This window comes from Paralichthys olivaceus, chromosome 4 (assembly GCF_024713975.1).
Source record: "Paralichthys olivaceus isolate ysfri-2021 chromosome 4, ASM2471397v2, whole genome shotgun sequence".
Taxonomy (NCBI): Eukaryota; Metazoa; Chordata; class Actinopteri; order Pleuronectiformes; family Paralichthyidae; genus Paralichthys; species Paralichthys olivaceus.
In genome coordinates, this window is record NC_091096.1 from 15,998,072 (window position 1) to 16,542,351 (window position 544,280).

The 544,280-nt window shown below is 42.3% G+C and overlaps 10 protein-coding genes, 2 long non-coding RNA genes and 4 other non-coding genes across 36 annotated transcripts; 6 read left to right on the forward strand and 10 right to left on the reverse strand.

The window, feature by feature from the left end:
* Positions 1-601: 601 nt before the first annotated feature.
* Positions 602-8,557, reverse strand: LOC138407489 (uncharacterized). Its single transcript, XR_011240907.1, has 4 exons — positions 8,445-8,557; positions 8,130-8,361; positions 2,672-2,714; positions 602-2,390 (listed from the first exon to the last, which is right to left on the reverse strand). It is a non-coding gene; the product is annotated as an uncharacterized lncRNA (long non-coding RNA).
* Positions 8,558-10,347: 1,790 nt separating this feature from the next.
* On the forward strand, positions 10,348-18,780 carry nr2f1a (nuclear receptor subfamily 2, group F, member 1a). The gene is made up of 3 exons (XM_069523911.1): positions 10,348-11,666; positions 13,047-13,574; positions 17,533-18,780. The coding sequence occupies exons 1-3, from the start codon at positions 11,234-11,236 to the stop codon at positions 17,805-17,807; spliced, it is 1,236 nt and encodes a 411-aa protein (XP_069380012.1). The 5' UTR covers positions 10,348-11,233; the 3' UTR covers positions 17,808-18,780.
* A 3,843-nt stretch (positions 18,781-22,623) lies between these two features.
* LOC109643081 (uncharacterized) lies at positions 22,624-45,690 on the forward strand. Its single transcript, XR_002203715.2, has 2 exons — positions 22,624-23,868; positions 44,938-45,690. It is a non-coding gene; the product is annotated as an uncharacterized lncRNA (long non-coding RNA).
* arb2a (ARB2 cotranscriptional regulator A) lies at positions 40,795-191,178 on the reverse strand. 5 transcript variants are annotated; one of them, XM_069523913.1, is made up of 11 exons: positions 191,022-191,178; positions 190,406-190,546; positions 188,890-188,991; positions 185,198-185,298; positions 171,541-171,606; positions 169,939-170,130; positions 131,101-131,319; positions 118,028-118,147; positions 91,101-91,217; positions 83,322-83,406; positions 40,795-43,040 (listed from the first exon to the last, which is right to left on the reverse strand). In XM_069523913.1, the coding sequence occupies exons 2-11, from the start codon at positions 190,509-190,511 to the stop codon at positions 42,880-42,882; spliced, it is 1,269 nt and encodes a 422-aa protein (XP_069380014.1). In that variant the 5' UTR covers positions 190,512-190,546; positions 191,022-191,178; the 3' UTR covers positions 40,795-42,879. The 5 variants fall into 5 exon arrangements, with proteins under 5 accessions (XP_069380014.1, XP_069380015.1, XP_069380017.1 ...); XM_069523914.1 differs by having other exon boundaries at positions 191,000-191,125; XM_069523916.1 differs by having other exon boundaries at positions 190,996-191,097.
* Positions 191,179-193,471: 2,293 nt separating this feature from the next.
* Positions 193,472-311,472, reverse strand: kiaa0825 (KIAA0825 ortholog). 2 transcript variants are annotated; one of them, XM_069523912.1, is made up of 23 exons: positions 311,076-311,472; positions 307,590-307,741; positions 299,825-299,993; positions 299,237-299,431; positions 298,887-299,072; positions 298,324-298,651; positions 288,611-288,778; positions 287,031-287,113; positions 286,721-286,903; positions 281,548-281,825; positions 280,209-280,359; positions 277,925-278,115; positions 275,463-275,669; positions 274,634-274,744; positions 272,763-272,902; positions 270,005-270,184; positions 266,980-267,201; positions 266,574-266,878; positions 266,237-266,343; positions 263,738-263,882; positions 260,991-261,143; positions 259,480-259,574; positions 193,472-194,317 (listed from the first exon to the last, which is right to left on the reverse strand). In XM_069523912.1, the coding sequence occupies exons 2-23, from the start codon at positions 307,718-307,720 to the stop codon at positions 194,140-194,142; spliced, it is 3,906 nt and encodes a 1,301-aa protein (XP_069380013.1). In that variant the 5' UTR covers positions 307,721-307,741; positions 311,076-311,472; the 3' UTR covers positions 193,472-194,139. The 2 variants fall into 2 exon arrangements, with proteins under 2 accessions (XP_069380013.1, XP_019949157.2); XM_020093598.2 differs by having other exon boundaries at positions 286,646-286,903.
* A 263-nt stretch (positions 311,473-311,735) lies between these two features.
* Positions 311,736-342,175, forward strand: slf1 (SMC5-SMC6 complex localization factor 1). 3 transcript variants are annotated; one of them, XM_020093583.2, is made up of 19 exons: positions 311,736-311,970; positions 312,360-312,471; positions 313,144-313,222; positions 313,374-313,599; positions 313,721-313,868; positions 314,844-314,972; positions 315,211-315,276; positions 315,792-315,938; positions 316,448-316,617; positions 316,732-316,866; positions 317,013-317,163; positions 317,351-317,519; positions 317,680-317,825; positions 318,264-318,373; positions 321,874-321,953; positions 327,601-327,693; positions 328,790-328,972; positions 341,303-341,400; positions 341,506-342,175. In XM_020093583.2, exons 1-19 carry the CDS (start codon positions 311,807-311,809, stop codon positions 341,797-341,799), a joined length of 2,700 nt encoding a protein of 899 aa, XP_019949142.2. In that variant the 5' UTR covers positions 311,736-311,806; the 3' UTR covers positions 341,800-342,175. The 3 variants fall into 3 exon arrangements, with proteins under 3 accessions (XP_019949142.2, XP_019949141.2, XP_019949143.2); XM_020093582.2 differs by having other exon boundaries at positions 341,303-342,175; XM_020093584.2 differs by having other exon boundaries at positions 311,772-311,986; positions 341,303-342,175.
* Positions 342,176-346,116: 3,941 nt separating this feature from the next.
* mctp1a (multiple C2 domains, transmembrane 1a) lies at positions 346,117-485,095 on the reverse strand. 12 transcript variants are annotated; one of them, XM_069523928.1, is made up of 23 exons: positions 484,956-485,091; positions 470,018-470,093; positions 437,384-437,504; positions 422,892-423,034; positions 422,700-422,779; positions 420,528-420,639; positions 418,510-418,548; positions 415,482-415,646; positions 414,950-415,080; positions 414,234-414,420; positions 406,757-406,850; positions 402,095-402,197; positions 401,236-401,338; positions 400,527-400,628; positions 399,928-400,002; positions 397,440-397,559; positions 389,890-390,006; positions 378,643-378,699; positions 364,450-364,548; positions 355,952-356,061; positions 355,492-355,601; positions 354,577-354,674; positions 346,117-346,753 (listed from the first exon to the last, which is right to left on the reverse strand). In XM_069523928.1, exons 3-23 carry the CDS (start codon positions 437,442-437,444, stop codon positions 346,682-346,684), a joined length of 2,178 nt encoding a protein of 725 aa, XP_069380029.1. In that variant the 5' UTR covers positions 437,445-437,504; positions 470,018-470,093; positions 484,956-485,091; the 3' UTR covers positions 346,117-346,681. The 12 variants fall into 12 exon arrangements, with proteins under 12 accessions (XP_069380029.1, XP_069380027.1, XP_069380018.1 ...); XM_069523926.1 differs by lacking the exon at positions 470,018-470,093 and having other exon boundaries at positions 484,956-485,095; XM_069523917.1 differs by lacking the exons at positions 470,018-470,093; positions 484,956-485,091 and adding an exon at positions 480,269-481,121.
* Positions 483,988-494,195, forward strand: fam81b (family with sequence similarity 81 member B). The gene is made up of 9 exons (XM_069523929.1): positions 483,988-484,116; positions 484,348-484,400; positions 484,968-485,175; positions 486,568-486,686; positions 487,781-487,910; positions 489,091-489,197; positions 490,243-490,375; positions 491,767-491,968; positions 493,692-494,195. The coding sequence occupies exons 2-9, from the start codon at positions 484,357-484,359 to the stop codon at positions 493,814-493,816; spliced, it is 1,068 nt and encodes a 355-aa protein (XP_069380030.1). The 5' UTR covers positions 483,988-484,116; positions 484,348-484,356; the 3' UTR covers positions 493,817-494,195.
* On the reverse strand, positions 492,656-492,728 carry trnaf-gaa (transfer RNA phenylalanine (anticodon GAA)). The gene has a single exon. It is a non-coding gene; the product is annotated as a tRNA-Phe (tRNA).
* Positions 493,021-493,093, reverse strand: trnaf-gaa (transfer RNA phenylalanine (anticodon GAA)). The gene has a single exon. It is a non-coding gene; the product is annotated as a tRNA-Phe (tRNA).
* A 1,202-nt stretch (positions 494,196-495,397) lies between the features above and the next one.
* trnai-aau (transfer RNA isoleucine (anticodon AAU)) lies at positions 495,398-495,471 on the reverse strand. The gene has a single exon. It is a non-coding gene; the product is annotated as a tRNA-Ile (tRNA).
* A 362-nt stretch (positions 495,472-495,833) lies between these two features.
* LOC109633721 (uncharacterized) lies at positions 495,834-498,480 on the forward strand. Its single transcript, XM_069523931.1, has 2 exons — positions 495,834-495,974; positions 496,938-498,480. Exon 2 carries the CDS (start codon positions 496,986-496,988, stop codon positions 497,649-497,651), a length of 666 nt encoding a protein of 221 aa, XP_069380032.1. The 5' UTR covers positions 495,834-495,974; positions 496,938-496,985; the 3' UTR covers positions 497,652-498,480.
* A 474-nt stretch (positions 498,481-498,954) lies between these two features.
* trnai-aau (transfer RNA isoleucine (anticodon AAU)) lies at positions 498,955-499,028 on the reverse strand. The gene has a single exon. It is a non-coding gene; the product is annotated as a tRNA-Ile (tRNA).
* A 924-nt stretch (positions 499,029-499,952) lies between these two features.
* On the reverse strand, positions 499,953-514,374 carry skic3 (SKI3 subunit of superkiller complex). 2 transcript variants are annotated; one of them, XM_020093928.2, is made up of 41 exons: positions 514,182-514,374; positions 513,779-513,879; positions 513,483-513,626; positions 512,816-512,907; positions 512,646-512,721; positions 512,410-512,553; positions 512,164-512,262; positions 511,842-511,950; positions 511,523-511,663; positions 511,283-511,381; positions 510,297-510,421; positions 509,992-510,078; positions 509,683-509,786; positions 509,426-509,552; positions 509,078-509,257; positions 508,848-508,972; positions 508,506-508,756; positions 508,294-508,396; positions 507,985-508,167; positions 507,694-507,841; positions 507,534-507,612; positions 507,398-507,459; positions 507,256-507,312; positions 507,105-507,173; positions 506,865-506,939; positions 506,485-506,626; positions 506,279-506,372; positions 505,888-505,965; positions 505,663-505,787; positions 505,455-505,578; positions 504,844-505,068; positions 504,557-504,629; positions 504,348-504,401; positions 504,005-504,116; positions 503,570-503,698; positions 503,261-503,385; positions 502,960-503,124; positions 502,342-502,494; positions 501,190-501,320; positions 500,468-500,597; positions 499,953-500,301 (listed from the first exon to the last, which is right to left on the reverse strand). In XM_020093928.2, the coding sequence occupies exons 1-41, from the start codon at positions 514,309-514,311 to the stop codon at positions 500,221-500,223; spliced, it is 4,851 nt and encodes a 1,616-aa protein (XP_019949487.2). In that variant the 5' UTR covers positions 514,312-514,374; the 3' UTR covers positions 499,953-500,220. The 2 variants fall into 2 exon arrangements, with proteins under 2 accessions (XP_019949487.2, XP_069380031.1); XM_069523930.1 differs by having other exon boundaries at positions 514,172-514,305.
* A 69-nt stretch (positions 514,375-514,443) lies between these two features.
* arsk (arylsulfatase family, member K) lies at positions 514,444-518,618 on the reverse strand. The gene is made up of 8 exons (XM_020093929.2): positions 518,399-518,618; positions 518,058-518,187; positions 517,808-517,967; positions 516,632-516,914; positions 516,352-516,523; positions 515,264-515,488; positions 514,871-515,086; positions 514,444-514,777 (listed from the first exon to the last, which is right to left on the reverse strand). Exons 1-8 carry the CDS (start codon positions 518,504-518,506, stop codon positions 514,503-514,505), a joined length of 1,569 nt encoding a protein of 522 aa, XP_019949488.2. The 5' UTR covers positions 518,507-518,618; the 3' UTR covers positions 514,444-514,502.
* Positions 518,619-520,136: 1,518 nt separating this feature from the next.
* On the forward strand, positions 520,137-527,539 carry arrdc3a (arrestin domain containing 3a). Of its 2 annotated transcripts, none has more exons than XM_020093993.2 (8): positions 520,137-520,748; positions 522,338-522,419; positions 522,536-522,683; positions 522,959-523,061; positions 523,238-523,494; positions 523,995-524,151; positions 524,246-524,388; positions 524,506-527,539. In XM_020093993.2, the coding sequence occupies exons 1-8, from the start codon at positions 520,469-520,471 to the stop codon at positions 524,572-524,574; spliced, it is 1,239 nt and encodes a 412-aa protein (XP_019949552.1). In that variant the 5' UTR covers positions 520,137-520,468; the 3' UTR covers positions 524,575-527,539. The 2 variants fall into 2 exon arrangements, with proteins under 2 accessions (XP_019949552.1, XP_069380033.1); XM_069523932.1 differs by having other exon boundaries at positions 520,185-520,748; positions 522,267-522,419.
* The last annotated feature ends 16,741 nt before the right edge of the window (positions 527,540-544,280 follow it).

The following is a 544,280-nucleotide window of genomic DNA, read 5'->3' on the forward strand; positions in this document are numbered from 1 at the left end:
GATCTCTGCTGCGTTGCATTGGCTTTTAGTGATATTACATCATTATGAAAGCAAGTTCAAGAGCACGATTCGTTCAGTGTGACTGTATCAGTCAGCTTTGTTGGTCTCAAGGCTCCTCTGTGGCACTGTGGCTGCTGTGCTGACATTCACTGATAGTGACTATGTGTGTTTTTACAGCAGTGACTTGTAGCTATAGAGCTCTGATGGAGGGTGGTGACGCTTAGGAAGCCAGGGTCAGTGCATGGAAGAAGAGAAAAAAGCCAACAGCCCAAGCCATTATTTGCTATGTCGTTGTAATAGGTGGTGCCACTTACCTTAACCAGTTTCTTGAAGAGGAATACCAATAGCCCCCTTCTCCCCCCTAGAGACACAGGTGGTAGCATTCTGTGGATTGGCATATTAGAAAATCAGAGAAAATAGTTGGCGGTGGGAGAAAGGAGGCGGTGGGGGGTGCTGGACGAAGGGAGAGAGGGAGGGTGAGGTCGACATTGGGCAGGGTGGGGCAGTGGAGAGGAAGTGTAAAGGGAGCAAGAGTGGTCAGGGAGGGAGGGAGAGAGGGAGGGAGGGAGAGCAGGGGAAGGAGTGAAAGGATGGAAAAATGTGGGGATATTGCAGCAGAGCGGATGGTGTGAGGGAGGCAGAGTGAGAAATGTTGCCGGAAATGCTAGAGCCAGCAGCATGTGTAAAAAACCACACTGCAACATTTCTCATCCTTGACATCACTGACAAGCTTCCCAAACACACACTCTTTAACACAGCCGCTCCGCCAAGATCCACTCTGTTGTTTTCTCTCCTTCTGTAAACAGGGCAGATGTCGCGGGTATTACGTTTAACCAGTAACTGTGACTCGTCATTTGAAAGGGTGTGTGATTGGAGATTGTCGCAGCAAACACAATAAAACACGAGAACTTTCTCGGGCTCTCACTTTAAGTCGTGGAAGAGATGTGTAGTTAGAGGAGCGAGGGGGTGAAGAATGATGGATATGAGGAGAGGGGAGGAGGACAGGAGATTGTTGTGGAATGTTTGCAGTTCTGGCTAGAACTCAACCATCTCATTTGTCAGGGCTTGACCCCAACTCTTGGGTCAAAGGTCAAAAGGAACATCTGAGGGAAACTGACTTGGCTATCGCACACACACACACACTCACAGAGACGAGTAAACAGACAGATGTGTGAGTGTGTGTGAGTGTGTGTGAGTGTCTCCCTCTCTGCTCTCCTCCAACACTCTCTCACACATGATTCAAGCTCATGCGCAGTACATCTGTATATATCATCATGAATATCCATCCCAGTCATATTTGTTTTATTAACACTGAGTGTTATGTTGACCTCTAGCTATGAAAGGATACGCTGCCAATTTCCCAAAAAAGAAAAAAAATAATAATTTGAGTTCCAGGATGCTTGGATTTATTTCTGAGTAAAAAAGTTTGGATTATTATAGTTCAGAATGGAAACTCATTACCTCATAAAAGTTAAGTAAATTTAATATGTTGAGTTGAAGTTGCTTGTTTATTATGATTGTGCTATTCTTAGAATAGCTTGTTGTTAACCGTATGAGAATGTAAGCGTAGTCCATTTGAATAAAGTTGACAGAAATTAAATAATAAGGATAAGTTGCATTTACTTAATGTAATGTACCATAGTTATTGGTGACTGGTTTTATAATGCAGCTATTCAGCAATCTAGGGGTTTATCAAGGTGAGATCTATAAATGACTATGTGATTGAAGTTGAAATAAAATACACACACACACACAGACTGGAGGGATCGTACGAACTATACACATAGCTTCACTTGCGGTACGACAGAAACAATGTGAAGAGGAGTAACACTCATGTACCAATATAACAGCTGTGATGATTTAGAACACAATTTGAACTTTTCACATTAGAGCATTCTGGGAAACTCTGAAAAATCAAGTTCATATTATTAAATGAAATGAAAATATGTGAGCAAAAAGTACAGAAAACTCAGTGTAAGCAAGTCAAATTAAAACACAAGTAAAATGTGAATAAAATGCTCTTTTAAATTTAAGTAAACATTGTTTGAGTTTACAGAGTAACTCAATAAACAATATGTGATATACTTCATGAAAAAACTAAATCTGATCTGAGCAATGAAATTCACAGAGGGCAGCCTCTTAAAATCCACCCTGACAGTGCCTATTCATTTTAGGCTTCATACCTTTAATGTCACATTTACCACACGTGTGATTAAGTATATTGTCGCTGTCATGCTAAGTGATCCCAACACTTTCACTAAGCAGTGGTATCACCGTCACTGTCCCCATAATCAAACAGCACTCGCCATAAATTACATCTCATCCCAGCATTCCGTCTTCGTCACGTCCCGCTGTGTTTCTGTGAGCGGCTGGCCACTGCGTCAGTCTCTCTGCGAGGAGACACACAACACACACACCTGGTATTAACATTTGGTTTTTAGTGAATCAATCCATTCTCTGCTTCAAGTTTCAGATTAAAGTTAGGATAAAGCAGGCAGCGTCGGTGTGGGTGGCCCACTTCAGTGACCGACATCACCAGTGGACACCTGTGAGTCACATGGCATTAAGACAAAGGCTGAGGGCCTCCACACCTTGACAATTGAAGATGGTAGATTGAGTTACAGTTGAGTTTTATTAAAGCATCTGCAAGAGATTATTATCATGCACTTACTTCACGAGGCTGTTCTCTGGTCTCTCTCTCTCTCCTGCAGCCCCTGTTAGGAGACAAATTGTTCATTTTTATTTTTCACATGCAGCCTCCCTCCTTCATTCCCGGCTTTAAGAACCAGACGAAGTGGCACAGCAGCTGATCCTCGTGGCTTTTGAGATGCATCTCGAATCTTACACCTTTGTCATTCTTTGGCCGGACACATCAAACAGGTGCTATGAATAATTTATCTTAAGAGTTTCACATTGATAAGGTCACAATCTGCCAGGTCTGGACACTAAACACACAGGAACACCTCCTCCACACCTACGCTGTCTCTTCACACACATGTGCCCTCATGCACAAAACACTGCAGACACACACCTTTTCAAAAAAGAAAAGACACAAAACCTCAAGAGAATTTTTGTTCATGTGTGTGATGTGAGAGAGAGGCTGTCGCAGGGAGGGTGTATTTTGCTTTACTGTAAATGCGAAAGCTTTAATTGTGTTTTCAAACAGAAATGTATGTTCAAATTTATATTTCACACAATTGCTGCTGTACGTCAGCATAATAATATTTCACACTCATTTAGGAGGATTTGAATTTTCATGTTTATACAGTTTATTTTCTTTAATGGCACAAAATACTTTCAAGTTTGCTCAACATAAAAAAAATTACATGTCCTTTACTTAAACCATTTTTGAGAATTCTTACATTTCTGCATCATGATGGGTCAGCTACAGTATACATTTCTATCACTGTGTGTTGCTTTCATTTTTAGTCTTACTGGGTTTTTGTTCTGTGTGAAAATGTAGGAGACAAAAAACATAAAGCACAATGAAGTGTTGAGGTAATGATTAGTCACAAACCAGAACTTAAACAACCAAACAAGTTGACGCAGAAAAGGGGGAAAGGTGGGGGGGAGGAAAAGGGGGAAGGGACGAGGGCAAACTCTGACCCATGCGTCAGGAATCACTGCAGGACATGACAAACAACAAATAAACAAAAAGAGAAGCAATTTGTTTACGCAGCCCTGTAAATGATTCGTGCAGCGCACTTTCATATTTTGTCTGATGTGCGTTTTTACGCGTCATTAATATTAGTGGAGGTTCTTTTCAGGTGCCATCCACTTTAACCACAATGACAGGACACTTTATAAACAGGGACCCTCTGTATTTGTCGCCTCCTCACCCTCTTGTTGAAATCACACGGGGAGTCGCATCTTCCACTGAGTTGACACCCCTCACCTCACCGCCCCTCCCTCGATAATCGCAATACTTCCTTTAAAAAATGTTTTTGCTCCTCTGTTCTGCGTCGGAGGCTAATCTGGCTCCTTTTGTCGTGCAGCTATATTTCTGCTGCGTGTTGTCGGATAATGTGAGGATGGGATGAAAGGTAATCTGCGTAGAGAATTCCTAAAGCTCCCTTATCCTTGTTGAATTTCTCAAGAATTCCACCTTTGCCCTCCGGTTTCCCTGAAATAAATTACTTTAAGGGTGAGATGCCTTTACGCACACATGCACTCTTTTTCTCTCTCCATCTGAGCTCCCGGTATTTTTTTCTGTATGTTGCCTCTTAAACGCAGTCAAACAGGTATTCAGTCTTATGTATTTATTTCACTTTATTCCTCAAGGCGCTGGATGTTTTTCACTGCACTTTACTGGTTTTCTATAGATGCCACACTATTCAAATGACGCACAGTGATGCATCAGGCTGACACAGTCATGTATGAAACCTCATCAGCGGCCATGGGGCTGCAGTCAAACCCCCTCAGATAAAACATGTTCCCCTGTCATTACACTCTCTGTTCTGCTCACTTTACTCTGTGTTTCACTGGGGCTGCTGACTGATACACGCCAGGCTCCCGTCCACTGTGGATCCCTCTAAGAAGCTGCACACGCTGGTGAAAGTCTGCCTCCCTTCAGCTTCTGCTACTAAAGGTTTTGGGTTTTCTTTTTTTGTGTGTGCTACAAAATTACAGTGTTTGCACTGTGCAACCACGAGGGTTTGAGTGCTAATGGATTTATAATCTCCGTCTCAGGGACCATCCAAAGTAATTAGCACATAGGCTCTAAAGAAATGATGGTTAGTGAGCAATAAAGCCATTGCCCATAGCATAAACTGACAGTCCCTCTAACTTCAATCCAACCTCAAGCCTAATTGGGAAAGTCATTGCAGTTATTGTCCTCAATTATAGTGTGGGATGCAAAAAAAAAAGCCTGGAAAGAGACTTTCATTCATCACGTCTGAAAGTGAAGGATCTCAAGTCTCTGGAGGGAAGACGCCATATTAAAAATAATGAGGAAATAGCCTAAACAATACTATCTACATAGGAAGCAAGCTGATTCACAGGGTAATGCAATTTCCCAGCTAAACTAAACTCCTTACAGGCAGAATTATAACTTTAACAAAAACAACATACACAGTGTTATAATGAAATAACAGGAATTAGCAGCTTTATTTTATTACACATAAAGTTGCATTAGTAAACAGATTGCTGTCACTTTTAATTTAATATGTAAACTTCTCCTGTCTTTGGAGAGACACAGCAGAGCTTCCACTCATAATTCATATCCATGCTATTTAGTGAACTCTTGTTGGCTGTAAAACGCCTCGGTCTTAAATGGCTGCAGCCTATAGGCTCACCGATATTTCCAACTATTTCTCATGAATGGCCATTCCATTAACAGCGATTAGATTATGTCTATTGAAAGTTGCTGATCCATAGAGGGGAAAAAACTAGCGGATAAAAGGCGATTTCAAGTGACCTTCTCGTCCCTTTCACACCAATCTGAGCCCCCCAGAATAATTTGGGGATCAGATTTGGACAAAAAAGAAGAACCCCCCCCCCCACTCACTCACTCACACACACACACACAAACCCTCAGCCCCCTCCTCCCTTTTCAACATGCACTCAAAGCAACAAAACCCTCCAATTCAAACATGTGAATAAGTTTGATTTTTTTTAGGACTTTGCCAAATATGAGTGTGTCCGTGTTTATCCTGCATCGCATCGGTTAAAATCACACTCCTTCTTTTTTTTCCTCCAAGCCCTCCCTTTATAGGATTCAGTTGTGTTGAGAAAAGTTTCTCCACTTTAGGAACTCTAGGTGCAGTTAAAAAATATATATACATGTCAAATTACTCAAGTTTTAATGTCAATTAATTTTCGTGATTCATTTGATTTGAGCCTAATTATTTAATAATAATAATAATAAACGTCCTGGTTGCTCAACTCAAACAGTATAAATCAATATGTCACTGCAGGATCACTGAAATAATGTGGAGACACTTCTGTAAAAAACTAACTACACTCAGAACATATTGTTAAAAGACAGACAAAGGACTAACCCTGTGTGTTGTCTTCATTCATTGTCAATGTGGCACCTATCATATCTACACCTGGTCTGTAATAATATGTGAAACACACTGCTGTAATAATAATGATCACATATGCTCTGACCATTTATATAAAATATATATTATATATTTTTTTTCAAGTCAAAACGATTATCTACAAAAAGTAGCTAATTACTAATATATCATAAGTAACTTTATTATTGTTAGTATTAAAAATAAGTGTCATGAAAACTTCTCCATGTACAGCACAGTCCAACATGATGTGTAAAGTTATTGAGGTTTAGAGCTGCGTTAGTTTTGCCCCACACGCTCGATTGGACTATTAATGTGTGACCCAACGCGGTGATGTGTTGACTCTGCTTTTAAATCCACGCATGAAGTTGCTCATCGCAAATTAGTATTTCATTGTTGACTTATTTGAGTTTTTTGCTGACAGACGCTGAAGTCGCAGGGATCAGCATCAGCTGAGTGTGTGTGTGTGTGTGTGTGTGTGTGTGTGTGTGAACCCTGTAGCACTGCTTTTCAGTGTGTGTGTGCGTGTGTGTGGCTGCGTGTGCGTGCGCGCGTGTGTGTGTGACGAGCAGAGCAGAGGCCCCTATTGAAAAGCGAAGCTCACCCTCTAAGCCAATGCAATGTCTTATTGACTATATGCTGTGGTTATAACCCTGATGTGGTTACACACAATCAATGATAAATAGAGCCCTGCACCATCTATAACGCTCTAACTTCCGCGTGCATCGTCTCACATCTCTCTCTAAAACGGGATCTCGTGCTCGTGTGTTGTTTTATTGGGGGGCCTTGCACTTGTGACCCCAGTGTTTTCCCAACTGATAGTGCTGCTTGTTGGTTTCAGCTGGATTACAGCTGCCACACAAGGTCCCACTGCAGAGGAGTCCCTCTCTGATCATCACTGATTTACCAAAACTGCCTATTTGTATGTGTGTGTGTGTGTGTGTGTGTGTGTGTGTGTGTGTGTGTGTGTGTGTGTGTGTGTGTGTGTGTGTGTGTGTGTGTGTGTGCGTTTTTTAATTCCCATAAATATTTTAGCTGTAAAGTCATTTGTAATGTCACGAAACTTTCACGCAGGAGGAAATGCATCATCCATAATCCTTTTGTGGATTATTCACTTTGAAATAGTAAAAGTCGGATTGAAGTTTAATATATGGAATATTCGCTTCATCATAGTAAATTACAGTCAGTGAAAAACGGCTTCTATAAAGCGCAAAAGCTTGTTTGATAAAAACAACACTAATAATATGTAATTCTTCTGTGACGTTCACAGTGACTTGTTTTCTGTTTTAAAACCCCTTAAAGAGCAGTAATGAAAAATTCATATTATTTGGCCCAGGTTGAGAAATTAGGTTATTAATGAGCATGAACTTACTACACCCAGGATTAAGGTCTATGTTATTATGTAATGTTCTTTGACGTGCACTTTGTTCTTGAATAACCTATAAATACTATAAGTTTCTACGTTTGTTTTTTGAATTTTTATTGAAATCCCTTCATATTAATAATGCTGCTGTGATCAGTCCCCCTTCATGTCACCTTACATCTCCTCACTGCTGCCTTGTCTCACGCATAATCTAACTGTGCGTGAGATTTAAATTGAGTGTATTTTGATTTGTATTTACTTGTTTATTTAATTTGTTGTATTTATAGTTTGTAAAGAGTGTATGAGAGATGGGCAGCGGCTGGTCTTCATTCATCAGCCTTTAAATCCGGTGACACTATCGCTGAGACAAACCGGCTGCTATCGATCTTTTTTACTTTGTGGTCAAACAACAAATAGCCTCGCAGGTGAGGTGCACGGGACACTAAAAAAATAACAAGAGGCTCCCGTGTCCAGCGGCTCAACAACAAACCAGCCTGTAATAACATGACTGCTATCTGATGTACAAATCAGCTGGAAAACAGAGTCTCCGTAACGGGAGAAAAAGTGGAGACAAGATGCGACTGTCCCAGTAAAGAAAAAAAAAGTTGTGCATTTGCCCGTGCCCGGGTCGGCTGCAGGGTTTGGAGTTAACGGTCATGTGGAGCCGCGCGCAGAGACGTAGTTTTGCGCAAGGAGCCGCGCGCTCGGAGCGCATGGAGAAGTGTGGAAATAAAACGCGTACTTGCCTGATCTGTGCCGGGGCTTGATCCGGGTGCAAAAAGCTGCTCCTCCGCTGCTCATCGCCGCCTCTGCTGCGGCTTCTCCTCCTTTCAACGTCCCGCTGTCTGTCCACTTTCTCCCCTTTTTCCCTCGCCGATCCCCAGCTTTCTATTAGAGCCTCTGTACCCTGCTCCCTATTCGCTGCCCCTCTCACTCTCCACTCTCATCTCTTCTCCCGCGGAGCCCCCTTTTCCCAATCTGTGGAGTTAAATCTTAATGATACACTTACGGAGGAAGAAGGGGGAAAAATTCTTTGTCCGATTTAATCTTATTGGTTTCACCTTTTCAAAGAAACGGAGACATGGCCGGGGAGTTTTCAGTGGAGTGTCCGAGACAGGGACGGGAGAGAGAGCTCTCATGTTGAATACTTAAAAAACAACCCATCCCTCCGATGCGTTTCCAAAGGGGGCACTTGCATATTTGCGCTCCATTGTATCTGCCAATATCTCTGTGTGCTTAAAGACCTGTATACAGACACTTTGATTATTTATATTCAAAAGCTATTTCATGTATTTTAAATGCTTATTCTATTATTACAACACAGTGCATTACAATGTTTTGGTAATTATTGAACAACAACATTTTCGCCTTGATGCCCCATGTAAATCAAGCGTAATCAAAAAGAGCAGTGCACTTTTGAGACAGTTTTTCTTTTTCTTGTAATTCAGCCCATATCTATTGCTGGGGTTTTTTTTCAAGTTTTTTCTTGGTTATACGCCCTCAACATCAAAAGATTGCACTTTTGCACAAAAAGTCCAAATAAGGACACGATGGGCCTTTACGCAAAATGTTTAGCTCGTTTTAATTTCCTAAGATCAACTTTTAAATTAAAAATATTCATGTTTGATGACTTGTGCATGCATTAACACGAGGCTGTAATTGTACAACGTACGCTAGATGGCAGCGCGATCCAGACATTTCTGAGTTGGAGAGGCAGTCAGCCTGCAGAAGCCCTGGTACAAAAACGCCGGAATCCCCCCATGCAAATTCCCAGCAACTTCACATGATTTTGAATTACTGTCATTATTAAGACATAATGTGACACCAGCGCAGTGATTGTGGAGACTACAGGACCTCGGTAATTATTGAATATTGCTTATTGCTCCGTCTATTTATAGAGATTTCCGGCCGCTGGCACGGCATCCCGTTCGTATAACACGCTCTTTCATGCATCAGTCTTCCCATTGACATTTTTCCTCCCTTTATAAGCTCCTTTAAACTAAATTGTAAGTTTTAATCAGCGAGACTGTGCCGATTACAGACAAGGATTTACCGCAATGCGCATGCCAAAGACAAAACAACGTGTGAAAATATAAATCCGCTTCAAACCAATAATGACACCCGTTAATTCTATAATAAAGATACTGGACTCAGACAACCCATTTTTGAAACTTTGGGGGGATTTCTGAGCCAGGGTCCTTTCGCCGCTGCGCACAGTTTTTTTTTTTTTTTTGGTTTATTTGTCGTGCGTAAAACCTTTGTCCCCCCCCTTTTGCCTTTACCCCGCTTTTTCAGCTATTCTATCCAGGGTTTCTTCCTCTTTTTGGTGACAATAGACGGCCCATACTAATCAGGTTTCAAAGTAAATAGCAGCGCGGGGCGAGCTCAATGTAAATTGTGCCTGTCAGAGCCCCTCAGCCCCTCCAGTCGTACATGGCAACACTACAAAAAATATCCATCCTCGGCTGCGAGTCGGTGCAACACTGAGTCTGGAAACCTTGGATTTACCCAAACCAGAAGCCTGAATCGTCCATCGGGGTCGATGTGCCTCCACTTGGACTCATCACTGTGAGTGTTATTGCATCAACTGTTCATTTTTTTAAGGAATCTCCGCGCGCACTCTATCGTATATTTCAAGAAATCGACTCCTTGGAAAATCTACAGATTCGAGCTGCGACTGGGAACAAGTGGGATTCGGAGGACTGCACATTTTCAGACTTTTTCAGAAAGAAATAATATTCTCTTAAGATTTCAACGCGAGACCCAATGACTTAGGTGGATGGACATTTTTTGCAGTGAATGAACAGAGGGGGACTAACCAATAGAGAGACAGAGAGGGCTTGGCTATAACCTTAGCCTCCCATTTTCTCTCTCTCCCTGTCCCCCCCTCTCCTCCTCTCCTCCTCCTCTATGCGGGGCTCTGGCCAGTCAGTCGCCTTTGATTATCAGTCTCCAGCAGCCCCTCTCTTGGCTCCTTGACATGAGCACCATATAAGGCGCAGCGATCTCCATAGAAACGTGTCAGTTTCAATAGTAGTGTCAAAGTTCACTATATACAGACATTCGCGCAGATCCCCCGTTTCGGAAACATTGCTCTGCTGGTCCTCCCGTTTAAGCGCATTCATTTTTTGGGTCTCTCCTTCTTCTTGCATATTCTATTAGTTGTTGCTGTTTTTCCTCTTCTTCTGCTTCTTGATTTTTTCCAAATCTTTTTTCTCCTCTTCGTATCTGCGTTCCTCCTGCCGGAGAGAGGCGAAACTATACATGGGCACTTCATTCGGCGACGCGGTCTCCTCTCGCTGCTGGGCGAGATGATGAGGTTTATTTAAAGAATATAGATGTAAAAAATCCTGCTCTTCAGTTTTTTCCTCCCCTCCCGTGCGGTGAAGACGGGAGCGTAAAGGAGCCAAAGGAAGAAAAGAGAAAGGAATTTATCTCCGCAGCACTTTGGATCGCGTCTTTCCAGCAAAAGGTTTTTTACTCGCTCCTGCGTCCATGTGAATCGCTCCTGCCTTTTCCTTTGTGGCTATTTTGTATCAAACTGCAATTTGCTACGTCTGGACTCTGGTTTTCCTACAAGATTAGGGATTCCTGAATGGCTGGCTGCAATTTACCTTGGAACTGGCCTCCCGATACTTGCATATCCTGATCGGGTGCCTATTCAATCGCCCTCCTGTATTTTGAATGTATTGATCGCGTTGTGCTCGCCTTCTTTACCCCATATGAGATTGCGTGCTCCGATTTGACTTTGCACTGCCCCGTCTTTCTGAGATCTATTTTTGTTCCTATCCTCTTCGCTTCATAAACACCGGCGATCATTTCGCTTTATAGCACTTTCCGGGGCCGAGATATGGCAATGGTAGTTAGCGTCTGGCGAGATCCGCAGGAAGACGTGGCCGGAGGACCTCCGAGCGGCCCCAACCCAGCAGCGCAGCCGGCGAGGGAGCAGCAGCAGGCGGCGTCGGCGGCGCCGCACACTCCGCAGACCCCCAGCCAGCCGGGACCCCCGTCCACGCCGGGGACCGCCGGGGACAAGGGGAGTCAAAATTCTGGACAGAGTCAGCAGCATATTGAATGTGTGGTTTGCGGAGACAAATCGAGCGGCAAACACTATGGCCAGTTCACCTGCGAGGGATGCAAAAGTTTCTTCAAGAGGAGTGTACGGAGGAACTTAACATACTCATGTCGTGCCAATAGGAACTGTCCCATTGACCAGCACCACCGAAATCAGTGCCAATACTGCCGGCTGAAGAAGTGTTTAAAAGTGGGAATGCGCCGGGAAGGTGAATATATATATATATTACTACATATTTTTAAACCCATTCATGATTACGCATCCTAGCAGCAGACGTACAGGGCTGCCATGTTGCATTAAGGTCACAGGCTATATGGCTGGGCATACTGCAGTCTCCATCCATGTTTTTGAGGGATGTTTGCATGAATGGTGAGTCTCTGTGTGGTTGTGTGTGAGAGGAGGGTAAAAGGCCAGCGCAGCCACAGCAGTTATGCTCGTGAATGCGGGTCGCCCGAACAAAGCGGCTCGTCTAGTTGACCCTTTTATTTTGTTTTTCTTGCAGACTAAACGCTGCCATTATCAAACACGGGCATTACGCGCATAACAGGCCTGTTTTACGCATAGGTTTTAGAGCAGAAGAGGTGTTGTGTGTAAGAGTGTGTGTGAGTGTGTGTGTGTGAGTGTGTGTGTAAGGCTAATAGTCCCTTTTAGAAGTATGTACAGCTAACTTATTTATAATAGTACAGTGGGGTTTGTGATCTGTGTGTGTGAATGTAAAATGAACACACTCCAAACCCCACGTCTGTCTCCAGCTCCCTGTGCTGACTAGACAGCCCAGACACTGAATAATGCCGCTGAAGTTGTTCATGGCTAATTGTTTTGCCTGGTGTATTACAGGCCGTGGAACAACTTTCCTTCCTACGTTAAGTGTTTGATTCCAATTTATGCAAACATCCCTCATTTTAAATCCACTATTTGTGGCACACGCTGCAAGCCCACGTATAACGCACCCTGACTTACATTAATATTTAATTTTAATACCAAACAATGGCTGAAATCCTTTTATTCCCAGCTGATCCTTTGATGTGGCTAAAATGTACAAATGTGGCTGCATTCGACTGTAATTATCAATCATATTTATAATATGTTTGACCACGATAGATAATTATTCAAATTAACAAAAACCAAGAGAAATATAGAGCTAAAGTAATAGAAGTAGGCTACTGAATACAATATGCTCCCGTGCCTTGAAATGTTGATAATAATAATTTTGGCAATTTTACTTTAGGGCAGCAGAAAGTGTGTGTGTTTCCGTGTAAAAGTGATTGTGTTTTCATTTTTTTGCTCCCAGCCCATGTAGCCTGTGTTCCTAAATACAAATGCAGTCTGTGTGTAGATTGAGGGACACATCACATCTGTTTTGATGAGATATTTACGTTGTCGATAACATAATCTGGAATAATATAGTCATGCACAGCACACACTAGTCGATATGTTTTGAGAAGCGTGTTGAATTTAGATTTCTGTGCATGCCGTTTCACTGAGGAGAAGTACATAAGATGTAGCCTGCAGGACGCTTGTAACACTTATGAACAATGTTTATCAGTCCTGGATGCACATTTCCTCTTTTTCTCTTTCTTTTTGTTAGCGGTTCAGCGAGGACGAATGCCTCCAACCCAGCCCAACCCAGGCCAGTACGCACTGACGAACGGGGACCCTCTGAATGGCCATTGCTATCTGTCCGGATACATCTCGTTATTGCTGCGGGCCGAGCCTTACCCGACGTCCCGGTACGGGAGCCAGTGCATGCAGCCCAACAATATCATGGGCATCGAGAACATCTGCGAGCTGGCGGCTCGCTTGCTCTTCAGCGCCGTGGAGTGGGCGAGAAACATCCCTTTCTTTCCCGACCTGCAGATCACCGACCAGGTGTCCCTTCTCAGGCTGACGTGGAGCGAGTTGTTTGTGCTTAACGCGGCCCAGTGCTCCATGCCTCTGCATGTGGCCCCTCTGCTCGCCGCGGCTGGCCTCCACGCCTCCCCGATGTCCGCGGACCGCGTCGTGGCTTTCATGGATCACATCCGGATCTTCCAGGAGCAAGTGGAGAAGCTTAAGACGCTGCACGTAGACTCGGCAGAGTACAGCTGCCTCAAGGCCATCGTGCTTTTCACATCAGGTGGGTGTCCAACATGTCACATAGGAACATGTCTATAATCAAATGAGGCCTAGTTACACTCAGGTTTACTGGGAGCGAGGAGAGGGACGCAGCACTGTGGCATCAGGGATGTGGCTGTCAAAGACACGCTGGTCACAAATCTGACTTTACGAGATGTTTGTGTTGCCGATGGAATAGCTATTTTGTCAACAGCTTGCTACATATCCACTTACATGCATTCCCATGTCAGTTGTAGCCGCAGCATAAGACGTGTAAACAAATCCAGATTGAGTGAGCGCGTCAAGTTTTTAAGTGTAACTATCACTTCAGTGCTTTTTAAAATAGGTGACAACTGACAGTCTCATACATGTCAATATTTTATAATTACTGAAATAAAGTTTTTGGACTCGTCGAAGCCCAGAGCAAGAATGTAGGTTCGCGTCCATAAATTTTGGAACAGGTGTCAAATAATTGTGCGTAAAGATGAAATAGTCCATCACTGGGTGATATATGACAGCTGATGCGTTTATGAGTGTTGTCGCGTGCTTTTATCCTTGTTTTGCGTGCACAAACACATGTCTTAGGGGGGCAGGAAATAATCCTTAGCAGACTGAGATCAAAAAGGCTGAAGGAACTTGAATCATATGTCAGTGCATCGCTTCTGCAGGACGCAGAGTAACGCTGCTGTAGCTTATAGATGGTTTGTAGATTCGTCTTCGGTGACCTATTAATGTTCTCTGTAAGTGAGGATTGTTCCTCTTTACACACACGCTCTCAAAAGTCACCAGCAGTAATTTTCAAAAGTAACCTACATTGTTGATAGCATAATTGATGAAAAGATCCTAAAGGTCCTCATTTACTCTCGGTGCGTAACTTAGATGCTATTTTGGAGATGGTTGTGTACACTTGGTGCCATTAGGCCTGTTATGTGAGGGGAGTCCTGTGATGATGGGGAGGAAAAGGAAAAGTCCAAATTTACTCACTCACAGGCCCCAAACTACTTGAGAACTTATCTCGAAGTTTATACCTCGTCGTCTCGTATTTGGCCCATTACAAAATTTTGTAACATGGTTGAACATAATCTATAATTGGACACGTTCATGATAAAATATGAAGTTTTAATGTAGTTTTCAGATTTGGATTTTTAATCAAATAATTCCCACTTTCAAGATCCCTTGCGTCAAAACTCAATCTTACATTGAAGGTTGTTACACTTGTATCCAGGATATTTCAATTATTATTATTTTCTCCTTATAGTCACAAGAATCTACAACATTTAAAATAACTCTACTTTTTTGACATTATATTAAATTAAATTATATTATATTAAATTATATTTATTATATTATGTTATATTATGTTTTATCATATTATATTATTTAAACAGTCTCCCATATAATTATAGAAAAATGTCAAACAGTGTATAGGTGATAATAAGCTGAATGTAATGAGGATCTAAATTATTTGTTAGAGTTAAGTTAGAGTTCTCACCAAACTTGAAAATAGGAACACACTGATTGTACTAAACCACCTTCAATGTTCATTTTTCCATTCTGGCGAATATCACATTGGCTTTCCTACAGTAAGAAGACTTTGTATTTTTTATATTCTTAGTTTCAGGAGCCATAATAACTACTTTGCAGTTTCGGGGTTTGGCAGTTCTAGGTTAATTTGACGCATACTGAAACGTAAATATATGTTTTAACACAAATAAGAGCGTATTTTGCCTCAGTGGCCATCCTTAAGTAACACGACAGCCTGTTAGATTCACTTTACTCTCTATTAGTGCGCTCATCCTGTAATATTTCCTCGTGCACTGACACATTTGACCATATTTTCCTAATACACGGCGCATCAGTAACTCACCGCAGACTACACCCAGAGAAACTCCATACGCACATTAACGTTGAACTCCATGTTTTCTAACACATCACTTAGTTATAGGTTGGGCTAATACTGGTGTTGGCTATAACAAGTCACATGGCTCTGTGCCAGGAGCGCAGTGGAATTGTTTTGCCTTTAATAACACCAGACTTGCCGGTGTTTTGGGCGTAAATAACGGTGACCGGGCCAAACTATATTTCACCACAGTTCAGGTTCATTGTCTTACATTAACTTCTTATCTACACGTGTCTGCTGCAGTTAACCTACCACCAGAAATAGTCGTAGATAGCTTCAAATCTGGAAGCTATCTGTTCGCATGTCCCAGCCTATTGAGGGATGTGGGGTGCAGGGTTGCAGGCAGGCCTTATGGAGAACTATGGGGTGTCTTTGACCAGCTTTCTCTTGACACATACATTCAACTGCAGCCCGTTCCCTGCGACGCTTTGAACTCCCCACGTATCGCTGAGTTGCAACAGTCGTGCCAAGTATTGTAATTTACAAGAAAATTCTCCAAATGTAATTAATTTCCGCCTTATCGATCGTTGTAGATTTTAAAAAGGGACACTCAGCGTTAATCCACAGGGGGATTTGCATACGTGGGGGTGCTGACCGGCCCGGACGGAGGTCACACTAAATCACCCCGAGATCTCAACGTTGCCCCCGGGTTCATAAGGTTATTGTGTCTGGCCACAGTGAGTTATACCACTGACAAAAATCACGAATAGGCTTAAAAGCATCTGCCCGGTGTTTAATGTGGTAGTGCTTGAAAACTAAAGCTGTCTTCCCTGTGTCGTTTGTGGAATAAAAAGCACAGCTCAATACAGAATCTCTTAAGGACAGCCTGGGACTCCATGTGGGACCAAACAGCCGACACCAGCGGTTATGCTGCTTGCCTTTACAGCAGTTTATAAGCAGTAGAACACGCATGCTTGGGCTGTGTGAAAAACAGGCTGAAACACTGTAATACACTAACAAGCCTTTTATGCTTTTGTCTATATCGGAGGGTGGCTGCACAAGCCACCAGTGAGCACCAAAACGCACGGCTCGCCTGCGCCGCTGCACAGGCTCATTTTCTGACGTTTTATGTCGCTTATGCTCGACTATTGACTTCACCTCCTGCTAATAAATGTGATTGCTTCCAGCGGCCCCGTGTCCTATAGGCTCCACGGAAAAAAAACAGGCCAAGGCTGGTCTATGGAGAGAAGAGCAGCGAAATGACTTAACAGCTTACGCACGGAGTAATTAGGTCACATTACATCCAGTGTAATTTCAGATTCATCAGTGCCGTTTATGTTTCCTTATACTTGAGTCCCCAGAGTCCAGACATGAAGAGCACCGGCCTTCAGGCCTGGAGCTGCACTATATGTTACCCTGCCCCATCACTTCTCCCCTCTCAACACTGTTTCCACTGCACATTCTTGTTGACTGTTGTATAAGGACATCAGCAGATATATATATCTCCTCCACAGTGTTGGGCAAAGCCCTTGTCCAGCAGCAAGCCGCTTGTTTGCTCTGTATGACAGTCCCACCAGTCCCACTGGCTCAGTGTGATGTAGCATGTTTGGCCAGAGTGTTTGTTCATTCCACTTTGTCAATAACACGTAAAGGCCGATGTGGAATGATAACCACAGTGCTTTTTTTTTGCAGGATGTAAATTGGGGATTGCAAAGTTTGCTCCAAAGCAGAGTTAAGCTCCACGTGAGGCTAAATATATATATATATATATATGTATATGACCATGTGGGTTTGTGGTTTCGTCACAAAAGACGAGTATTTAAATGCAATAACTTTTAAAATAATTATAATGAAAATAGTGATATGTTTATTTCATATAACTGCTTCTCTCCTGCTCTGCGCACATCTCTGCGTGTTTGGTGACATAAGAGGCTGATTAGTTAAAAGAATATATCATTTCAATAATACATTTGACGTCTACACATATTGTTTCTTGTTTGCTCCTCGAAATGTTGAAGTTTGAGGGGAAATAAACTCATGTCAGACTCAGGTTCTCTTCCACAGCATGATGTACCTTGGGGTTTTTAGGAACTTGACAAATCTAACCACAGTGTTCTTTGTGTGTGTGTGTGTTCCTCAGACGCCTGCGGCCTGTCGGACGCAGCTCACATCGAGAGCCTACAGGAGAAATCCCAGTGCGCCCTGGAGGAGTACGTGAGGAGCCAGTACCCGAACCAGCCCAGCCGCTTTGGGAAGCTCCTGCTGCGGCTGCCCTCTCTGCGCACCGTCTCCTCGTCGGTAATCGAGCAGCTGTTCTTCGTCCGCTTGGTAGGTAAAACTCCTATTGAAACCCTCATCAGGGATATGCTATTATCCGGGAGCAGCTTCAACTGGCCTTACATGTCCATCCAATGATCCTAATATGAAAGTGGAAAAAAGAGAGGGAAAAAAGGACCAAAATTCAGCGCCCCTCAGCCCATCCTCCTCCAAGAAGAACTATATATAGGACCTTTTCTGAGAAACTTGGAAGACATAACTTTTTTCTGTCTTCTGGGACTGTGATGGAATACATAATGTACAGAAAAATATCGGAACTGGACTTTACACCTGTGTAAATCCACCCTCATCATCAAGAACAATACTCTTCATTTTGTAAAATACTAGTCTTTATTTTCCTTTTTTTTTTGTAAAAAATACAAATAAAATGAAAAACATCATATGCGCAGTAAGAAAAAAAGAATCAAGACTTAGCGGGAAAATAATGTTTCCAAGCAATTATAAGAATTGTCCTGTGTCTATGTACCTCTCTGTTTTGTATTTTTTCTGGTTCTAAACCAGGGTTTCTGTGATTCTATACTAATAATTTTTTGATATAACCTTTTGCTTCTTATAATGAGTGCGATATATGTTGTCGAAGCTATGTTCTCCAAGAATTAAAATTGAAGTGAGAATTTAAAAACAGAAAAATAAAGAAATTTAGACAAATAAGAAACAGTCTAATCGCTATGACAATATCAACACTGATGGTTGAACTTTTTTTTTCCTTAATTGATGCGATGGACCTGCAACAGCAGCAGCAGCAGCAGCAAACTGACCTCCAGGACATTTTTACTGAGAGGACCGTCTGGGGCGCCTGTCCCCCGGGCCACGAATGCGCGTGGAGTCGATCATCAGTCAAAGAGGAGAGACATGAAAATCAAAAGCACTTTTAATATATCATTTCAAAATACATTTTGTTTGTTTCGTCTTGGAAGAAATTTTCATTGTTTCTTGAATTTTATTGGTTGTTGCCTTCAATTTGCTTACTCCATGATGCAGCTTTTTGCAGAAGGGTCGGTTGATGAAGTTGTGTGATGGTGACTGTACTATTAAAAAAAGAAATAGGCAACGATGTCTCCTTCTCAAGCATTTTCATGGAAGCAATTGTCAAGATTCTCGGGCTTGTTTTACTCTGTGTGGCTCCTATAACAAAAAGCGCAAAGTGCAGCCTATACAGTTGAGTCAGTACCCTGTAATGCCCTGCACATAATTCTGAGTACACTGTTTACCTCCATTACACCTACCAGTGAAAACGAGGTGCTACACGGGATTAAGTGTGGTAATTACACAACGCTTGCATACCTTATATTTCCACAAACTCACTGACATAACTGGCAATGCGAGCACAAAGGAGGAGAGGCTGTGAGGAACCATATACAGCAATGAGCCCTGTGCCAACCTGCGAGCGCATTAATGTTTAATATTTTTCCCAGACAGCCGAGGGAAGCCTGCGCATCACACACAGAGCCACCTCTATCCTACCTCCTGTGGCTTAATCAAGGTGATTCTCCACAAACCAAACAATATTCCCCTCTTTCTCTCTCTCTCCCTTTCTCTCTCTCCATCCCTGTTCTTTAAAAAAACGCACTGCCTTGATAGTGCATGGCTCGGTATTGATGTGGGCGTCGTTTGGCAAAAGGGTTAGGCCCCGCTGCAAAGCTGCTGTGATATGCGTGATCAATCTGGAAAATGTATTTTACAGCATGTAAGCCAGTCGATAGGAACACCGAGTGTGATGCATTGTGTGGGAATGGAGAGGAGGAACGAGAGAGAGAGGTAGAGAGACTATGGAGGGAGGCAGTGCAGACACAATTTAGAGGAGAAACGTGTGCGTGTGTGCGTGTGTGTGTGTGTGTGTGAGGAAAAGACAGAAAGAGATGTGGCCTTGGTTTTGCCTGATACATTCAGAGTGTAATGAGTACATCGATAAGTCCTCAATGTGTTAGATGGGTTACATGGAGTTTCTGTCCTTGCATTGGTCCGTCTCAGTGTGCGCGTGCGTGCGTGCGTGCGTGTGTGTGTGTGTATGTGTGTGCGTGTGTGTGTGTGTTCGTCCCCTCTTTTTGTGTCTCCATACACTCACGCAAATGACGAAGCCCAGTTATGGACCTGGATCCATCCATCCCTGTCGTTACTGCGTTACACACACACACACACACACACACACCTTCCAGTGCTAAAATGTGATAAACTGGAGGGCGTTATGAAGAAGGAGAAAATGGGGTTTCGGTGTGACAATTATTACATTTGCCTGTTAGTCGTCCCCTCTTCATCATCGGACGTGTTGCTTGTGCGCCATATTGCACACATCTTCCTCTGCGCGAGAGACAGGAGGACAGGAGCAGAACTGCATGTATAGCAAAGGCTGAATTTCATAACGCCATATTTGTTATCTGCCTTGTAGGATAGAGGGGGAGGGGAATCTGTGCCCGTGGGTTATTTGTTTGCGTTGCCTTGTCTTGTTCAGACGCTACAGTATTAAGGCATTCATTATAGTGGGCGCTGATGCTGGAGTGATGCTATGGGTCTGTGCGTCAGGTTGTCCTCAGATGCTCTCTCTCCCTCACAAGAACACAGTTTTTTACTCTCGTGATTAATGTGACATATTGTACCTGTTAGCCCTCCAGTCTGCGCAGTGTGCAGCAGCGGGTCAGTTGTCACGCAGCCTTGGTGTTGCTTACTACAAAAACACGAATGTGATATTTCTTCAGGTTATCTCGTTGATGTTTTTTTCTCCTTATGGTGTAAAATAATCCCCCATCAGCCAGAGGTCAGGTGCAAGTTGCAGAATAAACTGGGGCCTTTCTCTGCGTCACGCTGGAGCCACAATATGCGGAATTTATATTATATTAAAATACATAAACAGACACAAAACAATCAAACTCTAAAACAGACAATTACTGACGCTCACTAATTATTTAGCGTGTTTGTCTGCTTCTTATATTTTCCTGGGCAGCGTGTGAGAATAAATGTTTGTTTTTTTGAAGGAAGATGAATATGGCCTCACCGTGGCCATCATCACAAACAGCCCAGGTCCGTGTTGTTTTGTGCAGATCTGGCCTAAATTGTTTGCTGGGTTATTAAACGCAGCTTTCAGCCAGTTGTCTCCACATAATGTATTCTAAATCCCTCCAGTGCAACTATCTTTTATCCTCTCGTTGAGAGCATTCTGTTACACAATCGTTACACTACAGGCTATATAAAGCAATAGTTCAAAAACACGTGAAATTGTGGCATGTGTTCCTAATTAACGATTTCTGTACAGGCGATACAAGCAAAGCACAGGAGGACTCTAGGAAAAGTGATATTTTCTATTTAGGCTGTGGACCATATTCCACTGTCTCCACTCTGACAGAAGCTCAAATTAGTGCGTTACGCAACACTTCAAATGTTGAAACAATAAGCTTCAAATGTCATCTTTATTTTTATTTTATTTTTTCAGCCAGACGTTTATCATCCTCTGATGTGATGACAACATGATTAGTGCTCATAGTGAATCAAATAAAGGGAAATGGATGAGGAACAAAGTGCAGAGTAAATGCACCGTCAGGTTGGACAGTGGCTGCGGTGGGTAAAGGAGATGGATATGTGGCACACTATAGGCCCCATTTGTGTCTGTAATTTCGGAAACTCCGGTTACCAGAGTGTTACTACGAAATGAGTTAAATAACCATTTACCTTTGTCTGGTTTCATTCATCAAACCACAAGTGGAGGACTCCTAACACGAGGGGGCTATTTGTTTGCTTTACACAAGCAGCTGGGTGCGATTTCACGTTTGAGATATCTGTCTGAAAGCGAAACATTTATTATCCCAAGTTGTCAGCGAACCTATTTCTCCAAAAACCCCTCAATGCAAGCCAATGGGTTTTTATGCAGCGGTGGAAATGTCCTATTGGCGTTACACGTCACTTCATTTCACTTAGAGTAGCCTGGTTTCCCCGGTCACATTTGACAAATACTGTTGTTTGAGACAATAACAATTTCCAAATAGCTGCTCCGCGTATGAATGGGGGGCCCTGTGAAGTATGACACGGCTTATTTCTCATATTGTCTTGTGCGTAAAAATGATGACAGCAGCAGACAACAAGTGCTGCGCGCCGCTCGTCTGCCCCGCACATCATCCACACGAGCCTGCAAAATGGCTGGGAACGGTATACATACAGGGGAGGACACATGTCCAAAAACTAAATGGATTCCCGTGAGATGTGCGTGTTATATCTGAGCAAACAGCCCGAGTTTCATGTTGTATTGGCTGCAGACAGTCAATGAAGAGAGGCACATCTTATGATTACAACAAACTGCTCTGAGATCTGTCCACGGACCTTATAGACAACCTTCATGGATCAAATCCAGCCCTGCAGGGTATAAACTATCCCTGGGTGTGAATGTAACATAAGGGGGTGCATCCCAGGGGCGCCTCCCAATGCGCGTGTCTCTGTGCGCACACCCAAGTTTCCAATGATTGTCGCAACTGTATAGGCAGCAGGGTTTTTTATACATACGTGTGAGGTCCCTCTGTATGTATGTGTGCGGGCGCGTTCATTGCATGCCCGTGCGTAAAAGCGTGTATCCACCAAGCGTACGTACGCGTGTGTGCGCGCGCTACCGGCCGAGGGAGAGCGAGAGAGAGGGAGAGGTGGTTGTGAGAAAGCCCGGATCGCTGTGTAAGCGGATCCTTTTGTGTTGATTTAGGAAGACGTCTGCTGTATATAACGTTCAAGGCTGATAATATCATTGCCTGGCCAGATAAATAAAGCATTGGCCAAAACCATCGGGTCAGCTATCGATCCGATTTTTCTCCCCGAGAGAGAGAGAGAGAGAGAGAGAGAGAGAGAGAGAGAGAAAGAGAGGGAGACAGAGGGGCGGGGATGGAGGGTGAGAGGGGAATAGGAGGAGAGGGGGGATTGAGAGAGAAAGAGAGAGAGAAAGGGAGAGAGACCTCACTCATTAGCATTCCACAGCCATGGACTAAACGCTGACAACTAACAGAGATATCCAGCTCTACACCACTGCATGCATTTTACCCCTTTGTCTTCTTCCCCCTGGCCCTTCATTTCCAGCGGACAGATCTCTCGTCACAGCCAACACATTTTTATTTATGCCTTCTCCACTCATGCTTTTTTCTGTGCACGAATGGACCCCGTGCACAAGAGAGAACCCCTTCCAGTAAAACACAGAGAGAGAGAGGAGGGGGTGATGTTGTAAAAGCTGTGCAGAAGTGACAGCGCTAAGCACACAGGCTTTACTTGGGAGGGATACAATTGTGTGTGACTTGACAAAATAGAAGTAGAGACGTTTAAGATCGCAACCTTAACTGCTTTTAATTAGATATTTGAGGATGGAAAAATAATACAGCCTCTACATTTGTGAGAAGGTTGATTATTCAATTTCAACAATATTCAAACATTTTTACACGGAGGTTGGGTTTTTAGGTTTGAACATTTGCCGAAAATGTTTTATCTTTAAAATCCTTTATTAATCCTTTATTATTGTTCTCCAAAAGCCGTAGGATAAACTAAGTATTTCACTAGAAGAACAAAAGCAGTAAATTCAAAATCTTTCACGGTTGAAAAGTTTAAGGTGTGTTTTTGCATTAGTGGCCTTTACAAATTATTCACAACTATTATTTTCAGGATGAGACCTATTTTTTGGGATAAATTCAAACGCGTAAAATGCGTAAAAGTAAAACAGAGACACCACTGACATTTCTTGGACAACCTCCTTTATTTCTCAGATGACTATATCCTAATACGCGCTCCAGTCTTTACCCAACAATGACAGCTGTTCATCTGATAGTAACTTCTTTCCAAGTTTTTCTCCCCTCCCACCCCGGGGCCCCCGGTCTCTGTCTTGCTTTGTTGTTTTTAAAATATGCATGTCTCTCCGGAATGCCAGTCACGGGTCCAAACTTTGTGTGTCCCAACCTCCCACATGATGAAATGATCCTTTTTAAAGCGGGCTCAATATGTCTCAATCTGCACTCCTCTTCCCTCTGCAAAGCTTCTGAGTGCGGGACGCGGCCCAGAAATATATTAATTAAAGCGCGCGACCACGCGAGTGTTTTTTAGCGCTGAGGAGGAGGAGGCGACGCTTTGGATCAAGTCAAACTCTGTCAGCGACGGATGGATGAAGATTCACGGCAGGAAAAGAAAAAAAGTAAGGCTCTTTTTGACGCTCCCTCTCTCTCTCGCTCTGTCTCTTCTTCTCCCCTGTGTGTGTGTGTGTGTGTGTGTCTTTGTGTGTCTTTTGCACAGTGTTCTTGTGTGTTCCTTGGACTGAAACGGATAAAGCCAGGGGGAGTGAGAGAGAAAGAGAGGGAGAAGTGTGAGAGAAAGGGGAGGAGGGTTATATATACCTAAAAAGTGAAAGAGGATGGACGTGTGTCCGTGTGTGTGTGACTGGAAGAGTGTGTGTGCGCGCTTGTCATCAACAATAAATTAATCAGCACGTGGCATTAAACTCCAGAGAGTTCTTTCTCACTTGTTAGACTTTATACGAAGAGTACGTGGATATATGTGTTTGCATGCGTGTGTGTGTGTGTGTGTGTGTGTGTATGGAACATGAATCCTGCGTGGAATAAATTACACTACACCTACCAGAGAAAAAATAGAGAGACTTGGATGTTCGGAGAGGAAATGCTTGGTTTTAAAGGGGAAAGCGTGAATCGGATGTAACAGATTGTTTGCAGGTCAAGAGGAACTCCCAATTTCTCCAGTGAAGTTTGGCAGGATGTGTGTGTGCGTGTGTATTTGTGTGTTTGTCAGCGTGCAAAGTGATGCCATGATAGAAGACAAAGCGACTTGATAATAACAAACGTCTGTGTGAATAATCATTAGCTGTTGATGAAAGTTGGGAGGAGGGGAAGGGAAAAGTTGGAGCTGAAATCACTTAACCTGTTGCTTCTGGTCCAAACGCAGAGAAGCAACCTCAGCACTAACATCCCATGAGCCCTGCAGCGGTTCATCCCATAATAATAGTGTAAACAGTCACAGGGATATCACAAACAAATTGAATTGTCTTTTTTCTGATCAGTGTGTTCATTTATTAAAGTTAAATACGTTTTTAATAGACACCCCAACAGTGTTGATTATGTCAACATATGGGAGGCCATGCAGTAAGGCCTGGGCTTACATACCTGATAACGCCTGGGCTTTTCAGCAATATTTACGGCTTCTCTTTCTAATACTCTCCAGATGGTGTGTGTGTGTGTGTTTGTGTGTGTCACCACAGTCAGCGAGCTCCTCAATTTTTTACTCAGCAGCGTTTTGTTGCAATTACATCAAATGCTGAGGCAGAATTTATTGGTGACCCATTTTCTCTGCATTATATGCAAAAAAGGAAAATATACACAAAAAAAAGTTCTGGCCAGTCCACTTTATTTGCATGTTACGTTTTCTTTTTTTAAACAACTCTGAAGTTTACTTTTAAGACCGAGAGAAAAAAGAAACAACTTAAAATTCTCATCAAAAGTATAAAGCTCAAATAGCGCCCACTTCACGGTTTGATGGATTAATAGACAAAACACACAGGCCGCATTCATGCCTGACCAATCTTTGTTGTAGCTGGGCTGTGCTGGGGTTTTTTCAGCCAGTCACTCAGGCAGAATAATGCTTGTAAAGATATAATCCACTGAGCCTATAACCTCTGTAGTCCTCTGCTATATTATCCACTGACAATGCATTGGTAAGCTTTACAACAGGTATCCAGCCTCGCCACTAAAACACATGCAAAAGTGTCATTTGCTAATAATGTGGCCAGTAGACTAATGCAGTTATATTACTGTAGTCTATAGGTTCAGTATATTTAGTAAAAAAAATATCCTGGGTGCATTTTTGCAGATACTTAGTAAATTATTTCATGAATATGACAATTATCTATCTATCTATCTATCTATCTATCTATCTATCTATCTATCTATCATATTGTTGTGTTTAGCTGCTGCATACTGTAGGTGTATTATGATTTACTGGAACGATGCATTGAAGGGTATTTTTCATCTGTGTCACTGAGAACTGAGCCCCTGACAGTGGTAAGGTTTCCCATTGACTCCCTTTAGTCTATCCATGCTTGGTTCTCTCTCTCTCTCTCTCTCTCTCTCTCTTTATCTCACCTCAGAGGACACGCGCCATGTTGATAAATACGTGTCTCTTTTCCATCTTACTCAGCACCATCCATCAAATTTGTATGTCCATATTACACTGCTGTGCGTAAAGAAAGGGACTGAGGGAGGAGATGGAGGTATAGTCGTGCAGAAACACAACTCCAAAACACCACCAAGGAACAAGGGATGTGTTTCTTTACGTACTAGATACAGATTTGATCACTCGCTCTGTGCTCTGGTCATGTTAACGTGCGGAATTGTCTTGAATCGAGCCATGCCATGTTTTTTGTTTGAAAATTTAGAAGTGGCCCTTCCCTGCGCTCTGTGGGTTAATAACCTCTTATACTTACCATAACCACTGTGTTTTTGGATCGTGGTAATGCTGTTGGATAGATACGTTCCTCTGGCTCGCCCAGGGCTTGGACCACTCTACAGAAAGACCAGTCGCCCCCTGGTTGCAAACTCTTTGTGGCCCCACATACCGCCGCTGTGATTATAGAAGTGCCTCCTCTCCCTTGTTAAAGGAGCAAAGCTCTAATCTAGCCTCTGTGTCGCCCCCAAAGCCAGCGTGCTATATGTGCGTGTGCGTGCGTGCGCAAGAAGTGCAGTGGGGGTCGGTCGGCGCGGGAGACGAGAAGAGGGGAAGGGTGGGAGAGAGGGAGAGCAAATAGGAGGGGGGTTAGAGCGGAGTGGCCCTTTCCTTCGTTTGAGTGACACGACCCCTCTCCTCTCTTCAAAGGCCATGCAGAAATAAACGCATCTCATTTGAATGGCGATTCTTTTTTTCTCGCTGGTATTTCACAGTCAAGATTTCTGGAATAGGAAGGTGTATTTCTTTTTTTCTGCAATATTGAATTCAGGGATGGTTCTGGTGGCGGGGTCTTCAATATTCCCATCTCTCCAAATGCAGCATTCTACAACCAGTGTGGTATTTTGTCCATGACTACACCACCACCACCACCACCCATACCACCCCCTCCACTCCTGCAGCCCCCCCCCCTTCCAAATTCATTTGCATCCGCTGATGATATCAGTGAAGAATCGCTGGCACCATATGAGGCGGGGGGGCTTATTTGGATAAAAACTGGACCGCAGAGTGGACACGGCCCTAAAGGTCAGTCGTCCATTCATGTCAAGGTGGCAGGGGGTGTGTGTGTGTGTTGGGGAGGGGGGTCGGCATGGGATTGCCAAAGAGGCTTATTTGAAAGCGGGTGTATATTTGAGGCGAGGGGGGGAATGAAAAAAACCACAAAGCTCGTCATACTTCAAATAATGTGCCCCGTCACATCTTCACTTTCCTTTCCACGCATGGCGGGGGGTGTCTGAGGAGGACAGGTGGGTCCTCAGTGTTATGCATGGCCTGCAGAACATGCTGCACAAAAATAAGACGTGCATGGGGTCCAGAGTGTGGATCACAGAGGTTTAGGTGCACAAAAGAGTTAGGCTTTCCAAAGTTCTCCCTTTCCTCTGATTTGTGCCAATTCAATGGTGGATGGATTCAAGTGAAGAGGCCAGTGCAGTGGTCAGAACGTTCCTTCAGTGCCGCTGATGTGCAGCATGTTCACTTAGTCTCGCGGTGAAGTTTACAGCACTGCAGTGGTGAGGAGACTCAGAGAACCCTTCTCAAAGGTTTCCTCATAGAACCAGAGGTTTGCCATGGAAGCAGCAAAGCTATAATTTTCAAGTTTTTGTAAATAGTGCAGAATGTCAAGGATTTACTTCTACTGGAAAAAGAAAGAGCGAACATTAGAAAGAGTATAAATATAAAGTATGTGTGCTCCAAATTGCATGAATGACAGTGAAAATCATGCAGGGAAACGTCAAAAACGTTCCATTATTATTAATAATGAAAACTTTTATTCTGTATATTTTATGTAGAGATTGTGTCATTCTTTAAAGCTTTTATGAAAGAAAATCACCATCTGCCACATTGTGCAAAATAGAAGATTATGTCACATGTAGTAAATATAAATATTTTACAAATACTTCCACATCAATCAATAAATCCGTCAATTTATTATCACACACACACACACACACACACACACACACACACACACACACACACACACACACACACACACACACACATGTCATCATAAAATTAGAGTGGAAGGAGTCACAATTCCATTCTAATTATTTCTATAAAACTGCATTAGTGGTCCAGTTATGCGTGTGCCCGTCCAGGATAAACTTTATTCTCACAGGAGCAGTGTGTGTGTGTGTGTGTGTGAGAGAGAGGGGGGGGTGGTGGTTATTGAAAGCCTCGAGCGAACCAAAAAATTGTCACAAATTGCTAGTTGTCGAGCAGCGAGTGACAAGATAACGAATATGAGAATTTTTGCCCCTGACACCTCGGTTCATATATCACTGCAAAAGCCGACTAATCACTCACACGCTGTCTTTAGTATTATTACACTTCAATGTCATGTTTAACTGACGTGTCCGAATTGGGAATTTAGATTCATTTTAGCTTCATAAAAAACCAGCAACAACAAAGGATTTTTTTTATTTGATAATTTGACCTGGGTGGAGACAATCAAATCATAAAAACACTTATTCATGTACAAGATAAATACATGATAATAAGTTCAGTTGTGCACTATAGTAAGTAGAAATTAAATGAAACACACGGTAGCTTGAACATTCCACATGCAGCATTGATTGCTGCACTAATAGTGTTTGTGCCATCAGGCTCTTATACCTCAGCTGTTATCATTATTATTACTGCTGATATTGTATGTAACGACTTGCTGTTATTGCTCTGCCAGCATCAGTAATGATGGTCAAGGGAGGACAACTTACTTCTGTGTGTTTATTTGAGACAGTGGTCTGCGGTGTGAGGAGGAGGAGGGGGGGATCACAGCGAGTGGAAACATGTTACTGACCATTTCACACACGCACACACACACACGCCATCCCTGCACTTTTCCTCCCCCAGTGTTTTTATTCTATCTGGTCAAACCACTCCTCTTAACACCTCTCAGCAGACATACTGTTTAATACTATAAAATTGATTTGCAACTATGTACTCGACAGAAGATGTATTGTTTGCTTGTGCCACACACACGCACACGCATCCCCAGTAAAACGCTGTGATGGAGCTTGAGAGCGATAGTATCGATTGATTTTTGTCAAGTGGGGGGAGTCACAAGCTGCCCTCACCCTCCCTCACCCACTGTGACATTAAAACTTCTCCCAATTTTCAGCTGGACGACTGATCCGCTGGTTTGACCCCTCGGATGCTCATTAAAATATAACCCTGGTGGGAAATAATAAAATAATTTCTTTTTTTTAAAAGCATCAGACTTTACAATGGGTCGTGTGTTAGTCTAGTGCAAATGGTACGCCTGCATAGCACGGCACGGCACGGGATCAGGCTATATGTCGTGCATGATACACAAAGTTTTTGGTGTTTTAAAGGCGCTAAACCGCTGCGCTTTGTTGTGGCGTCCCTCTGCGCCCCTGTGCGCGCCGTGTGCGTAAAGACAGTCTCTCTCTCCCTCTCTCCCTCAGACCCTGTTATTGTTTCTACCTTTGTTTGCTAGATGGCGCTCTGCGTTGTGGGACCCTCTGACACAAGCACCGCCTCATACCCTCTCCCTCTCCTCGCTCTCTCCTCTCAGTGCTCTCAGCTCTCCGCACCGAGCTGCGTTTCCATGAGCCATTTTTTTAAACCAAGACATTTTCAGCTGCCGCAAACGACTGTAATGAATATAACGTATAAATCCCCACCGCTGTGAACAGTGGAGGGAGTTTTATAATTGCTCCATCCTATATGTCGACTGTGATTTTTTTGTGTTGGTTTTGCTAAGCTGTGCCGATTAAAACCACGCGAGCAGTAATGCATTTAATTTTAATGCAAACCCATAATAACACAGACTATCGCGCAATATTTGAGCTTCGGATAATTAATTGTTTGTCTTAGCAATGTAACGTTGCAGAACATGTGCACTGAATCAAATTTAAATGTTGAAAGGGAGGACTTGAATGATCCATTTTCAAATAAACGTCTCAGTAATTAAAACACACATGCACACACTTAATCTGATGCAACAATGACATTATATCGATTATCCAACATCCACACAGCATAAATATTTAGCAAATAAAAATCTTTATTATGAGCTGTTAACTATCATGACACGCGATGTGTGTGGGAACTGCTGCTGTAATAATGGAGAACAGAGGCTAGAACTTACATTAAAAAATAATACAATTAACGAAAATTAATCTGCAAATATAATTTTGCAACTTTATAATATTATTGCAGCAATATGTGTGTATGTGTGTGTCCCCTGATGTGTGACTTTATAATCTGTTTTAGATGAGGGTACGAGCAAAAGCGTTGTATTGTTTGCTGAGTGGTCCACTCTGCTTTAAAATATACTGCTGCAGTTACACTTTCACTAAATAGCAGCTTGTCCGTGTGAGACGTTGATGAATGTGCTGGAGACTTGGAGAGGCTTTTACAGCTGTCTTAAAAAGCGCCGTGGCCCCAGACCAGCCGCAAACACATCAGGTGCAGGCAGTGGCCTTAGAACACACACACACACACACACACGCGCGCATACACGTTTTTATTTCAAAACCGAGTTGTTAACTTGAGCCACAATCATGTAAAATGCCTTTTTAATCTGAGGTGATTTATTTAAAGACGTGTGTGTGTTTGTGAAGAGTAAATTAACGTCCCAATGAGGCTTACATTATTTTAGAGTTTTTTTGTCGATAGCTGCGTTGATTTCTGAGTATTTGTACATATTTGAATCATCTTTAGTTTGTCACACACATCACAGCACAGATCCAGATGATTTAAGATGAGCCCAGTGCATGTGCAAGGCTATGGTTTTTGGACTTTTCTCATCAATATGGCCTCTTTTATTCCTCAAATGAAGACATTTAAAGCACAAATAAAACTCTAGCAGGCTGCTGTGTATAGAGTCGATCGATTTATTACATGTGGAATATTTTAAAGGGAGTCAAACTTGTTTAAACAGTGTATTTATAGTAGACCTGAGTAAATGATATACCTCACACTTCATAGGGTCACTTCAAGTTCACAGGACAATCTTACAACAGACAATGTTTCATTGTTGATTGAGCTGTACTACACACAAACGCACACACGCACGCGCACAGCCTCCCCCGTCGGGTCCTGGGTGGTGTGGCACAGCAGGTTTGCTTGTACTGTATACGGGGGTCTCTCCTCTCCACCTGCAGCCCCCCAGAAGAAGAAAAAAAGAAACCCAGTCAGGTTTTACCTCACAGCCCACGTCTCCTCTTCTCTTGTGCTATTTACACGAGTTTGGTCCAACACGTTATTAGGGAAGCAGGATTTCAATTATTTTTTGTGGGCCCATCATACATTTTTGAGTGCTTGAGTAAGACTCTCTTGGTATTTGTTTTTCCTCGACTTAACAAGCCATCATCTCACGCATGCATATAGAGCTCAGAAATCCCGCTGGCAAAGGGCGGGTTGCGGGTTCAATTAAGGTGGAATAATGCATGGGGACAAAGCTTAAGATGACCTCGATTGAAAATGATCAGAAAACGCATTCACCAAAAAACACACATGCACACACAAACACACACACACACACACACACACGCACGCACACGCTGCAGCCTCTTTGTTTTTGACTTAATGCTGCTGCCTCTTTGTATCTGCACTGAGGCATATCTGCCTCCCTGAAATCGCAAGCTACTTTGATTCTGGAAATAATTCCAACGCCTGAATATAAAGCTAAGAATTTAATACCACCCAACCTATGTCGAGACTAATTCACTCTTTTTTTTGACACTCCTTTCTTTCCCTCCTTAATCGAATTTGCCACATTTAAGCTGGCGTGTGGATTTTGAGGCATAAGCAGCCATTTGGGCTCTATCCATGGAATGACAGAGAATACGGAGGTTTGTCATAGTTTCCTTAAGTAGAAAACAAGATATTTCAGCGGCACAGTGGGATTTTAACGAATTAAAATATCTCACTGCTTGCTCGTGATAAAAAAGGTATATGGGATTGAGGCGCTCGCTTGTTAAGTAACTTGCTGTCAGTATAGTTAGCAGTGCTGTGATATGGACGGTGGCTGCAGAGCCTCATCTCTCGGGGTTTTAATTAACAAGCTGTCTCAAAGCTGTAGAGCTCCATCAAACAGACTCCCTCTCTCTCTCTTTCTCTCTCCATCTCTCTTTCTCCACCACTAAATCCTCCTCCCGTCACTGCCTCGGGCTCTCTCTCAAACTTTAGACATGCTGGTCCTCAAATCAACTTGTAACCACAGTATGCGCAGCAGCTGATAGGGTGCAACTATTCTGAGGAGATTTGCAAAATAAAAAGGAGAAACACAGAAACTGCTTGTTTGCTTACAATCTATTTGCATGCACGTGTATTCCACCAGACGTGCACATAGTGTGTTCTGCTGGGTTTCTGGAGTGATGTCTGCTCTGTGAAAGAGGATGAAATCTTTCAGTCTGCTTCGCAAATGCAACTTTAACCTGCAAGAACATGCTCTGAGCGATGCTTTACACACTTTCACAAACTCAACTTTTGAAGTTGTCCATTAGAAAAAGACATTAGTGGAGTGCAACTCGGCAAACTGTACTTTTTACTCAGTTAACATATTAATATTTTTTATATACAAAAACTTGTGAAATATGATGCAATGCTACACAGAGCCAGGAGCATATTGCATGGAAGGCTCCATAGCTGCAGCAGTGAAATGCTACTTAAACCTTAATGCATCAGTAATAGTGATGTAGTGATATTATATATAATAGCAACACTCACAAAATCATCAGTTTTACTTTGAGGACATTTTCAAACAGTACTCATCTGCTTTAAATGACATTTTCAGTGCAGGATTTAATGGAGTTGTTTTTATACAGTGAATTGCAGCTACTTTTCAGTAAAAGGATTTGAACACTTCCTCTACAACTGGAGAATATTGTTTTAAGAGTATATGTGATCCTCAACTTTTATATCATTGGATCAAATGTGGTCAGTTTGAAAACCAGTGAACAGAGCGGAGTTTAAGTTGAGTATGAAACTGTGGGAAGTCGTGCAGAGTGCGGACAAGCTCTTAAACGATAAAAATAATAATAAGACATAAAATAATGAAGTCTTTGTGTGAGTGTTGTTTACATAGACGGTCAGCGCAGCGGCCAATGTAAACCGTGCAGCCTCTTGCTGATTTACCACAGTATTACAGAGAGGAAGGGAGTGCTGGCTTCACAGGAGATTTGTCTTTTGGTGGAAAAAGCAAATCTCTCTCTCTCTCTGCCTGTCTGTCTGTCTCTCCCTCCATCTCTCTCTCTCTCTCTCTCTCTGCCTATATAGTAACTTGGTGCCGGGCTCTCTCACCACCGTGGCCCAGACGAGGGGGGTAATTTGATAGCGAGGCAAGGTCAAGACAGTGCGCTGTCCATGGTGCTGCGGCGGGGGCGAGGCTGGATGTTATCATCAAATTAGACAGGACAAGTTTCAAATCGATGCCACCCCCGGACGTCTGGAGACCGCCAGCAGTCGGAGTTAAAGTCCTAACAAGTCCCCCCTGACAGGTTAACACCTTAACACAAACACACACCTCTGATGCTGCAGCCTACAGGTCAGCGGCGCTGTGTTGGCGAGATAAGCACCGATCCCACTGAAGGCTGAGTGAAATACAGCCCTGAGTTCACTGTTATTTCGGGGAACTGTATATATGAGACCCGGTCAGTTCAGGCTGGATTTCCTGTTTTATTTTTTTTTTTCCTAAAGATTTTTTCCACCCACTTGAAGTCCTTGGGCTCGCTGATTTATTTGACAGCCTCCATTTATCCGTGTGTGAGTGAAAATATCAAAGCCTTCCACCCAAACAGACACAGAAGACGTGTGGTCTTCGTTTATTTAAAAAAATCCACGGACAAAAGGAGGGTCGAAAGTTTAGAGGCTAAAGCACAACTTTGATAATTTATTAGAGCGTTCAAATAAAACCATAAATATTGATATTTGAATATATAGCTGTGGATGTAAATGGTCCTTGACGTAAACAATGTGCTTTTGATCTCACCACGATCAAAGGAAACAGTGCTTAATGTAATTTTTCCATCCATAAAAAACATTTATATTTTGTAATTTCAGATAAAATAAAATGTCACAATGGTATGGAATGGAATTATCTTTTTTTTGCACTCCAGTGTCATGAAATGCATTTAGATTTACAGACTGTAGAATATAGAAAGTATTTTACTTTCAATTTGATGTTTTTTGTAAACAGCCTGAAATAGTTCTTGAAGAAAATAAAGAATTCTCAGTTTTAGTTGCATTTTATACATTTTGTTGTAAAGTTCACTATATTAGAAACGATGTTGAAAATTGTGTCGATATTAACTTTTTTTTGGTTTTATTCTCATTAATGTCTAAACGTCCAAAAGAGTCAATGGAACATTCAATATTAATAATTAAATAATGTGAACAACCTATGAAATTACACATTTCGAGATGTTGTCTGAATATTATAAGTAAAAAGTTTTACACAAAGAATAAATGCCATTAGTAACAGTCCATTTGTGGGAGATCAGGAGTGAGTGAGTGGAGAGGGGGATCTCAGAGAGGAGCGAGGAGGGCACTGATTAGAGATGCTGCCAATCTGTCACCACCTGACAGCTTTTGCTGCGGGGATAAACAGCAATAAAGTAGAGTTGGCCGCTGTGTTGTTAACTTCACACACACTCACACACACACACACACGCCACCGGAGGAGCAGGTAAATTCACTCAACTCCTCACAGCTCCCCCCCTCGCCTATCATCGCCCCTGTCTCCCTGCCTGCATGTCAAACTACCCCTTCCTCCCTCCCTCTCTCTCCCCCTCTTTTCATCCTCCCTGCTGACTCAGGTAGCCAAACACAATGAGGAGGACCTCGGCGACAAGAAAGAAAAGCCATTCAACCGGATGGAGAGATTGTGGCGTGGCAGCGCAGAGAAACGTTATATTTGAATGGTTGATAAAGAAACGAAACGGATGGGGAACAAAGTCCTTAAAGCCGTCGGGGTGGGTGGGAGGGAGCAGCGTGCATCACAGGAGCGAGGCTGCAAGGTGACTGCAGGCCCCCCTTTAATAACACTATATTAACTCGCTTAACCACGGAGATTCAAAATGAGACCGGGTTCACTTAAGAGGCCCTGCAAACCATGAAATGCACATCAAAACATACACCTGCCAATCCCACCACCTATATCCCTCCAAGCCCCCCCCCCTCTCTCCCACTATCTCCCCTCTCTCTCCACGCGAGCTGTCTGTCATGGTGTGGCCCAGCTAATTTGAGTTCATTGGATGGCAATAACTTCATTTAGACCTTCATCTTCTTTTTGGGCTGGATGTAATGAGGATGGAGGCCGGGGTGCTGCCAGTTAAAGGCCGCTCCCTCAGTAATAATAACTTGGATCTTATTCTCACCCCACGCACCGTCGTGTTTATCCTCGGAGGGCTGCGTCCACATGATGAAACTCATCTATAATGTGTGATTTAATATCGCATTGCACTGTGTGGTTTTTCTTTTTTTCCCCTCAGACATTTTAAACCCAAAAGAGAAGTGTATATGGTGCAGGAGATACACCGCAGAAAGAACAGGACCATTGTGTTTTTATTTCTGTGAATGTAAAAAGATAAATACTGAAATTTAGGGCAACTTTTAAAAGGTAATGTGTATTTCCCTGCTATCACTGAAGTTATCGCTTATTATTATTCTGCAATAAATATGTAAATTAATAAAATCGATTAAAGAGGTGAACACTAAAAAACAGAAAATGTAATCATTTGACACTCTGTCAGATTTAATATCTTTCTGCGTTTATAAGAAAAATATTTTAAAAAGGGATAAAAGAAAATCTCTGTAGCTGATGATTCGCTGAAAGACTTTTTTTTCAGTGGAAGTCAAGGCCTCGTCTCTCAACGCCAACTAATCGATATGTTTCCAGCTCCAGTGCGATATTGATTCCTGGAGGATTCTACTATAAGGATTTGTGGAAATACCTAATTATTTATTCACTTAAAGTGCAAAAAAAAAAATTGTGTCGTACACAGTCATTCTCATTCGATTTATAATGTTCGCCTGAAATAAGAAAGTGCACTTGATTTCTGCTCCTCGTAGACAATTCACTTGTGCAGCTGTTGTTAGGACAAATACAAAGGTTTATATGAGTCTCATCTTATTGGAAATCTCACTTCTCTTTTCAGATTAACTTTGCACAAACTTTTAGAAGACTATGAGAACACATGAGGCAAAAATAAAATACCAGAAAACTGCGTATAAATATGTATTTATGTATTTATCTAGCTATTTATTATTTTCGTTTAATCAATAATTATTTCACGAGTACTACAATCACTCCCTTTTTCGATTTATTTTTTTAATTTAAATAGTGCAGTTGTTGTTTTTAATTATATCCAATTATATCAAAGAATGTTCAGAAAAAATGTAGGTTTCATTGTATTGTGTTATTTATCTTACGTCATTTATATAATTACAATAGTTGGATATTATTTCGGTATTATCATGAAAATAACAGTTATATACCAATAATTCATATAGCAAAAAAAACAACAATTAAGTTCTTATGAATTTGACTATTTAATAAAATATTGGTCCTGTGCTACACCTTTAACAATATGATTAGCATTTAAATCAATGGGATAAAAACTTGCATCCAAGTGGTTATATAATGAAAAATAAACCGTAAATAATAACGTAAATCTAAAATAGTAAATTAAGTTTAAAGCAGGACAGATGAGTGAGAACTGTGCAGCACATTTACTCTCATCTTCAACTTTTCCTGTGTATATTGTTGTTATATTGTAACACACACACAAAGCACACACACACACACACACACGTGCAATTAAAATTGGCATTTGCCAAAGTGATATTTGAAGTTTTTTACAAATTACAAAGCGCTGAATAACACATTAAGGCCACGATCACAGGCCTGTAGCTGGAGCCCCTTCATCTCCTCCGTCAGTCATCAGGACTAGGTGACCAGTTGTCTCTCCTGAGTCGTCGGTGGGCTGTTAAACTACAGACCAATGATCTGTGTTACACTTTCTTTCCTCCCTCCTTTATCACTTGTTTGCCCCCCCCATTAAAAAAAATCTTAAAATTCAGAGCCCATTCTTTAAGTGTGGTGTTGCATTTCAGAGGGTGTTCTTTTACTGCAGGAGTCTTCAGGCCAGCACAGTATCAGAGGAGGTGTAATTGAGGGGGCGGTGAGGGGAGAGAGTAGCGGTCCGCCTGAAAGCTGCTATTAAAGCCAAATGGACTGAACACCGTAAAACGGCTCTGCCAACAGCTGTCCCACCATCCGAGCGTTCATGCCAGGATCCTCGAGCACGCACCACACATTGGGCCACGGTGCCGGTGTGGTGGCTACTCACGAGTACTAGACAGCAAAGTCCAGGAAATAAAACAGCAAACGAATATTCCGGCAATATTTTTCTATTATGTTGAACTTCAGCCTACTTCTATGTCCTGTTGACTGATCTCTGGAGGCATCCTCTGAGAATTACCCAGGGAGCAATGACTGAGGGTTGTGGTCGGTTTGCTCTCCATATTTCCGCTGCATGGTTGTAAGAGTAGTTTTTCACATATTAGCCTATAAGACAGGTGAGAGCAAAGGAAGAGGAATAGTGGATCATCCCATGTCACCATTTTCTGCGTGTGCATGCAAGTTTTGTACGTAAAGTGCATTTTCTCATCAAAACGTTTACTGACATGGTTTTCTGTACTAATAGACAATAATATTTCTGACTTTTCTGTTGATGCAGAGACTTTAAACTAAATGAAAGCATCCTATACAATGCATTTTTAATTCAATAGTTTCAATTTTAAATGATCTCAAGGTTTAAGGTTGAAACTTTACAATATAATAGAGAACTCAACAGTTCCCACCTTTTAACGGGGAGAAACTCAGTGTGGGCGACCATCTGCCTCGACCGGTTGGATTGAGTGAAGAAAATGTCCATGTTTCTATGAGGAGAAGTGCAACACCTGTGCCCGTGCGTGCAGATCTCTGCGTCCTGGCCCTGCACAATAAAGCCCACACAGTCACACTCTCTCCCCTAAATGTGACGTGTGAGGCCCCCAAAGTGTTGTCTGGGTCCTCATTAGAATAGAGGGAGAGGAGTTGTTTCCACTGGATTAAATGGTTTTCTCTGCAAGTCAATGAATATGTAATGATGTCTAACGAAACCAGTTGAGTTGTGTGCTCTGTGGTGCACATGCAGGCCTTATATTAAACAGCTCTTCTTCTGAGGAGAGAAAACACAGTAGCCTATAGAGAGAGAGAGGGGGGAGAGGGGCAGAATAGGCGGAAAGGAACGAGGGAAGAAGAAGGGATACAATCTTGAATGCACATCCAGAGCTTAAGCCAGATACTCTCTCTCTCTCTCTCAGTCAATAGATGAAAAAGTATTTGCTCACGCAGAAAGAGAGAGAGAGAGAGAAAGAGAAAGAGAGGGAGGGAGGAAGGTTGGTTAGTTGGTTGTTTTTGGAGACAAAGGTGAATTTACATTTTTTAAAACTGCTTTGGAAATATTGTTTCTGATAAGCAGTCATGCCAATAAAGTAATTGAATTGATGGAAGGGAGAGAAAGAGAGAAAGAGAGAGAGAGTTCCTCCACCATGATTGTTGAAGATATTTTCTCTCTCTCTCCCTTTAGTATACCCGATAAAACATTGATTGTTGCAGCCAGCTGACCCGTAAAATTTGGGGGTTAGTTTTCTCTTCTGAGCTGAGCATATAATTATGCAAATAGTGATCTGACAGTGATCCGCCAGAGGAGTGTTGAAGGAGTGTGTGTGTGTGTGTGTGTGTTTGTGTGTGTGTGTGTGTGCATTGAGGGGTAGAGTGGGGGGTGACATTCCAACTTTGCCTGGTTCCTTTTTGCAGAGAGTTCATCTTCTGCACGCATGGCCTCCATATCAGAGAGGGGCAAGCAAGCGTGAAAACAACTCTCTTTAAGTAAAAAAAAAAATTGAAATATCAGGCTGTGGTGGCAGCTTATCGGGAGGGAGGGGGGTCCCCAACTTTTTTTTTCTTCATGTCAAGGACCCCACCCTATCCCACCCACCCAAAAGGAAAATAACCTGAAATTACAGCAAATGCCCCCCCTCCATTTCCATTTGGCAGGATATCATCCTATAAAGCTTTACAGTTTTTTTTCCTCCTCTATGATCCTACGAGGATTTGTCTGTAACTGTCTGTACACTGAGAGTTGACGACAATAGCTGGGAGAGAGAAACCTATAATCAAATCAGTCATACCTATTATACATTCACACGCTGCAGGAGCTAACTTCCAGAGAGTTGAAGAGACAAGACTAATCAGACAGGTTCTGCTTTTTTTTTTGAGAGAGAGAGGGTGGGGTGGGGTGGGGGGGGGGAGTTTTTAGGAAACAGACACAGCTTTAAAGCACCAGAGGAGACAGCATGAGTGATCAGTCTGAATGATAATCACTTAAAGATGAATGATCAGAAAGATCCAAATTCAGCTGAAACTCCACACACGTGGGTTTTTCTTCTTGTGCAAACGGAGGCTCATATTCTACCCAAACATACTTTACACAACTTTTAAACGTTCAACAGATATAGTGAACGAGTCTCAAGGCATACAAAAATAATCATTATTGGTTCGAAATATTATTTATTTATTTATTAGTCGTCTGCATGTGATGCTAAGTGCCTAGAGGTGTTAATTGAAGGCAGGTTATTTAATTAAACTCCGAATATTCTCCGCAATGTTGGATTTTCTGTCTCAGAATCACGGAGATTGTAAATACAAAGCAGCCCGTGAATCCATTTTTAAGACAAGAAAGTTGAGTCTATCCACTTGTAAGTGTGTGTGAGTGTGTGTGATTGAATGCCTCCCTTTAATCAGCGGCCTGACACGGTGTGAGGGGGACTCGCCTGGTTCCACTTGTTGTTCGGGGGTTAATGGAAAAGGTTTCTAAAGATTTATTGAGGGGGCGTTTAATGACCTGATCGGTTTCACCGTGTGAAAACAAATGATGCTGTAAAACCACGCTGAGTGTGTGTGTGTGAGAGAGAGGAGAGAGAGAGGAGGGGGTCACTTTGCTAAAATTAATGACCAAAAAGAGGGGAATCACTGTTTATAGTTTGTGTTCCTTTTGACACACTTCTCAGCATCGATATAATCACTGAAGAGACGTGGCTCAGAGCAGCCTGACCTGCATGGGGCAGCTCTCACAACGTCTATCTCCAGCTTTCACTTTAAAAAGCAGCGCTGCAAATACAGTTAAATGAGTTCTTTTGACAGTTTGAGAAAGTTAAAACTGTCATTTTGGCAGGAAAACTAAATCAGGTGGTATGGACTTCATAGACGTCACGTGAGAGGATGACACACGGGCCACTTCTCCACCTCTCGTCCCGCTGCACTCACTTCAGACTTTCGTCCTCACAAGCAAAAACCCGACACAGTCTACCTCTGCCCACTAGAAAAATAAAATACAATTCTAAAATAAAACCATCCAATCCAAATCTGATGGTTTGCAATTAAAGCCTGGGGAAATAAATAGTGTTAATAATAAAACAATCAATAATGAAATAGGAAAATGTGGAGCTTTTTTTTTTTTCAATGAAAAAGTTGTTTTTATTTCCTTCGACAGGTTTAATGGGATAATTACAAAAAAAGAGAAACCAATCATGTAAAAGCAGAGTGATTACTGTGCTGCAGAAAAAAAGTCAAATCATTATTAAAGACAGTTGAAGTGGATCAAAAGAGAAACGTTTCTGAGAATGTATTTTTAAAAAAGGGAGCTGGCAGGACTCTCGGTTTCATCAAATTCAAAGGCTTGTGCTGCTGCGATAAAACAAAAAAGGTGTGTTTCTTGAACCACAATCACACACAACACACACAACACACACACACACACACACACACACACACACACACACACAAAACATCTGCAAAAAATGTCTTCAAGAGCAATTGGCAAAATTAGTCCCCTTTTATTTGCAGACTGTGCTTTGCATCCTGGCTGCTCTTACATCTTTAGTTCCATTCATATATGGCTTGTTATATTATTATTATTATTATTAGAGAAAAAAACCCAGCAGAGCAGAGTCTTGTTTATTCTTAAGGCAACAATATACAAATTACGGAGTGAAAAATGAACTGATTGTAGCTGAAAAGCAGAAAGATGAGCAACAGCATCTCGAAATGAAACTCATCAAATCAAATAATAAACTAACTTCTTTGCTGAAACCTGGAGACATGTGAATCAAATTAAAAGAAAATTAGGCCCGAAACCATCAGCCACAGTTGTCTCATTACAGCAGGAAGATAATCCACAAAAGCCTTAAAACACACACACACACACACACACACACACACTGGGCAAGGATTCATAGTGTATCACTTTAATAATACTAACTAGTTGAAGTTTTTTTTAAAGAACACATTTGAGGATGTGTCTAAGGTATCATACGATTTTGAATTGGGTTTGAGTTTTTACTAATGTCACGACACATTAGGGATGTATTCCATTAAGCCTTGAGTGGTTTATAAAACACACAAGCCTTATGGAAATTTTTTTTATCATGTTTGTGTCACATAGTCAGATTATGTGCAGCTGAGCAGGGAGCTGACTTTGTCACTTCTAAGTACATATGAAGAGTACTTTGGTGGAGAGGAAAAAAACAGGGGAAAAAATAGATATGTTACATTTCTCCAACATCTAAGGAAATATCATTCAGGCTTAGAATAATATTGAAATCTTGGATTTCCTGACATGTGTAAGGCGATATATTGAGCTTTATGAGTGTTGTGAGCTGACTTCTGGCTCCTGTTAAAATGAGATATCCCTCAAACCCATTTTGATGCTTGACTTTAAGTGATTTTAAATATGCTCAGTGTCCTGATTTTTTTCCACACTCAGCACAGGTTGTGTTTGTTTTATTTGTTTCATCACATTCAATCACCCGGAGACATCAATTTCAAGGCTATAAAAGTAGTGGGAAAAAAGTGATATATATTTATAATAAACACAGAGAGGTGGACTCTGCACACTTTTACAAATCAAACCCTCGGATATTCTAAAGTAAACATGAGGAATAATGCTTTAATATCAAAGAAAAAAAATCTAATTTGTGGATGAGGCGTTGCAGTCAAATGTTGCTCCAAGTTAAAAATAAAAAATAGTAATAAAAATAAAAAAGAGATCCTACTTTTAAACACTGCAATCCCAGAAATAAATGACACAGGTGAGGACCACACTGAACTGAAGGTAAAAAGTCAGTCAAGAGAATGAAGAAGTCATAATAACACCTTTTCTTAATAAATCAAATGGTCACCAGTTAAATGTGTGTGTGTGTGTGTGTGTGTGTGTGTGTGTGTGTGTGTGTTCACTCTTGCTGAAAACATTTGTGTTGGGTTTTAGCTGAAAAAAAAGAATGCAGATATGGATTTGCCAGGTCAAAATGTTGTTGAATTTTAGCAGGAGATTCCCGACAGCAGGAGCCGATTCCTGGATACGCGGTCCAGGCTTTAGGAGCGGGGGGAAGAGGGAGAGACTGAGCAGTGCAGACTGCAGGGCAGGAGGGGCATTAGCTCAGTTCAGGCTGATGTCAGGACAATTAGAGGTGCACCACAGTGCATTGTGCACAGCGCCTGTCAGCCTTAATCTCTGCTGCCGTGGCCCGTACCCGCAGCCAGGCCACAGCCCACGGGAAGCGCTAACACTCGGGCCCATATTGCTTTGACAGTTGCGCTCATCTAGAAGTAATGCAAAACGGTATTGTGATGTATACACAGTGACCCTGCACTCTCGTCTCTTACAACAACAAGGCTGTGTGTGTGTGCAGAGCCAGGGAAAGCTGGAAGGGAGAAATGACACTGTGCTGAGACTGAGAGGGAAAGATGGAGGTTACGGGGAGAGAGCAAAAGAGAGAAAGAGAAAGAAATAGCAGAGAGGATCTGGAACCTTAGCCTCCCTTTTTACACTTCCCCCCCTCTGATCCGGTGCCGTCCCCCTCCTCCTCTGTCCTCTTGTTCCATATCATTGTTGTTGGTCCTCTACAAATCCTGGTGTTTGTTTTTGAGGGAGCTGCTGCGTGTGGTGACAATGTTGGAGGTCTCCTCCGCCTCTTCGTCCTCTTTTGCCTCCAGGACGTCACTGAAGAACCTGAAGATGGAGATGAAACTCATCCAGGAGGTCAGCTCGTGTCTCTCAGTGCCTACATTTGAAAGAAACACACACAACATGAGCTGTCAAGCTGCAGGCAAAGGAAGTGCATGTGGATATTCGAAGATAATTAAAAATGTAACTCCGTAACACAAAGATAAAAGATAAGATAGTGTAGTCTCTTCAGGTTCACCACTTCCACGATGCATTGAATCTCCCCCTGCAAGCCAAAGACTTTCTGCATGAGAGCCATGACAGCCTATGACCTGTAAGTCCAATGGGACAGCCTTATTATGTTATCCAAGTGGACACCTGATAATCAACACCACTGCATGTCCCCTCTTTCCATCTCAGGCCTTCCAACAAAACCAGAGTTATGTACAATGGGTGCACTAAGTGAAACCAGTGGAGCGGTTGTCATTCATTCTAAAGGGCCGATTGAGGAAAGGCAAGACATGAGCAGAAGAGAGGAAACCAGTGAACATATCAGGTGGTCTGGCAGTGGCGGGGGGGTAGGCAGCAGTGCCGGGTTTCCCTCTGACCTTCTTCCAGGTTAGCCAGTTCCCAAGTTGGGGTCACACTGGTGCTTGAAATGTGGTACATGCGCCTCAGGTTGCTCAGGGTTACGGTGTCACGCAGCAGCTTTTTAGAACGATAGCTTAAACTCGGCGGCGGTTTCTCCTGCTATAGAACACCTCGGCTCTGCATCGGAGCGTCTGTGATGAGGATAGATCATGTCTGCAGCTGCTGCCCGACTCATTTCTGCTCCCGCTTGCTAACCATTCAGCGCCAACAGATAATGGCTTGTTTCTGCTGCCGCTGGCTAGAAGCTCAGCTGCTTAGCAACACAACTGTAACTGGACTTGAGAAGCCATATTGAGGTGGCCTCTTGTTTCCCCTAAGGGAGAATAGGTTTGCCGCAAGAAGATATTAAGAGTTTCATCCCTTGATAGATGGATCTAAGAAAAAATTTACATGTGTTTACAGTCCGAGGGATGAGTGAATACAAGCTTGGCAGGAATGAGTTTTCTTTTTTTAATCTTTATTTGCACACTTCACTTTTTTTGGTGGGACCTGCATTTGTTTGTAAGATAAGAACAGTAAAATGGATCCCTGCAATTTCCTTGTGAGGATTAAAACAAAGATTATGCACAGGGTTGCCTGAAAACATCTGGTCCCAGCAGAAAAGGGTTGAAAACCATGACCCTTCAAATCAGTCATACATTAGAGATACCGCTTTACCCCTGCTCCTTTATTCAGTTTTTTTTTGCATTCCTTCTTTTCTTCCACTCTCCTCCCCTTGGTACATTGTCACAACTATAAAAGCTAGACTAGAAGGCTGCAGGGATACAATTAGGAGGCACCTTAAAGGCTCCCTCACCATAGACAGGCCTCTGATGACCACTGCACTGACCCCATGTTTATTAGATTGACCCCTGCCTGGACACATTAATGGAGATGCTGTTCGTACGTGTGTGTGTGTTTGTGTGTATGATCCTGAGACCGAGGGCAAGTGCGGGGTCTTGGGCCTGAGAGTGGATTTGGGTTCAGTTGCTGGCAGTGTGTTTTGCTTGTGTGTAATTTGTGTGCACGAGTATGTAGGGTTCTCGATAACTCGGAGATAAGGGACTGCGCTGCACGCTATATAGCAACCAGACTGCAGCCAGTGCCTTGGGTCAAATTTACTGGCCTGGCAATCATGGGAGTCAATAACCCGGCACTCTCAGTGACTGTGCTACCTATGTAGGGCTCAACATAACACCCATCCCTGGAAAACAGAGACACAGCCCTCTCACACCTCTAATCTATCATTTATATCCAATTTGAGGCACTCTGATCTTTTTCCACCTCCTCCTCCTCCTCCTCCATGTTTTCCGCATCTCAACAGTCTCTCCTTCACTAGTGTTTTTACTTCTGTTTTGTCCTTTTTTCCCCTTCTCCTCCCGCAGAAGCGATCAATGGTGCAGCGCTCTCTCGTTCACCCTGAACTGGCGGTGAACTCCTGCGGAACGCCGCCAGCCTCTCCACCCTATCCCATCGCCGTTCGGGGTCACCAGGGGGGCGTCTCTGTGCCAATATGCAGATGAAACGGTGCCCCTCCAATGACTCTGGACTCTGGATCCACCCCTCTATACGGTGCAGGCTTTGAGATGAAGTCCAGCCCCCCCCCCCTTCCTCCACCCAGACAACGCTCACACATAAAGACATAAACCCACTCTCACATTGGCTTAAATAGGCCTTTAACAGCTTACGTCCACTCTTCATTTAATGGCCAAAGTGTGTCGAACTTAATGGATGTTGTCAAAGCTGAGATGTGACCACTGATTTAGAGGAGGGACCCGAATGCCAGGCTTCACTGGCCGCTAAAGACACACACACACAGAATTACCTCAGCTATGCCACAAATCAAAGTAATATCTTAAAAAGATGTGGGGATCGATGAGGTGTCATCTGGCTGTATCCCCTGTGTAAAGTGAACCCATAAACAGTCAGTGAGAACTACTTATCCTCAGCTTTAGTCCCTCGCTGAGAAAGTTTTTAACTCATAAGCAGATTTTTTTTTCTTTATGGCCCATTGATTTCATGTATTGTTAAAGTAGACTCTAACAGGCAGCGAGCTCTTCCATTTTCATGACTTTAATTACACCTTGTATCTTGTATTTAATTGGTCAAACGTTGCAAATAAAGAACGTTGTGCATTTCTTGTGTGCTTTCTTGCGTTGACTATGAATCAATTAAGTTGCATGTGCCAATTTTAACAGGTTTATTGTAATCACATTAATCTAATGAAGTTTAGCCTAAGTGCAATAATGTCCTCATTTATTGTAAATGCAATAATGATGTTATGGTGAGTTCCATAATGCTGAGTATTGTCGAGGGAAATACAGGGAACATTTCTCTTTACTTTAACAATATGTTTATAATTATATGGCAGGCTTAACCGACATTACTACTGCAATTGTAGAAAGTAGAATGATGACCGTTATGACCTTGAGGTAAGGCAACACACACACGCACACATACACACACACACACACACACTGAGCACCATGAGGATGTTTCACTGCAAAGCAGCACAGAACAGGTAGAGAAACGAGGTCTGTGGTGAAAGCTGCGCTCTTTGCTCAGGTCAAGGCAGAGTTTCAGAGCGGCGTCTCACCCTCGCCCTGTGTTTGACCGTTTTACATGTGTCGTCTGAGCCTGGTGAGGCCGCCTCATTATGTGACAGGCAGAGCAGAGTATTTGATCCTGGATATTTAGCCTCCTCCTTTCTGTCACAGCCACTGGAGCCCTCTCAAGGTAATTGATTGACTGTTTGATCTCCCTTCGACTGTGCACCGCTACAAGACACTGACGCACACACACTCGTCACATGCAAGGGTCTACTCGTGGATGGCACACACTCACACATGCAGCACATACTCTGCCGCCAACACACACGCCCATGCAGAGAAACACACACACAAATCCACACACAGTTGTTATCATTTGTGTGCAGTGTAGTGCAGGACCAGAGGAGGAACATTTTTAGCTGTTAAAAATGAAACAAGGAAACTCCTTCATAGCTATGGGCCATGCTTTCTTCCCTGCGCACCAAACGCTGCATGCTGTTACAAATGGTAATCTGCTCTGATTGTCACAAATTTCAAAACAAACGCTAGGTGACTGAAAAGCCAAAGTGACGCCCCGAGTGATACTCAGACAGAAATCCTGAATCAAAGCATGCCGACTATAATTAGGTTCCATCTGGGCTACATTATTTAAAGCCGCACCAGTTAATTGCTTGTGTACAAATGGCCTATTTTATTTGAATCAAACTCTTTTTTTTGTGATTCATAATTACATTGATATGAAGGGGGACATATCTCTTTACTTCATTTACAATATAAATACATATTCAAATTATTAAGAGGACTTTGAGGAAGGGGAAATGTAAAGTGATGATACTTTGCGTGAATTGAATTTCTTTAAACAATTATGAGAGTTTAATGAAATATACTGTCAACTGGGTTAAACATTTAATAAGCTTCAATTAAAAAAGGAGATGAACAATGATACAATCATGAAGCGAAAATTACAAAAACAGAATATCTAACAGGACTGATAAACACCATATTATTGCATGCAGAAGCAAACCTTTTTCTCATTTCCTCTTGTCAAAGTTTTCATCAAAAATCTAACACAAACAGTGCATTTTCTTATCGATTTCCTATCGATGGTAACCTAAGCTTTTGTTTTATCTCGGTGTGAGGCAGAGCAGTGCGTCTTGCGGCGGGCTCTGGCGGGCTGTAACCTTAGCCAGGCTGCTGTTTGTGAAAACTATCTGTTGCATGGATCAGCGGTGGCGAATCGCTATCTGTATCCTGGTTGTCAGATGATCGGATTTCCGCCCCTGACGCTCTCTGATATTAGATGATCTTCTGTGGTGTGTGTGTGAGAGCATGTGCAGTGTGTGTGTATGCAGACACCGTGTGTATTAGCTCCTATGGTTGTCCATATGAGATACACAGGAGCGTATAGACAGTTATGGTCTTTGTCATGTTGCTTGCTGACATGCATAAAGGTCAAGGATGTCATTCTGTCCCATGTGGCTGTCTTCCAGAAAGGGGCAGGACCACGATGCCTCTGGAGATGAGGTCAGAGAGAGCCCGGACAGGTGACAGGCGGTCAGCCACACTGCCACAGCAACTCTGTCCTTTGTAACAAAACATGGAGATGCTGTCTTCAGTCCAAAACTTATTTATGTCTATATTTATTCCACCAACCCCAATTTAAAATCAAGGTAAACCCACAGAATGAGTAGTGCAGGTATAATCAAATGATACTTTTGTTTATGATGTGCATTTTTTAATAAAATCATGTAGAGCCTTCACTCGTCAACAGGAGCACAAGAGACAACTCGCATCACACAGGGAAAAAATGAAACAGAAAAATGACTCAAAACAGAGCTCATTTCATCAAACCAGTCGTTTCACTGTTGCTTCTTAAATGGAATTCATTTTTAATGCTCGTCGGTTAAGTGGGGCTGCTTTCCCCCCCCATCTCCCTTGTACTGCTTTTAATTACTTTGCTCATTATTATGTGTTGTTGTTGGACAAAAACAAGGCAGAACTCATTACACATCCAGAGATGAGGAACCTGAATCACTCGCTACACGGGGGGCCACTGAGGGAAAGTCTGTATTTACTTGGAATAAAATACAAACAGAACAGGGACACAGTGAAACAACATCAAGCCGAAGCCCAGAAAAGGCAGAATATTGCATTAACTTGCTTAAATCATCACCCTAAGTGAGCTACTTTATATTCCATATAATATTTCCTGGGAGAGTTAAACTTGCGACAACAAGGACTCTACACTGAAGACACTGCACACTTCTTTCCACTTCTTTCTCCTCAGTTCCCTCCCTTCATCTGTCCCTCCCCATTCGCTGCCTCCCTACCCAGACACTGAGACTGCACTGAGTGCTTTTTTATTTTAACGTGAATGAGTGGCCTTGGCCATCATAAAGGACCCTTGCTTTTATAGACTTGGAGCAGAATATTTACAAGATAACCCCAGTCCAAGGACAGCACGGGCTATTTGATATCAGGGTCGGACTCTCCCTTCTCCTCTTCAGTAAAAATCAAAAGCCTAAACATACCCTCGCCCCTGACAGCACCTCTCGATGTCAGTTGTTTTACTCGCCTGCGCCAAAATGGGATGAGACACTTTGAATGAGAGGAGAGGCAGATGTGTGTGGCATTCAACAAACACATCGTCTGCACCATTTTGTCCCCCATTTACTTCTTGCATTAAAATGATAATGACATTAACAACAGAGAGACAGATTTTGTAAAACTGCATTCAATTATTCAAAAGGAAGATTCAGGATAACGTTGTATTTCAACAGCATGTGGAAACAACTCGCTCAAAATGTATCTGTGTTGTCAGGACAGGAGCAAGGAAGGACATTAAATTCACAAATTAAATTGATGAGAGACAGAACTGTTTGTTTAAATATGGCTGTACTAATCTCATTAGAGGGACACTGTTATATTTGAAATAAAAGTGAATGACTATTTGAGAAAAGGCTAAAAAGAAAGGAAACAATTCAAGAAAAAATATCTAGAGTCCAATAAAAATACAATTAAATGTACTACTTGATTTAAAGGGAGCTTTAGAGATTTAACTCTAAGGAATGACTAAGGAACATAACTGTGAAGAGGTTTCGTAATAGAAAGAAATTATAGAAACCTTAAACAAAACATTGCCCCTACATTTATCATATGTACACATACGACACACACTCTGCTATTTCTTCCCTTACAAACAATTTCCTAACTTCATAAATTCATCATTATGGAGAACAAATGTTCACTCAATCGAGATTTACTGGCAGATTTTGTTTCTCCAATCGCTAGATCTGTGCATGTACCTGTTGATTTAGTGTTTGTATGTGACAGAGGGAGAGACAGAATGAGAGAGAGTGACTGACTGAGTGTGCACACACACACATGCATGTGTATGGAGGGGCCTTGTTGGGAGTGCCACCCAGACATTACCACTGTAAACAGTGCAGGCCTCCTTCCCTGTCCAGGCCTTTTGTTCCATCTGTGCAACCATTGGTTGGGACTTAAATGGCAAACACTCGGGGGCTGCTAGCTCGCCTGACATGGTTTTGTTTTTGGCCTATTGAGGGGCAATGGAGAGCTTCTGTTTCTATGCCCAGGCACAATGTGTCTCAGAAGCAGCATGGCTGAAAAGAGAGGCCCCCACAAAGACGTGGAGGCGCTGCATGCATGCACTCCCATAGGCACAGGCACATGCACGCACACTGACTGACACACACACACACACACACACAAACACATCATGATGCCTGGGCATGGGTCAGGGCAGACAACCTTGCCACAGCCAGTGGTGGAGGTGGAGCGTGCACACGTAGGTATGGCCATGCACATAGTCGCACACTCACCAGCACAGTCTCTAACTGCACCACTTCACTATACTACACTCAGTCTTCACTCACATGGACACACAACCTCTCTTCCACTTTGAAGTCGCACAATGTGTGTGCACAAGGTGTGTTTACATGTGCGGCAATGGTCGCACATGTACACACACCTCCTGAGCACCTTCAGGATAATAACAGGCAAAGACACATACACACACACACACACACACACACACACACACACACACACACACACACACACTCCTACAATGTCAAGACACGCACACATCACTCAAAGGAGAAGGAGGAGAAGGGTTGGAGAGACCTGCACCTGTAAACCTGTAAGAAAGACCGACCAGTGGTCAAAGAATAGACAGACTTGAGTGTGAAACTTATATACAGCCCTCCTTCACACACTAGACTCATCTTTAAAGGATAGAGCTCAGCCATTAACACCACTGACACATGCGTTGCGGTGTAAGGTATAACTGCTAATGGGATTTATAGACTATCAGCAGCACAGTCAGGGAATCTACATTACATGCATCATATATTTACTGATTTACATCAATTTTTCTTTCTTGTTGCATCACCATGCAGGGGCTTATATCTAAAAACGGCTGATTTTAGGACCTTATAGCAACAGTAGTCATGACCAGCACTTCACCCAAAGAACTCATCAGCATTACAAGCTCAAAAAAGAGTTTTGCAGTGGGTGTAAATTACACTATGCAATGATATGTCACCCGATGTGTCTCAATCTCAAACAACGACTATTGGACACAAAAAGAGAGGAAAAGCTTTTGATCGAACTAGTGGAGATGCAAAATTTCACATTAAGCCTCAAGACTGAAGGTAAACACAAACAGAAGCACACTCACATGTACCCTTGCAAGTTTCTAATAGGTGAGAGGACACAAGCCATCTAGCAACACATTTCAGCAACAATTCAAACACTGCGTGAGTACACTGCTTGGTATCTCCCAGAGGCTGGCACACATGCAGGAGGACACAGACGAAAGCTGATATTCAGCTCAAGAGTTATTCACAGCCTTCTGTTTGAACAAACGAAACAAATCCGCCTTAGAAAAGGTGACTGATGCACAGTAAGAGAACTTCTCTTCTGAAGGACATTTTCTATACGACGACTACATTCCACATTTTGGACTACGAGTTTACTGCGAGAGAGGTTTTGAAAGTACATCTAACAACAGAGCGTTCTGGAAGAGCCTCATTGTCTTTTTTTACTCAAATGAATTACCATACACACACCTGGTGTCCATGTATAGAGGTACTTGTCACCTGACCTTTTGATCCCGTGCATTGTAGCACATACGGTGGAGGACAGGAGAGGAGAGGAGAGGAGGGAAGAGAGGGTCAGGTGGGGGAGGAACAGGCCAGGGGTGGAGATAGCAGAGTGGGTGTTTAGGGCGGGGCAGGTCTGAAATAGATCACTTAAGGGAACAAAGTGTAATTAATGGGTCGCCACAGATAAGAGGGCTCTGGCCCTATCTGGGAATGTGCTAATGGAGTTGACACACACTCAACAAGATCAGTGGACAACCCTTCTTTATGTGTGTGTGCACATGTCTGAGAGCGTGTGCATGTGCATGCACAGGCCTGTGTGTCTTTTAAGGACATGCGGTGGATAAATCGTGGAAGAAGACTGCTAAGGTGACAGGTTAACACGGTTTTCTCCCTGACGAAGATCTGCTGTCGATGCAATTGGAGAAATCCCAGACGGAAACAAACGTGTACGCACGCCCATAACACACTGCCATGTCTACGTGAGTCAGCCTCCCTAACTCACATCGACTTCCCACCTCACATCAAAACATGAATGATGTTATTACACTTGGCGAGCCGGGACGCCTTCTGTCGCGGGGATGTGGTTGTTTACGGAGAGATGGAGGGGGAGGAAGCCGCCTGGTCAAGAGAGGGTCAGACCTGAAGTGTTCTAAGAGAAGCAAACTGACACAAACCTCTCCTCAAACTTCCTGCATGCGTGTGTCCCTGCGTCAGGGGAACCCGGCTGGAGCCAAGGGGCCTGTGCTTGTGGATATGAGTGTCTTGGGTTCGGAGCCTGGCTGGGGAGGTCAGGGGGGGAGGGTTTGCAGGCAGCCACGTGTGCTGGGACAGTGAGATGGCCTGTGATGGACAAGGCAAGACAAGGAGGATTTCCCCTGTTTGTCTGAGAGAGTGGAGCAGCCGCGTCGCATACACACAGGGAGAAGCCTGTCTCCGGGATGGATTTCTTGTGTGAATGTGTGTGGCACGAGGTCAGGCATCTGGTTGTTTTGTGTGTAGTTATGTGTGTGCGTGCGCCTCTCTCAGGGTCACAGACCCCGGGGCCATCTACTTCAGTCTGGTTTAGCCAGACAAGCCGAGGCCACATTGACACACTGCATGACTTAATAATATAAAGACCTTTGGTTTGCCCAGTAAATACAAGGCCCAGACGGTTGAATAATGGAAAACAAACACACATCTTACATCTTTATGGAAATGAACGATTTAATGCCATTACAGTCACCTTGACAAGCCAATAAATATCAAATGAAGTAAGTGTAACAGTTCTTAAACACAAGGGCATGACCTCGACATCAGCAAGGTGTGCATGGAGCTCTGGGTGAATCGTAAATTTTGCATAGTGTTGTTAGATTTGTCAATAGCAGCCTGGGAAAAAGTGTGTTTTGTTTGTGTGTGAATGTGTGATGTAGCATTCAGGGGTTAAATAGAGAGAGACGAGAATCCAATCTGTCAGGACGAGGGAAGAGCAGCTTCAAAGACTCAACAACAAGCCTTTCTCTCACACAGGCGTGCGCACACACACACACTGACGGACAGTCCATTGCTCCCAGCATATCTCTACTTTGTCCTTGGACTGTCTGAATACCACTGGAGGCGAGCATGATTTGAGAGAGCAAGTGGGAACAAGAGAGAGGGAGACGAAGAGAAGGGAGGAAAGAGGGAAATGATAGAGGGAAGGAGAGGGAGAGAAAGGAGGCGCCCCTCAATGACATCTGAAGAGATAACTCACTCTCCAGAGCTTCTTTTCTCTTGCTATCACTTTCCGGGCAGCACTCCTTCCACATAAGGCCTGTGTGTGTGTGTGTGTTAACTTTGTGTGTGTGTGAATGAGTGACAATAGTGTATGTGGGAATACCGAGTACGTGAAGGTGAAAAAGGCAAAAGATTTTTGAATCTCAAATGAGATGATCTAAAGCGCTATCAAGCACAATGATGTGCATACTGGGGAGAACACACTGTATATGTTCACCAGAAAAATAAAAGCTGTCAGAGCTTACGTATAAATCTATAATTAACAAACTACAAATATATCATATAAAACTATGAAACCGGTTTGCAGCTTTGTTTGCATGTAACTTGAGCTGAAAGTTGCTGTAAGCACTGTATATTCAGGTCTCAGAAATGATGCACGGAACTCAACACAAACAAAGTGCCGGCTCCACTCTTGATTGAAAGTTAACTTCGGGAAAACAAAGCACCGGGCCACCGGCGGGTCACAAACATTGTCGAAAACACCCAAACAAAACAGCAGGAAAACACAAAGTGGCTCGATGCCGCCACTGTTGTCAGAACCGTTCCCCTTTGTAAGCATGGGCAACTGTGGGGAAGAGTTAACCTTTTGATAAGCTGCTTGGAGCCCCAGCTGTATGCATTTTTCATCGAAATGTATGAGTCAGAAAGAGAATAATTATCTCCTCTTGCTCTGTGGAGAGGCAAGGGGTTGCAGCCCCCAGTCTGCTCTTCATAAATTAACTAAGTCCTGAAATGAAGCAACACTGATGAGCACTGAGAGAAACTGAGCTAATTCATCACCCAAACATGGAGGAAAATGTACACAGTAAAACTTCACACACGACGGACTTTGGAATTGCAAGTGGCATTAAGATGTTTCTTTCACTTTATAACAGACACAACGCTTCACCCTCATATTCTTTTCATTCGTGTTAAAACTTTAAGACAACAACAACAAAAAAAAAAGGTTTGCATCTGGCACTGCACCGTGTTGGCTGACCAACTATTTACTTTTTAAATAATGAAGGAGTGACTATATTTTCATGGACGGCAAGAATAAGACTATGGACCTTATTCAGAATAAGACATTATTTCTGTTGTATTGTTTACATGAGGTGCTAATAGAATATTCCATTCATACTATTGTTAACGTGCCACAGACGGTACCCTGATTATGACTCACGTGCACTACGTTTTACGTCCGACGTTCCTGCAACCTTTTTGAAAATATTGCAACGCTTGTGCTCATTCCACCCCTTCATAATATCCATTTCCTTTTAAATGTGTAGCATAACAACAGTTTCTCCCTCACCCCTGAAATGTGACTTCCTCATAGCACCACTTATCCTGTGCACAGGACATGAGCTGTCAATCAGTTGGTAACTGCTGTGTGAGGATGTTGCAAAATATTGTAAATAATCCAGTTTGTCATAATAATAACGATGCAACTATAGGATTGAAATACTTCACATGTTTTAATTCGATTACTGCTTATAAGTATGATCTTACTTGGGTTTAATCAGAAAATGCTTTTTACATGGAGGTGTCTTATTTAAAATATTGACTTAATAAAAAATGTTTCAACTGTGCTGTGTCTCCATTTCTAATGCAGTGTTATTGTAGGAGTGAAAATGGCCCAACAGTCCGTGCTCTGGAAGACTTTCTATAATCAGTAGGAGAACAAACATGTACAAATACACACAGAGACACACAAGTTGAGCCTGCCAAACAGGGCGAGGTCACTGATCCCTGCTTCAGAGTGGCCACGATCACCTCTAGAGGAGACACACTCTACACCCATCCTGGCACAGACACACGTTTACACAGAGACACAGAGAAAAAAATAAATAAAAAAGAGAGCACCCACCCCAACCGAGCTTAAGACCTTTATCTAACAGCGTCAGCTAACATCAGATACACACACAGTCCTGCCCTGACCTTGCAGCACTTCAAGATTAATCAAAATTGTAGCTGGGATCAGAGGTGTGGGTACAACAGGCAGAGAGAGTCATTCATTCTGTGCATGTGTGTGTATATCTTCTGAATGTGTGTGTATTTGTGTATATGTGGTGGACAGGACAGACTCAGAGATTGAGGGAGGGGAGGTCAGGGGAGGCACTCACCCTCTCAATCCTCCACTATTGACTTGTGAGAAGAGAGGCCGAGCCGAGCGGTCAACGGCAAATAGAATAAACTGATCAATAACCTCGCACTTGTCAGGAGGGATGGAGGCACCTTTAAAAAAAATACTACTTGAACTATGCAGGAGGGACACATTGATCAAATCATGTAGAACTCTGCTCGCCCAGTTTTGACCTCCATCCATGACATGTGTGGAATGAGAGGGCAGTGAGAAAAGGTGCCACAGCATTTCAACAATGGAAAAGCATAACCAAGAAAAAAATTCAAAAAGAAATGAAATAAATAACTGAAACATTTGGAGAAAATAGCTTTTTCCTAACAGCAAACAACTAAAGAATGTGAGCGAGTGTGTGTGTGTCGGAGGTGGATGCTTGTTAAGGTAGGTGTTGGAGAAAAGTGAGAGGTAAAAAAGTCAGCAGGAAAGGGGGACTGAGAGAAAGGGGAAGGAAACTGGGAGTGAGTGCGGCAGAAACAGAAGTGCGGGAAGGAAGAAGAAAGGAGAGGAGAAAAACTACCCTCTGTCATAATTTAAACGAGCCGTGGTCTCCCAACGCTCTGTTTACAATGTATAATTTATGCCTCCCAGTTCAAACACAGCTTCATCTGCACTCAGCTGCTAAGTGATATGATTTCACTTTTTATAGCATACCCCCACTCCCGCCCGTCCAATCCACCACCACGGTCCCTCTGTAATGCAGGCTGGTGTGATTCTGCACGCCTCATGCACTGACTTTCAACTGTACAGGCCCCCAAGGGCTAAAGTAGCATATTAAACCCCTCCCTAACCCCATCCACTTCCCTCCCTTAAGCAAAACTGCAGTCCTAGACACACACACTCGAGCACATGCGGCCTTGCGTGCATGTGCGCACGCCCGTGGACACGAACACCCTATATGCTGCCTCATATTTTACAGCAGTTAAAGTTTCTTTCTGTATTTATAGCTGTGTTGGTGAGCGGTAATGTCCCATTTCACAGCACCACACTCTGACCTCTGATCAGAGCCTCTCTCATGACCCCATGGCTCTCACTGAGTTGCACTAATACGCCACTTAAGTTACTTTAGGGTAATGGCACTTTTCATGTGTACCATCCACACTCCAAACATGCATGCACACAAACACACGTACGCACACACACACACACACACACAGATATCGTATTGAATATCACAAGGATGAAAATGTTTGACGTCTTTATACACAAAGGGGTTTTCATCCTTATTTAAGACCTAGTTCCCACAATGTTAAACTGAAAATTCCTTAATATTAGTTTTAAAAGAATTAGTCATTCAATATTTTGAATAATCTAAGTATTTTAACTGTTGTACAAGAGAAGCTTTGTGCAGCGTGGATCAGGTTAAAAAACATTAAACTAAAAATTAAAGTAACATGTAATAATTTAGTCTCTTAAGTAAATATCAAAAGACAACATCCCTTCCCAATCACCTTATATGCTCTGCTCTATTCTCATTATACCATTATGTTACAGATCTATTTATCTGACTTCTTCAAAGTATCCCCCCTCTGCTTTTCCTTTTTCTCTGAACAGCTCTCCTCTACTTTCCCATGCACCATCTCATCTATTCATCATGCTGCTCCCTTCTCCCGTCCTCCGCTATCCCTCGTTTTACTTATTCTCTGCCATCTCCTCCCCTCTTCTCTCTCAGCTATCTGCCTACATAGTGTGTGCGCTAGCAGAAAATTCCCATCTCTGGGGAGAACTGCGTTTTTCTCTGCTCTGCTTGTGTCTCGTTCTACTCTTGTATGTTTTCCACGCTGGCAAAGCTTCCTCTTCCTGCATGCAGCAGGGAGTGTGCTCCGTCTGTGGCTGTCCCATAAGGGACCCTATAGTGTGATGTTACAATCCCCCCATCCAGCGGGATCCTCCCGCTATCTTCCTCTCTCTCTGGCTGCTCTTTTCTCTCTTACGCTACAAGACGTTCATGCCCTCTTTTTCCCTGTCTTTCCCTGTCTACTTTATCCTCTTTTCTCTCACTTACTTTCTTAATCTGTTTATCTGACTCTTACCTCTCTTGACACTTTCCCACTCACATGGTCTCTCTCTCTCTCTCTCTCTCTCTATCCCACTGACACAGACACACTTAAAATGAAGCCTTTTTCCTGTTTACTTTTCTGTTTTCCTGTATTCTTTCCTTTCGTTGCCTGACAGAGTCTCTGAAAAAAGTGCAAATCCTGCAATTTAAACTCACAATTAACCAAGGCCTCCAATGGAAGTGTTTTGTATGTGTCTGGTTCCAACTTATATCATCCACCTTATAGCCTCTGGTGCAGACTTTCCTGATTCATTTTTAAATATGACACTCTTTGGGGTGCTTAGCCTCTAACTGCACACTGCATGAAGCCTGGAGTTCTCTAACAGTCCAGTCCCTACTGTTAAACAGCCCAAAGCCTCAGTCTTCAGTCTCCAGGGGGGTGGATGTTGTGTTTGTGCTGCGGTCAAAATGTTACTTGTCAGCCAACAGACCAGGGACCCCTGCCATATGGCTTAGGGCTGTCCTGCTCCAGTGTTTCTGTAAGGGCAAAGCATGATGGGCCACCCCACAGATCCTGAGCTGTGCACCACACCCTGTGGCTCACATAGCGGTAAAGAAAGAAAACCCAAACACACACTCAAGCAGCAATACTGTATGCATAAGAAGAGGGCTTTCATTCATATGTACTCTCACAATCTCCTGCAGATTTTGCTGGGAGTACAATAGTTTGTTTAAAATGCAACCGAGCTAAACAAAATGGATAGTTGGCACAGTGAAAAATGTCTCAGACCCAATCGACCATTCAACCAAAGGATTACAAACTGGAAATGAGCTAGAGTCTTATAAATGGTAGAGTGTTCAATTCATTACAACTGGATAGAAAGCCTTATAGGAAAATCTGAGAGGCATATAAACTTGACCTCTCCAGCTGAACAGAAACTCACTTTGGGATTCTCATGTTAATGTCATGCACGTTTATTCTGGAACATTGCATGTCATAGGATATTTTTCTTTTTGAGAATAATTGAAAGACATGAAAAATGGGTATCAAAAATAACATGAGATATAGTTAAACTATAAAATGTTATCCATTATTGAAATAAAAGTAAAATAGAGAAAGAGAGAATTTGCAGCGTCCTCCTTACGTACTGTATTTACTTAAGCCATCAACAAGGGTTGTCCGAACATGCTGGTCTTGAGCCAACCTCTCATGTGTGGCCAATCCTCAAGGCCTCTATATCTAGGTCTCGGCATCAGGTGGTTCAAGGTCAGCCTCAGTTTCTTTTCCCTGTTATATCATAGCTTCTTCACTCCAATGTCCAATTTCTCTTCAACCTCAGCTTCACACAACCAAAACACGATGGCCTGAAGAAACATTGGCTCGTTGTCTAACATACATTTGGAAGGGAACTCCTGAACTTCTTTGCGATGTACGCATGGTCAATGTGGTTTTCAATGGAAAGTTCTGGTGATAACTCGGTAACTTTACGTATCTTTATGTCTGGAGGAAAAATGCTACCTCTGATGAAAAGGTTGCTGGTGGCCCAAAATCTGGGAATTTCTCTAAGTTGTCATTCATCTCTCCTAGACCTTGTCTGTATTGTCTCTTCTAGTCAAGGCGTTGAAGTCAACGACTTACAATGGTGATGTCTGTTCTTGAGCAGTTCTGAATGATGGTGAACAGTATACTAAACAATTCTTCCCTTCTCCCATAGTCACTGTCAGAAGTATAACAGTAAACAATATAGATGTTTATCCTTTCCAATGTGTGCTCTCTAGGCAGCCTTGGACAACATGAAGGCCGCTCCCTGGGTGTGCTTTCAAGATGTTCAAGATGTTTATTGCTTTGTTGTCTTCATGGCCTTACTACAGCAGCATTTCTTCTGTGCTAAATTGTATGGCAAGATTTTAATCTCCCATCTTGGTGGCCAATTGTACAGTTTTTTCAGCTTCTTACATGTTGACAAGTCTTCCTAATGTCTCACATAGTGTTTTAAGCCTTTACCTAATGATGCCTTTTGGTACATAGACAGCCACAACATTAAAACTTATATACACACACATATATAAATTAAGCAGGAATTGGTGTATAGGAAATTGGTGTATAGGGAAATAGAGTATGTTTTTTCTGGGACTTCTAAAGATATAAACAGAGTTTAAAAGGTTGAGGGAGATATTCAGTTTGTAAAAATGTAGAGCGATGCCTTGACAAGAAAAGATGAGGTGCTGTGTGGGTGACATTTCCTTGACCTGCCATCTATGGACAAGGTCTCCAGTTAATTAAGTTTCTTGTGCATCCAACTGCATGGCTAATATGTTTGGAACGCTCTTTTGAGATTAACATGGATGTCTCTAAATCTACCTCACAATTTCTTTTCTTTCTCTTTTCTAAAGGTTCATATCAGCAAAGTGATACAGTATGGGGGTGGTCAGCGGTATATATGTTTGTGTGTGCATCTCTGCTCTTTTCAGCATGCATCTTGTGACTTGTCTGTGCTGAGCCAATAGACAGAGAGAGAGAGCGAGAGAGAGAGAGAGTTCTTTTCAGCGAGGATTCTGGCATGCGCATGTGAAAGAGAGGTGTTAAACTGAAACACAGAGAAGGGGATTCGGGTTAAAGCTAGATCACCACTCTAAATATTGCTCTTGGCAGAGGGTGGCACATTTGTCCATAGTGTTCTCATGTTGACAGAAATGAGTAGAGACACAGAATATCAGAGGCTGATTCAAAACCTCAGACGTGGGAGCAATCACGAGGTGAAGAGCGACTCTTCTTCTTTGACAAAGTGTAGGTAACACAATCCTTAAGTGTAAATGATGAGCACAGAGGGCCTACGGCATAAGTAAGATGATTACACTTGTCAGTCATATGCAGACAAACGTACATTTGAACACATGCACACATGTCTCATAAGCGACGGGTACAGGATGTTTGTTTGGGTGGAACTTGAACCTGTCTGAGCCCCAGGACCAGAGCCAAGCAGGTGCTGGTGCGCGCGCACACACACACACACACACACACACACACACACACACACACACACACACACACACACACACACACACACAGACACACGTATGTGTAAGAACACCTGGGCTGGACTTCACAGCACTGTCAGACTCACAGGAGGTGTCACACACTCTAAGAATGAATGTGACCCTAGAGATGAGGGGGGCACACCTGTGCCATGGGGGGCTGCCTCATCTCTCGACGTTGACAAAATTGGAGGCATTAAAATGGCACTTAAACTTGCACACTGCTAATAAGGGTAGCAACATCTCTCTGAGCCATCTAAACAAAGGGACAAAGAGGCTGGAAAGGCAAAGAGGATAATAGTAATACAGAGAAAGCAACTTTAATATCATGTTCTGACTGAAGATTGTAAAAAGTAGCTGAATGGCTACCTAACTAGTTCCAGGCTGGTGGCCACAGCTTTGGTAATACAGTCTAAGTCTGTGTCTTCACAGAGCGGTACACTGAGCAGCTTTGCACTTTACGCTGCTATGAGCAATCATCAAAGCCAGTCACACGTATACATGAGAGCTGAGTTTCCGGGGTTCCTTGCTCGGTCGCCTGGCTCTGAATAGTGTTTGTGTGTGTGTGTTTATGTGTGTGCATGTGTTTCAAGGGATCGGGGCATTGTTTGATCATTGCCTTGTTTTGTTCTGGTCATCCAATAAAAAGCAATTTTACCTGTGTGTTTAATGACTGATGAGAGAGCTGAGAAAGATGAGGAAGACAGACAAGACAAGGAATGAGCACGCTACGCTAAGTCACAGGAACCAAGTGAGACAGACAGAGATTTATTGATGAAGTTAGACACAGCCATGTGTAGAGACAAAAACAATGCATAATGGTGAAGCCCCTGGCTGGTCAGCTCAGATAGGTATGGTACGGGCAAGGGACGAGCGAGGGCAGTGGGCTTGTGGGTCCTGTCCTGCCCTCGACCTGCGAATGCTGGCACACCCTGTCCTGCTGCTGGCTAAATAAAGAGCCCCAGGGTGGGCCAGGCTGGGCGGCAGGAGAAACAGACACAGAGTCGGCATTACCCAGCTAATCTCATTAGGGAGGCAGCCCTGCCAAGCTGCCAGGGGTCAGCCAGAGTGCCACGTCACTCATCGCACCTTTGGCAGTCCCTGTGACCCCAAGGCAGGTTTGGGCTGATACTCTTGTCCAGCCGGGGTGCGAGGCAATGAGGGGTGGGGTTGGCGGTAAAGGTGGGCAGCAGGCAGTGTGGCTAAGGAGAGCGGGTGAACCAGATCGGCAGAGGTTAGTCAGTGTAGCTCAGTGACTAGGGAGTGTCTGTATGCTGTACTTTCAGATAGCGACGAGGACGGAAACCAGAAAGTGCATAAAAGAAAAGCAAGAATGAGACAAATACAGCGACACGGACACAAAGCAAATGAGAGAGAGGGAGAGGTAAAATGGGATAAAGACCAAGAATAGAGCAAGAGAAGGAAAGAGAGATGGAGAAAGAGCCAGGGAGGATGGATAAGCAGCTTCCTCCTCTGCAGCTTGGTTTAATGTATTTACAGGGGATTGCATCAGGGTGCTGTAGTTAAAAGGGCCATCGCCATCCAACAGGGTCATCTGTAGTGTGATGTGCCTCTCATAAAGGGGATGCGTGTCACTGAGATCACACACACACATTCACATACACACACTATTAATTAAGATACCCCACAGAGACACAGATACACAAGCATACACAAGTGTGGGCATTCATAAACACATACTGTAGGTAAATCTCTTCAGTGAAAAATATGAGAAGCCAACATAATGTCATAAAACCTTGCAACCTCTTTCCAATAGAGCCCAGGATACTGCTCTTACCTTCCTATCTCTCCTTCCTCCCTCTGTGAGTACAGCAGAGAGCTGATATGATGAGCACTTTTAGCTTCGGCTCGGCCAAAGGTAGTTTAAAGGGAGTTTAGAGCCACGGAGCACCTCTGTCCTGTCAACACCTTTGCTGCATGCTTCTCCAAACGGGGTCAGATACATTCGCTAACGCAACAGACATCACCAGCACTGCCCATTGTGGACACTGAGCAAACACACCAGAATAACTCCAAAAGGTTTCGACAACTATAGTCCTTCACTCTATACTAACGTTGACTTTTATTACCTCTGCCTATGGGGGTTATGTTTACAATTTACATACATACATGTCCATTATACTGAAAATGCTAAATGCCAGTCCTGCAAATAACTAAGCAACTGCATTTACATGTTCTTCAAAATCACATTATCTCACCTAAATTCTCAAGTTTTGGCCTTTACTGTAACTGTTAGGTGAACAAACATTATTTGCTCAGTCCCTTATATAGAACAGCGCATTAATCCTGACCTTCTCTTGACCCCTTAAATGTCAGCAGAGCATTCGGAGGGAGAGGCCAGAATAGCATGACCAGTGGCACACACTATGGACTGAGCGCAAGTCTTTAAAACCCCAATCTCATTATTATAACTCCTGATACTCAGGAAATACAGTCTGTCCCAAGAGAGACATGGAGAGCGAAATTAAGCTCAGTGCAACATGGAAAGTAGAAGTTGTCAAGGCTAAAGCTGCTGGTTTGTGTCTGCAATGACTAAAACAGAGACTTACAGTCTTTTGGCTGGGACTTCTGTCATTAGCCACTAGCCAGTGCCAGCTGACATACTTAGTGGTTTTAAAAACAAAGTGAGAAAAAGGAAATTAGCACAATCGCCTTTTCTACTCAGGGGACACATTTTCAGAGCAGTGTTAGTTAGCCGAGCTTTGCAATGTTCATGATGGCTGGCTGGCCGATGGGCTAGGTGGCTACTATGATAATTGTTCGGCTGACAGCATGCAGCAGTGTGACTCCCTGGCCAGATAGCTGACTAGCTGGCTGGCTGGCTGCCTAGTTGGGTGGCTTGTTGGTGTCTTGGCTGCTGTCTGGATAATAGCAGAGAGTTTATGTTATTGTTGAGCTCTACTCGACACCCTGAGTGTGTTTAGACGTGCCCTGTAAACTGTGCATAAGAGCACCCAGTGCATATAAAGGCCCTCATCCAAAACCCTCCTAAAATAGGCAGAGATGGAGTCTGGGTAAAAGGGGGAGGCAGCTGACTGAGGAGTGAAGGGCACTGAAGGAAAGGTTGAGAGTTCACAGCTGAGTTCAGGCGGGCCCTGCACTGCTTTGGGCCCTGGGCCAAGGCTGAGATTGGGATAAGCTCCTGATGGTTCCACTGTGAAATGGGATCAGAGGAGGGACAGAGGGAGGGATGGAGGGATAGAGGGAGGGCTTTGGGGGGGCATGAATAGGCCAGAGTTGGCGTTGAGATTTGAAATTGTTTAACAAGCTGGTGTTGGAATATGCAGCCGGGAGCAGAGTTGTTGCAGCTGCACTGGGAGGGAACATGCTTGGAGGAATTTCTCTGCACTTGCTGGAATAGCGCGATTTGATTAGACCCCTAAAGAACCACATGACCCGTCAGAGGATATTATCGTCAGGGCATCAAAGAGAAAGATAGAAATTAACCCATTTGGACAAACTGCATGATGCAACTCTCTGTTCTGTTGTATAACTGATTTAAAAAAAGTTGCGCATGGAGAATGACCGGGTACTTGAGGTAAACACTGAAAGTAAAAGTACACCAAAGTGCCTGAGGGCCCATTGCGCGGCAGGTGCCAAAGTTTTCCTATAACTAAAAGCTGATCAAGCTAACCTCACAGTTACCTCAGTGAAAATGCCCTACAGTTGACTAAGAGTGGGAGTGCCCTTATCCTCTCAGCAGGGGAGAGAAAGAAGCAGAGGAAAAGAGAGAGAGGGGTGCGGAGATAAAGAAAGAGTCTTTAGGAAAGCCAGGCTCCTCTGACTAATTTTGGAGGGGTGAACAGTACAGAGTTCGGATTTGTGCCGGAGCCGTGAAAGCACATGCAGCAAATATTAACAGGAATTGGGGGCACATGCGATATATAAGGACAGGGATAATATTAATTAGCTACTTAGCAAAAACTTCTGCTTTTAGAAATAAGGTACACGTGATTAGCTAAAGCAATGCAACAAATAAAAAAGAAGCAATTTAATTAAGTGATATTGAAGATTATCTGCTAGACATATTTTTTTCCAACCCTTGATACATTTTAGATACATGCTCTCATTACCTATCTCTTATGTATGTTTCCTTGAAAACAGAAGTGCTCGTGACATGTGCATGTACATGTGTATGTTTCAATGCCTCCATGTGCTCGTCTACATTCTGGGAACTCATTACCAGGAAAATCAATGCATGACATTGGTTTATAGCGGACAGCTTTTCATCAGCCTAAGACCTCATTCTATCTCATCTCATTTCTGACCGAGCACAGACACAGACACATATGAACACAGACACAAACACAAATCAATAAACTGGGCGTATAGGTACAGAGGGCATAATCAGTCTTATGAGCATGATCAAACACACAGCTGAAAAACGCATAAAGGCTTTATTTGTGTACGAGTGTGCTTGTGTTGGGAAGACAATATAAACAGCTGTGTCTGCGAGCTCAGCTGTACGTTGACTGTAATGTGTGATTGTGTATTTGCCCGAGCAACAGTGTAATGCATCTTTGTGTGTGTGTGTTTGTGTGTGTGTGTGTGAAAGTGTGTTTACAGGCAGGCGTGTCTGATGAAGATATCAGAGTGAGCAGAGCCAGGGCAGGATCGGAATGTTGAGGAGGACTGGGGGGCTCAACAGGCAGAAAAGAGGATGCTGTCTGCCTGAAATGCTAACACCCATACTCTCACAAATACAGACACTCTCTCCCTCTCTCTCACACACACACACTTAAACGCACCCTTCCCCTCTCTGCCATGGCCTCTGCTCCTACTGTATGTGTGGCACGCAGCATGCTTTAAAGCCAGAACCACAAGGCACAACACTGTCTGCCTGGGGAATTCTCCACCTCAACATCACTCTCTTTGCCTTTGCACACCCTTCTCTCAGCTGCCTCACTCGCTCCCCCTCCCCTTACTCGGGCTCTACAGCAACCCTGAAAGAACTTTTGCTTGTGCAGCCTTCCCACAAAAAAACCCCTCTCCCTCCCTCTCTCTTTCCCTCTCTTAGCCAGTGAGAAGAGGAGACGGCAACCCTGTGCTCAAAAGTGATCAATTTTTAATTTCTCACCACTTTTTCATGTTGTGTCAGAGAGAGATGTCAGCAAACAGGACCCCTGGGGAGGCTACAGGAAGGAGGAAGAGGGGGTGGTGGTAGATGTGGAGAGTGCAGGCAAGGAGACCGCAGATGAGCAGAGGATTGGAGGCAGGAGAACAATTGCCAGAATAAAAACAGACAAATATTTGCAATCACGATAAGTGAACAGAGAGGCTTTCTGCATTTTCGCTGCTAAACTGCACGCGTCATGTGCCGTTAACACGATACTATCCAGCTCATTTTCTATGCTGTTAAAATGTCTTGTGTTCCTCCAACACATTAATTAAGTTTGGCTCTTCCTGGTGACATGGGCGGTGAAAACGAGCAGAAAATCTAACTGTTCCATATCAAGGAATATTTTTACTGCTGTTAATGTGACTTAAATACCTTGTTCCACAGCTGAGTGGGCTAGCACCTGCCGCAGGATGCTGCTAGCCTATTACAGCTCAGTACAGAGCTGTCGCTAATTTTCTGATTCAATTAGCATGCCTCAGAGCTTTCCAGTTTAATTGCAAACTACTTCACAGTTACCTCTCTGATTAATCGCTGCCCATCTGCGAACCATTGCTCGCAGAACTTGGTGCAACAAATCTGTGGATTCTCAAGTATCAGCTGCACCACTCTGAGAAGTGGAACAGGCTCCAATCTCAAATGGTCACTGAGAGGCCCTGATGTCCGACCCTTATGATCTGAGCCCACAGGACTGTGCATTTGAAACGACTGAAGGCCACATCTCGAGGTTCTGGAAATGTTGCCAGGAGGTTTTCAGTGTTGGTACACAGGACAAAGGACATTGGCTAATGCTTATACAACAGCGAGAAGAAGGGATGGAGGCTGTACGAGGAATTTCCACGCTAAAAAAATATATGATTCAATGAAGGTTTTCCATAATGTTCCTAAAGCGAAAGGTCAAAAACAGAGTATCATAACAGCAGACTCCTACTCCACTGTGACAACATTAATTCTTCAGTCCTTTAGTCCCAACTACTGTAAGATTTAAAATCGTACCTCAAAATTCAATATTGATATATTCTACATTCTGATATTGATTTATGTTAGTCTTATTGCCGTGGGCTTTTGATCGATTTCATCATATATGAAATTAACAATGAGATCTCAGCCTTAACCATGGCTGTGGACCAGCAAGCCACTAACCCTGTTGGCCTTAAACCTCCCAGCAGATCAGTGATGCATCTCATTAGCCCACTGTTTTTTTGACCACATGTTGTTTAAATATACAATCAACACTAGGGTGATGTCCAGTGAACGGGGTGGGTTGGAAGTATAGGGGGAACAGCTCCACCTCCTTATCTGTGGTGTTGGTTTTCCAATGATCATATAATTTAGTTTATTCAAGAAATGAAAAGGGATCTGGTCACCTTCTTTTTCTGCAGAACAGGGTGAAGTGCAGAACATTTTATTTTATTTGTTCTTCTTCCTGCAGCAGTATGTAACAGTATATCTTCTTTTTTGTCCACCATCATATAAAAGAATTTCAATTTTAAAGTTGAACTTTGCCTCTGCACTTAGAGTACGGATGTATCCAACACTGTTACAGTGAAAGATGAGAAGATGATGGAGATTATCTGTGAGGTTAAAGAGGGAATCATGGGTATTATGTGCTCCAGGCTGGGCAGCTCCTACAGCAGATATGAATATTGCTGCATGCAGTGGGGATAGTATTCGGTAAGTGGGATAAAATCATCATAAAGGAAAAAAGAACAGATGGAGAAGAAATCATTTTAAACAACAATTTTAACAACCGCCTTTTCTAAAATCCAAAATAAAAGCCTTATGACCACAATATTTGAGCTGCGATAACAACTTTAATAATATGATATTCCAGCTGTACACAGTACTGCCCTGTGTATGATATCATTCACATTTTTTTGGATCAAATTTTGAAGCCATACACCTGCATCCCTGGCAGCCCTCAGGCATTCTCAGCAGATCAATATTGACGGACTGTTGGCCTGATACTCCATTTACCCTAACCTCCCTGAAATGAAGGATTCAGAACATCGTAGTCTAGACCTGGAGGTCGTAACCCTCCCCGAGACCAACCAGGAGACCCCTCACCTCTCCCACCAAACCAGATCAATAGGTCTGTGTTGTCTGGGCTGTCGGCCAGTGTTTACTTGTGTTGACCTCTGGAGCTCATGAAGAGCAGCGCAGGACAGATGACAGAAGAAACGGAGCAAAGCACCACAGCAGAGAAGATGAGGGCAGACAGTGGACAAGCTGTGCAGAGCCGGGCAGAGTCACTGCTATCAAAGAAGAAAGGAGTGGGGTCGGAGAGGAGAAAAGAGAAGGGTAGAGAGAACACGAGGAGAGGGCAATAAGAGCTTGAGAGAAAATGAGTTCTCCAATATCAAAGAGAAAGCAGAGGAGCAGAGGTGATCGCAGAGCTTTGACAATGAGAGAGAGGAGTACAGGAAGATGGTTAAAGTAGTGTAGCTTGGGTCAGAGGTAAGGCCGAGGTATCGCAGGTTATCATATCAGTCATTTAGCAAGAGACTTCCAGCTATCATAGCCAGGGCATGTTGCTCTCAATCCCACACAATCCTCTCCTCTGTTCTCCAACCCAGCCCTATTGACAAATCTAAAACCAAGGTCACAGCAGTGTTTACACAGCCTTTAGCCCAAATTACATCATCCAAACTCTGGCCTGCTGGAAGAGTCACACTGTCACTGAGAGTAAATGACCTGGCAGGCTGCCGTCCCGCTGAAAGAGAGGAGAAGCGGAGAAAAAGACAGACAGGGGACGTATGGGTGGGGGTGAAGAGGTGGAGTCAGATAAAGTCTGATAAGAAAATGAGAAAAAGAAATGGCACAAGAGCTTTACTTACCAAAAAATAAATACATAAATAAATACATTTAGTGCCCCCAAAACACACATTCACTACATGATTGTCCTACTGTCTGGCAGTGTTTTCCCCTCATGAGTCTCCACACCAAACAACACAGGAGCATAATGCATATTGTTGCTGGCTCCCAATAATGATGCATAACCCGGTGGCTGCACGAGAATATATTACCAATATGTCAGGTCTCTGATTTGGCCACAATTTGCATGGTTATAATAGCTTATCGACTGGCTCAAGGTTGAGCAGGGCCAGGCGGCTTCACTGTAATGACTGGCCATGTGCCTCCGACAGTTTATTTCAAGCTTCTGTGGCTCAGTCACCCAGCCCCCCTATCTCGTCAATACCCAATCTTGATCCCGCTATCTGCATCCTGACATAGTCTGCACAAACACGCCTGCCCTCGCCTCCACATTAGCAACAACTTCACCTCCACCTCCTCCATTCCCTTCAATCCAGTGTTTTTATTCCTGTATCATGTGAGTATTTCCCATGGAGATCAATACAGGTGCAATTCATTAGGCCGTCCAAAAGCTGCTTGTCTGAGAGCGTTTGCCCATATTAGATCTATCGACCCCTCCCTGGGTTGGCCCGGTGCCCACCCTGCTCGATGTCTCTACAGCCACACAACAGACGAGCTCCAGAAATGGAATATAACTTTTTTTTAAAAACCAAAATTATGGATTTAGTTTGAAAAAGCAAAAAAAAAAAAAGCCTCTAAAAACAAGCATTTAAGTTGACGAAAGAAATGGAAGCAATTTATGAAGTGTGTCATTTAAAAGGGTTCACAACAATTTTAGTCTTAGTTTCAAAGACAATTTAATTATCATTGTTTTGGTATGGCATTCAACTATTAAATTCTAAAAAGCTAATTGATTCTGGTAATTCTCAATTAAAAATAACACATGTGAGTCAGTTACAGTATAACATATTTTAAGAATTTATGAGCTATTTTAGATCTATACATAACGAAATGTATGGTTAAAACATGAACAGATAAATAAGCGCACTAGCAAAGAATTATGTGAGGCAATTTTGCCAATAATGGTTTTGAATTTACAATTTTACAAGCTCATTTTTTCATTCTTATCAAATTATAACTGCGACATTTCTATATTTAAAGTATATCAGGTAATGAAAACACACAGACACACACTCCATGCTTGTGGAAGTAATGCATTTGAAAAAAGATTTAGCTGAAATTGTTTTTTGAAATTAAAAACAGTAGACTACAAATGAGGAATGTAAAGAGAAGAGGGACATGAATAAAGGTTAAATAAGAGGTAGACATGTGCCAAAGAAAGAGAGAAGCTTTTGTCACTAGAAGTCCTTTGCTTCCAAACAGACTGCAACACTCTGACAACAATTTTCAGTCTGTGTCAAGGGTGCTGCCTTGTAGGGGAGGGAGATAATACCAGGAGAGAAACCCTGCAATCCCAGCTCAGTATACCCTCCACTTTGAGAGCTATAGCTATTTCTTTTTAAATTGGTAAAGAAAAAACTGTTCAAAACTGTCTTGCACAAAATTTGTTGTGCATTGTATAAGGAAACTTTTTCTATGAATCTCATTTTGTTGAAAAACTTTATGTACATGTAATGACCAAAATATTTAAAACAAGATATGTCAAAATATTTTAGTTACAGAACAAAAACGCAGGAATAGTGACCACAGGAACAATGATCAATTTTATGTACATATGAATGTTTGTATTCTCGTTGATTACCTACTTCAAAATCGTATCTAATTGTTCAACATAAAAACATAAATGAGAAAATCCCATGAACATTTTTTGATCATCACAAAAAAAAAATCACCTAAATCAATCACCTCTTAATCTATTTTGATTAAGAGGTGACTGATTGGATTAAAGATAGCACTGGATTAAAAAAGACTAAAAACTCAAAAAGCATCCCACTGGTTGTATGATCATAAGCCCAGCCCACTGCTTTGACAAATCAATTTCAATACATCTCTGTTTTGGTTGTTATGAAGCCATTTCTGAAATACAAAGAGAAGGGGGGGGGGGGGGGTTCTAGAAGGAGAAGAAAGGGATAAATAACAAGGGGTGGTGGAAACAGGCAAGCGGTGGACCTCAGTTGAGAGGTCAGAGTGAAGGCTGTGCGGCCATGCCCACTGTGGGCACTCAGCTGGAACTAAATGCGGACGTCAAGACGCCACCTACTGCCAAGGACCTCTCACCCTGCTGCGCTTTCTCTCTGTCTTTCTGCCCGGGCTTCAACAATGACTCACTGGCTAACCCCCCCCCCCCCCCCCGCCCTGCATCCCCCATCCAAACTGCCACCCAACTCCCCACACGCAACACCCCTACTCCATTTCACACTCATTCATTCATTCAGCCTAACATTTTCATTACTGCAAACACAGGGACAGTGGGGTGGAGCAAGAAAGTGAAGGATGGGGGGGTGAACAAGACCCAAAATATTACTCGCATTTACATTTTCACACCCATTAGGGTGATTGGATGGTTATGGGCATGACTCTCAGGGACGAGAGGGACAGAGACAATGGGGACAGATAGCTTGGTGTCATACCAACTCGCACTGTCTCTCTCTTTCTCTCTCGCTCTCTCTCTCACACTCACACACACACACACACACACACACACTTCTATCTTTGTGAAGACCCTCACAGACATAAGGCCTTCTTTACCCATTAATGCTTTTATAACCATCACAAGAAAATGTCTAATTCCAACTATTTTTAGCAGTTGGAATTAAACATTAATTCCAACAGTATGAATTCAACATATTTCCAACTTGAACCAAGGTTTTTCCCCCCTAGACCAGCCCTTATTGTTAAGTTGAATGTCCACAACAACATAGAAATCTTGTTGTGGACACTCAATGTCGAAATACAGTCCCTAACTCCTTATTCAAGCCTTAACAGCTAACCCTTAACCTAATCCTATTCCTAACCATAGGAGCAAGTCTTAACCTTGAAACAGTCTTGAAAAAGTAAGGACAGGCCAAAATGTCGTCACATATCCCAAAATATCCTCAGTCTATAAGGACTATGCTCAAAATGGTCCTCACAAAGATATAAGTACAAGTATCAAGTATGTACACACACACACACACACACACACACACACACACACACACACACACACACACACACACACACACCATCTGTGAATACCAACACATGAAGGAGCAAATCGGATTACAGTATGGAGGGAGACAAGGAGGATGATCCAAACACCATAATATCATTTCCAAGAAGGGACAGGGACGGGGCAGGGTGTGGGGCGGGCAGGTGTGTGGTGAGCTGGGGTGAGGGGTTTACTAGGGGTTGGGGAATGGACTTAATTGGTCAGGGGTCAGACCTACAGTGCAGTGATCTAATGGCTGTCTCGTTTGTGCACCACAGCTTAGCTCATGTTTTCCTGAAAACAAGATACAGAAACTAGGCCAGGATACAAGAGATGAAAAGCACCACAAATAGCACAGTGAATAAATGAAATGCACCAAAGTTCAAGGAGTTCAAACCTTTTTTTGCAGCAGAACCATGTTTATCTTTAGCTCCTTAGAGACCAGAGCTATTCAGAGGAAATTATTTGATATGTAAGAAAATATAGAAAATCCCTGATTACAATTTATGAAACACATAACATCATACATGAATCATGTCATTTGTGAATTGTGCATTATTAATCATGGTTCAAATGTCAGCAATGAGGTTGGATTTGTTGGTGGGAATTTTGCCTCCTGTTGTGTTTAGGTTAGAGGCCAAGATTGGACATGAACCTTATGATATTGTCAACACAACAACAACCGAGTGTCAGCTACGATTAGACCATTGGATTAAATACTTGGTGGACCCTGTCATTGGAAAGAAACACTTTCATATTATGTTTATTATCATGTGATTTGTTGTGTATTCAAAGAGATTATGGTTGCATTAGAGGATTAGAGGTCTTTTAAGGAAAAAGGAATGAATGCACAGTGACCCCCACACCCATCCATACGCACACATATATTCACACAGAAAATTCACACCAACCTCGCCATATGTGAAGAGATTACAGCGTGATTTCCAGAAATGTAGTAAAAAACAATCCATTTCTCTCTCATTTGTCTGTACATGCATTCGCTTCCATGTTTATTGGTTTGAGGGTCTGTCTGTGTGACAGAAAGAGGTTGATCCTGGGGCCACAGAAGGTCAGGAATGCCAAGCATGGGTTTAAGCTGTAATGTAACATCTATGTCAAGAGCTTCATCGTGTGTAAAACTAAATCTCAGAGTTGGGCCGGGTCGAGTAGGAACTACTGAGATAATCTAATATGAACACATTCAGCGTGGTCCACAGGAGCCAGTCTGACATGTGACTGGCTGCAACACCTCAAGGTCAAAGGTCAATACAGATTTCAGCAAATCTGAGCAGGCACGGCATGAGCTTATATTCAGGGAGGGGAGGGGGCATGGCTTGGCCTCCAACCCTTACCCGTTAAGACCCTTGAAGTTTTTTACCCTGACCTAGACTTGACTCCTTCATCTGGGATGTTAGCTATACTAATTACTGCCTGATAGCCGCCTGGTGCCAAACGCAATTCACTTCCCCCTGATTCTCCTCGACTCCGCTCCAACAGCTGGTGCCAACCTCACTTAGCACTCATGAAGTGTTTCAGACACAAAGTATGAGCCCCCACCTTTCTTCTGCTCTGGCAAGCTACCTCTTTTGTTTAGGGTTTTGTTATCTGGCCACATGTTGTTCAGAGGGCTGGGTTCGGGGCAAAGGGTAGTTGCACTATGTAACATCAGAAGGTCGGCTGGCATGCTCTCTGAAAGAAAAAGCATTTCATAAGCCAAACAAAAGGGGATTAGAATGGTGCCAAAGATGGAATTGGGATCAGAGCACTGACCCTAGCCTTTTGCATCTCAAGGTTAGATTTAAGACAAACGGTCTCATCTGCAGTTGGGGATTCTCTTAGTGTTTGAACAAAGGGCAAGGTTGGGTGAAGGTGGATAGAAGGAGGGGCAGAGCTGCAGAGCTGCAGAGCAGTCAGACGACTTGAGCTTGAGGATGGGAAAGGGGAGTCTCTCTCACTCAGGACCAATTTATTTTCTCAATGCCCTAAGGCCCCCCTGTCCTACCTAGTGGCGCCCTCCACTACCTAATCTGCATGTCTCCCACTTGGCCTTAGACCCCCTTCACTGCCCTGTGGGCCACTCACACATCTCACTGCAACAGCTAGTCCTATCTGGAAAACCAGAGCGGGCAACGATCAATGCGAGTTTGTCTGTCATTATCAGCATGTGGGTGTATATGTGTTGTTGGGTGCATGTCTCTTTGAGGGGGTGTATCACTAAGTGTGTCTACATGTGTAGGGCTATCTCTGAGCATGTCCGTGCACATGTGAATCTGAAAGCATGCATGCAGTTGTGTGTGTGTGTGTATGTGGAGAGGAGGCCTGTCCATGTTGATTAGATAAGAGGTGAGCCCAGCAGTAGGAGGACATGCTGGCTGACCAGCACACTGATGCAGAGGCAGGGGGAAGGCAGGAGCGGTGTTTTTCCGCAGGCTCTGAAGTTTAGCCCTAAGAGGCTAACAGAGGTGATAGCCAGTCTGACTCTAGGTCACCCAGATAACATGTCTACACATCCAACATTCCTCATCTTGGGTGAATATACACCCAGTGTGGTTGAGTACATGTAGGGATAGTTGCAGACATTCCTGGGTTAAGGCTCACCCAATTAAACAATATGGTTGAACATGGCCTGTAACAGATGATACAGTTAGAGAGCCTCAGGAGAATTAATCCAAGGTTAGGTTTAATAGTATGGACAGCAATGACAGGAACTGATTCTCCAGTTCAGGGTTCTGCCTATTGTGTTGAGCTTCACCAAACATTGAATAAATCGGGGAACAGGGGTTTTTGTGCAGCAGCGGTGGTGCAGCTTCAGGGTTCTGTGGACTCAGTAAGTCTTTACAAGTCACAGCTGAATTACTGCCGGTCACTTTTGCAATTTCAGAAAGACAAACTGCAACCAGAATCGCCACAGGCCAAGCAAACAGCTCATTCCAAAGAGGTATGTTTGGAACGGCCACTCCACTAGTGTCAGTCAATTCAGCATAAGAAACAAAATCACATCAGAAGACCGACACAAGTGAGACCAACATAAATGTCAAAGCAGTTTTTTTGTAAAGAGGTTTGGTGGTAAAACAAACCCACTAAGTTGCACACTGAGGAAAACCTGCTATACTGCACTGCACCAATGCTTAGACTCAGAACCAGACCGCTTTCAGATCTGGAGAGTCAGCTGACACACAGGTTAAAGGTCACGAGGAGCTGTCCAGAGCAGTGACAGGCCAGCGACGGTCAGGGGATGTTGCTGGATAAACGAGAGAAGCAGGAAAAAAGGGTTGAGGATTAGGAGCCATTGCATCAGTGAGGGATCAGCGCAGCCTATCTCATTACTCTCGAGACAATAAGCACAACAACTCTCCAAGCACTTTATAATTGCTGCTTCCTCGGCCACAAACAAGCTGCGTCTTTTACTTGTGTTTATTGAGTCTATTAGTATTATTCTACTCTTCGGTGCTTTCACTGGGAAAAGAAAACATCATCCTCTAATTGCCACATTTCTTTAATACTAGCGTACATCGGTTTCACGGGCGGTTTCTCTCCTGTCCTGGAGACGGCTGGTTAATAAAGTTTTTATCTGTCAACGAGGAGCACTGGGGAGGATCCAAGGTCACTGCTGCATATTCAAAACCTGGATGGTCGTGGAATCTACCATCACTTTTGTTTACATAATTACAGAAATAAGATGTAATTTTCTTCACTGTGCAAAAAAAGACAAATTTAAATTAAAATTTGAGCCTCATTGTGACTCAAGGACTTTCAAGGATGAACGTTCTAATCATCTCTTTGACAATTTTATGCATTCTAAAGATATTCTCACAGTTTCCACATTTGCTCCTTTTTTATTTCATAAATTTGATTAAAGGTGCATTTAATTATAGGCTTATTGTGCAGAAGAGAAGCGAGGGGGTAACATTGCTGCCACGATATATCAGAGAAGTTTAGCTAAACAGGAGCAGTGGGTTTAAAATAGCAGGAGAGACATCTGAACCCTTTGCTCTCACATGCTTACAGTGTACACACACATCCCACTGACATATTAAATTGATTGGCTTTTCCAGATGTTGAATCTCAGCATGGGTTCTTTGGTCCAGCAGTTGGGCATAAAGTGTGTGTGTATGTATTAATTAACAGCTAAACCTTATGAACTGGCCCCATGAACCCATAACAATTTTACATTTTCAAAGAAATGTACAATTGAAGATCAGTAGAATAAAAATCGAACTAAAACACTTGTTGACATTATAAAATCTAATCAAGAGTGAAGAGCAATATAATTAAATGCCTGAAGTTGCTATATTCTATAATGTTTGCAGCGTATCCCGTAAGTACATGTACTACAGCATGTCATAACTCATTATATTAACCTCTATCTGCTCTAATTTAATTTATCCTATTAGCTAATTTCTCCTACCTAGTGGCAACACCTGCGAGGACTACTATCTTTACTATCCAACATTTATATTATTGAATGTATTGAATGCAGAACACAAATTAAAAGTAAAATAAATAAATAAATAAAGCTGTTATGAAGGTGTTACGTTAACCTCTGTGGCTTGTTTATCCTCTCACAGACAAGGTCAATGCCAATAATGATGAACAGTAATATCAGAGTGGGTATTGGTACATGGATAAAGACACTGTGACACTTGTTGGGTGGCAGCTGATGACTTGTTAATGGCGGCACGGTGATACCGGGAGACTATGGGATCAAGGTGATTCCTAAGAGTTATAATCTTAGCAGTGGTAAGGATTTGCCGTGCCCCACTAAGGCTTACTGGATTAATTCAACACCAGGGACTGCACCTAAAACCGGCCTCCTGCCACAAGAGCCCAGGTTGTTATTATGGAATTTTCTTGCTTTTTGATGACACCACAAATAAAACTGGGAAAGTATAAGAAACCCATGCAGCCACGTCCGTTTTCGTCCTCGATCTCGTTGATGCTGCAGCCATCGAATGTGGTATATGCATGGTTTGTGTGTTCTTTTTTTTCTAAGTACTTTGCCACATGTCGAGGTCAGGGGTAAAGGCTGGGAAGATTAGAGCCTATATTGACTCAATGAGAAAAGGCCATATGGGCAAATGAGATCCATGTCCGTGAAGCACTAATCTGGGGATGTCCTCTGAGTGACCAAGGATGGACACTACCCACAGCAGCTAAGCGGCTTGGGGATTCAAAGCAGCCTGTGGCCTGCTCTACTGTACCCTGTACATTAGCTCCCCCATCTGACCCTGCATACTCAGAGAGGAAAGAGCCTGGCCTCTAACATGAAATACAATTTATAAATAACATCAGGAGTAAACAAATACACAGAGGGAAATTTCCTGCATGTGGCATGAAGAAATGTTGAGAATAAGCAAAGTAATTTAGTTTCTAATATGTTTCAGACAATCTCCCGGTGTCTGGACTTTAATACTTAAATTATAAATCAGTTGGACTAAAGTCAAAACATATACAATAAATTGGCTTGTATACTGCGGATACAGATGTGTTTGAAGGGAAATAACTTCCAACGAAAGAAATATGTACAGTTATTAGCACATGAGCGAATATAATTCTGGGTGTTTGCCCCATAGCAAGTAAATGTAAAAAAAAAAAAAAAAAAATCATAAATAAAGCAGTAGGAGGTATGGCGATCAGTAAGAGAGAGGAAAAAAAGTTGAGATAAAACAAGAAGGCGGGGGTATTTATGAGAGATTCTGTCCCAGTGATTGGCTGCGAGGCGGGTAGCAGAAGGACAAATGGACAAATCTGAGGAGCTAATAAGAGTGAATACGGAACAGCCCTCATGGGCAAATCTGGCACTAAGATGATAATGAGATTATAAAACCCCACTATATTGCAGCAAATTGTATAAGTGTTTCATTGAACCTTGTTGAACTTTCATTTATGCATGCCAGGCTCTTTCCCTTTTTGTCTCTCCCCTTTCTTCTTTTCCCCGGGATGATGGGTAGAGTATGAGAAAGGAGGAGAGGATAAAATGCCTCCTGGATAGAGTTTACCTAGTGCAGGGGTGAACTGAAGACCACAGACTGGGCTTTCCAGACACGCTTCTAGTTAGCATAATCACAATAGCCTAAACTGTTAAAGTGCTCTGCATATGAGATGTGATTATGAATCGAACTTCACATTTTGTCAGGATGCCTGCGTATGTCTGATACATATATATATATATATATATATCAATAGGTAAATGTAGCTGATGGCCAACAACAGCAGCAACGGTAACAAACCTGCCTTTGATATTTTACAGTGGATTTAAATCAACCAATTTGAACAAGATGTGAAGTGTGGGTCGCAAACAGCAAGTGCAAGTTCACCAATTTAAAAGGTGGGATGCATTCAAAAAAGCTGAAAATTCATCAATGTTAAATCATTTCTTTGTTTCAAATTTTGTTTTAAAGGACAAAATATTTGAAAAAATATGTTTCCAGGACAAGATAAAATCAAAGCAATTTTTTTTTCTGTTTTTCCAGGTTTTCAAGCTGCCCTGACTACTTTTTTGTGCTTCCTTTAGTTGAATGCAAATCAAACAATGATAGTTTGCATGTAATATATCACAAATATGTTGCCATAGTATGGCTTTTAGAAATGTCATGACTCAAATAAGACGAGCAACACTCAACATTTCATACACCTCACATCACTGCTGAAGAATTATATCACGCTCAGCTTTGACAAGGTTGTATAATCATTAGCTTGACATATTGATCAACTTCATTTCTTCCTGTTTGTCAGTTCAGACAAAGAGATGGAAACACCCTTGTCTTGGGCGTGCAGTAAGGGCTCGTCTATCGACTCTGTCAGCATATCTTTGATTCTGATCTGGATGAAGATGGTTCAACACAAAGCAAAGCACTGGAATAGATCAATAAACATTAAACAATAAACACACGTCTAGAATTGAATCAAAGTGATCAGGTCTTTGATCCATAAGAGATGGAAACCCTCAGGACAGAGAAGATTGCCCTGTCACTACGGGACAATGCCTTGACCGGACACTAGACTGAGGGCAATGTTGCATCTAAGACATAAAATCAAGATTCGGCACAGGAATCCATCAAGGCTGGCTCACATGTTTTCTACTGATTGTTACTGCAGAAGAACCTCATGTAATGGTAATATACGCCCATCTAATCTGTTCATTTTCTATGTAGTTATGCACTGATTCTAAAATTGTCCTTTATCAAGTGTCTACATATAATGCATCCAAAGATGAAATAAATAAATACACCTGGTCAGAGACCCTGTGATATAGTTCATCTTGGTTATTGTAAAATCAAGTCCTCTTTTTTTTCCAGAGTCCAGGTTTTTGTTGTTGTTGTTTTTTTTGAGTGGCTGAAGGTTTAGTCCCCTTGGTATTGTCAGAACATGAAGCTTCTGAAACTACACTTGTCCCTTTAGAGTCTCGAAACACAAAACTCAGTAGGAAGGAAAAATAGGGAAATATATCAAATAGTATACTCATGTCAAAACGTTACTAGTTCCTCACAAATAACTAATCCCAGACATCAGGATTTTCCACAACACTGTGATAGTGTCATCACTGTGACCCACACAATAGCCTGATCGAAAATCAGTGGATCAAGGTCAAAGGTTAGGGTCCAGTTCACTAGAGTTTACCTGTCTATTTCCTGCAACACTAGCACAACGTGTGCCAGTCAGACAAAGAAAACACTCTGACACATTATGTGAAAACACACACACACACACACACACACACACAGCCACACACACACACACACACACAGAGAGACTCATGACAGACAGACTCATGTGATCTTCCATTGAGACAGCAGACTTCCACTTTACCAAGCTGAAAAAACAGTGGTCGGAGGGTGTGAGGTTAATTTGACCGGGCCTGAGTTTCCTCTTCAAGAGTTAAGTAACACAAACATCAATCAAACAGTGTGTGTGTGTGTGTGTGTGTGTGTGTGTGTTTGGTAAAGAGGTGCAGACAGCTAGAGGTGTTTCATGGTCAGCAGAGCATGGATCAGAGAGGTGAAGGTAACGGTCGAGTCAAACCTACAGAAGAACGGAGTAAATTCACAGTAACCACGTGACTGTGTGTTTGTGTGTGTGTGCTGTGTTAGCCTGTCTCATGCTGTCACTGAACTATGAGCCTTAGGGAAAGAGAAAGGCAGAGTAACCTCACTGCGCAGGAGTTATTGGCATTTCATTAACACTATTCCGCCAGTTTTTTAGATAATTATTTTCATTCAACATACCAAAATCAAGACGTCCTTCCGACTAAATCCGCTTTTAATTACGGAAAACTCAGTAGGAAAGAGAAAAGTGGGCACTTCACAAAAGAACATACAGTGGTGTTTTTATGTTGTGAAAGAAAATGAAAGTGAGTCTCTTTCTGCAGTCCATTAGGGTTAATTACAGCCTTGTGTTGGGATGCTTGTAACAGAGCAGGGTTGGTAATTAAAGTACAGGTAAGACATTAACTTACTTTTGTTAGCCATTAATCAGTGTTTACCTTCAGAGAGCTCTCCCTTTGTAATTAATAATCAGCCTGGACAATGAGTAATCACCCAGTTGTGTGCACGTGTGTGCGCTTACGTGTGTACATATGTGTGTGTATGTGAATGTGTGTGTCAGTTATTAGCAAAGGGAGTTTTCCCACCTTTGAAATAGCATCTTTACTGATCATCAATCTCAACTGGAAAAAAGTCAATAAATTGAACAACAAAAAAAGAGGAGGCCGTTACAAGAATTTTTTTTTTTTTTTTCTCTCTTTTCATTCATCTATTTGTCGTCATTGTATTTCACCGATCTTTTGTTTATCTTGGCATCTAAACAGCAGCGTAGCTTTAGAATGATTACATCTCAGGAAGGCCTCAGTATTGCCACTTAACCAGCACCCCACTGACTAACTTTTTTCTCCGGCAGCCTTGAAGCTACTACACGCACGCACGCACGCACACACGCACACACACACACACACACACACACAAACAAAGGGAGATTTTCCAGCAGGAGATCGGTTCCAGTTTATCTGCATATTTAGCCTGTGTTTGGTGTGCTCCTAACTGATAAAATTCTGCTCGTGTGCCAGGCCACTGCCAAACGCCAGAGCAATGACCTTCTTTGGGGGGAACAAATTCCTTATGCATGATGGCAATAAAGAACTGAGTGAAAAGAAGAAAGATTAACAAAAAAATAAATAAATAAAAGGAAAGAAAGAGGGAAGCTCGCCAGTGAAATACGAAGGGAATGGGTCCAGGTTTTATCACATTTACAACAAGAAATGGAGTGTTTAGTAAACCCCCACACTACATGTTACTCTCCCTACTACTTCTCTCTGGGTCCTTTCAGTCTGAGAACCATGCTGGTACACTGCCGTTGCTTTACAGATGATTAAGTATAACAGACAAGCTCTGCATCCACTTCTCCCTACCTCCCTCTGCCAAGACTCTACCAGCATGGAGAACATAATCATCATATCATCACTGCACCACACAGGGAGACAGGATGCAAGCGAAGGAGGGGAGAGGCACACATATAGGAAAAGTCGGAGGCAGAGCGGAGTAAGGAATGGGAGAGGAACAGATGCTGAGACACAAAAAAAAGAGCAAAGGCAAGACTTGTCCTTCAACCCATTTTCCCATCATGCTGCCTGACCAGTCCCAGTGCCCGTGTCTAAGCACACATCCAATACTTTCTTAGCCTTAAGACATCTTCCTATGTGTGTCTGATCACATGCCATTCTCCACAGCAGCTGAATCGCCCCGGGCCCGGCTCTGTCTGGCTCCACACAAGAGCAGCAGATCACACTGCGATGTGTGTCTGCATATGTGCATGTACATGCATGACAACAAGGAGTCACCGGCCTGTTTTCTACTGCTGTGGGACCTATGGTCAACCCTGATTACCCCCACCTACAGAGACACTCACATACGCCACCATAGCAACGCAGACAACAGCAGTCATGGCGGCACAAGAGGTGACTGCTGGGGGCAGTGTGTGTGTTGATTGAAGGGCTGGGCCTCGATGCCCTGACAGGCTTCCCTCAACCTTCCCTCAACCTCATCACCTCTGCTGCTCTGCTGTGACTCTCGCCACAATTGCTGCTGCCTGTGAACCTGCCAGGCTGCCAAGGACACAAAGACGACAGAGTCAACCTTTGACATCGGAAGCTGCCACCAAAAGACCAGAGACAAGCTGAGTTGGCAGCTCTGTTAACAGGCCAGAGACTCAGATCTTTTCAGCTCGGTTAAAGTAGCAAAAGTCAATAGAGCACAAGTCAATAGTGCATACATACAGATGGACGCTGTGTCAAACAGGTCTGTGTTAGGACAATGTCAGGCATGCCAGCAGTTTCAAAAAGTAGACCTGGGTATCTTGGCTCAAAGGTTGCTGCTTCCCGATCGGCAGCAGTCACAGAGAAGAGACATAAAACATCAAAGTAAAAAAACTGACATTTGAACATGAAATACAATATGGGTTTTGTATTGAAGGCTGGATGACATTTAAAGAGCTGATTCACTGGTAGATGTTAAGGCCACCCACCCACACAGTTCCATGTGGAACATGGTGTTTCAGTGAGCTGAGATGAGATAGCAGTGTTTGAGATGTCTTCGCCAACACGTGGAGCATGTGTAAGATGGCCTACAGATTCCCCCTGATGTCAATGAGGGGCTTTGAACAGAATAAAATCTCAAAGCAGGATCTGCTGAACCTTATGCGCACACATGTAAAAACCAATGCTTAAACATAACACCTGCACATTTACTTATTTGGCAGATGCTTTTATCGAAAGCGACGTACAAGTGAGGGAGAGTACTAAAGCTTCAGGAAAGTAGGAGACCTTGAAGTAAGGGCTTAAATCTGACAAAGTGCAGGACATCAGGTAAAGAGTTGGGCATGTTAGGGTGTTAGAAGAAAGTAAACAAGACAAACGGATGCTTTAATAACTGCAACATATATTTTGTTTCCTGTTTCCAAGCTTGATATTCCATTTGTGTCTCTGTGTGTGTGCCTGTGTGAGCATGCCTGCATGTGGGTCACTCTTCAAACAACACTGCAATCATCATCTCTTATCAACGGTCATGTCGAGGATTACAGCTTTCATCTCTAATCCAACATTAAGGACACATTCTCATGATGGCCGTGACATCATCAAGGCCAGTCAACCAGCGAGAGGGCACAGGGACAGGAAGCCAAACACCACAGGAGAGGATTAATGAATATACGAGACAGAGTAGATGATGAAAAAGAAAGAGGAAAAGGGCACAAGACAAAAAAAGAGACAGAAATAGAAACAAAATCAAGCGGCTCATTTCTGTAGTGTGTGAGAGACAGCCTCTGTTTCTGTGTGTGTTTGTGTTTCAAGATAATCTGCCGCCGCTTCAGTCTCTCTGACAATGATCCCTCTCAATCAGCCCTACCAAGACCTGCAATCTACCCAACACCCACAATCATGTGCGCATGTACACAAATGTGTCCACACAAGCATAGAAATACATGTACACACTCACATACGCGCACAAGAACGAAAACCATCAACACAACACGCTGACTGAAACCTGATAATCTGCAGATGTGCACCACTGATGAACACATAGAGCACAGATCTATAACAAACACTGTGGAATTTATTTGTGCTCATGTGATTTGTAATTTCTGCTCTGCACATTTTACAGTAGAAACAACAACCTGTTGTGAAGTTGATATATTTTGCTCTAAACTATGACCAGAGATATAGTGCTAAAATTGTTTTGCCCATCTTTGTCTTCCAGGGGAGAAATCACTATTTTCTTAAGGTTATATTTAAGGAACTTATAGTAATGTTTTTTGAACATTTAAATATATATATTTGTATATGAGTGACCATGTAAATCAGCAGTAAAAACTAATTTCATTTAATTTGACGACAACATCAATGACCATGGTAGTACCAGCCATGATCAACTTTTCTTCTCTGACTGTAAACCTTTGGCCGTGCTAACTACTGTGCTTGGATTACTATATAATACGATTGTATTTACACTGAGAGCAACCAGTTATGCTGAAGTAGAAACTGAGTAATCGTGTTGTCAGTGTTGAAGTGTGTTTATACACAGTTTGTTTGATACCTGCAGAGACTCGGGGGCAGTCTGGCAGCATGGGATCCAGCGGCGTGTCCAGAGGCTCTGAACTCGATACCCAGTTACAACAGTGCTGAAGGAAAAAACAGGGATTGCCAGTTAAAAACTCAAAAGATTTCTCATTATTGCTAAATGTTGCTTCTACAAAAGATTGTAAACACTTCCACATAGATGACTCCAGGCATATGAAGGGTTTGTGATTGGGAAATTAATATGTGGCATTCTCCAATTTAATTCCCACAAACACACATGTATGCTCAAAGATGGAAACACAACAGGAGGAAGGATTTTTTTCTTTTATCTCCTCCTGATGAGCAGCATTTCTGTACTTCATGGAAACAAAGCAGGTTTAATTGAAACTCAAAGTAACATTGAAAGAAGAAAAAAAGAAACGGACAAGAAAGGAAAGCGAAGGAGGCATGGGAGACAAAGAAAAGGGGGACAGGTGGGGGAGCAGAACGGGAGGGACCATGAGCGAGAAAGCAGTGTGTGTATGAGCGTGTGTGTGTGGCTGAGAGCGATGGGTGGAGAGGGGGAGGGAGGGACGGAGAGAGAGAAATAGAAAGAGAGACAGCAACAAGCAATTAAAAGCTCTGTGACATGTTGCTCAGACAGCTTGGCGTTTGTTTGTGGTGGAGAGCTGAGGCCTTCTACCATGGTGGATCAGTTGGTGCCCTGGGGGAGGGCGTATGCCCAGATTGCTGACCCATAACCCCCTGCAAACACCCCTAGTCCTCTCAAACCCCCCTGTGGTTGACAACTCTACTGTCAGAAAGAAGAGAAGACCTCTTTATCCACTTTTTGCTGTCTTCATCTCCCTGCCTGCGTGGCGCCCCCTCTTTCTACCTAGTAAGTTATTTCAAAGACATCCTGGTTACACCAAATGTAACTTTAATGAACCATGTCAGTTACTACTAATACTACGAAACAGCTTTTGCTTTGAGTTTTCTTTCTCTTGGTCGACAGAAGACAACATATCACCGTGCAATGTGGATCGGTATGCTCTGGCTTGTAAGGCTAGTACAAAAACAAGGGAAAAGGGAGAGAGGGAAAGAGGGAGGGTGACAAGGAATGCTCGGAGAAGACGTTCCCCAGATAAGATAAAAGTTCAATAGAAGAAAGAGAAAATGTAAAGAGATTAGAATGTGCAGCTGGCGTCCTTCTGAATCATTCCTTATCTGCCCTTGTTTTCCTTTCACCCTGGCCCCCGACAGCCATTACAGTGTTGTGCATGTTTGAGTGTGTGTATGGTTGTGCGCTTGTGTGCGTGGGTCAGTGATTGCATTGCGGGGGGTCTTCCTCAAAGATGAGTAGTGTTGTGAACCCTTCAAACACAAAAACACACACGGAAAAGCACAAACGCGCTTGTGCATTTTTGCCCTCAGCGACCCTGACTCCCAAGGCCCTGACAGGGGAGGGACTGGATAGATAAATGTGTGAAACCTCTCCCACTTCAGCCACATCAAAACACACACACCTACACACATGCAAAAAATCCAGGGCCACATCACACACACACAGATAGTTTTATAAATAAATATGTATTATTTATTGGTTCTGTTATGATTGCTGCGATTAACAATAAGCAGGTTACCCCCCAGCTCGTTTGTTGGTTTGTATGTTTGCTAGTTGACTATAAATAAGATGACGCAAAAACTGCTGCACGGATTACAATGAAACTTGGTGGAAGGATGGGGTGTGGATTAGGGAGGAAACCATTACATTTCAGTGTGGATCCATTAATATTTCTTGCATGCACACTGAGGGGACTGATATTTGTGTGAAATTTGGTGCAGCTTGACTGAATTTAAGGAACTATTGGGCCTTGGAGGAAGAAATTGCTCTACTGCGTGCCATTCATAACAACGGGTATTGCTATTATTATTGTAATTATAACAACTTATACATTTATAACAATTTGAAAGTGCTTAAAGTACAGCTATATAACCGTTATATAACTGTACTTGGTCAATCTCTCCCCCATTCCTCTCTTTTCAACCCATCCTGGTGGAGGCAGATGGCCGCACACCCTGAGTCTGGTTCTGGACTGTTTCCTCTCCACTGTCACCAAGTGTTTGCTCAATTAGGGAACTGTTGGGTTTCTCTCAACCTTGCTCTGTAAAGTGCTTTGAGATAACGTTGCTATAAAAATAAAATTGAATTACACAGGGACACTGAACATACTTGATGCCTAATTGAGGTCCATAAGCTTCTGCAGCGACGTCAAACTGAGCATCTGTTCAGACCTGGGATCAACATGCGTCTTGCATTTGATGATGCGCTCACAAGTGGCCAGCTCTAAGTATGACAGTTCACACCTGGCATTAGAATGCGCCTCCGCTATCGTCCCGAGTGACCAATTGTGATCAGCTCTCACATCCCCGCTCCATATGCAAATAAACACATACATAATTGCTGTTAGCAAAGACAAAATGTCTTGTTTTTTTTTAAGTCCGACTATGACAGACGGCTCCATTGTGTTTGTGCGTGTGTGACAAAGGAGGAGAGAGTGAGGGAGTGGGACAAGGAGGGGCCGATCGAATCAACGTGCACAGGTCTACAATGAAATAAGGTTTTACTTTATTTTAAACTGTCAGAAATATTTAGAAAATCAATATGATGATTGTGCTGTCGGCCACAAATAAATGAATGTTTGGGAAACAGTGAGAAATTAAAAACTATTTTAATTCATCATGAAGAGGCAGCAGGTCAGAGGACTGAGTAGGTGGTCCTTCAACGTGGCCCAGGACACATTCTTGTACACTGCTAAAAGAATGAAGGCATATTGTATATGGCCCAGACTAACACTGAATGTGCTGGGTGATTGGATCTCAATGCGTCCTGGGTGCACTCACAAATGTTAATGCCACATTCGAATATTGCTTGACCTGTACTTCATATTTTATCCCGAAGTCATATATTTCCTAAAAGCTTATAGAGAAATATAGAAACTCATTACGCGAGATGACTATGATGAAACATCTGGTCCATGTAATCCTTATCAAATATGATCAACTAAGTGTCCAGAAACGTTTGATATTAAAAAAAGTTTGGCTCAAGTGTGATCCATTGCTGTCCAATCAAAAGAAATGAAAATGAACCAAAGTACAGATCTAACCTTCTCCACTCTCTTCCTCTATATTTCATTTCTTCAGCCCTGTCAATCAATAGTGTGTGTGGTGCGTGGGAGGGAATATAGCATACGAGGAGCCAAAGAGGTTATAGACAGATCAGCAGAGACACGAGGGGAGGGGAGGTGGAAGGGAGGGGTTCAGTGTTGGGGGAAGATGACAAGTCATCTCGGTAAACAGTAGCATATTGTGTATTTTTAGATCCTCTGCTTTGCCCTAGATGTGCTCTCCTCTGAGCCTGGGCTTGAGGGCAGAGCGGTGTAGAGCGGCACAGAAGCAGTGGGGCTCCTTGACTGCTACATCAAGTGTCTCATTGTATCTCCTTTAATTCATTCAGTCTGTCTGGAGGAAGATGTCAGCTGGGCTGTGGCGCAGGGGGTTGAAGGCGGCTGGAGAGAGGGGAAGGAGTGGAGTCTTTCAAAGAGCCCTCCTCCCTCACCCTTCATCTCCTCCATCGCCACCAATGGAGGCAGGGAGGCCGGGGCTTGAATAGATTTGTCAAGGCAACCACGTACATGTGCACACACACATACACACAAATGCACGGAGCGCACAGCCCCAGTTCTGCAAGCGACCGCAGGCATAACAGCAGTCACATAAAGGCGAGGCCTGCTGGCTGGGATTAGAGGAGGCCGATGTGACAAAAGGATGGCACATCACATCAGCTGCCTCTGACGCAGAGCACCATCACTTCAAGCAGCTCGTCCGCTGATCAATGGCTCCACTGAACTAAAGGCAGACAGCGATAAACATGTCAACACATCTGATGCTAACCCCGCACCTCTGCTGCTCTGTGCATGTGTGTTTGGATTGCCATTGAATATGCACACACACACATTCACTAGCATACCCATGCACACACTTAAGCCAGACACAATGCCTTTCATTTTACTTAGAGCAGTTATCAACTTTATCAAGTACAGAGTTCTTAAAGACCTTAAAAAGGTCAGTTAGAGGTTAAGGCTAAGTGCTGATTGTAACCAATGGGCAGCCAGCATGGTGTGAGAGTGTAAATGACAAGCAGGTGTCAGATACACCCCCCCCTACCTGTGAAGGATGCTTTTAAGCCTCCTCCATTATGTGTATATGTGTGTGTGTGTGTGAGATCCACCACCTGCTGCCTTCTGCAAGTCAGAGTGGAAGCCTCACCACTTCTTTCACACAAACACACACGCACACATGAACACACGCACATGGAGAATAATGGACACAATACGCTGCACTCAGCTGATGGTTGGGGATCTAATGGAGCCATCACGAGGACCAAATAGGTCTCCTGTAGGTGTCCACATCCACTGCACAGTGAGTGTCGCACGAATACACACACAAGGCCTTTAAAAGAGGATGTGTACTCTCTATCCTCCTAAACCTGCATTAAAATAACAGATAACTCAGGTTCCATGAAAAGACCCAGATTATCAATTGTAGAAATCATAAAGAAGGTGACTGAATAAATAAATATCTTACAGAATGATTTCGTGATAACTTTTGTAGGAAACTATATATTTGAATACACAAATTAAAGGTAGGATTGGTAAATTGATTCTGAAACACTGTCCCAGGACGATAATAAACACAACGGACCAATTGAAATGACTGGTGTACATGTCTGTCACTAACCAACCTGCCTGAACTCTCACAGCGCATCACTGGAGTCAGAAGTTAGCAAACGGGAAACAGGAAATGTATGCTAATGCTTTTTTTGGGCGTGTGGCTTTGAGCAGCAAACAATTTATCGGTTGAATATTTCAAAGTGTATCCTGCTTTTCCAGGCCTAGCTTTGAATACAATCTGTGTAGTACATATATTTTCAGTTGCTTCTGATTGAGTTTAATGGTAAAACAGTTTCGCCACCTCTTTTTTTCTCGAAACACATAGGACCAAGTCCCATGATAAAACCGTGCCAAGAGTACAAAAGTCCCCTGAACCATAACACACATGACAGTCTGCAACCTAACTTCTCAGAAAGTAGTAGTTCCGAGAATCAGTTCTTGCTCCGTCTCTGTGTGTCTGTATCTCCCAACTCATCCAGTTGCTGTATAATCTCTATGGATTAGGATGGTTTATTCATGACCATAGTGTACTCTGTATGTGTGAGTGTGCATGTGTGTGCGTCTGTGTGTGTGTGTGTGTGTGCGCGCTCTGGGCAGGCCACTAGAGTGTGACAGCAGGCCAGCACGGTGACAGGAGACACCTTGGAGACTGTGACAGGCTGCCAGCTGTACACCATCATTCACATTTCTCTCTCTCACTCACTTCTCCTCACTATGCTACTCATCTATCCCCACATTCATCTCTTCATCTCCTCTCCTCCATCTGTATTCACTCCATTCACAGCCTACCTGTCTTTTTGTTTTTCCTCTCCATAGGGTAGCTATGTGCTTTCTCTGTGGCAGTCAACAGGATTTAAATAATTGAACATTTCTCATACTTTATTTCGATGAGTATTTTCCATCTCTGCCATTCCTTTTGCTTTTCTCTCACCATCACTCTTTCTTGCCCTCCCCGGGCAGTGACGTCACTTGGCCCTCACCTGACCCATTTGGTCTGTATAACATGGCCCAGCAGGTGCAGATCTCTAAATCCCATCTTCTCTTTTTTTACTCTCCTCTTCTCATCTCTCCATCCCACCATCTAGTGACTTCTTGAACCCTGGAGGGAGGGAATTATCTCCATCCGATGAGAACAGAGCAGTTCACTGCTGGAGTGCCTCGACCTCACATGCACACCTTCGTACGGGCACCCACATTTATACACCACCCAAAGCATTACTCTGTATCACTGCTAGCTCCCCTCTGTGATGTGCTGTAACATCCAGCCCTGCCTGCTTGTGAGTGTTTGCACTCAGTGTGCTGGTCTGCAAGTGTTGCTTATATTCAAGGGTTATTGATAGAGAGATCCTTTAAAATGGAGCACTATGGGAATTGATGTTGGGTCTTTGGGTGCTCATGTGTGATTGTGTTTCACACCGCACCAACAGAGGCATGTGTGAAAATCAAAGTCAAACATGAGCCGACAATAAAGCGGTCAGATCAGTATTTATTACTTCCATGTAGGAGGTTATGTTTTCTTCACTGTCTGATATTTAGCAGGATTACGCGAAATCTACTGAACAGATTACCACAAAACTTACTGGAAGGATGCAGCATGGGTCAGGAATAAACCATAACATGTTTTCTGCAAATCCTGATCAGGGGGTGGCTTGAGTGTTATTTTTTTTTCAATTATCTTTAACATTGTGAGAGAAGATGTCAACATTTTCCCAGTTTTCCAAGAGAATAATTCACAGATCTTGATTTAAAACATCAGGAATCTTTTGGAGACAGATAGAAGCCTTTTATAATTAGGTGCAAATCCAAATAAAAATGCAGATCTAGTGAAATTAAATGTGGTGTCATAGGGGGAACATTGGGCCTTGGCAGAGGTATGCACTCTCTGAGTGTTATTCTAGATTAAAACATCTAGCATATATACAATTGTTTTAGAATTAGCAACAAGTAGTGAGTCCAAAACAAGTTGGTGGTGTGGTGAATAGAGGAATAAAAACAGAGGGATGCATGCACATGAAACTTAGAGGGCACAACATAGGTGTGCCACTGTTTCCCTCTAGAAAATGTCGTTTAATTAGGCAAGCTCATCTCTTAACTCTGCCTAAAAAGGACTGTGGGTTAATGAGTACGACAGAGTGCGAATCCTTGCCTGTCCCCTGCCTTCGACTGGACAAAGAAGGTTATTTCAGATTTATTGTTCTGGGTAATCATCACAAATAGAAAATCACTTAACATTCCAATTATGTTGTGTCGCACACATCCCTTAGATGAATCAAAAATAGGAGATGCCAGACAAGGAGAAGGGGGCCAGTGCAACCTTGAATCCCCACAACTCAAACCAACATACATACACATACACAGATGAGCGACACACACTTGAGCACACAAATCAAAGGCGTACACAAAAAATGGAGGAAACCAGAAATAGCAAAAACAAAAGGCAAGGGACATAAAAGAGAAAGTAATACAGATAAAGGTGTGTGTGTGTGTGTGTGTGTGTGTGTGTGTGTGTGTGTGTGTGTGTGTGTGTGTGTGTGTGTGTGTGTGTGACATTTGCATCTCTGGCTCTCAAGCACCTCTGGTCTTGGCTAGTCCTCATCAGTATGTGCATACTGAGTGAGCCCAGGTGCAGCGTATGGCACAGAGGTCACATCAGAAAGGGCAAGTGCTAAAATGAAGCTAACACAAATGCACGTGCATCCTATCTCTCAGGCTTACCCATGAGCACACATGCATGCAAGCTAACACACATATGCATGGCGGGCCACGTGCACGCGCACCAGCGAGGGTTTACCATCTCAGTTATTCATTGACATGCACCCAGGAAGAAAAAGTGGGGGTCAAGAATAGAGGGAAAACATGCAAACAATGGTTCTCTATGACTTCTAAGGCTTGCTGTTGGTCAGGGGTACCTGTGTAGGTCAGCAGAGTTGTGCAGTGGGAAATTAAAGAAGAGCATGAGCCCGAGCGACCTTGGCTCACCTGGGTGAATTTACATGGAAGCCAAGGAATTGACCGCGGTACCTCTCGCAGCATATTTGTTGCCTTCAGACTGTGTATTTGAGCATGTGTGTGGCTATATTCACCTGCTGCATCCAATCCTGTGTGCCTTTGCTGGTTTCCTGAAGCCAGATGTTGTGAGCGGAGTCGGTCAGCGCCACGGCACACACTCTGTTCTTCACCTGCATTTCCCTCTGATTCATCTGCCACGAAAAAGCAAATCAGATTCATGTTAGTCACCCTCCCAGGATGTTAATGACACAGTCGCTGTTGAGGAGTGTCCGGGTAATTTCACACAACATTTGAACGACAGAGACCTTATGCTGTAAGAGATATAATGACCTCTTTAGAAATAAAAAAGCATCTTTTTCAAAGGCATAGATGAGAATAAAACCATTTTAATATGAAATACCCATTGTGTCAGTAGATACTTGCCTAGTAAAAATTGTATTCCCTGCATAATACACCCTGTCAGCCTACTCCTCGGACCATGATAGGACTGGCCCAGTGGACAGCTTTGTAACTGGCGGATACAGATTCAACCTGGTGTGCCGCATAATGTTATAAAGTGAAATATGAAAGAGCTGCTCCTCCATAGCGTGTCCTTGTCACGTCCTGTACAAATGTCCTTCCCTGCGCACGTTCAAATACCTCGGTCCCCATTCTTAATACCCTTTCCCTTCACATGTCACAGAGAATATGGCATCACCAGGCCTGTCTTCCTATTCCCCTCTGAATGTCAACGCCAAGGAAAATGTCACACAAAGGACTTGTTACTGGAGTACAATAGACTTCCCACACCGCTGGACCTACCCCAAGGAGTAGCACAGCCAGGCGCCGGGAAGGAGTCGTCTCACTCTGCTTCGCTTTAAGATAAAACGCGAAGAAAAGAGAACAGGACTCGCTACAATAGGTTAACAATCACTTACTGTACAGATTTAGTGGCACTGGGAGAGAGACTGGTGGACTGGGGATGGCCACAGTGCTGTAAAATCGCAGTGTGTGGGTAGTGGGTGTGTGGTCATTGACACTCTGTGCTACAGCTGCACAGACCAAATGCTACTTTTAACTATATTAGAGCTTCATCTTAAGTGTCATCTGGAGGGAGGGAAATCTTGGCAGTGTCCTGGACTACTGGACTTCTGGTGGGCTTAAAATAGTGGTGGTGTTTATGGCTCAGTGCCTGAGAGTAAGACTAGTAATTTGTTGGGATATCTAGGTAATGTTTATGCTAAGGCAGGGACCAGAATATGAGGCATTAGTTGGTACTTGTATTTAAGAACGCTATTCGCCTCGTGCAATAAGCTCAAGTGTAATAAAACAAAATGTGGTACGAGTATAAGGCTGCTTTTTGGGCTGGCATAGAGGGTTTAAGCCGGGGGTTCAGTGGGAATCTGTTTCTGACACTCAGGCTGTAGCAATCACAGAGGCCAGCTCTGGCTGGCGGGCTGTACATCATAATGACAGTGGGCATTTGAATACATCCTCCCTTGCCCGGCCAAATTAAAGTGGGAGTGTATAGAGATAAATGGAATCTATTAAGGCACTAAGGACTCATACATCATTCAGCTGATAAGGCTTCCACCGGCGTGTCTTCACCATGGTGGAGGATGAAGCAGAATGAGAGGGGAGGTACGGCCACAAGCATAAAGAAAAAATAAAGTGCACATCTGTAGACGCAGACAACAAAAGGAGACAGACACTGCACATGTATGCGCAGACAAATTCCCCCGCTCACAAAAAAATCATACAATGGCATACAGAGAGAGATACAGACCCCTTGCTGTACTCCCTTCCTCATCCACGCTTGGTTGAAAAGCTTTCCTCTGGCAGAACTGGGCCCGTGGGAGTAGCAAAGTCAACCTTTTAAAACTGGAGGTGTCAGTCAAGGTCTTGTTTTCTGGTGCTAGCCAAACGGGCCAGTCCCTGAGCATAGGGGCTGCTAACAGAGGCCAGGAAACAGGAGACAGTAGACTGACTGCCCGTGGAAAACGCTGAGCATGACTTCAATCCGCTCAAAAAACTTCACACAAGCCGAGGGACGAAACATTTTTGTACTTTCCAAGTGGATAAATGAGTCTCTACTTGCTCCTATCAAATACGGCCCTTCAGATAATTCTTAGGTTTGAAGTAAAACGTAGGTGTCCTTTACATGGTGGAAATTGCTGGTATATTAAAACTGTGACTAACGCTCAGCAACTTGTGCCAAAGTATAGTGTTTGCCAACCTGCCATCACTGACAGGTTGTTTAAGTCTATCTTTGTTTAAAGCATTTTGACATGCCACTTTTAAAACAAAGTACTTTGGAGAAATAACAAAGGATATGCAGATAAATGGAGGCAAAGACACAGAAGAGGAACACTGAGAACGACGACCAGAGCAAGTGTGTGTGTGTGTGTGTGTCTGTGCATGCCGTCGTGTGTGGGTACACACATGGATGTATGCATATGTGTGTAGGACTGAACGTGAGCAGATACGAGAGAAGTGCACAACAGAAGGGCAGTTTGGCTGAGAAGCGGGTGAATGATCGACAGCGGTTAGACAAAGATGGAGGCATGAACAAAGAGAAATGCACAGCTGGTAAGGTGGGAGTGAAGCTTGGTTGCGGATGGTGCTGGGTGTTTTAGTGTAGAACCAAAATACCGAACTTAAGTATTTAGACAGTGCGTGGTTAAATGTGTCTGTCTCTTCAAGCCGACAGATGACTGAAGACATTTTTTTCTTTTTTTAAATTGGGATAATGAGACCTTTGGAAATCCAAAAGCAGTCATTATAATTGATTCGATTCAACACCACCGGATGCTCTTTGGTAAGAAAAAACAAGTAACATATTATTGATTTGAATACAATGAGAAACTATTTTTTCTCTGCCTTTGTCTAATCAACTTTCGTGCACAAGTTTCTGTGTGATTTGCTATTCAAAGATATGCACGGCGTGTTGTGTATTTGCACCAAAGACGGATGGAAATAACTCTCACCAAAGAGAGATGATGCCTCGACCAAAGATTAAAGACCAAAGAACTCAATCTTCCCACCCTGGCTGTATAAATCACTTGTCCTGACAGTTGCCACATTGCCAACACACATATGGTTGGCTGTGGTAACAGTTGGAGTAATAGGTTGACAAATAAGGACTTCAGAAGAGAGTGGTCTGTGCTGTGTGGCCTTCAACCACAATAATTTTGACACCACTGGTTCTTGTGTTTTACAAGCCACAATGACAACCGTGGATAGCTGCGTGTTGAAAGGAAAATCTAAGCACGACTATGTCTTTTGCTCGGTGGGTGATACTCATGGTTATCTTACCAACCTGTTACAACCATAAAGCCACATTCTCCCGAGAGAGTAAGCTCTTTTTAGTGTATGAACTCATTGTGTTGTAATTTTTTACACCAATGTACCCTGTGAGTTAGTGTTAGCCATCTTTATCCAGAACGTTAAATGTGCTAATCCACTATGTAACCACAGACTGCAGCTTTAACAAGGAAACAGACCAGCTGTTGTGATCAGTCTTGTATCGGACAGGGAAAAAAAAAGAAGAGAAACATGTGGAAATACTTGTTGAGCTAAAACCAACACACAGATGTTGAGACATTTGCTGCGTCTCTGCTGGCCTTTCCTCTAATGCTAAAGCAGCTGGATATGCAGAGTAAAGGCTCGGGTGGAGCTCGGACATGGAGGGCTTCAGGCTTGTAAAAAAGAAAAAAAGAAAACTTTTAGAAAGGGCAGTGGAAATGCAGAGGGTTGAAAGAGGAAGCTGAATGGACATCAAAATAAATTAGGGGACTGATGAGACATAGAAAAGCAGATGTGCACAAGAAAGAATATTTAAGATTGTTTTTTGATCTCCAAGAGGAAAATAATCATTTTACTTGACCCACTACACATGGAGATCAGACCACAGGGTGAGCTTCAGAACAGCATCCCTGAAGCAAGTGCACGGTGGCCCGGAGCGCTCAAATCAATACAATTTAAGAAAAAACCTACACATGCAAATGGCAAAAATATCTTCATCAATTTCGCAACACATGCGCTGCAAATACCCACAACACAACCAAAAGCTCACAACATACCCTAACAGTAACAACACAACAGAGTACTCGCAACATACCCAAATACGTAACACAACCAAATACTCACAATACAATCAAATATTCACAACCGAGTACTCACAACATACCTAAATACCCACAGCACAACCAAATATTCAAAACACAACACAATTCTCACAAAACTAGTGAAGTATCCATCACTTTTTTGTTTCCCCTGGGAACACTTCTGTTGTGCTGAGAGTATTTGGCTGATAGTAATTGGTTGTATTGCGAGTACTTGGTAGTGTTTGGTTGTGTTTTAAGTATTTGTTAGTGTAGTGTAAGTGCTTGTATGCGTTGTCAAACACATAAAGATGTTATCTCCAGTTGCATGTGTTGTGTCTGTTTGCATGTGTTATAGTGTGTTGAGCTCTCCGGGCCACAGTAGTGTGATTTCATTGCCTTCCCAAAGCATAAACAGAAAACACTCTAAGTGTAAAAGGACATGATGTGAGTCCCATCACAGGGGTCTGTCCTTAGGGTGGACCTCCATCCTTAATGATAAGTTTGTCACATATGTGATGAATTTCCTTTGTCTTTTGCAACATTTCAGGCTTATAGGTCTGATTGAGCAAAAATATCAAAACCTATTGACTTATTTTGACTTCAAAATGAAGTCTGCCAAAAGAAATGAAAGATGTAAAATTAATTCATTGATCTGTTTTGGTGAGAAGCTGTTAAAAAACCCTACCCTCCTGTGATGAATATTTAATTTGACCACGACTACACATTATATTTCTTTGAACCGGGATAACAAAGCTGATTCACGACTGATGACTCAAGTTCACCCCCCGCTCCACATACGTTCAAACTCTGGATGAACTTCAAAATCCTTCTCCCTCTTTTTCCCCCCTTCTCCATTTCGCCCTCATAAATTGTTTTTTTCAAATTTCACTGCCGAGGGCCTGGTTGCTATAGAGACACGCAAACATCATAGAATTCTGACCCCCTGGTTGGCGCAATTCTACTACATCATGCTTTTCACAAGCCCTATAAAAAGTAGACATCCCTCACGAATTTGGAGCCACTGAAACACACAAACATGCAGACGCGCACGCAAACACACATGAGCACACACACACATGCGCAATTCGAGCTTCGGGACATTACATGGGCTGTGGTCAGAAAGTCAAAATAATCTCCTTTCCTAACCACTACTCCTTGACCCCTATGGAAAACATCACAAGGTCAAGGAAGGATGTGAGGGAGAATCAGTAAGGCGTTAGAAAAGGTGCAGAGAAAATCTGACCCCACTTACACTGACCCCGTTTTTTTTAGACAACTTTATTTGTAACAGAAGATACACACAAACTGTATGATACTCTGTGCTGTACGAAGTGCTGCGACAGTGACAGCAAAGTTTACCGTCCAAAACAGAATGTTAGTCCTGAGAAAAGATGTTTTCAGTTTATAGAAAGCATCAAAATAGCTTTTACTGAAAACCAAAATAAAACAGGACTGAAAAGTTGAAATAATATGATAACGAGGAATCAATGTGGAGAAAAGCTTAAATGAGTGGAGACATTTCTTTTTTTGTACATTCTGAAATCAGGGCTTTGAAGTTACCTTTATATTTGTTGCTTCACTAGACAGATGTGACAGAGAAGAAATCAGGAGCTCAGGTGATCATGTGAGGATCAGTTCTGGATCTTGTCAAAATATGATATAATAATATTTTTTTATATTTATGTTGCTCTGTCCAGGTGCAACTATGTGGTTGTGTGGCGTGTTGTTGCCCCAATGAATTGTGGGACAGCATTTTCTCCTTTCCTTTAATAAGGATGGTCCTTTGTTTACAATGCTATGAGGAGATAAGTTCACCTTTCTTTATCATTCAGGGTTTTGAACAGCTCTTATTATCGCGGCTGCTGAAATATTTCCAAGTCATTTGACACACTTGGGAACCATCCAAAGCAAAATGGACCAGTCGAACGCGGCCATAGACTTGCATTATTTTACCCTAATTTAACCATAACTTCACGCTAAACCCTAACCATAACCTAACTGTAACCCACTCACAGACGTTTCTCTGACCCTTGATTCTCGTACCTGACCTCTCACATGACCCACAGCTTTAAGCTGCTTCCTGCCACAAAGCCAGTTAACTGCAAGACTTTTTTGTCGTGCATAATCTCATTTTCAGCGCTGAAGTAGAATGAGATGTGTAACGTGTGTGCATATAAATGTAGGGTGTGTATAAAGTGTGTGGGGGGTGGCATTAATCATGTTTATTTATCTGGACGAGGAGTTGAAATAAGCGTCAGGACATCATTTAACAGCATGCTAAGCTAATCTCTGGTCGAGATAAATACTTCATTTCTCTGCTCTCCCCGTGACGCTCCCTTGCACGAGACCGCTCCGCTGACGCTACATCTAAACACCGGCAATAATAAAGACAATTATTTAGGCCTTTGATAATTATGTGTCAAAGGCAGCGAAAGCCACTAGATAATTGGGCGAAAAGTGAATGGTAATCTACAATGGAGATCCCCGCGGGGAGACAGGCAGACTCATCCCTAGAAAGAATGCAGTGTGAGAGAAAAGAGAGGAAAAAACAGGACGAGAGAAAGATGAGAGCTCTTTAAGGGACCTTGCTCACTGTCAGATAGTCAATGTGAAAAGCCACAATTATACAGAGAGAGAAAGCAAGTGTGTGAACAGAGAGCCGCAAACAAGGGATAGGGGGGAAAAGAGATTGAGAGAGAAGAGAGAAAATGAGTGAGAATGAAAAAGAAGACAAAATGTAGAGTGCTAGTGGGAGGGTACAAAGACTGAGCAGAGGCCAAGGGGAAGGAGGAGAGAGAAACTGAGAGAGAGGCGCCCTGTGTTGATGCCAGTCAGTGACGAGGCTTATAATGTGGCTGCGCCGTGCACTGCCAACAGCCACAGATAATCTAGGACTACCCACTGAGTACTGAAGCACTGCTTAAATATTTGATTGATTAACTGTCCTGTCGCTGCCAGGGAGCAAGAGGAGAGCATCAGATGAAGCCAGGGCGAACACAGAAAAAACAAACAAACATGTATGCGCGTGCACACCGGAAGGTTGGGAAACACATGGCGCAGACACACCAACACGTACACCCCCATAAATCCCGACATGCCAACGTTGGAACAGGAGCAGAAGCACAAACACATAAAGACGTGTACACACTGCGAGCATGTGTAGAGTCTGCAAAGACTGTAGCAAGGGTTGGAAAACAACAGACTCAAAGGCTCTGGCAGTGATTTTCCATGATCGTAAATCAATAAAGACAATAGACGCATAGATAAACAGTGGTAGAGTTGATGATCTTCAGCTGGATGTGGCTTTTAATGACTGAGGGATTCACCATAGGCATGATCCTTGTATCTATGTACAAGTGTATGCTGCTAGAAACTGATCTCAGGTCATGGAGGGGTGGGTAGGAGTGGGAGTGCAGCTTGTTTAGTCACTCTACCTACACTGTCTGTGACTAACACACATACACACACACAACACACTGATCCCTGTTCCTCCCTGACTGTGAAAACACAGGCAGCTGGCCCCCCACACTCCAACACCCTCCACAGGAAGAGCCAACACCAGCACTTCCTGTGGCTTTGAAGCAGAGGTCCCAGGTCCCCTGTCTGTCCCCAGTTTCCTTTGTCTTAACCGCAGGAAGGAAGCCCTTGCTAGCACGAGGCCACAGGGCCCGAGGGAGTGAGAGGGAGCGTGTTTGTGTGTATGCATCTTTCAGTGTTGTGGGAGTGTGCAGAGGTTTCTGCCCCCCCCCCCCCCCCCCCCCCCCCCCCTGACTCTCCAGTGCATGAACTCTGGCTGCGGCAAGGGTGCAGAGAGGGAGGGAAAGAGCAGGAGAGCAGGAGAAAAAGTGCAATAACTTCCTCTCGTCTTTCCTCTCATGGCTGTTACCGACATGCATGATGGAGGGACGATGAGGGAGGGAGACAAATGGAGGACGGTGGGTGAGGAGAGGGGGTGGGGAGTCAGGGGGGCATTCCTGGATTGTAAGTGACAACACCGGAAACAGGGTAGTGGGAAGTGGTGTACGTCTGCACATGTAGTCCTAGCTCAGTCTTTGGGACATTTCGTAGAACTATACGTTGTACACAAATATATATCTATACATACATACATATATATATATATATATATAGATATAGATATATACGCACACACAGCCAGACGTGGAGACAGATACACACCAACACCAGTGGTGGGGGCAGTGAGGAAAAGGAAGGCCAGTAAATATTTACTGACACAGCAGAAGTAGAGAATGGTTGTCCACCGGTGGAAACAAAAGGCAGAGGATGAAGAGCGGTGTGCCAGGAAACCTGCTGGCTGTGGGCGCTGCGCCCCGCTTGTGCCCGCGTGGAAAACAAGAGGAAGACGGGAAGGGCGGACGGAGGAGGACGAAAGGGAAGAGAAGAAGGGAGGGATGAACCGGGTTGTGGGTGAGCTGTAGGCTCAAAATAAAATAATTAGTTTCTTCAAGATTCAGTTCAGCGAGAGTTGGTTTGTGCATCAAACTTCAAATAACTGTATATACACTAGTGGGTCTCTTTCCTACGACAGAGTATTAGGGCTATGTTTATATAGGGCTAGTATATATTTGGGGCTTTTATGTCCTTTCATTTCGATAGAAGGGAGCGCAAGCTGGGACGGGGGGATAGAGAGAGAGTGGGGATGGACATATAGCAAATGGCCAAAAAGCTGGAATTTTAAGAACAAAATAAAGTTTTGATTTCATGAGAATCTGGTGCTTGTTATATATTAATGTTTTCTTTATTCTCTCAGCATTACATTCAACATTCCACTGATTTTTTCTAGCAATATTTCTCTTGTGATTCTCGAGTTTCTTCTCAATTTTGACTTAATTCTCAAAATGTTTTAATTTGTTTCATACTTTCCAATTAATCCCATCTGAAAATATTTTTCACATAATATTTTTCCTTTATAATTCCAAAAAATAATAATGACTCCCTACAACATTAACTTTTACTTGACTGACAGCTCTTTTATTACAAAGTCATGGCATTTAAATCATATAGACCCAATAAGGCAGGCTGATGCTGAAATGTATAGCAGTATTATAGCTGCTATAACACAATTCAGTTCATTTGTAATTAACATCTGCATAGTGGTTTGTGTTAATAACTCCCAACAGTTTGATCAGTTTACATTTCTGTCGCAGTGAAAACACTACTGGTCGTTGCTCAGGTTACTGCAGCTATATCATCAATGCCTCAATAATGTTCACATTAAAATGGTATCGACACAATTAAGAAAGTTTTACAACATTAGTCATTAAGGGTGTTCATATATTGTTTAGCGACAGCAATTACAGAAATTCTCCAAATGATAATTTCTAATTAGGCACAATTCTTTAACAAAATCAAATTACGCATGGCGACTAATTAAAGTCTTGCGTTAATTAGAATACGTCTTAGTTAAAAAAAATCAGCACAAGCTTTAGTGGGCAACGTCTTCATCATTCCCAAATCAACTGGTCATATTAACGGCTTTGGTCTACAGAGTGAAATGAGAAAGTTTCTCATACAGTCTAGGCCTCAACATCTCCAATCGCCTTTTTCTTTCTCTCTCTTTCACTCTGAAAGTGCTTCTTTCTTGTCTTTCTCCCTGTCTCTCAACCCTCCGGCAATGCTGTAAAATAGAAACCTAACCTCAATATTTTCCCTCACGGTGCTGGGACTTGCTGGCCCATTAAATTCCCCTTCCCATGTGTCAGCTTGCACATTTCCACCATGAAATTTTCGTATAATTAAACTTTCTTAATGATTTATAAGCTATAATAATAGCCGTAAGTATTTCAGAGCAGGTTAAAGGGACAGCCTTTAAGTGCACGCCGGGGGATGACCCTGTTTTAACATAGTTTCGGATGGGTGACTCTCAGCTGGAGACGAGGATGGATAGGGTGAGGGCGAGCGAGATTGACGGAGGGAGGGAGCGAGCAAGTGGGCCTAACAAGGGTGGGTGGAGGAGGAGGCTGAGACCTTTGTGTCGTAACTCAGGGTGATACTGACACCGAGGAGAACCGAGTGCTCCCTGAACCCTGGCAGGGAGGAGACGGCTCACCATGGAGAGAGAGACATGCAGAGCCGGCGGACGGAGCGACAGAGGCTAAATAACTGAGAGACAGACAGAAACCTTGGGCTGGAAGAGGAAAAGACTGAAAGACACAGGTAGAGAGAGGAACTGGCCATCAGAGTAAAAGTGTAGTTTGTTAAAATAAATTTTAAAAACAGCAGGAGGAAATATGCCCAGAATAACATGAGACATGGAAAACAGATTCTATTAAATAAAAGGGAATTAATATTATGAAGCTAAATAAACAGACGTAATCCTGGTGAATCAACACACAATAATAAACAGACAAAGTTTACAGATATAAAGCAGAACTGGAGTTAATGTCTAAATGGTGTACACAAACAGTTTGCATGCATGTTCAAGTACACACACACACACACACACACACACACACACACACAGATGTTTGCTCTCGGCTGCCTCTCTGACGACAAGGCTGATATGATTGCCACTTAGGAAATCAGTGTGTTTTCACACCACTCTCAGCTCTGCCAAAGCTAATGTGTTAAATATCCATCGGGTACTGCTGTCCATTTCTGAGACACACACACATACACTTACACAGACACACACACAGACACACACACATCCAGCCTTAGGGGCTGATAAACACTGATTCCTTGTACTAACTGAGCCCAATGTTGGCATTCGAGCCAACATTTCTAAATTGGGGTACAGTGAGAAATTTCAACAAGCAGTGATGTGGAATTTTCGCTCATTTCTTCTAAATTTGTTATGAGAAGGTTGAAGAGGAGCAACATTTCAGCAATTGTGTGAATTTCTTCACTCTTGTTGTCGTCACAATATTCCAAATTATTTAAAAAAAACACATTTCTTTATTTTCTAAGATCCATAGAAATTTAATCTCATGCTTCACAAATCAATACATGAAGTTACTGTGTGTGCGCGTGTATGTGCGTGTTCTGAAAAGGTGCAGCACATTAATGGCAAAATCTACCAAATATCTCAGTGGACTGTTTTTCACCTTAGCTGTGAAAGAGGGAGGAGGAAAATGAAACAAAAACAACAAATCTGGAGGCGCCTGCTGCTCCGCGCATTACTGGCAAATCAGGTGTGTGAGTGAGTAAGTGTGTGTGTGTGTGAGAGTGTGAGTGTGTGTGATAGTGTGTGTGTCCCTCCAGGGCTGCAGGAGTTGGATTCTCAGGGGAGGTGTTTCGTACAAACTTCTAGTGCCACTCGACCCATCTCTGAGTGAGAAGCGGCTCATGGAAGAAAAAAAGTTCAGGGGAAGAGGAAAGGGAGGGGGTGGGGGGGGTGAAAGAAAGCGACAAAGAGAGTGTTCCTGCCTTCAGTTATCATCCTCTACTCCTTCATATTTGCTTGTCTCCTGTGCCGTGGGGTAAAAAGGAAAGAGAGCCCCTGAAAAAGAAAAATAAGAAAAGAAGAAGAAAAAAAAACCATGCACTGTGATCGCCCTGTTCTGAACGGAAGGAGGGAGCGAGGGAGGGAGAACTACAGAAGGCCAAGTGAAATTAATGGAAATATATAACAATCTGAAATTAACTTCTCATTGCCACCAGCCATGATTTAAAACAGCTTTTTAACGAGAGGAAAGATGAGTCAGAAAAGAAAGAGAGAGAGAAGGGGTTGAGGCCATATTACAAATTGGACAGACTGAGGGAAGCTACAAGTTAATTTGCCCCGTCTTGTAAAAACTTTGTAGTTCTTGAGGCACACTCACTTAAATTATTATTTTTATGCCCAAAGTAATCAAGACACGAGAATAAAAGATTAAAAAATATACTTATGTAGGGTATAAAGAAAATAAAAAGCAATTCAATTAGCCAATTAAACAGAGTAACAAAAAAAACAACAAACCCATTTAAAGTATTTAATCTGTCATATCATGATGTTCCGTTGAAGCAGATTTAATAGAAACAACATTTTCTCTTCTTGCCTTAAATAGGAAAATTGAATTCCATAGAAGTCAAAAGTAAAAGAAAACTTTGGTTCATACTGCCAGTTAAATTAAAAAAAGTAGGTAAAATATATCTAAATTAATGCAATTTGTGTGACCAAAAACTGATATCAAAATAACTAAATAAACAATACTTTTACTGTTATTATTATGTTAATATTTAAAGCAGACTCGGAAATTTTGCTTTGAAAAAGACTCACGGACACGTGCAATAAAATTTACTTTTGTTATTCTTCTTTTATTCTTTCAGTGTTTCAATATCATTTATTAAAAAAAAAAAATACTGTGCAAAACAAGCGCAGCAATATACTCTGGAGTACATAATGAAATCACCACAAGGATTCCCTTAATGAATTAACTGTAAAATTTACAAAAAGTAGTACACCAGTTGAAGAGCTTTTCAAGTGATATTGTTGATTAAAAACAAAGCCTGAGAGAAGAGTGCGGAGAAAAATCACACACAATCACACACATACCGAGCATACACACACACACACACACACACACACAATACGGTATAAAGTATATTATTAATCTTATAAAAAAAAGCAATTAAATCAAAGTGGTATAGAGCCTGGAGCTATGAGGACTGTCAATTCTGCTGGAAATGCCACAGAAGATTACAGTTGGGTTTGTGGATTCCATGAACCCTTTTTTTTGATTAGGGAGTCAATTATTTCTCATTACTGAAGATGCTATTTCGGAAAAAGACCTTGTCAGTCAATCATGCAAAAAGTCCTGGAAAAGCGTGAATAAACCATTAAAGAGAGAGACAGATGGGGGGTGGGGAGGGGGATGCACGCTGACCCTTTTCCCCACCCAAACTCCTACTTGTAGTCAAATTACCTTTTTAACTATTATACACCTCTGTCAGGTCTTTGTCAGCGTATGGTAATGAGGGCCGTCAGTGGGGAACATTTGAAAAGAAAACAGTATATTTATTAGTTTATCTCAGAGAGAGGCATTTACCCAGAGCTGAAGGTAAGTTTGAATGTGGTGATTATCTTGTCATTTTCAGGCTGTTTGTCTAAGAGTGTGCACGTGTGCACTAGTGGGTTTCTGTGTGAGCGAGAGTGTGCACGTCAGTGTGAGCGAACACTGGTATATATGACTCCAGGTACTGTGGTGTGTGTAGGTGTAGATGGACGTATGTGTATTCGTACGTATATATAATATATTTATACGTGTGTGTGTGTGTGTTCTGTAGCTGCTTTCAGCACACTGATAGGCAAGCGCAGCACATTTCTCCATTCCTCTTTGTTCTGCGTTGGGTTTGACACCTCTAAACAATAGCAGCGCTTCACTTCGCCCAGCCCCAACTCACCGCCAACCACACACTGCACCGACGGGAGCTGCCAATTAGCACTATCAAACATCCCTCATCAGCTGTCTGCTTACCATCAAACCCCCTCCCCCCCAACAACAAATCAATAATTCGGAGTTTCCTTCAAAAACAATCACATTCATCAGTGAAGAAGTAAGCACGATCGCTAATTGTACAGTGTGGACTGTACACGGTAAACAACAGAGTACTGTCACACGAAGAGGAGCGTCGCAAAAAGCTCTGAGTCTACAGGGCAGGAGCGAAGGTCTGCTTCCTCTCTGTCTCCTCTCCAAATCTGATGTCTAGATTTTTATTTTGGGGCCCCCTCCTCATGGCCATGGCCCCAAATGTGACCGAGGTCTCTTGTCTAAATCGGCGTCCGTTTGGATAAACAGGGTAGTCATTCACATGCACTTTCTTTATCCTCCAACACAAAAACTGTCAGCCACTCAAAAAAACCACACCACTCTCTCTGAGTTTATCTACCTTTGTGTAGTGCCATGCTGCATGGGTGTTTTTTTGGCGGCCACCGGGCAGCCAGACGATGTGGTGTGACCCGGGGGACAGAGGGTCAATGTGGGGAGAGAGACGTGGAGAGGGGGGGCCCCTGTCATGAGGAGACGGTCTCAGAGGGCCGGAGGTGAGCAGAGGTGTCTGTGAGATGACTGTCGCTCCTCTCGGTGGTCCAAGCCCTTTTCATTAACCCACAACCCGGGGTTGACCAAACAGAAACAGGGGGTAGAAGTGGGGGGACGAGGGGTGGGGGTGCTGACGGGTGCAGAGCGGTAACCCTGGTGACCACCAGAGACCCACCACCTCTCTGCCTTCCTGTCTGTCTGAATGCAGATCTGTGTCATCCATTACAGACAAGGGACTTGCTTTTTAACCAAATACAAACACAAACAGGAGCACATGAACGGACACACAGACACAGACAGACCACATACAAGTACACATGCATCTGAGCCTGCTAAGGGAACAAAGGACAGGCAGTGCCCCCTAGTGTTTTCATCAAAGAGAAATCAGACCAAATCAACTAACCATCACCCTGAAAAAAGCCACAAAAACACATACAGGAGGGGAGGAGGAAAGAAGGGAGGTAGTGTGGGGGAGGCAAGAGGTGAAAAGGCTGGATTCATGGGAGAAGTGCCATCACACGGAGGGCACGAGGATTGAGGGGCAGGACACTAGGAGAGGGACGGAGGGAGCCAGGGATGAAGAAAAGGGGAAGTTAAAGTACAGCAGACAGGGGTTGTATGGTACATGTTAACTGGTGGGTGGTGGACGGGGGAGTTAAAAGATGTCTGACATGACCAAGATGTTTTTAATATTCGAGGCCGAGAGAGCGAAAAAGTGAGCGGGAGAAGGAGAGGGAGAGAGAGGCAGGCAGGCCATGCATGAAAGCTGATGTCAGAGGAGTCCGGAGGAATCGCCGAGTGTGAAGTCATCTAATAGGAAAGCAGAATATATATGAGACTGGGACACACACACACACACACACACACACACACACTGACTATGAATAACTAAGCCACCAAATGTGGACTGGTAACTGATCTGAGCATGGACCACAGACTAATGAGTGACATGACGGGGGAGAAATGAAAAACTCACTGAGACAAGAAACCAGCCTTTTGGAGCGCATCACACAAAAAACATTTGTACACAAACGTGAATGCATTAAAAAAATATGTGCAAAAATATGTGTTTTATATTTTACTCAGACACGACGTCCAGCTCCTTAATCCCACCATGAAACAAGGCCTACCCCTTCAGTGACTTCACATTCAGCTCCAAGCCAGCGAAGACATCAAACGCCGCTCCTCGCCGGGAGTCTCTCGCTTGCTCTTCTTCTCGCTTCCTCCCTCTACCTTCCTCTTGCTCTTTCATAACCCCGATCGTATTTCACAGCACATAAAGCCTTAAAATGGCACATAAAACAGTTCATCTCTTTTCACTGTCAGCTTTCCAGGCTTGAAAAATTAAATATGTTTTACTGCAGGTACATAACTAAAACACACCTCTGGAAAAAAAAAAGACAGCCATAATGGATTCAAACTAGCTTTTCCATGAGTATCAAAGGCCATAGAGTTGGGAATAGATCAGCTGAATATAGTCAGAATGTGGTATTTCAAGCTTCAAGTGCAGAAAATATGAGGTGACTGTGCGATTGTGTGTGTTCCATTTGCCATCAGTCCCATGGATATGTTAAAACACTGGAGATACGTGCGTAGAGGAATTAAGCTGCACGTTCTGCAGGTGATGCATTGACACTAAGAAATTCTTTACAAACACAAAGAATGCTGTGACTTGTATTTGGAGCGTTTGGAGTAGACAAGGCGCAAAAACCACAGAATACCAGCTTCCCATTCACTGAACTTTAGAAAGCAGTGAAAGACTAGGAGAGTGACGGAGGCGAGCGTGGATGGAGATGCAAAATGAGGAGAGAGTAGAAGAGAGGAACAGAAGCAGAGGAGGGAGAGAGGGTTTAAACTTCAACCCAAGAGTCAGTGGGTTCACTGACATTTGCACCAGGATCCGCCTTGCTGCTCCTCAGGGCTTTTCAGAAACAACACTTTTCTCCCCTTTCAATTCCTAACACTTATTCTTTCTCCTGCATTCGCTGCAGAATGAGACCATTCACATCGTTGAGGGCAGAGAAAGAAAGAAAAAAAAGACAGAAAAGTCAACGTATTGGATTCGAGTGATGCCTGCATGACAATTTGCAACCCAGTACGTCCTCAAGATTCCTCTCTTATATTGTATGCATTCTTATGACAGAATTAACAAGGGGGGGAGGGAAAAAAATGACATGTGACAAGCGATTCATTTGAGCTGTCAACGTGTCATCTCCACCACATTCAAACCTCACGTCAGACTCGTATCCCGTCTCTGGTGAAGGTGACCTAGGTCGTAACCAGCTGACACACCCACACACAGCAGGTGAACGCATGGAAATACCACAGTGGGAAACAGCGAATGAGGGACAAGCAGGGAAGAAAAGCCAGTAAGAGAAAAGAGGACAAATAGGAAAAAGGAAAAAAGTTACATCTACTCGATGAAAGGAGATAAATGAGGATTCTCTCTTAAAGAATTGAAAGAGGTAAGACAAAATCAAATATTACATCAATACTTCATTTAACACGATATTGAAGTTTGGGTGACATATTTTGCTGTTTTACACAAAATAGATAAACAACCTTAGAGATACTTTTTTAAAAGTGGTAACAGTGGAAACTGTGAGCAGTGATAAAAATTGGTGCTCTTACACTGACGCTTGTTGAAAAAGACAAAACAAAGGTCAGTGTTGAGTGAAGGATCGGAGAGAGATGCAAGGATTGAAATAGCGATGTGAAGTTGAGGTTAAGAGAGGGAGGAGAAACAAAGGGGAAGAGCAGAGAACGCATGAAAGACCATATACGTGAGGGACGAGTGAAATGATGAGAGGTAAGTTTACAGATGAGTGTTGAGAGAGAGGGGTGTGACCATATAAGCTCGGGGAGGGTGAGCGTCACAAAAAAAAGGACAGTAATGAGGAGTGGTTTGACAACGGGGGCAAGGGGCAAAGGAAGAATGAGCGAGTGAAGTGAGTTTCATTGCGAATTAAGAAGGAACGTTAAAACGCGACAAACGCAGCCAGAGGAGCGAAAAGAAACGGAGCGCTGTGCCCAATGGGTACTAAAGAGTGAATGAAAGAGCGAGAGAGCTCTGAAGTACGGGAGAGGGAAAGGGAGCGAGACCTTGCCTCTGAGGCAACGAGCCGAGAGGAACGAGGGAGGCAGACAAAGCCGCACGCTGCTCTCGCACGGCAGAACAAAGAGGAGAGGTGCATCATGGGAGTCGGAGCCTTGCGCCACCACTGACGCCATGCTGGATGAACACACAATGGAGCGTATGCAAAAAAATGAAAACACAAACACATAATCCTACATGTAATTATCAGATAAAGGGCATGGTTATTATTACTGAGCGCTTTTGGTCACTTGGTCAAGAAGCCTAATGATTTTAAAAACTCATGGATCATGCTATTCCTAGACTTTCAGTGCCTTACTGAAATATATTAGTGTGTGAGTGTGTGTGTGTGTGTGTGTGTGTGTGTGTGTGTGTGTGTGTGTGTGTGTATGTGTGAGAGACGATGGAGAGCAGCGATTCCTTGACAAGCACTGACTAAGCGAGTAGAGAGAAGGACGTCCATGCAGGTTTGAGGCCAAAGGTAAAATAGAGGAAACGTTCAACATGAGTAAAAAAAAGGTGAAAAAAAAGACAGAAAGAAAAAGTGGAAGACAGCGCAGATCTTTCTCTGTAGCACAGCAGCACAAACAGAGCAGGGCTGAACCACAAACTGAGGATGAACTGTATATAGGGAGGAGGTATTCAGGTGCGAGTGGAAATGTAAATAGGTTTTTGTGTTTGCTGCTTGTGTTGCATTAATCTGATGGTGTGCAGACTTGTGTTTACTCTTGTCATCAGTATATAGCATTGCACTACGTTTACCTCCTCATGCAGCTGCTGTAGCTCATAGGCTGAAGGAGTAAGGACACAGGGGCAGCAGGGTGAAACTGGATTTGATTTTTTCAACCCAAGTGTCAAAATTCAAAGCAAAAGTATTCGAGAAAATATCGAGATATTAGCTCCAAACTTTCTCCATCAACCCCCTCTGACTCCCACTCTTCCCTCTCTCGCATGCTCACTCTTTCTTTTTTCGTCTCCTCTTCCTCTCTCTCTTCCTCCGGCAGGTCTGATATGCCGGAGCAGCAGCTGAACTCTGAGTAGCACTGTCTCCGGGAAAAAACAAAGTGATCAATGTGAGAAGGCACGGGGCGCTCATGGACAGGCCAATCAATGGTGGAAAGAACCTTGCCCAGGGCCTTATGCAAATGGAAGCACGTCTCGTAACCTCAGGAGTGAACATGCGCACTAGATCAATGGGACGAGGGTAGAACCTTACAGCAAGATCAGCCTCAGCCAGTAAATATGTAATGATGAATCCCTTAAGATTTAACTGAACTCAAATGAACTTCATCTAGGCTTGGCTTCTTATATCATAAAAGTGGCAAGAAAGACCCCGTGTTGAAGAGGTGGGGTACGGGGTGGGTGGAGCAGGACAAGAGGGATTAGAAAGGAGCATTTGCACAATGATGCGCTGAGGACAGATGGATTCTTCACTTCCTTTTCATGGAGGAGGAGGAGGAAAAAACAGGAAGACAAAAAGGTGAGACACTTATGAATAGTCACCTCCACAATACTTGTTTGAGATGTAATGATTTTCAATTACGTCCCCATGGCAACATCTGTGTGTTTTGAGCAACGAAGGAAAAGAGTGTGTGACGACCTGGTGAAAGCCCGCTTGGTCATTTGAAACCATGGACCAAGGACTAGATGGGAAAACTACTGAAAACAAACAGCTACTAATACTCTCATACACTGGATCCTGGAATTGGCATCAATAAAATCCTAATATATAAAATCCTATATCGGAAACAGTGTAGATGAACTTTTCTGTGTGTAAGAAAAATGATAGACAGGGACTTACTTACTGAAGTGGTCAGGGAAAAAGACTGACAGCAGTGAAGTCAAACAGACTTCCACAGAGAGGAGACAGAAACATACTGTAAATGACACATATGGGTTCTTCCACAATTCAAACAATCAAAGCTTGAGATGAGAGCAACAGCTCCATATCAGCCTCTTGGCTACTGAGTATATTATAGGAGAATATGATCAAAACAAGACACAAATACCCACAGAAACATATACTATATACCATCTGTGTGTGTGAGTGTTGCCTTGATTCGCCCTTGGTTGTTGGTTATGTCTCAGACGACCTTTTTAACCCTGCGCCATTCAAAAGAACAAAAGTTTGCTAAGTAAGAAAAAATGCAAGGAACATGGATGAATGATAAAGTACTTTACACCTATAGAACTCCTGAAACACAGGTCAGGGAAACAGCTGTTAAAAGAATGATCGTAGGGTGAATCACTTCCCTGAGAGCTTCTCTTGCCAGTTCACCTTTTCTGAGCTGTAACAGCCCTCCAGGAGCATCTACTGAATCTCACTCCACTGACTGAATTCACGAAATAAGAGAAAATCAACTCATCACAATAAAGTTCATCTCTATGGCATGAGCTGGTTGTGAGTAATAGGCCTATGCATGGTTGCAAAATGGCAGCAAAATATATGGACCTTTACAAACTGAATCGGGACAAATCACCGATACTGGAAATATAAATGATCTTCAAATCCATTTTGCTCATTAACAGTATTGATCCTCACTGATAAGCTCGTCAGTTAGTTGTTGCTGGTGAGTAATGTAATGTTTCCACAGGTTACAAAACCCACTGTCATCTAGCTTATGTCTGCAATAGGAATGGGTACAGTCGGCATTCGGTCCCGGGTTTCTCTGATTGGCAGTGATGGAAACATGACAACTGGGTGAACGCAATAATTCCTTTATCTTGACAGTCTAGATGCTGATGCAGCACTTTTCCCATGTGACGTTATGACGCACAATGTACTTTCAGCCGTTGGTGCATAACCAGCATGAACATTTGTGTGCATAGAATTTTTTACATCTTGGAAAGAATGTGAAAAATATACTTTTTTCTACATAAAGTGCAATAAGCCACACTTGCAAGACAGTGAGGTGAGAGAGCATGACTCACAGAGGGAGAAAGAACAGAAATGCAAACTCATCTACTGGCAATGGCAATGGAGTCAATTGTATACTTGCTAACTTTGGTGTAAAAGAGGTATAAGAGAAAAAGAGAGGATAAAAAAGATACTTGCAGCAAACAGGACACATGACAGAGGACAACTCAACAGACAGATGTGATTCACTCTGTATTCTGGCCACCTGTATTAATTTTGTTCTGCCTTGTGGGCTCCGGCTGCTTCCCTCCAGGTTATTGAGATATTATCGAACAAGCCGACTAAAAAGAAGAGAGCAGGATATGTACAACAAAAAGAGGCAGATGTAAAAATGACTAATAAACAGACAGTGACTGTACGACAATAAAACAAGACAGAATTAAGAAGGAAAGCAATCAAAAAATGCAATAAATAAAACAAATTTGAAACACACAAAATCAATTTCTCTGGATACTGACAAAATAGTACAAGACAAGAGTGTCTCAAGCATGTCTAACCCCCCCCCCTCCACTCCTCTTCAACACCACAAATGTAATCTAGAAAGCAAAGATGCTCCTGAAACATAGAGAGAAACACCAACAAAGGTGAGAATAATGGCGACGTATTGAAGGGAATACTTCACAAAGCCTATTGTGTGAGTATCCTTTTCAGGCAGCCAACCCGCTGTAATTTGGTCTGCGTCATCTGCCTCTAGTCACAATGCCGCACTACAGCTTTGAAATGGATGGCAAATGAAGGCCATTTGTACATAATCACAGCAGATAGAAGAATTCAGACGCCCTACAATGTGTTGTTGAGGTGCAAAGAAAGACCTTGGTCTATCTGTGGCAGCCAGTGCAGCTAAGGTTTGGAAAGGAAGGTCTTTTCTCCAGAAACAAGCAAATCAATTCGAATCAAATCAGCTTGCTAGCCGTGACATTTAAACAGTTCAATTTACATCCTTATGTTAAGAGGAGAGCCGCTCTCTAAGATGCCTATTCATTCACAAAGAAATTAGACGTCTATATTTCAGCTGCTTAATAGAGCAAATATGCTGTAGCCGCTCTGAGGAACAAGCCACGTCTTTTCATGGAGTACAAAGGGCCAGGCATTGTCTATCATTACAAGTGGAGCACAGAAACACAGGGAGGGATAATATACACAATATAGACAGTACTAGAAAACAGGAGTATGCATGATATGCATGCATTACCACATGCATGCACAAGTGCGGACACACTCACAGGCACACACACCATCAGTGTGGATGGTGTATGTCCTAAGGGCTGCTGTCCTGCTGTGCTGGCTGGCAGGCACTTTTGTCATGGTGGTCCTTTTGTTTCACATCAAACAAAATGCCACAGCTTTGCATACGGCTCCACTAATTTCTGCTAGTGTGCCCCGGCCATTTATCATTGCCTCTCACCCTCTCCTCCTTTCCTCTCCTCCTGTCCTCCTCTATAATGTTGCTCTGATAGCTGCTCTCCACCAAGCTGTTACAGGCTTCTCCAGGCTAGTGCTGACACACACACGCAAACCCACAAAACATGCACATATGCATATGTGCACATTCACACAAGCAAACACAGACTCATACGAAACGTGTGCACCCATTTGCAGATATAGACGGACATACGCACACATGCACATCAGCACACGGCAGACAGACGTACACACAGGAAACTGCACTGCTCCTGCACCGCTTGCAAGCCCGCCAGCTATGGAGAACCTTGAGATAAAAACAAACCTTCTCTTCATCCCCTCCAGAAGCAATAGACAGGCCGGCACTCAGAGTTACGAAGGCGGGCGAGACGTGCATACAACATGAGACCAGGGGATTTTCACAGCCTGACGTTTTCTCAGCTGGGATGATTTTGTCCACAAATTAAAAAGATTTTTTGCTTGCATGGTGATGAACCCAGGTGAAGGTTGCACTGGTCCTTCACAAGCATTTCAGATACATGTGGATCTAAATGTGGAACATAGTTTGACACAGTTTAAAGAATCAGTCCACTTTTTACGGAAATAAACAAGTTTGCTGTCTGACTTAGATTTAGATACTGTGAGAAGAGCAATATGAATTTAATGTCTGTACATTCAGCAGACAGGTTGGTCTGTGTAGGGTTTTGTCAAGGAAAACACAAATACTGAAAACAGGGTGGAAAGTGGAGACTTCCCACAAAAGGGGAAACTTCCATCAACTTCCAACCAATTTGACTTGTTTATATTTGTATTGTTTACTGGCCAAAGTAGTGAACAATCATTTAGGCTGTTTTTAAAAGTTAGGTCATTTTAAGACACAAACCCAAATGTCATTGTTTTTATCTACAACTAAATGCATTAGAAGAAAAATGAAAACTTCCATCAACTTCCAGCATTTCACCATATAGGACCATGTATAGCAGACATGTGGCATGGGGGCTGATCACTTCTTCTCAAGCAATTTGTCTACAAAGTAAAAGGACAACATTAATTTTGTTGTTGCAGTGCTTGACATATCGAGCTGTATAAAATAGCTTTTATTTTGAAAAATTGTGAATTTGGGTCTGAAGATTGTGTCAATCGCTCCACAGACCTCTGACACAGCCAACATGCAATGTATGAAAATCCTCAAACTTATAAAAAAGCCAGACACGTGAACAGTAATGAAGCAGTGTGGAGTGGAAAGCAGTGTTTGCACACACACTGAACACACCGTGTGTCCCGCTCGCTGTTACCATGCCAGTCATGGAGCAGTGCAAACCACTGCCAGACCCAGAGCCCTGCACAGAGGGCATGGTTGGCACCGCTGCTGCCCTGAGGGTCACCACGTCTGAGAGAGGGAGAATTAGAGGGATGAAGGAAATGGGGGACGTAAAGCCGAGTGGATTTAGGGATGGCGAATTGTGATGAAAGGGCTCAGTTCATATACCTAAAAACTGGCTAAGCAAACCAAACAAATAATTAAAAACTAGTTTAATTTTACAGAGAAATTGCAAAGAGCATTTATGGAAAGTCTGCATGAATTATCTTATTTTTACTTCACCTTGTAAATCTGATTAGACACAAACAATGCACCGCATAAGTTATTATTCTAAATGCATCTTCCTATACCATCAAACATAAATATTTCTCATTTGGTCTAAGGTTACTATATCATGGCCCCGGAAATTCAGGCACTTTTTAAACTCTGAGCAATGTAAAACAAACTTCTCCTCGACTGAGTGTGATTCACTCAGCAGTGTTTCATCTTTCTCATCCTCCACACACCGGTGAAACGCTGAAGTCCACAAGGAGCGAAGAAAACCTCCATATCTGTCTGTCTCACCTCGAGCATCTCTTCCCACATCTGACACTTAACCACAACTTACACACACACACATGAAACCAAGGACGGCAGAGAGAAAACAAGCCATATTCATTATAGATTGAAACAGATGGCGCTATCCAGAAAGTGTGCAGGCAGATACTTTGCAGGCATGCACTGTATGTATATGGCCTGTTTGCAGAGGACACTTAAAATCTGTACTTGTGTGTTTGAAGGGCTGTTGTGGTGGCTGGCTGGTTGTCTGGTTGGCACCCACACATTTGTGTACTGGGAGACAGATGCATTCTTACATAAGACCTTATATAATGCTGCCCCTTGTCCTATCCAATAAGAGAGCTCCTTTTTCACTCTGTGAGCGGGAAGGTTGGTGCAGGTTAGACAACCCTTCCTTAACATAACCACCACCACCACCACCGCCGCTTACACGCTCACCCCCACCTCACCCCCACCTCACTCCTGGATACGAAGAAAGATGAAAAAGACAGGCAGAGGCAGAGATGGAGGCAGGGCCCTAATTCTGTATGTCTCCAAAGCCTCTGTCCCTTCATCTCGCTGGTGCGTTCTTGGGTGAGATTTCGCCCTAGGGTGAAGAACGCATAATGTGAACTAGGAACCTAAACGAGCATGGCCGGCTTATGTGTGTGTTGTGTATATGACAGACGGAGAAAGACAGTCCACAGGCTCACACCTATAAGACTTTGGAGGAAATATACTGGGTTCCCATCTCTCTTTAAAACTCTACAGCTGAGTGAGACAGAGGAGGAGGAGCAGGGAGGAACAGGCTGGCCAAGCATGAAAACAGATGTCAGAGGAGACAACGGACTCTGAGGAAGACACAGAGAGAAGGACAGAAGTGGGGAAACAGTGAACTGAGATGGATGGATGGATCCTGCGATAACTCGAGAATAGGAAAAAGGGCCAAAAAAATAAAGGTGGCGGCGCCTTTCCCTTCCCCCTGCGGCACAAGCCTGTCTTTCTCTCATTCAAAGGCAGTTAGCTACTCTTTGATGTATCTATAATTAGTCTGTACATACTGTGAAGTGTTTTAAAAGAAATCAAATTGCAATGTAACACTTGAGCACTCCAAACAGGGGCTAACATGCTCTGGAGCGAACAGCAGAAATTAATGGCGGGCCTTTTTGATGTGCTTGATCAGAAATGTATTTATTAACTGCAAAGGGGAGCAGTAATTAACCCGCAGACAGCTTGTTTTCTCTGGGTCTTCTCATGTGTCAAACGGTTCATCCCGCAAGGCTCCACTCTCCACTCGCCTGCCCATGCGCACACACCTCCCATCCCCTCCCGCTGGACCACTTTCTCCTCAATTAAGTAGACGGCATGTGCCCGTTAGTGTGTGTACTTTTGTGCGTGTGAGTGCGTGCTCGCTTATGTGTAAGGGGGAGCAAAATAGACCACTAACAAGGAAGAAGAGTATTGTGGCTGCTATGTGTGAGGTGCACGTCTGTAGGTGGAGAGAAGTTTGAGGGCATTTGATAAAACAGCTTTATATGAACAATGCGCCAAAACAAAATACAATATATTGTGCAAATATACAGTGTTTTATAAAAGGTGGGAGGTTGGCAGTTGAGGGTGAGTGTATATATGTTTGTGTTGGTGTCAGGTTGGAGGAGGTGAAGGAGTTTCGACACTGATAGACAACAGAGGCTGGGATGGCCTCTAGGGAAACCAGACACTGGCGTATTCGAACATCCTGTAACTTAAAGTGAACACAAGGAGTCTTTCAAGTCTCTGTTTTGATGTTATTGTCGCCATACTGGATCTGCTATATATGCACATATTGTCTGAGTGTTTTTAAGAGGGCTTTCACATGACAGGGATATCACATAAAAGAGAGCAGTTAGAGCCTTGTTGAAGCCTCTACTCCACACACACACATGCACGCACGCACAAATGCGCACACACACACACACACACACACACACACACACACACACACACACACACACACACACACACACACACACACACACCTTGCCACTGAAGGAAACACAGAGAGACAGAAAGATACAAATAGAGAGAATAGCTACTCTTCGTCACACCGGGAGAAAGCCCAGGAGATTGTGAGGCTGTCACGGACAAAACACTGCATGAATATTTAGCAGCTAAATTAAAATTACAAAATACTAAACAAAAAAAAGAATAGGTGAAAGAGGAAGAGAGAAAATAAAATATTCCTGAAAACACCGGTGGGACAAGAGCCCACCTTTAATCCCCCACTATCCACATCATCATTGTGTTGCCTCCCTCAGAAAAAAGTGTGTGTCCTAAGCAATGCAAAATGTAGGAGAGAATCCTTCAGATCAAGAAACCAGTGGCAATGTAAAGTAAATTATAAGAAGTAGTGGAACTTAAAATAGTGTAATAAGCTTGGCTTTAATCTGGCTGTACATACATATATACAGTATATATATATATATATATATATATATATGTATACACACACACACAGACATACTTATATATAGCCTCCTATGTATATATTTATTTTATAGACTTATCCGCTGAAGTTGTTAAATTACGACACAGAAATATGAGCCCAAAATATGTTTTCTATGGCAAGGTAAATGTGAGTTATTAAATGTAAGATTTACTTAAAATTATTATTATTATTATTATTATTATAAAAAACAACTACCTACGTATATATTTTTTCCCTGTATATTAACTGTTTATACTCTACAACCACATCACATCTCAGTAGTTGAGTCTTTACATCTCACAATTTATTTATGTACTTTATGTGTCAATACAAAGTTTAGGACTAACCTGAGTGGTGTATTGTTTTCATTGCTGTACTGGTACCATATGGATGACATGTCAAACAGTAAGTAATGAGCTAGCAGGGTACAAACAAACTTCGCCACAATCAAACAAGGTTCTTCAATACTACAACGCTTTAATGGAAACTCACAAAAATACTATGGGCTATCTGAACGCTGAAGCTTGCTGAAGCACAACAAGAAACTCTGTAGGCCCATTTAGCTCAAGGGTGCAGTTATAAAGCCAAAAGGCTGGACAAACTTTTATTTCACCCTCCCTTGTGTACCATTAATTCCACTTCCCTCCCACCATCTTTCGACCTATCCTCTGTCGCTCTTAAAGCTGCGAGATCTGCATGCTACACAGCAGATCTGCCTTAACAGTACCACTGTTGTTGTATAAACATCGAGCGTTCTCCTTTCCACCCTCTTTCCCTCGTATTCTTGATGTGAGGATGAGTAGAGGAGGTGGATACTGCCCAAGGATAAGGATGAACCAGATTGTTTACAGAAGCACTTCTCCTTCAAGGAAACCAAATGCTATTTATTTTTAATTGTTCCACCATGTTTCACATGCCCATCTCCCTGAGGTGACTAGTGTTATACTGCTCTGCATTTTTGTATTTACATGTATGTCGTTTTTTCACACTACTAATGTGCATGAATGTGTGCATGTACTGTTTGTACTGTAGCATTGTAAACTTACATTTGAGTCTGCATAAGAGATGGAATATGCAGATTTTACAGAATGAACATGTGTGAGAGTGATTGTGCTGACAGGAGCGCATTGTGTGCATCAGTGTGTCTTTATGTCAGTGGGAGGTAGGAAGGATAAGTGGAAAACTACAACACTCACCAGCTCAACGAAAGACAGCCCTCCGTAGCTGTGGGCCATGATGAAGACATTCTTGGCTGCAGCTTTGGACACAAAGTTGTCCCACACGTATAGCACGTGTTCCTCGGAGGAGCCATTTTCCTGCAAAACACATACACAAAAATGTTAGATCCATGACCGAACAGACTGAAGGAAACATTATGAGCTTGAACTCTGTCAACAAACTCTGACAAGCCCAGCCGTGCAATTAAGAAACATTTAAGGTGACCAGCCAATGAGACTTAAACATCAATAGAGTTGTCAGACTCTAAGAATTTAATGCTGCAGCATCAAAACTAGCACCCCCGGGGCCAGCCAAAAAGAGAGGTATAAAAAGAGAAACCAAAAAAAAGTGGTGGTGGTGGCCTGAGGTGATTTCTATAAAGAGCCACACTTCAGCAGATCAATAAGTCTTGCATATTGCAAATGCCCTAAATGTAAAACTCAATAGCCTGGGAGACGTAACGTTTAAATCTTAATTTGTACCCTGTTGCTGAATCGATGATCCATCTATACACCAGTAGAGGCATAATGAGATGACACTAGGGGAAGGTCAAAAGAAAAAACAATAAAGGGAAGATATACAAATGCATTGAAACAAATAACATACACACACACACGCAGTGTTGCACACATTAACACACAACCACAAATAAGAAAAACTACATGTATCCTCTTCTGCATACATGCACGTGCACGACACATACGCGCAGCTAGAAGACATGTTTAATTAACCAGAGATGTTAGCACTTATCCAGGGCTGGAGAGAACAATAGTAAAAGTACAGGCGAGAAAAGGGCATCTGTTAATGAACTTGTGACATTGATTTTAGACTTTGATTTCCTATCAAACTGTCTGGTTCACAATAGAATTCAACAACACGTTCCCACAAGAAGTTACACTACACATGGCCCCGCTGTGTATCCACTGTATGCACAGCACTGTGTGTAAGGTAGCACCACACTGGATGCAAACAATAAGTACATGTGCACACACACATTTCTCCTAATTAGCATACAGATGCATGTGTGAAAAAAGAAAACCTAGAAAACAAACACATTGACGATAGAGAACGTGACCTCATCTGTTAATTGAGTGTCAAACTCTTCTGTGACGCAAAAATTTAGCGACGTGAGGTAAAGGACAGAGGACGCAACTTAAGAAACAATCGGGTTAGATTCCATAAATGTGTTTGTATTTTGCTAAGTGAGACATTGCGTTATTAAAAAACGATACAGACTTCAACAGTCGCTCTCATGAGGAAAGAAACTGAGAGGAAAAGTTTACAACACATCGAAGAAACAGATCATATGGTCTTTACTTTTAGAAGAAAGTATAAGACAGCCTGTGATTTGATGAGACTTTTTCTGTGTGTACCAGTTTGTGTGCATTGTGTGTGTGTGTGCTTGTGCCGTTTGATGATGTGCTGATGTGTGTTTTTGTTGCAGTGTTTGTCTAGAGGTAAATTAACCTGTCAGACTGTTTGTGTTTACTGCCAGATTAGCATGTGGGGGTTGGAGTGTCAGAACCTACTTCCATTCACAGAGTGTGATGCAAGAGCAGGCAACTCTGCTCTGCCCTGCCCTTCTGCCACCACGGCTGTGCAAATGCTCGTGTCTATGTATGTGTGTGTGTGTGTGTGTGTGTGTGTGTGTGTGTGTGTGTGTTATCAGAGTGGCTGGCTGCTGAAGCAGAGTTGTCTGTCTGAAAGGCTGTGGCATCAAAGTGCTTTGAAGTCTCCCTCCTCTCTCCTCCGCCATGTCACCCTTCATCTGCGAAGCCCATTTCATTAGCTTGCCTGTCTCCCTCCCTCCCTCCATCTTACTCTTCTACCTTTAACTTCTCCTCTGTTGATTCCACCTGTTCTTCTTCCACCTTTCCACCAACACTTTAGTGACGATGGAGACATTAGGCAGGGTTTGCTACCGTACAGGGCGTAGCACCTTTATTCACGTGTGCATGTGTGTATGTGTGTTTATTTCATATGAGAAACTTCTAAAATTGTTTATAGAGGCTAGAATGGCACTCAATGCACCAAGGCACAACAATTTAAATTCAGTCGATTCAATGGACATGTTGAAAAATCTTGCAATGCTTAAGAAATGGATCCAAACCCTGATATGGATCTACATTACATTCTAGTGGGTTCTTTCCTAACACACGCTGCATCCTTCCACCAAGTTCCATGGTAATCTGTTTGGTAGTTTTTGCATCATCCTGCTACTGACAAAGAAACTAAAATGGCACTCAACAGACCTATTACCTTCTCTAAGGCCCAACAGTCCCCTTAAATTCAATACAGCTGCACCAAATCATACAAACTCATAGATATCAGTGTCCTAAATTTATTTTTTGTTCCATTAAAGTATTCATTGCAAAAACAGTGAACATTTTCTGGGTTCTTCCCTGACCCATATCGCATCCTTCCACCAAGTTTCATGGTAATCTGTCTTTTATGTCATCCTGCTAACTAAAGAATAAAACACAGACGCAAACATAACCTCCATGGCTGAGATAACGAATAACAAATGAAAAAATATTATTTTTTAGTCAAAAGAAAAATAAGAGGAGGGCATTTATTGTTATACTATGAATAACATTTCTAATTTTCAAAAACATATTGCATGTTTGATGTCGTCACGCTGGCAAACAAGTTCCTCCCCGTGCTCCTGACTCCATCACCCAACATCACACACAAACACACACACAACAACAACACACTATCTTTGCTTGCACCCTCAGAGGCAGGCGACAGAGTGACTGACTACCTGGCATGGCAGTGTAGTGAATTATCTAAACAGCATTTGCATATTGTAGCAATTATTTCCCGGGGTTAATTAGCTGCAGTGGAACACACTGCCCTGCGAGACCGGCTTCCTGTCACCAGCTCTCACACAGTATCTTAGCTTTTTTTTTTTTTTTTTTTTTCACAGTCCCCCCCCAGTTTGTTTGTGTGTGCTGTGAGTGCATCTGCCAGCACTGTCAGAGTTGCATCCCAACTGCACACCTGTTGCCAACATCCTTCAGCCATGACTGTCAAGGGACACTTGAGGGAGTGCACTGTTTGTGTGTTTTTACATACATAGGGATCCATACTGTCCCCGCAGAGAATATAAAATACAAATCTGCTCCCGAGACAGTCTCGGGACCAGACAGTCTCCAGATGCTGACAGCTAACTATTATCAAAAAGAAATAAAAATGGTGGGAGCGCCAGAGACGAAGGCTGAGAGAGAGGAGATGCACAGATAGACAGAGGGAAAGTGGAAGAGAGAGAGTTCGAGAGAGCCACACACATTATGGTGGGTATACAACTTATCTGTATGTGTCTAGCAGAGGAGAGGTGTCTGACGGGTTCGGCTGTTGAGTTGCAATTTACAGCACGCACGCACACATGCACATACACGCACACATACACACATACACACATACACACACAAACACTTTTAGGACATTACATAGTTTTAAATTCACCCTTATGATAACCCATACTTGTCAAATCCTGACCTTAACATAACCCTCACCTTAAAGGTGCTTGTAAGCTTTGCTACTACATCAGCACTAACAGCATTTAAGTTTAGTTTAGCATCAAACGTCATTCCTGTATTTGCTAAGGACTGGTTCCAGCACTGGAAAGCAAAAGCATTCAGTCACGGTGACCTATGTGTTGCTTCTATTTGCCTCTACTCAAACTCTCCTGGGGTGGTAAGATGGTGCAGTTGTTAGCACTGTCACCTCACAGCAACAAGGTTCTGGGTTTAAACCTGATGGCCTGCTTGAACCTTTCTCTACAGAGTTTGCATGTTCCCCTTTGGCTTCCTCCCACAGGTCAGAAACTTGCAGTTTAGGTTAATTGGAGACACTACATTGTCCCTGGTTGTAAATGTGGGATTGAATGGGTGTTTCTCACTGGCAACCTGTAAAGGGTGTCAGCTGAGATTGACTCTTGTCAACAGTATAGACATTTTTTTATAAAACTGTACCCAGTCAGGCTGGCCCAACTTGTCCCTTTCTGAGAGTGAGTTACTGTAGTGTCAAGCCTGCCCTGAAGAAGAAGCGCTACAAAGAGAGTATAGTGTAATCCCCACCTGCTGCCAGGGAGAAACCACATTTGGCAGCAGAGAAAACTTACAAATAGCCTCTTTAACCAATGACCCCAAAATTATCTTTTTCATAAACAGGTACACGACTTCAGTCCCCATTTGGACAAGCTGATTTACTGGTCTCTAATCTGAAATTAGTCCCCAAAGGTAGCCAATGACACACACACACACACACACACACACACACACACACACACACACACACACACACACACACCTGCATGCATGCAAACCGAACTGCATTTATTGTCAGTCATCACGACCTCTAGTGCAGACAGCTCCCTGTAGTGCAATCTTGTGTAAGTACCTTCATCACACAGCTTGTGCTTAAAGTGATATATGCTCAGTGATTGGACAGCTTAGTCAGTACAGTGAGGATTCTGCCAAACACAGCTTTGAGCGATATACTGTATATATCCACTTTCCATAATACAGAAGGCTACAGTTAGTAAACTAACCAAAAACCCAGCTTTAGGCAGGTTTCTGCTGAACACTGATTATGTGTTAAAACTGATGTCACCATTACACAACCTGCTACGCAAGTATGTGCAGAACTATCTATGCCACTTTCCGTCTGTAAGTGGTTCCAACTGTTGAATGTGTTTTCCTTCCAATTGTCTAGTTTCAAAAAATTTGTTCAATTTAGCTCTTTCCACTACTGCTCACGCTCTGTTCCAATGCCACACGTAATTGCCTGCACCTTTGAACACACACACAAAGAGGCATGCTCCAGGTCTGCATGCACACAGACTGCAACTTGCATGCACACGCACACACAACAGACACACAAACACGCAATGACACACACACTTGTTTCCTCAAAAGTTGTCCTGTCCAATACTTGCCCTGTGTTTATTCATTGTAATGAGAAGCAGAAAGAGGAGAGCGGATGAGAGGAGTGTGCTGCAGCCAGAATAACAGCCCCAACGCCAACACAAACCCAGCGTCTGACCAACACAGGAAACAATGAATCTAACAACATCAACACACTCTGACAAACAACCCCTTCAGACCTCCCTGCTCCTCCCTTCTGCTCCTCCTTCTCAGTTGTCCAAAACACACACAACTTCAGAAAACTTCGGAGGAAGCTGGGACTTCTAGTCTAGGAGACGGTGAGAAGTGTGGACCGGACGGAATCTAGTGGATAAGGGCCATTATACTTTTTACGCTCAGAAGGCTTTCAGCTGGAGCCAGAAGTGTCAGGACAGTGTCACGGGATGCCTAAACAACTTTATTGGATTTGGGCTCTTTTGCCTGGGTGCACTGGTTCCAATCTTCCAAAAATGTCATTAAGTATTTAAAGGTGTTAGTTGACGTAGAGTTAACAATATCACACAACACACAAAATAATATAATAGCAGGGTGCCTTCCTGCAAAGGAAGAGGCAGAAACAAATGACTGAAATTCCACAGGAGCTCTCCTTCAACAACAAGAATACACAGACTCCTTTAAACTCTGTCTGACCGATCTCAATCTCTCAGTCCCCTCCTGCTCTCAGGCCACTGGGTAAACCCACATCCAGCCATTATACACTTTAATATATCCTGGTCAGCACAGGACAGGGTTGTTTTCATTTGGCCTAATGATTAAATATTAAATAAACAATGTTCGTAATTACATGTTAGCAAAGAGATTATGAGAGCGAGTTAGTCTGTTTGTGCGTGCGTGATTGTGCACATGTCTCTGCGCACACAATTAAAAAGTGGACCACGGCGACACCTGTTTGCAATTGCATTCTAATCAATGTCTGGGATGTGAACTCCTTCGCAATTTCTTTTTCCTTTTTTTTTTACTTCCTTCCCTTCTCGTCTTTCTTTTCTGTCTTTTGAGGCAGACAGACGGAGAGCTGGAGTTAGCAAGAAGCTGTCTGCGAGCTGATGGGTCTGCGAGAGTGGGGGGAAAAGGCAGCTATGGAGCAAATTAGCGGCAGAGATGGGAAAATAATGACTGTGGCATTGTGGGTAATTAGCAGGTACGGTGCCTATGGTGAGTTGGGAATATAATGATGTGAGAAAGAGATGGAGAAGAGGGAGAATGAGGTGAAAAACGTGTGTAAGACTAACAGAAGTGGGAGGGGGCGACTGCACAAGTGTGTGAGTGTGAGAGAAATCTATGTGGAGGTGTGTTATTCAAGTGCAGAGTGAGGGGATGTACAGTGTGAGGACAGAGACAGTGAGAGAGAGGGAGAGAGGGGGGAGAAAGAGAGAAAGAAAGCAAGAGAGAGAGAGACAATGGCGTACATGTCATCCCACGTGCAGATTAGCGTGCTCAGACTGTACACAATAAAATAGCGTGACCTTGGTGGGGTCAGTCTGCTCTGACAATATTTGCCGGGGCATTGTTTCAAATCAATAACTCATTAACAAAGTACAAAGGAAGTTGCTGTGGGTTTGTGAGATTCTTTATTAGAAAAGAGCGGCTGCGGGCCAGAAAGGTCATCGCTGTGACATCTCGGCTAGCCTCGCGCTGCCGCCCGGATTGTCAGGTGAAATTACTGCGAGCCCTTAATTGACATAAGGCAAAGGAGAGCAGGCAGGCAGACAAGGCTGTGTTTGTTCCAGTATGACCCTGAGGTGCTGTGTGTGTGTCTGCGTGTAAGTTTGTGTGTGTCTCTATGTCTTTATTCGGGTCAGCCTGTATCCACAGCAGGGTTGTGTGCAGAGATAGAAGAGAGAGAAATAGAGAGAGAGAGGGAGGGAGGGAGAGATAGGGAAGGAGGAAGGGGGCTCAGAAGGAGGGGAGGAGGTGCGAGGGAGGGCAGGATGGATGTGTTTGATGGTTGACCTGACTAGAAGATTGGGAGCAGGGATCTGAGACCAGCTACACTGGTTCTGCCTTGAGCAAACACGCAAACACACAGGTATGCATCCACACACACACACTTAAACACACACACAGATGTACTACACATTAACAGACATTCAGAAATGCTTGCACACACCAGCAAGCACAAAATGTAACTGACTAACGCCCCTTTAAAACTTTGGAAAGTCAAACACACACACTTCTTTACTAAATTCATATTCGTACGCTAAATTAAAACATGTCACACAGCCCGGTGTACTGGTACAGTGGCCTTAAACATGGAAACTAAGCTCATAGAGACAGAAACACATGTGCACTACTCAAATCTGTTTTTTCTCAACCACACTCAACCCCAAATATAAAGATGGCATCTCGCCAATTTGTTCTCTGCAGCATGTAGGTCAGCTGCCCTCTGGCCCTGGTCATTGACCGCTCCTCTGACCAAGTTCAGAGGTTAATCATGTCCCTACCTGTCCTTGGAAATGCTGAGCCTCACCTTTTTGGCACGACCACAGGCCAAAGGTCAAATAAACCCTGTCTGTATAATTGCTTGTGGACCACAGATTGGGGCAAAGGGGTGAAGGTGACAAGGAGCAAAAGCCCAGTCCCATAGAGAAACACTGTAGAGCTGTGTCAAATACAATTACCGGTGTGTGTGCTTGTGTGTCCATGTCTTAATGTTTATAATCAGGTTTTGTTGTGTGTGTGTGTTTGTGTGTGTGCAAGTACATCAGTGAATCCTCAGGATGTTTTGTAGTACAGTTAGAACACGGGGATAGAGGACGTCATCTGCTAAGCACAGACAAGGACAAGGATCTCAGCCTGCCCCTGCGGACATCTGCAGCTGGGAATAATAGGTCCTGGAGAGGCAGGGGCTTAATAATGGATACTCATTCCTTTAGGAAACACACCCTGTACAGTCCACAAGTCAGAGACATGACAAGACCCCCTGTTTCGCTTCTTAGACACCAGGAACTTGGAGGGAACGAATCTCAGAGGAGTCTTGATCTGCATTGAAGACAGAAAAACTAAAAGGATGATATAAGAAATGAGTCTTGTTTTCTGCCCTAGCTCTAACTAGACTAGAGCTAAAACAGTGTGAACATTTTGTGTCATGATTATTATGACCAAAATTATCATCGGTATTATAGTGGTGTTGTTATAACTATGCTAAAAGTGTTCAACTAGCTAGATAATATATTTATTAGAAACAAAAAAAATATAGCATCGTATAACAGCAAATCACTCTATCTGCCATGTTTTTGCATCACATTACAAATGCATGTTTCTTGTGGACGTATGTTTTGGGGACTTGAGACATTTTCAGGCATGAACTTCGGAGCATGTCCTAACAATGAATGTCCGGTCAGATGCGTCCACAGAAAGTCCAGAGATTGTCTTGTCACATTTGCCTTCCTGGAGAATGTCAGGAGCTTATACAGAATTCAGTGTCTGAGAGTTGCTCTGCTAACTAACTGGTTAATGCTGGACAGTATCAACCAAATCATGACATTAATTACGGAAATTAAATTGAAACAGTGCAACTAATTATCTAGAATTCTGCCACAACATCACCACCAGTCATCATTTCAAACCTGTACCAGACTTAAGGGTAAAAATGATTTACCATCAAGGAATTAAACAACGCCTTGAGTGTTAACACTACCACACTGAGGAGTTCCAATATTATTTTCCTCTATTGTGCCAAATGAGTAATTGCAGAGAAAGGCAGCGAGATGTCATTGTGAAAGTATTCAATGTCCTCCACCCTCACTCATATATGCACATCTCATTCATGAAGTTGCACTGAAGCTGAACATAGTGGGAAGAAAAAGAACAAGGCACTGCCTCAATCAGCTACTTGAAAATGCTATTGGAGCGAGGGCCTCTCAGTCTACACCTCTCGTTGCACATTTGAGAAATGTACAATGTTAGATATTAAAAGGAAAAGCATGAAAAAATAAATAAATAAGGGAGAAAAGTATTCCAGTCATTTATAAAAATAAGTGGTGCTTAAAAAAAAAAAAGGCGAAGCTCTGTTTTTTGTCCCCCTTGCTCTTTTTTTCCCCCCTTCTTCTTTCCAGGGCCTGCTGGCCTAATCCCAGCCAGCCAGCCTTGGGTGAACTCTTTGGAAGCTTCTTAAGCCCATGAATGTGCCTTTTGTTCCTGCCATTCCTCCGCTTGGCTGACAGAAAATAGCTAACTGGATTACTGCTAAAATTCAGAGTAAAGTGAACTCCCAAACTTCTATATGGCAAAGTGCTAAGAAAGTAGCCCCCCTCAGCCCCAAAACCCTTCCACTATCCTCATCAGCATCCCTTCGATCAGATGTTCTATCCCTCCATTCCCGCTTCTGTTCTCTCTCCTTCCTCAACCGACATCCCCCCTTAAAATGGCCCAGTGTGCGATCTGGAGCTAGAGGAGAGGGATTAGATAAGGTTGAGAGGTTGCACACTATGAACCCAAGGCTAAAAAGTAAGAATCCTAAAAGCAGTTAAGAGCTTATTAATGTGTGTAAGGAAGCGTATTAATCAACTCAACTCTATCAGGGGACTGGTGCGTGTGTGCGTGTGTGTGTGTGTGTCAAATCTTTGTGGAAAATAAAGTAGTGAAAAAAAGATGTACAATATAATTTTATGAGTCTCAGAGGTATAAATACAGAGCAAGACAGGTGTTAATTCAAGCTCATGGTGTTTTTTTGTCTTGTGTTTGATTTCATTATATCAGGACGAGTGGAGGTTTATATTTCTGTGTGTTTGTTTCTGAATGGCTGTGTGCAGGTGGTCTGGCAGCTCAGCGGGAGTTAGAGTGAGAGGTGTAGTGAATAAAAAGACTTGGGTATGTGTGTGTGTGTGTGTGTGTGTGTGTGCACGCACATCTTGGGTGGGTGCTGTTAAGAAAAAGATGAAAACAGCCCAGCTAAAGAGGTTTGATTTGATCCACCACCCACCCTGACTAGCCGAGGTGAAAGAGAAAGAAAGACACACACACACGCACGCACACACACACACACACACACACACACAGGCAGGCAGACGTCTAAACCTTAGTTCCTTTCTACCTCCTTGACTCTTTTGTCCCCCAGTGAGTGCACCTTTGGATATCTGCATATGTGTTTATGAGCATGCCTGCGTGTGTATGTGTGTGTGTGTGTGTGTGTGTGTGTGTGTGTGTGATGGCTTATTCTGGGTCAGACAGAGACACAACGGTGGAGAATAACGCAGTGCAGGAGGCGGAGTTGATGATCACGACGAGGTCATACAAACCCAGCATCCCTCTGAATTCTGGGTCAAAGGTCAAAATTCAAGGGGCACCAACACAGAGCCAGCCTGCTCACTCATTAATCTTTATCCCGAGTCTCCCAATCCCCGCATCTGATGACAAGTGTATTTGGCCGGAAAATCTAAAACTTTTACATGACCCCTGTTTTTCTGGTTAACGAGGATCATTCTTGTTTTAATCTTCCGGTCGCAAGAAACAAACATAGAAAGCAATTTCATTTATTGTGGTGCTGAATCAATGAGCTATCATATATATATATATATATATATATATATATATATATATATATATGTATATGTATATATATATATATATATGCAGTATTCGCCTCAGTTATGCATCACAAAGAGTTGTGAAAATCCAAGACTGTTAAACTGAGCAGTGTTTAAGATTCAGGTCCATGTTGACATGATTGCATCACACATTTTTTCTGCAGATTTGTCAGCTGCACCTTGATGCTGTGGAATTGCCCATTTTACCACATCCCAGAGGTGTTCTATACATCTGGTGACTGGGGAGACAAGTGAGGAACGTTGTCATGTTCATGGAACCAGTTTGAGTTCTTTTGTGAAACTGTACACTGTCATACAGGAAGCAGCTACTCATAGATTGTCCATTATGACCATAAAAGGATCACATGGTAAGCAGCAATACTAGTTGGGCTGTGGCACAGTTGCATAGAGCAGTTATTTGAGTTATTGTGGCTTCTCTGTGTCCTCCAGCGAATCTAACCTCTCTTGTCATCACAGAGTCTCGACACACACCTGCTCACTGGATGTGTTTTTTTACACCAAAGACTGTTGTGCATGAAAATCTCCGGAGATCAGTAGTTTTAAGAAAACCAAAGTCACTATGATTATTTTTTTATGTATGACGTTAAGCATCTGACCTGCATCAGCAGGATTTTATGCACTGCACTGCCGCCATATCATTGGCTGACTGGATGATTGCATGAATAAGTAGGTGAACAGATGCACCTTATAAATTGCTTGGTGAGTGTATGTATATGGAGACAAAGAGAAATTAATGTGCGATATAGGAATCAGATGTGGATGGCATTTTTGCATTCATATAAACACACTCACTCACTCTCACACACACACACACGCACACTATCTTAGTGAGGACACTCATGGGTATAATACATTCCCTAGCCCCTAGCCCCTAACCCTAATCATCCAAACTAAATGCCTCACCCAACCCTAACCTAAGTCTTAACAATCAAACAGCCAATTGAAAAGTAACCACTCAAAATGTCCTCACTCTCCAAAAATGTCCTCAGTCTGTAGGGTCTATGCTTAAAAGTACAGGAACACACACTCATTAATAGAAGGCATAATCATCATTTAGCAAACTCAAATGCAATAAGCCTTACATTGAATTTTTTTAATTTGCTAATGTAAAAATGTAGGCGTAGATGCAAGTTAGTTTGACAACATCACTGAAGACAACATGATGGACTGTTTACTACAAGGCCTTCCTGTCAGATAGTGTGAAGCGAGTTCATGAGCTGAATGATGGAGAAACAACGTAACATGTAAAGCCAGGGGAGGGCTGAGAGAAAAACCCTGTGTTGACAGCTCACACACCAACTGCTAGTCCCACAGCAGCACTAACTCCTGTCAGACACCAGAGACGGACGTACGCACACGTACACTGACATTACTTTGACTACACTTAATTTCCTGCAGACTTACTCTAACCTTAACCGTAACTAATACTTGCTGAACCCTAACCCTTATCCAAACCTTAAAACGTGTCTTCGCCTTAAAATGTAATGATTTATGTTATGGTGGTTTTCTTTGAGTCCCCTAAAAGTGACCGCGTAAACAGATTTTAAGTCCCCACAATATTATTAAAACCTTGGTCACACACACATGCAGAGTACATGGATTACTGTGATGCTACTGTCATCAACCAAAGTGTGAGACAGTTAATCGATGTGGACACTTTTCTATGACAACCTGCACTAGAAAAAAGTGGAGAGATCATTGTGTTTTTAAAAAAAAGATTTTAAACTATTACTGAATTAAAGCTTTTAAGAAAAAAAATGCTGGACCCTTTTGGAGCAGAAAAATAATTTTGTTGGCCGGGCTGAAAGACACGACGTCTATGAAGAGGACGACATTTGTTTTAATTCCTCACCATATTTGTTTTTGTGCGAAAGGTTGCTTCCTGTGTTTGACCACAAGGTAAACTGGCTGCGATAGGTGCCTCTAGGTGTGAGTGTGTGAGTGCGTGCATGTGGGTGTACGATTAGGTGGTGTAGAGTCAGTGTAGCATGATAAGAATTTTGCAGTGTGTTTGCACAGTGTGCGTTAGTGAGATAATAATCCCAGCGGTCAACAAGAGTGAAGGGCCAGAGCTGCACTGACCAGCCCACCGTCTGAGAGAGAAAAGAGACGGAGAGGGAGAGGAAGAGGGAGAGAGGGAGGAAGCCATGTGGTTAACACTTGCTCACTAAGAGGCGACTGGAGCACGGCCAACCTCTTCACACACAGGCTGACCACACAAGAGCCCCTCTTTCTCCCTCTGCCTCCCATCCTCCCTTCATCCCTTGTTGCCCAACATTTCCTTCTCTCACTTCCTCGGCTATGGCTACATCCCACCCTTCTCCTCCTCCTCCTCCTCCTCCCTGCACCTTCTTCTCTCTTTTGTCTCCTCCAAACTTGCCCAAATTCCTCCCTCCTCTTTTCTCACCTAAGTCTCTTCTCCTACCTCCCTTGACCCTAAACTGTCACTCTGTCCGCCCACCCCGTCATGTCTGTTTTTGATGAACATCCCTCTGTCTCTGCTCGCCTTTTCTGCCTCTTCTCCCTCTTCTCCCTCTCTTCATCCCTTCCTCCCTCCCTCCCGCTCCGACTTACTCGTACGGGGATCCATTCGGTCTCTGTTTCCTTCTGCGGGTTGCGGTACTTCTCGTAAAATTCTCTCTTCTTTTTGCCCTCTTTATCGTCTTTACGTTCCTTCTTTTCGACGGGTTCGTCTGAGTGTTCGGTGGCAGAGGGCAGGGGAGTTGATCTGGCTGGTTTCTCCAACTCCAGGTAGTTCTCGTTGGGGTTGAGCACCATCACACCATAGCCGTCCTAAAACAGGAAAAAAAAAACAAATGTATATGAGCGACATAATGTCCTTTATTTCAGATACTGCACCCACCTTGTTAAGCATTAAATATTTGTTTGATATATTGTTAATTTTTAATAAATATGTATACATATATATAAAAACACACACATCAAATATACGTAGCACACTCTGCATTTGTAAAGAACTTTGTGTCGTGCTTTATAAAAAAGAACATTTTTAAAATAGGTTGAGAAAAAGAGGCATCAAAATGTCAGAGAAGAGACGGGTCGAGGTTTGTGTGTGTGTGAGAGAAGGATTTGTAAAATCTACACATTTTTCTATTTTTCTAATGACTGAAATGCTGTAATTTTTGGTTTCTTTTGAAAAAAAACAGCAAAATGTAAATGTTTGATAGGTGTATTTGTATTGCTCATAATATTTTCATAATATTTTTGTACTTAAAGTAAAAGCCAATATAAACTTGGTAAAACCTACTATGAAAAGTCAATATTACACCTCAGGTTAATCTCTGCTACCTTGAAGCTCAAAAACATGCTCAGTCTGATAGTGGCTCATGGTGTTAAAGAGGAAGGAGGATAACTGTGAGCAAATAAAACCGTAACAACACTTAAAAGACACAGCTTGTGAGATGACTGAGGAGGAGATGCAAATCCAGCCTGAAAGAAAGGGCAGAGACAGAGACGGAGGAGAGAGTGTCACTGCAGGGACAAGCCTGAGAAGTAACTGGGGATTGGAATTCAGCGGCAGTGGTTTCAGTCGGTGAGTAGCATTTAGTGACTCCAAAGGCCAATTGTCACTTAATATCAAACCCGATCGATCCTACCATCACTCAACAGAAGAGTTGGCCGCAACTGCATATGTATCTGTGTGTATGTGAAACTTCCAAAGACAGAATTAAAAATAAAAGTCGATCATTTTTTTTAAAATGCTGAGTTAATTAATAATAATAATAATCTGTGCATTACTTCAAAATGCAAATAATGAACAGAGCATTTATAAAGAGGAAAAATGTGAGAGAGGTTATAATAAGAATGACAGAAGGGAAATGTATTGTGGAGGAAAAAGGAAGTTTTTTGTAGCCTTCTGTGACTTCTTCAACTTTGAAGCCATTTTAATTAACTGCGTTTATTGTCCCAAGCACTCTGAAACTAAAGCAGGAAACGGACGGATTCCTGTTCCACTTTAAGTCAAGCTTTTCCCACACAACCACCCAAACTCATGGGTTTACGCCTGTGCAAGCACACACACACACATATCACGCAGAAGACACACACTAAGGAGAGGTGAAAGATATCAGCGCTGACAAAAAGACCTTTAGGAGACATAAGAGGGAGTTAACTGAGGCAGCATAGCTCAGCTCCTACTGCAAATGGCCATCACTCACGCTGTCCTCTCAAGGCAGCACGTCTCCTCTTCCTTAATAAGTGTTAACACAATGTGCTTGTCTTCCGTTGACGCAGCATGTGTGTGTGCGTGTGTATGTGTGTGTCCCTCCTATGCCCAACGACATCAAACCTGCCATACACCCCTTCCCTTAGCACCTGCCGTGTGTTGACAAGAGCAAAATGACACTTTCACACTTATTAGGTTATAAAATTAGTCAGATTCTCGCTCGCTTCTGAAATTCAGACATGGCTACACTTGCTGGATACATTTGCTTATCTATCATACAGAAATTATTAACCTGAGAGAACAAATTTAAATGCAGAGAAAATTGAACATGAATGCACTGATTATCGTCACATCTAAAGTATGTGAATTAAAAATGAATTGACAATTAAGTCAATTAAAATGTATAGCAATTGTAATTCATATTTGATATTTTATTTACGATTTATGACTTGCATGCCCATGTACTAGTATGTGTCAACAATTTCTCAGCACATTATGTTTTTGCAGACATAGATTTTTATTAGTTTGTGTGTGTCTGTGTGTGTGTCTGTGTGCACATCAGATAAAGTGAAGTTAGAGCTATTGGCTGAGGATCTGTTAAAGAGACGTAATTCAGCCTTTGGACATCACAGAGACATTTGCCTGCAAAAACAGAAGTTCAGACACACAAACGCACAATCAGACAGATGGATTGCCGGATGAGAAAGAAATGGAAGGAGAGATCAGAGGAGGGAGAGGAAGAGTGAAAAACAGAGAGGAGAGATTATAGATAGATTGTAAAATGATAAGACAGATGGATAAAACGTGGAAGGAGCAACAGAGAGACGTAGTCTAACCAGATCCACACCAGCTTTGTGCCACTGCCCACTGGTGGCAGCCTGATAAAACAACTGACAAGACCAGTTCAGCCTGTGGCAACATTGTAAAACAAATAAAAAAGAATTAAAAATATCAATATAATATTCAATTAAAACTGTTAAATAATAAATAAATGTAAAAACATGTACAATTACAGAATGAAAAGTCCACTGCATTGTAAACATTTTCTAAATCAAACAAGAGGAAAGGAAACTTGAAAAGACTCCTCTACTTCACAACCATCACCTCTTTGTGTGCGTTTCTCCTTTCCCCTAATCCAGACTCTCGAGGCCAAAAGTTAACACCGTCCTACGTGTTCTGATGCTAACCCTAAGTGGCCTACAACCATGTTTCGTCGTCAGTGTTCTTACCCTCACCATCGCTGGTCAATAACCCTTCCCGGCCTGAAACATACTAATGCTAACCTCAAGGGCCCGGCTCCTGGCCTTTAGTGTCCTCGTGCTAACCTTGAGTGGCCTGTAGCCCATGGCCTTTCCTTCAGAGAGGCCAACACACCTAACCAAGCTAACAGTGCTAACCCTTTCAGCTGTCCAGTCACCCAGAAGGACATTGGGGTATTTAGTCTGGAGGAACAGGGCCGTTGACTTCGCCTCTACGTCGGAAGCAATCATTTACTCCAACGCTGAGAGGTCTGTGTTGGTGTCGTGACAACACAGTCACTTCCTCCTCTTATTCTTCACTCCATCAACCAAACATACAACAATGAGGCTGGTGACGGTCGACCGGGCACAACAGAGAGACTTGGAAAATGTCTCTTCACATTTTTATAAACAATTTAACTATAGATGGAATCATTTTCTTTTCTATTTTTTCTTATCAAATATTTAAGTTATTATAACTGTGACTACTGTGCTTTGGACAGATCCCTATACACACAATGACAAATGATATAGACAAAAACCCAACAGCACAATGCTATTGCTTTCCCAGAACCAACTTCTCCCACAGAGCTCATCTGTGACAGCTAAATCTCTCAGCCATACACCCTCAAAGTTCGGTCATTTGGTCTTTGTGTTTCTGGCAAACTTTTAAGTCTCTCCCACACACACAGAGACTGGATACACCTGCTAAATCTGATCTTTGTGTTGTGATGTGCTGTCAGTGTGAATCTTACAAAAATGCACGTAGCAAACCTTGGGTCACGCTGCTTTTTATACTGCTAAATCTCTCTCACACACATCGCTAACACCAGGTCACTTTGCCTTTGTCCTATACACACACACACACTGTGTCTGGAATAAAAGCAGACACACATGCTCCTCTGGTGTTGGGCCCGTCTTGTCTTCCCGCTGCAGTATGCAGGCTAAGTCTCTTCCCATGCCCTGTGGGTGCCCCTGTGCCACCACCACACTGAGTCCCTGCCCTGGGGCCAGCGGTCAAGAGGGTCGCCCCGACCCCTATGAGGGGGGGCACCCCGACCCCCGTCACCCCGCTATGGACGCTCCTTAGCGCTCCTTTGACGGCCTGTCCTGCACCAGATAGCACAACAAAGGCTGCCGCTGCTACGGAGACCAGGGCTTGTCTCATCATCGTGATCAAACCCTTCCTCTGACATTCAGGTTTGTGAAGCCAAAATACCCCTCAGTGTCTGCATGGGAAAAAATTATAAAAAAGGAAAACGTAATCTGTAATTTAAATATTATGCATTGATGTTTATTATTATAAAACCAGACCAAACTGTGGTGTCTTAACAATAATGTCAATACTCTTTGATGACACTGATGTGCCCTCTTTATGGTCAAATTAGACACCATTTGTCCAGTAGAACTTTGATGGTAATAGATCATTATTTTCTCTTCTGGCATAATTTAAAAAGAAAGTGGACAGTGTGTGTTTGTGTGTGTGTCTTTATGTGAGTGGCTGCACAAGTGCAAGGGAGAGTAAATAAGACGTCCCTTTAAGACAGCAGCGCCTCTATTTTTCTAGTGGTGTTGTAATGAAATGAAATGTGTCTAATGTGCGGGAGCAGGGAGAGAGGCAGCCAGAGTGAGAGGGTGTTTCATCTGTGCGTGTGGAGCTCAGCGAAGCTTTGATGTGAGAGCTCTCATGTAGTGAGCAGGGCTTTGGGCACAGGGAAAAGGACAGCACTTGACAGGTACAAAGCATGGCTGATAGCGGTCACGGGTGCATGCAGTGAGGAAAGTGGATGGTATGGTCGCATGAATTTGAGGTTGTATGTGTAGCCGTTTTCTGAATAGGAGCATATAAAAGCCCTCCTCCACATTACACTTGTACCTTAATGCATTTTCTATCCGTGCACATGCATCTTACATCATCAAGAGTCTATAGGTGTCCTCTGAAATTGGCTCATGGGCAAATTCGTTTTCTGTCGGGGGGCAGCTGCGATAGGGGCAAGCAGAGGCACCTTTTCTCCAAAGCCGTCGCTCCACTTCCTAGTTTCGGCGATATGCGGCTCGCGATTCGCTACTCAGGCTTGAGTGACAAGGAGGAAAGGGTCACCCAGCATAGCATACCCAATGAGAGGAGGAGGAAGGGAGGGATGTCTGCAGGCTACAGTTGGGTTTGAGATTTGAATGAAGCTCAATGGCCAAACCAAGAAAAAAGGCCGAGATGGAAAAATAAGCGTCACACTTTGCTCACATTTAAGTAGCTAAGTGTCTGTTTACAGGAAGACGGACACAACAATAAAGAGGTATGACGGAGTGAGAGGGAAGGTAAATACTGTAATAACAAGTTCACACTCACTCTCCCTCTCCCTCTCTGTCAGGGCCACCCTGCTCTGTGTGACCTTGTCTGTCTCAGTCGCTACGTGAGCCTTTTTTTTTTTTTTTTTTTTTTGCATGCAGGGCCCCTTTATCCATCCGATCCCCCTCTCTTCTCTCTCTCCCTCTTTTTTTTCTCCCTCCCCACTCCCTTTCTCCCCGAGGCTGACATACCACACAGATCGCACAGTACTGTCAGATTAAGTCACGGTGCCCCCTTTCTCATTTTAACACAGCACCAGTCTGAGACCCCCCCATACCCACCGAGCACGCAGCTATGATTCTGTGGGAGCAGAAGGGATGGAAGAGTACTTACTGTACCACAGAGGCTATGAAAAGACATATGTGGATCTTCGGGGTGATTTGAGAGGGGATGACACGGGACTGTCATCACCCTGTCAGCACAAAATCAATCATCCTCTTGATAACTGCTGATACCCGAGAGGCCAGATGAGTATTTGGAAGATCTAACTGTTAGTAAGCTTACTTTGCTTTTGAAAAAAGGCAGCAAAATAAACAAGTTGGTAAGGAAAACTAACAAGGCTAATATTTCACCTTTGTGATTAAATTAAATGGCATACGTTGCAATGCATACACAACATTTATGCACTCAACCTGCACTATTTGGAACCTTAAATCCCTGCATGTTAAAGCCATTAATCGAGCAGCCAACACAAATGTTTACACAGGAAAACTGAGACAAACTGGAGCTTCATCTCCCCACCTGCCCTCTGAGTTAATTTTGAACAAATCACCCACTGCAAGAGTGCACATTTAATTAACTTTCTTTAAATCCAACTTTTCACTCCAAGTTCAAAGACTGTATTCTGCACTCGCTTCCACTAATGTAGTCGTACACTAATTTGGTCAAAGTAAATAAGACTGTGGTAATGATTATCTTTTTTCTTGATCTTAATGAGCACAAATAGTTTGGGTCAGAAAAAGAAGCTAACCTTTCGCAGCCTAGTCAAATAGTGGTGTGTAATAGGCAACAGAGTTTTTAACCTTGGCACGGATGTTTGGGCTCATTTGGATATTGTTTATATGTGCAGCTGAATATTTATAAATGAGTTCAAAGTGGAGCAGTTGGGTGGAGGAAGTAAAGAGAATAGCACAGCTTCTGATCCCTGATGCCTCAGCTTCTTTTCATGCTCGCATTTACATTTCTTTCTCTCTGTTTAACTTTCTATTTCTCTCTCTTCCTGTCTCGCTCCACCCGACCTGTCTATTTTCAGCACCTTAGTCAAAAGGAGAGACATGAAGACAACCGCACAAACACTGTTGAGTAACCCACTCATTGCGGTGCCAAAGTCAGTTTACGTGGCAATTATTTACCACGCTCAATGTCTGGGAATCTTCGAGTTTGTTCAGCCACTATTTGTGCTCTGCTGGTTGATCAAGCATCTGAGTGTCTGGACACACACACACACACACACACACACACACACACACACACACACACACACACACGTGACACTGGAGCACACAGAAGTCGGGAGGCCTGCTTCATCTGCTCGCAGCACGACACACACAGAGGGAGGTGTGGGGCCGGGGGTTGTTAGATTGGGGGTGGATGTAGCATTAATCACCGTCCAGGTGGAAATTGTCAGAGCTATCGATTGTGCAAGTAAATGTTACACAAGTCATTTATCAATTTTTTTCCCTCTGTACAGACTTGTGTGTCATTTGCAAAGACACAACTGTGAATGTAAACTCAATGACACTTTAGATTTTAGAGCTGACTGACCAGATGTGTGGTCGGCTCCGAGGCCACTTAGCAGATTGTTTCTGAATGTTTCATTGTATTCTATTTTACCACTAGTAAAAAAAAATAAATAAATCAGAAAATGTAATGAGTCATGTACTGCTTTGGCAGATTATCAAATCTGTTGCATAACAAATTAACAATATTTCCAGTGTAGTTTAATATTAGAAAACACCAACATGTGTTTGCCACATACACAGACACAGTGAGCAGGAGGAGTCCTCGGCACACAGAGGAAAAGCTATGGGGAAATAAATACAGGAGGCTTATTCTGATGCCGTTAGCATTTTGATTTATATATTCTATATTGTCTCCCCTAAGCATACACATGTATTTTTAATGAGGGCACAGAGAGATATAGATCATGGAATGATAGGTGCCTCCCTGCCCTCCTGCCTAACTATTTAATGTATAAATCAGGGAGAGAGGAGAGGCGAGAGGGGGATTCAGAGCAGCTACAAAAAGAGGGAAGTGAGGAGGAATGGAGGCATCCCAGGGGCAACCCTGTCCTGAAGGCCACTAATAACTCCACAGAAGGAAGGAAAGAATGAGGGAGACAAAGCCTGCATGTGAGTGACTATACAAAGATGATGAGCATAATGATGGTGGTTGTAAAGACGTTTCTGGATGCTTTTTGCTATCCAAAAAATGAGGCATCTGACCTGCAATGACGATGAAACATCCAGCTGTGATTATCAATAATATTCCTAATAACAGTAACAATGGGACTAAAAAGTGCACATGCCTGATGTGGAGAAAAAACAATACAGACCGTGTGAATTCTTAGAGTGCTGTCGATGAATGTTTCCGCTCCACCATCTGGACAGGTAGTTAGTGCGTTAACACACATGAACACACACACTGTGGGTGCGAGACGCATGGCCATATGTACCGACTGAGCCAAGCAGGGTCAGTGGCAGGACACATCTAAACATTGTAGACACATGTATGCATGCCTGTGTGTGTGCACTGACCTAAAGGCATGTTCCCATCATGCAGTAAAATAATACACAAACACGTGTGTGAGCCACAGTCAACAAATAAGAACGAAAATTACAGTACATCTGTTTTTAATCATTTATCATTAATGGTTAATATATTATGTGTCTAATACTTAATAGTTGAGATGCAGCATGTGTAAATTTCACATAAATGTTTGCTGATAATGAGACAATAGATCATGAAGATGTTTTTTTTTAATTCCACACGTCTGCTCAGTTGTGTTGAAAAAATGTAGGTGGGCTGTTCTGAGTGTCATCTACCAGTAATCGTCATTGTGTGGGTGAATAATGAGACTATGCTGTTGCGCTCAGGGTATTAATCTTACTGAACATCACAGGACCGCTGTGACCTCTATGGGCCAGAGGTCAAAGAGGAATCCCTTCACCCCTGCCCTGTTATTGCGACCTCGTAGGGAGAGCCATGGAGAGAACTGGTGGTCCTGCCAATGTTGCTGACTGTTGCTATGTGAGGTGTGTGTGTGATATTTCATGGCAAGTGTGACCTTTCATGAGATGAAATTTGCCATCTTACACAGTTTGTGTAAAATATTCATTTCTATCTGCAGCGGTATTGTACACAGTGAGAGTCTAACAGGCTATACTCATGAAAGTGGTAATAAATCTGAAGGCCATAGTATTAGCACACAGAGACACGCATTCACACACACACAAACACACACTCTCCAACAGTCCGGGAGTCTGACCTCTCTCTAAGTGGCGCTGCACCACAGGTCCGTGAGTCATGGGAGGTCGCCACAGCCAATCAGGAGCTGTGTTTGAAGTGTGAAGGGTAAACACTATGGCTGCTCTGCCCTGCCATTTACTCTGCTTACTTTCACAGGATGTAACCTAGAAAAGAGGTGGTCGCAGAATATAGTATCTGTCTGTGCGCACGCATTTCTGTGTGTTCCAGCACATTTTCCATAGTGTCATTACCACATGGCGGGGTTTATGCTTCACAGCACACACATGGAGCTACGCATGTATGTTGGAATCCCCTTCATCCTCTCGCCATACGGCCAAGTACACATGGAGAAATCCATGCTGTGGCAACTAAGGAAACCATGCATGGAGCAATAGACATTTTCCTATTAACCCGATGTAGCCTTCAAAACGGTTGAAAGCAATTAACCATGGAGAGCGGCTGTAAAACACATCCTCTCTCTCCTCGGCTCTCTTTCACACACGCAGTCCCCCCCCCAAAACCCGCCTGCGCCACAATCCTCACTAGAAGCTCTTTCAAATCTACCACTTTTTTAAGACCACCTGTTGTCTATTATTTTTACATACTGCTTTTCTCATAAATCATAACACTGGGTAATTAATCAAGCTGTCAAAACAGGGACCGGAGGTCACCTGGAGGGGTCGGAGGTGGTCGCAGGGCCGATGGAGGTCAGGGTCACACCGCATTCCTCATTATCAAGTTGGGATGGGAGAGGGGCCAGGCAAACAAAAGCGAAAGCAGATGGGGGGGAGGGAGGGAGGGTGGGAGGTTTGCAGATGAAAAAAAAAGAGGGCTAGAGAGACAGAGAGAGAGGGAGAAGGAGAAATTGACAAAGAAAAGTGAAAGAAGCTGTCAGCTGCCCTCAGATGAAGACAGGGGAGGCGATTCTGAGAAGGGAGACATCACATAAAGAGGTGGAGAGGAAAAAGAGGGAGGAGAGAAAAAAAGAGAGAGTGGCATGAAAAAAGAACAAAAGAAATCTGCAAGATGTTTCTACTGTATAAACCTGAAATTGGCTGCAGAGAGGAGAAGGAGAAAAGAAGGAAGCGGGATGGTGTGGATTCTTGGATGAGAAAATAGGGAATCAGCTGTCGAAGTATGATTGTTATCTTATTCTCTTTCCTAGCACGTGTGAATGTGTGTGTGTGTGTGTGTTGTGTGATGAGGCAGACTGATATCTCTGTCAGAGGACTGCGTATCGGTGTCTCAGTGGGTTGAGAGCCAGTTCAGAGCACGGACCACGGGCCTAGAGTGGCATGTCACCGACTCCAAAACACACACTGCTGATTAGATCACACAGATTAGATTGACACCTATATACACACCTATAATACACACACACACACACACACACACACACACAATTCAATTCCCATGGATAAAGAAGCTGTACAAATGTACTGTCTGTTCTCAAGTTATATGATCATCATCATTTCAGTGTTTTTTCTTCTGTCAACTTGGTTTACTCAGGAAAATGAAGTATTTCATATGTGGCAAAATGTGTTGACAATCACGTAAAATGAATAATCTCATTATGTCGATGTGTTGAACAGGTTATGTGAAGTTGGGTGCAAAATCAACCAGATGAAAAATAAACACCGGAGCAGGATGCTCAGGAGGCTGGAAGAAAGGGACTGTGACAGACGCCTGGAATGACGAAGAAAGGAAAAGATTAAAAAAAAGAAAAAAGAGAACAATTTAAAAAGTGCAAATGCCGCGGAACTCCTTGTGCTGTGTTCACGTCCCCCCCCCCTCCCCTGCGCAGAGCATGAATTCTCAGGCGTGGCTCGCTCTATCAAAAACATCACTCTTGAATGAGGCGCCGACCATTGCGCAAAATTAGCTGTCACCCTTTCCTCAAAATCTTTGTTAATCTTGTTTCCAGTGTTTGCGGATTTATCAGCACATGCATCAATGTCAGCTCCTTGGTTACTGAGCCGCACTACTTGGGAGAAGATATAATTAAAAATGTTTGGGGCGTGGGGGGGGGGGGGGGGGGGGGGGGGGGGACACAGGCAGGGAGGGCTAGCGAGGAGCGGGAGTGCGAGGAAAGACAGGGGTGGGGGTTGTCTGGGAGGAGGAAGGTGAAGTCTTCCTCTCGTCTTCGTAGTTTCCCCAGGGAGCCGGTGGAAGACAGAGTCCGTGATAACACACAAACGGGCTCGGTCGTCCCTCTCTTCCTCTCTTGCTCACTCTCTGGTATCGCCCGGGTCAGCGACGCTGCTATCTCTTTAATAATGCAAGTTCTACTGATCTGGCTGTGGTCGGGAAACTGGTGTCACTGTTAACAGCTGCTTGACAAAGAGGAAAACAACAACCAAATGCATCTGTCTACCGATATCACGGCCTTATCAACAATTTGATGCACAACAAACCTATACAGAGGGTTTCACACATGGCTGAGGATTGTGCATGTTGCACAGTACACAACATGCATCATTTTGGTGAGAGCCACTGTGACATATTTAGTGCATCTGAACTTCTGTAAAATCTGTTTTGCATGCTCACTGACTTAAACTAACACACTTTGACATCTGTAGGGGCGGTGATGAATTACACTGTGGCACCACAGCTTGATCCTTGATAAGTTTCCAGCACATCTCTTATTATCATGTGGCTTTTCGAAAACCATTATTCACCCATCCAGCTCGCATCAAGGGGACATGACGTGTTAGAAATTCAACGTTCGAGTCAAGTCCCTGTATCAGAGATACAAACTCACACCTGACATGCATATACACACACACGCTCCTCAGGGAGAGCAGTTGTGAAGCTGTTACATCCCAGAGAGCCATGCCACGGCACCAGCAGGTTTCAGGGCTGCGTGGACAGAAGTGTGGCCACAGACATGACAGGATGACAGACACATGTTTAAAACATGATGCATAAATGCAAACCCCTGATGAGATGACACCTACCAAAGCAGCCCTCAGAAGTTTGGGGTGTCAAAAGATGCAAAAATTGTGCTGTGTGTGAATATCTACAAAATAAAATTGGAAAATTACCACCAAACAAACTGTATGTGTGTAAATCATCTTTATTTGTGTGGCAATTATTTAGTCTTGACCACTCAAAGCACTTCACAATAGAGTTTTGCCATTCACAAACACATTTGTACACATTTGTACATCTATGTGCAGCACTTTCTCTTTTAAACATCCCGGCACAGACGTCAGGGTCACTTTGAGGTTCACTGTCTTTTCCAAGGACACTCTGGCACACAGAATGTCAGGGATCAAACTATCAACCCTCTGGTTAGCCGACAACTGGATCTGCCTCCTGATCCACAGCCGCGGACAGCTGTGTGAATCTACTGTGGCCTACATGGGTGTTCATGTCTCAGCGTGCACACGGTGAAAGGAAGGGGTTTGCTGACGATACAGGATTTTCAGAGAGGCAAGAGGGATAGAATAGATTTTCTCCCACATTATGGTTTTGGTCGCTGACTGAAGTTCACACACAGGTCTCGGAGACAAGAATACGCCTCCTGCAATGGCAGAGGCCGTGAGGATGGAGGGTGCACAGTAATGTTGCCCAAACCTTAACCTCACACCATGTCTGTTACACCGTGTCAGCACTGAGTGCAGAGCTTTTTATCCATGCTCACATATGCTTCTCTTCCCTCCTCTTCAAAATCTTCTTCCACCCTCCTCTTTTTTTCCCTCCATCCAGACCTCTAAGTGCGGCGTGGCAGGTTTGGCTGGGAGGTCGCGTATTCCCCCTCTTCATTAGTGAGAAAATGGACTCTGGTAAACGCTTGTTAAAGCCCTTACCTACACTCCCCCAGTTAATGGGAGTGATCCATTTGTGTCCGTTTCTGCCTGACAAGGCTTTACTGGAAGATTAATAGTGCGGTGTCAGGCCACGGCCACCCTCTGTCCCGTTCTCATTTCCTTTCTTCTGGGACGCACACATGCAATAATGGAGCCCCGTCTTTTGTTGTAACACCATGATTAGCCAGGGAGGAAAAAAAGCACAGGAATGACAGAAGGAGAGAAAGAAAACAAAAGAAGTATGAGAAAAAAAACTCTTTCCTTCATGACATGGTACAAGTGTAGGTTTTAAGGTTGTGAATTACAGGCACTTGACAAGGGCAAAGTGATATTATTAATTAATCTCCATGCGAGGTGAAGAGAGATGTAATGGATCACTCATGGATATTTCCTGTGTTTTAAAGAATGGCTTTATCTTGGCGTGATCCAGAGAGAGGTCTTAAAAGAGTTGACGGTGGAATGTATGACAGAAAACGAGTAAGGAGAGAAAGGGAGAACCATTGGAGAAATAATAGAGAGAAAAAGAGACAGAAAAGAGAGAGTAAGAGTACGGAGAGGGGAGAAGTCCTTAAAGGGCCACCCAGGGTTTCGTCTATCACCCAGGCCCCCCAGCAATCCCTCTTCCTTTCGGGGATGACACTGTCAAGTGCTGTGTCCCTTCACTGGGTGAACAGGATAATCGCTCTTAATAATTACATGGACATTCCCGGGAAGTCTGTACTGTCCAGGAAGAACAATTTTTCAGATGAGAATCCTGTGGAGTAACAAGCCTGGAAATGTGCCACATAAACATAGAGTTCAAATATTGGAAGAATACTTTTTTTTCTTGTATTTTATCTCTGTGGGTCATTTCTCTCTGGTAATTTCTACGATGGGCAGACCAACAATCTGGTAAACACGCAAACAGACACCAAAAGGCGACCTGTACCGGAACCCCCTCCTCACGACATCACAGTCGGTGCCAACAGAGAGCAGGGTGTTTCTCAAAGCAGAGTATGGGGGATTGGGGCTGGTGGTGTCTCATTAAATTCTTGGGATTGTCTAATTGTCTTTCGTGGACCTCAGAGAGACTAGTACATTATACTCATTGCAATTAACTAAACAAAAGAGCCGAACCGCCCAAGCGCTGGGGACAAGGCTGACTAGGGGGAGCAAGCTGTCCAGCCGGGACCAGCAAAACAAAACACAAACACACACAGACCAGAAGAGAGTGCAGAGGAACACCAAAGAACACGAGAGAAGATATGAAGGAGAGCAAAAAAAAATTAGCTCTGCTTCAAAAAAAGTGGGAGGGGAATGAGTGAGGACTCAGACAGATCTTGGGATTGGCCAGATGTCAGAGTCGGGTGGGAGGTTGGGGTGAGGCAAAAGAGGAGGAGGGTGTCTGTGCTCATTTGAGACGCACCTTTGTGCTGGACCTGTCTTGTTTACTGCACTACAGCTTAGCGGTGCGAGGGTCCTATTCAGGGTCCAGGCCTTTCAGAAGGTACTGAAGGAGCCCTTAAGCCCACTTAACTACCATTTTCACACACTCTGCCTGCTCTCCTCTTTGTCCTTGCCTCCATTACATCAAACGCAGGAACAAAGGCAGGGAACAGAAACTGGGGCTGGCAGAATGGCGCCCATCACAAATATTAATTTGAAAAGGTGTTGGAGAGTAGAATCTACTTTTATGCACAAGGACAACTTGGGATTTTTTTTTCTCTACCTTGTGGGGGGGCTCCTCGGGGGCCGCAATGAGCTTGGTTTTCAGGCTAAAGGGGAGGCTGAGGACTTGCAGCACAATTATCCAAGAATAAGGGGCTTGAGACGTGGCACACCGCTAAAGACTGAGCACACACAAGCGCAGGCACATGCATGCGCACTGCCTATTAAATAAGCTCCAAACATCAGGCCTCATTCACTTGCCAAACCTATGAGGCAGAAACTCAAAGAACACACACGGCTCATGTGACTGCTGCGCTTGGTGTACAACAGCTGAGATGTAACACCTAGAAAAATATATATGATATATGCCATTACAAAAACAGAAGGGCACACATAACTGGAAAATAGTGGCATAAGAATAACATAATAATATTAGCAAAGCTTCATTTATATACTGAGGTGTTTGAAACTTTCATTCAGATACACTTGATTGAAGTTTTTGAAATTTGCTGGAATGTAAACTGATTTGTAAAACTGACCTCAAATTGACTGGTGGAAAGATAATTGTCTGAACTAGAGGTGATCCACAGTCCACTGGTCTTTTTGCTATTATCCCAGAAACACACACAGCCGCGCACACACACATTCATGCAGGTGAAAGGAGCATGCATTTTCCATGGAATGCTGTTTCAGTCCGATCACATGAAAAAGTGGGGTGAAAAGTTTACGCTGCCATTACCCATCAGAAAAAAGGTGGAATGCCTCTTTCTGACATCGTCCCACACACACACACACACACACACACACACACACACACACACACACTTGTAACAATTCAGTTCAGAGGAGTCATGGCCAGGGTAGTGTGGTATGTTGAAAAGCCCATCCTGTGTGTATCGACAGTGCATCGCTCTAATCTGCAGGATACAAGCCCCGCAGTCCCACCCCCACCTTCATCTCAGTCTGCCTGCGCTCCAGGTCTCGGTGCTTGTCAGACCAAACCCTGGCCTGCCCCAGCCCTGGCTCTCTCAGCAGGCTGGCTCTCACCCAGCTACTCTGGCTGACCCTCCAAACATGTGGTCAACTTGGGCACAGCTATCCCTCTCAGGTGTGGGTGGGACAAGGGTGAATGTAAAAAAGAGGAGAGAGGGATGAGCAGAAATAGGAAACACGGCTGGCTCAGCATCTAACTTTGATTTAAAAAAATAGATGGGAGATGTAAAAAAGATAAATACAAATAATGAATAAACAAGCTGCAACAGCATATGTACACTACAAGGCTGTCTCTGCTTGGTACCGCAGTGGAATGTAGGAAACTGTGGTGTGTGTTTATGCATATGTGCTTACAATCACCAGCGTGTGTGCAAGCACAGGACCCGCCACTCACCCACATAGGTACTCCTGAGAGGGAGGGAATGCAAGAGGGTGGGGGGGTGTCCATTTATGATCTATGACAGAGCTGCCACTGCCAGAATCAAACCCCAGCTCAGTGGGGTTGCGGGCACGCAAGGCAAAGCCACTTGATAGGGGGGAGGGACACTCCATTCACCCGTGCACCACCCACCCCTCCAAAAAACATACACACTTACAATTACTAATAATCTCCTTATAATGCAGAGCTCTACGGTGGGTTTCCTAACATAACCAGAGAGACACACACACACGAACGCGAGAGTGAAGAAGAGAGAAAGGGCGGTCTCCAGGTGTCCAGTAATGGTCCAGAGTGAATCGGTTTTTATTTTGTGTTATTTTCATCTACCTCACACTGAGGCTCAGACGTTTCACACAACTGCTTTGCTCCCAAGCGTCAAGAAACATAATAAAGAAATAAAGACAGGGTGGATAAGGGCTGAAAATAACTGTCCAATCCACTGCATTTAAGGAATCTGAGAGGAGCGAGCTAAAGAAAGAATAAACAAGAAAAAAAATAAAAAGGATGATTTTTTTATTTTTATTGCTTCAAATATAAAAGATCATTACATTTTTTTATTTTATCCTTCTAGCTGTGAGCCAGAAAATGTTAATTCATTAATCTCAATACTAAAAAAATGTAATAACTTGATTTCCAGATACACAACAATTTTAGTGTTGTGTTTTTTGGTGCTACACATTTTCAGAACAATGGAAAGAATAATGTTCAGTGAGGCAGCAAACATTTTGCTATAATCTTTTCCTTAAAAATCCCACAGGGATGTGTGAGTGCTCAACACAGAGATGGATGGAATGAATAAAAGGAATAGGTATGACCAGAACAAGTAAAATCAAACTATAGTTTAACAAGTTAGAATTTACATCCTTAGACTTAGTTATTATAGATGAGAATTAAATCAATGTCCATCAACATCCACTAACAACAGTGGATATGAAACCTTTCCAGCCATGTCAGCTTTTAAGTTTTTTAAAATGTCATGAAGTCAATAAACAGCAAAAAAGTTAAACTGTGAATCAAGCAAATTTATTCTCACTTAAAGAAATGATGGCAAAATATGTAGAGCACAGGAAAGGTTTAAGATAAATGTAGCTGCTTCGAGTTGGAAGGACAATGATAAAAGGTAAAAGGTAGATGGGAAAGAAGGGAGCATTGTGTGCTTGTGTGTGTGTGTGTGTGTCAGTCGCAGGTTACAGAACGAGAGGATGGGAAAAGAAAAGAAGAAAGTCTGCGAGCTGAGGATACCACCACAGCAGTGTGTCTCCGGGGAAGAGCAGTGGATGTTTCTATGACAAAGCCGTCTATTTCCATAGGCGCTCTGTGCCTGATCTCCCTCTAGTCCCTTAGAGCCACGGCCTTGATCTGGGCAAACAGGGTGTGTGTGTGTGTGTGTGTGTGTGTGTGTGTGTGTGTGTGTGTGTGTGTGTGTGTGTGTGTGTGTGCGTGCGTGCGTGCGTGCGTGCGTCTGCGTTTATCTGCTCAAATCATTTCCAAGTTGATGGTACTGAGTCTCAGCTGGTGTGCAGTGCTACAATTTCTCATCCATCCGTTGGTTTATAGACTCTATATCTGACTCAGAGGACTGAATAGCCATGTCTGTGCTAACGGCCGCTAACACCACTGCGTTTTAGCATTTAAGCAAGTAGCACCTCCAGGGACACGTCCACAGAAATGGAGAGATAGCCTGGAGGGAGATTGAAAGGAGGCATATAACAGAGGATGAATGATGAAAACAGCTTGATAGTCAGAGCAGAAGATGACCATGAAGGTAGAGATTCAGTTCAATCCATGACTAGATACTTGATATGATAGATAGATAGATAGATAGATAGATAGATAGATAGATAGATAGATTGATAGATAGATAGATAACACACAACAATCAGAAGGATGGGGAGCAAAGGGAAGAGAATAAAGTGTTGATCTAGGCTGACAGTATACTGCCACCTATCTGTCTGATCTGGTACAACAGCTCCTGCTCTTCACATCTATCCTACAGTCTGTTGCTAAAGTTTCATGTTCTTCAGACAAAACTCAACCATGACAAAGATGAAATCTGAGGTAGAGAAATGATAAAAGCCCTAAAGAGACTGTCTGTAGACACTGACAGGTGTAGCCAGTGGAGGATGGAGGGATAGAGAAAGAGGTAAAAAAGGAGAGAGAAAAAAACAGTTCCACAAAGCCTGTTGCATCAAAAGGTGGTATAGCAGCCTGGAGCAAATGTCTGCTCACCTGCCAACCGAGCCTGACCCAATTACTCTCTCTCTCTCTCTGGGTCTTGTCTGTAACACCCTTCAAATTTAACTTTATTGTTCCAGAGAGAAAATTTGTTTAGGTGAAAAAAAAAAACCTTGCAGGAAACATTAGCCACACAGACTCGGACAAGAAAGAAAAACATTAAATGCTTGAATACATCAAATAACAACAGAAAACTGAGATCTTGTAAAACCATGAATAAAACTGTCATTAAAACCAAAAATAAGATCACATCATTACTTTTTTTAAAAACTAATCAATTCTAATTAACCATCTCACTACCTCTCAGATTTATCTGGTGGTTTAAACAAGTGGCTACAACAGCAACATGCAGCTCACACACTGATGTGTCAGTATTACAAATAATATATATTAGTCAGAGAGACCAACCAGAACTTTTAATTTAATGGCCTACTTTCACTATGTTTTGAAATACTACTGATACTTAAATGTACTTTTAATTAAGATTTGACATGCAGAACCTTTTCTTGGGTATTTGTACGTTGCTGTATTTGTACTTTTACTTCATTAAAGGGTCTGAATACTTCCTCCCACCACTGGATCTTAAAACACTCTTAATTTCTCCCAACTCCCCCTCTCATCGATATCAGCATCAATCTGGTTTAGGAATTCCCCAGCTAGGGAACAGGGATGGCTGCTGGGCTGGGCTACCTGGTTCATATGCAGTTTCCAGTTCATTCACAGTTCACGTGTACTCTCATCTTTTTGAAGCAGCATCCCATCAGCTCAGGATCATGATTATTCAGGACAGAGGAGAGGAGCGTGGTGTACCATCAATATAACATCTGCCCTTCTCCCTCCCTTCCTGTCTCTCTTTTTTCTTTTACACACACAGAAAACTCCCTCTGAGAGTTTGCGTAGCAGAATTTAAACCTGTATTCTGACCCTATCCACGCAATGCAATCATTTGACTACCGCTCACTTTTAGTCAGCACCGCCCTAGCTATAGCCATAAGTTTTGAACCTTTAAGCTGCCAATTTGAGTGAGTTTGAGGAGCAAATGTGAGCATATATAGAATATATTTTCCTCATATGTAGACATACTTCACATGTTCTTACTTCCTGGACATTAAACAGTAAAATATGACCACGCAACTAATATTGTGATATATAGTATTATTGAGGGGCTTTGACTTAGTCAAGTTAGTGCAAGTGTGTATACACACCCACACGCAGTCAGATATAGAGTGTAGAGTTGATGCCACATTAAATTTAAGCAGCTATCTGACCATTATCCAGTCTCTAGCACATTCACTAATTTAGTGCTGAAAACCTGAAAACGCACAAAGCATTGGCTCTCTAAAAAAGAAGCATCAGATAACTGCAAGGTGTAAAAATTGGCATACAATCCACTCATTAATAAGAGGTGAGAGACTACCAGAGAGAAACAAAAAGGAGAATGTCTCCGCTGCTGTTAAAGGGCAACAAGAGTTCTTTAAAAATCACTGGATGATGAACATCAGCACCTTCCACACACAGAATAAAGAGGATGGGATTTGTTGTCCCCTGAATGCTCTGACTCAGGTTCCCCACCAGCGAGCCAGCTTGCTTTTCCTGCACTGCCACCCACTGCCAACACATGCCACTTTCCAAACACAAGTGGAGGCACAAGGAACTTCACACACACATACTGCGCACCTGAATGTGCACACACACACACACAAACGCACAGTTATTAGCACATTTGATATATGCATTCATACACTTGCTAACCCACCCATCCCTCTCATAGACACAGTCACACGCCCACCCTGTTTGTGCGCACGCACACATGCACACGCAAGCACGCGCACACAAACAGACCTCGTTCTTCTCATCTGGCCTCCTCCTCCTCCTCCTCCTCTCCTTGTCTTTATTTTAATCTGCAGGAGAGGAGTTCACCGAGAAGTCAGCGGGGCATACAGGAGTTGCGCCTCCAGCGTCACACACTCGGAATGAGGAACAAGGCAAGCTGGAGGTAAAACTTATAAGCACTTTAAATCAACCAATAGTAAACAGAGAACAATTTGACACAAAGACGCGCCCTTACTTATTCCCATAGCGCTGAGAAACATAACAGAACTAAGCTTCCAGAAGTGCAGTGTTTTCCCAGAGTGACAGAGTTTGTAAAAACGGTGTAAAAAAGTTTTTTCGTATATTAAAAGTACACAAATTACACCTTTATAATCTAATATTTATTTTTAAAAAGCTGACTAGAGCAGGGCAGGGGTGAGGGTTACTGGAAAAGGATGATGATGGAATAAATGAAAGAGAGAAAATGAGAGAGAGAGAGAATTTATCTGTATGTAGGTTGTTGCAGTCTCACTGCACCACTCCTGAATTTCAAACAAGAACCCTGGGCAGAGCAGAGAGCAGAGCAAAGAGCAGAGGAGAGGAGAGAGGAAAGAGGAGACTGGGAGGAGAGACAGAGAAGCAGCGGAGCAGGAGAACGAGCAGCAGCAAGCTAACACTGGAGGCTAACAGGAGGCAGGCAAGAGAAGGGGTAATTAATGAGATATCTCAACTAAAGAAGGGCAATGGAGACAGAGGGGAATGGACCTGGAAGAGGGAAACACATCATCTGATAGAAAGTGCATCAGGGGCTGAGGAGGTGAATGAAAGGCTACAGCTGTCCACACATAACTGAGGCATTTTTTAAAAAGAATTTATTTCAGTCATCCTTAGCAATATTCCCTCAGCCCATCCATGCATGCCGTATTTGAGAATCATTTTGAGCGTGCAAATATGCACCTGGTACAAATGTGTGCAGCCGTACACACATGCGTTGTCTTTAAGTGTATTTGTTTATTTGCATCTGTCCAGGTGTTACTTTGCATAAAAGTGTGCACACACAAATTTCTGCTTCTGTTGCAAGTGTTCGGCTGCAGCATCTCTCTAATTGCTGGTGTGTTAGAGGGCCAGCTCTTTGATCTGTGGGCTGTGACGGGCCTCAGCACTCGCTGCGCAGGGTGGTCTCCCATCATGCTCGGCTGATCACAGACGCAGTCTCGCTATTGGCCGCCTGGCAGGCCCTCCCATCAGCCTCAGTGCAACACGCCTCTGACAACTTCATTAGCCAGACTCGACCCTCCAAGTCTACTCTGCTATGCTCCTCTCCGCCAGCAACGGGAAGCTCGCGCAGCTACAGCTGAGTATCAACCAGAGGAGTTCAGGGAAGATTCTTACAGTTAAGATGACATTGTATTCGCCATTTTTGTCCCTGAAATTCAATAACATAAAATTCAATCATCTAAGTAAAAGCATAAAACACAGGTGTCATCCAGCTGTATTCAAGTATGTGTACTATACCTTTACTATCAGACAAACAATTGACAATCTTTAGATGAGTTGATAAGAATAAACAAGTAGACGAAAGATGAATCAAAGCAATGAATCAGTCTCACACACACATGCACACACTCACACTCACACACACACACACACACACACACACACAAGCCGTTAGTTACACAAAATGTCTCAGAGCCTCCTCACTATGCATCAGCATACACTGTCTTTTGCTTGAAATCAAAATGTGTGGTGAGTGGGTGTATTTTTTACTTAAAGCTCACTTTATCCATGTCCTGAGGCCCCTGTTTCATTTTCACACCATTCCTCTACAATCCCTGTCTCTCTCAAGTGAACCTTGAAAATGAAGATGGGATGTATTAAAATTTCTGTTTATGTTGCAATAGAACTTATACTAAGAGGTCATTTATTTTTTAGAACCAGCGGAGAACTGGGTGTTTCAGATATAAATATATTTAACAAGATCAATGACAAATCTCAATGGCTTTCAAGACTGACAGACACTTCACTTATTCTTAAAATCTCTTTAAATTTCAAATATGCATATGAGTGCCAGTCTATGATGTCACATTCAATACTAACTGACGGTCCATACCCTTGATAGCCTTTAATCATTATCATGCAGCTGACACATCTATAACAAAACCCTAATTTCAGTCCAGATTTTCAGTTGTGTTTCTTTCCAAAACATCTGCTGAACATGCCAGCTCTTCAGTTTCCATGCTACTCAAACTATTTCCCTCCGTGGTGCATGGGGATTCTCAAGCAACCAACTCTCAAGTCTCTTCTTTGGACAACACACGTCATGCTCCTCCACCTGGCCTGCTTTTTGGACTGATTTCATGTCCAGGCTGTTGAACATGACCACTACCAGTAGTACCAGGGTTGGGTTGTTGGTGAAGCAGGTAATCCAGGTTTATTATCATTGTAGCTCAGTGGCAAACTATTGAACCCCATCCCTGCAGCTGTGTAGCAGGCTAATTAGCCAGTCGCAAGGATGAGGGGGAAAAAAAATAACTCTCTCTCTTTTCCTCCCCTGCTCCACTTTTACTTCTTTTCATCTCTCATTCATGAGCCCTTGGTCGTGCCCTTGGCATAGGGTATGTAAACTATCAATTCATACCATCACACACAGACTGGGGCTTGGCATTATAAAACCGTAACAGGGGTTGCATAATGAGCACACAGCTTAATGAAGTTGTTTCAGAGGTGATGCTGTGTGAGGAGGAAAAATCAATGATTATTTCACAATCCTGACACATATTTCATTTAAAATGAATTCTAATGTCGTATGTCGGATGATATTTCTATGACTGTGATGTATCTAAAAAAGATGTGAAAGCAATTGGAATATATATTTAAACCCCCTCATGTTTTTAATGTTTTGTTATGTTGCAGCCTTTTTCTAAATTAAAAAAAAAAAAAAATTCCCCCTCATCAATCTATTATTAACTTATTGTGCATGGTGTTTTATTTGTGCCACTTTCCTAAGCTAGCAATGGACATTAACTATATTATGAAAATAAATTATATCCAAGCATCTATTCTGTGCTCAATAAATATATTTGCATGTTTACCATTGTCCATATGCAATAATTATTCCTCTTACACACTTTTAATCATAATACAACTCACTTCTCCACTCTGTGTGTGTGTACACACACTCAACCAGGCACAGGGTGACATATGGGCCATAAAATCAACCAATTGGAGAACAGGACCCTGCCTCTTGCTAAACTGAGCAAACAGGGAAGAAGAGCCACTGTCCCAAAGGTGACCAAGAAGCTGATGGTAACTCTGTCTGAGCTCCAGATACCCTTTGAGAAGATGGGAGAAACTTCCAGTAGGACAACTGCCGATCTGGGCTCTACGGAAGCTGTGAAGCAGAAGCATCTGCACCCAAAGCATTTATTTCTTTTCTTTTCTTTTTGCCCACTCTCATTCAACTATTAATCAAGAATACAGGACTGAAAAATATCCATCCAGGAAAGAATGTACTATGTCTTTTCAAGCCAAAAAAGATGTCTGGCTGCATGGCTGAGAGAAACTCAATCCCACCTCCTGCTGAGGGGGAGACGAGCGCTGGCTGTCGGCAGGCACAACACCCGACTACCACACAGGTACTGATTTGAAGTCAGCAGTAAATAAGAGAGATAGAGAGCGAAAGATAGAGTGGAAAAAATGAGGGAAAGATGGGTAATAGATTTGAGAGTGTTTTGGGGGGGGGGAGTAAACAGATGGAGTAAACACAGCACGAGGGAAACCAGGGGACTCCCACCGAATCCACTCAATGTGTCACTGACACTGCAGAGCAGAATCAACAAAGTGCTCTGAGGGCAACATGCACACTCACTCACTCACTCACTCACACACTCACACACTCACACACACACACACACACACACACACACACACACACACACACACACACACACTGCTCAGCAAAATGGCTAGGACCCACAGCTCCTCTCCAGAACAGTGACAGGCACAAGGAGAACAAGCTGACTGACAGCACATGACAACTCCTCAACTAGTGGAAAAGGAGAGAAGCATCTACCTTCTCACTGTGAAAACGCAGTAAAATCCAAAAACACATATGATATTCAGAGCTAAATATCACTTTGTGTTGGGGCATAATTTACCTGCTCCCATCTCCTCATCATTCTCTAAACTTCATCCTACCACCCATCTGTATCACTTCACCCGCTCCAATTTCCTCCATGTCCCCAAACCTGCTCACATGCCCAAACTCTGGTGCTGTGTGCCAGTGTACCACCAAGCCTGCAGGCCGGTCCAAGAGAGAGATAGAGAGGACGAGAGAAAGAGGGGAGTTAGCCAATTAAGATTGGGTAATGGGAGAGTGAATGTGAGAGTGTATGTGTGTGTATGGGTCAATGCCTGACTTCAAATGGCTGTGAGTGCACTTTGCTATTGAGTGTGTGTGTGTTGTGCCACAGGCTGCACACACTGCCAAAGTTAATTTAGCAGGCCCAGGTTTTTAACACAGGCCTGAAGCTAACCAGCAAGCTAGAGCTGGACCAGAGAGCCAGAAGTTAACAGGCACTTTGCTCTCCGAAACCCCCTGAGATCTCGTTCCCAGCCCGAGGGGTGACAGAACTCATTTAGTCATTGATGACCATCACTGATCACATCCTCGTGGTCATATGTTTCCGTCAGGCACTTCATTACAATAAAACTTTATGGAGCAAAAACTTTACCCCCCTTGACTTTCAAGACCTTGACAGTTGACAATGGTAAAAAGAGGTACAGGGACCACTCAGTTGTCATTGACAAAACTTCTGACATGTTTTGTGAATGTTTGTGAAAGTGACATTTTGGAGGACAGTTACCACTTGCATTGTACAGTCTGACAGACTTGTACCTTTAAACCATGAGGAACAACAAAGAAGACAGTATCCAAGATGTTTTTGTTTCTGTCTGCGTCCCCCGGAAGGGGAACTGAAAAGACATGCTGCTTTGTGTATATGTGTGTGTGCAATGCCTTTGTGTATGTGTGGCGCATCTGTGGTATCAGGGCTGAGATGGATGCGGCAACATGGATTTTTTTTGTACTGCGGCGGGGCATGCCCTTGACGTTGTTGTCACAGACGTAAACACAGACACAGCTACAGTCAGAACACAAGCACACACCTTGATCACTGGTGTATGGGAATTCACACTAGGGGACATAACACAACAAAACAGCGTTGGATTGTGTCTGAGCCTCCAAACAAATATGTGCCAAACTAGCAAAGCAAATAGCAACTAAAATATGGTTCGCCTGCTGCTTGGAAATGGAATTGATAAATATTGCATCAATGAAAAGAAGATCTATTACAATTGACGGTGGGTGGATGTCGCCTTAAGCTAAGGATGCATTGATAAACTGAACGTAGGATAAAGCATGTGTGTTTGAGCACGCATGGGGTAGTGAGTACGTATGGATGCATGCACACACTTCACACTATGTGTCTAGGCATGTGTCATCTTATTCTACGAGGTAATAGGCCGTCAGCTTCACAGCCAGAGCATGACCTAGAAAGTGAAACCACACGGCAAGGGACTAAATGTGTCACATGGGCTCAATCATTTTCTCCCTCTCTGAAGACGGAGCGAGAGACAGAGATGGAGAGAGGGAGCAGTGGGGGAGAGAAAGAGAGAGAGGCTTCTACAAACCCGCTGCACTCAGAAGCTAATTAAGTCATTTGAAATAGCCACAGAGGGTACCTGTATGCAATCTAGCCAAGGCAAAGGGTTGATGAGGCTCCGCGAGGCCCCGGGCTAACTTCAAAAAGAAGGCAAAGGGAGGGAATGAAAGAGAGAAGGAGAAAGGAAGAGGGGGCAAAAAAAAGTGAAGTGGATTTTTTAATTGAAGAACTTGAAGAAGAGCATGTGTGTCTCCTTGTGTTGTGCAGCACGAAGAAGGTTAAGCATGCCCCCAGCAGAGTATGTCTGCACACACAGGCTTTCAATGAGGATGATGGAGGGATGGAGGGGTGCAGTAGAAAGGCTCCGGATAATTGAGGGAGTTCACGGGGCGGCCATGTTGTACAGCATGCATGTGTACGTGTGTGGCCGAGAACTCCATATCCCTTAGCAGCATATTCACACACTAAGTTGTGTGTTTGTTCTGTCCCTTTGTAGACATACCCTGAACTTAAAATCACCAATCACACAAGTAAATCTGCTGGTTACATACAGACGGATCAGTTTGGAGTTAAACCGAGGAGCTGAGGGAGAATGTGGAAATAAAAACACAGAGCTATAATTTGTTTAGCACGACTTTGCAAACGACGGATGAGTCAAGAAACATACAGCTGTGCTTGAACAGAACTCACACATCTGAGGGTTTTGTGCCCTAACATGCGTGCCCTCACCAGGGGCAAGCCTGGCGACACCAGCCGCTGAACTGGGTCACACACACACACACACACTCAGTATAGACTGCGGCATTGGCAGCGTGGTGATCACAGGAGAGGGCAGACAGGGGGCTGGATGTGGAGTGATTGGACTATTCTAGGTCAGCTCTCCTGACAATGCACCACTGTCTCCTAATGTGGTGGGCTTTAGGATAAAGGCGGCGTTTGGCCTGACATTACAGCTACACGTTCCGAAAGGAATACCTGCAACACACAAAAGAAACACACAGTCGCAGCAGCCAAAACGACCACATACACAATCGTGCATAAGCACTTGGAAAGCAAGAGCAAAGTGACACAGGGAACTACACATACATGTGTCTGTGGCTACAGTGGTTCAGGGCAGAAGACCCCATCAATTTGATTCACCTCTCGCCTTTTCTTTTTTTTTTTTTTTCCAATCCTGGTCTATGCAGCAGATCCCCCTCTGCAGCCTATAGAGAGAGATCAGCCTGTGGACTTCAAAGAGGTTGCAACTAGGTCACCACAAGACACTGCAGTCAGCTCGAGCACAGTCTCTGGTCTGAGACATCTCACTTCTACCCCCCCTCTCCCACCCCCCTCGCTCTGACGCTCTCTCTCGCACTCTCTCCCTCCTCGCTCTCTCTCTCAATACAATGATATCAGTGAAATTAAAATGGATTATGGCGCCTTTCTCTCTTGTCATTCCCTGGGGTTGTACAGCACCATGTCATGTCACTGTTACTATAATGTTACTTCTTTATCACTGTCCATCGAAGCTGGTGCTCAGCAGTTTAACTAATGTTTAATTTAGACACCGAGCGAGAGAGAAGAGAGAGGCAGCGCGAGAAAGCAAAGGGAGAGAGAGAGAAAATGAGTCAGAGACACCAAGTAGAATGCAGAAGCAGCTCAATCCTCCGTGGTCACACGCTGCCATCCTGATCTGTCAAAGGCCAAAGAGACAGTGACTCCAAAGGCGACTGCGCAGCACTTTGGATAAAACGGCCGCAGAGGCAGCCTGAGAGACAAAACGGGGAAACAGAAATCTTAGAAAGATGTGGAATAAAAGAGAAAAGAGAAGAAGCCCAGGAGGGAGAGGGAAGGGTGAGTTTGAAGAAGGTCACAATGAACAGAGAGCTGTAGGGCCGCATTCCCTCTCTGAATGCCAAGCAAAACACAACAACTCTGTTAACACGAGAAAACAGCTACCAACATCTCAGGATGGGGACAGAGGAAAGAGAGGGAGGGGGCCGGAACACAGGGGAGTTACACTTATCAGGTAAGTGAAGGACACGTATATAGAGTTCCATACAAACACACACCCACAAATCCACGCACAACTCCACTCACACTTATAACTTATCAGAGAAAAGCGCCTCAGTTCATGGGCAGATGTGTGAGTGTGTTTCTGTCTCTGTGTTTGAACTGTGGATGTGTGTGTAAACGTGCACCTGAAGCCAAAGTGTGGTTGTTAGTTTGCATTTTGGACAAATATATTTGTGTCTCTGAAGCAGTTTCAATCCAACTGTGTCACATCTGGAAGTTGTGATCTTGGTTTGGGACAGTCATCCAGATTTATTCATCAACTTTTTTTTACACTTTGATTTTTATTATCAAAGCAAACTTCTGTTCTATTAGTCTGTGTTACAAAGTGTATTTGTGCATAGCGGGAATCTTTTATCAATCACTGAGGAAGCTGAAACATGATACTGATTTCTGTTCAATAAGGAACAAGCAAGAAAAAAGAAAACACTTTACAGAATTAAATCAAAATTAACAAAGTTGAGCACTCAGTTTACTGAATTATACTGAATGATGTCAGTATAACATCCTATTATATATTATATATATCATAATACAGTGTGCTGCTCTATCAGAGATTATAATAGACCAAGATTTACCATCAGGGGCAAATACTATAGAGTTCAACACCCAGAAGCAGTGACCCTGGCTTGATCATGCAATGGTATAAACATACTTGGCAACAAACACGAGTTAATCTTAGCTTTGCTACTAATAACTAATTGGATGGACTAGGTCAATAACAGAATAATAGCAAAGTCAGACTATATGTATTAATTGCGTCCTGAGAAATCAGTTTGGCTTCACAGTTGTGACTTTTCTCACTTTAAGCATCACAGCAGATGCTGCTGCTTCCCTCTGTCAGATGATGAAGAGCTGTATGTCAGCAGGACCACACAGTTCTATCATTGCACATGATTTGATTCTTGTATTCTCACTACAGCGAGTCTGCGTTTGTTTTATGGCAAGTTTACTTTACTGTACTGTATGTGTGTGTGAGTGACTCGTGTGTTTGTGTGCGTGTGTTTCGTCACTGTCGCCGCGTTTCTGGGTGTGCGCCACGGCGTACTGTGTTCTTAGCTGAGGTTGACATTCGTTTGACTGACATCGGGGGCGACAGCAGCACAGTGGCATATGGTAACTGCCTGCTAACCGCTAAAACTTGACATCAGCGCAAACAAGTCAGCCAAGCGTAGCATAGTGTGCTCCTAAGAGGGTTAAGGGATAGGCTGTCAGCATACAGCAGGAAAATAACACCTATCACGAGCACGGTAATAGCAGATAAAGGGGAGGGGACACAGACCACATGCACAGGTTGGTGTTGACACAGATGAAACTGTAAGAAACAAGTCACCAAAAAAGGAAATGGAGATAGACATGTGTTGTGTGGTTGTTGTTTGTGGCATCATACAAGGAAGATTAAGAGGAATATTTAGACAGACAAGTGTTTTACACCTGAACAATGATAACATTCAGCCCCTGCTGTGACATCTCTGTTTGGTATTAACACTGAAATAAAGTGATGTTGCACCTCGCACCTTCAACATTTCTTTGCTTATGCACAAACATTTCTTACATTTTGTTCCAAAGTTCAAGCCGAGCTCTATGTTGCCTCCTATTGTACATGGCACACAGAAATATACAGACACAGTTACCCACTGACCCACTGAGCTGCAGAAGACAGATCTGATCACTGATGCAATCGCTCTCTCACTCCTCATTGTCCGTCTCTCTTTCTCTTGCACAAACACAAAAGCGCACGTCTTGAAACACTGAGATGCCGCCGTCACTGCCACGATCTGATGTACTCAAATGTATATTTCAAATCCAGGACAGTACCCGTCTCAAAAGACAGATAAGCCTTGAAATAAAGATTCCACCTTTGATGTCTGGTCACATTGAGAGGGGAGACACACAAAATCAGACAACTGCATGATCAAACTGCAGCATCAAATAAATACATGGCATATTACTATTCATCTGGACAGTATGATAAGTAATCCAGTGAGTGAAAAGCTGGTGCTGTTGTTACAAAAAAAAAATCTGTTTTCAACCAGAGCCGCCCTTCAGCATGTATTTTCATTTCTAACCACAGAGGCGACACTAAAACTATTAACACAAGATTTGTTGTTGTTTGCCTCTAACCCCAGTGTACCCCTCCACAACCCCAGTAACCCTTATTTAAGAGCCGAGTTTCCTCTCATCGATCAAAGTGTGGCGCACACAGTCCTGGAGCATGACACAGGCACTGCAGAGCTTAAAGCAGGTTTCAACTTTGACCCTGAGAGATGCTCAGTGGCTGATTGTGTGCACTTGTGTGTGTGGTGTGTAGTGTCTGTAGTGTATGCAGTGTCACCTATGTGCTCGCCACTTGCCCCTGGCAAAACTCAATTTCCTCCTGCAGTGTCTACAGCTAAACACCTTTAACCTCTGCAAAACCTGCTGAGACGGAGGATACATGTAAAATTTACAGGAGGATGAAAGAGCCTTTGCATCTGTGTGTTCATATCTGCAGGTAAAATTTACTCTATCATCCACACATCATCCACAACATTTAAACAGGTGAAGAAGTAAAATATGTTACATTAGAGCCACCACAGAGTGAACATGCTGCCACACAGGTTGAAGAGTTGTGCAGAATATTTTGAGGGTTTTTTCTGTGAGTGTGAGGATGAGTGTGTGTGTGTGTGTGTGTGTGTGTGTGTGTGTATGGGCCATAGATGAGTGTTCCCAGTGAGAGAGTGAAGAGGTATCCACCACACACTGCCTGGGGGCCTCTGGAAGAGAGACTAAACAAGACCTTCCCATTGGGACGTACACACACAGCCTGCAGCTGCAAATGACCTACTACCCACCTCTCACACACACACACACACACACACACACACACACACACACACACACACACACACACACACACACACATAGAGACAAAGCCTTTTTGATGGTATAATGTGTTGATTCCAAAAAAACCATCAAGTCAATTATCACACGTGGGTTAATAATTGTACCCTCCCAAATAATCTTTCACAATTACATCAAAGTCTTCCTCTTTTATGCTCTTTTGATTTTCATCCTGTTGTTCTTCCCTTCTTCTCAGCCCCCAAGCAACATGGCATTATGAGCAGCCTGGAAAATGACACAACATACTCTCGACACTGTACATATATATACACAAGCTACAGCGTGTTTCCAGAAGTCAAAATCCCACTCATTTTCTAAATTGAGATTTTGATTATCAGCCATAATATTGTAACCATCCGTGGTAGATTTACCACCAGCTGTCACTGTTACACTCTATATAGTTTATACAGTATGTGTAGAGATATTAATATAATGTATATCCACGCAGAAAATACATTTTGTTTTTCCCTCTGAGTGTTTGTAAACCACTGGGACAAACTACTACACCTAAATGTGTTTTATTAAACCACGGCACCCAGTGACAGAACAACCTTTCAAACTCAGAATGTCATAATGAATATCTAACATCCACATCTGTTTACTGTGACAAATGTGTGATGAAATGTTATTGAAAAAACACAAAAACTGGAAACAAATCTTGCCACATCCCCTGGCCAGTTTTCATGGCACCCCGCGGTTCTACACCAGCCACTTTGGAAACAACTGATCTGAAATGCAATGTTTAAAGTCACACTATTTAAATTGGATTACTTTTAAAGGAGCAATCCTCTAAAGCAATTTGCATGTGCTATGTGTGTAAATCCAGGGGCACGCTGTACAAAATAAATAATCTCTGCAAAGGAAAAAGAAATTGCCAGACTTAATTTACTGTAACTCCGATAGTGTTAAAATCAACACTTCCTGTGTTTATATAGGCCAATCAACACTTATCAACACCACCGAATCTGCTGTGCTCTTCACTTGAACCTCTGATCTTAGCCCAAATATGAAATGTCAAAACGCACGCTCCCACTTTACGCGCTTGCGTGAATAATGTATCAGGCAGATTTGAGCTGGATGAAAATTACAGATGCCAGTGGTAATTACAATAAAGCCGGGACCTCCCAAAAGAACATCCTTTTAAAAGAGGTTCAAATATTTAATGGGAAGAAACATGTCCCACACTAATGACATATATAAATAATGATTAAAAACTTAACAAGTGATATGACCGACAGTGTGTTTAGTAAATACTTCAAACCTTTAGTAAACTGTCAGTTTCTTATTCATCAGCGTCTTGTGAAACAATAGTCAGTGTGTTTTCCAAAAGGAAGCCTGAGGATGAACATGTCTTCTTCATATCATTCTCGGACCAACAAATAAAGGCTCCCTGCCAAGAGAAACTCAATGAGACCACAATCAATACACTGCTACACACACACACACACAAAAAAACACTACATGGATAGCAGATGATGTACGATTACCTGGAGCACATAACAATCAGCTGCATGCTCATACAGTATGCACACACACTGCATGTATATATACACGCACACACGCACACACACACACAGATCAGTGCACACTGAAAGACACTCAATATGCAAATGTTTTTTTACAACAGGGACAGTCCTCCATTGTTCATGTGGTTGGAGGGGGGGCAGATAGATAGATAAATAGGTCTCTAGATATCTACCTTGGACCTCAGTTGATGAGATTTCACATACAGCAGCAGCACTGCTGTTAGGACAGGGAATACCACCACAAAATAATGTTTTCTCTCCCTCTGATCAATTTTTAATTTGGCCTATACAGCCGAGCCCTTGGCGGGACTGGCCCCGGTAATTATGGTAGGTTATTGACAGCTGCCTTCCCATGGGAGGCTATTTAAAAGAGGTTTAACCCCAGAGCAAGTCCAGGCCCCACACCTGCCTTTGAAGGTGTCAAGTGCATTGATCTGTGCTCCGGGATGTGCTGGGACCCACCTGGAGGGGTGTGTGTGTGTGTGTGTGTGTGTGTGTGTGTGTGTGTGTGTGTTGCTTGCAGGGCTACTATTACAAGGCCATGGCTAGGCAGAGAATCTTTTGACCCTTACACATATACACACACATGCTACGCACGCACGCACACGCACACGCACGCACACACACACACACACACACACACACAATCCTCTGGCTAAACCTGGCTAGCTGGATAGAATGATATGTGTCTGACTTCTGTAGCCACCTGATGCCCCAAGATAGATTGAGCACACACTGCACATACAATGTTATCGCTGGGACACACACTCATGTGCACACGCACACAAACACAGGTTAACTCACAGCTCGGGGGGAATTAGACGAACTAATGAGAAAGGAGGAGGAGGAAGAATGGTGATTGGAGAGACAGAAAGAGGAGGGAGAGAGAGAAATCTAACAGCACGGCCACGCAACACAACACAACACAGGAGGATGCCAGGGTGTGAAGTGAGAGTGTGAGGCCGATGTTGAACAAGACATCATCCAGCTCCAAGAAAAAAAAGGGGGGATGAGGGGAAGAGGTGGGGGAGGCATGACAGAAATTAAAAGAGGATTTCTGTGTTTGAGATTGTCTGCCCCGCTGCCCCCTTTCAGCCTCCCATTGAAATTCTGGGCAGATACAAACCCCTAGGCTTTTGACACACTTTTGAAAATACCACTCCCCCTCTTTCTTTCCAGTGGGTCTCCAGTGTCGAGCCTGACTCACCATCGAGAGAGAGAGAGAGAGAAAGAGAGGTGGAGAGAAGGTGGGTGAAAAAGAAGGGAGGTTTAGATCTGTGTCTTTAATAGCAATTTATAAATTAGATTAAGTCATTCTTGAGGAAAGTGTAACACTTTTTGAGGGGTTGTGTGTGTATGTGTTTACATCCACATTTACTATCTAATAAAATAATAAAATGCACTAAAATATGCCTGATGTTTTTTTAATCAAGATCCATGAATTCTTCATGGGAAATCAAGGAATTTGTTGACAAAATGCTCACAATGTTAAAGAAAGTGAAAAAAAACCTGGGTCCAAACCAAAATTTAAAGAGTTCGTCATCTGGTCGTGTCCCACCCCTCCACAAAGTTGCATGGCAAGTAAATGAGTTTTTTTCAATCCCAGATTAACACAAGACTTGTGGAGGAAAACTTTTCTAAGAGTAGCAAGTTGCCTACAAAACCGACAGATGACGACAGCAGGAGAAATCAAAAGGAAATATAAAGGAGTGGTGTAAAGTAAATGAAAAGCGACACTGGAGAACATCGGCTTCTTGGCCTGATAAGTGGCACAGGAGAGCTACGGCTTCACAGCAGCATTCAAGTGTTTTCTCTCAGTTTGGCCACAGACTTGTTGAAAGTCCTTCTCTTACTCCAACAGCTACTATAACTAATGATCCCACCTTTCAATATTCCCTCCCTCCTCAATTATTCTGACTGTAAACCACAATCTACTATTCTCCCCCCTCCAATCCCTAAAGCACCCACCCTCCACCTCCACCGTCTCAGTCTCAGGATGCAGAGCAGTGACAGGGCCAGAAGGTAATGATACAGCTGCCATGATGCAACAAGCAGACCTGTCGACTGTCAGGAATTGAAATCATGAAGGAATAAGCTGTCATTAAGAGGCCCTCTCCCAGTAGTGGAGCTGTCAGAAGCCTGCCTTCTGCCTACACTCTCTCTATACTCCCGTCTGTCCTCTGCCAGTCCCACCCCATTTGCAGTCACTCCCTAGTCCTCCTCTCATTTCTCTCTTCCTGCTTCAATCCCACTCTCCACTCCTCTCCATCTCTCCTCTTCTGTCCTCTTCCAACCAATCATAATCCTTCTCCCTCTCTGCACCCACTACCCAATACCCCGCTCCCCCCATCTCAGATTCCTCTTTTCCTTCTCTTCTCCCCTCTCACTGGTGGTTGCTTGAGAAACCTCCTCTCACCTGTCATTTTACCTCTAGGCTATGGGAATAGCACAACTTCCATGTGCACACACACACACACACACACACACACACACACACACACACACACGTATGCACATCAAGACAACATGCATGAGACCTGTGGACAAAGCACTAAGATTTCCCTCAACTTGGTGTTACTACACTGTGCTAAACGCCACAATCATACCCTTTGCCCGATGTGATGCATTTGATGTTAGGTGTGTATATATTACAGACTTTATTTTTAAAGCTAGGGATGTAACGCAGAGAAAAGCTAGGGAGAGCTGGCTACACTTCAGAAAATTTGCAGAAGATACATCCCACCCCCTCCCATCGGCCCCCTCGTCAAAGCTACGCTCCAAAAACTAATGAACATGCACTGCCTAAAAACTTCTAGAAGCCAACTTTTCCGTGGCTCGCTCACTATCTACTGGCTATTGTCTCTGCTTCAGCTGTGTATGTCTTCCCGCCTGGAGACTCCGGTCATGTAAAGTGAGAGCACAGACAGGATATGCACAGGCATGGAGTTCAGCTAGTGAGAGACAGATACCCAGCCAATCATTTCATTATGTCACAGTCCAAATGAAATTATTGGTCATGTTTTTTATAGACCTACAAGGGCCACAGAAAACAGGTTTTTTATTTTCTTTTTTTTCAGACAACTTTAATTATTGATGTCTATCAGATCCATAAGAGGATTTTAACAAATAAGATAAAATGTAAGTATTTCAGAAAAAACTTACAAACCCCACCTTAAACATATGGGTCCAAAAGTTTGAAGTCCCCTAAAAGTCTCCCCTTCAGGTAATTGGGAAAGTAGAACCTGTTTTTCAATGCTACTTATGAGATAACTCCATCATAATGCCCAGGGCCAAACTGGCAGCGGTTGTGCTGCAGAACAGCTGCGTGTCGCGGATGTCAGTTGTTCACACCAGCCGTGGTTCAGCTGCAGAGCTGCTACTGCCAGCGCTATGTTTTTACATAAGGTTTGCCTTGAAAAAGGCCATGTGAGAATCTATAGAAGAACCGTGGCTGAACTGCAGCCAGTGTGGTAGCTCTAATCTGTTAACATGGGCACAGAAATGAATAGCAGGCCGGTCCCCAGCGCAACTGCAGCCGGTGTGGCCCGGGCGTGAGATTGTGGTGTAGGTGTAGACAGGAACGTGGTGGATACAGGCGGCAGAAACAGGTGAGGGATGTACATCGTCAGTAAGAGACAGGCTGCCCAGAGATTCACCCGAGAACGTGACTGTGTGAGTGGGTGTTGATGTGTGTTGTGTGAAAGGCCTGATTAGCTAGTACAATCAGATATTTTTCCCACAATCCCCCTGATTAGCAGCAGTGATCCCGCTGGAAGAGAGGAAAGGCTGACTCAAGCCTTTAAAGAACATGGCTAAGAACCTTTAGAGCCCACACACCATAGACTAACACCACATGCACACACACACACGACAGATGTACATTTGCACTGAGTCAAATGATCTGTTGTGTGAGTGTGTTTGTCTTGCAAAGCCACAAGCGCCCACCATATTTCCCCGATTGCACTCCAGTTGACCCTTTGCTTCAGGCTTTGAATTTCTAAACAAGTTCCTGTGAGTAACTTCACATGAGCTGCACTTGGGGGAAAAAAAGGAAAACATTTTACCCAAGACTGCACTTGAATCAATTTGTAAATCAAAAATGTTGCTTTTATATAGAATCTGAATGTTGGAATGGCTCATTTACAAAAGTTCTCACACTTAACCTTGAAGAATCATATCGATGACAGTTTGGTTAATGGACTTTTCCACTTTTTGTCTCACATTGCAGTATGTCAACACTGTAAATCAGTATATTACAGCAAGTGGTTATTCTTCTTTTTGGTTAATCAACCTCCTCCTCAGTTAGTCATGAATTGCTTTGGTCAAGTCATTGTAAAGTTTGAATTGTAATTCAACTGTGGCTTATATGTGTAGGTGGAGAGAGACAGACAGTGATGCCACATAGTTTCCTGTTGAGTGGTTTCTACACTAGTTCCATGAAATGAAACTGCCTTGTGGTAAAGATTTCAGAACACAGATGCGGTTGGCTGTACAACCACAATAACAACAATGGTGTCTCTGCTTGCTTCCTCTCACAAGGTACAGCGGAGGACATGTCACCAAGTTTTCACCTCATCTAGCCGTCACCAATTCTGCTGCACATCTCTTCTTACAAGAAGAAACATGCTGGGAGTCAGCAAGCCACTTGACAGAAGAGTCAGGCACTCCTTACAAACACTGAAATACATTTAAATATATGAATCCCTACTAAAATACCTGTATGCATGTTCGTCTTTTGTGCTGTTTAATAGACAGAAAGCAGTATCTTTAAATAGTGACATAGAATGTATCTGTCTGAGTGAGTAACTTGTAGTTTTTAAATATTGGATACATTAATGAGGGTAAATGAATAAAAGAAGTAAAACATTGCATCAAAGTAAAAAACTACAAGAAACATACAGCATTCGAATGTCAGCCAGAATAACTGCCCTTGCAGGTGGGTTCAGAAATAATCAATGTGACACGCACTTGAGACACATCATGACGTCGTAACAAAACCACTTCCATGTTTGGTACAGTGTGTTTTGTCAACTCGGTGATGTTGACCTGTAGGAGCACAGCTCACAGAGTTGCACCAGAAGATATCAAACATGACAAAGCCAATGAGGAATGATTAAGTCAGTGTCGCAAGATGGAACTGTGGAACAGAGACTTTTCAGATCACAAAGTTTTTTTTGTTTTTACATACATTTCCCCCAGAAGTCAGTTGCAAGCACTTTTTTTTCCTGGTGAATTCAAACAAGATGTAAAAGACTACAAACTGTGATTGTTCAGGGAGCAACGTGCAGCATATCATGTCTCTCAGCCCCAGAACAGCTACAACAACACCTACATTTCAATTTGAAGTCATGTGTTGTTCCTCTCAAGCATTTTCCATTTTATAATACCACACTGAAGAACTATAATGGCTACTGCTGATGAATGTGCAGCATCATCCTCGGGACATCACTGATTAGTTGCTCCCTCTATGCCTGAAGGGAAACTAATCCTTAAAACCGTCTGATACAAACACAAGCAAAAGCTCAACACCTCTCTGCAGATGTTAGAGTAGCTGTAACTCACACGCACACCAGACATCCACACCAATTACATGCTATGACATAACAAACCACAAACATGCCCGTAATAGCTGGAGACAGGATGAATTGACTGTAAACGTCTGCGCTCGTCTTTCCGGCGAACACAGGGTACAAGGCCTGTGTGTGGTAAATGCCTGGATGATGATTTGTCAGTGTGTAAGAACACGGTTTCTTGTTTACGATGATGAATGAGCAGCACTTCCTCTACACACACCAGGTTCTCTATATCTAAGCTGTCACTTGGGCTCTCCGCAACACAACTGTAATGCCAGCAAGGGTGACGGTGGAAGAGTTTCGAGGGGAACCTGAATCATCCGACAGCACGAGCACGAACCCGCGCACGCACAATCCAAACGTCTCCTGTTGTACTCGGCAGGCGGGGACTTTACACAGCACTGAAAGTCTTTATGGCATTCTGATTGACGAAAAGAGGGAACGAGGGGGAGAGGGAGAGCAGGATCTCCCCTAAGTCAATTTGAACAGCAGGCTGATGAAATTACACAGGTAGTCATGGCCACATTGACAAATGAGGGGAGAGATGGGGATGAAAAGAATGAGACAGTCAGAGGCACCTTTTCGCTTGCTGACGCACATGTGTATACACGTGTGTGAGCATAGTGTCGGGACAGAAAAACAAATTTATATTTTATATTACATTATCACCTTCTCTTTCTAAACTCAGTCACCCATGAATACACAGGACTACATGGGAATCATGCATCATAGATACGTAGGCATGGATGTTTTCTTCTGCAATTAATGTTGAGGAATATGCTTCATTTCATAAACAAGACAAAACGGCACTGTACCCTTACATGTAAAGTGATAAACTCTATACTTAGACCGGCGGAGGAATGAGGTTTGTTTTTTAAACAAAAACTACAGAACGGATTTCCACAAAACTTGGTGGAAGGATGGGACATGGGCGAAGAAAGAAGCCATTCGATTTTGGCACAGATTTGGAAAAAGGTGGACACAGAAATATTTTACACTTAGATACATAAGCTGTTCAGTATCATATAATTTATCACATGACCATGGAAACATTTCCTTTACACTGAAGTTAAACTGACTTGAGTTGATGAGTCAGAAAATCAGTTTGAAAGCACAGGGACACTAACAAATACCCACAATCCCAATCAAAACTCCCAGAACACAAAATACCGCAATACCCTGTATCTGACTGTGCCACAACTGCTTCCAAAGCCTCAAATATTCAGGGCTGCCCTTTAAATAAACTATGTGCATTACACTTGTCACACCAATATCCCCACAGACCAACCACCATTCCCGCTGTGGTCATGGTGGTAACACTATGTGGTGACTTTTTCCACTCAGAGAAACACACAACCTCACATACCAGTAATGTGTCACGGTATATACTCTTTGCAAAGGAACAAACAGTATAAGAAAATGTTCAGTGTCCTCAGTGCACCCAGTCAGAGAACATGAAAACGGGACATCTGGAATCAAACATCAGAAAACGAGTTCAACAGAGTAGCTTGAACTTCTTTTGTAGTTTGTCCTACCTCCATGGCTCTGGTGATGAAGGGAATCTGTGTCCCTGAGTCCAGGTCCTGGTTGATGATTAGTCTACGGGCCCACTGACCGGCCCGCACTACGCCGCTGCCCTGAATCAACACCAGCAGCTTGGACGGGTTGGACAAGGCATCTGGGCTCAGGTAGATAAAACTGGTGGGTTCATCGTCCGTGGCATCCACCTAAATGTCCAGGACAACATTAGTTACCATGTGTTGCTGACATTTATGTCAATCAAAATAAGCCTTTACTCCATTTCTACAGGAGCAAATAAAAATATGATAAAATAATAAATCATAAATATCTCACTTTATAATTAGAGCTATAATTTCTGTTGATTTAAATAATCATCTGAAAATCTTTTTCTTTAAAAAGAAACAGTCCACTCCACTGAGGCCTTTGTAATTTACAAAACTTTTATGCATCAATGGGAATCATCAATTATCATGATCAGAAAACAGCCTTTGTGCGATTAAAACTGAGGGACAAAGTTACAAAGACGGAGGGAGAGCTTTAGTATATTTGTGTGTGTGCATGCACTCCGTCCACCTCCCATGAGTCTTTGCATCCCTACCAAGTATGCCTGGAAGAATCTCTAAGGAGACAAACACTGTCCATAAAAGCCACGGGTGGCAGCTGCACGAACTTAATCCAAGCAGACAAAGACAGCCGAGTGGGGGAGAAAATCTTACCCTTTATTCTCTTGTGCTCCTTCATTCTCTCTCCCTATACTTGGCTGCGGTTAATCTTCTTAAAATCTGTGGTCACAAGTTCAATGCCGTGCAGGTGGACGGACCCACCGCTAACACACAAATACACGCACACAAATGCCATATACTCGCAGGCGGGTGGGCAGCAGAAAGGCAGAACTGAGCAATTTTCCAGAGGAATAATGAGATAAATAGGGCAGGCAGATAAACCAGTAAAAGTGTATGGGGGCTAATGAAAGCCGCTGAGTCCCTAGCTAAGTGATTTATGGACACTGTTAGCGCAGGAGCTAACTCTGCTGCGCTTCTAAACACCAGTGCTGCTTTACATCCCTGTAAACGCAGCCTGAAAAATGATCACAACTTTTATGAACAGAAAAAAAAGGAGCAGGGATGGAAGGGAGGCAAAAAGAGACAAAAATGCTTCCAGCAACAAATAAAAGGGATCAAGTGTGTGCTCTGAGCCGGGATGAGCTGGGCAAAGAATAACTCTGTGATGGCTGAGAAAGTCCCCTTCCGTGCAAATGAATGCAAAACAGATTAAGCATCAGCATGCTGTGCCTCTGCGCCTTTGAAATGACACGTCACAATACAGTTAATTTGTTGAGGAGACACTTTTGCACAAAGGATGTGAGCAGAGGAGGGGGGGGTAAAAAAGAAAGAGGGAGATATAAAGGAAAAGACAAAGACTGATCGAGAAATGAGAAGAGCTGACTCCTTGCAAACCCCTTTTCTTAATTTTTTTTTTTTTTAAACAGGGGACTCAATATAATCACACTCTGAAGCCGAAGCATTTACGTCAATTTTCATATATAATACTCCCTTTAATCTTCAAGGGCGTAAATGAAAGAGGAAAATGCCTCTTTTCAAACTCAGGGTACTTACTGGCAGGAATGCTTTAGTCATGTTGCACTTTTTCTCCAACAGCTCGTAAACATACTGAGTGATTATCTAGAGAGAGAGAGAAAAAGACAGAGAACACACACACCTAGTCAGACATTACACTGATAATACAATTAATGTTTTTATATCGCTGCTGATACAAATCCATCCAACAAAAGCTTTGTGTGTGTGAACAAGTAATAGCAACCACTGTCATGCTTGCAAACAGAATAAAAATATACTATTCAAAACCCTGGTGTGCCCTCTGGTCTGTGTGTATGCATGTGTACATGAGCTACTTGAAAGGGTCCAGATTGTGCCGTGTGTCTGTGTGTGCGTGTGTGTGTGTGTGTGTGTGTGTGTGTGTGTGTGTGTGTGTGTGTGTGTGTGCATCACAGTGCAGTGTGAGCATTGAGGTTGTAAGTGCCAGGAGAGGAAATCTCCTGTACAAGCGAAGGGCTGATGTAAGTTATGTTTATCCCCGCAGCCACAGCACTAAAGAACCTTGTATACCGAGTCATTCCAACCCCGGGCCAAGCCTTTCATGGTTCAGTGACATTAACAACTCTCTTTTCCATTTTCCTTATTTCTTTTTTTCTTTCCTTCTTTTCTCCTCCCCGCGTCCTTCTCAGCTGAGAACAGAGAGAAGCACTTTGTGAAACAGATTTAGATTTGTGATCAGTTGTGAGAGAAAGCCAGAGGAGTTAAAGAGTGATAACAGATGACAGGACACATGGCCACTGGCGACGAGCTGTGCTGGCGCCATTGTTGCTGTAATAATGTTTCCCAAACACGTACAATGACAGAGTCTGTGTCCTGTACATGTCGCGACAATACAATGTCGGGTGGATGGACCACAGGGGGACATGAGCAACATGTTGTCGTGCTCTGCTGTGAAGTCTCACTGTGTTTGGCTTTTGAAGCATCAGACGCACCAAATCAGGAAACTAAAGGCCAGCGGTGGCGCCACAGCTACAGAGCGTGTCCGAGCCCCAGTCACGCTCTCTAGCCAGAGACCAACCAACTTGCTGAACCCAAAAAACAAACAAGGATCAACCAGGGACTGTCATCTCTTACACCACAGAGCTGGATGATGATCAGATCTCAATGTGTTTAAAAGTGTAAAACTCTATTGACAATTAATAACAGGTAAAAAGATATCTACCCACTAAATTTAATAGGCCTGGTTAATTACAAACATCTGCACAAAAATAAAAATGAAATACTGCCCTGCGGTTGTACACTTCCCCCAACCAGTGCCGTTTCAGTCTATTTATTTTTTTCCAGTCACATATGAGGTCAACAAGATTTTAGACCACTGATATCTAATCAATTCAATCTTTGAGTTTAACAATTTTTTTGCCACATTGTAAAAGATTCCTTTGAGATAACATGTTCACAAAAAAAGGGTTTGTGACGTCATAGTGACCTTGACCAGGTCATCTTTGAGTCTTAATGAATGCTTGTACCAGATGTAATGAGTTCCACATGTTCCTGAGAGTTTACAAAGGCATGAGGTCACCATGACCTTGATCTCTGAAAAACCAAAAATCGGTTCATCTTTGAGTCAAAGTTTAATTTTGTACCAAATTTTAAGAAATTCCTTCCTGAGATGTTGCATTCACAAAACCATTATTGGGTTTTGTAAGGTTACAGTGACTTTGACATTTGACCACCAAAATCTGCTCAGCTTGTCCTTGAGTCAAACTGAACGTTCCGAAATCCCGAAAGGTGTTTTTGGCAAAGGTTCACAAGACTAGGACGGACAATCCGAAAATATATTGCCTGTCGTCCTTGCATAAAAAGTGCAATGTTCGTGACAGATTTCTTCAATATAAATACACACAATGAAAACATTTTCCAAAATGATTCTTAATTTCTGCAGACATTCTTATGTCACTTCTGTATTATTGAGGCAAGGAAAAAAAACTCTACCCTCTCTGCTTACATGTATACTACAACAGTTAAAATGGAAGTACCAAAAAGTTAAAACATCTGATGGATTGGGAGAAGTCGACCGAAATACATATTGATGTTATTCATATCCCAAATTACATGCTCCAAATTAAATTTTTTGCTTTCTGTTTTGGTAAATTGCTTCAATTAGAGAATATTACTGCTTTCAAAACTTAAAGGTGGAAGACCATTACCCACATAAATGATTTATCACACAGACAATTTCAACTTTGAATCTCTCAGAATAATGCTAGAAACTAAATGCTAACTTTATTTACTGCATAGAGAACAACATGCAAGAATAACATTACACACCAGACATAGACAGTATTATCGTTATGACAACCAATCAATGGCCAGCAGACGGAGCAAATGAGATGATCGATTCTACCATTTGACCCTGGAAAGAGGAGGAGGTGGGGTAGAGGAGCTAAGACAATCCCACCACACCCAAACACACCCTGCCTCCAATAGCTAATTCACTAAAATGTCAGCCAGTCTGATGAAGACTAAAATGATTTTGGGTCTCAGAATGCTAGTGTTTAATAACATCAATAAGCCTCACAGGAAATTTCATTTGCACTACGTTATTTGTTCAGTGCCTCAGGTGGCTCGAGAACCATCTGATATAGAATAAGGAGAGAGACTAATGGGGAACAAGAGAGGAGCGAAAAACTGGAAAGAATGCAAGAGTTTCTGTGTGAAAATTCATTTCCACCGATAAAAGGATGCTGCAGATCATGAGTAAGAATCTAATATCCGAGAGTATAGGTATATGGCTATGTGAGCATCTGTATGTTTTAGCTCATCATGTTAACGGCAGCCACTTGACCTTTTCTTCTCAGCATACAAGATTCAAAAACTAAGAGTTAAAAAAGGGACAGTGGAAATATTTCGATAGAGAGAAATCTAATTTTTGTTTTTAGAATCAGTATTATAGAGTCAGAGCAGAGACATAACAAAGAGACATGTCCTGACGCACACAAACAGCCAACCTCCTTCTGTGTGGGCCTCTGAGGACTACGTCTCAACAGCTGATGAGCACAATAAGAAAGCCCCTTTGTCACCTAATTATCAATGTGTTGCTTGCGTTTTAATGAAATTCCAGGAACTCTGAGAGCCTGCATTGTCGGCATCGGCCGAAAGGAGTAGCATGAGGGGTGGGTTTGGCAAAAAATATTAAGCCGGTCAAATAGTGAAAGGAACAGAAGTGAGAGAGACAAATGCAAAAGGATAAAAGAAGATAAAAGCATCTAAACTGATTCAAGCAGAAGCACAAAAATCCATATCCACAACAAATTTATTTACATGATACAAAAAAAATTACTTCAGTGCTCAATAGGGTTGAGGTTGGCTGACACACTTTGTCACTGTGGCCTCTTCACCTTGTTCTTCCTTACGAGTGCCTGAGTGACTTTGGAAGAATTTTGGGTCATTGTCATGTTGAAGTGCCACTAAACACCTTCCCTTTCAAAAACCTACACATTCATGATGCTGCTACTACCCTAGTTCACTGTGGGGACCATGCACTTCTCACTGTACCCCCCCCCCACCCTGAGACAACATACATTTTGGACACTATCAGATCCAAGAAGATTAACTTTGGTCTCATCAGATCAGAGCGTGGATTCCCAAAAGTCTTCGCCTTTGACAGCGTAGCTTTAGCAAAGGCTTAACAGGCTTTCTTGTGCTTTTGCTTCAGCTGTGGCTTCCTGTGTAGACGACGACCGTGCATTCAACTTCTGTGTGCATCTTCTAGTGCATCTTATTGTGTGAGATGAAACAGACACTCCGCTTTGGCTTTCCACAGCTTTTGCCAGCTCTGAGGGACTTGCATGCACTTTATTTTAGCAAAACTGAGACTTACAGGAGAGATCTGGATAATTCCCATCATTTATAATTCATATATCACTTTTGCTAATGTATTTTGACTTAATAAAAATTATTTGCTAATCCTATTGTACCCTTGCCCTTTGCTGTTCAATTAAATAGTACTCTTTCTCAAGTCTCTAGACAATTTTAGCCCATGTGGTGCCATTGTTGTCAGCAACAACAATGGCACCACATGGGTTCAAGTCTGAGAGAGATTCAATGTGTTAAGTACCACTGTAATTGTCGACCTATCACACCTGTTTAACTGTGATGGTTAAGCAGATTAATTTGGTGATCAAGTGAATCTTAAATAAAAGAGAAAAAAGAGAAATTACATAACTTGGAAGGTTGAAAACAGGGTTTATCATGCAAGTACGCCATACTGTACGGTGCCCCCAAATAATAATCGTAATAATAATAATAATACATAAATCAATAAATAATAAAAATCAATTGTGACCTAATTATTTTGACTATTTCACATCAATGCACTAAGGTTTGTGTGATAAAAACTCTTTACTGTAACCAGGTGATCCCTCTGGCAATGCATCCAGGCACATTACACAGCACAGGTCAAAAAGAGGCTCTGCTCCTCTGCTCTTTTCTAATCATTCACACGTTGAACTGATCTTTGTAAAAACTTGCTGAATTCATATTAATGTTCCTGGATAAACGGGGCGTCGCTTCTTCTGCAACAATGAAGTTAAAACACTGCGCTGCGTCATTAACTGCGGGAAGAACTTCTCTCATGCCTGCAGGTGTGTGTGTGTCTGCCCGTCTCAGTCGCTCTTCACACAAATATAAACGATCACATTTATTCAGTAATTAATCGACGGTGTCGGATCATGAATCCGAATCGTTCCGGTCACTTTAACCCTGATGTCCCGGCTGTGTGCATCTCGTGTTGTGCATGGCAGGTGGCCTGCGCACATAAGGTTGGACTTTTTTTGTGTTTAAATGCATGTGTCATAAACTCTTGAGCGAATCAAACAAACACAAAGTAAACTTCAAGTACTGAACATGTCCTAATAGGTACAGGTCAGCAGGAGAATGAGGAGGGAGGGCACGTGGCAGGGTAATACAACTCGGTAATAGGATACCAGCGTAGCAGAAACACTGCTGTCTGTAAATTTATTAAGATGTAATCTGAAATGTAAGATCTTGTGAAAAGCCGGCGCCACAGTCCCCGACTGCATAGTTTCATTCCCAACACCAGCAGAGACCGACACGTAACAATGATCAAGACGACGGGATCATGATGTACCCTCAAACAAAGTTTTCTACATGACCATGAGAGCGATCGTGGGAGAGTCTGAAAAAGAGCTCCTGCATCTGAGGTCATCTGTGGTTTGTTTGTGCAGAGGAAGCATTGTGGTGATGAAGCAAGAAGAGTGGGATCACGGAGGAAGGAAGGGACTTAGAGGAGGGCTCAGAGGGAGGAAAAGAGGGAGGAAAGATGGGAGAGGTGGAGAAGTAATCCCCAGGAGCCAGAGTATCATGCCAGATCCCACTGCGGTGAACAGCTGAAGGAGATGAGAAGCAATGGACAGTATGTGGCTTTTATTAGTGGGTGGGCTGCAGCACCAACTCCAGGCAAACCTCTGGTCATCCCCACAACAATCTCTTCATCAGCACCTTGACTCACACAACAAGCCAAATTCTGCCTGAAGACCATTTTGGCTGCAAGTCAATACTTTTAAACTCCACACCACTGAGACAGAAAGACCTCCCACCTTTAGTGCGCACAAACTGCACATGTGTCAGTTAATGTGTTTGTATCTGTGTTCTCCCACTGATTACAACAGTCACGCCTGGTTTGGCCGACCACACCTGAGGCGATAAGGATATGATACTTCCTGCACACACACACACACACACACACACGCACGCATGTGCACACAAATGGTGGGGAGGAGGAGAGAGCAATGATCTAAAACTATGGTTTTCGAGATGACCATGAAACATGACCAGATGTTTATCAGAGTCGCGGTAAGTTTTATCGAGATTCATTTAAGATCTTTTTGGACCAATTTAACATCAATCTTAGTAAAATATACAACTAATAAATAGTGATAAACATTAAAATAGTCAAATATAAAGTCTGTGTATGTGTCAAAGTTGCTTTAACTGAGAATCAAACATTAAAAGAAAGAATTTAAACATCATCAGAATTCATAATTACAGAGCTGTTTTGAGGCCTTCTGAGGATATGATTTCAAATAATAAGACTTCATACATATATTGGGGCCAATGAAACGACACTGGTTTATCTGTCAAACAGTGTCAAGTCATGTGCACAAATATACTCAAGTGAGCAGTGCATGTAGCATACACACATATGAGAAACTCATGTACAGACACGCACATCTCTTGTCTCACTAGTCCAGAGCCCTCTCCAAAAGCCACTTAGCCACAGAAACCAGAGAAGAGAAGAGGCATCAAAGCTGTTTATATAATGAAACTGAAAGAGCTGCTCTATGGCGTATCACTGACTGCACCAAGGCAAGCATTCCTTCTCCAGAGAATAGAGGAGAGGAAGAAAAAGGAAGAGGAAAAAAAAGAAGAAAATCCCCCTGAACAATGCAGCACAACAACAGCAGCAACAACAGCGAAGCGTACTCGGAGACAGACGGCAAAAATGAGAGACAGCACGAGGTAATAGAAAGGTTGTTTATTTTAGGCCGAACTCTTGTAGCAACAAAGAGAGGTATTAAAATAGGGCCTATTGTTGTGAGTTTGTGATCTGTCAGTCCACATGGGAAACAAAGAGAGGGACAGAGACTGGTGTAGTTCCCATGAGGTCTCTGTCATTCTTCTGTCGGAGGAGTGAGGGCTCTCCAGGGAAGAGAAAGTTCTCCGACTGACAGACGGACTGTTTACACTTAGCGTAGATATCCTTCTCTCTCGCTCCCTCCTCTGCCCTCCCTGCACTACTCATCCTAATGGCATCGTAATGACCTCCTCAGGTGTTAACTGAGAAGCCGGCAGAGGGCTAATTCAAAGTAAAGTACTGTATGCCACAGTGGGTGCCGGCGGTAGTGACAGATGCCAGTGCTGTAACTACCAGCCCTCCTGTCTTCTCTCTAATACACCGCCCTGCACCCCCCTCCCATCGCTGTCCAATTCCCTTCTCTTTCATCAACTCTAATCCACCTCACTTACACCCTGCAACCATTTTTGTCTGACTGTGTCTGTTTCCTCCTCCCTGCTCTCAGCAGAAGCAACAGCAGCGGTGTTTAAGTGTTTTGGGAATGGAGACGTGATGGTAGTCAGTGAATCAGGGCAGACAGCTGTCATTTATAGTCTGTCTTTAGAGACATCCCATTAGCTTTCCAACAAAATGGTCCACGGCTGGTATGGGGCCTCCTGGTGCTTTATGTACAGTACGAGGGCCTGTCTCTATGGCTCCCATTGTGGAGTTGACGCAACATTTCATGACTGTGCCGTGACTTTTTATTCATAGCACTTTGTCAACCAAAATAATGTATTCTTCAATCCCTTGTAGGTTAATGTTGTTTATTTAAAGGGCTGAACATACTATCTGCTTTCTGAAACAGCGTTGTCAAAAACAGTGACTATGAGGCTGTAGAATGTCTCGATATACCATTTTCCAAAGCAACTACAACTACATGTCTTTTTTGTTTACACTCATGTCAGCAGGGTAGACGAAAGATCAAGTTGTGTTCACACTTCACTTGACTAATCTACTTCACACAAAATTTGAACATTTGTATTGGAAGCAATGTGTATGATCGAAACTAAACCAAACCGACGATTATATCTCACCCATTTCACTGCATTCATTGTTTCTCAGTTGTTGATAATATAATATATTGTAAAGATATTTAAAATAATATATGACAAATCAGACGCATCACTGTCTAATCAGAATTGTGCTCAAGGGCACTTCAGCAGGGCCTTAAACCGTGGCCAGCTGGTCCCTTATACGACACCACCCAACATCGATAACGTGGAAACAGAGGGAGACAGAAAAAGAAAAAAAGATAACCGAGAGACAGCACAGGGTGTAAGAGAGGGACAGCAGAGAAAGAGAGAGATGAAGAGAGAGAAGGAGTAAGAGAGAGAGAGAGACGGCTTTCTAATTCAGCCATCTGGCTAGTTTTACTTCATTATAATATTCTGACTGTGTGTGTGTGTGTGTGTGTGTGTGTGTGTGTGTGTGTGTGTGTGTGTGTGTGTGTGTGTGTGTGCATGGACAAATTTGTGAGTGCCTTCCATTCCACAGATGCAGGCAGAGCAGAGAAGAATCCTCATTTATTAACAGCTTAATAGAGCTCCATCTGGGCCAGACCCTATGCTTGTGTTCTATCAGAGAGATTCATCACTGAATCACAAGAATTAGACTACAACTGATACCTACACGAGTTGGGGTGACCCTGTTGCACCGAGGAACACCGCACAGATAGCCTACAGTGCAATACAGCTGTAATACAGCCATGACGATGACAAAATGTCACCATACAGTCGTCAGTTTTTTTAGTCTTGGTTTGTGTAATGTTTTCATTTGCACAAGACAAACCATTGTACAAAAGAGGGAAGAGAAAACAATCAGTTAATTCGACTACAAAAACGTACACACTGGGGTTAATGGGAATAACAGAGATCATGTAAAAGAGAGTTTTAAATCTATAGAAGAAAAACATTTTTATATTTAGTTTGAAGACTTCCTATTTCTCCTATAACCACACATGACCTTTCTTGTGCTATTGCCATACCTCCAGACGACACAAGATCACCATGAAGGCATTAAGAAGTGGTTGACTTTGGGTAAAAAGAAGAAAAGATTGATACCACCTCCATAACCGTAACCCCCATAACTGTATTCCAACAATAATTAGGTACTCCCTGAGGACCTTTCAATGATGCTCATAGCAGAGCATATGGTTCTGGTCCTATATGTTTACACTGAGCCAATCAGTCAAGGAGGTTATGGTTTGTCTTGTTGTTTATTTTTAAGATGGATATGAAATTACAGATCCAGTTTGCACCAATTTGGTGAAGAAATGGGCGGTGGACCAGAAAATAACCCATTCAATTTCAAGGAGGTTCCAGTTAAAGGGGGTGTTTCAGGATTTTGTGATTTTCATTATTATTATTAGATCATTTAATTGACAATTTTCTTGATGTAAAGAGTCAGACATAATATGGATTATAGTTGAGGTGTGCACTCTTCTAAGTGCCATTTTAGTTTACTCTTTTACTTTAATCTGTTCTATTCTCTTTTTTAATCTGCATTGTGAACATCTTCAATAAGAGATGTTCTACATTTCAAATAATTATTTTGTACAACACCAAACAGAATAGGTGTTAGTTGATGTATCTAACCTTCTAGTGCCCTTAATTATTTTTTTTAATCTTTTCATTTAAAGACATTAGCTTTAGCAGTTACTATGTTTATGTAAAGTGCAATATGTGCACCATTAAACACACTCTCTCAGTGACTTGCACGTACTTTGTGCTGTGGTATAAGTTTATAACTAATGTTTTTTCCAGGTATTGAACTACAGGCACTTTTTTATGGACATAAATATGGCCAATAATCTCCAAGCACAGGGACCCAGCAGAGCATCTTGGAAATAGCATCTGCAAACCTCCGCAACGTGACATAAATCTAGGAGAACATTTTTGAATTATTTTTTATCGATCAAGATGATGAGTGGAAAATGATTCACTGCTCTTGTGCTCAACCCAAATTTTGTTCCCATCTCTTTCTTTTGCTTTGGAGGCCATCACACCAACATCCTCGTTCTCCCTCTTTGTATCTGTCCCTCCATTCAGACGAAGCTGAAGTGCAAATTGGACATCTGGTGCTGTGATGTGTCTGACAATACAGCCGCCACCCCCCCCACCCCCCTCACACATGTACCGAGACACACAAATGTGCGCGCACACACAAACACACACACACACACACCGAGTCCTCCACACAAAATACAGGACCATGAGGATATAAAGACACTGAGAAGAAGACAGGAGGAGGGAGAGATGGACAGAGGTATGGAGGGAGGGCTGGGGGCGAGGATGGTATGTGAGTGAACATTAGGGGGCAATGATGATGCCACTCTATTCACACACTGCCAGGGGCAAACACATGCACCCACGTCCTTGTGCCATCCCTCACAGCTCTGCCACTGAGTCGTGTCCGGTTCACAGAGCGTCTCAGGGGGCAGGTTGATAGAGGGCACTGGGGTGTGTGGTGGAGCGGTGGTGGCCCATAACAGGCCTGTTTGCATAGAAGCTTATTTTAACTTTAGCCTTGTGACGTCTGACACAGTTTCTCTTCTCGCCTGATGCAGAAATGAATCAGAGGGATGGGAGAACAGGCGAGACACAAACAACAGCATTCAGGAAGAAATGAAAGCGCAAATGGATCCACGTTTGTTGGCAGGACGGATGCAGAAATAATCACGCAGGTATGCCTGTGTGACACGCACTCTTAAACTCGCACATATAGAAGCTGACTAAGCAGTATAACCTAATTTTACAACCAATTGCATACAATTCAGTAGCTGTGTCTATTTATAATGGAGCATATTTCTTACCAGGAAAAAACAATGCATCTGTTCTCACAAAGCTGTATGAGAGCGGTACAGTATTCATTTTCTTGAATCATCTGTGGCCTAAAAACAACAGACAGATAATACTGCTTATTCAGGTAGTGTTCCTCTCTTCTCGGCCAGTTAATCTCCTTCAGCACAACACAGAGGATCTGTTCTCGTTACATGAGCGCACATCAACACTTGATGACACCGTTTCCTTTTTTCCTCTCTAAAGAAGATGCTTCTGTCAATTTTTTAATCACAGGATGAATAAAATTTGCATACATCCCGCTTGATGATTATTTGTTTTCTCCAAATGTTTGGCCCCCCTCGGATGTCTGAGTTCAGTTGGTTTAAATGTCTGTGTGTTCTTTCAGGGCCCCTGTTTTCATGCTACCAAATGTTTGTTTCTACAGCCTTTTTAGATGTTGGTAGATAGTGCCTGAGCAGGCAAAAGAGGGGGGGCTTCACAGAAGGCAGGTTCTCAAAGGAGCGACTGTATACCTGCATTAGAAATAATAAAAACACCCAGGTAATCCCACAAACGGGTCTATCACTTGGCTTTGAACTTCAAAGAATGCGAACAACAATTAAAAGCAACATAGCGGGGGATGCAACTAAAAAAACAGATTACAAAAGAACATTTGTCTCATTATCTTAATGCATATTGCATGCGGTGGTACTGTGGGAGTGAAGTAGAGGTGAACTCTACCATGGTGTATAGTTGTATGCATGGTGATGTAGTTGAAGAGCCACAAAACTTCATGAGGTTGCATTGAATCCTTGAAATAAAAATCCAAAAGCAGCTTTCAGAGTCCATATTTTTCTCACCATGCGCTTCATGTGTAAACACTAAACAAAACAGTGCAGGTCATCAGTTCATCCGCAGTCAAATTCCATTCACACCACTCGTGCAGCAGCAATTGCAAAGTCTCTAAAGCTGCTTTCACTATGTATTCAATTGCTCCAGAGTTTCTCCTGCCAGCCCCCTGGTAAAAACTCCAGATAATGTCTGAATGAGCCCATGTGAGAAAACAGCAGGAGATTCTGTGGAGGATTCACCGCGAGCTAGTGGGCGTGTTGATGACGTTTCTAACACGCAACAGATGCAAAAATGTGAAAAAAGTATGCAAATATCGCAGGAGGAAAAATAGGTTCCATAAAAATAGAAGACACAGACGAAGATGTCAACTTGGAAAGACAACAAGATGTGAGAGCTGACGCTCGTGTTGATGTGCTGAAAACATCATGTGATTTCCACAGCAGAATTTATACGTTACTTCCTGCCTCCTGTGCCATTCTTCGCCTGAATGCCCAGGAGATTTCTGTTGTTGTGAACACGTCTGACTTGCAAATCTCCTGCTGTGTTGTTCATAAGTAAAAGATAAACTCCAGAGACAGTCTCAGAGTGTGATCATTTTGATCGCACATACGACCAAACATTTAGCTGATGTGCCTCTGTATTTGATCGAGTCGTGTCCCTCCCTCATCTCATCTCTGCACAGTTTACACTCACTCACACAGTAACACACGGACAGTGAAGCAGTGGTGAGAGAGGAGAGGTGGTGAGCGAGGTTGTAAATGTTGCAGCTTCAGGATCAGAGCCAAAGCAGTGGTTGGTTCGTACCAAGTATCCTGTCTGGGTGTGTCCTCCCTCAACATTCCCACTGACCTGTGCTCACTTTACTCTTTAACAAAGAACAACAATACTCATCAGAAGTTATTAAGACCTGAACAGTACTGAAGTTCACTTGAATAATAACCTTATTTAATACAAAACTAAAAGCTCATCTAAATCATAAGCATCCTGTTAACTGAGCTGGAAACATATATCCTTTGTCAAATGTTTAATATTTATTCAAGAGCATCTGTTGACAAAGTCAGAGAATCCATTTTATTCATTGTTTTAATTGTGTGGTTTATTTTATTTATGTTTTATGTATTTAAGATATTTTAATCATTCTAATTCAAATGTCCGACTGAATGTTCTGTAGAATTAAGCTCATTGCTCTTGCATGGTTATGTGGTAATATTATCATTATATCAGTGGTTTAAAATGGTTTCACAATGATTACAATAATATCATCTACTGCGATAATTGCTGGGAAAAAATATTGTCCAACAAAATGTGTTATTATAAAGGGCCTACCTTCATATTTTTATTATGCACCAGGTTGGAGGTTTCCTTGTTCAGTTCACAGCCTTAGTTCTCTGAGAATTTCTTTCATATCCAGGCAGAATTGGTATAGTACAAAAAAATATCCTGAACTGAATCAATATTGAATCAAATCCAATCGAATCGAAGCCTTTTGAATCGGAATCGAATCGATTTGGGAAATCAGTGAGCAAACTTCTGATTCAGACTCTTGGTCAGAATCTGTGGATGTGTGACCGTCATATTCAGATTTCACATCTGAAAATGTAACTGAAGCTATGAGTTAAATTTGACCTCAAACTCAACTCATACCCTGACTAAGCTGATAGGCAGATGATTAGGATTGTGCTCACCAGCATCAGTGGACCGTGACTTTTAAAATACTCGTAAGCCTTCCCTCATTCTAATCTGACAGAAGCCTGGACCACAAGATACACCTCAGCAGAGGCCAGTCTGAGGCTACTGGTATTTAAGGAGTTTAAAAGAAGGTTACAAGGCAAATCATCCAGTTTGAAATGAAAACATGTGCAAAAGCTCCACAGCCCCTTTTACACATGAATTGTACTGTGCACAGGGTGTGGCAATTTACCACATTGTGTTTGAAAAAGAGCTGGAGTCCATTACAGTCAGTCTACCCAAATGTAACATCTTTAAACAAATCAAAAACTCACATTTTAACTTGAAATACTTGATTTTCTCTTCAGCTACAGAGGCTTGACCTTGGTTGTGAATTGACACTCAAATGAGAAAAAAAGATGAACTTTTAAAATGTCGGAGAACTGAGTTCATTTTTCTTCTTTGGGGTTTCTAACTCACCTAACCTTGGATAATCAAAAACTAAATAAGACTTGAAAAGAAACTGATCAGTTCAAATGCCACAATAAATGTGAATGCCAAAAATCCATTCAGCCTTGCACCCATTAAACAAAGCAGATGAATGAAGAGGGTTTCTATGCCATGTTGCTCGAATACTAATCAACAATAACTGCCTCTTGTAATGTCATGTTACAAAAACTATTTGGACAGAAAATCCAAAAAGACCCAGTAGCTGAGGCCACAGTTGCTGAAGATGGATAATCAGAAGTATGCGTTAAAAACAATATGAGGAGTTTGTTACCTCTCCAAGAGCTTCGTAGCGTTTCTGGTTCCAGCGGTGAAGATCCTCTCTGGCATTGAACACAAAGGGTTCTCCTGTTTTTATATGTCTGAGCTGACCATCTGTGGGACACAAATTGTAATGACAATTAATACCTGTATATATACACCTTATATTTATATATATATATATATATGTGTGTGTGGAAGTATTTTGAAATGTTGGGCAGGTAACTCCTTCTGACTACATGTGCACTACTACACTAACCTCAACATTTTTGTAAATTTTTAATCTCTCTTTCTTCTCGTCTGTCGCACTTTCTACCCCCCCCCCCCCCAACCCCCCTTTATAGCAGGTGCAAGGCCTGTGGATGAAGCAGCATTCTTCCAGTCACGACTCCAACGGCCTTCTGGGTAGTCTGGCAGGCTGGGGCTGGACAGCTGGTATGGCAAAAATTCTCTCTCCCGAATTTCATCCATCTAAAAGCCTCTTCCCTTCCCATTTAACTCTGTCCATTTCTTTCTCCCTCTTCTTCCTCGCTCTCTCTGGCGACGGGCCACAGCTCTGTCCCTTTCCTTTCCGACCCAAAATCTCAGAGAGAGCTAAAGGAGCGGAGCATGAGTGTGTGTGAGTGTGAGAGTGTGTGTGTGTGTATGTGTGTGTGTGTGTGTGTGTGTGTGTGTGTGTGTGTGTGTGTGTGTGTGTGAAAGAGAAAGAGCACGAAGAGAGAGAAAGGTGGGCTGGCACACATTAGCCCCACGACAGCAACTGCTCCTTGCAATTGCTGGGCATCGGCCAGTCACTCTAACAAGCACAGTTCACACACCCAAACAAACCAGTAGCACCAGATGTGGACATACAGGAACGTGTCACAGGCTTCTCTAAATTGTCACAACCGAGCCACACTGTTATTACAACTGAGAAGAAACTAACGCTCTCTGAGATCATGTTTAAGTGATTTATAACAACTAAAGGTAACCACAAGAGCTCTTAACACATCTAGGTTTTTTGTCATATGAAACAGTCATGAGACAAGAAAACGCTGCTTAGAAATGGTACCACTCTTTTTCTTAATAAACAATTACCCTTGTGTGGCTGTGGCTTGTGGAGCCAGTGTGTTTATACCTTAGCAATGAGCCCATCGATCCTGCGGTTGACACTACAACACAATAAAACACTAAACACTGTTAAATTTAATTTTGACCTTTATGACTGCAGAATCTGTAAGAGCTGTACCACTGAAGAGTACACATATTTAACCCAAATAGCCAGAGGGCTCTCATACTTTCTCAATTATCGCACAATGTGAGAAAAACCCATCAAAGATATAAATAAATTTAATATCGTCGCAAGATAAAAGAATGCATGAGCACTTTTTTTCATCTCTTTCTAAATTGCCACCACTTTCACCCCTCTATCAATGTGATAAATCTCAGGTTGCTAACAGACTGTGTACTAAAGCACTCGTTTTCACTGCTTGTTGTTATACAACATGTAATTCCAAGTGCAGGTTTGACTTTGTGTTCCATTTAAAAAAAAAAAAAAAGTCGACTTGTGCCTGAGAGGTAGAGCAGGAGACGAGCGGGAAGTTGGGATAAAGCAGCGCGCACAAAAAGTACCTTGAAGAAAATCAATTATGCATTCGTGGAGGGGTGAGGATCTAAACACTACTGCCTAAGAGAAGGAAGAGAGGAGCTGTAATGAAATCCTACAGTAGGAGAGGGGTGTGTGTGTCTGTGCGTGTGAGGGAGGGAGAGAAAGAGTGTGTGGGGTGTGTGTGTCTGTGTAGGTGTGTGTATGTGTGTGCGTGTGGGCTCCATTACCTCCCCCAACACATCCTCTCAGAGGAATAACGTTTTCTCAACTTTTCTCCTCTTTTTCTGTCATAATTAGCATTCTGTTCTCAATTTGGCCGCTTAATTAGGTGTACATAACCTTGGATTTCCAGTAATGGAAAACCGGAGGGCTGGCGAGATGAAGCCATCATCTTCAGTGATTAAGATACCTGCAAACTATTGTACACAGACTCGTCTGTATTCACATCATTACATGGTCAAATTAACATTTTTGTTCCACCTGTCTCGGGCGAAGGTAGCCCGAGCGTAGCTACAGAAATGCCTGCGAGTCAGAGCAACTGAGAGCCGACACACCGGAGACCCTGCCTGAGGGCCACCGTGGCTTTAATAGAAATGCTATCCTTCAAAAACAGGCCTGAGTGGAAACTGACATATGGATGGGCTAAAGTGTGTATATCCAAGTGTGTGTGGGTGGGTGGGTAAGGCTGTGTTTGGGCTTTTGAGCAGGGAAGGGGCAGAAATAGAGAGATGCAGAGAGAGGTGGGAGAAAAGGGAAGGGGTGAGATGAAAGGGTGAGGCGATGGGAGCTCAGTCTTCCTCTGTGGGAGCTGGGACTTGAGGCTGCGGTAGAGGGGGTGGTGGGTGTTGGCACGGTGGCTGCTGCTGGTGGTGGTGGGTGGGTGGGGGGGTGAGTGTGCGTGTCTCTGTTCTTAGGCACAGCGAGGTTATGCAAATGCTCCGTCAGGCGGAGGGCAAGGCTGAGTAGGTTACTGACGGGCCGTAGAGTACACAACATGTCCCCCCACTCAGCCAGGCAGACAGCCAGCAGAGACACTGACAGAGAACAGAGGGGGGGAGAGAGACTACAGGGGAATGCTAAGAGCCAAATAAACCTCCACCAGCAGCAGCAGCAGCAGCAGCCGCAGCCGCCTTTCCAACTCTTCCTCCTTCCTCCACCTGGTGAGATTAAGCCAAAAGAAACCCAAAGAGACTTTTGGATCATCTGGACCCAGACCACTGTGGGTTCAGCACACCCACCCACCCACACCTGTAACCCCCCCCCCCAAATATCCCACGCTACTACAGACACAGTTTTGGGTTATTATTTTAAAAGCACTAAACAGAGCTGCAGTTACACACACAAAAGTAAAGTAGTATTTTAATTTTAAATTGTAAATGGACTGTTTTTATGCCAACTTATCAACGACCAAGAGCATTTGAGTACAAGTCACATTCACACACTGTCGGCACAGATGTCAGAGGCAATGTTCAGTTTCTTGCCAGGGACACTTATGGACAGGAGGAGCCTGGGATTGAACCACCGATGTCCTGGTTTGTGGACGACCCTCGCCGTCCCGACATTTTCTACAGAGGCAGGATCTAAGTCTACAGAGCAGCAGTTCCTAATGTGGGGTTCAGCACCAGATTAATCTGAAGGATCACAACATCATAGAAGGTAGAATACTAAAGAGAGGGAAAATATTTGTCTGTTACTGACATTTTAGACAGACAAGGATTCAAATGAAACAATGCAATACGTTTCATGGGGAATATCACTCGAAGGTGAATCATTTCAGTTTGTGACAAAGGGTTGAAAGCTGACACTGTTTCAATTCAAGGGCTCGCGACTCAAAAGCCAAATGAATTGGGAACAACTGCTATAAACGACAGGACAGAGAGAGGACTCAGCCATGTTTCCTCCAGTTTATATCCAGACCTCATGTGGTTTCAGCTCAAATCCAGAGCCAAGGATTTAACCTCATGTTTACCTGAGCTAAAATACTTCACCATGACCGTCAGTGTCATTCTCATCACTTAGACATCATCAGATATTTTATCTATTAAAGCTGAAGCTGCGTGTGCATGCCATGGAACTCACTCAGAGACTTGTGGCTTCTGACTAACAAATGAACTTACGCTCACTGAAGGTGTATTCAAACTCCTCCAGTGTTTTGGGGAAAGTGAACGGAGGTTCATCTTTCTTCATCAGTTCATCCAAGTCTATTCTCGACAGCAAATCTGAGGAGAGAGAGAGAAAAGAAAAAAGGTGAGACGAATTTGTGAAGTTCACTTTCTTCAAACAAAGTCAACATCCAATTTTCAAATCATAATTTCAATCACATTATATCATAATAAGATCCAGGGAAAATCAACTACATTTGATCATGTCTTCCCATTTTGTGAAGTTATGAAGCAACAAAGCAAATGCTATGCTTCCCTCCTCAAACCAAGAGCACTTCATCATCCTCAAGTGGCAGAAAAAAAGTGGGAGGAAAGAGGATATTCAAATACTAACCAAAAATGTCTATTGACATTTTTTCTGCAAATTCTATCACTGAGGCAGAAAGAAACCTGGGGGGGAACAAATTACACATATTGGTGTGCTAAAGGGTGGGTGAATAAATTTGACTCAAGGTTAAGTGGGACATTTCCCATCTTGTGTTATCTACTCTGAGAGCCAGCTGAAAGTTTAAATATGAAGTGGTAGGTGAAGCTTCCAGTTGATGGGACAATTTTTTAAATAGTATTGGATTTTTAAAGGCATACATTCTCTACCCGGAATAAGAGGAAATAGACATTCCCTGATAACAATATGAGACAAAATCAGTTTTCCTGCTGCATTTATTCAAGCATTTATTCCTGTGACTACAGACACATTAATTGTCTCAGCCAAGGAGGTTTTGTTTGTGTCACCCAAGTGTCTGTTAGCCCAGACATTCATATTCAACTTGAAAAGTTTTTTAATTTACACCATGTTTTTAGCCTAAATGTCCTCTGATATCCTCCTTGGAGCCGCGTTCACACACACAAATCTTTGTCACAAGGGTGCACGGTAGCATAGCCAGTTCTGGTAGCATAGTTCTGGTAGCATTACTAGTTCCGGTGGCGGACATTAAGGATAAAAACATGGGCAACATTTTGAGTCGAATGTGAATATCGGAGCTTCCGGACACTTGATCACCACAGGAGCAGTATGGAGAAATGTTGTGTTTTCTCTGTTGTTTCTGAAGAATCGGTCACCAGTTAGTTCAATTGTACTGGATTTGGCTGCAACGCTGTTTACCCATGAGACTTCAAAAGGGTGTTTAGTTTGTCCAGTTTGGACTACTGTAAAAAAAACATGGTGGCATCTGTAGAGAGGACTCGCTCCTGATGTAAATATAAAGTATTTAAATATAAAGGGCTGATTCTAGAGTAAAGTAAACTACAATTTAGCCGATTACACACAAGTTAAAACATCACAAGGATTATTTTATGTTCATTTTCTGCCAACAGGTCCCTTTCTTACACACTGAACCTTTAACTGACCATGTATGTTCTGAACACAGTTAAAGTTTGTAGAGCTTCTTTTACACTACCAGTATTCCCTCTCTTCTACTCTTTCATGACCACCACCAAACTTTTTATTGTCACAACAAACGTCTCTATTCACCTTTGAGTGCAGTAGTTTTCTCTCTGTCCTCCTGGCCGGCGACCTGGGCCATGGCGGTCCACAGTAAGAACAGGACAAGTGAGGCAGCACAAAGATGAGAGAGCATGAGTCCTGAGCTGCTGGAGGTCACTGAGCTGCATCCTGTCCCAGGTGGAAACAAAACAAGAGCACGAGGTGAGAGCTCGATATCAACAGTACTGGGTCACGTGCCATAGTTTACACACGCTTGCTGCTGACTGCAGAGCCACAAGTCCTGCTCATGCTACAAGCTTCTGTCTGTCTGGATCAACTGAGTCCCACAACAATAACACAACGCGTTTACACTTCACAACAACTGTTTGTTGACACTGCTGCTGCCCACCGTGGCACCGTGTGTTCGTTCAACTTTTGCTCACGTGCAGCCTCTGAGTTCATGACGCAAACCCAGCACAAGTGGTGATAGTTGTTGAACTCTCTGCTGCAGCAACATCTCTTTATTTTACTGTCAGACCCCCCGACATGTGTGCAGCTGCTCTGCGTGCAGCCGCAGCCTCAGTGAAATGACGCGGGGACGCTCGCAGAGGAGCAGCAGCTGTGTACAGGAGACTCACGCACGCTATTCGCTCGACTCACGCACCATCGGTACAAACGCGAGTGTCCACACGCTTCAGCTTCCTGGAGGTTTGCTACAACAGGAAGCACTCGGAGCCGCGCGTAGCCGCACGAGCTTGTGGCGCTTCCGGGTTACCGGGGCAACGGACTGGAAGGGAGATTTAAAGACACAGTAGCACAACACACACTAATGCTGCTGCTCATCCAGATGTTTACTGTGTGTGTGTGTGTGTGTGTGTGTGTGTGTGTGTGTGTGTGTGTGTGTAATTTATATATCCTGTCAATATAAAGTACTATACTTTCTGTTACTATTCCCACTGTTTTATAGGGATGATATAGTTATTATTTAAAATACACCCAGCACCATGTAAAGATGTTAAAATGTAGTAATAAAATGACAATATTATTTATTTTGCTAAACAGTAAACAGCTAAACCAGCTACAAAATATTTGTACATAAGGATAGTTTTGATGTACTTGTACTCCACTGCATTTCAGTGGGAAATATTGTACTGTCTACTCCACTACTTTTATTTGACTGCTTTAGTTGGTTGCTTTTCAGATGAATATTTTGCACAATGATATAACAATACTTCACATTGTTAAAGATTAAACCAGTGGTTTCTGATGCATTCAATTTAAATTTCTCACATGGTTTAGTTTCATTTAATGTTCAAATAATCTGATATCTTGACAAAAATCAAAGATTAGAGGAAAACTGATTTGAGTTATCAGAACTTTTTCTCTTTCCTCTGTCATTAGCCATCTTTCAACCCCGCAGAAAGTTGATTTGTTTGAACTGGTGGCTTAACCAAATCCACCTGCTACACCCTGTCCCCCCGTTTCCACCACTAACCTGCGACTTTACCTGACGCCACGTGCTGTTGATTCTCAGGAACGGCCTCCTGGTTAAACTTGAGTTGGGTGCCCTACTTGTGGACGGCCTCCAGAAGTTGAAGCGGTTTCTCTGGGGAGCTGTGCTACCCTGATTCCTCAAGCAGAGCACCGGAGATGCAGCGAAGGGAGACCCAGTTAAGAGACAGAGATGACATATTGTGGCACTGATACCCACCACGTTCCACACAACAAAGGAGATGCTTCTTGCTCCCTGGGCGCAGCACATGAGACCAGATGTGTGGATTCACGTCACACGAGTTGGACTTGGAAGATTAAAATGACAAATTTGTTCAGACAGAAAATAAAAGTCTGATAAATCAACCATGTGACTGGTCATTTCACTTAGATTTGGAAAATTCAGTGGTGAAGTAAGAACTCAATCATTTTACCAATAAATAGACAATAATGTACTCAAGTGAAAGCATCACATTAACATTGCTTTGAATTCTAATAAAGTCTTAAAAGTAAAAGTACTTGTAGCCCTAATGCAACAGTCTGCTTCATCCTTTCTTCATCAGTGATGCTGCTGCTGCTGCACATGTTGGATCAGTGGACCAATTTCCCTTGTGTTACCTTTAAAAATAAAAAAACAATGTGACCAAGAAACACAATGCATTGTAGTGGAGTAGAAATAAAAACAAAAGATGGTCGTCCTATAAACCTAACATGACGGTTTGCTGTACATTGACATACAGCTTGTTGAACTCTGTGGATGAACATACAAATAAACCCAACATGTTTGCTGTGGACAATACACAAATGCACTGAGGGGACTCGGTTGAAAAGGAATTAGAGAGAAGTCAAAATGCTGTCACCGTTGATCCTGTATAAATATGTCACGCTGAGCTCTGGGTTTCTAAAGGTGTTTATGTAGGTTTGATAATCCCTAAAATGAATTCCCTACAATAAAAATTCAGTTGATGCTTTGTGATGAATCTTTCTTTGTAATGATTTGTTGTGAATTATACTGTCAGCTTTACTGACAGATGTCTCCTGAGCCTATCACCTGTCTACAATGGAAATACAAATGGATAACCCTTCAGGTGTTTCCTCTGAGGGGGAGGGAGAGGAAAAGGAGAAGAGATGAGAGAAAACTAATCTTACAACAGTAATTTGACTTTTTTTTTTACCTGCAACACCAAAATAAAATTGTTTTATTGTGTTAAATCAAGTTAATTTAGAAAAGATTAATGTTGTTGCTATTGTGCCTTTATTCAGAGGCAAAAGCTGAACTCAGCTGAGTCATATTCTCTAAGTGGTTTGGTGATTACAATCTCTCTACAATTGCATTAAAAATCTAGTCAAGGAAGGAACATCTCTCTCTGGAGAAGAAGGTGTTTTCCTTATCTTTCAGGAATTGCACAGCAGTAGCACTTTGTGAGCTAAAATGACATCCTATTGAAGGAGCATGATTTGAGTTATTTAATTCTTATTTGAACAACAAATATAACAGGGAAGGACATGTGATGTGTGTATCCAGGAATGTAACATCATGGTGATGAATCAAAATGAATGATTAACTGCTCAGAGATCACACAAATTGATCACACGATAGAAGGAGCACATTTGGCGGTGAAGTAGGAATGTGATGTTACTTTTGTTTAATGTTTAATTCTACGCCCCTCTCTCCCCCTCTCTCTCTCTCCATCTCATAAATAACAAAATACAGACACAGTTGGAAAAATATACAGAGCAATAGTGTTACACATGAAATAAATGTTTTCTCGGCTTTGCACAAAAAACTGACTGATATGACAGCATGGGGCAGATTTTTTGGGACACAGCACAATCAAAAAATCTTTCTGCTTCCCATTCGTAATTTTTGATGTTTTCTTTCAGGAACCAGGAGAACGTACGCTGACACCAATGTCTTTACACTCACACAAAAATTCAACTACCTACAATGATCACAGAGTCACATCTCGTCCCAGGCAAACAAATCCGGGTTCTCCATTTCCCAGAACTGATTTCTGGAGATGCGCTCAAAAAAAGATGAAATGCATTTGATGCAACACAGAAAAGCACGGGGAGTTTGTGTGATGCATGTGTATCTGTCTCCCTCGCTCTTTTTGTTGTTTCACCTTCTCGTTCACTCACGTTTTCATGCACATATAGTGCAATCTCACTGCATGCAGTAAATGCACAAACCCTCTTTCACTCATACATTCTACAACCACAGGAGCTGCAGGTATATGTTATGAGCAAGATTTTGCAACGTGGTAAAATAGTTCCATTTGCATGGACTTTTATTGGGCAGCACTTTTATCAGATGTTTCCCTGTGGATCTTCACTGCTTGTGTGTCATCAGCATCAGGAGGGTCCTCTGGTCCCGCACTGCAGCAGCAAACAAAATAGGCTTTCTTAAGTTCTTCCACCATCGCTTTCTCTCCATCATCCAGCTCTGCATCTTCCTGCATCTCCCACCTGGAAAGCACAGACAGCACAGAGAGTGGGTGGACAGAACAAGAGTGAACATCAGCTCTTTTAATATTAACAAACATTTCACGCCAAGTCTCAAATAAAAACACGCACCAGGCAGCAGCTAGAAAGAAACCAAGTGAATGTTTCGACACATAAACTACAAGTTGCGCTGCTCTCTTTTTGTACAAGAAAAAAATACAGGATCACTGCAGCAGCAAAATGTTGTTTATATCTGTTTGTGAGCCTGTGCCTCTTCGCTATGAAAGAAAGGACCCCACAGTGTGCAGCTCCGCTTGGGTTCAACAAACAGTGAGGTGTAACCGACTGTCCAAAATACATTCTCACACGCTCCTCAAGCAGAAACTCTTCAAGCCTCTACAAGAGACATTTTCACTCCTTAACTTCTCATATGGGAGTATTCTTCTTTCTTCTTTCATGCTGTGTGGGTCAGTTTCACACTTTTCCTCTCTGCTTCTACTTCTCTTCCTCTTTTGTCAATGTGATGCTCATGTGGCAGTGCCGACTATACAGCAGTATTATACGTCACAGAATCCAATGTGCATTTTAATTTAATTTAATTTAATTTTAGTTACACAAGATTAAAGTTATTACCTGGCATGTATAGGCTTGTTTTGTCAATTTTGGACATTTGGTAAAGTGCGCCCCTACGTCCACTCTTGGGGGACGTAGGGGTGCACTTTACCCTGATAAGGGTGCCCCCCCATTGTTGCACTGCGTGGGAGAGGTATGTGACATTTCAGCCATTCAAGTTTTTGTTGTTTCTGTTATTGTGTTTTTAGGTTTACTCTTTAGTTGCAGGTCACACTATCATAACCTACTTCTGATGTTTGATTTGTGTAGAGGCTCCATATATGTAAAAATTGACCAGAGAATAATGTTTTTGGATGGTTTGTCACGTTCGTCAGAACAACGGATTTTGCCTCCAAAGACATTCATGGTCCGGCCTCCCCATCAAATAAATCCCAATGCAGGTCTTGATAGACTCCACCTGTTACCCTCCCTGTGACTAAGACACAGTGTCGCCACTGCAGAAGCCGTCCCTCTTTGGCCGACTAATTTTCCTGAGGGAAATTGCTTCTCATATCTTGTTGCCTTGTTCAACCGCTCCTACAATATGTCTCCCCATCACATTTTCTAATTCTTTAAGCTATGGAGTGGACAGAGGGCTTCAATAAGAAGACATCAAAGGTAGTCACGTTGTAATTCACCCACAGTATTTCAGTGGAATCCCTAGATGAGTGACTGTGGTCAATCAAATCCATATGGAGAGCTGGACGGAGGTTGTCTTTGAGCCGCCGCATCGCACTCCCTCCGAGGGGAATTATATCTGTCTGACGGCAAATGATTGCATTTTCATTGCAATCTCTGCTTCTCCTTTTATCCTGCGCTCCCTCCTTTTCCGATTCCTCACTGTATCTTCAAATATGTAACCATACAGTTGTGCTCGGCGCATGTGAGTGATGCAAACGTGTGTTAGCAGAGAGACGAGGTAAAACGGCAAATATATCATGCATGTTTCATGCATGATAAAAAGCGGGTTTCTCAATGCAGAGCACAGAGGTAAAGTTTCAGACACTGTCATGGAGTGTGTGTGGATTTTCTCTGCTTCCCCAGCAGAGTCAGTGTGGTAATTAACCATCAGTAAGGATAAGATCTCTCCATGTAAATATGAAGCTTTGACAGAGAGGCTTCTTCTCATGAGAGTGCATTCTCCGTCCATGTACACCTGGTAGCTAGTTTCTTTGTTTTATAAATCTCACTCATTTGATTTGGCAAAGAATAAGTGGACTACCTCTAAATAGAAAAGGAGGGAGGTAGTTAAGCATGTCTTCGGTGACTGCTACAGACCGTAAAGGAGGAATGAAGATGACTATTAGGGGAAGACAAACAGCCCTTGTATTATTTTTTTCCAGTGACATAAAATTAAAATCGTTTCCACTAAATAACCATTATGGGACACAAATAACACTCAAAACAAAAACAATACAAATGTCACACGGGGAGCAAAACAAGAACATCAGAGAGCGAGTGAGGGAGGACAGAGAGCTGGGAGAGGAGTGGTGGCCAATAAAGGAGGGAGAAAGACAGGAGGGTGAGACAGGAAGGTGCGCTAAAGGTTTTTCAATGTTTAATTTTCAAATAGGATTAAGCAGAATGACATTTAGCTGAAGGTTACAGGCTCAGCATTGTCTTAGCTGATATTGATATGCAGGAGGCGCCCCGCTTGTCACCGGGACAAACACCGTTGATGAATGAGAAGCCTTTCCCCAGGAAGGTGTTAAGTGCAAATTTGAAATGAGAGAGAGGTAGAGGAAGAGAGAGCGAGAGTGGGGAAAAAAGAGGGAGCGCACACAGACAGAGATTGAATTACCACAATAGTTGCCATGTATGCTGTCACTAGATAATGTTGCCAAAAGTGTAAAATTGTTCCGTAAAGTGTAAGTTGCGTATTTGTTGAGATTGGTTGATCCTGCGCTGACAAATGGGCCAAAAACACACACAAGGTGCACCGCTGAGTGTATCTAATTTCAACAAGTACAGCACAACAATGCCTCTTAGAAATGCATAAGTAGGCTAAAGTTGACAATAACTTCACTGTATCCTCATTTTCGGCAAGTTTTCCCCCAGAATTTACATCTTAATAAGGGAAGCCTTACCCTTTAATTCTTATGGGCTCTGCTCATTTCTCATGCATTAATACTGGAGCTGCTGACTTGGCTCTTCCTCTGAATACAGAGTAGGACACACATATTAAGAGTCATATATTTACAGGATTGATGCCACGGGAGATTGTCTCAGAGTGAGATGAAAAGGCTGGCTCAGATGTATTTCAACGTGAACATCAATGTAAGCTGTCCTAATCACGGGACTGTACCCAGGCGCGGGACGCACAGCATCCATCCTGATTTCCAGCTGATAATGAGTAGTGATGTCTGACAAATTAAGAGCATAAGCTTTGCTCGGAGATCATCCTGCAATCAAATTTCAAAATCTTGCTGTAACACAGATGAAACCTTGATCTGCAGCTACCAGAACAACAAAAGAGTAAGTAAACTGATATTTGAAGAAAATATCAAATGGAGAGAACAAAAAAAAAAGAAAGGCATCAAAATAAAACGGGCGGAGGTAGGCGAGTGAGTGAGCAGAAAGACAAAGTGCTTGAACGATCATGAGAGGCAGAGAGACAGTGGCCAGTGGTTTCCTCCGCAGCTGTCAGCGGGCTGAGTGGTTTCTATCACAGCGCTGTGTGTTTGTGCTGCACTGGGTGCCCTGCCCGCTCTGCCACTGGGACCACTGTTTGTTTAAAAGGCTCGCCTGTCAAACACAGAGCGCCACCAGCAGCCAGACACTCGGCTAAATGACTCTGACAGCAGTCCTAATCAGAGGCTTCGCACATTGCTGCAGGGCCTGGAGGATCCATCATAACCCAAGCCTAAATATTTAAAGTGCTAAACTTTCCAAAGGTCAGGGCTTTCCATGCATGCCAGGGCGACATGTGTCAGAGAAGAAGAAGAAGAGGGACTGAACAAGACGGAGAGCTGCAGAGAGAGAAAGAAAGAGCTATGGGTTAACTGTTCTCTGTCATTTTCACCAGTGTGAGAACAGCTTTCATTTTTAGACCCTTGGGATCAAGTTACTTGTTGTCAACAGACATCGTTTTGTGTGGTCGTCGTGTCTTCACACAACTCATTTGAGGTTAGAACCCGAGGTTAGAGTGACAGATGAGTTTGAAAAGATTTTTTATATTATTATTATATTTATATTTTATGTGTGCACCACAAAGTTTGGCCGCAATCGACAAGTGTCCCTTTGCTAAACAAGACACTCAGATTCACCCTCTGTAAAGAAAGAAAGAAACAGATGAACGATGATATTTCAAAACTTTGGAGACAAGTAAAGAAAACTAGCAGAGAGAATAAGGAGTCTGCTCAGTGAAAGCTGAACTGAGATGGATGAACTTCTTGCTGATGTCAGAGTTCAAGGTTCGGGATTGAAAGGGGATGGGTAAAGGTGAGGTGAAGGCTCATTTATCCTCATACTCCGCACCAAATTGAGTAGTACCACCAGAAATCATGGGGGGCAGTGTGGCCAATAGACCATGCGAGATGACCATAAAACATGAGAAAGAAATTTCAACAGTGGAACTTTTTGAGGAGAGACTTTAAGAGCTGGTCAGAAACTTTGCTTGACTTTCTTTAGAGGTACAGTATCATAACAAACTCCACTGACACCATGTTTGTTGTTGTCAGAATCTCTCGTTTCTGCGCTGCCCTCTTGTGGATGAATTCCTTCACAACCAAGTCAACGTACAGAACGCATGGAAGTACGTGGGCAGCGACAGTTGTTTGTTTGAAACTGACGGATCTCTTTTGTATGTAAAGGCAGCATAAATGAGCCTTTCTTAGACGAATGGAAGATTAACCAAACAAGGATGTGCTTGTATGTTTCAGACCAAGTGTAGCCATGGTAAGTCCATGTCATCTCATTTCATGCCCCTGCACTTGGCCTTCAGTTTTTCACAGGCAACGCTGCGGTGCATCCAGGTGCACGGCAATAAACTCTAACAGGAAAGAACATTTCAGTACTATCTAGGAAGTGACAGAGAGTGTCTTGTTCATGACCTGTCAGTAGTTTTAAGTGAAGCACATTAATTGTTATGCAAGCAAAGTCCCAACTTGAGACACACATCTGTCCAAGCTTGATCTCAGGTTACGGTGAAAAAAAGTTAGTAGTTATTAGTCAGGAGTGGATATTGTACATTAAAATCTGGTTCAATCGGGGGTAACTGACAAGTTCACAATACAAGACAGGAGCTGGAGAGGCTGGGGGGTGAGGTGTGGGGTGCGTAGGGGGGGTCATCTCTTTGACTCAATTTCCATTGAGAAGCAAACATCCAATTCAATTTAGATATGTGCCTGCTCCGGGCCACGAGCCGGAGGGAGATTGTAACTGACAGCCATTGGACAGCCGGCTGGATTTGAATATTGACGAGACAGAGACTTGACAGAAGGGATTATGCTCTACCTTCTGACTTGCTAGCTGCTACACTGATCCATTCTATTGTCAGATCAACTCAGTGTCATGGCTACAGTATGTCCGTATGGCACGGTGATGCCACTCAGCATTAGGGCCCTACCTGAAATTCATCTCAATCCAAAGTGATGTCCACTCAGAAGCTACAAGACTCACACTAAATCAACAAGGACAAAAATGCGCAACAACAAAGCAAATGTATTTCAAAGTAGACATGAGCTGGTAGCTTTAGTCTGCGGCTGCTGTGTTTAGTATAAATGACTGAGCCTTAACCTTAAACCTTTCTAACTTTACTCACTCAAACGAGCTCTTTATGGACGGTGGATTTTCTGATCTTGTAAAATGATAACATTTTGACTTTGTGTATCAAAAACTACAATAACAGACTTGATGTATCATATTAGAATGAAGCTCCACTTCAATATGCTACAGAGAGTCAATCTTCAAATTGTGTGTGTGTGTGTGTGGATGCTATTATATTTGTGTGTGTGTGCGAGTCTCCCCAACTTCAAACCAGACCCGTCATACCACCCAGCACACACCCTCCCATCTCGGGGGCCACCGAGAGCAGCGAGTCACAGAGTTCCTGATCAAAGGGCCTCGGACAGATCTGTGAAGGCCCTTTGAAGGGACATCCACAGTTACACAAGTTGACACGTTCGTACGTGCTTTGGCACAGACACATGCTCCCAAGCTGAGGGGCACAGAAGAGCATGGACAGAAGCACACACAGACACAAAACCACAAAAAACACCATGGTTCGAAAACTCCAAATCCAAGAAACAAGGAGTCCAGAGGGCATTTTTCATAAACTCATTCCACACAGACATATATAGTGTACACACATTCTACTAATACCATGAGGTGCCCAACAATAGAGACATGTGGAGGGAGAGATGTTTAACTTTGTGCTGATCTCAAGTGAAAAGAAAGAATCCATCGGTGTATAAGGACAAATTTTACAGATGTTATGATTCATTTAACCATATTTCAGTCAGACAACTCACATTCAAACGTTTGTTGTAACAGTAGAACAGGTTAGTGTTTGACGTTATCACTCCCTATGACATGATTACATAGATATGATGGGAGTGATGAGCAAATACTTGTAATCCCCCGTCGGAGCCTACAGGTGGATGCTGGGGTGGTTGCTGAAGCAATTGGCAGCAATAGTGGTGCAGCAGCGGGGCAAGCAAAGGGACTGATGGGAAATGTTTCTCTGCTTAAATGGACCGCCTGATAAGGTGGGTGTGTATTATAGATGACTGTGGAGAGTGAGGTATGTCACATGATTAGAGCAGCGCAGCTCGAGGTGGCTGCCTGAACTAGCTCACAGGCGCCTCTCCATATGTATAACATAGGCTAATATAACCAATTTCAAACATGAATTGCACAGAATGAATAGCTCCAGACATTTTCTGGACGTTGCCTTTCACATTTGAAGAACAGAGCAGGAGATTGAACAAGTCAGATGCGTTTACAATAGGAAAGTGTCCAGAACATTCAGGTGTCTGGGTAGAGCACAGGAGGTGAGATAATGAATTCTGCTGCAGAAAGCACAGTGCTTTTGTTTACAGCGTATCGACACTGGCATTGTCTTTCCAAGTTGACATCTTCGTCTGGGTCTTCTTCATGTATGACACATCTTTTTCATCCTGAGATAGTTGTTTTTTACCAGTTTCATTTAAGTCGACAACACAACATTTGAAATTTCTGGACAATATCCTGCTGTATTCTCACACAGGCTCCCAAAGGACATTTTCCAGACATTTAACCTGGAGGCTGGCAGGAAAAGTTCTGGAAAATGTCAGAATCAGACATTTGCTTTTTTAAACACAGCCCCTCTCCTTTCAATCATCCAACTAGAAGCCCTTCATGACACATCCCAACTTAATGCTCAACTCCTCCTCATCACCACTGCTGTCTAAGCTCAAATCTAAAGAACCAAATCCATCAGACAACTTCCATGGTGTTCTAGTCTCCGCTGGGGTCTAAGCATCAACATCTATTCCTCTGGTTGAAATAAATTTTATTTAATTATGACTTACCCATTTTTAATTTGTTTCTCTGTAAGTCTCTCCTAATTGAAATGCTGATGCTGTAGAAACGCTACAGGTTTGTAGTATATTTTTTAAAGTTAACTATTCTTTAAACAAACACGTTCTTAGAAGTTGGTGTTTGATTTTAAATAAAATACACAGACAGAGACGTTGATGTGAGTTTCTCTATTATTGTTTTCCCTCCACAATGAAGAGTCATTTATTTGTGCATTGATGGTTGTGATGATGATGGTGGGGGGGTTGGGAAGGTGGTAGAGGATGAATTAAAATAATGTTTGCTCCGACAAAGATCTCTAAGCTTGGGTTCCATATGCATTTCTGTTAGTGTGTGTGTTTTGTTTTTCTGCAAGCTACTATTGTTACTTTGTGTAATACGACTATATATTCACATCATGTGACCACATATTTCAAATACTGTTTCCAGCTCCTCGCTATTCTCCCCAGTCATCCAGGGGGAAAGTTTGTGTAAATTTGCAGTGGTTTAATTACTGAATAATTTAGACCATGCTCCAAATTAATGTAGATATTTCCATATTAATGTGTTTGCCAACCAATTCCACATTTATTTGTACTGCGGACAGGAGGGTAGCAATTATCACAGCATATCATAGCAGTTGTGCTGGTATTTCAGACATCATTAGGCGGCTTGTCCACCACAGTGTGACTGAGCACTGGTCTATTGGACACAGCTCGGTACATTCCTCAGATAGGCTTGCTCTGCTTCTGTGGGTAGGGATCTATCAAGTCCTGCTCTGGAGGAAAGAAGTGTGAGGGCCCATGTTTGTGTTTGACAAGGTAAGGTCCAATTTAGAAACCTTGCTGTTTGTGAATGTATTATTACATGCAGTAAAAATAGGGACAACAGCAAATAACCAAACACCTGCCAAACCTACACCTCCGACATCTTGTGGTCAGTGCGGTGCAGCGGCTGCAAACAGACACACATGGAGCTGTGCACATGTCCCAGGAGGTTGACAGCTCTCTGCTCCTCTTATCTCCCCCACCTCAACCTCCCCATCTCCCCCACCTTAGTTCACCTTTCCTTTCTTCCCCCTCAGTCTCTTGACTGTTTGGCTCTTGTTAGGAGCTTGGCTGAGCAGGCTGGCACCTTTCACTGAAACAGCACCCAAGAGGAAGGTTGTGACATGGGGGAATGCTAGCATGTCTATGCGCTTGTGTGTGCGTGTGTGTGTGTGTGTGTGACCCCTCTCCCTTGAGCTACTGTAAATCATTAAAGCAAGGCCCTTCATTAAGGAAGCCAAGCACCCTGGCACCTTTCAGCCATGCCCAGTGTAAATCTGACAACTGTCTTACACTGCCTCTCACACTCCCACCACATATGGCATGATAGTTATTTGTACAAGAGACCAAAAAGAAACTCCAAATAAACCCCAACTTTTGTATTCCATCATTGGCATTCACATTTACATGTATTTCTTACTGTTCTCTTCTCGACAGCAATACAATTATACCTTTGGTAATACCTTATAGTATGTATATCTAAGCATGGCAGTCTAATCACACCTACTCCATATGCCATAAGAGTACCCGCTTCTTTCACCTTCTGTTGCTCTGTTTTCCCCATAGTCTGCCATGACCCGAAGAGAGAGAAGTACAAACGGAGAAGGATGAAGGGAAAGATGTAGACAAGTGGACAGGCAGAGGGTAGAAATACAGAGGAGAAAGATTTTGAATATATGACTTGATGAAATGCACTTATTTAATGTTATTACAAACACAATCACATTGAATGCAAAAATGAGCTACTACTGCTTTGAGACATGCACTGAACCCTGGATATTCTTCTGAAATCATCTGGATTAGTTGTATGTGAGAACGCAAATGTCAGAGTCAGGTGCTCCGGACATTCCTTCCAGCCCCAGAGTAAAATCTCTGCAGAATGTTGATGACGTTTCTAACATGCGACAGACGCGAAATTGGAGGAATACAAATATCTCAGGTCGAAAAAGATGTGCCACACATGTAGAAGAGGTCAACAACACAATTTGAAAGCTTTTGGGTGATATAAATCAACACTGGTGTTGTGCTGTAAACAAACTGTGCTGTGGTTTCAGTAGTGGAATTTATATGTTATTTACATATTTGCTTTCTCCTGCATTCTTTAACCAGACACCACCCCTCGCCGAAGTACTTCAGACATTTTCCTGTTTCCATATCTGACCCAGACTTCTCCTGCTGCGTTCTCCATATGTGAAAGGCAAAGTCCTGATTTTCTGGATTTGATGTCTGAAAATGGCTTAAGTTAGTCACAGCCTCAATTTAAACCCCCTTAGGTTCTTTTCAGAACTAGCCAAATGTTACGACTGGATCTTTATGAACTGCCTTGGTCCCAGCTGACTCCATAAATATTCCCCAGCTTCTTCCAGTCTATTTAAGAAGACGTCTTCACTCTGTCCCTCATCAGTTCATCAAGTCTCCCTTGTCAGTCTTGCTGTGGGTTGCTTCTGAATAGTTTGGACATTTTATTGTAAACTTGTAAGCTTTGCTGTTTCCTGCCAATGTCCCATCTTTGTCAACTGATTCTCTAAAGTCGACCATTATGTTTCCCATGTTTATGTTTCCCTGCTGCTATAAGCCAATATTCACCTGTCCTCAACCTTAGCTCACCTGCTGCCTTCGTCCTTCCCATGACATCCAACTGTACCTTAAACTCTCTATTGCCACCAGATGATCTGCAGGCCCCCGATTTCCTCTATGGAATAATCATTAACGCCTCAGATTACACACACGTCTCCCTCCGTGTCTTGTGACTGCATTTGGGTATACTCTTTTAAATCTTGTCACCAAATGCATAAAATATTACCCATGAATTAATGAACAAAGTTGATTCAGATAAACAGTCAGTAGCTTTAGATTTTGCCCCTGCTCTCTCACACACACTCAAGCGCAAACACCGAGAACAAGCATTCACTCAAGCGATATCCCTGCTGAACCGCATACAGAGGGGAAAAAAGATGTTCATTGTGATTTCACCTCAGTGTGCTACCAGGAAATAGCCTATTACTTATTCAGTACTTCCTCTTTGTCATCTGTGCATATATAAACTGTGAAATCTACTAAGGAGCACTGGGGGTTGAGAAAGTGCGACTTGCTCTCAGACAAAGGCCTCGCTCTCAGACATTGATCTGGCAAAACTTCTATTCAAACCCAGCTATATATCATTTCCATAGCCGCTATGAATAAATTGCATATTTCAGCATATTCCACTTTTTTATGTAGTGGCTTCGTTGGGTAAGTTGCCAGTGTGGTTGACTTCGCGGTGAGTGATTGAGCTAAAGAATAAGCAGATATGTTAGAATAAAACTAAAGTTGGTGGAGCACTGTCAAAAAAACAAAAATCAAACACCACATTTAGGCCAATAAAACTGATACAATACAACAACAGATGCATTGTGGGTGCATTAAGTAAGTGTTATTACAACGTATACATTCCTTGCCTTAAAGTTGATCAGCTGCAGCATTGATGCTGACTTTCTGCATAAAATCAAAAACTGAAATCACAGGTCAACTGACAGATGACAGCCATTTGCTTTTTGGACACAAAAGAAGCCTCTGCCTCTCAAATGCTGGCTGAGCAACTCACTGCAGTTTTATATCATTGTATGGAGGAAAAATCCATTTTAATATTTGTTTTGGAATTTCACCCTCATTGTCTTCACATAGAGGACAGCAGGTAAAAACCTCCTTGAAGACATTGAATCTACAGGTATTCACACAATACATTAGGCTAACTGCCAAAGCTTCAGATATTGATCACAAAGTGGATCCTCTCACCACATGGTTATTTGAGAAGTACCATGTGTCTTTAAATAAAACCAAACTAAACTAGAATGGCACTCAGTAGAGTACATACCTCCGCCAAGGCACAACATCCCCCAATGAAACCACAAATGGATTTTTATTTAGATCTGCACCAAATTGCACTCACTAATAGATTTTTCATTGAGATCCATGAATTATTCCCTGGGAAACTGGTGAAAAGCTACCTATCTTGAAATTTGCTTTATCTGCACCAAATGTCCCGTCATCTTCCACCATGTTTTGTGGAATCCTGACCAACTGACGGGTGAAAACATAACCTCCTTGGTGGGGGTACAATAGTGTCAGATGCCAGCAAATACAACGTGCATGTTTTGAGGTGTCGAAAGCTTAGGTTAACTAACTGACACCAGTCTGTGTCATACTAAGTAATGATATTATTAGCAATGGGCTCCCACAGTTTTGTGATTACTCCATGCAGACATTGATCTCACCTTTCTCTCTCCCTCTCTCTCTCTCTCTTGATGTGTGCGTTAGTCCTTGGTTGGGGGTGCTCTATTATGGTGTATCAGATCGGGGCCTTGTACTCTTACCATTTCAAACGGTTCATTTTCCACTATGCTAATGTCAGTTTTGGGGGTTAAGGAGATAAATAAATCCTTGCTGTCACCTCATTTAAAATCAAATGTCACTTAATTATAGCTGTATGTGTTTTCAAACACTTTGCATAATTTATTGTTCTGCTCCATTCTAATCTCCAGATCCTTATCACTCGTGCTCTATTTTACCCTCTGTGTCCTTATAATAAAATTATAATGCTCCCTCTCCCGGTGTTTCGGTCTCTTTCTTGCTGCCAACAGCAGTGTGCAGGAGATAAGGAAGGCGATGAAAAGACGTTTTTAAGTTGTGCCTCACCTTGTAGGGATTTTGATGCTCTAAAGGTCTATTGTCAGCTCAGGAGAGCATATATGCGCACGCTCACACAAATACACACAGCCCTCTGGCAGTGTTGCATTTCTTACAACCAAAATACAAACATTGTCAAATTCTATGAAAATCACGGGTTAACACCGACATTCATGTTTAAGTTACAGGCACGAGAAACAACTCAACATGACAACTGGATTTTTCAACCTTTGTCGGGAAGTTTCTGCTGTCTTTTCATCGACTCTCACTTTCATTTCTTTGTGGCACTAATGTGTCAGGAAGCACTCGGCACATTAGTGACATTAATGTACTTGGCGGTGTAGGTCATAAAGGGAGGTGAGGGGCACTAATATGCTACTTTACTGTCTGAGGCTGCCGTCATCAACACTAAATGTCAGATCACATCAGTCACTTTCTGTCTTTTGAGAAAAAAATGGTGAATGTTGGTAATCTGTCTCTACTGACCTTGCCCACAACTCAATAGGATTCAATTAAGGGGCAGTTAAGACAATGGGACAGAGGCCGAAATTTAAAGAGGAGGTCTAATTAAAATACATAATATTACACACAAAGATGGATCAGATTTTGATTACAGAGCAGATTCATGTTACTCACGCAATACAGGGATATTAAAGGCCACGGCAAATTAGATACATTTTTTGTGTGATTAATTTACAGTCAATGTAAGATTTCACATCCAGGTTGATTTTTCCAAAGTTTCACCTCTGACATGTACACATCTAGAATGTGTTTTCTTGACAATGTCACTTTTTGAAGGAGTAGTAGTTAAGAGCAACTTCCTCTTCTTTCCAGTCTGACATAGAGTTTATTTGTAGATTTATTGAACATATTTGTCTTTAGCCATTACTCACTTTTTAAATTTTTTTTTATAAGGATATGATGTAGATGAGTTGAAGCAAGGATGAAGCAACAGTTGACCTTGTGACTGTTGAATAAAAAGAATGAACCAAATACACATAGCTGGGACAAACAAACAGGACCTTTGTCAAATTAAATACTTGTGAAAAAAAAACGATGATCTTTGTGCCAACTGTTGCAGCAGTTGATTAAACTGTCCTCCTGAAATCTGTCCTGAAGCAGCTGTTGTTCAGTCTAAGCTTCTGAACCATGAAGGTTTCATCTCAATAACCAAGGTATTTCATATTTTTTTTCTTTTCAGTAAGTAAAAGGAGCACCTGGTCATAATAGCTGGATGTAAATTTCATATTTCTTTTCCCGTGGTGCGAATTTCTTTATTTGCTAATTGAGAGAATTACGTAAATCACATCACGCTTAGTGTGAGTAATCACAAGCATTGCAATTCACCTCCAAATTTTTCTCTATTCCCTTCATTAATTAGATAGCTATTGATGTGCAAAGGCCTTAGAAATAGAGAGGGTAAACATCTAACTTTACATTCATACATTCATCATTTCTATCACTTTGCATTCAGGGAGCGTGATGCGCCGCACAGCTGCAGCTGCTGATGGGGCTGAAGGGGGTGTTACAGTAACTGTCCAGCAGAACACTGGATCAGAAGACAGATTTAATCCTTATAATCAGTGTATTTTGATTCATGAGCATTCTTTATAATCATTCATCTGAGAACAAGTGTTTGTTTAAATGAGCAAACAGTGGAAACGTCTGACACAATATAATTTTTCACAAACCACTGATTAAAATAGCGAGTAAAAGCTCCAACTGGTATCGATTGTAAAGCAGCACAGATTTAAGAGTTGAGGCTGTTGTATCTGTACAGATTATAGAATAGAGATGTTTGGATTTTCCCTTCCTGGTACACACTATGATAAGTGAACGGATTAGATACTGGTGCATTTTAAATAATAACAACTTATATAACTTATTTTAACAGCTGTATGCTACTAACTGCATATGGCCCTCAGGTTAATACGTTCTTTTATTATCTAGTTTGACAGTCATGACTAAAACACAACACAACTAAATAAATCTAAAAATACACAAGAATTAATTTGTGGGACATCTTTGTTGCTTCGGTGCTGACTTGGTCAAATTTCCAAAGTTTGCTGAAGTTTTTCTTTTTTCCTCCTTACACTTTTGTTCACTCCTCGTGCTCTTTCATGTGATGATTGTTCAAATACTTTATGAGATTGATATATATGATAGTATTGTGATCGGCAACACTAGCGCCACATCTCGAAAGTCTTGTGTACGGTGCACATCGCTTCACTACCTGAAATCACTTCTTTGTCACAGCTTTAAAAACGTAGTTCAGTGGCAGTACAGTCCAACTGCTGCTTTGGAGTGGCACAGAATATTGCAGTTTTATCAGAGTGAAACTAATATACTTAAAAAACGTGGTATCGTATCAATACATTGATGTGTGTGCTTGCTGAGGCCAGATCCCACATTTTCAACAGTATTGAGTTTTTTCTGATGCTGGCATTGGACCATCTCTACAAAATACACAAAACGGACCTCATAGGACTCACTCATTGAAAAGTGCCTTTCTCTAGTCACCTTGGTTGAATAAAACCCTTTTATATAAGTTAGAGATTAATCTTTTGAAGATGTAGCTACAAACACACACAGAATGTGTAACACTTTCATCAATGAGCCTCAGTCAGCGTGAACTGGGAGCAGATGGTGTGTGCATACCTAACAAGACGTCTGTGTGGCTCTTTCTGTTCCACGCATTCAGAGGCAGTAGCTGTTGCAGCCTTACTATAACTCTGTAATGGATGGGAGGAGCATGCAGTTGTGCATCCTCTCTATGGGCCTTCCATCCTGGGCCAGTCGATGGACCAGACAGGCCGGGGCTTAGTACATCACATAGATCCCATGACTGGACAGCACAGCAGACAGATACAAGTCAATAGGAAGGAGCTGCTTTTGAATATTCACTTTGGTGTTCAGTGGCAGGCCGCATGTTAATTGGCCACAGAGAAGTAGAGCTGTGTTATCAATGCCGACTTTGTAAAGGTTCTGAGAATGAGGTAGAACAGAAGGCGCTGTCGATGGAAGTATAGATAAAGTCTGAGACCACTTTCCCATTCTTTGAGACTTTTGGACCCCACTGTGTGCACGTGTGTGTGTAGGTGGTGGTGTAGGCTGGGGCTGTATTCTCTTGATTGAGTGACTTAACAGCTGGGTCACTTAAACCAACCGAATCAATGTCATCTAATTCAATCTGGGTTCACAACACAAAATTCATTGCAAATAAACTAATATTGTATAGTATAAACTTCAGATGGACACTGCATTATGTAATTACAACAAAGTAGATTGCTTAGCCTCAGAAAACCATCAATCATATACAGTACAGCCGTTCCAAACATATTCCCTCTAGAGGAGCATAAAGATATTGCTATCGAGCTTTTGAAATGTCAGGGCAATAGAAACCCGGGCATTGTGCAATTACATAATGATTATTGCAAAAGTTTCTCGCCCTCACTCAGTGTGGCTGTAATATGCAGTGGATGGCCATGGGGGTTCATTAGTGAGAACAGGCTGCTGTTGAAAAGCTCCAGTTTCACCTCTGATCCTGGCTAATGTGATTTGGACCTGGGATTGGTAGTGGGGAGATTAGATGCTAGCTCACCTCAGGGTGGGAACCAGAGAAGGAGACATACATCAATGTTGTTTGCACTCAAACTCAAACGTCTTCTCACCTATAATTTGCAATGAGGCATCTGCAAAAAAATAAAAGTGTCCAGAAAGCATTGGTAGTCTGATTTATTTTTGCAGGGATGGAGAATCAGTGGGGCTGAGTGGGTGCTTTGCTAATTCACACTTACATGGAGGAGTGCATGATTTGGCCTTTCATAACAAATCAATTGGTTTGTGAGGAGGTCCGGAGAGACGACGATCAGCTACCGATGACAACTGTGCTAGCATTCTCCTCTTATTACCTCATGGCACATACCCCCATGGCCCGCACTGCCAGTCGCAATGTCAGGCTACTCCTTCTTTCATTTCCTTTTCATTAATCCACGGCTCTCTCTGTCACTTTTTCTCTTCCACGCTTACAGCCTGTCCACCTTCGTCCGTACACCCCCTCCCCTGCCTCCTCCACCTCCTCCATTATGCCTCTACCTCTTTCCTGTCCCTCATTCCTCTCTCCCCCTCTCATTAGGTCATAGTTGTGGTGATTTGTCAGAGTGGCTGTGTTGATTAATAGGCCGGCGGAGCCCCTATATTTGGAGGCTGTCAGCGGGGCTCCGGAGTGCCAGGCACCCACCCCACCCCCCTCCCGCTGAGCCCCCTCACCACCCAGGTGGCCCCATTTGGGCTAAATGAGCTGTGAAGGGTCCCGGCTATGCCCGCCTGCCCCACACTAAGACGTTACGCACAAACACACGCACAGGCATAGACATAAAAAGTCACAAACACATGCGGGCACACACACACGCACACACACACATCTGAGATGCAAACACACATGCAGGCACGCTCACGTACTCAACACCCTGGCTCTCACTGCCACGCACCCCTGCGTTCCCACATGATTTGTCACACTCCATCAATAGACAATAAGTTACTGCCACTCTAGCCTGTCAATGGGCCCTGTCTTCAGCAGACCCCGCTCTGCTGTCTCCTAGCCCGGGGGTGGTGAGGAAGGGTGGAACAGAGAAAAAGTGGTGAGCGTCAAGAGGTTCAGTCTGAGGAAGAAAGGGAATAAAAAGAGTGAAAGGGAAATAGCGCATGTGCATGCAAGAGAAAGAAAACATAGACAGGTAGATGGACGGAAAAAGAGACAGAGAGGTTGAAGGGGATATCAGACAAATTGCAGCATCCCACATCCCAGCGGAGGGCTTGATGCTCGTCCTGATGCATAGGTTCAAGGAAATGCGAGTCTGAACTTGTGTGTGCATGCGTGTGTGTGTGTCTGGAGTAACATGGTTCAGCTGCGCCAAACCAATTGCCTGGCCTTGGAGGCAGAGGTGGGCTGTGTGCATGAACGCGTGTGAATGTGAACGTCCCTCTTTGCAAGATTATTTTTGTTCCCCGCAAACTAGGGAAGGGGGGGAGACCTTGGTGGATGAGATCATCTTCCCATATTTGCACGCACACACACACACACACACACACACACTCACGCCCCTTCAATGATACAATCTGATGATGGGTATTGGAGGGGAAACTGGAATCTGTGAAGGTCAGAAAAGTCTGAACAGTAACATCCACCACTGCAGGCTACTGCCATCGCCTCCACTCCCACACTGTCATTACTGCTGGCCAGCTAGCTCTCATTATCAACTTACTTCATTAATACACTTCATTATCAGCTTGTCCTCAACAGACAGATGGGATGGACCCTCCAGCAAATGACAGAGTAACTGGTATAAAGTGATCCCTTTTAAAGTCTATTCAATGAATGGGTCATAACACATATAGTCCTCCGCTATTAGTTTATCTGTGATTTACACTTGATTGGACATCTGGAGGAGGAAAAAAAGTGGTATGTTTCTTCAGAAAATACTGTTTAATTGTACCAATGGCTATGCTTTATAATTACATCTGAAGTGATTATAGTCATTATGAAGTCGTTATTTCTGAGGCTGTTGAACATATGAAAGGCGGATGGATACACTGGCTGAATAGACAGCTGTTACTGAAGATGTAAGTAACAGACAGCCCTATCACACTGGCAATATGGACGACCATGAAATTAAGACTCAACGTATAGTAATTACAATGACAATGAGCTTTGTTCGACGTGTCAAGTATCAATCTAACACTTGCCAGGCAGCTTTCATATCATAGCTAATAGACAGTTGGCGGGCCAGGCTGTTGCCAACCACTGAACCAAACTATTCATAAGCTGGCCCTTGTGCTTAGCGGTTGACGTAACGGTAACACACACATCAGCTACATGTGCCCCCATGCAAATGAGTGCATTAGAGCAGACCTCGGAGAGCGGAGCGTGGCCAATAAATCCAGCTGGGGTGGGAAATGTAGCCTTTACCATGCGTGTCCAACCCCATCTATTTAACCTAATTACACACACCATACCAGGTAATAAAAGTCTGCATGCCATCAATTCTGACATCTCATCCAGGGCACCGCAAGGAATGTCTATTAGGATCTATAAATCCTCAGGATAGTGATCTTCTCTCGGTGTAAAGTGTGTGAAAGGTGTCTCTGTGGGTGGCTGTCTTTCCTCTGTATGTGTGTGTGTGTATGTGTGAGAGAGAGAGAGAGAAAGAAGTAAGTCAGCATGACTCCCACACCCTTATGACAGGTGTGTATGTATGTGCATGTTTGACTGTATGTCTTTTTAGCTACATCTGCTGGTACTGTATTGGAGCACACAAGTGAGTGAGCCCATACGCCCATCTGCAGCTGAGTTGTAAGTCAGCTTCAGGATGCAGGAGGTGAGACACAAAGGGATGAACCCGCCGATGGAGTTCAACCATCCCCGTGCTCTTGATGGGGCTAATCCAGAGTGGAAAGACAAAACAGCAAATAGCTGATCCAGACAGCAGTAAAGCATGAGAGCTACCCCGGCTAGTGTTCCTACCCAGGTGTTTCATGTCGCTTGCTGACAGGCCCGTCTGTCACACCTGAGGCCAGCCGGAACACGGCTGCAGGTACTTTCACTTTCCAACGTCACGCCTTGCGATTGGTTAAAGAAAACAGCATTGCTTGCTGAATGGCCGTGGCCAGTGTTTTAGCCACAGGCGGCTGGAGTTAAATAGATGTGTTCACAGTAGCTTCACTCGCACTCTCTTCGCCTTTGTCTGCAGCACACCTGAGCTCCACTTGACCCCCACCACACCCGCGTGGATGTGAATCCATGAAAGAGAGGATGTGGGAGGTGAAGGAAGGCAGGAAGGGAGGGATGATAGGGAGTGAAAGACAAATAGCTGAGAGGTGATGAATCCTTTTAGCTGGAAGACAGCGCTGTGAACCATTTCAACATTTCACCTCTGTGGTTAATTGGTAGAATGAGGATTAGAGGTCAGATTAGCAGCAATACGGTATTTTAAATGACTGAGTGCACTGGCTATAAGGTTAAAGAAGGACAGAGAAAAATTAAAAGCTGGCTCTGGCTGTAAAGCTGAAATAAATTAGTCATTATATCACTGTAGTCACATTATTTTGATATTAAGTGAAACCTGAAAGTCTGGATCAACGTTCATGTCTTTGTCAAATTGTAAACATGTGATCTGGTTAGTTTTGGTTTCGCATTGTAATTTAGAGAGCGCACAAAAGACTTTTGTAGGATATGCATGTGACTTTATCACCTACGTGGGCTGCGTCTGCTTATACTGGACATTGATTGGTTTGTAGATAGGCTTTCATCTGACGTAGGCGAGTTTTAGTTTGAACTGTTGTATTTGCTAATTTTTTTGAAAAAAGTGCATTGAAAAAGAATAGAAATGGAGAAAATGAATGGACCAGTTAACTTAGTTAGTTCATTGGCATTATAAAATCATTATGGTGCAAATCCTCATCAGTCACACATTATATATTATCAGAGGCAAAGAAAGTCCAAGCTATCCAAATAACTGTTCACACTGCAAATGATCCGAACCATGGTTCAGACCACCTCTTTTTCGTCGGACTAAGTTTTTGTCGGTTGGTCCAGACTGTGATTCATGGCACCTTTCACAATCTCTTTATCATATGCATCAATATCACATCATTAAGATTTTATCCCACATAGTAAACGTTTGATAATGAAAAGACACCACTTATACAAGCCTGTGTCTTCTTTCTCTATCTTCTGTCTTTTAATGGCTCATCACCCACCCAGTCTGCAATTTCTAGCTTCCTCATTCAAAAAGAGAAGGGGGGGTATAAGAATCACCACACCTGGATTTCCACTCCAGGATGTCATCCTTGGAATTTCAGCAGAAAAGCTAATCCATCAAACTGTAAAAAGAACAGCGTGGGTGTGTGTATTGTCTATTAAAAAGGATTACTCCATTACCAAAAACACGCCTGATTCTAAAAAAGCCAACTCAGAAATATACGGTTTGGTAAATTGATTTATGACTGATTTATCTTACGTAAGCCTATGATCGTGTTGGGTTGTGGATAAGCGCAGGGCTTTGCGTCACAAACAATTACCCTTTCACATAAAAGAGGGTGAATTCACGGCAGCTGGTGTCACAACATCAGGCCACTGTGGCCCCCGTTACTGCAGAAAGCATTAAATGGTTTGTACTGATAAGAGGAGTTTGATGGGAGGAGGGACGTCTGTCTCACTGCACTCATTTTGAAAAAAGGCAAACCCTGAGATTGTCACAATATACAAAGATTTAAAAAACACTCACACACAGCATTATTCATGAATATACACACCACACACAGCGGTGGTTAAATGGTGATTTGCTGTTGGTTTATGAAGATTACGCTCTTCTTCATTGTCACATGTTTCGCGCATTGTGCCGTGACTCTCTGCAGAGCTCCCGGCTTCAAAGCTACTCGGGTGCAATTGTTGTCTCAGTCACCTATTATAAACAACGCGTTTTTAGAGGAAAGGCTGTAATTGTGCAAAAGTGTTGCAGAAATGGCTTTGTAACATTACTGTATGCCTTTTCTTCAATGCGACCCATACACAGGACTCTGAAAGCTCTCGCCAATTGAAGTTCTGCTTTCATCCAGCATAAAAGCTACGTTTGCAATTGAGCTTCGGCGCTATACCTTTCCTCGCCTTTTCGCCCACCCTCCCGTCCTTGTTTCATATGAGTGCACAACCTCAATGGCTTGAGTAATGGCTCCAAAATGCCTTTTCCCTGAACAAAATCACTGTTTTTGTGGGTCATGCGGAGGTAACTTTGAGAGACCCGAACAACTTGAACGGACTACTGCCATTACTAATTCCTTTCTCCCTCTCTGTCTCACTCTCGCTCTCTTCTAATAGTGACAGCTTTCTGCACTACCTCCTTCATTCAGGCTGAACAGAGTGTATACACATGGGTTAGAAACAAACAGTGAAAAACACAGGGGGAGAGAGAGAGGATCACAGGTCAACCACAGAGCTTTTTCCTTGTTTTAAGATGTCAACACCAAGGAGAAGCTTTTCTCCATGTCTGTGGGGGTGAGCCGGTGGGCCGTGGATACTGCAGACGGAATTGGGGTCCAAAGCCAAACCAAGAGCAGGCTGAAATAGCCTTGTGACCAGGTGGTTATGGCCTCACATCTCATATAAAACCGCACGCTTTTAGTGCCCAGCAGCCCGGCCTTGGTTGCTCCTGCCTTATGGAAACTACGATGCATGGTGAGAGAAAATTGGTCGAGTGTTACACTGGCACAAGGGTTTTGAACCAAAAGTTACTGTCTTAGCTTAAAATCCTTTAATTTGGCAAAAATCCACTCGTTACTGACATTTCTACGCTTTGCTCACTGTCTTTAATGGTTGTAAATGGACTCAAGACTCCTGTCCTCTGATCGAAACTCACAACATCTCACCCACTCCTGATGTAATATCCTTTGACATGTATCCTGCATCACATATGAAACATGTTGTGGGTGCGGGCATATGTGTGTGTGTGCGTTTGTGCATGTTTAGAAGCGTGAGCAGGCTGCAGACAGTGGCCACTGGGAAATCAAGGAGCACTTTGTCATGCATCCATAAATGTGTGACACTGCGTCTCTTGAGACGGCGCCTGATTGGTCTACGAGGCATCGAAGAATGACGGCTGAGTGATGGCCTCAAGGGGATATAGTGTGGGTCTGGGTTGTGTGCGGAGTGTTGTGCGTGTGTGTTGGCTAGGGTTAGAGACACAGGACAGCACTGTGACATGTCTAGGTGGCACCCTGTCAAAGCCAGCTGGCAACATGTCGTAATGCTGCCATCAGGGAGTCATACGCCACTCTGGTCTCAGTTTTCAGGATTCACATGGTTTTCAACCCATACGTAGAAATTCATTTAAATAAAGAGAGAAAAAACTTCATCAGCTTTTCACCCACGATGACTCTTTGTATCGTGATTTGTTCAAACCAAAGATATCATAATGAACATGTGTCAAACAAGTCATACACAGGAACATATGTGCATGTGCCATAACATTTTCATTTTAAATAGTGCAGTTATTTTTTAAGGAAAGGACAGTAAGGGAGCTCAATTAAAATGTTCACATCTTACTCACGATGGGAACAAGCTCAACATTCTTTATAAATATGATGAGCTCTAATGGTTTAAATGCAGTTCAAGATTCAAAGCTCAAACTTTGTAGTGTGTCTTTTCAGCTTAATGTATTCATGCAGAGTATAAGAGTAATAAAGTATTTTACTTTTCACTGTTACGTTCACCTCCTTGGTTATGGGGTTCTCCCTCGCAAATTCTGGTAAAGGGCGGAAATCCAGAGGTAATAAAAAAAACAAAGCAGTTTTTTCAGTCCATTAGTTATAAATATAGAATTCACCAAGATGAACAGAAATTACACCAAAATAGCAATATGGACAAGCAAGGTATTTACATTATAGTCAATGGTTGATTTAAAGGTTTCTGGATGGATTTGTCATGTATATTAAATATTAATAAATCCAGATTTTGCTATGAAAAAGTGGAGGTCATACAAAGTGAGGTAAAAAAGGTACAGGGTGTAATGACATTGCGACTATTTTACTATGACATGATAAGCTTTTATTTTTCAATTTAGAAAAAAGAGTAAAAGAAAGAGAAGCAGTCCTGTATGAATCATGCCTGTCTGCTGTAAGGAAGAGCTGAAATCCAAAACCAACAGGGGGCAGGCATAATTACCAAGCATGTCCCTCATATTTACTATCTCTTAATAAGCTACAGGCACAGAGCAGACAATGACCTGTCATCTCCATTCTGCATTTATTTTTATTCTTGTTTTATTGTTGTACTTTCATCAGCAGATGAGGAGTGGCGTGGAGTGTGAGAGAGTGTTTAACTTTGTCTCCGTGGTCTCTGGTTCTGATCGATGTGTCCGGTTCCCACCACCCGAGAGGCAGAGAGAGAAAGAGGGAGAACGAGAGAGAGAGAGAGAGACAGAGAGACATTGAGAGGGGAAGAAGGATTTACGCTGGCACCGCATTTTTGTCCAATTAATAGATTGCCAGTGTGTTGCGTATTTTGCATGACAAAGGAGGGTAATATTAAACTGCCATTTGTAATGAAAATGCACTTTGCAAATTAAAAAGTGCAGAAACCCAATTTTTCCTACCTCTTTAGGAAATAAACAGTCCTTAACCAATTAAAGCGCATTGTAATAATTCTGTGATTTATTGCAGGTTGTTTAACTTTCAAAACTCAGCTAACCTATATTAAGGTCACAATCCATCATGTCTTGCATGGAGTGCTGTGGAGTAATGGCTGTTGTATTAGCTGCTTTTGATGATAGTATGAAAGAAGTATTAGCACTTGTCAACAAAACTGCTTACAACATAACATTAGCATGCATGAGCTGCATCGCCTATTCATTATCTTGGCAGCTCCACACACACGGTTACTGCCTTATAAAACATTTTGCCGGGGCTGAGAGCACACGCACACTGTTTGGTTTTGTGATAGAGTGGCAACATGCAAACCATGGGGGCGCGCTCCGGTTGCAAGGCAAACAGGCACCGGAAAGATGAAACAGTCTCTGTGACACACGAGCGAGGGAGGGAGGAAGAGCAAGGGAGAGACAGAGGGATGGAGGGATGGGAAGGATAAAGGAGATTACTCTCCATCTTTTGCCTTGATCAGTCTTCTCCAGTTAAGCCTAGGTCTCTGTGTCATAAATACACAAAAAAAATTGTCCGCAGGCTGACAGAAGAAGAAAGGGAGGGAGGTGTGGAGTAGACAAACGCACTGAGGGTGAGAGAGGGCACTGTGATGAAAAAGCAACTTGCTTCTAAAGTTCATCTGAGGCTGTGCAACGACTAGTGAGAAAGAGGTAGAACCAGAGGAGGGATGGGAAGAAGTAAAACGCAAAACAAGCCAAGCGGCTTTTTGGAGGGCTGTTGGGGCAAACACAGTGTGGAGGAAAAAGAGACAGAAAGCTTCAGTGCTAAGTAGTAACTGATTTGAAAGACAGAAAGCTGGACTTGATGATGGGGTTGGGAGTGGGACGGAGTGGAGAGAGAGAGAGGTACGAAGAAAGAAGGCAAAACTGATGTAAACAGAGAGAAAGCGCTGCAGCTGAAGGGCACGGCAGGGTACCAGCCAGCGAGAGAAAGATGCAGGGCGGTGTGACACGGTGACATTTGCCTCCACAAATGGGCTCTCTGGCTTTAGCCGTGCAGTCTGGTGCGATGCCCCCCGACTGTGAGCCAAGAATGCACTTAGCTCAACAAGAGCAAATGAATGGCCCTGTTTTGACTTCTACCATTACACTCCTTCTCCCTGATAGCTGGTGCTGGGCAGAGTGGGTCTTTGTTGGAGCACAGGGATCCCTGCGTGTTGAAGCACCTCAGCACCACGGTCTAATTAGTGTGATATCAGCAGTTGGATAATATGTGGATTCAACCCTGGATTGTGGAGTTCTGCTTCATTTGACTTGTTGCAGCTGGAAAGCGCCGAAAATTGAATTTATTGCAAAGAAGCAGCACACTGTGCATATCATGGCACGTTTAAGATATTGCAGAAGCCAGTTTCACATCTGTAGGCTCGCTTTCATTCCACTGGACACACTGAACATTGGATCCCAATGGAACCATGTTGTTTATATCCCACGGAGAGCAATCAAACACCTGACAAGCCCACAAACATGTCAACAACAGGCCATTTAGCAGCCAAAGCCACAACGCCAGCGATTCAATAGAGCTAATTGCAACCAGTAAGGATTCTCGTATATCCGAGGGCAGGACTGCTAAACATCAGGCCTTTATTAATTATTTACTTTCTTTCCTGGAAGTCCATTTTCCACACGTGTTCATCTCTCAGAGGAAAAAGAAATCTACTCCCCTTGTTGTGCTCTTTCAGAAGTAGCATTGGCATTAGCTGTTTTTGTTTCTTTTGCTTTTTATAGTCCTCCAACCTAAATGACCATAAAGGTAGTTCACATGTAACCCTCAAGCCGTTATTGTTCAGCTTCTGAAATGTGCAGTTAAGGTTGTGGAACAATAATGATGTTACATCAATGTTGCAATAAAAAACTAGGTTAAGTTTGTGGAACAGTAACGAACAGAGAAGAAACAGTGTTAACTAGAATGGCAGAGTGCAGAGAGTGCATACCTCCGCCGAGGCCCAACAGTCCCTTTATGAGACCGCATTTAAATTCACTAGATGTGCACCAAATTCCACACACTCATGAGTATCAGTTCCCTAAACATGCCTGATTTTTGTCATCAAGATTAAAAATATTCTCAGTGAGATATCAGTCAAAATGCTACCTCACACCTTTAAGATGGAGAAAATAAACTTCTGAATCTTCCCTCTGATCTCTATCAGCACCAAATGTTGCACACAATCAAACAAACCAACCAACAGACAGGGTTGAGCATTCAAGGTAACAAAGTAAAGAGAAATTATAGTGTAATTTTGCAATCACGTACATCCAAGCATACACGTTTATACGCACTGGTTGGACAGCATATTCTGACTTTCATATTGATATCTGGCCTGTAGCACAGTTACCAGTACATGTCTCTATACACTGTCTGTCTCTGATCACTCAGCCCCTCGGCCTGCTCTGCATGTGTTGATATTCAAATCTCTCTTTTGCTCCGTAGCTCCAGCTCCCAGATGATTACTCACGTGCATTTAACTCTCAAACAGCCCCTCATTAACTGTGGCACGCTGGGCCATACGTTGGGCCAAATTACGCAGCTTTGACATACACAAACCAGCGGGTGGTTGGGGGGGCGGCGGGCGCGAGGGAGGGAGCGGAGTCGTCGGGATAAAAGGCCTGGCTCTCTACTTGGTCCTCTAACCATAGATAATGGTTGCCAACGTGTCTGTATGGTCTTTTAAAGCAATCAGCACTTTCACTTTTAGAGGAGTGGGGTTGGGGGTAGGGGGTGAAGAAGGGGAGGGGGGCTAAAGAGTAGGAGGAGAAGGAGGGAAAAGGGGTGGGCGGGGGTGAAGTGGTAAACACCGAGTCAGGGCTGGACCCTCACCATCCAACTCACAGAGGGGAAGATGGTAAATGAATGGATTGGGAGATTTTTACCTCTGCCAGTTATGTTTATGTCTGAGTTTGTTATCACAAAACTTCCTGTGAGGAGGCGGTATGGGTTGGGGACAAACCCATTCATTTTTGTTTAGGATCTGGATCAGGGAGTGGAATTTTTTTCACTTTCATTAACAATGTGAGATTGTGATTTCTCAGAGAAAAATGTATGGATCCTGATTAAAAGAACATGTTTTGGGTACTGATGAGTCAATGAGTATATGTGAGTTGGTGCAGTTCCAAAAGGAAATCTGGATATAGTAAATTTAAACAAGCTGATAAGGGGAGTGTTGGGCCGTGACTTCTTCATGTATGTGCTGCGATTCCAGTTAATCGATTGCTATCCTCTTGATCTATTTGTGAACAAGAATAATTTTGTTTTTTCAACGTCTTTAATTACACGTGTTTGGGTAGTACTGAAGTACTTCTGTTGAGTGACAAAAGGTTTTTACATGAAAAAGACGATGACACTCTACTCTGTACAAAACACCCCATGCAACTATAAAGGAATACTGCAGCCTTGAGTCTCTTTATGTCAACATGCTCAACTGTCATACATCCATTGATTGAGTAGTCTTTGATTATTTAATGTAGCATTACTTTAGTTTTCAAAGTGCACTGTGAAACTATATTATGTAGGAAAATATAAATATCCGATTGGGACTTGGCAGATATTCAATTTTAGATTACTCTGATTAGGATCATAAGCAAATTATTCGATGCAAACATCCTGCTCCAAACTTCTTCTGATTGTAAATGATAGCTAATTAAAGAAGGCTGGTGAGTATGAAATATAGGAAGGGTTATTGGATTCTAACGGCTAATGGAGATTGAAAAGAGGCAGAAAATCTACAAGGGAAACAATTGTACAGCGTAATTATAGCTTAAAAAGTAGACATTGAGCAGTGAACAATACTTTATCTTGTTGCTACAGTCGTCGTCGTATTTTGAGTCAAGAGAACAATCAAAACCTCTTTATTCATTAAGAGCCGATGTCCTAATAACAGTGATCGCGGTTAAATAGTCTAACAATGGATAATGGTGTGAGACATGTCAGGCCTTAAAGCAACAGGGAAATTAGCCCCTGTACGTACAATCACCGCTGCGGCGAGGTGATACGTCTCTGTCTGACGAGCTACTGTAGACACACACAGCTTGCATTCAAAGGTTTGGTGGAACAAACACCTTCACAGGCAAGCTAAAAGCTTCATATGCATCGGCCTCAGATTCAGACTTGTGTATATTTTGGGGTCTGATTCTCGAACATGACCTGAGTCTGCTGCTCTCCTTAGCGGAGGAGTGTTTGTTTCATTTTAAGAATCAAACAAACACTATAATACAAACACTGTTAAAAAAAAACAGAGCTGCAATTATAACCCAGTGTGAGAACATACATATTACTCGATTCCCATCTCGCATCATTCACCTGCACGATAAGCCTGTAGCTGTATTTAGTGTATACGGACATGTCACTCATTGAGTTTCAAATAAGAGAGAAACTACTCCGCACATCTGTCATCACCTGCGTGCACTGACCTGCCATAAAATAACTGGGAGAGCGCGAGAACAAGTTTCGAATGACCTCAACATTGACGAAACACAACATAGCCATTACAAATCAGCCTTTATTGAACTGCAGGCTGAGAAATCACTCATCATTGCCTCTACCTCCCAGCTCCCCCCCGCACATGCAGTTTGGCAATCAAATCAAAATGCATTCTAATTTGACAGTTGCTATGAGAGTGACCTCAGCATAATGTTAATAACTACCCCTTATTACAGGGAAGAATTGAGACTAATTCTAGATAGCTTGTCATATCTGACGTTGGGACCTTAAGGTTTGGGGGGAGGGTGGTGTTAGCGCCATATGCTCAGTGTGTGACAGCTACATCACAGCAGTGTGACAACTTAGAAGTGTATACTCCTCTCATGGGATGGTGTTGAGCACTGTGTGTGGGTGGGTCTGGGTGTATTTACACTTATATCCTTGTGAGGACATTCCGGCTGGTCCTTACAATCCCAAAGGGCTGTTTAACTTAGTTTAAAAAAGATAACTTGCAACAATTCTTCAGTAAAATATCTAAAAATGACTAGAACATGTAATACATTTTGTTGGCTTGTGGACTTACATTATCCAAAAGTGATGATAATATAAGGTTACAAAATGGTTCACAGATAAAAAAAATACCCACAAGTAAAAACATATCAAAATAACATAAAAGAATAATAAAATATTAAATATATCACCAAAATGTAGGCATGAAAAACCATCAAAAATAATAATAAAAACTAAGGTCAAATCAGGGAATGCAGTATGATTTGAATACGTTCTAAGCTTTAATTTAAAGGAGGCTTCTGACTCAGTCTGCCATATTTCCTTGTGGAAATTTTTTTCCAATAATAATAACAATAAATAACAAACTCAGACAAATCCAAAATTTCTTTCAAGGTAACAGGACATTTTACCGGGCAATCTATGGAAAAACACACTCCAGCCAGTTTGCTGTTTTTTCTGTCCACTGTTTGTAAAGTGGTCACTCGTAAGGGATCACGATTATTCATTATTAATGGGTAGGGCAAAGGAGGGCTAGGGAATGCGTCCTCACAAAGACAGAAGTACAAGAACGTGTGTGTTTGAGTGAGTGTGTGTGTGTGTGTGTGTGTGTGTGTGTGTGTGTGTGTGTATCGCAGATGTTTCAGAGTGAGGTCTGGTGCAGATGGCTCTGGGCAGACTTGCCAGTGATCTCTTTCCAGTGAGAACAGCATCCTCACACTCTGCTACCTGGACTCTGTTTAGAGGATAGGAAGTGACATGCTGCAGACACACACACACACACACACACACACACCCTCACAGAGGGGCACAGTGAGACATACAGACCACCATCAGGGACACTCGCATACACATAAACACACACACACACACACACACACACACACACACACACACACACACTTCCTCTGCTTTACTTTTACTGTGCTTTACAAAAGAGCTCTTTTAAACTCTACCTGAAGCATCAAGCATTTTTTTTCAAAATTGTAGCTTTTTCTCCAATCATGAAACACAATTTTTTAAATAATGTTTCGGACTATAAAATATTTAACATAACATATAACATAAATGTGACTTACTCAATACACACACACACACACACTTTTAAAGAATGTTTTCAATAGAAAAGCCTGCTAAATCAGACATTTCTTCCACGTAGTGTAATCATCATTACTGTATGTAGTTTATTTTATTACCGCATACACTTTATAAACACATGCATGCACACAAACAGACACAAGTACAACAGTCGCTGAGCTAAATCACAGCCGGAGTGTTTGGAAAGAGATTATCTTTGTAGCATCACATTCACACACAGTATACAGACACAGAGGAGCACGGGTCTCTCTCTCTCTCCCTCTCTCTCTCTCTCTCTCTCTATCTCTTTCTCCCTCACTCAGTCTGTCAGAGCCTCTCCCTCTCCTTGTTTCCCTCAGTTTGTGACTGGGGAAGGTTTCCTCTGGGGGATAGAAATGGCCTCGGGGGATTTGTCTTAGTGCAGAGTGCCACCTTGTTGTCAAAACTGCAATGACACGTTTCTTTCAAAGCCACTCCTGACAAGACACTCACAGAGGAGAAATGTCACTTCACGATGCGTCGGAACATCAGTGCAACGCACACATAGATGGTTTCTACGATTTCCTATTAAGGATGAAAAGGGAAGGGGGTGGATTGGCCGGGGGCTAAGTAAATTATGCCATAAGAGTGTAGTAGTTCAGGTACGAATCATCAACTCATTACAGCAAATGTCAGTGGCTAGATCTCTGTCTCTGACATGTGTAACTTCAACACCTTAAACTGATTTTTCATATTTAAATTTACTGTAAATTACTTAGGGGACTGTACTGTTTTTCTCTGTAAAGAATACATACAAATAATTACATTATGCCTTTTTACACACACTATAGATGCATGTATTGACTCCAGCCTGCATAAAGTGTATAAAAAATCATATTATTAACACCATAGAAAAAAGGGGTTGAATAATGACCGACCTTACAACATTTAACCAAAACTTTAATTTTACATCAAATAGATTGCAACGGTGGTGGTGAGAGGCGGTGTAAGATGATTTGTAAAGACAATGATGAGCAGTGTAAATTAGGCATCAATATCATGATAATAATACCATGATGATAGTAATACTATAATACTATAATATAGTTTATGACATCAGAAAAAATATATCTGTAATATAAACACGTTTATTTTAGATTCCAGTTATTCATTAAACAAAATAGATGGTAAGACATGGGAGGATCTAAAAGTTTATCTCTCTGTGATTCATTTCAATAAAGATTTAACCATCAAACTACTTTAATAGAAATAGACTGAAACAGTAATGAACATGACTTTAAATATCACTGCACTAAAGCACTCAGAGACAGATAGACGAGAGATTTACAGGATGTGTACAGTATGAGTGCATATGTATTAATGGGATAAAAAAAATCCAACTTCATGCAACTCCACGATAATCGAGGGAACGCCGTGTATATGCTGGGTTTGTAATGTGTTCATTAATATTTGAGAAACCAGAATTCTGGCAGCAGGGTCCTTGTCACAGCGTTTTACTGGATGATGAAGTTAATTAAACGAGGAAACGCAGGATGAAAAGACAGAGAAATGGAGGCGAAGTCAGGAAGGACTGAGGGGTGATTGTTAACAGGACATCTGGCACAAGCTTGTTTCTCTCTGGGAGAAGGCAGAAGGGAGGGGGAGTCTGCAGCCATAAGTACTTGACCTTCCACTTGTCTGACTGGCCAGCTCAAACACGCACACGCACGCACACACACACACACACACACACACACACACACACACACACACACACACACACACACACTGTACACACACACACACACACACAATCAAACTCTAACAAACACGCACAGACGTACAACCACATACATATGCAAAAGTGTACACGCTTTCTGTGTGAAACAGATTCCCAGAGAGCAGAGAGAAACGGTGTGAAGGTGAACAACATGGCCGGCAGGGTGCCGACACGTCAGAGACGGAGACAAGAGGATGAGATCACTGTCCCGACCATGGGCTGTAACAGAAGCCTCTCCTGCACGCACACACACACAAAGGCAAACACACACTTAAAAAACAGAAACACACCGACATACTCACAGTGTGTACGCACTCTTATATGCGAACATGCGCACACACACGCACACGCACACACACACACACATACAGCCTCACAGTGTCTCTGGGAGTATGCAGTCAGTGTTTGTGCCTGCTGCATATGTGGCCCCATGCATAAACAATGTGCCCTGAGAGACAGTGGAGTGATACTATGGCCCTTAGCACAACTCCCATGAGCCTCTCTGCCCCCTCCATAACCACTACCAGTCTCCCTCTCTCTCTCTAACAAACGCACACAAACACGCACACACACACAAACTCTGCCTCACACACAAACACACACAGGCAAATGAACAACCAGAATATACACAAATGAAAAAAGGAGTAGCACAGAGACAGAAGCGCGAAGAGAAGGAGGTATGCATAAAAATATAGCACACACACAAACACACACACACACACACATGCACGCTTGCTGACAAGCATGCTCGGAGATATGTGGGTGCTCAGTGCATGCAGGCAAGCACAAAAACACATTCAGTACAGACACGCACACGTGCAGACACAAATAGTTTTCCAAAAACATCAGAGAAGCAGATGTTGGAGCTCCTGTTGTGAGATTACATGTAGATAATAGAGGACACCCGCTGTAAATGTACATACAGGATAAACTGCTGCGTTTGAACCGATAAAGCTGGCTTAAAGATGTCAATTCAAAGAAACAGTAAATATAAATATATTTCCATCTCACTACGTCCCACTGCAAACTGTTCTAACGAAATGTCGATCCCAGTTATGGCTACGCTTCTTTCACCTTTGCCGTAATAAACATCTGGTCTCAGGTCATCCTTTCATAGAAAAATTCTTTGGGTGCACAGGAGGACATGCATTTTACATTTGCAGCAGCAGCACCAGGAGTTTGATTGGAATAATCATAAGAGGAGATGGGTGGTTAACACTTGCAGCTTGGCTGTATGAGGAAAAAAGCCCCACCAGCAGAAACACACACTTGACTAACTTGACGACATATGAGCAAAGTTTTTGAGGGAAAAATAATAATAAGGACCTTGTGGGTTAGAAATAAGCACACAAGTTCAGCAAACACACACACATAAAAAGGGAGATGTGAAAATAACAAACCCCCTGTCACATGAGGACAAGTGCGCTCTGTTAAATCAGTGTTTTGGCTTTAACTTAACCTACAACAGACTGAGGGCAACCGAGGTGATAATTAAATATGTGGAAGTAAATTAGAGTAGGATATTTAAGAGAGGGGGAGGAGAGGAAAGAGGGAGGGGAGAGGGAGAGAGAGAGAGAGAGAGAGAGAGAGGGGCAGGATAAGTTAGCGAAACAAAAAAAGGAGTGTCCTCAGTATTACGAAGGAGATAATTGAGATACGCAACTCTAGACAAAATGAGCTTCTTCACTGGTGCTGGGAAGAACACAACAGAAGGGGGAGAGACAGAAATGAGGGATGCAGAGAGAGAGAGAGAGGCGAGAGGGGGAGAGAGGAGGAAGTCTAGAGGGAGGTGACAGTGGTGTATGTGGCTGAGCTGTCTGTCTGACCTGATTGCAAATAAGCGAAGGAGCTGTGCCGCGGCCCAGAAGCAGTTCCTCATGCACACAACTCCTCTCAGCCACAAACACACACAACCTTTCCCATTAATAAGACTGCTTAATGGTGACTGTACACACATGCCACAGCAGTACAACATGCATGCCTGTGTGTGTGTGTATGTGTGTACATGTAACTGATGAGGAAGGGGACAACGAGGAGGAGAGAGGGTTGCTGTAGTGAGACAGCAAGGAAAAGGGGAGAGAGAGGGAAGGGAAGGGGGCAGAGAGAGAGAGGGAGGGGCAACGGTGGGTTTCCGAGACGCATTTGCAATTTAAAACACGGTTTGGTATAATGAAAATGTAAAGCAGTGGTTTTATTTTATTCAGTGTGGCAGGTTCAGATTCCCAGAGAAGCTCCACTCGAGCAATCAGTCCATTAATAATTGAATTTTGTTCGTGAGCCGTGCGTGTTTGTGGATGTGAGTGTATGATTGTGAGCATATGCGCGTGTGGCGTGTGTACACACATGCGTATTAAGGATGTGTCGGAAAGTGCACGCGATCAACCTCTCTTCTCTCTCCAGCTGCTGACCCTAATATGAAGCAGCCAATTAAAGATCTTTATTTAATTGCCGGGCGACTCGTCCTCGCTGCACGCCGTCATGCTCTGCCAGCGACTGGCACTGTGGCGGGGCCAGAGACACACACACACACTTACACTCATCCTCCTGCGTATGCACAGATGTACACACCATCTCATGGACTCATGTGCACACACCAATACAAGAATTTCCTTAATGACAATTCCCAGAGGAAAATGCCTCGCTGTAGCTGGACTGTTTTGCCCCTCGCAGAAGGAAACAATATTATTTTTGCTTTGATATCAGCAACAGGAATTACAACATGTATGCAACACAGATATATTCACCCTCAAACTGCACATTAGAAGCAACCATGAGGTGCAGAGGGATGTCAGTTCTCTCCTCTTTCAGCTCTGGCTTGTCCTTCATCCTGCGCTCCTCATTGACTGCTGTCTCTCTCTTTAGGCCCAAACTTCTCTCCAGCCCTCCTCTGTGCCCTAAATCGGGTCTCTCCCCTCAATCTCTCTCTCCATCACTATCTGTCTCACTCTCTTTCTCCCTCCTTCTCTCTCTCTCTCTCTCCCTCTCTCTCTCCCACTCCCTGGCTGTCAGAGAGTATCAGATCAGTAGTTAGATCCATGGCCGAGACCAAGCCGGCCTCTCTGCTCTCAGCACTCTACCACAACACATCATTACAGCTGACAGCAGGACTTCACAATGCACTGTATGCACACACACACAAACACACAGACACACACACACACACAGTCATAGTTTAAGTGCACTCCCTTATGCGCTCTGTCACTCGCACCAATATACAATATAATAACCCACTGTTACGAAGCAGGATTTCTCGACACATTTAATAACAATCGTGCGGTAAAGATTCTACAACTCTTTTGCATTCTGCATATGATCGACCGCAGCTGTTTTCTTATCGCGCAAATACTTTTTTTTGTTTGTTTGTTTGTTTTGTTTTTTTACAGATGGCTTGACGGGTTTTCTGAGATTTAAAATGAAGGAGGAGGGGAGGTAAGGGAGGATACCACTTCCAAAACCAACAGCAGCAATATGCCAGAGCTGGCGGGAAGAGTTAGCCTCTGTATAACACTTCCAAAGAGAGACATAGTCCCCCTTACAAGCCGTAAGGGCCAACTGATATGTGTGTGTGCGTGTGTGGGTGGATGTTTTTTAAGCCAGGCTGGGGATGTTAGAGCTTCTGCTATAGTGGGGCTTACACACACACACACACACATATGAGAATACACCTGAGAATACACACAGTCACCATGTAGAACAACATATCCAACAGTTTGCCCACTTTGATCGGCTATCTGAAAACAAGGAAGGGAGTGGTGGGGGGTAAGAGTGTTGGGCCGGGTGGGTGTCTAAGTGTCCATGGGAGGGGAGTTACTGAAAAGATTTGGGATATGATGCCCGTTAAAAAAAAAAAAAACTGCCCACTTCCCTCCCCTCTGGCAAAATGACAGGAGGAGAGTGGAGGGGAAAAACAAAACACACTAATCTTCTGGCTTCGCAGGAAGCCACAAAGCATCATTTACACAGCGGAGTTAACAGGAGAGCACCAGGCTTCCTGATTTGCAGCGAGCAGCCTTGTTCTAGATAGAGATATTCAGACTGTCAGTATAAACTGCTTCTGTTTTCGTTTTGCATTTATTTCAATGCCAGACTCAGGGCATAAATTTTTCATTACCTGCTAAGCTATGAATAAAAGATTAAAAAAGGAACTGAGAGGGGAGTGGGGGGGAGGGAGAGAGGGACATAGAGAGAGAGAGAGAGAGAGAGAGAAAGAGAGAGAAGGAGAGAGCGAGAGAAAGAGAAGAAGAAGACAGAGAGATAGAAAAAAAGTCTAACAGATGTGGCGCATGCGGTGCAACGTGCAAGCACTGTGTGCATAGTGAGAAGGTCTCGCTCTCCCCTTTCTCTTTGCCCCCACCTGCCCAGCTCCCCATCACACCGTCCGCCTCCCCGCGCCCTCCCTCCCTCTGCACCGCCATCCCAATATACCTCTAGGAAGGGAGCAGTGGCTGCGGTGCAGGGTAAAGATGCCATAATGAGCAGGAGGCAGAGGAGCATCTCACCTTGGCTTTTTATAGGATTACCTGAGAGGTGAACTCTCTGCTCGGAGAGAGGATTCATCAGTACATCCTCTCGCTCCCTCTCCCTCAATCTCTCTCCCTCTCTGCCCTCAGCGGTCTTTGACAGGCAGGGCGAGAGTGAGATGTCGAAAGAGCTGCCGGAAAATTCTCTGCAATACAGAGCTGACAGGTTCAGGTGGGGGTTAAAGAAGGGAGAGAAAAAGAGAGAGGGACGGATGGCAGGACGAGGAAATGCACAGATAGGGGGGGAAGGAATGTATCTGCACTCTCCAACTCTGTAATGCTCTCTCTTGCTCTTGAGTTTATGAAGCTGTACATCCTGCCTCATATGTACTGGGACTGTTAAATCCATATATACCTCACACCATTACCTGCCCTGCAACCAGCCATGACAGCATGCCACCTGTATTATGAGGGCTGCTGCAGGGTGTCACTTGCATACTCAATGACAATCCTCTATTTGAGTTACAGATAATAGACATGACATTTTCTAGTATGTCCAGTTGTGGCTGAATACAACATACACAGAATAGACACAGAGACACCTGTACACACAAAATACACCTGCTCTTCTCTTCTTTTGCTGGAGTTGACTTTAGAGTGTGTCAGTAGTTTTACTTTAGTCTATCTATCTATCTATCTATCTATCTATCTATCTATCTATCTATCTATCTACCTATCTATCTATCTATCTATCTATCTATCTATCTATCTATCTATCTACCTATCTATCTATCTATCTATCTCAGAAGTGTAGTGGTGACAGCATGAACACACAAAACACACTCAATGCTGATCATAACAAACACACACTGAGTGTACATCATGTCAGTGTGTGTGTGTGTATGTGTGTGTGTGTGTAGATACCTGATCAAAATAACCACTTATACAGACGAGCAGTCACAGCACACCCACTCAGCACAGCAGCCCCTCAGTTGTATATATATACACATACATAAGCGCACAGATGCAGTCATATGACCTTGTCTCAACATGTAAAAAAAATTAATGTGAGACTCTAGGAAATATATACATTACATTGACACAGAGAAAAAGAACACCCGCCAACGCCATGTGCCCATAAACACACAGGAGCATGCAGGCACATGCTGTTTGTGACCTGGTGCACATTCGCACATGCACAAATATATAATATTTTATACAAACAGAAACCCAGAAGGTTTTAATGTATATGTGCAGGGTGAAATTCATCTCTGGTTAGAGTACAGGTAATATATCCCACCAGGACCAGTGTTCCTAGTAGCAATTTAAAATAATTATTGTGAGACCTGATGCTAGACATCAGCCCTGGCTTTCTGCATCTAAATGAGGCTGCGTTTCTGTGTGAGAGAGTGTGTGTGTGTGTGTGTGTGTGTGTGTGTGTGTATTTTAGTGTAACCTACTAGAAGACATGTTGGGGTGGTGCCCAAACTATCCCCCAAAGCCTCCTGAAGCTCTCCAGCAGTTATGTGTTATGCCATTGAGAAGAATGAGTGTCATATTTTTGACTTCAAGCGTCTTAAAACACTATCAGCTCGACACCTGAAGAGCTACAAAACAGGCTGTGCAAAAAGAGTGTGATGAACTCATAAGGATGACTACGAGATTTCTGACGTTTACTGTAAAAATCAATCCATCCATTATCTATACCACTTATCCTTAAAGGATTGCAGGAGTGGCTGGAGCCAATCCCAGTTGACACAAGGGGCGAGCTACATTCTGAAAAGGATATCGCAGGGCTGATATACAGAGACAAACATCCACACGCACCTATGGTCAATTTAATCTCCTATTAACCCAACCCAGAAAATCCATACAGACATGGGTGGAACATGCAAACTCTATGCAGAAAAGTCCTGGTCAAACCAGAATTCTTACCAAGAACATTCTTGCTGTGAGACAAGTGGAATGACTGGAAGGTCTCATAATTTTACTTTTCTGAAAATAAAATGGGTCTGTCTGCCTTTTTACCTCAACCAAGAAGATTATGTTTTCACCGCTGTACATATGTATATTGGTTGGGTTGCTTATGCAAATACTGAATGCAGAAGGATGTGACACAGGTCAAAAAAGAAATCATTACCCTTTGGAGTAGATCTGGACAAAGGTGCAGCTTCAGGTTTTCACTTCATTAACATAGTAAGATAGGGCCGCAGCCTCCCCAACCATACTTCTCATTTAACATATGTGCTCATGATGTAATGACAATTGTCTCATCATTGGACAGCTAACCGTATTCCACAATATCTATCATCTAGAGATTCTTTGACAGGTTAAGATATATGAAGATAAAATTATTCTCAGCAACCGATTATTCAAAAGAGATTTAAAATGAATAACAAAATAAAAAAGTATTATTTGCATGTGGAAAAATAGATTTGGAAATCTGACTGTGTGAATAAAAACTGATAGCGTTTTTTTTCTTCATGGTGCCATCAGTTTGCCCCTTACACCTGCCTACTCGTTCACTCCCTCGCCTCCTGTCATTTCTTCCTATCACCACCTACTCACCACCTTTCTATCCCACCTCCTTTTTTAAAACCCGGTGTCACTCTCCTCGTTACCCCCTTCTTCCTCCACGTCTTGGCACCCATTGTCACAGTCTCTCTCTGTCCTCCCTCATGACTCCTATCTGAATCTGACCATTTCTCAACCTACTTAACGGCAATCTTAGGGCAAACACTGCGAGCCCTTCCTCCAACACCATCTCCTCTCAGGCAGGGATGAGGGTGAAGGCCATGCCAGAAGGAGTTGGCATCAACCTGTCACCCTACCATTCCCACTTCCTCCCTCTGCCAGCCTGCTTAATCAAATTACCCCCCTCACCCATGCGCATACAAGCCTATTTTTCAATCAACTTCACTCTGTGGTCTCTCTCTCTCTCTCCTCCTGCCACATCTTCTCCTCCTCTCCTAAACCTTGCTCTATTTGTATAAACCTGCTCCCCACAGATTTTGTAAAAATATATAGACTTGCACCCGATTGTCGAAAATTAAATGTGCGTGTTTGTGTGTGTTCATATGCTCTTTTTCTATTTGTGTGTCTGGGCGAGTTTGCTTGCATCTGTGTGTTGGTGAGAGCAAATAGTGTACCACATCAGACTGTAACAATGGCTGAGGCTGCCGTTTCATCTTAATTAAATTTCCCTCCTCTTTTCAGCTTCCTTCCTGTGTGCCTGCTTTGCCCACGCTCCAAATGTCAACAGGATTTGGGCACATGGAGTGGCATCTGGTGCCACATCACCCAACGCACACGGATACAAAAAACCTCACAGCACGCCGAGTTAACCTGGAGTGCCGCCAAGCCAGCAGCTACTCGCTAGCTAAGTGCCACAGTGCCAGTCAAGTGCCCGTTCGGCTGCGCGCCCACCCGCATCACTGCACCGCTCACACACGTACGCACACTGGCACTTTCAACCCCCAGTGGCACCAGGCGATGACAGGGAGACAGAAGGGCCTTGCTTTGCTGAGCCGCTCCCTGCCCCCAGCACATACTGTACCGCTCCCTGCCTAACCCCAGAGCCATACTGTATCTCCATGCCCGCCTGTTAGTGTGGGCTCGACGTCCTGTCGTTACAGTGTAATGGCGTCTCCCCTCAAGCACACAGGTAAGCTTGCATGCATGTGAGTATGCAAACACACACTCATATCAATAACCAATCCCACCACAGCATTAATATTGAACATATACCCACATCCCCCCACCCACCCCTTGCACTGAGGTCTTCTTTGATACATGTGAAGGGTCTCAGATGGTACCATTTCAACTGAGGTCTGGCCTCCCAACCACAGTTTTCCTCTGAACTAATACCTGCTTCCCAAGGTTTACTGAAGATTGGGCATTTTCGATGGAAAACACTTCAACACACACACCAGCATGCACGCACAGACCCACACTGACACACTCCTGCTAGTCAAACTTTATATCCTGTGCAGTTAGATAGTTATGCTGCTTGAATCCAAGGACGGCAAAGAGAGATCATGTAAGAAAAACGGAGAGGGAATGAAAAAAGGTAATTGACAAGGGTGACCTTGAGTGCAGGCTTTTCCGGTGAAGTAAAGTCGGAGTCAGAAGGATGCATGTGTTTCAGCTGCGGGGGCCAAAAAGGAGAGTAAAGACATAACATCTGCAACAAGCAGAAGAGGGAAATTTGTTAATAATTTATATAATATTCTCATTAAAAACAGCACTGCACAAGATTTAGTCCAGGGATCCCTTTCTCCTTCACCTCCCAGACTATCTCAGCCTCCCTTCATGCAGATTAGAGTTGACTCTCAATTAAGCTGTGTCTCCGAGTGCAGATGACAGTGTGAAGCAGGCCCAAATAAAACACATCAGGCTTTTCAAATAGGTTGGTTCAGGACCACTGAGCACCCAACAGCACCAGCCAGCCGGCCGGCCAGCGCCACATACACCCATGGCCGTGAAAGCACTCAAGGAAACTAGAAAGGTAGCAACAGCCTGACTCTTGACATATGTTCCATTCCAATCCGTGTCACTCTTCATTTGCCCTTCTTCCTCTTTCATCTAGGTGGCTCTAATTTTCTTGTGAATCATGTAGCTGCTTTTCTCTGCTATGACGAAAGCCTGACCAGTATTAGGTACGCTGAGATATTGCCATTTCTTGGGCTTGACTGGAAAACATGAAAAAAGTCGGACGGGAATGAGAATCATATCCCAGCTCATTTGTAAATCTAGACTGCATTACTTTGGCTTGGTTCTGGAGCAGTGCACATATGAAAAAAGATGCAGATGGAGAGACAGATTTGGCCTCATAGCTGAAAGAAGTGGATGAAACCGAAAAATCTATTGGCACGGTTGTGTATGTTATGACAAATGAGGAAGTTCATTTATTTATTTTGGGGTTGATGTGTAGTGTTGAAGAGCGAGGTGGAATAGAAAGACTGGTCATTCACAGAGGGGTGGGGTTAACTCCCTTTTTAGTGGACTACTTGGTTCACCTGGTGGCGGAGACCCCTGGAGGAGCTCAGCAGCAGTCTATGATGGGTGGCAACCCAAGAGACCTCTGGTCAGGACACAACTGAAGAAGATGACCAAGAGCAAGGACTCTTTTCAATAGTCTACAATGTGCATCAACACGTCCTAATCACACCTGAACTAAAACCATACAACAGCATCTACAACAGCGTCTGGCCAAGCTTGGAGCCTGGCGTGACTGGAGGGGAAGCCCAACAGCGTCAAGGATTACAGGCACCACTGGTGGAAGATGTGGGGAAGTTTGGTTGCAAAATCTATAACCTTTCTCTTCACAGTCTGCATGCATATAGGTAAGTGAGGCATACGATTCAGGTAAACTGCGTACACTCCGGGTACTGAAATAAATGTTGTAGGTAAACACGAAGAAGCAGATGAGAATAGACCTGCGGTGAGAAAAAGGGGGCCCCATGCTATTTGTTTTGGTGCTTAGGTGTCTCTGTATTGAATGAGATAATCAGAGTGATTATTCGATGTATAGGTAAACACACCTCATTCTGCGTCTCCGTGTTAAGATGTAAACATATAGAAAGTAACAGCTTTTCAATGACACCTGAAGTGATGCATTACATGTTTACTGTGGCAGATGCACTTATATGCTTTCAAGTGTATGTACAGTAATAGTCATGATGGTAGAAAGAGAGTGGTGGTGGGATGCGTGTGAGCTTGAATGACATTGAGCTTTACGTGGGTGTGCACGTGCAGGTGTGTGTGTGTGTGTTTGTGCGCTTCCTGTAAGAAAACCACTCAGTGTGTGGCCTCCACTTGAGTGGGTGAGTCTGTCTAGATCTGTGAAGCCATTCATACACCGAAGAGAAATAAAGCAACTGCTGCTGTGCTATAGCTTAGTGTAGGCAGGACATGCTGTGGGGTAAGAGAGAGTTCATTAAGCGATTCCAAGGCACCTGAAGTTCATTTGTCTCCCTGAAGCATCAAACAGGATAATAAGGACAAGGGAGGGGGTTGGAAAAGGCAACAGTAAGGCATGTCTTTGTTTTTTCCCCTCTCTTTAACAATTCTCTCCCTTTAATACCCAAGTCCTTTCATCCTTATCTGCTACTTGTCTCGAAATTTCAATATGAAAAACTTCTTAATGCATTCCAATGTCAAAGCAAACCTGTCTCCTTGAACAATGTACAGATAAGGGAAATAAAATCCGAAGAAAGTCTCCTCTTTACTGTCCATTAAGTGCTTGATGTGTTTGAGAGTCTTGAGTCATAAAGTTTAAGCAATCATCCCATTACTTCTCGCCCGTTTATGTTGATACATACATTGAGATTTCCAACCTCAACATCTTGAAAACACAAAAAAATAATAAAAGTGTGTAACAGGTGGAGAGATGTTAAGAACTTGACCTGGTTCTAAAAATGTTGCTACTGTCTGCATTGAGCCATTGAATAATTAACAGGGTTTAAATGTTGATTCTGTCTGTTTCTGGCTTCCCTCAGTCATCGCTGTACCTTTTGTACCTGTCTCCCATGTCTCTGCCTTGCATATGGCCGTTGCTGAGGCTAATAAATATGCTCTTATAATCCTGCTGCTGGTGTCATCCAAGTGTCACTGCTAGACATAAGGCAGGGTGACAGTGGGGCGCCCCTCACAGTGTGCGTGTGTTTATATGTGTGTGTGTGTGTTTAATTTGACTTATAATGGATGAATGCGTGGTTGTGAGTTTATCTTGAGTGCATGCATGTGAGTGTTTATTAATGTGTGTTTGTGGGTGTGTGTGTTTGGCGTGCCCGTCTGTGGGACTGATTAAGACGCACTCTTCTCTGGTGTGGCGGGACACCTGGCCTTAGTGGGAAATTGGGCTGTGGGCCACCAGGGCAAGAGGGTAGGCAGACAGAGAGAGAGGCAAGGGGAGGCAGGGGGGAGCAAGGTAAGCTGTAGGGAAACACCTACATCCACTTCCGCACCAAAAGGACTTTTCATTTTGCTATGGTCAGATTAGAGAAAGGCACATGGCATAGGTGGATACACACATTGCTGCCAAGCTATTAGGTAACCTTGAAAAACACACAAATAGATACAGTATTAAAACCCATAAAGACGTCCAGGTACAACCATGTGTGTATTCACAACATAGCATCCTTGACCTAACCTGAATCCAACTGTACACTGCTGCAAAAAATGTTATTTCATTTCTTTTAATTATAATTCAATAGAACATTTATGAAATGCTGCAGGGTGAAATGATTTTACCCGCAAAGGCAGCACAAACAAACTTGTGTGATGAGGTTTCTTTGAGCTTTCGAATACACAAATTGAAGAAGGGTTATGTCTCAGCCAGAGTGCATTGCATGAATTAAATCTTGCAAACCCAATCAGAAAAATCCAATCATGCAGAAAAAATATTAGATTGAAGATAGATTTTTAAATCATGTAAAATAAAATAAAATAATGTAGGAAGATGAAGGAAGAACACTCTGTCTGTTTATTTGTGTTTCTTGCACCACTCTTAGGCACAATATGACTTAGCCAACCAACACAAGGCCTTAAAGGTTCAGTGTGTAGAATTTAGTGATATCTAGTGGTAAAGTTGCATGTTGCAGCTGAACACCCTTCACCTCACCCTCCCCTTCCAAACATGAAAGAGAAGCTGCATTTGCCTTCAGTTGTCATAAAAACTCAAAAGGTTTTAGTTTGTAGAGCTTGAACAACTGTAAAAACATGGCGGCCTCCGTAGAGAGGAACCCCTTGATGTAAATGTAAATTTAAACAGAAAAGCCGCAATCAAGGGTAAAGAAAACAACAATTCATACAATTTAGATAAAACACATTAGTGAAAACATCACAATAATTATTTCACATTCAGTTTCAGCCAAAAGATCCCTTTCACAGAAATCTTACAAACTGAACCTTTAACAAAAGATCTGCAGCAAGTTGAGAGTTGCTACAACCTGGTTATCGATTATAGACACATGACAATAACTGTGCTCAACAGATATCAGGACAGGACACAAGTACAGACAGAGTATATGAGGTTCATATTGCACGCACACATGCATGCACAAAGACACACACCCACAGTAAACATAGGCAGCTTGCAAGATTGAAGTAACAAAGCTAAGCAGGAATGGCAGTTCTCCTGGTGTCTGCTTAGACTTCAAGTAATTGCTGCATGTCTGTCATTGCCGATGAAGGCGAGGAAAATGTCTTCCTCAGCTGCTCCCCTGCCTGTTTTGTTCACTGCACTTGTGTAAAGTGGGAGAAAATAAGTGTCATTCAATGAATGCAGCTATTCTTCCCATGACAGCTTCATATCTGTGAGTTAGGGGGAGGCCATCCCAAAATCCTCCTTTCTACTGGCAACGCCTTTGACAGGGTGTTAAAAACAAGGCCCTACCTCTTTGTCCAAGCATGGGTGAGCACACACACACGTACACACATACAGACACGCACACACACCTACGTCCCACTCTAATAAGTTTTTACACACCCACTCAACAATGCACAAGGACCAACACACAAAGACAAATGCACAGAGAGAGCAGTGAAGGGTGTCTGTGCTGAGTGAATGGATGCCCTTTTTAACCCTGCTCAGCAAGTATCCCTGTGTTAATACAGCTGATTAGATGGCTGAGAGACGGAGAGCGACAGAGAGAGCAAGACAGAAACAGATGCTGCTGCAGAGTCGAGAGCCGAGCGGAGAGACTTCCCTGTGTTCCTGTAACTATACCTGTCTGTCTGTCTGTCACTCTGTCTGACCCCAGCTCACACTTAAGCTCCTTCGCCCTCGCTTTCTTATGCAGCAGGCAAATGGGTCAGTTGCTATGGCAACAGCTGAGAGGCCAGGGATCTTTGGTCTGCTAAGAAAAGTGGGGAATATCACCTCCACCCCAACCCCCATATATATCTATATATATATTCTCATTCAACTTGTACTGGTAAGAACGAGATAGGTAATGGTCGTACGCATGCACGCACACTCATGCAAACACACACACTGGCGGGTCAGCAACGATAGCAGCAAATGCTAAGCTCACTGACAAATATCTTGGATTTCCTGTAATTATTTCACAATAAAAGTCAACTCACTACACCACTCAAATTCGTATAAGTTGAAGTAGGAACATTCCTACAAAAGGAAATGTTGAGATTGCAGCAGGAGCAACTTATTACAGCATGTTTTACAGGGATGTTACTACAGAAGTCCAGTTCATCATGAAGCAAATTTATAAATAGGTCTATTGCAATGCTTTCATAGGTGAGTGGTAGGCTCAAAACCAACTGTGTTGCTTCATTCAGTGATAAATAGTGACTTAACAGCTTTTATTTAAATGAACATCTTTTGTACCTATTAAACACCATCCACTAAATTACTTTTACAAGAAAATTAAAAATGTCATAAGTCATGTGGGTGAATTATACTGTATCTCTTTTAAAAGCAGAAAAGTAATCAGTGGACTGGAAAATCTCAGTTATAGTGTTTTTGTTCTTTTTTTTTGGTTGTACCTGCAGCAGAATGCACTCGGGTCAGTTTTTCTCTATACATCGAGTGTTTGGAAAGTGTTCATTGCATAACCCAACATATTGTGACCTTTTGACCTCCCCAAGAAACCTATAGTCCACCTGACCACTATGTTTTCTTGTACTGTGGACGTACCCCTGCTGATGGTGCACTCCCTTGAATATTTTAATAATCGATGAAATATTTATGCGCTGTAGTGAGATGATAAGAAAAGAAAGTAAGGGATAGAATGAAGAGGAAACTAAACAAGAGAGAGGTGGAAGGGAGAGTTTGTGAGTCGTAGTATTAGTGTAGTCATCTTTTGCACTGTGGAATACATTTTAAAAATGCATACTTAATCACAATCCATACAGATTAATAAGAAAGAAACTTGGTAACATTATTTTTTCAAACACATCAACTCTGTTTGTTTATGCTGGGCCCGACAAATCAAAACTGGGGACGAGATATGACCGATCTTTGGCATTATCCAATAATATTGTATGTGGTTCAGACGGCATAGAGAGCGAGAGATAGAGGGAGAGAGAGAGAGACCCCTGCGGCTCACGCCCTGACGCGTATGTTATGCTCTATTAAATTAGCATGAGTCCAATATTAAAATAATAACATTTACCGCCACAATAAATGCTTTAGGTCCCAAAATCAATACCTCTACTCTATAATGCCAAACGTATCATTACAAATAATAAGAGCAAAGTTGTTGCATTATATTGAGCATTTTAAAAAAAGCTCAGAAGGGCATGCACATATAGATTAAATAATTTAATTTGAAATGTCACAGATTCCCATAAGAGTTAATAGAGTTACATTGTTAATGTGATTTTTTTTTTTTTTCATTCATTATTTTATTCTGGTTTGATGACAAAGAAAGAAAGCAGCAACACAGTGATAATGATAATGTACAGAAAAATGAAATACTTTTACTAAAATATGTACTCTGCTTGTGGTACATTGATTTTACTATTTAAGCTTTAATACAAAGAAATAAAAAAAATCCATGGCCCCCTTGCCATGTAAAGATTTACCTTGTGCTTAATTGCTCGATTAACACATACATCATAACCACAATATCTAAGGCACTAAAGACTCAAAGCAATCCTATTAGCGTATATTCAAAAAACTAAAAAACCCTCCAGGCATCAATTCACAGAGGGAGAGGAAACAAATCAGTGATTGAGGCATGTAGTTGAATTAGTGAACCTAAGTGAAGAGGACTGAAGTGGAGTTATTACTGTATCATCTTTGAGTTTGTAGAGCAGAGTCTAAAGGTGAGAACAGGCTGATAAGGAACTATGCAGCTGAATGCTGAAGGCCCCTGTCATGGCATCTATGGTCTTATTGGATGAGCCACTCTCAAGGTACTCAGTCTCCATTCAGAACATGAATCAATGGCTCCTGATTAGATTTCGGGGGGTTACTATGCTGTTTTTGTTTGTTGTGACATCTTCCCTCTCTTTGTGAGGTCTCTGTGCTCCTGTCTGACAAAGGCACCACCTCCTCTTTTGGAGGAAGAGAGAAACGGGGAGACATGAACTGGGGGAGGGGGCTTCGTTGAGAGAAACCGTCAAGGCTGTTTCTTGTCATTCCTTGTTGCGTGGCGTTCGTCTGCTGTGAGTGTTTTCATGTATCAATCCTCGCGTGTTTGTGACCATGTGATGGGATAAAGCATCTACAGACACGGAGAACTCATCGAGTGTTTGCTAAATATGTGTCAGCAGAGAGTGTGCGTCTGCTCTGAATTGAAACCTGATTAATTTTGTTTTTTCTTTGTATGATCCATTCACTGTTTGTTCTAATGTTGTTCCGGCTCCTCCACTCCATTGAGCAGAGAAATTGGGAAATGAATGCGGGGACGTGATGAAAAAGGAAGACATTTGCAAATGTTGAAGGATCCCAACTTTCGAAGTATTCATAATACAAGAAAATGCAGGTCAGGATGACATCCCGTCTTATCTGCGATTACCACTTCAAATGGTGAAAATGTCCAAAGTGGATACAGAGCTGAGTGAAAGCAGCTCACCACGCGCCTCTCTCTTCCTCTGCATGAGTCACATGTGAAACTACTCTGCTGTTCAGGCAAAATCTTCAGTAAAGGAAATTTATAGTGAGAAATGTTTACTGGAAGCCGTTTGAGAAAATATATCCCACTGCATTCCAGCCGAGCCAAGGCCAAGCCTCACAGCCATCACAAGTAAACTGCCTATGTGATAAGGGGCTGAAAGAATCCGATAAGCTCTAAATCTAAACAGGGCCAAAGCATCCGCCTTAATAATAAATGTGCCATGCTAAAAGGTTACTTGAACTGCCGAATTCAAATTTAATTGAGGCTGCGTGTTGAATAATTAATCTTTTTCCCAGGGAACACAAGGCGTACTGGACAAGCCGGTGTTGGGAGCCCAGCGAGACACGGAGTGAGGAGAGAGACAGAAATGGAGGCAAAGATGGAGGGAACACACTGAGGAGCGCTGTGCCAGCTCACGCCGCCATCCCATGAACCCTGCCAGAGCGCGACCCACCATACAACACAGTCAGGGGCATGATGTCATCGCACAACATCATCACCCTGGTAACCAGCCTACGTGTGCCTGTTTGTGTGCAGGAGGGAATAAAGAAATCAACCTTTCAACAACTGAGCACAAATGGGCGAGTGTGAAAAAGGGCAAATAATGAAAAAGAGGAAACAATCAAAGTAACAGCAGGAATAAAAAGTACCATGAGATGATGGTTAGGTTTTTTTGTCGGTATTATTGTTGTTGGGGGACAAAGCCAATATAAAGAGAAGCGTTTAACGTCTGTCTTTAATGTTCGTATCAGTTTGCTCCCATCTTATTCTCCTCCTCCTCCTCCTCCTCGCCTTCTTCAGTAGGTATTTCACTTGGAGGCGTCTCCTTAGATCTGTGCCTTTTAATGCTGACTGCCGCAAATCTTTTGAGGCTGAGTACAAAAGCAAGCTGGCAGTAAACTTTTCCCCCTGAAGGAGAAAGAGAGGAGTACTGTTTGGGATAGCGCCGCTCTGGGGAATCTCCTCCCCTCTACAGAGCTGATCTGAGGGTGCCACTGACCCTCCTCTGCCCTGACTGGCCCCCAAATACATACACACACACACACACACACACACACACACACACCTGCGACAGCAATAGATCTTACATGTGTTGTGCTTGGCTACATGTTTGCTGACTTTGTATGCTCCATGTGGATAAATAAGTCAGGGTGCTTTTATGTATCGTTGCTCCATGTTTATGATGAACCTTGCTGCATGCAGTACAGAAAACATGCATATGTAAACACAGTACTGTACATAATCGTAGCAGTTTTATTGCAACAGTGCTGTCAGGCGGCAGCAGCACTTCTGGTCTTCTAGCTCGCCCCGCACTCCCTCTCTTTCTCCCATCAGCCCTCTCTGGATATAAGTCAGCTCCCCTCCATTGTTGATCTGACTCTGGGCTCTACATTGCTGAGGTGGCGGATTGTGGCGGAGAGATGCCTCTGTCAGGAACGTGCTTATCCTCTTGCTCGAGCCACCCTCTTATACATAAAATATCAAACATCTGAGGGACAATATGCTGACCTGCTGTGACCTCCACACATGCGTATGCACACAAAAGGGACACACTCACCCCTGCGCACAAAGACGAACACATTCACGCGCACACCCTGGAAAACAGAGACACACGTGCATGGATGAATGCTGGCGTACAGTGACACACACACACACATGCACACACACAAACGCTCAGAGAGCTCAAGTCGGCTCACATCCCCCACTCGTACGTGCCTTGACTTTTTTCCATCACCGCCGCATCCCTCAGATGATGTATTTGCGACATCTGGCGGCACTCGCTATATTCATGGGTACCGAGATACAGCGCGTGTAGGAGGGAGAGACGGCGAGCTAAAGAGCGAGAAGAGAGAAAAGAGCCATGGTTGCATGAGATGACAGAGCGACTGAGGGAGAGCGAGAAAAAAAAAGAGTGGGAAAGAGCGAGGGAAAGGACCCCTAATCAGGGGGACATAGATGGACGGATTCACTGGCAAACATACTATGAATTGTACGCCGCAAAGCCGCGAGCACCTCAAATTCCACAGTAAAAGGCTTGGGTACCCCCTAGTGGGCGCCCAGTGGCAATCTGGCCCTTTTGGCATTGTGGGGGTGCTGCGGTGGGCTGCCATGAATCCATAGCGGTCAGAGGTCAGCCTTCTTGAGTTGCAGTGACATCATGACAATGGGACACTTCTAGAGCCTCAGAAACACAAGCTGATCCGTTCTGCTGAGGCAAAGGCACCAGGCCCCTCGTTTCCCACACATTCACACCCTCTGCCAGACAGCGAGCGAGGGAGCAAGAGAGAGAGCAGAGGGGTGAATGTGTAGGCCTCACCCCCAAAACCCCCCAACCTCCAACCCCCATCTCTCTCTCTTTCTTTCTTTCTCTCCCTCTCTTTCTTTCAGGGGCTAGATTAAAAGAGATGGCTTAATTCTGTCTAATTATCTACCCTTACCCTCTCCCTGCCTCCACCCCCTCTTTTTTTCTCCCTCTCTCCCCCTCTCTCTATATCTCAGTGTGTGGATACTAATTAGCTGATGTGAATTGTATCTACTATACAAACAGACTATGCAATTATATGAAAAAATGAGATTCCTACCTTTTTAAAACATTACACATTTCTACCACCAGTATGTTTCTTTTTCCCCATTAAGGTGGAACAAGGAATAAAAACCAACAGTGTAACCGTCTACGCTGTGGACCAATCAGTACTATATCATACCATGACTGACAATATTCATCACACATTATCAGATTGCTCAGATAATTGCGAGACGTATGGGCCTAAATACCCTAAATGATCAACGCCACTGTCGACTACACCTACTGCGATCTCAACGCTAAACACAAAATCATTTAATCTGTGTTAGCTCAACAATCAACAATACATTTTCACTCACATCTTCATTTGCTTTACGTTATAATACTGCAACTGCTGTGTGTGCATGTGTTTGCATGTAAACGTGCGCGTGTGCATGCACGTTACATAAGCAGAAATCACATTAATGAGATCATACACTGGTGTTGAAAGTGCTAATTAGTTGCCAGGCTGAGGGTGAGGAAACTAGGCGAGGATCCCAGTGACTTCAACCGTTGTTTCCTAATCCCCCTCCACACATTCATAATTCATTCTATCATGGACGGCGATGATACAGCGGCGCTCGTTTTGTCTCTTTTTCTTTCTCTCTGGTCGTGGAGATGATGGTTTTCTTTTTTTTTTTCTTCCTCCTCTCTCTTTCCTTCTTGCTGTGAGGTTTCACTGCGATCATAATAAAATGTGCAAGCGAGGGATGTTCGCCTCGGGACCCAGCTGTCGGGCCACTCTGACAGCTTCATTTGTGGTGTCGCTCTTTGATCCTTCCTGTCACTGATATCCATTGCCACTGAACATACATTTGCCCCCCAACCTAAATAAATAAATAAGTAGTGAACTGTGCAACGCCGAGCCAAGTGAGGCGAGGTTTTCAAGCTAGTTGGATGTTTGCTACATCTGCTATGAACTATCGCCTCCACCCTCTTTGCTCTCCCACCACTGCAGCGATGCATCGACACCCCCAGGGCTGATCCCTTTGTAAATGCTCTCTGACACACACCCACATACATACATATACACACACACACACACACACACACACACATACATATACACACACACACACACACACACACACACACACACACACAATCCTGTACAAAAATAACAGCAGAAACACTCCCAACACTAAGTCCCTTTGCATACAGTGTATATTCCCACAGTGCACCATTACGGCACAGAGGAAAGTAAGACAGAGAGGTGTTGTTCAGATATGAAAAGGGAGAGTGCAACACTAAAAAAGAGACAGACAAATACAGATACACCTGCTATAATGCACGGGTTTGGTTGTGATGCTGACAAAAACAGATAGCAGAAGGGAGAGCCGGAGGGGGACTGATTGTGATCGCTGGTGTCAGGTCTGAGATGCTGAGATGACAGAGATATCAGCCGTATCTGCTCTCAGTGATACAGATACAGAGAGACAGATATCAGCCCACACTGGCCTCCCATTGCACGGACGCAAGCACCTCAAGAGGAATTGATGAGCTAACAGAGCTGAATGCTGTTGTATGATACTGGAAGTCAGATGATGCATTTCATAACTTGGAAATGGGCATTTAAACAAATAAGCTGTCAAATCTATTTAACCTCTCATATCTTGTTCACACTGATTATTATTATTCTATGTATATTTTTATATATCTACCTGTCTGTCTGAGCAATAATGTAAAATAGAAGAATAACTTGTGACACTCTAGGGATGGATGTTCCCTTTGGCTCAGTGATTGCTTACTCTCTGCTGTTAAAGACATGACACCATCCATGCATCTATCTGTACTTCCATCCCTCTGTCAGACTGTCCATCCATGCATCCATGATCATACAGAGACAACCATTCACACTCACGTTCACACCTATAGTCATTTTAAAATCTTAATTAACCTAACCTAAATCAGTGGTCAGCTAAATGAAATGTAATGTCTTTAGAATGTGGATGGAAGCCAGATATACCTGGAGAAAACCTACGCAGACATGGCGAGAACATGAAAATTCCACAAAGAAAAAACCCCGGCTGAGCTGGGATTCAAACCTTCTTTCTGTGAGGCGTGGGTGCTATCTACCATCCCACCCCTACCTCAAGTCCTTTTAATTTGCAATTAAACACCAAGATTTAGATGCCTGCAAAGTTATGCTGTTCTTGAATTGTTGTTACTGTGAGTGCCTCAGATACTGTCACATTCAAAAACACTCTACTTTGTATTCCGTAACTCCTCCACAACAATAATCTAACTACATGTGGATGTGTCGATGCCTAAATTCGAGTAAGACATATTTTTATCCATTGTTGCAGTTTTCCTTGGCAGCTATTTGTGTTTGGTCACAGCACACAGAAAGATATGGACACAGTATAAGATAACCTTCTTGAAACTACTTTGCAGTTGGCAGGTACTAAGTTTACTGCAGGCATTCTGACCTCTCCACCAGGCATGTGGGCATCAAAACTACAGACCCTACAGACAGACACCCACCAGGAGATATATAGGTAGGCCTTCCAAGATAGAACAAAAGAAAGAGAGAAGCAGGGAGATGGTGTTGTGTCCCAACTTTCACTCTCAGGGCTTTTTTCTTAGGGATCTAAGAATGAGGGTGTGGGTGCATGTGTGAGAGAGAGAGATGTTGAAGAAGAGAAATATAAAAGGCGAGAGCAGGAAGGGACTCACCTTGAGAGAAAGTGAGGATGAGGAGGAAGAAAGGGAGACGAAACACCTTTAAACTTCCACTCCTTTGTCAGATGAGTGTAAGTAGTGGATAGAGAGCTGGTAGAAGGATATATGGAGAGCACTGGGAGAGGTTCACCTTGAGGGGAAGAGCTAGAAGGAGAGTGAAACCTCCAACATCCAGAGTCCTTTATGAGACGGTGTAAGAAGCAGAGAATGGATAGATACCTGGTAAGGTGCATATGAAGGGTAACGGAAACAACACAAAAAACAGACGAAGGCTAACCTTGAGAATGTTGAGGGGCAGAGGGAAGGTCCATCACACAGTGATAAGAAGGGCTCTTTCTGAGGGGCTGGAGGAGGAACACTCAGACGGGAGGGCTGGGCTGGGTGACTGATTACAGGGTGCAGCCCAAGGGTCACACTCAGACTCAGTGAGGGCAGAGATACCGGACACACACATACCAGGATCAGAAGGCCCACACATTGACATAAAACACCACCGTCTCCTCACACACACACACACACACAGACACACACACACACATCCTATACCCCCCTGACCAGCTCTTCATCATTACAAGTCAAACTCAAGATGAAGAGAAGACAGATTACAAAACAGATGGAGTGATAGGAGGCCAGATAGGAAGAGACAGGACGGGGAGCCTCGACAGTAATCTAAATGTCCTCTCCGATGATTGTCATTGGCATTCTTATAGACTGGCATGTAGCAGTACAATATGTCAAATAATTCCACTCACTGTTCAGTCTGCTGTAAAGGGTAGACCTGTTTCCATAATGTCACAGGGGGGAAAAACATCTAAAAAAATAAAAGATGCTTCCAGCAACAAACAAGGTCCTGCATCGGAAGAATCTATCAAGATCACTAAATGTCTCCTGTGGCAAATTCAATCTCACAGACTGTTCTTAAGAGTCATGACAAAGCAAAGCTACGCAAGAAAAACAAAGACGATTTTTTTCTCAGGAAAATGAAGGAGATAAAGAATTGATTTCTGCAGAGGGAATTCACCTCAGAGGAAAAATTCCATTGCTTTGCCTTCATGTTTCAATTTTTTTCCTCTTCCCCGTTTCTTTGTCTTCTGTCAAAAACAACTTGGGCTAACATCGCGAGCTGTCACATCAAGGCCATCCCCTGCATCTTACAAAGGGGAGAATTCTGCAGTTGGATGGAGCCGCAAAGCTCTCAGACGCCCGACCGATCGTTTACACACACGAGGTGTAGAGACTGAGGCGCAAAAAAACCCAGAAGGCTTTTTCTAGTTAAGCCAGTGTTTGTGCCCAGAGGAGAAACCCATTATGGCAAAGAGGAGGAAGTTTTCCAAAAAATACCTGAACAAATATGTATGGATTAAATGTACAGGGTGCAAGGAGATCTAGATTCCTGTGTTTTTTAACTAGACTACAAGAATGTACGATAGTTCCCATAATTCCCATAATGAGGAATTTGTCACATGATGCTTATCTGTCAGATCCAGAACAGGAGAATGCTGCGCTTATCAACCAACTCAGAATGTAGCTACAACATGATCACAACACGGTGCTATAACAGAGTCTTTCATCATGTCTTAGTGGACACACAGACACACACACACACACACACACACACACACATGCATGCACGCAAGCACACGCTTTCAACATCAGCAAATGCTTTCAACCATCAACATCATAGAAGCCAGATAAGTGTGCCCCCTCTTTTGCAACAACCACTGGGGAGGTGAGAGGCCTTGTAGTCAACATGCTGAAAGACTCCGTGATCAAAGACTCAGAAAAAACATGAACCATGATGGTTTCTCTGAGAAGATAGGAGAGGAGGAGGAGCCAGAGCAGGTGAAAGGAGACAGAGTTGAAAGAAAGATGTACTAAAAAGCCACAAAGGTGGGTGACACAGAGCGAGAAAGGGGAAATCACACACACTACATTTGCACAGATCATACTACCTGGTCACTGCATTTACTATATATATGCTGATTTGCCTGATTTCAGAAAGTGAAGTTCTGATCGACTTATTCTGGCTGCAGCTACTGTTGCACTGAAAATAAAGCTAGGCTCTGATAATACAGCAGAATGTAAACACAGAGTGGAAATAATATGATGCACCAGAGGAATTTGGTTTGAGATGCCAAAGCATTTTGTATGTTTATTACACCAGTCTCAGGCATAATGCCCTATTAGCTAATGCTGGTGCATCAAACCGTAAAACAGCCAACACTCAACCTGAGCACTGCAGAATAAAGAATATAACATTTTTATGATATTACCAAAAAGAAACACAAAATACCTAGTCACTAAAGTCAAATGATTATATCTGCTGAAAATGTTTTTACAAGTATACTTTCTGCTGACTCAAACAGTACCGTATGGGAGAGGAGAGGAAAGGAAAGCAATGGAGAGGAGTGGAGAGGGTTGATACAAACTGGAGTGCTCGCTCTGGCTCTCTGCAGATTTGTCAAGACAAGTGTCAAGACAAGTGCACCTCTGTGCTTACCTGTGATGGCACAGGGGCAGGAGGGCGGGACAGGCTATTTCAATTCTGCGAAAGTGTGTCTGAGTAGGTCTAAGTGTTGGAGTGTGTGCGTGTGTGTATTTGTCTGTGAGACAAAAGGAAGAAAGAGAGACAAAGAGAGAGAGACATTGAGGGAAAGAATGGGGGGAGAAGAGCATAAGAAAAAAGTGGAAACAAGTGTAGAGAGCGTTCCTGGACAAAAGGCGAAGCGTACAGAGATGAGCACATTAGAATATGAATCCAGGGCCTTGGGCAATCTTGGCTCTTAAAAAGCCCCTAAAGTCAAGAGTCAACTATTATGTACCATCAGTGGTGACACAGGGTCACAGAGCACGACGCATGAGGTCAGCAGCGGAGCTCACCCTCTCTCAACATGCACCATTAAACAGTCCCACAGTGCAGGAAAACGGAGCTGTCATTTGGGTGGAAAGTGACAAGAACATGCAGCTTTTCACACAGGATTTTCTTGTACTAAAACGCTCAGTATGATATTCAATTAGCGGAACAGAGTCAATATTTGCAGAGACATATTCAGATAATTATATGATTTTTTACATAACAAGTGCATTAAAGGAGGTAGCATTCGCGGATTTAGCTCATTCCCGCCGATTAAATATCAAATAAAACGCACAGGAAACATGCTGAATGTATAAAATGCTTCAGTTGTTTGCTGCTAAACCAGCTCTGTAATTACCTGAAGGATGTTTTAATTGTTGCATGTTCTACTCTTAATATTAGTCAACGCTTTAGCGGCTCTCCAAGTGAGATTGATTGGATAAATCAGCCGGAATTATGGGAAAACAGGAGGCCTGCCAATCAGCGATGTGTGAGAGAGTTTGTGCATTTACAGCATGTGTATGTGTGTGTGTGGGGCTGGGAACGTGCCAGCACACAAGCGCATGTACATGTTTGTTGGCACGTGTGCGTATCGATGTGCGCGTGTGAAAGTATATGGGGCTGACAGCTGGGCTTGTTCAAAAGGCTTACTGAGCATTCTGCCTGTTTTGGAAGCGACGAGCGCAGTCTATCTGAACAGGGATCTAAAACCTGTGTCAATAGCATAGTACAACTGGTGTAAACAGCCACTGAGTCAACATGCTATCATTCACACACCGATGGAGAAGCAGAGTAATATGCTGCAGTACTGGAGTTGAAAATAAGATGAAAAAAGAAACTTAATTGGTCAATGGTCACAGGTCAGTAAGAAGGAGTTAATAATGAAGACAAGGAAGAATTTAAGAGAAGATTTTGTGTGTTTTCGTATGCATGGTGCTATTGCTGTGTGTGCAGGTACTGTATTTACTCTTGGTTTTTGTGCACGTGAGTGTATCGGACTACAGCGTGTGAACATGAGTATAGCGGCGCACGGAATGTGCTCGTCGACATGTGTGTCAGGACATCAGCATGTCGGCGTCACAGCCCTTCACTAAATCCCAGATTAACAGTGACAGGCAGAGATCCCTCTAATTATCTCTTCCTGGACCACATGCAAATGGCAGAGCCGAGCGGAGCATTGCGATTGGCCGGGACAGCTTGGGCTCCGCCGACGGGCTAATGAGCCTGGCGACAGGATACAACCTCGTGATGTACCACCAAAAACAAATCCTCACCATCACACAGGAGTGTGCCCACCCCAACACACACACACACAGATATTACATTTAAGGCATTAAGTTGATGCCCTTTTCCAGAGTGACTTCCACATAGTGAGTATATAGAGGCTCAGTATCTTGCAAAATGTATAATATTAAATCTGGATATACAGAAATACAATTATTAGTAACTGGCTGGTCTCTTGACCTCCTAGACAGCATGGATGTTCCAGCAAATACAAACATAGGCAAATACACTTTGACATTTTGGCATATGCCAATATACTACAATCTATAACTGCAGTATTTATTCAATTCAATTCAACTTCGAGTTTCACAGTAAAATCCTTCCAGACCCATCGAATAACCAAAAATATCCTGGACGCTAAAATTATAAGTCACATATTCGGCACATGGAACAGAATAGTAAGAAAAAAGAAGAATCCAATGATGCACTGGAACAGACGGTCGCAGTCTGGCTCGTGACAATGGACTGCAGCAGTCAGCTAAAAAGTCAACTCAGTAAATCAGCAGGAAACATGGCAACCACGTCAAACAATCTGCCATATCTTTTGAACTGAGTCCCAGTCCATCCAAACTGGTTGACAAAACTGGTTCCAGGGGCAAAACATGGAATTGTTTTGCTGATGGAGCTCAGAAAAACAAATACCCAGCGGACCAATGAGACTTTTTTGGCAAAAGTTCCTACAAAGCTCCTAAAAGTCAGGTGGAGCTGCAAAATACATGAAGGTAAAGTTTATAAACTGAGCAATGGAGCATCAACATTATTCAGTCTGTGGGGAGCAAAGTGGTTAGCCCCATCACTTCTTGTCATTATAGCTGCCTGTATCGATGATCATTTTCGATCATTTTCAGCTTCTGACAAAACCAAGTGATGAAAACAAAAATTTGAGTGCCCTTTGGTTTCAGTCCAACCTATTGCTGATCAGTCAGAGCAAACTGATAGTGATGTGACAGACAGAGAGTCAAATGTTCAGCAGTAGAAAATTTTTCATACACACTATGTTGTTTTAGTTTCAGTTTTAGTCCAACTTTGGACATAAATAATTTTAAGTACAAGGACACATCGCTCTGTGTAACGATCTCTGCTTTCATCCAGCTGCTTTGTGCTGTGCTTACATTTTATGATTATTTCTTAAACAAGATAAACGAGAGGCATACATTTACATTAACGGACTGTTTCGTGTAAGGTCCAGTCCTTTTAAGTCTTGAGGAGCAAAAGCCACAATCTGAGAAGCCCATTCAATTATGATTTTCCATTGCTTTATAACAAATCAACTACACCAGCTTGTGGTGCTATGAGAATAGTTACCACCATAACCTGTGTGTAAAATAAGCAGTTGGCACTGGAGTTAGATGGTTGTGCTCGGGTCATTTAATTTCTCCAAAACCTTTGCACTTTTTTCCTGACAATATGTAACTTTGGCCTTTTGCATAATAAACCTGATAAAAATCACAGGTAAAACTGATATGAAGCATTTAAAGGTGACCAAAATGAAACGTCCAGCTACCTTAAAATAAAATTAGGGATTTATCTGGGTTTGACCATTGTTGGAAAACTTTTGGATAATGTAAGTCAACAAATTACTGTATATAACAAAGGTAAAACATTTTTAAATATGACATGTCAGAATTTAAAAGAGCAATTCTCATGTTTATGATTTTTTAACCAGGTTTAACTAACTATATATTGTGATTTGTTGGGTTGTTTACTTTATATAAACAACGTTTTGGATCTCTCCAAGTTTGCTCCCCCATTTTAAAACATAACCAGACATATGGTAGCTATATAGAACCTTTAAAAAATACAGATATCATGAGCATTTTTTCCAAGGTACACACTATTTAACATAAGCTGTACAAGAGATGATAGACAGATCTCTCATTTCACCTAAATCTAAATTTAACATGAGGCTATAAGACAAAATACAGCAGTGTTGTAATTAGCTTGTGCCTCTGATTTTAAACTAAAACTCAAAGGGCTGTTGTGAAAAAGAAATGCTTTTAAATAGGCCACACTGTTGCTAAACCATGGCTCATTCTATATTTATAAAAACCTGCTCATATGGTTAATGAAGCAAAAAGTGATCTTCCAAGATGTAGTTCAGCTGCGTGAAGCTCCAACTGCACTGCCGTCATCCTCAAAATTCTGGCATCATAGCAAGAGAGATTCCCTCCTTCCAACAGCATTACCATAGTTAAGACAAAAGCACAGCTTTCTGTTGCTGTGGAACACTGTCTTTATATTTGTATCATCAAATACCCCAGTGTATTTGAAGAGCCTTGGGACTTGCCATTTTTAATCAGGAGCCGTGGCTTTGTCTTGTCCCTGTTCCATCCAGCATTTCTATTCATCCTTGGAGGGCTTTGCCATAGATTAGATGGCATTCTTATTTAGCTCTGGTGTTGCAGAGTCTCTCCAACTATTTATCCGTCCAAGGTTGGAGGTTGGAACAATCACAGAGGTAGCTATTTATGTTATGAAATCATGTGGAATCACAATTTTTAGAAAAGGGAAATTTAATGAGGTCAGGTGCAGGAAGTTCACAATACACAAGGGATAACCATGATAATCCTGTTGAGGAGCTTACAGTGTGTCATGAGCACTGTGTAGTAACACTTCTGTCACCGAATAGTGATATTATTGTAAGCATTGTTCACAATTGTAACCAATTTAAACCCATTGGGAGTGGAGACTGCGGGAGTGAAATGGTTAGATTATAATATGGGATATAATAACCAAAAGAGAAGGGAAACCTAATTTTCATGTGACTACATTTCCATGAAGGAGGCATTTAACCCCAGAATGCTGAATGCTTAGTACAGGAAATTACAGTTGAAATGTTTCTTTCCATGTCAGCATATACACAATAATCAGCTTATCATTTGATCAACTTTTATACACTGAAAGAATTCAAATTAGTTTGGGTTCTTTGGGCAGCTGGTGATAAAATGTATTGGGGGGTGCAGTGTGAGGGGGACAAACAAACTGAAGCCAGAATCAACAAAAACAGTACAACACACAATATGCCAGTCCTGTAGTCTTCAACGAGCTGCTGAGCAATGCTAAGCCTGCCACAAAAATGTAGCCTCATTGTGTTGTCTAAATGACTGTGGCAACTTTCATTTCATTTGCATTTAATGTTATGTTTTAGTTCCTGTTGTTGTCCACAGAACCTCTCTGTCGACACAGCCAACAGGGGAAGCAATGAAAATCATTACTTACACCACATCTAGTTAGCCAACTCTGTTTCTCATAACAAGAGCTAGAGAAGGTGTAAGTCTGACCTCATCACTTGCCGGCTGCTGAATCTGTCAAGCTCCCTTTTTTTCTGAACGCCTTGTTTTTGTAAAGAAATAACCGGATTTGCCACTTGAAGTTGCCATATCTTTGCTGATCAGTTTGGAGTGGAAGTAACTCAGTGATGGCAGATGTACCTGAGAGAGCATCGAGGGTAGACTAATCACATTAGGTTAAATTAGGCATTTACAATCTATCAGGATTATTGTATGAGTAAACTATTATTATATAATTAAATTATGTTTAACATGTTTAAAAGGCTTTTTTTTGTCTGAAAGGTTGGAGGGGGTGGTGCCCCAGAGAATGTGTAAAGCCAAGGTTAGAGGGAGCATTGTTCAACTGGACGACAAAGCAGAGTCTTCTGTAACCACAGAGAAGATAGCAACGTGCAGCAATGACTGATGTCTCCTGTCTGTACAATGGTTTGACCATGACCACTCTCTGAGAAGATGGATCTGCCTCGACCCCTCAGATCGTTTTTAGAGGGACAAGACAAATATTTCAGATGTATCACACTGAGACATCACGCTGGAGGTGAGTGGAGGTAAAGGGAGAGTGAGAGATTAATACAATGGAGGGTAAAGAGAGAGAGAGAGGGAGGGGAGGAAAAGTGCGGCCGGCTTGCCTGCCTGCCTGCCTGGCTGACAGTTGACTCTGTTGGATGTGACTTTCACAGTCTGCTGGCGGTTTGTGTGGAAGCCATCACATCTGTGACTGGCCGTTTGATTAATGAGCCTCTCAGCTTGTCTGTGCAGTTTGAGGAGGGGCCACGGCCTTATCCCAGGCATCACTGATTTATTCGCCTTTGGAGCAAACCTCCAAATATCACACCCACCGAAATATAAGAGCGAGCGTGTACACACATGCAGTCAGACACGTGTACGCTCTCCATGATATGCATACGGTATACAAGTTTAGTGCGGTGTGGATACACATAGGCAGGCATGGAAACAGACTTGTGCGCACAAGCATGTCCCTCTCCTCTGCCACCTGCTTACGGCTAATGAAAACCTCAATGTGTCAGTGCCGTCCAGGGCTAGCGAAGACAAAACACACTATGTATAACCAAGCCGACAAAAGATGTGTTCTGTCTACACCAACACAAACCCGCGTCCCTAGCTGTCAGTCAGCGAAGGGGACACACAAGGGGATCGACGGGAGAAGAAAGAAGCCCTTCCTCAATGACACATCACACTCTCCTGATTTTCAAAAGTGACAAGTCTTTTGAATTTCTGGCCTCGCAAGACAGAGAGCCTGATGATGACTTGAGGAGTGTTTCTTTTAGTTTCTTTGGCAGCAGCCGCCATGAAATGTCACTCTGGCTAACCTTGAAGCTCTTTTTTCCCATGTTGTTTAATGCTTCCAAGACTATGGCAACCAGCTGCTCAAAATGGTATGGCATCAACGCCCTTTAAGTCAGATAAATGATTCTAGAAATACTTCCAGGTACAAAAATGTGCATTAACATGTGCATGCCCTCATACAGGCACGTGCGTGTACTCATACACAAACATAACGCCCCACCAACCACAAGCGCACACTCCCTCACTCCCTGAAGCGTAAAGTAAGACCATTAATCCAGGCACACTGAGATCCAGCTTCTCCCCAGGTTGATCAGCGTCCGTGGAGGAAGACGAACATTCTGACATATTTGTTTTTATTTTATTCCCTGAGAAAAAGGCCTGCCATATGGCAGCGCCCAGGAACAGATGGCGATTGCCCACTTCCTGAAAGCACAAGTGTCTATTGCCGCAATTTAAGGAGCCGCTCAAGCAAGAGAATGCCACAGACTGGCATTTTTCCACAAATTGCTATTGTTATGGACCTGAGGGGTAACAGCAACAATGAGACAATGCAAAGGAAATGCTTTAGTGTTCAGTAGTTACAGAGCAGCTTACCATATTAAGCTTCCAAATCTATGGGTCAATGCTACTAGTTCTCTCGTGTTGTCAATGTGTAAAATAAAATTGTGAGGACAAGTGTTAACTCAGATTATTGCTGTAGAAGCACCACAAGGCATTTCATAACTAGCTTTAAATATTTTGGTTGCCAATGTATGAAGTCTTCATCATGTCCCACAGTGGAACGGTGTAAGCATGAATGTCCTTGGGTGAGATTAGGTCCTTATGATGGAGTGGAGGAGGCACCCTGTGACACACGAAGCTTCATCTCTCATACCAGGCTACCACCTTATCAACCAGGTCAGAGGACCTTCTCTGACACACGGATGCAAAGAAACAGTCTCATAAAAGTCACCTTGGCAGATGACAGTTAAAACGTGACTTTCGATCCGTTTCGAACACAATTATTCCCAAAGATCTGTTTTATGTTCCATGGATGGAAAAGAAAAATGACAACAGTTCATTAAGGCCTCACAGCACAGTCAGAGTTGAAGAAGAAAGTGATGGACCTGCTGCCATTAATTCCAACCTACAAAGGGGTTATATTGCTTTTGACTGTTTTATACCTAAGTATGCTGTTGAAAGAGTTGTAAAAGAAGATTTCAAAGGGTGACCAAGGACAAAGTACAGTATTGTCCAAGTTATCCACAGACATCTAAACCATTTAGGATCAGTTCAAGCACTTGGTACCTTGACTAGAAACAATGGACAGCTTGTATCTTAAAGTAAAAGAGTGAGCCAGTGTGGACACATTTCCATCAGTAGAGCATAAGGATTAATACAAACCCTTGGTGCACATATTTTTTAAGGTGAAATATCCAGTACATATTTAACCTGGACATTCATGATTTTGGTTTTTAAAAACTGAACCTTGTACTAAAGCTGATTGAGACTGGTGGTGAAAGAATTGAGTGAATACACTTCAGGATGGCCGATATAAATCAGACATATACTGTTGTCCTATTAAGGATCCTTGATGATGTGGTATTTCACCTCTTTCATAGGTCAACAATGCATCAGTAGCTATCAAATAGTTTAACTGACAGCATCTCAAATGAAAAAGGTGAGAAATGTGAAGACAATGAAACAAAACGCCAACAAAAATGTTATCTATTTATGAGGAGTCAAAGGACCTGCTAACATGGGTAAAACCTGGCTAGGAGTAAGCCAGTTATTCTCCCAGTCAGTCCATCACCCATCCATCAAATCCATTTCATCAGACCTTTCATTGAAGCAGACCAACAGGTAAGTGTGCGGCTCAGACATTCAGTCTAAATATAATTTAACTTGTGAACAATTCAATCGCTAAACTTCAACAGATCACTGTATCCCACATCACCTTACCGAACCAAGCCAGTCTGCCTTGTAGTCACCTAACATGCAGGCTAAAAAGTTAGCCCATACACAAGTCATCCATCTATCCTTTCAAACAAAGAGCCTGCCAGGAAGCCAGGTCAGCCAGTCAGCCAGCCATCCAGTCAGCCAGTCAACCCTGGGGTCCTAGGGTGGCATTAATCAGTCTGGTTTCTGCTGAAAAGCTCAATCTGCAGATGATGGATGAGCCATCGTGCTGAGGGAACTGAAGTGACAGGTGACAAAGAAGGACACACACACCTGTATAAATCCACTTTCCCTCCTGTCTGGCCCCCGATGTTACACTGTCAAGGTAGCAGGGTAAAAGTGTGTATGAGCGTGTGTATGTGTGTGTGTGTGTTTATGTGTCACAGCATGTGTCCTGCTCTGCTAATGAAGTCATCTGAACAGTGATTTAACAGCCTGGGTGTAAAAGCCTACCGCCCTTAACTCATAGCCTTGCTCCATTAGAATGTGATATAAACCCTGGGCACAATAACTGTCCTGCCACTGTAACAATATATAGGAGGCCAATGGGACACGCGGCTAACTCACACAGTCTGGAGAGCGGGGAAAAAAATTACTGGCTGTGTACAGAGAAGGAAAGTCCTCCAAGGACACTAAAAGTCACAAGACAGAAAAAACAAATCAGCACAAGGTGACAATTATATGTCTTTTTGTACAGTGTGAGACAGCGACATTACTATTAATAATGTCATTTGTGTAAGATTATATCCTGAGGTTTGTCCAGCAACTGTAGGTAGCAGAAGAGTCATTGTTGGGAGGCCTCTGTGAAAACAGCCGAGGGCACTTGAGTCTGCGGTTACGCAGAAAGCATTATCCTTATCTGCACTAACAAATGGATCAGTGGATTCAACATCAGTGAGCTTATCCCATGAATGGCCTTCTATAGCTTGAGAGATATATTTGAGTCAGAGATGGATCTGAGGAAAACTTTGACAGCTTACATGTCGCCAGCCGTGAAACTAACTTCCTGCTCTGTGCGAGCGTCGTAGGCAGAACCAAAGCCATTCTCCAAATCCTCCATGAAATCTGCTCCTCTGGCCCGACAAAGAGAGGCTAATGAGGCAAGTGACAGAATCTCAGAAACTTTGATACTGTGAGATTAGGGTGAATTATATAACCTTTACTCCCCACTCCCACCCGTCCTTGTGCTGTTTGGTGCCATGTCAGTATTGACTGCTCTCTCTCCCCACGTCACTCACAGTGTCATACTCCGAGTCAAATCTATCTTTATTCTCTCTGTCTTCCTATCTGACTTCATATCCACTTCATTCAGTTTCTATTCATGAATGCCCCAACACTAATTTGGCTCAGTCAAGCAATGACAGTATCTGTTTTAACATGCAACAAAGCACCATCTAAGGGGACGAAATATGGTGTGTGTGTGTGTGCGTGTGTGGGGGAAGAGGGGGTAGAGGCATGAAGGCGACAAAGCTCGTCACAGCACCGAGCTGCGTACTTCACCCTTATTAGACCTGTGTCCTTGGCAGATGCAGAGCTTGCCCTTTGTTATAAAGGTGTGTGTGTGTGTGTGTGTGTGTGTTACAATGGTGGTGATTTAGAATGGATTGGGCGTAGGCGTGGAGACAAGGTGCTGTAGCCCCATGGCTCCCTGATAGCTGGCAGCATGACAGCTGTGAATGGAGAACAGGGAACAGCCTGAAGTATTGCCATCTAATATGTGTCACATACCTGCATAAATATTTATGCCCGTTGCAGAGCCGAACAGGAGGGAGGGGGGATGGGTGGGACAGGAGAGGTGGACTTGGGGCGAAAAACTCTTCAATCAGGTGACACTGAGATCTGAGCCAGACACTCTTTTTCCTCATCTATAACTACTTTTTATATCTGCCTCAAGGACTCCAGAGTATCCCAGAAAGGAGGAGTTCCGCAGTTGAAAAATTCTGCAAAAGATTTGTCCATGACGATGAGTCACACATGTGCATTCACAAAGACATGAGTCAGCATATTATCGTACTCCAATATAATTTTTCAAAAGAGTTCTTTCCAAAGCTCTTTTTCTTTTCAGCAGCCACACGAGCCCTTGGTGTTTGAACATAATAAAAGCTCTGATGAGGAGCAGCAAGGCTATATCGTCCCCAATGACTAAAGCTTATGCCAAAGTTATGTCAAAAGGGAGGTGGGGGAAAAAAACTTGCTTCAGGAGTCCCAAGTGAGCACGTCATTTTGTGCAGGTAAAGGAACAACTGGTGCAGCACATGCCTCTGCAGAACGAGACTTTTAATTCAGGAAAAGACTCCTCAAAAACAAAAAACCACCAGTAAGGATCCTGATGACAACATAAAACCATTAAGAAGACACTGGCACTGGCACACACACGCGTGCACGCTGCTGTCAGTGAACATGTGTGTGTAACAAGTGACATTACTGTTTTACCTGTTGGCCAGCAGAGTTTTGAAGGTGACCTGACTCATGCCCTGATAGGCTGGCAGCAGCCTCAGCCAGTCCCATGCCCAGTCCACCACGGCACTCTGTTGATGTATGAGGAGAGCACATTGTTAGTTATTAATCAGGGTTAATACCATCAGTGCATTACCGCTCCAGCTGGGACCCACTAACAAAGGAGGAGGGGGGTCCCCAGTGCAGGCCACCGACACCGGGCGATCAATCATGTCCGCACAAGACGGTTTTTATTCCAATAAGACAGCAATTAATTTATAAATCCATTTGGGGGGATGTAGCCATCATTTATAGAAAGATAAATCAATTTTGGGAGGGAGTCGTTACTCTTCTGACCGCTCTGCGATTTTTTTCTCAACGCTAACCCCCCCCTTCTCTCTCTCTCTCTTTTACTATAACACACACATGCACAAACACATGAGCACCATATTGGGAAAGCAAATAAAAATCAGATTGCTTTGATTGCCAAAATGTCACTTTTAACTCCAGGCTGAGTTTTATTGACAAAAGTAGTAGAACTCCACTCCTTTCTTCCATCCATCCATTCCCCCCTCTGCTCTTTCGTCATAGGTGATTGATGGATGTAACTTTTTCTTCCCCTCCTCCCACCATTTTATTTGACAAACAACACAGGCACCTGAAGCGGAGAAGGCATTTTAATCATTCTCTTAATAGGGTGTTTCTATGCAAAGCTATGCAGCCTCCTGTGATAAGCCCAAAACAGGCAAAGTCTTAGGATTAAAATGTGTCTGTTTGAAAAAAAACAAATAGTGTCAACATTACAAGGGATCACAAATATATAAATATTGTATATTTAATCCATTTCTAAATAGTAGAAAGAAACACACAAACATGCATTGAGGAAAAACTCGCCTTTGTAGACTGTTTTATGCGATAGCAATGGTGTTTCCCTTGTACGATTAAAAAGTGGGAAAGCCGACAACTCTCTCATTCAACTAATAAAAACCTGTAGGTAGACGTATCTCCTTTAAGTATAGAAGAAAATGGAATGATTAATTTACCACCATGGTGACACTCCGGGGGATAAGCTTGGGGTAAGAGGGTATACGGTTCAAAGCCCACAAAGAAGTGCACTTCAACGCTGCACACTCCTTTAACGTTACTCCCTTTTTTATGTAAAAAGGAAAACTTTTCTCATCCCGTCACCTTTTCAGTGTTCTTTTTCTCTATTCCAACCTGACTCCTGCCTGGAAAAGGCAGCGACCTATGGAGAATAGGGAAGCCGAGCCTGCAGTAAGACCTGACAACTTCAGAGACTGCCACAGTATCCAGTTCGCTAGAGACTCAAACAAGCTCCTAACCTTCAACTTTAAGCTCCTGGCCTTATGAGAAAGTTAAAACGACACCGACATGAAGACGTGAAAAGACTCAGATAACCACCGTGACATCAGACGTTTCATGGAGCTAAAATACATAAGAAAAAGAAAAGATTTGCTCCAGAATGCCATGATAAATGTTTGACAAACCTGATCCAGCTTCTTCTTGCCAATGTGGTCAAATTGGTGGAGAGGGTTGAAAGAGGCTGCGTTCACAGGACTTTCGGAGCCGAGGACAAAGTTCACCAAGCCAGGAGGGTCGTTTGACGAGTCTGTGCCCCCACACAGTTTCGACAACAGCTCCTGTATCCAAGACAGAAAGAAAAAGAAAACAGACAATTATGACCAGGTCAAAACTTTAAGATTTAAAAACCAAACCCTTTTAAACTGAAAAAAAGCAAATACTCTGAATCATTTTTTTATATTGCAATTAAGACAATATTCCTCAAAAGTGTTTTTTTTTTACTGACATTTAGTTTGACTGACCCAACAAAAACATCAATCTAATCAAGTCGTACTTGTGCACAGAATAGTCTCTGTCCACCTATTCAGTTCTGATATAAAGTAATGGGAACTGAACAAACGTTGAAACAAAAGTTTTTGTTTTAGCATCATCCCCAGTAGTTACTTAGCACAGGTGCCTACAGGATGGACAGTATAAAGTAATGAGCGTGTGTACAGTACGTCTCAATGAGTGTTTGTGTGTACACGGGCATCCTGGTGTGAATCTTCTATATTCCCATCCGTCAGCTTGACATGGCCTCCGAACCCACTCTCCCCTCCACCTCACCAGCAGCTCACTCTGTCCCTGACCTGCGTGTTCTTGTCTCGACCTTGGGTGGGTAGAGATACTCCAGCTGCCAGCGGGGTAACTCCGAGCCTGCTCGGGAATCCCATCCACGCTCTCTCAAATTGCTACATAGAGTTATAGCTGTTTATGGATTCCATCAACAGCAGCATAATGTATATGGTGCTTATATTTGTGTTAGTCCATGCTGTGTCCTAATAGACAGTCTATAGGTCGACCATGTCAGTAACTCTCACACGAGCAACTAGCTCTTTTACTGCACCTATGAATATATATGAAAACAAAACTACTCTGTGAAATAGACAACCACAGACTATAACAGACAAATGACTTCACATTGTCACAAATGAGTGAATCAATAAATCACCAGAAGCCCAGATGATGGCCGGCAGTCCAAATGATGCAACGTTTCTCCCCTGGAAGTATAGATATTATTTTTCCTCCCTCGAGGACAAAAATATACTGATGAGTTTTAGACCACGCGTCAGTGTGAGGTCTCTGCATCAAAAAAGATTAATTCAAATCTTCAGAAGCGCCCGGTAAATGTCTGAGAAACAGCCGTTACTTTATTTCACAATGCCAAAACTGTAATTCTGACTTAGCACTTGATTTAAAGCCCTGTTGAGGCTACAATAAATAGGACTATCAAAACACATCAGTTGTGTTTTATTATTCCATTACTTAGGCTGCTTCATCTTCATGATAATGGGGACCATGAAAGATAAGATTTGACAGTTGACTTGTTCCACACTGTGTAACAGGCTGAGCAACATTTAAACAACACGGTCCTTGTGTGCATTCACATGAGAATTTAAACACATATTCAAAAGTAACTTAAACGTTTCTTTCCCCAGTAACTAATGACTTTCAAGTAACTCAATGAATGAAAGCAGTAACCAGTAACTGTAACAAGTTATTCATTTTCAGTAAGTTCCCTATGAGGCTGGACCTTAACAACCGGGATGAGTGTGACAGACATGGTGGGAAAGTTGGAAATTATTGAGGAACACATTACTGCACTGTTGGTTTATTGACAGATACAAAATATAGTAAAATCTTCTTCAACTGAAGGAGCTATTGCAATAGTAATATGTTCATGGAGTATACAGTATGTGATACTGAGTGCAGACTAGCATTTGTTGGTGTCATTTGTTCACATGTTCCTTTTTACTGTACTTTACAAGAGTCTGCTACCAATGTAAAGAACTTTTTTCTAAACCAGCTGTTTATTTGAACGCTCTATGTCTCAAAGCCCAGCAGCTATCTTCTGATGACAAATTAACATCTGGGAGCAATAGCCAATCATTTTTGGCGTCTGGTGTAGACAGGAGATATTCGGGCCAAGACTCCATCTTCTGATCGCCGTACATTGTTTATTGTCTCAATAGTTTCTTTTATCACACAAGTCAAACATTTCACCACACAAAAACACAAACAACGACAGTTCTCTGTAGGTGTTTTAGGGCCAGACGACATTTTGTCTATCATCACCTCTCTGCATATGAATGCTGATAAAAAGCACATAGTCAATGCATTTTGGTCAATATTCCACCGCTTTTGCTTTCCACACAGACCATCTGCCTGCTCAAACGAGATTGGTCAAAAAAAAGAAAAGGGAGCCAGCAGGCTTACAACCTGAAAATCTTGTCCCATGCAGAATCTGTTTAGGGAAATAACTTTATTAATATAACATATACTGCAAATGTATTTATTCCAATCAACTTGGGCACTTTTGAGAGAGCTTGTACTTTTTGTTTTGTAAATCTTTTCCTCTGAAGTAATTAGTTCCAAAAGAGTCACTGCTCTTCCTCACTGTGGCCTCCTCCTCCAGAGCATTACGCTATAACTCTAAAAAACTGTATGGGGCCTCCCTCTTCTTTCCATGTGGTGAACATATAACACAGGAAATCACTGTAGGTTTGCACCCTTGAGGTCACCTGAACAACAGAAGATCAGAACAAGCAGACTGCACACAAGCAGCACCCGACCACCAGCACCACCATCACCCTCTGCCTCCCCTCCTCCTGAACAGCCTGCGGCCTCAGGCCAGCAGCCACCTAATTGCTGGGGAGAGGGAGTGCTTCCCTACCTCATTGCCTTGGATGATGTGATAGATCTGCCTCAGGTAGTCGCTGCCACCTGCTTTGTGGCAGACCTCCAGCAGCATCAGGCCTATTTTCTGCTCAGTCAGTTCAGCCGCAGCGACTCCGCTCTCTCTTTCTCGCTCAAACACACTAAAAGAGAAACAGAGATGGGAGAAGGAGGAGGAGATGGGAGAGGAGACAAAAAGACAGAAGGAAAAAAAACAGAGTGAGGAAAAAGAGGAAATAAGAAGAGGGGAGGGTGTCAGCTTCAATTTGAACACCACCCACTGGCTGAGGAAGTATTTTCCATTTGAGAGATGCATTTTGGATACTGTTAGGACTTGACTGTAGATAAGTAAATAACATCTCCTGTGTCTAAGATATATATCTTTAGTTTTTTGGAATCACTCATTCCAGAGGGTAAAGGAACTTAAAGTGTAATTCTTGGAAAGAAAAAAAATTCTCTGTGCTTCAATATCTTTCTGAATTTCACAGAGTCCGGTCAAGGCTATCACTAGTGAGAGTGAATAAGAACAAATTACTAATGGTTACATAATAAAATAATCTTCACTTTTTTTTCATTACCATTCATGAGATCCATGTAGGGAATTTTGACCGAAGGATGTTGCGGCTCTAAAAATGATTGGTGTGTGTGTGTGTGTGTTCTTAAGAGTGTATATGTGTGTGTAATTGTGTGTCAAGGTCCTCATGCATGTACAGTCCCCAACCCTGGCAGATGCCGGCATCATTTCCCTGCCCTTCTAGTATAGATGGATATCATTCTGCCGTCCATCAAACCTTCTCCTTCACATACACTTCCTGTCATTGTTCTCTCCCTCTCTCTCTTCCCTTTTGTAATTATAAGGTGGCAGAAGTGGTGTTGCCTGTCAGCCAACCCATTGGCTGCTTGACATTGAGAGTGGCGAAGGAAGAGGAGTCCCGTCTAGTCCACACACATCCCCTTCATTGCGTTGCCGGGGCGGCCCGGCGGTGGTGTTGTCGGTTGGTGGCTGTGCATCCGTGTCAGCACCTGCACTGTATCCTTTCCTGTCCATCACTGTGCAGGTGAAGCAGATGATTGGATTCAGTCAGCGGGGTGATTAATGAGGGCCCCTCCGGATTTGGGACAGCCTATCAATCATGTCATTAGGGCCAATGTGCCCTGAAAGAGGCAGACCTCCGCCAAGGAATAACTGCATTCATCTTCATCTGTGTATGCATCCCGTCAGCCCAGCCAGGGTCACCATGATGGAGAACAATAATCTTCTCCTCTACAAATTACTTTGCAAAGACAAGGTGGGTGGCGCGGGGAGGGAGGAGGTGGGGGGTTACAGTTGGGAAAGGATGGGGGGAAAGTGGGATGAGGGAGCAGAGATGGGAGGGCTCGCGAAGGGGCAAATGCTCTTTATAGAGGGTGGTCTGTATGTGTGTGTGTGTGTGTGTGTGTGTGAGTGAAGTGCTGTTTTTTAGAGTTGTTACATCCACTACACTCTCTCCTTCTCTCTCTCTTTGTCTATGTGTCTCTCTCTCTCTCTGTCTGACAATGTATTCTGATTGTTTACAAGCCAGGCGTCACATCCCTGTGAAGGTTAGTTTAATGAATAGTAATGATCCCACTGAATGCCTCCGACAGGTGATACATAATCACTCTTCTTTCACTTTACCACTCAACCCCCCCCTCCTCACAGCCCCTTCAGTCCCGTTTTTTTTTCTTCCTCCAATTTCATCCCCTCTTCCAGAAACAGATGACATTTCCTAGAACTGGCCATAATCCACTAAGTGTTTTTTATTTATCTATATCAATCTACTTTTTTTTTTTTTTTTTAATTGTACATGTTGTGTTACAGCGCTGAATCACCCTTTTTTTACAAGGATGGATGCATCCGGACTGTTGTTATGATGAAGCGAGTGACCGGAGACACGATTTCTGGGAACGAGCAAAAACGCTGAGCCAAAGGTCACAGATCAGCCCAAAGTGAAAGCTGGTTTCCCATCACTCTGAGCCGCAGCCCACTCGGTCAGACGGCGTGTCCATCATTTACCACAACAAACACACCATCTGAGATTCATTGATCTTACTCATGGAGCTTTTTAATAAAAAATGACCTCCATGATACTATACATCAGAAGCTGAATGCTCAATTAAAAAAAGCCTATACAAGCTACATTTGTTTTCATTGTTTTATCCAGAATCTTTATTGAACATCAAGTGTCTGAACACACCATCAGTCAGTTTGATCAGTTTGAACATCAACGTTACGACTGATGAATCACTAAAATGAAGTATTAGGAAATCCACTTAATATAAAAGCTGTTTTTATCATGAAGATAATCTGGATAAAGTGCATTCTTTTTTTTTTGGAAAGTGCACATGAATAATCAATACCAACCAAGACTAATGACGGAGAATACACGTATGGCATGTATGAAAAACATTATTATAAACCCCATCAATACCATCCTGACCTTGACCTCTCACTTAATCCCTGCAGTTGACCTCTCACCTGTCGGAGCAGAGCTTCCGGGCTTTTTGCAGCTGCATGTTTATCCATTTTGGTCTTTTTTCCTCCAGAGCCTGCAGCACCTTGAGCACCGTAGGTTTGGGGACACCCTGCCAGGCACACACAACAGACCACCAAGGTAAATAAGAATGAAAATAACCACATGACAGAAATTAGATCAACTTCTACTATGATTAGAGGATGGTATCAGCGATTTTAAACATACATTAGAATCAATCTTGATTTTAAGAAGTGTTTGTACCCCACATTGTGATAAACCCCTGCATTATTATTAGTGATATCATTATTATTGTTTTCTTCCATGACCCTTAGTCCTTACTTTCGGTTGAACGTCCATGGCAGCCTGTAGGCACTCAGCCAGCAGGGACAGGCAGTCCTTTGCCCCACGATCCATGGCCAAACCACTGATCTGTTCTATTGTGCCTGGGTTCTCGAGGCCCTGGATCAGGCAGCCCAGCAAGGCCCAGAGCAAAAGGCCCACCGAGCGCAGCTGCCGGGCATGCTGGGAGAGGTGCTTCTCTGCCACTTGGAACAGGAAGCGAATGGGGAGAGGGACAGACGCCACAGCCATGGGCAGGTTGATGAAGATGAAAGACATGGCTTGAATGGCAAGAGATATTACAGCTGGAAGGAGAAAGAAGTGTTCGCTGTTAGTTTTAAAGAACAACCCTCTAAAGTTTAATAACTCTCTTGTGTTAAAAATACGACATAGGGTCCATATATACTTTTAGTGGAAGTCTCTTTTCCCTGAGTTATCAGTGGTGTGTAGTTCCACTCCTTGGGTATCTTGGCCAGGACACTTCCTGGTATATTAGGGATACCACTGTGCTCCTCCGTGACCTGCCAACCCATCACCATGGAGACCAGATGTGCCAGGAGGCTGTTGGTGGACTTGGTGATGATAGAGTGGACACAGCTGATCACCACAGGCGCTGTCTGCGTTTTGTCTGAGGAGAAAATAAAGCAGCAGGTAAAGAAGGGTGAGTGAAAGAATATTACACTGAAGACTTAAAGGTTCAGTGTGCAGAATTTAGTGACATTTAGAGTTGAAGTGTTATGTTGCAGCTAAATACTCCTCATTTCACCCTCCCCTCCCAAACATGAAAGAGAACCTGTGTTGAACTTCAGTTGTCAGGAAAACTTAAAAGGTTTTAGTTTGTCTGATTTGGACTACAGTAAAAAACATGTTGGCTTCCACTGAGAGGACCTCCCTCCATGCAAATATAAAGTATTTAGATATAAAGGGCCCGTTCTATGGTAAAGAAAACAACACTTCATACAATTTAGATGAAACCCACCAGTGACAACATCCCCAGGATTATTTTGTATTCCCTTTCACCTAAATCTTACACACTTGAAGTTTAAGTCCTTAACAACTCAATCAACAAGACTTAAATAAAAATATAGAGCTTGGGTATAAGTTAGACCATGACCCTTTTTGTGCTCTAAGAGCTCCAACTCCACTGTGATGGAGTGGAGTTTTTGTAGCTTTTGTCCTGCAATAGTACATGTGCCATCACTTTATAATTTTTTTTAAAACTGCAAACAGACAGAGAGAGTTTTTTTTTCAAAGCAGACATGTTGCCTTCTGTATTCACTTCTTTTATTTAGTTTAAAAGTATAGCTGCAGAACAAGAACACACTGTATATAGGAGCTTTTATAAGTCTTCTATTAAAATACTATTCTACTATTACTATAAAAGGTCTTAAATCATAAAACCTTTGGTCACAGACATGCCATACTATTAACATAAAAATGAAAGGCATATACAATTTCATGATTGCGACCAAATTAGAGTGGGCTACATTTTATATTGTAAGTATGTTCCTAGTAGGGTTTTAAAAGAGTGAATAGTCCATGGAGTTATTGAACAGCAGTCTGTGTTAGAAATGATTCAAATTTTCCAACAATGGGAAAACAGAGACACAGCTGCTGTTAAAATAACAGTATTTTCTTGATATATCTACTCTCACTAAAAGAAAGTAATACCAGGTTAAATTCAGATGTTCTCTATCAAAACCAGGTGGTCTGACACTAGAAATCTTAGCGCTTTCTCCAGGTGCACGGACTCTTTCATCGCTCTGCCCTTTCATATCCCGCTCACATTGATAGCGGAGCAGCTATACAACATGGTACCCATAAACTTCCTACACAGGTCGGCTGTAAAAACCAAAGTCTACAACGTGGAAAGTTATAGTACGAGAGCGGCGGCAGTGGAAGTGCCCTGAAATCTCCAGGGACGTCTGACAAATGTGTCACCTCAGAGCGATAGAAAAGAATAGGGGAGCAGAACAAAAAAAACTGTATAGCTTATCGAAGGAGAAGCACTCTGTGGCAGGTGAGACCTATTTTTCAAAGTTTTCAGACTTTATACCGCCTGCTACCGTATTGACCAGTGTATTGATTTGAAACAAGCTGCTATCGTGTGATGAAACATCAGTGTAAGTGCAGAAACTCTCAGTGTAATCTATTAAAGTTAACTCAGTGCACAGTTTAAATAGAAATGGGGGCACTGGGGGTATCCTGTAACCAAAATTATAATACAAAGATTTGGCACACTCCAATAATTAAACTAATTACCCTGTGAGGATAAATGATGATTGGATGACATTGAGAATTTCTCTCTGGCTCACTCTATCACTTTTCTGTTCTTTTCCCTCTTCCGACCCCTCCCTTGCTCCGTCTCCATCCAAATGCTCTACTCCAATCACCCTAATTTATGCTACAATAATTACCACTTGCACAGGATATAAAAATCACCAAAAAAAAAGAGCCCCATACTCCACGGGAGTTCTGATTAAGCTCTGTATCAGAGAGAGACGGAAAGAGAGAAAAGAGTTGGGAAGTAATTGCAGCCTCTGGAACAGAGTATTAAAGTCATGCTCATGTTCATGCAATGTCAACATGAGCTGTAAAAAAAAAGAGATATTCTTTTTTGGCAGAGTTAGTGTTGTATTTAGAAATATGTCTGATACATTTAGAGACATTTCATTTCCTGTTATCTGAGCTCGGTCTCAGTATTTTGGGAGACAAACAGTTTTTCTCCAATTCGTTAAAGTGAGAATGGTACTGGCTTAATATTTTATCATCACTTCATTTTGTAGCATCAAATAGACAATAAATGCAGTATTCAGGCCTTTATAAATAAAAAAACAGATAACACTGAGCAAATAAACTATAAAAGGTTTACATTTAAGTTGCTATCCTGAAGTTAAAAAAAAAATATATATATATATGATATATACCATCTTATATTACACTACAAGGGTAGTTATGTAAATGTTTAATTTCTATTGATATGAGAACTAAACTGTCATAACAGCATTTTATTTTAGAGCAAACAATGTTTGACACACATGCAGTTAGAGAGAAAGGAATATGGCCTTGAGTATTACACTGAATATCAACCCCTACACCCATGTAAAGTCTGTAGAGTGTGGATACCCGACCTGAGCCCACAAGGACCAAACAGGCTGGGTCCGGACAATTTTGAAATGAGGATGGGCTGATTTTTTATGCTGCACATGTAAGCAATTGGAGAAAACAAGTAATAACATTGTGTGTCAGGGACAGAGACAGCTTTGCCTTAACTGCATCGTGCTCGGGTTGGATTTGGACATATAAAAAACAATGCCTGTTGGGTTCAGGGTTGAGCTCAGTTAGTTTTCTCTCAGGGACCCATGCTGCACTCTTGTGTGAAGTAATGACCCCTTAACTACAACTTTAAACAGCAGCAGTTGTGACTGTACCAGCCAGTGTGTAGAGATGTTCCCATAGATGTGCCCTCTCCAGATATGGTTGAAGAGCCTGAGTCAAGGCCTTTGGAACATTATTTAGGCAGCTGAAAAGATTGAACAATGGGACTATGAAGTTGTCTCCAGCCTGGCAACTCTCAGCAGACATCTCTGAGGCGCTCTCCTGGCAAAGATCTGAAAGAGAAAAACAAATAAAATCATTTTGGCGAAGCACTTTTGGGCAAAAACACAAATAATTGCGTTTGAATTTATGAAACGTGATATTCTGGAACAATTGACAAAGACATGAAAAGGATTACTCATACGCAAATAAACATTCAGGAGTGCGTAGGTGAGTGTTTTTTAGAATAATGATTCAGAAAATATCAACCGTGTGGAGGTCAGTGGGGAAAGATGTAAAACCCAATCCTATGAAACAGCAACTTCATTTCTGTGCACAAAAACACAGTGGAAAATGTCAAGGCTGCCCAACCTGACACATGTTAACAGAAAGGGTGAACAAAAGGCATTGTGGAATAGAAGGAGGAGAAAAAAAACACATCTGTGTTAGATGGAGAAAAACCAGACTGAAAAAAAAAAGAAAAAGAAACAGATTTCAAGGCCCCCTGGCTTTAGGATCCACAGCACATGGAGACAGGAAGTGAAAAGGAAGAGGTTTTGACAGGGTGTCCTCGTGGGGGCTGCTGTCTGAGCATGGGGCTGAGGATGGAGGTGTGTGCGTTTGTAACCCATATGGATGTCTACATATGTGTGTTTTGTGTGCTTACACGTGTGTGTGTGTTAAGTTGACAGGGGTTGCTGAGGAAGGGCCCATGGCTCCAGAGGTGGCAGACATCCAGAGGTCTGTCAGTCTGCTGTGTGGGAGATGACAGCTATCTGAGCAGGAGAATGTAAGCAATGCAGCAGTCAATGAAGGGGGCGCTGTGATGGGAAAAAAACATGGCTTCCGTGTGAGTAATGGTGGACTATTTTAAAATGGCAGGGCTGCATTAGCCCCGGCATTACAGGGCCAGCAACATCAGTTAATACAAGACAGGTTGGGAGCATTGCCACCACTCAAGGTCCGAATGATTTCCTCTGTCTCCTTCTGTCAAACTTGCTCTTAAGTCCCCTACTCTCTCTTTCTCTGTCACACACACCCACAAACATACACTCAAAAGTGGTCAAGCACCCTGACCTACGATCAGTGTACTCAGCAGCATGATGTGGGTTGTACCGGCATCTTGCTCTCTGCCTGTTTGGTAATTGATCCTTAAGGAGAGGGTTATCTTGATATCACTGCTGCAGTGGTCCAAGGAAACAGGGCGACTAACATTTATTTCCACTTGGGGTGCTGGAGAGCATGGCAGGTTAACTAGGTGCCTTTTAATAATGATCCCATTATGGAGCAGCAGATGACTTCGGAAAAACAGACGACAGTGAGCTGCCACGTCTCTGCGGAGTTTCTACCGCTGCCGCGGCAGCACGCAATCAATCCAGCGTGTTTGTGTCTCAGTGTCGATTTTCTCAGTTGCTCTCTCTATTTCTCCTCACTTGCTGTCCCTCCTTCTCTGTCTCTAAGCTTATCCAACCTTGATACATGGCCAATACATACACCTGTTTATCTTCCGGACAACCAGTCAACCAGTCACAGGGGCCCTCTCTGTAAACCTCTGTAATTGGAAGCAGACACAGCGATCATAATAAAAAGGCTGTGTGTGTGTGTGTTTGTGTGAGCGTGTGTGTGTGTTTGTGTGTGTGTGTGTGCCAGAGGTAATCTATTTCCTGATTTAGGGATTTTGCAAAAGTGAAAACTGTTTTTGTAATTGTGGATGAGGTGTTATCCCTCTGAAATTACAGTTGCAGAGCTATGAGCTAGCTCTCTAATGAAATGTGTAACTTATCTATAAATATTTAATAAATTATTATGTATACATGTTATTAATCACAAGGAAACTTAATACCATGTTTTTCACAGTATTAGTTATCTATGAATAAGTTCGTCACAATTTTTCACCAGTTTCTAACTTTTAATACAGCACATAAAAATAGTAGGTGTACCCGTATGGGGAAGTGCAGTAGCTTATGGGAGCGCAGTCATTCAGTCAAGCTGTTCCTTTTGTCTGTCTGCTTCCTGGTTAATTAGCCCGTCACCATGATAACACGCGAGAGTCAGCGCTTCCAACGTTGATTTACGGCGGCGTGCGGGGAGAAGCATTGCAGAGCCTCTGAGCCAGACTCAGACCAAGCGAGAGAACGAGACAGTGAGAGTTGTTATTAATGAGGTCGCTATAATGTGAATTAATGTGCGAGTGCACAACAGTCTTTAAAGGTTAGACTGTTGCTGGTGCGGAGGAGAGAAAAAGGGAAGGGAAAATCTTTAAAGGTCAGCCCGTGTGCTCCGCCCGGGCCTGTTGAGTGTTTATTACTGCGCTCTATTGATTTAGTGATGATGATGACCAAGGTGAAAATGATGATGATGGCAAAGATGCTGATGATAACTTCATAAAATAGATAGAGCTCATCTAAGGTCTATATAATTTGCTTAGGATCTCAGAGCACCGTAATTAAGAGACTGGTAAACACCATCCCACACATAGCTCCTGCACGATCAGCTCTGTGGGTCCAGAATTGTATAAAAATCTTATTAAAGAGTTAAAGGAAGTCTTGAAGATTGACAATTAGGCATGCATATACTGTAGACTGTGTATGTATGCACTTATTGTTCCCTTATTCCATTAACATGTACCCTTTCATACTCTGAGAGACTTACGAGAGTTTTCAAGGAGTATTCTGGGCAGGTGACAATCTCCTTCCAGCAGCATTCTTAGTAGCAACTTGGGATTGCATCCAGGGTTAGAGGTCAGCAGCCTCAGCTGGCATGCAAAGGCTGACTGGCCCATAAGGCCATCTCTAAGAGTGGAAAACAGAAAGACAAAGTTGACAGTTCTGCAGTGTCAGGTGAGAGTACAGATAGCAGTGCATTTAACAAAAGGCAACAATGGAGGAAAAAAAGAGAAACACGAGGACGGTAGTCACAGTTGGTTTGAAGGACAATCTGGGAGGAAATGGTGCTCATGCCACGAGTGTAACTTCCCTCAGTGTCACTCACTCCTGATACAAGCTTAGTCTGCAAATGCCTTTACTCTCGCTCACTTATAGTGTGCACCGGGAAGGAATTAGCTCTAATCTTGGCCAGCTAAAAGCAAATTAACATTTGGGAGACAGCCAAATACATGAATATACAGCAGTACCCCACTCCTACATCTTTTGTATAAGCAAGAGGCAGCAGGCAGCTGTGGGTAATGAGCCGTATCCTTGGTGTGTGTGTGTGTGTGTGTGTGTGTGTGTGTGTGTGTGTGTGTGTGTGTGTGTGCGCGCACCCTTCACTGCCTATGCTCGTTGTTATGTACAAGCGCAAGTGTGAGAGCATGCTAACATGTGTGTGCCTGCATGTTACTTTATACATCTCAATAAAATCTAATGGAAGGAAAGGACAGAGTTTGTCTGAAGAGCGAGGAGGCGGGAGGCTGTACAGGGGGTATCTGCCCAGAAATTAAACATTCTATTTGTGCTGGAGAGCTGGAACAGGGTGCACCCTGCTGCTTGACTGAGGAAAACTATTCCTCGATCTGACAGCGCAATTTATGATGTCACTGGGACTGCAAATCCAGAAGAAATCCTCTTTTAACTGCTCTGATAAATCTACTCGACTACAGCACAGGGTCAGCTTACAGAACCGAAGCACATAGAGACACAGATGCATACACACACACACACACACGTGCAAAGGCAAAGCAGAGCATGAATGTGTTCAAATGCAGAAACACACAAAAGGCCAGAAAACATAACTTCAGATGCTTTCTTTTACAGCAATGCTAGATGATATATTTATGTGCTTTGTGATTTTATTATTGTTTTATTTAATAACCATAACAATGGCTTTTATTTTAATGGTCTGGGGAATGATCTGGCCACAGAGGCCGGGTCCTAGAAAAAGGACCGGTGGATCTGGCCACGGGCCCACTGGCAGGCCCCCTGGCGCCTTCGCATGCAGGCAGGAGGTGGGAGCAGAGAAATAAATAGGTCATAAAAATAAACTAATTTCAGCTCTCCGATACTTAGGAGCAGGAGAGCGGGGGTTAGTTTGATTTGTGCTCCATCAGCACGCAATGACATCACCTCTGGCTGTGTGGGAGATGAGAGGGGACTGCACCACGGAGGTCACAAAGGTAACTGGATGCACATGTACTCCGGCATGTGCACATCTGAGCATACGCAAGCACACGCACACCACATTCTGTTGACACCTCATGTGTAAAGCAAACATCATAAACATAAATAAAATAAGTGTCTGCGGCAACAGTAGTTTTTTTTTTTTCTTTCACAGTTTGCATCTGTGCTGTATTACCAGACTAACTCTAGCTTGAAGCTATGAGCACATTCTGGTTTTACATCTACACATTCAGTATTTGGCTCCAACTCCACACACACACATATGGTTCTCTACAAACAGTGGGTGGAGGTGTGTGTTGATGGATTAGCATACCAGAGTATGTGTGTATGTGTGTTTGTGTGAGAACATGCATGTGTACCTGCTGTGGAGACAGGTGATAGATGGTGTGATGGGTGTGCTTTACATACCGTACGGCATGCTCCGTGAAGAGGTCAGGGTTGATAGCGTTTAGCCAGTGTACAAAAGAGCTGTCAGGCTGCTGTGGCATGGATTCCTTCGCAGGATTAATCATAAATGTCCTGGAGGAAATGAGATTGCATGGGACAGCTTTTAACAATATATCTTCAATATCCCCAAAAAATCACCTGCACCCCTTTATTGCAGTAGTGCTTCAGGTAGTGATATCATACAACAAAATATATCTTACTGAATCGTAATTTACTTTTTAACATTAGTAGCCGACCCATGTTATTATAAATCTGGTGTCCAAATTCATGGTCATTTAGGAAACACTTAGTTTCAGACTCAGCTTCTAAAACCACATGACCATCTTTGAAGGACACTCAGAGAGCGCATACCTCCTCAAAGGCTAATGGCATATTTCACCATGTTAGACCCTGTTCAGACCCGGTATTAACACCCACCCTTAGTGATCCAATCACAAGAGGTCAGCTCTATTAGTACAGGCATGAATGCACCCAAATGGTTTTTGCTTTGTGAATGCAATAAGTGAGCCCATCCTGATACTACTTACTTACTTTCTCCCTCTCTTAATCTCTCTCTTTCACTTGGCCGACACACACACACACACACACACACACACACACACACACACACAAACACACAAACACACAAACAACCTCTGTTTGAATCTCTTAGGACGGATGTTAAAACCAGGTCTGAACAGGATCTTTAAGACAGTGATAAAAAACCCTGGATCCCCATCCCTGGTGGAGGTAATTCAGAGGTCATATTTCACTGAAGTTAAAAAACAGAAAACATGAAGCAAATACAAACCTATACAGCAAAGTTAGGGGTGCTGTGACAATAACGAGGACTGTCAGGAGTTGCCCACACAGGCTGTGGATTTGGTCCGGCCAGTCTGATCCCCCTGCGATTATGGCGATCGCTGGCGAAGGGTTGGCGCTCAACAAGGCCTCGGGACTTTCGCACAAACTCCACATGAGCTGCTCCACATACAGCAAAATCGCTGTGATGTCACCTCTAGGACACACAAGGAGCGAAGAGAAAAGGTGAATGTAGAGATGAAAACAGAAAAGATGAGTTGGGGCAGGAATATGTGAGAACACGTGAAAAAAAGAGAAGGAGAAAGAGGCAGTGAAAGTGAACGTCTCTGTCTTCAGAGGCTGGCACCCACCATGACATTATGACATAATCGCCTCATTGCACAACCAGTCAGACAACAGAACCTCCTGGTGATTTTACTGCTGGAAAGTTAAGTGTACTGCTGGCTTTGGATTTCACTATAAAAGTCACTGCCTTTACGTTTAAATGCCCATAAATCTGTTTCCTCAATTGGTTGGGGAGAGCTGCTCATCATCGCTCATCTCCTCATCCCTGCTTCCCTGTGGCCTTAATCGATATTAGGCACACAGAGATGGGCTGATACAGGAGAGCTGAGGTAGTGTAAGAGTCCCTGTGTGAGATCTGTACAAATAGGGAACTTGGAGAAGCTTTGAAAAGTTCTGTTTTAACTAGCTTTACACTTTATAACTGTCAGGCATTACCGAGCAACATAAACCAGGCTTTGTGATGACATCATGCTGTGCTACATGTGCATACTGTACTTCGTCTTTGTCACTCCGCCCAACGTAGGTCACAGTTTAACCTGTTCATTGTCATCATTCAGCTATTTGGAGGAGAAAAGAGACAGGAGAGACCATGACGGGGTGAAGGAACCTGCACAGAGCTGAGTGAAACTTGGCCAATGGTGATTATATTTATAAAATATACTTCATCGCCTGCCTTCATGCAGATTATACAGAGATGTATAGTGAGGACGATAAAGAGAAAATTACTCAGTTCACATCAAAGATCAAAGATCTACATTAGATCTACATCAAACCATTTTGATGGGAAACAAATACCACTCCTGAGGTTCAAAGCTCAATTTTAACAATTCACACAACAACTGAGTGAAATAAAGTATCGCTACAAGGTCCATTTAGTAGCTGTTCTGAAGCTTTTTATCAGATCACATGATCAACATCAGCAGATTAAGTTTTCTTACTTGTCGTGGAATTGTAGGTAAGTAAGTACTTTAAGCACCTCTCGTCCTTGTTGCCTTAGAAGCTGAGGTTTAGATTGCCTTCTCAACTGCTGTTGCCAAGGTCAAGAATAAACTTTGAACCTGTGCTGTAAAGCCAACATTAACAGGAAGTCTGTAAAGCTAAAGGACCTTGACGCGAGATTGCTTTCTTAATTACCATCCCATTATAATGCATGACTGCTGTGCAGCCAGGATAAAATCTTCTCTTACGGTATATACATTTTTATATTGTGAAATTGATACTGGTATAAAATGTGATTGTGTACATTTTCTTTCAATTTCATTCAGAGGAAGATAACCACATAGGTGTGTGTTGTGTTCAGGTTTAACCAGTGAATTCAATAGAGGTAGAAAATAAAATTGGTGTAAACTCTTTCAATCCATATTTGCTATTAACAAAAACATATTCTTCATCCATCCATTACCTATACCACTTATCCTTTCAATCCCAGCTGGCATTGGGTGAAAGTACTCCATGGACAGGTCGCCAGCATATTGCAGGACCACCATACAGAGACAAACAACCATTCACACTCACAGGTACACCTATAGTCAATTTAGAGTCTCCAATCAACTTGACCCCAATCTACGTGTCTTTGGACTGTGGGAGGAAGCTGGAGTACCCAGAGAAAAAACTCATGCAAACACAGGGAGATCATGCAAAGTCTACATCGATAGACCCTGGCCAAGCTGGGATTTGAATCGGCAACCTTCTTACTTTGAGGTGACTGTGCGACACCGTGAACCCATTGTGCTTTTTCAGCTTTTTGAAGCTTTTGTATGTAAAAATTCTGGAGAGTTAAAGGTAGCCCCTCTCTCCTGAAGGTCCTGAAATGCACCGTCAGAAGTGCAGCTGATATTTCCGTCTCTTTGCATAATGCACACCTAAAGGCTACTCTGACAAAGCAGGGGTGGAGGCCGATTTTCTAGAGGAGCTCAAAGCAGTTGACCAATGAAATGTCTAATATGTTTTAAAATTTGAAATGGTACAAAAAAATCTGATGGTCGAAAAATGAAAAATATACATTATTATATCAATACATCCGTGTTTCAAGAAAGTGTAAGGACCAATGTTGCAGTGTAGTAATACATTTGGTGTGCTATTATTTTAGTAGTAACCTAGTTTGTATCACAGAGAAAGAATCTAAAATGATTATCAAAGAGGTCAAGATGCTAAACGATAGAATACCTGATTTGCAGATGTCTCTTGTATGAAGGCTGGGCTGTGGTGTATCTTTGCACCAGTGTTAGTAAAGTGTCTGACAGCACCTGGCCAAGCACATCCTTAGCCAACTCTGGCAGAAGAACTGCCCACAGGTCGCTACGGAGCCCACACAGGAAATAGAACCACATCTGCACTGAGAAGGAACAGCGCTCGCCCTGTGGAGGAAAGCAGTGGATGCAGAGAGAGAGAGAGGGGGTAACAGATGAAGATATATTGTGATATGGACATTGACACTGAAGGGGAAAAAAGCAGAGAAGAGGAGATAAAAAGAGAGTGAGAGAGAAAACATGAAGGAAAAGAAAGAGGGAGACGGAGGCAGAGGCAGTTCTGTCAACACCAGGATGTCTCAGTGGTCACGCCACCTGCACTCTGCACCTGGGTTTCTTCCCCCACTGGGATTTTAGACTGCTTTAAAGTCCTGAACTGGAGAACACATCACGATTGGCACACACATACACACTCACATATACAGAGGAATTGAGAACTTTTCTGAATAAAGTGAGCAAAGACATGTAATACTGAGAGGACAGATAGACAGAGAGCGAGAGAGAGAGAGAGAGAGAGAGAGAGAGAGAGAGAGAGAGAGAGAGGGGAGGAGAACAGATGGAGAGAAGGAGATTATTATCATGGCATCCTGCAGCTTTTTCAGAAAACGACTCATTCAGTAAACCTTCCTCGTCTACCTCAACTCGCTCGAAATCCACATTTAACCTCAAACAACCAACTGCTCCTGTGGATGGTGTGTGAGTGTATGAATGTGAGTGTGTTTTTGTGTGTGTGTGTGTGTGTGTGTGTGGTGAAGATACTGAAGTGTCCACACCTCAACTTCCTCATCATACCTTTCAGTCCCTTCTCAATTTCGCCCCACTTTACCCCCTCTATCTCATATTTTAGTTTTCTCCCCTGCTCTCCCTCCCTCTCTGCCCTGGAGCCAGTCATTTAGGGATCGCTCGTTGATGGGGAGCGTGACCGAGCTCTATGTCCGGGATTAGCCCGCCATCCTCCGCCTGTGGACTCAGTGGAGCAAACGCAGACACGGATGTTGGCTCAAAACCAAGGGCGGCTGCAACTACATATGCAGCTGAGATGTCTTATCCCTTCTTTTGAGTCAAACTTTCTTTAACCAGCCAGGTCAACTATGAACAAACTCCTATTAGGGATGACAACCTGGCAATAGCATTGAGTATGGGACAGGGAATTGAGGATGGAATAAACTGTTTGTGTTTTTTTTTTAATTTTGCATTCTTTTCAGACTCTAAAGGCAAAAATGTGGCAAGAAGGTAAGCCAAGGTCACGTTCTCATATGTTGTTACTATGGCTTATTGAATATTTCTAAGCCATGAATGTGTCAATATCAATATAAAATAACAAAAAGAAAGAAAAAGGCAAGCTGGAGAGGGGTCTCTCTGGAGCTGCACTGAACTGTGAAAGAGCCAAGGCATGGGCTGTGTATCCAGGAGATGGAAACCTAATACATACAACTACACATACACACATCAAAAATACAGATAGATACATACATACATACTCATAACAAATGAAACACACATCCCGAGATGCTGCTGCACACCCACACGTGCATTCATCTGTACAGATGCACAGCCGTGCTTAAACAAAAGCACACACCTGCACACAGCAGGTCTGTCTGACACCAGTGACCCAGGGAGGGAGGGAGGAACAAAGGGAGGGAAAAAAGGCACAAGCGGGGTAAAGTAAGAAAGAGAGGCGAGGTTTAGATTGGTTTAAGGGCATAAAGGTAGGGGAGTTCCAGGGGCCCTATGCTGTTTCCAGACGGTCCCAGTGTAGACTGCAGACTTCAGACAGCTGAATCCCTGGAGCCCCCGGGGCAGCATGGAAGCCACAGATGTTCTCAGGGAGCTCAGAGTCGAAGGCTCGGTTAGAAGAGGGAGCGTAGGAGGTAAAGGTGCATTGTGGGAATGAAAAGAAGAAGCAGGGAAAAGCTCCAGAGTATAATTCCTTGAGTTCCTCGAATTCTACTGAACAAGTCTGCTAAGACACGTGGCATTGAAATTATTCACCTTTTTACAATGAATGTAATGAAATAAATACCAAACAATACTGGGGCTGTTTTATGTCTTACTGACTTTTTAAATTTTAGCAGTAAAAACTCAGACAGGCAAACTTGTACACTGTTTTTTATCATATAAGAGTTCAGGATAAATCATGTTTCAAGGCATCTTAAGTTAAAAAAAGAACATTAAACAAAATAAATGTCAGGACATTTTACCTCGTAGAAGGGTTTGGGGTCAGCCCAGTTGTGACTCTCTGCATCGTGAAGAATGCACAAAGTGCAGACCTGGACACAATAGCTGGTCAGCTGGTTTTTCAAGGCATCTACTGTTTCTTGGTACTTCTGTATAGGCAGTAAGGTCAGGGGTCTAGGCACAGAAGAAATATATTTTTTGAATTATATATAAAATCGATATCATATAAAGAAACAAAGCACAGATGGGTTAATGGGTCGACTGTTTATTCAGGAAGCTATCAAACAAACGTGAGCTGAAATGATTCGATGAAAGAGCCGCTGATTTATTGTGAAAGTTTAGTGTGACATTTCATATCCTTTAAATCTGCCTGCCTTGATACTTTCCAGAGAGAAGCGAGAGTTTAACAGGGGTGCAAGGGGGCTTACAACCAGGGGGACTGAATGGTGGAGAGAGGAAAAACGTGCTTTATGACGAGAGGGGGCACAGTGCAGGTGGAGGGGTCCACGGGGCCAGAGGTGGGACAAATGGGGCAGAGAGGGCACCAGAGATGCCTTTAGAGGGGGATCCGCAGAGAGCAGAGGTTACGGGGGTATTATGAGGCATAAAAACTCACCAGATGTAGACATAACATGGGTGTCATTATCACCTGTCAATCATTTCCACCATTTTTTCTACTTTGGGGACCCCTCCTCTTGATCTCAATTGTACATTTTCCTTTAAATTTTTAAAAACCTTTCAGAAACGTTCAGTTTTCTGTACATGTTTGGACTCACATACTTTGGATATCTCTTTTACCTATCGATTCTTTAGTTCAGTGCTTATTAAATAAATATTATATGAAGTGTATATGGATAGAAGTGCAAAACCATTGAAGAATATAAATTACTGAAGTTACTGAAGGAACTGATATTCAGACTGTGGCACAAGTATTTGCAATGCACATCAGGTTATCTGTTGAGGTGGCCATCTCTACAGTTATAAAAATTGACAACCATTTTTTGTTCTTTTTAATTTGACCAATGACCCATCTGTTAATATGCAGGAGGCAGAATCTGTGATGTATACTGCAGCCAGTCACCTGGTGGAGATTGAGGCACTTTGGCGACATCGTCCATATTTACATATAGTCGATGGTTTACACTGTACATCAGTGAATGTGGTTCCATTTAGTATTTTCTCTGTGATTCTAGCACATTACAAGCCTTTTATTAAATTAAACTGTGGAGCAAAATCAGGCTTAGACTATAGATGCTCAGATGGACAGACAGACACATTTTGCAGATATCAATCGCATAATAAGCACATAATATACCACTCCTCTCCCATTCCATAATAACAACAAACATATGTCGTCCTTACACTTTAGCTGCAGTAGTATTTGGATCTTTCAGCCTGCTGTGGTAGTGCTCCAGTCTTTGGTGCAAATAAATGCAAGAGGCCAGCAGAGCGGGCAGGTTCTTCACAGGCGCAGAAGATGGAACCGCCAGGGCCCTCTCCTGCAGACGGCCCAATACGGCGAAAGCCGCCCTTCCACATGCCTCCACAAAGCTGGATCGCACCTCCAAGAGAGAGCTGTCTCTGCAGGCTGCTGCCAAGGGTAGTAAGGCGTCCAACTCGGCCACGATCGTTCCACAAAACTGAAGGGTGAAATAAGGGAAGATGATCTCAGCAACAGAGGGAAAATCTTTCAGTAAGAAGAAAAATGGACAGAAAACCCACCAGCAAGGAGTTATTAGATGTAAATAATGGAACCTTTGCAAGGAGACAACTGAATGTCAAGGTTTCAGTATTTCACATGGATCTTTCCCTCACACTGTGCAAGCCATTACAGCTGAAATTCTGTGCAATTGCAGAATACAGATGTCTAAAACAAACATGCCCTCCACATAAACTTTGCTGCTGAACATGCATTATTGGTATCAGGTCAAATAAAACCTTTACTTTGGAGGAAGCTTCAGCACTTGTCTTACTTTATAGCATCACGTTAACCACATTCAAGCAGAAAACTACGAAGAGGTGGGGTGTCAGACTTGCTGAGAGGAAAGAAACAGAAAAGGTCAGGCAAAGGTTAGAAAGTAAGAGAGAGAAGGAGTTAGGGAGAGAGAGAGAGAGATAGATGTTTCAGCAATGTAAAAGGCCTACATCTTATTCTATAAACTGCCGGAGCAACAACCAAGACTTTTATCCACATTTGTCCTGAGGAGAGGCCTTTAGGGACAGGGCTGCCTGCACCTTGCTCTCTCTCCAGGGGTTGGGAGAGTGGCTGATCAAGGCGTATTAAGATAGCTGAGTGTGTGAGCTCGCAGAGACGCAGATAAGCAGTCTGGGTATTAGCCGGCACTTACTAAACATTGAAATCTTAATTTTTCAATTAATACAATGATAACACTGTGTGAATCAGCATGGTTGACACAATACTGCACTGATAGTTTAGACAATTGCGCAAAGGTGGCACTAGACTACGTATGACATTATGCAGACTTTTCTTCCACAAAGCAAGTCCCCATAAGATAAATCATTAAGGTTTCAGGTGAAAACATGCTTTAAGGTCAGGTTTAGGTTAAATGAATGTTAGGTTAAGGTTAAGATTAGGTTAAGGTGAGGTTAAGGTTAGATGAAATTTGGTTAAGGTTAAGATTAGGTTAAGGTTAGGTTAAGGTTAGGTGGTAGTGCAATAGTTTTAACACATATTCTGCAGACTGCAGAGAACAAGGCTCACATAAAGACACACACACACACCTTGAACACCACTGCCTCCGCTGCCTCATGTGCTTCTTATTGACATTGCATTGAGCCCATGTGAAAGACGATCAGGCAAGTGCCAGGGAGTCACACATGTGTCTGAGTTTAAATCCAAATTTATACAGCTATACATGTGAGTTATGTGTCAGGCAGATTCTTAAAGATCTCCTTAAATCTCCTTCAAACAAAGCATATTTTCCATACTCCCTGTTGAGCCAGGTCACGCTGAAGAAAAAAAAAACATCACCATAACTCAGAAACCTTGATGCCAGTTTAATCGATCAATCAATCACATCATGTATTACTTGTGTCTAGAATCACGCACTCTATTACTTGACTTAATGTGGAGCGGACTGGAAAGTTCGACATACTGTCAGATCAAGGCTCTGGCGTGTGTACACAATTGACAATCTCACAATCTCTTTACACAATTTTCCCCCAGAAAAAAGCTCCCAGTGTGGTTAGAAGGCCTGGGAACAATGGCCGTTTGGACAATTAAGTCAATATCTGACTGCATGTAGTCGTTAGGAGCTTAGCTTTGAGAGAGGGAGCGAGAGAAGGCAGAGGCAGACAAAACGCAGCAGCATTAAGGGTGATGGAGAGAGCCTGGAGAAGTATCTCATACACGTACAGTGTTGGCATTGGCGTGCACGCACGCACACACACACGCACACATAGTGAGCAGACAGTCATCCTCACATACACACTCACATAAAAAACAAACCGCACGCTGAAGTCAGACTGAAACCTTAACTAGCTAAGATCAAAGCCTGGAAACCCACCAGGACTATTGCAGCAAGGTGAAAGAGATTGTATGAAGTTTTTAAGTGCTCGAGAAGCCTGTTTGTGTGTGTGCTGAATTCGGAGCAGACAGACAAGTGCAGAGCTGAACACGCAGGTGAGGGCTTCAGCGTAGTCTGAATACAGAAGAGGCACTTCTGTTGCTGTAATAGAGAGCTCGCATCAAGGTTAGAGGGGCCCACCCAAACAAGTAGAGTTCAATTCCAGGTTCTGACAGGAGGGCGAGTTCCAGCTGCTGAACGCAGGGTATTTGGCATTCAGCACGCATCTGACTGCCAATGAAAAAAAAGTGCACTATCTAAAGTACTCTGATGGATGAACAGTATCATGGCAGCCTGCATATGTATAGTAATACAGACAGTGAAGTGGGTTCACGTGAAAAAAAGGGGGGATTGAGGTATGAACATATGAATATAAATGAGTGAAATATTGATCCATCATAATGCCTTTAAACCAGCCATATTTCACGCTCACATCTTGTACAGTAATTTGCTCTCTGCTCAAACACCGGGGCTAGTGTCAAAAAAGGACAGGGGAGGGGGGAAATACATATATAATATCTCACGGCCTTGTCTTGGATGTCTGTCTGGCTCGGTGTTATTGAATGCAAATGCATGCATGTATAACCTTTGGGCTGAAAGGCCCTCATCTTTAAAGCGTTGACCTACACGTAAATATGTTGTAGAGGTTCTGAGCACAGACAAATTCTGACACTCGTTAGTAATGAAAGCCACAACGACTGTCAGTGTAAGGAGCTGGAGGAGAGAGGAGAGAGCAGGAGGAGGAGGAGGAGGAAGAGAGAAGTAGTAATAAGAGTCTGCACAGTGTGAAGTGTAGAGGAGAGGTGTGGGTAGCAGAGGAGTTGAGAGGAAGATGGAGGAATGTGATTGAACAAGAGTTTGAGGGAGAATCAGGAGTAGATGTTTGCTGGTTTTTCAGAAATAATTAAATTAGCAGGAGGATTTAGGGCATTTTCACACCTGAAAGTCTGGACCATCGTCCGAACCAAGGTTCATGTCTTTGTTGCATTGTTTACATTTGATCTGGTTAGTTTTGGTTTCACATTCAAGACATTTGTATGAGTTACATCCTGTCGTCATCACCTTACTTGACATGAATTGGTTTGTAGAAGAAGAGCGTGTGTATTCGCTAACTTTGTACATCGGAAAAAAGTAGTCTTTCTGTTTGAACTGAGAAAATGAATTAACTGCTATGTTAATTCCATTGCAACTGTAACATCTTTATGGTATTACTACCAGCCTCGGTCCAGAGGCCACCTCTTTTGGATGGACCAAATTTAGTTTGGCCTGTTATTTTGGTTCGGCCTATATTTAAAAGAATGATGGTCTGGACCAAGCAAGGTAAGTGTGAAAGAAAAAAACAAAATGGTGTCATTTCAAAAATCTCAAACACTAGAGATCCTTAGAAGAGTTAGAGCACTAAGCCTGGTCTCACATCAGACACTGGACTTTCTCCTGAGAAAAGTCCATCTATGGTGTCTACTTCACCTCCCCCTGCCTTTTCCCAGGCCCTCTCTTCTCATGGCTCCTCTCACACTATCCCTTCTTTATCCTCTTCTCTACTCTCCCCTCTTTGCCTTTGTGATTCATCCTCTGTATACATCTGTATCATCTGTATACCCTATATACCTTCCACTATTCAGCGCCCTTCTCTACACACCATCTCATAATAACACCCTTACTGGTTCTTGGTTTCCTCCTGTCTCTCCTTTGTCCCCGGAGTCCTCCCCTTTAAGTAATACTGATGACTCTTCCCAAGGCCCTTTCTGATCCAGAGTGTCAACTGTGTCGAGCCCAAATCATTTGGACTTTCTATTATCGAGGGTGCTTTCCTTTGGGGCTACAAAAACCATTAATCTCCCCGGGTCTGGTTGGTGTGTGTAGACCTGCATTGTTCAGTCGGGTGGATAAAGGAGGATGAATAGAACAGAGACAGCAGAGTGTATGGTAAAACATGCTCAGGCACATAATATATAAGAGTTAGACCTATAGAGGGTTTCTAAAATCGGTGCAATATCCCCAAATTCTTTTTGTCCTATTTTTGTGATTTTATAAAACTTTGAATCAGAAAAAATAAAGACTAAAGCAGTAAACTATACAAACAGTACTTGCTGAGTTCACAAATGCTCCTCATGCTACAGTGGTCATCTGGAATCTGTCTTTACTAAACCATCTTATGGCATCTTTACTATCTGTGGGCAGTAGTTGTAGTCACAAGTTAATCCTTGTTATCTAATGCTGTGAAATAATGAGGAGGCGTATTAAACCATCTTAATTAACTCAGATCTGCTCCATGAAGAAAAAAATCCTAAAGTCCTTTTAACAGCTTGATCCAAGTAACAACTCACTCTAATGACCGGTCAAAATCTGATTATTTCCGAGCATGGAAACACAACTTGATAAATCCTCTAATTTACTGTCTACTGCAAACTTCAGACCTGAAAATTGGGATGAAATCCATCATTAAAACATCACTGCAAATCAGGAAGAGACAAAGGTAAGCTGATGCACTTTCAATAAAAAGGGCACCCCGGCTAAATTCTAGCAGCAATACCACATTCCTATGTGTTTTTTATTTTGGTATAAAGCCTACTGCTTTGTTCCATAGGGATTACAGTTGGTACCTTTGTGGGGAAAAGTAAAAGAATAGGTCACATGTGTTTTCCCTTTTGTTTCTGTATAACCTGCAAGAAGATTCAGTTTCCAGGCTCCTCACTGTGAAGCCCTCAGACAGTGTTGACCCACCTGTCAATAATTTAACTCATGTATTGTGCCTCTTCTGGAGTGCATTTGTGTGTTTGTAATGCACCATGAAGAAATCCTGCTCAGAGCCATGTCATCAATCAGATCTGTTCAATATTAGATCAACTATCCCACTTTATGCCTAAGAGTACCTTGGCAATCATTTTGGGGCTCTCCCTCTCTGAGTGTGTGTAGTAGGAGTGCTCTGTGAGAGGTGTGTTGCCTGCCGTGTTGGCATTGTGTCCAGTTGTGCGACACAGGGTGAGCGAGGTGTGTCCTGAGGAGTATAAGGCCTCTTCCTGCTGTAGACTCTTGGCACAAACATCATCCAGCACCACTTTGACACAATGCTCCATGTGAGGGACCAGCCCCTGAAATGCTGACCTCCAGTTAAACTCCAGCACCTGTGCCTGAAAAACAGGAGACGAGCCAACAGCAAATTACTGTCTGAGTGCTGCAAGTTATGAAATCGAATAGATGTGATAGAAATAGATACTTTCTCTCAGGCTGGAAAGGAGCATATGTAAAAAGACTCACCTCTGTTGTGTGGAGTGTTTCTGCGTTGGATTTCCTGCCATCTGTTGTCGTGTCTGAATCCTCTTTACTCTTCTTCAAGATGCCTGAATGGCCGATAAATATTTTTAATGGAAAACGCTCTGCAATACATCTTAAAAGACATTAAACAGGAACAGTTCCTGGTCAAGCTTTCATTTCATCTCAGTGAAATCCCACTAGGGAACTATAATTATACAGAAGATATCCCAATTTGAAAATGAAATACTATGTGGTGGGTGTCCGTAGCATCCTCCAAATCTATGCATTATTTAGCACAACTATTTCCATATCACACATAATTTGCTGTATGATCTTATGTGTTAAAACCCCTGCGTGAATGCCAAGTTCGGTTACATGAAAGCGAGCGTGTTTAACTCAGAGCCAGATATGGGTCACACTAACCCCCACCCCACCCCACCGCCCACCAGGCGATTGAGACACAGTGACCAGCATATGAGTGCACATGCCTTAGAGGGAGCAGAAACAGGCAGTAAATGCTAATGGTGACGACTTTATAAGTCTAAATTTGGGGCTTAGAGTTGATTTGAACCCAGATAGGATCAACTGCATATGGGGTAATTCCATGAGGGAAGATTGTGTGGATGTGTGTGTGTGTGGGTGGGTGGGTGGGGGGGATGCAGGGGAGTAGGGGGGGTTGGATGTGAAGACAAGCATACAGGATGTTGGGTTGGGTTGCAATTAAAAAGCGTGAAACATCAAGGCCGCAGTTTCCTAATCAGAAGGCGAAGAGTAAGACCCCAGGCGAGGCAATTTACCCGAACAAGACTACATGGAATGGAAGAAGGAGGAAGCAGCAAGCGCATCACTTTTTGACCTTTAAGCCCATCTGATGAATTTCTGGTAATTAAGCTGTTTGATTGCCTGGAATTAATGATTTGGATAACTGCCCTTTAAAGGCTGTTTACCTCTCTGTAAATTGAGCCTTTCTGCAAGTCTTGTTTTTGTAAATGTAACCTTTATGGAAATTACTCCATGCACCAAAAGCTTTCATTTAACATCTCTGCGATGGCAGTTCAAAGTAGGGAGAGGAAAAAGGGGATGCTAAAGGCTTACATAACACCAAAGATAATTCCCAACTCAAACGGCACATTTCTTCAGACGCAACTCCGATGTGTTGCTGGAATAAGTAACAATGTGTGTGTGTGTGTGTGTGTGTGCGTGTGTGTTTGAGACAGGCATGACTACAGACAGTTTTTAAATTCCGAGGTCCCCCCCACCGTATCCCCAACAAACTGATAGAATAAAGTCTATATTTTAGTAATTATTTGAACTATATACATATTATCATTTAAATATTATGGATTAATATGTGTTTCAAAATATTCACCAAACTCAGGGAAGCACTAAATATACTTTTGACCAAACAATAGTGAATTTTAGGGATATTGGTCTCAATCATATTAATTCAGGCTTTAGAATCTCTGCCACTAAATTCAGAGAAAGAAATGCAGATAGCTCACTGTCACTGTCCTCTGTGGGAGCTACAACCCGTATTGCATGTCTGCTGTGCATAAACACGTGTGTTTGGGGTGGATTCGTACCTTTTACACAGGGAGCGTCTCCTGTACAGTTAATGGAGATAGTGTTAGTGACCAGCTCCTTCACATTGCTCTCAAACCCCAGCAGAGTGCAGGCCAGCTGGGTTAACGCCCTCAACTGGTGGGAGGTTAGACTGAAGCTCCTATTCTTCATGGGGAGCTCCATTGGAGCTGTGAAGAGAGAAACAAAAAAAAAATTGATCGTAAAAGGGGAAAGAGACTAAATAAACTGAGCATGTGCTCGTGCATATGTGTCTGACAGAGAGAGACAGTTGAGTAAAGCAACAGTCTCATGAAAATAGGTTTTCAACCCAACCTCCCAACCTACATGCACTCATCAGAAAACACCCCCATGCCGAAGCCTTGCCTCGCACGACACCTTTTATAAATATCGACCCATTCATGTTTTCCCAATACACAGCATAAACAAAAGAGACAGTGAAAAAATATGCAAAACTTTGCTCCCTGAGAAGTCACACATGCACATTCTTCTCTCCCGGCACAAAACTTTTCTCCCCCTAACCCGCCGATGACCCTCTCGGCAAATATGGATTTCCCATTTTGGAGGCTGCCAAAGCCATCACCCAGGGGATGTTCCGCATTAAGCTGGAGAATGGGCGGCTGGGAGATGCGTTGCCATACTTCCAGACACATGCACAAATACTTTTGTGTGTCCGCTTAAATGAGCTCCTCCACTGCAAAAGCATTTGGGAATGGATGAACTCGGTATTAGCCTTGACTCTGAAAGCACAGAGATGATTGAGCGTTGAGAGGGAGAGAAAGAGGAGTGGGGCCCGTTTCCAATAATTGTAACATTATTGCCTCTGGATCCTAATGTAATTTTGCCATATTGTTAAACAAAATCTGACAATATGACAACACACTGTCCCCAAGGATGCCTGGTTTAATCATGCATGAGGCTCGACTCGGTGTGTGTGTTGGCTCTCGTGCATATTTACATGAGTGTTTGTGAGTGTGAGTCGATGAGTTGCTGTGTGTTTGGGTTTGTCGAATGATCTCACACGTGTTTATGTGCATGTTATGCCGGTCATTATAAATAACTTGATTTGTAGGAGACACTTTCACACACATTTGCACATGTCAGTCTTGCTGGATAATTGCCACACTGCAACCAGACTCTGTGGTCACCATGGAATATGTTCTGACCTTAAGTTTGTTTGTGTTTGCAAGTCTATGTGCATACATGTATTTATGTGTATGCTAAGTGTGTGTGTGTGTGTGTGTGTGTGTGGCATGTATGTAATCACATGCGAATAGTTGTGTAATTATTTGGTGTGTGGTAAAATGTTTGTCCATGCATCTGTGCGTATGTGCGTGTGTAATTAAGCTGCATGAGTCCACAGCTCGGCACCTCCTCTGTAATGGGGTCCAGTGGGAGACTGTGTCCTCGATCACCTCATGTTGCATGTTTACATGCATGACCTGGCTGACACCCACATGCCAGCCTCTCTCTCTCCAGCTTGCACATTGACCCACGCACCCACCACCGATCACATCTATTTCTGAAGTCACTGGCAAATCAGCAGAGCTTTCCGTGCCTAAATGCAGGGGCAAACTAAAGCTGTCAACAACTCAAGAGTAAACAGCCTAAACCGGATAAGACACATTCGAGGGGGAGCTGCTGGATTCTCTAAAAGGCTATCACTGTAAAAAGCAACCCTCCCCACCTTCTGTGGGGCATTCATCTGAGCACAGCCACCATTAACCACCACTTCATCTGGAGCATCAGCCTTTGCAGAGCATCATCTCTGTGTGTCTTCTCCCTCCCCATTCATCCTATTCATTCCCTCAACCTGTGACCCCATGACTGGTTCACTGGCACATTAAGTCACACTCTAAGTAGTTGCACATGACCTTGATGTTTAGCAATGCCTCAGCCTCTCATCAAGCTCTGCTGCCCGAGCTATATATGTATTTATAGTCACCTCACAAGCCAAATAGCCTTATAGCCATAGCAGTGTAGTACACAGCCATCTAAACCTCATTATACCTTTGTCACAACAGTGAGGCCAAATGGAGGCTCTCATAGCCAGTTGATGGAGAGGGTGTGCTTAAAAGCACCCAGGTGTGTCATATAGCATAGAGCAGAGCATGTCTCATGGAGCGGCATGAGGGAGGGCACTAGCAGGCAGGAGAGTTCACCCAAAGGTCAGTGTACTGAGAATCAATAAAGGAGGCCTGGTGCTGAAAGCCAGGCAAAAACGATGTGTGAAATTATATAAGAGCTGCTCCATATGACATTACAGTGGGAGGATGTTCTTATAAACAAAAAGAAAATCAATGGTTAGCCACATCGCTGTGATAACCACAAAGCAGTATGAATCTTATCAGTCGCCCTCAAAGCAAACAAGCATGTCACACAATGTAAAAAAATAAAATAAAATGTGTGAAATAGAAAAACGTATATATGTGTGCGGGCGGGCTTTGCATTTCATACGGAGCAGAACCATAAAAAAAGAATGTCTGAAAATACCAAACTCTGCGGGTCTACAGTGGCCAGTTTCACTTTGTAGCTTTTAACAATCACAACAATGCAACACAAAAGGGGAAAAAAACAAACAGAGCAGGTATTTTTGGCAAGCCATCAGTTTTCTCCTTGTCTGTCTCTCCTGTGGGTTCCACCATCAGCTCCACAGCACACACACACACACACACACACACACACACTGCTCTTGACTGGCAGGGAACAGAGAGATAGGCGAGAGAGGAGGAGATCTAGGGGAAGGGAAAGGGGTGGTGGTTAGGGATGAAAACATGAGGAAGAGAGGGAGGGAAGGAGAGGGAGGGGCGGGATAAGGGAATTCCCTTAGCAGTTGTTATTGATTCCGGTGTTTACGGGCGAATAGTTTAGTGCCGTTTACAAAACAGAACAGATGCAGCCAGTGAGCAAAAAGGTAAACAATTGCTGTGTGGCGGGCTGCCAAATCCCCAGTCTGATGTATTAAACTCGTGGTGAAGAGCATTTCCCCTTTGGCTGCACTTATTGCCACTTCATTTCCTCCTCACTCACATACACACTCTCTCTTTCTTGTTCTCTGTCTCTCTCTCTTCTCCGTTGTTCCCTCGTTTATCTGTAGAGGAAGAAGAAAAAAAAGTAGAAGGGCGTATAGGGCGCTTTTTGTCGTCTGGCCATTTTCTGTCCTTCTCTGACCCAGGAGGCCCAGTTCTTCCTAACAGAGCCATTAGTAGGGGGAATTGCATGTGTCTGACATGGCCGAAAACCAATTATTAGACACTTTCTACCAAATGATGCCCAAGTCTTTTGGGAATGGGCAATCATGCAATAATTTAGCCACTGATTTAATTTCTCTCCGGCACAGCATCTCTCCCCCTCTCATCCTCTGTCCCACGTTTTCCTCTCTGTCTCTCATTCTGTCTCTCTGTAGTGTAAATCAGACCTTCAGAGGGCTGCTCTGACTCATACCCGTCTGGCCTCCAGCAGGCCTATCTTATCATGTGATCACAATATGGGAAGTTTACTGTGTTCTTGCAGACGTGTGTTGTACAGCGACCTCTCGGTTGATGTAGGCATTTAATTACATTAGATCCAGAGAGTAAAGGGATGAAGGAATTCAGAAGGCAAGTAATTTTAGAAGACACTTAACACATATTGCATGAAACACATGAAACTGAAATTGAAACTGAAAGTAAATAAAGTTTTTAAGTGTTGGTTTATCTCTGTCCTGGAAGCTACATTTGAAAAGTTATTGTGGATGAAGATCTATTTGATTCAGTCTCAAAGAGATTTATTTAGACAATAATCTAACCAGTTGGAAATACAACCATGTTTGTTCGGATAAAATCTTTACAAGAATCCTAAAATTCCATTTAATTTCACAAAAGACTGATAAATTATGTGATGCAACTACTTAAATTTCTATCCAAATCCACAAAAACATTCGAATGTATTCTTCCAACGATTATTACCTCCACCAATGAGGTTATGCTTCCGTCCACAGACCAGGGAAGAACCCTTTAGATAAGGGGTGTGGATCCAGGTAAAGGGGGAGATCCAGGGAAATATCAGACATATTAATGATCTATGACCTGAATACAATTTTGTGCAGATCCCACAACTACCTTTTTTCCCATTAGAGCTGGACAGACGTGTTGTATTGTTTGGCCTTGGCAGAGGTATGCACTCTACTGAGTTCCATTCTAGTGTCTTATTTTTAGTGCTGGCACGTGTATTCATTAATTTGTTTAAAGGTCCAGTGTGTAAGAATTAGGTGAAAGGGAACTATTGGCAGTAATTTAATGTAGAATAATCCTCATGATGTTTTCACTAGTTCGTTTCATCTAAATTGTATGAATTATAGTTTTCTTTACCCTTGAAAAAGCCATTTATATTTAAATACTTTATATTTACATGGAGAGGGTCCTCTCTACGGAGGTCGCCATGTTTTTTACATTAGTCCAGACTAAGAGTTTTTATCAACTATAACAACTGAAGGCTGCCACAGGTTCTTTGTCATGGGGAGGGTGAGGTGAGGCTGCAACATGCAACTTCAACACTAGATATCACTAAATTCTACACACTGTACCTTTAACTCTCCAAAACAGTAGGAGATTTATTTCACGTGTGTAACAATGTCATACAAACAATGGACATTCTACCTCCTTGTTAAACCTGGTGTTGACGATGCAACTCAACTGCTGTCGGTGCAGTTCGATATTCAGGTATAGGCTAATATCAGCTGATGTGGCCTGAATCTTCAAACTTGAGATTTGGAATAGAAGAGGATCAAGTACTGACCCTTGTGGGACTCTACATGGCACAGTGACCTGACTGGACACTAAATAGCCAAATTAACTCAAATGTTCATACAAAGAAGTTCTGCATCGATAGAACACAAAACATGACTCACCATAACTCTCCTGGAAGTTTCACCTACAGTGGCTACTATGGGCTGCCAGAGATCGCCATTGATACAGATGTTAAACACTATAAACACACTTGAAGCTTCAAAAGGGTTGGTCAATACAAATTTGTGTAGCTGTGCATATGTGTACTTGTGCACCACTTCATCCTTATTACGAGGCTTTAGGCCGTGAGTGTACTGCTATGGCTCTTGAGCACTTCTGTGTGTTTCTTTTTTTCATCTCATAGGGTGTCAAGCAGGGTCGTGCGGTCGTGTGGGTGCCTTCGGGTACTTCTGTGCATGTTTGTGTAAGTATGTGGGTGGAAGGATGCTATGAGCCACTGTGGACCGCCTGCCAGGCCCTGTGACAGCTGGGGTCCTCTTCGTCAGTTGCGGCCCACTGCTCACTCAGACAGCCTTATTATGGGAGGCCTCCTGCTGTGATTTCCCAACACACACTCTGACACGTGCATGCACCCATACACACACACACACACAAACCACCCAAGCCCCAGTCTCTTGTGGCCCTATCCCTGGGTGCTGTCCAACCAGTCCACAGCAGGGGCCACCTGCCCTTCAAAGAAGGGGAAACTAGCATTATTTGATATCTCAATTAAGTTGCCTTCCTAAGGAGGAGGTGTAGCTGTGATTGTGGTGTTTTTGTGGTGACAGAGAATCAGGACAAGCTTTCTCCTGCTTTATATTTGTTTCTCTATTCTCCTCTGTGTCTGTCTTTGTTTCTGGCTCTCTTTGTTGTGAAAATTGCAGTGACAGTGTGATGAGGTTAAGATTTCCTTCCTCCGCATACTTGAACCAAGCAGCCTGGCTGAAGAACACGGAGGAATGTATTGTCTTGATGGGAGCATTTCATTAAAACCCACTTGTTTAGTGTCCTTGTTCGCATTATTGTTTTCAAGCCCTAGGCGAATCACACTTACTCTTCATCAGTGCTGGCTGCTCTCAATAAGCAAGCCATTTTTGTATACGCTTTCTCAATAGAAGGTGCCAGGAAAATGTTCATATCCTTGAGCTTTTCAAGAGTGATACACAAAAGCTATTGTGACCACTCGGAGGAAATGGGGGGAAAATAAATGGCACACATAATACCCATTCTCAAGGGCCATGAAACATATTCTTTTCTGCGATTTCATTGGAGCCACGATTTAGAGAAAATGAACACTGACACATACACACACATGAACGCAGCCAGAGAGCAAAGATCCAGTTCTTTTCATTAAGATTAGTAAACAACCACTTGCTCTGTGTGGTAACTTTCTTAAACAAGGCCTTATCAGCGTCCACAAGGACAGGAAGAGGGCGGCATGAAAAAGAATCATCCATAAACTGGAAGAATCCCGCCACATGTACACAGACACACACACACACAAACCCTCCTACCTTGCACATAATTACATGGCAGCATGCGGATGCACGTCCCTGGCTGACAGTGTGTATAAACTCAGGCAGAGATATGATCTAGTGAGGAGCTGCTCTTATTAAATATTAACAAACGCCATTCCCAAGTAGCCTCAATCCCCACAAGCACCTCCAATGCCAGTCAGAGCCTCAGCCTAGCTATCTCGCATCACTACAGAACCTCTCTCCCCGCTGAATAGGCTGCTGTGCTTTCTCTAAGAAAGAGTTCAAAGAGCCAGAAAGGGCGAGGGGGGGGGGGGGGGGGGGGGGGGGCGCAGTGGGGGTGAATGTGCTTGCTATACATGTTCTAACTCAATCCTTTTTTATCTATAGGGAGCTGCCGACGTCGTCATATGGGGAAATTAGTGGAAGTGGAATTCAAATCATTGCTATCAGAATAGGGCTGCAAAGTGTTTGAACAGAAACTCACAACCCTGACTTCACCCCTGTGGTCGATTGTTGGGGAATAAATTGTATGTGTGTATGCAGAGAAGTTGGAATGGAAGCTTTTGATGTCCCACAAAAACGCAGATCTCCCATGCATATGCAAATGACAGATGCCATATGGAAATTTAATGGCGCATTTTTAAAAGGGAGGTATTAAATGACTCTTGATCACACAATTTTCTGTGTAAGCCTGCAATTAGTGCACACACCAGCATCAACTCAAAGACAAATGGGCAGACATATGCACATGACACATGCTCAAAGGTGATTGAAAACACGTGCACACATGCACACCCAACCACAGAGCCAGTCACACAAGCGCAGGAAGAAAAAGGTAACATACTAAAAATGTGCAATAGCACATGGTTTTGGTAATGGTGGTTTGTCTGCTCTAGTGTCATCTCGTCCAACTTTATCCACATTCTGGTCAATAATTTGTGTTAACGGGAGCAATAACTGGCTTAAATGTGTAATTTGATAACTAATATGTAAGTATAACTAATATCATAAATGAAATATAATATAATAAACTAATACGACTAATACAGTTTTCATTTTTGAAGTTAGTCTTAAAGTTAGAGAGTCGGAAGATTGTGGAAAAGTATTGATGACCTTCAACATTTATTTTAGTGTAAGGGTGATGAAACTTTTTTAAATTTCAGTATTTTTATTTTATTTTGGCAAAACCCATCACACACTCTTATACACACAGAAACACACACACACACAGAAACACACACGGGGTAACATGCAGCATTGGCCCCACCACTCCCCTGCAGACTCAGTGAGGTGTGTCAGTGAGGTTTAAAGCCTGTATTGTTCCTGACCAGCCAACCTGTCGAGCGCACTCCCCAGTCTCACTGCTCACCCCATTACACTTGGAAAACTACAGGAAAATTGGAAAAAGACAAGAAAAGAAAAGGAGAGAGAAAGTGAACGCAGGCGGGATGGGGGAAAAAAAATGGGGGCGGTGGGGGTCGCGGAGTGGGGGCTGAGACCCTTCACATCTGTCTAGGTACAATGTCAGAGCCTACCTTTGAGTCTGAGGGGTTAAAAGAGGAGGCAGATCTCGCCATGAACGCTGTTAAATGGTTCAGTGGTTTGACAGTGGCTGATGCTACAGACAGTGCTGCTCCCCTGGGAGCCAGCACAGTCTCCCCGGCATGGCTCTTATCAAAATATACCTACCGCCTGCCTCTTGTGCAGAAATAAACAATAACCCAGCAGGGAGGGAGCGAAGGAGATCTAAAGAGTCATTGGATGCTCACAATCACTTTTTTTCAACCACTGTTATAATTGTCTTGACAATTATGGGCGTAACATATAGTATAGACAGTAAAGTGTGAAAGCAGATTATGCATTAATGTTCAAGCTTTGGCTCTTTAGGAGCCACGGGCGTTTGGGTGGTGGATATTCTTGAGCTGTTTTGGGGGGGGGGACTTAAAACATGAACAACACAAAAATGTAATCCCAGTTGTAGCCCTCAAAGCTGTGTTGCAGCTGATAGTCAAACACACACACATACACAAACACACACACACACGTAAAACCAGCACAGGCAAAACTGCTCCATTTTACGATCATTACACAGCACGGGTCCCCCGCTCCCTTTGGAGCCGTGTTCTGCCTCCGGTGCTACATTTGACGGTTTGTTGAGCGGCACGTAGGTGTGTAGCCTCCGCCACGTTACGTGATCAAACAGCCCAACTGACGCATGGCCAATTATCCTGGCTGCCTCCTCTCATCTCACGTTTAAGGAGAGGCAAAGTAAAAACCAGAGAGGGAGATGGAAAGAGAGAAATGGAGGGAGGGAGCGAGTGGAGGAAAAAAGAACCAAGGCTGGTGGTGTGTTTATCGAAGAATGGCAGATGTAAAAGCATTCCTCTCCCCGTTCCACAGGGAAGCTGACATGTGCACCATTTCTAAAAAAGTAAACAATGGCTCACGCACTTTTTTTCACTGTGAATCTTTACCCTCAGCAAGCCGTAAATAGGCCAATATGAAACAAACAAAGAATATGGGAGAAATTAAGTATCAAAAGTGACACAGCGTGTGAAGGTATGCGCTCGTCTCGAGTCTCAGTCTATAACATTGCTGCATGTTCCATCACAGTGACACAAATGGCAAATATTAAAAGTACTTTTTTATATTGTTCTTTTTTTCCTCTCAAATATTCATCCCACTGTGTAACAAGGTCAGGAGAAAGTTGAACCTTGCTTTAAGCCTTGTGCCAACTCTTTCTCAGCCCCCTGCTGTTCTTCCTACACGGCTTTATCACTGCTCAAAAGTAAGAGGAAGGTTGCGATTAATCAGTTTCCCTTCTGCACCTTAAGGTCATGGGGTTGTGTGAAGGTGCTGCTGCAGCTCTGCCCTTCTTATGCTTTGTTTTAAGAAACTTTATTTTGTAAAGAGGACAAAAAAAAACTAGGGTGGTCCACACTAAAATCATTGGCCAGGATGGGACAGTATATAGCCATAGGTTCAAGGTAAAGAAGTGAATTAACTGACTGTCGACAAACCGTGAACATACTGTAGCTTGGACCATTTTTGGGATGGGGGTCACCTCAGTCAAGAATGAAGTATACGGTAAATAGTGTTTAGAAGTAGTTTTAAAAGAAGCCGTGGCCCGGTAAATGCTGCTCTTCTCTTTTTGTTGGTGAAGAGGAAAGTGAGGCAGACAGGAAAGAGGGCAGTAAAAAGAAAGCAATTACAATGGGAAAAGCAGTTACTGACAATCACTTACAGAGGCCTTGGCTCTGGCTCAGATCACTGCACACTACAGTTGCAAAGTAGCAGAAAAGTAAAAATGGAGAGGAGAGGGAAAAAATCTTGACATTATTGAGAAAAAAAAAAGAGGAGAGACAAGAGAGTAGAAAGAGAAGGAAAGAAAACAGCAGTGAGGCACATCTACATGTAAAATCTGAAAAAGGAATCACTATCAGCTAAAAATATCCAAAAAGATCATCTTACCCACAGTTGCACGAGACCTGGCTGAATATTTTTTTATCTTGCTGCTGATCGTGGTGTTATCCCTCAGGGCCATCTCACACTCTCTCTCCACCAGGGAGGCCAGTTCTCGGGCCACGGTGCCGAAGTAAGCTGCGTTAAGGAAGCCGAGGATGGTGTGCGGTTCTGTTAGTCTCGAAAGGACTTGGAGCTCCTCAGTGAGCGCTTGAGTCAGAGCTGGGACCGCAGAGTGGAAGCCCAGAGCCAGTCTGTCAAAGCCGTGAGTCTCACCGCCTGGGCTGGAGCTCAGGGTCGAGTGCAGAATAACCTGCACAGATTGGCTTCTCAGGCCCTGGATGAATAAAATCAAAATGATACTGTCATCGTTAAATCCCTGTGACATACTGGTGCTGCAAATTGACAGTGTTCACCTGCAATTTAAGAAAACAGCTACATTCAGAGTTCATGTCTAAACCTATGATGGAAATTTGTAGTTAAACGCAAATTGTAATTTAATATAATTGATACATTTCTATAATATTTTAGATTTATTTGTTCCATGAATGCGTTTTCATATCTTCCAGTACCTGGTAATGTGTGAGCACTTCAGACTCAGGATAAAGACATAATAGCTGTTGCAGACACTGGACTCGTTCAGGGATGGAGAGAATAGATATTTGTCTGGGTCCAAGATGTTCTGGGCTGTGGGAAGACAGCCGGTCCAGCAGGTGGCAGCGTAAGTGGAGACGCACGTCATCCCATATCTCCTGGAACTTAAATAAATAATAAAATGAAGGGTAAGTTCAGAAATAAAGTAAAGAAACAACAATCCATTTAGGATTAGGATATGTGGTAGCTTCGTAGATTTTCATTTAAAATACATTCAGCTGCTGAATTACCGATTAAACATAGAGAGCTATCAAAATGTGTGTATTACCTCCAATGAAGCATCATCTCTGACCATGTGTACCAACGGGATGGAGGAGGCGGTCAGGTTAGGATGATGAGAGGAGGATGAGGAGGAAGAGGAAGGGATACGAGGGAAGGAGATGCCACGCTGGGAAGAGAGATGCAGCAGGAGCTGAAGTGTCACCTCCTCTCTCCCCTCTTCTTCAGATCGCAGGTACTGTTGCTGAAAGGAAGAGGAACAAGGAAGATAGAGAAAGAAAAAGTACCTCATGGTGAGTTTTTTAATCACAAATCACAACAATGCAGAGAATAAAGGGTCTTCAGAATATATTAACCAACTATGGGGATTTCTGTTTTGTTAATAAACAGGGTTGCAGATCAACTGATAGCTAAATGTTAATGATAGAATATGGTTGGAGTTAATTGGAGAATTGAGGATACTCAGTGATGTCAGCACACTGATAAAATCATTAACATCATCAACCACAATCAGTTATCAGTCTTCTAAATTTCTCATTTTAATGAAATATTTCTACAGTTTCATTATTTGTGAAATATCTAAAACAAAAAGCATTATTATCATCATCATCATCATCAGTGAGTGTTATCATATTACCAAAGCTCTGAGGAAGTCCATAAACTCTTCATGACCAGCGGTAATAGGCCTGACACAGTTGTTTATTCTGAGGTTGAACCACTGTAGGCACTCTGACGGGCTCGGCGGGCGCTCTCCTGTCCGGGAGTCTCCCATTTTGGCCTGGATCTCCTTCAGCTGCTGTTCAATGCTGAGGGGACAAGGTGAGTAAGTCTGAGAGTTATAAAAGAAGTAGAAAATAACTAAGCAAAAGTAAATGCTAACTTAGAAAACACAATAGTCTTTTTTTTTCAAGCTGATATTTAATCCTGACACCAACAGAAATCAGTAAAATGCAAAAAGCGATGGTCCATCCTCTAAACTCCCCCTTTCAGTGTCTGTAAAGATCTACTGGTTCCAGTGAGGAGACTGTTGAAAGATTAAGTGCACCCGAACCTACCCAGGTGCACAACACAGGAAACCAGTCACCCTCCAACCATGCTAACACACATACACCACGCTGAAGACAAACGCAGACCCGACACAGCACAACACATTTGGCTTTTCCCTCACTCTGTGTCGTGACAGATACCGGAGCATCAACAGTAATGAACACAGACGTCGATATATCAGTGTGTGAGTGCGTGCTAAGCATCTGGTGTGAAGTGGTGTTACAGGCATTGGCAGGCATCTGAGACGCACGCCTCTTGCCGTCTCACGTCTTACTCTTCCCTTTGACACACACACACACACAAACACAAACACACACACACACACACACACACACACACACACACACACACACACACACACAAATAACACAAACACAGCTCTTTTGATTTTAACAGACACTGCATCAGCTATTCCGTTTCCCCTGTAATATGACAGATTAGAAATGACATCTTTGGGCTCGACATGTTAAGTCATTTCCATGCAAATCTATGCATATATATTTATCGATGTAAGACTGTGTGTGTGTGTGTTTGTGGAGGGGGGGAGGGGGTTAACATACCTGCATAATTAAACATGTTATGGTGTTGTGAATGTTGCTTTTGTGTCCGTGGTTGACTTTGTGTTCATGGGTGTGTATTGTACACAATGTTGAATGAATTGCATAAATGTGTGTGTGTGGTGGTGCATTTTAACAATTAATAAATCGGACAATCTGCCGAAAAAAAGAAGACAATCAATAAATGATAGTTTGAACCTCATTGTACTTTTTTGACAGTTTTTGACTGCTGCTTATAACCAAGAACAATGTGTACTATATCTTCTCTTTAAACTGTACATTACAATACACCATGTCTCTTATGTTTACCTATTTTCTAATTATCAGTACGTGCAATAATTCTCTTGTCTGTTAACATCTTATTTATTTATTCAATATGTCTAATTTCATTCAGTTGCGTGCAATGTCCTAATGTCTGTTTATACCATATTCATCTTTTTATTCTTTTACTTATTATTACTTTTACTTTAGACGGCTTTTGGACCATCATAAACTACATTAATGAGCTGGATCCAATGTAATTGTGTTCTACTGCAAATAATCAATAGAAAATGCTAAATATTAATTAGTTACCATTACATCTCTGTCTCCCAAACGCGTGTGTGTGTGCATGAAGCCAAAGTGCCTTTTTTCTCCTCTGTCAGACAGCTCATCCCCAACTGCAGGTCTATAAACTGCCTCCTGCCTGCTCCTGGGCCATGAACGCATCCAGATGTCTTACAATGGCAACACATTAAATAACCGTTCAATCTGATACACTTTGGTTTCAGTGGGGGAAAAACGGGGAGGGATAAAATGTTATAGACTGTTTCAAACCACTATCCTCTAGATTGAACACCGCCTAATGCTATAGTGTTCTCTCCTTAAACTATTTCTTCCTCTTTAGGTCAAATGATGCATCTCACTTTACTCTCTTGACACCAACTTGCTGACAGAGAGAAACTCGGATTATACAGTGGGTGTGGGGTTTTTTTGTGAACCACAAGTGCAGAACCTTTAAAGGCCTTTGTCATTCATCATTCTTTTCACCTTACCTCGTGTGTGTGTTTCTGGATTACTATCCATGTTCATCTATTTCAACTTTGTAAAGGAAAGGTGATGACTTAAATGCTACATCCTTGCAACATGTTCGTCCAAAGCTCACATGCACTACCACTCACACATCTTCAGCAAGGCCCAAGCAGTGTGGTTCAGTGTTGATGATTGCATTGTGTGTAAATACACAATTTTAACAACACTGTTGGATGCTGGTTTGTTTGCGTAACCTCTGACTTGGTTTTGTTTAGAAGAATATATAAAATACTTTCCCAAATAAATGATTTAGTTTCTGTTTTATTTCTCTAAAAGTAAAACTTTCTTTCCCATTATTTAAAGACCACTCCGGATGAGAGGAAACATACATTTAAGAATAAAAGTAGAAGTAAGAAAAACTCTAAATTCAAATGTTAACATTGATTTCTGTCACGTGCCAGGTCTTGCAATGAAACCCTGCTGCGGAATAAATGACAGGAGAGAGCACTGTATGTGTGTTTATAGTGCGTCATAAACATGGATGTTCGTTCTGGGCTCCACCCCAGGACTTCACATAGACAGCAGGTTTCAAATGGGCTTCCATCTGTAGCGCACTTTTCACCGACTCTCTGAAGTTCATTAAAAACAGAAAATGTAGGTAGATATAAACTGTGTGGAGTCGAGGTCAGACTAAACTGCAGCTTCACAGGACATCCACCTTGTTAGCCAATGCAGGACTGAGATGGTTATTACTGCCGTTTCTGGGACTCAGTCTTGGCATATGTGAACACAACAGAAATAGAAGTAAAACCCATGTGAGGCCACAGAATGAAGCAGGGGGTAGAATGGCTCGAAGGCTGTTATACTCCTTCCACTTCCAATCATTTCACTCTTCAAAACAATGTACTCTAATGGCTACAGCAACATCACTCGCTTCAGATACATTTTCAAACCGTCTCCTCTCACACACACTTCCTCTTCCTCCCCACCGCGCCGGCCCCTTTCATCCTCTCTCCTCAAAACTCGTAGTTTCCCGATTTTCCTCTTCTTCACTCTCGCCTTTCAATTACACCTCCTTAGGGCTGTGCGCTGTAAGTTATAAAGTCAACGTGGATAGCCTGTGTCAAGGAGTCCATCCAGCTCTCTACAATGTTGCGACCTTTTGCCCGCCGGAGTGAAAGCTACCTGCAGCCTAATCAACTTGGCGGGATTAGCTCCGAACCTGATGACTTCCACTGCCAAACAGCTCAGACGCCGGGGAAAAGAGACAGAAAGGGAATGAGAGAAGAGGAGGGTAAAAATGGGTGGAAAACAGGCAGTCATGGAAAATAAAACCATTCAACTTTCCGTGTCAAGGCGACAATGGACCGACCCGTAATGGCAAAAATGGAGGAGAGGAAATCGACAAAGGATTCGTAGAATGAGAAAAGAGAGGAGAGGAAACTGGAAGGAAAGGATTCTGTAGGCCTCTCTGCAAACATGTCAATCATCTTACCCTAACTGACACACACACACACACACACACATTTTTTCTTTTGCTGCTAAAGTGAAATCTAATTGTTTTTCAGACTGGGCTAGCTAGACAGTCGACACCGCAACCGTGCTCCCCCCCAACCTTCACCACCGCTGAGAGAGAAAGGGAGCAACCGGAGGTCTTTTATTAGATATGATGGCACATTTCACAGCTCCCTGACTTACAGAAACCCAATCCCGCGATTAGTCAGCGCTTTGACGTTATCTTAAGTTCCTTGTCAGAATTAATTTAACGTGGGTGGGCTGCTGTGGGGCTGTCTGTCTGTCGCGCTCCGCTCCCCTCCGCTTGCCTGCAGGAGGCGGGGTGGTGGTTGGGGGTTGGAGGCAACAGGGGCAGGAAGATCCCTTTCAAATAAGCCCCAGCTCCAGTCGGTGCCAAACCAGCCGCCTGAGAACAAAATATCTCCCTCCATCAAAGGGCCCCATTCTGCGAGGGGGAAAAGGGAGTGAATGGGGCTTGAATGAACAGGCTGGAAACAGATCCCGTCCTGGCCCAGTCCATCACCCACTTAGTGCCCTCAGTCCCCCCCCAGCCACCCGGCCCAGCCAATGATACCGGAGAACCGATACAGCTGATATCCTAACTTAACACACGTGTCACGCACAGCTAAACACAAAATCAGCTACATACTGCAGGGCCTGTACAGAGCAGTATTTTTGTTCACTGAAAGAGAACCTTGCACAATATTAATGTGGCAGACTCACAGCTCTACCTGCGTGCACACTTATGCAAAATCCTTACGCACACACAGAGAGACTCAGATTTTAAAGTATTGATATTGTAACCTGATCAAGATTGGCAGCCGACTAGCGAGAGCCATTTGCCTTGTCAGTGTGAAACTGGAGGCCTGTCTGCAGTCTGCAGGCCTGTACTGACACTTCATTAGAGGTCTTTTCCTGGTGGCCCCCGCTCCGCACTCCCTACCCAACCCTGCACCGTGCCACTGTCCCATCTGATGAAAACTAATGGATTACAGCATTTCAATTTGGGGAAGCCAGCTCCGTTGTCAGCCTATCTTAATCACCTTCAATTAGGGAGCAGCTCTTAGGAAAATCTCTGACATCTGAGAAGTGGGAGCAGGCCAGTCACTCTGACCCATAAACTGGCTGAAGTCCTTCACGGGTGTGGGCAGCCCCATCTCTCGGTTTCCATTTCCTCTCCTCCACTTCCGTAATTTGTCCCATACTCTGATAAGTCAATTAGGCATCAGGTGAGCGAGCTGTGGATGTGTGTTTGGGTGCGTGTAGGGCTACAGCCCACCCTGGTCGCAGCCAAAGGGAGGTCCTGTCAGGTTTTTGTTCGCCTGGATGTGCGCTGATAGCAAAAGCACTGTCCTGAAGTAGTCTGGGAGGAAGTTAGCCGCAGCCTGACAGAGATACTGACCAGTGGTCCCCCACGGCGAGAGGAGGATTGCCTTATTTTTAGCCCCATTCTCCATTATCCGTACGCTTTGTTCTCATAATGGTTATCCCTCTCCCATCTGCAGGAACACAAAATAACCCTTTAATGCTTAGAAAGCAGAAAAATGGCCCGGCCTCTCGGTAATAAGCCTTGAATTACCTACCCAAGGGTTTTCGTTTCAAGATGTGGAATCTTCAATTATTATGTTCCCATTTAGAAGGAGGAAGGAAAGAAAGAGAGGGAAGGGGAGGGAGACAGAGAGATAGAGTGAGGAAGGGATGAGTCCCAGACACTAATGGTGCCAGAGTGAGGCTTTGTTCACTTGCTACATTTAGCCTGTCCTTCATCATCTGCCCTCAGCCTCACAACGCCACAAACGATAAAAGACCTAAAATATAGATTTCTCTTTGTCTTCTTTCCCCCTCATGTCTCAATCTCCAACTATCCCCGTCTGCCATCACTGATAGACATCTGTCTCTCAGTCTTCAGTGACAGTGCACAGGAGAAAACGTCTTCCACAGCATATGATTTCAGAATTGTTTCAGTAGTTAATTGAATTGAAACCATCATAAATTATATTAAATGATTTGACTTATACGATATGTAATCACATATTTGACTGTAGATGTTTGGATGACTGTAAACTTAGTCTTACAGTCTGATGAGTGTCTCAGTCCAGAGGCTCCTTAGTGCAACCATCTCAAATCCACTCAACCATGAACACAGAGAGAAATAAGTCAGAGCTGAGACTTCAGACATTTTCATCTTGATTCAGCGGTTCAGCTCACACTGCATTTTCAGCACAGGAAATTCACTTCCTACTTCTACTAGACAAATCTCTGTCAAACAACAAACCAGCCTGAAAAGGCATTGTTTAAATCCAACAGATGATATTTACACACAAATTGTTAAGAGATATCCAGTTAAGACTGAATCAGACAAGAAATAAAGTTGTTGATTCAACTCCGACAACTCTACTTTACATGAAGGTGATCAGATTTGTCCTTGTGAACTACCATATGTTTGCAAGGCTTATATATTTTCAATGTTGCAGTAGACACTCTTATGACAATGCAGAATGGAGAGGATTTTTGTGCATGGTGCACAGTGAAATGACAGCTCATTGTCAGCTCACATTGTTTCCTCACATTGTGCGAATGTGTCTGAATTCTACAAACAGGCTGTTCGGCTGTGGAAACATTTACTTTAGTTTCAGAGTCACTTGTAGCAACACTTTGGATTTAATTACTGCATTTTAGATTCAAGAACACACTGTCACAGAAATAGACTTAACTCTTATTATTCCGCACTGCTGCCACAGACACACTTGAAGTCTTTTGTCTATGTACTGCATATCTAGAAAAAAAAAAACCCTGCGAGACTTTTGTGTATGGGGCCAGAAATGTAGCAGATAACTTGCTTACTAGGTGTCCTTCACCCTTTCACTTCCACGTAATTACCTTTCAATCAAGAACAATTCCAGTTATTACAAATGAATGAAGTTTTATTCATTTTCAATAATCTCATATTTTTAATAGCATGCATATTCAGAGGATTTATTTTTTTAACTCACGAAAGGTGTGATTACATTTACCATTCACTCTTCTCATGTATCTGTGATTGGTGAATTGTACCTTCTTCATTTTGGAGACTGACATGGTTGAACTGTGTGGAGTAACAATAAAGATAGAGAGGCAGAAAGAAAGTAAATCTGTCACACACACACACGATCTATGGTGTGGTGGATGTAGTCTCTCTGATTTGAATCATGAAATGATATTTCTACCTTGTGGACACTTCCACTTGCCACAGTTGTAAACAATATCACTGCTGTTTTTTTCAGTCCGTCAGTCGTGCAGGTAGCTCCTCTCTTTAAAACCATGCCTGCTGCTGTCTGCACACCTCTCTCAGTGGTAGCCAGCATAAAAAACCTGAGCTTGTTTTCCCACTATCAGATTGTTTTTCTTCCCTCTTAATCTTTGGACAGTTCAAAAAAACAATTTCCATGGTTGAGAAAATGGTCTGAGATGTACTACAACCCATCAAATAAAAAGCAAGGGTTTAATTATGTTTTGTCAAACTAACAGTTTAACGTTCATATTTGTGCCAGTGTTTTCATACTGAGTCTCACATTATCTTGCACTGTGCTTCCTGAACAAATGGAAGTCTCCTCCTGAATTAAAAAAATCATAACCCTAAAACTAACTGTTACATGTAAGTCCTCTTATGTAAAATCATGTGGGGATCCATCCATCCATTCATCCCCTCTCTTCTGTTTATCCAAGATCGGGTCACGGCAGCTGGCTGTGTAATGTGTTCCATCCATCTCTCAAGCTCTTCCTGGTAGATCCCGAGGCACTCCCCAGGCTAGATGGGATATGTCGTCCCTCCATGAGTTCTGGGTCTTCCCTTGCGTCTCCTCCCACTTGGGCTTTACCGGAAAACCTCCAATAGAAGGTTCCTGGGAGGAATCCTAATTAGATGTCTGAACCACCTCAACTGTGCCCTTTTGATTTGAGGGAACAGCGGTTCTACTCCCTCTGGACGTCCGAACTCCTCACTGTATCTCTAACGTTGAGCCCAGCCACCCGATGGAGAAAACTAATTTTGGTTGCTTGTACTCGCCATCACGTGACAATAGGTGATGGTCAATCGAAAGCTTTGCCTTGCGGCTCAGCTCCTTCTTCCCCACAATGGTCTGGTACGACATCCACATTACTGTGGACGCACCATCATGTGGGGATATGAAATTCAAAGAAAATGGGTAAAACTCTAAGTGCCAGAACTATTTTAATGTAGGAAATTAAAAACAGATGGCAGACTAAGTCAATGCTTGTACTGCTCTGACTCACCTGCTGGCATTGAGACTGAGTTTCTCCTCTGTGTCTGTTATGAACTGATCAAAGTCCAGGTCACTGGAAACCCCTGGAACCAGAAGCTCCACAAAGGCGTGGTCGTCAGGAAAGTCAGCGGGCCACTCCATACTGCTCTGCAGGGGCAGGAACTAGAGAGAGAAGGAGAGATATAGAGGGTTTAGGACAATAACAACACCATACACGTTGCATACCCGTTCATGAAACAAAATGCAAAAGATAACACTTCAATAAAAGATGTTGTCGGCTAGATGATCTATTGTGTAATCATAGGTGTCTGTCAAGAAACTATCCACACACACATTTACACTCCCACAGTCATGTGGTCTAGAATAATTTGAAATATTCTCAAACAGGCGTCTTATTAGGAGGCACAAATCAATTGCACCCGAAAGGCCCGAAACAAAGGGAAGCTTATCATCAAGAAAAAACTGTTTCTTCCAGTTCCTTCTCTTTTCCTCTGAAAATCATTTGCTGAAGGAGGAGATCCCTGATCAAAATTCATTGCTTCAGCCTCTAACCATTTCCACCTACTGACACTGCAGTGAGTTAACACCGGGGGAAAAAATAGACCAAATAAATAAACAATGAGGTGAGATGCTCTTCAGTCAAGGCTTTAAATAAACAACTCATCTCTCTGCATCTCTCAGAACTGGGGGCCAGCCCCCTGTACCCTGTGGTGCTTAACGCTCATGCTAACAGCCAATCCCATGCCGGTGCCGCGTTGCTGGGTCTCATATCAACACTGTCATCAACACGAGTCAAGTGGAAGGTAATGGAGAGTGTCTGTGTCAATTTGGCTTTCTAACACTCCGCCTCTCAGCCCTTCCTCGTCATCTGCTCTGATTTTAATAATCCCTGTCAAACTCCAAACAGCTCCCCGCACTCCGCTCCGCTTCTACGCCGCCGCGTACAGTCTATGCCACTCTCCCTGACAGGGCAGACAGGAAACTCAACATTCATTTAGCGTGCACAAAGGGAGGCCTGTCCAGCTGGACAAATATTATTTTCCTCCACTGACAGCCTCACCAGTTAAGCTTGTCCTTTATTGTTTTTCCCCACTCTTCTTCTCTCATACTGTTTCCCCTCATCATCACGCTCCCTCTGCGCCACAGTCGGGGAAGGGGTCTATACACAGCCATTACTGAGAGGGAAGAAGATTTTCAATCCATGGATTAGAAACTCAACATTGTAATTATATGGGCTGAGCCTGTGTGTGTGTGTGAGTGTGTGTGTGTGTGTGTGTGTGTGTGTGTGTGTGTGTGTGTGTGTAATTTTGAATAGTGTCCGCGGCATCATACTCCAGTGTACACACTCAGACACAGTGGATTTCTGCTTGGTGTCTACCTCCTGCTTCGCCAACACATCATCTGTTATCTTAAGCATGAGTGTGTACATGTAAGTGTGTTTGTGTCAGGCTTCTTCCAGGCAGCACACACAGGGCCTCATTAGTACTATACTTTAAATCAGCCGGTCTCCATTGTCTTGTCATTAGCTCTTTACAAAGCAGATGTTGTAGGAGCCCCTGTGTTTCACAGTGTTGCAACAGGGACAACTGGGCCAGGCGCTTCCTGCCTGAGACATCGACTCCACAGCTATTAGAGCACTGGAAGAAGCAAAGACACACACACACACACACACACACACACACACACACCGTCCTATCTCTCTCACTGCTGCCTGTCTGCCCAAGCTTCGCTAACACACAGGCCTATTTACAGTAATGAGTTTGTCCTGAAATATTTAGCAGCACGTCCCCCAGGCCGCCGCTTTAAAGCCACTTAGAGCATGTCAAGTTAAAGTCAACATTATTTTAAAGGGGATACCTAACAGTCTGCTGTAAAGGAAACCTAATAAATTAAATAGGTGCATATTCCAAAATCACAGCCCTGCTTAGGACTATCTCATGTATACCCAAGGGGGTGGGGGGCAGGGCTTCACTGTTACTGTGCAGTCACGTGGCTCTGTACAGTTCTGTCTGCTTATAGTGATGATCCTCCAATTTGATATTGTGTAATTTCTCCTAAATGCAGGAGGCACTGATGTTATTAAATGTATTGGTCACTTTTTTTTCCTTTTACTTCAGGGAGATATGTGGACATAATATCCTTTGAAAATATGTTGTGTAAAATTGTTGGAAAAACACAGCGCAACATCTAACAAATGTCTGTGTTATTAGCTTACACTGAGGGAATGAATAATACATGTCCTAATCCTGATACTACTTGTCGTTGCTGTTATTGTGGAATAATCATCATCATTCAACAGTATTAAAGTAGCCTGAGCAATGAGTCAACTGCAGCAACATAAACACATACACCTAGACAATATTGAGGATCATCTTGCGCAGGTTTTTGCATCGGAGCCGTCATGACTCCAGTAGAGGTTGCATGGTTGTTTTTAATAAGTGCATTAAAAATGTGTCTGGAACAAAGTAAATATCAGCATAGTTCTCAACAGAGCTGTAAGTACCTTTACAATCATTTTAATCATGTGCACAAAATCAAATAACAATGAATTGTACCAATTCCAACAGACATACTCACTTTGACAGAGAGGAAGAAAGACAATCACCATATATGAGAAGTTTGCAAAAGTTTAAGAAATATATTTGTATAGTTTTCCTTCATTTGTGACTTTTATGATTAATCTATTAATGACTAATTTGATAATGAATTACTTATTGTTGATGAAGTTTGTCAAATGGCTAACAAATGATCAACAAATCATTTAATCACTAGGGTTTAATATAACCATTATTCTCATTAGATTCCAACTCATATTTTAAACTACATTTTATTTAAATGTTATAATTGTCATTTCCAGCTGTTGACTTTTACCCCTGCTTTTCATGGTGGTGTTTTGCGAACTAGGAAAATCAAGATCTTATACATCATATGATGTGCTGGCAAATCAAACTCTAATCACAGTCCATAGAGAAACCATTACCATTTCTAAGACCCCAAATTAACCACTACACTTTATTAACAGTGAATAAAAAAGAGATTTGAGAGCTTAAAAGACTTAAAGGGGTTAACCAATTAATGATTAACTGATCATCAAAATACCGTATTACTTATTGTAGATGAACCATATAGGCTCTATGTTGCTGTTGATTCAAGTATATTTTACTCTCATAGTTTTTATTGTAACATTACCATGTTAACCATACATCAGTGTGTGTGTGTGTGTGTGTGTGTATGCGTGTGTGTGTGTGTGTGTGTGTGTGAGAGAGAGAGAGAGAGAGAGAGAGAGTGGCCTTTGACATGAATGCAGAATAACTGACTATAATCTGCTTTACAACCAGACACATACAGGTGCTTTAACATCACACTCAGGTAGTAATGGTCATCAGTATTTAGTGATTCAAAATGTCAGCCACACAGCTCAATGTAGCAGAACATAAACACCTGCAGTGAGTCTGTGTTACTGAGAGACAACACCACTGTGATTTGTGTATCTTACCTTCTACAGGCTCCTTTACATTCGTCTCTTGTCTCGACGTTAATCCATTACAGTTGGAGGGAATATAAACAGCGTCATTTACAGTCACTTATCGCTGACATTTGCCTGTGACAGATATTTGTGGCTACAACAAAGCTGTAAACAGCAAATAAACCTCCACAGAATCAAAACAAATCACTGTGATGAACAGTGGCTCAGTCTGTGTCACTGAACGTCCACCGGACCACGCGCTGAACCGTTTCAGGAAACAAACGAAGGGGTTCAAACGCAGAGACTCGATCGGAATCAAACCGATGTCACCGATTGATCGGATATTCCCGTTAATCAGCAACGAACGGTACAATAACCTGCTGTTTCCGTTGTTTCCGGGCACAGAAAGCGTCCGTGACAACGACCCGGAAGTAGAGACCGAAAACTTCCGCTTCATGGGAAAGACCAACTGATGAAACAAAACGGGGGAGGAAAAGAGCGCGTTGTGATTAAATAACTAAATAAAATAAACTATAGTATAACAGAGAACACAGACAAACTATTAATTATAATATATTAAATCCACATATATTCATTGAGATATCGTGTCATTATGATGTAATTAATCCTCACACAAAATGTGAGCATGTGTTGGTCTGTCCCCTGTCTCTGAAACAGTCAGCTGTGCCGTGTTGCTGTCAACAAATGCAAGTTGGGCGATGAAGCAACGTAAGGATGGTTAACTCGTATTCACACAACTGATGCGCAGAGTCCGAGGAGATCCACGTGTTTGTCCTTCTGTTGTTCTGGAGCGAACACAAAGTGTGTCTAAGCTCTGCTCGTGTTCCTGGACGACTGTGTCAGGGGTTTGGCGCCTTTATGAAAGAGGGAGGACGCAGAGGTATAAATCCGTGCTGTCAGAAAGGTACATGATCAATCAGGTGGGTTTTACAACTACTGGAAAATCACAACGATCAGGACGTGTATGTTTTATTATGTAGTCATGTATGAGGTGCGGATTTATTTAAATCTTTCATTGCTGCACTCACAACTTTGCAGCCTACTTTGTTGACATGTATTTAGTGAATGAAATCTACAACCATGACACAACATACACATGTGTCATGATGTGCACTTCAGATAATTCCAACGTCCCCTTCCTGTTTTTCTTAGTGTCTGTAAAAGCATTCCAAGTTATGCAGTCAAACAAGAACTGCAGCATTCAAACAATGAATTGAACCCATTACTTATCTCACACATCTTAGCTTACACATCTTGTTAAAATGATTGTGTTCACTTCTGCTTCGTCTTCAGGATGGAGAGCAGCACACATGTTTTCCAGATCTCTGGAATCAAGACCCTGGATAAAAAGAGAGTTTTGGTCCAGGGGATCCAGCAGCTGGGTGGGAAATACATAGGTGGCTCGGTGAGTAGATCCGTCGAAGGATCCATTTTCTTTTTTATGCCCATGAGAGGCCCTTCACACGAACAGTGCTGTCCCAGAATCAGTTACTAGACTCACAAGCAACCTAGAAACCAAAATAAAGAAAAACAGGCAAACCAATTAGTAAATGTTATCACGTTAAGTTAAAGCTGAATCAAAACAGTGTTATTATACTTTTTTTTTTTTATTGTTGTTCTCTATCAGTTATTCGCATAAATTGATTAATGGTAGCTTTTTCCCTCATAGGATCTACAATCCATCATTGTGTCAAGCTTTAAGAGGTTAATATAACCTTGGCTAGATAATCTAAATTTCCCCATGTTGCACCCAAATTGCATTTCCTGTATTGTTCCGTCCTGTATTGTTCTATTGTAATGATCACATTGTGTTATTTTAATATCCTGTCACCCAACTTATTGATTCCAAGCTAATTTGAATCAAAAATAAGTTGTTTTAAGTATAAATGTCTCACATATGATTAGTTTTTATTGACATGAATCTTTATCCATCACAGTGAACATGACTTTGATTTGAACTTCACTGCCCAGACCTTAAATACAACTAACATTTGTTTATACCATAAACAACCCGGTTGTCTACTCCATATAATAGTGTGTTACATGTCTATTAACAAATGTGATGATTGTCTTCCAGGTTTATCAACATGCCAGCACCCATCTCATCATCCCTCAGGTGTTGTCCAGTGAAAAGTTTTTGGCGGCCTGTGCTGCAGGTCTGTCAGGTTAATTATTATAATTATAAGTATCAAAGGTCAAAAATGATTCCTATTCATCTAACTGAGCTACTTCCAAAGCTTCTCTGTGACTCTACACGACTGTTCTCTCTTTCACTGATTTTTGTTTTATCCCCCTCCCCTCCACCAGGAAAGTGGGTTGTGACTCCAGACTATGTGCTGGACAGTGTTAGGAATGGTTCCTGGCTTGAGGAGGGACTCTATGAGGTGGCCATATCCACAGTGGCCTCCTCTGCCTTCTACCCTGTCAGGCAGTGGAGGGAGAAGGTGGCCAGTGGGAGACTAACAGGGGCCTTTCAAGGGTGGAGGGTCCTCCTCATGGTCCAGGAGCCCACTCGCAGAGCCATGTTCAAACGGTGAGCTGTCACACACACACACACACACGCACACACACACACACACACACAAATCCATCCAATCCATCTATGGATAAAAGTTGTATAGTGGGAATATCATATATTCTTTTTTCTTTCACAGACTGCTAATAGCAGGCAAGGCAGAAGTTTTTAACAGCCCTCCTCCATCTCCTACCTCCATCACTCATGTGATGGCTAAACCCATTATAGAAATCTCAAACAGCGCTCCTTGTTACCCTGTGAGCCATATTGTTCAGCATCTGTTTGGGGTAAGTTGGACTCAATCGTGTGAATGATTGGTTATGAGGATTCATCATGATATCATCTATTAATTTACGATTCAATTTTTAGTATTTTATTGTATGTGGTTTTCAGTTATCAATCAAGTCAGTACTCAAGTCTTAAAGGCTTTTATTTTGCTTCTAATTGTTTTCTTCTTATTCCTTCACCAGCTAAAATATTGGCTTGAATATTTTTTAGACACTTTATTTATGACATTTTTACTTTTTACACTAAAACAAACATAAACAAGACAAAGTAAATCACATCCAAGAACCAACCATACAAACAAACTACCAGTCCACTGAAAAGTTCATACTATGCATCAAAGGTCAAGAAGTGGGTTAAGGGTCAGAAATACATTCCCTGACCAAGACTTAGTTAGGCCGAGGAAAGCCCAAGATGAAGCCTAGAGGCTCCTGGAAGGTCAGGTACAATGCAATACAAGTAGGAAACATACAATGAACTATAAGCAAAGCAATTGGTTTCCAGACTGATGCTTCTTCCTGCAAATAAAAGTTCCCCAGGTCTTGGGAAACCTGACACTATACACATAATTTTTTCAAGTACAGAAAACCATGTCTTTAAGCAATTTCTAAAACAAGGAGAGGAAACAGATTTCTACTCCCTCAGAATAACCCTTTCAGCTATGATCATAGCAAACATGAGGAGTGGTTGTAATGCTGGAGGAACCATCATAAAGTAATTGGAGCAACCCAAAATCACACAGAGACTGTCAGGGCTTAGCTCTGTGCTATTTATGATGCTGTAAAAATACAGTATCCCAAATACAGCTTGGGGCAGGAGCAGAAAAGATGAGCCAGGGTCCCATCACACTTCGCACAGGATAGAAGGAAAAGTTCTATTGAGTCGAGTCTTAACAAAAAGCGTCGCCAATGGATGACTTCAAACTGGCATGAAATTTTAGTTTGAAAGTCTATAATATTCCAGTTTTTCTTTGGCAGAGCAATTGTGTGGATATGAATTTCAACGTAACAGATCATCATCCAACAAAGAAGAAGAAGACCTGCTCTCTTGATCTTGACTTGTCAAACCTGGAGAAGGAGCTCAGGGACTATGTCGTCAAAAAGGAGGTGTGTACATGTGTGGAATAGAGTGTGGATACCCGACCCGAACTTTGGACAATATGATCAATGATAACTCGGGTTTGGGTCGGGTTGCAGAGTGCCTGTTGGGTTAAGGTCAGCTGGAGCCACATTTTAGTGTGGAAGCATGTTGCAGAAAAGTGTAGTTTTCTATAAACTCACTCAAATGATCTTTTTTAGCTGCTTCGTATGTGTTTGACATTATTAACATGGTGTTTTGCTACAGGCCCAGCCGAGACTTTGCCTCCTTGAATTTCTGGGTTATCGCGACCCTCACCGTTCACTGTCACAGGTAGACCTTCATACACACACCTCTATTCCCCCAGCTCTGATCACTTTTATACAACTCTAAAATAACTATGTATCTCATCAGGAAGATCAGGTCATTCAATTTCCTTTATGTCATACTTTTCAATAGAAAGTGACACGTAGAGCAAGTGAGCGTCATACGCAGGTCACCGATTTAACTACCACTGTCGGCTGATCTGAGAGTTTTGATTGGCAGGCCTATTAACAATACTCTCCACCATCCTGTCCATACCTGTACCCAAGTGGATCTCCGTCAGACTGCTATTATAAGTGCTCATGTATTTCCATTCTGTACTTTCTGAGTCCATATGCTATTTGCCAATAAGTGACAGTCAGAAATGACCCCTAGAAACTTTCAATGCCCATTCACTTCCTATTTCCATTACCCCTCTGCCCTCGCTTTTCCTCTCCTCTTTCCGCCATCTGTCTCCTTGAGTGCCACGGTTTCTCCTCCTTTTCCCATCAACGTTTCACCGTTGTTCTTTTTTATTCCTCCAGGCAACAGAGACAGACTTCAGCAACATTGGTAGTATGATAGAGTGCGGCCTCTTCGCTGAAGCCTTGGACTCGATCAGAAGTGCTGTGTTACCAGGTCTGCTGCCACCAGGGCCGTACCTGACCTCCCTCTTAGAATACGCACAGCAGGTACGACCAGAATTACCAGAGTGAAGGAACTCCCATCGGCTGCTGCTTGAGCTCTGGCGGTTATAAGGCTGTATTACCGGTTCTATAACTGTTTAGACTTTGGATAGCTCCCTTTTGTTTCAGTGTCAATTGATTCAAGTGCAACTTAGGGCTGCAACTAATAATTATTGTAATTATCCCTTTATATAACCTTTTCTTTTTTGACTTATCCCTAAATTGTCTATGAAATATAAAGTCCTCACTGGCGTCATCTAAAAGCCTGTATCGTATGACTAACATCAAAAACTCAGTGTGCAGCTCACATAATACTGTATCATCAAAGGAAAGCAGTAAAACCTTCCATTTGAGAAGGAGGAACCTAACAATGTTTGCTCGTGTAATTCATTCATTTTAGTTGCCATTTAATTTTCTGCCACAATCATCGCAGGTCTATTGTAATAACATATTCTTTCTGTATATTCAAATATCAAAAACACTCACACTTCAGTTGTGTTTTCATTATTTCACAGGGAGACGCCACGTCTGTTTTCCTGAGAAATTTCCTGCAGGTCATGAATAACCTGCTCTTTACAAACCCTCCCTGGCTGGGTCCCAGCACAGTGAAGAAATATTTCACAAGGGTGCTGCAGTGTCCTCAGTGCAAGACGGGACTTTGGCCTTTTCTGCAGACGGCCATCAGGTAATCCTAATGTCACATGATTTTTTACTTTTAATTGTTTGGAAATTAGGTAAAATACCCGTTCATACATTAATCATATATTTACTGCTTGTCTATATGTTTGTTTTCCTTCAGTTACTGCCTCTCCGGTGATGTCACTTGTCACCCACTACCCGCTCCGGCCCCGCCGCCGCTGATACGTTTCTATAGTGACCTTGTTGCGTTTGTCCTAAGGCTCTTCCAGGGGGAGCTCCACTATGTCACCTCAGGGTACCAACTTACACATACACAGTGATAGTGTTCAATAAGCAGTCCTCTTTTTCTCTCTCAGATATGAATATATATTCCTCAATGAATCATATTAGGATTAGATGCTCTGTCCCTCCTTCATTCAACACTGTCTTTCTCTGGCTCAGGGATTTTGTGCCTCAGGGAGAAGCAGTTCCTCCGGCGTCAGCGTCAGGATCTTTGCTATATGGAACCTTCTGGACCGTGTGGGAGCGCTCCACACTGCTATCTCAAGCTGTGAAACAACTTACTCAGCTCCTGGTACAGGCGGCCATTGAGGTAAATGCTCTGGAACTTGTGCATTGCAATTCGCTAGTAATTAGCCAGCAGACAACCACAACAGAAGTAGGTTTATTTAGATCTGTATTTGTAAAATGGGACTGTTTTTTCTGAAGTGATGTGATCAAGAGAGACTTTAACAACTTGATGTTGAACCTGAAGATGCTGATGTTTGTCTTAATTGAAGGATTACGGAAAGATGGATGAGAAGCAGAAGTTGCATTTGGCGGACACTCTGCTGGACCTGCTGTCTGTGCTGGTGGAGTTCTGGTGTCTGCAGCACTTCAAACTGAACCAGAACCTGGTGAAGAAGGGCCTGAACGACTTAGCAGAGCACTTTGCCCTTATCAGCCAGGGTATGGAATAAAAGAAGAATATCTGTTTTCAATTCAGCATTGTAACCTGAATTTTTAATCATGCAACACTTGCAATTCTTTATTATCTGTCTGACCAAGCTTTCTTTTTTCAAGTAATTATTGACAGTATCATATGTTTTGTTTATTTTCCCTCTTGTAGATGTGTCTCCAGAGGTTCTTGCAGAGGTCATCATTAGGGTTTCCTCCACCAGACTTAAGTTGGTGATGGCTGATGCCATATTTAGGAATCTGTGTTGCAGAACTGGATTCACTGTGAGAGATGAACCTATCTCTCTTAAGAAAATGGTGTGTTTGTGTGCATGCATGTTTTTTCTTCATTTAATTAACAAAAACAAGTACAAGAACATGACAATTTAACTTGGGTTAAGACTATGCCAGTTTAGAAATTTAATTAAAAAAAATACTATATATTACTGATTAAAATAGTTATAATTATTTCGTTTTTCCTCTGTGCATTTGTGTTATGGTTAAGACATAAACCACAGATGTTCTGCATTAGTTAACTTGGCAGAGTGAAAACTTGTATAGATTATGTTACAGTTCACTGCTACATAGGGAACAAAATGCTGATGTGGTTGACCCATTATATTATGTTGCAGTAGAACATCTGGCTTTCTCCCTCACCACTGGTGTCTTTGTGCCTCCTCGGTCCCCTAAAGATGCAAATTCACTTGAAATGTGAAGACACCGTCTAACCTTGTGTGTCTGTGTGACTTCTGACAGGTGCTGTCCTACCTGTCTGCTCTGGGAACTTTAGCTCGGAGCCCCAGCGGCGCTCGCCTCGGGACTGGACGCACCTCCCACAGCTGCACCAGCCAGGAGACTGACTGCAGGTCAGTCACACGCAGCTGTCTGTCGATACCTCTGTCAGTCTCCCTGGTGCCTTTTCACAAGAGCCCTTAGTAGAAACATGTGAGGACATACAGGCAGATCTGAAGAAGAACAGAACAAGTTATATTAGATATTTTAGTCCCTTCAGTAGCTTTTTCATTTCAGTTTCTTGCATTTAAACTTCCAAACCTCAAGTAAATTTATATAGATGTTCTGATACCATTTCTCCCTTCCTGATGCTGACTCTGATACCTGGACTCTGCAACCGAGCGATACCAAGTACATCACAGCTGTACCTGTGCATTTTAACAAAATATCCAGGCTCAGGTTAAACACTTTGAAAAACAAATGCATAAAGAGAATGAATGCCATAGAACTTCTTTTATTATGTAGTTTAACGGTAACTGAAAAAGTAAATTAAATAAATAAATAAATCCGGGAATAAACAACAATCTTTTTGTACATGCTTATATTACATATATTTGCATATTCACCCATGTCCATCCTGGCATTTAGATTAGATATACTTTATTCATCCCACAACGGGGAAATTTACAAAATCAGCAATATCTGAGGCATTTCTGATGCTGGTATCACAATATCTTTTTAGGTTGTGTTTCAAGACCAGCGTAGAACTTTCCTTGTCTGAAATCTCTGTCATGTTCTAACTCGTGTAACTTTTTTCACTTGCCACTTTTCTGCCATTCTGTCGCATGTGTTGTATCATTCTATCCAACTTTTTTGGTTTGAGTGTCTAAAATAGCAGAACTTTTCAACAAGCAGTGAACACCGACACTAGATTTAAGGCAAGACATGTAGAAGTGAGCGGAAATGTACACATTTGATGAGGAACGTGAGTGAAAAGGAACAAAGGAACACCTGGAGAGAGGAGGAGTGTGTGTGCGGGAAGGGGCGGTGGGCAGAGATGCATGAATGGGGGAACCAAGGGAAAGCTGAAGAGAGGCAATTGGAGGTCACACAGAGTGTGAGGAGTTGGCATGTGATGGGTCATGCCCAGGTCTGATCCTATCAGTGTGTGCTAGCTGACAGAAGGGGTGCAAAGGGAGGTTAGACCCCTCCTCACACACACACACTGCTGAGTCTGATTTGGACAGGAAGCCGACAGATATCCAGAGTAGGATATCCCATCAGGCCTTTGTCTACAACCACAAGCGCTCAGCCTTCACCCCCGTTTTTCGCCTCTCTTGATCTTCCCTCTTGCATACTAAATCCCTCTCTGAATGCAATCTCACACACACACACACACACACCCTATGTCAGACATCTGCTCCTCCACCAGCAGGTAGTTGGCCTGGAGAAGGGCAGGAGTCACCGGGGAGCAAGTTCATGTGAAGGCTACTGGCTCACACACTGACCAGATCCCCTTTTCCTCTTCCCTCAACCACTGCTATCCTTCGACTTTTTGCTTTACCCCACAGTTTCAGGGATTTAGTGTATTTTGACGTAGAGGCAAGATTAAGAAGTGAATCAAAGAAGGAATGCAATCTGTGTGGGTGAGATAAAGAAACGCCAAAGGGCATGTAGAATCATTTGACCCCAAAAGAAAGAACGAAATCAGAATGACAAAGCCTGTGATAGATTGAGAACATAAACAAAAAGTAAAATCTTCTCTCCTCAGTTTTCATGCTTGAATCTATGATACATTACAATTTCAGTGATGTTGACTTTTTTAATCAATTACCACATCTCACGTTGAAGCATTTGCGAGCCTGACACACTCCTCAAACCACGTTTTCAACACAACTCCACATGTTGGAGCCGCTATGAAAAGAAAGAGATTAAAATATAACATAAGTAACACTAATAGGATTGTGGTTTCAATTGAGACGTATCAATGTTTTGGTTTTGTTTTAGCCGTCTTTTCAAACTGTCAATAGAGACGGTAGATAAGACAAAACACTGGCAAGATGTCGGGTATTGGATTTCTAAGACAGAGGGTCATAAAGGTTGAGAGGAGCCACATGACCCCCTTTATCTTTCATTTCTGGTTGTTAGATCGCATTAGGCTGTTTCTGCCGTGACTCGATCGCTGCTGTAGCTTGAGAGATGGAGCAGAGAGCACTTCTTCTGCACCGCCACACAGCCTGGCATTAGGGCACACGTCCAAGCCACACCGAGCTGAAAGGATGGCTGATTGACCGACTGTTTAGATGGCCGTTTGACTTGCTGGCTGGCTGCGCGGCAGTGAGTGCTTTTTGCAGAAGGAGAGCTGTAATTAAACAGAGGTTCTCCTCCTGTTGGCTTCATCAGGCTCTGTGAATTGCTGATACCCTTTCAAACCATTAAACTGTGTCATTACTTTGGCTCCATCGCCTCTGACCAAACCTGTGTATAGTCAGTGTCAGCTGGATTCAAGAAACGCCTGTAAATAGATCAGCCTTGCAAATGTTTAACTAAGGAGACAAAAAAAAAGGGCAGATCTTTTTGCTATGGCCTTATTTTGTGGCATGTATATATTCTTCTTCTTGGGGTAAAAGACACTTCCTCGTCACTCATGTAGATAATATAGTTTACTAAGACTCGGCCTCCAAGGGCAGAAGCTGCCCCAGGCTCAGGACTGATCGCTGGACCACTGACAGCATGCTGGTCTCCTGAAGCCAAGTACCATCTTCCACTGCTGCCAGCCTATATGGACGGGGGACACTCCGGTGGAATGATTTAAAATGAGAAGTGGCGCACCCTCTTCCTAGACACTCTTATGGACTCTCTCTCTGTCTCTCTTTCTCTCTCTCACACACACACACACATTCATACACACAGAGCTTGTCTCATCTCTTCTCAGCCTTGTCGCCGCTAATAACAAGCAATGCGTGACAGGACGTGTGTTTCCTCCTCACTGCTGGGAGCTCCTTCCTGGCTTCTGAACAAGCCAATTACCAGGGAACAAGCCTCTTCCCTGTAATACGGATGGCACTGCGCTTCAATGCGGCGCACGCGCACACGCACACGGACGTATACACACAAGACACCTGTCAGGCTTCATGCAGGCAGATCTCCCGTACCCACTCACAGGACTAGTGACAGCCCACAGCTATTAGCACGCCTGTACTTTGAAGAGGCTTCACTTTCTTTTACTAGTTATTCCTCCTAATGTGCTTGCTCACATTGAATTCTCCATCTCTGTGTTTGAGGCGTTAAGTGGGAGGAAAAGTGCTTTGGAGACGGTTATGGAGGATTTTGTGTGTGTGCGTGTCTGTGTGGCCATCACAGTAGGGGCTTGACGGATATTGTCAGATTTCATATAAGATGATGTGGCGCTACAAGGGATTCATTTGCTAATGGCACATCTTGCAGTTCAGTGATGCCCGAGTCGGTACCACTGGGTCTCCTCGCTGTCATGCGGCAATGGTCAGTCACGAAAATATTGGACTTGTTCGTGTGAATCATAGGAAATCTCAAATTGAATTAGGTTTAGCACATGCATGTGTCACGTGGTGTCTTCTTCATAACCCTCCTGACCATTTCTTTTGTTTCTCTACAGAACCCAGAGCTCTTTGGTGAATGAGACCAGTCTGGAGAAAGAGAACATCCCCCGAGGGTTGAGCAGAGTCAATGCAGCAGGTTCGCCACACACACACACACACACACACACACACACACACACACACACAGTTTGACAATATAGCTTCACATTTGCAAGGAGCAGACTTGTAACGGACTGATGCACTGCACTAGGTCATCAGTAAAGAGGACATGATAGCTCAGTCATCACTTTCAGTTTAATGAAGAGCACATAACGTATGGAGAGAGTGATTGATTAGCATCAGATCACGCTTCTCTCTCATCAGCTGTAAGAGCAACTTTTCTGCATAAGTAGGCCTGTCGTGTACGACTCAGGGGCAAAGTGCGGATTGCCACCTTTTGCATCGTGCCTCCTCCTCCTCCTCCGTTTGGTTCTACCCACATTTAAATTCAACATCGCACTCTTTGTTTTGTTTAGCTTCTTTTTACTCCTTATTTCTGCTATTTACCTTTTTAAATAAGTAACAGATAAGTAAACCAATGGCCCGGTAGGAAGAAATAATAGGTTTTCCTCACACAAAAAACAGTGACACGTATTAGTACACACACGCCTCAGATCTCCATTTTAGGGATATTAAATGCAGCAATTAGGGTATCAGTGCAGATGTACGACGACTGCAGCAGTGGAACTTCCTGCAATTAGAGGTATGGCACTCTGTGTGAACTCTCGAAGGTGTCAGAGCTCATATCTCCCCCCTCCACCTGATCAGAAAGGCCCTGTGCTGGTTGGTGTGAAGGAGGGGTGGAGGGTAAAGGAGAGGGAGGGAGAGCTGAGGCAGGAGACTCAAGGCTGTTGGCATGTGTTGTTTTTCCACTACGTGATCTCTATACCGATGCGGTCGGCATTAATTTTTGATGAACCATCGGCACAGCATCCTCTCCTCTCGCCCTCTCATCCCCTTCTCTCTCCCTCCCTCTCTCCCTTCCTCTCTTTCTCGAGCAGGCTTTTTCTCCCCCACATATGTAAGCTCACTTTCTTATTTGCTGCACTTCTTTGCTTTGGAGCATCCGTCTCGCCTCCTGCAACCTCGGTATCTCTGTCACAGTAGCTGAGAAGGGTTGAGGGATTTGGGATCAACTTCTCTTTTTCAGTCCCATATTTGCTTCTGGAAGCTCAGCAGAGACTTCAATTTCAAATCAGCCTGACTACACTGTGTGAAGATTGTCAAACAAGAACCGCTGTGTGTTTTTCACGACTTAAAATATGTTTGCCTTGAGCTCCGTGTCATTCCTGAGACCAACCTGTAAACCTGTTGTCATTCATGCAGCAGAATTCATCTAAGATTAGACTGATTGTTCTTGGGAACTTCAGCTACACAAAGCAACTTTCTCCTGCAGACAGAACTAATAACTATTAGACAGGTTGCTGCTTTAATGGGTCATTGTGGAGGATTTTGTGGAATCTACTGATAATGTTGCATTTTGCAACCAACGGAATACCCTTTGCTTCTCCGCTTTCACCACAGAAGAAGCTACAGTGGCTTTCAGGAAACAAAAAAGAGAAAAAGTGTCTCTCTAGAGCCAGAAACATAGAGTTCCAACATGGCAAACTCGAACCCACTCTGGATGTAGATATAAAGGGCTTATGCTTAGGTAGTGGAAAAACTATTTTTTTTACTCCAATGAAAATATAATGAATAATATTGTTTTCTGCCCTTAGAGCCTCTTGAATCCTTGAAGGCTAGGCTTGGTAAGCCTGGTAAAGAGCAAGAGAAGGCTACACTTGCAACCAATACATCCCACCCCCTCCCATTGGCCCTCTCGTCAAAGCTATAGCCCCAAAATACATGAACGTGCACTGTCGTTACTCGCTTGCAAACGTCCTGCGACCATCTCTGCTTCAGCGGCTTGTGAAGACTCTACTCAAGTGCAGTGAGAGCGCAGGCAGGTGAAAGGGACAGGGAGATAGGCCAACCAATTGGTCGTTTTTATTACAGTCCAGCAAGAGCCACAGAACCATCTTATTTTCGTACTCTTTATTTATCCATGGCTATCTGGACGTGAAGAGGATTTCCACAAATGACCAACCCTACCTTTAATTGATGAGAGAAGTTATCTATATTTTACACAGTCAGAATTACAGCCATAACACAAAGACTATTAAAACCTAATATTTAATATGTATTAAAAAGAATCTCACCACAAGGTCCATTACTAGCTAAGGTATCACTTGTCTTCCTCAACAGAAGAAGCCCGGTTGCTACAGAATTTTAAGACTTTCTGATCTATGTTGGCTTCAAAGTTGAGAGTGAAAGGTTTATTTATTCGTCCTTGAAAACAGTTGTTGACAGAACAGTCTCACCTCAAGACAAATATTTTATTACTGCTCTGCTGTACAGAATCATGATTGATGATCTTCCTCACTTATTTAAAAGCTTTGCTTTAAAAAGCTTTGCACGTAATAGGCTATGAGGACGCATATCCTTTTTTAAAATCAAAATCAATATCATGGAGTTTGGTGACTTTATTTTATTTTTAGTGCTAGCCCCACACAATTTCAGTGGATGTCTAATCAGCTCATTCATTCTGGAAGTGAAAAGCATCTCTACTCCTGTTGTGGTCACCAGCACGATGTGCAGCTGGCCTGTGTTGGAGTTGGTCCAGTGAAAATACTGCCTCAGTCCTGTACATTTAATTTAACTCTAGTTTATGATCAGTTTTTCTAACCAGTGAATTAAAGATTTCTTCTCCTGAATATTGATTCTTAACAATTACTATTGTGCTATGTGCCATCGATAAGAAATACATGATCAGATTAAAAAAATCAAATATATTGACATTTGCTTATTAAGTCGACATCTTTTACCAAAAAAGTGTACAAATGGGTACAATCATAGTAGATCAAGGTTTTATGTTTAGAATTTACTTACATACTGTATGTTCAAGAGACAGATGTTTTTGTGTCTCATCTTCCTGCAGGTAGAGACACGAGCATCGAGGGCCTTTGTTGCTGCCGCATGTTCTTTCTTTTTTTTTTTTTGAGCAATTAAATTTAAATATCCTGCATTAAAATCTTCACCAGTGGAATTTCTAAATGGCGGTCACTTATGTTAAAGGCCAGTTAATTCTTCCAAAGAGCAGTGAAAGCTGCAGTAATCTTGAATTGGGGGAATTAACGTGCTGCCATTTCATTCGGAGCCATGAACAGCAGTAGTCTTCCAAGTTTTAAATATATCCAATAACTGCCGCAGAATACCTTCCTAACACATTCCAGACAAATAGCATTGTTAGAGCCTTTCTGGTCCAGGGATCGACAGGCCAAGCTACACTTTGCAGAAATTTAGCAAGCAGACTAAGGGATATAAAGAGCAACACATACATTTAACTTTTCTATTAAAGTGTGAAAAGGGGGATTTATAGAAAAGGACAGGCGGATTTATCCTTTCCGTGCTTGTAAATGCTGAGCATGCAATTACCCCTATAATAGAGGCGTTGTGTCCAAATTGGAGCCATTAAAGTGATTTAACAGTGCGTGGATTGGTGCTGGCATTTGTGAGGATGTGTACACATGGGGTGCAGTGGAATGGGTGTTTAATCACAGCATTTTAGAGCCCAGTAATAGCAGAGCAGCGCATGTAGAACACTGTCGTGCCACACGGTGCAACTTACTCATTAGGGACTGCAGTTCTGTCTGCACTCCACCCTCTGTTTGGCTGTTTATGGTTTTTAGATTGGACATGTTGGTTTGTTTCATTGATTGGCCTCATTATTGTTACTGGTGCTGATGCTGCACAACCACCAGTGTCTGTTTTCTGATGTTACACTGTTATATCTGAGTTCATCTTGATTTTTTCACTGCAACACATTTTCAGAACTATCACTAAACAATTAGGACAGAATATGTTTCACTCACTATACTGTTTACTATAGTGAGTGAACGAGTATCTTTTATGGAGTTGACACATAGACCACCAAACAAAGTTCTCAAAGTAAGTTGCAATCAAATACATGCATCATCAGCCTGTTTATGTTCTCACAGCATTTGATCATTTGGCAATGATTCCTTTGATTTACCCTATAAATGCCATGAACTTTATTATAATTGACTATAAATGAAAATAATGCAAATACAATCAAATATATATAACTTAGATTTCTTAGATGGAATGTCATTGTATATTTTGTCATTTCTATTTTCTCAGTTGACATTGACTTTTGAACTGTTTTAGACTATTTCCCTTTTTAGATATCCAACAGCCTTTTAGATGACAACTAAAATACTCAGCTCTGTTTTATAGGTTGGTGTAGAGCAGTGTTTTAGGTCAGGACTATGCCAACCTAGTGTTCGTAGAGGTTTTATTCTGTAGAGGTTACAGCTGCAATGAAAATATTAGAAATGTGCTGAGAAATATGATAATATATTAAATGCATTTAAATGATGTTTGTTCTGAATTGGAAATAACCAGCACTGAAAATGTGCTCTTTAAAATGTCCAACATCTGTTTGTTAGGTTTTGCATTGAATTTCTAGGGAGAAAATAAATTATCCTCTATTTCGATACACAGTCCTTCTACTTTCACGTTTTTTTATTCTTCTCCTTCAACTGTTCAACCTCTTTACTACCGGCGGATGGCATTTAATACATCTTCTGCATCCTCAAAGACACCTCCAGGAAGAAAGGAATTCTTCAGAATGAATAGGATCCAGCTTTTTTCAATATTTCCCCCTATCTGCTTTGAAATGCAGGAAACCCTTTCACTCTCTCCTCCACTGCTTCTTCCTTCTTGCTCTCCCCTTCCTCTCCTCTGCCTCCCCCACCTTTTTTTTTTTGCCCCAGTCTGTGCTCTGTTGCGCTGGAGTGGAGCCCCTGTACAGGCGTGGCATCCTGGGGAGAGCTAGTAAAGCATTTATTACAGGCTTTGCAGTCCTGTATTATACTGGCAAGCACAGAGCCACTCATGCTTGGCCTTTAACTTCTCTCTGAAGTTCAGCCATACATGAAAAGAGGGGGCTCTGGTCCACTAATATATTCCTGATTTAATATCGTATCAGAGAAAAAAGCAAGGTAAAGGTAAAGATGAGGAAAAAAGGAAGAGGGGTTGAAAAGTGTGTTTACAAATGTAAATGAAATCCTAGAGATTATTTTTCCCTTTGCGTGTCCACTGCTAGTTTGCTGATTAAATATCATGTGGGGACACTGGCAATGCCCAGCAGAGCTTTTGAACCCAGGATCTGTGAAGAATCCTTTTCGAGGCTTTGTGCGTGGGCTGTCTACCATAACTTCCTCTCAAGTAACAATATAGGGACGAGCGGACAGGAAGCGAGACCGCTTTCTCACCGCCACACTCATTCACTCGCCGACTGCCCCGATATTAACTTTGTTGGGCTCAGGGTGTAAGTGGAAAATCTCTGTGTCTGTAAAAAGAAGTAAAGAGCGAAACGAATTAGCCCCAACTCTCCATCTATAATTTTTTCCCTCCCATTTTTTTTTCCCTTTGAAAGATCTCCCCCCTTTTCTCATCAGTCCTCTTAAATCGCATCCTCATTGGCGGCTTGTACTTTTTTAGGTCAGGCTTTTTTCGATGGTGTTTGGGGAAATTTCTTCAGAATTTTATTGGCGTGCTCGCCATATGGAGGGGGACAATGGGCAGGACATCGGGCACACCCTAATTTCGGATCTCTCTTCTCTCTTCCGCCTCTCCTCTCTTCTGGGTGTGTTTGTCCGTTGTTTGTGTCCTGGTCGAAGGAGAGACCCTCCTCCACCGAGCTTGCAAGAGGAACCAAGTGGAGACCGTGCTTCAAATCCTGGCGCTTCCTGGCACGGACGTCAACGTTAAAGGTAAGACTTTTTTTCGTTTTCTCTGAAAACTGTCTCGCTGTCATCTCACTTCACTCCCACTGTTTGCTCTAGGGTTTCGAAGAGCGATTAACATTGGAGAAAAAAAAAGGGGGGAGAGAATAAATAGGAGTGCGTGTGCGTCATCATTGAGGTTAACCTTTCGCTAAAATGTAAAGGGTGTGTCCAGGAAGAGCAGGATGGGTTTAGAGGCTCTGATTTATAGATTTACGCTGTCTTTGCTCAGTGAACTGAATGCCTTTTGATATTTCAAAGTGATTTTCTTTTGTCCTTCTAGGTCAAATATAATGACTTTTCCTCGTTTTATGGAAATGTTATGCTGTTTTAAAGGTTTCCCCAATTTTGTAATCAACCTTAAGTAGCAGCCAAAATTAACTTACATCTTAGCAGGGGACGCAAGAGGTGATGGCCAAAATCGAATCAATTACCTCTATCACCCCGCAGTTGTTAAAATGAGGCCCTTGTTAAACGAGGCAGAACATATTTGGTTGGAGTTATTTCACGTCACATATAACAGATCTACATAAGGACGTCCTGTTTTGTATTCCTCAGGAGTCTATCCATGATTACTTAAATGTTGCAGTGAAAGATGTAAAACGTGAAAAGATGGACTGAACTCTATAAACGTTGCATTGAAATTCAGATTTTATCAATATACGTTAACAGTCTTTAGCACAGGCACAGTAATGTCCTCAAAAAGATGGAATAGTACTTGATTTTTTGATTTTAATTGCTTAAAATTGTAATGACTCATATGCAAAGTATAGGATTGTGTATATGGCCTTTGCCGCTTTAACTGTTCACATTAATCACTTTGTGAGGTCTCTCTTCAATTTAATCTAAAGTTTTCAACAAAAGTTTCACAATCTAGCCCCTTGCTAGCTTACTTGTTAACCGGGTTCGCTTTCATAGCTAACCATCAACTTAGCTGCAAAAGAAAATAGAAGAATTTCTCTGGATCAAATACCTTTCCTATTGAGTAATCTGTGTGTGTGTGTGTGTGTGTGTGTGTGTGTGTGTGTGTGTGTGTGTGTGTGTGTGTGTGTGTGTGTGTGTGTGTGTGTGTGTGTGTGTGTAGACCATGCAGGATGGACGCCGTTGCATGAAGCGTGTAATCATGGCAGCGCTGCATGTGTGGAAGCTTTGCTGCGTCACCGCCCCGCACCAGTGTTTGATAACCAGGTGGCTGGAATAAGTCCACTTCATGATGCTTTGCTCAATGGACACATGGACATCGCCAAGATGCTACTGGAGCACGCAGGTGGGTAAACTGCACCGACACACTCAGAGACTCACTGATTGCAAGTTTACGAAATCATACAAATCACTTAACTCACATCAGCACTTTAGTGAGTGTCAAACTCAGAAATCCTTGATACTCATAAGCTGACTGCACATATTACATTCATAAACTAGAACGACACTCAGCCCCTACCAAGGCCCAACAGTCTCCTTAAATTCAATCAAGCTGCATCAAATAGCGCACACTCATAGACATCAGTTCCCTTAAATGACCTGATCAAGATCCACAAGTTACTCCCTTAGAAAATTGGTGAAAACAACTGATCAATAAGATGGGAGTAACAATGTTAAAGAAAGGGAAAAAAGATTCCTGGATCCGTCCCCTGATCCATATCTGCACTAAACATTAATGGGTTCATCCACATGATTCCGAAAAGTTTCATGGAAATCTGTTTATTAGTTTTTGCGTAATCTTACTTGCAAACAAACGAGCGGGTGAAAATAAAATCTCTTTGCCGGAGGTAACTAACCTGGGATTATGAGAGTGATTTTGCTAATTCATCCATCCATTTTTGTAACAGCTGAAACAGTGACACTGATATTGGTCTATGCCTCATTCTGTCAGTACCATTACTCAGGCAGGTTCAATTAAAAATTGCTACTCTAACTGTATGTCACATGTTTATATTTCCTAATTGGATGGGATACACACAACTGTTTTTATATGTCCTCGTGTAATCCATCTTCCTTGAAACGATTCATTAAACCAAATGGTCTCCATCACATTGATGGAATCATATAATGTTAAAATAAAACACCTTTAACTTGTCTGGCCAGTTGGCTGCCAAGAGAGCTAATCTGTAGAATTAGCCATTTGGCTAATGATTTACTGCGGCGGTGGGCTGTGTGTCACTGCCGCTGTAGCCAAGACACGCTTTCAATTTAATGCTGCCGACAAATGTAGCGGAGCTTACTGACAGATTGAATGCTGTTTTTCGACCTTATTAGCGAGGCTGGTTTTATCTTAACTACCCCCCTGGTAGAGCGAGGGACCTGTTGATGGTTGGGCTTTTTAAAGGGACACTCCACCACGTTTGTCACATAGGTTCAGCCTGTAAAAGCAGTTGTATTCTCTTTTGTACTGTCAATTGACAATTAATGCTTGTATGAGAAATATAGGGTCTTAATGTACAATATGTAAATAGGATTTCTCAATCAAACCAACAAACGACCTAGTTTGATGACGTTGTGAAGCAGCGGGGGTTCATGGAATTTGTCTTCACCAACACTTCTTGTCCCATAATCTCATTAGATCTCTCGGTTCCCCTGTATGTTTGCACTATACTGGGAGAGTGTCGACAACAGAACATGCTGCATACGGCAATGAATTATCGAAATCAATCACGAGTGACAAATACAAACAGTGGAAGGAAAACACAGCTGACAAGTTAAGCATTTTTCTCCTTTGTCACACATCTTACTTTTGCCTCAGAAGTTATAGCAGAGACAGGCAGAACCATGGGTAAAGTGGATATGACGTAATTAAAATCTTTGACACTAAAAGTTTGGATTCCTCTTCCCTCTTGTCCATTGGTGTTAACACTGTGTATAATTTTTATATTTTATCTGAGGCTATTTTTATTGCTCAAATAGTTTGAATCATTTGATAATAATGTTTAGATGAGGTGATACATCTGTTCTTACCTACAGTCCATAAAGATTATGGGCTGCACACATACTGTGCAGTGTGCCCCAAGACAAACAGAATTGTTACTGGGCCCCAGAGGCCATAGCAATTTTTTTAAATTCTCGATCATCTCTACAATCTTTACCTCTGCCCCCACTGCTTGTCCTCTTAATCCTCATGCAGTCCTGTACTGCGGTGTGTGTCCAAACAGATTACAGCATCACCTCATAAGACGTCTGTTAATGTCTCTTTGACAAGAGTCAGGAGTCGCCGCCTGCGTTATTCACATGCAGTTTTTCTGGAAACGTGTCACAACAACTAGTTCTGTGTCTGCGTGCCACATGCAGTCTGAGCTCAGGAGGGTTGAAGTGAGCGTGACGGGTGTCGGTGCTCAGGAGACGTAGTTAGGTGTATGGAAGCAGGTGGCAGTGGAAATGTGTGTGTGTGTGCGCGCGTTTTTGGGGAGGGGGTGTCGTTTGCCAGCATCAAATAAATCTCCCATGTAACATACCTCTGCCTCTGCTCACTTCTCAGTTTGCCTAATTATAGTTAATTTGATTCGACTTTCCCATTAACACATGTACATATTCTGTCCTCAAAAAATAAATTAGACTGGGATTGTTTGGTCCCGGAGAGGAAACAAGAGAGCGCTGCCTTCTTTTTCTCCCTCCCTCCCTCCCCCTCTCCCTCAGTAACAGGAGGGAGAGCAAATTAAAAGAGGTCAGAGGAAGAAGCAGCTATCTGTATCAGTAAAATTAGAAGAGCGAGTGTGTTTGTGTGTGTGTGTGTGTGTGTGTGTGTGTGTGTGTGTGTGTGTGTGTGTGTGTGTGTGTGTGTGTGTGTGTGTGTGTGTGTGTGTGTGTGTGTGTGTGTGTGTGTGTGCAGTAGACGTCTGGCCTGGTGTCTAGTCTGCTGGTCTCTTTGCAGGGACGGAGCAGAACAATAAGTATAAGAACACTCTGGATTTGAACCACCTGCAGGCGTGTACATCATACTTCTCTTTCCCGCTCGCTCTGGTCCTGACTGTTTGCTATTTCCTCACACCTTGATGGTGGGTTGTCCAAAGGCTACAGCAGGGAGTTGTTGAGGAGGTGGTCCTCTTGACTCCAGGCTACACTGTCTCTCATGGTCTCTTTTACCATGATCTTCATCTGGTTGCCATGGACACCATCAATAGGCGTAGGATTTTTTTTTCTTTCTTTCTTTTTCCGAGTTCAGGTTGTTAAATGTGGAAAGTTTTTGCTTTGGGGGGCAACATCATACATAGTTACAGCAACTCTCTTTATGTTGGTGCTCATTCCAGTTTTTCTCTCTAAACTCAGACAGGACTTTTGTGCTTGTGGCAGCGTTTCTATCACCCATACATCAGATACTTAAAAAAAATTTGGCCGGGGAGATTCACTGCACCGTCCCTTGATAGGAAAACAGGCTAGTGGGCCAGATGTGTTTCCATTCCTCTCCCTTTATTTATTATTATATTCCCACATTTTATTACTCTGTGAGCGCCTGCTACATCTCCTGAAACTAAGTTTTTTCATTTAGGCATTCTCCCCCGTTGTCCTTGTTGTTTCCAACAGACAGGCTGAACCTCGCTGCCAAGGCCAGAGAGGGCAACACTGACACTGGCACGCCAACAAAGCCTTTATTTGGGAGTGATCTCACCCCTTTGTAAAGCCTGTCTGCATGGAGCCTTGTGCTCTGTGTGTGTATGTGTGTGTGCATTTTTAGGGGTGAATTGTGGGGGGGTTGGGTGGATGGATCCCACCTCCTACCCCCTCTACCTCAGTCCCTCCAGGCTTATAGAGCTGGCAAGGAAAGGATGCCATGGCTGAGGGCAAGGCTGACTCTGCTCTCCTCCCCTCCTCCTCCTCCAATTGCCCAAGGCCACCCCACATGACCCTGTATGTAAGTGTGCGTGTGCGTGTGTGTGTGTGTGTGAGAGTGATTGGCTTGTTTTTACACAGTATGGAAGTGTCCTTGGCTATATATATTTTTGGTGTATGCGCATGCATGCACAAATATTCCCCTGAATCTCAAACGCTGTAATGAGTGTGTGCTGGCTCGCAATTAAGTATCTGATGCTCCCTTTGCCCCTTCCTCAGCTGGTTGGAGTGTTTACATTTTGCAGGGTGTCCAGGGCAGCCGGTACCGCCTGATTGGAATGGAAAATGACCCAGGGCCTTTAGCTGTGCAGTTCAGACCTGACATGCACACACACGCACATGCACGCACACACACACACACACACACACACACACACACACACACACACACACACATACACACATACACACACATAAAGGAGGCGTGTCATTGAGCAAAGGGGGTGGAGAAGTAAAGAAAAGAGCCTTTAAGCTGTCACCACTCTGCCCTGTGACTGTAATCGCTGATGGCGTCCTCTCAATGCAGCCCACCATGTTAGTAAGCACATCTAGTCCACCTCGACTTGTAAACACACACACACACACTCACACACACTCATTTGGATGCTGGAAGAGGAAAGAATATAGTTTAGATATGTTTAAAGTCTTGTCCACACTACCTGAGTATTTTTTCCTCAGTTTTTAAAAATATCTCCATCCGGACAAGAACACAAAAACAACAATAAATGCTCAAACAAGCATGTTGGGCCAGTAGGTGGAGATAAAATCTACATCAATGATCCGTCAAGAAGCAGAGAAGAATACTGTGGTCAAAGTAATCTTGGGCAGACGCCTGACAATGCCAGTAAAATGCTGTGCTAACCAAACGTAGAGAAACTGGTCATTAAGTCGCCATTGTTGTTTCTGGCACATGCTCATTAAGCAAACAAACAGTGGGTATTTCCAAATACTCTTAAAATGCTGTTTGCTTGTGAACAAGAGTGAGTTTTTTTTTGGTTTGAATCGATTTCAAGAAGGCAAGAGACACATACATGTAGCAACCTCTACATGACTGCCTCTGGAATTTCTGTTTGGGTTTTGTGCATCTCTTGTATGCACACAAAAGAAACTCAGACAGACACACTCATGCTTACTGCACAGCATTGGCTGGTCCCTGCAGATCTTAATGTGAACGAGTGTTTGTGGAGCAGAAAGATGTCATTTGCTCAGTGGCACAGGAAACGCACGATCCCCTCGGACCACTGTAGTCAGTCATGGTTTGTCTCTGTCTGTTTGTCTATCTCTGTCACAGATACACACATACACACACACAAACATACACGCACAGGTTGAGCTTTAGACACACTTGGGCCTCTTCACTGTCAACACGGTAAAGAAAGTTCATTCTGCTCCGCACTTATTTCCCTGTGGGTCTTGAACTGGAAACTGCGAGGAGGAGCTGAGCACTCGTACTATTAGAGGCGAGGCTGTGTTTGCAGCTCTCGGCTTCATTCGGGTGTGTTGATGTTTCAACTGCAGGTTTCTCCAGGCTGTATTTCAAGGACTTCCCTCGCTGGGAATTTTTCAACTAGATACTTTTTTTTCTCTCTCTGCTCGCTCTTCCTGTCTGTCTTTTTTTTTCTCGCTATCCACCCCCCAACCCTTTCTTTCTGCGTTCTTCGGGTGGCTACAGTTGCTCCACACATAGAGAAGAGTAAACAGATAAACCCCGGCTTGTTTGTGTCTTTGTTTTATGCATGTTAGCACCAGAGGATATCAAAGAAATAGGGATTTTGCCTTTTGTTTCCCTTTTTAAACAGCGACAGTATTTATTGAGAAGAAGGGAACCGAGAGTTTGCTTGAGTGAAAAAGTAAAGGGCAGAGGTCAAGGAACATTTAACTATTTATATTTATTTTATTGTCCTCTTTCACCTACAATGTTCAGCCTGAGTTTAATCTCATATATTTATTTCTATGGACGACATGATTATTGAGAGTAGTGAATTTGTAACTGTTGAAAACATGCTCGAACAAAGCCCAGTTTCAAGGTTCGGTTCATTTCTTTTATCAGCTCCGGCGCTGATTGAAAAGAAAAACGTCACAGTTAAAGGCCAGAGAGGATTTTGTTTTGTTGGCCATGAAGATCATTCTCCCAGAACTTAAATCGTCATATACTCCACAAGTGCAGAATGATAGTACTCAACCCCCCCCAACTGCAGGGAGGAATTAAATAGTACATTAAAAAAAAAAGTCTATAGAAAATACAGGAGAGGAATAAGAAGCACTTATTCGAAATTCATTAACAAGCAGTCAACAATAGGTGCTGGAATCAGCAGTGTTTGATGTTTGAACTCTGGTGGAGTGACATTGTGCGGAAAAAGGAGAAATTCAACAGTGCTTCGAGTGTGTCTGCTCGAAGAATACTTTCAATGACGAGCAGAACCCTGCAGCGTATGTAGAGTGTTGTACTTTTAATTGTTGCAGGCGTAAAGGCCACCTCTAGCTCACCTCTAAATTAAGAATTCTAAAGAAAACAAAAGAGTTCGGAGCAGCACAGTGACAGGGAATACTGAGCGCACCGGTATTCATTCTCTCAACGGCAAGAACGTGAAGTGAGTCTGAATCCATCAAGTCTAACTTTGACTATATAATGTCAAATTTAAAAGCATCGGATTATACAGGGAACTGTTTTACAGGTTACAAAGTCCTCACTCTTACCAAAATGTGTGTTAAGCAGCTTGTTTAAAGTATTAATGTGATTAATTTGGAGATGTAATCAAATTAACCTCAATTTTAATTTTACGTTATTATATATCACATTTTAAAAAGGGCTGTCTGTTGTTTGTGGTTTGATGGAGAGAGATAGAGAAAGTAGCAGATCAGACCAAGGGTGAAGATTTTTCAATCTTTCCATCCAGTTTGTCCCTGGAACTTTATTCGTATATAACACGTTTTACAAAGGGCTTTACGGAATAAAATCAAAGCACGCAGTTAAGATAAGGTTTAGAGGAGCAATTTAGAAGATGACACAAGCTAAACAACACATACACTAAACATGCATAGCATTATTATTATTATTGTTATGAGCATGTGAGCAGAGCCACATCCAGCTGCTGTAGACAATTAGCTCTCTCACTAAACCCACACCTCTGTCATCTTTGTTCTCTGTCGTCTGCGCAACACATATTTGTTTCTTATCTTTGCTCCATGTAAATATCAACACGCACTTCTTTCTGCCCTCTAAAACGCAATAAATTCAATTCTTGTTACATCATATACCCCTCCAGTCAACTACAGTCATGTATTTTTTTACTTTTTCTAAGCTTAACTTCCAAATAGTAAAAGTTAAAATTAACTATATAAGGTTATGTGAATGTAAATGGCATCCTAGAAAATTGATCGACAAAAACACACGCATCCAAACTTGATAAACAAATGAGAAATGCACAACAGTTACCGCCCAGGGAGGGAAAATAAAAAAGTTCATGGGAGAATCAAGGGGGGTGTGGACGTTCTCGTCTTCTGAGCGTGGGGATTCAGTACCTGACACATTATTAGAACTAACAGCTGATGATTAGCCTTTTCTGATTCAAGAGACCACTGAATCACTCACTGCTCATCAGAGTATATCTGATGTCCCTTTATAGAGTGGCAGGGGATCCCACAAAGCTATCAGTTGGTGTCCATGTCTTTACATCCCACCGTACCCTCCCCTCCTAAAGGCTGTGATCCAGGTGTAATCTGTGCCTCACAGCCTGTGCAGATGAAGCTCACCTGCCACTGAGAAGACACTTCTCCATTTCATTGGCTGTAATGACATCAGTTTCATTTAAGGTGGATTCAAAAGGGATCGGCAGCACTGATGCAACCCTCCACCTGCTCCTCACCCATGTTTATTTTATACACTGAATATCAAGGTGGAAATATATCACTGAGTGTTCAGACCCTGTTGCTAAAACAGAGAGATTTTTTTTAGCACATTCACACGTCTGGCTGGTCTTTTCTGTCTGTCTCTCTCTCTCTCTCTCTCTCTCTCCTGCATCTGATGCCTCTCCGCTGGCTGCTTTGGTGCTGCACTCGGTTGGCCTTGTTGTTTTTGCTGTGGTTTTCTAGTCGCTAGCGAGCATCTCCCTGTGGATATGCGATGCCGTGCCCCTGGCTGCAGTTCACACACACTCACCCTGCCTCTCTTTTTTCAGTCTGTGATAGGGAGAGAGAGGAGAGAGAGGATGTTTACCATGCTGTGGAGCTGCCTGCTTCCCAGCTTGTCTGCCTCAGCCCCAGCCTGAGACCAGAGCAAGAGAGAGAGAGAGAGGGAGAGAGATAGGGGGAGGGAGCACTGCATCTTTCTTTCCCTCCCTCCCTCCCTCCCCCCCTCCCTCCCTCTTTTTGCGCCAATTTCCCCTTCCTCCACTCTTGCTTTTATATTTCTTGTCTTCGCCTGCCCTCTAAAGGCCAAAGGGCTGTGCGCTGTGTATGTCTGCGTGTGTGTGTGTCTGTGTGTGTGTGTCTGTGTGTGTGTGTGTGTGTGTGTGTGTGTGTGTGTGTGTGGTAGCAGACTGCATCTGGCTGGTGCATCAGGCTGTGGCTTTTGCTCAGCATGTGAATTCTCTCCCTCTGCTGTGGCTTCAGAGCAGAGGGTTTTGCAGGGCATTTTCACATTCATGCACACACACACACACACACACACACACATACACACACACACACACACACACACACACACACACACACACAAATAAAGGATGGTGTAATTACCCTGTGCTCTCATGTAATCCCCCAGGTGTTGTATTTATCTCCACTGCAGCATATCTGACACCCAGCGGCAATACCTGGATTCACTTCAGTCGCTGTCCCTGCACCAAAACCATCCCCCAGCCTCTAGTCTCATAACAGTGTGTGGCGCGTGTGCATGTCTGTGTGTACCTGTGTGTATTACATTATAAACAGCTAGTGATGCTATTTTCATGTCTCATGTTAGAAAATGTGTGATTTAACAAAGGCTCTGACCATTGACGTCTGTGTTATTTGCTGTTGAGCCGCGTGGTCGAACATCAGAATGTGTTTTATATCCACTGATGAAGCATAAAGAGCAACTGATCCTCTCGTTGGGTGCATGAAACGTACATGTACACTATAGACGGGGTCGAGAGGACATTCCTAGAAATGTAAAAGATAATCTGATGCCTAATAGAAATAAAAAGAGTCAGGCATGTAAAAATGCAAATGTGACGAACGGCAGACGCCACAAACCGACGTATACACAGTTAGCTTTCAGGCAGACAGATCTGCAATCAAACGCGCAGACGTACAGTCAGTTGTACAGGCTGTCAAGCAAGCCGAGCCCAGGGCCGTGCTGCAGGGGCCCTCTCCTCCCCACACCAGTGTCATCCCTCCGCTCAGAGCCCTGTCTGTCAGGCGGGTTTGACACAATGACGGTGGGGGGGAGGCTGGAAAACTGTGCTTCTCGATGTTGCTTTTTTCTTTCCCCTCGTGCTGATGAAGCAAACAGGACTGCAGAGGAGAAAAGTGACAAGTGCATTAGACTGAAAGCACTGAAGCAGACTGCTGCTGTCTTTTTTTCATGAAATTACCGTTTCACTGTCCAGTTTTCACAAGAGCATATTGGAAAGGGCACGATTGTCTCTTGATTACTGTAGATTCACACTTCTGGTGCGACAAGGTTTCTCTTGTTTCTACGATACAGTTGTGACTGTGAATCTGAATTACAGTGTTTGTGTTACTCTGTGCTTAAATTATCCATATTTTTGTTTAATTAATTTGCATATATTTGCTGCTGCAACAAGAGTTTTATCCCACGAGAGGATAAACAAAGTGCAGGAGTTTCATCTTATTTAACTGATGCATGGAATTGATGCATTTCCACAGAAACTGGTGTAAAGCAATTTCTAAACTTGGTATATACACACACACACACACACACACACTCACAGTGCCACGCTACGGGATGAAGGATTTAGGTCCCCACAATTTGAGCAATGACTGGAACACACTCACACTTTATGTATGTATTTTCTCCTCACATTTTATTTTCAATTACATTTTTTTGTTAGTTTTTTCTGTTCTCTATTTTCTGCAACCCCTGTGCTGTGCCAGTTAAATAAAGCACTGCCGCCCTAATTCCTGATGAAAAGGAAATAACCAGGAGTGGGAGAAGTAAACCTTGTCCTCCCTTTTCTTCACCTTTGGATGAAAACACTCCACAGAGCACTTGAGTTGGTGGTTCAGGCTTTAAGGCCCCTTGCGGAGCTTCATCCAAGGTTGGTCCTCTCAAAAGGAAGCCATGGAACATTATGTAGTATAAAGAGAAAAAACAGCCTGAGTATAGAAAAGCCATTCCATCTTTTTTGTAATGCTCATCTGAAGTGACAGAGACAGATCAGTTTTTCAGCCGACACTGTTCTGCATTTGTCCCTGTGTTTCTGTGGTTTTAAAGTTGTGGGTTTTTAAAAACTTGTGGTGGACCTGAACTTTTCTACAATGTGTCTTCGCATGTTACAGCCACCCCTACTGGATGAGCGTAACAGCGAGGACAGCTTGTTATAGAAACCTGGTGATTATGACTTCCTGCGAACAGCCTCGCTCTCACTCTCTCTCACACACACACACATACACCACATCGCTCTGTCTCCCTCCCTTCTGCCTTTCTCTTGTGGCCACTTTGATAAAATCTGGGCTCTTACGTCCTTGACTGCTGCCCCCGACGCCTGACCCCTGCATTTGAAATTTTGCCGCTTATGTAAAAGTTTATGTAGATTAATGCCACAATTTATGCAGATTGAGTTTTTGCCACTCAGGCTTGAAGCACTAGAAAGTAGACGAGCGCTGACCTTCGCCGCTAACAGCTACGTGAGCTTTCGCCGATTATCTCATAACCGCCGCACACGGTGTCAGTTCTGTGGCAGACGGCAACACGGAGAGCGATTTCAGAATTCATCAGATTTGATTTTGAACTTTTCTCTGAGGCCTAGTCAGAGTGCTTTAAATCACGACACAAACACACACAAACGTGATTTTCCCTCCTTTAAAGCATCATGCTTTCCTGCAGCCCCACAGTGTCTGTCAAACGAAAACAACTGGCAGCAAGCTGCCTTTCAGCCGTCTGTGTGTCACGCAGCGCCTCCACAGAGCCATAAACTCGCTCACAAGTGGCGGCAGCATTGCTAAGGTTGAACAGTCAAGTGCCATCAAGAGCAGTTTGCCATAGAAATGGGTCTATCTGAAAGCAAACAAAGGGCTCGCACTAAACTCGGCCTTCTCCGTGTAGGCTAAGTGCACGCGGCCCTGTCTGACACTGGAAAATGGTTTCGAGTGTGAACAGACAAAGCAGAAGAGAGCGAGAGGAGAAGGTAGAAGTCACTATTATAACTTTGCTGGCTTCTTAAGAGGGAAGGAAAAAAGGATTGAATGCAGCTGTGTCTGTAGTGACACGGGGCTAAGAGGGCAAAGCTAAGGTTACTGAAGATGTTTTGAATGTATCGGAAAAATGGATGCCTCTTTCACTAAAATAACACATCTGATCCTCATTGAAGCTGCAAGCCCTGACACTACTTACAGCATTGTTACAATTATTTAGATTAATGTCTAACTATCTACAAAGTGCAAACTTTTAAACTCAGCAATTTTCTCACGTCACACTCAAGGTCTCCTCAGTCCTCCGCAGTAGTGATGATGGCGATGAGCTCGCTCACAGCGTTACATCAGAACGCAGAGCCTCCATTAGGTCACTAACCCTCTGCGCCTTTTACACAAACACAAACTGACCCCCCAGTCACACAGTTAAGACAAGGTGTCAGCTGAAGTTAGTGCTGAAGCGAGCTAAAAGCTCTGGCTGGCACTGAGGCCCAGTGGGAAAACAGCTGTTCACTTACACTTCACTGCAAGTGTGTTGTGTGTTCCTCTTTGTGTGTGTGTGTGTGTGTGTGTGTGTGTGCTGCCGTGTGTGCTGCCGTGTCCTGCCATTGACCCCGTGCAGTGTCTTATTTAATACAGACACAGTCGCCTACACAGTAGCGTTGCTGCACGAGCTGTGTCACAATGTTTTCACTGATTCCTCAGCTGCAATATTTCAGCTTCTGAAAACGACACGTGGCTGTTCCCTAAGTCGCATTTCAAGTTCATGCTCACTTTCTTACAAGCACTCTCGGGTGATGCCACTTAAAACAGGAGCACATCTCTCGTTGCTTTAAAACACAGCACTTTAAGATGAGCTTTAAAGTAGAAAAATTCCTCAGGCTGACATGAGCGGCCATGCACTCACTTTTGTTGTGTTGGGTTTTCGAAAATATATGAAATGATTCACGATAAAAAAAATATTTTAACTATAGGGTTTGGTATCGTTTTGTCCAATACCGGTGCTAAATCGATGCTTTTAAAGCAGTTACCTGCCAGAAACGAGACTTTTTGCTTTTAAAGAAAAGCACAAAACAACTGTTTAGAGTAAGAGCAGCTTTTTTTTTATTGCTAAGCCAAATTGTAACTGTTTAAGTGTATGTAACTCAAATATACAAACATACGTTTTTATACTTAATAGCCGTCAGGTCCAGGTTCTGGGCTATAGCTACTCTGAATGTCCCGGTGTTTGAATCCTTTCACATGCCGTGATGTTTATGTTGTTTGTAAGCAGAACAACTATTTCAGTGCATAGCACTCTGAAGACTGAAATCTTCATTGTGATTGGTGAAGCCTTCAACAAGTATGTAATAGCCTGAACTGTTTTAGATGTGTCTGGAATCAAAGCAAGTAGAGGTCATGTTGTCTGATCCTCTGTCCCCCCCAGGCTCAGTTCTCATCCAGCAGACTGACGGAGACGGGCGGACTGCGCTGGATCTGGTCTCTGATACCAGTCAGAGGGAGGAGCTCCTTCACAGCGCACAGGTCGGAGACTCTGCCCTGACAAACAAAGTCACTGAGGTCTTGAACCTTCCCCTCATGGAGGCTGGATCCTGTCTGCTGGCACACTTAATTTTCTCCTATCAGCAGGAAAGGGGCCTGCTGGGCCACACACGGCCCAGCGATAAGGCCCACAGCCTGGGCTACAGGCTGGTCAGGGCCTTGGAGACACACTCCTTCCAAAAGGTGACTCTGGGCTGGATGGACCAGCGGGTAGTGAGGCTGGCGGAAGATGCAGAGACACTGTTGGAGCTCAGCAGAGGGAGGTTCCTGGGGCAAGTGTCTCCGGCTATTAAAGAGTGTAAAGGACAGAATACACGGTTCCTAATGGAGATACTGGAGGATCTGAAGTCACGGGCAGAAGCGCTCGTCGCTGATTTCTGACACAGGCTTGACAATCAAAACTCTAAAAACCCCTAAGAGCACAACCTGATTGAAATATTAACAGGAGTGTTTCTGTGTCTATGGTTAAGTACATGGTCACACAATTCACTGACGCCTAAAAGTGTGTCTACACTGGCTTTCTACTTTCTTACCTCTCAGGCAAATGGGTATTCAAGTGATGTTGAAGTTAGATGGATGTTTATTTCTCCATATACGGTTTTATACTCGATCATCATTGTAATATGGTTTGGTTAAGTTATTCCACCTTGTTTTGGTTTAAAATGTTTTTAACTCAAATGGAAAAATGTTTTCACAACTGTTACTACCTCAATTTTCTATTATTTATAACAAAATAAATTAAATTTGTTGATGCTTACAATGTATAAAATTTAATTTGTTTTGAAAATTAGCTTTACCGCAAGGTCACACATATGCAAAGCAAATGAAATATTGGGGGTCTAAGTTTAAAATTAAACTGAACACAAAGCTACACTGCGGTTTTGCTTCACCACACAGGAAGTGTGTTTTAATTGCCCCCTCGCTCTGATTCGAAGTGAACAGGAGGGGAAGGTTCGCTGTGGCAACATTTGTGTACGTGTGAATAGCCCGTGACTGTGAACAGTGCTCCGTCAGACGGAGTGGCTTTGTGTGGGAGCATCAGTGGAAAACTAAAAAATGTTATCCTGGTTTGAGATACTTGAGACTGTAAAGTCAGGGTCTCCGCCACACAGACAGTGGTGAGAGATGAGCCACTTCCTGAAGGTGAAGGTGAACGAAGAGGGGCGCAACGGAGGCGAGGACTGAGGAGTGGGGGATCTGACACTGAATTAGGAGGGTAGTTGGTGACTGAGGCCGAGATAAACACATTAGTCCAGACGCAATGAAGTTGATAAAAAATATTTAATCTCATATTTCATTTTCATTTTCTTTTCAAAATAAGCAACATACATCAGATGCATTTCATTTTTCAAACCAGAAATATACAGATTTTCTTTCGCCGTTCCTGACTTCACCCTCGTCTCAGCTCCCACCGCGTTCCTGTCCTGAAGTGTCATTGGTCAGAACTGAGCACATAAAAATGATGTCATAGGCAGGCAACATTGCAGGCAGAAAAAAAAAAAGACAGACATTAGAAAATAATGCAGGCATACACCCACTTAACATCACCAGACCATCAACAGGCATACTGTATAAAATACAACCATTAAATAAGGAGCTAGCTATGTACAGTCTCATTTTAAAAAATAGTCTCATTTTCAACCCGGTGCAAATAAATGCTTTTTTTTTCCTTTGCAGCTGTCAGCCTGATACATTCGTGGTTGTAATTTATTTTCTCTTCAACATATAACATAAAAACACTTTGGTTTGGTTGCAAACAGCCAAAACCAAATCATACATAAACACCAAAAAAAAAAACAGTATTTGGATGCAATACCACACAATTGTCACCACTATTTGCTGTAAAATAACCACATACAGTAGTAGACACACACATATCAGGTATTCAGACAGTCCCTCCCGGCATTATAAAAAGCCATCCTTCACCAAGCAAAGAGTGTGTTTGTTGAGGAGGCTGTAATCAGTCTGCGACGCTCGCTCTTGGGGGACAGTCTGTTATTGTCTTTCAAGTGGATTCCTCAAAACAACACAACAAAATCAATGGCCCTCTGGAGTGACAGATCCCGAGCCTGTTGATATTTAAGCATGGAGATGGATGGGTGGAGAGGGAGGGGGAGCGAGCAGGAGAGGTGACGGCAGGCAGACAGGCAGGGCACGAGGATGACAAAATGGCAGTGGAGAGCTCCAGTCGCTGCTAAGGGGCTTCAGAGTGATAAAGATAGACGGAGAGGCAGACGACCGAACAGACAAAAGGGGGTAAAAAGGGAACAGAAAGACGTATGGGGCGGCGGGCGAGGTGGGGGCTGGGATCGGTGGGATGAGAGGAGACCTCCTCAAATGTAGCCTGAGCTGTGATCTTTCAACAGATGCTCGACGAGAAGCCCAGGAGACCGTCCCTTCAGACAGGGTCGCAACCCCGCTCACTGACGAATGAGGAAACCGCAGAGAGCAAACGGAGAGAGGCATGATGGGAAGAAAGATCTAAAATAGCATAAAACACACACACACAGACACACACACACCCCTCTATCCCGGACATCTCAGGCCTAAGTCCCCTCAGAGCCTCATGTTGTCACACAGCGACTTGCTGCTCATCTAGCTGACGGCCCTCTGCACCAGCACACCAAATAACAGCTGGCACTTCTGCTGCACACACACGCACGCGCACACACACACACACCGAATCTATGCATCAGTCTACAGCTGGAGGGGAGATACAATTGCAACACATTCCGACGCTGAGAAAAGCAACATGTCTTTGATTTCGTAAACGTGTATACGCAAACTCTTTCGCACAGTTCACATATACAAGCCTGTGTCTCTGGGAAGGCAGATCAAAGTTGAGCTGTGGGCACAGGAGGTGGGGCAGATGGAGAGGGCAGCCAGCCTGAGGCACAGCATCACAGGGAGCATGTATGTGTGTGTGTGTGTGTGTGCTCAAATGGGATGTTGTTTTCATCTGCAAGCTAGTATAGGTGCGGTATCTGTAGGCGAGCAGTGTATTGACATGAGAGATTTGTGTGTGTGTAAATGCTGTCGTGCGTGGCTGCCGAGGCCCGTGCAGGCACATGCATGCACGCACACGGGACATGTGAGGAAAGGAGACCAGCCTTTCAAACCAGATTAGGGCTGCGGCTGCCTGAAGGCCTGCCTGCCTGGCGACACTCTGCATAGACTGGGTGACATCTATATTAACAACACGACAGCAGAAGGCCCCGTCTGCTGCGCCTCCTGTCAGACAGAGAACATGGATCTCTGACTGACGGATGGACGGAGGTTTTGACATGTTTTTCAGGGGTTAAACACGGCTTAGTTGGGTATTTACTACTGATTAAAGTTTAGGGCATAACACAAACTGTCTCATACTTTAAAGTGTTGTTCTTTTTCCTATGGGTATGATTTAATAATGATTATATAATCACTATCTAGTGATCTAGAAATACAGACTCACTTTATTTTTAACTGATATCATTATCCAGTGTGCTTTGATTTTTTCTTCTATCATTATGTCTTTAAAGTGGAAATGTTGAGGAGAAATCTGCACCATAGTCAGAGAAGCCATCTGGAATAGTGGGACAAACCTCATGAGCTGAGGTTCTGTGGGTCCTCAAAAAACCCATAAAGTTTTCACTGGCCCTCTCAATGTACTGGTCATCTGAAGGCCGTGTGTGTTCCTGTTCAGTGCTCACTGGGCAACCCTCCCCATTACGCTTAGCTCGACTGAGTCAGTGGAACAGGGAAGATGTGGTGATGTCAGGAGTAGAGGATGAGCAGCGAGGGGTCATAGACATGGAAGGAGAGGGGAAGCAGCTCGAGCAGCAGCATTAACAGCAGAGTTTTTGGAAATAAGCTGTGTCTCAATTCAGGGGCTGAATCCTTGCATCACAACCATGTGACCAGACTGTACCATTTCGAAGGCTCCTTAAAATGTGGCCAACAAATGCATCCTTCCTCCCGAGAAACAAAGGCTCCAATGGATGCATCCTTCCCGGCCCAACCCATCCCAGGATTCAAGATATCCAACACTTAAGTATCACGCTTCAGCTCAACCACACGGCACACATGTAGGGACATTAAAGACATTTCTTTTCATGTCCAACTTCAGCTCTGTTCATGGAAATCCTCTGTAGACCAGATATTCTTATTCTGGTTCAGCCTTCAACATGGTCTATGCACCCCACAAAGACCACGTACCCTTTGGGATAAAGCCCCTGAATTGAGACAGAGCTTTGGAGGAAGGTTAATGGTGCCATCACAAGCTGATGGTCGACTTGCAGTAACTTCTTCATCCTCTCATGTTCGACTGGGGGCCATCTGGAAGATATAGTGACTCACTATTACTGTCACTCTGGGGTTAGCTGCTTAGAATGCTAACCTCAGTATATACATTTATTTCTGCAACACAACACATATACGTCTTTAAACTAAAATAATCACATATTGCCCATTTAAAAAAAATAATGATAATTTGGCCATTGTTCAACACAGAGAGATACCAGCACGAGCCGTCAGCTTATTGGTCTAGCTTTGTGTTTGTGTAGAAGGACATATCTGGAGGCTACCACCATAATTGCTAATCAACTTGGCTGGCTGAGTTAAGTGCAGGCATCCAGATTACTGCCAGTGAACATAATATCATTAGCACGTCCAAGAGGGGAAGAAAACAAAAGATACTTCAGTACAAAAACAATTAGAAAATATAAACATATTACCAAAGAATCATTTAATAAATACAGCGTGAGAGAAAAAAAAGGAAAGTCTTTTGTGGAGTGATGATGCAGAGTATTGTTATAAGGCTTGTCTTTTTGATAAACATGGATGCTCTGAATATGTCTTTGGAAAGGTGAGTATAAATGTTAAAACTCATTGTACTCCTTGTGTGACACTCGTGGCAGGAGAATAGATAGAGTTCACCGCGCTGTCAGGGTGATGGAGAGAGGAAAACGAGGAGCGCGGCTCACACGGCTGATAAAAAGGTCATTCCAGCCATCGTTCCCCGCTCGCCTTTAAAATCAATCAGAAGCATAATGGTGATAACAATTCAAGGGGTGTCTTGTCTTGTTTTATACAAAAATTACACATCGAGAAACTGTACTGTACATGGTGAGTGATTAGAGGCAGAGAAGAAAATGGGAGATAAGAAAAGGGAAGGACATTTGAGCTGAGCACGTCCAGAGCCGCCTTCCTCTGCTCCTCGGTGTCCAGTCATAGACAGAGAGAAGAAAAGTGGAGAAGAGACGAGTTGGTGGGCGGACACAGTCATCTACCCGGGGTTGTTTTTCTTCCTTTTATTTGGACTGGGACTGGGATCCAGTTTCAGCTCTCGGTACTGCACCTGTTAAAACACACACACGGAAGCACGCACGCACACACAAACACACACCACCCGGTCAGGTGGAAAGAGCAAAGGATGCTTGAATAGCACAGAAACCCTCCAGAGGCTCTCTGAGTCCAGCTGTGTGGAACAGTGGCCTGGGGGATGGGATTACACACTGATTACAACACACACAGACGCACACCAGCATACGAGTACACACATGCACGCACACACAATCCATATACACTGTTCAAAGCACCGACGCACAAAAATACACGTACACACGCATACTTCCACAGATGTGGAACAGTGGCCTACGGGAAGGGATCTCACAAACAAACAGAGACTGGGGCAAGGGCTCATGGGAAAGCTTGGAGAGACAACAGAGTCATCTCAGCATGGCGAGATGGTGAGAAGAGAAAGGGTAGAGGAATGGGAACGAGACAGAAGGTAGAAAAAGAAAACCACGAAAACCAACGACTGTGCTTTGCTACTAGTTGTAGTTAGTAACAATACATTAGTGATTGCATGTAGCTGGATACAAACTGTGCTGTATAACAAGGCACTGTATCATTAACTCTTTCAAAGCTGTTCAAGAAAGAACCCATAATAAAAGTCGGGCCGATAGACTCATAATGTTTATTAGAAAATGTGCATGCATGCAAACTCCCGACCAGAGGTTAACAAACACGCACATTGGAGATTTACACTGTTTGCATCATTCATGGAACAAAAAGCTCAAATATGACCAAGAACAATTTGTTCCACATCATTCTCTCCCCACTCAATCATGACTGAAGTGCAGTTAGCCGTCAGAGAGCAGTCTGTGTGGATCCCTTCTTAATAAACTAATAATAACAGGAAAGTCTCCCACCAAGAAAATATAAAACCCTGCTTCACCTGAACAGCTTTAAAAGAAGAGGCCACATTTATTTAAAGCCTCATGTTATATTATGTTGACATTTATTAAAACTCAGTAATTTTGTGTATGTTCCTCCAACTGTAGCCCTACTTGACCCTGCAAAGTTTTGCATATCACTGAGCTGTTTCTCTTGTGTCTATAGTCTCTATAATAACTGACTTCCCCAAAGTGTCAGAACTATTCCTTAAAACTGATGTTTGGTGGCATGTTGTGATCGCTTCAGAAAAGGTTCAGCATGAATCAAGCTGCCTTGTTGGCCTGTTACACTCATTTTGAATGACTTGACAAATTTGGGCCTAACTTTAACTAAGAGCTTAAAAAAAGCAGTAAAAAAGGAACTCCCCCTCTTTTTGTGGTTGGGTTCAGACGTATCATTGTGTACTTAGAGTTGTAGATTGCTTGAGTCCAGAGCGAACAAATCAATGATGTATAGATATGTAACGATATGATAATATTCTATAAGAGTAAGTTGCCTGGATCCAGGTGATGGGGCAGGTGGTGTTTCTTTGCTTTCCTTGTATATTTTGTGTGTGTATCTGTTTGTATTGTCAGATTTTTTCAATAAAATGAAAAACTCATCATCATCACTGAGGGAGTGTCACTTTTTCTCCCATAGGAAACTGACTCCCACTTGACGTGATGTTTTGCGGAGATGGCGAGCAGAGTTTAGAAAGAAAGTGAGGGACAGTCAGATGCAGCAGCATCACAGTGGCTGAGCTTCAACAACCAGAGACTGTCATCCTGGCAGTCTCTCGCTTTCAGATGTACGCACACACACATGTGAACGCACGCACAAATACAGTCGCTAGCCTCGACAGATTCAAGACACTGACAAGCACTAGCCACTGAATCAGAATACTAATAGAGAAAAAAAAAAAACTTTAACAGTCACAGCACCAAAGAGCAAGTATTGTCTGTGGGATCCCTCCCAGGCTTATGTACTGTAGGCTACTCTGCCTGTCTGACTGACTGACATCCTCTCTGATTCTCCAGGCAGACAACAAACTGACGTCAGTATGGTTCCTCTGTTCTGTCTCATGGTGGGTCTGTCTGCTGTGGACGGGAACAGCAGTGTCTCGCAGCGCTGGCTGGAAACGAGCCTTTATCATCCAACTTCTACTGGATCCCACTGTCGCTTCGGTGATGAATTCCAGTACACTCTGCCTGCAGTGTTCAAACCTGAGATGCTAAGATGTATGTGTGTGCTGTGTTTGTGTTTTCTAGGTAGTGCTCATGTTATGGGGACCTAATCTGTTTACAGTCACATAATGGGAGGTGGTCTTCTGTATGGGGACAAAAAACTAATCTCCATAAGACATGTTTTAATGTCAGGTTAAGATTAGGTTCAGGTTAAAGTGAGGTTAAGATTTAGGAAAACTTTACAAGGGGTTTACCCTGATGAATAAAAATACAGGCTACATAAGACAGTGCTGGGAAAAAGAAGCTAACATAGTAACATCAGAGGAAATGTGCCTTCATATATGGGAAACACAATCCACTGCCACAAATGTATTTTTCTGGTGAGACTTATGTAGGAAGAATCTGAAAATGCTGTCTTCAAAGGAATCCCCCCACCATTAAACTCTTTACATATACATTTTATTTGCATTTTGGAAAAAATTACTTGTACTTTTCAGATTCAAAAGGAGATGAAGGATAAATACTGGGGGAAATCTGACGGCTTCAATCATAAATGTCTTTGAATGTCTGCACATTGTGTACTGTGCCTGTGTCTACCTTACTTATCTAAGTTGCTTTATTAAGCTAAGGTTTAGGTTAAGGTTAGGATAAAGGTTGGGGGCACATTGTAACTGTAAGATCAGAGTATCCAGAAAATTGTGCATTTAGTCATCTACACATTAAAACTACCCATGCCTTCCACATCATGCAAAAACACATCTCTTAGCAAATACACACACACTCACACACACACACACACACACAAGCTATTTCTGCTCTGCTGTCTCACAGTGGTGGTCACCAATGTCCCGTTAAGGTGCTTACAGGGTGGTTAGGCCAGCATGTGTTGCTCTCTACACCTCACTAGGCAGACACACTGAACTGATTCCTCACTGTCCACAAGGCAAACTAACATCCCACCAGACAGCTGTGCAAATACAACCGGTTTGTCGGATACGGTGAGAGAAGAGACCAAAGGATGGTCTAAGAGGCGACACGGAAGCGATCCAGGTGGAGATAACGAGGGAGGACAGGAGGGATGGGAGGCAAAGACAGAAAGAAGGGACAGAAACACAGAGGAAGATGGAGGGAGTGAGGGCAGAGAGCGGGACAAACTAACAAAGGAAACAGGAGAGAAAATATTGAGAGAGTGACGAAGAAGAGTCTGGGTGAGACAGAGGGAGATCTGTGGACGTCCGGGTGATGACAGATACTTTTCTCATGTGGGTGTGGATCCTTTTATAGCCTTGCCAACTAAAGCAGACAACAGAACAAAAACCCAGGGGACAGAGAGGGGTTTACATGGCCCCATCTGTGTGTGGGAATGTGTGTGTGTGTGTGTGTGTGTGTGTGTGCAGTGGTACTTTCGTTAAGGGACCATGACAGTCCTGGCAGAGTGCCCACATTGACTGCGATCAATGACAGTGGTGCATTCATGGATGAAAATGTGAGTGAATGGTTGAATGATTTAATTCACTCATGAGTAAAGGAGTAACAGCACATCTGAATGCAGCGCACTAACACGAACATACTGCACATTTGTTAATATCAAATCATTTAAAAGAAATTCTTCATCTTAATGTAAAAAATGTCTCATTCTCACTCAATGTTTTGCTACAAGATTCAAACAAGCGGATCCAAAAGTAGGACAGGTATTATATGGGATCACTGGCTGGTTGTGGTCCCATTATACGGCCAAACGCCTACAGCAGCAAAAAGGAATACAGCAATTTAATTCTGCGCATTGACATTCCTGTCCAAACAAAACTCTTTGTCAGTGCAGACACACAAAGAAAAGTTTGCATTTCAGTGGAAAATAGGGTTTTGTTTCGCGTGAAGAGTAGTGAAGGGGATCGACAAAAAGAAAGGGTGCAGGGAAGAAAAAAAAAAACAATATCTCAATCAAACGGGAGTTTGTTTGTGAAGAGCTGCCAGCCAGGAGAAATGGGGCTTATGCGTCACAGGTTCAGTTCCACCTTACAGGTGACAGGCCTGCCTGATGCTGTACCCTTGGCTCCCAGCTCACCTCACCCACTAACAAACACAAGCACACACAACCCGACGTAGATAACAAGAGCTAGTTAAAGTCAAAAACAGAGGGAAAGGCAGAGGAGGCGAGGAGAAAGTGGGACGTTAGCATAATAAAAGAAACTGGAATTGGGTGAAAGTAAAAAGTGAGGTAATGTGGCGAGCACACAAGCAATTTGGGTACATGAACGGGGAGCTTAAAGGGAACAGCGACGGGAGAGGCAGTGGGTAAAGACCCGGCGTCGCTCAAAGGCTGCTCCACCCTCGCTCCTCTCCTCTCGCTATCCCAAATGTTGACAGTACAAGTGCAAAACAGGCTTTGAAGTGCGCTCTGCTGAAGGGGCGCCGTGTACCATGCATCGTGCTTCGTTTAACAGCGTTACCCACAAAGCATCCCGGGACCTGCTCCTCTATGCCGCTCTCATTCTCTCCCTCTCTCCCTCTCGCATTGAACCTTTGACAGTGTTTTGATGATGCTGGTGTGGGCAGACACACAGAGTGAAACCAAGGTGGGTGACAGTGAGCAAAGAAAAAGACAAGGCGAGTAAATAAATGAAGTCAAAAACGGCACAGGGGCTAGGTTTTAATGATACTGAGCAGAAAACTCAGCAGGTTTTTGTGATGCCTAACGGAGCCTAAGGGTTATTAAATGTTTCCAAGGAAACACTTTTGTGTACAGTTCAGACATTCGCAGATCGGAGGATTCAGCACTGATGTCTATCGTTGGGAAAGAAGAGGCATGTCAAGGTGACATAAGCCAGTGAGCAACAAAAATTACAAAGTAAGGAAAGTTTTGCCTGTTAGCTGCTGAGGCACGACACACACTGAAGAGTGACTAATTGGCCACTTGCGGTGAATTGTTTAAATTTGTCACAAAAGTGGGCAAGGACAAAGCAGAGGAGAGAGAGAGAGACACCTCTGGTAGATGTGAGTGATGGCATCTGGCAACGTTTCAACCTTTAACTCTCCTGTCTTTGACCCGTGTGTGTCCAGCGAGGTTTCATCCTCAACATAAATGTTGTCTAAAAATATTAACCAGATCCCCGCTGTTCATTAGGCACTAAATTGGAATTCATGCTTATTTTTGTACAGGGGGCTTGATCTGGCTTCTTTACACCAATCATAAAGGGCCACTTGGCATGCTAATTGCCTTGGCCCTATTTATGCACTCCGTAGCTCGCATGGCTAATGGCGTCGTAAAACATACTATTGCGCTGACACCTCCCAAACGCCAAGTAGGGAACACTTAGCACTATAAAGGTGCTCAGCTTGGCCTCGTTTTAGAGGACATGAAGGATTTCTTGATAATGGCCATAAAGATAGTGTACGCTGGTCAAAGATCCAAACCAGATACGAGAAACTGTTAAGAGGGACAGTGGCTCTCGCGCACCCATGCACTACACACACCATGTCAGCTCTTAACATTGCTGCTCACAGAGGGACATGATGATTTAGGTAAACCGTTCAGATGGTAAAAAGGTTGCTCCGCCTGTTGCAGCTTTGATGCATCACCAGGGATTCAGTTTTTAAAGGGTGTTTGACTTGTCTGTTACAGGCCCTGTGTCAGGTATTAAAAACCTTGATTAAATTAAAGAAACCTTCTGCTAACAGTATGATTGACGAGAAATTATTGTTACTGCTCCTAAATCCAAAGTTTATGTTATGTACTTGAATACAATAAACAGCAATGAATGATGAAGAACAGGGGCTGAAAGCTGTTCCACAGTCTGTGTTGCTGTGCGGCTATATACATTATGATGGACTGTGGGCCAGAATGGTTGCCCTTTGTATATAAAGTCATTAGAGCCTCATCAGTCCTGGCTGCACCAAAGCACCTCCAAATGATGCGGAACAGTACCCTGAAATACCCCCAACCCGCCTCACATGCACTGTTGCTGGGAGAGCATTAGTGTGTGTGTCTGTGTGCTAATGTATGTTTCTTAGGTCACACCGGGGCCCTGAAATAGCACTTCATTAGTCATCCAGGGTGTCAGGCATAGTAGGCCCCTGCACCAATGCCAGTGGGTGCCATGGACACGTGCCCCTGAGGGGACGCTCCATTTGGACCCCAACACCTCTCTGCATTGCTGAAGAGCCTCAGGGGCTTAATCCCCACAGACAGCTATGACCCGGCAAGGTGGCGGCGGGCATTGAGGTGAACCCACCACCGGAGGCAGCAGCGGGACGCACCGGAGATCAGAGCGTTCTGGTCTGTTTTTAGACCAACGACCACAGAACAGGGTGGAGAAAACTAACCTTATAGCATTCAATGAGAAAGAGAACAGTACAGGTTCTTTATCAGCTGACTAAGCAGAGAAATTACATTTCAATGACAAATAAAACTTCCCTGCCTTAAAAAATCAAACTACTCTACCTGTGCTTTCTGTCCTCATTTCTGGTTCCATTTCTCCATTTCCATCTTCCCTCACAAATATCTATTCTTACCCCCCACCTCCGTCTATCACCCACATGACTCAGTAAGTCTCCAAACTGTCAGTGAAACCTGGCAACAATTACCATTCCACCAGCTGCAGCAATAACTGTTACAGTAGCACTTAAAGTCTTACTTATACAGTAGGCACAACTCCAGCAGCACGGGCACCAGACCAGAGCAGCATGTCTGCCCCCACCTTCCCCAGCCAGCAGGCCCTCATTAGGGGCCTTGTAAAGTCGTCGTACCTGCCGGGCCTGGGCCTCCTCGCCGCTCCACTCCTCCAGGCTCCAGGTGTGTAAGGTGGCTGCACTTTACCAGAGGGGACAGCTTGGGCTCATTTAAGCCGATGACTACCTGCCTTGTGCCTACTGCTTCTGCAGGCCCCAGTAAACTACGAATGTGTAAAACTGCACGGGGGCAGAAAAGGGGGAGAACACGACGGGCTGGCAGGGGTGTGTAGAGGAGCAAGGATTATGACCCTGTAAAGATGAAAGAAGTTGCAGGCAACAAGCGATCAAAGAGGAAGTGTGTTAGCACTGAAGTGGCAGGGGATTGGTCTGATGTGGCCCCGGGTCGTTCGGCCTCAGCCTGAGTATGTGTGCATGTGCGTGTGTACTGAACTCAGCACAGCAGGGCTTAACGGCCACAGCGGACACCATCGGTGCTGGATAACACAACGACTTTCACAAGCTGCCGCTTAATTGCAGTTTAAACTGCACTTTGTCCTGAGCAGCACAGCACGTTACATTACACACACACACACAAATATATTTTACGTCGCAAAGGATCTGTCGTCTTCAGCCACAGAGTTAATCTGATCTCACGGTTAATGTAGAAGCAAAACCGCATGGAGCTGGTTAACTGTTGGTTTACACTCCGTTCAAATTACTAGCATAGCTGGAAAACAACAGCCAACTGTAATTGTGTGCGAGAATATGGAGTCAATCAACCTAGTTATATGCCGGGCACTAAACTCACTTAACCCTGTTATATTACACAGCTCCAGCTTTGTATGTGGAAATTGAATTGGACGTGGCAGCTATTAAAAGCAAAACACAGAAATGACTTTGAAATAATTTGATTAGGAGTCTGTGTGGCTCAACCAAAGGATAGACATGAAAAATAAAAGAGAGAGGAGCCAGCAGCTGAGAGGAGGAAAAAGAACGAGAACAGACGGGGACAGAGGAGATGATAAAAGGAGCCCCTAACCCATGTCTGGATCCGACAGACGTGTTCGTCAAAAAGATAAAAAAAGATGAAAGTGGACAGTTCACCCACCACTTGTACATCTGAGGGTACTCTGGACAGAAAGTCCAGCAGCTCGTTGTTGTCAATGGTGTAAGGGTCTCGCAGCTTCTTGGTGAATTTGTTCACCCCTGCAGAGACAAAAACAGTAGCGGACATGAGCACAACTTGTGAGTCAGACAAGTTGTATAAAAACCTGTGATTGTTATTGTCGCTAGGAAACAACTTATGAAATTGCCTTACACAGCAACAAATTTATCTGTTTACCTACTAAATCCACAAATGTCTGTCTGTTTGTATCTGGTACACATATCTGTTCATAACTGTGTATTCTCTGAGGAATCTGTTACAATTTAGGCATCTAATGCATGAAGTATTAATAAAATGACTCATAAAACCAGCCTGTTGTTCACTGATCAATATTCATACAATCACTTCCTCTAAGTAATTTATCTACAGATTAATAGCACAATGTTTTTTTGCTGCTTTATATCAATATGAACTACAAAGCTTTTAATTTGAAAGAATAGTGACCTATGTTCTGATTGTGTCAGTTGCTTAACAGACCCTTAAAATAACTGACATGCAATGTATATATTAAAAAAACCACTAGTTAAAATATTCAAACCTGTATATAAACCACACGTAATGAACAGTAATGAATTCAATTTTATTTTATGAAAAACATTGACGATAAAATCTTCTTAGCAGAAAAACCAGAGAGGATGAAAACAATTTTTCACTCTGCACCATAGAGGGTTAATAAAAAGCTTTGCACACAAACAATAAAAAGTGACATTATATTGTAGAACTGTTTAATCAGGACTAATGACAGGGAATAAATCTGAAGTCACTCCTGAGCATTAACACAGGCCAAGAGAACAGAACAATCTAACAAGGCAGTATCTTTATTGTGTATATGAAGTAACATCTTTGACATTAGCTCACCCCAGGCCAGTACGATGTATCGTAGAGGGATGAAGTAGATAATGATGGTGGCCACTCCGAGAGCCACAATGGCCAGCCAGCTTAAAAAAGGCACAGTCCAGTTAAATGTGCTGCGAAGAGAGAGAGGGGGAAATGGGCCTGTTAAAATTAAAAGACATGGAAAATACCGATAAGGAATGTCAACAGGAGGAATGGAAGGCATTTTCAAACTTAATACTTCTGCACTAACACTTCTTAGAGGTCAGCATCGCAAAGGAAGGGCATTATTCAGTTCAGAGGTCATGCAGGGTTAAGTGAGATGCGACTGACGAAGACAGACTGGCTGCCTTTGTGTCTCAGACTGGCAAGGGGAAGTGGGACAACCTGGCACTGTGAGAAAAAAAACCCCCAAAACATTGGGACGTGCGGAGCAAAGCAGAGTGGAGCAGGCCGGGTGCCGAGGAGCAGGCTTACGACTCACTTCTTTATCCTCTCGCCATAGGAGGCCACTTCATCCAGTGCATTCTGCACGCTGATGCACACGTCCTGAATGGCATAAAGCTTGTTCATGAAGCCCTTTCTCTCAGAGTCCTGCGAGAGGACAGATAGAGATGTAGGCGAGGGAGAAAGAAAGCACGGGTGAGGGTGGAAGAGATTGGGTGAGACAGAGGAGAGACAGGAGGAGAGAGACAGAGGGGAGAGGAGACAGAGGCATCTTTGCGAAAACAATACATTTTAAATAGCGTCGAAGATTTGGAGTGAGGAGCCAAATCATCGGATATCCTGCATGAACTGACAGAGCGCTTTCATTCCAGGCAGTAATAGAGATATAAAGTCGGCAGAACAAATCAAAATGTTTTCCTCCTTACTAAAGCTCACACAGGAAAATTTGAATATGTGAATAGAGAGACAGAATTAAACTGAAAGCCGAATGGATACATCAATCTTTCTCTCTTTCTCTCTCCCTCTCTCTGCTGCTGCCAAGACAGCTAGGAAGACCGGGCAGAGCCCTCTTTTGTTCGGCTGGCTGGCACACTGTGATGATGTCACCAGCAGTGACATCATTATCATCCTTATTAACGCCGTCAGCCACCATGAAGAGCTCCTCCTTTTCAACTTTTGTCAGTTGAGAACTTGAGAATACTACACGTGAACTGAGGGCAGAAACCACGACCAGGCAGGCAATGTAAAATGTCCTCCAACCCACAACCCCCACCTACTGAGACAAAGTGAAACATTTTTAAGAAGTCATGCAACAAGCTGCCTGCTGACTGACTGACTGACAGGCAGGGACAGGATGGATGTGGACAGAATGAGGTGACGGAGAGGGATCGAGAGCCGTTGGCTGAATCAGGACATCAACACGCAGACTGGCTGTGGTGCCTGGATGTGATTGGAGGGCATGCTGGGGAGACAAAAGTGGGACATGACCAGAAGAGGAGGAATATCTCATTACAATCATCAGAAAGTTCAAGAGATTAGAGCGTCCAGTGGTGCGTTCACATGTGGTCAGATTGCAGTACGGCGACAGTAGGGGGAATATGAACAACCGACTTAAATTATAAGATCATCATTTTCCAGAGAGTAACCTGTCAAAAACTCTCAATCAATCAATTCAACTTATGTGTATATCACCTTTTATACAAGTTAGTGCAGTTCTAAGTGCTTCACAGTAGCCAGAGGAGACAAGAATCACACAAATGAATACAATGAAAACACCATTAAAAAAGAATTTAAAGCAAAAATAACAATTTAAACAATTTAAGATAATTAAATTGAAGAAATAAAAGTCAATAAATGGGATAAAACATACTGATAATAACAAACAGATGAAATAGAATATAATTTATAGATTCAATAAAATAACGTCTATAAACCACACCAAATCAAGAGGAGTAAAAATGTATTTGTCAAAGATTTGCAAATTAAAAAACAGAATCAAAGGATTAGATTCAGGAGAGGATTATGGATTAAGGATAAGACTAGATAAGATTTGTGATTTTTTACACAGCTGAAGAATCTTACTCCAAATAAAGCAACAAGGAAAGCGCTTAGTAAGAAAACCAAAAGAGGAGTAAAATAAACTTTAATAATATGAAAGGTTATGGTTAAATCTTCCATGGCCACCAAATACAATATCTCTCTTCTGTTAGAGAAACATCATGTACAGTAATGGCCGTGTTATTGATGAAGATGGATGGACATTAGAAGTAAAACACTGACTAATCCTTATCATTATACCCAAAGAGGACAGTGAAGCAATCAAAGACATGAAACCTCCAGGACCCCAGGGGCCTTAACCACATTTTGCTCCATGCGACCCCCCCCACCTCACCACAATCCTCCCACTGAGACCCGACTCTCCCACCCACCCTCTTCTTCTTGCTCTCCGTCCTCGGATCAGATAATGTGAAAAATGAACCATAGAGAGTCGCAGAGACCACATGGCCTCCCAAGCAAAACCACACAAGACAAATAGATATAATTAGACAGAGTCCCTGGGTTATTTTTCTTCGCAAATATTTTACAAGACTCCCTTTCTTTCTTCCTCCGTCTCTCCTCCTCTTCTCAGCTCTCTCCTCAGAGTCCATCTGTTTTTCATTGCTCGCTCAAACAAATCTCAGAACGCAGGGTCTATTGTGCTGGGCTGGGTTAGGCCGAGTCGAGCCGGGCTGGGCCGGGTCAGGCCATTATATTTTCGGGCCCGCACTCGGGGGAGAGTGTTTGAGGGCCAGGGGAGTGGTGTGAGAGAGCGGGCGGGGGTGGAGAGGATAGGTCAGAGGTCGACGGAGTATAAACCATTGCCACATGCCCCTCGGACTGCGGTCTGACTCCTATTTCCTGTCTTCAAACACGGCTCAGGGAGGCGGGAGGTAGCAATAACAGAGAGGGCCACGGAGAACCTTGTTTTCCCAGCTTCCCCGCACACTGTGCACATATGGAGCCAGGCAACCTGTTCTTATAATGCAACCTAATATGCACAAACACACACACACACACACACACACACACCCTACAGCTATTAGATAAGGTTGATGTGCACACCTGGTCTTGCTGTGTGAGTCTACAAACGATATCACATCCTGACACTGATTAGAGGATGAGGGCCTTTGACTTTTACAAGCAATTTCCTTCATACTGAGAAAGTTTCTTTTAGACTGTAATGTGACCACTGACAGAGAGGGACACCGAGCAGAGAGACAGGACATTAACACTAGTGAACGACCGGTCGCTCTGTCGCTCACAAGGCAAATGAATAGAAATTGCTGCAGACATTTAAATTAAGTACGCATGAGGACATTCTGATTTACTTAAGCAATTAGAGACAAAGCACACTTATTTTTAAATATTGAAATACCCATATTGGTCGTCCACAAATTCAAACATCACTGCCAAAATTAAAAGAATCTTTCAGTTGAATTACATATTTAATTTGAACCGAGGGGGCAAGAGTGGATCCATCTCTATTATTATTAGTAGTAAATCAAGATTCCGTCATACTTTGTGTGTTTTATTAAAGAATGAGTGTCAAGAGTTAACCACGACCTAACACGTGATTTGTAATGAGAACGTGTTTTTCCAGTCCTGACCAGCTTCAGGTCCCACTCAGACCGAGGAGCAGGGTTATTACAGGAGACTCATTTATTTCCATCCGTCTCTTCCTGTGTGTGTCAGGGAAACTAAGTGGGTTTGTTTGGAGACCTGAAGGCACGGCTAATAAAGAGAAGTCTCTGAGGCCGCTTGCTCTGACTTGGCTTCACAGTTGCAAGTCATGTTAATGCTCAAAGAATGCTACAAATCCCAACACTTCTGACAACAGCGTTCTGATGGATGTTGCTACACGGCTTGACTCGTGCAGACAGATAGCATAATAAGGCTGCCTAATGAGTTTAGCATCATGCATTCTGATAGACTGCAAGTGTGGAATCATCTGTAATGTGTTAACGCCAACGACATGTTACGGTACCTGCCAGTTCAGTCTGCGCTCTACAAATTATCACCGGGGATGACAGAGCATTCACTCTCGACTGTTTCACCTATTGAAAAAATAATACTTTTCTGTCAGGTACTTAAAGTATACCGTGTTTCCCTGTATGCAAAGTACAGTACAGTACATACTGCATAACACTACATGCAATGTAATTAATTGTGCTTAAAAAAATTCCAATATAATTTTGACACAAATCACAAAGATCTATTGCTTGTTTTCTGCAGCAACTGCTCTACATCTGAAATAACACAAAAGATGCAAAAAGATTGCGTAAACTGTTCAGCAGGAGCAGTAGTATAAAATAAAAATATAAAAGCAAGAATATAAAAACACTGCATTTAATTAAGCATTCACAGTTGACAGAATATATAAGAAGAATATAGATTGTTTTGACCATCAGAACTCTGCTAATGCTTGGCAATTGTCTGCAATACATTCTCTTATAGCTAATATAAGGAATCAACCTTTATTATTCATTCTCTTTGTGGTTTCTTGTGCGACGGTTTATCTCTTCTATGAAAAATCCTTTTATAATCAACTATATAGAAAAAAGTCTGATGTGAGTTCAGGGTTAGGTAAGTAGAGCAGTTTATTACCATGTATTAAATTCTAAAAAACTGCATTGAGAAACTGAATGACATGTTTCTATGTTTAGAAGACATTATTTGAAATTAATTAACTCCAATTAAGTTGGTAATAGTGAATATTTGCTGATGTATTGTCCCTTGTTGGCAGAAAGCTGCATGTTTTAATTCCATACATGCCATTTGAGGACAATATATGCAGCTTTTGTGGTTATGTCCAAAGTTTGCATCATTGTTTGGATGTGTGGTGTGTGATATGAAATCTCAGCCGAGCACCCATCAGTTCAGCGCTGAGCCACCCTGCGTGAAAGTGTGCAAAGCAGGCTGCATCATGGGAGCGCTCCCATCAGGAGAGACAGGGACGAAGAAGGCTCGTTAAAGTGATTTGAGTTGTTTGCATGTGTTAAGAAGAAACAACCCACAGTGACACTATGAGAGCCCAGGGACACACACACAGAGACACACACACACACACACACACACACAGAGAAACAGCCCACTCAGGCTAACCACATTGCACTTGCTGGTAAACTGTGGTAAACAAATGTGGTAAACTCCTTGAAATGCTTGATTAAATATTTAACAAAAGAACACTTCACAATGCCTCTGTGTACTCGACTGCTCCATTTCTCTTTCAGAGCATCGTGGCAGAGTACGTCTATATACAAAAAGTGCAAAGTGAGCAGTTGTAAACTTTGCAAAGACAGTTTGTTCTGTACTGACCTAAGGCCTCGAGCTAAACAAGAGAGAGGTCACTGAGGACTGTCAGGATGGACTCAAATATCTGTCCTATATCTGCTAGGTGAAAATAGAGAGAGCCATTTGAGACTGTTTTAACCTCCGATGGCGTCGCTCTCCCTGCTGGGTTGCACCATAAAATGATAAACTGGTTATAATGCAGCAGCATATATATCCCATCACAGCACAAAATGAGTCTGAACCCCAACTGGCTTCTGCTCATTGCTGCTGTGCTAAAATTGCACCTGTTTTTCTTTGTTTTTCCTTTTGTCCTCTCTCAGTCTGGCAGCACAGTAAAAATTGAAATGTCATATAAAATGTGACAGGATGCTAATATGTGGCTCCCAAAGGGCGTCTGAAAGCGCTGTTGTTGAATTTGTGACTGCGGAGAGTCAGGACCCCTCCCATTTTCACCCCAGGAAAAAAAAAAGGCAAAAAAAAAATTAGCAAAAGTTGAGGAATGCTTTAGTGGCAACAGACAAATTCAATTTCCAAAGCCTGAGCAGGGATTAGGAATGATAGGATAATAAAGAGTGCATGCAATTAGCAATAACAGTAGACATGTATCTGTCACTAAAAACTGTAATCACATAAATACAAAAATATATTGTGGTTCAACCTATTGGTATTTTGGGTGCCAGATGTGAGTTACAATGCTGAGTCAAAATAATACAATGTTAAAATTGTCTACCTTCAAAATAAGGCAAGTAACACGAACATGGATATGATATTTTCATGGTGAGTCAAATGTTTAATTTTCATGACAATTGAAATAGTTTGGCTAAAACAGGGACAGGTATAGACAGACTACTGCCCTTAAAAATAAATCTAATATCTTCCATTAGTGTCATTAGTATTACAAACTCTACTGTAGACCAATAAGTCACAGATTTAACCAACTGGGATTTGAGAATAGTTCCTCAGGGAGAAAAAAAAAAAGAAACTTGGGGACCCAGTGGCCTAGAAGAACATCTCCCCGCTGTCAGCATATGACAAAAATATGAGACAAAGGCCCAGCCTCAGAGACCACCATGCACCCTGGCACCTTGCCAGTGCCACGTGAAAGCGGCAGATGTGATTTTTTTGAAATAAATTATTTATCCAACACAACAGTTAATCCACGAGCGAATTTGGGGGAATACATCAATTTTTCCCTTCCTCTGTTTTGATCATAAACACATAAATATCTGTTTATCTAGGGCGTTAAAATGCGCCGCCTGTCCTCCTGTCTCTCATCAGGGCACGATGAGACGTGGAGCGGCGTCCCCTCTCCCACGGGCCCACATGGCTGGATGTGAGGGGAGAGCGTAATAAGTGTTTCTGTGTGTATCAGAGGTACATAAAGATTTCTATGAGAATATCTTTATTGGCAGAGGGTTTGCGCCCACAAGGCCAAAGTCAAACTGCACTAAGACTGTCAGCTGAAGGTGGAGCGGGCAGACAATGCTCTCTAGTGCTAATTAATCTCTTCACCCAGCCCAGTCCCACAGCGAGGATAAATATACACGTATTTAAAAGAGAGGGATAGAGGGGACGAGAGAAAGAGGGAATAAAAGGTAGAGGTGTTGATGGTGACTTATTTTCAGTTTGACCTCTGCTTCCTCTCCTAAAGAGAAAGGTTTCTGTTGTTATGAGTGTGCGCTTGTGTGCACGTCTCTAATGTGTCTAGGGTGGTGGGAGGTTATTTGCCACTGATCATCTTTCCCCCCCCATCTACCCCCGGGGGTCTCCCATCACTTCCACCACACCAGCAACTCCATCAGACTCAAGGTCGGCCACGACACAGACACACACACACCACCCTGTACCTTCTGCACTTCCTCTTCCTCACCTCCTGCTGAATGCCACCCAACCCCTATCAAGCCTGAACCCCCCCCACCCTTCTTCACCTCTGCTCCCCTGCTCCTGCTCTCTCCTTCCCCTGTCCTTCCCGGGATCCAGCATGGCAGTGTGTGATGAATGGGACAACATTACTCTTGTCCTCTGTTGGCCTGGTTTAGCAGCTCCAACCCATCTCCCCCCATCCGTCTGTCAGACTGTTCTGTCTATTTGTCTGTCTCAGTCTCTCCGTCTGTGCTGAATTATAACAGAATAAGTAAAGGAAAAGAATATATGGTCTTTTATATCTTTAGATAAAGTGCAGAATATAGATAATTATGTCAGAAATGTATTTTTAAGATGGATATACTTTTTTGATTCTGTAAGGATAATGCATCCACAAGGGTCTATTCTATTTAACTACTTTTTTAATTTTGACATTATTGAATTCCTTTTTTAATTTTGACATTATTGAATTCCTTTTTTATTATTGAAATAATATCTTGGTCTTGTTTGGGTTAAATTAGATTTGATTCATCACCTTCGTCTTTAAAACTTGCAAACTTTGCCGTACTTTTAATTACATCTCCATGTGCACAGAGAGACAGGCAATAGAAACTGTTGTAACAGCCACTGTTTTAAACCCTGTTTTGGAAGGAAAAAAAACGACAGAGCGAGAGTGCATCTCTATGAAGTGAAGGGATCATGTCTTCAAAAAAGTAAATAAAATATGCATCCTCTCTGTGCTCATTACAGATTTATGACTCTTGTTAAAAGAAAAGGTGGCGGCTGCCTCCTTACATGTCTGACTTTCAAATTCAGACGACACTGCTGTCAAGTGTTGTGCTCCACATTCTGTCCAATGAGAGACCGGGAGGGCTGAGTGTGTGCCATCTTCGACATCCTATCCGGTGAGAGTCTCAGAGAGAGTTACTTTGGGCGGATGAGAGCGCACAAGAACTCCTCACCTACAGTGCAACGAGTGCTCGTCGTAGCGCTTTGATGCATAGTTCATCAGTCAAAAAGTTCAGTTGCTACAGCCGCTTGTGTGCATGCGTTTCAGAACAATAACGGTTGGGGGGAATAGGCATCGCTGCATTAGGCATAATGAGCAGTGGGACTTGCTTTAGTAATATGAAATAGTTTGGCTGTTTCTGTAGCAACTATTTAGAAAAGTGCATTCAAATCCACGACACACACGCACACACACACATAACTCAAGGCTCTGATTTGAAAATTAAGGGTTATAAATTGTGAAAACAACTCTTATTTCTGAGAGAGATGTAATTAGAGCATGTTTTAAAATATCTTAATCTAAAAGTGTATTTTTGGCACACAAAAAAAAAGTACAATAAACAACTGAGATTGTATTCCTCTATGGTCCCTGTCCCTTCATATATAATATTCAACACCAGTACAAATACTCTCAAGTTACTCCCAGTGTCACCCTTGAAGTACCCCAGAGCCAGAAGTCCCACAAGCAGAAACAAAGTTGTCACACCTCAATCTGCAGCTCTAACATCACAGTGTAAAAGGTCGACAGTGCAAAAGGGAAGTCACACACGGAACACGGAAGCAGCCTTCCATGCTGGAGCCCCGTTAGCGTCCCCATCACCTTAGAGAGCAGGCAGAGGCAGAGGCCTCGAGGTGGGGTAAAGGTTGCGGGCCGAACGTGCAGTGTGTGGGTGTTAATTGAGACGCGGACAGGGAACAGGTGCTGTGTACACAAACCCCCGACAGGACGGAAGACAGAGGCCGCTGGACAGACGATGAACTAATAGGAAACCCGAAGACAGCGACAAACACCACCAGGAGTCAAGTGCCAGAGCCACACACATGCCCACTTACCACCATCGTTCGTATCCACTCAAAGTGCCAGGAAGCCAACATATCCTCGAGGATATGGTTTTTATCACAGCTCTCCTCCCAGGGGCCTGGTTTAGGGTCCTTTTGGATAGATTACAGTGAGATTTTCTCTTTACAACCCACAGAAATTAAGGTGAAAGGGTTAGAGAGAAAAAAATATTGGATGCTTTACAAGTGGGGCCTTGAAGAAACAAGGCTGTGCCATGTGTGTATAATATTGTCTACCACTAAATGTAGACATTGTAAACGTAGGCACTTGTCAATACTCACCTTTGTTTAGACTTTTGTATTTTGTAGAAACAGGATGGATTTAAAAGCCATGTGAGGCTTTTATTTGGGTGAATTGTTGAATATAGCGATATGCAGGGGAGCATCTAGTCTATAATCTCAACAATAGCAGTGGTGAGTACTCAGTAAATGTTGTTAAAGTGCAGGTATACATAATAAAACTACAAAAAAGTTAATTTAAATAACAAAAACCAGAGTTAAAGTAGAAGTGTTAAGAGAAAGACAGAGTCAGAGAATGAAGGAGAGATGACAGCAGAAGACAAAGCAGGAGATGTGTATCTGGGGGGAATAGAAATAGTGAGGGATGATCCACCTGATGTATGTGCGTAACAAAGAGGGAAAAACAAACAAACAATGCAGTGTATTTTGCATAGAGAGACAATACTGCTGCATGCCTCTTTCACCCTCCTTTTTGTTTTCATTCCTCTCTATTAGCCAAACATGATTAAAATGCAGTTCCTACCAGCGTCTCTGCTGAACAATGGAAAAACACACACACACACACACACAGAATGAGATGGGAAGAAAAATGAAGCGGAAAAGTCAAAAGCATCTTTTACAGCGTGACGCTTTTTATCCTTCACAGGCGGCGAGAAGAAAAGAACACAGACATTCAAACTTTTTCTATCCCCCTCCTCAGCCTCTGAGAACACCCCTTGATACCAGAGGACAACCCCGCTCAATAGCCTCCCCCCAGAACAAAAATTTCAGTCACACTCTTTTTATTATTTTGCAGAACATTGATATAATTCCCAGTGCTCTCTTTAGTCCAATTACATTATGCCAAGTCACTATCCTATCTAAGCGATCAGCGCAGTGCCGTGACTGGGACTGAGAGGGGAGCGCCAGGGCTCGGGGAAGGTGCAGCGCAGCGCCGTATGCTATCTGGAGATAAGTCGAAAAAAAAACTGTTTTAACCATATTCACACTGAGTTAAAGTGTGTGCCTTATTTAACATTTCATGGAGCGGAGAGCAGAGGCACTTGAGGCGCTCGTTTAATGGTACACAGCAGAAGAGACGGAAGCTGTGACATAGATGGGGGGGAAGGAAAGACAACAGACAGACAATGTATGTTAAAAATCAGGCCTGTAGGATGGGAAGTGGTGCAGTGTGCTAATACCATTCTGTGAGCCAATTAATAAACACACGTGTAGGGTTGTGTGTGTGAACATGTGTGTGCATGAGTCATACCTACAGGGAAAGCATCAGAGGGTGGAGCAGCTGTCTCAGCAGTACAGATGAGGGGGATAAAGAGATATTGAGGGGTATGAAGACGACTGTTTGGCAGGAGAGATGAAGAAACTGAGAGGATCTTGTATTCTCAGTCTCATATACACAGTGGAGTCATCGGTAAGACTTCCAAACGTAGGAAAAACCCCATTAGCCTTCACCAGATGTACATCCAAACTTACGATAACCTTTTTGTGACCAAGGGTTTGCTGGGTATTAACCCCCCCCCCCCGTATCATGACCCTGTATGACATAATTAATAAGCTGATGTCTAAAAGGGATAAAACCAGTCTTGGAAAGTGGTTTGACCTTCAAATTGAAAGAAAAAAAACAACAAATTGCCGATTCCTGTGGAGAACAACTGGGTAAATAAATTTGCCTAAATTATAGTTAAAAATTCAGATTTTACAGATCAATAAGAGCTAATGAATAATATCAACTCTGCATTTTACCATCCACTGTGCACATGAGGGAGATGGAAGCGGAAAATGAGCGAGAAACTCGAGACGAGAAAGATTTTGTAGGTGCGCGTGCGTGTGTATGTGTGCGAGCGAGATAGAGATAGATAGACGCAGGGAGAGAAAGAGAGAAGGAGTGCACCGAGCAGTAAGCCCGTGAGCAGGACATGATTGCAATGTGTATCTTATCGGTGTCAGGTCCTCCTGAGGCTAGTGGAGCCTAGCTGAGCGGAGCACGAGCGCTTCAGTGACCAGTCAACCGTGTGAGGGGTAATCTCCTCGCTCAGTCTCTCTCTCTCTTACACACACACACTCCGTTTTTCCAGTAAGCCCCCCCCATTCTCCTCTGGGAGGCAGTTGAGCCACTCTAGCAGAGAAGCTCACACAAACACACAAACATATCGAAGCGCACAAACAGTTGCACCCATGCAGAGCCGCAGGTGATTGCCTCATGCCAGCTCTGGACGGTCACCCCACAGGTGAGAGGAGACATCACAGGCTAGATTGCACACTGAAGCCCCTGCAGCCAGGAGCCTGCAAATATAGCACTGAGTTGGAAATGCTGTACCTCTCTCAACGTTATTTTAAGCTGAATTGGAAGATATTGAATTGGCACAAAAACACAGGGGGAATTATTTCAAAATTCAAAAAAGACAGAACATAAATAAAAATCTTGGGGTTGAAGCCATTGACAGTTGCTGCTTTCCACCTCTCCCCAGTGTCAGGGCCCTGGGATTGTGCATGAATAAAGGCATTTCCTCTGTTTTAATGTAGGCTTGTGCTTCATCTAACATGACAAGTCAAAATGTCTGCCACAATAAAAGTCTATTCCATTATTTGTGAAAATGCTCTCAACATATTTTTCCAAAAACAAAGCCAATAATCTCTGATAATAATAAAAAATAATCAGTGTTACTAGGAAGGAGATGTACATGGCACAAGGTTGACGAAGTCTAAAGTGAGTTCTGGCGGTAATCCTATTTGTTTCATAGATATATATATCTATTGACTTGTAGAACTGATAATGAATATATAGATATCAGACAATAAGGTGTGTTTAAGTATAGTGTGGTGTCTGAAATGCTATGTGTAGTCTTCCCCATAAAAGAAATTTATCTTTAGGTTTGAGGTCCACAGGTCTTGAGGAATTTGGAGAAAGCCTGAACAAATGGTAGGGTGATAGGTCACAGCTCTAAGTGCAACACTAAATTTGGGCTAGTGTCGTCTCCCTTCCTGTCACTGTATAACCGTGAAGAGCTGGATAAGAAAGCCAGATGCATTTTCTTTAGGTTTACGCAAACAACCCTCCTATATAAACGAGGAGATGAAGTTGCCTCAGCAGAAGAGATTCATATTGGCTCCGAATCTCTCTCCAGGCAGCAGAGAAGATTCACATTGGCCCCGAATCTCTCTCCAGGCAGATTGCTTTGCTTGTATTGATGCTGAACTTTTTGTATTAAACTTTTATATACAATCAAGACGGTGTCATCGGAGATTCCTTCATCATCTTCACATCATCGCAACCCCAATATACGACAAGACTTGGCGTCACGAACTTCGGACGTGCTGTGTCCTGCAGCGTCGCCGACAACTTCAGCTGACCTACTCCCGCACCAAGCCGGCAAAAGAAAAGGGTGAGCATTTCTCACATTATTGGGCGCTGGTACGTTCGTTGCTGCTGTTGTGTGCTGCTGTTTGGTCACACCGTAAATGATTCATCTGTGTGGGCATGTCATGATGTGTTGCTGTTGAGTGGAGCTCCGTTCTAAATTTGACTTTGTTGCGTAGTGCACAACGCAACAGGGGGGAGTACAATAGAGAATATAAGGAATATAAGGAATATAAGGAATATGAGTAAAAGAAAATGGAAAGTACTGAAGATAGTACAGAGTTAAAGTAAAGGTGTAGAATAGTCTGATTAGTAACGATAAGGTGAGCTAAATAACACCATGCGAGATTAATGAAGAAAGGGCCCTCATCTTCTTAACGGTAAGACATGTGTAGATTAGACGCTGCGTGAAAATAGACTTTAAGGAATAGTCGGATTTGGTTTAAAAAAAAAAGTAAGTAACAATCCTGGGCCCAGGAGTAATTGGTAATGTGTAAAAAGATGTAAAAAGGGATAAGGTAAAAGGATAAAGATAAGGAATAAGGTAAAAGGATAAAGATAAAGGAATAAAGTAAAAGGATGAAATAAGAGTAAATGCTTGTAAAGCAAATAGGAATAAAGGTAAGAATTAAAAGAAAAAGCCGCGGATTTGACCAAGCCCTCAGGGAGGCGATTCTAAATCGGCCTAAATCCTAGAAAGTCACTAAGTGAATTTCAGGTCAGTTCAAGGAACTGGAGATGTAGAAATAAAATTCAATTGTAAGTTTTCAGCAATAGTTGACGAACAGATGCTCGAATTAACCTCTCATTGAATAACTACACCTCAAAAGGTAGCATAAATTTAGATTTAAAAGGATAAGGAAGGAGCGGCTGAAAGCATGCTATAGGAAAAGTATGAATGAGTCGACTTGAAACTTTAGGATTGGATGCTGTCTGTGTCTTTGGAGTGATGCCAAAGTTCTCTGTGTGTGTGTGTAAAATCAGCTGCCGAAGTTCTCTGTGTGTGTGCGTAAGATCAGCTGTTGGAGCTCTGTGTGTGTATGTGTGTGAGATCAGTTGAGAGCGCTTGATCTGAGTGGTTTGTGTTGCTGTGTTGGTTTAAATTGAATAAATACATGTGGTTGAGTAATAAAGAGACTTACTATTTTATAATATAAGATATTTTGTTTTTAATCTGTTAAAGAACATTCATGAGCCCTATTGATGATAAAGGGACTTTATGATTTGATTAATTACATGAGCCTTTTTTGGGGACGCTTCAAATATTTTAATAAACCTAATGAGCCTCTGAAAGGAGGACATAATGATTGGTTAAACATGAGCCCCAAAAAGGACGTTTATAACTATTAAGAGAAATAAAGAAATCAGTGAGGATGTTTTGTGTGCATAAGCATGGATAAAACAAGAGAGTATTGGGAAACACTGCTTGGGGATAATAAAATACTATTAAAATTTGAGATGCTATTAGGGTGAATAAAATTTTGTATTGATGATGTCTGGTATGTGACTGTGCGCTGATGTTTGAAAAGTGGATGACTTCTGTCATAGATAAAACTGATCTAATGTGTTGGCAGATGTGCGTAAATTGTATTGAATTGTTATTTTGCTGTTATAAGGACTTAGTGGGATATTAAGTTTCTGTCTGTTTTTTCCCTTATCCACCTATGGTGTGTAAGGGAGAGGAGAGAAGAGAGACACAGACGATAAGCAGAGACGCTGACCAGTGTGTCCTACGGAGCGATACTTGCTGTGTGCGCCTCCTGATTCCAATCTGATTAAGGCCAGTGCAGTTTTATCCACAAACTCTTTAACCTATATCTGCATTTAAACATATGTATGTCCACTCATTTATAGTCATTATTATTGATAGATATTAGTTTTCTTTGACTTAAAGGCTTTTATAAAGATATTTCTCAATTAGGGGGGTGTTGGAGAAATACCTCAGTAAAGTGAGAAGATAAATTGAGCGAGTTGGGAGATCGTTAAAGTGTTACTTTTATAGCTCTGAGTTGGTTGTGATTGATGTTTGTGTGACACTTCTGGTGTTTGCTTGACTTTTTACAAACACTTAGTGGTAGAACATCTGGTTTTGTATGGTTTGTTTATGAACTCCTGCCACTTCTCCTACATCATGTGTTTCTCTTACACTAAATTGACTTAGATAAACATTTCAGTATTGCCTGGTATCCATTAAGCAACTTGAGACTCTGAGTTGTTTCCTTTTTAGCAGAAAACTACCATTGTCTATACTTGGACTAATCTGAGCGATCAGTTTTTGTACTTGTACATTTTTACCTTTAGTGCATTAGTACATCCATCTGTCTGCTTATATATGACATCTCACATGCTGTAGTTTTTTAACAGAGACGCTTGGCAAAACTCTGACCAGTTGATGAATTTAATTAATTCATGGAGTATGATGATTTGATTTAAACTCAATGCTGAAAGTTGCAAAAGTGAATTTGTTGTCTGTGTATGGTTCATTCTGATTTGAGCTTCATTGATAATTCAATTTTGTGATTGTTTGATGATTTGAGGTGAATGTGTGTGTGTTTGATGACAATTAGGTGGTTGTCTGGCTGTGAGTGGGAGCACATTTGCTGATAGTTTGTCCCTTGTTGGAACGCTAGATTTTTTGAGCTTTAATTCTGATTGACTTTTCTTTGTTTGCAAGACATTGAGAAAAGTGTGTTTACAATTTGATAGATTGTTTGTGTGCTGAGTCGACATTTTATGTGGACTTATTGTGGTAATCTTGCTATAATATTAATAAGTCCTTGATTTCTTTAGAGTTGGCAAATTAATTTCATTTTCTCTCACTGATTGTTATAACATAATGGCTTATTAAAAATCAATTAATTAATGAATTAAATTAAATTAAAAGAAACAAATAAAATAAAAAGTGATCCAATTAGCTTTAAATTGTCTTAAGTTTAAATAATTAGTTTAAAATACAATAAAGGGATATAAAGGCACCATTAAAATGTTTAAAAAGGACATTAAAACTTCAAAAGCACTCACTCCGGTTGATATAGTACAGAAAAATAACCCTTTAATTAAAGGCATAGGCATCGTAAAGTTATCAGAGAAATGGCATAAGCGTTGGCCTGATATTGACCAACCATGGCCAGTTCAGGGGACTCTTAACCCTGATGTAATTAAAATAATGCAGGTTCTTGTGTCTACATATAAGGCAAACCAAAGGTTCAAAAAAAGTAAGAGGAAAAAAACAAGTATGGAAGCTAAAGGTGGTTTGAGGATGAGAAAGATGGAAACTGAAAGTGATGATGATCAGAGTGACTCGGAGCAGTTGATAGGTGGATATGACTCTGAAGTCAGATGGATGCTGGCTAGAGCGGAAAAGAGAGGTGATATAACTTGGAGGACAAAGGACTTGGGAGATGCTAGCTCCAATGAGACTGGAAAAGTGAAGATCAACGATTCATTAAGATTATGATCTCTGCTCAAGGACAGGGACAGCCACAAATAGTGCGGATGACACATGAGTCAATCTACAGTGTTAAGGAGAGCTTAGACACTATGAGAGAGGAAATGCTGCAACAAGTTCCAGAATGCTTATGGTCACGACATAGTACTGATATTGGACTTGTGAAGTCAGCCCAACCGACGAAAGTTGAACTCCGACCAGGAGTCAGACCTCCTTGGAAGAACCAGTATCCACTAAAAGAAGAGGCAATCCAAGGGATTGAACCACAAATTGAAGGACTTCTGAAAGCAGATGTTCTTAAGATAACACAGAATCCTCAAAGTAACACGTCTTTGTTACCTGTGAAGAAGCCAGATGATTCTTATCGCCTGGTACATGATTTGAGAGCAGTAAATGAAGTAGTAGCTGATTCTCCAGCAGAAGTGCCGGATCCGCATACTTTGCTAACTCAAATTCCTCCAGATTCAACACATTTCACAGTATTAGATCTATGTGGTGCCTTTTTCAGTGTTCCACTTAGTTTAGAAAGCCAGGGTCTATTTGGGTTCACATATAAGGGACTATTTTATGAGTATAAGAGATTGCCACAAGGGTTCAAACATAGTCCACATATTTTCAATAAAGTATTGAAAGATGATTTGGCAGGGATAAATCAGGAACTAAAAAGCACTGTTGTTCAATATGTGGATGATATTATCATCTGTTCACCAGATAAAGAGACATGTCATAAGGATTCGATTAAACTACTACAGATACTGGCAGAGAAGGGGCACAAGGCCTCTCAGAAGAAGCTGCAGTACTGTCAGGAGAAAGTGGTTTATTTGGGTCAGACGATAACAAAGGGACATAGAAGTATTTCTGATAGTCAGTTAGAAGCTATTCGAAAGGCTCCAAAGCCTAGAACAGTTAGAGAAATGATGACATTTCTTGGTATTGCTGGCTATTCCTCAGCATGGATAGAGGATTATGCTAGTTTAACGGGGCCGTTGAGAGCTATGATTAAAGATACTGGCAATAATCAACTTCATGGTAATCTTTCCTGGACACAGGAAGGCCTTTTGGCATTTGAGACTATCAAACAGAGATTACAGGAGGCTCCAGCATTAGCACTTCCAGATTACACTAAGAACTTCTTGTTGTATGTGTCCACTTCTTCTGGGGGTAAATATGCGTGTGCAGTTCTTTGTCAACCAACAGGAACGGGGACAAGTCCACAACCTATTTCTTACTATTCCACTGCTTATTCAGAAGTTGAACTGGGACTACCACTGTGCTACAGAGCAATGGTGGGAGTTTCTTTAATGTATGATAAAGCATCATCTGTTACAATGGGTTATCCGGTAACAATTCTTACACATCATAGTCTCAGAAATCTCTTGAACTATGGTAAATACACATTGACTATGTCTAGGTTAAGAGACTATCATAGGCTTTTAGAGCAGGAAGATGTCACCCTAGCCAGGTGTGTCACGGTGAATCCAGCTGAGAGTTTGCCAACCCCAGAGGATGGTGAACCGCATGACTGTTTGCATGAAGCAGAAAAATACTCTAGACTTAGATCAGATTTGCAAGCCCTCCCTTTGCGTGAGGCGGATCTTGAGTATTGGACTGATGGATCTTGTTATCGTGTGGGTGATAAATTGAGTGCTGGCTATGCAGTGGTAAAAGCCCAAGGAACGGGATTTGTTGTTGAGAAGGCTGAAGTAGTGCCACAGCCTGCATCAGCGCAACTTGCTGAACTAGTGGGGCTAACTGAAGCATGTTTGTTGGCGGAAGGTAAGCGAGTGACAATATTTACAGATTCTGCGTATGCACATAATGTGTGTCATTTGTTTGGATCAGTGTGGAAGAACCGAGGGTTTAAGAAAACAGATGGTTCTCCAATACAACATCACGATCAAATAATGAAACTGTTGCATGCCATGATGAAACCTAAAGAGATAGCGATAGCTAAATGTGCAGCACATAAAAACGATGTATCAAAAGTCACACAAGGAAATAAAGCGGCTGACGAAGCTGCAAAGGCAGTCACATGTGCAGATAAATTGGGAAAGATCTTTCTAGTCACTCATGAAGTGGACTTAGAAGAAAAAATTACACTCAGAGATGTGATCTTAATGCAAGAAACTGCTGTTGCAGCTGATAAACAGCTTTGGCTAGATCGAGGTGCAACCCGAGATTCTACTGGACTTTGGAGAAATCACGAGGGGCTGATAGTAGCACCTCCAGACCTGTTGGGTCTGATGATTCAGGAAGCTCATGGGTTAGCTCATGTTGCAAGGGGGGAAGTTAGGAGAAAGATCACAAAGGAGTATGGTTTTTGGGCACCATACTTGCTTGAACAAATTGACTATGTTATTGGCAGATGTACCATCTGTTTGAAAAATAATATTCAGAGGGGTGTACCAGTACCTCCTGGTTACATTCCAACTCCGAGAGGTCCAATGCGTGAGTTAGTAGTGGATTATGTTGACATGATAAAACCAGTTGAAGGAAAAAGATATATGCTGGTTGTTGTGGACAGATTTTCACGATGGCCTGAAGCTTGTCCAACCAAGCGGAAGGATGCTCAGTCTGTAGCGAAATTTTTGTGTAGAGAAGTCATCAGTAGATGGGGACTTCCAGATCGAATTTCCTCAGACAATGGCAAAGAGTTCGTGGATAAGACGATAAAACTAATACTGCAAAAACTAGGAATTAAACAACGTCTCGGTGCGGTCTATCATCCGCCCTGTGTTTTTGGTATTTTTTATATATATAGAATGTTATTATAAAAGGGGGGAAATGGAAATAGTGACTCATAATTGGAAATAATGTGATGTCATGAATTATACATTTCTATGCATTTGATTGTTTCTGCAAAAGATACTGTTTGGTGTTTTCTTTTCTTTCCTCCTAGAACAATATTGGGGGATATGCTGAAGGGATTAAGACACTCAAACATGGACAATAAGAATGGACTGAAGGACTCTGAGCAAGGACACTGAGATAACATGTCTAGAAGTCACCACACCATCGACACTGCACTGAGAGTCGACGCTGCGAAGGAGCTGCAGTGTGATATATTCTTGTCTTTTCTTATATATTTTTTTGTTGTAATCTTTGATAATGCTTATGATAATCTTAGTACAATATAAATGTTTGACTTAGCTTTTAGTTCTTTTATTATTGTATGAGCAATATTTAACTTTTATAACATTTTCTTTTACGATAATCTTTGAAGAATGATGTTGTTACTGGGTGAATATATTGGGACCTCAGATTTTTTGATTGTTTTGATGTTTAGGGATATTGGGGCTAGGCAAGGACAGGTCCATTGGAAGGTGCGATGGGTCGACCAGCCTGAATTTGGACATTTTTTGATTTTATTTTTCTGAGGTTTCCATATGTATTTGTTTCAGTAATATTCATATACAGATTATTAAATTCTTCATTTTTTTGATTGGTCTGGAGTACTACGTGTGGCCGCCCAAGGCAGAGGGGCCGTGAGAGAATTTTCCTGTCTAGATTGATTGAGGGATGTTTCAGGAAAGATAGCTGCCTGACAGGTTTTTCACTCTCGCACTCCATAAAGTTACTTAATGTTGCTAAATCACAAATATAACATATATGTTATTATTTTTGTTTTTCGAGACTCTGCGCAGTCTCGAAGGGGGGAAATATGTGGTGTCTGAAATGCTATGTGTAGTCTTCCCCATAAAAGAAATTTATCTTTAGGTTTGAGGTCCACAGGTCTTGAGGAATTTGGAGAAAGCCTGAACAAATGGTAGGGTGATAGGTCACAGCTCTAAGTGCAACACTAAATTTGGGCTAGTGTCGTCTCCCTTCCTGTCACTGTATAACCGTGAAGAGCTGGATAAGAAAGCCAGATGCATTTTCTTTAGGTTTACGCAAACAACCCTCCTATATAAACGAGGAGATGAAGTTGCCTCAGCAGAAGAGATTCATATTGGCTCCGAATCTCTCTCCAGGCAGCAGAGAAGATTCACATTGGCCCCGAATCTCTCTCCAGGCAGATTGCTTTGCTTGTATTGATGCTGAACTTTTTGTATTAAACTTTTATATACAATCAAGACGGTGTCATCGGAGATTCCTTCATCATCTTCACATCATCGCAACCCCAATATACGACAATAGCATATTGGATACATTTTCCGAGCACGTCCAAAATAGAGTTAGAAAAAAAAGGAATGGTATATTATTTCATCTCAATTCAATATCTCTTATTAGGCAAACACATTAACTGCAGAGTAAGATAATGACAGTGTGCTGGTGACACAGAGATTCTTCCACCATTACATCCACACACATTGAAAATGGTTCTGCAATAAGACAAAGTGGTTCTTTTGGACCATCTGAATCTAAAGTGTGAAATCCTTATTTATCTTAAAAACCTCTTTATTGTAGCACACAGACGTTCTTTCCACGTGGTATATATGTTGAATTCTATTTCGCAGCATCCATTTTTACATTTTCTGTTCCATCTATGTACTGCATCACTAATGTGCTTTGGAAAGAAATGCACCTGCAACTTGTGTTTAAAATTAGTTTTTTGAAAATTGAGGTTAAAAACTGGGGCATATTTCACGCATGTGTGTGGTTTTCTGTGTGTGTGTGTGTGTGTGTGTGTGTATGTATGCAATAGGAATCAAGCAACATTCCACATTGAAGGTCAGCACACACACTCAAACACAAAACGTGGGGGAGTCGGGGAGAAGGAGAAGAAAAAAGTCGGCCATGTCTAACATTCCTTCAGCCGTCATGTGCCTGCCTGTTTGGCTTAAACAACTGAGCCATCCCCATCAATTAGTCTTGATGTTGGACTTTCATTGAGATTAAGTGACTAATATCAGTGCTTGCTCACAAGAAAGACACTTTTCACATCTGCCCAACAATCTGTTAAGTCAAAACACATGTGGTGATCCAAGGCAAAAAGCCTGCAAGGGGTCCTCTCTGCAATGAAAAACAGGTGCTCTACTTTTTGGCCATGTAATACCCCATTTAGCCTCTGGAGCAAAGGTTATCCAGCTAATAGCTGCCTTGTGGTGCACTGGGAAGAGCCGCGCACATGGTCGGAGTAAACATCTGGGACAGATTGTACATACTTGCAACATATGCTTCAAGTTCAATTAAAATGAGGCCTTGGCACATTTATTAATCTTTTTTACCTCTCCTCTCCTTTCTCTTCTTCCTTCTCTCCCTAAAGGCCTGTGCCATAAAAGAGGCCTCCTTTGACCCGTCCTTAATACTTACTCATACAATCTTAAGTTACCTCACATCCAATGTGAAAGACCTCATGTGCAATGTAAAAAGACAAATTTGTTAAGCCTTGAAACTCCATTTGTTCTCCAACACCAGGCTGGTGGGAGAGCAAAGGGAAGAGAGATAGAGAGAATTTGTGTCAGAATGAAAGGAAAAAAATGCAGGGAAGGGGACGATTGAAGGAAGGGAGGAAGGAGAGTGGGAGGAGAGAGAGATGTAGGTGAAGAAAAAAGAAAAATGCCCCCCTTTCAACTTCCCTACAGCTCAAATGAAATGCTAACAGTCGAGGGGAGCAATAGATCAAAATGTATGAAGCCAGAGTTGGTAAATTGTAGCCTTTGTGGCAGCTGTGCTATCCAGCATCCCAGTGCTGTGTGAGCACAGAGAGCAGGGCCTTCTTACGAGGAATAATCAGTTTGGCACGAAATCTGACGGAGGCTGCATAAGCTGCCACTGCACCTCATTTCAATATGAAAGTCCAAATGTATTTCATATAATCTGCAGTTTTCCAAATGCCTGTATTTGTATTTTATTTTCCCCGAGAGGTGGTTCGAAATGCAGCAATGGAGGGCAGATGTAAAGAAGGGGTTAAAAAAAATGGTTCAAGGTTGCCTGGTGCATATCTTCAGTCAGCGCCCCCCCCTGTATGTTTCAGCCTTGGAACTTCACAGCCATGAAACTTTGCCTCTGCATCTCTGTGGGAGAGGATGTAATGCTCACGTATCTTTGTGCACTCATCGCCCAACTGGCTGCCTTGTTGACTGATTGCCTGACTGGCTGACTCACTGGTGGGGATGACTATTTGGCCATCTGCACTATAACACTTTCTTTTTAACCCCTTTGTTACCTACTTGCACTTACGACCCTCACAGAGGTTGCAGCGAGGTTGCAGTTGCATAAGTTCATTCGGGACAAACTGTTTCCTCGAGCAAAATTAATTTTCAAATATCAAATTTCCTGGTCAAAGGCCTCGACAATTACCATTACAAACAGCAGTGGTAATTGTTTTGCTCCAAAAAGATTACCAAGCCAGATCAGCCAAATTACCACATCTTAGCCTGCTAACCTTCATATTGCTGGAGTGCGGCTGCAAGGCATCAAGTATCAGCTCGAATAATTTCAGATTCCAGACTGTTTAGTCAAGGTACTTTACAGTTTTCACAGTGAAAGATTTGGACTTCACTTAAAAGCTTAAGTTATGATTCTGCTCCAGTTGGAATTATTTTTTGCCTCAGACAACAGAGTAGGTGGATAAATAGCTTTACTGGCGCAATTACCATTAGCAAGTGGAACATTGACAAGGTGCTGTATCCTATCCAGTGGCATTTGTTTCAGTGGCTCGTCCTACAGCGTAAATGCACAGAGGCAGTAAAGCAGCCACCTGTTGTTACATGATAGTGTCTGGACAAGCCCAGATGCTGTTTTACTGGGACATAAAGGAGCAGTGAATGGACCTAAATACCTAACTAAGCATTTATATGGGTGTATGTTCTCAGGTAGCTGTCGATGTTGGTAACTTAAATTCAACTTAGTGTTATTTGAAGGGAAAAAAACAAGATGGTGCAGTAAATGACTACAGACACCACAGAAGAAAAAAAGGTGAGGAATATGCCATGTGTGCCAGCTACAGAGTAAACTTTTCAAAAGGTTAAAAGGTTGTACAATCTCTGTACATGTGTTTGCGCCTCAGGCTGCCAGAATAACTGAACAGGGGAGGAGTTGGGAGGGAAAGATGGAGTCATTTCATTTGTCTGTTTGCGTTTCCGGTCTGTGAAGCAGTGTCAACCCCTCCTGAGGCAGTGTGCCAATGAGTGTGTGTGTGCGAGTGAGTGGAAACGTGTTTATATACGAGAGCATCACTGACATTAGACATAATTACCTTGTCATCTTTGTCAAAATCCTCATCCTCGTCCTCCATCAGGTCCTCCATCGCTTGCTGACAGTTGTAACACAGAAAAGGGAAAAAAGAGAAAGAAAATGAGAAATAAAAATGTTTATGCAGCAGCTATAGTGCAGATAAACATTAGATAACACAGGGTTAACATCATCAGAGCAGCCACAGAGGCATATTAAAGCGGATTGGTTATGCATATGTCTGGCAAGAGTTTTTAAATGAGTATGGAACGGGGTGTGGAACTATCGGATTGGTGTGTGCTAATATGTCATGAGCTTCAGAATGGGTTTGAATTAGAATTTAATTTTAGAAACATTCCGTTGTTCAAATGTGTTGACACTTCTGGAAATGTAAGGAAACACTCTGGCTTTGAATTTCAACTGAGGATTAAAGTCTATTCATCCACTCAAATCACGTCGCAGGGCATTTAAATCTCGCACCATTCAGTGGGATGAGACAGCACAACTCTTCTTCTTCTGATTGTGCTCGTTCTCCTTTGACCTCTTTAACCCTCGGACTCATTTTTAACCCCGACCTCACCGTGCCCATACATTCATCTATCTATCGTGTCGCATGCTCTCACAGAGCGATGCTCCATGAAGAGAGTGGAGAGGGAAGCTTGCAGCACAGACAGCGAGTCGCAAAGAACAGCAACTATGTGCTTCAGTGGTCCACAACCGATGAAACAGGAGCTGGTGCAGCTCTGATACCCAGAGACACCACGATACATACTGTACAACACAAAGGGGAAAAAACAACACACATGTGCACGACTTCAGAACCACAAACACAAAAGCACATTTGGATAAATATACTGTGCAACATAACAATGGTGCATGATACAAGTTGCAGCCTCTCCTGTCATTCACAGTTAAATTCTACACATACATAAAAGGCTTCATGGAAAATCATATACAGGTCACTTATGTCTTTATGTGAAAACAAGCAATTACACAAATGCCTTGACATATATGAGAATCCCTGAACCAATCAGATCTGCTTGAGCCACTGCGTTTACTGATATTGTGTCTGGGCACTGTACAGTACCCGTGTCATTGTGCGTCTTTGCGCGAAAGCACAAGCTCGCAAGATGCTGAAAAAAACACAGATCACTGCTAAATCCCATCCACCCACTTTCTGTCAATCACACATCAAAGCCACAAGGTCATATTACTCCCATTCTACATAAACAAACAGCCATATCATAAGCCTTACAGCTGTCAACCACAGCATTCATCTTCTCGCATTGTTGTACCAGCTCCAACTCCCACGAACCTTCGCCCAGCTTTGACATCACCACAAGCCCCTAACCACCTCCAGAACAGCACAAACTGGTTTGGAGAAATCCAAAAATCATTACTTAACAAGACAATAGCTTTTGTCCGTTTTGTTTTCATTGGAATAAGGGGGGGAAACTATATGGCGGCTGACATAAGCCTCTTATGTAAATGCAGCTTCCCACACAAACAAAGAAGAGTTCAGAACAGCAGAGTTGAAAGGGTAGAGTCAATAGCGTGTGTGTGTGTGTGTGTATGTATGTGTTCTATCAATAGCTCTGAGTCACTAGGGCAAAGTGTTGTGCATGTGTGCATGCTACTCCTTGTTTTAACTGTCTGACTGTACAGCAACTAGTTATTCCCACTTCACTAAGACTCCGTCACTGTCTAGACAAATAAGCTTGACTTTTCACAGTTCACAGTCTCTTTATTGATACTGAATACATTGACTCTCCTCCGCCATTCAAATACCAGCGAGGGGAATTTTCGGTGCTCAGCCGAGGCAGAAGATGAAAACGTGATACTGTAAAATGAAAGCCTTCTGGCATCTCCTAACAAACGGCCTATAACTGTTTATAAAGTCATCATGGTTCCTCCCAAATCCTTTCACCCATGCCAAAATACAAACATAATGGATTCCTCCACACAGAGGCTTTGCTGGGGCACGCCTGGCACACGCTCCGAACTTTAAACAAAGGGAATGAGCATGAGCTAGCTGGAGAAGCATGACCTAGAGAGACAGAGAGAATGATAGAGTCGTTTGTCTCCCTACGCTCTCCGCTCTGCTCTCTCCCTTCCATCGCCTGTGGTTACAGGGAGAAGTCATGTTTCCCGCAATGAGACACAGTGTAAAATTAATAAATAAAAAGACATGGAACATGTCATCTGCCCTGAAGATTGCCACGGCTAAATGCGTGCAATGAAACTACTGTCTCAGTGAGGGAGGATATAAATTACCTCAGTGCAGCCGATGAATTCCAAACATCTATGTGTCTTTCTCTCCGTGCACCTCGCTCTATTTGCCTTATTCTTCCTCTCCTTCTAAGACCTGTTTGGTGTATGATATCATTTGTCTGCTTATCCCCCCATTATCATGTTGTTTGAATTACTATCATTACAACACTGCAGCATCAAAGCCTCGCTGTCGACAGGATCGTGTCGAGCTCGTGTTGCCTGCAGAGCTGCTCCAGTCAATTCAATATCTACTGAGGTGGGGATTAACATATTCAGACCTATTCAAATGATACAGGGATGATGCAGGCTACTCTTACAGATTACACTGTGCCCCGTAAATACATACAAAGATGGTGATAATATAAAGTACACACAAAGAATGTAAGTGACTACAATGACATTGAGCGTTCAGGCGGCAGTGAGAATATTAATGTGTCCGTTTGGCCTTAGTGGCTTCATCCAACGGATGATTTGCAAGTTTTAAGTTTGTGTTGCTGTGTGGCTCAGATTCCAGAACAAACTACATCACTCAGAGTTTCCATGAATCTATCCATGAAGGACACATCTCTGTGAATATTAAAAGGAAAAAACTATTGTGCATTATCTATTTTTCTTTACTGTCGGTGGAGCTGTAAAGTAGTAGGAGAAGGGTCACATCATAGCAAGTTCCCACAGAGCATCAAGATATGTATTAATTGAACTATGACAACTTCCCAAAATTCCCACCCATCGCTTTACAATTTGGTGACTGATACTTACAGAGCTGCAGAACAGGAGCTGTGACATTTTCATACATCTTTATGTGGGTGAACATATTTAAAACTCCCAAACCAGGAACCATAAGAGTACTGCACATTAATGCAAACCTGCATATATATTTATATATTTATACACATACATTTTAGTGGTTTATGGTCAAGACGTAGGACACACAGCTTGAAACTGAGACATTCCCAAGCTAACCAGGACTGTTGGTCACTGTAATTTTGATGTCGGTACAATTTTACATTCAGCCTTAAAGAGCAAAAATCTTTCTGTGATCCCCCCCCCAAAAAAAAAAAAAAAAACGTCTGAAGAAATAATGTATTGCAGTTGTAAAGTTTTGCAGTTTGGATCTGAGGGCGACTTGTGAGGGCGAAGCCATGCAGCACCAACTAATGTGATGAAGAAGTTGTTATAGTTAAATAGAATAGCAGGAAATATAGTTTTAAAAAATATATATTATAGCAGGAAAAACAGGTATACATTTCTAATAATCTATTGATTCCTGAGGGGAAAATTTGTATATCGTCCCTTTGCCTTCACAGGGAGCTTCTTGCACACTGTGGCACAACAGCGCCCCTTGTGTCTGTTCAAGGAAAAAGACGACACACTCGGGGGCAAAAGAGATCATTGTTCTGACCTTCAGCTTTCGAGACAGTCTAATGGCTCTGTAGTGTTGTGGTGAATGAGATGATACAAGGGATTCTAAGACCCTTAACTTACACTGATCAGCCACAACATTAAAAAAAACTATTAGTGATTTAATTTCATATTAGATTTTAGCAGTTTTTATTTTGCTTCATGGCTCTGTTAAGTAAAAAAACAGTCATAAGTTTATACAGTTTCTATATATATATTTTAATATTGTAGTTGATTGGTGTAAATCAGGGCAGCATTTCTATCTGTGCAGTAACTGTAGCACCGTCTTGGCTGAAGTTTGATGCTGTATTAGCTGTATGGTTTTACCTTACAGAGCTTAAAGTAACAAGAGCTTTAAACAGAAGCTACATCCAATTATGTGTAAAATAAAAAAAATAGCAAGGGTTACTAAATATTTAACTACACATAGATATCCATAACTATAGTGCATGGAGACAACGGAAGAGTTTAAACCACTTGACAAGTTTGGAACACAAAGTTTGTGGAAGGTTGTTTCATTCATGTGTGTAAAACAATATTCAGTCTGATTTTATGGAACGAGTGCACACACAGATTCACACCCACATACAGTTTGCTTATCTATACTTGTTTGGGACTGATTCCCAGTTATTCAGGAGAGCCTAACTAACCTAAACATAAGCTTAAATCTACTGTATCTCAGTTCACACCCATGACCTCAACCAGGACCTCAGGAATGAAATGCTGTCTCATACAGGGTTTTGGTGCCAATGAGGACAACTGGTACCAACAAGGTTGACCAGAAGAGATCCTGAAGAGGTAAAAAAAAAACATTTACACCAACACACAGCCCAGAGAGGGAAAGTAAAAATCTACTATCTGAAGTAGCCACAGTATTTTCACCATTTGCCTGAGAGCCTCTATACTGGCTCCTCTCTCTCCCTGGCCGGGCAGAGTTCCACTATCTCCCCTCCTAACCTTCCCAATGACAGCCGCAGGGGGAATTGACACCAAGGCAGACATCCCAGCGAACATGAAGATATACTTTCTCCTCCTTTTTTTATCCCATTCCTCTGTCCCTCCCTCCCTCCATCCTCCTGCTGCTCTTCCTCTTTGATACGTTAGGGGGTTTTAACCTCTCCAGCTGCTGAGGTTTGGCCGACTGGCTGGCTGGGGGATCTCAAGGCCCTACTTGGTATGCACTGTCCGTGAGCTTATGTGTATGTGTGTGAGCTTTGCGTGTACATATTGCCTACACCACAGTTTCTGCAGACTGGGGGAGGGCTGTGTGTCTGATAAGCGCTGCTAGCTGAGCCTGGCTGACCCACACAGGCCCTTCACAAGCTGTCAGAGCCGTGGCCCTTGGAGGGGGGCCCTTCCATCTGCACTGCCCAAGCCGTGGCTCACCCAGCAGGGGGCTAGATAGGGGTGAGGCTAGGGTGCTACCAGAGCTGGAGGCAGGGGGTGGGGGTGAGAAGGGCAGCTCCATATTCATGAAACACCAAATCTGTGAGCATTGGAAAAGATTGGCTGCTTTTAAACTGCCTCTTCAAGGCGGGAATGCTGTATCTTAATTCCACCTCGTAGTTCTGTATAAAAGGCACAAGCATGGGATGGGAGAAGGGTGGTTGTTCCTCCTTTAAGCCAGCAGTAGCGGTGATGGACACAGAGCCAAATCGATGTCTGTGTAAAAGGGGACGGGGAGAACAGCTTGAAGAGATGCTGATATTGTAGTCTCACACATCTCTGATCTTGGAATGTGGGCATGCCATATAAAATCACACATGGGGGCAGCAGCATGATAGCTTAGTAAGCCTAAGTGAAGCAGCATAAAAGCACAGTCACACACACGTGAATACAGGCAAATGACAATCACCTGCAGAGGAGAATTATGTATCATTGCTAACTGAATGTGGGCATTGATGTGGGACAAACAGGAATCAGTTGTGTGTAGTAGTGGTCGTGGTATCGGACGAGCGTGTTTTGGGTTGAGGCAGCCTGATGTCCGACATCATAAAGTACCAGCTGGTTCAAGTTAGCTAATATCCGGGCCTCCTCCATCTTGGCTCACCCTGAAAAGTACAGCCAGCGACACCCAAGTGGAGTCACTAAATGTAGGTGCTATTACTATCAAGTCGCCGATCAAGGTTCAACAACCAAAGCAAATGTTTTATCTACCACTCTCTCACACATAATGGAAGTGAACAGGAAGCAATGGTCACCACCGCTATATTCACGTGTGCAGGCATCCCTGTCTAATTACAGGATAAGTTAACCTTATTCTTTGACAAATCAGCAAGTGTGTTGAGTCCCAAAGATTCCAGCCGCTATTCAGAGGAATTCACAATTTCACTTGTTCCACCTGCATTGTTGAGTCAGTCCGTAAATGTCCCTCTTAAACAGATGCTACTGTCTTGTTGTTTGTTATACTATGAAAAAGAGAGAAAGAGCTGCTACATGGCTGATGTGCTATCTAATGCACGCAAACTCACAAACATCAGTCGGCTCAAGCTCAAAGTTTAAACTATAAAAAGGTGCAGCTGCAGCGGCTGTACTGTATAGACAAAACAACAACAACGAGAGGCACCGAGGCAGACATCTTGAGCTGCTGACGTTGTTAGCAAAGAGCACAGACAGTTACAAAGGTTCAGTGTGATGAAGGGAGTCAGACAAATGGAGGGAAAGAAAGTGAAAGAGAGACAACATGATGAAAAGGGAGGCTGGGAGGATTCCGCAGTGGCATTCCTGATGCTCCCGATGCTCCCGTCCCGCTTCAAACTATGCCCGTCGCCTGTCTTTCTGCCTGCCAGCCTGCCATCCTATCTGCCAGTTTAGCAGAGACAGAGAGACAGCGCGAGGAGCAGAAAGGAGCAGAGAGGAGCAGAGAGGAGCGTGGTGATGCCGGGGCGGCACGGGGGAAATCAGTGGGGCACAGGCGCTCCCAGTTAAAAGTGACATGACCTTTTGATTTTGTCACCTGTCACCAACTGCCATGTCTGACTCTGCACTGAGGAGTGCCTGCCATCCACCGCTGCTTGCCTATGCCTCCGTCTTTCTGTCGCTGCCTCCCTCTGAATGCCTCCCCATCTTCCTCTGCTCCCATTCCATCTCCTTTTCTCATTCTCCTTTTCTTTCCAGAGTTGCAGTTTTATGGGGGGGAAACGTGGAGGAGTGACTTTCTGCAGGAGTTGAGGTATAATAGGCAGCGATTCCTCTTTTTCCTTGCAGCTCTCCTAATATTTACTCTTCTCTACGTTCGTTGTGTGTGTCTCTTAATGAGGGCAGATGTCACGGCACAGTGTGTTTAGAGATGCAGAAAAGTTGGGGGGGGGTTGCGATACAAAATCAGGAAGAAAATAGAAAAGATAAAATTGGCAATGAAGTACAATGTTCAAATAGATCAGATATTATTACCAGGTTCTTTTTACACTAATGAACAATATACTGCTGTCATACTGGGTGTGTCACAGTCAGGGACGTGAAGATTAAGCTGGTACTAGTACTAGTTGAAGTAGATGGAGAACTAATAAAAATCAGTAGTAAATATTGCTTTATTTTTAAGGATGACTTACTTATATATTTGCTTTTATTGAAATGCTATGAATCAGGATGAAGAGCTGTGGTCAGCTCTATCTGCTCTGAAGTATCTTCATACCATTAAGGTCTTCTCTTCTGTAATGGCTTGGCAGATCCAGTGGGTGAATCTATGTAATGGACTAAAGTATGGCATAAAGAGGATGGTCCTCCAGTATGACGAGGCCTAATTGCCCATCATTCTGTGCGAGAGAGAGACATCACCAGTTTCGTATGAGCCCTCTACGACAGCCTGCACTGAAATTACCACCTTTATAACATCTGGTACGGACCTTTTTGGGCCAACTGAACAGCAAGGAAGGAGTTCTACTGGGATGTGTCCCTGCTTGTTAATCTCAATGCACATCATATAGACTCACGCAGGCAGACACACACATGAACATGACACGCTGCTACGGAAATATACACACACGTGTGTACACGCACGCCTTGCAGCCTTTTTCCTCTCGCAGCACAGCCGCCTGTCCTCTGATTGACCGAGTCCAGCCTGCTGGCAGCTTCCTCTGCAGCAGGCTTGGGATGGATTGACGCTCCAAACTGTTTCAGGTTTCAAAACAAGATAAAGATGGAGAGGAGATGGTTGTGTCATTAAAGCGCTTCTCCCAGTCCGAACAATAGGTGAGACTCACTTGATAGTATATTATCGGCTTTGAATGTCAAAGTAGAAGCTGGATCATCCTCTGCATATATTCAGGAGCATTAAAGGGCATCTTCTTTGTTTGTTTCATTCAGCGTGTTGCAGCGTAACACACAGGTCAGCGAACAGTGTTGAGGAGTCAGGGTTCATGGGTCCGAGTGATACATGATAAGAGAGGAGGTCGGCGACCCTGCTGCTGCGTCGCCTCCTTTAAATCGCTGTTCTGAGGAGGCTCTGACTGCTTAGCAGGTAGCGGTCAAGGTTGGGGCGAGGGTTAGGAGCTCTGATCCGGGATCTGTTTGCAAAGCAGCGTGTAACCACACAACAGTCAGTGACCCTGAGTGCTGAATTACAGCATGTAAAAAAACACTGCGTTTGTTTATTTGCTATCGACAGCGCTAAGGACTGTGGTTGTGGTGTAAAAATCGGAGAAGGATCCCCACCTTGAACCCATCATGATGAAGCAAGACCCTTCCCTTCATTAAGAAGTCTGTACTCTAGTGTATACTTTTGTTTTCTCTCTTTCTTCCCTTGGCCTATCCCCCTCTCTCTCTCTCCCGCTCTCTCTGTTTCACCCTTCAGAGTGAGTTCAGCGGAGATTCCTTTGGCATTACCCTCACCCCAGACTGCTGGAAAACCACAGCGCTCCGGATGCTGACCCTTGCTCGGCTCAGCACAATGCTTTAATTTGGTGTGTTGTTTAAAGTAATTAGAAAGCCCCCTTTCCCTTGTTTTCTTTTCTATTCTTCTCTGTTCCCTGCCAAGTGCGAGGGGGAAACAGTGAGTCGTCCATGACTTCAGCTTGATAAAGACTCGGAAGATGAATCCGGGGGACCTGGAGAGGAAGCAAAGAACGCAAATACTGTATGCTCCCACCCCCCTGCATCCCCGCTGACTGGGAAACTCTGTCTCAAAACAAACAGGGACAAGACTCGGGGGAAACTTTTGTCTGAACGTGTGTGTACAGCATTTGCAAACAAAAATGCAGGAAAAATAATGAACACTTACACCACCGCACATTAGTTTTACTGTACATATTCCAATTTGACACAGGGAAGTAATCTCAACACTGAAGGAGGCAGAGAGTTGATGATCGAGGAAGGAGAGAGGGTTCGTCGCATTCACCGATCCCGAGGTGGTGGGACTGCGGCGCAGAGACGATGATTGTCAGAGAATCTTCTTTGTGTCACCTGTGCTTTTCTGTACTTTTCCGTGTTACTGTCACAGCGGCAAGACAAGGAGCATTATTGGTGGTAATCTTTGACAATTAATCTCACTTTCATCAGATATGTTGCTGCAAATAATGTTTGCACGTAGTCCTGGAAACTTGTGTATGCACACATTGACACGTCTCTTATAGTTTGTATAAGCTGCTGCTGTCCCGTTCTCTTGCCTCTGGCTGTCTAACCACCAGTACATTTCTCCACATACCTTCTTAGTCAATATAAACACTGACACACACACATCCAGTCAATACTGTCCAATCCAGACAGTGGAGATATTTAATCAAAGATATTACCAGATATCATATCATTTCTATCACTGCTACATAAAATGTTCCTTGGTGATCAGGCCACATATCCTCAAACCACATTCTGAAGATGATGATATTTAAACAAACTCCAAAGGCAGATTCCTTTGGGTTGGACTGTAACTAGAGAAATCCAAAAGACTAACTACAAGAGAGTCAACAAGAAATTGAAATAAGTTATAGGTTTTCAAATTGAACGTTTGAATCAGTGACTTCAGGATTCCTTGTCTGGATGTAAAATTGCCCGTGAGTCAAGCATCGTGACGCTACAACAAATATTAGATATTCAAAACAGTGAAACTACAAGATCCTAAGACAGCACAGTAAATGTCCATATCTCCTCTTTTCTCTGAGCATGGGAGAACTTTGCGTAAACGTGTTATCTCACAAAAAGGCACTTGCCATGCAAGTATCAACAGTATCACCATGTCTTAATGTTCCAACCAATTCCTGAGGTACTTGAGACACAATGGTCCCTTTCAAGTAGCGGAGAAAAGCAATTTTACATGAAGTGGGAGTTACATGTACTTATTTGTATGTGAAGTGAGTGGCACATTATGAGGATGTGCATGGGAAAGGAATATCATTAGGTTTGGATAAATACAAGCAGCAGGTATGTGGGGACAGATCATCATGCCAGGGTTTGTCTTAATAGTGAGTGATTATTTTTAAGCAGGCAATGTCGCCATCTACAGGAGGGGAAAGACCCCTCTGAAGTGTCATTCACAAATAAAGGGTTTTACTTTGACTATGAACCTGTTTACTTTTAAAAACCTTATATTCTTAACTCAAATCATTATATCAAGTCAAATATACTGAATTATTATAAACGTAAAGTATATTGACTGGGTTGATGTGAAGTAATACAAGGCTTGTGGTTCTCGGTTTGCATTTTGCAACTCTTTTACAGATCAACATTACATGTGGAAATAGAGGCTTATAAAAAGAGATGCTCAGCTCTGAAGACTTACCAAATTAAATGTTGTAAGTAATAATGTACAGTTCACAGCTAATTCCATTTTCTGTGCAATATTATGACACACAGCTATGAGTTTTGCTTCATTGTAATGACTGAATCTAATATCTCCTCCAAATCCAATCAAACTCCAAGAATCCTTATGAAGAGATAAATACACACATATAGAGGGTGAGCGAGTGTAAGAAAATCTAAGGTCTGTTAACTGGTTATTTCCAACGGAGTCTGGGAAAAAGGTACTTATTAAAATTAATCACTTCGTTGTTCACGCTCACTCCGTAGTCCAGTTCTCGCTCACTCTCGTTTTTACTCTCTACTCTCCAAATGTGCCTGGCCATGATTAAAACATGTCTGTTTCTCCATGACATTGCTTTGACATCATTTAATTGGTATAAGAGATAAAAATAAATGAATTAAATAAATATACTACCAGGTAAGTGGCGTAACGTAGCTCAAGGTGACAGCCTATTATTTCTCCTTTTTCTTTGCCTGAAAGGAGGCAAAGTGAGAAATGTGAGATTGCACCGAGAATGCAGCACCTCAACGGGGAGATGGAGTAAGTAAAAAAAAAAATGAAGCACAAAGATTTTTTTTAAATTTAATTCCAATTTGCTCCAAGTTTATGATTCCAATTTAATAAAAGATATGTTGTAAATTAGTTTTTTACCTTTATGCTGTTTCTATAAAAGAAGTATTTTGATTTCTCGTTCATCAGGGATGAATTGTATGTAAACGTGATGGACGTCGTAAATAAGATGAGCGCGTAAACGTCTCCACGAGACAATGGTGTCTGAGTGTTAACCCTGCATTGTCTACGAAAGGGGGCTTTTACAGTGAAATGAAAGAAAGGCGGAGGGATATCGAGAAGCGATGTGTTACTCACCACATCTTGCCTGGTGTCCTTCCCCGAAGCGATGAGGATGTAGTTCCAGGCCAACGGCAGAAGCAACGCCAGCGGGATCATGTAGAGCTCAAAGTTCCAAACGAGGATGACAAAAAGCTGATGAGAGAGAGAAAAGACGAAACCCTTAGGAAAAGAAAAGCGAGACAAAAACGTGAGGGCGGCATGGGTTGAGGATGTATACATTCACGACCCCATCCTGAACCCGCATGGAGGGAAAGTCCTAAGAACGTACGCCGACCATATGTGCAACTGGAAGCAACGCTCAAACACATTCATATGCAGAATCATAACCACCGTGGAACAAAGCGTAAAAATAAGGTTGTGCTTCAACAAAAGATACAGGCCTGGTGTCGTTGGGCAGAGGTTCAATACCCTGACCCTCAAGGCTTTTCTGAGGCCTCCAGCTGTGGATGAGGACGACGAGGAGGAAGACTACGAGACGTCAGAGCCTCTTTCCTCCACGCCAATCATCCCAGAGGCTGAGGTCATGTACCATTTCAGCTGCGGCGCATCAACGCTGACCCTTCCACACTGACGCCCATACCCCAGCATCTGACCTCACACACCCCACACCCCGAGTCCCTAACCCTGTCACTCCAAGCTCCAATACCCTCTCTCTTACCCCAAAAGACTCATATGCCCCATCCCTAACCTTCTCTGCACCCATCTGCCAAAACCATAACCTCTATACCTCCCCTCTCATCACCAAACAAGAAAAGTACCATCTCAATATTAACCTCTTGCTAAAAACCTGTATTCTTGTGTTGCCAGGGCTCTTAAGCCTCTGACAGCAGATTATTGTGGTGCCTGAGTGAATATAACTGTGGGAAAGTGAAAGTGCAAATGATGGAAGCTTGTTATTTCACGGCACTATTGAATTTATTGTGAGAAAGCAATTTGTGAAATATTGTTGAAAAATGAAGATAATTCTGGGAGAATTAATACAAATTTTCTAGCGATAGTATATTTATAATATTTGATCTTTTTTTATAATTTCAATCTTGAAGCACAAAGATTTTTCAAGGCTGATAAAACCTAAGCAGCAGTTTTAAGAAATGCTGAAAATGCAAACCATGGCTAATGCTCAATCTTTACTTGCAGAACATATTTATCATATTCAAGTGCAAGAAATCCATTATTTCAAATAAGAGCAAAGAAGATTTGAAAAATAATTACTCTGTGTGGAAATGCATTGCTGTTCAACAGTCAGCTTTGATGGGAAACTTTAGAGACTGAAACTGAGACTATGACTGTATAAGGCAGATTTACTGCTGTGTGTACCAATTATGATCTATGATAAGAGAAACAGAGAGCTGAGTAATCAACAATCAAACTGTTTTATTTCTGTGTGTGTGTGAAATTCAGGATTCAAGCTCCTCACTATGTTTAATGTGAATATGAAGTTCAACAGCTCATCAAGACTGTGTATGCAGATCTGCTGAGACTGTAGTGGAGCCAGTCGGACAACACGCCGCACACATTCTCACGCACTGTGCAGTCAGTGCTTCATATTCTTTTCACCCACACACACACACACACACACACACACACACACACACACACACACACAATGAAAGAAATGCATCTGAATATCAATGCAAGCAACTCCTCACAATAACATCGCAATCAAACAATTCAATTATTTCAACTTCTCACATGGAAACGTTTGAATGGTTCATATCCAAACTTTTTGAGTAGATCCAGGAACTTCATGCAAAATTAACAAACAGACACTGAGTGTGCAAAGCAAAAAATAAATACATTAAACATTAGAAATGACCAGAGCATTTGCATAATGCACACAGTAAAATTTCATCATCAATCAAACCTGAATGGCCTTGGTGCAACAAGCAAATTCTCCCAAAAGGATCAAAATCTTTCTCCATCTCTCTCAGGCTCAAAATCCCTTTCAAAACACACACACAGACTCTTTTCTCTGACACAGCTGTGTACGACTGTGCTAAAGAAGCTATTTAATAATTCATCTTTGTATACTAATAAAAAACACAACCACTTCCCTTCATTCATCATGAAAAGCTGCTAGAACTGTGAAAGCTCAGAAACAGAAACTCATTCACAGACAAACAATACAAAAAGTTCACACAAACAATTTCCCCCACAAAATGCAACCATTCTAAAATTACACATCTTCCCCAAAATTATCATAATTTACAAATCTGTAGGATCTGCTGATGAACACTGGAATAATGTGGAGAAACATGAATCCAGTCAGACAAACAAAGGAGCTCACTTGTTTTAAACCTATTCTGGTAGATGCTATAAATAACTGCGCACTTATAAATGTCTTCATGCACATCCTGCTCCTTTCAAAAGCTCTGCTATAAATATAACCTACAGTAGTAGTGCATTGTACGGTAAATATATTTCTCTAATCTAATGTTATTGTTACCACACAATAGACAAATTAATTTCTCCTCACTGTCCCGATGTTTATATGAAACCCCAAAACCCTCTGTATATTTTCTTTTAAATCTCACTTTCTTCACCATATGCCTGAGGTTGTTTAACCTGTCGTCTCCCTTTATTCCTCCATTTGGTTAAAGTAGCTGAGGGCGAAGTTTTGACTGGCAGCTCTAGGAACCGGACACCTAGGCTCAGCAGTGGCCAGCTCTGCCCCGTCTCCATACCCCCCGGCTGGGTAATAGGGGCCCTGCAGTGCCTGGACCTTTCCTTCTAGACTGGGCAATCACAGCCACCCCCCATCGCTTGCTACACCAGATAGCAGGCTCTTCGCCTGGGGAAGAGAGAGTGGGAAGCAGCCTGCTGTGGATGTCAGTGACCGGAATAAGGCAGAGAGGGAAAAAAAAGACGATGGAAACGTGCTGGATCGAAGGGAAAAAGGGGGGGGGATGAAAAATGAAGCTCCAGATGTAGTGTGAAGGAATAATTTGTAGAGAGTTTGTTGATAGAGACACATTATGTCGTGATAGAGAGTGAATATCTGAACACTCGTGCACACACTAACTCCTGCTTTTCTTTACCAGTTCTGCTGAACTCTTGTCTGTGTGGTAAAGTAAAAATATAACTCAGTCAGTGTTTTGTCTCTCTGTATATAAACATTTATTATTTAAATTATGCAAACTCTAATATTAAGTTTGGAGAGCATTAAAAAAGGAGATTAATAAAACAAATGTGCAACTTATATTATATACACAAAGGTGTATTGTATTCCAACAATTGTAACAAATATCATCAAGACTTTTATGAATAGAAGTTATCGATATCAATTTTAGTTTTGTTTATTTGTTTATTACTGGACATTTGATTTGTCACTTAAACGACCTGCTGTTGTGAAAAAATAAAAAAGGTCAGATCTTTTTTTTCTCAGTCACAATCTATTTAAAAATGATTTGCACTTCAATAAGTCTCTGGTGAAATCCACAGAAATGTCCCAACAACAAAACAATTCAATTGTCACTAAACAAAGTAAAAATAATATTTTCCACTGTCAAATCTGATGAAACATTTCAAACACAGCTGAAGGCTTTGTCTGAACTGGGCAAACTTCACATCTGAGCGTAAGTTTAAAATTCAAATGAGACATGTAATTAAAATAGACAACCACAAACACGAACAAAGCAAAAACCATGGCTCGATAATTTGTAATATTTGGGCTAAAATACCCACACACAAATTCAGCAAAATAAATTATTTTGACAAGTAGTTGAATTTCATGTTGTCACAATCTTTGATGCTTTCTCTTAATACTAAGAATCCCCTGAACTTGAGAGGATATATTAAAAATGTAAAAAAGAAAAGGGAACATGTTTTATTCAAGCACTCAGCGAGGCACGTTGAGAACTGTATCTCGCATTATTTGTTTCAAAACACAAGCCGTGTCCTTACAGCTCTGAGCCGCAGCACTGTGGGAGGGTAATATTCAGTACTTTGGCTTACATTAACCACACACCAGGCTAACTTTCCCCCTGCTCTGTCTCAGTGGAGTGAAACTGAAGTTTGGATTTCAGAGTTCCCCTTTATCTTTCTTACATCAACTTCCATGCTGGCACTAAGTGTTGCCAGATAGCAACTAGAAGTCCTGTTAAGTTCGAAAGAACTAAAGAGAGGGAGGGAGACTGTGTCCTGTTAGTGACCGGACCTTACCCATCATTCAGTGGTGCTAGACTGCCCCCTGCTGTACTCCTGCAGAACATAGATCTACAGCACAAGTAATTCTCATCATACGATAAAAAAGCAGCCTGAATCTTTCAAAAATTTGTTGTAAAGTGTTAAAATAAAACATCCACCATTTTATGGACGCAGCGCTACAACAGCTCTGGTACCTGCGGAGAAGTGCAGATGCTGAAACTCCTCGAGTGCTCAACAAAGGGCCTCACGCATTTTCTCTTAAACTCCTCGTCTACTCAACAAAGGGTCTCACGCATTTCCTCTCTATCTCTGGTGATTAAACTCTGACTTTGTATTCTCTGTTAGTCATGCCACCATATTTCAACTATCATTCATTTTGCAAATCAGGAGAGCAGTAAAATGTGAAAGTATATCTTTCAAAGCTGTCCCTTGCTGTGGGCAAAGACGAACTCCAGACTTTAAAACTTTTAAAAGTTAGACAGGTTCTTTGAAGAGGAGTCAAAGGAGCAATTTAAAGAGACCTCAAGTGGTGTGTACCACTGACTGCTATGGCGTCTCAGCGCTGTGCGTGTGTGTATGCGTGTATCAAACTGCCAACCAGATATGTGCAAACACACATATACACACAAAAAACACACACAGACACTCCAATAGTTGCTTCTGTACCTGTCTTTGCTTTTTTCCCTTTTTATTTCAGCAGGGTGAATTTTTATCTAAATGCAAAGCAGGTGATAGGTGCTCCAGTTTCCTCTAGAAGTAGCTCCCTTGTCTGGGCTCTCTTCCTGATAAGAGTCCTACTTTGCCTGACATAAAAGAGCCCGGTATCATTTCCCCTGCCTCCCCAACAACCCCCAGCTCGCTGCCCTCGCCCTTCCCCTAGCTTCACAAAGCTGCCTCTATTTGCTCCCAATTCAGGGCCCAATTGCAGATAAAGTTACAGCAAATTTGTTTGGAGGAAGAGCTGCTGAGGCCTGCGGTCCCTGGGGCAATAACAGCCTTGTCTTGCAGGGGCCGTAGGGAGAGCTGGCAGCGGCGGGAGAACAGAACCCAACACCGCTCAGCCCCACAATGGCCTCAAGTCTCCAGGAGGGAAAGGCAAGAGGGAGGGGAGGAGAGGGATAGATAAAGAGGAGCAGGGATGGATGGACGATTTGAAGAGAGAGAGAGAGACATTCAGCTCGCAGGTGTGGGGAGAGGAAGCTGACGCTTAACCTCCAGACAGGGAGACGGAGACACTATGATCCACCCATACACACGCACACACACACACACACACACACAGACAGACACCACCCATCATGCAGGACAGGAGGTAACTCCAGTCCCGTCCATTGTGCCAACGCCTCAGGCAAAGCTGCCACGGTGGCTGATTCACTGTCAGGATGGGTGGGTGACAACAGCGTGGGTGTGAGAGAGAGAGAGAGAAAGGCTGCATGTGAGACTATACGATATCTCTCTTTCTCTCTCTCTCACACACACACACACACAAAATATATACACAAATCACAGCTGGCACTAATGGACGATGTGTACATGCGGCTGGCACTGCAGAACATGGGCAGAAGGAGAGTAGGGGACCATGAAGAAAAATGTGAGCATATTTTGTTGAGGGAATGTTGTGAAGTAGCAAAGTGTGACAACTGCATTTCGATGCCTTCACAATATCCACCAGGATTGCGTCGCTGTTGCACGCTTTTGTAAATTTATGGGTTGAATTGCCCAAGACCCTACCTCTGCAGCTACAGGAAAGTTAAGTGGAACATCTGTGTAGAGAGACGGCCAGACAAGACACACACGCGAACATGTGAACAGACACACGTGCCCGTAATTGCACACAGCCGCACACCTTTATGAACGCACCACCTTGGCCAGATGGCCCCCCATAAAAACCCACTTAAAGAGATGAGCGAAGTGATTAAGAGGCCTCTCAAAGTGAGGGAGAAATGAGAAAAGGATGAAGAAATGGAGGGTGGGGAGGGGGGGTACCTATGTGGAGGAGAGACCCTAAATACTCTGATGCTTTTAGCTAAGTGCATACTCCTACGATAGCACACTCCCAAAAGTGGGAGGAGAGGAGGGGGCCACAATGACACCTACATTTCAGACTTTGTGGAAACTATAAAACGCTGTGTCCTTGGCCTTGATAAATCCTTTATTGTCATCTGAATACTTCAAATTTAGGTGAGTACAGTGAGAATATGAATAGTTGGCTCTTTTAATCTGAAACGGATGAACTACGAACTATGATTACGAAAAAGGTTTACAAGGTATGCAACATGTGTTTGTGCTCTGACATGTAGGCTGCACCATCCAAGGCTGCGTCCTCCCTTTCTCCATTCACCATGTATAGAGTGGACATTCTGGAGTGACCTTGTTTTGTGTGAATTCCGACATTTCTTTTTTCTCATTTATTTCTGTGGGAGCTTGTACCTCGCTCAGCCTCACATGAGGAAATGCAAACACACACGACACACCAGGCTTACACACACACAGAGGGAAAATGTTAACTGATCAATAGTATGTCTCTTCTGACCCGTGTCTTGTGATGACACTGTGACCTGCTGTACAAACACACACACATACACACATGCAGCCCCTGCAGAGATAAAACTGGTGACAGACAGCCAAATGCTGCTAATGTCTAACGTCTGCCGTGGAACACTGCCGTGGTAAAGGGCCGGGGCGGGGCCACCTGTCCTGTAGCTGCTTAAGTCGGGACACTAAACCAGACAGGATTAAATGTCTGCTCTGTCATCTTTAGGGTAGGAACCTCCATGCAACCACTCACTGCCCTGCAGGAGAATGTCTTTTACTGATAGCTCTGCTGTCCAATTACACTTCACCTTTTAATACCAGACACAGATGACAGGAAGGGAGAGAGGGAGAGGGTGGAGAGTGAGGAGAGGTTGAAGAGGAGGGCTGACGGGAGAGGCTGCCACTTCCACTGTCTGTACACAGCCTGTCACACTTCAGTAGATTGTAGTTGCATCTTCTATGTTGTCTTGCATATACGAGAGTCTTATTTAGATTGTGCTTAAGCTGCAACTGCATCAAAACACACACTCATCAAGTATACACAAAGTATGCTTGTATATTTGATGCAAAGCAAGGAGAAGGAGCTAATGGAGACCATCATATCACCGTATTTAGTGTGTGAGTAGTCTGCAGTAAGGGGTTACAGTGTGTACTCAACTGTGCTTGAGACGTCAACAATCTCTCGTGTTAAAGTGTGCAATTACCAGTGGAGGATCCATACTTTGTTAGCAGAAATGCCTAAAGTGTAAGCTCCTACTGCGTGTGTGTCCAGACTAGTTTGTTAGTGCATGTAGAAACAGTATAGACTTCAAGCTAAATCCTCAGATTTGTGGGTAATATGCTACAGTTTATGGCACTGCATATGAAAGCTCACTTCTACGTACCAAAAAAGCACAGATGCTCCTCTGTGGTGAGTGCCATTCGAAGCAGCTGTTGATATAGCAGCCAGTATTGATGAGGAACATGATGCAGCGTCTGACTCTGTTAAAGTTGCGTAACAGCAGCTGGAAAGTAAAACAATAAAAAAGACAAATACGTGTTTTAGACAATCGAAGGTTAAAAAAGTGTACTGTAAGGTTATGTTAGGTCAAACTTTATAGTCCACAATGTTGAAATTTGGCTTCACAGAAAAACAACGTCATAGATTACAAATAAGAACAATAGGATAAAACAGTAAATCTGGAGAGTCGCAGACAGCCTAACAAGGGAATCAGCATGGAGGTCCATCGCTCTATTATGAAATGAGTGTACATAGTTCATGTTGACAGTTTGTAAAGTGAAAACACTTATTGAACTCTTCTGATGTTTCCACATTAGCTGCACTGTATATTCTGTTTGTTTAATCTTATTAAAAGACAAAGTAATTAAAGGAGCAAAGTGATCAATCTATGAGGTTACTCTCTGATAAAGTAAAAGTTTGTGAGGACATACTGTTAAAATCACTCCTCCTTAATTGATTAAATCACATGTGAATTCATCACAACTTCATAAGTAAATGTGTTTAGAACCTTGAAATGAAAAACAGCCACTAACTCTTTTCATGGAAGGTTCCGAGCCTGTGGTGTCTCATTCTGCTGTCACTTTGTAAACTGCCGCATTTACAAGTTACAACTTCAGATTGGTGGCATTGACCTTACTTTGTCTTCAATGTTGCAGCATCAGAGTGCTGACGACAGCACAAGGACATTATCATTGTCAGCTACACATGCATGTGGATCAACATATAGGACAAATGGCTCCTTTAAACCTAACAAGCTGACACACAGTGTTTCTTTGAGTCTACTGTCCCAGTGATAAAGTTAAGTACAATAATAACAATTTCCAACACGCCCCCTGGATTCCCCCCCCTCAGGGTTCTCCAGGCATTTGGCCAGAGATGAGAGAGAACTGGCTAACTGCTGTCCTCCCAATGGGTTGGCAACCATTTGGGGAATAGCATAACAGCTATCACCCAATCAGGTCACCACCAGGAGAAAGTGCTCCCGAAGGACACACCGTCTCCGCAGATCGCTGTTCAAAATAACATTCTAGGCCATTATTCTACTCTTTGGAAAATTGTGTGTGTGAATGGGAGTTCTGTGGGTACGCAAGTATATGTTTGCAACACTACAGAAACATCTATTGTCTGGATGTCTGTTTCCGGGTGGATTTGCATGTGGTTAGGGGTGGCTTGGCTGCTTTGATGCTAGATGAGAGGAGGATTCCTTATTCTCTATGTATAATTATGTGAAGCTTTTTGTTGCCAAACTGAGGATGACTGTATGATGTCCTGCTGGGGACACAGAGACCCTGAGGACGGCAAGACTGTGAATCATCCATTTCAATGTTCCTCAGCGCATGCACTTGATGTACACGCTGTACTCTGCCAGCCTCATTATTGCCATAACTGCCTTGATAAGAATTTTTTTTTTCATGAATTATTTCAAAGAGTGCCTTGAGTTATTCCTTAAAAAACACTTAGAAAAGCAGTGAAGCCATTTATTAAGTCAAATGTCATAATTGCAATTAAATGGTTGTATTTGGCAGGCGGGCAGCTTATGTGCTTTTTTTCCCTCTCTATTCTGTGTGTGTGTGTGTCAGCACACTAAACAGCAAGCAATGGCAGGGGAGCTCCTACCACACAAAAGAGCCCTCATGGGGCAATCCCTCCAAAGCAGCCAGTGACATCATCATTGGGAGACACTGACATGGGTCATCTCAGTGAGTCAGAGGTGAAATGGATGAAAAAAAAAAAAGATTCCGCACTTGGGAGAAGAGCAGAGAGACACAGTGAGACAGAGAGCAGCAGAGATGGCAGACGCAGTGAGGAAGAGGGGAATATATAGAGGGCTGACAAAAGGGTGGTATGGGACCGGCTGTGCCGCGCTGGGCCGACCACGGCTGTGCTCGACTGTGCATGGCGCAGCATTGACTGCTCAGCCCAAACGGTCACTCATATGACACATCTGATGTGGGCCAGCCCCTACCATTCAGCCCTTTGTGGTGCCGCCACACTGAGTGGCGTGACAATGAAGTGCAAAGCAGCAGTGGCAAAGAGGGCCAACTATAAGGATAGCCAATCTACTTATGCACCCCACAGCTGACAGCTTGACATTTCTATTCACCACTCAGAGTGGATACGAGGGGGGGAGTGATGAGAGAAGGGAGAGAGGAGGGAAGAAGAAGAAAAAAAAGAGAAACGAAAAGAAACGCTGTTTTTCCTTCAATCATCCTGTTATATCTTGCCCACACAGTTGTTGTACTTTGCAAGATGCCACTCTCCAGGCTTGTTGGTTTTTGCTTCAGACAGCTGAGCAGAATGGCTCATACGGTGGTGGACACAGATAAAAACGAGGCGGAGAGGTGGAAGATAAGTGTTGGTTGCTGATGTACCTGTTTGGACACTCTGGGCTCCTCCTCGATGTACTTCTGCTCGATGGGAATCAGCGTCCTGAGACCAGCCTTCACCTGGAGGATGGAGGGAGCACACACTGTGTCACAAACAGCAAATGGTGAGATTGAAATGCCACTGATCCAGATAAGGGAAATTATAGAGAGGAAGGGGACTGTATTTGGATCGATTAGTGGGATTTTCTAACACAGCCAGTGCTGATGTTACATGGCAGCCCATGCGTAGAGCAATGCCCAGTGTCAGAGGCTATAGTGAGAGCAGCGGAGAGAGCGAGCGGTAAGATGGCCGCTGCAGGACACACACAGCGATGGTGACTGGGGGAACAAAGACTGCTGAGAGGGAGTCTTCGATAATTAAAGCCAAAACGAGGACGAGGGACAAGGGACGAGGGATGAGATGGAAGCAAGGGAAGGGGGGGGGGGCAAACAGAATAAAGACAACAGCGGCGTGAGGGGGGGATGCTGGATAGAACAAGAGAGGATGGAGAGAGAGAGAGAGAGGGAGAGAGGGAGGATAATGGGGGTGGAGGGCAAAAAAAAAATCAGGGAGGAGAATCAAAAAAGCAAAAAGAGAGACTTACAGCATTAAATATCACGTCTATTTCGAGAAAGATGACCCCTTTTGTTGGCCCTGTCAGCTCCTTGCTTTTCAAGGCGTAGGCTTTGCGTTCTCCATTTTGGATCTGTGGGAGAGGGACATGACAGGCGTCTGTCTGGCAATACCCGGCTGAATCGGCTCCCCGGGCCACCTTTGAACCCCAGCTGCTGCCAGTGACAGGGAACCCAAAACAACTGTGGCAACTCTGACAAGTACCTGTTCATTACCCACTGCAGCTCGGCTCTGTCAAACAGAAATTAACTATCCTGGGGAATCACACAGTACAGCGGAGCATGGATATATTAGATACACGGCTCTTTCAGCGGCCATATATTTCTAAAATATAAGAGACACTCTTCATTCTTTTTTTCTCCAAATCACATCGTTCTATCTCTCGATCAGTGTCATTTTCACATTATCTTCCAGCCCCTGACTTTCTTTCTTCTCACCTATCAATCTCTTATGTTTTTTTCCTCAGCATCTCTTAATTTTTTTTCTCCTTCCTGTCATCTCTATATCTTTGTGAAATAATAACAGTCTCATCTGTGGAGTTGCAAAAATAACCTCTGCTTTTTATATCTTCCACTGTGTGTTTTCATTCTTACTGTTCCTCTATGTTCTATCCGCTATCCCCATGGGGAGAAGAAGAAGAAACACACACATTCACACACAGAAATCTATCTTTGACTCACATTTAGTAGAGGAATAGCCACTTTCCCCAGGAAATCTGCACTTCTGTCTCTGTCCTCGTCGTAAACGGTGACCTCGAGTACCGAGTGGATGTCCTTCACGTTACTGGACCACACACAAAGACAATATCACTGACATATTTAACAGAAGGGCGACAAACTCAAAATGTGTGAAAGCGATCACACTTCTTTAAATATTAAAGACACTAAAGGAAACAGTGTTAAACACCATTTGAGGCATAAAACTGCCTCGTATTGGAAAACCCTCTAAAGCATTTACATAAATGATTAAAATTCATTAACATGCTTTATGTGATATTGCGCTACATTACTGCATGAGCCAAGTAGAACTCAAGTGTGAAGCTCAGACGTCTCATCATTTGAAAACAAGGCTAGAGAGAATATGGCTGAAGTATGTATAGAAAGCAGGATATGAGGATGTGCACTCAGAGAAAGTCAAAATGAATTTGTACCATTACTGAAAGTTTTTACCATGAATCATTCACAGTATTTGTAAACCAAAAATTATGTAGGATTACATGAAAACATATAATAATATATATTATAATCTAATAATAAAACTTGAATTTGAGTTTTGTGTGCAAACACTATAAATAAGCAATTATAACAACAACAAAATTGTATTTTTAAGATCAAAATTCAATAATTCAGAATATAAATTGTGATCAATAAACATTTTCATGCCAATTTTTTATTACAAAACATAGATAAACTATTGAATGATATGAAGTAAAAAAAAAAAGAGAGACAGTTTAAAAACTAAAATAAAAAATAATCAATCTTTATTTTCATCACTGTTGTGAATACAAACTGTCCGTGTGCATTAACACACTCCACTCACAAAGTGAAGACTTTGTTCCACTCTGGGTTGAGGTTTTTGTAGACGGTGTGAGTTTGCAGTCGATCATTACTCAGCTCCACCACACAGAACGGGTCACTCTTACCTACGGAGCACAAACACAAGAATGACCTTCTCAGGGAAGAGAGAGAAATACACACTGCGGACACTATAGTCCCGTCAGCTTGAGGTTTCAAGGAAAGCAAGAATTCTCAGTAATTCCAGCAGTCCATCTCAAATCCATCATATTAAAACAGATCTTATATACAGCATCCGCCCCTTATAGCATATCACAGCTCTGATACTCTGGACTTATCACAACTGCAATAATATGATTCTTTCATTTTTAGCCCTGATGTCGTATATATTATACAACAGTATATCAGTGGAACAGCTGCAAGCCGTTTCTATCAACACCCTGGGAACATGGACGACTAGAAGATAAGCTCCAGGACAACTGTGCCCTCGGCACTCACGAGGAGGGGGTGGGAGAGAGAGCAGACAGAAGATTTGGAGAATGGATGGTGCTGAGAACACAGAGGGCGACGTGGCTCTGAAGGCCACAGAAGTTCAGAGTAGGAGATAAAGAGAGCGGAGCAGGGTGGTGAGAAACAGAGCTGGTCCACGATTAGCGATTCCAGAGCGAGCAGTGACACGGCAGCGGCAACGACGTGAAGGAAAGAATGATGTGAGATTTAAATGATGGAAGAACGACAGAGAAAACATTTCCTCATTGCATTTCTGCAGAGACAGATTTGGAATTCAACTCCGTGGCAGCAATTTCATTAATTAATTTCATTAATATAACAAGTGATATTTTACAGTAATAATAAAAAAGAACAACATACATCCACACGTAGATTTATCCTCCAGAGTAAATCATTTTAAAAACTCAAGGATCACACATAAAATCATTTGAGTGGCCTGTCGCTGCGAAAGATAAAACTTTACTACACCGTGTGAGAACTTTTAAGACTCTTCAATATCATAAAGCAATAATGATATATGGCTCATTATAAATCATATTCATCAATGCTAATTCATTCCAACTAAACCTTCAATTCACAATTTACTCTTGTTACGCAACGGGGTAGAGAGAAGGTGAGCGAGACGGAGATGAGGAAAAAGAAACATGATCACAAACGTATGTCGTCCTCCTGAGAATAGCGTACTGTACTATGTCCTATATATTCTCTATTTGTTTACTAACGTCTCACATTTCCGTTTCTCTGTACGCAGAAAGGACTGAGACCAGCTCCCCACGCCTCCCGTCAACCGCCTCGAAATGAACTAAAAAAACAACACAACTCTTAATTCAGCCTTTGATCGTTACAGGGCTTTTTGTTTCTTTTAACTAAAACTGTTGGGAGCTGTTGAGCTGTTTGTTCAAGCTTATCACTTGAAAAGGCTGGGTCAGGAAGTTAAAAAAAAAATATGTCCTACGAAAATTTCCTGGGACAATACTGAGGATGTAAAAAGAATGTTAGTAAAGCAGCGATGTTGCATAATAAGAGTCGGTAAAAGTTGGGATTGAGTTCAAAACCCCCCACCCTCTCACATTAATGTGTGTGTGTGTGTGTGTCATGGGAAATTTGTGTGAGTGAGTGTGTCATTGATTGGTGTGATTTTCTTCAAATGTTGTGACAAGGGCAGGACATTTAGTGGGCGTGCAAAGTAAATGTCACTGTGATCAATGCTGAGCCGTAGGTGTTGCCTTTCATATCCGTTTGTGGCGCTCTATTGATGTGGAGCGTTTGAAGTGGATATTGACAGCTACGACTCCTACGACAGAAACACAGATACATTAAAATACACAAAACACAACAGAATCAAGAGCCCACTGCTCTGTGCGTCTCCATATTCACACTTTGTCAGCTACGAGAGCTGTCTGACTTCCAGGTACACGGTATACTGAAATGAAAACTCACTCTACACATAAAAATGTTTTTTTTAAATTGTCAATAAGTGCAAATATTTTTTTAGGAGCAGTTTCATTCAGTATTTTTACAGTAGTGAAAAATATAAATCCTCTTTCATCATCCCAGAGCCTTCACAGCATAAACAAATCTGGTCTCATTAAATTTATATGCAATCACACAAATTAAGAAATGGAAATTATCTGCGCTGAAGCCCGTCCCTCCCCAAGTTTCTCTCTAATATTTTGCTTTTAATGACACGGCATGCTGTGTTGCCGCAGAGACCCAGTTGTCGTTGGTGATGAACTTTCACCTTCTTGGCCACCATCACCAGAGGCAGCTGTCTTAACAAATTACACGCTCAGGTTTGAGCGCCACTCAGCGATCATCCAGGTAATGTCCGAGCACAGCACCCCCCATCCTCTGGGTCCCGTCTCCGTGGTGCTGGCTGGGGGTCTGCGGGGACGAGTGGGCTCGCACTCATTTCAGGGCGCCCTAAGATAAATGTGGAGGATGAATACAGTGGCGGAGATGAAGGAGCACGCTGTAATTGCCTCGCAGGAAGCTTAGCGTTGGTGAGGGGTGAGGTTACAGAGGGAATGCATGCTCTCGTGTTTCCGAGCAATCAAAATTAATTATTATTCAGACTTTAAAATGTAAATCAGTTGCATTTTTGTCAGTATTCTTGTTTCATTTCTGTGTCACTTCATAATACGTCACTATGCAATATATGCTAAAGTATTTCCCTTTGTGTCAAATAAAAACCTTTACTTTACAGGCAGCTTACTGAGAGAGAGTCTACACTGGCTGCAGTGCTGCTGAACGTGCGTGTGTGTTTCTATGCGTGTGTTCCTTCTGAAATGCTCCAACACTGTAGCATCCACTCAGAGGGACAAGAGCTGGCAGACAAAAGGGATTGTTGGTTTTAGAGACTATTTTCAGTTATCCTACTCGGCCTGGAGAGGAGCTACTCCACAAAAACACTTCAATTAGAGAGAGAGATGGAGAGAGGGGAGAGAGAGAGAGAGAGAGAGGATAAAAGACAGGAGAGGAGACAGGCAGCATGAATGGGAGAGAGAGGGTGAACTCTCTTTCGCTCACTGACCTCCTCTCCCTCTCTCGCTCTCAGTGCGTCTGTTTGTCTGTCCGCCTGTTCTCTCTCACCTTGCTCCTGACCCTCTCTTGGTCTGGGATGTTAAAATAGGGTGTTCATGCGGCGAGGGCTCTTACGAGGCTCTCACACAGAGCTATTGTTTCTGCCAGTGAGACACACACACACACACACAGACACACACACAGACAGACACACAGCTTCACAAAAAAAAAAACAGGAATTTTCTTTGGCTTTTTGTCTCTTATCTGTATGAGATCTTGTACTGTATCTACTTGTGAAAGAAAATATTTTCTAAGAAAAAAGAAAAATATTGTATAGAATATAGAAGTGTGAATCTTTTTTCTTCCTTTCTCATCATTTTAAATTTCCACACATTCAGCAAAAGGTATCCTTTATCAGGTTAAACACGTTCCCATGTGTTCATGTCAATAATTAATCCAAACGAATTTTATTTGTGTAGCTAATATTCACAAAACACAGTTTGCCTCATAGCATGAGTGTGTGACATCCTCTGTCCGTGACCCTCGAGCAGACTGAGGAAAATTACCCCCCTCAAATAAAACATTTTAAACAGCAAAAGAAAAAATACAAAGAAACCTCAGAGGGTCACAAGCAAGGGATCGCTCTCCCAAGACCAACAAGTCGGAAGTCGTGTTAACTTTTTACTCAAATGTCGTCAGTTACAGTAAAGTGAACCTAGAACAATAATTTCATTTTCACCACAGGCTGTCACAAAACTGCTCTGAAATCAAACATGTGACCACGTCAAGTTTACAGAGAACGAATGAAAATCAAATAAACAACCAATAGACATTTGACTGTAATTCCACTTTTTTTTAACGAGGATCCATGAAGTTCAGACTGAATGATGAGCTCTACAACGAGGTCATGGAGCAGATTTGTGCTCCGAGTGAAATACAAGAGCCATTAGCCCTGCACTCCGGTCGCTCCACGCAATAACCCAAATCAACCAGCTCCAGTCCGTATTGGCTAATGGTACTGTGTCTGCTTCAAATGAAGAGAAACTCCAGACTTTCTCTCTTTCACACACACACACACACACACGCACACACACACACACACACACACACACACTTCTTCTTTCTACTAGATAATACAGAGTGAAAAACTAGCCCTGTCCACTGTAGACCTAATTAAAAGTAAGAATTAATGGAGAATGGAGGATTCAGAGAGAGCAAGCAGGGAAAGAGGAGGAGGGAGGGAGGAGGGAGGGAGGAGGGAGGGAGGAGGGAGGGAGGAGGGAGAGAGATTTGTTGGTTCAAATGTGTACTTTTTCTCTATTATTCAAATGAGCAGCCAGCATCTTCTTCTAAAAATGTAGAGACAAATTTAGTGACCTGCACAAAGTCGACTTTAACTCTCTCTAAGGATTCTCACACAGGATCATCCCTTAACCAAAATTACACCCTGACTTTATCTTTGGCTATAGATTTATGGAAGATTACTGGTAGAGGAAAACACACCATGGAAATTGGTCAATGTCGAGCTCCAAAACTTGAGCAAAGTAAAAGTGTGAGTATAAAGATGAAAAATCAAAGGCACAGCTTCTGACAACGTGAACAAGAACTACAGAGGTTACTATCCTGTCGTTTGAACCTAAGGTTGCCATCTTACCTGTGACATCTGCCGCCATCAGTCCCTCCGCCCTGATGACCTTTACCTGCACCACGCCGACATCTTTCAGGTTGTGCAGTGACCTCCACAGGCTCTGAAACATCACAGGGACAGGGGTGAAAGGTCAAAGAGGGTGGCAAATTAGCATCGAAGAGAAAGACAGGTCAATAGCCTGACATTTCATTAAAAGAGGAAAGGGTAGAATATGTCCTTTAGCAGTCCTTACGTGAAAATGTTGAGCTGGCATTTATGGTCCAAGACAAATGGCCGGATTTAATTTCACTGAATAGCTGCTCTCGCCTGTGTAAGATGTTTCCTGACTTTGTACTTCTTGGATAAAATGGAACTTTACCGGTTCTAGTAAAGAATATGAGCCATGTAGCAATACACTGTAAAATGTTACAGCAAATAAAAATTATACACAGATAAATGTAGAACAAAGACAGGTTATTGTAGGCACAGGCAAGTTTAGTGCTGCAATAGGTTATGGATGAAGTAGATTTCAACACTGTATTTATTAATGGGGGGGATGCATAAAAACTATGCACTGTGAAAATTAGAGCAGGTGTTTCTTTTGTGTTTTTCCATTAATTTGTCTACTAAAATAAATAAGTCACTTGGTTACAGAGGAAACAGTTTTTGTGAAAAGTAAACTTTTGTTTATTGATCATTATGGGAACAAACAAAAGGAATACAATTAAAGGACTTTGAATGCAGTATTAACAAAATGCTGCAAGTTTGATGTTTGGCACATAGGGCTGAGCAATAATACTTATCAATAATTAGTCCAATGTATCATGTAAGCACAGAGGGGAGATATAACATAATTAAACTACCTCAGAGTTTTTTGCAGTTTATCAAGAGTTCTTCATTCTCTGTCCATAAAGAAGAGTGTCTTTAAACTCAAAAGAAATTATATTTCAACATTAATTGTGAAAATTATTGATACTGACTGATGTGGAAACTTTTATTGTGAAATAATTATTGAACATATTCCCCAGCCCTACTGAAATTATTGAATGAATTTTCTTTTTCAAGCTGATTCACCTCCTGTCAGTCTGGATAGTTTTGGTATCAAATATTTTATCCCAGTCATTCCACAAAGTGCTTCCTCATTAAGTAAGATTGAGATGTTTAAACAGTGAATAGCAGTGTCAGCTAACATAAATGTATATGATATGGAATAATAACATTCTTACACCAAAAATTCCAAGTAAAATGTGCAAGAAATGACAGCACATGATCACAATTTGCATGTGATGTGATTTCACTGATATTATCGCGTCTGGGTTTGCATTATTGAGACGCAGAGTGAGAGTATTAGGCTTGATATGTGATAATAGAGGTATTGTAGTGAGTAGACACATCCAATGAAGCGTGCAGTGATATAGTTATCACATCACACACACACACACACACACAGGTGACCTCCACACACAAATGGTTGATAAACACATCAACTGTAAAACAAGAACAGTCGGACACACAAGCTTACTCACAAACAAAGCACATATCCCCACTTGATATTCTTCTCCTCTTCCAGGCGTACACACCATAACAGGACATTTACATACACAGCCAGGAGTTGCCATGAGGCCTTGTGATTGTCTAAAAGGAGAAGGTGAAAAACTCTGTACACAAGGTTTTAATAACCAGGAGACAGAGGAATGACTATGTAAAAAGAGTTGTTTGTAAATCTGACGTATAAAGGAGGACCTGTGGAGATCTGGGCCGTGAGGCACTGACACACACACACACACACACACACACACACACACACACACACACACACACACACACAACCATAAACTCATGCTTTTGTTCACACCCAAATACTCAGGTATAAACACATGCATAGAAAAACCTACACTGAGGCCAAATTGAGTAGCATGTCGGCGTGTCTTAAAAGCAGAGTGGAAATGCACTTCACTTCAATTTATTTCTCTCTCCCTGGCAATAACCCCTTCCATCCCCACAGGAGTAATTATAATTTAAATTTCAGAGTCAGGGCCAGGCTACAGACTTAATTCATTATTACCAACTCTGTCAGACTCTGCCTGTTTCCTGCGATATCATTGTCCAAAAGCTCTCTAAAGGAGATGAGAGGGGAGAGTGTGTGAAAGAAAGAGGGGGGAGAAAAAAAAGAGAGTGTGTGAAAAAGAGAGAGACATACAGGGAGAGGGATAGAGGGGACAAGTCTCAATCTTAAGGCACGATTTCTCTGAAGATACAGCTGCTTGTTGTGATTATTGGGGGGCAGCCAAGAAGAGAGGGAGGAAAAGAGTCAGAGAGAGGGCATGAAGGAGGCGACAGAGAAAAAGATGAGGGCAAACTGTTGGCTGGCCACTGGGTGTGTTATACCAAAATTTGCACACACAGGTCTTTTAATGTGGGTGAAAGGTGGGGTTGACTCCTTCCCCATTGCCAGTGGAGGAGTTTGCCTAGAGTCTCAACAATGCAAAACAACTGAGGCGCTCTCTCACTTCGCTGTCTCTCCTAATGATCACATTCACCTGGGTGTTTCCATCACTGCCAACGGGAGCCAGAGCCGATCAAATCCTGTGTCCACTGTGGAGTCATTTAACCCGGGAGTAAATACCAATAGCCAGATGGTTAGTGGGTGTTAGTGAGTTTTTTTGACCAGTGGAAAAGAGGCTTTAGTGTTCAACAGTAGAAATGTCCTAATAGTGATAACGCAGGTGGAAGCCTTTACAGTACTTTTTTAGCTACTCCTCAGAATGTGTGTGTGTGTGTGTGTGTGTGTGTGTGATATTTATGGATTTACATTGTAACTAAACCAATTTAGATTGTGTCTTATTGATTAATATGTAATTTCATCATTTCTCAATACAGTTTATACAGGTTATGATTTGAAATAATATTTTAATTGTATTTATTTGGTTTTGGAAAACTTGGCTGCTTGACATTTTAGAAAATCCCCAAAAAATATTATGAAAAAAAATTGTTTGTATCCCATAGTATCATAAAATGTAAGAATACCAAGCAAAAGATACATAAAACAGGCACAGACACTCGCAGAAGAAAATGAGAAACAATTATTTCTCTAATAAATAGATGTAGAGATTATTTTTCATCCCCCAACCAATTCTCCGCTCTTCATCCCTTCCTCCTTCCACCATCTCGTCTCCCTGAGGGGACATTTAAGGTTCAACCTCCATCCATGATTGGTGGAGAAGACAAACCCATCCTCCTCGAGGATTCAAATCCCCATTAGAAAGATAGACAGCAATAGATGGACTGGACAGACACACAAGTAGAAAGACAGAGAGATGAAGGGAGGCCAAGACCAACCCCCATTCCTCCATTTACATCTCTGCACACCCCCCATCAGCATGCAGGTGGAATGATGGGCATAAGGAGATGAAAAGGAGGGATGAACAGAGGAGAAAAAAGGATGGACAGAGGCTTTTATAAGACAAACCCCCATCCTGTCAGTGATTGACATGTTGTCACAGTGACGTCTTGTTCCCATCTCTGTCATATTGCACAAACGCAAATGAATCAACGTCGGTAAAGCCTCATGACTCACTGTCATCTTTGCATCGTGTCACCTTTCATCAGCACTGAATATAATATGACACACACACAAGGAGAGCATCTGCCCAGTAACCATTAGTTTTAGGGGGACATTTGATCAAATGACTGTAAACGCCCAACCACAAACAGAAATGCTGCCAACTACCACTCCTGTTCATCAGCTCACCATCACTGTCTGTCAAGAATCCATCTCAAAGTTTGCCGTCCGCCCTTCTAACACTTCACTGCAGCCCCTGATTGCACTTCCTGTCCGGGTTGTGTCCTCTCACCTCACCTTAGAGCAGTGCACCGGAGTGGGTGGGAGAGGTACTGCAGGTGTGTGAGTGTGTGTGTGCAATACAGTACATGAGGGTGAGTGGTGAAGTGCCACCACTTCGGTGGAGGTCACCACGTCCTCCTCCTCTCATCCACTCATCTTGCGGCCAACTCAGGCCCATTAAGAGCCATTAGTGTGTGTGCTCCTTTGCCATCATAATGCATAAATTTCTTCTTTTCCTTCTCCCTCTGTCTCTCTCTACTTCTAGGAAACAGTAATTAGGGATGAAAGAAAGGTTACAGTGAGCAATAGTACATCTAAGGCAGTTGTCACTGAGTGGGTGTATTGCACCGTGTTGCATACAGCTCTGCCATCAGCTGCATTCAAAGTAGTTTGAGGCAGAATTTCTTATGTACTCGTTCACACGCATGATGTACGCTGTGAATGCAAGTGTACAGAGGCACATATAACAGACCTGATAGACACATGCATATACTGTATGTGACAGGCATCATAATGCAGATCCGCTGGAGTTCATTATCTGTTTTCAATGTCCTCAGATGCATGGTTTAAAATCTATGCAGTCTTCTTCAAAATTTTGATTATTGAACAGAGTGCACACAGCAGTATTTTATGATCCACTGCTACACACTGCCTTACAGTACTTGTGTGTGATTATTTTTTTAAGATGAGCAAGGTGGGACGAGCAGAGGACTTCAGTTGTCTTCTCTACTTTAGTATTGTCTGTAAATGTATCTGCTCTTTAAAGCTGTGATGATGACAGAATGGTTCTTGTATTACTCTGCCATCCCCCATCTCTTTACTAGATAGCTGACACAGGTAGGTACTGTTTTTGTGTGTGTGTGTGTGTGTGTGTGTGTGTGTGTGTGTGTGTGTGTGTGTGTGTGCACACCTCTGTTTGTGATTAGCAGTAGTGGATGATTTGTGCAGGCTTGTGCTGAACAGCTGATCTCAAGCTGATAATACTAGTCATTAAAATTGTGCCCAAGCACAAACACACACACAGGGCAGATTAGTGGGCTTTGAGCAGCACTGTTATGAATGAGTGGTGGTACTTGGTCTTATCAGTACTTTTTGATAAGGTACTTCTTTATTGAATTCTGCAACTGAAAGACAGCCAGTCTGGGAATAAGGAATATGTTAATGGGGTAGAGACCATTCAAGTCTGCAAACCGACCTCACAGTGCCCCTCCATCTGTACCCCCCACCACCACCACCCTCTATCTCTCTGTCCCTTCATCTGACGGGAGGGCCACGGCGGCGACAGAGAAAGAGCCGAGGGCTGACGGGAGAGCGGGACAGAAACGCCGGGGTGCGAGAGAAAGAAGGAAAAGAGGTAGGCGAGGGACGGGAAATGTCTTGGCCTCAGCCGAGCAGAAAAACGGGGTCTGCGCGAGTTGTGTGAGAGGTGAAATAGCTTTTTCTTTTCATTTTGCACGCCTTCCCTTCCCAGTGCAACCATCACCCTTTACCTCTCGCCCCCTATTACACACACACACACACACACACTAACACATACACACACACTCCCCGCCATCATTTTGTTAGTGTGAGGAGAGGCACAGCGTTTGTGTCTCGGTCCTAGAGCTCCCCCCTCTGATCCTGGGTGGTTGCTGCAGTGTGGAGCAAAGTGATCGACCTCCTGCAGCTAGCCAATAAGGTACCGGCACGGTTATGTAGGTCGTGGCACCCGTGTTTGGCCTGTGGAGCCTCGCCATTGGTGCTTATGCACAAATGCTGAAAAACGCTTCTCAGAACACATCCTATGGGCTCACAAGTACAAACCAACAGCTGTTTACTACACATGAACACATTCACTGTACATCCACAAAAAACAGATGGAACTAAGTGGCACTCGTGGGAAAATGTGCCTCCACATGTCTACTACATAATTAAATACAATAGGTGCAATCATGACATATATCTTACATTTTTATTATCATATAAAGTCTCAAACCAAACTGAAAATATTAAATGAAAAAATGTAATTACCTATTAAAATAAGTCAAGCAAATACTGATAATACCACATGACGTTTTGTTGATGTGCAGAGAAATGTCTCATGTCAAGGCTGTCAGTGAATGCAACCTATTGAGAGTGTGTGCGAGTATGTGTGCTAGTCGTTGAGTGTCTTTGTAGCACGGAGTGAGGATGACAGGGTGTGAAGGGTTAACTAGGCTAAGACAAAGACATAGGCTGAAAGCATTGTGTTGAGTGGAGGGCCTCTGGAACAGATGGGGCCTTGGGGCTTACTCTTTCTCTTTTCTTTCTCTCCATCTCTCCAATACTAAGCTCAAATCAGCGACAACTGGCTAACAAGCTAAGACTTTTTACACCCAAATAAATAACTCACATGCATTAATCATACACTCACAACACACACAAATCACTGCAGGACATCAATGCAAATATCAAACAATACTTGTGGTGTGAATCATAACGGCAGAGGCAAAGCAGTGATGTGAGCGGGGACATTTTCCAAACATCCCGAAAGAGATGTGATTTCTCGTCTCCTTCCTTGACCCCTAAACCCAATGTTTTTCTTGTCTTCTATTTTTTGCACCTCCCACTCCTCCACTTCTAACTTCAAATCACAGCTGCAGGTTGGTGGATTTTATTCCAAGAGTTGCTTTTTGACACGTCAGTCTGACTTATGACACAAGAACAATACTTTGTTCGAAACTTGGACAAGTTGACAGTTCATGTCACACAGTCACATAAACCGAGGGATGAAGCCATAGAATTAGATATATGGGAAATCAGTAATGCAGAAGGTGACTGCATGAAATTGTTTTTAGCAGAGTGAAGGAAAATATAAAGTATATGGGCATGGATTTCAAGGAGGGGAACTTTGGAACAATGGATATTTTTAAGTTTCAGTATTTATGCTTCCTCTGACTGTATTGGTGTGCTCAGACCAAACACAAAGCATTTTTTTCCTGAGAATATCCTCAAACAGTAATGATGTATGTTGAACATATGGACACGATCAAGAATGTGTGCACAGATCATCAATGACAAATCTCAATAACAGCATCACAAATATGTGTCTGCACAAGCTGAAATTTTACATCACATATCTCAACAACCGATCATCTTATCGGCTTCACACTTGGCATGTGTATTGTTTAGGGCCCAATGAGGTACAGTGTGCAATTTTGAGTCAGTCGGTCTTTACTTGGCACAGCTCATTACTGCAGGTCTTTTACAGCAGGTGACACTGTCATGAAGGTCAGTGTTGACATTCTTCTGACATCACAGACCAAACCAAAAATGGGCCATAAACATATTGTCACCCTCTGGTGGTAATCAAAATGGAGATGGCCAATAGAAAGTTAAGTGATATAATTTGACCACCAGGTAAACATCTGTTTCTACACTCCAGTCATTGGTTCTATCAAACAATGAACCAAGCTAGCACTAGGATTAGCTACCTTCCCCGGTTAGTCAAAAACAGTCGAGTGGCTAAGACACACAAGGTTAAATTGTGCCGTAAACCTGAGGAGGCATTATATTCCTTAAAAACCTAAAAACTTCATCTTAAGGTCTTGAGTTCTGGCCCACTGCGCATCTGCCTGTCAAAAGTATTCACACATTTATCTTACACTCACTCATACAAGGCTGCACTTTCAGTAAACTCACATATCTGTGCATGATCTGATGTCTCTCGTTCGGGTCGTCCAGCATGTTGATTGACAGGTCTGAGATGGAAACGGCAGCAGAGGCAGTGAGTGTAACCAGGAGAACCAGCACTCCTTCGCTTTCCTCCAGCGGCAGGTCCAGCTTGTGTGTGTGCTCTTTACTGAGATGCGACAGGTCAATGGTACACCTAAAGTGAACACACATGCAAAAACAAAGAAATACAATTACTGAGATCGCATTTATTCCATTTCTGACAACCTAGCCAAGCTGATACAATTAAAACCTTTTAGCAGTAACCTGAAACCATCACAATTGATTTTTCAGCCTGACCTTGATGTATCTCTGGTTAATATCAAGGCAGGCTTGTAGTAATTATTGCATTTGGGTCAAAGAGTTCAAAGCAAATGTTTCCTCAATTGGCTCCACTCCGATGAAAACAAGAAAATATTCCACAGGGAATGGCATAATATTCACCCAGGGTTTCAATTTGCACAGGAATGTTACTGCAGTATGTTGAACACAGGGTTAAAAAAAAGATTAAGTCCATAGAAATTAGAGACATGGTCATTTTGGCCAAAAAACAATCATTGTGCAATTTCTTTAAAACCTACAGTGTGAAGGATAGGTCATTCTGCCACAGGCTACACCTGTTCTACCCTAACAACCTGCAAAGTAGTTAGATCACAACATATCCAGAGACGGAGAGACCACTGTACCTTCCCATGAAGTCATCCTTCTTGCCAGCATCTTTGTCCCACACTGTGATGTCTACAAAACCTCCCTGCTCCTCATACAGGTGGAAATCAAACTGCTCTCTCCACTGGGGGTTCAGCGTTTTGGGAATTGTCTGAGAAAACAACAGAAGCAAATACACTGTTGATGGATTCGCTATTTAGATGAGATATGTATATGTCTATAGTTGACAGAGCTACTTAAACTTGGACTTTTCACAGACTATATGAATTAAAAATAATAAACTGTTAAAGCGTTACAAGACAAACAATAAGAAAAGACTAAATCTGTATATTCTCACTGATAAGTGATGCATTTTCCTTTCATAGTGTTAATAAAGACAAGAATGAGGAACTGAGAAATGTAAAAAAGATCAAGAGTGATTGCAGACATTTCTGCTTGTACGTAAACAAGTTGTTTTTCTAATGAACAATATGGAAATATAAATATGAAAATGAACAAAATCTCAACATATAAATGCTCCTCCAATGTATTCTCCAACAGGAGGACGTTTACCTTGCTTTTGTACTTCTGGTGCCCCATCCTGAATTTGACGTAAGGGTCACTGAGGCCATTGGTGTCCATGGGCTGCAGGCGGCGACCTTCTATCAGACTGATGCTGACTATACCTCGCCACAGCTGGGCTTTTCTGTGCACATCTGACAGACGCATACTCTGATACTGCAGCAAGCACACACACATTCACGCAAACGTGCATTTATTATGACAAGCACAATCACGAACACACACAAAGCAAGCACACATACACAGACATATGTATTGATTAACCCCAAGGTACAATTGTGGCTGTTGAAAACTTCGTCAACAGCAAACTACAAAACACAGATAGGAAGGAGAACACACCAGATAACACAGAAACACAAAACAGTTGAATTTACCCTTGAGGTGTGGGCTCACCTGACCAGAACAGCCAGTAAATAGGTAATAGGTTAAAAATATAGCCATCGCACTATATCCACTGAACAGTTTCATGGGAAAAAAGAGTGGCTTGTCAGTAGCAGCGTGTCTGCAGAAAAACGAGGAACATGTACCATGACCTCTTTCTACGCTTGTTTACCGGGAATCTACTGTCGAAAAAAAATTATATTTCATTGCATCTACTTGTTTTGTTTTTTATTCTACACAAAATTTGAAATATATCAAATAATAAACAAAGGATGCAAGTGATTTATAGTCTGTCTTACCCAAACTGGAAAGACCACTGAGACACTGTACTTCTGTAAATTTTGTATTCCATCTGGCAGTGCTGTAAGCTGACAGCTCCGCAAACTCAGATTGATGATTATCCATATTTTAAGTCTGTAGTTTTTTTTCCCTCCAACACTTTTCTCAGCACTTACAGGCCTATTTAACCTCTCTTTGAATCATGTCAGTATTCTTCACTAAAACAAAGAGCAGGGTATTTATTTGTCAAACAAATACACCCCCTTCTCTCTCCCTTTCTCTGCCTTCCTCTCTCCTCCTTCCTCGTTAGGGAGAATTTATTAGCATAGCTTTTGTTTTGCGGGTGAATTTCATTAAACTCTGAACAAACCCTGCCTTGCAAGTGCGGCCCTTTGATCTGGAGACGGAGCCTCTTAATTTCCATTCTCCAGACATTAAACAATGCGAATGGCTCCCTGAAATACAGCCAACCTCCCATACAGCAACTCCAACATCTTTCATTCCTCCTGTTCAATTGCTCCGAAACACACTGTATGCTAATGACGAGAGGTTGCCGTTATGTCCTACGCTAGCGTGATCCTAATTGTTTCCTTGTTTTGTTGCTACATATTTCTTCTCGCAAAAGAAGAACCATGGGCTATTTGAATTAGGGATCTGCATCCTCTCTGCCAGAGCGCAGCAGGAGAGAGATTGTGCACGGAGATGTTCGCGGGCTAAAAGTCTTGAAGAGATACCAGTGTTCATTTTAAAAACTAATACTGCCTTGCACATGGTTCAACTTTTCATGAGGAAAACGTTTGAAGTGCCAAAAGAAGCATTTTGCCTTGTGGTAAAAGTTAGAGACCTGAATTCAGCATGCATCTGACTTATAATTATTATCTCAAACTACTTCTTGAATAGTTTGCATCTCCTACTGTGGGTTCAGCACTCACATATGCTTCATTAAAAAGAAGTGGTTGTGTAAAAATAACCGTGCACTGTGTTGCTGTCGAGCACGGAGGCAGGGAGGCACTCAGGAGCAGCGCCTTTTTGGTGGGGTAGCACAGTAGCTAGTTCGTTAGTGTTTGAGCTAATTCCCGAGTCACAGGCGGGATGGCCCAGTTAGGAGGCTTCAAAGGCTCGGTTTAGGGAAGCACAATACAGCAGGACGTCTGCCCAGCTCCAACCAAGCGCACTTCAAATGTGTGTCTGTGTCTCTTGGTGGGTATCAAACTTTTTCACGGTTGGTTGAGGAATCATTCAAAACCTCTAGGTGCGATTTAGGAAATCAACTAAAAGTAAAACAGAGTTTCCAGATTCAGCCCTACACGGTGACAACAGGAAAATAAATACTGATGTTCCTTATTAGGAGTGAAACATGAGCAAACACGGCTGCAAATTAACATAATCGTGCTTACAAAATCGTCCCTGATACTTATATAATTCTGTATTTAGCTTCAAAAAAACATGGCAGGTGCTTCATGCAGGAGCAAATAAGAAGCAGAGCCTCAAACAGCATTAAACAGCCACATATAGCAAAACCAAAAAGGTAGCGGTCTGTTACGGCAAGATGGGAACTCAAATAATATCAACTTAAAAGATTTCCACTAGATGTAAGGGGTCTAAGAATGTCCTCCAATCTGCCAAGGATCTGGACGCCTTTAAAACCCCAGAAAACAAATAACTATTATTTTCTCACACGGTAGCTGCAATACACAGTGCAGGTCAAAGGTGGGAGAAGCACGGACATATCGTACTTGGAGCTCAGGCCGAGCAAAAGCACAAAGTTCACAGGATTATTTTACCTGTGAGATGAATTCATAATGAAGCCATGTTACACAACAGATCATCTTATTAATAACTGACTTCGCTGTAAATAGCTGGAGGTTTGTGATAGCTGTTTTTAGGGTTTAAGTGAAAAATAATGTAGAGCTCTAAACTCACTTAAATTTAAAAATGAAATGTTGATAAGAACAATCCAAAAAGCAGAAAATTAATTTCTCATAACAGTAGTATTTGTATCAAGTTACTTCTGCCCTTGGGGCAAATTTTCATGACTTATGACACATGGTTCCCCTTTAATTGCACTTGCATCCCAACAAAAGTTTTACATTGCCTCAGCTGATGTAAAACGCAGGTGGTGTATTGCAGCTTGTGGAAAATAAACTGGTGACGATGATAACTAAAGAACTGATCGAGAAAAGGAAAAAAGGTATAATACCACTGTGGGAGGGAAGGGGAGGAGGGGGAGGAAGAGGGGAGACTCCATCGACGTACCAGGACACCAGTGAAGAGTGCAGGAGGGGTGAGGTGTGGTTGGTAGTGAGGTTACAGTACAGTTGGGAGTTTGTGGGTGGGGTTACATGCTGTTTTAGTTTACCTTACTAGATCGTTTCCAGTTCCTTCTCAAAAGCATGGTCTGTAAATGAGACAAAGCTGTTACAGAGCGCCCCCCAATGTCTCCCCCTTAAAGCTGAGGATCAGAAGTTAAAGGGCATGGGGGTGTATGATGGTCACGTTAGCCTCGGTCTGGTGCAGGGTGGGTTAGATAAGGAGAGGGGGGCAGTCGTCAGTCATGCATGTTATAAGCAGGGAGAGTATGAGAAGTGCTTGTCATATGGTCTGAGGTGTAGGCGTATGCACACACGCTGTATCACAGACTGTATATAAAGATGGACGACACATCTTCACCTCCTCCCAATGTCCAGGTTTGAAGCCAAAATATCCCAGATACGAGCGCTGCCATCTTGCGCCGATGACGTCATGTGGAGACAAAGTCTGTGCAGTGGTGATCAGGGGATGGAGCCGCAGCAGTGAGGTCCAGCCAATACACATGCTCGACCAATCATGAGTCAGTCTCGGCTGTCAATCATGACGTCATCCCAACAAACTTCAATAATAAACTAAATCCTAACTAAAATTAGCACTCGGACACATGTGGGCGAGAGGAGCGACTTAAAATGGTAAGATCCTCCTTGAAAAAGTATGTACTTTGACTTTTCAGTTTGGTTCATGTCCCATTCACTAACATAGAGGAAGGAGGGTTAATGACATATACTGCAGCAAGCCGACCAAAATAATTTGGCTTCACTTTTGGGAGGCCGTCATGTCGTCCATCTATAAATACAGTCTTTGGTTTATATAAATACAACAGCTACTGTTTGTGCCTGTTATACATTATATTCACACAATGTACACACTCAAACAGAGACAGTAACTGATCCAGCCTGTTTGTTTAACTTAACTGTTTTGGTCCAGTTTTGGAGAATCACCTTGAAAAGCAGTTGAACTTAAGGAAGAACTTTTCTTATACTGACCAGGCATAAGAGTGAGGATTATGGGCATGTCCTCAAAATAGCTTAAGGTATTTTTGCATGTTTCAAAGTTTGGCGTCAATTTATTTTTGTGATTATCAGTGAATGTAATCATCAATGCAAAGGTTTCAAATATATATCCTCACATATATATATGTGAGGATTAACATGTGCACAACACATGAACTTGAAAACACAGTACATGAATCTGATCACCACATACAGAAACACTTGATTCTGCATAATACCTAAAATCATCGGATTATTAGCTATTTAATTGGGGATAGATTTAAATATAGAGTTAAGTATATTTTCCTTTTCTCTTCCATACCAGTAGATGGCAACAGAGAGAGCCTTGACAAATGTACTGGTATAACCTTGTACTAATTTTCTTCACAGTTGGAGAAATCCAAAATGATGCTTAACCTAAATAGAGTTTATTTGTTCTGTCAAATGTGGACTCTCTGAACTACAGTACTAAATAAGCACCAGCATTAAGACATCAGATCAAAAGGAATAAAATATTTCCCCCATGACTCTGCCTTGTTCTGGATCGAGCATGCAGGGGTCCAATTAACCAAACAAATAATTGAACAGAAATAAATGCAACTCTGAAACATCGAGCATGTCCGCAGAGGCAGGAGCCAACATAATTAAGAAAGAGAATCCGGTGCTCTTTGAACACGAAACTTTTCCACTGAACATGTTAATTACACTTGTGTTTATGCACATGCATTTGCTGAGTTGGAGAGTTTCCAGAAACTGAGGCTGACTGGAGCCAGCGCACTCCAGTTCATCAGCCTGAGCTTCTGATGTGCAGAGACACACTTCCCTGAACTAGAGTAAGAAGTTTCATCATGATCAAACTAGTATTGAGTTGTTTGGTTTCTTACCAAAAAATGTCATACGTAGTTCTTCAGCATTTATATTATTTGCCTTCAGTATACAAGACATCATTGCTTATCATAGTGTGATGTAAACTGGTGGATATGTTAGAGTGAAAAGAATTATTCCCCACAATGAGAAGGAAATTTAGTTTTTTGCATAATAGTAATCTGACGAATAGTTCACATATTTTTCTTACAGCATCCCTAAAGTCTCCCTCCTTCGGTGACAGAGTGACAGCTAGATCCAGGCTGCCCAGGTTGTTTTCAGGGTACTGTGGGTCCTTCAGGTCTAGCGTCACATCCAGTGTCCTGCAGGGAAACACAGCAAACCATGTTCACACACATCTGTACATTCATATGCTTACAATGCAGGGATTCCACATGTGTATATAAAAAATAATGTTTCGCACGCATACACCCGTTCCATCTGAACAGAAAGTCAATTCACATTTTTAATCAGTCTGACAAGATGGATGTGGAGCAGTGAGATGAGCCGCCCCTCTGACTGCTACATTCTGTTTTCTTCCCCTCCCCCTTCTAAATGCCAGTCTTATTGTTATCAAGCGGCCCACCTTGCTAACAATCTTGATTTATGCATATTGAGAAATATGTGAAGGTTTACACCTGCTATTGACAATTCTGTTTGAAGGCATAAACCATACATAAACCAGATGAGTGGTAGTGATGTGTGCCTGTGCAGTCCTGACAACATCTGGGCATGTTCCTAGACCTAGATTGGGGCATCAGTGAGCTCCTGGACAGTCTGCAGCATAACTTGACAGCATTGGATGCATGATACATAACATCCCATAGGTGCTCAATTGGATTAAGGTCAGGGGAACTTGAGGGCCAGTCAATGGCATCAATGCCTTCATCATCCAGGAGCTTTCTACACACTCTGGCCACATGAGGCCGGCACTGTCCTGCACCAGGAGGAACAAGGGCCCACTGCACTAGCGTAAATTCTGACAATCACTGTGGATTTCATTCTGGTAACTAACAGCGGTCAGGGAACCGTTGGCTTTGACATGGAGGTCTGTGCGACCCTCCAAGGATATGCTCCCCCAGACCATCACTGACCCACCAACATACTGGTCCTGCTGCTGGGTGGACGTCTTACGGTCCTGTCCAGATCCAGCAAACCCTCTTGTGACCGCATGTATAGATGTGCCATCCTGGATGAACTGGACTATCTCTGTAACCTGACTGGGCTGAAGATACCGCCTCATGCTACCAGTAGTGACAAGGGCACTAGCAGAACACAAAACTAGAGAAGAACCAGTCATAAAGAGAGAACACTAAATGCAAAGCCAATTCCCTTATTGAGCGGTTTCTTGCTTTTGTCTCTCAATCGATCCTGTTGTCTCTTTCATTTGAACCAAATCAGGTGAAATTGATTCACACTCATCACTTGTGCTCCCTAAATGGACACATTGATCCCTGAAGTTCAACTGACTCGCTGTCATGATTAAGTGTTCCCTTCATTTTTTGGAGCAGTGTATTGGATCACAAAGAAATGAGTCATTTCATTTTTCATAGAAAAAGTACATGTGAGAAAAGGGGCTCAGTTGCATCAAGTGTCCCAGTGAACAGAGACATTGTGGCAGCATCCAAAATACCAGAGCCCTGGAACTTTCTCATCCAACGAGAATGCACTAGTTTTCTAATCACTTACACTTGTGGTTTTCCTGCTATGAAAATCCAAAATGTCTGCAGTGCGCAGGGTCTGTTGTGCATGCTGTATCTCTGTGTCATACTCATGGCTCACCGGGATTATTATATTGATATCATCAGTGTTTTTCCTGTCATGACAACTCAAAATGAGTGTGGTGAGAACATTGCTCTTTGCTTATAACCCAACTTTCACCTGACTAGAGGTGTGATCAGCCAGTGTAATTTAAAACATGCATGCAGTTGATTGTGGTTAACAGATAACAGTATTTCTGCTTAAGAGAAAATATAATGGACTTGATGGTAGTTAAGTTCCTCTTTCTTTTTTCTTCGTACAACCAAAACTCAATATGGGGTTTGAGGTGAGTTACCAAAGACTACCACTAGAGGGAGGCAACAGATCATATTTGATCAAAATGAAGGCAGCAAAGCAAGGTGGGATACTTAGAGACGGGTCAAGACTGAATTTCTTTCCAACCATTAACCTCAATATTTGTTGTCTCTTGACACATGAGAATCTCTAAACATCTCTGAACATGCCTATTGGGATTGTGTTTACTCGTATGTTAAATACAATCAGTGGAGAGTACAGGAGAAGTTAAACTGCAGGGAAATGAGGATAATACAAAGTTTATTAAAAAAAGTGTAACATATAGGTGAAAAGCAGAAGTAAAAAAAGTCAAAGTAGATAAAGAGACCTCTGATGTTCCAGTGACTCCAGGTGGAGATACGCTGAGCCCATGAAATCATCCTGGAGTCCAAAGTCATAGTCAAAAACCTACAAAGAGACAATATACACAACAGTAAACTGAGGACCCTCAACACAGTTCCACAAATGTTATTTTGCCTATGGTAGTCAATATAAGAGCAGGATGAACCTCAACACTTACCTTGACATATAGCGGGTCCCTCAGGTTTTCCACATGTAGGGTCACTCTCTCGTCCCACACCGGGTTGAGGTTCTTATGGATGGTTTTACTCCTGAACACCTCCTTCCCTGCAATCTTGAACTTCACATACGGGTCACTGGTCCCTACAGGGAACGAGAGTAAACACAGAGATACATGTAAATAACATGATTAAGAGGACTCTTTTCACAGCAGCCATTTTGGTATGAAACAGCAGGTAAACACTGGTGTTACTCCACCATTTGTACATATAGTTTACACCATTGTTGTTTTGTTATAACCTCTATTAATGTCACAAGGTTTGTCATGTGACTCGTGTTGTTGTGGGTCAAATGATCAGCAAAATATTTAATGTCGAATCTGTCATGTTTCATGCACTGCCTCTATTTGACCAATAGGTGGTGATATTGATTCACATTTCATTTTTGTAGCACATGTTGGAATCAATTAATACTATAAAACTAGCATTTCCTTTATATGTATAAATAAACATGCATTGGGAGTTAATGGTTAAAAATATTTCTTGCCTCAAAAATGCACAAGCAAATTCTTTATTGTTTATACATAAACCTAAACACACTAATATAAACTTGGGTCTGTAATACTCACAAATAAGGTACAGTGTACACAGAGTAGATGGTTTGAATGTATTATCAATATGTTATCAACTCAGGAAAATAAGCATATAAAGCATATTTTGGGCGATATAACTGGTTTGTTTTGGTATTTATTTATCAGACTGTAATATGTCTACATATCTGGGAGTCATCTTAATATTTCTACCACTGGCACACGTAACTCCGTTGAACACAGTACGATGACAATAAAGGCATCGAATGAAAGTGCTGAATATACTTTCTACAGTACAAGGAAGTACACAAACAAAGTTAATGGAGATGATAAAAATCTATAAAATATAACATCCAAATTGTTTGGTTTATTTTAATATACATGCATTTTCACAAACATCTCTTCAGCTAGCTTCTAGAATCCAACATTATTCATTATGTGTCAACACTAATGATTTATTCTCACATAAAAGACTGAAAGACAGAAATATCTGATCCAAAGGGGGATAGATTTGTTCTCTCAGCTCATGTCTCCAGCTCTGACAGTTGGACAGGGACATGCGACAGGCTTATTAATTTAAACAATGCTATCATGTGGATAAAAGCCATGTGTCTGACAACCTGTTAAATTGCCAGATCTGAAAATCCCACAACTAAAATGCTGCACGGTAACAAACAATAATGTTGAAGTCAGATTTTTGCCCCTCGTCTGTCCCACACGTCCTCTGGACTGATCTGTTTGTTTGTGCTGTTCTTGTCTCAAATCAGATATCATCCTCTGTGACCAAAGCGATTACAAAGCAGGAGAGGGACGGTAATCCTGTTATCAAATATTTCTCACACACAGTTTAAATGTCACAGTTGTCCTTTCTGCCAGACTCTACATCCATCCATCCATTATCTGTACCACTTATCCTTTAAGGGTCGAAGGGGGTGTATCTACATAATAAAACAGACATTTGTGTAAATATAAAATTCATAGAAGAGTATAATTTATTGTATTTTGTATGTTACATAAACCATTAATATGGTAATCTGCCCGGTTTTTCTGTTTAGCAGCAGAGGGGGAATTTATTGTCAACACATATACACACATCAACACACCCAACACAAGACTGACAGTGATGATGCTACATGATGAAAGGCTGAGCTCTGTGTTTGCTCATGTCTCATCCGTTCGAGAGTGTTGCTCTGTCATTAGCAAGAGGAGAACACTACATATCTGACTCTCACATAATGACTTCACTGATGCTTATTAGAGGCAGGACAAAGCTTGTTTCATCATTAGAAATGTGAACTGCACAGTATCCACAACATTAAACAGAAATGTATCACATTTGTTTGGGTCCGAGTAAAAATGATGACGTGATTCCCAGCTTTAATGTGAGCGCAGCAAATTATGCAAAAACACTGGCCTGCTGGGAAAAGATTTCAATTTCTTCATCTAAACACACAAACACACACACACACACACAAAAGCATGAGATACGAGATACACTCGCTGCACACACTGTCGCCCCTGACATATCACTGCAGGACAGCTGCAGCAAAGGGACCGGATGACAAGGCAAGAAAAACAGGAAGAGAAGGGATACAACTAGTGTCTGGGATGGTATTACTGTAGAATAAATTAAAACTAAATTCATAAGGCAAGACAGGATTCTGCAAATCCAAAAACGAGAACAATACAGAGAACACGAGATGATACTTTGGGAACAAGGGCACAAATCACCCCTCGCTTCATCCTGGAGGCAAAAAAGCCACCAATCTCTAAAACTGCAGCAATTCTCTGTTTATCTTTGTCTCTCTCTCTCTCTCTCTATCCCACCGGGTCGATATTCCCCAGACACATCACTGGCTCAGACTCTCTCCATCCCACAGTGCCAGCTCTATGGTGCCATAAACACAAACGGGCTAGAAAGTATGAAATGGAAAAAGATTGCTGCTGTAAGTGGGTGGCGGCTGAATATGAGTCAGCATGGGGACAGCACAGAGGAGTTGATTGAGGTGCATTTTTGGAAATCAACAGCCATGTTTGACATTTCTATCAATTATTTTTAAGTCTTCCCACAGTTGGGGAAAGTCCATAAAGAGAGAAAGTGAATGTGTGTCCCATGTGAGGGCTGGTGGGTGGAGAGATCAATACGCATAGGATCAATAAGCATTAGAAGAATAAATAATGGTTGACGTGAGTGCCTAAAACCAGTTGAGGCCATAGACAGTGGGTTTGATGGATTAGCAGACCCTACATGTCCACCTTGTGAGCAGAAGGCTGTGAAATGGAAAGGCGAGGTAAGGGGGAGGATGAGTGTCACCCGCTGATGAACTGGCAGAGGTAAGTAGGTGCAGCTGCAGCCATTGAAAGTTAACGTGATTTTCTCTTTCCACTATTGATTAATGCTGTTGCGTTTGGAGTAAATAACATTCACAAAAAGTTAATGCCTGTAATGTTTTAAAATCTGTTTCTGTGTTCACCTGGAGGGAGTTCAGTTCTCAGCTTTCAGAGATTTCACAGACAGTAGGTCAGAACACCCCAAATCAGCCAAGCCAGAAAACAGCCATGTTTCCACTCCAATAAAATACAAATAATCTTCATGTAGCTGTAAATGTACAAACGTCACAGACCCAAGGTGACTTTTAAGGAGATGGGCTGTATTTACATAGCGCCACTGAACGCCACATTGAACCACCGACCTCATAACTTAATAAGTCACATAAAGTTACTGGTTACCATTGCAGTAAACCCTGTAACAGTGGCTATTCTGTGGCAGGATTTCCTTGAAGTTTCATGTAAAAGACATAAATACGTCCTAATGCTCCTTTCTGTAGTGACCCCTGTGTCCACAGACCAGTGGGTGAACAAGTGAATGAGGAGAAGATGCCAAAAACCCAATGAGACACTGAATGGTTCTTACAAAGGTGTTAATCTATTAATCCTTAATATGGAATCAGACCAGTGAATACATTGACAGTAGCTGAGAGCAGAAATAAAAGTGTTAATGAGAGGAGCCAGTGGCGCACTCAGCAGGTGAATTTGCCCCAGAAGTCACACACAGGCCGACCCCAAAGCCCCTGATACACTTGTTTTTGATAGCTGCTCTCTGTCTTCCTGACAGGCAGCTGAAAACATAATCCACCACACATTTATCTCCTCTGAACAACTAATGGGCAGCGGCCATAAAAATACTGCTCACTGTGTCTGTCCGCCAGTAAACCAGGCAGCCCTGCCAGACACCTGAGAGAGCCACACTAAGCTTATAAGCACAAGGCTTAAACCAAATGTAAACACAAGCCACTGCTCATAAATCCTACTATTCCCTTTTAGATGGTCACTCAATACAAGGGCAAACACTTACAGAGAACTGTGTTACATTTCAGCAAACCTCTTAAACTGGGATGGGTGAAGAAACACGAATCAGTAAATACTACAAAATGGACCTTCAGTGCTTTGTTTCACTAAAATTCAAAAACAATCTGGAGTCATTCCCCATCCAGTGAGTTCAGAGGGTGAATCTATGAGTGTGATTAAAAAAAAAATGCACTCTGTGCAGGTTCCAACACAGAGGTGCCAGTAGTTACTGTTAATATGCATAATCATATTTTGTTGAATTATGTGCTACTGTGTGAACACCTCTGTTTGAAATCTTACCATCACCACTGGGAGGCGGTGTGTCCTCAGCATTGGAGATGAGTACAAGTCAACCTTACAATGTTCCTCTTTCTGCAGTAGCTTTTATTTATTGACCTGGACTTAATCCAATCTGCCAAATTTAGTTTGAGGACTCAACTTCTGTTGCTGCTCTTATTACTTCCTCCTCCATCCGTTTCTCCTTTATGCAACAACGTCCTTTCTTACCTCATCTCACCAACTTCCCTTTTGTTTTCTTTCCCTCTCCTCCAGCTCTCTGAATCAAATTGCATTATTATGCCTGAACACACTAATTTGCAGTTCATTTCTTTTCTGCCACAGGTACTTAGAGAAAGTTATGGCATCGACATATTCGCACCGTATCATCTGGCAGCCTGATCACGCATCAAGAGGCACAATTTGCCTCGGGGTAAAATGAAAATTGGATCTGCAAAATCAGCATCGTTGCAAAAATGATGGAGCATCTAGTTTTGGAATCCGACTGTTCTGGTGTGTTTCTTCTGGTTGCAGGAAAAATTTAACGGATTTAATATGAATGTACAGATGTATAGTGACAACAATATTGCATTTACATCATTAAGTGATGATGTTATTTGGCATTACTAAATAACCAGCACCTGAATTATTACAGAGAATATATTATAAGTATATAGTGGCTTAGTACGAAGTATGTATGTATACTAATCTATATCACTTTCTTTAACATTGTGAGAAAAACAGTGCAACATTTTACTTGATTTCATGGCATGTTTAGGAGTGATTTAAATGATAACTATTATTAAAAAGTGGATTTTTTGCAGATCCAATAAAAATCAGGACTGAGTGAATTTTAATATTCATATTCTGTTGGCAGAAGTATGCACTCGCTGAGTGCTATTCTAGTCTTAACAGTTTTTTGTTTGTCTTTTTTGTGAGATATTTAAATGTCCTTATTTTTTAAGGCCAAACAGTAACTGTTCAAGAACTTCTGGACTTAAAAACCTTTCAAGTTTACAAATAGCACACAGTGGAGTTAACTATAAATCCATTAAAGATTGAGGAAGACGTTAGTTGAAGCGGTAATGTAACAGCCATTATGGGCCGAGCTGACATTAATCAGAGACTAATGATTTCATGATGACTTTATTTAAATGCCAGTGCATTGCTGGGATGATCCTTGGGCTCCAAACAAACCTCAGAACACTGATGGGGATGGATTTATTTTATAAGCAGAGGAAGAGGAGGACTTCTGCGCAAATGGACCCTCACATACATTTGAGGCAAGACAATTGTCAAGTTAATTGTTGTGAGAGGAAGAAGCAGAGCATAAAAACAATTCCCTAAACCCATGGTCTACCAATAAATTAGCCTCTGGGGGCAATGGTCAATATTTTGGGGCTTCTGGTGAAAACAGTGGATGAGAAACTTCTGTTCACTGCGCACTGTTTACTGAAGTGTCCACATCAAATGTTCCTCCATGCAAAACAAAAACAGCAAGATTTTTATTATGGGTTTTAGGTCCTGATGACATTTCGGCTAATCTCCTTTAACAGCTATCTGGATATGAACACCGTTTACCTGTGGGCAACCGAAGCCTGCTCAAACCTGATTAGTCAAACTGGAAAAAGACACCAGAAGGTTTCCTGTCGCCTACAGACTCTGCATAAATCTAATGGAGAGTCTGTTTAAAGAGATTAATTAAAACAGACACAGCTCATGAGAGTTAAGTCCAACATATGACCCTGACCTTTGAAAAACTAAATCTTGCAAAAAAAAAGATCCATCTGAGACAGTAGAAGCTGGGCAGACTGTTGTTGGATATGTATTCTGTGCAAAGGAGATTTCTGCAGTGAACTGGAATTATATGAGGCTACGGTGAAGTCCAGACTTGTTAAAAACACAGTCTGTACCACTTGACACATTGTCATGGTCAAGTCCTTTTAACAAGATAATGAAAGGTGCTTGTTTCTGCTGAAGGGTGAAAGGTGACGGAGGGTGAGAGGAGGTTGTGATAAGCAGCAAATTTCTAAAATAAAAAGCCATTTCCCTTCACATGGCTTCACACCAATTTGTAAATTAGCCCGCTTCTCTCATTTTCACCATAAATCTGTGGAAAGTCATTACACATTCATGATCGATACAGCTCTCTGTGTCTGTACAGGGCAGACAAATGGTCCTGAATTATTCACTGACAATATATCAGGAGGTAATTACGTGTCTACAGAGGATGGTTCTAAAAATAAAGTATCAGACTTATTATTTCACTGCTTTGGATATTACAATAGAGTAGTGCTGTAAGTCGTGCCCTAAGCAGCGTGCACGTTCCATTAACATTAATCTAGTAAGTTTTCAAAAACACAACACGCACATCACAGTATGAAAATGTTCTGAGGAGAAAATAACAGCACCAGCTCGACACACTCAATCAAACTACACAGTTCGCACAAAACTGTGTTTTATTGGTGAAATGTGTAAAAAATCTGATTGAATTAAAGTAAAGCTTTTTTAGCTCTGACACCTGCTGATATCATTTTGGGTAACCAAATTAAATGAATATGGAAGACAGGCCCTCCTGCTGATAGCCCGCCAATAATGACACCATCAATAATGCATAATGTCAGTATGAACTTGCTGCTAAATAACCCAGTTGTTTAGTTTTCAAACAACAATAAATTACAGTGGATTCTATGTGGGGAAACTCCATAGAAAAAGACAGAATATACAGTTTGTGCCTGAAGATTCACTTTCAGCACATTAATAAGATCGGACACCAAACAGTTTATATCTGCAGCACATTAATGTACAGCAACACACTCGTGCATTGGTTGGAAATGGCTTTGTACATTAGAGCAGAAGTGACACATCTTTCCCAGTGGGTTAACAACACTGTCAGTCACCATTACTGTAAATCACAAACCAGGATCTTCACATGCTGCACTACAACACACTGCCTGCTGCTTTAGACTTCATTCACACTACCTATGCTCAGTCTGCTAATACTGCTGATACCATTGTCAACAGTGAGATTATAGCATGATGGATGACTTATCAAAAAACTATTTGGGCATACTGAAGAAAGCAAATCTTGATTTTGAGAATGATGTAATATTGTGAGTAAGATGAAAATCGAGTCGTAATTTTAACAAGAAAAAAGTCTTAATATACAGGATGAAGAAAAAACTTTTTTTGAAATAGACAGTATCATTTCAAAGTCCTCATCTTATGATAATGCAATGCTGATGAGTCAAATAGACGTTATACGTTATCTGTGAATAATGAAGTATAACTTGACAAGATGCTTCATAGTTCTAAATCAAATAAAGGCAACAGGCTGACCTTCTGATAGTCCCCATCATAAAATAACACATAGCCAAAAATATGTAATTGATTCTTGAAATATCAGCATTTATTTTCCCTAATACTCCATTGTACTACTGCTGGCTGCTCACACAACATGTATACATTCATTGACACTGTCCAGTAACAGAAACATTTAAAAGAGGATTTCTCCCAATGAAAATCAGAGGTGTGAAAAAACGTCCGCTCTGCAGCAAAAAGATTACCTTCAAGAAATGGATCAACCTTAAGCTACAGAGAGGAGCTAATCATCTCTGCTGTAGTTTGCATGGGCAAGGGTTGGGGAAATATTAAAGTTACACCCCAGCAGCTTTTTACACTTCCTAAAACTCGCCTTTATATCTCTAAGATTGCATTTTCAAAAGTTTTAATGTATAATAAATCCTTGAATTGGATGTATGACTGCACTCCTGCCCCCCCCCCCTCAGAGCTCATCTTTCTAGCTACTTAGTCCCACACACAAGTTGGCAGAATTGACTTCTTAGGTTTGTTTCATCACAGATCCATGGCTGTCTGAATCAGGGTTTTTCCCAGACTGACGTAGGTGTGTTCAAGTGGAAAAACTCAGCCACCAACTTATTTGGCTAAAATATGTGATTTATCACTGATAATAAACTTGTGTATTTAAACCCTGTGCCCCCCCTCCTTCTGTGCCAGATTGCCTGTTCCCTTTGAGTCAGCATTCAAGTACTACCTCTCAGTGTGTGCCCTTGTGTCACGACAAGTTTTCTGTACTTTTTGACCTGAGTATGCCCAAGTGGATTTTGGATACCTCTGCTTGATTACTCAGACTGCCTATAGTGTACCAAACCCTGCCAGTAAAGCCATTTGTACATACCTGTCAGCCTGTCAAGTCATGCTTTTGGCTCCTATTTGGGTCATTGTGATACAATAATGTGATTCAAAATAGTTAATCTGAGGATAACAACTCTTAAACCCTTAGCATTGAAGACTTCCTTCCTTCTTTGTGGTCCTATTAACAGCAAGAGGGTTGCTAGTGCTCTGACCATCGCTAGAAACTGCTAATCTGCGTAATTGCAAATTGTGTGCATTTAACAAGAGCTTGAGGTCGACATCTGCATTACGAGTTATCTCTTCTCTTGCTCAGCTCTGAGTGTGTGGGGCATCTCTACTTAGAATGAAGGAGGAAATAACTCCCCAACCATCACTTAGAACAAAGCACTATATTTCACTTTATAGTACAAAAAATGGCTTCATGTTGACCTCAGTATGACCTTTTAAATCCAGTAATCATTCTGCATTGTGCTTCCTCGTGCGTCTCCCTACATAACTGATGTACAGTGCAGGAGGATCTATTCAGAGGTGGCCAACCTATTGCCTGTCAAAACCTGTTATTTAGGAAGATGTGGAGGAGGCTCACTGATGCTTGTCATGAGATGGGAGAACAGGAGACGAGAAAATGTAGTAAAATTGCCTATAAACCCCTCAGTCATGTTCAAGCTGCAAGCTTTAAACAGCTGCACGCTCAGATTGTACGCACTGTGCGAGTAGATTGTGTGTGTGCAAGTCCACGGTCTATGCCCTGTGTCAGGACTGACGGATGGTTGCAGCTCAGGGATTTCTTATTACCCAGAATGCAATCTGTTCAAGAGCATGTATTAGGTAAGGCTGCGAAAACAAGAAACTCCATCATGGGATGCTGACAGATGGGTTAACAGCCGGCCTCATTACAATCACCCACAATCGCACACTTTTGTGGCTCGTGTCGCTTTATGCTGCAGGCGGTTTACTTTTCTGTTTTCCACTGACATTACCCCAAATGAACCTTTACTCATGTGCAACATCATCCCACTGTCATTACAAGAAGTACTTGGCTTTGTACTTACAAGGCAAAGCATGAGATACCATAAGAGCAACATCCCCTGTTTAATACAGCCAGGTAGTGAATGAATAAGCTGAGATAAAAATAAAGCAGACAACTGCACAGCATGTGGGAGAATAACACAGGAGGTGAGAAAACAGCAAAGGGGACTTGAAACTAAATGAGACAAGTTGAAGCCAGTGGTGTCAAGCTCTGCCTCTCACTTTATCGTATTTTAAGAAACTCTTGTGCTTGGAGAAAATTAGGCTTCCTGAAATCTCACTGATCCTAGCTGCACTGAGATGTGATCCCTGTAAACCTCAACACTAGCATTAGTCCAAATACAAATACACACGTCTGTACTTCTATCACTGTGAGGACACTCACTGACATAAAACATTCCCTAGCTCCTTACCTTAACCTAAACTATTCAAACCAAATGCCTAACCCCAACCCAAACTTAATTTAACCCTAAAACACCCCTTTGAAAAAGTAATAAAAAATCTCCTCACTTTCCAAAAATCTCCTCACTCTGTAGGGTCTATGCTTGGTCCTCACACACACACACACACACACACACACACACACCACAAAATGTGCCAGCATATGCAAATTAGTTAGTCTCAGAGGGATGAAATTAGGAATCAGTGGAACTAGGAAGTGGTTGGACTATTTATAGGCAAATTACATTTAGATTTGTTTTTACAACTCGTAGATTCTACAGTATTACATTTCAAGTCTGCATATACAGTATATTATATAAACAACCTTTCTGGGAAAACTCGGTCCAAATCTTTTGTCTTGTATCTATTAAGGCCTCTCAGACACCTACAGTGATGTTGTCCTCTGTTTGACGTAGATGTAACAAACCAAAATCTGAAAACCTCATTTCACAGAGGCTCTATAAATAGAGCTGTTTGTGGCTCCACAACAAAATCAGGGATATTTGGATTGGCAACATGAAAATAACAACAAGAACAATAAAATATGAAACGGGAGAGAATAACAACACATTATGAGAGGAACCAATGAGAAATAACCATCAGCAGGTGAACGAGGTGAATGATACCCGAGGGAGGAAGAGACCACAAACAGGGTGTGATGAAGCACCTAGTATGCACCCAAAACATACAATACAGGTGCATTGTTTTAATTCCGTTCTCAAGTGATCTCAAATAAATAAAAAAACAAGATGAGCTACAGTACAAACAGATCCCATTTTTACCTCCACCACATGGATTTAGTGAAAATATTGTGTCGTTGATCTGCATAGTAAAGATGTACATTTATAACACAATGGAATTAGAAGCTAAACAGAAAGTAATCATTTAATAGACACTCACTGTTAAAAATTGTCAATCCAGTGAACACTATTTTATAACTAGGTGTATTTGCAGAATTATTATTCATTACATGCAAAGCAGAAGTGCAGAGCTGCAGGAATGGTTCAGTAATGTGCATTAGGAGACTCCTCAGAGTTTCAGAGCCTGCGAAGTGAAGACTTGCATGAAAAAACCCATGATAAAAGACATGAAAGGCTCAAGATATATATCCTCTACTTCCTCTGACACCCACGCAAACACACAGTGGTAACGCAAGATGGGAACGGATGAAGTCATGTCGGGTCTTGGACAACAGAGAGACTTCACCTTGTGGTACCTCACCCACAGGGAAGCTGGGTTAGAGACAGATGGAGAGTGTTTTCATCTGAGGTCACATAAAAAGCTTCCCCTCATCATAGGGAGATCTTCATACGTGACAGCTTAGACAGGGATGGGCACCTGGGGACACAACAGGGTCTTACCCACGGGGTATCCAAGTAAGTTACTCAGAGATGGCTTATTTGGTTGGATATAACCACGTATCTATCGCTTCTGTTTTTTTTGTCCATCTTCCTGCAGATTAAATTCAATAAAATATCCCCAGAGGCAGATGTAAATGAATGGAGGCAGGATTAGATGGGAACCACGTCATTAAGGTCGACACATGTTCTCTACAAACTGAACATCGATACAACAACTGTGACAGACGTGTTTCATATGATGTCCCCCTCATTCATCCATGTCCAATGCATATTTTTTATTTCACAGCCTCAATGACGAACCATGTAACAGAATTGGCCTTCTCTCCTGGTGAAAAACTGGAAAATTGGTTAACCATGCAGACTCAAGAGACACTTCTGACACCAAGTTCATTGAGGTTGCATTGAAAAAGAAACCAAATGGTTCTCGTCTGTTTAACGCCGAGAAACTGATGAAATGATATCTCCATGCATCAGTCACAAAACTTTTGCACCACTGTCTTCTAAAAATGAAGGAGATCCCATTGGCTAATGGCCCAACGACTGTAGATTAAAACCAACCTCCGAGAAGAAATCCAAGTGCAAGAGGCTGCAAAAGGCTGAACTGCTTTATGAGGAACATGACTGCTCGTGACAGCTGGAGTAAAGAGTTTCCTTTGGCTCATAAAGAAAGACGTACATTTGATATACAGTTTAAGGTAAGAAATGAGCAGCAGTGTTTTATACCAGAAAAATATGTAAGACTATTGAGTAAAATCAGACAAAATCAATCAATGTTACTGTATAGAGTCTTTATGGGGAAAAATACTGGATATAACCCTTGCAGGTAAGATTTGCAGATGTAAACTTGTTCTTGCTACCTTTCATCAATTTCACTGAATCTGTAAACATTGTCAGTGTCTGCATGATGGACATCAGCCCTAATAGATCATAATAAAGACAAGATCTACTTTTTAAAATTACAATGTATTCCTTGTTGTAAGAGGTAATGTTTTTATCTGTGTAAATTAGCAGGATTACTCAAAAACTACTCAACCGATTTTACATTTTACAATTTTTTTGGCAGAATTTCCCACAATGAAGGAAGGTCACTCTCAGACACACTCTCTCAGAGATTCCAAGTGACATGGAGACAAAAGAGTAAAAGAGAAGTTGTCAAGTGACAAAAAACTGTGTGCCACTACTGGGTAACATTTTCTATTCTGTCAATATGTTTGACTGATATCAAACTGAAATCAGACCCTAGTCTGTCCATTATTCCCCTAAAATGTGTTAAAAAATTACTTACTTTGACCACAGCTATTGAGCACGTTGTTATTAATATCAAAGTCCTTTTGAATTATTCTACATAGTCAGAGAAACAATCCTGTGTTATATGTTCCATTAAGCTTCAGGCTACAATGTAAGCAATGCTCGGTGCAGCTCTGTTTGATGCCACACTAGCTTAGGAAATAAGGAAGTGATTCACATTGTCTGTCGTCGTTCAGAGACATTACTTTGAGCACAGTTATTTTTACTTGAACTTCCAGGGGCACTGGATGTGAAGAAGTGACATTTGTGAATTTCCATATAGCAGAAGTATTTTTCATAAGAGTTTGCCTCAAAATGTTTTGCAGACAAAACTGGGAACTAGTTGTGTCATTTATAATTCATGTCGGGGCTTTTAGTGAATCAATTGTTAGTAGAACTTCCTCCAACAAACTTCTTCAATTTGGCAGCAGAGCTCTACTCTACGTAGCTGTGAAGGGAGCCGAGGCCGACAGGTAAATGGAAAAAAACCTGTCAATCCCATGTCTGTCTCCTCCAGTTTGTCAATCGGCTGCTGTACGACAGCAGCAACCACAAAGGTCCAAGAACTAGATGTAAATATTTGGCATCAACTGATATATCAATATTTCCACGAAGCACCCATATGTCTGTGTCTCCCACTATCTATAATGAGCTGTTTTGATGGACTCATGACAGGACGGGCGATTTCTGCAGCTTACTCATTATCCAGGTGGACAGGTAGTCTGGCAAAATGTACGAGAGATGGAGCAGGGCAGCTTATTTTAAACTGTCAGCACTGAGACTGCAACAATCACTAATGAGACCTTGGCATCAGTCACTATTCAAACCACCGTCGGAGACACCTGGCCTGCTTGTGCGGGCTGCCCTACTACACAAGACATAATTGCCTGCTTATACACACTTATACACTGCTTCAATACAATTCGAGGGCTGTGTTGCAGACAGTTTTCACAGTGGCCAGCAGGCTGTCTGTCCTGCACTTAACATTACGATCACACACCAACTCCAAAGAAGCAGAAAACTACTGTACATCAAGATGCTTTAATGTGAGATAATATCTTTAATACGCGCATGAGAGTAGATAGACTGTTTTCTTCCCACGATGGTTGAAACAGATGCACAGCAGAGGCACAGTTCAGACCTGGTATTAAGAGACAAGAGCAAAAAGAATGTGCCACATGTGTCCCAGACCAACTTTCAATGTGAGTGATTAGACCTCAGGACTCATTCAAGGTTCATTTGGGTGCATTCAGACCTGTTCTCAGCACTGACCACTTGTGATTTGATCACTCAAGGTCTGTACAGGGTCATAGTTAAAACTCATGATAGTAGCACATCAAATTCTGCACTGACCCCTTTTAAAATTATAAAGGACCAGACTAGTGGGGGGTCCTCGGATTTTGATTATTACATATTTGTCAAAAATGCGAGAGTACTGCTGTTCCATTGTGTATGAAATGGAAACGACTTGTCCTGTTATCCAAAAGTATCTAGGAGATCATACAAGCTTCAATCGCCACATCCCTGAATGTGGCAACGTCCAAGCTGAAGCCAAAGTTCAAGTTCTTTTCAGGCCCACATTCACAGGAAATGTGTCACATCATTCATAGGGATTCTATCTCACTTCACACATGGAAAATGTAGTGAGCTGTGGGGATGAGATGTGTGATTTAATAACACAACACGGGGATAGAGAGAGAGACGTGAGAGAAGAAAGGGAAGTAAAATGTGAGAATAGTAAGAAGAGAAGAAAGGAGGACTAAAAATATGACATTGAGAAAAGAGACGGACACAAGAGATGGATGAAGATAAATGAATAGAATATCTGACAATTAAATATAACACAGTTTGAGGATAAAGCGGTACCTTGGGTGTACTTCATGTGCCGGTGATAAAAAGATTTGCTTTGGTAAACTAGAGAGGGGCAGGATTACACTTGTCCCCATCTCTGTGCATTCAAATCTAAATTGTTGCGTGAACAAGTATAAAGAGAAACAGCACTCTGACCTGTCCGATCTCGGATGGCCAGGTTGTTCCCTTTCTTCAGGACGATATCCACCTGATACATGGCTGGACTTGGAGGACGAGGTGGGGGCTCTGCATTACTGGGCCCCACTATGCTGATGCCCTGTGGAGACAATAGACAAAGGTTATTCAGGCTAGAAAACTTCTGTACTCAAGATTTTAAGCGGGGAAGAGACAATAATAACAAAAGGACTAGAAAAACAACCTTGCTTGAAGAAAGACAAGAAAAGGAGAAGAAAGAAACTGATAATAGTTAGTCGGACAACAGTTACAGCCCATATGTGTAATCAGCAAGCACATATGAGACATTAGACTTAATAGATAGCTGCCATTTTATATTGGTCAATAACATTTATATACATTTATTGAAAATTGTTATATCAAACGTACAACACGTAACTTCTCTCAACCCAAACTATAAGAAAAGACCTAGTTTGATGACGTAGTGAAGCAGTGTGGTATTATGGGAGTTTTTGTCTCTAACGCCATTGCTAATGAAAATTTACCTGAGGCGAATTATGATCCATTAAGAGTGACTTATACAGTTGAAGGGAAAAAAGCTGACGGGCTGCTAGCAGAAATTACCTTGAATAAAAAAGTGGGGATTTCTCTAGGTTTGAACATTGTTGGAAACAAGAATATAAGAACACAAGTAAACAAATATATAACATTATTTACACTTGCTACACATTTATCTTTAAAAAAACAATGCATGTCAAGTTCTGGTAATGGTTTTTCAGTAAGTTTGATTGAACTTTGCTGTAGGATCACTATGCTCTGAATAAATCACATTCAGTAAAGCAAAATAAAACAGTAAGATCAGATTAGAAACATAAACAGAGAAATTGCTCATGCTTGACTTGATGTAAGATTCAATTTGTATATTACATAATATATGTAGCATTTGTACTATAGCCTGATAATGATAGGAAGCATGAAACCTCCCTCAGAAGTGTCTGAGTTTGAGACTATTGACGGGGTCATCTATGTGGCTCTGCATGTCACGCTGTAGCCCTGAGGTCAGTACTGTACTCCACTCTGACAGGGATTCCCCACTGGCTCTAATCGTGGTTCCCCAAAGATGTAGAAGCCCATTAGCAAGCCACACAATGAAGCGGGCTGTGCTCCGAGATGCACTGAAGCTTACTTTCTTTCTCCATCTCTGGCTCATCTTATTCTCCCGCCCTCATTTCTCTTCCTCACCCATTAGAGGATCCATGCGTGGGCACTCCTGTCGTGTCTCCCAGCTCTCGTACTCTGACACGAGGCTAAGAATAACCATGAAGGATAGGGGGAAAAAAACGCCAGTGGGCCACTGGGAGGCTCCCATCACACTATCAAGGCTAAAGAGCAACTCCCACTAGGGAGGAGCAGACAGATCTGCAAACAACTAAGAACAAGATTAGGCTGCAAATGGAGAAAGAGAAAGAAGACGAGCCACAAGTGGACCCCTGTATTAACACAGCTATTAAAATGCATACTTCCATTAACAGGGCTTTCATTACATTTCCTGCAGCTGTCAGTAGTATTGTTTCCCTCAAGAATAATGTCTGACTGACCTAAAACATAATTTTACCCTTTAATCCATTTGTTTATTTTGCAGCCGTGATCTATAAGTCCCTGTAGTAATACAGAAGGATGAGGGAGATCCATGTATTTATGTGTATGATGGTGCAGTCATATTTCAAAGACTTTATACAGTATTACAAAGTTTCTCTGTTGCATGCTCAAACAGCCCACAGTGTATTTCCTTGATGAGGCATCGTGGTACTATATTGGGATGGTGATATGATGATGCTGCACTGCTCATTCCATTCGTAAGTGACAGCCGTGCACTGAGACTACAGGTTAATAATGGTGAGTGTAATTACACTGTGGTTCATGTGGTCCCAATGTATTACAGCAATTATCTTGCGCTGCCCTCAGCGATGACTGTGATGAAGATCTTGCTAAACAATCTTTCTCTTTGCATGAGGATAGAGATCTGTAAAAACAAGAAACAAACTGTACTGGAAATAACAAAGAACATAGTAGTAGCAATTCTAGGAGAAATTTGTTTTATAGTATGGATTTAATCAAAATGTATTAAAGCAGACTTTGTAAAGAATGTTCTTAAAATAATAAAATGATAAGATTCAATACCCCACCAACCAAAAAGTTTACATAATAAACAAATGACAGCAAGTTTACAAATGAAAATGTACATTTTTGCACTTGTAGAATTGTGTTACTTGGCACTTGAGTGTGAAATTGATATGGGTTGTAACATAACTGTTTTATTATAGGGAGTACGATAGAAAATCTCACCATTATGTTTCTCTGTTTCTGACCCTGCCTGCCCAGCTGCAAATACCACTTCCTCTGTCAAATTATTATTATTATTATTAATCAGCCCAAAGAAATATCATTAAATAAGTCACCACACATTGAAGTGCAATAATATATAATTTAAGCTTGACTATCACAAGCTTGACTATCACAAGTTTAACAGTAGTAGACCATAGTGCAAAATACATTGATCAGAATTGAAGGCTACAACTGTTGGGTGAAAAATGCTGTTTAAAGCTTGAAACTCAAATCTCAAAGGAAAAGTGAAGCCCAGCACAATTTAAGCTTAACAGCACCTGCTGAAATAAATCACTAATCATCGAAAACACCAAAATGTTATCTGTTAGATAACAGGTGCAGGCTCAGAAATGTTGGAGGGAAACTAATGTGAACATCGGGGACAGACCGAGCTGAAGCTGTGTGATTGGATCGGATAAAAGTATCGGAGCATATAAGTCACTGTAATTGAACTGCATGTGGATACAACCAATGGGACTAGACAACAACTGCAGGGGTCTGACCATCTTACATTAAGCCTCTTTGTCTCTGAAAAATGATAAACAAGCAGAGACACACAGAACAACACAATGTCAGGTTGGGTCACATCATAACACAAAGCAATTAGGAAGGAGACGGAAATCACCAAAAACACTGTGCTCACAGAAAAACCCAACGCACGTGTTTTATGCTTCTGTTGCATTTGTATAAAATCTTCAGTGCTATGTATTTCAGATTTTAGATTGTCTGTATTTAATGTGTGTATCCTGCACAATGCCACTAACAGACACAAGCGCATACACACATGGATGCACACAAACAGAATAGGGACGACAGGATCTGAAACAGATTTGCAGGCTGTTTGTGCTGGCCACATTATAAATGATGGGATCATTGAAATCTTTGCTAAAACAAGCGGTCGACTTGTCTCTTAACTTTTTCAAAAGACACTGATATCGCCACTGTAGCTTCTTTCCAGGAAAACCAATCAAATGGGGGTAGGGCTTGGCATCTGGTAACCAAGATAAATAAAGGAGTTTGTTCTGGTCGTGACTGTCTAGGAGAAGCAGTTCGAGATGACAGAAAGAAACGATCCAAACAAAGACAGAAAAAGCCTAGGAGAGGATCTGCCAGAGACGTAATGCTTCAGATGCTTTTGTCAATGAAACTAAACCCATGCATAGCACTTTTTAATGACGTGCCCCCTCAGAAAAAAAACACAATATGGACAAACAGCATAATAAACTCATCTTTTCCCTTTGGAAGCTCAGCTTTTGCCAAAGATTATAACTGAAGATACTTAAAACATATTTATTTCCTCTGCTGTTAAGGAGAAGAAATTCAGATTGTAAAATGTTTACACAGTACTGTGGATGAAGTGTTGGACAGACTAGTGACTTGGTAACTTGACTCCAGTACAATGACACTTGAAGCTTTAGAGAAGACAACATATCAGAAGCCTGGTGGGTCATTGCAGCAAACCACTGCATCTCATGTGGAAGAACGTCTCAAAAGATGAAACCTGTTACCTCATTTGCAAAATACGCGCACTCGCTCTGAACAGAAGAGATGAACAAGAAGCGGCATGTACCGTCATCTGAAAAGGCATCCATTAATGCTATCTGAGGAACCATCCAAATCCTCATGATAGCAACTTCCACAAAGATGGCAGCTAATGACCAACTTGCTGGTGATTTTTGCTGTCAAAGATTTTAGATGTTGAGCTGCAGTGTACAGAGGCATCTGTGTAAATGGCATGCTGTGTTGTTAGCATCAGCATCTATTATGAATACAGACTGTTGCAAACATTTCCTTCTCCTGAAGTTTTATTCATGACCTCATTGGTTATTTGCTGACGAACAAAAGCAAAGTTATTTAAGGAAACCAATGAGAAACCAAAACACTGACAACATAAAAGACACAAGCACAGATTCTGGGTTTTTCCAATAATCATCTCACCAGGGCATCCTTTGGAATAGACTGTCCATTAAACTATTCCTCTGCACGGTGAGGTCTTCGTTTAAAAAACACTCACACTCCAAAGTAAAAGACTACACTTTCACAATGCCAGAAGTGGAGAATAAGAGTAAAGAGAAAGACATGGAAAGGCAGCCAAGATCCATCCCACTCCACCAGCTCTGTGTCATGTTTCTTTGAAGCTGATAGAGAAGCAAACAAAAGCTTCCACGACCCACTTTTCAGGGCTCTTTTCATTCCCAATCAGCAATAAGCAATTTTGAAAAAAGACCTTACAGAACAATAGAGCGTGTGTGTCTGCGTGTATGTTTGGCCAACAATCTCTGGATGGGACGAGAGAGCTACGACTTTAGAAACCAAATCCAATGCGACAAACCAATTAACTAACCAATTAAGACAACAACTTCATCCATTCAACTACTCAAGTGTACAAATGCACACAACTAAAATTAAAACACACTAATTATCTCAAAACAACAAATTTAACTTCCTGCAAGTGCCACAAAAAACAAAGGACGTGCAGGGAACACAAAAACAAAGTTCTGTAATTGGTGGTGTTGTAGGTATTTGTAGATAGGTTGATTTTTTTTTAATTAGTTGTTTTTTTTTAAATTAAATTTGAAACGATTCCTGAGGGAAGATAACATTCACGAGGCAGAGTTTTGACCTTGACCTTTGACCACCATCATTTTATTAGTTCAGTGAGGCCAACTGAACGCTGGTACCAAATTTGACGAAATTCCTTCAAGGTGCTCTATAGACATCGTGTTGACAAGAATGGGATAGACAACGTGAAAACATAATTCCTCTGGCCACTGGTTGGGGATGGCGTCTATGAGAAAAGGTTATATTTAGTAAATTACTTTCACACATGTCTATTTAAGCAAAGTGCAGCATCATTTAGATACAGGAATTTATAGAAATACAAACAATATTTAACATAGATCCAATTGTCCTCATCCTGAGCCAGATGTTTGTACTTGTGCGTGAGGCTGGTTGTGTGTATGTGTGAATAAATAACATCCAGCACCACAATGTAAATAAAATAAAATATTTCCATTACTACACCATGTTTACATGAAACAATCCCAGGAGAAGCTCACTGGAGACAGCTCTCTGGGTATTTGGATACAAGCATTCAGTGTTTCACACAAAACCCTTCAGACTGATTCCCAACTGAATCCATTTAGATTTGACTCCATGGCTATTTCCTTTTTCAATAACTAAACACTATGGGGCAAACAGTGTCCGGCATTGTGTGTGTGTGTGTACGCATCTGTCCCTCCATTACAGTCCATCAACGACAAAAGCGGTACCTTACAACAATAATGAGCAGGGTTTTCAGCACAGAATTAGAGGCAGGAGCTGACGCTTCATCAATAAATAAGAGAGATGATGGATTGTGCTTCTGAAAGGAGAGAGGCTATAATATTCAACAGGATATTCCACTCCAGCAGGCTGCAGCAGTCAGACACAGTGTGTACTATCCGCTGCTTATAGTCCAGGGAGCAGGCCACATGAGGGTTAGCAGCACATTATGAGGATACACTGTGCAAAGTGTCAGTTCATCCCCGGGATATGTAGTGAAGCCTTGAAAAGCTCTAAGTCAAAGCAGGCTCACTTAACGGCCCCCGGACCTCAATTACAGTTCCACTGTGTACCAAGATACAACCGCACACGCACTGTCCACATGCCACAGTGTGAAGAGTTTTAGTAACACAAAGAGAAATTAAGTGAAACAGAAAAGTGAATCAACAACCTTTTCACCACAGCCGTTTGCTCTTAAGGGGAAAAAAAACACCCAGCCATTTTCCATCTGCATTTTGCTCCTGAATCTCCAGATTTTAGCCACAAATTCAAACTTATAAACTTATAAACTCATAAACGTTGTGTTGGCTGACTGCAGTATAGGTTACAAATCCTTTGTCCGTGTTAATGTACAGGACATGGAACAAAGTAAAAAATCGAAGTAAATTTGAAATACATTTTTCTCAAAGATGGTTTCTGTCGTTTTAGATAGTTCTTATCACATTGCGTCTTCAAGTGTTCATATAATAAACCATCTGGTGTTTATTATCTACTGCTTGTCACCATCTCCCACCAAATTACAATACCAGTATGAGAGGTACAAACTTATCAGTTACTGGTAAGTAACCAGAGTTTTTCTGCATGAGACACAAAACATTTAGGAAGTTTGAATTAATGACCTAAATCTCCAGACTCACTGTCTCATAAATATGAAGCACACATGCAGCATGAGAACTTCCAGACTCTTTTTCCTCTGTTAATAATTCCACCATGACACAGAAAACACTTCTGTGTTTTTCAGCTGCTCTTCAAACACCCATCACCTCCCAGATATACAGGAGATGGTGCTGCCTCATGACAATGTTGTTTGGAAAATTGCTCTTTACGATGTGCTTTCACGTCTTTCAGCGGAGAGCTGCAGTATGATCTTGACAGCTGCATGAAAATAAGTGAAACATGGACTATGGGGGAAGAGTTTACAAAAGTTCACACATCAACAACAACTTCAAAAACTCCAACCAGAGTCATATACTTCTTATCCTGGATTATACATCGTGACAGCAGTGTTATGGAGGAGGAAGCCTGTATTTAGCCGACAGCACTGAGAGGAGCCAGACTCTCCTTTCTCACAGCGATGGCAGGTCATTTCCAGCCTCTACACCTCCCTTCCTGCATAACTATTACTTTATATTTCTGCTTAGCTCATTAACATGCAGATCATGACAGTTCTTCGTCAGTAAGAGGAGATGCCTCTTCCTGCTTACAATATAATACCAATAATACTCCTTTTAATGGCATTGAATCCTCTCCGACCAACCATTTCTCTGTCTGAGACTCTTGTCTCGTTTCCTACAGCGATGCTCTGGGGTGAAAAACTTTGAGTTTACAGATAATGGATGGAGGGTTTTCTGCACAAGCCATGACAAATCAATTTCAGCCATTTGAAAAGTGACTTGCTCATGTGCTGATATTCTTAGGGTATAACTGAAATGATTGAAGTTAATGACTTAAAGTCCTAAAAGCCATAACCTGATGAGATTAGACACATATTTCACTGTGCCATCTGAAATAAAAAGCTCTGCTACGATACATTTAACAAACCACAGTGTGAGCCTATCAAATTAAATGAGGCTCTTTAATACAACATTGATCCACATTGAGAGAAAGGTAATTCAGTTTAGGTGATTCATCGCAGTTCTAAACAATCATTCACATCAGCAGACACCACAGACGCACGATACAAGCAATTCCAGGTGAGGTGGTACAGTGACTACAGTCTACTACTGTTGTTCAAAACCTCCACTGTGGCATTAATCATTTAAAAAAGTTTTACAGCAGCAGGTCGAAGTCAGATGACTCATTCAAGAATACAATATTATGAAATGTGGGTGTTGATAGATGACTTTTACCAGATTTGTTCATTGACACTTTGATGGATCACTGCAGCACAGTGGTGCAGTGTCTCCTTCGAACCTGCCAACCAGGGTCTCTGTGAGGAGTTAGCATGTTCTCCCTGAGTCTGTTTTCTCAGAGCGCTCCAGCTTCCTCTCACAGTCCAAATACATGCAGCTGTGATACCATAGAAGTGAAAGGGAATTTATTTTCTCTGTATGTCAGCCTCGCAACACACTGGTGACCTGACCACAATGCCAGCTGGGATTGGCTCCAGACCACCCCCACCCTACGACCCTAAAGGGATAAGTGGAGTAGATAATGGATGGATGGACACTGGGATGGATGATTCCCTTAGCCACTAGATAATTTCCTTAAGCCACATTGATGGCACAGCAGAGTTTCATCTCTCAGGGTTTAAAAGATAATTCAGTGTGTGTTTCAATGACTACTAACTAACCTCATAATGACAATAGTAATTATTGGATGTCTTATTTAAGCTCTTGGCAGTAATGTGAATGTGTGGTAGGAAATGATTACTTCATAATAAAAAGAAAACTAGAAAGGAAATGTACTTCACAGAGCAGAACTGACAGGAGAGGTTAGAAAAACTGGCACATCCTACTGAAGTTGTTTCCTCGAGGGTGTGAGGTCTTGTGCGGGCAAATCCATAAAATGTAGCGAGTTGCTACACAACCGCAATAAAGAAAGAAAAACCACATTTGTTATCTGTTTGAGGTAAAATAAACCCCCTCCCCTTGTTTTCCACCATTACACAAAAACAATATTGCATAAAGGTGAACCGACACAGTGAGTGTACCGTGAAGATAGGCTGAACATAATGCTGCTCCCAGTCGGAGAGGTGATATTTCACAGGCTAATACAGCAGTGCCATTATTTCTTCTTACAGTTTTATTTCAGCCACAGAGCCTAACAACAAGTTTTGTCTCCACAGGAAATATATTCATCCGTTTAACTACTATTCCAAGGTTTCCAAGATAAAAGAATGTAGGCTCAGCACTATACACAAATTAATCAACTTACACAAGGAGAAACCTTAATGCATTTTCCATACGCACATAGAAAACACATCATACCCAAATGTTTCTTTTACCCTTAGCCTCTGCAATAACCACTGACTTGTAATACATCACAGGCACATGAACACACAACACTATAGACCCTTGTAATGAAAGGAAGGTTCTTGAGGTCTGTCAGTGAGGCCAGATAAAATTGCGAGAAATGTGTCTTTCATATACTTTATCTAAATATAGGATGTACGGGGGCGGGATATAGTGGAGAGGAAGATATTCAAGCCGAGGTTGTTTCCTGTAGGTGACAAACCATTAGAGGCTTTTTCCCTCGAGAGCCTCCTGAAGTGAAGTAAGAGTGTGACATCGACAACATCTTGGTTGATGAATCAGCATATACATTGACTTACAGTGACTTTATTTACCTCTGCCCAGGAGGCTACATACATGTTTTCACCCACGTCCTGTGTGTCGGTTAATTTGTTAGAAGGATTATATTTAAACTATTTAAGCTATTTACACCAAACTGTGGAGGGATGAGGCTTGGGCCAGCAAGGAACCCATTAAATGTTGGCAAGATGCTGGTTCAGCAGCAAATCCAGGAATTTCTATTTTAAATTTCTTAAAGATGGAGGCACGTCCATAATTCAATTTTCAGGGAATACATGTATATATTTGTTTTTCTACAGGTTAGGACTATGTTTTAAGACAAATTAACCATCTAGGTTATCAGACCACTAGATTGTCATGTGTAGGATTGTTCGACCTTGGCGGAGGTATACGATCAACTGCCAGTCTAGTTCTTGAAGAATGACATACTAGAAAATGTTAACACCACATGAAAATATCTCTTTAAATTTGTTTTAAATTGTTCTATGAGTCTTTTCTATCCTAAAAAAAACCTGAGCTCAATTAATGAATTAAATAAACACATACATGTTGTATAAAAACCCACACTGAGTCATATTTCTATTCAGCAGGTCACATATTGAAAGGTGTTAGTCAGCAACTCACAAAATTTGTCACTTCAACAATGACAAGTGAATCATCATCTTTCCCTGCTGGCTCTTTTCTTCTGAATCATCTTACTCCCGCTCTCTCCCCCACAGTGAGACCATATGATTGTACCACAATTGCAAAATCACTTGCCCACTGCCACGTCTGGGACTTATTACATTAATTTAAATATTTATCCCCATACTATATTTTTGCTGGAAACCAATAAAGCATTGATTTCTTTCTCATCGCCCCATGGCGGTAAATAAACTTGGAAAAATGTTCTTCATTACACTTTCCCTGCCAAATGAGCGGCTCCATTACTATTTTACGGCTGTGACTGAACCTCTCTCCTCCCGATTGTGTGCAGGCGGGTAACGTGTAACATGACAAAACACAGAGCCAGTGCTGCGGACTCAAGCAGGCAGAGAGATAAAAGCCATTCGGCTAGATAATGAGGTCTTTGGTGTGTAGTGTTCTTAATAAAAATCTAGAGGCGTACTGCTTGAGGGCAAGCTTCTCCACTCGCTCTTAAACTGAGATAATAAGTCTCATGATGGAGGTGGTGTAATGTCCCGATGATGACAGCTGAAACACTTACTCGTATCTTTGAGCAGGTGACAGTTAAAGACCTTATAAGTAAAAGAGGCAGCAGTGATCCAGGCATCAGAAACGCCTCTGATACTGCCTGACAAATGTCTGGGAAGGCAAATACGTGAATCCATGAACCAAGTTTACACGTCTTTAAAGTATATTCTTTCACCCAAATGAAACTGCAATTTCCTTTCTGGGGAAATCTCTTCTTCTCTGCTGCAGAACAGCAGTTGCGCTGTGCTGCAACTGTCAAGTACTGTTTTTATAAAGAAGAAGCAGTTTTCAGAAGTGTAGCATAAGCCACCGCTAGCTACAATTTCAGCAATAAAATAAGATAAACTGTTATTAATCCCACAATAGGGGAATATGCATTTCATAGTGGAAAGTCCACCAATTGTGACAAATGTGGCAAATTACAAGACCGGCAAAGGGCTGAAAACCATGATAGCAATCATCGCTTTCATACAGAGTTCGTAGCATACAACTCTTAGCAAAGTGTTATTTTTTTAATGCATTGGTGTTGGATTGGTATCGGCCGATATGCTTTCTTTTTATATTCTTGCTCTGCATAATTCATTACTACTAAACACACATTTCCATGCAAATGTGACTGCTCTCCTTGAGTCGGATGCTAATGTCAAACTATATTCTGTTTGCTCCGTCCCCATTATGCCGCTGCTAAACGATGATTTACCAGCTCAGATGGTGATATTTCACAGACTTTCAACAGATCATAAAAGAGAAAAACCCAGTGAGGGGGAGATGGACTCATAAATGGAGAGCAAGTGATTAAAAAGTACAATGACACACTGACTCACTTGTTCAATGTCAGTTTAAGAAAAGAGTTTTTCGAGCTATGGGTGTAATGTTTCAAACATGAAACAATAGCTTTCATAACATTGTTGCAGTGAGGATGTGAGTTGAAATTTGAAATAATAATCAAATTTCTTTGAACAAAAATGAGAACATTCATACAGCAAGTGCAAACATATGGAAAAGTGTCAACATCAAACATCCACCTCATGCAACAAACAGCAGTTTAACAAAAATTATCTGGTTTTTAGTGTACAATGTCACGCAATGTCACCACTCTGCTCCAAAACCTGACAAATCTGTTGATTCAAGGGGACAATGGAAAAGAGTCCAAGATTTACATTTTGCAAACAGAGGCTTGTTCACTTTAGAAATAAATAAAATAAATGTTTCTAAAGCAGCAAACACTGAAAACTGTCAATTAGCAAAAGCTGAGAGCGAGAGTTTCCTTAGATTGATATTGATCTTTACTTAATTTTAAATACAGTCTGATTGTGTTTAGCATTTTAAAAGCTGTGCTTCTTTAGTTAAATGGAAAATAGGGTCATATATAAAAACATATCTTCTACAGGCTTTCACAGCCACCTTGGGCTGAATAAGAATGAATAAGAAAAAGAAACAGAAGCAGCTCACAGGATTGCCTGTAGACTTTGCCTGAGACGATATGATGCTTGAAAGACGAGGACCTTAACTGGTAGTAATTCCATAATATTACTCTGGCAACAAAATTCACATCAGATGAAAGCCCATCGACAAACGAATCAGTACAGGTAGAAGCAACCCAAGTAGGTGACGACACATTATGTACCTAAGTCTATAGTCCGCTCCCTGTATTACAATGTGAATCCCAAACTACCCAGATTAAATGTGAACAATGTAACAAATAAGTAAAACCTTATTTCCTGACCATGAGCCAAACTTTCAGGTGTAAAAACGCCCTCTGTGTTTACATCAAAGTATTTCAAACAATACAGAGTCCTGGTGTATACACTAATGTATAACTGAAGACAGAAATTACTGTTGTTGCTATAAAGTTATTATGTTGGAGTAAAATAGGCAAAGTTCATAGAGATGAAAATTAATATATTGTCTTCACACTTAACATCCCCTGTGAGTGATTCCTGTGATGTAATAACAGCTGAATGTTGTGCATTTAACACCTACTGCAAATGATTTATTGTCAACATGGTCAGATTTTTCAGAAAGGCAGCCATCTCTGTACTCTCAATGCAGTTAAAAGCCTGACTCAGCAAAACCATACTCATCTCCCCAACAACATTGACCAACAATTCATCAATTATCAGATGATTGACTTCCAGAGGATTTTGTCTTACAGTCATCAACGTGAATTCATCTATGGCAGCAATCAATAGCTCTTAATACATCAGTGATATGAAAGAACTGCAATCCATAAGAGATGATTGAACACCCACAGGGCTCTTAATTAAATAATGGCTCTTCTGGAATTGTCATTTAACAACCACAAACATTAATCCTCACCAATCTTGCAGATATCATCACGAGAAAAAGCAGAGTGCATTCATCTTGCAGCTTTTATTGGCAGAATCAGACCCGGCGAGGTCAAGAGTGATGATGAACTGTAGATCAGTTAGTAAGACAGAAGTCATTAAAAAACAGCTTTCATCTCCAATCTTCAGCAAGGAAAATTTTAAATGATTTCTATCCAGAATTTTTGGCAGCTCTTCTGTCTCAGGAAGCTGGAGATCATGAGAAATATCCACTGAGTTTTAAAGGTTCAGTGTGTAAGATTTAGGTGAAAGGGATCTATTGGCAGAAACTGAATATAAAATAATCCTAGTGATGTCTTGTGTTTCCTCTAAATTGGACAAATTGTGGTTTTCTTTACCCTAGAATGGGCCCTTTATATTCAAATACTTTATACCTATGGGAGTGGGTCCTCTCTACGGAGGCTGCTGTTTTTTATGAAAACTGAAGTACCAGGTTCTCATCATGTTTGGAAGGGGAGGGTGAGGTGAAGGGTCTTCAGCTGCAACATGACACTTCACCACTAGAATGAACCTTTAAAGGCTGACAGGCTTTGTCTTTAACACACATGAATACCACTTAAATAGAGAATTAATCAACAAATGTGGCTGCAGAGGGCGCTGTTGCTCAGTAAAAGTTACATAGTGTTGCTTTAAGCTACTGAGTGAAAATGCATTATTCATTATTCTCGTCTATTTGTTATGGATTGACAGTTCCTAAATTGATCAATTTTCATCGGTGATCATGAACATCATCAGGGACATGAGGTCTCTCTCTCTGGCCGTCCTTTCTGTGACACACAAAAACAATACTGAAAGTAACGTTTCCTGTCAATCTGTGGTTGTCTGCAGTTCGGGTAACTAAGAAGATCAAAAGAGCTCAAATGTGGCCTCTACCTGCAGACTCTGGGGCTGTTTGTACATGAATGAGTAATTGTGGTAAAAGACAGGAAGTCAGAAGACAAGCTATAGATGGAAGATGTATCACAGGGGTATTCAACTAAAATTTATAAAATATATAAATAATATAAAATAAATCATTGTATCAGATTTGTGCTCTTTGTAAGTCACATATACTGCACAGATAATCACTGATTTGGATGTAGATATAAGACTGTATGATATGCATATAGAATTATAACTGTACATGTGATAATAATCCAAAATGCAGGACAAATGCTATTCTTTCATTTTATGTTACACTTCTACTATTTAAACGTTGGGACAGAAACAAACATATAAACTGAAATTCTGTTTATGAATTGACAATGGCTCCATGTGTCATACTTGGCAGCTAGAGTGTGCTGAGAGTAAATGCACGTGTGTGTGTGTGTGTGTGTGTGTGTGTGTGTGTGTGTGTGTGTGTGTGTGTGTGTGTGCGCGTTCATATGCATACCATTATGTAATGACTTCTCTGTGCATCGCAGCAATGCTATGGGGAATTGTTGAACACCGTGGCTACACTTGAAAGCCCACTTCATGTTCAACAAAGTCTAACAGAGACAGAAGATGTAAAGAGACAGAGTGACAGATGAAACAACAAGAAGTGGGAACATCAAGTTCCTTTAGACCACACTAAGACACCAGACTCATGACAATTAGGCAGTGCCCCATTCTTTTTTTTTTATTAAAAGACCTGTCTAGGAAACGAATACACCTCCATTCCTCCCTATACACTGGAATTTGATCTCAATGATCATTTTGTCAAATTGCAGTGGTTGAGATAGACAGTAAATAAAAGCAATATGAGAAGAGAAAATATGTGAGATAAGTGAAGCTACGTTTCATGTTTACAGGCATGTTTGAGATGCCGCTCCATGGAAATGTTTGCCTAAGTTAGCATGGCCCAAGTGCATTAGCCTTCAGAAGCTCATATTTTTCATTTGAATCGATATTGGATCATTTAGATGATAGATTTAAGCCGGAAATGATTAAATACTCCTCCTCATCATCCCTCTTAATGTTACCCCAGCTGCCCTCATGTGTGATCTAATCATAAACTCATACCAGTAACCCACTTTCCATGCTTCCTACCAGCTGTTTCACGACCCTCCTTCCCAGTTGTACCAGATGTCAGGGCTGAGCTGCGTGGCTTGGCCCACTTTGGGTTATTGTAAACTGGGCGGTCAGGTGATTAAACACTGGGTCATATACTGGGAGGAGAGCACAGCCTCTCTCAATGTAAATCCCATGATGAGCCAGATTAACTTGAAGTTCTGTTAGTATGTGTGTGTATATGGAAAGTATGTCTGTGGGTTTAACCACTAGCTCAGCCAATCCATGGTTACTTATCGCTATAATATATATTGATTTACTGTTGTCATGGATCTTAATGAAGTATTGCTTTGGTTTAGAGATTGTTTTATGTTTCTCAATGCCTATTGTTCTGTTGCATCAGGCTGGAGAGATTTGTGAACCAGTAGTGCTGATTATGGATTGGTATTGCTCTTGTAAATCAGTTTAATTCAGTTAAAAACATTTAGTCTATTGAGTTTGTGTGAAGAGTGGTTGCCGGGGGAAAGGCTAAGGCAGTAAGAGTATTAGATTAAGAATTATTATGGAACGTGCTTAAGCCAAGTATTTAAGTGCAGTTAGATACAGAACAAAACAGCTTAATATTCAAGATTTAGTTACTGTCCTCATCTTTTATTATTTTGCCCTGTATTTCATGAGGTAAAGTTATAAATGGCTGATTAAGTGTGTAGGATTTAGTGGCATCTAGCTGTGAGGTTGGAGATTATAACCAACAGAATACAGAGCCCCTTCTTTCCCAAGCACTTGGGAATCTACTATTCCCTGCAGGTGATGCAAAAACATTAAGGGACTCTTCAGAGGCAGTGTTCGATTTGTCCATTTTAATAACATAGCAGTGCAACATGGCTGGTTTCATGGAAGAGGACCTGCTCCATTTGCAGAAATGAGGCTCTTAGTATGACAATTGTACAATCTGAATATGAGCTTTAAATGATCAGTTGAACAGCTGCTTCTGAGCAGCAGTGGTGCAGATTCAGAGTTCCTCGAACTTGCTTTACTAACTGTGGTTCACTTGCTGCAGGTCACTTTGCAGTTTCCGAAAGAAAGCTGCAACCAGCATTACTACAGGCCAAGCAAAAAGCCAACAAGCAGGTTTACAACAGGGACTACACCGGCAACTATTGTGAAACTGTAGTATCCACCCTTGTTTATGTTACAGTTTAACACTTGTCTCTGATCGCAGTGACTGAGTTAAACAGCACATTTTACCAGTTGAAGCTAGTACTCTGATATGTTTCATAATGACTAAGTAGAAATGCTTTGCAGTGCATCTCAGGTAAATCTAAGCAAACGGACATATTCAACACATCGACATAAACTGTGTAAGCTCTGAAGGTGTAAATACCACATCCTGATAGCTTTGCACTGGAATTCTCTTTGCAACACATTCTACTGACTGGCAACTCATAATGAGTGGTGTGACAAACAACATCCACAGGCACGTCGACAAGAGCGCGGGGGGGGGTGCAGACTGATCCCGTAAGTGTAGTGAGCATTCAAGAGGAAGAGAAGAGAGACAGAATGGCAGCTTGGAAGCAAAGGTGTAGATTGATAAAGGGAAAGTTGTTACTAGACAGTGAGGTTATGAGAGCGTGAAAGACAGGAACAGGAAAGAGTTGTGGAAGATGGAAAATGAATTTAGGTAGAAAGACAAGAAATCTTTTTTGTAGGAAAACAGACACAAACTGCCTCGACGAGATCGTAAAACACAAAACATCTATCGCACAACAAACATACAGTACTTGGCAGACTGCTTAGCATTAGCATCTTCTTCCCTGTGTGTTTGTCACCACTGAACTTGGTGCGGTGACAAACTGGGATGGCAGTGTCAAATGTCGCTAACATCTCAGACAGACAAGCCGGTCGCCCTGCTGTCAAGCCAACCTGTCAAACCAACTATAGGCGAGTCGGAGCCAGCCGGAGATCACGCTGACACATCTCTCAGAGCAGAGCACGTTCGTCAGGGAACATGTTGATCAAGGGTTCCGTTTGCAGCCTCAGCGACTTCACAGCAGAAGACAGGCAGCCCCAAAAAAGATGCTTATTTCATCTTTTTTTGAAGCAAAACCATCCCACTACCAACCACAGCATACAGCATTTAGACCTCCACGCACCAAAAGACTTTTCAGAACATGAATAATTCAATATAATTTCCTGCAATGTAATAATAAAGAGTGTCAAAACTTGATTAACTGATTCACTCTGGAATAGATGATATTACAATATGTGCATACTTAAAGTGGAAATGTAAGGTTTGTGATATCGCTAAAGAATTATTCACATTATTCATACTATCAATCGTAATAAATTCAAATACAAATAATAATGAGTCCGATTCTTAGTAGTGTGACTCAACTGCAACTGCTTTAGGAACAACTTGTGCTCATGTAAACTAACTAGACTGCTGCTCTGTACTTGTTTCATAAAAGTTAAAAGTACTTCCAACAACAAGCCATTAACTGAGTTTAAACACTGTACTAGGAAGACATGAATCACAGAATGACAACCACTAAGTCATTTATTTTACTGGAGTAAGTCAATCATTTGTCCACCAAAGCAGTTTGGTTTTATGAAAATGAACCTGAGCTTTCAGGCCACATATGCACTTGCCACAGTATGTCAATGACACAATATTCAGTGGCTGCACATCCGACTGCAGTGCTAACCACTGCATCAGGGAAGGTTCTAGGTGAGAACCTGCTGGTCACCTGGGGTGAGGAGTTTGCATGTTCTCCAACATGGGTTTTCTCCCAGTGTTCCATCGTCCTCTCACAGAAAGAGTGAATTTTTGTTTGTCTCCATGTGTCAGCCCTGTGATAGACTGTCCCCTGCCTCTCGTCCAATGTCAACTGGGTTTGGCTCCAGCCCCTCTGCGACCCTCTGAGGATAAGCGGTAAAGCTATGGCAGTGTAGCTAATGGATGGATGGCACTTAAGGAAGTCTGAAAATAAAAAAACTATTATCATCTCATTTTAAATGCACTCTGGTGTGCTGCAGTTCCCTTATGAAACATTTAAAATAGTATTATACTGAACAAAAGCTTGCAGAGCCACACATTTTTTTGTCTTGTCATATGCTGCACCTTCTGTCGTACATACTAATGAGACAGGGGGGAGATTCTGTCCATCATTTCCCTTGTTCTTTACCTCGAGGGGTTTTTACCCTTTTTTTTTCTCCCAATCCGAAGATCCCTCTTTTAACCTGGAGAGAATGAGGGCTGCTATGTGAGGTATGAAATGCCCTGTATTAAATTACATCCATGGCATTTTATTGACAATGGGTGACAGTATTGACTCCTCTGCAGCACCACAACCTCCCCTCATTGCCTGAGTTGTGATGCTTGAGTAAAGATCTGGCCGGAGCAGCATTTTTTCAGATATTACTCTATGCATTGCAAACAGCAGATCTGAAAGGCTCTATAAGCTTTACGTGATATGGTGCAGCAAATATTATTAAATAATGTGCAACAGAAACAATTTGAGCTGCAGTATTCAGGCTAAAAAATAATGTAATAAGCTACACCTCTTATGATCCAAGACCCTCTGCTCTGTTCAAGGTTAAGAACATGGACCAGATGGGCTGGCATCATTCTGACTATCAGCATGAAGATCTTAATGAAATGTGACTTTACGCTCTCATCAAGTTAAGTCATTTTTGTGATGAATAATCATGTGATGAATGTCTGAAATATGACTGCAAATTGAACATCCAAAAAATTAGTCTTCCTTGTTTTTCCTACAAATAGCAGTTTGTCTCAGTGCCAACAAACACTACACACCAGGAGGACAGTGCTACGCACCACGAGGATGGTGCAGATCCAACGCTGTCGTACCACCTCCACACTGGCGAACAAGCCAACTGGCAGAATGACAGCAGTGTCTTTACATCATTACCTCTGGGAACAAGAAATGCTAAGATGGAGTGTTGAGAGGAATTGTAGGAGTAGATGATATCAGTGCAATGAGCAGGTGATGAATGTGCCCGATGATGAAAAGAGACAGAGATAGAAACTGTGAGAGGACGAGCAGAAAAATGGTCATATGGAGATTCAATAAGTTCAATTGATTCACACATAGATACACAAGCCTGGTGACGTTCTCTGTCATGGAGCGCTTCATTTGAGAAGCGCAGGGTTTTTCTGTCGTATTGATGCTGAAAAGCTGTTGAAAAATATCCACCTGCTTAAATAGGTGGCTTCAATGACTTCACCCTCCAAGATAATACAGATCATGTTATTTCATTCAAAACTAAGAAATGAGCAAATCCACCAAGAGAGTGGTTTTCTAACAAATTGCTTTCTTAAATATGTTTAGTTATCGTGGTGTAGAAGCCGAAGAAACACTCAGACTACCTTCATGCTAAAAATCAGCAACCAACAAACCAAATTTATAAGTCGTTGCCTATCCATCTCATCTGCATGAGCAAGAGCGTCCTCCTCGCCAGGTCTCCCCAACTGGGACATTAACTCTTTTAAAATTCTTTAACTCTTTTCAGTTTTGGAGGCAGGGGTCCTGATAAATTTTCTGATCCAGCATCTAAAACTTTCAGAAAAACCCAAATGGCACTCATAGGAGAGCATACCTTGGCCAAGGCTGAACACTCCCCTTAAATTAGCATGCACCAATTTTCACGGTTGTGGATATCAGTTCCCTTAACAATTTGTTTAATCAAATTCCATTCATTATTTCCTGTTAAAGAGTGGAAAACGCTTTATCTCCTGATCCCCCCGACGCGAACTGCATCCTTCCAGCAAGTTTCGTGGTAATCGTTCAGTTGTTTTTGTGTAATCTTACTTACAAACAAATACACACAAAAACCAAACAGCAAACAAATGGGCAGTCCTTGGCAAAGCTATTTATCAACTTGCATCATAAATGCACTGAACAGAAAGTGTGCACGACTGTTTTTAGTGCAGCATATGCAATTTATATGACTAAATGAATGATTCAGTCATGCCTCAGACACACAACACTCCACATCAAGGTACAAGAGTCTCTCCCAGGAGAAACTGAGTGTGCATTATGTATGTACTGTACTGGATGTGTGAGCAGTAACAAGAAGTACTATTCAGGAATTCACTCACAAGTTGTCATTTCTTTCAAGGGAGTGGAAACATTTTACTCGTTTTAGATGACACAGACATTTTGAGGAGGGATGTGAGGACTAGCTTTTCTCGAATGATTTTGCTCCACAAACTGATCTTGGAAATGGATGAAAAACTGTACTTCAACAGAGAGCTGATGCTTGAGGAAAGTCTGCGATGTAGCCAGAATTTAAAATCTGTAGATACTAGATGCAAGTCTCACACACCTTCTCATCATTTCTCTTCCCCCTCTTCAGGCTATCCCCTCCATTTCCACCTGCTGTGCTCTAGTCTTCTATCTTCCTGTGTCTTCCCTTTTTACCTTGCCTCCCTCCTCAATCGTGGCTGTGTTGCTCTCATTCTGAGCACGTTCACAACTCAGCCCTTGGAACAAGAATTAAGAGAACAAGGCTGCGTCTGGAGAGGGGCAGGCAAAGAGATGTGGATCAGGGACACGGGATGCAGGTGAGGGAGGAGAGGGACATACAAGTCTTCTCTCCTTACTCAAGGGAATGATCTTGAAGCAATCTGTCCTTTTTTAAATCATTATCTGGTCAGGATGGAAGCACGAGTGGGAAGCTGTCTGTCTTCAACTGCATCGATTTGTCTCAAGTTCTTCCTCCTTTACTCACGCTTGTGTTCTATACAATATATTTTTATCATCTTCTCTTTATATAGTCTAACTAACAATTTCATGTCATGCCATACCAGCAGCCAGCTCAGGTTCCACACTATCGGAAACTCGACACGACACACCCACTGCACCTCCAACTCGCCGTCTAGTGCCACAAACACACACAGACACACGGTGTAGAGATGGCCGGTGCCTTCTGCTGGAAACACCGACTGCAAATTGCCACTAACCACAGCAGGCACACTCCGGGTTATGCAAATACTGTAAGAAAATATGTGTGCATGCAAATATGTGAACGTGATGAAGTGATGGAAACATTTCACTCAGAATAATGTAAATCCCTTCATCACCTCATGTCACTCAGCTGTCTCTAATCCTCTGGATTCAAAGAACAATACTGTACAGCCACTGTTTGGCTTGATACTCAATACACCAGCAGGAGAATCAAAAAACACAATACAACTACAATTAGCCAACATGGAACAAGAGCTGATAGGCAGAAGAAACATTATCGTGTGTGTGTGTGTTTACCTACAGTCAGGCTCCGTCCCACAGCTGAGAGAGGCAACGCTAACATCCAGACACTGAACACGCTCCACTGTACTACTGCTGCTGATGCTGCTGCTGCTGCTACTGGCTTACTCTCCGATATGAGAGACACCCACAGACTGGCTCCCTACGTATCTTGGTCACGCACACACGCACACACGCACACACACAGCAAAGGGCAACCAGCCGTGAGAGTCTTGCAAACCAAAAGTGCAGTCACTCTGACTTACAACTCTCACTTCCTCTCACTCACTCACATTCTCAATGTCTCCCTCTCTCGCTGTCACTCACGCACCAACAACTGTGTGTAGATATTTACAGCAGACAAACTAATCCACTGGGATGGAACAATATAAAAAAACCTTAATGGAGGCAGAACCACAAATTCGCTACCAGCTGCAGACAACCTGCATACATGTATCCAGTGAGAGGGAGAGAGTTTTATCTTCGCCTCTCCTCTCAGCTGGGCATTTTATAAAGATTACACACACTTAACTGAGCAATGTAACAAAGAGACAGTGACAGAATGCTGAGTGTGCGGAGATGAATTACAGAGGCAGAGAAAGAATTGATATACAAAGGATGTGATGAGAGCAGCAGTAGCAGCTCTAATACGGGGGAACATGTAGTCCTCAATCAGAAAATGGACTGAAGTTATATTGCAATTTATAGCAAAGTGCGTTACACCCTCCCTCTCATCCATCCACCACACACCAACACTGGGTACTTGGGATTCAGTGTCTTGCTCAAGTTTACTTTATGATTACAGTGTTTTGGCAATGCATCTTTTTTTTTTTTTTTTTTTTTTTTTTTTTTTTAAAGGTCCCTAGTGCACCATTTCCTTCACTCTTCTGTCTGGTTTTTATGCAGCTATATGATGAGACAACTGACACTGTTATTATACTGCATTAATGCCATATTGGCAGAAAAGAAAGAGCAAACAAAACCACCTTCTGTTCAGACTTGGGAGCATTTATGAATCGTTTCATGATGGTTAGTCTAACTGCTTGCATTGCAGTGACTGCATCTAATGACTCCATTTACTGTAAATAACCCATATTAGCTACTTCAGTTGTTTTATCTATTTGGAGTATGAACACATTCCTTTTAGAGTAGCTGAATTGATTGATTAGTGGTAATATTGCATTTTAATTAGATATAAATGGCGGCAATATACTCATTTACACATGTTCCCATTTTCTTCTCGCTCTGGGTTACATTTAGTGAGCTGAATGGTTTTTCATCCTCAGCTGCTCATAATCACTGAACAATGTGACATGAGTTGTGGTGTTATTGTGCCTTCTGCTCTTGGCATACTCTCAGCCTCATGACTTTGTTCTCAAAGCTTTAGAGTTTCATCAAATTTTAAAGGGTTTGCTAACATTTTCAGAAATGGCAGAGGCCATGGCAGTTAATTTTGCGGTTGAATGGGACGTTTATATATTGTCATTTTAGTCGTATAGCAGGTTTCTTTAGTAAAATTACATCTGGGGTAAATGTTAATAAAGACAACAGTGTCACTGTTTCCCCAGGATGGAGTTGTATCACAGGCTTCATACTGGAGAGTCCTGGCATATATTTGAGTACATAGGTTACTTTCATTGAAGGAAATAAAGGGGGGGCATGTAACCTCATGTAGCGGCTCTGCTGCTGGCCAGCAGGACTCACGCTCCCTGTGTGTACAACAGAACACTATGAGACGCAGCAGATCAGTGACGCAGCCCTTGAACTCGCACTCGGAGCCAGTGTGGCCCTGGTGACTACAGCTGTGTTTAATATCAAGCACATCATGAGTTCTAATTGAGACAGCATAAGTACCAAGCTTAATGACAATTAAATCAAGAGTCCTACAAACATGTTGATACTGCACTAAATCCTGTCACCACAAAATCTCCCTGATATAACAAGATAAACCTCTGCTGCCTTCATCATTCTTGAAAATCTACACTGAAAGCCAAGTCAAGTGGCAATTGGGATGTTGAACAACAGAATGTTAAACTTTCCCTCTGAAACCAATGAACCCCAGTGCTATAGAGCCACAACCTTCCAGCTGAGTAGCTACTTCCCCTTTCGGACATCACGCTGAGGTGGTTCAGGTTTTTTTCTTTTCTTAATTTAACGCTGTGTGGAAAAACAAAACAAAATGGCCTTCAGCAAAGTTGTCTTAATGAGGCTATTAGACTTTGCTCGGTTCAGTGGTACTGCAGAGAATCAATAAACAAGATTGAAAGATGATAAATACAGAGGTTTGTGCAAGCTTCATGTTGCAAATGTTCTTAGATAATGGTATCATGTATTCTCCTCTTGAGCACATGTGTAAGCTGTAAATAATGTAAAAGACTCCTCACTGCAAGCTACCAGTCCAGAGGAAAAACAGAGAGCCTCATACTGACAGAAACTGTGAGAGGGATCACTTCAAAAATAACAGTTCTGTTTTGGAATTATAAAAGAGATGCTATAAAATAGTAGGAAGAAGTACAGCATCTTATTGATCCCAAAGGTGAAACAAAAGGAGGAAACAGGAGGGAAATCAGATGGTCAATCGAGACAAACCATTCTGATAGCAGCATAGGAAGACACAAAATATGGACAGCAGAAAGAAAAGGAAACTAAATCCATCCCGGGAAGCTTGCACAACATTTCTCGCTGTTTTCTGTAACATCTTTCTGAGCACTCTGCATTTGAGAGGCATTACAGGGCGGTTGCCAGGCCAGAAGGGGGGCATGACAGCAGGGAGGTGCCACTTTGCTTCCTGGCACCGACAGCTTTGCAGAGTCACAAAAAAAAAAAAAAACTTGACACAGTGAAAAGAGAGAGCAGTGTGTTTGTGTGTCTGTGTGTGTGTGTGTGTGTGCACTTCTAGATCCAGTTGAGTTGGTGGTGTGGTGAGTAGACCTCACTGAGTGAAAAGTGAAAACATTTTGTTCAGTTGAGCATGAAGACTTGGTTGTGGGGTTCAAGATAGACTCAGGTTTATGTTAACACTTATGCCAAGGATTGGGATTGAGCATTTAGTGGTAATGGCTAAACACACAATGAAACTTCAGCCACTAGGAGTCTGTCAATCAAAACAAAAGACTGCGGCGTGGGATCATGATGCTTATAACACACAACAGATGCTGAAAAAACACTGTTGTCTGTGTGGTGCCGAGAAAATCAAAAGATCTCTGCAGCGGAGTTAATACGTCACTTCCTGCCTCTGGCTGCTCCGCCTGTCGCCTGAATAATGCGTGAAAGGCAGACTGTGGATAAACTCTGCAGCCAATTCACTGGATTTCACTGGCTTGTCAGGTCTGAAAACAGCTTCTGTCAGCAGGTCTTATGACCTCAGTGGCTGAGCTCAATCCATCACCTCACACACTCATCCTCACAGCCAAGAGAGCGACAGAATAACAATTTGCTCACATCTCCCAAGCTGTAACCACAAACTGGGTTCAGCCTGAGCAGTAAAAGCACATTTCCCTGAAGTTAGAGCGATTCTGACCTTTGAGGCTCAGAGAAAAATAAATGCATGTGCAGCACAGTATGTGTGCATGTGTGTGTCCTAGCTGAGTACATTCACGTATATATTTAGAACATGTAGAGATTGAGGCTATAGTCTGTATACAGGATAACCTTTCAGCACTGCTCAAGGAAATCAAATTGACAACACACACATACAGTATATATACGATCTCTATTCCCTTCTGAAATGTGTAATGCTTCTTCTTTTCTACACGTCTATACACACAAACACTCCCACGTGATGTCTCCATGTTTGCCTGAATCTCCTGTGTTGGCAGGTCTGCACCACTGAACCCTGGAGTGTACGCCATCTGTCTGTTTATCACAGCGCGCACACACACACACAACATTAAAACCACTTAACTGTTTTAATGTCGTGGCTAATTGGTCTATACATACACACTTCAGTCATAAACACTGGAATGACATGACAGTGAAGCTGACACAAGCCTCTGCAAACATCTCCTCTCCCCCTCCATTACTCTTCTGCTCTGGCAGTGTTATCAGTAGAAGACAAGGGAAGAGGGACAGGTTTTATCAGTATTGGAAGTAGCAGGGTGGCCTCTCAGGCAGACGGATGAACAGGAAGAGAAGTGGAAGTGATTTAGAGATAAGCAGAGGGATGAGTGCACAGACGGAGAGGCTGATATATTTAGTTTCATATGCCATATACCCATACTGGAAGGAGACATTTAATCTGGGATACAAAAAAATACTTAATTAAACAAATGTAAAGCAGCAACCAGGAGTGGCCTCTTCATTCAATTACAGCAACAGAAAAGTCTCCATCTCAGCAGGAAACAGATGAGCTCTCCACACATCAGTGGACCAGGTGACATACATATGATGCTGGAAATCCCCAATTTCTGCCCTTGAGTCCCATTGTCCCAATTATTGTCCTCGCTCCTCATCAGTTGTTTTTCTCCTCTTTATTTTAAAGGACAGATAGGTTTGTGCAAGCTTCCAGTTGTAAATGTTCTTAAGATAACAGTATCATGCATTCTTCTCTTGAGTACATGTGTAAGCTGTAAATAATGCAAAAGACAGTCTCTCCTCCTCTTCCTCTGTCAGTTCCATCATCATGCTTTTCTGCCTCCACACATGTAAAGAGTGCTCCTCACCACAAGCTACCAGTCCAGAGGAACAACAGAGAGCTTCATACTGGGAGAGACTGGGAGAGGGTTCACTTCACTCATGAAAAATAACTGTTCTGTTTTGGAATTATAAAAGAGACGCTATACAATAGTGAAAAAATATATACAGCATCTAAGTGTTTGGCTGTGTGTGTGTGTGTGTGTGTGTGTGTATTTTCACCCACACACCCATTGCCTTTCTATTGGATCTTTGTGCAAAGCTGAATTTGACTGGAATGGTCCTGTTGAAAGTCGATAACTCAATAAAGTTTGTATTTGGAACATGATATAATCACCAGTGTACAGATTTAACTATAAGCTGATTATCCAACAGTAATGCCCGGTCCAACTTTTCTCTCCTGAAACTGATTCCAAATTCTCAACTCTGACTATCTGCCAAAACTGCAGACCAAACTGATACCAGTGCTTGCCTTCTTTCACCAAACCTGGAACTCACTGAGAATCCATTTTATGGAAGGTAACATGGAACACTGGGATGGGGTTCACCGTTTGATAATAATAAAGGTTACAAAGGAGGAGACCCCTGGGCCCGGTTGGACCTTAACATACCCTTGGAGACATGAGGAGCTTCGATAAAAGAGTAAAAAGGTTGATTCACCTTCACATTAAAATGAGGATGAGGTGGTTTGGGGATCTAATTAGGAGGCCTCCTGGGAACCTTCCATTAGACCTTTGAATTCAATTTATGGAGGCCACATGCAGGGTGGACGTAGGTCTCACCGGACATTATAGATCTCATCTAGATTATTTTACTTGACCTGCTGCTATGCCGAGAACAATCGTGGCTAATTGGCAGAAAATGATGGATGGATGGATGGATGCAGTTTTATAGATCAACTCTATTTGTAAGATCTAAGATGTGCTCTTATTTTCCATCATAAACGAAGACCCAAAGAAGGCCTTGACATCCCCACTGGCATTGATTAGAGACAAGCATCATCAGTGCTGATGTCAAACAGAAAAAGTTAAAAAAAAAGTGCATAATATTAAAATGCAAAAAATGGTTCAAAACAAAGATTGAAACGAAACGGAGCAAAATGAAATAAGACTGAACAGCGTAATGAAAAATGGAAATGGAAAAAGAAATGTAGACATGTATAAAGGGCAGAGCCTGGTTAAAGGCTGAGTAGCTCTGGTGGCTGCCAGCAAAGGAGGGTAACACACTGTCAGAGCCAGGCATGACACAGTACACCCCCCCGGGAGAACCCCTGCTTCCCCTGGATCCATACATGGATTCATCTCACTGATCTGTTTACTTTATCTCTGCCAATGTCTTTGTCTGTCTCCCTCCTTCTCCTCCAACCCTTCTCGACTTTGCTTCATCACCCACTTGTACTGCTGCCACTCTCCAGCTTCTGACTGAGTCGATCAGGTGCCCAACCCTCGTCTCACTTATGTTTCCATTCTCCTTTGACATGTCAGTTACCTTGGACAGCTTCTGTTACAGCCAGATTGCCAATTTGCTTTTAGCATCTCAAAGACAAAACTAAAGACAAACTAAATGTAATCAGTCACATTAAAGAACATATAAAGAAATGCTGGCTTTAAGTTGAGTTAACTTTTACTCATCATTCCAAATTGCCAGAAGTGATATGAGGCGCCTTGCTAAAATACAATAAGAACTTAACTAATAAACAGTAAAGTGGAATGCTGGATGCAGGTGCAACTCAAAAACACACCAGGACTGGCAAAGGAGATTTTTTTGCATTCAACGATGATCATCAATAGTTCTAGACAACCAAAAGCCAGGATGCTAACTGTGCCAGAGAGTATTTCAAATGATAGGAGGAAATATCTCAATTTTATCTAAGCAAGTGAAAATACACATTGTTCAGAGTGAGTTTCAGTTTCTAATAGCACAACGTTAACAGAGTTTAACATTATCTTGTTATGGCTGTTATGATTTATGATAACATAAGTTGGATCAGTTGATCACAGTGTTAGTTAGCTTCTGTCACTAATGTTCAGTCTGTCAATATAATGCTAAGTTTCTTAATTCATTTCCCACATTAAACAGCTTGTATTCTGACTGAAGCGCATGTACTTGTGTGTACTTGTGTGTGTGTGTGTATGTGTGTAGTAGCCTGTGTTGGGGTTTTTTTGCTTTGGTATTGAATTTGATGTCAAGACTTCAAGAATTCAGTGGTATTGGTGCAGACTGTTACCTGGTAATTGTAACTGTTATTTGTGTTCACTGTGTGTTGCAGGTCATTGTAACTGGAGCCAGGGCAACAGGCGACACAGGCCATGGCCTCATTAAAAAAAAGCTAATTCTAACTTTTAACGCACATTAGCAGCTGTCTTGTGCTTATTAATGGTTATCTGGCTTGGAGGTCTGTGACTCTGGTCCTGCAGGATTCAGAGTCACAGTCTGTTCCTGTCGGCTAATTTTGATCACATGACTGCAGATGCATTGTGACAGAGCTCTGTACATGAACTCAGCTCATCAGTGCGTTAGGAGTGGACCGTCCATACTTATCTAATGCATCCATTGTTAATTGTGACATAGCCTACAATCTATTATCATTTTCTATATTAAAATACTGCCGAACCACAAAGGTGGAGCAACAGTCAATTGAATAGCCAACCAGAGCAAATACTTAGTGAAGGAATACAAAAGTGTCAGTGTACAGAATACTCCATCACTCAACACTGAGTTTGTGGGTACAACTATCACAATACTTTTCAATCTATATAAGCTTTACAAGTCATGTCTGTAGTCCTGGAGGATGCAGAGATACCTTGAATTATACATTTTTGAACTATGCATGACATATTTGTTCTGCCTTCATTGTGTTTTCTTGACATTACTTAGACTATATGATGGGGAATCATTTTATGTTGCACATTAACTTTAGATTTCTTTGAAAATACGTTTTGGGATATTTGTGTTGACCTTGGCCTTTGACCTATCTACACCCACCCACACACCCACCCACCCACCCACACACACAGATGAAAATAATACCCTGCTTGCCGGTGTGCAGGGTAAGTAAAGTCTTATGGGGAAACTGGACTCTGTAGATGCCTGTGTTCAGACCATTTGTCCACTATACAGGCAATAGACAGTGTGTGGATGGATGAAATGATTTATCAATGATGTAGTTCACTGGGCTGCTATAAATTTGTTGTACCAACAACAAGCCTCTAGAGTTGTGACATTATTGAAGCCCAAAAGAACAAAGTATACTGCACAAACAATTTCATCTTTTATATAAATACACAAAGGAAACAATTGCTCCATCTATTCTTCAAGTCCTCTCGAAAACTGACCCAAAGTAACGTTTGGCTGCTGTGTCGATAAAATCAGTCACTACTCAGTCCACTAGTGGGTTTGCCATTTTGTAATGTTTAAGGGGGGATTTCTATACCCTGTATAGTGGACTCATTGTATCCCAAAATGCATTATGAAAAACTCAGTGGTCACTAACCAAGCACTCTGTATTCCATCATGCATTGCACTCAGCCCACAGATGAGAGGATAAAGAACTTTATGATGTGAAAACATAAAGGTTCCATATCTAAATAAAAAGCTTCAGATTAAACTTAATATAAACCGAAAAGAACTGAAAGTTGTGGCAGACAACCAATCAAAGTAATGTGAAATACAAAGAAAAAAAACCGGAGTAGTGTCTGTTATTTTCATTTTGCCTATTAGCTCACTATATAGTCATCTTTCCTCTATATGGAACTCCCTCAACAGTGAGTAGGAGGGAGTGAAAAAATTTGATTTCAGACACAACAATGTTTTCTGACATGAGGGTGCACAACTTTAAACACAAGGACATAAGGACACTACTGGACTGGGTAGTGCTGCGTTGTGCTGGAGAGTCACTGCTGTCATGCCATCAGGACATTTTGTTGGATTAGTGTGCAGTGCAGTTATAACAGTTAATAATACACAATAAAGAAAATACCATAGTGATAATGCTGTTAACGAACTTCATCATATATTACAGTTATAACAAAGGGATATAAAACTCACCCCTGACTCTGTGGAGCTCATAGATGAAACAGTCCAATGACTCACATTCAACAGGCTGAGAAGCACAGATTATTAATGGGTGATGTGTGTGTCTGTGTGTGTCCCATCCAGTATGTCAGCTGGTGTGTCAACAGCAGATGTACACACCAATGGGAATGGGAATCCATTCTCACAGGTTCAGAGGTCCCCAGAAAGGGTGTAGCCCACTGATGTCAGGCCAATGAATTGACACATCTGTGAATGAATGTCTGACACAGACAGCCTGTCAAGAGAAACAGGATATGATCCTTCCTTCACGTCCTTATAAAGTCAACAGTCAGTCCCTGACATTTGTCTTTGAGACAGATCGAGAGAAATATTCAGATAAGACAATGATAAATGAGGCAGATGATAAAAGGCAGGTCAAAAGTAAAGTACAAATGGTAAATGAAATTAAACAAAATGGCGTGAGGGGGAAAGTATTTTGATGGAGACTATGACCTGTGGTCGTAATCAGGACTGACAGAAATAGCAGCCACCTGTTGGAGCACAACACACAACAGCAGAAGGCCTCTGATGGGAATTGGGACAGAACGCAAACTATTACAGATATTTCTGTTCTTACTGATCCTATAATAGCCCTATCTAAAAATAAAGATTTTCCATTGATGTTGATATTGATAGGACAACTGTATAATGTGTGTGTGCAGGCTGCAGATTTCCATAACAAAGTAGTAAAAATCAGTGTTAGGTTTTTATTTAATTCTTAAAAATATGATTTTGGATGCTGTATCTTCATTTAAGTTGGTTTATTAACAATATCCAGCCCCTTTAATTGATGGTAGTTATCTATATAAGCCCTAACTCTAGCTGCCTATACAAATACAACCTGTACAAGCTTTACTTGGTAAAAAGTATACTGTATGTGCGATTGAATTTGTCAAAGTCTCTAAAAAACACATGAAATAATTTTGTTTCTAAAGCTGCTATTTATGCTGATGTGATCCATTAGGTAAGTAAAGGGGTGAAACCCACTTTGAGTGGGGCCTCACAAGTCCTGAAGCTTGTGTTGCTAGGCAACATCTAGAAAAGAAGGGGTGCTTGAAAATTCAACTTGTTCACATGCAAAGATATATTATTATTATCATCATTATAAAACTAGCTTTTATTAAAGGGACTATTTTCGCTTAAGATGACTGGGAAATATGATACTCAAGCGTTCATTTAGTTAAATCCACACTGACCTCTGTTCAGCCAACTCTGTGTGTTTCAATTAGCAGACAAGAGGATAAAAATCAATGTGAAAACACGGGTGTAGCATGGTGTGGATGCTGCATTTAATTAGAAAAGTGCATCTGTACCATGAGATGGGCGCGTGATGGGCAACAGATGCTTCTAACAACACTTTTCATACAACTATATATCGTAATACACGTTTCCTGGTGTCTGCCTGTCCTGTTAGCAAACATTAGGAAACAGACTCGGTGGCTTTGTTATACAGGAAAAGGAGAAAATAAGTTGAAAATCACATATTGTTTCTCCACACAGAACTCAAGACAAGAAAACATCCTAATGCCAACGACTAGCAGAATGAAACGTCTCCATCTCAACAGGAGGCTCTGCATGATTTGGATCAACAGGATGGTGAAGAAGCAAACTGCAGACCTGACACAGTTCCTCCTCATGAAAGAGGTGGTGATGACCGAGCTGGTGGTGACATCACGCTGGCAAGGGAAACTGGAGGAATACCAAAAGAGAGCTGAAATATCCTCTGGCACAACCAGCAGGTAGGATGAGGAAGTGGAACCCACTAAAACGTGAGCAAAGAATTTCATCAGATGCTGCCAGCCAATCAGAGGAGGAGGAAAGCTCAGGGAATCTCTTTCACGCAAACTCCAGCTTCATGAGACGGAAACTACGACGTGAGGTGGTGGAGGAAAATGATTTGCTGAGGGCGAGAAAGTCGAAGAAAAGGATGGACAGACACGAAATGAAAGCCAGATGATCCACAAGAGGAAGTGGACATGAGAGCAGCACCTCCTGCATTAAACAAACAAAGACAGAAAAAAGTAAAAGGAACAAACCCCATAATGAAAATGAAGAGATATTTTTGTTAACTTTTTCAGATTACAAGATTCGGACTGAGACATTTGTCTTTTGTTATGCTTTATAAGAAAGAGTCTGAGTGTAAATGATAGAGAATATAACATTGTGCATAACCAGTAGAATGTCCAGCTATGATATATTAGACAAAAGGGCGTCTCTCCCTCTCGGCATTGTATTGGTGCTGCAGTGTGCATCAGTGTGATTTATGAGTTTCTCACTGGTGGAAAACGTTAGAGGAACTTTCTGGTAACCTATGTGTCTTTTCCACTGATTGCCTCCTCTCCTTTTCCTCATCCTATTCCCTCCTCAAAAACACAAGGTATGCAGAGCTCTTATGTTCTTCAAAAATACATTTCTAAATTGTGAGATTTATTCAACAGCTCACCAGGGGAAGGAGTTCTGTTGCTAAAAGTCCATGGCAGAGATACAGATCAAAGGTTCCCAGACGCCTACATTAACTTTCATCTATCAGGGAGACACGATGTTGGAGTGCATCCATCTAAAAGCCTCCCAGCTTTAAAACTTCAGAAAAGGGAAAATATCTGGAACACATTTCAGTTACATTTTTCATACAAGGCGTGAAAAGTAGAAAATTGTACTTCCCATTTCCATGGTAAATTTATGATTAAGATTTTGCATCTAGATGGAAACTTTTACTTCTATTTATGCCTTTCATCATAGCTCTGCTTACATTTACTTGGCCACAATTAGTGAATCATACAAATCATTTATGTAAAAATTATTTCCAAATTATATTTTAGTGATGGTGGTGGGGAGAGCTGTCTAACCCACCAATACACAATTTGCCATATTACACCCATTTTCCCTTGATTTGAGCTCAGGCGACTGTGGAAGCATATATTTCATAACATTTTGAAACTCAACCATTCAGTGACCCCTCGTACCCACAGATGGAAATATTGTCACCTTGTTTCTCCAGCCTTTTTGCCAAGTTTTTTTTTCCAGAATGCATCACCTGTCTCACCCATCTGTATATTCATCTCTGCAACAAAAATTCACAAGATAAATGAGAGTTCTGATGGAGTTTTCAAGTGTTCAGGGTAAATCAATCTCAGAAGGAAATATATTTGTATTATTGCATTCAGAGCCCTATAGTTGAAATAACTGAAATCATTTAACCTGATGTGACTTCAATCAGTTGAAAAAACAGTGTTTAATGATGTCTTCGGATGATTGATTTTCTAGCGAGGACAAAAGGCCTCTTCATAGTGAGGAGGAAAAGCAGCAGTGACATTGCCTGACTCTGGCTGCTGTAGACTCTGCTGTCTCATTAAAGCAATCACGCACAGATCATCCAGTGCAAATGCAACCTGCATGCACACACAACACGAGAAGGCATATGCATTTTAAAGAAAAATGTTAATAACCCTGCAATAGGCTAGTTGGCAGTCTGACATCTGTCACAAATTAAAAATATGTTACATTTGAATTTACATGACAAATAAGGCACGTTGTTGTTAACCTGCCTGTTAATAAATCTAACAAGGTGCTGACAAGAATGGATGAAGTACAGACATTAGGTGCAGATCCTGTTAGAAGCTGGTCTACGTTACCTCTTAAACATACATAAGATAAAGCACAAAATAACTAAAATATAACTGTCATCAAACACACACACCTGCGAATGAACAGACGGTGTAACTTATGTAATTTAGCCTGATCTTAAAGACCTTACCCTGCAACCTAAGAACTTTAAATATTAAGAGGTTTCAGGGGGAAAAGCCCAATTTTAAAAGCACTTAACCTCACCCATGAAGAGATTATGATTTATACATGAATGGTGTCCAACATCTTTTTTAAAGCTACTATAAAAGTGATTTATAATCCCAGAGAAAACGTGCAGTGTTTAGAAAGTGGTGCGGAAAGTGGTTATGACTTGATATTAATGGAAGGTCAAGCAACACATCCATCTAGGATCAAATTAAAGCCTCTCTAATCGTATCCTGACAGTTTTCTATTTTCTCTCCAGAGATCAACATCAGCTTTGCACCAGTAGGTGGCACCAAGTCCAAGCATTGGCCAAATTCAGCTGCAGTGTCAACAAAGTTAATAACCCATGAGTTTTCTCTTTGAAGCACATTAGACACTGATTTCATGCTCTTCACTTACAGGTGGAGGTTAACATCAGTCTGCACGCAGTGGCAGCATCCCGATGGAAGTACAGCAGAGATGCTGCTGTCTGTTATTTTCTGTTATGTGATGGTAATGTGCTAAATGATGCTGCTCTCAGGCAGAGAAAATTATACCACCACCAACAAAATCACAGCTTCACGAGACGCTAACAGAAATAACATAGATGAATAGATGAATCTGAGATTTCAGGCAAAAGCAACTGAAAATAAATACACAATATAAATATAAAATATATAAATTAACTGTGCTATTCAAAGTTGTGCCATTGCTGTTTCAGAGAAGGCTTTATATTGTTTATATAAAGCAGCAGTAACTGAGTTAGTGGGATCATGGCCAACTGTAAAGGTCAAGTCTATAAGCCATGACTGTTAGAAAAGAGATTAAGGGTTGATCATCTCTTTAGCTTTAGCTAACACGCTTGTCTCACTGAAGCACCAGTTTATGTGTAAGGGCGAGATACAGATTCATTTATAATCCAGACTTCATCCAATACATTTTTTCATAAAGTCCTAACAATACTTAGCTGAGTGCTTTTGTCAACTGACCTGCTGTTCATTCAGTTTTTTCCTACACCCTCTTGTTTTTTGATTTTCTTTCAAACATCCCACAGAGAGAAAAAAGCAAATCAGGACCACTGATATTAAGTTGAGCTTAAAGTGACTCTTTTAAAAACACACCCGACACAATATGTTGCTTTGCGATAAGCCAAAGCCAATGTCAAATGGCCCAAGAGAATCACATTGACCTCTCACATAACATCAAACAGTATCAATGATCTAAACCGCACTGATAAGGCTTTCCCTCTGTCACCACCGTCATTTTCATCTGATGCGCACAATGCTTTACATAAACCAACCAGGGCTCCATATGAGAACGATCAGTTGTGCTCAGCCGTGATGAGGTGCATCCTTCCACACCAGTGTTTCAGGACAGCAGCCGTCAGTGCACAGGCAGCTGTCTGCTCCATGTTCAGATGGCAAACCAACAAAAAAAGACTAATAATGGTTTGTGTTGACTCAATCTAACTCTCTTTTATCACCTCGGAAAAGAGTGAACTTGCCATAATATATGTTTCATGTCAATAATTATAGAAAAACAAATGTGGGTGTGTCTGAACACACTGGTTAAATCAAAGTTAAAGTCAAAGTCAAAAGTCAAAAAAACAAAACCAAAGAGAAAGAAAAACGTCATTGAAAAAATCATTTATTAAAAAAACACTATTTATACAAACTTACTTTATAGACTTATATCCAGATTGTTATCTCTAACCAAAAAGTGAATTCTTTTTGAAAGAACAAACAAACGGATTAAAAGATTTGTATGCAAATTTCCACTCAGCTAATTTAAGTGCAGTGGAAATCTTGCCTCTAAATCAGTCCCAGAGTACCTGGAACTGACAAATTCACTGAAAACAGGCCAGACATTACTGAGGAGACGTCCAATAGAAAACATGGGGTGGGCGTTTAAATCTCACTTACAAATATTGCCCAAACTCTACATCGGCATCACCAACTTCCATCTGTGTCTCTGCTTCTCTCTCTGTCTCTGAATCAATACAGTGGCTTTTTAGGTGATTACATCGACTTCCCAGTAAACCCCATTAAGATGCTCCCTCCCTGTTCAAAACCTTCAGATTGATTAAACCCTTCGTCACAACTTAGCAATTCTGATGTGCGAATGAGGACCTTACGAATTGCACCCTAAAAATAGGGACAGTTATGAAATTATATTTTAAATGTTAACAAACTGAGTTATAGTGAGAGTTTATAATTTATGCTGCATTGTAAAATAAAGTCATCAATATAAAAAAGTAGCTTGGTGGTAGACTTTAACAGCAGTTCTGACAGCACATTGGTCACATTAGCCATCATTTCTCTTTTTTGTCCTCTGCCAAAAGCTCATCGACAAAAACTATCCCATATTACTAGAAACAAAACAGAATACAGATGACTGACAGGATATTTAGATTTATGTGAATGTGTATCAAATGAGGCACCAGGGTGAGACAATAAGGAAATCTGCTCATTTAAAGTCCTCGAGTGGGTATTGTGGCAGAATGGACCACATTCATATTAAACAACCGGTAGGCACTGAAAACACACATGACCAGGATGAGAGGCGCACACACGTGTCCTCTTAATATGCAGCTCCCATATTGATCTAAATGGGCCAAAGGAGCACTTACAACTCGCTGACTATTGGGACAGCTTCATCTATGCTACAGGGAAGCTCATTTGCAATTATTCAATATTCCCTCGCCACTGAGGAAGTGCATTGAGTTGCAAATTATCTGCGTTTGATTAGCATGTGGAGTAGGGAAAGCACCCCACAGACTTTGGTCACCACGTATTGTTTTGTCTGGAAAAGAATGGCCGCAGCCCACCTGGGCCATTTCATTGCCGTCTGTCTGTCTGCGACTAACTGGGTTTGTCTTTTCATCTAATGCATCTGACCAGCTCGTCAAAGCCGGCATAGCTCAGTTGATTGCTTTTTAAATTTTCACAGTCTTTTTCTGTGCTCTCAAACGAGAAAATTACACCTTTACTCGACCTGTCAGACACAAAGGCGACACAAACAGGTGTCGTGTATCAGGATGCTTCCTGATAAACGACACCTGTCACACAGCAGGCTATTGTGGGATGTCGTCCGTAATTTACACAAACACGCACACACGCACGCACACGCACGCACGTGCACGCACGCGCACGCACACGCACGCACACGGAGATCCACCGCTTTGGTTGGACCCTCGACTGATGATTAATCTGTGGCGGGGCAGCATTAAGAGTTAGAAAGCTATCCTTGGCTCAACCTATTGATTTAAAGGCCGACTCATCCTACTTGCTGTGTCGTTACTCTGACAATGTTTGCTCCTGCTTTTGGCCTTTGTTAATGTATTCTGCAGGCCTGATCATTGCATCATGCAGATAAAAGAGGAGTTGATTCTGAGCATAATATCAGCACCACATCAATCAGTTTGTGTCCGTCTGGGCAAAGCTGCCATTCAGGAGGGCGCACGAGCACTTCTGAGTCATTTAGTAGTCTACACTCTCACAGTTAACCTTGTTTACAATAACACTCGGGCCTCAGACTACTGATCGTCTGTGTGTGCAGGATAGTGATTACATTAGCTGCATGTGTATGGGCTTGGCTGTGTGTGCGTATGAGGCTGTGGACTAACTGAGACGGGAGAGACCAACGCCGGAGGGTAACACAATGTCACAGTGCACAGCTCCCGTCTTGCAGCACACAGTCTGTGCTTCTGACGACGGAGGAAATACTTCAGATTTGTCCTCACAAAGCTCTTTTAAAGGAAGAGTGATGTCATCCGAGAGATTGAGGCTAGGATCAGAGCAGAGGACATGTGAGATAGATCAGGGAGAGACAATGCAGGTAAGTTTATCCCTCAAGGACTCATGAGGAGTGACGCAAGGAAGGAAAATGACACCTTTCTTTTGGGATGGCTGAGGGCAAGGACTGACTAACACAGAAAGATTGTGCCCTTGCTGCAGGAACATATATGGAATGATTGAAAGGTAGAGGGGAGGATAAAGTAAAAAAAAACAAAAAAACAATTTTTTGATCAAGTGACAGTTTAACTGGCATTTGAACTTGTTGCAAAAAGACTCAATTTCACACTCAAATGAATTTACAATAGAAATAATCAAAATCTTGTTGATTCCAGTCTATAAAAGTTGATAGCTTCCAGCATCTTTCTTTCCATTACTCAATTAATCTAATATTTTTGTGACTTTGGTTCAATATAGGCATCAGTGTTACCAACATTAGCAGATAATTACTAAGTTCCCAGTTCAGTTTGGAAACCATCCATCATCTACACTTACTATTTGAGTGTCGCAGAGGGAGATGGGACCAATCCCAGGAGATGGGGTACATCCACGACAAGTCACCTGCATATCGCAGAGTAGACGTACAGGAACTCTCATGCTCACAATCACACCTACAGTCAGTTGTGAGTCCCAAATTAAAATGAGCCACAGTATGACTGTGGGAGGAAGCTGGAGTAACTTGAGAAAACCCACGCAGATACAGAGAGAAACTCAGCACAGATAGAACTTCTTACTGTGAGGTGAAAGTGCAAATCACTGCACCGCTGCGTTGCCTTGAATTTGGCTTTCTCAAAGAAAATAAAAAATAGCCAAATATATTCTTTATATTGCAGCACAAATGCTCTAAAGGTTTTTTCTCTTCTTCTCTTCATGGCTAAAACAAACGAATTGGGACAGAGCTTTTACATTAAGAAGTGCTATAGTTGCTTGAGTAATGTGGATTGATAAAGAACGACAATATATTTGAATATGGAAAGAATCTGATAAGCAAAAAAAAAAAGAGATGAAATGACTTAAAACTGAACAAAGGCTAAATGACTTCTCTTTTTCCAGGGTATAACAAATCGAAAGCAACATACCGTCAAGTCACTAATTCAATTTATAAGATTATACTCACATTCATACATGTGGGAAATTATAGTTTTCAATGCACCCAAGTTGCACGTCTTCAAATACTGAGAGGTGTTGGAAACTCATACGAAGCAGAAGCAACACTTTCGTCAACACTGGAAATGACTGAGCCATCACATCAGCTCCATGAATTAAATTAGATCTAAATTTGCTGCCATTAATAGCACTTGCCATGTAAGACCAATCAAACTGTCCATCACAGTTGTTCACACACATGTCCGTCATGGCAGAGACAGAGTTACAGTCAGATGTGTGGGAAGCAGACACCAGACAGTATGAGACACACTCACACAAAGTAAGAGCTAAAATCTATCAACATCTCCAAATGGTGTCTGCCATACTTTCACTCGTGTGATTTCTTGCCACCTAGTTCTTCTTGACCAGACACCCGCGAGGTCAGAATCAATCATTTCCCTGTCAGAGTCTGTTACAGCCCACCCCGGGCTGTAATGAATCCTAATTTAAGCTGTCACCAGGACGCTTCCAGAAAGAGGCCGGGCTGTTCCCATGTGACCACGCTGCTGTTCATTTTCCCCCCCCGCCCCAAGTCAGGACATCTAAACATCCCTCATCTCACAGTCAGTGCATCGTCAAAAAAAGGACAATAACTAAAACAAATCGTCACTAAATCTGGCATGCAGGATGAACCGGCATCGTTCTGAAAACATTTCTGCAAACTGATTAATCAATTGCTGCGGAAGGAGCCTGTTTACAAGATTTTTAGATTTAAGTAACAGAACATTCTCAGACAAGCTGCAAGATAAGAGGATAAGGAAAAGGAACCAAATCACTAATTGTGATCATGTACACCTTATTAACTCCACATACCTCCAGATACTGTACTATTTGAAAACTTTAAAAGCAACATGCTGACTCAGTGGTTTAAAAAGGATGAAGCACTTGTCGAGGCCGTGTTCATCCAAAAACAGATGTATAATATATATATGTCGTGTCCAAACAATATCAATAGGATTGGAAATATTGGGTATATTTAGCATTAGGCTGTTAGTCTCTGTGACACAAAAACCTACTTGCCTGGTTCATGTGTGTTAAATAATTTAAGTACTTCATAAGAGCTGAGCAGATGGATGGAGGAAGGAAAACACGAGTGAGAACTACTACTGTGATTTGTTTTGGGTTGATTAAATTGAATATTGAATTTTAAATAAAAATATGTAAAAATCTGCTGCATCACCTCTGTAGATTCTTTAACAGAGATGGCGGCGCTGGTATCAGGGGCCGTGCAGGTGCACTGGCCCGAGGACCTTCACGCTGTGTGAAACACGTCTTACTATATTTGGCTATGAACGTTTTCAAACTAATATGTCCAACATGGCAGAAGAGGCCACGTGTGAGCGCAATAAACTGGCTGGAGCAGGCAGCTGATGCCCCCACACAGTGAGCCATCAGATCACCTCGACATCTCTCCTGATTACTTATAATGCTCTAACATGAGCTAAAATGAGGAAAACATTAGCTATTTAAGCTAATTGATATTAGGTGTGCTTCCATATATGGAGTGGACAAACTTTATGCCCAAATATGGCATTCAGCTCATTTTCTGGATATTTTAGTATTATCTTTCAAAAAACACTTTGTACCTTCCGTTTTTTTAATATACAGCACTTTGGTCGATTCTGGTTGTTATAAATATTTTGAAGGCTTCATAAACTTGACTTGTCTCGATTACTTTTTAACTTGCAACTATCAGTTTAAATTTTGATTTATTATCTTACCCACCATTCTTTTTTTCCCAGTGTACAGCTGATGGCAAATGTTCTTCAGCAAATGAAACTGACGCTAGCGTACTTTACAGGCATATAAAGTAACATGGTAAGGTAATGAGGCCAAACCGAGAGTATTGATTAGAATTAGTATTATTATGCCAGACATGGGAGACTGAGAGGCAAGGAATGAAGCAAATAAATAATATATAAATGAAATACAGCTCCACTTGGTCTGGTGGCCTAAAAACCTTGCAAGCTGTCTTGAAGCAGTCCAAACTATTTGAGACATTATTTATGATGAATGTATATTAATGAAATCATTTAAATTCAGAACCTGTGTTTAAAACTCAATGTTTGACCAGATCAGTGCAGAGCTAAGTATCTCCATCAAATATATGCTTCACCTCAGTCTGTATTTAACATTAATGTTGGGCTGCAGGGGAATTGGTAACACAGCTTTGCCTGAGACTGAGGGTCGGAGAGTTAACCACTCCAGAGAAAGAGAGGAGTGTGACATCGAACTGGCAAAATAATCACTGGAGACACTAAACATTATACATTTCAAAAAGGTAAGAGGTTACACCAGATAACCCACTTTGCTAGAGAACAAACACACATATAAAAACATTATTGAAACCTCTGATTATCCTGAATAGAAGACTACAAAGGAACAAACCCAATACAATTTGACATTTACAATTAAAGAGACGGACTGAGGAGGGACACAATAACTACACTAACTCATCTTCAAGTGAATACTGAGTGAATCAAAACATAACTCATATAACTTATAACGATTGTATATTGATTCAAAAAGTCATTTACACAAGTGAAATATAGAGCGTTGAGGGGATAATACTGGGAAGATGACTGTAATAAGTTTCGATTTCTGCAGGTGCTGACACACACAAACAATAAGATGTAACTGTCCTGCATCGCCAGCAGCAAAAGTTAAATGCACTCATTTTTTCTCTCTGCTGAGTCAATAGTGGAATCAGAAACTTGGCAATAATCCCTCCCATCACTCATTTTCCATATCAAACGATGAAATGTTTCGTTCCATCTATTCTTATTCAATTTATGAAATTGGGGCGTGGAGCTTTATGCTTTTACTTTAATAAAAAAAAGTTAAATACACTCAACTAATGATGGGTTTGTGTATGACTGCAAACATGTCTGACTTTCTGATCCTTGTTGGAACAGGAAAGTGTGCATGCAAAATGCACCAAACAGGCATTTTAAATAGAACATACCTGATTTTAAAAAAGAAAAGAAAGAATATACGTCCAATCTCATCTTTTCTTTCTTCACATCTTTTCCTCTTATCTTTAATCTTCCTCTATCACACTTCCCATCACCTTCTGTCCTAACTCATTTAATCTCATCTCCGTCACCTTATCACCTTTCATTATCTCTCTAACCCAGTGTGACCTCTCTTAATCATATTTATTTCCTTTCATTGCCCATCATCTCGTGCCTTTGTTTCATTTCATCTTTCTGTAACCTCATTACATGAGACTTATATCATGCTGTATATGTTACAGCATGCTGCTGCTACTGTAAGTAGTGTTTGCCACTGCTCTCTTCTTTCCATGTGGAAAATCCAACAAATGAATAACAGACTCTGATAAACATGCCAACAATAGGATGTAAGCAATGGCTCACGCTGAATGCTAAAACTTGATTTGGCAGAGTGAGACCTCTTTGTATTATGTAATTGCCATGGCAAGGGCTGTGATGAATCTGCGAGATCAGTTTCAATGAAGTCATTATTTCTTTCCTCTACCTCTTCAGCTGAGTGCAATGCACTTCTGAGAGATTTAATGGATGGGAGATATTTGGCACCAACTTTAGTGGGGGTGGGGTGTTTTTGTGCACTAAATTACTTTTTGACAGTGATCTGGATGAGGCTCAGAAGCAGGTTCTGGAACGCTTCAACAGTGAGGTGAGATCTGAAGCTTTCCAATAACTGCTACGCTGATGAGGAGGCACTTATGGTCTATCGCAGGTAGTCATGTATCTTCTATATTTCTTTCTTACAGTTGGCAGCAGGACAGAATTGACATAAGATGGTCTAATGAATAGAAGTGATATCAGGGAATGAGTCCTTAGAGACTTCTCACTCTCTTCAGATCTAGTTCACTCCAGCTCGCATGGCCCTGTGATTCAGTTCTTCCTGGGAGACCCTGACTCAGCACATTGAGTGATGTGGGAATCTACCTGACATCCATCTCCTACACTGCTGATGGCATGGCCCGTTGTACATTCGCCTACTGGGCCACTTTTCATGAAAGGGAAAGATCATATAAAACCCTTCCTTCAGCATGCACAGGCCTTTTTGCAGCCTCAGGCAAGGACACTGTGACAAATGGTCAATGAAGCAAGTGGGCAATAACTATTATGGCAAGAAGAGTGTGCAAAGGGAGGGTGTTTGAAATACCAGTGCATTTGTAGACTGTGTTGACATCAATATAAGGAATTAAGTTTATATACCAGGGTGCAGCAGGGATGGTGATGTGATATCAAACCAAGAAGCTCGTGGTGTAGGCTCTCAGCCTGTTATTAGTGAAGATCACACGGGCCTATACGATTAACATTGGTTGTAGTCTGGGCCACACACCTCTACACGCTGCAGGATATGAGTAAAGGAGGCAGTGGGTCGGTGAATCGATGAGCGCCTCCCAGCATCATGAAACTTAATTTAATCTCCAGGGCATTGCAGTCTATCCTCATGCATTTTATTATCCACCATCCCTTAGTCCTGACAGAGTTACCAAGAAGAGTGTTTAGCCACATGTGTCTGCTCTTTTACTCACGGAATCGCTTGCGTTTTTACGCAGCTGCTCTTCCTCTCCCAGCTCCGCGGCCGGCTCCACCACCAGCTTCTCGAAGCATGCCGAGCCCAGAGAGGAGCTCTTCTGCTGGTACGTGATCAGCTGGGACACGGGGAGCTTGGGACTCCCGTGCGTCGTCAGCTCTGGCTTGCTCCCCGTGGCTCCAGAGGCTGCGCCAAGGGGATGCAGCAGGGGTCGTCCGCCCGCGCTGGTGCCTGGGACCGCGTCGCCGCCACCGGACCTCGTGTCCCCTTCAAAGGAGGCCGGTGTAGAGCTGCACAGATTGGGCTGCGACGACGAAAACACCCGGTCCAGCTGTTTCTTTTTCCTTTTAAACATCCACAGCCCCGATTCCTTCTTGCTGCCCTCCGCGCCCCCTGCGCCGCGACGCTCCGATCCCAGTTTCGGACTGAGCCAGGGCTTGGTTTTCCCCTGGAAATTCTTCCACATCCTCCGCTGGTAGGACTCCTGTCCTTTGCCGGTGCCCTCATCCTTGGGTGATTTTTGCTCCATGGTGCCTGTGCAGCAGCCGGCCAGCCTGAGCACACTCTGTATGTATAGTGGATGGATGGCACTGTTGGGCTGCTGCGGCTCGGGACTTCCACCGATGATCGGTTTAGAGCGCCAAGAGGAAAACGCACAGTGTGGTGATGGAGGGGGTGTTAGTCGCACAACGAGCCTTGTAGAATACCTCTGCAGGCCACACTGTACATGTCATGTCACACACTGTGCAGCACGATTTCTGGAAAGCAGAAGCTCCATCTACTGAGGATTTATCTAATCTCAGTGGTGAAGTTGGAAGCTCATGCAGTGACTTCTGCAAGATTAGCTACAAAAGAAATGCTGCGCTGGGCTGCTGTCGGTCTTTGCGTCCCTGCTGTGCCCACTGTGCCTAACCAGGGTTTGGGTAAACTTCCTCATTAATTGCTTTATTCAAATGAAGGCTGCACCGTGCGCCTCCCTCTGGCCAACCCCCGTCACATGCCTGGATCGTCTGTGTGCTGGTGATTGCATAACACAGCTTCAAAGTGCCTCGTGGAGATGTTTATGTTTCAATGGTGGGTTCACTGTCCCCTCACCTAAGTGGTAGTCTTTGCAGATTGACAAGATGTGATGGCCTCTTGATTCATTCCTTCCAAGTACAGAGCTGTGTGTGTGAGTTGACCATGACCTCTAAACCTTGGAGGTTTTGAAGACTTCTCATCTCCTGTGTTGGATTGATTGTTTCTGCACAGCAGCCGTGCCTGGATCTGCTCTCCCCATCAAATGGGTCAGGCTTCAGTGAATGTTATCACCCACACGCAGCAGCCAAGAGCAGGCAGCTTCCTCTCTTTTTAGCTGCTGCTCTGCTGCTGCTGCAGTGTAACAACCCACCACGTCCTCCCCTCTGGCACCTAGTTTTAGCCCTGTCCCCCTGGTTAACACTGTACCCAGAGTCACATAAACAAAAACACTGAGATGATAATGAACACCTCTCTCCATACTCCCTGTAGCACATGCAAGATGTAACAGCACGACCTTTTCTCTGCCAACAGGGCGGGTGAAATTGCCTTAACAAAAGAGATTATACAATTGCATGGACATGATTCAACTATTAGAGAGGAGGGAGGGTCCAAGTCCTTCTGGTGAGACACTGATATGACATTGGTATCACTTGTAGGAGTGATGATAGAGGCTTCTGCTGATTCATTCATGGCAATAGACCACTATAGAAAACAGCTTCATATATCTTGGGTAGCTTAATTATGTTTTCCCTGAAACTAGTGCAGCACCTGTCTGTGCGCTCATCCTGTGGCAACAGTTCTACAATATACTGTCACTTTGTTATCGTGTTAGTGCTGGACATGTGCAGAGCTGTTTATATATATGGGTCTATGGTGCAGAGTGACGTTAGATAACATTGTGAGCATTCTACCTGGTTTATCTGCAATGGAGATTGTATGTTTTTCAAAAAATGAAACTGAAGTTGCTACATACATTCCATGTCGGCTATTTCAAAGGTCTGACACAACCCACACAATCTTCCGATACAAGCAAGCTAGCCCACCCCCACTGCCCGCTACATCCACTTTTATTAGTTTTGAACGGGTTGTGAATCCAAATTGCACCAAATTTGACACTACACTTCCCAGGACCACCTAGAAAGCACATGGAAAATGTGAAGCCGATGAGCTGAACAGTTTGCGAGATATGTTTTTCACATACAGACAGACAGACAGACTGATGTCTGTGGAATGAACAGGAAGATATTCATCTATGAGTAATCTGAAAATCAAACAGTATAAACACCAACTGACAAACTTTCTTGTATTAAGGAATCAGTTGATATCTCATCAATCCCATTAAATAAAAGACTTTAATTAAAATCAGGAGGTGCGCTGGCAGCAGCTCTGAACCAAACTGCTCTCTCAGTTAAGTAAAGGGGGGGTGAGCCAGACACTTCCTTTCAGCTGCCAGTGGCTTTTTCTATTGGGCCAGCGAGGATAACTGATGAGACTGCATTGAGCAGGCCTTTCCTCTTAATGATGCTGGTCCTGTTGATAAGAGACTAATCCATAGTGTTTGTGGCTGCGCACACACGCACACAAACATCAGCCACACATAGATGCTCAGAAACATCTTTCGCTGACCGCATTACGTGTATTTCAGTGGAGCAACTTGATTCATGCTGAGCTATAATGTAGGCTAGGTCTTGGTTAAATTGGAAATGTGACAAGGCCTTTTTCAACCCTGGAGGTTGATTCATTCCCTTCATGATTCATTCAGTGCAGAGAAAGATGAATGTTCAATGGATAACTATAGTGCTACACAACAAAATATTTTATAATATATTGTGTGCAGTGAAAAAAAACAGAATAGAATGGCTTTCCTGACTTGACATACGTTCCCTTCTTTTCCATGGTCAGTTAAAATAATGAAATATTCTGTTTAACAGTCTCAGCCTCCTTCAGCTAGTAAGGGGTACAGGCAGCTCTGGTTCAACCTGGTTGTACAAGCTCTGTTCCTCTTTCTGGACAAAGAGCAGTTACACTAATATGATTTAAATCTAAAGTGCTTCACTGAATCAGCTACAGGATGATGAGTCAAAGCTTTGAATTTGCTTTTTTACCTTGAAATGTTTGTGAACTGAGTCCAAGATTTAAAGCAATGGTTTTTTTTCCTTTGAATACAAAAAGCTTTTATAATCCTTATACAGCAGGAAAGAGCAGAATTTTAATCAGAAATGCCAGTGATCTGCGTCTCTAATCTGCACTGTCATGAACCACATTTAAAGCTTTTCTACTTTAATATTATCTGACAAGCAAGACCATTCAGGAAGGTCTGGATTCTTGTACTTCACAGAGATGAGCATTATCAAATATTCAAACCATTTATGAAATATCAAAATTTTATTGAGATAAGGCTAATTCTGGTCAAATGGAAATCCAAATCCAATATTTTAAATTATATATACCTTAGCAAATCAGAAAAAAGAGAAACTGGTGAATAAGATGAATAAGACATGACTTAAATCATCAATACACAGCAAAGTGTTGCAGCATCTAGGTGCATTTTGTGGTCTATTGGCTTGGAAACTGCAGTTTACTCAAACTGATCTGTTCATCACATTTCAAAGAGTATTAAGTAAAACTCAAGTTCACACTCCCGGCTCAGCAGTTAGTCAAGGGACACTGCTTCACCACAAGCAGTATTCTCGCATAACTGCTCTGACAAATTCACACTGGCAGAAGCGGGCACGCCCCAACTCAAGGAGACCACAGTTACCAAGTGACATGACAACACACACATGAAGTGAAGAAAGAGCCAACTGAAGAAAACCACACAGGCCTGTGAGTATGAAAAAGAAAGCAACTGCATAATATACTGTTCATAAAGGGGAACATATCACATTAGTCTCTTATAGTGAGGAGCTTGTTATGCTTGGACAAGACTGTAAAGATGTCTATTGATTACAGTAATAAAAAGTGATTATACATTTAACAAAGCAATACAGTTGCATTAGAAACACAAGTAAAAATGACTGTAGATCTCACCAATATGTAATATGTGTTTCTTTTTAGAAAAGAAGAATGTCATATGAGTCAAAGTTAACGCCCTATCAGAATCACAGCAGGTAAAGTCCCTTTTCTAAACACTGTATTTCATACTTTATGTATTGCAACCGTCAAGCTGTCAAAATATGTACTGCATCATAGCAAACAAACTTCCTAACTTTCTGGAGCTCTCTAACTCAATTCTAAAAAGCAGCCTGTCAGAGATAAGTTCTACTTCCCCTCCTGCTGATGGGATGAAAATAAGGCTGGGAACCACAAGTGACCTTTCTAACACCGCTGTGAATCACATTGATTAAATTAATCCTTAATCCACAGTAGCATCACGCAGGGTGACACAGCACACATGGGGACATGAAGTCAATGAGAGATCTGGTTTGAGAATGACCTGAGGGTATGAAAAGCAAAGCACAACATCCCATTTCATCTTCATTATCCTTCTGGGTGGATGACTGCTTCATTGAATTATGCAGTTGACTTTATTCCCTCCCCTCCCTGAATGTTTTCCTGTGCCCTAGTGCAAGAAAATGTTAACTTGACTCTGTAAAAATAACTTTGTTGTTTAACTTTATTTTGAATTCTATGACTCAGACCTTTTTTTTTTTTCATCTACTTACTTCCTGATTAAGGCCTGATGTCCTGGAGGGTCGTCTGGGCGGTCAGGAGAGGACGCTGGCTGTGCTGCTGGAGCAGGCGTTTGCCATCAAAGCGGAGGTGGCAGCAGGCCTGCAGTCCGCCAAGGGCTCCGTCCAGGTCGAGGCACTTTCCCGCAAGCTGCTGGAGAGTCACATAATGACTATCACACGCATTGTCAAGCAGCTCAATGTGGACATACAGGTATACAAATAGGTAGATAAGTTGACAAGTTGTATTTCATCAAACTGTCACCTCACCCTACATTTTGTAACTATATTTTCTGATAAATGTGATATTAAAATCTGCATTAATGTATTCAATATAAGAACAATCATACAATTTAGTTTGCAGCTTAAAAATGCAATTAAAGGTGCAGTGTGTAGAATTTAATGACATCTAGTGGTGAAGTTGTACGTTGCAGCTGAATACCCCTCACCTCACCCTCCCCTTCTAAACATGAGAGAGAACATGTGGTAGTCTTCAGTTGTCAATGGGTATTTAGTTTGTCCAGTTTGCACCACTGTAAAAAAACATGGCAGCCTCCGTAGAGAGGATCCACTACCCATGTAAATATAAAGTATTTAAATATAAAGGGCTCATTCTAGGGTAAAGAAAACAACAATTAGTACAATGTAGATAAAACACTAGTGAAAACATTGCTAGGATTATTTTATATTCAATATCTGCCCCCAGGATCCCTTTTACCTAAATCTTACACACTGAACCTTTAAGAGTGCAGTATCTCTTTAATGTACTATGGGCATTCAAACTAGCTGCCTCGTGGTTGAATTTGTTTTGTCTTTATCTACAATTTTCTTTTCCTGCACACACTTTTTATCTGCTCTCTTCTTCTCGTCTGTCTTGATGAGCAGTGCACACACACACACACACTGACTCGCAGCTGATTTGATTACACCTGATAGAATGGTGCACCGCCTGAGCAGAGCCTGACTGAGTGACTCTTCCTCATCAGCTCATAGTCATTGTCTGTATAAGCATCGAGCTGAAGATGTACACAGTGTGTGGTTAAATAACGACTTTAAACGTTACACAACCATGCCTGAAATACAGCAGCGAGAATCATTGCTGGAAAGTGCCAGGAGATCAGACTCTTGAGAGTGATGAAGATTCATCTTTAGTAAACTCATATTCAAACTCAGAAATGACACACGCAGCTTCATTAGTACACACCACACAGGCCATTAACATGATTACAGGCTGACATTATCTGAAATATTAGACGGATGCCTAAGAACTAATTAATATTGAACATGAAGAAGTAATAAGCTAAGCTGTTTGCTCTTGTGATAAGCCAATGTGTCGCCTTTTTGATGTTAGCTCACATTCAACACAATCCTGCGGAAACGTCACTCATGCGAAGGTGCTGATGAAACTTCTTAGTAATTAAATATTTCTACTGCATCAAAAAGGGGGAACAGAAAGGTAATTAACTCTCAACACTTAATTTATCTGCACTTGTCCTCATCCATCTTATGTTGCATTTTCATTTACTGAGAAAATATGGCCATGGATATCAAATATAGTAGATTATATACATATATAATATGTATTCTGTCTTTGTTCCGATCACAGGCACTAGAGAGACAGATCGCCCAGCGGGACTCTGTCACATATGGAAATTCACTGGCCGTTCAAAGCTTAGACCAGAAAACCCTGGCCGGCATTGGAGACCTAAGAGGAAGAGTCGCCAGGTATGCACACACAAGTCCTGGGTCAAACGCGGTCTGGAAAAAAAAACAAAAACTGGTGCACAACAATGAAATGAGCACCAAATCAATATTTAGAGGGCCTGTACAATAATTTATACCCGGGTCTGCTGAGTGGTCGTACTGATTAATTCTCCTTGCAGATACTCTACTTGGGTTTTCTCCTCCTCTAAGGAAGAAGAACATACAGCCTGCATGCTGTCTGGCAGCTCACACACAAATTATTCCACTCTCCCCAGACTGACGTTTCTAGGTTTGCACACACTCTGATCAGCACTTCCTCATTATTTTAGGTCTGTGCAGATTACCCTTATTAGACTGAAGAGGCTCTGTCATCTTAGCGCTCTGCTCAACAGTACATGTGTCAGGATTAAGATGTGGTGTGATTTTGTTAACTACGGTCTCACAACAGGCCTGCCCTCCCCCATGTTGATTAAGAGGTCGGTGGTGAGAAGGGACATTGGCTATGACTTACCAAACAACTGATTTATGGTCCAATAATGTGTATAGAAAAATGCCACCTACTCAGTCTAATGAGTTCTTGCATAGTCATAAATAATCAGGTACCTAGGCTAAGGGCCAGAGGTTTCAGTATTGGTATCTAAGGCTCTCTATTGGGGTCTACGGGGAAATAACCCAAATTGCAAATTGAACATTGCAATAATTAGCTGCTATATTGGAGCTGGATCACAAATATTATATTGACAAACAACAATAATCAATTAAACCAATTTTATTATTGATCGTATTGTTTTGCCTGTTTGTCAGCTACCCTTCAATAAATGCAAACACATATGCACTGGAGCAGTTACATGTGTTTGGTCAGCATTTAAAGGTTAAGTCGCACAGCTCCAGATGCAGCAGAGCCTTCTTTGGTGTCCATTAGCTCACCTTGGAAAATACTGATGAGGCCAGCTGTCTGATTTTTTATTCCCCCATTTCACTGTCTGGTTGTCAGCCATCCTAACTGTGGACGCTTCCCCCCAAACTTCCCATTCTTCACACTCCTTCCTTATCTCGCTCCCAACCCCATATGGTGTCTTATCCCCCCCACTGTGCTTCCTCAATTATTACCTCAGGTGTGATGCCAGCATCGCCAAGCTGAGCGCCAATGTGAGCTCTGGGGAGCGGCACATGATCAGGCTGCAGCAGGAGATGAAAGAGCTCAGAGCAGGTGTGGATGTGAAGCTGGAGGAGCTGGAAGTCAAGGTGAGAGATGGTGCATCATTGCCATGGACCTTATATAAAGATGGACGCCACGACTGCTCCCCAAAAGTGAGGCCAAAGCATTTTGATTTCCCTCTGGTGGTTGGCTGCAGTATAGGTCATTAAAAAAAAAGCATCCTCTGTGTTAGCAGATGAGACATGCCGACCAAAAAGTCAAAGTACATATTATATTTTTTAACCCTTTTTTGTAATTTTAGGTCATTCTAATAACACTGATGATTGCAGCAGGTTTGGTTTTCATTATATATTTGATGCTCACCTCATGTTTGACAGCTGACAACGGACTCATTTGGTCGAGCATGTCTATATGCGCGACCTCGATACGCAGGCTCTTCCTCCAAATTATGTCACAGGCACAAGATGGCAGCGTTCTTATCTGGGATATGTTGGCCTCATTTCTGGATAGTGGGAGGAAGTGGAGGTGTGTTGTCCATCTTTATATAGAGTCTGTGTTCATTGCTGTCAAAAGGTTTGGCAAAAGAGACGTGAATCAGTTTAATGCTTCATACAAGACGGCTACACATTCATATGTCTTTGATCTCAAACACAACTCAATGGATTGCTATGAAACTGTGTTCAGACACTCATGGTCCTCAGAAGATAACCCCGGGGACAGTGGTTGTCCTGTGACTTTTGCTCTTGTGCCACCATCAGGTTGAATATCTATTGAGTGCCACTGGATGGGGATTACATTCATTTAATTGCTGCTTCCATGAGAAAAATAATAATCTGATAATACACAGGGGGTGTTTCTGTGATTTGGAGGTTACTGCTGCCACAATCACAGAACCTGATAGATGGAAATGAGAAGTAAAATAAATTTAAGGATAAGGAAAGACAAGTCTCTCCATTGATACCTTATACTGGTCACACACCCAAGCTGATACAGTCTGTAAGCTGTTCTGTTTGTGGCACAAGGTGGTAAATCACTGATGGCAGCCCATTAGCCGCGGAGCAGTGGTCAAGCATGTACAGTACCACCATAAGGATAATTGAAAATGCAGAGAAAGTGGGTCACTGCTGTTTTGTGGCTGCAGGAGTGGTGCAGTAGGTTGATCGGCTCGAATCAGCAGAAACTGCGAAGGGTAAAGGTTAGTTCATGGCGCCATTACCACAGGATGCTCTCACATCACATTACGGAATATGTTTGTTCTTTACTCAGCTTCATCGTGACCTTGACAGACTGTCGGCATCATTGACAGAGCTCACCCAGAACCAGAGGAGCTCCATGTGCGATCTGCATAGACAAGTTCAACTACTAGATGAGAAGTAAGGCCATTTATCTAAGTGTAAGCACAACCCACACTTGGATAGTTATCTATACAAAGGCATATTTCAGTTTTGTTTCTTATCTTTTTATGGAATGACAGTTCACAGTGTTTAGGTACATTTACAGCAACAGGAGCAGCAGTAGTGACGAGTGGAAAAACAAATGTAAGAAAACTAAAATGCTTACAACTGATACTGTGAAACGAGAATGGCCCTGCGTCCCCTTAAAGGTACAGTGTGTAGAATTTTGTGATATCTATTGTTTAAATTGCATGTTGCAGCTGAATAGTCCCTGACCTCCCCCTCCCCTTCCAAACATGAAAAAGAACCTGTGGTAGCTTCAGTTGTCAATAAAACTCTAAAGGTGTTTAGTTTGTCCAGTCTGGACTAATATAAAAAACATGGCGGCCTCTGTAGAGAGGGTCCCCTCGATGAAACTGTTTGTAACAGTATAGTCAGAGCAACACATCTTCTGTGATGGTGCTAATGTTATGTGGAGACATACTGACGTCACTTTATCATAATTCCATACTTTCTCCAGCCTTGAATGTCTTGTATTATTCAGTGTGCTGCTTGTGACTGACGAGAACGGCAGCTAAATCAAGTCAAACCAAAAAAAGTGGCACTGTTTCTGTGGAAGTCTCAGCTCTAATTAACACAGACATTAACAGCTATTGATTAATGATTGACACTTTGTTTTCACAGCACAGACATTTTACTTGGGGCAAGTTGTTTATTAGACAAGGGGTGCCAATTAACTATAGGTTATGGAAACAAATTATTTTTCGGTTGCCAAGCACTTCGGAGGAACTGGATATAACAAATCTTAATTATTTAATAATTAACAGCAAGTGTTGCCCACTATTAGATCCTCAGGTGTCCAGACCGGGGTCAGTCTATTTGCATTTATCAGACTTTTAAAAATCTATTCCCACCCTCTAAAGATAAGATAATAAGAAATAAGATCTTAAAATGCAGCCTGCAACTTGAGCTATGACTGCATCTTCAAAGTACATCCTACTGCATGTTTGTACTTTCTTGGTAGGATGTCAGGTGGGCTTAGGGAGGCCAAGGAGCAGACAGATTCACTGAGAAAGTGGACAGAACAACAGCTCAACAGCTTTCTGCAGACACATGCACAGAGCAGCCAGCACGACTCACAACTACAAGATAAAACGGTAGGACCCACAGTTTATTTAGGATATGATACAGCATATCTTTTAGGACAGGAAGTGTTCAATAATGTTTACCAGGAAAAAGGCTATTTCTATATTTCTGTATTTATTAATTTATATAGTTCTTCATTTATTTCTGTATTTATACATTTCTGACATTTATGATTACACCACCATACAAAAATCTGGCTTTATGCTGTGTTAAGCCTGCCTACCTAACTAACATAGAAAGACAAATAAATAAATAAATGTAGGAATACAAAAATACATATGTAATTGAATGGATGATTGTAGAAATCAATGAATGAATGTATAGATAAATAGATGAATTACATAAATAAATATTGAAATGTATCAATTAATTCATAACTGTAAAATGAATGAATAAAATATTAAATGAAATATGCACATCAATGTTGAAATATAGAAATAGCCTTTTTCATCCAAAACTGCATTTATTTTTATATACTGTATCATTTTTTTGTCCTTCGTATTATCTATGCATTGTGTGTCCTCTTCCTTTGCTGGCTTGACCTGAAAGAGACAACAGTTGATTTTGTGGTGTTGAAAAGTGCAGGGTCAGTAGCACTTCCCAAGCTGTGAATCAACATTCTTAACTATTTGCTATTCAAGTGGAACAGATGCTGAGAAAGCTGCAGAGAGTCTAATAGTGTTTTGTGTCAGCAGATGGTTCAAGGTGGCACATGAATGAACATTTGTAACAATCAATATATAATTTAAAATTAACGTTGTCACCTGTGATGTACATTTCATACTAAAAAGGCAGGTTAATCTTTTATTAGCAGCATCTTTTACACTTTGATTTTACTGAAGTTGAAAAAGTTTGAGAAACTTTTTAATTGTTTCATCCTTTTGTCATTACACAATCATCATTTTTCACTCCTGTTTCATACCACAGATGAGCAGAAGAACGCAATAGTGGCTGCAGGTATACAGAGTTTTGTCAAAAGTTTAGTAAAAAGATTTTGAAAATAAAGCTCAAATGTGAAGATAAGATAAACATTATTGATCCAATGTGAACTCATTTGTTACAGCAGCAGATGGTCAAAAAAGATAGACCAAAGAACATGTTAAAGTATAAAATATAAAGAGTGAAAGAAATTATATATAATAATCTCACTACAGATGGAATATTATGGGTAGAGAAAAATGCAGTGGCATAGGATGATTGCATTGATATACTGTTTTTCTTCATTATGTATATGTAGATATTGAAATAAATATATAGGCAGGTATGGTTTTCTATATCAATGATCAATGTCTTTGAATCAGGATTTAAAAAGAAGATTCAGGGTGTGAGGATTAAAAAGCTGTTGTGCAGTATTCAGGGTTTTAATTGCTGGGTCTTACTTGTATGTGTATTTTGTGTTCAGTTGGAGTCAGAATCTAAATTAGCCATTCTGCTGCATGCTCTGGAGGCCCGGGTGGAGCTGTCTGAGACCCAGCGAGTACAATCTGACCAAAGTCATGCAGACCGGCTGAAACGCTGTGAAACCAAACTCAGAGAGAGAGTGAGCTCAGTAAAGAGCAGCCTGCATCAGGAGCTGCAGCTGCTCAAACACGAATACTTAAAAGGTGGGTGATCGCTGTCTGTAACTGACTGTCATCAGCGAGTAAATACACACAGTGCATGTACCTTACTATATACGTCAAGGAAAAAATGCACATGCAAAACAGAGACACCAAGTGAGAGGCTGTTCCTAATTTGTCATAAATTGAGTTAAATGACCACTTGACAAATTAATTTCTTTTGCACACAAATGAGATTCTCACTTCAGTTAGGGTGACAAAACTGAGAAAGGTGAGACACACACACACAAAGGACATTTCCAATTCAGTCTTTGATCAGACTTACGAGTTTGGTGAAAAGGTCGGCAGTCAAATCAGGTGGAAGTATCCAAACCAGAAAGGCAACAGACAAGTAAACATATCTGGGGAACAATGATGGTTCCCTCACTACTGATGAGATGAAGTGGTGGAAAACAAAAGGAAACACAGACTAATTACACAGGTGAAATGAATCAAAGGCTGGCAGGTAATCATGAAGGGCAGGAAGGCCGACAAAGACAGGAAGCAGAGTCCTCCGAAATGAGAAACACTACGTACAAAATAAAACAGGAAGTAACAAAGGTACAAATACATGAAAAAATAAGTAGGAAAAATAATGGTATATGATTCCCTATAGACCACTGTTTACATCACCAAGACGCTACTAAATGTAGTATGTTTACTTTATCACATGAGGTCAAGGAAATATCTTAATGCCGAAACCCAGGATTGAACCAGGGACCTTTAGATCTTCAGTCTAACGCTCTCCCAACTGAGCTATTTTGGCTCTTACAGTGAAGAAATTTTTTTTAACTTCCTTTAAGAGATCTTGACGGAAGTATGCATTTTCCAAGTGGCCTTCTGGTTTTACACATAAGCTGCAGCCAATGTAAAACATTAATTAAATAAATAACTTGAAAAGGCAAATGTGTGGATGTTAATGTGTTGGACGGTATGAGACACTTTACTAACATATCATAGTATATAATTCACTGTGACCCGCAGAATTTAAGGTACTATGCGACAGTATAACATTACCATAGTATGGTTTATACTTTGAGGTAAAGGAAGTGCCAACCTGCCGAAACCCGGGATCGAACCAGGGACCTTTAGATCTTCAGTCTAACGCTCTCCCAACTGAGCTATTTCGGCTCCTACAGAGAAGAAAATATGACCGGTACATTCTATATGACTATATATGTGTGTATAGATATATTGAATCTAGAGGTCAGTCAAGGGGAATTTTTGTTAACTTCCTTCAAGAGATAGGGCGCAGGTCTTGACAGAGGTATGCATTTTCCAAGTGCCCTTCTGGTTTTACATGTTAGCAGCAGCCAATGGAAAACATAAATTAAACTGACAAATGCGTTGGACAGTATGAGACACTTTGAGATTACAGTATATTGACATATCATAGTATACAATTTACTGTTGCCCGCAGAACATGCCGTACTACGAGACATTACCATTACCGTAACTTTGCTGTAGTATGGTTTATACTTTGAGGTAAAGGAAACACTTTTTTGCCGAAACCCGGGATTGAACCAGGGACCTTTAGATCTTCAGTCTAACGCTCTCCTTTACTTTTGGGAGTTATATCAGCCCTTGAGAAACCACATCGGTCGACCCCTATTGAGCAGGCTGGCCAGAGGCCCAACACACACAACCGCAATCTCAAGCAGCACCCAGAGAATAATGCTAATCTCAAATGTATTATGTGTAATAATGGTATCATACCTCTTTTGGACAGGGTTCCGCTCTGTGCATGATTCCATGGAGTCCCTGAGGCAGATAGGGGACATCAAATCTCGTCTTGACAAGGACGAGCTGCAGAACGATAACAGGCATGTGCAGCAAGGTGGCAGAGATCAGTGACTCGTGACTAAAGGGGAACTTCTTTGAGGCTGCTCCGATCCTGAAGTGATCGAGTCACTCTTTTTATATCAGAAGACTTCACTCTCATTATCTTCTGTGAGCCAACAGTTATTAAATACTCGAGATATATGTAATGTTCTCCCTCTCTGAAAAACAGTGAGATGACCTTACAGTTTTCAGTTATAAATGAGTATCACTATAAATGAAGCATGTGACTTAAGAAATATTACCTTGATCATTTTTTTCAATATTTTTTGTCATTGTTGTTTAGATTACTGAATTAAAAGAACGTAATAAAAGAAACTATCAAAACAATTTGTTTTGAATAAATGAAAAAATATTCATCTAGAGTATAATAATAAATGATTTTTAAAGATGACATGTGTTTTCCATGATTTAACAGATAATTCTTATTGGTTGCTGCCAAGTTCGTCCTGTCAGTGTCGTGTCCACAGCCTGTCTCTGCTGCTCCCTGGTGGCCAGAGGCCTGGTGGCTTGCTATCCATCCAATTTTTCATTTATAGAATCTGTAAATAGAAAAGGTGTCTGACCTCATCGTTGTCTTTGCATTTATACAACAGAGTCAAAATCACACCTTCTACCTACTGTTGAGGCTCACTACTGCTATGATGTGGTATTCACGTATCAATAAAAATGATTATTATTACTATTTATTTATTTACTTTTATTATTGAACCAGAGCAAACTAAAGCTTGAGATGAAAACACTACTGAATTAAAGGTATTAACAGAATGTTGCACTATTAACACATTATTTCCCCCAGGAGCCAAAAAAAAGAGATGATGATGAGTAATAAACTTACGTTTGCCAGTTGGTTAGAAACAGACTCCATGTCGAAACACATTACCACGTGTTGTGACCATATATCTCTGCTGCTCTCTAGTGGGCAGGAGGGTCATCCAAATTTTGATCGGGCTCCAGGAGATCCACTGCACCTTCAGTCTGGAAACATGTTTTTCAAATAACTAATTAATAAACCAAACTTACCAGGAAAATTAGTAATTGAACATGACGCTGGTAAGAACAACTTAAAATAATGATAATCCTAAAAAAACATCAGTTACTGAGCAGGTAGACATTACAATGGTAAGGTTGATCTATTTCAAGTTTTCATTTAAGTGCATTTAAAGTTGAACAAATTTGAAAGAGTAAACATGAGTGTTGTGAAAGCAGCTGGTGTCAAGATTGAAACATGAGAAGAAACAGACAAGAATAGAGATTAGAACGCAGTAGCAGGGGTAATCTGGGTAAACTTGTACTTGCATTTGAGCATGTTGGGTATGAGGAAAGGTTTGAGTACCAAATAATCGTATTTTTCCCAGGCTGACAGAATAAAGCTTTTTCTAAAAGTTGATGGATGTACACAACACAGGCCTGCACGGTTCTAAGGCAGAGCAAGTGAAGTTCAAGATGAAAAGATTTTCAGCCTAGTTGTCTGAGGCAGTTGTGCATCAGCATATAGATCTATTCAAACTAAATTACAACTGATCCTAAAGTCTATTGCAACGCAGGAGGGAACCTGCCCTCTGGTGGCGTAACGACAAAAAGTTAAAACTGCTATGGCCAGTACGGGGATCGAACCCGCGACCTTGGCGTTATTAGCACCACGCTCTAACCAACTGAGCTAACCGGCCACAAAAAAAAGAAAAACATGTCACTGCCAGCATTTATTGGGGGTCCATGTGTGTCTGTGCTGAAGATGGGATGAGACTCACTTAAATACACTTCATGAAGAATGACCCGTCAACATGTTGTGCTCAGTACAACACGAGACGAGACGATCACAGTCAGGACTCAGTGAGAAAACAACATGATCAGACACCATCGATTAATAACTCAACTTTGTTTCTAAATCATCCCAATTAAAAAATCCACTTGGAGCTCGATCTTTTTAAGTGTGAGCTGACACAACACTATTTTTTATTTACTCATTTATACTGAAGTTATTTTTAGTCCTCCATATGTGTGTGTCACTCTGACACAACACACACACACACACACACACACACACACACACACACACACACACACACACACACACACACACACCAAAACGAAACCTCGATTCAAAACGAAACGTACAGATCAGAAAGTGAAATTGACAGAAGGTGGCAGACAGAACGAGTCCTCAGCGAAGGTAAGGTTGATCTGTTCGAATGTTCACACGAGTTTAACAAGCCGGATTTGTTTTGTATAAGTAGTTGGAATGAAAAGTGGTGATTTCTAAAAGTTGCTGGGTTTACCAATAAAATATATTAGACTTGATTAGATTAGATATACTTTATTCATCCCACAACGGGGAAATTTACATGTTACAGCAGCAGAGAGAACAGACAATGTGCAAAAGGGTACCGAGGATAAAAGAGTGGCATGATATAAAACGTATTGTAGTGTAAAGTAAAGTATATAAGTAATGTTGCCAAAGTAAGTGATATAAACAAGTGAATTGTTTTGACCAGTTGTCTGAGGGTAGAGTTACAGTTTGTTGCAGCAGGCCTGAAAGTGAAAGTGTTGAAGTGACTGAATGGTGAAGTGGATGTTTTTCATACAACACAGTAAATGTTACAGTGTGTTTATTAAAAGAGATACATTTATTTTGTTGAGCTCGCTGATATAAGAGTGTTCTGAAAGTGGCTGGTGTCAAGATTCAAACATGAGAAGAAACAGACGAGAACAGAGTAAACCTGAGAACAGAGGTTACATTGCACTTACATTACATTCGCACTGGTTTAGCTCAGTGGTTACTTCATCAACTTTCTCCTTGAGAATCACTGATCACCAGTCCCTCACGGGATCGAAACCACGGGCGCTGTCCAGTGTTTTTTTTTTTTTACCTCATTCCAGTGTTTTTTTTTTTACCTCATTTCCCCTTGGGGCTGAATAAAGTAATCTATCTATCGCAGTGCCAGATGTGCCAGATGTGCCAGTTTAGGTCAATTTGAAGTTGGATTTCAGGAGGTGAGTCATTCTTCTTCCAAAGGGGTGACAGACAGAAAAACTTATCTAATGTCTCATTGTACTTGCGTCCGTTAAGAGATGTTACATCCCCTCTCAATTCTGCTATAACGTGGTGTCATATCTGTGTTCTCATTTCTCACAGAGTTGCAGATCTCTACACTTGAAGATCTCTGTTTAATCCTCAATCACGATGCCCGTGCAGTTCTCTGGCTGGGAGGTGGTCGATGACGGTGCTTCCTTTCCTGGTGTGCTGCTGAATGCAGGTCAGAGCCCTCAGGACCAGGGCGTTTACACTATGTACCACGGGACCAGCGTTGCCAGTGCAAGGCTCATCATTGCCAATGGTTTCAGACGGTCGCTTACTGGCATGCTGGGAGAGGGCGTGTATGTCAGCCGTAGTATGTTAAAGGCATCCAGTTATCCTAAGAATAGCAAGAAATCAGAGCGTGTGGTCCTTGAGGTTCGTGTGCGCGTTGGCCGTGTCAAGCGCATTGATAAGGACGACCACCCTCTGCAGTATACCTGGAGCACAAGTGGCTACAACACCGCCTGGGTACCCCCTAATTGTGGCATGCAGTCTGTGCCCAGCGGACTAGAGGAGGATTGCGTGTATGACCCCAATAGAGTGAAGGTGGTGTGCATCGCAAAGGCCCCGAGCGCCGCCATCGAGAGGGAGCTTCAACAGCTCGTGGCGAGATCCACTAGCGGAGGTGGCGGCAGTGCTCCGGACGGGTGCCCACTGTGTAAGAGGATGACCCAGCAGGGATCTCCACACATCAAGCAGCAGTGCTGGAAGTGTGGGGAAAAAATCTGCATTCTCATGTCCAAGCATTTCTGTCCAGTGTGTAAGATTTAGGTGAAAATAAACTATTGACAGAAATTGAATGTAGAATAATCCTAATGATGTTTTCACTAGTTTGTTTCATCTAAATTGCATGAATTGTAGTTTTCTTTACCCCAGAAAAGACCCTTTATATATTAATACTTCAATATTTACATCGAGGGGGTCCTCTCCATGTTTTTTACATTAGTCCAGACTGGACAAACAAAACACTTTTTGAGTTTTTATGACAACTGAAGCTACCACAGGTTTTTTTCATGTTTGGAAGAGGAGGGTGAGGTGAGGGGTTTTCAGCTGCAACATGCAACTTCAACACTAAATATCACAAAATTCTACACACTGTACCTTTAAACCCTGACAGCGGTCGAGGGAGGAAGACGGCTTGGAAAACAGAGCAGAACAATCAAGCGAAGACAACCTACAGCCACACGGACAAACCCAGAGTGCATGTGATGAGTTTTGGCACGAGAACCACAGCAGAGTTGTACTGACAGGAAACACAATTACATCAACACACAACTTCATAAAGTCTACACTCTTTAAACACCTTGAGTGCTCTCACAGCATCAGTTTACACACCAGTTGTCTCAGAAAGATTTTCTTGTATCGTCACCAAATACTATGGATTGTTTTCATTATATATATTCATATAGATTTTTCAGTGTCTGTGTATCTCTGCATTAACAGTTAAACGACTACTTTTACTTAAATGTTAATTTCTGATTTCTACTGTGTTATACTCTCCGATCACCACACATTATGAATTTGTGCCTTAATATGAAAAACTCTATGTAAAGCACATTTTTGAAATGTAATAATAAAGAATGATTCTGATTCTTGGAAATAGTTGACATCTATTCAGCACTACATTTTGTAACAGATCTAATATATATATATATATATAAACACTCAGTATATATATATTTAAGATGCATCACGTAGACATTTTACATAGATATTTTACACAATACTATTTTGTCATTCAAAATTCTGGGACATTGTTTCTCTCTGTATGCTCTGCACACATAATAAAGCAGAGAGCACTGTATGCTGTCAGTGAATATTGTGTATCTCAAACTAAATTACAATTGATCCTCTAAAAGTCTATCGCAACCTCTTTATATACAGTCTATGATCGCAACACAGGGAACCCGCCCTCTGCTGGCTGAACAATAAAAGCTTACACTGTTGTTGATGTAGATGTTTTTAATTCATCAACACAGTACGTGGTACATAATGTGTTCTATGTTGATTTTTAGAGGATATCATTTGCATGTATTTCCGTATGAGTGATGGAAGTTAAGAATAAATTAAGGCATGGCCCGTACGGGGATCGAACCCGCGACCTTGGCGTTATTAGCACCACGCTCTAACCAACTGAGCTAACCGGCCACGTACAACACTGTGACGTCATTAACAAAAATGGAAAACGATAGAGGACTAAGGTTACTCAGCATTGACTGTCACGTTTTCTAAATTTAAGAATCTGAGCCCTGCAGCAGATTTGGCAGATGTTGACAGTGCTCTGAAACAAGCTGCTTAGAAGACACGTTACATAATGGAATCCATGCGTATTTATCAACAGGTTTGATGGGGAACATAACTAAATCACAGTTGACGAGCGGGGGGCACTTTCTCAATAAAAGACAGTTCAGATGCATACCTGAATGATTGTTATTTGTAGTTATTGATGAAAAGGCAGCCATGTGCAATAGCAAAGAAAATTGAGGATGTGATACACTTGGAAGTGAATCATGAACAAGTGAATTGTAATGGAATCATTAGGCTACTAAAGATTCACACCTCTAGTAGGAATGTTATAATCCTTAGGTCTAAACAGGATTTCCTATTCCTGCAGACTAATTTAACCAAACACCACATGGATGTGGATAAGACCATTGTGGCCGCAGCCATCTTGTTCCAAGTGAAAACTACTAGGAAGTAAGGTCGCTTCAGAGCAAAAGTGGACAAGAGAGAGAACTGAGTCCTCCTTCAAATGTACGGACAATGTAAACACAAAAAGAACAGAGTCTGTTTAATGGTCCACTTTGAGAGGACTAAGCTCGTTTAAAGAGAATTATATGTGAAAGGTTTAAAAAACTTAGCTGTTCAGATATTTTTTAGATACAGTCAACAACTTAGTTTAACATATGTTAATAATAGCATTGGGTGCAAAAAAATTGCAATAGTTTCTACTGAACGTGCCTCAACATCTTTTAATGGTACTGCATAGAAGTTATTGTTGATAATGTCCTTCACCATAAAGTGAACACATCGGCATGTGTTGGGATCATGTGCAATCAAGATACGACAATCTTTGTGTGGCATCATACCTTTATTTCAGCCTGAAGGTGGACGTTGGTAACATTTTGAAAAATATGTGACATGTCAGAACTTTCACGACTGTATTGATTTGATTTCCTCAAACTGTATAATGCACAACAAAAGAATCATGCGAAGCTAGTTAATGTCTTATTTGTGATATAAGACCCATGGTGTCCAGTTTGATATGATTTAGCTCAAGAGAATAAAGCCCTGTAACGCGACAGGACTTCAGTGAGATGCATGTGTTGATCTGCAAAACTCAAGACGAGGCGTCTTCAAGGAGTACACTGAATTCCAACAGTCTCTGATTTCCCTTCATTTTGGCATGTTGCAAGAGCACCTGCAAAAATAGAAAATGCTTTCACTTTTGAGATGTACACCAGTGACCAGTTTCACTTTTGCTATTTGCATGTGCTGTTAGGGTTTCCACTTGAGTCGTGATATGGCATAGGTATGCATTTCTGTAATCCGGTGTGAGTGTGTGTATGACGCAGTTGTGTGCTCACATTTATCAGCTCCTGGTCATTTTTGGCATACAAGTGTCTGAGAAAGTACCAGCTGGCCACCTGCACCACTGTCACTGGAAAGTCTGGAGAGGAAACGTACACCAGCCTCTCCAACAAACGTCTCGTGTCCCTGCAGAAGACACGCTCAGAAATGGGCAAAAGGTATAACAAGTATTTGTCATCAGTATTTTCTACTATATACAATAAAATTAAACTTATTTTTGGCACTGAGTTGTTAGAATTTAACCCATTCATGACAAGCACGTGTTCTCTTTCGCCTCTGAAAACTGAAGCACTCCAAAACTGTTTTCAGACATAACCTTTCTTTTGCACATGCACAACACAGTGGGAGGTTCTCTGCACAGGCGGGTTCACAACAGCAACCAATCCTCCACAATATTCAGGCGAGAGGTGGAGAAGTGATGTATTAACTCTGCTGCTGAGATCATGTGATCATGTTTACAGCTCTTATCACCACAGACTCTCTTGACATCTTTGTCAGTGTGCTTAACGTGTGTTTCACCGGGAGATATTTGTTTTGTTTTTGCGTCGGTGGCGTGTTAGAAGCGCCATCACCCCCCTGCAGCTAAGAGATGTAGCCATGCAGTTGAAGTTTCTGAAACCTTATTTGATCACTTTAGATTACATATTACAAACAGTGCAAAAAAGTATTTACATGCAACCAGCAGCAGCAGAGAAAGAACACTGTGAGAGGCACTGACCTAGCTGCCATCTTGGTCACATACTGGAGCAGGGCCTGGAAGAGGTTAGCCACAGGGGATGAGCCTAGCTTCAAAACCTCAGTAGTGGCTTCTACTACCAGATCCTTCCACTCGTTTCCTGGGGTCCCTGCCTGAGAGGTCAGATCACACACGGTTAAAGAATAACTAGCTAAAACAAGCCTGAACATTTTAAATTACGTGTGATTCAGCTACTTTAATGATTTTAAAACATTTTTTTAACTGTATTGTTTGCAACAATGTGCATTTACACCTGTGTAACTGCTTTCAGAGGAGTGGCTGATTAGCTAAATGTCAAAGAGAAAAGATTTGTGTTTACACAACCAAGGGATTGGGATGGGATTTTCTGCCATGTGAGCAATGGATTATAAACCACATTTGCTGTAGTTAAATCACAAAGGAAGCTTCTTGTCATACTTTTATTTCCATTTGGTCATGGCTGCTGACACTGTAATTCTGCTCAATACCCCTCTACTTTGTTTCTGCATACATAACAGGAATATAGCCAGGAGCTGCCTCCGGCCTCCTGTATGTGTGTAGGAATATGTAAATCGGTCAGTCATTATTCCAAAACCCTACTAGCTGAAACATAACAGCTGGGATCATTGTTTTAGAGATGTTCCGATGCAGAAACCAGCATCATATATGCTGCCACAAATCCTGGGTCAAGCATCAGGGAGTTCGCAAATCTATGTACTGATCCAATACCCCATCTTTAAAGTACAAATAAAACGGCAATCTTCTTTTCATGGATATCACTTCTTTGCCACTCGGAAACAGGAGTTGTGTTGTACTGCAGTGTAGCATTGGCAATCATCACTTCCATACAGGGTAAGTGCCATAAAGCTGTTAAAAGCATTATGTTTGTTATTCAAATTCACTGATTATGGATGGCGTTTGGTGTCAGCCGATGTGCCACGCATCGACAAGGGGGAAAAAGTGGTATCAGAACACCTCTACTATTTTAAATTACAATTTGCTATACTATTAGATTTGTACTATCTGAAAGGATCATTTTTGGAGCCATGTTGAAAGAAAAAAATCATTACAGTCCAGTAACAGCTGTACCTTATCACAGTAAGACAAGGAATATTATAGATCTAGATTTGTGTAATATCTGGTGCAGAGACTCACCATACAGGGTCCTAGAGCTAGCAGGGCCAATCGGAGGAGGCTGGCCACCTGACCGCTGTGCAGGCCGAGCTGTAAGGCAAGCTGCAGACTCTGCCTGTAAGCCATAACTGCCTGCACCAGAAGACCCTGCCTACGATACACCTCAGCCAGCCACTGACAGGAGGAGAATGACAGAGCAGACCATGATGAGTGGGAGTAGAGGTGAGGAAGGATGATTCATAGAGGAACATGTGGGAGAGAGAATACGAGAGGTGTAGGAAGAGGGGCATAGATGGGGTTCTTAGAGGCAAAGAGAGATGAGAAGAAAGAAAGATTAAATGATACAACAATCTTCTATAAATCATGTATGAGCTTCAGTCAGTGAGTCAACCATAGTTTGATCATTTCTATGCAACATGGCCTGAACGTACACAAACACCAATCCTGGACTGAGACAACCACTTAATAACTTTCAAGGTTAATTTGTTTTTATACCATCACATGCTCGTGTGAACAATGTTGCATAAGACTGTTTCAAATCCTGAAGCATCTGGTCCTTGAAATTAAAAAACAGCTCATCAGTAATTCACAGCAACACAAAGTTCTTTCGTAACATCTTAATAGACTGTGTCCACTTACATGCCATGCTCCGATGTTGGTGGAGTTCATCATCACCGTGTTGCTAAGCTGCTCCAGCACTGAGTCTGGGAGGACATTACCACCATCTGCCACAAGGAGGCGCTGACATTGCACCTGTCTCAGTGACAGCATCACTGCTGGGTGTTCTGGCGAAACATTTAGGACCTTGGAAAAAAGGTGGCATGAGAAACATGCAAGTGAAGGGAAAGAGTTGTCGCACGCAATCAATCTGAATAGAACTTGTGATTACATGAAGTCTAAAGTAAATCACAAAATAATGATGTGTGAGTGTGTGTCGAACCTGTGAGCAGAGGGCTTCTGCCTGCTCCAGCTCTCCCCCTAACATCAGACCAGTCACTGCCTGTTGTAGTACCCATCCCTCGAGAGACTGGGCTAGAGGGCGCTCTATCTCCTCCACACTTTGCACTGGGGCACAGAAAGCTGTCAGTTATACACACACACACACACACACACACACACACACACACACACACACACACACACACACACACACACACACACACACACACACACACACACACACACACACACACACACACACACACACACACACACACACACACACAAGGCCACACACCAATGTACACACCTTTCTCAGAAACCACTGACATGAGGACTTTCTCCAGTCCTTGTCTGCTGGGAGCAGAACCTGAGAGATAACAGGTTGTGTTTTCTGTGTGACAGGCAGCCATTAATCCCGCCCATGCTGCTGGATCATCTGAAAGAATAGAGAGAAGTTAGTTAGAAGGTAGCTTTACACTCTGATAGAGAAAAACATAAACTCAAGCTCAAGTGTCACAGAGCAGAAAAACTTCATTGTACTGAATATTACCAGGTTCTCGCAGTAGAGTTACAAGCATAATGCTTCATTACATAACCCATGAATTACAGAATTTATACAAATGAATTCACATAGTTTTTCATGACCGGTTTTACAACACATCTTCTTTTAGAGTGTGTTTGTATGGGAGGTAGTTAAAAGTGTTTATTGTGATGTGGTGTGTGTATTTATGCGCATGTCTACCGGGACAGAGCAGCACAGCTCTCTGCATAGTTTTCAGTGCATTCCTGTGAACGTCCTCTCCAGAGTGTCTTCCGATAGCCAGCTGGTTCACTCCACTGTACAACAGCGCCCTCTGCAGGGACACAATGTCAATCACAACAATTTAACATACAAGTTCCATGGCAAAGACAGTAAAGAAAACAATTGTTTTTCCGCTTTTGAATATCTACAATGTGCAATAGATGAAGCGTGATTGAGTTTGAGCAGAAGTAGAGAACACTGATTAAATGAATGACTGCGAGGTACTAGAATAGATAAAGAGAGGACTGTCAATAGATAGACACACTACTGTGATATTTTTTACCTTTCCTTGGGTCATACTGGAGAGACAGGCAACATGACCAGCCACTGCTCCACCCTAAAACACACAGAAAACAAAACAATGCACAAAACTCCACATCAGTTTTACAGCAAGAGAGGATGGAGCTGCTCGGTTAATTATTTGAGTATACTATATTTCCTGGGTTTGAAATGGGGTGTGTGTGCGATAATTGTGTGTGGGTAGATGCTTACATTTGCCTTCCTGGGATAGTATTGTGGTATCACTCTGGACAGCAGGGCCCACAGAGAGGGGTTTCCAGGATTGCTATAGTAAGAGAGAAAAATCGGACAGAGGACGACTTGTGTGTGTGATGTGTTGCTACACTGTGCAGGAAACATACTGATAATTCTTCAAATAAAGTATTTCTGATTCTAGTTTCAAAACACAAATTTCAATTAAGTGATCTTCTTCCACAATCAAAGTGTGTATGGTTGCAGGGTACAACACATCAGTGGAGTGCTCCAAACAATCTGTTTACCTGTGTACAGCTCTGGAGGCCTCTCTTTGCACTGCACTGTAGTTGCCCTTCAGGACAAGCAAGGTGCAGGTGAGTAAACACCGCTGCTCTACGACACTCCCAGTGGCTGTACCTTGTTTAAGCAGCTCAGTCAGGGCAGCAGCAGCTAGTGTAACATCACTGTGGACTAACCCCAGGGCACATAAACACAGCAGAGACTCCGAGATTGGCTCCTTTAACATTGAGCTGTGGAGACAGAAAGCATGTATAGAGCAAGTATCACACATCAGGTGGTAATGCAATCCTTAGCACAATCAAATGGTCTCAGGAACCAACACATTTAAACAATAGTTTTACATAAATATTTAGTTTTTTCCTGACTGAAACAGAAATACCACTTTATCTGTAAAAAGAAGAAAAATAGCTTTCTCTACTTCGCATTTCGTATATTTCTCAAAATAACTACAATAGTAACAGCTTTCTGAGAAATTAAAAAAAATTAAGGGTGGACTATCTAACACTCCAAAGTGTCAACTCTGATATATATTGGCCTGGACAGAAATGAGGATAGGTGAGGGAAACATAGTTTTATTTGCTGAACTGGAACCAACAGAACCAAGGTGCACTCTCACCATTTAAACAGCAGAGTCTTGGCTGAGTCCAGGTTGCCCTGCCGGTGCTGCAGCAGGGCCAGAGCTGTCAGGATGTAAGCTTTCTCCTTCTCACTGGACGCCACAGCCAAGGCACGCTCATAGGCTGCAGTGCAAACACAACTGATTATTCACAATCAGTCAAACAAATGATGTGATGTCTGATTTCAGTGCATCTCTGAGTCCTCACCGTTGGTGCTCTCTGGAATGAGTCCTGCCCTGTAGTACGCCAGAGCCAACCCAGTGAGATCGCTGAGCTCCTGGAGTGGAGTGGAATTATAAACCTGAACGGCCTCCTCCCACTGGCCTGAGGTGCTGCAAAAAAGCACAGTGGGACATACAAAGAAGAGTTTGAGGAAGTATTTTCTAAAGATGGTATTTTCAATTACATGGTAATGAGGCAAGTTGTTGTTACCACAGAGCGCGGCCATATCTGCCCAGAGCAAAAGTCAGTTCTTCTGCTGAGGACGTGGACTGCAGCAGTTCAACAGCTCTGAGGGAAGAGAATTAAGAGTGTAAATTCGAAGCAATTATGTAATAAAATGAGTCCCTGATACATATATAGAACAAACATATTCTGTATATATATATTTATATATATATTTATATATATATATACACACACGCCCCTATGCAGACTTTTGTGTGCAGCACAAAATTTGTGACCGCACTGATGACATGAGTCCACTTGGAAAGGAATGTGGGAATCAGGTACGCATGTGTGACCAGAACGAGTATGCAACTCTCAGTCAGTGGACACAGAACACAGAAAGTATTGTCAACCCTTCAGTCAGTGTAATTCACACCTTTGGTAAGCCTGTAAGGCTTGTCTCTTCAGCTGCAGATGCTCATTCAGGTATCCCAGCATAATGAAGGCTTCAGGATCAGACTGGATCCTCTCTGAGAGGAGCACAAGAGAAAGCTCACACAACCCTCTCTAACACATTACACAAATAAATCTGAGGTATCTGTACATCCTGCAGGATCATCAACACAGAGATAGATTGTGTACCTGTGTACTTGCAGAGAACCACCTGAGCAGCAGAGATGGCGTTCATCTGGACTATGTTGTAGCGGTACAGTTCAGAGTCTCTGTTGCTCTTATCTAGCAAGGTGGAACATACCCAGTAGGCATAACCTTTAACTCCCTCCACCTGCCAGGGAAAGATGAATGAGGGAAATGACAATGAAGAGAGAGCTAACAAATGAAAACAGAGTCTGACAAAGTATGACAGGGGGAACAAATCTACTTTCTGTTTCAAGATGGTGTCATCACTAATTCCTTCATAAAAAAGGGCAGAATGACTGAGGCAGAATGAAGCCTGGATTAAACTATTATCCAGCTAGTGGTTGTTACAATAGCGAGCCCAGAGTGTTTAGGAGGTCACACACATGTGTACTGAGTTCAGTGGTGTGCCTGAAAAGATCCATGGTGTCGTAGCTTCCCACTTTCTCTGCTATCAGCGCCTGAGGGGATGGAAAAGAGTTACACAGATTTAGAGGGAGAGAGTCAAAGAGGTCAAAAACAGGAAACCAATCATTTTCGTGGCACTGAAATGACCTTTAAAACATTGTTTCATGACTTAAAATGACTTTAAAGGACATAAAATATGCTCGGGTGGGGTTCAGTACCTGTCCAATCCAGCAGTTGACATACAGCGGCTCCAAGGACTGTGCAATCTTGAAGGCCTTGTGTGCAAGCTAAGACAATAAGACCAGAGATTTACTATAGAAATGTCCGCCGGCTATGATAATGACAAAAATATATCACACATGCACAAACCTCTATGTTGTCCTTCTTCAAATAGAGGGTGCCAAGGTTTGTCCAGGCAACAACATTCTGGAATGAAATATTAAGTTTAGTAAAAACACAATATTTTCATTTCAGTTCTTTTCATCAATCGGACCAAAGGTGTTGTACCTACATTTGGCTCAACTTGTATGGACTTGATGAAGGAATGTTGAGCCAGAGCAAAGTTCTCAAGACCTGATGTGATGATAAAAAATTAATTTAAATCAGTTGTATTAATGATGCCTTTTTTTTTTTTTTTAGTTGCATACCTTTGTTCATAGAAATCACCCCCAGGCCATTCCAGTAGCTATGGTTCCCACAGTCCATCATGATGGCTTTCTTAAAACACTGGAAAGAGAAAAAAAATCTTTTGAGACCACCCCTGGGAACAAACAATGCAAAATTGCAGTGAAGGATCCAGTGAATTACCTGCTGGGCTTTCTCTAGGATCAGAGATTGGGAGTTTTGGTCTCCTTCTGAAGAGCTTGGCAGTTTTGCCTGGTGATAATAGTTGAGTCCTAAGTCATACCAAAGGCTGGGGGCTTCAGACATCAGCTTCAAAGCATGGGCATAGCACCTGTGGAAAAAAACATGCACTTAATCTTCAGTATTCATATGATTGGCCAACAGGGGCCGACACTGTATGCAAGAGCAATGGATAAATTGTTATTCCACTGAATCTAATCAATTTCAACGTCTGATTCTCATTTGTAAACATACCTCTCGCCCACTTTGAGTGTCTGGGCCTGGTTCAGCACATGCCTCTGTGAGTTGGGGTCTAAACCAGCCAACAGGGCAGGCACAAGAACCTGTGCTCTGTTTAGCGAAACACTGCTGACTGTGGTGCATGCATCTCCCAGTAGCTTCCATAAGCAGGACAGGTCTGGACGCAGCTCCACGGCTCTGAGAGCAAAGAAATGAGAAAGGATGGACAAAGGAAGTATGAGACATCACAAAATGAGTGATAAAGAAATGTCATTTATCACAGACTAAACATTTTATATGGAGGTTTGCAAGCTGAATAAACACCTGAAGAGGTTCTGTATAGCTTGCTGAATGAGGTCAATGGCTCCCCCATCTCTGCAGTCCTCCATCAAACCTTTTGCCAGAGACAGCTGGCACTCCCCAAGTCCTTCAAAACAGACCATACACATCAAATTAAAGCTTTGAATAGATATCTAAACAGATATATGCACAAAGCATTACACCAATTGTTAGGCTATAGTTCAACAAAAACCAACCTTTAAGAGCAGGAACATAGTCCTGCTGTGCTGTGATCTGCAAGTACTCTGCAACCGCTTCTCTGAACTTGCCCAGGGTCTGTTTGATCGCGGCAGCCTGGTAAACACTGTAGATGGAGGAGGGCTGAAGTTGATGGGCCTTACCAAATGCCTTCAGCGCAGCAGTGAAGCTCCGGCGGTTTAGGTAGGCCTCACCCAAACACTCCCAGCACACCCAGTCCTCTGGGTCTGCTCTCAGAGCTGCCTGCAGACTGCAAACATTAACTGAAGGGTCAGTAATGTTCATAAAGTTAAAACATCTGGACAAATATCATAGATTTATATCAGGTTTGAAATTCTTACTCAGAGATGGCCTGTTGATGCTCCCCGACCTTCAGGTAGTAAAGGCCTCGTCTCATCCAGGCCCATTTAGCTGAACCGGGAGTGGCTTTCTTTATCACTGACTCCAGTGTTGCTAAGGCAGTGTCCTGTAGCATTAAGGAAGGACACTTTTACAGAAACACAATGAAAAAGTACAGACAGCACACCTGACAACTCTGAAAACTGGCTTTCTAACCACCGAGGCCACTCACCATATCCTCCTGCTCCATACTGAGATCCACTGAGGCACTTCCAGACTCAGAATCCTCATTGTCCAACTCGAAGGCCTTCTTATAACAGCCTCGTGCACGACCACGATCGTTAGCTGTCTCCCTGTAGTAATGGCCAAGGTAACGGAAAACACAGCCGAGGTGTGGCTCTAACTTTGCAGCCTGAAATGTAAAAGTGGAACCTTTCAAAAAGATGTCATTCAACACTACGCTACAACTGTTAATAAAAAAAGATATGGTGACATTTCTTCTCAATACTTTTTTGACAAGTGGTTTTATTAATCTAAAATGAACAGATCATGTTATAACATTTTCTATAGTTGTACCAACCTTTAGCAAGTGTGTATGAGCTTTGCTTCTGTCTTTGCGGGTCTCTTCTCCCATGTCCCAGTAGAGCTGTCCCAGCAAAAAATAGTACTCTCCACAGTTTGGGCTCAGGGCAGCTGCCTTCAGGAAACTTTGCAATGAAGTGCAAGAAAAGTTACGTCAGCGCATCATACAAATGGACCATTTTACAAATGTTTAAGACAGTGGGGTGCCACAGATGTAAGACATGCACACAGGTAAAGACAAAAGACAGGTCTTACCTCTGCTCTGCCAGCTGCTGCTGACCTTCAGCTGAATGAACCAGTCCTCTCAGAGCTAGACCCTGGTCCAGGTTTGGGTTGGAGGCCACAAGCTCTGATGACACCTATGGAAGATAAAACGGTTTAATTATACTTATTAATCTTCAATCTAATACAAGATAAATATTCATCAATAAGATGATACATTCATACCACTGGTCATATATGTTTTGATTTAATCAGTTGCTAAATTATTATGTTTCTTATGTTAATCACAAAGTAGAAGTTACAGTTTCATGAACAGAATTCCATCAGCCAAATGTTTTCAACCTTAAGTGCTTGATCAATCTGTCCTTTGTTCAGGTATGCACGTCCTTTAAAGGCAACTAGAACTTGATCTTTTTCAGCATCTGGAATCTGAAAAATCAAATTAAAAACAAACAGAGACTTGACATTTCCTTGGACGATCTGTGACCATTCATACACATGTTTAAAATAGCAAAATAAACCCAGTATGAATAAAAATGATCTATAAACTACTGAATTACTTAAAACCCATTTATGTAAAAATAAAATAAAAATTGTAGTACAAACAAACTGGTTAAAACATAGTGTATTAGTATTAATTGCTTTACTTGTGAAAAGGTCTCCAAAGCATGATCTGCAGCCTTCTCTCCTCCACTTCTGACTAAAGTCTCGAGCTGCAATCTCAGCAGTTTGACCTTCAGCTCCTTGTCTCCAGAAGCACACGGCATCAGACCTAAAAGAAAAAATATTAACACTGAAGTTCAGTTGGTTACTCTGGGACTAAAGACCAGGAGCCTGTGGTTATTGGGGTCACTTCACGTTTACTTTAGGGTTTTAATTCCTAAGAAGCTCGTTCCCTTCTTATCTGGGTAAATCACCATGGTAACTTATGCTGAACCAGCTAACCTGCTCCGGAGCAGGTTAAGTTGGAGATAAGAGATCAACCTGTATAAAAGAACCGCTCACTGACCAATCAGTTTCTTTGAAACATGGCATCACCATTCTTAGAGGATCCCGTTGAGCTTGGTAAGCAGATTGTTTAAGGGTCTCTGGGGAGGGCAAGGGTCATTCAGAGACCGACAAAATCCTTTTACATACTCCCATGACTATCCTTATGAAAGATTTGCCAGCTGTCCTTCCTGTTGTTTCTTTTAGTCTGATAGATAAATATATTAACATTATTGTCTGTCCCAAGTAACAGAAATACTCCTTTTGACAGGGCTCAACAATAATAGACCATGTGTTTGTACTCTCGTATTTTTCTAACGTAATAGTTTGAAATTGTGAAATATGCGGCTCTGCTGTCAGTACACTTGTGCATGCGCTCATATCTAGAGTAGGAAAGCCGGGGGTGACTTATTGCGTTGATACCCAGCATCATGTGACTGTTTAGCCTGACTGCGATTGTTAAGTTAAGTCGAGCTGGATTACCAAAAGATATCCGGGATATGTTGAGCTCGCTTTGTAATACAGGAGCCAGTTCCACTAACATAGAGGCTTAGATGTGTCTTTCATTTGGGACTTACATCAGCGATGACATGTTGTTGTTATACAGTCTGAATGCTTATAGTGAGATACAAAAGACTACACAAACCTTGGCAGCATGACGTAGCACTGTCCGAGTATCTGTGCACTTTAAACTGAGCTTCAGCCAGACTGTACCATCCTGTGCTACAGCTCATCTTCTTCAACCCTAATAAAACAGAGGTGATACATCATGCAGAGTTATCATCAACTATAACTTTCATTCTGAATTACAGAGTTGCTCATGAAGTGCATGTCTCACTGTGTGCCCTGCAAAAAGCATTCACTCTGGGTTTCAGATCAAACTAACCTTGTGAAAGGTCCTTTATGGCGTCTTTATATCTTCCTTCCTGAAGTGCTTTAGTGCCAAGACCCAAGTGACCTAACCCAGAGTCAGGGGCCAGATCCAGGAGCCGGGAGAAGCAGCTAATTGTATCATCATTCAGGATACCTTCAAATTAAAATATATCACATATTAAAAATTACACTGCCATTTACTACCATGCATTTTGAGTTCAATTCAATTACTCTCCTCAATGCTCTGGAGATGTACTGGAAATAAAAGAAGCAGTCATTTTGATGATAAATGCCAAATAGAAAGTACGTGATACATATTCAAATTATTGTACCTGTTTTGAGGTAATGCGAAGAAAGGACCTCAAGAGGATAACTTTGGTTGGGGTAGTGAGCGAGCATGGACTCACAAGCCTTTTTCATTTTGTTTTCTTCTTTTGGCAGCTAAAGTAGGAGCAGAATCATGAGGAGTCATAATGAAATGATTAATTCAATTGTTGTATTTTATCAGAAGCCAAAAATAAAAACAACTAATAAATATAAGCATTAAATACATGCCATAAGCCATTGAAAACCTGAATTGCTTGATCACTAATGATGAGCAGGCAAATATGAAAGATCTTAGGAAACAGGGGGCATAAGAGAGTGTGTGCTTACTTTAGAGAGACAATTAATAAAGTCGGCTGAGATCTTCTTGTGTTTCTCTCCTGGTACAGGGTCCAAGAGAACCATGGTGTTCTCAAAAGCTGTGATTAACTGGTGGTGACAAACAAACAATACAAATACCAAATGGCAGATATGTGCACAAAAAATAGGATTAAGTAGGATTGTGTAATGCAATGGGTTGCACAAAGAGATATGCTAATGTTTGCAGGTTTAAAATCACATTTCGGTATATCTTACATGCTGTTGTGTTTCATTGTCCTGCACTTCATTAGGGCAGCCTGAGAGGTGCTGGATCATCTCCTGCCACAGCTGCAGTAACTCTGTCTTGTCCACAGCTTCTTCCTCTTTCAGGTGAATGAGCTGCAGCCAAAGCTTTGCCAGCTATCCGCACATACAAAAACATTAAAATGTGCTAAAACAAAAACCCACTAACTTTTTATTATTGTTGACCACATATTTTTAGAGTTACATACCTTTAAATAATCTTCGTCAGACAGATAAATATCTGACAACTTTTTGATCACCTCGTAACATTTCTTTTTGTCCGAGCTGTAAATAGACAAAATTAATTAAATATAGTAAGAACCTTTTGAGGGTTTTTTTAATGAAATTATCAGACACGTATACTGATTAAATATCTTACCTGGCGTATAGATCAACAAGCTTCTGATAAATGTTGGGCAGCTCAACTTTGAAATCCCACTGATCTGTCTTTTCATAAAGATTGGCTAAGCCCTAAAGCAAAAACACATTGTTGACATTAATAATACACATAGACACACTGAGACAAGTAGCATCAAATGCAACATCCTCTGTCAGAACAAAACACTTTAAGGACATTGCCACTGTGGAATGTAACCTGGCTGTAATTTCACTGCTGTCCACCAACGAGGTTATGGTTTTGTCTGCATTTGTTTGTAAGGAGGATTATGCAAAAATTACAGAAAGGATTTCAACTGAAACTTTGGGAAGGGTGTGGTAGGGGTCAGGAAAGAACCCATTAAATGTTGGTGTGGATCCAGGAACCTTTTCTTAATGACCTTCTTTAACTGTATGGGAAAGGGGCATTTTGCAACATTTTCATTAATTGAAATCAGGCTTTAGGGAACTGATATTCATGAGTGTGTGCCATTTGGGGAAGGTCCAAATAAAAATCTGGATCGAGTGATATTAAATGTGGTTTCATCAGGGGACTGTTAGGCCTTAGTGGAGGTAGGTGCTGCCCTTGTATTTTAGACTCAAACGATAGAAGACATTATGACTTAATTAATTTTTAATGAGTCAGTTACAACTACACATACAAATCGTACCTGCCATGCCAGAAGCTGCTCAGGCTCCAGCTCCACTGCCTTTTTATAGGCTGACTGGGACTGATCTGGTTGCTCCATTTCACTGGCTGCCAGGCCGATGAACACCCAGGCATTATAATTGGTCTTCTCCAGTTTTAAAACAGCCTAAAAACCATATTAAGGAAAACAAAGTCAAGCAAACAACATGAGAGATGCAGTTTCTCACTGAGTACCACAGATTACATATAGCAGATGGACATTTCCAGCTCAGATCTTGTGTTAATACCTTATTTTCCCCAGGACCTCAGCTATCTTACCTTACAGTGTCTCAGAGCATCTTTGTACTCTTTGTTTTTAATGGCCTCTCTGGCACTTTTCAGCTCTGTCTTCACTTCTTTGCTGGACATCTTGTGATCACCTGAAACAAAATGAGCCCAAAACTTTAACTTGGTTATTAGCTTCACAGACGGACCTGCAACACACCAAGAGAGAAGGAACTGAGCTAATTAACGGCAATCCTATTTATTTGAATTAAAATATGCTACAAACGTTAGCTCGCCTTTGTGCCTGAATGGAAAGTTGACAAGGGATTTCACAAAGCTAACTGAAGTAGCTGGAGTTTGTGTTAGCCAGATACAATTTAGCATTAGCTGTTAGGTTGTCAGGGACTATAAACAAAGTACTTTATCTTATTTAAACCCATAACTTACACATACTCACTTTGTTTAGTTGCTTCAGGTCGCTGTCTCCCATGTAGGTTTCGTACATGTGAATAAAAGTTGGTGCCACCCACTGTGATGTTGACAACCTGCACCAGTTTCACGTTTGCTAACACGGAAGTGAAAAACATGAAGGCACGCCCATGCTGGATTTTCAAAATAAAATCCCATGCAGTCTGATCCGTCTGAGAATGTGCTGCATCAGGCAAGCTACAAAATAAAAGTATACACTGGAGACCAGCAAAAATTACCCAAAACAAAAATGGAGTAAAAGATTTATTCATTTAAAATAAAAGTCCAGCTCATAAAATAACAAGCATCATCATGATGAGCCATAAAGCCAACTGTCAATAGCTCTCTGATTGGCTAACACGTCTCTCTGCCAGTCTACATGCCATCTGAGATTAGCGATGGCCTGGCTGTAGCTTCCTCCCAGATCATCTCTCCAGGCCCCAAATGCTTTTTTGTTATAGAGATGGACAGCTGAGGAGACTTCTGGGTAATCTACGATGCTGCGCAGTAACTTCTCCAGATGCACCTTCACCTCTAGGAATTTGTGAACCACATTGTGAAGCTCTTCCTTGTCCAGTAAAAGGTCTGCAAAAGAGAAACGATGAACAGAAAAATCAAAGTTATAGTGGTTTGAATGAAAAGCATATAGTGACTGAACTGTGAACGCCAGGAACTCACCAAAAAGCTGGGGCGGGACGCTCAGGCCATCTGAATAGGTGATGTATTTCCACCTGCCACTTCTCAGCATGTATGTGGAGGCATTGACGTTACAGCCATGATATTCACTCAGAACCCAGTCTGGATGTTGCTTTTTGAATAAGCCACTAGACTTAGACAGCAGAGGAAGGAGGGAGTGTCCACTGAGGTTACCTCCAGGTGAAATACCAGCAATGTCTGAGAAATACATAAGTGTGTTAGGTCAAGTTAAATCAATAAAATTAAAATCTACTTAAGCTTTTATTTTGTTGTTTTTACAGATGTTGGGCAGATGCTTTAAATCCTGGATTGACACTCCAATGATTTATAATCTTTAATAGATGTTTTAATTACGTTTTCTGTCTACTTTCTTACCCAGCAGAGTGGGATAGAGATCAACCAAAGACACGAGTTGGTTGATCTGTCGGCCAGACATCAGGCCAGGCCCCATGATCAGCAGGGGAACATGGGAACTGCCCTCATACATCGACATCTTATAGAACTGCCGGTGCTCCATGGCCAGCTCTCCATGGTCAGCCGTAAAGATCACAACAGTGTTGTTGAGCAGCCCAGTTTCTCTCAGGGCTGATATCACATGGCCTGGTGAGACAGAGGGTGTGGGAGACAGAATAAGCACAGAGTTACAGATTAGTTCAGTCAAAATACATTACTAAAACCATAGCAAAGAGATAAAATGCTGGTGAACAGGATCTCATGGCAGATTCATTTCTAAAATGTAAAATATTTTACTGTTGACATTTTAACACAATAAAACTTTTAGTCAGAAATGTAATATACCATAAGAAATTAATGACTGAATATACGGTATTATATATAGAATAGAACTCAGTAGAGCTAATACCTCATTTCCTTAATGTGTCATGACTCACTCCCAAAGAAAGAAAGGGGTGAAAACATAACCTCCTTGGCGGAGTTCATGAATATGGGCATAGTTGAGCAATTAAGAGAAAAGAGGAGACTGCTGTAGGTAGATCATTGTGGCACAGAGGAAATAGAGCTTACTAAAATTACCATATCTTTATTTATTCAGGAAGTTTTACTGACAGGAATTAAAGTCAAAGTTTCAGCTGCACTGGATCGACAGTTACACAAGAAATTCAGTGAAATGTTCCCTTTAGAGATGATCTATTAGTATCACTGATACACCTCAAATCTAGCTGCCTGCTGTTTCCTTCTATACTTCGCCTTGTGTTATAGCCAGAGGCACACTGGCTGTGCTGCAAACACTGTCAATAAGACTGCTTCTCTTTCATACATGTTTTAGTCCATGTTGGGCTCCTGTAAAAGTGTGACTCCTACTTTTTCCTGCAGTATATGTTTGGATTTGAGAACCTGAACAAGAAAAGAAATCAAACTTTGCAGGTTTGGTATGTTTCATGAAATATCCACAAGTCTAATCCACAAATCACTCTTGGTTTGGAGAATTACTGCAGTCAACTAACCCAGCATGGCATCGGCTTCAGCGCACATGGCATAATAGAAGGCCCGAATGCTTTTGACTTCGTCCTCGGTGAAAACGCCACTGCAGTTTTTGGTGAAAACGGAGTAGAAATCAACAGGGTGCATGGCAGCCATAGGCAGCCATTTTGGAACAGTGATGAGATCAGACGACACCTGTGTGTGTAAAACAAGGAACTAGGATTTCTCAGGGATTTTTATCGATACTATGTAATTCTGCAACAACACAGGAAGCATTAAAAAAGGGGTGTAAATAATTCATGCCTTTGTGAGCCAGTACGGAGAGGAACGGAAGGTGGATCCTCCTGCAGTGGGCCCCAGGGATTCCGTTTTGTAAGGGTGAGGTAAATTGAGGCCAAGGTAAAGAGCAAAAGGCTGGTGAGAGGTTGCAGCTGTTTGGTGGATCCACTGCGCAGCCTTGTCTGTGTTTTTCCAGTCTTCTCTCATAATCCTCACTGTGGACATGTTCCCAACAAGTTGTGTAACCGGCCGGCCCTCCTGGCGCAGGAGGAAATGAACATCTCGTGTCCAGGCCTCAACTCGATTACTGTGGGCAATTGCACAAACATACAAGAATACCAAGGAAATGCAGAGAGCAGCACAAGAACGGGAAGTGGAAAAGAAGGAGGAGAAGAGAACAAAAAAGATGATTCACACTGCTCTGGAAAATACCTGCCCACATAAAAAGACAGTTTTTGCTTATTACTCACACAGTAGGTTGATGACGATTTCTTTGTAGGTTGTCTGTTTGTTATGTAGATCTTTGTTAGGTGAATAAGTAAAAGTTAGTTAAGGGGTTTTCTTTCCTGGACCCACACTAATCATGGATACAGGCTCTACTTTACAGACAATCTTCAATTCTATTCAATTTTATTTGAATAGTGGCAAATCGCAACATACATTATCTTAAGGCACCTAATATTCTAAGGTTTAGACCTTAGAATATTGTAGAGAAACCCAACAGTTCCCACAACGAGTAAAGCCCTTTGGCGACTCCCTTTAAAGGTTCAATGTGTAGACTTTAGTGATATCTAGTGGTGAAGTTGCATGTTGCAGCTGAATACCCCTCCCATTCCAAACATGAAAGAGAACCTGTGGTAGCCTTCAGTTGACATAAAAACTCAAAAGGTGTTTTGTTTGTCCAGTCTGGATGACAATAAAAAACATGGAGGCCTCTGTAGAGAGGACCAGCTCCCAATGTGAATATAAAGTATTCAAATATATATAGGGCTCATTCTAGGGTAAAGAAAACAACATTTCATACAATGTAGATGAAACACACCAGTGAAAACATCACTGAGATTATTTCATACTTTCTGCCAATAAATCCCTTTCACCTACACACTGGACCTTTAAACAGGAATAAACCTCGATCAGATCCAGACTCAAGCGTGCTGCTTATTAACGTAATGATGTTATTAACTGAAAGCGTCTGCCTACCTGACAGAGTGACTCCCTGAGGTATAGTCCAGCTTGCCCATCGCCTTGGTGAGATATCCCTTCGCCTCCAGCTCATCCATCCACGTGGACGCATTTGCATCGAGGCCCTTGAAGTTGTTCCACGACTGCGTGAGGTGGACAAACCGACCGCTCCACATCGCTGACAACAATCACCACGATATCTGTTTTCTTGCATTTTAAAGGGAACTCCTCCTCTGTGTGTTTTTTGTGGTTAAATCTTGCCACTTACCTGCTCTTGAGGGGCAGCAGATGGGAGAATTGGTGTAGGCATTGAGGAAGGTAGCGCCAAGCTCCCTGAGGTACTTTACATAGGGCAGCTGTACAACTTTACTGCCAGGGTCAAAGGTCAATCGCCCATCCTTCAGAAAAAAGAAAACTGGCAATCAAAACCACAAGCCAATACAAAACAGATAATCAATCAGTCAATGTATAAAATATTAAGAATATGTGCTGCTTAACCTAAAGTTATAGACCTGTTCTCTGTTACTGCTGCTGCCTTATAACTGAAACACACTGCAGTTACTGTTGTGCAGTAATAAAACTCTGTGGTGTCACTTAAATCATACTTACAAATGCATCACTCATCACCATCACAATGTTAGGTTTGGTTCCATTTTGGCAAAAACTTTGACCGTAAATTAGAAACAGGAAACTCAGGGCCAGGACTAACACATTCATAGTGACGTTTCACCTCCTCCAGGTGATTTTCTGTTGAAGTGGATGAGATTCATCAGAGCAAACTTTAAAACAAGTCGCAGGCTGTCTGTTCCGTCCAGTCTGAAGTACATCCAGGTCACACTTTCAAAATAAGAGTCTTACATTGAAATGAAGAACTCCATTTAACGATGATCAAATGTTTTTTTTCAGAGGAGACTAAATGTGTGAAGATAAATATTGAACACTCATCACCACTGCAATCAACCATCCCAAATATTCATCACAGAGGGGAAATAAAGGCTTAGGAGATGGTGAATACATCAATTTCTGGTTTAACGTGCAATAACACACAATCGCCTATAGGGGGGAGCATTGATCTGTTAAAAAATGGTTGCACAGTTTTGTTGAGTTGGCACTGTCATGATCAGAGATGTGTACTATTAGTGTATTAGTATCACAAAGATGAATGTCCATATATTTGTTTTGGGAAATCAAATACAAAGTTAGCAAGTGGATGCAAAACTAAAATAAAAAGTAAAAATAAAACTCATATGTATTTGTATATGGTGGGATGCATCATGAAAATGGGATTCAACATACTTCGGTCATTCATTGTTTTGGTGATTGTGTTTTAATCATATGCCATCTGATGGGGTTGGGTGAAAGGAATGTTATACACAGACCTGCATCCACCCCTTACACTAAGAAATAACACGTCAAATGAAACAAATCAATGAATGGATGAATAAAATTAATGAAATCATGTATTTTTAATTGAAATGTCTGAATTCTAAAATCAACATTTAAAAAACACTTGAATTTAGTTTCTAATACCTGTTTCAGGACGGGAACTCTAAAGAACTACAGATTCAGGGACCTGACAGCAGTGTTACACAGTCAATGCACTGTACATTGCAGTCTGGTGTGTAACAGGTGATATCTGCTCAGCAGGAGGGCTTGGTGTCCACCAGGTGGCGTTTTGAGAGTCAGCTGAGTTGTTTTCCTGAAAAACTGAGTTGAACGCAATGAGAAACCCCCACCCCCTATGTGCATGGATCATTTTAATCTTAATCCAAAAACACTATATGTGCTCTTGCACGTGGGGAGCTTTTCTGAAGGTCTGTACTACTCTCTTAACCCATAAACCCACATATTATCCAACAGGCCTGTGCTGAAGCCACAATGCAACATGCAGCTCTGCAGTTTTCTGTTGAGCTGCAGGGGGATGTGAAGGCTGTAATGGGCCTGGATGTATGGGAGACCATGTGTGTGGATTATATCACAGATTATTGAGTCTAGACATAAAGATGTTCATTGTATAAAAACATCATGCAGTGGTGCATTCATATGAAAGGCAAGACCTTTGAAAGAGTGGGGCTGTGTTTTCTCATTTGTTTCCAGTACAATCACCAAACATTCCTCAGAATGGCTGAATAAGGAGTTGGAGTAAGACAAAACCTGCTGGGTGGATGCATTCATGTATTTTAAATAAAACAGATTACCTGTAGAGGGTCACCTATATATAAAAAAAACACATAGTGGTGAACATTTCTTTGTGCAGCTGTTTGACCAAACTTGTCATCTGGCTGTGAGCCACTCTTCCACTCTGCCTCGACCAGAAGGCGGAAGGAGGGGGCAGTGAAGGCCTGCGCATGCGCCCAAGGTTGTTTTTCACACAGCCCGTCGCTTAAAGTGAGCTGAGCTCCGGGGGTTTCCTTGTCTTTGACTGGAGACCGTCGAGCAGGAGAGGCGGACGATGACAGCATCCATTGCTGTTATTCAGCCTTCACACATCTCAATGAACTGCCCGCACAGAAGCCACTGATCGTGCCTGCTGCGTCCTGCAGGGGCAGAGATACTGATCAGTGTCTTTCAAATAAGAAGAGACACTGCGTCCATCTTTTTTACTTATGAGGTGTTTTTCATAGACTCCTCTTTTTTATTTTGAAACTTCCGCAGTCTGTCCCTCTCTCTGTCTCCACCATGGTGCTAGGAAAGGTGAAGAGCTTCACAGTAAGCTACGACTGTCTCAATGACAGCAACGTCCCCGTGTTCTCCAGCGGGGACTGCGTCTCAGGGAGGGTGGTCATCGAAGTCACCGGAGAGATCCGCGTGAAATCCCTCAAGATCCACGCGAAGGGATTTGCAAAAGTTCGCTGGACTGAGTCGAGGAACGCAGGCTCCAACACTGCCTACACGCAAAATTACACAGAAGAAGTGGAATATCTGAATCACAAAGACATCTTGATTGGACACGAGAGAGGTAAGATCGTGTGTTTTATTTATTCAACCAGTTTTGTGGGAAGTGACTGTGAGATGCTCTTTGTGCTGGATGGAGATCAGGTTCACTGGAGGATGCTGTTGCCCTGCATTTGTAAAACTTCAAATATATAATTCAGTGTAAGACCAGGAACATCAAAGGCAAGTAGTGCTAATACTGAAATGTTCGTACTTGAAGACATTTGCTGGATAACACTCCATCGTCACTTGTTTGTGTCAAGGTGTCAGAATGAATGACAGCAGCTGTGCTTGCACTTGTTTTTCACTGTTTTTCAAGTGGAAAACGACTATTTCTGTTAATTTTCGACACACCGAGCGACAGACTGATATCTTACATTGACATATCTGCGGCTTTGTTGCAGAAATTCGCCGCAGAACCGCGTCATATTGAGCGTTTCTTTGTAGCTTTGTGAAGTTTCCACCCATTGTTCAAAGCGGTTCAATCCTGTTCAGAAAACTGGACCAGGGAGGGGGCGGTAGTAACGCACAGACCCCGCCCCTGGCCGCTTGTCATTGGCTTAGGTGCTCATGTGTGGCCGAATGACATCACTTTCATGCGGAGAGAGGCAGAACATTGAGCTACTTTGGGGTAAAAAACTATTTTAAAAAGCTTAATACTACACTTTAAAGATATTACCTGTAATCACTCAAAAATAAGAAAATATTTTTGGCTTTTTTTCTTTCTTTTTTTATATACCGTTATGATGGTAATAAATAAGGAAGAAATGTCACCACAAATCTTTCTTGTTATTTCATAAAAGTGCAGATTTTTAGGGGCTTAAACATTTTTTTAAACTCACTGATTAAACAGGTAAAAAGGGGTTTCATTATTTCTCCCTCAGCAACAATTCATATGCCATTCACCAATTACAACATTAATCATATCATAAGTAGTAGTTCCTCATGTTGAAACGTGTGCATGCAGTGTAGTGATGAGTGGATGCAGCAGCAGCTCCAGCAGCCGGCTCATAGTAGTGACTGCGGCGGCGCACAGTGAATGCGTAATGAGAGCAGAGCGGCTGTGGGAAGCTGCTCGCACCGGTTCAGGCCGGTCTCCTCCTGCTGGAGTCTGCAGCTTGACTGACAGCTCCGCACTTGTTTACCACACTGCTGCTGCTGCTAGGGGGAGGGAGGAGTGCTGAGCTGGCAGGAGCACACACCCGGCCCCTGCTCTTCACACTGCACTCCTCATCATCATGTTAGAAATAAAAATAAAAAATATAATTTGAAACATTTTAGGAGCAGCTTCACAATGCAACAGTGTCCTCTTTGGAAGACAGGGGAGCTATCTAGGTTTACAGATTCCTCATCACATACCACAGTGGCCGTCTTTGTTGGCACAAAAGCACCGTCTTTTCCCACACATTCAGCCTCTTTGGTTTGCTCTAAATATCGGTTGCCTTGGTTTTTCCACAGACAGATATACTGTAGTAAAATCCGTTTATTCTCTTTTCTTCTCCCCCACCCTGTGTTTTTTTGTTTTCTTTGGTATGACTTTCAGATGCCTTCGTAGAGCATTTTACACAGGTATGGTATACATGTGTTTGGAATATTGTCCTCCTTGTTTTTCAGACGATGACAACTCGGAGGAAGGGCTCACCACTATCCCTTCAGGAAGACATGAGTATGCATTCAGCCTCGAGCTTCCACAGACGTAAGGGTCCCTTTATATTACACATTATTCTAAAAATTAACATCAATACCGCTGTGCCCTGTTTGAGCTTTTGGTACTTAACTCTGCTTTTTCTGCCTCCCTTTGTTTTCCTGCAGACCTCTGGCTACCTCTTTCGAAGGGAAGCACGGCAGCGTGCGCTACTGGGTAAAGGCAGAACTTCACAGACCTTGGCTCCTGCCCATGAAGACCAAGAAGGAATTTACAGTCTTTGAGCACATTGACATCAACACTCCACTGTTGCTGGTAAGCTATTTGAAACATATGCTTGGTTTTAAATGTGGGAATATGACTTACTTATGACAACTTAATCTGGATGATTTTCCTAATTATGGGGAATCATGGGAAAGAACATGTCAGCAGTGTGAGTGCTGGAGAGATGAAGAGTTTTGACTGATTAATCATTCAAGAGCAAGAAATAGTCACTATAATCATAAACATGTTAATTTAATACATAATTTTTTGGGCAAAACCGTCCAAAATTCTACTTGTAATAATGATTATATTTTTTTCTCCTTCAGTCACCACAGGCTGGCACAAAAGACAAGACACTTTGCTGCTGGTTCTGCACCTCAGGTCCTATTTCCCTAAGTGCCAAAATTGAAAGGAAGGGATACACCCCAGGTGAGAATAAGTCACTGATCAATAATGCAACTGATTGTTAATCATCTATTGAGTGAATGAATGATGGCATTACACTTATTTCATTGATTTGTAAATACACACAGGATAAGGCTGATACCTGCTGATTTTAAAACATCATGGAACTTCCGTTAACCTCTCCTATGTGCCTCCCGTAGGAGAGTCGATCCAGATCTTTGCCGAGATCGAGAACTGTTCGTCCCGCATGGTGGTGCCAAAGGCAGCCATCTACCAGACCCAGACCTTCTATGCCAAAGGGAAGATGAAGGAGGTCAAGCAGCTGGTGGCCAACTTGCGGGGAGAGTCTTTGTCCTCGGGCAAAACAGAGACCTGGAGTGGCAAGATGCTGAAGATCCCGCCTGTGTCACCCTCCATCCTGGACTGCAGCATCATCAGAGTGGAGTACTCGCTCATGGTGAGCACAGCTCTGTTGCGTTTGGGATCAATTGCCCTTTCGTTTTGTTTGTTGTCACCTCACCTTGATCCAGATATCACTGGCCTAGAGACTTGAATTGGTTTCCTTTACTCCATTACTCAGTGCCATTATCTTACTTAATCAATACTTCCTGGTAAGCCAGTATCTCTTCTGCTAAACAACCAGGCTGACTCAGCTAGCACCAGCCAACCTGGGCCATGGCCAGGTGTTATCGCCACATGCTACTAAGAGCATTAGCCCAGAATATCTGTGGTAACACCTGCCTTGAAGGCGCTTATAACCTCCTTACCTTGAGGACAGACAGGCACCAGGCAAGGGCTCTACCTTGCATAAGCAACTGACCTCAAGATATTGACCCACATCTTGTTGAACTTCGCACAACCCATAAAGCCCAGGCTAGTGTGGTATAGGGTTAATTTCATGGTGAATCCTCAACCCCAGAGCAAATTCCAACCTGGTGTCATTATTTTCCTGCTCAGGTATATGTGGACATACCCGGAGCAATCAACCTATCCCTGAACCTGCCCCTGGTCATCGGTACTATCCCTCTCCACTCCTTTGGTTCCCGCACTTCGAGCGTGAGCAGCCAGTGCAGCATGAGCTGGCTGGGCATGGGCCTGCCCGAGCGACCAGAAGGTAGGTTACATCTCATGATCCTGAATCAAATATAAATTTCTATCTTTTAAATATAATTTCCACTGACTCATGGCGTTGCTCTTCCCCACTGCAGCTCCTCCTAGCTATGCAGAAATTGTGACAGAAGAGCAGAGGCAGAGCAGTCTAGACGTCCCTGCAGCCCGTGAGGAGTTGGATGGACCTCTCTTCGCCTATATCCACGAGTTCCGCTTCCAGCCTCCTCCTCTGTACTCTGAGGTAAACACCAAATACCATAAAACAAAACCTTATGTATTAATCTTTCTATAACTGACTGAATTAGATCAGTTATTTGTTTCCATAAAGCATCATATTCTTTTCCCTTCTATCCTCCAGATTGATCCAAACCCAGATCACGTCAGCCGCACGGAGGAGCGCAGGCTTGATGCTTGTCCATCACGCTGAAAGGTGTTCCTGAAATACTCCTGACCGATTTCAGGAACTAACAGAAACCTGTTTTGTAGGCTCGGCTTTGTTTGTTTCTCTCCGACGACGATGTTCATGCTACGCTGTTGACATCAGGGGAAAAACAAAGTATCCAACCAACCAACTGATGAAATCTTGGACAAATATCTACAGTTGAGTTGGGTTGGACACATCTGTTTCTGCCTTTCCTAGTGAGAGAAACAGGAGTTACAAGTTTGGGGTGTCACTGCTGCTGATGGTGGGATGTGTACAGATGAAAAAATAATGACCCCACTAGCAACGAGAGCCCCGGCGATAGCGTTGATGATGGGAAGGAAGAATCCCCAACTAAGGCTCAGCCCGCCAAGCTTCGCTTTCACCCTTGATTCTTCTGCACTCATGGCACATATGGACATGGCTCCTCAACACAAAGGGCAGGACTGATCATGTCCAGACTTCAGCTGAATCACAGAAAATGGGATGAAGAGAGACAACAACAACAACGTTCTAACCACCATCAGTCCGTATGAATGAAAGTTTTCAGCGGCAGCAGTCATCACCAGAGCAAAGACTAAGGTCCCCTTGCCTCATTTTGGGATTTTGTTTTGCACATTTTTTTCCTTACTTGAGTTGTGTGGCTTCGTTTAATGATGAGAATTGAAAAAAAAATCACTAATAGTTTGGTTTCAGCCTTGTTATGCGCCAGACTAAAAATACGAGAGTGCAGGCTTAACATTTTAAGACTTTCTTCTGCTTAACTTTGAGCAACGCTGAGAACAGGATTTTATTTTTTGGAAGAAGAAACTTAAAGAAAAAGACTGAAAGGGTCAAGAACAATGCACTGAATTTGTTTTAAGCTGTTTAAGAATTTTTCTTTCTCTCCTTACGACATTTCCTCAGTGACTTAAAACAACTAGACTGGACTTTTACAACAGCTGCAGCACATGATTTTCATCTGGAAGCTCTTTATAAGATGTTGCCTCTTCAGCTTGGATCCAAGTGTGGCTTCTCTGTTTTTTTTAGTTTAGCTCTGTTATTCTGTTCTTGTATTTAGCTCAAATCATAGAATAGTTTTTTTTTAGCCTTTTTTGTGTTGTGGTTGCTCTGGTTTTGGACTAGGAGGGTTGCAGACCTGCGTTTGCCACTAAAATGCCACTAGAGGAGAAAAGTTGTTTGTGTGTGTGCATAACAGAAGGTCGAGGGACCCGCCTCGCCTTAATCGCCTGCAGCCCCTCTACTCCTAATCTCAGGGTAAACCAGGCTTGCATAAACTGCCCAAAAAGCACTGTCTCAGGTGGTCTTCTCACTTGCCAAACGGTTGGAAAAAAAAAAGAGAGAAAAAAAACGTAAAATTGCACTGTTCAAAAATAATGAAGAGTTCTTTTATTTTTTAAAACTACCAAACGAGAGAATAGACCTGTAGAGAAGCAAGGCAGCTTTCTGAGATGAATCACATTCCCTTTTTGTCCTGCTGCACTTGCCCAGTTCATCCAACCACAAGTTCGATTTAACCAGACCAGTGAAGCCAGAATGCTAAGTTTAAAAAAAAAAAAAAAAGACAGTAAGAAGGAAATAAGTAGAGGACATGACACTGCTTCTACATCTTAGAAGCAAACCCAGCATGTGTGAAAAGCTGGGGACGCTGTTAAACCTCTGTTCAGTCTGGTCAGAACAAGTAGTAGTAGGTTGACATGAGTAATACATTGGTTTTCTAACTCATTCAACACAATAAAAGTCCAGCTGCAACAGAGGTTTGACAAAGTCAGGAAATAAAAAAGAAAAGCAGCACTTTTTTTGATAAGAAAAAAAAACGCATTCAATGGTGAAGGTCTGGAGAGAAAAAACATGTAGGACGTAAATGCATTACTTAATTTTTTTTTAAGATCAATAATCTTTTAGTTGTTTTTTTTTAAGTTTACATTAAAACATAGCTGACAACTATCTTCGTACGTGGTGTGTGTGTGGGTGCGCATGCTCTTATCGAGATCCAGCTGGCAACTCAATATACAGCTTCTGACAGTAATCAACGCACTGCAGTTAAAGTGATCTTATCTTAGTGGCCTTGACTCAGACAAAGTAAAACCTGATCATGATTCTTCATCTTTCAGTGTCTACGTTAACTCTTGTTCTCTTTTTTTTAAATGATGTTTGTGAACACCTGTATGTTTTACACCTTTCCGTGTTTTATTTTCCGAAAGGACAAAAAGGGAAGAGGTTTAAAATAAGTCCTTTAGAAGCAAGTGTTTAAAAAAAAAAAAAAAAAAAAAGACATCCTGGACAGGTTTCTCAATTGTTTTTAATTTTCTGAGGCTGATGAGGGTTGACATTATTTTTTTCCATGTATTTCTGGGCATTGATATAGTTTGCTTTCTAGTTTAACAAGCAACCTTGTTGGGTTAGTCTCCCTGACCTCTGATCCCCCCCAGGCCCCAGGGGGGGCAGCTGTTGACCAGCGCCCCTCCCCATCCCAAACTCTGAAACATTTTGGTAACATGGGACAGCAGACAACCTGCTTCTTCCACTCATGTTCTATCCTGTTCTGTTCTGTTTGCAGTTCTTTGTTTTTGGATCTTATCTTAGGGAAAAGTGAATCAAGCTACGCTGTGATGAATAAGCTCACACAGTTGTTTCAGGTTGGTCGATTCCATAGTCCATTTGCTTGGGCCTCAGAGTAGTCCAGTGTCAAAACTAAGCTAAACTCCTGGTCTGTTTAAAGGCAGGAACTGAAATGTTCAGAGTTTTAAAGAACCCACGAGACGGGATCTGAAACATTTTAGAAACAAAGTGCAATATTACTCACTGAATTTTTCTTCATTCTCCATTTTCATGTTTGTTTTTGTCTTTTTTTTGTCTGTTAATCATGACGTTGTATAGATATTCTATGAATATGCTATGTTCTGAATGATTTTACCTTTTGTCTAGTTCTTCCTTTTGATTTGAATAAACATTTTGTTCAAAATTACAATGGACTCTGACTGTATGTACAACATTGAATACAAATACGTATGTGAAATAGAATTTGTGAAGATATATATCACACACAATTTTCGACAGAATCACAACAAAATATCTCTTCAACTGAGACCAAGCATAAGGATAAACAAATGATTCATAACTTTCTTTTGATTTACCCTGGAAACCTATATTATTTGGGTCATTCTTCTCTGGATAGGGATTCACTGAAAAAAAGTACAACAGCGCCCCTAGAGGTGGGGGAAAGGCAGCACAAGGCCTTGCTGGTAAGTTAAGAAATGCGAAAAAACCTTAAAAAAGTCAGAAAAACCAGTGAAGCAACAGGCTACATGCACAGTTGACAGACATTCTGTTCAGAGTTCCGTTACAAGAATAGAAATGCAAAACAGCGATCTTGTTTGAAAAGAATCATTCAGAGCACCCTTCTCTAGGAAACTCACAGTGAACCTGATATGAGTTGATGGCTACAAGCCAGACAATCCACAGCTACAGGTCAACATGCAGCAAAACAAAGCCCAGGCTTTATTGATCGCTCCTGCTTTTTCATGATAAACAAGTCTATGAACTAATGAAAAGCACATAAAACATAAATGCTCCACTGTGAGGTGAAAGTAAAAGGAGCAGTGTTGAGTCAAGATGGAGCAGTCCTTCAAAGATCAGGCACCACTGCAACACAAGAACATGTCCTCTGCACTGTTTGTGCAAACCAAACATGAAGTTGCTGTGATCAGCAAAATACTACCAATCTGAGTCTGAATATCAGAGCAAAGTTTTGTCATGAAGAAAAAGAATGTTAGATGGGTTTAAATTGGGTTAAGCCTTTGTGCTTTAGTTTGAATTTTGTTTTCAACTATTTTCACCACAAGCGCACATCAGCAAATGGCACAGCCTTAGCTCACAATGTAGAAATTAAATGTTTTGTAAAGTAAGAAGAGAAAAATGAAGATTTGGATAACTCACCATTTTGTGTCTGCGTCCATTTTCTAGAAGTTTACACTTTTTGTCATCCAATGGATTTGTATAACTGATTATTTCAAAGTAATGCGACCCAACTCTGTTAATATCTATACGATCGTGTGTTTCTAAAATCCTTGATTTGCTTTACACTGCAGTAAATATTTAACTTGCACAGGTTGCACTATCCCATCTTTAAATTTTTGTTTTCACATGACCCATTTATGACAGTCAGCAGTCTGTTTCGTGAGCAGCAAGTCGATACAACTCGTAGTGTATCGACTGGCGTGTTACGTCAGCCCACTAATTGATTTTCAAGCTAACTACAGGCATGCATGAGCAAATGAGCTCAGCAAATTCAATCATACCAGTTGTGAATGAGTATACTGTGTTCTATGTGTCTCGTATCGGTCAAGCTGGAATGCAATGCACAGAATAATCTACAAAAAGCATGAAAGTCGTCACTGTTGCATAACTGAGGCTGGCAGTGATCTGATTTCCAAACATCCTGTGATGCATAAACACGAGTCAAGGTACAGAAAGAGGAAAACTGCTTCTGACCCCAAACCGACCAATGACAAGTCATCAACTTCTCATCTGTGGATTTTTTTGTGTGCAAATAATCAGTTTGAAGCAGCATCAGTGATGACTCAGCAGCCCCCCCCCACTTCCCATCAGCTTTGAGCAAGCACTTCAGTTTGCTTTTGTCCCGTCCCCTCCTTCCCTTTGGGCCCCTCTGACTTTTGTGGGCACAGGCCTTTGTGGGTGACTGACCCCTGTGGATTGAAAAAAAAAGGAGGAGGGGATTATCGAGGGAGAGCATAGATTGGGGGGCGGCGTGCGTGTATGCGTGTGCAGTGGGAGCGTTGATTAGCAAGTGCTGACACTGGACAGGCCTCAGCTGTTTCCTCTCACCAGCTAATCCCACTGCCCTGAAGCCGCTGTGATCCAGAGGTTCTCGGCAGTGCAGTGTGACCGGGCACGTTCAGCATGGATGGGGGGAGAATTGGGACAGAGGGCCCCCTGTACACCTGCCACATCATCACTGTGACATAATAGAAGCACACACACACACACACACACACACACACACACACACACACACTGAGGCACAGAGCTAAGCATCTTTTTCAGCCCGCACATTCCTCGAAACAATGGAATAACCAATATTACCACATATCGGACAAAAGCAGGAAATGATCTGCAGACAGGGATTATAAATGACTGCTATTTTAAATTGAAGTCAGATGTGTAAAATCCTCATGTCCATGTCATTTTACACAACTTATATCACTCATATTCATTCCCATAAAACATGTTGCACAGGTTAAACTGTTTGAGCAGTAGAAGATTCATCAGAGATCAGGTTTTTCTTGTGTGTTTCTAAAGCTGTTGTAATATTTGAAACCACATTTATTGGCAAACCCATGCAACCAGGCTGTGCAATTTCTCCTTTCCCATGGACAAAAATGATTTTTACTAGTTTGTCACAAAAACATGGTATCCTCCTGCCAAATAAACTCAACTGCACTCTAAACTATATCTTCATAACCCTATCATTGTCTCTCTGTGCTCCTCCTTCCCTCATCACAGTTTTACTGCTTGGCACGAAATGTCTCCTTCTCAGTCTGTTTTCATCAAGTTCACAACAAGTCTACATCACACTTGTGTTAGTTGGTTGTTGGATCCCAACCAGTAGCCAATATTTGAGATATCACAGAATCCCGTTTGTGAGTCTCTCTTCAACATTTAGACAGAGGGATGTTCTCTCTTCCTCGGCTGAATGTGAAATCAGTCTGCAAGAGTCAAACAATTTTTTGTGGAGAGGGATATGTTGGTAGTTATTAAGTTAATACATCATGTAGAAAGGTGCATCAGAGAACACACTACTCATGAACTACTTTATCATCCTCACTGACTCAGAGTCACATCAGCAGCTCTGCAGCCACTCTCCATCTGTCCCAATCACAGGGTAACTCTGTTTTTTCTTAAACTGGAGAACAGATAGAGATAGAGCTGCAGATAGAGGTGGAGTGGGCAGCAATGTCCTTTTTTTCCCAAGGACTTTTCCTCATGATCTTCCTTGGCAGCTGGTTCATTCCGGTTTGAAACACTCCTGCAAGAGGAGGCTGACAGCAAAGGCTGCTGGTTTTTCGTCACTGTTGTTTTGACCTTGCCGGGAACAAGTTGTTTTCCTCTGCTGAATGTACCATGTTGGACCATTGAAAGAGAGAATAACTTACCACGACACAAAGGTTGACCGGTTTTATACACAGGATAAATAAAAGTAGAAAAGACACTGTAGGTTGATGGGGTAAAACAACACCTGAAAATATAACTTACAGAATGGATTACATACAGTACATGAGATGTTATGATTTGCATTACTGTATTAATATTAGAGACTGAAGTTTTCACCTATGGAATTTACTCCCTCATTTTTTTATCACACCAACTATATTATAAACTAATAAAAAAAAGGGCGTATGTGAGATAATTCTGGCTTAGTCTATGAGAAAAACTTATTGAGGAAACAACTTTCAAAGATATGTGTTATAATTAAAATCTACAAATGTGAATATACAACGTGCAGTACAACAAACACCTGAATGTTAATTTTCTTCTAATTGGTCTGAAAGAATTAAAGCAAAATTCTAAAAATGAACCGCTGGAAAAAACACAATGTTTTTCTCTGTGGTGTCTGGAGCAGAACATCATGCAGACCATTTGTCCCGGCATCTTCTCTCATTACCAACACATATGCACATGTGTTGTTTACAGCAACAACAAGTGAATGTTAACGCATGTGCATGCATATCAACAGCAGCTGCAGAACAGTATATGTCACTTGTCAGTTTTTAGCCTGCTTGACTTTTTAGTCCCACAGTGGAGGACAGATGTCAAATTCCTCTTTTAATCTCAGCCACAAGAGTCTGTCGTCACTTTGGTGATGTGTCATTATTTCTGTTAACTAGACAAACTTTTTATTGTTTTTTTAAATTACGAAACAGAGGCAGTTTGCAGTTGTTAGCCTTGACACAGGGACTAAGTATAATCGATGATGATATAGTGCTAATTGAAAATCCTTTTGAATATCCTCGGTGGAGCTGCTTGGGCAGTTGTGGACCTCCATGTTTAGTACGGACAGGAACCTGATCGCCACAGTGACACTGTGCTATGTTCCCATGCCAGAACTTCCATCCCTGCCATACCAAAGACCCCAGCATGGTCAGCATTCCACCTCCGACCATCCCTCATACACTGTACTCCAGTCCCCTCCAATGGCATGCATGCAACTCTTACGCACCGCAAGTTCAAGACCCTGCAGTTACTACCGCTGGGAAAAGTCTTGCACAGCTCACACCTCTTTTTGCTCCCACTGTAGAACCGGCCAAAATAGATGCAGTAACATGTAGGGTTCATGTCGAGGGTGCAGAAGCTGATTTTAGGTGTCATTTTAATAGTATATAGAGAGAAACAGTTTGTATGAAACTAGGCCATATTAATCTCCAAAGTCACCTTTGAGATTGGAGTTGATCCAGCTCTTTTGTAACCATCGTAACCGAGCCCACAGAGTCAAAATAAGATCAGTGCACAGTGACGTTAGTTTGATCTCTTGTTACTCAGGCTGCAGAGACATTAAATAGCTAACCTATTGTGTAGGTATATGATATGTACTGTCATATGTACTGTATATGCAGTTTCAACTCTCCACTTTTGAAACTAGCATTGGGATCCATATTTGTTACTATTAAGCCACACTGGATTCTGGAATATCTTGCTTTTCATTTCTGTGCTCATGTTATCAGGTTAGATCAGCCACACTGCCTGCGTGAGCCAAGAATTCAATGTCACAATCATTAATATTTGCAACATGTCCTGTACCTCACTCTAGTGTTTTAGTTGATTGAAACAATTTTTTTGTATCAACAATGTTTTTTTTTGTTATTATTGCAGGACCTGAAGATGAATGGCTTTATGCTGTAGAATCCTGGCATTTAGTTGGGTACAAAGACTACTTTTTTTTTTTTTTCAGTGACACAGCTGCCATGCCCATACTTTAAGGTAGCCACTTCTGGGTTTATCGTTTTTAGATGTGGAAGCAAAATTCTCGCATAGAAACAACTCCAGGCTGTGGTGCAAATAGAAGTATATATTTTTTATAAAATCTTGTTCAACATCATTTCCCCACACACTCATTCACTGGTGTCTCAAACCTGCAAGTTGCTTTTTAACTTTCTTTCTTTCACGCAGACCTGAGTACAATACTTAAAAATCCTGTCAGAGCTAGGCCACAAAGAAAAAGTCACCCAGAGTTCACTTCTGACAGACTTGCCCTTTTCTCCCTCCCCCTCTCTTTCTCTCTTTTTTCCAGCATTTTTCATCTGCAGCATTTCGTGCATCCACATTGCTGTCCCCCCTAAGTTTCCATCTAAATCCTCACCTCATCACCAGGCATGACGAAACTGCTTTGACAACTACTGCAGAACAACAGCAGATGGTATTTGTTATACCGTTGACTTTGGACACTGCATGACATGATGGATCCAAGGAGAAAAAAAACAAAGTGGGGACCAACATCGCCTCTGCGTGTAAAATGTACCACACATATACATAAAGTGAAGTTACATACCATTCAACTCAGATAACCGTATTTCCTCACCGGGGTGAGCAATGCTGGGTGCTCTGCTCTATTCTGTGACCTCGAGGGGAGGAATGGGAGATATCTCCACCACGCCGCCTCTCCTCCTATTCACCCAGGATTTGGCTGCAGAACATACTGCGGCTGAAATTCCACTGTAGCCCTAAAAGCAGACGCTGAGATGCTGCCAAATAAACCCACAAAATGTCGCAGTTAATACCTTGTTAAGAGGTGAATTGATTGTACGTCCACATTAGTGGCTCTGCGTATCTTCAGGGTCTTAATATAGTATCCTACAATCTCCCTTGCTAATTCATTCAATCAGAAGTCGTAGCCGAGGGCTCAGATGCAGCGGGTATCGTCAACATCATGTCATCACATCTTGTAAACTGAGATCCCAGGTGATTTAGGTGCTCAACTGTCTATTCCCAATGTCGATAATTGCTATTCAGTCTATTTGTGCCGATAAAATATGATATGTGACCGCATGTGGCCAAATAAAGCATGATTATATAAGGTGAAATTGAATGTACATTTTATAGAACTCTCTCGCCAAAGTCCTTGGTCACCTTATGCTCGGCCTCAAGGGGATGAGAAGCCAGACTCAAGAATGCTGCTTCACCACATGTCTTATCTTACACCGCTGGTTCCCGCTGGAAGTTTCCTTTTTTAGCCATGGCTGACTCATAGCATAGCCCCCACTCCAGTCCACTCCACCGTACCCAGCCCTCCTCCTAGCTTTTTTCGCAAAGTCCCTGCTCAGCTTAGTGTCCCTCCCTGTGCCTGCTCAGATTCTCCTGAGTCACAGGCAGCGAATACACCCCGCTCCTCGGCCCACCACCCCTCCTTCGTGCGTCTCACTCTTGAAAAACAACAGGTGCAAGCGGGGGCCTGTGGAGGGCGGGCTGTCTGGTGGGAAGCGTGTCCAAAGCCTCCCGGTCACTTCTCACTGTTATTTCACCCCTCTGGCTTCCAAACATCCAATCTCTCGCCTCTTCCCCCATCCTCCTCTAAACCCTGTCACCCCCTCCCCACCCTCTGCCCGGCCTGTCCCACCACCTGCACTTGTTCCCCCTCCACCACCTCTCCGCTCTTCTAATCTCAAACCTCTGCCACTCTCCTCCTCACTGGAAGTTGTTCTGCGCTACCTTGCAACACAGCAAACAGTAAACTGCGAGAATGACCTTCTGTTTCAAAAATAACTTTTTGACACAATTCTTCTCTGCAGCCCATTTCCCCTCTCTGTCCCTCATGTTGCCTCCTGCATGACCTCAGATCTATTTGACCTTTTATGCACACACTCACTTTATTTCATGACTATTATTTGTGTAATTTCCCATCTGACTATTTGAGACTGTTCGGTTTAGTGGGTCAACACTCTGCTCTTTGTTAGCAGCCACTATGGTTTCCAGGAGCCATCACTTGTGTTGTGCACACACACTAAGTTCCAAACATCACATGGGCTTTCTTGTCTTACCCAGATCTCTCTGTAACACCCTCGAGGTGATAGCCCAGTGACTTCTAAAATACCACGGAGGCCTTATCCGCGCAGTAAAATAGGGCAAGTTGTACAAAACAGCTTTAGAGGAGTAAGTGCACATGTGTTTACAAGTCTTGAAGGGGTTTTGTTAGTGGGTTAGAGGTGGTTCCTGATGAAAATCTTTATCCAATGTGGAGCAAAGAGAAAATAAAACTGCAGTAAAAGCAGTAGGCTATTCCAAAAATACGAAAACACATTGTTCATGCATGCTCATGTTGCTGCATCAAAGTTGCTGAGTAAATGTTTCCAAGAATTGTACACGGCCTTGAGGCAGGGTGAATGTTGTGCAGCTATTTTGAGTTTATACTTATGCGTAGCCTTTAAATCTGCTGTTGCTCTGTCAAGATGAAAACACTCTTAATGGTGCAGAGAAGTCATAAGAATCTTCTCTTTGGCCTTGCTTGAAATAGAGACACTTGTTGTTGATTAGTCTATAATCGAGCTGACATTACAAACCACCCCCCAGCAGCAGCTCGATTGGAAAGAGTCGACTAATGTACAAATTGCTCTATTACCTGATGTAAACCAAGTGCTCTCATGAGAAAATACTTGAAATTGTTAAACAAATATAATACAATAAATACTTAGTAACTGTTATCTTTACTACAATACAATAATACTGACAACTCAACCAAATATTCACAACATGATGAAATACTCCAACACAACCAAATACTCTCAACTAATACAAGTGTAAAAATAAACTTGAGAAAAAGGTTAACGTTAATGTTCGCTAGCTATATAACATGCTTCCTCTTTATTCAGATCAACGTGGACTATATTGTCTATACAGTGGAGTTGCTGATCTGAAAAAGCTAGTAAACATGACATCTGCCTGTTTCTCGATAAATTAAGTGTATTTTGTCAGATTTCTTGAATTGGCCGGGTAATAATAAGCACAGGGCTAATGCTAGGTTAACAACAACGCAATTCAGGGGCAGCATCCTTTAGAGGCCCATTTCAAAGACTGCTCTTTCAGATACGGCCAAAAAACACATCCTTCCATCCTTGAGAAACAAATGCTCCAACGACCCAACTTATCCCAAGATTCATTGCGCTTTCGTGATTAACTGTTTTATAAAGACGTAATGGTGCCGGCAAGTGAGGAGACATCTAATGTTGGAGAATCACGCTTCAACCCAACCGACCAACCAATGGTCAACATGGTAGTAAAACCTTTTCATCATGTCAAACTTTAGCTCTGTGGCTTAGGCTTGAGCTATAAGGCGGAACAAGCTAGTGACAGGGAGTAGATCAGGTCCTTCAAAGGATGCAGCCCATGAATTGAGACACAGCTAGCATTTATCTGTAAAAATATCTGAATCATACGATTACAAGCTTAAAGTAAGCCTTTATCTCACAACGCTGAGGGATCCAACATTTTGCATCTTAGGTATAACCTAGCCCACTTGACATGAGTTAAATTTCTTGGCCCTTGAATTGGTGGCTAGATATCCCAGGACTCCAGCTCATGTTCCAGAAGTCTGTCTGGTCTGGTTCGGACTGGACACGGTGGGCAATTCCCCGATCCTGTATGCATATTAACTACATGGTGTCACACAAGCCGGTGTGTGAATCCAGCAGAAAGGATAGGAATGACCAGGTGGCTAAACTAAAGAAAATGACGGCCACACAGAAACACACAGTCAATTCTAAGTGAGTGCATACATTACATTGTCCCCTTGGCAACATTTTCATTTGTGTCCAAATGACAACTTGATGAAAGCCACAAAAGATGTTAATCACAGCAAAGTGAGAGCTGCTGAAATGTGTTGGCTGTGTGACATCAGAGGAACAGAGGGGTATTACACAACATCTATCTATCTATCTATCTATCTATCTATCTATCTATCTATCTATCTATCTATCTATCTATCTATCTATCTATCTATCTATCCTTCCATCCACTCACCAACCTACCCATCCATCCATCTGTCCATACATCTATCTATCTCACTTTCCTAATGCTATTCCAGCTATTTCAATGTCTTCTTTTTAAACACTGTTCACTTCTTTTTCTTTATTCCCTCTTTTGCTCCCCTCACTTTCTGTCTCGTCTTGGCTCTGAGCGCTAAATCACCACTGATGCATGAGGGTCCCGTCTTTGGGCTGTGTCTAACGAATTCAGCTCACAGGAATCAGCCAATAGCAAGAAGTGGAATGACCACACCCTCACTGTAGTTCCACCCATGCTGCTTCCTACTCCAGCATCTGACTGCACACACATGCACTCACAGCTTTTCCGTCCACATGGTTCTAATTTGCAGCGTATATCTGCTTCTTATATAGAATAGGGGAAGCTGCAGTCATGTAATCACACAATACCCCCTTTTCCTTTTGAATTCAGAGCTGTGTCACATCTTTTCAGTCAGTTTGTGGATTTTTATTTTCTTTGGAGTGTGAAGTTAAAATTAGATGTCAAAGTTCAAATAATAGGCCTCAGTTTTTCTTTCTCCATCCCAAACAGTTTTTAATATTTATCACCAGAGACACTTAAACATGAGTCATTTTAGGACAAGGGCAGCCCAGTCCAGTCTGCTCCAGTTCTGTGACTCATTTTAATCATTTGGAACTGCTGCCCAATGAAAAAAAAGAGATAGACTAAAAGGCCTCTCTCATTTCATCAAACTGAGTCAGGTTTTGGCAGCCCTCGTTCTTTCCCTCCAAATGAGGAGAGCCTCGCTCATCGTCGCCGCACGCTGGCCAGAGAGGAATGTGTGACACGTATCAGTGCAGTCGTCTTCACTCTCTGCGCGCCATGTGCTCAGCCTCTTCTCGCTTCACTTCTTTCAACAGCAAACTGGACGCAGACAAGTGCGACACGGATGTTTTACAAGGTGACTATTGAAGACGTCTCAGCATTTAATATCATATTTACTTTTCAGCATTTTGACTTTTTTAAAATCCTTTACATTTTCATAATCCACAAAAAAGTAGCTCCCTGCTCTATGTTTTTTAACTACAGAAAAGCTGTTAAATATAAGACTGTTTAAAAAACTGGCTGGAAAAAAATAGTAGAAAAAGGGCTAATTCAAGGCTAACTAATTCAACTAGAATGAAAGAGCACAAACTTCCGCCAAGGCCCAACAGTCCCCGTAAATTCTATCAAGCTACACCAAATTGCACTCACTCATCAGTATGCCTGATTTTTAAAATCAAGATCCATTAATTATTTCATCAGTGGAAATGTCAAAAATGTCACCATGATTAAGAAAGTGATAAAAACAAATCCTAGATCCATCCGTTTGTCTGGATCTGGGCAAATATTCAATGGGTTCCCCACCCCAACCTTCCACTAAGTTTCAAGAAGTTCAGTTCAGTGGTTTTTGTGTAAGTTCATGGTCACACCAAACCCGAACATAGTGACGAACCTTCGTCTCCTGCTCACTTCCAATCTTTGTGAGTGAGGAGGCGAATATATCATTTGCTCCCTGCAGTGAAGCGAATCTGCAAAGTGGCTTTGTGTGGTGTTTAACCTGGGTGAACTTTGACCTGCAACATTTACATTCACATGTGTGTGACCATGCCCTAATCCTGCTAACAGATAGACAAATGGACAAACAATTTCACTTTGATGGACGTAAAAAGATTCTGAGCAACGTTCAGGTGTAATTCTAGATGAAGGATAGAAAAAAAGAAAAAAACATTCAGAAAAACAACATACACCATGTTTAAACATTATGACATTGGACAATTCTAAATTTCTCATTGTGTTGTACTGAACTTGTGTTGTTGTTATGTAGTTAATTAAGTGAAATGTACCTGTCGACATGCTCCTTTGTCAACAGACAAAAACATATTTCAGGTTAAATATTAATATCGTGGGCGATCAAAACACCCACACAGCTAACAGTAATGCTGTTAAGACCTCACACTGCAAGAGGTTCCTCTGTTGTTTTCCTCAACTACCGATAGGGAACAACAGGTGGGCGACTGTGAACAATATGACCTACGAAACATGCAACACGTAAAAAAAGGAGCACATTAACTCAGATTGGCCCCTGGTAAAGATATTTAACAGCATAACATCGAGGTGAGAGATCTGTGTGAGAGGGATGTACTAAAAAAATTATTTACTGGATCATGCTCATGTTATTATACCAGATTTTTAAAAAACCCTCCCAGTTCTTGGCTGCAGGATGTCAGACTCCCTGTCAGAGCATGTGGCTGGAGGGGAAATCATGGGAATGTGGAAGAGAGAAGTTAAGGCTTAATGAAAATTTAACTTCCGCTCTCATCAGTGGCCTTTTTTTTCTTAGGTATTCACAGTAACTCCATTGTTCAGGGCCTGCCGGTCAGTCAGTCAGTCAGCCAGTCAGTCAGTCAGTCAGCCACCAACCCTCGGGTCCTGCTCCGACTGGCTTCCATCTGACATTTCTTCACAGACATGCAACAATATCCGATATTGTTCTCGTACATGCAGTCAGGGCCTGACTGGGCTGGTTACGCTGCTTCTGATGCAGATCAAACCAGCTGAGTCTGGCTGAGCACACACAGAAGAACCAGTGTGATATGGTGACTTTCTCTCACTGATGTGTCACTTCCCTCAGAAAGGCCACACATCCCTCCTCTGAGGTCACCGCTGGTTTCCCTCTGCATTACCCCACGACAGCAGCCCTCCTCCTGTACGCCCTTCCTCTTTTAATCCTGTTTAGTTGTTGTCCTTTTCCAGTGGCTTGTTATTTAACAGGCGTTCCTGGTAATGCTAATACAACTGCTGCATGTGATATGTGCGTGTGCGATAGCCCACATTTCCACTTATTGTGCTTCGGGTGTGGTATTTATAGAGTGCATCCTCACCTCTGAGGTCAGAAAGTCCTCCACACACACAAACAACATGAACTCATTTCAATGACAGGACTATTTATTCTTGCTCATTTTAACTCGTGAGAAAATAGAGAGCAGAAAATAAATTAGGAAATTAAGATGGAATTTATTATCGTCATGCTGCTGCTGCTGATACTGGTCGTGATTAGACTTAGAACATTTTAAAGTACTCTAAGTGGCAATATGTTATACAACACAAAAATAATTTAAACACATTTCTATCAAGATAATCTGTAGCAGCCATTATAAATATCATCACAAGCAGACAATTCAAGTTAATTGAGTGGTCATCAAGAATTACTGTCATTGAATTACTGTCATGGGAACAAATTCATTGTTGGTCAGTTGCAGTGGTGGGATTTTTGGGCCACAATTTACACAGTGGGGACAATCATATGTCCAACACATATCTTATTTACACAATTTCTGATTCAGTGAGGTTCACATTTTAGTCATGACTTTTTTACTGTTATCTCTATAAAGAGTCCGTAGCAACAGACAATAGAATAACATAGGATACTCCCAATAAACGATTGGTAAAAGAAAGTAAGTATTTAGCAATCAACATGACAAAAAATAATTTCTTCTTAATGAAGCAAAGATGCTATGAGACCTTTTTTGAAAGCACACATCAGCACACTGGTCCCAGGAGAGTTTGTGATTTACAAAAAGACTACTCGTACTACGTCAGTCTCCTCTCCACTGCTCTGAGATGGAATGATTGATGGAGCATCAGTTAAGTTCAAGGTGATAATGATGGTCATGTTCGTGAATGTGGTCACAATGAATTACCAGAAGATGACAGATGGGCACACATTGCTCCTTCACATGTATTAAGCCGTGACAGCAAAAGCAACTGGAGGGTGATAAGCAAGAACTGGTCTCAGCCTGCTGAGCAATGCCCTCCGCACAGGGCGGGAGGGAGAGAGAGAGAGAGAGAGAGAGAGAGAGAGAGAGTGAGTGAGTGAGAGAGTAGTTAGAAAAGTGTCTGGTGACCGACGTTACTCCTCGCCACAGAGAGCTGGTGACTCTGAAATACTTTCTCTGCTCTGCTTGTAATCTGCTTCATTGCACACGCATGAACGCATGCACACACGCACACACACATACACACACACACACACACAGGCATAGTGGTGGTGACAGCAAGACTGACCTGTAGTGGAACATATGGTTTGTATTTATATAGAGCTTTTCTAGTCTTGATGACCACTCAAAGTGTTTTACAGTACAGTTTTGCCATTGACCCATTCACACACACATACAGTGCGTCTATTAGCAGCACTATTAATTTATGATATAGCACCTAAAACAACACACACAGCTTAGATTCTTTAAAGCTTGTGCACACGAATCAACACTGGCTATAAAAGAGCAGCTGGACAGGTTTCAGATCTGCCTCTGATGATTTGTGGACCTCGGGAGGTTCTGTGTTTACAGCAAAACAAATCATCTGTCCAAACGTGACCACTATATCAGGTGGCTGGTGGGGAGGTTAAAAATATATATGGCAACCTGGAGGCTATGGCTCCTGTGTCAACTTCGAAGCACTTGAATGCATTCGGTGCCAATAGCACTCGAGCACTGGTGAGTGATGAGGGACGATAGAGCGTAGACTAATGTGGACGAACAGATACATGGCTGTACATTGAATTATATACAGATAAGCAGACGCATACCATGGAGGGGGGGGTCTAGTTTTCGTGCCAACCAGACAACATAGTGAGAACTAGACTAGCGTCTAGCCCCATGGGCTGCCATGTCGACGAGGCCTCAACGGACAGTATTGCCTTTCGTTTTGCAGAATCCCATTTCATAGAGCAGCTACAACACACTGAGCACATTGTTATATGGCAGAAAAACACATTTAGAAACAGACCAAAGGGAAAATCTGTCTTCTCTGTTCTGTCTTTCCTTTCTTTTCTTCACTACAGTTGGATTCGTCATTCAGAACTTCCCCGCTACACCCCGCTGTCAACCCCAATCAATAACCCTGCTAGTTTTAGCATGCTGTTTACATCTATGATGTCTATGTCTACAGCTAAAGACATCCTGTTTGCTCCAGTGCTCCTGGCTACACCTCCACAAGGCTCTCTTTTTAATCTGCCTGACCTTTGGAGTCAGAGGACGGAAAGAGTTCAAAGGTCATGTTATCTGACCTGGCTGTCAGCAGCTTCAAATAAAAACCGAGCAAATGTTTTCCTCCCTGAAAATACGAACGGCGTCCAACTGCTCAAGTGACTCTCATCTATTTTAATTAAGACTTTGGCTGCTTCAACAAACACGTCAGAGAAATGCAGATATTTCAGAGCAAACCATGGATCAAATGCAAGGATCTTTCTTGGGCTAACCTATGTCAGGATTCATTGTACGCTGGTGACAAAACAAACCAGCTAGCTGAGCTGCAGTAAGCTCAAAGAAGCTAACAATGCAACAGTGAGGTAGGGACAAGCTATTGAATAGGAAATCTTCCATAGACCTGAGCTTCTCATTCCAGTAACTTTTCTTTTTTACTTGGTTTGAAGGATGCAGCCTGTGAATTGGGACACAGCTTTTGTGATTTACGGTGTATATTAGTTTAATATAATGCAAAATTTACTACAAAACATAATACAAATCCATCCATAATCTAAACCGCTTATCCTTTGTTGGAGTCAATCCCAGCTGACATAGGCTGAGAGGCAGGGTACACCCTTACTAGGTCACAAGCTTACTTAAGAGCCGATATACAGAGACTAACTACCATTCACACTCACATTCACATCTACTGACAATTCACTCTCCAATTAACTTAACCTTCTTTAGGCTGTGAGAGGAAGCTGGAATAAAATAATTATATAAAATAATTTTTTTTAATAATTTCAAATGAGATTAATAAGCTGCAGATGACACCAAGATACAGTGCTGCCTGAGAAAAACACCAAAGTGTAGCTTTGCTTTTTAAATACACGCTGTATGTTCATGACATTGTTACTGTTAATATAGTGAAACCGATAAAACAATCTTTAGAAAATGGCACCTTTGACCCGTTAAAACTTTCACTTTGTCCCAGCTTCTAATATAGAGTAACATATATCTTTTATAAAATGGTATTGACTCTTACATGCTTCTGTATTAGACTGTAGAGGCCAAAGTCTTCATCTACTCACCCAGGAATAGACACACATTCAAATATTTCCAGCAGTGTGACTTCACTGGTGCTGCTGAAGCTGCCAGTGGTTCAATGTACCCTGCACACGCATGTCGGACACACCAGTGCAGTGATGAGTGAAATGTATTAAACAGAGGAGGACAAGATGTTCACTTTGGCTTGTTTACATGTAGAGAGAAAAGCACGCTCCTGTCTTATAATAAAAAAGGTTTTCATTTGCTTCTTAATGAGGTGCAATACAATGTGCTCCTCATTCGGAGGACACACACGCACACAGGAAGATGGGAACATTAGTTTAACATATGCAAACGAATTTACAAAAGCTCATTTAATCGTGTTTAGCCCTGAGTCTCCTCGGATCATCTGCATACATGTCTGAAAATTCTGCTGACTTGGTGTCGTAGATTTTTCTTTTTGGCGATGTGGTGTGTTTCAGGGAAGGCTGACAGGAACATGAGGAATGTAATGGGGCAACAGGTGCCATGTGCGTAATACAGACATTCACAAATGAGTACTAACAACGCAAATCATCCATACCTGAACTCGTCGAGTCCGGAGGTCATGGATTTAGACAGTAGCGCTTACTCAGCAGTATCTGTTAGAATGTTGGGTCTAAATCTGTAGGTCTGTCTTTGGCTGACGCTTTACATTTTAATCTGATCGGTAATGCCTGGTCATATTATTCATGCTGAGTTAAATTTAATTCAATTAAATCAGCTTCAAATTATCTATATTAAAGTTATTAATTATGGTTATTGAAAATGCGAACTCTGCTACAGACATGCCGGGGGTCCACACCTCCCCTGAGGTTTAGAGATGCTGAAACTGAGAAGTTTGGAAACACTGCCATCCCCATTTTCGTTTGAAACCCCCCGTTGGTTTGTTTTCATCTGGACGAGCAGAAATGGAGATGTTTGGAAACAATGACATAGACAATCACAACCGCTTGCTGATTGGGTCTTTCTATTTGAATTTCGATCACGATAAAGCCTTCTCTAATTCGATAGGCTCCGATCACACGACCCCCTTTCCGGAAGAACTACGAACTAAGACTTACCGGTGTACATGGACAAACAAATACAAGTGTTCTGCAGTCAAATTCTGCATTTTTTAACCAAAAACGCAGTAGTATTGATGTAGCCTGAATTGATTTCACAAAGACTGTTGGGGCCAGGCTCTACTGTATGTCTGAAACTGGGTCAGGGTATTGTGCTCTGAGACAACATGTTGTAATGCTCCATTAAAAGGTTTGACTAGTGTGTGTTCACCTGAACTGTGCTCTTGTTCAGAGCCTGAAGAATTAAAGAATGGTTTTCTTACGTTTATTGTGTTGCAGAATAAAAGAGCAACAGAAATCAGTTGCGCGGTGGCATTATCGTGTTTCAGAAATTCACACCCTTCACATTGAATTTAAAGAACGATTTGATACACGGAGATGGTGGTTGTCATAATAAACATCAGCTGAACGTCACATGAAGTATATAAATAAACACAATGTCATTTCTTTTTGTTTGGTGGTGTAACTTCATCTCCTTTTCTTTCAAATATTGTGTCAGACTCATGGATTCATTTTTCATAAAGTTATTTCAAAGGGAGTCGTTAAAGAGGGAAACCCCTGA

Excerpts from the sequence above, each read along its gene's own strand:
- nr2f1a (XM_069523911.1), top strand. The coding sequence starts at position 11,234 with ATGGCAATGGTAGTTAGCGTCTGGCGAGATCCGCAGGAAGACGTGGCC. Across the intron at positions 11,667-13,046 it reads AGTGGGAATGCGCCGGGAAG|CGGTTCAGCGAGGACGAATG; the intron begins GTGAATATATAT and ends TCTTTTTGTTAG. Across the intron at positions 13,575-17,532 it reads CATCGTGCTTTTCACATCAG|ACGCCTGCGGCCTGTCGGAC; the intron begins GTGGGTGTCCAA and ends TGTGTTCCTCAG.
- arb2a (XM_069523913.1), bottom strand. The coding sequence starts at position 190,511 with ATGCTCTCTCATCTTTGTGCTGCCTCACTTGTCCTGTTCTTACTGTGG. Across the intron at positions 171,607-185,197 it reads GCTACGAAGCTCTTGGAGAG|ATAATCACTCAGTATGTTTA; the intron begins GTAACAAACTCC and ends CTCTCTCTCTAG. Across the intron at positions 91,218-118,027 it reads GGCTGTCTTTCGTTGAGCTG|ATGAATCAGAGGGAAATGCA; the intron begins GTGAGTGTTGTA and ends TTTTCGTGGCAG.
- kiaa0825 (XM_020093598.2), bottom strand. The coding sequence starts at position 307,720 with ATGGAGTGGCCCGCTGACTTTCCTGACGACCACGCCTTTGTGGAGCTT. Across the intron at positions 280,360-281,547 it reads AATACTACTGCAGCTAAAGT|ACCCCTGACCTTACTGCCTA; the intron begins GTAAGGACGACA and ends TTCTGTGCCTAG. Across the intron at positions 275,670-277,924 it reads AAGAGACATCTGCAAATCAG|AGGTGACATCACAGCGATTT; the intron begins GTATTCTATCGT and ends TGTGTGTCCTAG.
- slf1 (XM_020093582.2), top strand. The coding sequence starts at position 311,807 with ATGCGCAGAGTCCGAGGAGATCCACGTGTTTGTCCTTCTGTTGTTCTG. Across the intron at positions 313,223-313,373 it reads TTTGGCGGCCTGTGCTGCAG|GAAAGTGGGTTGTGACTCCA; the intron begins GTCTGTCAGGTT and ends CCCCTCCACCAG. Across the intron at positions 317,164-317,350 it reads TGGTACAGGCGGCCATTGAG|GATTACGGAAAGATGGATGA; the intron begins GTAAATGCTCTG and ends TCTTAATTGAAG.
- mctp1a (XM_069523917.1), bottom strand. The coding sequence starts at position 480,799 with ATGGAGCAAAAATCACCCAAGGATGAGGGCACCGGCAAAGGACAGGAG. Across the intron at positions 406,851-414,233 it reads ATCAGATCATGCACAGATAT|AGCCTGTGGAGGTCACTGCA; the intron begins GTGAGTTTACTG and ends GTGATGTTTCAG. Across the intron at positions 397,560-399,927 it reads AGCCCAGAGTGTCCAAACAG|CTGCTGTTACGCAACTTTAA; the intron begins GTACATCAGCAA and ends TTTACTTTCCAG.
- fam81b (XM_069523929.1), top strand. The coding sequence starts at position 484,357 with ATGTCATATGAGTCAAAGTTAACGCCCTATCAGAATCACAGCAG. Across the intron at positions 489,198-490,242 it reads GTTCAACTACTAGATGAGAA|GATGTCAGGTGGGCTTAGGG; the intron begins GTAAGGCCATTT and ends CTTTCTTGGTAG. Across the intron at positions 491,969-493,691 it reads CAAACACGAATACTTAAAAG|GGTTCCGCTCTGTGCATGAT; the intron begins GTGGGTGATCGC and ends TCTTTTGGACAG.
- LOC109633721 (XM_069523931.1), top strand. The coding sequence starts at position 496,986 with ATGCCCGTGCAGTTCTCTGGCTGGGAGGTGGTCGATGACGGTGCTTCC.
- skic3 (XM_020093928.2), bottom strand. The coding sequence starts at position 514,311 with ATGTTTTTCACTTCCGTGTTAGCAAACGTGAAACTGGTGCAGGTTGTC. Across the intron at positions 511,382-511,522 it reads CATAAAGGACCTTTCACAAG|GGTTGAAGAAGATGAGCTGT; the intron begins GTTAGTTTGATC and ends CTGTTTTATTAG. Across the intron at positions 508,168-508,293 it reads GCTATACAGAACCTCTTCAG|AGCCGTGGAGCTGCGTCCAG; the intron begins GTGTTTATTCAG and ends CTTTGCTCTCAG.
- arsk (XM_020093929.2), bottom strand. The coding sequence starts at position 518,506 with ATGAATGTGTTAGTCCTGGCCCTGAGTTTCCTGTTTCTAATTTACGGT. Across the intron at positions 515,087-515,263 it reads TCTCTATCCCACTCTGCTGG|ACATTGCTGGTATTTCACCT; the intron begins GTAAGAAAGTAG and ends TGTATTTCTCAG. Across the intron at positions 514,778-514,870 it reads CGTCCCGCCCCAGCTTTTTG|ACCTTTTACTGGACAAGGAA; the intron begins GTGAGTTCCTGG and ends TCTCTTTTGCAG.
- arrdc3a (XM_020093993.2), top strand. The coding sequence starts at position 520,469 with ATGGTGCTAGGAAAGGTGAAGAGCTTCACAGTAAGCTACGACTGTCTC. Across the intron at positions 522,420-522,535 it reads AGCCTCGAGCTTCCACAGAC|ACCTCTGGCTACCTCTTTCG; the intron begins GTAAGGGTCCCT and ends GTTTTCCTGCAG. Across the intron at positions 524,152-524,245 it reads CCTGCCCGAGCGACCAGAAG|CTCCTCCTAGCTATGCAGAA; the intron begins GTAGGTTACATC and ends TCCCCACTGCAG.